General features: G+C 35.1%; 7 protein-coding genes across 38 annotated transcripts; 2 read left to right on the top strand and 5 right to left on the bottom strand.

The window, feature by feature from the left end:
• Positions 1 to 31,639: 31,639 nt before the first annotated feature.
• On the bottom strand, positions 31,640 to 120,919 carry LOC128871700 (protein held out wings-like). Its single transcript, XM_054113674.1, has 7 exons — positions 120,868 to 120,919; positions 116,637 to 116,770; positions 70,718 to 70,834; positions 52,285 to 52,425; positions 51,609 to 51,708; positions 46,933 to 47,238; positions 31,640 to 33,448 (listed from the first exon to the last, which is right to left on the bottom strand). Exons 1-7 carry the CDS (start codon positions 120,917 to 120,919, stop codon positions 33,339 to 33,341), a joined length of 960 nt encoding a protein of 319 aa, XP_053969649.1. The 3' UTR covers positions 31,640 to 33,338.
• A 49,214-nt stretch (positions 120,920 to 170,133) lies between these two features.
• Positions 170,134 to 222,044, bottom strand: LOC128855039 (protein held out wings-like). 2 transcript variants are annotated; one of them, XM_054089621.1, is made up of 3 exons: positions 221,850 to 222,044; positions 219,808 to 220,386; positions 170,134 to 171,555 (listed from the first exon to the last, which is right to left on the bottom strand). In XM_054089621.1, exons 2-3 carry the CDS (start codon positions 219,971 to 219,973, stop codon positions 171,521 to 171,523), a joined length of 201 nt encoding a protein of 66 aa, XP_053945596.1. In that variant the 5' UTR covers positions 219,974 to 220,386; positions 221,850 to 222,044; the 3' UTR covers positions 170,134 to 171,520. The 2 variants fall into 2 exon arrangements, with proteins under 2 accessions (XP_053945596.1, XP_053945597.1); XM_054089622.1 differs by lacking the exon at positions 170,134 to 171,555 and adding an exon at positions 212,767 to 212,798.
• A 71,165-nt stretch (positions 222,045 to 293,209) lies between these two features.
• LOC128855038 (probable ATP-dependent RNA helicase pitchoune) lies at positions 293,210 to 296,688 on the bottom strand. The gene is made up of 7 exons (XM_054089620.1): positions 296,474 to 296,688; positions 296,278 to 296,409; positions 295,364 to 296,086; positions 295,001 to 295,302; positions 294,770 to 294,922; positions 293,665 to 293,835; positions 293,210 to 293,602 (listed from the first exon to the last, which is right to left on the bottom strand). The coding sequence occupies exons 1-7, from the start codon at positions 296,589 to 296,591 to the stop codon at positions 293,273 to 293,275; spliced, it is 1,929 nt and encodes a 642-aa protein (XP_053945595.1). The 5' UTR covers positions 296,592 to 296,688; the 3' UTR covers positions 293,210 to 293,272.
• Positions 296,689 to 307,354: 10,666 nt separating this feature from the next.
• On the bottom strand, positions 307,355 to 364,567 carry LOC128855036 (serine/threonine-protein kinase Warts). Of its 6 annotated transcripts, none has more exons than XM_054089614.1 (8): positions 364,384 to 364,567; positions 346,805 to 347,454; positions 312,658 to 314,893; positions 312,418 to 312,538; positions 312,224 to 312,339; positions 309,923 to 310,001; positions 309,652 to 309,847; positions 307,355 to 309,590 (listed from the first exon to the last, which is right to left on the bottom strand). In XM_054089614.1, exons 2-8 carry the CDS (start codon positions 346,922 to 346,924, stop codon positions 309,144 to 309,146), a joined length of 3,315 nt encoding a protein of 1,104 aa, XP_053945589.1. In that variant the 5' UTR covers positions 346,925 to 347,454; positions 364,384 to 364,567; the 3' UTR covers positions 307,355 to 309,143. The 6 variants fall into 6 exon arrangements, with proteins under 6 accessions (XP_053945589.1, XP_053945590.1, XP_053945594.1 ...); XM_054089615.1 differs by having other exon boundaries at positions 364,399 to 364,567; XM_054089619.1 differs by having other exon boundaries at positions 364,431 to 364,567.
• A 311-nt stretch (positions 364,568 to 364,878) lies between these two features.
• On the top strand, positions 364,879 to 365,848 carry LOC128858915 (protein NDUFAF4 homolog). The gene is made up of 4 exons (XM_054095496.1): positions 364,879 to 365,120; positions 365,189 to 365,280; positions 365,344 to 365,566; positions 365,627 to 365,848. The coding sequence occupies exons 1-4, from the start codon at positions 364,976 to 364,978 to the stop codon at positions 365,743 to 365,745; spliced, it is 579 nt and encodes a 192-aa protein (XP_053951471.1). The 5' UTR covers positions 364,879 to 364,975; the 3' UTR covers positions 365,746 to 365,848.
• Positions 365,849 to 365,864: 16 nt separating this feature from the next.
• On the bottom strand, positions 365,865 to 367,302 carry LOC128858909 (SKI8 subunit of superkiller complex protein). The gene is made up of 6 exons (XM_054095484.1): positions 367,196 to 367,302; positions 367,093 to 367,134; positions 366,769 to 367,030; positions 366,472 to 366,710; positions 366,228 to 366,415; positions 365,865 to 366,172 (listed from the first exon to the last, which is right to left on the bottom strand). The coding sequence occupies exons 1-6, from the start codon at positions 367,196 to 367,198 to the stop codon at positions 365,899 to 365,901; spliced, it is 1,008 nt and encodes a 335-aa protein (XP_053951459.1). The 5' UTR covers positions 367,199 to 367,302; the 3' UTR covers positions 365,865 to 365,898.
• A 3,381-nt stretch (positions 367,303 to 370,683) lies between these two features.
• On the top strand, positions 370,684 to 576,132 carry LOC128855034 (F-actin-monooxygenase Mical). 26 transcript variants are annotated; one of them, XM_054089605.1, is made up of 24 exons: positions 370,684 to 371,020; positions 374,678 to 374,772; positions 402,161 to 402,260; positions 473,698 to 473,733; positions 512,271 to 513,255; positions 513,331 to 513,722; positions 513,784 to 514,016; positions 517,815 to 517,941; positions 518,016 to 518,491; positions 518,751 to 518,812; positions 520,314 to 520,562; positions 525,273 to 525,791; positions 526,537 to 526,806; positions 526,877 to 527,360; positions 530,326 to 530,444; positions 538,690 to 538,848; positions 538,918 to 543,492; positions 545,552 to 545,584; positions 564,769 to 565,027; positions 565,200 to 565,416; positions 566,154 to 566,240; positions 566,316 to 566,416; positions 569,217 to 569,446; positions 574,472 to 576,132. In XM_054089605.1, exons 5-24 carry the CDS (start codon positions 512,272 to 512,274, stop codon positions 574,475 to 574,477), a joined length of 9,582 nt encoding a protein of 3,193 aa, XP_053945580.1. In that variant the 5' UTR covers positions 370,684 to 371,020; positions 374,678 to 374,772; positions 402,161 to 402,260; positions 473,698 to 473,733; position 512,271; the 3' UTR covers positions 574,478 to 576,132. The 26 variants fall into 26 exon arrangements, 10 of the variants coding, with proteins under 10 accessions (XP_053945580.1, XP_053945578.1, XP_053945581.1 ...); XM_054089603.1 differs by lacking the exon at positions 574,472 to 576,132 and adding an exon at positions 571,497 to 571,794; XM_054089606.1 differs by lacking the exons at positions 545,552 to 545,584; positions 574,472 to 576,132 and adding an exon at positions 571,497 to 571,793.
• The last annotated feature ends 584 nt before the right edge of the window (positions 576,133 to 576,716 follow it).

The raw sequence follows: 576,716 nt of genomic DNA, 5'->3' as shown, positions 1-576,716 counted from the left end.
TGGACCACTTCTATATAATGACCAGTATTAAGGGAGCCTGGTTTATAAGGTCAAAAAAAATTAATTTTTTTTTTTCGTTTTAAGCGATTCCTAATATATTTCAGAATATTCACACAAAGTTACAGAGCCTAATTCTCAATATTTCCGTAGATACAAAGCCAAAGGTAGGCGAGCGTTAGGTAGTTACGCTGTGACCGGACAGCTATAGTACAAACTTTATCTTCTTTTCTCGACTTTTCATTTTTATGATTTCTTTGAATTGGCGTACATGAATGAAAAAACACTAATGAACCTTTTGAAATGAATCATAGGTTGTTCCCTTTAGTATTAAATTCTCTTCTATTTGAACTAACAAAATTGGTAAAAAAAAAATTTTTTCAAGATTTTTATACCAAGTTGAAGTGAATTTTTTTTTTTTATAGAAAGGCATTTTTTTCTTTAAAACCTCCAAAAAGTTGAAATTTTGGAATTTCTCTCAGTTTTCTTAGTTCATCTAGAATAAAAAATCATGATAATTAGAAATCCATTTGAACTTTGTGCTTTAGATAATAATTACGAGCTGTATCTTGTACGCCAGTTGGAAACTCCAGCGTTGCAGCGCTCTACTAATTTCTATGTTAAACATTTTTTTCAACTTATTTTAACCAGCACAAAAATTGTTTATACTTTTTAAATGTTCATTAAAAAATAGAAAAAACTTTGCAGTGCTAAATAAATTTTTTCCTTGAAAAAAAAAAAATCGCAAAGAGATGCATTTTTTAGGCCTCATAAACCAGGCTCCCCCCTTAAGTGATGAAATAAGTAATTAAAAGACATTATTTGAGGTAGGATACTTCCAAACTTTTCCCTGCAGGGATCCCACTATGTACGACGTGCGGTTATGTATGCATACAATACACACATGAATTACTACTCACTGACATACTTACATATATTTATAAGTAAAAGTGTACAATATGCATTCTTTCATGTCCTGATGCACATACATATCCACAAATACATATTTATTTAGTGAAAATTGTCTTCCATCGATGTGACTGAGCCAGTGGCTTTGCCGCAACAAGTGTGTTCCATATGTGCGTATATTTACTCTGTAACATAGAAGAGCACAAAAAGCTTCGTGTATAAATCTTTTTTCTGTTTTTTGCGCTTTATCGTAAAAAACTTACGATATAAGCAAGGTATTCATATGCAGCAGACTGTGATTTATAATGTTACTACCCTTATAAAAAGTTACTTTGCTGTTATACATAACTACAAATGTACGTAGTTCCAGTAGTTAGCGCTTGTTTTAGCCGCCAAAATGTCTTGCCGCTTGGCTTGTCTGTAGATATTATTATTGATAAAAATTTCGAAAATCAAGCGTACTATTTTATGTTATTAATTTATTTTAAAGACAAAGATGTAAAGAAAAACAACCCAAATTTGGCAACTAAAATATTAGCAATCAATATAAACACAATATTAAACCACTAAATTTAAGCTTTTTACATAATTAGGTTTAGATAAAGCGAAATCAGGCAACCTGAAATTGGATAATGAACTAAAGACTCTAAGTACGCGTGCAATGGGTACATTACGAAAACTTCTTCATGGAACATTAAAACTTATCCGCTCAAGCAGATCTGGACAGTCGATGATATCATTAACAGCACTAAAAATAAAATAAAGTGAAATAACTGTCCTTCTCTTTTCCAGAGATTCAAAATTAATTAGCTCTAGCCAAGAATTATAGGATGGAACAGGGGACTCAAATCGTAGGGCATGTAATGCCTGCTTAAGAAATATTTTTTGAATGCGCGCTATTCTATTAATCGAAAGTTAGTCGTAAGGTCTCCAAATGATAACGGAGTACTCTAAGTGCGAACGAACAAGAGCCATAAACAACAATTTATAGGTATACGGATCAGAAAATTCAAATGTACATATTGCGACGAAAGAAGCCTAGAACGGAGTACGATTTTGAAACAATAAAATGAATGTTGCCACTGAAGGAAAATTTCGTATCGAATAAAACTCCAAGATCCTTAAACTCTGTTACACTTTATAGTAGATTATTAGAAATGGTGTATGATGTATTAAAAATGTACTGACGCCTCGAAAATATTAAATGAAAACATTTTTTAATATTAAAAGATAGACGCGACCTCATGCAGCAACGATTAAGATTGTTCTAGTCGTGTTGCAGCTTCTGAGCATCCACTGCGTATGTAACCCCTACGTCTAGCAGCGCCAAAAATGCGCTCAAAGAAAAACTGTTTTTAGAAGGGATAACAATAGAAATAAATATAAAAAAAATTATACATTGCCTATTAGTACTTAAACTTTATAAAAAAATTTATTTTTTAATTTTTCTTTACAAAAATTAGTATATAAAAAATCACTTGACCCAAAGTACAATGAAAAAAAGTTGGTCCACGGCCTGCATCATTTCTCCTTAAAATGTTGATAGATCTGTAAAAAGTAAAAAAACTGTTTGTATTGTAAAATAAAGTTGTAGTTATAGTATGTCGGCCGTCATTTGAAAAAAGTATGCGTTTTACGCCATAAATGTCTCACTTTAATATGTTTATAAAAATTTTTAATAAAAATATCAAAAATCCGGTTCGACTCACTATAGATAAATCAATTTAAAATATTAAAAAAACCGCATCACAAAATATCAAAAACTGTATGAGTTGACATGCAGACCGCGACAAGTAGTCGACAAAAACGCGTTTAAGCTTTCAAGTGCATTTTCGCTGCCTCAAACGAAGGGCAGCTACTTGTGCGTATCAAACTCTCGGCGGGCAGTTACATTTTCTGTCATAACTTTGTATCGATGGGGAATTTGTACAATCGACTTCCACAGAAATACGCCTAAAACTATAAAGAATAATAATCTGTAAAAAAACTCGATATGTTGAAAATTCTGGACGTATTTAACCTCTTAGAAGATGAGAACATTTTTAAATCAACCGCGAAGAACAAGAAATTCGAAAAGGTGAAACATTAGCTTATGTCATTGATAAAAATGACATACCTGTATACACTTGTACTCATATATTTATTGATTTAATCTTTTAACAATATTCGAAAGTATTTTTCATACAAAGTTTTTTTCTCGTTGATTTTTTTTCTTAAATTTAGTTCATTATAATATCTATATATCGAAAATCCTGTGAATCGAGTTTCCAAATCTTTTAACAAATTTTAAAAAGTTCAAAAAATTATTTTCGAAATTGCAAATTTTTCAAGAAGATATGTACTATATTTCACTATTTGCCTAAATTATCAGCATTAAAAATCTCAAAATTATTATTTTTTTTTAAGTCTGTCAGTTTACAAATAAACCAAGTTGGGAAAAATTAAAGACAGGCAAATCCAAAACACTTTGATCACTCCATGTGAAATAGATCGTACGTACAAGGTGGCGCAAAATTAATCATCCAATCGGGTTATTTATAATTTTTACGGATGGTGTTGTACGTCAATCACATTTGACACTTGTGAAATAGACAGCTACAGTAGACGAACAAACGTAAAGGTAAAAATAAATATTTCCATCACTCATCACTCATCATCAAAATCTTTTTCTTTTTAATGAAAGTTATTCACAAACAAAATTGGATAATTAACTTTGCGCCATTAAAAAGTTATTTTCTTCACACGAAAATCATGTATTTCCTAACAAAACTTACTTAACCTTCAGTAGACACACCTATTTTTTGACATAAATGACGCACTGGGGTAAGCTTCACCCCAATTCATAAACTTTTTCCCACAAACCGATTTAAAGCTTTTAATAACACCTTTATTTTTGTGAGTATTCAGATAAAATAAAAAATTATAATACCCTACTTAATTCGAAGCTATACTAACATTTATTTATTTATTCATTCTTTCATCATTTAAAGTACAAAGCAAATAGATTACCAATACTAAAGCCTAAATATAATATTTGGTAAACAATACTGTGAGCTACATTAGTCACAATTCAAAAAGTGTATCTCCAGTTCAAGTTTTGATTTGAAAGTCTCTCTTGAGTTAGAGAATATATCCAAATTTTCGCATAATGGGTTAGACTGTCTTATACAACGTGCAAGCCGTTCATTTCGACTAAAATTGGTCTTGTGATAAGTTAAATGAAACATATTGCTGAGTCTAAGGTTACGAGTGGGACAATTAAAAAGTATTAGCTCCAACAAGAAGTGACATTTGATATAGTTCGTAACTATGTCCCTTACAAACATTACCGATGAAATTTTTCTTCACATTGCTAAAGTTGGCAATGCTAACAAAAGACATCTACTTTTTTATGCAGGCAAACTGCAAACTCAACGAAGTGAATGAATAGCAAATCTAGTGAAACTTTTTTGAACCTTCTCAATTCTTAAAGATGAACCCATATAGAATGGATCCCAAATAATGCTGCAATACTCGAGGTTTGATCTCACAAGAGAAAAATACAAATTCCTCAGCGTAGCAATATCCTGGAACTCCTTTGAATTCCTTATTACAAAGCCAAGAATTGATCTAGACTCGGCAATCATAAAGTCTATTGTTTAGAAAGTGACATTTTCGATGTAAATATGACCCCCAAGTCTATCTGTTCATACATTTTTTTTGAGGGTGGTAGTGCCCAACTTGTAATCGAAATCAATCGTAACTTTGCGTCTACTGAATGGCATGTACTGGCATTTACCAGCATTAAGAGGTAAGGAGTTATCATCGCACCAAGCTTCCAATCTCGTTCTTGAAGTCTTATGCAGTCAGTTACGTCCTCTATCCGACTGTAATTTTTCAGGTCATCTGCATGCATCAGACAACGTCATGTCCCGAAAACGTCTGGAATGTCATTAACAAATATTAAGAACAATACTGGCCCAAGATGGCTACCTTGAGGAACGCCTGAGGTAACTTTGATGGCATCAGATTTTATATTATTTATACGAACGAATTGAGTTCTATCTGTTAGATAAGATGCAAGCCCCAATTGACCAATTGAACCCAGCTTTTTAAGTAGGATACTATGGCTGACTCTATCGAACGCTTTCTACCCTTAACAAAGCCGTGCTGATTAGGCGATATGAGATCTGAAATTTGAAAGAAAATCAAATCATGAACTAGCTTTTTAAAGAGTTTAGGTATGCAAGAGATTTTGCAGATAGGGCGATAATTTTGGACTTCCGACTTGATTCCAGAATTATGTATCGGTATAATAAAATATTTTTTCCAATTATGTAAAAACTCACCAGAAGCTAGTGATTTATTGAAGATAATTGTTAATGGTTTTGCTAACGATGTAGCACATTTTTTTAATAATATAGGAAGGAAGCCATCTTCTCCAGGAGTTGGATCATTTGCCAAGGCCGAAAGGCTCCTGAGTACATCATTAGATGACAGCTGGAAACCTGTATTTGTTCGTGAGCTGTTAAAAGAGGTATGTTGTTGTTGTAGTTTCTTCTAATACGGTGTCAGATTGACAAACATAAACAGATCGAAAAAAATCTGCAAAAAGGTTACTAATTTTTTGAATGAATTTTTTGAACATGCTTACATAAAGAAAATTTTTATCATAAATAGGCGTGGATTTTAAAACTATATAATCTAAAAATAAAGTAGTAAGAACACGAGAAAATAGCAAATTCATAAGAATTAAATTAAATTAAAATGCAACTAGGTAAGCATTATATGATTTTTGTAGTAGTTGAACTATATTTTTGTATAAAAGTAATTAAAATTAAAAAATAAATAAATAGTAGTCAAAACTTGTCAATATGTGGGGTACAATTTTTTTACGTTGACTGTATATGCAAAAACAAGTACGCGAACTACACACTGGGGTAAATTTATCTCAATCCCTTTTTTAGATCTGCATAAATGCGGAGCGCACCAACTACTGAGGACTTCCTGCCTGAATTCGAAGAGTAAAATCGGCTTTGCCAAAATACAGCTAACGGTATATATCACACCCCAGTGTGTCTTCCGAGGATTACCTTACCTTAAGGCGTTTTAAAAATTGTGAAATGTAAAAGGTCTTTCAAAAGTGACGCCTAGATGTGGTAGTATGTGTGTGTTAGTGGTTAATTCCTAGACGATACCTTTTTTCATGTCATCTATAACATTTGTCAAGTAGACAGATCGACACTTTTACACGATTGAACAATGCGTTAAAATTATTGAAATTTATTATGAAAATGGTCGATTTTTAAGAGCAACATTCTCACAAATGGTGATTTATTCTGTTGGAAATCATCATTCGAACAAGTCAATAACTGGTGAAAATATTTCAAAATTTGGTATTGTTGCGAATATAAAAGCGTCTGGCAGACCAAAACCTGGACGTGTAGCGCAAAGTGTTACTGAACAACCTTCAGCATCGAACTTTCGACGTTCTCAACAATTGTATTCATGAATCAACTATTCGGGGGAGTTTACCTGTAGATATGCCCACGGTGTACATTTAAGTTTTGCCGATTTTCGCATATAATTGTTAAGAGCCGTGTTTCGAATAAAAATAGTGAAACCAGAAAGAATCAAAATTGTTACATGTTTTGTTTTAAAACAACATCTAGGCGTATCTTTTGAAACATGGTTGTGGAAGCTTCTTACGTATGCTTGCAAATAATTAACGACCATAAATTTAGTTTGGAAAATTACTTTTATTCAATTCAAAGTAAAAAATGTGTGAAAATAATACAAAGTTAAGAATCAATGTACTTTTGCTCGATGTGACCACCTTTTGCCTTGACTATGGCCTTGAAGCGGTCCAGAAACGAATCGCAAGCTACCCGAATGAAACTTGCAGGTATTTCAGCCCAATCGCGGACAATTGCTCTTTTCAGCGCCTCGAGACTGGTGAATCTTCTAGTTCGGACCTTGCTTTCCAAAATGACCCAAAGAGAACAATTCATTGGATTCGCGTCTGGTGAAATTGAGAACCATTGTGTGGAGGTTATGAAGTTCGGAACGTTGTTTTTTAGCCATTCTTGGTTCACTCGAGCTTTGTGAGACGGTGCCGAGGACTGTTGAATCGTCCATGGTCTGCCAACGAAATGTTTCTCTACTCACGGCTCCAACGCAACTTCCACAATACTTTCCCGATAATATTTCGCATTTACCTTAACGCAAGGTTTGATGAAAACGATTGGGGAACACCGATCTGCGGTTACAGGTGCCCAAAACATTACCTGTGGCGGGTGCTACCTCCTGGTGGCCAATCGATTACTCAAATTCTCGTATAAATGGTCGGTCAAATAAGCCCCATCGTTTTGAAAAATTTTCTCGTCAGGAAACACAATGCTCGGAAATTGACCGCTTTCGGCCAAGCGGTGCAACTCCTTCGCTCTCTCAAGTCTGACTTGTTGCTGCTTTGGTGTGAGATCATGCGCCTTTTGGATCTTGTAAGACTTGACTTTGAGATCATTTTTTTGACATGTCGCGGAAACTACGATCAGATATTTTCAGTTATTTCGCCATTTGATTGGCACTTCGACGGAGATTTCGCTCAAGTCGCTTCTTCACTTTTTGAACCATTTCACGTGACGTTGCAGTCTTTTAATAACCACCTCCACGACGTTTCGTGAAGTTATGTTGCCAAATACCACTATACTTCCCAATGTCGCACCCTGTGATCACATTGCACTACACGTGACTTCATTGCTCCAATTAGAGTTCACAGAAGAACTTTCGCTGACGCGACACACGCGCAAGCGATCAATTACAATATGCAATGTTTGGGAATTGCAAGGCCAGCATATTGGCCAACACGCGCAACCCAACGATTGCGAAATACCGGCAAGTGGTGGGAACTGCAACGTTGGCGAATTAGCTTAGGTTAAGAAGTTAGTTGGTAAGAAGAATGATTTGTAAATGACAGTTAGAATCGGAACCGCAATGAATGCGGAATAAATTAATAAGTGACTAATTAAAATCGTGTGTTTTAATGTTATCGGTGAACCTGTATCATTGTAACGAGTAATGGTGCGATAAACAAAAAATGTACTTACCTTGAGCTCGAGCACTCACAAAAAATCGCTGGCTTTAATTTTCCAGCCAAAATAATGCAATCAAACTTTTACGTTTGAAATTCGTGACTGATTTTCTCTTTTCGCGTTTACTCTAGGCAAAATGCTTCCGGCGTCTTGTAAACAATACTCTGGACTGTCATTAGCCAACAGACATCTGATGCCCGTGCCCTGTGGTCTGAAGTTGGTTACACTTCGAGTGCCGGATCCTGTAACATTAGAATTTTGGCTTCTGGCATACTTCAGGACTTTACAGCAAGTGCGGCAGTAAATAAAACCTGCCAGTACAGTATTTACATAATTTTAATTTTAGAATTTCACCAACCACATTCCAAAATAAAGCTTTTGTCGTTTCGCCAGCATGGCAAATGGTACCACTTACAACTTGTTCAGAAACGTATTCTCCCGATAACTACGATTACAAATCTCGTACCTGATGGTCGCTAATCAATTATTTCCCTCAATGAATAGCACGAATGAAAAATTAGCAAATCCACCAAATCGTTGTGCAAGTAATGCATGCAAAGACATACAATACTCGAAGGTCGCGGGTGGCTCGAGCCTTGGCGGTGGTGTCTGCGAGTCCATGTGATACAAACAACCTTTTTATACCCGTTCATGGTAACGCCTTTTTAGTGAAAGAAGCTAACAAAAATGTGTTATCACTATTACTGAACATAAACGACTGGTGTAAATGCTCGAGTATACACAAAATCTAGGTATCCGTCGCAGCTCCTTGGTATGCATATATTTAAAAAAGAAATATGAAGTTGGTTTGGCTTCTTACAGATTTCAATGTCCTCTACTGTGTATAAAGGGTGATTTTTTAAGAGATATAGGAAAGTTTTTCAAAAAAACACACGGAAAGTTCAGAAAAATTAATGAAATTTTTATTTAAATCGATAATACAGTCCATATAATTTAATATTTGAAGATTATTTCATGCAAATGTTGTCCGCGACTGCGCTTCAAATGGTCCATCCGCTTAGTCCAATTTTGGCATACTCTTTCCAATGTTTCGGCCGGTATCTCAAATATAAATGCCTTAATGTTGTCTTCCAATGCGTTAATTGATGCAGGCTTGTCTGAATAGACATGAGCTTTAACATAGACCACAAAAAACCATCTAAAGGCGTTATATCGCACGATCTGGGTGGCCAATTGACAGGTCCCGAACGTGAAATAAAATGTTCACCGAACTCGCCTCTCAACAAGTCCATTGTAACGCGTGCTGTGTGGCATGTGGCACCGTCTTGCTGAACCCACATGTCATGCAAGTCAAGCCCTTGCATTTTGGGCAAAAAAAAGTTGGATATCATTTCACAGTAGCGCTCACCATTCACAGTTACGTTACGATTCGCTGCATCTTTGAAGAAGTACGGTCCAATGATACCTCCAGCTCATAAACCGCACTAAACTGTGACCTTTTCTGGATACATTGGTAGCTCTTGCAATTCTTCTGGCTGATCCTCACTCCAAAATCGACAATTCTGCTTATTTACGTACCCATTGATTCAAAAATGGGCTTCGTCGCTGAACACAATTTTTCGATAAAAAAGTGGATCTTCAGCCAACTTTCCATGAGCCCATTTACCAAAAATTCTGCGTTGCGGTAGGTCGTTCGGCTTCAATTCTTGCACCAGCTGTATTTTGAAAGGCTTCACACCTAAATCTTTTCGCAAAATTTTCTTTTCCAAAATTTTCCACGTTGTTGAATGACAGAGGCCCAATTGCTGCGAACGGCGACGAATCGATAAGCGCGATAAACTTTCTTAACAGAACTCGCATTTTTATAATAAAATTCAATGATTTGCAAGCGTTGTTCGTTTGTAAGGCGATTCATGGTTAATTTATAGACCAAACTGAAGATGTTTGACAGTGAAACAAAACACGAAACGTGCTTCAGCTGTTTAAACCAACTGTTTCAAAAGACAATAGCTAAAAAATCACCCGTTTGTACACAGATACTTCGCTTAACAGCCTAGAAAGATTCCGGAACAAATTTAATCAGCTTGAAAAAACGATGTATCTACAAGGTGAAGTCCAAAATAAACAAAACTGGCGTCATAAAATTGTTTTCGATGTCACTATGTTTTAATTGAGTTAGTGCGTTCGAAGTTACATCCCTAGCTGACTTCCAGTGAAAGTTTGGTGACATTCGGTTCAGTGGAAGCGAAGTTATTGCATCTAAAGTGTCAGTATGTTTGTGTCATCGGTAAAAAAATGAGTTTCGAACAAAGGGCTAATATCTAATTTTGTTTTAAAATCAGTAAAACGTTTTCCGAAACATTTGAATTGATGAAACAAGTTTATGGCGATGATTGTGTATCTCGTGCTAGAGTTCATGAGTGGTTTGCACGTTTCAGAGATGATTGTGAGGACATAATTAGCAATGAACATAAAATCAGTAATCACCAAAAGCTCCATCGAAATTGTTCGTAAATTTATCAAAAATCCCGAAGTCATCGTTGAAATTTATGAAATCGGAGGTGAATGTCTCCAAAACATAGATTTATCGCATTTTAACTGATCATTTGGGCTAACTAAAGGTCTGTGCACGTTTCATTCCGCACAAATTAACTGAGGACCAAAAATTGCTCAGAATTCAACATTCGAAAGACCTCATAAAAGAGGTGAGGAAAGACGAGAACTTTCTTTACAACTATGGAACTGGTGATGAAACGTGGAGTTTCCAACGTGCAACTGAAACTAAGCGTCAAAGTGCCGAATGGAAGGCCCCAGACGAGCCACCACCCAAAAAATCGTGTTTGGACAAGCCAAAAATCAAGTCGATGCTAGTTTGTTTTTACGATTCCAAGGGAATCATCCACAAGGAGTTCGTGCCAACGGGCCGAACCGTCAACGCAATTTTCTATATTTGCGTTTTGAAGCATTTGTTGCATCGCATTCGTCGAAAGGAGGAAGCTGGCGGCTGGCGCTTATTGCATAATAATGCATCATCTCATCGATCCACTCTTGTGACTGATTTTTTGGCTAGAAATGCATTTTAACCATCAATCAATCACTCACCGTAATCGCCTGATATGGCTTCCTGTCACTTCTATCTATTCCAAAAATTGCATTTGGCTATGAAAAGAAAACGTTTTGCGTTCGTAGAATCGATCCAAAAGGCTTGTACCGACATCCAGAGGTACATTCCGGTCAAAGACCTGAAACACTCTTTCGAAAAACACTGCGCGATCTAGCAAAACAGTGTATCGAGACCATGGGGGACTTTTTTAATAAATAAACTCGAAGTTATCAGAACAAAGCTCGTCTCGTTTCTACTTTAGCTCAGTCTTGTTTATTTTGGACTTCACCTTGTAGAGTATATGAAAATATTAAGTTCATCATTCATCATTCTTTTTATTTTCTATAAAATGCCTACTTCAAAATAAAACCACGCAACAAGCAAAAATACAAAAAATTAATCATTTTCACTGTTGCAAAAAAAATTATTAATACGTAAGAGCTGTTTTAATCGGATGAAATGTTACCGACGTTAATTTCCGTTGTTGTTGATTGATTGGAATTGAAATTTTTATTTAACTTTGACTGCTTTACCTTCATTTCGCCTTCTTTTTGCATTGATTTGTAGCAGCTAAGTGCTGAATTTATTCCTCGGGATGCCTTATTTTTGCATTCTACGTCGGGATCATGTTGAAGAATGCTGTGTATTCCCTTTTCGAAATAAGAAAGCGCACCTTTCAACGTTTTGATAGCTGCCAAGATAGAGATGTCTCTGGCTTCTCACCAAGTGCTCGTTCGTTTACTAACTGCATCAGCTCCTCGTTTGAGAGAGGTTTCCTGTCTCACTGAGCTATTGACCGTATAATGAAATATTTTAAACCATAAAACGAATGCGTCGTAATTGGAAAATGCCGTATAAAGAGAGGACGTATAGCGAGTCATGGGGTAGTCCGAAACCGTAGAACATACAGTGAAGGACTTAAGACTACATAAAGGAGCATATTTTCATATTTTGCCGAAAAGGATGCCACGGTCAACAAAGAGCTATACATTACCTAGCTACACCGCGTAAATGAAGCTATTCGATTGAAAAAACCTGATCGACATGGTCAAACCATACTCCTTCACTACAACGCCGGGCTCCATGTTGCACAAATCGTTACGGTCGCACTCCAAAAGCTCGAATGGGAGCTCCTTTAGCATCCACCGTATTCTCCGAACCTTGCATTAACCGCTCCCTTTCAAACCATATGAAGAGCTCCCTGTTAAACCTTCGATAGCAAAGAATTCCTTAAAACTGGCTCAACAACTTCTTTGAAACCATTAAATAAAAGTATTCAGTAAAAACGCCACGAACTTCTTCCCCAACCTAATATATTGCAAAAGTAAGTGCAGTAACAGCTAAACAACCGCAATATAAAAGTTTCCACTGCGGAGTTAAAATGAAAAAGTAAGCTATTATTTAATAAATAGGACTTTGAAATTTAATAGTCTTTATTAATTAGTTCAAGCGTACAATTAGGGGCAAATGTATCGAATTTAGTGGTCCAAATTTCCATATTTTCAAAAAATATTTTCGACCCGTACCATTTCTGCAGCATTGCGACAGCTCATCATCAGCTGATTATCAGCAACAAGTCTTCAAAAAAAATGGCAGGGTCGCAATATTACTGTAATTATTGAAAGCGACGAATACGCCCCATACGAGGGTGTCATTTGAAAAGTCCGTGGACAAATAAAAACTACTTAATTGTTTAGGGTAAATCTTTTTTTATTTTTGGTGTAGTCTTCTTTTACAGGGTTGCCAATATTAGACGGCCCCATCTGGCAACCCTGTATCTTTTGACAGAGACGTCAGATCGCTTAATGATACACCGCGTTTAAGCGTCAGTCCAAGCAGATTTTTACCATGGAATAGTACACCCCACGCGAGCGCTCCTAAATTGTTGAAATTTACATTCAACAAAAGAAGTCAATTGTGAAAACTCAACGTGCGTATAAAAAATTAAATAATTAAATAAATAATCCAAAGAGGCCAAATCAAAACCGACCAAGGCGTCGCCAAGGACATCCCAAAATCGCCGTTCTCAGCAGTTGGGCATTGCTCGGACCTCTTTACAACGAATTATCCGCATTTATTCCCGTAAAAGATTCAATTGACGCACAGATTGTTGCCTGCGGACAAGCCTCGTCGATTGGAATGGGCCTGTACATACACTTATACACTTCGTCCAACTTCTAAGTTGTTCACCCCTTTCTGAGCTCCTCCTCCTATTTGTGATATGCGTCTTGATGTTGTTCCACAAATGGAGGGACCTACAGTTTCAAGCCGACTCCGAACGGCAGATATTTTTATGAGGAGCTTTTTCATTGCAGAAATACACTTGGAGGTTTGCCATTGTCTGCCGAGGGGCGACCCCTATTAGCAAAACCTTTTTCTTCACTTTAGTGTTTCACCGAGATTGGAACCTATATTCTCTCTGAATTCCATAACATATATATAATAATAGGATTTGTCCAAGTTTAAAAAATAGCTATTCGTTTCTGCAATTACCTCTTCGTTTGGATAAAATCTTTTTCCCACTAACCATTTCTGCAAATTGCGGAACAAATAGTAGTCAGAGGGATCTCCATATGTCTGGAAAATAGGGGGGATGTTAAAAAAGTTGGAACCCTATTTCCATTTTTTTTGTTTGTTTTGCGGCCAGAACTGATGAGGTTGTAAGCTGGTGCGTTGTCGTGATAAAAATAGACTTTCGTGAAAATTACTCGACATCCGCGATTCAAACGAAAGCCAAGCTCAAAGAAATAGACCGATATGACAGAAAATTGGAGTGTGCCCTTCCAAGAGATGCCACTAAGTAAACATAACTAACGATACGCGCCAATAGTGCCATCTCCTTAACCTTGCACGAACTTTTCAAACGGCCCTTGTATTTTTCTATTTATTATAAGGCTTACTTTTTCTCATAAAGCAAAAATTACTAAAAAAATATTGAAGTGCATGTTTTTTTAAGTTTTTCAGATTTCAGATAGTTCCGTACGCGTGGCGAGATCTTCATTGAAATTGATTGGAGTATATTCAGTCGTTTCTTATCGTGAAGTCAAGTCCTTCTCCACCAGATCTTTCCAACGCAGAGGAGGTCTTCCTCGTCTTCTGCTACCACCAGCTGGTACCGCATCGAATATTTTCAGAGGCGGAGCATTCGTATTCATTCGGACCACATGACCCAGCCAGCGAAGAAACAGGATCTTTATTCACTGCGCTATGTCTATGTCATACATAGTCCGTTCGCCTACAATACTGGCGCTCGCTAACGTGCAAAGGTCCAACAATCTTCTGCAGAATCCTTCGTCTAAGCTTCTGTACCTATTACCTTCGACAAGTGTTCCAGATACTTACGCGGATTTAATTTGCGTTTCTACAGCATTCGGTCTACGTTATCGCAAGTTTTCCCACGTTGTTGAATGTGAACCACACCTAAACGTCAACGACACCGTTGGAATTCTTTCTTTTGGGTTATTTGAAAGAAAAGGTGTATGTCGATAAGCCAGCAACAATTCAAGAGCTAAAGGATGAGATAATTCGGCACATTAACAGCATAGAACCTCAATTATGCCTCAGCGTCATCGAAAATTTGGACCATCGGATGGAGGTGTGCCGCGGCAACCATTTGGCCGATATTTTGTTCCATACGTAATTGAGCCATACCAATATTATCATAATAAAGAGAAATGACAATAATTTCCTAAAAAAATTGTATTTTATTCAAAATCAACACCGGCCTTTGAAACTTAACCACCCTTTATTTCAGAGGTAAGGCCAATATCAAAGCCATAACCTGCTTTCAGCGAATTTTAGAGAGTCAGCTAATTGGCTTACGTTACATGGGTCAAGACACCGGCTTGTTTATCAGAAAACTGAAATTTTGATAGTCATTAACGAAAAAAGCAACACCGTGAATTGTAGTCTGTCTGAACAGTCCGATTACCTGGTAATGTAGCCGAAATTACTCGCACAATTTTTTTTTGCACCATGGCGGATAGCCAAACCCAAGGATGATAAGCTTACCAGGTTTGCTCTTCAAAGAAGGTCAAAAATAAAATGTTGGGGGGGAACTTCGGCTGCAACGACACTTGTCACGCATCACACACTCAACCAATCAGTCATTGTTCAGATAGCAGCGAGGTGTCTGTGGTTGATTTTTTTCGTATATCACTGACACAAGTGACGTCAGCCCATCAGCTGATTCTGTCAAATTCGCTGAGAGCCGAAGAACGGTCTGCTAAATAGCACATCTCTAAAAATCGTTTAACCATAGGCAAAACTTAGTAATCTATCATCCTTAAGTCGGTTTTAAGCATGCACCGGAAAGACTCGTATACATGCCCTTCCAAGGGGGTTGTGAGTTCAGCAGCATTCGCCAAAAATGCATAAGTAATGTTTTTTTATTGTAACATAAACCGTTAAGTGACTACTCCATATAAATAAAACAGTTTTAAATTGTTGCTTGTATTTTTAAATTTTTTACTAAACGTTTATTATTTTATGTATGTATATGTATATGAAATTTATTGAATTGGCATTACACAATGAAAAGAGTTATTAATTAAATAAGAATAATGATTGAAACAATGCACAACATTCAAGTATTTCCACTTAACTAAGGTGTAGTTACAATAGTAAAAATAAATTGCTTCAAAAATTTATTAATTGGCTGACTGCTGCGCGGATTGTTTAATTATTTCGCTTAAATCTGGACGCAAACAAATACATATTTATGTATGTACGTATGTATTATATCATAAATTTATCATAAAGATAATGAGAGAAAAAACTAAAAAAATAATATATATTATTATTTTTTGCTACCCGTTTAAGGTCCAACATCTGTCAATTTTTAGTTTTTTTTAATTTTTTAATTTTAACTTTTTATCTTTAACTTTTTTTGCGTAATATTAATGAATATTTACCATTACTTATAGACTATTTACACATTACTAAAAATGAATTGTAAATGTAAAAATGTGGCGCAATGCAAAATGGCCGAAAGTCGCGCGTGCATTTTTATATCTTACATTACAATAATTTTTATTTATTTTTCTTCTTCGCTTATTACATTATTACGTGATAACATTATTAATATTATTGTTTAATTGCACTTTTTTGAGTATGTTTAATTATTATTTTTTTTTTTTTTTTCAATGATAACATAATTTCTCTTTTCATATTTGCCATTTCTCTACAATAATAATTTTTATTAAATTATTACTAATTGCAAATGCTTAAAATTAATAAAAATGGTTAGGGTGGCCAATTTCAATATGCGTATGTATGTAAATTATTATATATAGATTTTTTCTTTTATTATTACTGATTGATTTAATATTATATTTATGTATGTATGTATGTATATGTATGCATGTGTGTGTGTAATAAAATGGTACACTTTACAGACAAAGCAAAAAATTCATCCATGCATCCATTCAAATGGACTTGTAAAGTGGAATTTCACTTTTAATTATAATTCAGTTACAGTTATGCATTTCAAATGTATGTATGAATGCATTTACAACTGTATATATTTATATATATATATATATATATTCTTTACTACAAGCAATAGTTATATCATCAACTATGTTACTTTCCTTCTACATAAATTTATATATTTATGTGTATAAGTTCGCACACATACTTTTGCATATGCATACAAAAGGCACATCGATTTTCATTTACTCGCTAATTAATGAGTTGCAACAACACACGCTATGGCTGTTCGATAGTGAAAAGGTTGTTGTTGTTCAAAGTTCTACAAAGAAGTGGATACAGGCTGTTGTTGGGGAATTTCGTAGTAAGAATTGCATTGCATAATTTTAGGGTACGCGCTTGTGGTAGAATCACGCAGAACTATTTCTTAAACTAATTTCAATCAATAGGGGTCTTTCAAAGCCATCAGATGTCTTTCAGACTGATATTTATTTCCGTTTCATTTTCGTGCGAGATTATGAAGCGAAAAAGATGCTTTGCGATACTAAATGCATTATTGTGAAATAACTTATTTCACCATTTTCTGGCACAAATAGAATAGAAAATTTCTTATAACAACAAGCAGCACAGCAATTGATTGCCCTCAAATTTCGAACTATATATAAAAAAATCGGATGTTTGCTATTGTGAGCAAGTGATTTTGCGCGCCTCTGTAATAGGAGTATATGACTACTTTTTATGCTTACTAAACGTGGCGATAATGTAAATAATGGTCAAGTCTGACAGACAAATCAAAGTAGTTTTCACAAGTACACATACACGAACATATTGAAGTAGCCATTTTCTTTTAAAATTTTTTAATCCTCCTGAACTAACATATTTCTAGTAGCTGACTGGGACTCTGTAACCTGTTTCATACAACGAGCATTTGTAGTGTTACCTTTTATCGAGCATGTGAATTTAAGTTTCATTTAATAATCGCGAATGCCATATTTCTTCAAAATGAATGGCATGCTTTTGTGCTGAGTAAAGTGGGAATTGTGAAAACAGAAACATCAATGAAATCCATAACTGCACGCATAGGTAGAGTGCAAGAGTCCACAGTCCACAGGCAAGAAGCTGGAGTGCCTAGCATTGATCTAACATAACTATACTCGGTAATACACAAAGAAATCGGTTGAAATCAATGGAAATCTATTTTAAAGCAAACCTTGAGCTTCCGAAATTTCGAAGAAGCAGTTCTTTAGTGCAAGTACACCTACGATAAAAGTGCAATTAGAATTTATGTTTCGTTAGTGTTATTACTACGGTAAATGTACTGCAAAATGTTGCATACTTCAAGGTGCACTATTCTCCAACTACTGCAGCTATGTGTATAGCATGTCAATTGCTGATATTCGCGAGAACAAAAAACTAATATAACGGTATCTTATCTCAGGGAATCGGTTTATGTTTAAATGTCTCATATATTTAAAAAAAAAATTTAAGAAAAAAAAAATTTAAGGAAAAAAAAAATAAAGCAAAAACTAAATAAATAAAAAAATGTAAAAAAAAAAATTTAAAAAAAAATTTAAGAAAAAATCAAAAAATAAAAAACAAAAATTAAAAAAAAAAATTTTTTTTTTTAATTTTAAAAATAAATAACAAAAGGAATTAAAAAAAGGAATTCACCAAAAACATATATAACAAATTTTAAATATAAAAAAGCAACCAAATACGAAAAAAATTTAAATAAAAAATGCAACCAAATACGAAAACAAAAATTTAATTAAATAAAAAAAATGTTTAATTAAATTTAAAAAAAAAAATGTTTAATTAAATTTTTAAAATAAAAATATGTTTTTTAATTAAATTTTTAAAACAAAAAAAAAATTGTAAATTAAAAACCTTAAGAAATATTAAATTAAATTAAATATATTTCAAATAGAAAACAACAATACTGAATGCTGATCTTTAAATTTCTACGTTATTACAAAAATACCACAACAAACTCTTTTCCACGTTCACCCCGTTGCCGATTTTCATGTTTTTCACTGTAAGGCGGCGTGCGAATTCATGCATAAAAATAAATGTTTTTAATGAGCAGACGTTAAATATTCATTGTTATCTTTTTTCTAATAGCATAAACGAATGCGAAACACCGGTGGTAGGCGCCGGCGTGAACGTGTTAAATTTTATTTTATTTATTTTTGATTTGCTCTTATTTTTCTAATAACGTAGAAATTTAAAGATAAGCTGATTTTTTATTTCATATATTTAAGTTTTTTAATAGTTTATTGTATTATTTTTAAAAATAAAAATAAAAAAGTGGCTCTAAAAAAAAATAAAAACAAAACCAGCGACACCCTATAAGTATGCACGACGCAAATTGTTTAAGTAAATGTTTTGATGCTTGGCAATAATTCAGTTCCTTGCTTCTCGAAATTCAGAGTTGTACTACTTTTTTATTTTTATTTATTTATTTTTCTTTTTTTTGTTGCTTGTAATTTTGCATTACTGTTTACTTTTTATGAACTTGTATTTGCCTTTAAACAAAAATTGTATGAAACTTTAAACAATAACTCCTTTTGGGCTAATTATAAGCTAAAGTTTACCAACACTTTATTTTGTATTAATTTAATTTATTTTCTTTTTTTTTAACAAAAATCATAATGTATTCCAATCAATCTACGCTTGTGTTTCGGCATTTTATTTTTATACATAATTTCCTATTTACGGGATGCGCTCATTGCGTTGTGCATGTATTTGATTGATGTGCTTCTAGTGCATGGAGGTGATTTTTTAACCCCTTAAATATATTTAGAACTTCATAAAATTTAATTATTATTTGCAATAAATTATCTTTACAATTAATTTAAATTCTTATGGAAACTAAATATGGCTTTTGTTTCATGTTATATATTCTTGTTGCTGTTGTTGTCCACCATTTTATTTAATTTATGTATTTGTGTTTTCTATAAAACTATGTGGTATTAGATATTTATTTTTCTAAGCAAACATCGAGTTGAAGACTTAAAACGTACGCTTTCGTACTAAATTGCAGCCTGATTGGTTTACGTGACTACAAAATGAATAACATAATTTTTGTCGTTTTGTTGTTATGTTGCTTGCATGTATAAAATTTATTAAATTAAAATAGGGATTTTCTATGCTTGGATTTGACTAAAATAAATCGGTTTTCATCTTAATCAACGCATTCGCCATAAAAGCTTTTCTAAATAAAAAAAAATATAATTTTGGTAGACCAAAACATGATAATATCAAAAAGAGATAACTTGTAAGAAGATATTAATAATTTTTTTTATTTCTTAATTTTTTTAGTTAAATTTTTAGAGATTTGCGTGAAACTTTATTTAAAAACGTCATAAAAACTACAATTTGTTCGCAGCTATGAAATGGTTCAAAAAGGTTGCAAAAAACAACATTTTGCATGGCGTTTTCGCAGAATAAAAATAGTATTTCTTTTTGTTTTTGTTTTATTTTTTAGAACTTACATATGTATGCACGTGCGATATTTGTGCAAACCGAGTTATTTTGAACTTTAAGTAATAGCATTTGCTATATTTTTGTTTTGCCAATTAGCAATAAAATATTTATACTCCGAACTACACGAACAAGAACTTTACTTCTGATGGTATTGTTTTTTTTTTTTTTTTTTTTGACATCTACTTTTGTTAATTAAGTATATTTCGAATTTCCAGACTATTCGTCAGCAGCAACTTTTAATGGAACCATTTAATGGAACATTTTTTGTGGAACTCGCAACTTGTGCTAAAATATTTTCTTCACTTCATTTTAACAAAAACTAAATAGCGGCTTTTGACAAAACAAACATTTTTTTGTTATTTAATCTAAAAAGATTTCTTTAATGTATTTAAATTTTCCATGATTCATCCTTCATCGCCAGAGAGTTTAGTAAAAATAATAGAAATATTTCAAAATAGGCCAAATCGTTAAACTGAAATATGTTGTTTCGCCCAAAGGACATTGTTATAAAATACAAACTGCACATAAGTATGTATGCACGTATTTCTTACACATTTGTTGGTTACATCACAAATTTAGTTATTCGCCGCCACTTGTTTCACTGTTTCACGCTCCCATATGCCGCCTCTCGCAAAGGTGTGTTTTTCTTCTTTGTTCGTTCGTGGTAGTAAAAGCGCAGATGGGCATGTATGTATGTATGTACTTCTAAAGTAGAGTAGCTTAATTGAGTGCTTGTTCGGTTGGCTGATTGTTTGGCTGACTCGCACACACAATGACATTATTCATCCTATTGAACACAATTCATCTGGCAGGCATGAACGTCGACGAAGTCGATGTGGATAGGGAAGAAGAGGCGGTAGAATGTTTTCTGCCAGTACTGGTAATGTTGTTATGTGGCACACAAATGTAGTCGTAGGTAGGGTTGTGGTGGTACATAGGTGTATATATACAATTATAGGTGATAGCTAAACGGAGATGAAGTACTATTCACTATACAGTAGTCATCGATTTTTACAACACAAGTAAATATGCACGTATTCAGGTAGAAATACATAGGAAGAAGTGAAAGTGCGGGATGTGATTGTGGTGGTGGTGGTGGTGTTGATGATTATGGTGGTAGTGGTTTGATGACATTCTTGTTGTTGTAGTTCTTATTGTTGTTGTTGTTACAAATACTCATATTAGTTTAATAATGCCAAAGTATTTCTTTTGAAGGATTAGTTGTTGTGTGTGTTATTTCTTTACTGATTGATTGATTGATTGATATTTAAGGCAACCTCAGTTGTGAGAGTGTTAAGCAATGTGTTGATGGCACTCTTAGTCTCTGTCTCTATCTGCCTCTCAATTCACGATCCCTTTTGCTGTCTGTTGTATGTTGCTCCTTCGTTACTACTGCGCATCGTCATTTTCACACACACACACACACGCACATACATGTTGCTGCCGCTTTATTAGTTCCATTATTTTTACTATAATTTTTTTATTATTTGGTTTTATGGCATGATTGCTTCACTTATTACTCTTCAACAATATTATTAATGTTATTTAAATGTTATAGCATTTCTTTTGTTCGTGATTATAGGTATATGGCTTGCATTCAATAGCAAACATTTATATGCTTTTCAATGGCTGTCAAAAAAGAAATATAACAACTCATTTCAATTTTATATTTGTTATTATAGTTATGTGTGGTAGTAGGTGTGAAGGTGTGTGGTAGCATCGAATTAATCATTAAATTGCAATCAATCGCGTTTAAGTGGGTTATTTTCGTCTACCATGGCACCGGATGGGTTAGCATGTAAATAAAAAAAGTAGAAGAGAAAAACAAGAAGAAAATTTAGTGGTTATGGTTAGTAAATATTATTTAGAAATTACATAGTACATAGTTAAATTTAAATAAATTTCATTATACACAAAAATGTTGCTGTTTTCTTTATAATGCAAATGGTTTTGATTTATGTATGAATGGTTGTGTGTGTATTGGCAAGTGGTTATCAACTTTTGAGAAAATGCATTCGATAACAATGAAAAAAAAAAAAACAGAAATGCATTCAAGTGCGTTCAAACAATGTAAATATGCATGTGTGTGTAAATAAAATGAGTCTTAAAAGTCTCACAATTTTCATTTATTTATTTATTCTTTTTTCAGTTACTTTATAATAAGTTCTAATACTAAAAACCGTCTCACAATTTCTTCTTTTCAAATTTAGCTCTTTGTTTCTTGATTTCTAGCCATTATTTGGACGCTCTATTAGAACACTTGAATTCTATGTGAGCAGAAATTAAGCAAATACAACAATGATTTTCGCTGTCTTAGAGCTGCGGCTGGCCACCCATTTTTGGTATACCTTTAAACTTGCTTTCACAAGTCCCGAGTACTGCCACTTTTATTAACCCGTTGAGAATTGGAACTAATAAAATTGTACGCCAATGCTATGTACTATTTATCCTACGTAATGCACAAGGAAAATTTGAAATTAAATAAAAAAATATAAAATAATTGGCGCGTGCACTTCTGTTAGGTATTTGATCGAGTTCCTCCTGCTATTTGTGCTGTGCGTCTTGATGTCCTTCCACAAATGGAGGGACCTATAGTTTTAATTCTAATCTGAATGGCAAATTGTTTTTATGAGGCGCTTTTTCATGGTAAAAATAGACTCAGAGATTTGCAATTGCCTACCGAGGGGCGACAGCTATTAGAAAAAAAAAGTTTTCTATCATTTTAGTATTTCATGCACGGAAATTTGAACCTACGCACTCCCGAATGGTTGTCTCGCACCAACTCATTCGGCTACTTCGGCCGCCAATAAGCCATCTTAAATATCTATCTTAAATGCTTTAGTAAAAAATACAATTTTTTCATAGGATATAGAGTAAAAGCGCTTAAAAATACGCTCTCGTAAATAATAAAAATTTGCTGGTCGAAAATAGTTTAGGCGCCTAAAATTATGCTTTAATTAATAACGAGTTTCAATTAGTCATTTATCATCGAAAATTGAAAGCTAATGCACCTAAAAATATGCTCACTTAACATTTAAAAGTTCGTAATAAGTGAATGCGCCTGAAAATATGTTTTTTGAACTTAATCATATGAAATCTTCATAGTCAAAAATGTGAAATTAGTCATTCTAAGTATTTGTGGACGAAAGTTAATAATTATTGCGCTCAAAAACACCCATAATTAAACTTTATTTGCAAAAAATCCACTAAATAATAGTAAATACGCCTAAAAATGTGCAGCACAAATTTAATAGACGCAAACTATCATTCAATTCATAGCGATTACAACTGAAATACATTGAGAATACAGCCAGAGGAATGAAAGGAAAACACTTTCGTTTGAACTGTAAGATAATTATTATAATATATCGCGCTGGCGGGATGGTTATTCCAGTTTAATCGTCAGACGGTAGAAAAGGAAAGTGATATTATTTTTATTGTAACAGTAATAGAATGTGCTGGAAGATGGATCATGAAGTTGATTTATTTATTTTTATTTATTTAGAGAAAGAGGGGGTTTTCAGGCGCTTTGAAAAAGTTGTATTGCTTACCGTCAGGAGTTATTCGACGTGAAAGCAAGACTCACTGAAACAATTTATTATTATTTTTTTTCGTTTGGCTGTAAAGATCACCAAGCATTAATTCGAACTCCCTGGGTTACTCTCTTGATTACGAGCTTATGAAGTGGAGGTTTCTTTGAGTTTCTAAGTAGTTTAAAATACTCAAATACTTTGTGAAAACTAACATACAATTCTTGAAATAGGAGTAACAGTACCGTATATAACTGCATTTACGTTCGGCTGCTAATTAAAGTAAGCGCAGTTCCCTTTCTACTTATAATTAACAAGAGATTTTATATACTTTGAAGTGCTGCTAACTTGTACTTTTTATTTTGCGGATCAATTGTAATTTTTGATAGCCTAAAATCCTGCTGCGTGCAGTGCTACTTTCATTTATTGCCGACTATTTTGTTGTTTAAGTCAAGCAAAGTTTATTGCCCTTCAACGCTGAAATTTGCATTTATTTATTAAGTATGCAAATATCTAGACAAAGTGTTAGTTAGTCGTAATAAAGAACATTTGTGTACTTTTCACGCTAACCAATTGAATACCCACGAAGCGTATACCTTTTTTTGGCACTTTGGTGTAGTAATTGGAGCAACCTATCACAGTAATAGTAGCTGAAAGGGGATTGAGTGGGCGTATGTACATTTATCATTGTGTGAAAAATTCACCTTTCACTAGCCGTCAAAAATTTTCGACACAAATTTCAGACTTCGATGCAAATCGAGAAGATTCCACTGAACTGGAATTTGGCGAAATAAATACTGGAATTGCACTTATTTTCAATTAATTGACGAGCAGATGCAACTACTATTGCACTTATTAAACCAGGAGTTCTTACTTTTTGTTTTTACTCATATTATATTATGCATTTTTAATTATTTTTAGTAACTCAAACGAACGCACTTGAATGCACTTGCAGATGATTTTTTCTTCATATATGTTTTTCTGTGTATGTTTGTATATGTGTATATTCTGTTGCTGATGTGTGTATGTGTGTTGATGAACCATAATTATTTAATGCTTAATCGACGCATTCTCATTTATTTCCCGTACTTTTTGCAACTCATCAGCTTAATAATATCCTGGTTTTTATTTACCTTTAGTCACTTAATTACTCAAACTCTTTGCATATTTGCATATGCATATTTGTGTATATATATAAATATGAATTTAATGCCAGATATGCATGCACATGTAGGAAACGGCGCGCGCTTCTCTTCTTTGCGTGAGCATGACAATTAAACATTAAATAATTATTATTTTTTTGTGTGCTTTTCTGATGAGTTATAAATAGAAGATGGAAATTTTATTAATAAATACTAACATTCATATTTCTTCGATTAGTGTTTTTGGCTTTTAAATATAGGTATGTATGTATATATATATTTTTTGGATTAAGTTAAAAGATGTATTTCCTCTTGCTTTTTGGTGCACAGCATGTAGGGAATTTGTTATTGATACGAATTAAAAAATTAATAAATATTTTGTTGATTTTTGGTTTGATTAAGTTACTAAAGATATTTTACTCATTGCAGAGTAAGTTCAAAAGAAAATTAATAGTAATTTACAAAACATGAAAGTTTAAATTGTTTTAGTTAACTTGGCCTTTGGTTAGTTGTTGTTTTTTTTTTTTTGGTTTTTTTTTGGTTTTGTTTAGCAATAATATTTATATATATAATATTTATAGTAGATAAGTAGTTATGAGATTTTTGTTTGAATTCCATTTTTTTACGTACAAATGAGCGTACAGCAGGTCGACCTGCCGCTGCGTATGAGTAACATTTCTCTAATCAAATGAAACATCTACATATGTATGTACTGAGCTTTGTTAGCGAAGTTTTAAGTAAGTTAATTTTTTTTTTTTTTTCGTTTAGAACAAAGGGTGCTTTTATTCACATGTAATCGAGAAATGTGCGAAACATACATACATACAAAGTGCAAAATTTGAAAAGATCAAAAATGAGGGTAGTACACAAATGGAATGCCTGCGCAACAAAAAAAATCTCTATATATCCACTTATTTTGTACGCTTATATTATTTTAGTTACTGCAAAATAATTAATAAAAATTGATTTTTTGAATTTTTTCTATTCCAATATATGAACTTATATTTACATATAAAATTTCAGCACCAAAACTGATTTTTTTTATTATTTATTGAAGTGTAATTAAGAAATTATACTAAATACTCTTACTTTTAAGCTATTAAGTAATTTTATTATTATTATGATTTTTTTTTTTTGGGGTATTGCAGTTACTTCTCCATTTGCGCTCATTCTAAATTGCAAGATATACTTCACAAAATGCACAAATTTTATTTGAAATCCTAAATTAGACTAAATTTGGAAATGAATTTATCTTCTAACAACCTCTTTAATCACTAATGTGTGTTCGTACGTACGTAGGCATGTATGTATGTATTGTGAAATGCAACAATTTATAGGTTATTGAAAATTTCTATAATGCCGTTAATTTTTTTCTTTATCAAATCAAAAACAAATCATATGTGTATATAGATATTTCCGAAAACATCGAATAATTTAATAAAATATGCACTTGTTGTCGTTATTGTAACCGGAAAAAATGAGAGAATGCTGTTGAAGTAGCAGTCCTTTGCCGTTCATAAAACTGGGCCGTTTCGGTAAGGAAAAAATCAAATATTTCCCGACTGTGCAGGAAATTATCAAATATTCTTCCTAAACTTTAATGCGTAATTTTTTTGTTTAATTTCTCGCGTGAAAATTTTATAAAATGAATTTTCACAAACGAAATGAACAAAAGGTAATGGGACAATTGGCTGGCTTTTGAGGCTGTTGTTGAATGACAAGATGAATTAAACATTTCGGAAACTTTTTTAAGAATGCTGGTGAACCGACTCCCTTTGACTGGATATAAATCCAGATCGCTCCGGTAACGTAGTGTAAACATTTCTGGTTCTAAAAAAACTTGACCCCGACATACTCAATACCTACTCGCTCTTTAGTCCCACTCTTGGTTGTACCGTTAGACGGTTAGATGAGATTGACGACGTGGACGACTGTTGACCTCAACGCTCTAAGCACTGCTATAACAGGTGAGTATCGACGGGCAAGTTGTGCAAAACTGAAAATAAATACTTGAACCACAGCGAATTAAGTGGGGCAAATATAACTTAGTTAATTCTTTCCTGAATTTTTTAGTAAATATTTTGAGGCAATTTTCTTCTTTTTTATCTACCTTAGTCTCAGTTTACACAATTTTATTTATTTTTTAATTTAAATTCTTTCTAACTTCTAAAAATGAAATTACGAGTATATGGGTACAATGCCTCTTGTGAGGTGAATATTTTTGGGAAATTTTGTTTTTTTATCTGCCTAAAACGCAGTTTATGTATTTTAAAGTTTTTTTTTTGTAATTAAAAAGAGTTTAATTCTTTCTAGGTTTTCAAGAATGAAGAAAAATGAATTTTCGTATACGAGTTACAAGAGGAGCATGTGGATACAATGGGCAAGTGGAGAATATTTTTGGGTAATCTTCTTCTTTTTATGTGCTTAAGTCTCAGTTTACATGTTTCACAATTAATTTATTTTTTTCTTTTTTTTTTTAGCTTTAAAAAATTTAATCTTTTTGAATTCCAATATTAAAAAAATCGGATAATGAAATAATTGAACAAACGAAATTTAGAATACGAGAATATAACGACAAGTGAATAGTATTTTTTTCCACAAAAAGAGTGGTGAATATATGTGGGAATTTTCTTTTTTGTCTATTTTACGTCTATTTGTCAGTTTACGTATTTCACAATTATTATTATGTTATAATTGTAATTGTTTTTAAACTCCAAAAATGTCTCAGTTTAATTTTTTTTTTTTTTCAGTTTTAAAAACATTGAGTTCTACCTAAATTCGAAAAAAAAAAACAATTAAATAATGAAATAATTCAACGAGCGACTTTAGGAATATGTTGATATAGGGCAAGTGAATGATTATTTTTTTATTTGAATAGTTTTTGAATCAATTTATCTTCCTATGCCTTAGTTTGCATATTTTATAAAATTTATTTCATTAAAAATTATGCTAAAAATTATAACTAATGCTTTCAAATATTCAACTTCTATTTTCGGATTACATTTAATAGCCTATTTTTGGAGTTTATCGACAAAAAAAACTTAGTCAAACATAACAGAATAAATTGCAGAAATCTTTCAACTTTTGTGAGCGTGACTTCCTATTTGTGTTTATATTTTTAGTCAAATGAAACATTAACTGCATTAATTTGTGTGGTGGTGGAGTAGGGTCTTATTTTTTTTGTTAAACTGTATATAGTATATAGTAAATATTGAATACAAAATCTTCTTGCATTGCTTAACGCTATTATATAAATATCATATTTATGTATATTATCGCGTTAATATAGAAAGGCCCCCGACTCATATTTTTAAGAAATTCAGTTTCGAGGTACTTGTAACCTCTTAATAAATACACCTTTACTGAAAAAAAGTTATTGCATTAGTATTAAAAACAAAAAAAATTAAAAAAAACAATCTAGTTGCATTTGCATTCTGTTTTTTTCTTGCTGCAAAAAAGTAATCAAAATTTGAGTTAAGTCCTTTCTATATTAAGGTAACGATATGTAGCTATGTATGTGTGCATGTCAAATCCAATCGATGCGTGATGTGATGTTGATGGTAAATGCTGATTTTGGTGACTTGTGTCTAATATTCAGTGATTTCTTGCCATTTAGTGCAAAAGTGTGTATGTGTATGTGTGTATGTGAGTACACAAATGCTAGTGCGTGCTTTTAATATCTTATCGGATCTTAAGCATTTCAAGTTATGTAACTAATTTCTATAAGCGTAATGGGCAATAAATTATCGAGTATTAATAGAATTTTTGATATACATAAATATATGCATTTGTATGTAATACGAGGAGTTCCGATTAAAAAAGGGCACATTTTCAAGCTTACACATTAACAACGTAGGTAGTACATACATATGTATGTATGTAGTTGACATGAATTACATATATGGAAGCGCATCAACGCATGTATTAGTCGTAACCAAAATAGGTGTTTAATACAAATATTATTAATTTTCAGTATATATGTATATATACAATGTATGTATATAAGTAAATACCGTAACCACATAGATTTAGCAAAGTAGTAAAAAGTTCATTAAACTATTTAGATATATATAGATATGTATGTATGTATATTACGAGTTTCAATTAAGGCATTATTTTCACATATAAATATTCGTGCTTAGCGCTAAGGGTTAGACATGAAATCTATATTTGGCATAATTATGTTATAATAATTTGTATGTAAATCGGTTTACTTTTGATGATTTCATACGACAGGTTAATTAGTGAGCACAGCATGTGGAGAAAAAATTGACGCCCTTTCGCTACAAATTTCCACTAGGGTGTGTGCGTGTGTGTCTGCGTAAGCCGCACATCCCGATCAAGCAACGAGGAGTCAGTCCAACGGCGTACGAATCCAGTTAGAGAAATCAGAGATCCAACAAATCGATTGATGCGCTTCGTTTCGCCAAAGCAGACGACGACGACGACGCCGACGACATCAAGATAAAGAGAAGTTCTCATGGCAGAACAAATTGCGGAATTTGAGAAAATTCTAATAGTAGTAGTGGTGGTGGTAGTAGTAGTAGTGAGACGCTGTTAAGTGTGCAGTGGAAGTGACCAAGGGTTTAGTAAGTTTTCTAAATATGTATTATCGGTATGGATGCCTACTTGCTAATCAAATACATAGATTTAGAAAATGGTTACAATGTTAATGTTTATGAGTAAAAGGTATAAGCTAGTTTAGTTACTAGAAACTAATAATTATTAATGTGACAATTAGTTATTAGTAATCAATGACTGTTGTTGCTATTTTTTAATGTTTTTTACGTTTTTCTGTTTTTTGTTTTTTCTTTTCTTTTTTCTTCGATTTTTTTTTTTTTTGTTTTTTTTTTTTTTTTGTTTTTTGTTGTTAAACATTTAAAAATTATTAACGTTTTTAGTAAAAATTTTAATGCAAATGTTTTATTAATGGTTCATTTTACGAATCTCTTGAATTTTTGTTTCGAGTGAAAAACTTTTTTGTTTTGTTTTGCAATTCAACTAAATTATTGATTTTTATTTGTTTGCTTTATGCATTTGAAAACTGTGTACAAAATTTGCGATAAAAATATATAATTTATAAATTTATAGACTTATTTCACATTGAAAACTATTTTTACATTTCATAAAAACGCTTAAAGAAAATAAAACATGTAAATCTTAAAAGAGAGTAAGAGCTAATAAATAAACTGTGTATTCTCTTTATTAACGATTGGTTTTTGTTCTTGTGGCAAAAACGTATTTTTTTAGAAACGCTTCCGTTTGTGCTTTAAATGATTTGCTTTTGCAAATTTTTTTTTTTTTTTTTTAATTTTTCTTTTCACAAATATACTGCATAGATTTCATATGCCTCAATGTTTTTCTATTGTCGGTAATTTAAATTGCAATACTTTTCATCAACTACAAATACAAAATTGCTTACAGCTAAAAAAAAAAAAGATTTGCTCGTACCACATACTAGGATGCTATAAAAAAACGTGTAAAAAAATATATAATTGAAAACAAATTTTAGGTACAAACTAGAGAATGGGCCATGTCTTCGGCTAATGTTGGGCCATAATAATGTGTGTTTATTTATTATCAAAACTAGACGGCCCTAAATAATTTCAATATATAATATGTACATGCCCTTGTATGTGTATGTATATCATATAATATATTTTCCCCCTAACTGCATCTCTTACCGTAAGTTTAAATATATGTATGGCGAAAATCTCTCGACGCGTCACAAAGGCACAAGTCAACATACAAACAATTTAACCATTTTTACAATTTGTATTTAAATCGTATGTTTTTTCTTTTTTATTTATCATAATAACTATCCACTGAATTTATGAAAAAATAGTATGTAGATATATATGTATGTACGTACAACAAAAACACAACTTTGAAGAAATATGTGCGCAGCAACAACTTTTTAATTATTAAAAAATTGTATTTCATAAAAAAAATATGCAAGAGGGTTGCGGGCGGAGGCAATGGGAGACTAAAATTGAAAGCTGAAAAGCTTTTTTACGAATGTGGAAACGAAAATGCGAGTCAAATATTTTTTAGAATTACTTGGCGACGGAAAAAAATACTCTGAATCTATGTATCTAAAGGAGAATCTTTCGAAAAACATGTTAACGAAACATTTCTTTGCTGAAATTAAAACAAAATTTAATTGCAAATAATATTAGGTATACACTTTTTTTTACAGAACAAACTCTGAGAAAACTAGGAATTTAAGGAAATTTAATTCCTTAAAAGGTTATTAAAAAATTTATTAATTCTAACACTTTTATAAAACTAAACATTTAATACAAATTTAATTACGAGTGAGATATTTTCACAATAAAAAAACTTTAACTGTTGAGAAGACTAAGCCTTTAATGACATTTAATTTCGACTAAGACTATTTATGAATTCACCCAAAAAAAAAGAAAGAGAAAAATTACAAAATTAAAGAAGAGGAATAAACATTTAGTGAATTTTAATTTCGAGTAAACAAAACAAGAACAAACAAAAAATTTCGAGTAAGATTATTTAAAAAAGGGAAACAAAAAACAATTAACAAAAACAATAAAAAACAAACGAAAAAAAAACACAAATAAAACCAATAGAAATCAAAAAGTAACAAAAGAAACTCTTTGAGAAACCAAGGCATTTAATGAAGCTTGGAACTGAACTTCCAGTAATGGAAATTTTATTTCGAGTGAGATTATTTGGAAAATGAAAAAATATACAAAGGAACTATTGGAAAAACCAAAACATTGTGGAAGCTTAATTTCCAGCAAGATAATTAAATCAACAAAAATAAAAAAAATAGAAGGAAACAAAACAATAACGAATTAAATTGTTTGAGAAACCAAGGCATTTAATGAAACTTTATTTCCAGTAAGATTATAAAAAAAAAAAAAAAAAAAAAAATGAAAGTTAAAAAAAAACATTAATAAATAAATAAATAAAAAAATAAATAAAAAATAAAAATAATAAAACTCTTGGAGAACCTAAGCATTTATTAAAACTGAATTTGCATTAAGATTATTAAAAACAAGAAACAAAAAGCAACTGAAAAAAACAATAAGTAAATAATACAAATAAAACTCTTGGAGAAGCCTAAAAACTCAATGAAGAAAATTAACAAATCAAGCTCTTGTAAGAAAACTAAGCATTGAATAAGATTTAATTTTGAATAAGAATTTTCCAAAAATTCAACAGACGAAATTATTCACATTATTCCCCAATATTAAAAAAAAACTAAGCTCAGAATCAATGACTTTATTCAATGCTGTACTGCATTTCTATTTCAAAACCTTTACTTGGAAGCTAAATTACCAATGGGACCAAACTTACCAATTCGCATAAATTGGATTGTTGTTTTTTTTTTTTTTTTTTTTTAATTTGTTTTTTTTTTTTTTTGTTTTTTATCTGTTTTTTTTTTTTTTTTTGTTTTTTGTTTTTGTTTTGTTGCCCTCTCCTCATCTCGTCATTAAGAAATTAGATATTTCGACTTTACTTAAAATAAGAAAACCAGACGAAAATTAATAAGAAACTGAATCGTTTTGCTTTTCACATTACTTGCATACAGAGCAGGCCTGATTATTAGAATTCATTTTTAATCAATTAAAAGAGTATATTGCAATAATTTATTAAACCATTTACTTTATCTGTTTTACTACTTATCACATGTTTTAAACTCAGTTTATGCCAAATGACTTTTAATTTTATATTCACGCAAACACTAGTTACCCGCATGATCGTGCATGCAATGAAAATTGTAGTCGCGTTTGAATCATCTTTGCTTCCGTAATTTTTGGTTTTTTCACCGCTTTCTTTTCTCTTTCAATCCCTATAGCTTTCCCATTACCCCTAACGCCCACGCATTGAAAAACGAGAATTTTGAATGTGTACTGTTTGGTTTGAGAGAAGAAACAAACAAAAGAAATGGGAGGAAAATCGTAGAACACAAACTAACCTGGTTGAGCTGTAAAGCTGGGAGAATCATTCATTTTGAGTTAATCGCTATAATTCTTTCATTTCACACAGCTTTTGCGCTTTTTGCGGAAGTCAGAGGCGTACGTTTGATTTTTTTCTTTTTCTTTTTTTTTTCTTTTTTGTGGAGTGAGTGTGTGTTTTCTTTTTCAGCCCAGTTACTTATTAAGTAGTTCATGGCTATACGCAGTCGAATCTGGTCACAGCTTCGCGCAGGCAAATTAGCAAAATTTTAATATTTTCTATTCTTATTATTAATCAAATTTTTAATTTTTGTTCTTTTTTTTTTGCAAACAAATATATCATTGGAAAATGCAACTATTTAATTTTTTTAGCTTATGTATAAAATTTCCTCGGTTTTTTGTTTTTTTGCTTTACTTATTTTAATAGAAAGTAAATTTACACATTATGTAAATTTTTGCATGAAATTTACTCTACAACTTTTAACTTAAAACACAATATTTAAGTGTATAAAACGAGATTACTTTAGTTTCTTATACGAGTATGCAAAGAAAAAATTAAACGAAAGAGATTAATGGAGCCATATACATGCATACATATACAAATAGTGATAAGTTGTATGTATGTATGTATGTATGTATGCATAGCAAAGTTGATAAACAATATTTAACTTTAACTATAACATTGTAACTGTTGTTGTAATTTCACTCATTAACTTTAGCTTTTTGATTTAAGTTTATGCTTCTTTTCGTCATAATCAATGCGATTCTGGCATTTATTGTATCTCAATGAAACCTGGCTTAGCTGTGACACCGACCGCGGCGGCAGCCCTCTGATATGGATGATCTCTGTTAGCCAAACGTCTCTGCTGTTTAATTGCGCCTACTAAAATACATTCGATATACACATAATAAGATTATTAAGTAAGGACATAGATTTTGTTGTTTTATATCAATTTATAATATGTTTTATAGTAATAGTATTCATAAATATATATATATGTACATATGCATGTAGATACTTTATATTCATAGAAAATAATTTCTTGTTATCGTAAAAAATATACATACAATTATTTGTGCGCTACGTAAATATTTATAATATAACAAGACAAATTCTGCTGAAAAAAATTGCTTTGCAGATATGGAAACAATGTAAACTTCTACAAATTGTTTTTCTATATAAAACTACGTATTGAAATTAAGAAGCAAAAAGCTGCAAATTACCTTGGAAAAACTACATTTCTAAATTAGCATTTTAGCTGCGCTCTTCTTCCTCATTCTTTGTTGTTGGTTCTATGGCTTTCAAATATGATAATAACAAAAAAAATCTCACTGGATGTACCTGCACTCCTATCTCACTGAGGTATCTCACTACTTTAGCTTTTACTAATTGTATATATAGGCCAAAAAGGTATTCATGATTATTAACTCGCAGACGATTAAAAAAAAAGATAATAATTTTCATTTAAGGCAGCCTAAGCAGCCGTACAAAAATTTAAATATTTGTTCAAAGGCTAAGTAACCATCTTTACCATAACGTTTTGCTTAAATTTTCTTTGGAATGAATCGTATATGCACTATCTGTTTGTTGTATATGTTTATGTGTGTATATATAAATAATTCATGTTTTCGTTACATTTTTTTAAACGCGTAAGCTCAACCAATAAGTGATTTCTAATTTACCAAGCTTAAAACTACAGATGAATGTGTGATAAAGATAGCTTAGCACTAATTGAAATTCTGATTGATTACCCGCAAGACGAAAAAAAACCTTATCGAAGCCTGAAATCTGCTAATTTGTGAATAAACCTTAATGTGTAGATGTGAACAAGAGTACGTGCACTCCTATGCATGAAATAACCTCTCTCTAAAATAAGGAAAATTTCACTGATTCTCTTATTTTTCTGCAACCAATAATCCTTTGTTACTGTATTTTATTTCAACCTACAGACATGTAAGTATGCCCTTACTTATATTTCTTGTGTAGTAATTAACTTTGACTAGGCAACTTAATTATTTGGACGGACATCGGTGAGCTGCTTGTGTTTTATACAGTTTATTTCCGAAGAACGAAAAAACTATTTTATGGCTTTTGACGACAAGAACTATGCACTATATATGTGTGTATATATGTATAAAGAAAGTGAATGCAGTAACTTAAACGTAGGGTTTATAAATAAGACAAATAGCTTTTTGAGTGCGAAAACAACTTTCACCTACTTCGGTGAAAGCTCAAGAAATAACTGTATTTAGTATGAATGCTCTCATGTAACAAAAAGTAATCTCATTCTTGTGTAAGCTAAATACACGCCATACTTAATAACTTGTCATAGATAGTAAATATTTGTAAATTAACCCTCTTAGCACCATTGCGATTCGACGCCACATTTTCTTATTTTTTCTAACTATAAATATGTAAATCGAAGCTATATAACTACGTAAATTGTAAATGTGAAAACTCTTAAAAGTATAATAATAAAATAGTGTAAACACTAAATTTGCATTTTCCATAACACTGAGATAGGCATATTTATTTCCGCATTTTTGTGTATTTGTAAGAAGATCAAAGACAATGGCACTATGTGGAAAAATTTGACGGGGAGAAGGTATGCTCACGAAAGTAAAGTAGAGCTACAAGAAAGGAATAAACAAAGTATATGAAAATAACGACATACATATGTGTATACTGGGATTGTAGCCCTACAGCTTTATGAGGATATATATGGTATGTACACTATGATGCAAAGATACATAAAATATTTATGTGCTACAAATTTAGTATATAGAATTAGAAGAAATCAAAAACTATAATACCCTTCGGCATAAGTGTGCAGCATAATAATAATATAAAAAGGGAATCAATCAATTCAAATACAAAAAGTTGTAAATTACAATGAAATTGCAGTTGGGGTAAGGTAAAAGAAAATAATAAAAATCGAAATAAATAAAAAATTAATATATAAATAAAATAAAAATTAAATAAAAAGAAAATGAAAGTAGAAAAAAAAAATAAAATAAAATAACAAAAATAAAAATTAGAAAAAAATTGTATTAAATTATAAATATTAAAAAAAATATGTATACAAACAAATAGTAAAATTAATAATAATAAAAATATAAACAATAATAATAGAATAATAAAAATTGAGATAAAATAATAAAAAATGAGATAAAATAATAAACATTGAGATGAAATTATAAAAAATGAGAAAAAAAAATAAAAATAAAAACAATAAAAAAAACATAAAAATAAAAACAATAAAAAAACATAAAAATAAAAACAATAAAAAAAATAAAAACAATAAAAAAATAATAATAATAATAAAAATAAAAACAATAAAAAAATAATAAATATAAAAACAATAAAAAAATAATAAAAATAAAAACAATAAAAAATAATAAAAGTAATAATAAAAAAATAATAATAATAATAAAAAATACAAATAAAAAACAATAACAGAAATTGAAAAAAAATAGAACGAAATAAGTAAAAAATACAATAAACTAAAATAAGATAAATATAATATGAAATAAATAAAGTAATTAAATTAAATTAAAAAAATTAAATAAAACTTAATTATTCTATAAATATATACTTTAAAAACAACAAATAAAATTAATTTAATTGAAATAATATACAATAATATTTTATATATTTATTAAAAAGAAATAAAATGTAACAAAAATCAAATTAAAATAAAAAATCAAATAGAATTAAAAAAAAATTAAAAAGATACAAAAAAATTAATACAAAATAATAATAATACAAAAAAATTATAATACACAATAATATTAATAACAAAAATCAATAAGCAAATGCAAAAATTCAAACACAGTAAAAAAATACTAACTAAACCAATTTCAAAATTTGAAAACAATAAAAAAGAAATGTAAAGTAACTAAATTTAAATAATATTTAATAATACTTTAAATTACATAATAAACTGTAATAAAATACCATAAAAGAACAATGTAAAACAAAAAACCATAATCAAATACGATAAACAAATTAAAATAATATACTAATATAACAATAAATTATATATAAAAAATTGTATTTTAAATATAATAAAGAATATAAAACCAAACATATCAAATAAAATAAAACATTTTAACAAATTAAAACTATATATATTGAAAAATTAAAAAAATTTACAAAAAAAGTTTCAAACCATTGAAAAATTTGTAACCATGTGAAACATAAGTAAAATTAAATATATTTAACTGAAATAATATAAAATAATACTTTACATATTAAACTCAAACAAAATGTAATAACACACAAGGAGCAAAAATTAAAAAGAATTAAAAAATATTAATTAATTAAATAAAAAAATTAAAAACATCAAATCAAATTTAAAAAAATTCAAATATAAAATAAAACTATAGATATTAACAAAACCATAAAAAATGTACATGAAATGAAACGTAATAAGATATAGCAAAAAACAAATTAATATAAAAAATTATTTAGTAAAATAAAGTAATCGAAGAACATTATACAAAAAAAAAAACAAAATGTATTATCTCTTTAATAATTTAAACAAACACAATTTTAAATAAAAGAATTAAAAAATAAATAATTTAAAAACAATAAAGAAATGTGCAAACTATAGCAAAATTAACTGAATTCAAAGTAATTTATATGAAATAATATATAGCATTTATATATTGTAATTTAACAAAAAATAAAAAAAATATATTTTATACATGTATGTTATGTAACATATTTATTATTTCGATTGAATACATTTTATTTTGCTGAATTTCGTGCTATTTCTAATGTAATTTATGTTTGAAAATTTTTTTATTATTATATTTTTATCTAGTTTTCTATTTTTCATTTTTATTATTTTATTTTTAATTTATTCTTATTTTTTTCTTCTTTTTTTAATGACATTGTTTTTTGTTTTTTATTTTATTTTATCATTTTTTATTTTAATTTGGTTCTTGCTATAATTTATTAGATCTAACTTCAGTTTTATTAAATAAAATATAACAAAAAAATTAAAAAACTAATAATATAAATAAAATAAAATAAAATATTTAAATAAAATAAAATATTCCAATAAAATAATATAATAAATATTCAAATAAAAAATTTAAATGAAATCAAAAATAAACTATTTACACAAAATAAAAAAATTGGCAATAATAAAAAATTGTAATTAAATCAAAAATAAACTATTTACACAAAATAAATAAATTAAAAACTAAAAAAAAACTTTACCAATAAAAATTTCATTATAGAGTAAAATATAGCCAATTTACCTAATATAAAATGCAAAATCATACAATATTATTTAAAAATAACAGCAGTATACTAAAATTTTCACTGAACAGAAGAAAGAAAAATAAAATAAATTTTACAAAGGAAAATAAAACCATATCAATAATAAAATGCAAAAATATGTAATAAAACTAAAATAGCAATAAAATGGTAGTACAAAAATAAATATAAAATATTAAAAAATAAATATAAAAGTAAAATAATAAATATATATATATATATATATATATATATATATATAATATGTGAAAATTAAGTTGTTTAGTCACAATATTAAAATGCGAAAATCGAAAATAGCAAATAAGCTACAATAATAAACTAAAATTGCACTTAGTCTAAAAATACATAAGAACATACGCTGCGTCTAGAAAGACACGCAATAAAATGTATTTATCAAAAGAGCTAAAGAGAAGAATATAGTTTTTATGTCAAGCCCTACAGAAAGCATAGATGATAAGTTTATCCTAAAGCATATTGAAATATATTATATAATTAAGTAAATACCTACAAATGTGTATAAAGATTTAGTGAAGAATTTAAAACAAGGGCTTAATACATTTTGCTCGTAACTAGAATATACTCATTATACTTTTCCTTTTCTTTTTTTTCTGTTTTGTTTATTCTTAAAATGTTTCAGAGAATCAAAAAGCACTAGAAATTAATTAAAATAACTAAATATCATACATTGCAAAACAAAAGCTACTTACGTTTAGTTTTTATACGAGTAACTCATTTTTTATACCTAATAATATTGATATACATATGTATGTGTGTATATATAGAATTCGTGGCTAATTAAAAATCACTTATTAGTATTCGCAGTGTGAAATTTGGAAATTTTGAATGTGAATTGCATACGTTTTTAGAGCAGGCGCTGTAAATTTCGAAATCGATTTGCATATACGATGCCAAAAACAAATTTCTTACTATTGTTGAAACAATAATTTTTCAAATTTCCTCTAATATTCCATAAATCCGTTGTTTTAATTTTAAATTTTTAATTTTGAGTATTGTTGTTGCTAGTTTTTGTTGCATGTGCATGCCCCGAAAACTCACTGGTTTTCAATCGTTCGTTTAACGCTGTTTTTTTTCTGTTTTACATAGTCTAAATTGAATTATACATATATGTGTGTATGTATGAATTTATATGTACATATAAAGTTGGAGCTTAATACGCTTCTTCCGCATCTCTTAACAAATAACAACAAGGCACACATTTATTCTTCTATTAAGTTGTTGTTACCAAAATTGTTACCTGTTTGTTTCGCATATGGTATATAGTATGTATGTATGTAATAGCAGTATGTATATTTACTGTTTGAAACGACTAAAATTTACAAATTCACTAAACCTACTTTTTCATTCCTCATTTATTTCACTTGTTTCACTTTTTTTCTTACTCAATGGTGAAGAAAAAATTACAATAAATTATTTAAAAAGGGCTTGGTTGGTAAAACGTTCAAAAGACGGAGCCGGCATGCAAATATCGACCAACTGCATTTTTGGCAACAACAAAAAGTTTATTTGTTTGTTTGTTTGTTTGTGTGTTCGAGAATGTTCAAATGTTGTTGACGAATTTCAAAGTAGGTACATATGCAGGTCGGTTGGTAATTTTTTATAGAAAAAAAGAAGGAAATATAAAAACGAAATAATTAATTGTAAATCTTGATTCGAGAATGAAAATCATTTTCTTAGTGGACTTACAATAACGAGTTGTTTTAATTCGGATTAGAAATTTTTGTTGTTTTAATTATGCGTAAATTTTAAATAAATTGAAAAGCTTTTGATTTATTCTTATTTAGGGTTTAGTAAGGAAGCAGATGATTATCATGAATTTTGTTATTTATTTGACTCATGTTATTATTGCTGTTATTATAACTATTTTTTTTTTATTGTGGTTAAACATTTTATTCTGGAAAAGAAAATGTTAGAAAAATGTAAGCAATTGCATTGAAGGCTTATGTTAAAAGCCAAAGAAGTCTCTAAGTTCCTGCTACTAATTCTGCGCTTTGCCCTACAACAATTACAAATGCAACTCTGCAAATCGAAAGAGTGGTGAATAAATGGAAAACTGTGTCTCCTATTATGGTTGGTTATTTTTTTCCAATACTCGTGCATACGCATAAGAGCCAAAAAAAAAATATGTACAATAAATTCTACTCCACTCCAGTTTTCTCCAGGTATTAAGAAATGTCACGCGCGAAGGGTATTGTATGGAGCTGACAATTTCTAAAGCCCGAGAAACCTGTAAAATCTGAATCACTCCAAAAGCCGCAAAACCTGGAAAGTTTTGTGTGGAGTTCTAGCTGAATATTACTGATAGTTGACTCAATGAAGTTGAGATCAATGGCAATCAGTCTAACAATAAAAGCAGAATGCTTGGTAATTTCGCGAAGATGACAAATAACATCCGCAGGTCCACGAACCGCAATTATCACCCGTAACTTCTTGTTTACAGACAATTTAGATTAGGTGCGTAACAAACTATAACCGTGAAAAAAAAGTAATGGAAATTATGGTAGTAGGACGAGACGCACTAAATGTGCATAAAGCCCATAAACGATTAGTTCGCAGATTAAAAATATATTTGCTTAACCCAAGAAGAACTTTAAGAAAAAGAGATTGAGGGTGCTTAAACTTGTATATTTCGCCTTTATCTACAGGGTGCGCCATCTTTTATGTCGGTATGAAAACATTGAATAACTTTGAAAAAAAATAACTAATTTGTATTTGGTATTTTTATTTGGTTTGGTTATTTACAATTTATTAAAACTATTTTTAGAATACAATATCAATCAAATGGTCACCTTTATTAGAAATCACAAACTGTGATCTTTTTTCTGCGTTTGTCATCACCTTGTCAAGCATTTCGGGTTTTATAACATCGATTTCGCGTTGTTTCGGTGTAAAGCGATACATGGTTGAAATTATACTGAATTGAGTATCTAAAACATGCATGTTGAAGTCGATCGGTTGGTAAATGACAAAGTTATTCAGCGTTTACATACCGACATAAAAGACGGCGCACCCTGTAGGTAAATGTTACTTGAAGTTCAAGTTTATAAAATTGTTCTAGATTATCGCACACATCCTTAAAATGCATTTAGGACAAGCTTTTCAGTGTTTTTTTTTTCTTCTTTTTTTTATTGTATACCACAAAGTCGAAGTCCTACGGTTTTATGCCACCTCCGAAAAGTAATTTTTTAAGCGAAGTTTTTTCATGGTAGAAATATACTCGAGGAACCGACGGGGAACTAACATATAATGAAGTGAGTTGATATTTACAGCCCGCGGGAAACGATATTACATTAGTTTTGACCATTTTTCTTTCTTTCTATTGAATTTTCTTTATTATTATTATTATTTTTTTTTTTTTTTTAAGTACAGCTAAAGTTTCAAACTTTATACAAAAATTAAAAAAAAATCCGCAAACTTTTCATCACAATTCCATGCCTTTAAATTAGAATATCTAGAAAGAGTTTTGGTATGTTTTTTTTATGACTTATTAAATTTTAGTATAATAAAGTCCAAGTTTGAAGTTGCTAAAAATTGTCATTGATTTTTTATAATTTTTCCCCCTGACTGTGTTTCACATTTTCTACATAGAGTAGAATGGGGTAAGATAGGTATGGGGGCACAATAGGTAGGGGGGGGTTTTCGTCGCACTGTTTTTGCAGAGGTCACTCGTCTTATGTGAATTGAATACGTGGTGGGGAACAACGTTCGCGACTGTCATTTCGGCCATCACCATTGATTAGTTATCCTAGTTCTGCCGTCGTTTAGTTTTTTGTGAGCTTTTCTCCGACATAGCATTTTTTTTATTCTACGGTGCAGTGCATTTAATGCATGTAAATATTTGTCAGGTGAGTTTTATTTTACGTAGAAAATAATGCTGAACACTAATAATGTGTTAGTTTTTTGATATTTTTGTTTTTAAAAAAAATATCGACACTAACATAAAACATGTGCTTGGGGGCACTATAGGTCAGCCGTCTGGGGGCATTATAGGTCACTACTTTTAATTGAAAAAAATAAATTTTAAATGTTTTTGCAGCAACATGGTGCGTAATTATGTGCGAAAACGCCGAAACGAAGTGAAGAGGACGTAAAAAACGCAATCGCGGAAGTCCGAGATGGCGCTAGTGTTCGATCAGCCTCTAAACAATTTAAAATTCCGTTCGAAACATTACGTGCTCGCGTGATGAATTAAAGAAAAATTCCTAACTTTTATAACATGTGCAGTGTTCATACTCTATAAATAAAAGTTAAAACGTTACTTTCCAAGCCATGTACATTGTTATTTTCCCCTCACATATAGTGACCTATCGTGCCCCCCGATTTTAAAAATATCGAAAAAAAGGACCTTTGTCTTATTGAATGCAGCTTCCAAAATATTTAGCCAAATATAAGTCAGTATAACCAAAATGTTAGCAGATAAATAATCTTTCAAAATCTTGCTTATTTTTCAAAATCAATGCAAAAACACCGTAGCAAGAGCTCTCCAAAAAAAAATGACCTATCTTACCCCATTCTACTCTACTCGTATAAAGAAATATCGTACAACGAATACTCTAGAGTCTAGACGATTTGTATTATGTATGGCATACCCTAGCCAACTAAATTATTCGTTGGCAGACCTATTTCAATGTCGGTTGGCGATACTCACCCTCGCCCAACATTCAAAGGTCCATAAAACTACCACAGAATTTCGCGCGAACAGTTCACGAGCTGCCTCAATGGCTGTTGTCATCGTCCACGCCTTCATGCCATACAACAGAATGGGCGTGATGAGAGACGAGACGAGCAGCAAGAGAGAATTTTAGTCTCCTCATTTGCCTATTTACGCCAAAGTAGCGCGCAATAAACATGGAGTTTAACAGTTGCATGTCAAGGCTGCCATTGTTAACGATTTTATTCAGATATCATCATTGCAGAGTTGCATTTGTTCTTTAACCTAGGTTTTTCTGAATGGCACATTTATGACCAGTAAATGAAATTAACTGCTGTTAATATGTAAAACTTATATAACACACTAAAAATGATAAACAAACAACAAATAGTAAATATGTAACGAACAAAAAAAATCTATATACATACATGCATAAATGCATATGTAAGCAGATATGCAAAATGGTACTTAGAGATTATTAAATGCAAGCAAAATTAAGAGTAATGCAAAAAAAAGTAAAAGAATAACATTACGAAAACAATAACATTACGGTTGGGTACATCTACTCGCCTGTCTAATCTGCTACAAAAAAAACTATTTATTTTCTAACGATAATTGGAACAGACATAAAAATTCGGTGTGTGACAGATTAGGCAGGTTTTTGTTCGACAGCTGCTTATTATTTGGGGAACACTGTAAAAACGCGCTATAATTGTTCTTCAGTAGATGGAGAAAAAATATGAAGTGAAAAGTGTGTTTACAAAAAGTGTTTTTTCTTTGGTCGCTAATCTCAGGCCTGCATTATACATCCGACGACACAAAACAAAATTAAAAAAAAAAAACACGCATCCATATGATTTTACCATTTAATTTTTCCATTTTTTAATTCAATTTTCACTAATTTTCAATAAAAATATATAGTTCTTTTTTTAAGAAAAATCTTCTGAATCAAAGTTACAAACTTTAACAGTAATTCAATAAAATTCATTAAACTTTCAGCAAAATTCCGAAATTTTTAAAAACTTTTGAATATGCAGTTTTTTAAATCATTAAATTTTATTATAATAATATAGAGGTTTCAAGTGCCCCAAAAATTGGGTAGAATTTAGAATTTTTTTTTTTTTTTTTTTTTTTGTTGGTCCTTGAGGTAAACACATTTTTTATAATATTTAGAGGAAAAGTTCAACATCGTAAGCAAAACAAAGTTATACGAAAACAACGCTATTTTTGAGGCACTTAAGGGGGCAGCCTGCTTTAGAGGATTCAAAAAATCGATTTTTTTTTTCATATTCAAGCAAATTCAAAATATTTTCGGAGTTACAGAAGAAATTGTGAGCAAGCGTCGAGCAGGTATACGAGCGGCCGGATCGCTCGAAGTGTGATTTCTCGATTTTTTATTTTTACTAATTTTTCCTAATTGGCGGGAAAGATAGGGAAAAAGTTAGACGTCCTATCGAAACGAAAAAACATTGACTGTATTCGGAAATAAATACTCTTCTAGTTGAACTTAAAAAACCTGAAGAAAGTTATGATTAACCCACTTTTTAAACAATCTAAGTGAATTTGTTTTTATAAAAAATTTTTTTTTTTATAATTAGCGGAAAATTGTTGAATTTCTCACTTTTTGTTCAATTTTCTTGGTTTAACTAGAAGCTATACAATACTAAAATAAAAATTTGTTTGGGTTTTTGGTTTCAGATGAAAATTGCGACCTGCATCTTTCCCGCCGCACGACACACTCGAGGCGCCTCGGCAAAATGCTTGTACTAGGCATAATATGACATATATTTTAATGAAAAAATTTGAGAAGACTGTTGAAATATATATCTACCTAAAAATAAAACCTGAAAGTTTCGTTTCAATCGAATATTTCTTTCCTTCCCAAAAAAATCCACGAAAAAATCGATTATTTGAAGCCTCTAAAGCAGGCTCCCCCCTTAAAACTTTCACTTTAACAGACTAAAATTGAATGATCTATAAAAGTGCATACTAAAAAGTTTTATAAAAATTCGCATTAAAAAATGTGGAAATTTTAATCGATTTCACTCAATTTCATACAAAGTGTAAAACTTTGGCTTATAAAGCTTTTGTGAAAAAATGAAGTACATTTTTATAGAAAATTAGTAAAACCAAAAAAATATATTAAAAAAGAAAACTTATAAAAAAAAAAAGTTAAATGTGAAAATTTAAATAAAAAACAAATTAATTAAATGTAAACATTTGAATTAAAAAAAAAAAATTTAATGTCAAAATTTATAATCACGCGTTTTTTTTTTCTTTTTTCCGGCCACTGGTGTAAGTGAGCGTGAAGATGTCTCCGAGACCATTCTGCGTTATTCAACATCCCTTGTGCATCATATTACGTGACTGATTTTGACTTTTTACTAGCCTACACATACATCCGCTGAATTTCCCTCTTCTATGGCTGATTTGGAGTCAAAGATTACTATCAATAAAGCGAACTTAATTAACACATCGGCTAAGCATTAAAAATTTTCAAATGCTTTGGAAAACCCGGGAAAAGAAGCGTATCTAGTTTTTCGAACTCAAATTGATCTTATAAAAAAAAAATTAACTAATTATTTATGATATTTGAAAAAATTGTTTTTATGATTTCATTCTCCGATGTTTTTATCTAATAGGTATGACTATTCAATAATGATACTGACGCCTGCGATCACCAGCATGGTTTTCGCATGTGGTAACTCTCGCTTCAGTAAGGATATCTGTAAACCAGACACTAAACCTTTTTTTTTTTTTGTTCTTTTTTGTTTCTTTTTAGTTTTTAAGAAAAGTATTCCATTAAGAACGGTAACGCATAGACAACACAAATTGTGAAATTTCACATTGAGCTTGGAAAAACCGTCACTTCCGAAATGAATGAAAATATCGCAGAAACTGGTACTCTGGTTAGATCTGTGCACCTTTAACGAGTTCCTGAAAGTCAAGTAATATTGACTAGTTGATATTACTACCTTCTATTTTCTTGCTGAACTCTGTGAAAGGCTGAGGAAGGAACGATCCGTATTGTGAATTGACAAGACACGAGTACTACATTATGCCAATGTGCTGGCTTGTTTATTCTCCACTGTTGGGCAAGAAGATTTCCAGACAAGTACAGTATGCCAGTTATATAAACCATCGGTTCTTATGTCGTGCAACCTGCATCTGTTTCCTCAGGTGAGATGTGCTTAAAAAGGCAAAAGATCTGAGTTCAATGAAAGTTTACAAGAAAATGCGACGCGCGATCTGGAGGAGGCAGCAGAGACTTCCAGCACTGTTTGGAACAGCGAAAGATGAATATGAAGCATTTTAAGGTTACAATGGTAGGTAGGATATTCAGGATGATTGTGAGTAAATATGTATGAAATAGAAATAAAATGTTTTACAGTGTCAGTCGCGTTATTTAATAGATACCCCACCTCAAACAGCGCGCTCTGTTATTTAATTAAAAAGCTGAATAAAACCTATCAGTAGGGTAAAACAGTATTTGTACTTCCCAAAACAGCTGAAGACCATCGCTTTGAAGCAAAACATTTTTTGTTTCTCTTTTCTGCAGCAATTTTGTGCATACTCCTTATACATGTATGCTTGTATGTATATGTGTATGGATTGATCCTATATTAATACTATCGAGGACAAGTAATATCGAAGTGATCTGCTCCACACGCCTATTTATATAATTACATATACATATACACTCATGATTGACTATAAGTAAATTTATTATTGCCTTATCTTTATTTTTAGACTAACTGAGTGCTATGCCTCCTAACTATGTAATACCGTAAACCTCGCCTAAAATTATTAAAATTATTTAAAAAGTTAATTAAGTAGCTGTTGCAGAGATGTGATGTATGTTGTTGTTGCTGGTGTGTTGTAAATGCTGTTTATATGTATTAAAAGTTTTTATGTAAGTATATGGTAATTGTATGTATGTATTTGGTAAATTGTCGGATGTGTTATTATTGCTCGCATTTCCAGAAAAAGCTCACTATTTTCTTGTTTATTATTAAATATCAATCATTATTGTGTTTTATCAAGACGCTTCTACTCTTAACCACAAAGAGTTTTAATTAAATGTACTTTGCTGTTTGTTAATGTTTATATTCATGTAATATATGTATGTATGTATATATATAAAATATGTTTTGTTTTTTTTTTTGTTTTTTGCTTTTCTCTCTACCACAAATAATCAAATTTGTGTTTTTATTTTGATAAAAACATCAAGTTCTAGTTATAAACAAAAAAACAAAAACAAATAAATACATAACGATAACAAAAAACATAATAAAAAATTATTATTGCAAAATCGATTAATCATCAATGAATGAATTAATTAATTATTAAAATAGTAAAAGTAGAGTAGATAGATAGATTTAAAAAGCTTATCTAGCAAACAACCCACCGCTATGGTCTGTGTATTCCGTCAGCAAGGGATTACCGGCAGCGAGAGCAGCATAATTCGCATAATCGCCATATGGTGCGAAAATCATGCCGTGTGCGGGATTCTCGAATGCATTGGGCGCAGCTTGGCCGGACAGTATGCTCGCCGCTGTAGTGGGCACGGTCATGCGTTGCGAGAGTATCAACGGAGCGCCCAAGGTGGTGGCTTGTGGAGCGCGTATCTGCGGTGCCAGGCCAGGCAATGCTGGCGCTAGTAGACGACTTTCAGCCGATGCAGCGATCACACGACGCCATTCCTCCTCACAGGCTGTACGTATGACAAAATAGTGAGCGAGAAAAGAAACAAAAACAAAACAAGAAAACAGTATTGAGTGTTTAGATGGAAAAAGTTGAATGCACTATTAACGCTACCACAATAAATGTACTTATTTTCTAAACAAATAAAAAATAAATAATATTATAAAAATATTGCTTAAATGACTAACTAATAAACTATTATACTAAATAAATAATATAATAATTTTAAACTTAGTCTTCATACAGATAAACCTAAAATATTGAAAATTCAACAAAACAGAAATTTAGTAACAAATTTTCAAACGGCAGGAATTATGCTTTTTCCCATTCGAAGAGAACTCCAATAGTCCAAGAAATAGATTTTTGTGGCTTAAAGGGTTATATACCTATGAAATGAGGTGTATTAGCAAAAAATGGTTACAAATTTAATCTTCAAAATAATAGCCATCGCTAGGGACACATTTTCCCATCTCTCAGGCAATTTGTGGATGCCGCGCCAAAAAACTTGGCCGCAAACCTATCACCGAGCCATTTTTTGGCTTCTTCGTGAGAATTGAAGCGCTGCTCGGAAAGTGCGTGGCCCATCGATGCAAACAAACGATAATCGGAAGGCGCCAAGTCTGGTGAGTAAGCCGCATGCACCAGCGGTTCCCAATCGTTAGCTTAGGTTAGGTAGTGATGGTTGCCCAGAGAGTAGGGCCCACTTGGACGAAAAAGTTTGGTTCATCCTTTGTGATACCATTGCGAGAGGGTGAAGGAAAAAAGGGGAGAAAGGGAAAGGATGGGGAATGGTGAGTGTTTGTGGTTCCCAATCGTACGTCTCCATCAATTCCCAGGTCACTCTTGTTCGATGTGGCGGTGCATTGTCATCAAGAAAAATTACTTTGTGACGCCGATCGGCATATTCTGGGCGTTTTCGGTGTATAGCGCTCTTCAAATCGACCAATTGTCGTTGGTAGCGTGCACCGTCAACTGTTTCACTTGGTTTTGATAGCTCGTACCAAATCATACCACGCTGATCCCAGAAAACACACAGAATTGTTTTGCGGCCGATGCGATTTGGTTTGGCCGTTGTTTTTGGCTTGTGGCCGGGCGGACCATACGATCGTTTACGCTTGGGATTGGAGAAATACACCCGTAACGATTCGATGCAAAAAAGACTTCATTTTGCACCGGGAGAGCAGTATTTCACAAATGATTTTTCGGTTCTCAACGATGTCCGCAAACCGTAGTTGAAGGCACGAAATTCGACATTTTTAGAGCGACAAAAATGCATTGTTGTATGAAACGTAAGAAACAATGAACTGAATATTGTTGACAGATGACAGTCGAAAAAAACAAGACATTGGGGAAGGTTTAAAAATACTCCTAGCGCCATCTATGGACTAATAGCTGAAAGCCTCATTTCATAGGTATATACCTGGTACGTCCAGAATTTTCAAAAAAATCGATCTTTCAAAAGTATAGAATCTTAAGAATGTACTGTTAAATTTTCATGCGGAAATTTGAGAAAATAGCTTCTACAGCCTATTAACTAGGCAGAGAGCGGTCCGCGCGCTCCAAACTTGGGGGAGAAGTGCCTCTTAGGGTTTGAATCGAGATTTTATTTGATTTTTACGTTTTTTAACTAATGGACGAGATCGAAAGACTAAGCGAACGATTTAAAGGAGTCAAGCATTCTTATTTTTGTGGTGTTCTTCCAAATTTTTTGCCCTGCATATTGCATTTAAGGGGCATAATGTAAAAATTATCGGTTAAAAAATATACAATATACACAAAAAACAAAAAAAAACAAATTTGGAAAAAATTTAATTCAAGAAACCTAAATGGAATGTAGAGATATGTACCTACTAATTGTGTTTTGCTTGTATTTTTCAAAATGGTAAAATGTAGATCAGAATAAGAGCAAAGCAAAATACATCCTCGACCATGATTTTTATTTTTACTATTTTTTTTTTTCCAAACGAATAAAAATATTATTAGCAAAAATAAAAATATTATTCCAAAAGAATAAAAATAAGCAAAATCTGTGGTTATAAAGCATACCGAATCTGGTAAAAAAAAATTTAGAAAATCATCACATAAAATGTTCAAGCTATTTGTTTCATTTCCCATTTCCCTTACTATTACAGTTTTTGTGTACATAAATACAATTTCAAAATATGTAAGTGCATAGGAATGAAGACGTGATCAAGGAATTTGACGAGATTTGAAAATTTGCATCGAAACTCTACTCAATAATCTACTGGCCTTATTCGGAACTCATAAGGCTCATTCTAGCGGTGTACTTTGGGGCATTTATTCCTTAAAGTAAAGATGTGGCAAAGGAATTCGGCCGTACTTGCCCTCAACTTCCGAATATATGCACAATTATGTACATACATATGTATGTATAAATAAAATTAAAATTTAAGAACTGAAAATCTAAATATAATCAGACCTTTCGGAATTTTACAAAATTTTACTTTACAGAAACATTATTTTGATTACTAATTTAAAACACAAAATGTAAATGGAAATGTGAGGCTAAACGTTTGCAAACGTCAAAATTGCTAAAAGCGCTTCTAAAGGGTGGTTAAGTTTCAAGGGTGTTTCAAGGAAATTATTGTCATTTCTCTTTTTTATGATAATATTGGTATGGAACAAAATATTGGCCAAATGGCCGCCGCGGACTCGGCGGCACACCTCCATCCGATGGTCTAAATTTTGAGGTTCTATGCCGTTAATGTGCCGATTTATCTCATCCTTTCGCTTTTGAATTGTTGCTGGCTTATCGACGTAAGGTGTATGGTCTTTCAAATAACCCCAGGTATTTCAAATACCCCAAAGAAAGAAGTCCAACGGTGTCAAATCACATCATCTTGGCGGCCAATTGGCATCGCCGCGACGTGAGATTATTCGACCATCAAATTTTTCGCGCAAAAGAGCCATTGTTTCGACAAGTGGCACCGTCCTGTTGAAACCACATATCGCCCACATCCATATCTTCCAATTCGGGCCATAAAAAGTTCGTTATCATCTCACGATAGCGAACACTATTCACAGTAACGGCCTGACCGGCCTCATTTTGGAAAAAATACGGCCCAATGATGCCGCCGGCCCATAAACCGCACCAAACAGTCACTCTTTGAGGGTGCATTGGTTTTTCGGCAATCACTCTCGGATTATCATTAGCCCAAATGAGGCAATTCTGCTTATTGACGAATCCACTGAGGTGAAAATGTGCCTCATCACTGAAGACGATTTTCTTCGAAAATTGGTCATTCACTGTTGCCATTTCCTGTCACCATTCTGACCATTACTCGATTGTGTATCTTTCCATGGTTCAAATTGAGTTGGTCTGAAATTGAAAATTGTCAAATGAAATGCAGAAAAAAACTTGATATTTAGGTGTGGTTCACACTCAACATCGGCCCTTGAAATTTAACCACCCTTTATTTTACTATATTTTTGTCATGACTCAGATTAACGCCAGCTTTCTTTCTGACAGTAAGATTTTACTCCGAGTCGTTTCAAGAAGATTAATTTCAACGGTTAAAGGGATTCACATCACGTCCCGGGATTTTCTAAGATATACCAAACACATTGAGACATCAGTTTGGTATCGCTCTCTAAAAAAATGTTTAAATTACTTGAAGTCGATAACTTTTAACTTAAAACTTATTATACAATAACTTATTACACAAGGTGGCACAAAATTATTTTCCTCCCTACAAGGAGATTTATACTTTTCATATCATGTGAAGTAGACAGCCGCAGTATACAAACAGACAAGCAATGGGGCGCGTGAAGGTCAAAATAAAGATTCCCACCACTCAAATATGTTTTTATTTTTTATTTAGCATAAAAGTGATTCAAAAACAAAATAAGATGGTTAATTTTGCGCCACGTAGAGGTATATAAATATCAAAGACTAATAAGAGAGAAAAATAGGAATGTAAAATAATAAAAAGCTACTTAATATTTTTTTGTTCCAATTGTGGAACAACATCAAGACGCGCGCCACAAATAGAGGAGGAGCTCGGCTAAACACCCAAAATGGTGTATGCGCCAATTATATATACATATATACCTTTTTTTTGTACAAAAATACATAGGAATGAATATACTTATCTACCTAAATATAATACAGTTTCTAAAAGTATAATTTCTTTTTTTTTTGTTTTTTTTTTTTTTTTTTTAATTTTAATATTATTTGTAGTGTTTAAGGAAGGTGATAGCGGTGGTAGTTGTTTTTTAATGGTTAAATTTTACAATTACGTATTTTGGGCATCAGTACCAATAGTTAATGTTATTCAAAGTAGTTGATTTTCAACAAAATTTATAAAAATAAAAAAAGGCATTAATTAATTAATTAACGGGAGAGTCAGTGTTACATACCTGGAACGGGATTTTTCGCAGACGTATCCCTATAAGTGCCATTAATTATAGCTAATTCCATGAGTTGACGTTTTTTAAGTTCATCTTCGCCTTCGGCTTGCTGTTAGTACAAACATTAATGTAGTCGTGAATTTTTAATACACAAGAGAAAATTATTAGATCATTTCAGTATTAAAAAAAATTTAATTTCGAAATATTTGGTTGATTTGATTTGACTTTTTTTTAAGGGTTTTGTTATGCAATTTGTAAATATGTATGTATGTATTTTAAACATGATTTTCTTATACAAAAACAATTATTTTGATTAATCGGATTATGGAAAAGAGAGCACGCGCACGCAATTAGAGAATTACAGAAACTCTGCTACGAGCAACTCACATACTTACATACTCCTATACATGTTAATGAGCATGTGTGTGTGCCTATGTAGCAAACAGTTTTTGCAACGCTCGCGGTTATAATATTAAAACATTATTTAAGTTATTATTATTTTTTTGTTTTTGTTTTGTTTAATTTGTAGCCACGCGTATGTATTTTTAAAGGGATTTTGTTTGTATTATAAATAGAAATGTAGAAAGTTTTCAATAAATTATCCGTCATAGTAATTCATTCGTTCGCAATAAAACTTAGCCACTGTTAAGCTCCGCATATCAGATGCAAATGCGGTACTACTTACCGGTACGAGCAACTTTTGCACTTCAGCAACAGCCTGCGCTAATTTGACTTTGGCACGATTCTCTGTGTCCTCCACGGTGATCAGCACATGCAGATCATCGGACAAGTGTTCCCAGTTGGGTTTGCCGCGATTTGCATCCTCCTGTAATACAAAACGACATTGTATGCATAATTTTGTGAAAATTTAATTTTTTATGAATATTTTTTATATATATTTAATCCTTTTATTTCTATATGGAACATAGAGCCTCATTTTTTATGAATGGTTGATCGGTTTAAGTGGTGATTCATCCAGAATCCAGCTAACGCTTCCGCACCAGTTTGTTGCCACATTCTCGTTACCAACTTGTTTAAAGGTTATTTACAGTATCACTTTATCCAGTCTGTGCGGTTGAGGAACCTTATCAGGTTGTTGACATCTAAGCCAGAATACTTTATGAATACTTTTGGAGTAATTTTTTCTATTAAAAATGCATTATACTTTTATTTAAGAGGTTACAAATTGCAAAAACATTTTTTTTTTTTTTTCCTCAAAGTACTTCCTATTACCTAACGGATGACATACTCAAAGGGTAAGGGCGGATAATTGGATTTCTAAATATTTTTTCGCTTATGCACAGTCAGATGTGTACCGGTACCGAAAAATTTCGCAAGACAACATTTTTGAAGACGGCCGGACTCATATATTGAACTATGAGCGATAGACTTTCATTTTTAATTCTATGTGATTACCCTTCCGCATTTCTTCCGTTCGAAAACCCGGGCATGCAACCCCATAAAAATAGAAAAATACTTTTCTAAAAGTGGTCACCCTCGTCAGGCAATGACAAACCTCCAAGTGAAAAAGTGTTTCATAAAAACTGCCTGCCGTTCTGAGACGATATATAATTTTAGGTCCCCGCATTTGTAGAAAAGTATCAAGATGCACACCACAAATAAGAGATTATATACATATAATCAAAGTAAAGTTCAGCATGGAGATGAGGATGGAAATTTTTTAATAAATTACATCGGTTCTTGATTTCATAAAGACCTTGCGGAGCATTTGTCTTCAAATCTCATCTAATCTTACGTTGGAGAGAGGGGGGGTCTCGGCAAATATCACGCAATTTTTTTCTGATTGAAACAAAAAAATTGTACATGCTTAAGATTTAATCTCAAGTATGTAATCGTAGTATGATTAAGATCATTCACTAATTCGTTCAAAAGAATATAATTTCATTCATACTTCGACGTTATACATTACTACTGTCAAACCACCATATTTGTTTTATACCAAATAGCTCAATTTAATCTGAATTTGCTTATAACTCTCAGCAATATTGATTACTAGTCTTAACTAGTCGTAAATAAAAGCACGAAGCAACTTTTTTTTCTTTTTACAATAAAAATCCAACGCGTTTACATAAGAAACCCACATTTTGAAAAATCTCACGTGAGATTGGGGGATGGGGGAGGGGGTTGAATAAAATCTCACGACATCTCACCTTTCAGAAAATTGAAAAAAACACCTCACGTAATTTATGGACGCCCCCTTAGGTGAGGTGCATGAAGGGCCGACTCTTAAGGCAAGCCATTTGTAAGATAGTGCCAAAAACCGTCACAGTAGGTAACAGAATGCGCTTCGCAGGATGCCCGTGGCAGCCTTATGAAGGAAATCGCGTTCTGTAAATAATGGGAATGTTTGCTCGAACAAACGATTAATATACTGAAGGATGTTGATTTTGGTTCATTTATTATTATTGAATCTTTAAAAAGAAACCATCCTATACAATCGAGAAAAGTTTTGTTGTTCGCCGTAAATTCAAAATTGCAAGTGCAGTTGCTCCGAACGAAAACGCTTCAAGAAAGAAAAGCTTCATTGAACAAAAGCCGCCATTTTTTCTTTTTTTTTTTTTTGTATTACATTGAAAATATAATTTATACATTTTATGGCCTGTATAGTGAATCACATTTTACTGAATCCTGATATATGTATTTCCTCGTACCACTGAAAAGTTGCAAACATTTTGTATATAAAGCAAGTAGTCTGTTTTGGGTTACTGGTTTAGTATTTACTACTTCCAAGCAATGGCAGCAAGTGTTTCTCTGAACAGAAAAAATAATTTTCTGTACAAAATCTCTACCAAAAAAACTTTGGTAATTATTCCTCTTTGGTTTCTATAGTTTCGGATTTGACTGCGCATGAAAGTAGCTTATAAAATATGTTTACATTTGTAATACCACTAAAACTCTTTACATAACATTTTCTGTTAAGTAAATAAGTTGAATTAATTCCTTACTAAGGGAAGTTTACGCACATAAACTATTCTATAGGAAGTCAAGCATTTATATAAGCCCACTTGCATTTTAAGTTTTAAATGATTTACGCAACTGCACATGCAACATAAGTTATCTACACTAAAAATTGCATAGTACGTGCTTATGTAAAAGCTAACAGCAATCGGGTGGCTGAAACGGTAATTTTATTACTACTATATACATATTATTATTTTCATTTCATTTTTCCCACTTAAGCATGCACTTAAGAGCATAAGTGTAGCATTTAAGTTGGGTACGCATACACCTGCACACCCACAGGTGCATCATGGCATATGTGCTTACATAGGTAGCTGCAAATAAGATTAAGCTCCCCGCTGTCGGTTTATCGCAAACAGGCAGTGAAAGTTATTGGCAACTGTTTTAAAATAAGTGTCAACTGCAAGAACAAAACAGCAGTGACGTACAGGGCCACCATTTAATGCATAAACAGACAAGTGCTTAGATAATCAGTAAACTACATTTCACACAGATGCATAAGAACTGATTGTAATCGGAGAAAATATTTCTGTTATCGTACGAATCTACACATTTCCAGATATTAGTAAAATGTTCAGTGAAAAGTTTACACTTTAGGAGAGGAGGCATCAATTAGACTTCTTCGTCAGGCAACAATTTTTCTGGTGCGTTTAAAAATTTCCATATAAATTTATATGGATAATGCCGATAAGAAAAAAAAATACAAATTAGATTCAATTCTTTTACCTACTTGAAACTACTAAAAATCCACACCCAAATATTTCTTACAAATTTTGAACAAAAAGTGTGAAATTTTTATAAAAATTTAACGAATGTTTATTAATGCAGAATTGAAAACCATGAACAATTTTTGGAATTTTTCTAGTTTTTGTATAAAATGTTCTTAAAATACACATTTATATAAAAAAACAAGTATTCAAAAAAATTAAAATAATATAATAAAAACTGGTCCACATGTCGATGTTCTATTGTCTTGTGGCTGGATATTCACCGGTAAAGCTCAAGAATTTACATCTGTACATAACTGTGGCCTTTAGACAGACTGCAAGCAGGGCCACGCACTATATGCTAGCTGATCTACGTCAAGATATGAATTTTCAAGTGTGCCTCCCATTCAGGAAAGAGTGAAGCAGACATAAAGTTGGCTATAAGAAGGCCATCTATCTTTTTTTCTCTCTTTAATGAGCCCAATATCCACTGTCATATTGGTATAAACAGATATTCCGAAAATTTTGATGCTGCTCATTTAATGCAGCTAAAAAATCGTGTATTTTTTGAATTTGTGGTTATAAGGACCAGGTTTGTATCAGGAGGCGCTGGTGGCGAAATATGAATTGCTTGCGTGGAGAGAAATAATTTTGTATCAGAGGCAACTTAGCTAATAAAAACAGTATTTAAAATATTTAAAAAAATGTAACGCATCATCAGACGTTACTCTGAAAGTATTAGGAGCACCGATAAATGTTTGCTCAACACTAGAGTAAGAGGAAGGCCGAGAACAAGATGGGCCGACGAACTAGAGGACGGCATCAAGAAACTTAGGATAACGAACTGGAAAAAAGTCGCAAGCGTTCGAGACGTATGGAGGTCCCACGTGCAGCAGGCCAAAGCTCACAAAGAGCTGTAGAGCCAAAAGATGATGATGATGATAAATGTTTTTAAAACAATTAATTTTCAATTTTATTATTTTACTTAATTCTCGCCAATTGAAGTAATAATGTGTGGATTAACCTTTTGTCGACAAAGGGAAACATTTTCACTAAAACTTCGAACTTTTCAGTAACTTAGATTTTTTATTTCTATTTCTAAATTGTTTGCCATGCAGTTTAACAACTCTATTAATTCTAATATAACAGGGTGCAGTTAGAAATTGCTTAACATTTCCGTTGAGTTTTAATATTTGTCTTTTGCTGACGGCGTTGTACACATTCTGCCATACAACGCTTGAAATCTTCAAGGAAAAAAAATTCTGAGATCGTCATCCTAATAATTATTAAATTTAAACGGGATTTTTCAGCAATTTCAAACTTGCACTCAGTTATACTAGAATTGAGTGAGATGTAAAACTGTATACCAGAAAAAAAATTAAATTTTGAATTTGAATATTTCATAATTTTTTTTTTTTTTTAATTTTTGTTAAAAGTTCGATTCTTACAGTTTTCATTATTCATACTAAAAGCTACAATATATTGTACGACAAAATTAATGAAAAAATTCAATTGCCAATATTAAAAAAAATTTACTGTGCTGAAACTTTTTTGACTGACTATATCCAGTCCAAAGAGATATTCAATTGCACTGCAGATGGCAGACAATAGATATGATGGACCTGTAAATAGACCAAGAACAGGCGTATACAGTTTACATATAAACCACTTCCTCGCCCAGTAGATCCTGGATTCGAAACCCATTGACAACATGAGAAGGGAAAGATAGCGGAAAAGGAAACAGCAGAAAACTGTAGATCCCTCGCGTTTTTTTTTTTCAACCACAGCAATCATTGTAGGAATAGGGCTGTTATCAGCAACCTTTGCTGTAGGAATTTGCTTCCATATAACGAATGAAAATTTTTTATATAGAGAAAATGGGCAAGACCCGACAAAAAGCAAAAAATGATAAGAAATCAACGCGATCTTTGAGACACTTTTAACTTGCGCTTTGTAGTCACAAATCAATGGGCTAGAAAACTGTATGTTCAAAATTCTTGTAAAAAATCTGCTTCAAAAGTTTGAAATTTTGATGAAAATTTATTAGTTTTTTTAATTTTATCTAAAGTTTGAAATATTAAGATACATGGAATTTTTTGTGGTATAAATATATTTTTATAAAAACAAAAATTAAAAAAAAATAAAAAAATAAAAAAAAAAATTAAAAAAAAAAAATTTTAAAAAAATTAAAAAAAAAAAAATTTTAAAAAGTTAAAAAAAAAAAATTTTTAAAAGTTAAAAAGAAATAATCAAAAAAGATATTAAAGATTAAAAAAACAGTTAAAAAGAAATAATAAAAAACATATTAAAGATTAAAAAAATTGCCAAAACTTTTCAATATGGCGCGCTGCTATTATTTTGAACACAGATGTGTATATGTAATTGTATGCCTGAATATGTAGATGCAATTGTCCATTTCTACGTTTTTCTCACTATTTATTAATAAAGAATTGTAAAAAATTGTAATAATTATTTACTTCTTTTATATTTATATTTATGAGAGGATTTTATACATAAAATTACTGTTTGCGCGCCTGATGTACGATTATATACAAGTATATTACGGATTCCTTTGAATGTAATCAAATGTGTGAAAATGTATGTGTTTGTGTGGCAAAAAAATCAGTTATCGACTTTATTATAATGAAGAAAGTGAATGTGAGCACATCATCAACTCAAAATAGCCAGAAGTTTTGAATACATACATACATACACATATGTATGTAGGTATTTATGTGCAGGCATTAAATCTGATAATTACCAAAGTAATCATCGATCAAAGCGGATAATTTCTAAAACAAAATGACGACTGTCAGGTCAGCATGCCTCGTAAGCTTCTTATATTAGGTGATTATTTCAAGTTATGTACACGAATGCATTCATAAGCATGCAGGCTTGTGTATGAGTGTATGCATGGATGTGCAAGGTAGACTGTAAATTTGATAGAATTAAAACAAAAAAATATGGTAATAATTATTTTTGTATTTAAACAAAAATGATTTCACTCTAAATCAAAATAATAATGAGGATGATTAGAAGTATAAATATTAAAATAAAAAAATTAAAAGCAAACAATACAAAATTTATGGAATTATGCGCGCAAAGAAGAGTATGCTGTAGTGGGCATACAAAAAACAAAAAACGTAAAAATAAATTCAGCTAATAGAGGAAACAAAAAAGTCTGAGCAAAATGTGATATTTTTCGCTTTTGTTGTTTATTAGTTTTAAAATACTTGGCTGATATTTGTAGTTCGGTAACTGACAAAAAAAAAAACTAAAAAAAGGCAAAAATAATAAATATATATTATAAAAATAAAATAGAAAATCCACTTGGTATCATAGCGAAATGACGATCTGAATGCATATGGCCACCTCAAAAAAAAACTCGAAATAGCAACAGCAGGTCGCAAAAGCCAATAACAATAAGAAGAGTGGTAATAAAAATATAGAAAACAAATTTGGAAATCATAAATAAATACTTATTGGACAAACCGCCTACATACAATAAACGTGCAGGCCCTTACACTCGCTTTCACCACCGACTACTTAACCAAAATTTGGTTCATCCAAAGTGGGTGAGTCAACCACTTGACACTTCAAAGTGGCTAAATGTCATCAATAAGTATTTAAAAGCTACTGTGTGGCTATTTGGCGCAATAAAATTAAAAAAAGCAAATAGAAAAACAACAAAACAAAAAATGTTTCAACAAAAATAAAGCAAAGCACTACTTGAATTTTAGAAATTGTTGCCAAGTGTTTATCGAAATGGCAGCGCACCGCCAAAATCAACTCATCTTTCTGCCTTTCTCCCTCTTTTTCTCTCCCTCTCCTTATCTCTCTGTCTCTCTCTCTCTCTCTCTCTTTCGCACATACACAACACCCACAATCATCATATAATGATCGCTGCCAAAAGAACGATCACAGTGAAATAAGCGGCGCTGCTGCTGTCAAGAAAGGGATTGCAGTTCTGTGCCAAAGTTGTTTAGTCAGCACATTTTAATGACGCTTGACTATAGGCGATGAGTGTGTAGCGCAACATTAATACATCAGCCGTCGGTCTTAGTCTTAACGCCCCGACCATCATTTCTATGCAAAAGTATGTGCTTGTAAATATGTCGATAGCTAATAAAAATGACCATTAAAAACTATAATTGTTAAAGATTCTATTTATGTTTTGTAAATAATTTCATGAATTACATTTTTCCTTTACGGAATTGATGCGATTTCACAACACCACCCTCAAAAATTGCGATGCAAATTTCCGATTTTCTAGATGAATACAGCGACAATAATTTCTCGCTTGGTTAACAGTGCAATCAGCAATGTGGGATTTTTGCTGTGTGTAGTTGTTGCTTTTACTAGGCTGGCGTAAATCACTTTCAATTGCCAACTTACTGACGCAGACCAATGCAACTCATAAGAACCCTGCAGGAAAAAGCCAAACTAGTATGAAAATGGTTCAGTTCAGATACTGGTATTGAATAGAAGAAATCATACTAGTTCGCCATAGACTAGAATAATACCAGTAGTAAAATGATCAATTTGCTTCAGAATTAATTCACTTTCCTTTTTAATTTATTTTTTTTTTACTTCTCTTATATTTTTTTTTTATATCTATATATTTTTTTATTTTTTTTTATTATTTACTGCATCCCAATTACTCCTCGTAATTAACATTAAACGGCGGCAGCTTAGCTGCAAGACAATAATATATAACAGGTCACGTAAGTTATAACTAATATTGCACTTAGATATATTAAATAATTGACAAATTGATAAAGAATAAAACGTACACTGTAAAAAGTTTCGAACCATATGGCAAGAATTAAGTAGAGCTGCTTTCTGCATATCAAAGATCAGAGATTTAGGGAGCTGAAGTGTTTTGACGTTGTCTGTCAAATTTTTCTGCATTAATCCATGCGTTGGGATGACAATTGGCAGGATGTACGCCTTCCTTAACTTCCATTAGCGTTTGACATTAATCCCTAAGTCAGAATATTTTGATATTTTTTTCTGCATAAGTTTTTTGCATGTTTTTGTTCAGAGGAACAGCAATATCAATTATATAACCAGTCGTTTGTAACTTATTGATCAAAAAAATGTCTAGCCTACTGTAGCCTCTTGTTGCATTCGTTAAAATTGTTCGGTCATAATACAAAGGATAGTTAGAGTCTTCTCGAACATGTTCTGGGATGTATCTGAAGTGCGGTATTTTGCTGTGATTGACGTTGTACATCTGCGTCAGTTTTAGATGAATTATTATGACATTGTGTCGCTTCAGGTACATAGAGTTTGCCAGCTACCACGTGGTCTAATGTCTCTCTCCGACTATTGCAACTTCGACATCTGTCTGCAGCGGCATTTGGATCTCGCATTACATTTTTAATGTAATTTCTTGTATGGCGAAAATGGTACCCTCCGTTTCGGCGAATATCGCCGGGGTAAGCCATAAGTGCGACAATTCTTGGCCGACATGTGGGTTCAGCAAGTCATTTCGATATTATTTTTATTTATTTATTCATTTATTTGTTTGTTAATTTTTTTTTATTTTTTTTATTTTTTTTTTTTTTTTTGTAATATATTTATTTATTTATTTTTTTATATTTTTTTTTTATTTTTTTTTTATTTTTTTTTTATTATTTTTTTGTTTTTGTTTGATAACGAACTCTTCTACAATATCAAAATAAATAGATATACGTTTTTAATTAATATATTTCATTTCAGAGTCTATATTTTCATCTGAGCTGATAAACTAGAAATGATATTAAGAAAAATACTTCAATAGAATAAAAATCGAGTTTTCCAAAAAACGGGTCATCTTAGCAACCGGGTACATACAATATGAGACCAAAATTTAACTAGTATTAATTTTATTAACGTTCCTTAAGTGAATATCTTAAATTTTATTTCTTTATCACTTATTTTTTGTTTTTGTTTGAAAAAGAACTTGTTTAAGTTTTTTTAGGATTTACTTATACATAGAGTAAGTTTGAAACAATTTTTTAATATTTTAAGAAATTTCATTTAAACACAAATTCTGTATACATTTTTAATATGACATGGAATATTTCAAAACGTTGGAATGAAATAAAATGTTTGTGTTAAAACTGGTTATTTTAGAGATATATTGGACTAGAATTTTTTTTTTTTTTTTTTATTAGTATGAAATGGCATTTTACCTGATATTTCCCTGATATGTGTGATCAAGCAATAAAAATTTCACATGACATTAAAATTAAAAAAAAATAACTACAACATAAACTGATGGCGCTTAAAAGTGAACTGCTATTATTCCAGTTCAAACTAGTAGTTTTCCCTGCAGGGTATCTTAGCACAAAGAGCAAATAGATTTGTAGTGTATTAAGTTTTAAAAAGCGCACACACACATCCACATACACAGTGTAACTATACATGAATCTGTAGATGAATGCACAAATGTTGGTTGCTGATGATTTTCACCCACTATTTTCAGACCAAAACCAATTGCTCTGCATGTTTGCCTGCTATGGGCCACGCTTCGGTCGCAAAAAATGCGGCCAATAGGCAAATAAGCTGCAAACAACTGAGTTAGGTATAAACCAAAACAAAAAAAAAAAGCAAAACGGACCTAATCTACATACTACATACATTCATCTTATGCATGTTGGTGCATTTTTTTTCTCACTTTTCATTACTTTACTGGCGCACAAAGTGTGCATAGTCGTTGATTGTTGTCAGTTGCTTTTCATTTGCTGCCAAGTTGACAGTTTTAATTTGATAGTTGAGCAACAGTTTACAGCTGTGCATGTGCCACTGTCATTGACAATGCCGGCTGTCAGCCAGTCGACGCCGCTGGGCGGCGTAGTTATAACTACGTATGAACTAGTAAATGCGTTTGGATGTATGTATGTATGTGCATATATGTATGTGTAGAGCGCAGCGTTTCACAAACTCCGCGAGTGAACGCATACCAGCAGTGGTACGTGAGATAGCCGAAGGTGGTACGGTAGTGAATAAAGATGACCAACAAAATAAACGAAGGATAAATTTTATTTTGATTTTATATATTTGCACAATTTTTACATTTTATGGAGTGCAAATGCCAGACTATATTGCATTTTTTTTGCGCTTTATGCATTTCGACTTAAAAGAAAATCTTCTTCTGTGAATTTCTCTTTCAGAACCAGAGTATGAAGCTTATAATGATAGAAAAAAACATTTTCACAGTTTTGTAGCGCATTGAATTCGGTATAATAAAGCTGAAATGATTAAAAAATTGCGTTTTTTTTTTGTTGGTGTAACCTTTTTTTTTTTTGAAACTTCAACCTTTTTTTGAAAAAAAAAGACTGTATTTCTATAGGTTTTAGCGAGTAGGCGGATGAGCTTACTAGGATAGGGATAAGATCCTCCTTAAACCCCGTACCAGTAGAAGTTCACTTCAGCCCGATGGAAGGTCCCACCAACCTGTGCGCTTTCCAGGTAGACATTGTCGAACTATAACATATTAAGAAATAAAATAATTGCTTCGTCATGGTCGACAAGGCATCTCAAGACCAAAAGCGGATCTCACAGGACACTGGAAGGTAGGAGAGCATGCGGCGAGGTTAGAACTACCACACAACATATGACACAATTGTGAGCAAGGAAGAAATTCCTTTTCACTATCTCTGCAATTGTCCAGGTTTATTAAAAGCAAAACTATGAGCTTTCGGCAAACCATTCGTCACATTGAAGAAATTTCAGTATGGAAATTTAGGTTTCTTCTTTTCTATACACAACGAAATGGCTATAGGAAATAAGACTCATGAAAACCCAATCACCAAAACAGCAAAGGATTGTGGTGTGAGAAAAGCGCCAAACGCTAATTAAGTGCTTTCCAAAAACTCAAACACCAACTAAATACTTGGCCATCAACACACGCATAATCGAAAAAAACTTCTTTGTCCGCGTAAATTAAAACTAGAAGATGCATTTGGTACCCAAGAACAAACAAACACAAGTTAAAAAAAAACTCTAAACTTAAAAAAAAACATGAACATTTTAAGAAAAATTTAAAAAACTTAAAAAAACAAATTCAAAACAAAAAAATAAAAATTGTAAAAATAAAAAGAAAACCAAAAACATTGTATAAAAAAAAAATTTTAAAAAAATTTAAAAAAAATACAAAAAATTAAAAAAAATACAAAAATAAATAAAACATTAAAAAATAAAACAATAAATTAAAAAATAAAACAATAAATTAAAAACTAAAAAAAAATTAATAAAATAAAAATAAAAAAACATTGCAAAAAACTAAATTCAAAAAAAATAAAAATAATCATTAAAAAATAAAAAATAAACTGTGCAAATAAAAAGCTTAAAAAACGTTTTTATGTGTACATTGTTTAAGCTTTTTATTTTTGGTAAAGCACGAAAATAAACAAAAACACAAAATACTTCATCAAAGTAACTCTGCGCAGCCGCCATTTTCTATAAAATTAGTTTGAAAAAAAAAACAAAAAAAACAAAAAAACAAAAAAAACAAAAAAAACAAAAAAAACAAAAAAAACAAAAAAAAACAAAAAAAAACAAAAAAAAAACAAAAAAAAACAAAAAAAACAAAAAAAAACAAAAAAAACAAAAAAAAACAAAAAAAAAACAAAAAAAAAACAAAAAAAAACAAAAAAAAACAAAAAAACAACAAAAACATATTTTGTGCAATTTACACAAGTTAAAAAAAAACCTCCAAACTTAAAAAAAAAATAACATTTTAAGAAAAATTTAAAAAACTTAAAAAAAATAAATTCAAAACAAAAAGTAAAAATTGTAAAAATAAAAAGAAAACTAAAAAAATTATATAAAAAAAAAATTATATAATAGGTCTATTTATAAGTTCGTGCGGTTTTACAACAGATGGCGTAACTTGATTATTATTCCATCGATCCACATTTCCAAACATTCATTGGAGAGCTACTGTCGTAAGGCACAAACGTCAGTATAAGTTTTTTATTTGAAGCGTAAACAACAATATTTTTACCACACTTGAAAATGTCGAATTTCGTGCCAAATAATGTGTTTTTGCGGGGAATTCTTCTTCATTATTTTAATATGAAGAAAAAAGCAGCCGAAAGTCATCGTATCTTGGTGGAAGTTTATGGTGAGCATGCTCTATCTGAGCGAACGTGCCAGAAGTGGTTTGCACGCTTTAAAAGTGGTGATTTTGGCTTGGAAGACGAAGAACGCGAGGGTGCGCCGCCAAAGTTCATGGATACCGAATTGGAGGAATTGCTCGATCAAGATCCGGCTCAAACGCAAGAAGAGGTTGCAAAAACTTTGGGAGTTGATCAATCAACCATTTCCAAACGTTTAAAAGCCATGGGAATGATCCGAAAGGTAGGCCATTGGGTGCCGTATGAATTGAAGCCAAGAGACGTTGAACGCCGTTTTATGGCATGCGAACAACTGCTTCAACGGCACAAAAGAAAGGGTTTTTTGCATCGAATTGTGACTGGCGATGAAAAGTGGGTCCATTACGACAATCCAAAACGTCGGGCAACGTATGGATACCCTGGCCATGCTTCAACATCGACGTCGGCGCAGAATATTCATGGCCTGAAGGTTATGCTGTGTATCTGGTGGGACCAGCTGGGTGTTGTGTATTATGAGCTACTGAAACCGAATGAAACGATTACGGGGGATGTCTGCCGACGACAATTGATGCGTTTGAGCCGAGCACTGCGAGAAAAACGGCCGCAATACGCCGATAGACACGACAAAGTTATTTTGCAACATGACAATGCTCGGCCACATGTTGCACAAGTGGTCAAAACATACTTAGAAACGCTCAAATGGGATGTCCTACCCCACCCGCTGTATAGTCCAGACCTTGCGCCATCCGATTACTATCTCTTCCGATCGATGCAACATGGCCTGGCTGACCAGCACTTCCGTAATTACGATGAAGTCAAAAAATGGATCGATTCGTGGATTGCGGCAAAACCGACCGAATTTTTCACAAAGGGAATCCGTGAATTGCCAGAAAGATGTGAAAAAGTAGTAGTAAGCGATGGACAATATTTTGAATATTAAATTTGTAACCATTTTACGTCAATAAAGTTTGAAATTTCGAAAAAAACCGCACGAACTTATTCATAGTCCTATTAAAAAAAAATTATATAAAAAAAATTAAAAAAAAAGTACAAAAAAAATTTAAAAAAAATACAAAACAAAATTTAAAAAAAATACAAAAAAATACAAGAAAAAAATCAAAAAAATTATAAAAATAAATAAAACATTAAAAAATAAAACAATAAATTAAAAACTAAAAAAAAATTTATAAACTAAAAATAAAAAAACATTTAAAAAAAAAACTAAATTAAAAAAAAAATAAAAATGAACATTAAAAAATAAAAAATAAACTGAACAAAAAAAAACTTAAAAAACGTTTTTTATGTGTACATTGTTTAAGCTTTTTATTTGTTAAAGCACAAAAATAATCAAAAACACAAAATACTTCATCAAAGTAACTCTGCGCAGCCGCCATTTTCTATAAAATTAGTTTGAAAAAACAAAAAAAAAAACAACAAAAACATATTTTATACAATTTATGACATTTATAGTACAACGAAGCACCGTTTTTAATTTTTTTGTTCGTTTTATTTCATTCTTGGCTAATTCTTGCCGCCTCTACAGTGACCTAATGCCTTAATATATTAAACTTGAATTCAATAGGGGCCTAAAAAATTCACTCCACACTAATGGAACACTGGTAAACTCGCTAAGAAGATCGAAATGCCGTATATTCAGTTAAGAAAGTTCATTACAAGTATAAAAAAATGTTAAGCTTTGCTCAAATCTATTAGGTACAAAACTTTTTATAGCTTACTCAATATCAGATACATTTTCGGAGCTAATAGCATAGGTACTACTCGTATCGCTTCTAAAGCAAAAACTTCATCTCCTTTCAATAAGTGTTTTTTTTTTTCTTGGAATATTGATAGTAGGTCAGTCAGCCATTTAATTGCCAATAGTTGGCCTCACTAGAAATTATTATTTCTAAAATTCCTATTTACTTTGGAATGGACTTTATATGTATGCGTGCAACCTGTTATTATGAAGTCTTCTCAAAAGCATCGCATTCCATTTTCCAATCGTATGTCACAAACAAAAACATAAATAAACTTTATTTATAAAACTATTTTGAAATTTTCAATAAAAACTATTTTTCTTTTTGTTTTTCAAAATTATGTTCACTTGTATGCATGTCAAGGTCTGAATCAAGCTTCTGCGTCCACCCACATAAGTGACGCGATTAAAAAACATTTCGATTTTTTTTTTAACTAGAGTGACGTCTGTCTCGTACGGTCAAATAATTCGTACTTCGAAAACAATTTCCTATAAACATAGTATATATGTACAAACCGGCAGGCAGACATGTATATAAGAGGGATTGTGCAATATGCAAACTATTCTGTTAAAAAAAGCCACCACTAGTCGTAGTAAACAACATAAATTTATGGCAAAAGCAAACTCATAAATTTTATCGAACAGATACATCTGTATGGGCGTACATAAATATATGAATATTTTTTAATATTTTTCTCTAAACAATTTTATTTAGAGCACTTTACGCGCCTATAAGTTCGTAGGTATTTCCTTCATAAAACAAAATGGTACTCTTTTTTTACTTCTGATATTTTCATGGATTTCACAATTTTTTTATGTTTTCTCTCGTCAACCTGCTTACGTGGGTGTTCGAAGAACACCTTAGTTCGGATCCCGATTTTGTAGAATGCCAGTATTGATTTTCAAGATGAGCACTTCTTTATACACACATACATACTTTAATTTTATGATGAAATTTTGCACGGCGACCTAAAAGATCTATTGTGCTCTACATACTCACATACATTCATATGAGTGATGACACAAAAATATGAAAAATGATGGAGGTCCATTAGTGAAATAACAACGAGTTTCTGGGCATGCAAACATAAAAGTTAATAAAAATATTTTTTTTTATTTATTATTTAAAAAATATTAAAAAAAAAATTTACAATTTAAACAAAATATTAAAAAACAATTATTCAACAACTTTATTTTTATTTTTTATTATTTAATAGTTTTTAATTTTTAACTATATTGAATAAATATAAAAAAAAACAAAAATATTTAACAAATTTTTGCTTTTCAAATATTCCAAAAAATATTCAAAAAAAGTTAAGAAAAAAAAAAAAATGTATTAAAAACCCACTAAAACGGAAAAATTATTAAATAAGTTACTTCAAAAAAATTTTGTTTTTAATATATTAAAGAAAAATATTACAAAAAAGTTTAATAAAATAAATTTAAAAAAATATTCAGATAAATTAAAAAACAAATTTATTAAATATATGTTATTAAAAAATATATATTTAAAAAAAATTAACAAAAAATACGTAAAAAATTGTTAAATATATTTAAAAAATAAAACAATATTATAAAAATATATAAAAAAAATGTTCTTCAAATTTTAAATACAGGGTGGCGCACGAATCGTGCTACAAAAACAAAACGTAATAACTTTTTTTCAGTGTGAGTAATCGGCTTTTTTGTTTTTTATTTTGCAGATTAGTATTTAGATTTACAAAAAATGGAGGCTTGGGATACCGAAAAGAGGATTTGGATAGTGCAGCGGTACCATGCTTTGCAGTCCATCATTTCCGTCCAAAGGGAATTTAGGCGGGAGTTTGGCGGCACTCCCCCGAGCAGATGGACCATTATGAGGCTGGTGTATAAAGCAAAACCAAGTAATTTGACTGAATTGAAGCAGTCCATCACAACAATAATTGAGGCGATCCCGACTTCAACCCTTCAGTGCGCAATGAACAATTTTCTCATCAGGTGTCGCATATGCGTGAATGAGCATGGAGGTCATTTACGTTCTATTATTTTCAAAACTAATTAGTTACATAAAATAAAATTGAATTATCTATACAATAAAAAAACAAAAAGTTAAATACATTGATTAGAAAAAAAGTTATTACGTTTTGTTTTTGTAGCACGATTCGTGCGCCACCCTGTATTTAAACAAAAATTAAAAAAAAATAAAAATAAAAAACAATCATCAAAAAGAAAAAAATATTATTAAGAAATAACATTCAAAATATTTGAAGCATTCGCGCATAGCTCTCGCAGAATTATTTAAAAATTTGCATTCTTGCTGCTTACAATGTTTTCATATTTTATAAACTTTGCCAAAATTTTATACGCTTCGGTGGTTGAAAAAGCAATTACCAAATAATTCAAAATCTACCAAAAAATTTAAGGTGCATTGAAAAATTCCCTTCACACAATGAAAATATGCAGCATTAATTATTGGAGATTTTATCGGATTTCAAAATAGCAAGGATCAACATATTAAGTGATTGTCTTTAAAAAAGTGATTTTCCAACATTAGCATTCACATTATATAACGCTCATATTAGACTCTAAGTTATATTTCTTTCATTTCTACTATGAATCGATGTTTGGATAAACAAATTCTTCGTAGCTCTGAACCCGGACAACCCTACTAAGAATATCAACGCAGCACTGCTTGGTCATTTTCAACAGCCCCTGCATCATGGAAGATACATTGCTAAATCCTGGGAGAACAGCTAAGTAGCACTCATTGGCAAGGGTTATCCTTGATTTCTAGGCTGGCATTTCAGTGATATTAACGCTGCATCTTAAGTACTCTGTGCGGCCCTATATTCCAACTTGGAACTCTAACAATTGATGATAAAGAAGTACTTAGACCTAAGTGAGCACTTTAAAACCTGCATTGCCTGGTGTCCCAATACGAGTAGACTCTTTGCGCGTTATCAGGAGGTGGTTTGCCTTATCCTCATTCACGGCTAAGTCAACCACTTTTCTTCCTTTTCTAAGGGTGCGTGCATGTCAGAGATGCGATAAGCGATAAGAGCGTCGATAAGAGCAGCGACAAAAGCATAGCGTCGAGCTTTAGTTTTGTGTGGTGTATAAAACAGAGCTGCGATAAGAGCGTTAGTTGCATTTGCAATTTAAGTTTTGAAAAGTGAAGAGCTATAATATTTATAATAATGAGTGATTCAGAGGAAGAAAATATGTTGTTGTTGACGCCTACTGCTGCATATTATCATCTACATAATACTGTAAGGGAAAAACGTCAGTTTTCGGCGCATCCTATAAACCAAGCAAGACTAGAACTCGGAGAATTTCACCATCTCTATAATAGTTTGAGACAGGATCCAAAAAAGTTTTTAAAAAAGAATATATGAGAATGACAAGCGATACATTCGATTATATTCTGTCTCAAATTTCGGATCGACTGCAGCATAATTGGCGAAACTGCCACAACAGACCAATCTTGCAAGAGGATCGATTGATGCTTACAATAAGGTACATACTTACGAATAATTTTATTGGAGAAAAATTAACGTATTCATTGGTAAATAACAAAAGAAAGAAATATTTTAAACATTTAGAATATTGTGAATCTAAATCGGATATTCATTGTTTTGTGCATTGTCATCACATCTAGCCGTGGTGTTTTCAGTGTTACATTCAATATAAATAGGTATTGATTTATTAACCAGTTCATGTATCAGCTGCAATACTTTGCCACAATTTATCCAAAATGAACCTGTTGTGGTGATTTGGATCTTTTTGATCCCAAATTGCAGGTTTTAAAAATACTGCACTTATAAAATCTTGTGTGTCCATCATCGATAATAGCGAAGAAATTACTAGCCTACAATTTCAACGCTCTTATCGATGATAGCGAGCGAAGAGTGAGTTAGCGCGCTGCTCCGACATGCACACTTCTATTAAAATACATGCATTAATTTTCTACGCTTCGCTCTTATCGACGCTCTTATCGCTTATCGCATCTCTGACATGCACGCACCCTAAGCATGAGCATTTCTACGGCGGCCAGCGTAGCCGAATGGGCTCTTGCGCGACTACCATTTGGAATTCAGAGAGAACAAAGGTTCGAATCTCGGCGAAATACCAAAAAGAAGAAAAAGTTTTTTCTAATAGCGGTCGCGCCTCGACAGGCAATGGCAAACCTCCGAGTATACTTCTGTCATGAAAAAGCTTCTCATAAAAAATCTCTGCCGTTACGGAGTCGGCTTGAAACTGTAGGTCCCTCCATTTGTGGAACAACATCAAGACGCACACCACAAATAGGATCAAGAGCTCGGCCAAACACCTAAAAAAGGGTAAACGAAGCCAGTGTTGAAGTAACGAGCCTGGCGCCTAGGCCACTGATACTATAACATCAGCGCACGCGAACAGCATTAAACTCTTGCTGTATATTAACATCCCACGACGGTTCATGAGAAGATTTACTTAATTTTATATTTAGTATTTCCTGAATCACTACAAATGTTTAGGTAAATCTTGTTTTTTTTTTAGTTTTATCCATAATTTCCTTTTAAATAACCTAAAAATTTAATTTACACTTACCTTCTTTTTATCTCTCATCGAGCCTTTGCCTCGAACCATTATTTTACAACCAGTCTCTTGTTCTAATTGCTTAGCTGTCATGCCACGTGGGCCCAAAATTCTGCCAACGAAATTGAACTGCAAAAAATGTGAAGAAAGTAATAACATAAGCAATTTGTGGTCACATATTTTTTTTTAAATTCTTGCACATGGCATATTTTTTAGATTTTACTTTCGGTCATTAGTCAATATTTTCAGAAAATGTTTTCATAGCAGATTAAAATTTAAAAATATTAGACAATTTATTTAACGTCGCGCTCACACCTAGTAATAAAAAATATGAGTGCATATGCATATATAAGTATAAAAATATGTGTCTGTATATAAGAATATGTGCACATAACACCTTCATATCTACAACAAACAACAATGCACGCCCAAAGGCGGTCATTAAAGAAAACAAATGTCATGATATTCAAATTATTAAAAAATTGCAACATTCTTTTGGCCAGTTAATGCGTTCAACAGACTCTAGGAATTCAAGGTTAAGGCATGGCATTAACATACTTTTGTATAAACAATTGCTGCTACCGATAAATTTAATTCCGTTTATTCGTTTTGTTTCGCTTTGCTTTAAGCAGCTCTGTCAGAATTACGACTGTCACAGTAAACTTCAAAAGAAAAACATGAAACACTTGGCAAGTCAAACAAAAATTCCCTAAAAAACAGCTTTTCAACCACTTCGTTCGCCTAACGAAAAAAAAAGTGACTCATACGCAGTGTACACCCAACAACGGACCACGAATCGTTTGGGTAACCACACTTATGTAGAAGTGCATCACTCTGCCAGCGGGCAGTGAAATACTTAGCAGGAAATTAGTAAATTGCTTAAGGCGTAACACGCCTAGTATCGACACGAAAATCCAATCAGTTAAATGAAGATGTAAAACCAATAGCAGCGGAAAAAAAAATTCTCGTGTGCAATGAAACATTTAGCAAATCCAACGCTCGCTAGCCAGTACGTCTGCCCGCATTTCAGCGGATCATGTAGCCAAACGTACAAGAGTGTGAGTACACAAATGCATTTTTGCACTTAGCACGTTCATACATATGTACGTGGTGGAGGCCTTTCCACTTAACCCACCTCCAAGTGGAGAACCCGACCTCAAACGTGCCTACCCCCAAGACGTGTCGCCACTTTGTTGCTCTGAGTTGCCGCATCTAATGACTGAGGTTCAATATGGGGGCTCCTACAATACTACGTACTTATGCGCATACATATATATGTACATAACAATGCGCTGCTTTGCTGCATGATTACATTTGCATGCACGTCTCGTGTGTCGTGGCGGCTTATTGATTTGCTGACTAAAAGCATTCGCATTGTTTGCATTGTTGTTTGATGTATTTATTTACATGTATTCATATATATATATAAATACATTCATACACACACATACATACATACAGCGATGTATAAATGACTACTTGTCACTTTGCTGTTTTCTGCCTATTTATCTGCTCGTCAGTATGCAAGTCTATTTAACTGCCACCATTATTTATATGCCGCGAGGGAAAAATTGCAATTGTCATTCCTAAACGAATTAGATTTGTCGTTAAGTTATGATTTTCGATTTGATTTGTTGGCCTGTAAATCTGCTACATTTGGCCATTAGTCGGCTGAAAGCCATAAATGGGTCATCATTTAACACACACCCATTTAACAACACTATTCCTACTACAGGGTCGTTCAAGTTCTAGTATCTTTTAAAACAGATATTAAGAAGAAAATCTCCAATTTACTGAAACGAGTTCGATTTCACTCAATAACCAAATAAAATATAATAAAAATCCACTGCGAAAACGGCGCATGTGTAAAAATGAGCAAATTCGCAATATTGTGGTTATTTCTGTGTGCTAACAGAGAAAGGAAAATCAAACGCATAAAGCCACCAGAGCATGTTCGATCTGAACCGTTCTATGAATATTATAGTAGGGTGGTCTGGTACTGTAATTGGGTAATTTTTATTCGAAAATACAGCTGAAAATGACTTTACTTTTAATGGAATGCGAAAACGAGATATGTTAACGTTTTTTTTTATTTCTTTTTTTTGGTTTATTTTTTCTGTTTTCTGTTAATTATTATTTTTTATATCTTTTTTACTTCATTTTATTTTTTATATTTTTTTTTTACTCCCAACTCTGCTTAGATTCGCCAAAAGCGCTGACATCTGATGTCTACTTTAGGTATTCATAGAGGTCGGTCTCCATCTGGTATCGCAAGGGACCAAAAGGTCTATGCGTGGCTTATTGCCAACCAGGCTAACCTAGCCTAACCTTTACTTCATTTTATTTTTCACATCTTTTTTACTCTTTTTCTTAGTTTTATTTGTTTATTTTATTTATTTACTTTTTCCTATTTACTTAGATTTTTTTTCTTTCGGTTTTTCGTTAAATGCTGAAATTTATAAGAAATTTTAAGATCAAAGCTGTATAAACGCTTTACAAAGCGGTTAATCAAATCGATAAAAAAATTAAAATGGTTTGAGTTTTGTTCTTTGGTTTGCTAAACGCAGTACTAAAGAGTATAAGGACTTAACAAATTTGCAAACTTATTTTATTTTTTGTTTGTTTTGAATTTGGTTCGTTATTCTTTTTTCATTTATTATTTTTCTTTTCTTGATTTTGTGTTATTTTTAAAAAAAAAAGTCTAATTATTTTCATTCTATTTATTTAACGTTTGTGTTGTTCTATGTTTTATTTTATTTTCGGAAATACTTTTCTTTTCCGTTGTTGTTTGCAAAAATTATAACTAACCTTAACTAATTTCAAAACTAAAATTTTTTTGAGATTATTTTTTTTATTTATTTTTTTAATTTTAAGTGTTTTGTATTAATTTTTTTTTTTATTTATTTACTTATTTTTTGTTATTTTAATTTTAAGTGTTTTGTATTAATTTAATTTTTTATTTATTTATTTTTTTTTTTTTAATTTTTTTTTGTATTTACTTATTTTTATTATTTTATTTTATACATATTTATTATACTAGGTTTTATAATAATTTTTTTAAATTATATATTTTTTTATTTCTTTAGACTCTCTTAACAATTCACTAGGAACTAAGTGTATTTAAATTGAACAGAATTATTTTATTACAGTTGCAAAAATCCCGTGCCTAACAGAAATTGTAAAATTTTTTTAAACGTTTGGCCAACAAATACCTCATTTATATTTATGTATAACTAAGATAAGGCGGCCGCCGTAGCCGAATGGGTTGGTGCGTGACTACCATTCGCAATTCACAGAGAGAACGTCGGGTCGAATCTCGGTGAAAGACTAAAATTAAGAAAAACATTTTTCTCATAGCGGTCGCCTCTCGGCAGGCAATGGAAAACCTCCGATTGTATTTCTGCCACGAAAAATCTCCTCATAAAAATATCTGCCATTCGGAGTCGGCTTGAAACTGTAGGTCCCTCCATTTGTGGAACAACATAGAGACGCACACCTAGGAGAAGGAGCTCGGCCAAACACCCAAAAAGGGTGTACGCGCCAATTATATATATGTTGATGTCATTGGAAAAGAGTTGCATAATCGAGAAGTCATTGGACTATATGCTGAGCCTGTGTAGATAACTTAGCAATCTGCAGAACCAGTGAGATTACCTTTGAGAATTCTTAGTCTGTTCTGAATTGCATTATTATTCACAATTCCAAGATCGCCTCAAATGCTAAGATTCGTTTGCTACCACAAAAATTGGAGAAAAAGTTGTGGAAAGAGTTGTGAGAAATATTTCAAAAAATAAACCACCAATTGTTCACATAAAGCATCAGACTTTAAATATACAGCAGCTTCAAATTTACACTGCAAATATGCAAATATGTATGCACAAATGTACCTACACAACTTTGATGCGAGTATTATACCCAAAAAGCTTTCCCAAACAAAAAAAAACAAGCAAAGCACATCAAGCACAACAGGGGAAATTAAATGCGAAGCGATTACAAATATTTACTTGCACATTTGGCAGCACTTGCAACGAACGAAAAAATAGATACATTGCAGTAGGTTAAATCTATTTGCATGCATGTATGCCTACACACACACACACACACTGGCAGTGTGCAAAATCCCATATTTGCGCAGGTGTAAAAAATAGTTGTGGGATATAACTAATTCCACTTTAATGTGTGTATATATGTATCTATGAGTATACAGAATACCTATTCGTACTATTTTTATTGGGTATTAAAATGCATAAAGAGACAAAATAGCAAAATTGATCATAGGACAAGGTAAGTAATCAAAATGCAGCGACACGAATTGCACTGCAGTAAATAACATTTTCGCACCAGTTAAACGCTAAAGCTTAGTACACTGAAGCGTAACACACCCACGCACTTGCACATACATGAATTTGCATTGTCGCTGGCCAACCACCGGCAACAGCAGCACCAGCAACCGCGCAGGACAAATTTGGACTAGTGAAAGAAATGCCTGGTTAATAACTAGTACGATTTCGCCACTTGCGAACTAGTTCCCTAGCCGGTGTGAGTAGTGACATTTCCTTTCAAAAGTAAGAAAAGTAATAGATCATCAATGACGACTCTATGTCTTCGAATGCCGAATAAGTAGCCGATTTCACTCGACTTTGAAACGATTTCTGTTCTTCTTGAATTATAGATGTAAGTACATGTATCAAAGTTGATTTTTAATAAAATTAGTTGGATAGTTTCACAAGATTTTACTAAAAATTAGCTTTTATCAATTGCAAATGTTTTATGGTGATACTAAGCTAAATACTCTCCATCATAAGCTACGACTTTCTACCATCTTTCTGGCTTTTTGCGCATTTTATCTTCAAAGAAGTGATCATCTTTCGAATTGATCCAATTATGCAGACGATCAAAAATTGATTGACCTTCAAAACCAAGAACTATACTACAATTTTCTGAAAGTCTTGGAAGTGCTGAGTCCGGCACGTTTTCAAAATATTTCGACTTAAAAGTAACACAAAACCACGATTTTTTATATACAGCTTTAAATTTCGCATAACTTTCAACCGCATTAAATATTTCAAAAAAGGTTTCTTAACGAAACAATCGAATCTAAGCGCTCCTCCTGCGCATCTCAATACTCTACCTTAGCCAGTATGTATTGCGGCATTAGCGCGAGCTGAATTACTTTTCTTTTCACATAGATATAGTTTCTGGAATTCAACACTGATTCGAACTTGTTACCCATCTGTGGAATTTGGCACTAGTTCCAAACTATCAAGAAAAAGATAAAAGATTAATACTTTCTAGTAATTCGCAATATAGAATTCCCAAACCGCTTATGTGGAAAAGCGAAGGCAAGGGAACTAACACAATTTACTAAAAGCGCACAAATTCGTTTCCAGCGAATTTCCCTGCTAGGATAGCAGAGAAACAAAACTGCAACTGAAATCTATGCACAAGTGTATGAGTATGAATGTACCTATGTATATATCTGCTAGATTATAGAGCGGTGCAAATTCAATACGAAATTCGTGTTAGCCTAGTTATTTTAGAACAAGACAATAGCGAAAATATAAAAAAAAACGACAATAACTACAAATAATTGCTAACAATGCAACACCTACGCTGAAATCCAACAACAACAAGAAATAAATCACCAAATCGCCTAGCCAGTGCACGACATACAATTTGAATGTCAAGCGCAAAAATGATAAATGTTGCTTATTAAATTGATGCAGTGACGCAGCCAGGGGGCTGGCGATCAAATAGTGGTTGACGGCACATGACTGACGGCGGTAACGATGATGGTGATGACGATGACTAAAACAAATTAGCAACAACAATTCTACTGCATGCAAACGAAATCGAAATGACAGAGGTGATACAAAAGGAACGGTAAACTAGAAACAAGTGTGACAGATAGAAAAAAAGGGGAATAGATGGCAAAGTTCAAGCAAACTCAACAAAGTGGAAATTATGTAGCATTAAAATTTAGCAGCTCCATAGGATAGAAAAACCTTTGCGAAAATAGAGGTAGGTAGGTAGGTAAGATGGCAAGAGTACCCTAAGTACTCTACAAGTAGCACTTACGTGCCGTTTTGATACCATAATGTGGATCACTAACTGTGAAAAGATTTAGGGAGGAGAGAAACCCGTCTACAGCCATCCAGTGCTGTTGATGTAGCGGAGGAGATAAAAGGGATCTAGACTGGAGAATTTCTTCAAGTCATCCCCAAAGGGCACGCTAAGGAATCTCAAGCGCCTGGCCGCCAGAGCCGGACATTTGCAGAGAAAGTGTTCCACAGTATCTTTCTCTGCAGGATCCCCACAGCTTCTGCAATAGGGGATAACCCAGTGTTCAGTGAACACCGCAATGTGTTTGGAAATTGAATGGCGGGGGCTTCCCATCACCTTAAGCGTTCTCCTTCTAACGTATTGAGGCCATAGTGGTTTTGAAATAACACACGATGAGACAGACCTCCATATATCTTGCGCTTTTTTTAGAAAGAAATTGTGTAGTTTCTCTTTAACGACGGCCAAGGGGATACCGATGTCTGAGAAGGGCACAGCGGGAACCGGTTCTGACAACCCCTTCCTGGCAAGCTCATCGCCAATTTCATTTCCCTCTATATTCCTGTGTCCAGGAACCCAGATAAGGGAAATGTTTCCTGCACGTTCGAGACGTTTGAGTTCCTCCTTACAGGAGCCCACGAGAAAAGAGCTGCAATACGGCGACGACAGTGCCTTGATTGCAGCTTGACTATCTGGAAAAATATTAATGTCTCCCTCCCAGCAGCGATCCCGAAGCATTTTGCATGGCTGCAGGATTGCGAAGACCCTTGCTTGAAAAACGCTGCTTGTTTCCGGCAGTTTAATGGAGGCCGAAATGCTGGCTGATTTAGAGTAAACCCCCGCTCCCACTCCAGACTCCATTTTGGTTCCGTCAGTGAAAACTTCTGGTATCTATATCCGTACCGACTCTCCCCTCTTTCCAATCTTGCCTGCTCGGAAAGATAGCCCTAGCACAACCCTCAAAGCACAGTTTGCGGATGGAGAGGTCAGTGCGAATAACAGAGAAGGAAGGGGAGATCTGCTTCAAGATGCTACTATGTCCTACAGGAAGTTGTCTCCAAAGGCCAATTTCCTTCAGCCTAATAGCGCTCTGAGCAGCAATGGATTTAACCTGCAGATCCACAGGAATTAAGTGGAGAATAACGTTGAGCGCAGCGGTGGGGTATGTTCTACAGGCCCCAGTGATGCCCACACATGCAGGTCTCTGCACTCTCTCTAATTTAGTGGTGTTGTAGCCCCTCTGAAGAGCTACCCACCAAACTAGGCAACCGTATGTCAAAATTGGCAGAACCACTAAGTTTTACATCCAAAGTACGACCCCATTTTTTGCCGAACATACATTTTCAGGCGTAGAAGGCTATATTGGCCTTCTTAACTCGATTTTCTATGTGCAGCTTCCAGTGGAGCTTGGGGTCAAGTATTACACCAAGATACTTGACTTCCGATGAAAGATTAAGACACTGGTTGTTAAGTCTTGGAAGCTTAAAAGGTGGAGGCTTGTATTCTCTACTGCGAAAATAGAAAATATTAAAATAAATTTAATAGCTTGAAAATAATATTAAAACCAAAAAACAAAGCCAAATAATTCGTAACATCACAGTTTTCACTTTAGTGCGAACTGTAGACATAATCGATTATAGTCGCGCCCTAATATTGAAGTACCTAAAATGTTAGCTCGACGGGACAACGATGAGCCACCAATCATGGAACTGATGCCTAGTGTTCCTAAGAAAATGATAGGTTTCAGTGCTCTATCTGGATACATTATTTTGAACAGCAATAAATAGCACTCAATGAAGACGCTTCAGTATCTTTAGTAGCTTCAGATATTCGGTATCATTATCTCTGTTTACATTTGTCGATGGCTATCGCATCTTTTTAATGGATACCTGTTTGTATCTTAAAAAATTGTTTTAGGATTAGATTAGGATGGCAGCGGAGAGTTTCAAGAAACAAAAGTATAATATCCACTAAGTGCCATTTTGATGCCATTGTACCAAAATAACTGCGCTAAAACCAATAAGGGCAGTTGATAAAGATGATGTTGAACAAATCCTGGAAGATGCCGCCTCCTATCAATAAATTTGGACATCAACTGCTGCACAACTGTCTACAGTAAATTTTCATCCTTGCAGCTTCTTCAGAAATACTTACTGGTGTGGGTAACAATAGACATGGGTTTAGCTAATATATACAAGGTGGCAAAAGCCTCGATTTACTATTAAAGATATCAGTGCACAGACAACAACTCGACTAAATGAAACTACGGCGACACGCTAAACGTGAAGGAGCTGCACTCCAGTCACCTTCGGCAATAGGCAATAATTAGCAAAGACTACTGAGCGGAAAAAATCTTGGAAACTCAGGCAAATAGCTGTATGTTCTTGCCCCCAGAAAGGGAGTCAGCGATGAACACTATCACAAGCCCACAATCTACCATGCACCCGTTGACATATAAGTGGTTATCTCAGACAAATATGTCAAATGTATGGGAGTACCAGTCAGATATCGACGAAAGAAGAGTATCAAAAGATATATAAAATCCCGTTTTAGGCCAATAAATATAATCAGTGCTCTGCCCAATGTAGCGTATAAAAGAGAGATAAAGCCCTAATATACCCTAGCATTTGTTACTTCCATTAGCCTAATTTTTTGTGCATCACAGCAGGCACTATGTTGTACGGATCAGTGGAAGATCTGTTGTAAAGAGATGCATTACAGCGTTGAGAGCATCCAGGTGACAAGTTCACATCAAGCAAAAAGTGTTCAGGGGTTTTTTTTGCCTATCGCCCCAATGCATATCGCTCTCTGTATTTTGTTACTGGGTTTAACAGCTATCACTAAGCTCTCTTATGTTACTGAGAATGAGGACCAATAATATAAGGATGGCCAATTTTTTCATAGATAGCAAAACAAAAAACCCAATTTCACCGAAAAATTAAAAAACCAAAAACAAGGTTCTTTTCCTTCTTCAACCAACAAAAAAACAAAACAAAAACGTGTTTGAAAATTAAAAATTACCGAATATATGCGAGTTTTCAGTTTTTTAAGAGTATATTGCATCCTAAAATAAATATTCTAAAAATAAAAATGTTTAAAAATAATGTTTAACATTGAATAAATCTCCAATATTCTTAAATCTTATTAAACATTTTTCCAGTTCGTTTTTTATTATACTCAAGCATTAAATAAATGAATTTTCAGAAAAATTGAAGACAATGTCGAAAATACTTGGATCGCTTGGCATGAAATCGTAGAGTAGCTGCTCTTACGAAAAGATTTTCAATAGGTGCAGAAATCTTGAAACCGCTTGATTTTATGAGAACCAGGTAATTTCTGTATTTTCTTTCGAGACAATTCTTGAAAGGTAGAGTTCGCAAAATTTTCTTACTAGGCCTCTACCTGTGTTTCATGCTCGTCCAACTGTCAGCAACTGATGGGAGTCAACAAGCGCCAAAAGATCAAATCAATTTAAACGTCGCATTCGCTCAAGTAAATAAATTCAATATCAATCAGCCATTTAAATCGTTGGTTCTGTGCAACAAAACGCAGTCGGATGCCAAAGTGGTATGCATGCAACCCGGTCACAGATTGTGGCGAGGCGCAAAGCAAAAGTGCACAGTTGATTTGGATATGCGGCCGGTCAGAGTCAAAATCAACGTCAACAACAACACTAACAATAATAATAGCATCGTTTTCAACCGCAGTGTCTGCCATGCCACCAGTTGGGCTGCTGCTATGCAAAAAACAAAGCAGTTAATCGAAACTAATACACAAACCGACATATTTATATCATATCTTATACACAGACATACGTAAATACCAACACATGAGCATTCACAAGCATAAATAACTGCATCAAATGCAAAAATAATAATTCATCATTGCCAGCTATCATCCAGTGGCACGACTGAATGTCAGCATGCGCGCCCGACTGACTAACTGACTGACTGAGTACTGCCGCCGATTGATGACGGCTCTATTTTTGCCTGCAGGCATTCGTGGTTTAATTAACTTTATTATTGCTGCCAAAACAACAACAAAATGAGCAACAAACATACAGCAGTACTCGAAATTCGTATAATCGTCGCGATCGCATTGAACAATCAGTCGTCGCCTTATCGGATTTTAATAATAAAGGATTCAATTACTACAACTTTTAAACTAGTCTGAGTAAACTGAGTTGATATGATGAGATCATCGCATCGAAATAAGGGCGGATTTCTCGACGTATCAGCTACTAGACTGGCTATGACTCGGATACAAAATTAAGCGGAAAACAATAATTTTCAATTGTATTGAGATGCTCGTACTAAAGTGTGTACAATGAATTTAATGTTTAGCATTCTAATGCTTAGTTCATGAACATGAAATCGAACACTGTATGTACTGTTATATGTACTGTGTAATATGGTATTGGGTCAAGTAAAAAGTTCTGATTATTTGCTAATATGCGCCGTCCTGTTCGATGGCTTTTGTACATTTTGAAGGAAATTTTTATTTTTATTTAGTATATATTTTTTTATTTTAAATTAAATATATAAGCGCAATAAACTGAAAATAAACAGTAAACAAAAAATCATATTTTAAGTTTATAAGAACGAAAAAAATAAGACCTACATTAACTAAACTTCTAAACTAAACTTATGAAGTTAGGCCAATAAGTTCCAGAAATTTTCATAGTTGACGTTGCGGGCACAGGCCCCATATTTTACTCGTCAAGCTACCACTTTCCAAATATTTCTGATTTTCTGGCCGATACTTTTGCAGTGAGAACCATTACAAAAAAAAAATTAATAATAATTAATATCTTGTGCTCATTAAGCACTTTAATTTGCACCAAAAACCTTCTCACAAACATATAAAGGCTTGGAAAGTATTATGGGGTCTCTTCAAAGCCGATTGGAACCAACCACTACTGGCTTACTGAATCTCCGAGCCAGCATAAGTTACGCACAGACCGCTTTCTCTTTTTAAGTGGCTCTCGCGAGGCAGCTGAAGCTTTAACTTTGACTTACCCGCGTAACTCTCGCGCAATTACGTTCTGAATATTGCTACAGGTTACTCCTACTTATCCAGAATAGACCTCGATATACTCAATATATCTTCGGCATGTGAAGGCGCACTTCACGATACTAACCACGACTTGCCCACTCAAACCCACTCCCTTAATACCCCTCTCCCTCTGGACACAACCCGAAACAGTACGCTCCGTGAGCCTACCGTTAGATAAGTTAGACGATGACAATCGGTGACCACACAGCACCGGAAGGGCTTAGAAAACTACTACAACAACAACGTAAAGCCTTCTATCCTCACCTAATTAAAATCAACCTTTCATTATAAAATTCACGGCGAGATATTGAACGATCGATGAGTGAAAGCAAGTGAACTACATCAAAAATTTTAACAAAGTTTGGATAACAAGTTTCGAGCTAAAATTAAAAATAAAAAAATTCAGTATTCCTTATTTCAATTTTCGAAACATTTTTGATCCACCCTCGAATATTCGAATATATATTGTACATTAGGGCGGGTCGATTTAAAAATCGCTCATTGCTCTGTGAAAATCGTATTCTAGGGATCAAAATAAGAAACTTTGCCGAAGGAACCATACCTCTAAAACGAATTCTGATGTCCCCCATTTCAAAATATCTCCATTTTTGGCCTTACCATGAAAAAATCAGCTAAACGGCTATGTTTTTTCTTTATTTTTATTTATTTATAATAATATCTATTTTTTCTCTTAAGAAATTTATTTAGTCAGAACATATGTAAATGAAAAAATTAATTTAAGTGAGTTATAGAAAAGAAACTAAAAAGTTCGACTCAAAATGGGGGGACATCAGAACTCGTTCTAGAGGCATGGTTCCTTCGGCAAAGTTTCTTATTTTGATCTCTAGAATATGATTTTCACAGAGCAATTGGCGATTTTTTTGCCTCCCCACAAATCGACCCAGCCTCCTTATCGTTCCTCGGAAATATTAATTTGAAGTGTTATATTGTAATATTAATCGTGAATCTAAAACTTAATTGATTTAAGCACCAAACAATGCTGCCAGATTTATATATTTTAAACGAATGATTCAATTTGTTTTGTTACGTATAAAAAATTATTTATGATTCAACTTGGAAAATACCTCAATGTCCCAAATATTTTATTTTTATTTAAAATAATAAGATACCACCAAACTGGCCGTTTTTTTTCACAAAATGAACTCTGTTTTGAACTCAGTTTTAAATAAAGTTTTATTCATTCACGAGTACCCCGAGACGCCAGCTCAGGTGCCAAACATTCTCCTCGTGCACCAGACGGCATATTGAGCGAAAAACCTCCCATGTTTTGATGTCCTCATCTACTTGGCGCACCTTGTATATCAACACATTTTCGATTGAATTGTTACTAATTAAAAACTGTGCCCATTTCTTGATTAGCAACCAACTAAATTTAGTGAAATAAATAAAGAAGTCAACTAAGCTAAACATTAAAAACGTGTACTAAATATAGATGCAGTTGCCAACATAAAAACCGTTCAGCAAGCCACGAACAAACATACGTGCAATACATATCTATATGGGTACTAAATAAAACTACGCACCGCACAGTGTCGCACTGTCTTAAGCAATGGAAAAAAGCTTTTTAACGTTCGTATATTACAATGAAGTGGGACGAGAACTGTTAGATGTCTAGTAAGACCATTCTGAAATTTTCACAAATCGGTCTGCATAATTTATTCACCAAGTTCAAGCGCTCACTGACAAGGATCTTTTTAAATCAATGAGGGCCCTTGCGTTATGCCCTCCTACGGTATGCTCAGAAAACAGGTAAACAGTTTATGCTCCGACATACACAAGAACGGCGAGTTATCTTACAAAAGTAAGCACCTTCAAGATTTTATGGTTTTTTCTCACGAAAAAATGTTCAACCAAGAGCAAAAGACCAACCGCAGATATGGCAGATGATTAAGTTCCAATCCCACAATGATTCCTGTTTTCCAAGCACTGTTAAGGTTCTAGGTTTTGTGAGCTACAGAGGAGTAGTTATGCCACCACATTTCTTTACTAAAGGATGTCGAGTAAGTTCTGCTGCATATCGCTAATGAAACCCTGGATTGATAGTGTATGCCGGTGGCAAGCCCATACATCCTTCAGCAAGACTCTGTTCGTTCACACAAAACGATGGCGACGCAAGATTGGGTAGCTGAAAATTACCGTAACCACTTAACACCTAACTTATGGCCGACTAACTGGCCAGGCGTTAATATTTTGGATTTTGTTCCACTAATTAAAAAACAAGAATATGAGTTTGAGTGATGGACATCTCCATTTGCAAAAATTAGAAATCTTGCGATAGAGAGATTAATTTTACATTTCACTGATCCATTCTGCAAAAGTCGGTGCTTGTCATTAATTAAAAAACACTGAATATTGCAAGGACTATTTCTCTTTCACTTTCGTTTTCGATTTAATAAGTGAGGCGATTGACTCTTTATCGCTATTCGAGAAAATGAAATTCCATATTCCTCAGCGCAGCTTACAAATCATATTTTCTGGTTAGGGATGGTTAGAACTAAGTATGCTTCTAATGCTCCGATTTCTGGAACTCTAAGAGAATTTAATATGGTTTCAAATCATATTGGCCTAAATTTTTCCTCTACAAAGCACTACTTCAAAGTGTTACTAAATCTATTGGCGGAATATTATTATTCTGGAAAATGTTTGAATTTGTTGGGCAGTGTAATTTAACAAAGTTTAAAAGAGATTTATTTACTTGTTTCAGACAAAAATACACGGATCTCTATCATATAAAATTGTTTTTTTTTTTTGGGGTTATAAATATAACTAAGTGCTTTGAAGTTCATTATATACATATATTATTATATTTGAAAGTGATGTTATGATATGTTAAAAAAGCTAATAATGTTATTATTTTCTGTATATATTTTTTTTGTTTTTTTCAAAATTCCCGCAAAAAGAACCTCAGTTATGCCAATATTCCTCAATCACAGTTTGGCCCACTGTACACAGCGCACACTTCAAAACATCAACAACCGCCAACCACCAAAAAGAACTGTGCCAAGTTTTCGCTTTCGGCACCAACAAATCAACTGCTCAAACTGGGCTAGTGGAAAAACGTTTTCGCTTTCAGGCGCATGTGCGCGCATGCGCGACCGCCGCACACGAACGATGGGAAAATGCGTTAAAAACCAGACAACTGTATTTACATGCGTAAGTATGTGTACATATTGGATTTAAATTTTGCTTTAAACCTGCACTTGGTGTGCATGTGAAAACAACTGTAACAAAAAATTTTTACTTTTTACAAGTAAATTATTGCTTGTCGTTGAATGTGCACGAATGTGATAGCAACAGAAACGATATGTTTATGCTGGTTATAAATTATGTACGTGGTTGCTTTGTTTTGTACAACTACTACTCACATTTTGTACTTAGTTAACAGTAATTACTGATGAACACTGCAATGCAAAAGTTAAAACTCGACGAGTAATACAGCTTTTGAATAATATAAAGTAAAAAATAACAAGAATGTATTTAGTACGCAAGCTAGTGCAGTTTGCAGTGACATTATACGAGGTGCGGTCATTAAATAATGAGACTGACGCGCTTATAGAAGAACTACGCCTGCGCCAAATGCCAGCGATCGTGAGTTGCTTAACATGAAGCCCGCTCTTTCGAATGCAATAACTCTCGCTTGTGTAAACAGTAAGGCTAAGCATATGGCTATGATGTCTTTGTTTGATGCGCACAATAACGCTTAAATGCAACAAACGAGCAACAAATTGCGTCGAAAATTTCACATCAACTCTATTGAATTATTAATCGGATTTATTGAGCCATAGTGCACTGCCACCTCTGATGTGATCTAATGTAGTTGACCGCGAGCCTACGATTGAAGTCTTCTAATAAATTTGAGCACTTCCTCGGGCTTTTCGTTCCATATGGATTCAGAGTTACACCGCCTAGGTGTTGGAGGTCTTTTGAGGCTGCACGTTGGCACAGAATGTATCTCAACGTCCAGCTCGCAATACCAAAAGATGATTGATTGTGCTAATCCTAGTTTCCTGACATAACGAAGACTACAATTACCCGTATAGTATCCAGTTCTAGAATTCACAAGACCTCTCTATACAGATTGAAGAGCATATGTGATAATCTTCTAGAAGAAATTAAAAATTGTGTGTGCCTGCCTCTGTTCTGAACTTTCCATCTAGCGTTGTATGCATTCCCGGCTTTCCTGGTAGTGGACGGTTCCCTTTATGTGGAACCGCAGAAGTGTCCTGGAATAACGAATTTTGATGCAACGCATAATTTCATTGGAGTTCGTCTGTTCGCTGCCGTCACAACCTTCATGTGCTGGTACCTGGCCTAGCAAGTCGGTATTCCTCACTTCCGAGGTATTGAGGGCAACGAAACTTTCCTCAACAAGTGTATATGTCATTGGGAGAAACTGCAGGGCACATTAGGTTGTCTGGCTGCCGGACAAAATACAGATCAAAGTAGTACCTCTTTTCAACTTTCGGCAGACTCTGCTGCAAATATCTGCACCACGGATATCCATTTGAAAAACCGTGGTATAATCGCCCATTGGAATTAAAAATAATGTCTTAATGTTTTTTTACAAATGGAGGGGTCTACAGTTTTAAGGGGTTATATACCTTGTGTTGGACTAAAAAATCGAAAAGTTTTTTATGGCATATTCTAAAAGTACGTCATCTTAAATATGTAAATTCAAAAAATCATAAAGATCGGAGCACTAAAACGAAAGTTACAAACCGAGGAAGCGCACGAGCTTTCTTGGAACGAGAAGTGCACGCAAAACTTTAGACGCGATTATCTCGAAGTCGTGTTTTTTGAAATTTACTATTATTTATCAAAAACTATTTGACCGATTTGCACTTTTTTACTTATTCGAAGTTACAACCTCGTGAATCTGAACGGTTTACTTTTTATAAATATTTGCATAGTTCGCTGGAATTATATTAACTTTTTTTTTTTTAATTTTCAACCCCTCAAAAAACGTTTTTTTGGTGCAAAGAGGTTTTCATATCGAGAAAATATATCGAGAATTGGGTAAATAAACCGTTCAGATTCACTAAAAAACATTTTTCTACAATAATCATTTAATTTTTTTGATTTCAGTTGAGCTGCTCAAGCGCTACCGTGATCACCGCAAGGCTCTTCTAAAGAACGGCGTTTCGGGAGAGGGGAGATATCCAAAATAAATAATAACATTTTTTAAATAAAAACACCAAAATGTATTCTTCGAGAGTTACCCTTCAGTATGATATATGCCTCATTTGAATAGAAGTTCTAAAACATATTTAAAAAAAATTATGACAATCCTCCATTTTTTCGGGCTCACAAGGTATATAACCCCTAAAGCCTACTCCGAACGGCAAATGGCTTTTATGAGGAACTTGTTCATGCCGGAAATACACTTGGAGTGTATCAGATTGAAAGTATGGATTACCTGTCTCCACAAGGGCCTAATCTAAAATAGATATCTCGATATTTTATCACGCAATTGCACTACAGGAATTTTAATGAAATTTGTCACGACTTCCATATATCCTCTGAAACTTCCAATCCTTTTGGCAGAAATAGTTTTCAGTCAGCGCTGAGCGCATCCTCAAGTTTCAAACTAAGTACAAAAGTCTGAAAAATGCAACCCCTTTTTACAAAAATTTAAAATTTATTAGTCAGAACTTTTAGAAATATTGAGCGTATGCAGTTTATTATAAATATTTCAGTTTTTAGTTTTTTTATTACATTTTTGCATAATTAAGTGCAAGTTGCAAGTGGCTACAAAATACCCCTGATTTTTGACAATTTTTTTGCTTGCGTCTCGTATTTTCGTCCGGAAGAAGTACGTTTGACAATTTTTTTTTTATATTGGCAGAAAATGGCTAGCACCCTCAGCAAAAAAAAATATTGTTAAAAATTAACCTTGGCTACAAAGCCACCTCCAGCTTGCACTTCATCATAATAAAATTTAATGGGTCATACAACTGCAAGCTCAAAATTATTCTAAAAATTCTTATTAAATGCATTCAACTTTTACAAAAAACATTAATGGAAACCAAGCATAAATAAATGTAAAAATTATCAAAATGTGTCACACTCATTTTATTGCCCATAAGCGTACAGGTATGTACATAGGCGTTCAAAAATAATTAAAGCAAAATTAATTTCCTTAAACCTACCCGAATGTATAAATAAAGTCTAACGAAGTAGAAAAGTGTAAACAGATACCCATATTCATAGCAATTACAAATTTGTCTACACATATTCATTACCTTAATGAACGTATCTATGTATTTATGTATGTGAGAATGTACTTGTGTGTATTTGCCTATTGACAATTAGATATTTACCTAAGCAAATTTTTACGATGTGACGCAGTGGACCGCACTTCCTGTGATCTTTTTTTGCCTTTCTTATTTTTCTGTAATAGTTTTCAGCATAAAAGCATTACTTCGTAGCTACCCACATACGCATGCAAAGTAACTTAAGTGTGGTAGTGGGTGTGGGTGGATAGCAAATAATGCATACAAAATTTATGCAAGTACGCATATCAATAAATGTATGTTTGCTAGTTTGTGTAGGTTACTCTGCACTTATTAAGTAAATACAGTTATTAATGCAGCTTAATGGATATACACACCCCTGCAAGCATGAACATACTACATACATACACACAAACATACATATGTACGCTTGTGTATAGTGAAAGGGCAATGTTATTAAATATTCATATGCAACCTTTTTAGTAAGGTAAGAAGGTAGGTCGGTCGTTTGATGAAATGGGTAAAACCAAATAAATTTTTTTTTTTGTTTTTGCATAAATCAGGTTTTAAAGTTGTATATAGTATAGCATAAGTAAGAGTGTATCATTCATACTCAAACTTTCGTATGCGTTATTCTCCAAAGTGAATTGTGGCGATATCTGAAAAAGCAAGCAAAAAGTTGAGCACAATTTTTGAAAGTACTCTTGGGAAGTTAATAGTTCCAGCTTCTCTTAGTTGAAAAAATAAAAAATTGAGACAACTTGTGAAATATATATTAATATATATCCCAAATTGATAACAATAAAATATTAAAACTGGCAACTTTAGCTATAACCAATAATCTGCCGAACACAAGTCTGGTTGTGTTTTCGGTTTCAGTTTAGCAGAATAGCTAGAATTGTGACGTTCGTCAATAAATTTTGTTAGCAAAGACAGTTTCAGAAGCCCGATGTCAACGCGACTGAAAGTGTTTGCTTAAAAAATGTACGAAAAAATATTTAAGACTCAGGAAACTTTATTGTCTATTGACTTCTGACAAAACAACTTATGTGAATTTGAGAGATTTGGCTTGAGGTCAATAATTTCTGATGTATATTTAGAAAAGTTTTGCTTTAAAAAATTTACGAAAGGTCCTTAAGATTTAAGAAATTTTGTTGTGTTGCTAGAGTTCAATAAATTCTGATTTATCATTTAGAAAATTTGTATATTTTATTGAACTTTTTTTAAAGTGGTTACTTAAGCTACAGTAATAAGCGATTAATTGTTTAATTTTTTAAAGAAAAGCAAGTAATTTAGTGACTAACCGAAAAGAAGTGCTAAATCGATTTAAGTTGTTTTTCAAAAGTATACAGATATTATAAAAACTTCAAGATATAATATTTTTACTAGCAGCATTAAAATTATTTTTTCACATTATCATAAATATTTTAGACTTTCGCCATTTGTGACTTAAAATATAAATTTTCGAGTGCACCCAATTTGCAGCGAGTGTGGCGGAGTGAACTTGCACGAGTAAATTGGCATCAACTACTCGTATATATGAATTGTAGATTTTCGAGTAGCGATCTTTTGAAAAACATGCAAATTTACTCGTGCAAGCTCACTCCGCCACACTTTTATCAAAGGAATTTGCTAGTTTGCATTAGAAATAGGTGGCAACCCGCTACAAGTCAAGAGTTTTAAAATAAGTTTCTCATTTTTGTAATTTTCATTTTGACTATTTAGCCAAAAACAATTATTTTAAATTAAGTGGCAACATAATTCCAATTTTTCCTTTTTTTAATACAGTATGCCTAAGCTCCTTTCATACCAATATTTCAGAATTTATAATTCTAAAAAGAATTATTTAGTTCTGTAGAAAGTATAAGTGGCAACCCTATACGATTTTTTTTTGCAAAGTTTCCAAACACCATTATTTTCAAGACAATAGGCAAATATATATTTCTGCGTTGTCGGAACGTAATATGACTTGACTTAAGGTCTGAAGGGTACGAAGAGCGAAAAAGGGCTTCAAAGTTTTTAATTTAGTATGCCTCCTTTAGCAAATGTAAAGACATATTTTCATCAGTTAAATATTTAGATACAGCAATGAATTGTATACACAGCACCAGCTCTTCTTTAAATTCTGAGTATTTATTTAAAATTCTTCTTTTCTTTTTTGGAGGATAATACTACTGAAGTAAATGAGCGGATGTGTCTTCTCCTCAACTTTATAGTGTCTCTTTTGATGCTATGGCCGTTTCTCCCTCAGCGTGTCTTCATCCAGTAGAATTTCCAATTATAGGTATATTTAAGAAAGTTTCCTATGTTTCACCGTTAGACCGATTTTCGAAAACATTCATACCACTCACGGCACATTCTTTCACCAATCACCGTAGCTAATTTAGAGGATTCGATGGACTTCACACGCCGATGTCATCTAATTTAACTAGAAAATCAAAACTTGCCTCAAATTAGAGAATTTGACACATCTTACCTCTTTCAACGAGAATAAATGCATGAAGAGAGACAAATTTTTTGATGCGGTGTTGCTACATAACTTTTACGACTTCCATCATCTACCGAAAGACGACGGAAATAAAATTGGAAACCTAATTTGGTCAAAGTTTGGATTTTCCAATTCCCCAGTATCAACTTAGGTAGTCTCAAGAAATTTCAGATTTTTTAGCTGATGGCATGCAGCCGTAAGACCGCTTAGTCAATCTGGCAGAGATTGTCTCCTTGTTATTTTTAGGATTAATAAGTTATTAGAAGAAATTCCACACAAAATGAAATAAATAGATTGGTTTCTCCTCAAGTGGTAAAATATATGCAGCTCTTGCAGTGACTAATAGCGATCGCCCCTCGGCAGCACATGGCAAACCTCCGAGTGTGTTTCTGCTATGAAAAAGCTCCTCATAAAAATATCTGCCGTTCGGAGTCGGCTTGAAATTGTAGGTCCCTCCATTTGTGGAAGAACATCAAGACGCACGCCACAAATCGTAGGAGGAGCTCGGCCAAACACCCAAAAAAGGGTATAGGGTTTTTCAGTAAGAGCGCTTCAACTTTTGAACTTTTTTGAATAAAACACAAACGGTTTGACTTCTTTAACTATTTTTTTTTTATTATCGAGTTTGAACATATACATTTAAGTATGAAATTCGATTTCTTTTGCAAGACCACCGCGTGCACGTTTTACGAAGTCCAATCGTTGAACCCAATTCTCGACCACTCTTTTGCATAAATCGGCCGAAATTCCAGCAATTTCGCGTTCAATATTGGCTCTGAGCTCACAAATCGTCGCCGGCTTGTAACTGTAGACCAATGACTTCACATAACCCCAAAACGGGACGGCTTGTTAAATGGACCGTAAAATGGCCGTAATGCTCTTAAAGTAGCAGCAACAGAACGATTATTTTCATAAAAAATTTGCACTATTTGCAATCGTTGCTCAAGTGTGTAGCGTTCCATGATGAAATGTATACTAATGAAGTTTACAAATGACAAGCGAAAAATAAAAAATATTGCGTCGTTCGCCCTCCCTATCGGAAAAAAGTTGAAGCGCACCTATTGAATAACCCTATATATTTCAGTGACTGTACGAGAACTTTGTAAAAACACAAAAATTTCAATAAAATAAAAGATTTATGTAAACTACAATATTTGTAAAATTGAAACTGATTTTACTACATACACATGTTGCCCTTACTTGCAACTAATCTGAAATCTTTCTCTGCAATTGATGCCTCGCATCAATTCAATTTTGGAAATAATGCTAACAATGCGTCAAAAGTACTTTAAATAACTTTTACCCATACTCGTAAAAGCATTCGGGTACATAAATGTGTGTGTGTGTGTGTGTGTGTATGCTAGACAACATTGGCTCCTAAGCATTTCATTTCTGGAATTATAATTGCAGCAAAAGCACTTACAATTGAGCTCAATGTGCATAACAACAAAAAGTGTGTGCACAAAAGTGTAAACGACTTCGTTTTAATTAAAAATGTTCGACATAAATCAATCGTCGATAATTTTATTTATATTTTAATGCCAACAACATTTCCAAGTTTGCGCATGTCGATGGTCGGATGCAAGAATTGCAACTCATTGCAAAGTGCCAAAATGCCGAAATGGCAAAATGCAAATACGTAAGCAAGGTGAATAAATTGAAAAGATTTTCAATTGTAAACTTTCAGATAATTCGATGAAATAAGCAAGAATAAAATGCCGAAGAACTATGTAAATACATAACACTGTGCTACACCATTTTTGAGGGGTTAAAATTCATTTTCAAACGGTTTGTCCCATTTAGATTGAAACAAAATTATTTGTTTTGTTGTCACTACTAAATTTTCATATTTGTGACCACGCTTGTTTGAAAAATTAGGCGTAACATTTCAAGTACTAATCCGAGCGAGATATAATGCTCGGGCACATGAAATAAAATTTTAGAAGCATTTTTTCGTAAAACATTTTAACCTATTATTATTTCTCGTAGCGGGTATTTTTGACCCTTTATTTGTTAATTTACCAAGTACTTAAAATGTTTTATTAAAAAGTAGTATGCGGATTAAAAGTTCTACAAATGTAAGCCGTAGAAAATTTCACCATGGGTCTTCTTTCACAAAAACTTCGTGCGATTAATAAATGTTTCGAAAAAAAAATTCAAAAACCACCACTACCGACTTTATATTTAAAATTTTCACAAATGTTTGTGCATAATTACCATTCGGTAAAGCCTACCTAAATACCCAATAGTAGGTATTACAAACCATGTGATGAAAAAGATTTTTTCTAATAGCGGTCGCCCCCAGCAGACAGGCAATGGTAAATCTCCGAGTGTCTTTTCTCATGAAAAAGCCAATATGAGGGTACTTTTGGATGCCAGCTCGAAAGCCGAAACTAACTTATTTGATTACCAAGTATCCCCCGTAACAATTACAAAATATAAAAACTGCGATTGAACCCTATTGGAAAATATTTGTATGAACCCTTGAATAAACAAAAATGGAAAAAGCTATCCCTCAATCTTTTTAAAGCCACTTTAGCTACATAGTACTCTTTTATCACACTCAGTGTAGGGCCCGCCCTTCTAGCGTTCGTTGATGGCACAAGAAATTGGGAGTAGCTTAAATATAAAAAGAAACCTTTGGAAAAAAGTTTAGTCAAATTCGCAAAAAAAAAATTGTTTTGGCAAAGAGAAAATTTTACTGAGCAAGTCTCAAACGCGCGCTTCGGTGGTTAACTGAGCAAGTTCGGGTACGTTTTGAACAGTTGCTGTATTTAGAAATGTTCTTCCAATGCCATAATCTACAAAAAATACTCAACTTTTAGCGCAAACACCAAATACTTACTTTTGGTTGCTGGTTGAAGTCGGATTATTTATATTTTCTTATCGTTCACAATTCATTTTTGTTCTTGTACACTGAATAAGCTACAATTCAAGGTGTACAAATATCAAAAACCGAGGTCGGCAACTTCTCAGCAGAGTAATATTTGCAAAGAAGCCCAATGATATGAACCATAACTACTCGTAGTGAAAAATAAGGAAAAAAGTATGAACTCAAATTCATATTGCAATGCTCTCTAAAAGCGTCTGAAGCCTTTGTTAATAGCGCAAAACTCTGCTATGTGTAGAATTCTCAATAATTGATTATTAAATGATTTGTTCGTATTATTAACCAGCAATTAATATTAATTTGGTATTATAATATTTTGTCTTATCGCCAGTAATTACGCTGACCGTCAGCAGAACACCCACAGTACTCGAATCAAAACAAACCACTCCCAAGCTATTAGGTGCCGATAATACATCAAAAATATATTGACATAAAAAGCAATCAGAGTTATTCAAACAGTTACTACTAACTACAGTACTTAGCAACAAATGCAATACATACAGACATACCATAAGTAGGTATAAATGTATGCCTCACCCCTTCTATGGCCTTTTTCCGGTGATTTGTGATTTTTAAAAGCAAATAAGTGTCTTAGATTCCAGCAAACGATAAGTGGCGGTACAAAAACCAAAAAGTAGCGAAGCCAACAAGAAGTACACAAACATACAAATATACAACCGCATATGCATGCAAACAATTTGAAATACCACAACTAAACACCGTTAGTGGCACGCGTCCATCGTTCATATTGATAGATGCAAAATATTTACAAGTTTAATAAATGAAAGACATGAATTGATTGCGCAAACATTCATACCCACATATTTACTGACGTACCTATGTATGTATGTGCGTATGTGCATAAAGACTACTCACAATCAAGACTACAAGAGGCGGCTTTTACAAAACAAATAAACAGTAGTACACTTTATCAAGTAAAAATGCACGATAAGAGTAGAGGAATTAAGTATGACAAGGATGTGAATGTGAAATTTAACGACACTCGAAATCGTGGAGGTAAATATGTATGTATAACTAATCAAATGCTTATTTACGCGCACTACTAATTGTTTGCTGATAAAAAACCTCACAAAAAAATGAAGAAAAAAGGCAACCCTTTTGCTGGAACCGTAGATGGTTCACAACTGGCACCACTCGAACATATGTATGTAGTATGTGTGTAGGTCTCTACTACTTCATTGATAAATTGCTTTCGATTGTGGCATTGTTGTTCATTGATTGTTTCATAAATCACCCTCTGTTGACTTTCGTTATCAGGGTAATCACTTATTAAATACTTTGCTTAGGATTTTGGAGTAAAAATGAGTTGTGATAAAGGCGGCGTATTTAACAAATGTGAATTGAACGTGATCGAGAAGATAAAAACTATTTGAATCAAATTTTAAGTGTTATAGTAAATATATTGTAGTACAACGGGCTATGAAAGAGAAATAAGAAAAAAGTTTAGGCAAAAAAATTTAGGGGCGTATAGCTAATGGTATGGTATATACATATGTACGTCATAGTTCAATAAGAACTACATTGCTTATTTATATAGCATTGTGCAAAATAAAATATATGCAGCCGGAAATAAACTGCCATTCGTAGCATTTCCGCCAGCAGCACACTCTTTTTAATCAAACATTTTTTAATACAATTCATAAATGAGGCATTAAGCATTTTGTTTTGTTTTTGACTTTTTGTTTAACTTGAGACTTGTTGTACCAACATTTTTTAATACATAAATGTGGTACATTTTTGCAAAGCGAGTGACATTTTTGTATGTTGTTTATTATTTCTTTTTTAAAATTTCCAAACTTCGCACAAAAAAGTTAACAAATTAAAAAAAAACCAAATTTTAAGTTTTGTAACAAAATCTTCAACACATTCTGAACATGCAATTTTATTACAATAAAGTAAAAGTTTGAAGTCACTGAAAAATCGGGTTCACTTTGAACAATACTTTTTTTGCGTGCGATATTGACCATTTGATTCATAGAGTTTAGGTCGCCACAATTCCAAAGTTTTGACTCCTCTGTGTTGTTTTTTTTTATTTTTATTTTTATTTTTTCTTTTGTCTGTTATTTTTTATTCTTTTTTTCTATTTTTATTATAGTTTTTTTATTCTATTTTTTTTTTTTGTTCTATTATTTTTATTCTATTCTTTTAATTCTATTTTTGTTATTCTATTGTGTTTTTTTTATTTAATTTTTTTGTAATATTTTTTTCTTTATTTTATCATTCTACAACAACATGTAAATCCATATTCCATCAAAATTTCACACTTTTTATTTAGAATTTTTACCTAAGCAGCAGAGCAATTTTTTTTTTTTTTTTTTTTTTTGTATTTTGCAAGAAAGTGTGTGTTACATTCGAATTCTACGCTTCATTTTAAACGAAAGTGCTGAACAAACTATATCCCCAAAATGTAGTTGCCGACCAGTTTTCCCAATCCATTCTTCCCAGAACTTTTTTCCCAATGCTTACTTTTCCCAAAGGCAAATGTTCCCAAATTTTTTCATCCAAACTATTTTTCCCAAGACTTTTTTCCCAAATACATTTTTTTCCAAAGAGCAAAAAATTATTTATTAATGATATAAAAATTATAAAATGTGTAAAAATTCTTTAGAGGCTGATATTGTGTCCAAGGAGTCGAAGATACTCAGAAATTTCGCTCCCTTTGTAATCTTCATATTGAGCCACTATACTTCTCATTCTCATCTTTGATTGTAACCATTTCTTTTTTGGAGCTGCTTTTACTTTTTGTCCCAGGTCTAATTGTCTTAAAATTGTTTCTGTGTCACACTGCTCTTTCAGAAACTCTTGAAGAAGATAGTACAATGATGGATGGTTTTTTCCAACCATAAGTTGAAATCTGTTATGCCACCCCTCGCTTATATTGTTAGTACGTTGTTGATTGTTAAGCGTAGCTTCGTACGTGTTCCATAAAACAGGCAAGAACCGTGGAGGAACCGCACGCCGTCTTCCTCTTGCTCGTCTTCCAACAATATAGGTTTCTTCGAAGTACTGTGCAACGGAAACTAGTTCTTCTGGTATTTCGTCAAAAATCAAGGTGAATGACTCCTCAACATCAGTAATTGGAACATATTTTTTCCCCAAAACAAGTTTGGGAAAAATAGGATTTTAATTGAATTGGGAAAATGGTTTAGGGAAAATTGGTTTGGGAGTTATTTTATTGGGAACAAAAATTTGGGGAAAAATGACTTTTGGGAAAAATGGATTGGGAAAAGTGTACGGTAACCCCAAAATGTAGTTAGATCCCACCAATTTTTAAAACAAAAAATAGTAATTTTTTTTGATCGAAGTAAATTTTTAATTTACAAAATTTAGTGAATCTATTTTATTTAAGGAAAACCGTGCATGTATTATAGTTTTATTCCTTCACCAGGTCAAGCTACCGATCAACATTACTACCCTAAGATTCCTTCTCAAACCCGGAAATGAATAAAGAAAAATCGGCCCAAACTGTGAAAAATGAAGTCATGGGTTCTCCAGAAAAACACAAATCCGGCGCGTTCCGCATAAGAGATCTTAAGTCATATGCAGCATACCAGTGTTAAGACAAGCCACGTTATTCTCAGGATATTCCGAGTTACTTCTATTAAAGAATGATAATAAAGCTTTGCCATCCGGAGCAAAATGGTGAGATTAACATCGGCTGCCACGTCAGTCATTCTGTATTCGGCAGCAGAATTCACATGTCAAAAAATCAGCTGATTTATTCAAAGTCATTTAGAACTGGTTAACGGTCCGCTGTTGGTCACACCTCTGTATTCTTAGGTAAAATGTGCCGTAGAAGCTTACAGGAGAAGATTTCCAGCACTGTTTCGAAGTAAACGAAACACGATATGAGTTCATAACAGCTGTACAGCTATGAAAGAGAAAGTAGCACTCATATTGCCGTAGCTAGCAGAAAAATACATCCAGCATTGTTTCAAGGTTAAAGGGAAAGTATTTAAGGTGATATTATGTTTGTACTCAATTATATTAAAACTAAATGTTTTTCGCTATCTGTTTTGTTATTTGGTAGTAACAACGTGTATGCAGTATATAGTAGGTATTTATGTTGTGCTCTTCAAATATGTATGAAATAGCAAAAACAATATGTAAGCATCATACACTTTTTTAACGAATAGGAAATATGAATTAAGAATTTTGAATTGGGAGTCCACTCATTGCATAAATTTCATATATTTTATGGCTATTTAATGAACTAACTGATATTAAAGTAATTCCAGCATAAAAATATCAGCTTGGGTTTTTTCTTACGTGCCATTGATCAATCGGATCGACTTCATAAACTGGATTTCTTACAATTCTGTATCTGTTAAAATCACTAATTAATTAGTTCCGAGACATTTAAACTCGTTACATAAAACCAATAAATAAATTCATTTCATCTGCGTGGTGAATAGGAATTGACGTAAAACAATTCATGAATTAATTTGCCATTTAGAAGAGTAATATACAAGACATTAAATTAGCATAATTAAAAGAAAAATGTATTGTACATATGTATTTGTTTAACTTAACTGGGTATATGTAAATGAAGCAACATTAAGATGCACACTAGCAATTTAAGGAGAAGAGGTGCCTATTTAGCTGGTAGAGAGAGAAAGAGAGAGAGAGAGAGAAAGATAGATCTTCAAAAATCTGGAGCAAAACGTGTCACTATGTAAGAGAGATGGGCGGATGCCAAACTAATAACTCGATCCGAAGGTTTTACAGAATGCTCAGACAAATTCGAGCCACTATCGAAACGAGTTACAGAATAGAGTTACAGTAATGGGTGAGTAATGGGCGATGGGAGTTGACTTATGATGTTGAAAGCAATAAGTAGACTCCAAAGCAAAAGATGAATGCTCCAATAATCGAGAATATGTCAGTTATTCTTAAATAATTAACAAATGTAAGCTTCCATGGGAACAAACTAGAAATCGCAATCAGGGATTTCCTAAATCTATTAAGCCGACTCGGCTGAAAATCAGGTGAAGGATGCCTGCGAATCTTTCTATCGCATCTCATCTCTCATGTTGATTTTGTTTATTACCTTCGATGCGCAATTTTTTACGCTTTTCTAAGTTATCAAACTAGTTACAAGCTGGTCCATCTTGCATTTGGAATTTAAAACATTGGTTTTATAGATTTTTATAGACTTGGCATCAAGGGCCAATAATAAATGTTACGACAAACATCCAGAGACGATTCGATGCCAATGTACTGAAAAATCTAGTTGAAATAATAGGTTACTGTAAGGCAGAGCCATAGATTCCCGGATATCACGCTATATCCCCTTTAGCAGCGAGTAGCGCCATAATCCCTAGAATTTTTTGCAGCTAAACAACACATTGTCAACTTAAGTTGTCAGCATTTCTTTAACTTTCCCAGCACTTAGAAAGGTGCTGACATAAAAGTGAAAATAATCAAAACACGCAACGTTCAAAATTACTCGAAAAAACTTGTTATACTCGAGTTTAAGCTCTAAAATTTTGGAGTACTGTACATCAAACAGGTGTGCAAGTAATCGTTGCTCATATGCCCGGGCTGCGCGAAAACGTGCGACCAAACCCGAAAGCTTTATTGTAAAGCCAATTATTGATTTTTATTTTTTGAAACAGTTTACTTTTTTTGTTTTTGAATAGAAGATGTAGAAACACTAAATCGTTAGCTTGAAAGCGTAAACTTACATCGATTAACGACTGCCTAACATTTTAATGCTACAATTAAATTGCTCAATTGTCAAATGAATGAAAGAGAATTTTTTTCCTCAAACAAGCCGCCCACTTTGTATGCCAGACCTATCGCCAGCCTGCGCTCAATCATTCAATCAGTAAATCGAGTTGTCACTTGATTTGCTCTACAAGCAGATTTAGTACGTATGTACATATGCATGTGTGTATGTGTATAAAAGTAAAAACTGTATGCACTATGCACACACATGTATACATATATATCAATCATAAATGTGCATATAGCAGGCATATAAGCGTGTGCGAGTGAGCAGGTAGACACATGCGTGCGAATGGTCGATAAAAAACGAGTAAAAATGTAACACGGAAAGTCGGCTAACATCAAAGCTAAATATCAAATCTCACAAAGCGATCACAGCCCGATTCAAAGGCCACCATATTGAGTGGCTAAAGTGAGCAGCGATTGAACAGTAAGCGAGCATGCAAAATGTGCAATTTACATAAAACTCAACGGCAAGCAGCGGCGGTACGTTGAAAGTATTTTTGTGAATGGGGCACGCTAGAGCACCACCACTACTAGCACGCACGGCTAGTCTAGTCATAGATTGACAGCAAAATTAATAACTAAATGCGACGACACAGATGGACAAATCGAATTCAAAGTGTGGACTTGAGGAGCGCCCACATATCAACTGACACAACGAGACACAATAAAATGAGTGAATAATTAATCAGAAAACGAGAGTAATAAAATCTCGAAATAGTTACTCAATAAAAAATAGACATGAAATACAATAATTACAAAAAAATGCTCGTTATTAAGATTTTATAGAAAATAGCATATATATGTATATAATTAATTAAAATCCGTTTAGTGATGCCGCATTTAATTGAATTTATTTGTTAATGCTGCATGACTAATAATGCCACTAATGCGACAGCAACAATAATAACAACAAAATATCGCATCAGCTAAGTAGAAATGCACAGCTGACAGCGATTCAGGCAGCAAATGAAGCGATTTATTGCCGCTTTATGAGCTGCAATGAAATAAATTTTGCACTTAAAAAGCGTATGCCACACACACAAACACACACACAGATGCTGGCAAATTTATGTTCGTGAAAATATCTACCTATATAAATAGCGATATAAAAGTTGTTGCATCCACTTCTTCAGCAAATTTAATATTCCCGCCACCGACAATGGCAAGTGAAAAATTGAGCATTGAAAAATTTAAGAGCTCATATTGTATAAATATCTATAAGTATTGGTGGAACAGGGTCTTTCGAATTCATATTTCGTTTTTGGTAGTGCCTTTTCTTGACAGCTGTCATAGATAGTTTGATGGCAACTCTTAATGTGAGTTAGAGTCGTATAAAAATAAATAAAATCTACTACGACAAGGTAGGGTCGGTGAAATTTCTCGTTTAAAAAATGAACTTGAGCTTGAAAGACCCTGTATAAAAAGTTGTATAACCAATATACGTTCCTGCTTCGAATATGTATTGTGATAAATTGATGTACCTATAGTATAACGCATATGGCAACACTGCAGCTCATTCGAAAAGTGACATTTTCTAGATTTAAGTTCAAAACACCGGGGAAGCGATATTACAAAATATTATTTTATTAAAAGTTATTTGCATTTGCGAAATGTTTCACAAATTTCGCCATATTTGCCTTATTAATATAAAAAAAGCATGAAGAACACACATACGCACAAGTCGTAAAAAAAAAGTGATAATTTTTTTGAAATTTTAAGTTAACTTATTGAGATGAGCCCAAAACACTTCGAACAATCCGATGTGAATCATAAACATCTTTCTGGTCTAGCAAGCACTGAAAAAAGTCCGTAAGATCCTGGAAAAAAATTTAGGAAGACTGGAGTATCAGTAGAGGTGAGCCATTGCTAAGCAAAGCAACACTTTTGATGCATTCGAAATAAACTGGATACAAAAAGAAGCTCGATTTAGTAATCGATGGCACTGAAAAATATAGTGAGCCAGATTTTTAGACAGATTATAGTGAGTCAGATTCCACATGTACGGAAACCCCGCAAAATCCAAATATCGACATAGGCCAAGGAAAAGATCTTGGGCGAGATAGACAAGGAGGAACTAATGGTAAGGAAACTTTTTTCTTGTAAATTTTTTTGTTAATTCTTTATTTGTTTATTATTTTTTAATTTTTTTATTATTTTTTTAATTTTTTATAATTTTTTTTTATTATTATTTTAATTTTTAATATTTTTTATTATTATTATTTTATTGTTATTATTACTATTATTAGTATTATTTTTATTATTAATATTTTTCTTATTACTCTTTTATTATTTTTTTTATTTTATTTTTTATTATTATGTTTTGATTGCTATTTTTTTATTACATATTATTTTTTTTATTCTTCTTTTTTCATTTTATTTTATTTTATTTTTTTTATTATTATTTCTTTTATTATTTTTTCTTTTATTATTATTTGTTTATTATTATTTTTTTATTATAACTTTTGCAGTACTATTTTTTTACAATTTTTTTTTATCTTTTTTGTATTATTTTAATATTATACAATATATTTTTTTTTATGTTTTGGAATTGGCAAGCAATAAATAATTTACTATGAGCTCCTCTCGCCTAGCCAACAGTTGATTTTGGTCGTTACTGTCAACAATTTGTGAAATTGCATAACCAATTTGGTTGAATAAATCGACAGAAAAATATGTGGTGTTCCATTACGGCACCGCCAGATCACACAGTTTGCTGGCTTAGTTAAAACTGAGGAATGATGCAACCACCATATAGTAATGTCCTGGCAGCCTAAGACTATAATTTCGTTCAAAATCACTTAACATAGTACAGTTAAGTTCAATAGCGTGTGGGAACCGATGCACTTGAGCCAACTTTTCGCTAAGAAATGATCTACTGATGGTGCAATCGGTGATAAATTAAGAGGGAGTAATGGGGAAATCAAGGAAATCAAGCAGTGCGTGAGGGCCTTTATTTGGGCTTTAAATTTTCTCAAATTTGTTGCGCCTTGTAGCTCGATGGACTCTCGTAAATAGTCCTGCTCTTATTGGTAGATGGTGATGCAAGATATGGTTGTGATAGGTACTCAACTTAAAAGTAATCTTACATTCCTAATTACATAAGACGTATGAGAAGTCCAGATATTGCGATACGATGAAAAGACAAAAGACTTTTTGCATACACACAGGCGAAAAATATTGAGCGCACCTCGCTTAAACAATGGATTCACCGGCAAGCTGGTGCAAGATCATCGTTTAAAATGGCACACATTTGATTTAATAGAGCTCATTAAGAAAGCGTATAAAAAAATATTAACCTTGCTCAAATTTGTTACCAAACATTTTAGACTATCATGCACACATACATATACATATGTATGTATATTTAGATATATTTGCAGATGTATATAGAGTATTGACTCATTTTCCGCTGATGTCGCATATTAAAGAGATATCGTGCATACTCAAGCAATTTCCATTTGCTTACCCTCCTTCGTCTTCGCTCCACATAATTAATTTGCTTGCAAATTGCTTATGGCGTGTGCATGTAGATATTTCATCATACATACATACATATATAGACATGTATGTATGTATGAATGCATGTATGTGGAGCACTCTGCACTAACTAATTTTATTTGCCATTTTTATAAATTGATTTAATTATGAAATTATTTGAATTGCTGAGACTTTGTTGCTGTCGCTGTTGAAGAGGAGATGAAGCATTTGGTAGGTATGCGATCATCAACAACACGAATGGCTATCAAAAGTGGGAAGTGCGTTTTTTTTTTTTTCTGGAAAATGTATAAAATTTTAAAAATGAAAATTAAGGTAAAAAATATGGGTAAAAAATCTCGAATATACAAATAATTTTAAATAGGGTTGCCAGCTATCGCAGAAATTTAGATAAATTGAATATGTCACTGAATAAAATTTTAATATCACACGAAAGCAGCTTGAGAAACTCCAAAGCGGGCTTACACATAAATAGGGTTGCTAACTACCTAAGAAATGTATATTAATATGTATATAAAAAATATTTCTTACAAAATAGTTATCACATGAAAGATATTCAAGAACACTCTAAACTAACTAGAAATATTTTAAATTAAACTTGAGCTATCGAAAAAATTTAGATAAATTGAGTATTGTAGTCGAATAACCCTTATCTGTTATCTGTCTGCCAACAATCTGAAAAATATATATGAATTGTATATGATATTTAAATATACGAAAATATTTGTATCAGAAGAATTTAGCTTAGGAAAGCTATAATGGAAATATTTTTAACAAGGGTTGCCACTTATCTAAAAAATTGAGATTAGTAGCTGCTTGAAAAGTCTTTACCATATGTATACACATTTTTTGCTTGGTTGCCAGCTATATAAAAAAGTAGTTAAAGCCGGCGGGCCAATTCCAAGTATTTGCAGAGCTACAGAGCCGAGCGTAGTGCGGCGTCGAGCAACCGTGCGCTTATTGTTGTAGTTTGAAGCGCGTTTTCTCGGCTTTTCATTTTCATGATTTTACATAATTTATGTACACGATTGCAAAAAAACTAAACGAGCTATCCATTTCATTCAAAATGCGTTATCTTCAGTATTGTTTTCTCTTTTATGTGAACTAAAAAAACAATCCAAAAACTTTTTTTTAGCGACTTGTTTACCCAGTTGAAGAGTTTTTTTTTTTTTCCTTGAAAACCCACTTTTTTTTCTACCTTCCCCAAAAATTCGAATTTTACGTGTTTCTCCCAATTTCTTAGTTCACATCGAAGATAATTACATCAAAATTAATTATCTTTTTTTTTTGTTTTCAGATGAAAATTGCAAGTTGTATCTTGTACAGAAGTTGGATACTTCAGTGGCAAGGCGCTCTGGGAATCTATTTATAACTCGGCTTACAATATATTGTTGGAGATTGTACAATTTTTTTTTTTAGTTCAAATATATATTAAACTATCCCCAAAACTTCATTTGGCTAATTGTTATTTTTCTCATCCTACAACGCTTCGCGAAAACTACTGAATTTAGGACATCTAATTGGCCCGCCGGCCTTAAATGAGTCAGATATTTTAGACCTGATGTATACTGAAAAGTGTACATGAATACTTTAATATAGAACAGTGGGATGGATTACATATCTTCTTCTTCTTTATATATAAAAATGAATGTTTGTCTGTATGTCCTCGATGAACTCAAACACTATTGGACCGATTATTATAAAAATTGGTATATACATATATGTATTTTTCTACGGAAAAGGTTTGTAGAATATGCTCATTGCTGTTACTCGCCACCAGGTGGAGCTACAGAGTAGCAACTTCTGCCCCGTTCAACCGATTTTTTCGAAATAAACAAAATCAATAAAATGGTTTAGAATGAATTGAATATTCGTGTACCGATTTTTCTTTCAAGTTATTTTTCTTAAATTTATTTGAGTTGTTGGCGTAGAAACGCGCGCCGGGTACAGCTAGTTTGTAATAAAAAAAATATAATTTTTAGTGTTTTTATTTCATATTTTTTTAATTGTCTGTTATTATTTAAAAACATATTTATAAACAAATTATATTTATATAAATTTATGTATTTCCTATTTTTATTCTTTAATAATTTTTCCCACATTATTAAAGACTTTTTAAAGGATTTCTTGTTTTTATTTAATTTCTTTTTAAACTATTTTTTTATACTATTATTTTATTTAGCTTTTTATTTCTATTTTTTTTACATTTTTTAATTTTGTTTCTTTTGATTATTTTTTATTTTATTTATGCTTAATTTTTTTTTTCTTTTATTTAGTCTTAATTTTAGATAATCTATACACTTTAGGTATCAACAACCTTTTACGCTTTGTCAAAAGCTCAGGATGGTTCAATATGGAAGGGGAAATGTAGCCCAGCCCCCGCGGCTCACAACGGACCCATTCCGTGGTCTAAGTGGCATCGTTGTCTCTATGTGCGATGCGGCTGCCAAACCTACCTACCTACCTAGTCTTAATTTTTTTTTTTGTTTCTTTTTTTATATACATTTTTATTTTTATATTTTGGTTTTTTTTTATTTTTTTTAAGTTTTTTTTCAATTTTTTTTTACTTCTTTGACTTTTTTATTTATTTTTTTTTTATTTTTTTACTTTTTTTATTTTTTTACTTTTTTTATTTTTTTACTTTTTTTATTATTTTTTACTTTTTTTATTTGAGTATTTTTGTAATTTAAAATTTTTCTTTAAAATATTTTTGTTTTGGTTTTATAATTTGGTTGGGCTATTTTAACTTTATTTCATTTACCTTCAGACATCTTACTCGCCACACAATTTCCACCCATATGGAATGAATTGCCAGATTAATTTCATGAAAAATGTGAACATGTAGTCTTCGTCACATTTTTATTTATTTTTTTATTATTTCTAAACGAACACCAAAGATCGTTGAAAACTAATCGCCTGCGGCCAACTTATGTAATAATCTCGAACTTTTCCATAAGATGCTGAAATACAAGCATTAAGCCGACAAATTGAGTATAAATGCAAAATAAAAACAAGTAGAAATATGAAAACGAAAAGGTGAGGAGATTGTTGACAAGTTGTCAACGATTGTAATTGTTGAACAGACAGAAATAAGCATCAGATCGGTAGATTGAAAATATGTTTATGCATGTGTGTATATATGCACATATACGCGCATGCTTTTGCGATGTCTGACTGACAATGTACATAGTACGTAGTATTTATAGTGCAATGGTGGGTGGCAACGGCGTTGACAAGTCGCCAAACTAGATTAAATTCCAAAGCAATGAAAAATAGTTAAAAACAAAAGAAATGAATTGAAAAGCAATAATAATTAAGATACATTAATCAGGAGACGATTGACGATTATTGAAGGCGCCACTACTTGAATACTTCAACAGCTATCTGGTGTCACTAATGTACACTCATTATGTCTTACGGGTATTCGAACCAAAAAAGTTACAATCTTGTTCTACTACCCTGTAGAAAAATTCTGAATTTAATTAGTTTTTTTTTTGTTTTTTTTTTTTTACAACACTTGTTTGAGGCATCAAATCATTTTATCATTTTATAGATAATATTTTCTACATATATACAAGTATATATCGCGTTGTAATAAATCGCAAAAAAATTGTTCATACAATATGGCGCAAAATTAATCACCAAAATCGGAAGTTGCATAAATTTTGCAAATGGCGTCGTGCAGCAATCATGCAGGAAAGATTCAAAGTTTCAAGATTAAGATTTCCCTCACTCAAACTCATTTTCGTCTATTCTGTAAAATAGCTACTGAAAAACAAAATTGATGATTCTAACGGGTAAAACCGAAATTCTATTTGGGTTGGATGCCATATGCAAAACAAAATATTGATCGAACTACGATCGAATGCAGATCGAACTACAAAATGTGAGTATACGGTAAACATGCACCTACAACGAGTATATCCAGATCGCATTACACTTCTCGACTATATCCCCTCACTACAAGTGCCTCCCCCAACAGGTTGAAGTTATCGGTTCGACACTAAAGAGCAAATTGCAATAAGAAAAACGCAAATTAAATAGACCGCAATTTTTTCGCATTTTTATAAACAAGTAAACCATTTTTTATTCATTTATCTACTGTTCATTATGCAAATCTCAACGTAGAATAATTGAGTGTGGCTTGAATTTTAATCTATCCTAACATCTTTAACGCTACACATACACGGTTTATGGCCATTAAATAACAATAATGATGGCAAAGAAGTGTGCATGCATGCCAGTGGCAGCCGATTATTTTGTGTGAAGCCCTCTCTTCCGAATGACGTAAGTCTCGCTTACGTAAAGGAATCCTACAGCCATTGACAGCATTCGCATTAGAACTATTTGCTTGTTTCACCAAAGAATTCTTAGCTGACAATAAGTTAACGAATTTTTGTGAAACTTCTTATAAAATATGGGACATGAGTTACTGTAACTTAAGATCAACATTACTGCATTCACGCTCTTGCTTAGAGCTGAATAATAAGAACGAAAAAACAGCCTCCTTTGTGGAAGAGCAAGTGATTGAATCGCTATCACGACAATGTGCCAATGTTTGCGCATTGTTTGTGAAGAGATTTTTAGGAAAGAAGGAAACAGTATTGGACCCTTCACCTTATTCGCCGTACGACCTGGTATCAATGAAATCAAAAAAGGTGAATTTGAGTGCGTTAAAGCTGTGAAATCGAACGAAGCCGAAAAAACAGATTGCAAAGTACCTTGTGGGGTTAGAAAAGGATTGTACCTATATTGAAGCTGATAATGTGGAAATGTATTATGTGTGGAATAAAAATAAACTCCTTCAGAGCGTATCAGTTGTTGTTGTTATTATTGTTGTTGTTGTTGTTGTTGCAGCATAATCATTCCCCATACATATATGGGGAATGCTGCTGAAGTGACAGTCCCTGGCCGGATATAAATCCGGGTCGTTCCGGTAACGTAGAACCGACTGTCGTGGGAACGCATCAGTCTCATTATATAACGGTTACACCTTTCGTATTATGGTTAAATAATAATTAAGAGGAGTGCATACATGTATTGGCTCGGGTAATTTTTTAAATTTGCTTTATTGGAGTAACTTTTCTTTAGTGGTCCCCTGTTGTTACTTGATATATTCCTCCGTTCCTCTAAACTGATTTACAAGCAAGTAGTGCCAGTTAGAATTGGACTTGAATTTAGCACTTTTAGGAATAGCATGTGTTTATATAAAACCAAGAGCAAGTTACAATAAAAAAACTTAATGTGTAGTTGGAGATCCCCTGTTTTCAATGACAACACACATTTTTTTTTAGCTTTTTTTATAATTTAATGCAGTTTATTTAACTTGCCATAATTTAGCGGCCGCCGTATCCAAATGGGCTGGTGCGTGACTAGCATTCGGAATTCGCAGACAGTGTAGGTTGGAATCTTGGAGAAATTCTAAAATGAAGAAAATGTTTTTTTCTAATAGCGGTCGCCCCTCGGCGGGCAATGGCAAGCCTCCGAGTGTATTTCTGCCATGAAAAAACTTCTAATAAAAAATATCTGCCGTTCGGAAAAAGCTTGAAACTGTAGGTCCCTCCATTTGTGGAACAACATGAAGACGCACGCCATAAATAGGAGGAGGAGAGCTCGGCCAATCACCTAAAAGGGTGTAAGCGCCAATTATATATTGTATATATATTTATACTTTAACAACTTTATTTGAATTTGATTCATTTTATTTCATTTCAGCGTTCAGATGAGAATTTCTTATGAGCGCGGGTTCTGTAACTTTACTTAAGAGTTAATTTCAAAGTCAATTCTAAAAAGTTTAAATGAAATTCATTCGAAAGTTATATACAGAACCTATACTGAAAATATAATAATATATATAATTTTATTTATTGTTTTAATATTTATTTAAGATCTTTTTCTTGCTTTATTATCTTTTTTATATATTTTTATTCCCTTTTTTATAACTTTTTATTTCTTTTATTATTAATTTTTTTTATTTTATTCATTTTTTATTATTATTTATTTTTATTTTATTCTTTTTTTATTTTTGATTTTTTTTTATTATTTTTATTTTGTTGATTTCTATTTCTTTTTATTTATTTTATTAATTTTTATTTATTTTATCATTTTTTTATTTTATAATTCCTTTATTTTTATTTATAATTTTTTTATATTTATTTGTTTTATAATTTTTTTAAAATTTATTTTGGTGTTTTTTATAATGTTCTTTATAATTTTCCTTACTTTTTATGCTTTTTATTTTTTTAATATTTTTCTTAATTATTTTTTGTTTCCTTTTTTATATTTTTTCTTCTTTTAAATTTATGTTTTTTTTGTTTTCAAATTAGTTAATTAATATATATTTTTTGTCAGTTTGGTTAATTTTTTTTTAATTATAAGTTAGGTTAAGTTGAGTGGCTGTCATCTGACAATCTTAGACCTGAAAAGTCCCATTGTTTACCACTGGAGCTCTCTTTACTCACTGAGTCTTCTTTGAGCCTCCAGTGGATTTAATAAATTTTGTTAATTTCAGCAACCCCATTTGTAGGACCTCTTCAATGCTATCAAGAAAGACGAATCCGGGCGTGAAAAGCAATGAATGTACACAGAAGGTGTTTCACGGCAGCTTCGACAAAAGTCGTTATGTAGTACCCCAAATCTATTTGCATGCCTTCCAATTAGACAATGCTCTGTTAGCCCTCCTATCCTGTCTCCTAAGATTCAGTAGCGATTTTGTGCTGCCGTGGTTCCATTTTGACCAAGTTTGCCTACTAGTTTAGCAAAAAGGTGATTGCCTTCAACGACCATTAGCAGCATTGATAGAGTGTCTATCTATTATTAGTTTGCACGTAGCTAAGGAAATCGTTATTAGTACATACATTAGCTGTTACCTTCTATATTTCTAAGGCCAGGCACTCAGAACAAATTTATTTTACAATTTTGAAATATCATATTTCGCATAATATTTTTGGCACTCAACTACCGTTTGTATTATATGTCGTATTTTATTTTATTTCCGTTTTTATTTTTCCATTTCTTTGTTAATCTTTATTTATTTCTCTTTTTTTATAATTTTTTTATATCTCTAATTTTTTATTTTATTTATATTTTTTTATTTATATTTTATTTAGTTATATGTACTTTTTTATTATATTTATTATTATTTTTTTCTTTTAATTTGAATACTCTTGTTTTGTTGTTTATTTATTTTTTCAATTTAACTAATCATATTTTTTGTGAGTTGATTCATTTTACTTTATTTTATTTCCCCACTTATGTAATCATCATTTCCTTACATGTTCTCCTAAGCCATACCTTAAATGTGCATTACATCACCAAAAAATATTACCAGTTTTTGACCAAAAATAACAGAAAAAATCCTGCAATATACTTCGTAAGAAGCAACCATAGGTGCCAAATTACTGAGGCCGAAACAAAAAGTAAAAATAAATATAAGTACATAAGCGCATGCATTACTCGACCAGCAACAAAGAAGAAAGGGGAACATACAACACAATTTCAACTTCAAAGTGTGAATAAGTAAATAATGATCTGCCAAGAAGGTGATTTAATACGGCAAATGCAGATTAGCTACAGAGAAAAATGTGTAATCTATGACAAATCGCTTGGGTAACAAGCGCAGCAGGTGCCTACGGATTGTTGGGCGTTGTAGGTGGCACTGTGATTGCCTCTCCACTACACCTCAGTGTAATAAATCAATTGAAAATACTTTTGTTATTGCTCATATCGTAGGATGTGAAGATCTCATGATCATTTCCGAGACCGAAGACATGATATAATGGCAGAGCTGTACGAATTTATTAGAGGTCGTGAGCTGATTATCAGCTGCATTTTTCGAAAGATATTAGTTTTTAGAATGGGTTGTTATGAAGCTTTCACGCATTAGAATCATACTGGCAGACAGAAATAAGCATTCCCCAATTTTACGATCTATCGTGGAGATTAAGTGCATTATACCAATTAAATTTGCATTCTTTAACTTCAAAAGTTTTATTAAACTGGGAAAGAATATTGAGGTCAACAAAATTTGCACTTTTAAAAATATAATATAATCAACCTTATTACGCATCTATTCACGTCCCCTTAGCGTAGAGGTTATGACAGTGTCATCAGTGAGTTCGATATTCGCAGAGGAGAATCACCAAATTCACTCATACAGATATTTCAAAGGACTGTCATAGAAAAAGATCTGCAAATCCACCGAGAAAAGAGTATCTTTTCGGAAAGGAAGTCAAGTTGTAAATTTGGAGAAAGCCTTTCAGACGATTTAAGCATTAAAGGAGAATTCTCAGCACGAGCTGAAAGTAACTCTAAGTGCGGCCAATGAAAAGGGTTTTGACGATCCGCAGTAGCGCACATTGGTTGTCATGGAGATAATCTCTTGGAAGTGAATAAAATATATGTCGGTGAACAACAAACCCATTTTCGTTTATTGACCGGATACTTTTTGAACAAAACTTTATATCGAATGATAAAGAGTTTGAGAGTAAACAAACTTTTTTCGCAAACTTCTTACAGATGTGTTTCACTGGATTCGGTGATTACTTGATTTTTCGCGCAATCGGTTTACGTATTCGCAAGTATTTTTATCGGCGGGCATAGTCATAGGGTTGAAGAATCGACGCTTAGAACCTTGACCACTTTTCAGGAAGAGCTACTACAATTTCTGCCATGTAACAAATAGGAGGTCTAATGTTACTTATGACCTCTGAATAGAAAACAGTTTTATATAAGAAATTTTTCGTAGCGAAAATGCACTTAAAGATTTGCTTTTGCCAGTCCGGAGATGACCACTGTTGGACGAAAAAACTTTTATAGTGTAAAGTGAAGTGGCGATCAAACATAGGAACCTGTAAGCACATTTCCACCGACAGTAAAACTACTACACACACATAACTGTATAATTAAATTTAAATAGCAAGCTACTATATAAAATTAAAGTCATCAAATACTATGCGAGGAAATATATGTAAAACAAGAGTGGTGAAATCTCATTAAACACATTTGAATAATTAAACAAATGATATGCAAAACCAAACCAAATACATTAGATTTTATGCTACAGAGGTAAATAAAAAATTATACCCAATAAATGAAAGCTTAACAAACTTTAAAGATAAAGGTATTAAAAATTTGCATAATAACAAAAGTGCATTAAAACATCAAATGGTAAGTAGTGATTTTCGAATTCGAGCGGATTCGAGTTGAGGTGCACATTTTATACTCTTGAATGGAGAAGTATATAAAAATATGCATTTATATAATTGGCGCTTATACCCTTTTTATGGGTATTTGGCCGAGCTCCTCCTGCCATTTGTGCTATGAGTCTTGAGGTTTTCTCCCAATTGTGGGAGCTACAAGTTGCAAGCCGCCACCGAACGCCAGATGGTTTTTATTAGCAGCTTTTTCAGGGCAGAAATACACTCAGAGGTTTGCCATGGCCTATCGAGGGGCGGCCACTGGCTGAAAAAACGTTTTCTATCACTTTTCTGTTTCATGCCCATCGTTTTGAACCCGGACACTAAAGAATGGTTGCCCCAGATTTGTTTTCTCGAATACTTTACTTACTCTCACCCGCTCCTTTTAAATCCCTGCATAATGGGAACCTTCTGGTATCCCCCCCAAATTTATCTAGAATAAATTATCACTAGAAGCAGCACCCCACCACATTAGCTTTAGCGTTCGCGTACGCTAACGAACAGAACGACGAAATTAATTAAAAAATTTAGATTTGTATGATTTTCAAAATCCAATAATTTATGTTATTTGTTTTTCACCCAAACATTGAGATAAATTCCAGCTGGTCACATAATAAAAATAGCTGTGGAAGAAGCGAAATGCCATAAAACACATACGAGCATAAACTATAAGTAGTGTATGGAAAATATAGCAACCAAATTCTTCCTTCCAAACGCATTCCTGTAGCGCGCATACCCGCTCACGACTCGCCACAACTCACCATGCCTCGTCTACGACTCCCTACCGAAAAGTTTAGAAGGCGAAAAAAACCATAAAATAAGTATATACACACACACATGTACACATACATATGTAGGTAGAGGCTTTGCATAATTGGCAGCGCTGATGAAACATGGCGTCACTAGAATGCTGAAGGCGCCATAAACTCGGCAAACACAGATTGCTTTTACTGCAACAACAACCACATCAACACAGTGTGGCTAACAAAAATGCTTACAACCAGCGACATCAAGAGGTGCGCTGTGTAAAAAAAAGGCAAACCGGGGGCGCACCTCTAATAGATTTCCGGTGCACTAGAAATTCATGCGACGCACTAACGCAGCTGACTTCATGTGGCAACACAGCGCAACAATGCCAAAAGCGCCAGCCTCCAATGAGCGAACGAATGAAGCAGAACATTATTGCTTCAGAATGTATGTCTGTCCATCTGTCTGTCTGTTCATTAATATCGCTAGTTGGTGATTTAACTGGCAATAATAATAACATCAACAACAACAACAACAGTGACTATCATTGCCATCAAAGTTGTATAGTTTTCTTGTTGCTTGCTTTTAATTAGCGGAAACGACACCGTTGCCAAGCTGCCAGATTTCATTTCATAAAACAAATGTACAGATTTTACGCTTCACTAACTATTCAGATTAAATGTTCTTAATATGCGTGTAAGTATGTGTGAATGTAATATTATTACATGGCATTTATGGAAGAGCTTTATTTTTGCCCTCGTTGTTGCATATTTGCTTTGCTTTTATTTGCGCTTCTCTTTTATAAGAATTGTGAAAATTAGTAGTTAATCATTCGATTAGTCACTTAGATTTATGTTCAAATGATTTCTCAATGCATAGCAGTTCAAGTTGTTGATAAGAGTTCTGTGCATTTTTCTAATCGACTAAAAAAGGCGGATCATCAAGTCAGTGTGCATTATCTTCTCTTTCTAATTTTCTCCCCCTTTGCTTTAACTTATTTTATATAGAAATATAAATTAAAAATTTAATGGTATTATCAGTCGCCATTAGTACTGCGCTAACTTTTCTAAGGGGCATAACCAATGGGAAAATCGTAATTCAGAAAAGGGAATTTAAAGAAATGTATATTTGTTGAGTTAAAATTTCAGCATTTTCAGCGGTAATATTGCCAAACTAAACTAACATAGTTCAACTTATGCGTTGCCGCAAGTCTACGAGTTGCAAATTTATTATTTATTTTAATATAATAAGTACACCCATTACAAAAAAAAACTCCACACACCTTTATTTTTTTAATTAATTAAACCTTAATTTTATCCAATTTTTTTAACTTTTAAAATTTTTAACTAACAATAAAATTAAAGTTCATTCTTTAATGAATTTGAATCAAGGCTCCATTTGTACGAAATTCAGAAAACTCATCAGAGTTTCATAAAATTTCAAACTTTTTAAACAGAATATTTAGAAAATTTTTATTTTGATCAATCATTCAATTTTGGTGTCAAAAGGTGAAAATTTGAAGTACTGCAAAAAATCGCGTTGATTTTTTAAAAATATTTTTTTTGCTTACAGGATTGAACGTTTCCTCCATACAAAATATGTGCATAAAAATCGTGAGGTGTTGATTTTCCGCCCACCCAATACTTAAAAAAAATGTCAGTATCCAATATCTTATTTTATATTTGAAATTGATTCGACTTTTGATTGCCTCCAAAGAAGAAGCTCGGTACCGTCTATTCTTCTGTGGAAACTTCGACTTCGTTAGACCTAATTTTTTAGGCAAAACTGACATAAGAATGGGTTTCATACGAGAATAACTGTCGAAAAATATTTTCTACAATGAAGCTCCAGAATTTGGATGGAAGATGCTATAGCAAACGTAGTACAGCCAAGACGCAAGCCCAAGCGATTATCACCTTTTCAAACATTTGAAAATTCTCTTGATACTAGAAAAGTGCACTCCGTAGAAAATGGTCAAGTTGTTTGCCATTAGACAAAATTTTTATATATAATAATTGGAATCAGAATTGAAAGCTCTTTCTGCTCCTGCATTCGTCATTTTGATTGGCGCGACTGCCCGAAGCCGAACTTATTATATCCAATTTTTGGTTGATACGTGTTACGGGCTCCAAGCACATCACAGAGTGCAGTGAATAGTTTTCAAATCGGAATCGAGTATTGATAAATAGAATGAGAAAACTGAATTGTTTAACGGAACATAAAAATATTGAATGTCGCGTCTTCTAAGCGAAGGTAACCGTTATCGAAGGAAGCAGTGGATAAATATCAATTGTAAGAGCCAAGCCACTAACAACGCCTCAAGAACTCCCTTATGCCAGACATGCTTTTCCGTCGCATCCGAACACTACGCAATTAAGCTTATACGGGAGTCAGGCTAGAGTAGCATTGCAGAATGAGAAGGTCGTTCCCACGATAGTCGGTTCTATGTACATAACCGGAACGACCCGGATTTATATCCAACCAATAACTGTCACTTCAGCAGCATTCCCCCAATATGTATGGGGAGTGTTTATGCTGGTACTACAACAGGGTATCTAAGAGTGCATCAAGTACCTGTGGAAAATGGGCCTCGAATCAAGTCAGCAAGAGTTAGGCGCAAGTAACCAGCAGCGTTGCTACACTGTTCCGGTAGAATATTTATTTAAGGCGTTTGAAGGAATTGCTGCGGCCAACAAAGCCATTATCTTGCGTTAATGTTGGGAATCTTTAGCGGGCACTGTCCGATGCGAATCATTGCGTTCAGATGCGAAATGAAAACGAGGCACTTGTGCGAAACTGATAAGAAAGTTGACGAAGTGGGATAATCTCTACATTTTCTCCCAAGATGTCCTGCTCGCTTCGATCCAAATTTTGATGAATACATTTGGTTCCTCAATTTTTAGGTAAGCCAATGGGCTTCTCCGGTTTGGATATTGGACGCATGTGATACTACTTCATTGGAACGCAGTGTTTTTTTTCGCAGTTTTTTATTTGTCACAGTTCGTATTTTAACTCCATTCTGTTCCTTGTTTCCTATCTTTTTGCTGAATGTGTTTTAGCATCTGTCAAATTTCGGTTTTGACTTTGACCCATTCTCTTATGTGGGCAACTTGCTGTCTTACCACTTTAATTTCCAAATAGCAAGAAGCAAATCATTAAAAGCAAACGCAGAAAATAAAAAGATGCGTAATTTTTCCAAAAAAAAAAATTATCAAAGTATATTTTATCCTACAAAATTAAAATTTTTTTTTTTTTTTTTAATTATAAAAATGTTAAAATGGCCGGAAAATTTTTGACTTTAAAAAACTCTATATCAAAACTTTGAACAGTGAATAAATCTTAAAATTCTTAAATTTTTCTAGTTTACTTCTTTTTATAGTCAAGCCTGTAAATAAAGAATAAGAATTGACGACTATGTCTAAAATACTTGGAACACTCGACATATAATCGCTTATAAAACTAAAATTAAATTCAAAGCTCCATAATTCGAACTCATTTGTTTAAACTACGAATAGAATTTTCAAAGTACCTACTTGGAGTTTTTATAATTATTTTTTATGTGCAAATAAATATTCAGGGATTTATTGGAACAGTTTTCGATTCTTATTGCATCTTCTACAAATTGCCCTGGCCTAATATACGGGTAAGAAAAGTTAAAAATCTAGTTACATTACAATTCAACGAAAACCCTGAAATCAAAAATATTTTTTACCAGATAAGTTTGCAGTATCCCTTGGCAACATTTATTCACTACTGAATTAAAAGTGTTGTTGTGCAAATATATTGGTTCACATTTCCTTCCTTTACATTCAAATTGCTTTCTAGTTAAACTGTCAAAATAGGAAGAGCTCCTCATGCATGTACACCCATTCCCATTAACATAGGTATGTACGCATGTACATATATATACACAATTAGGTAAGCACGTGCCCTTCTGCACGGCACAGCGCTTCCATTAAAATTCATAATATATCTTTAAATAACTTACATCTGGATGTTCTCGCACTGGCACATAGACTTTCTCATTGAGTTGCACAGGAGTGCCCTCAGGTTCTGGCAGCGTAAGTGGTTCCTTCTTGACGCCATTTATCTGAAACAGTGAGGCACGTACTCGCGCAATTTCTGCAAGAAATACAAAAAAACCAAAGCAGAAAATTTATTAGAAAATATTTTGGAAACATAAAAGGAGCATTAATTAGTCATTAAAGGACAAAAACGAAAAACAACAGAAGCCACACAGAAAATAAATGAATCTCAAGAAATACAAATGAATCTCTAGGCATATTTTTTCTTGTACTTATTTTTACACACATGTATGTGCGTATGTGTGTATATGATGAGATCCATATTGTACTTAATTGAATTATCAAAACTAATAGATTTGTGAACTTTTGACATGCAGCCATATCAAATTAATTTCGCACACAATTCGTCTAGTGTGAATGAGTGTGTTGCTGTGCGTATGGGTGGAGCTGCCAATAAATAACTACACACATAAGCACACATTTGGCTATGTATGCGTGGAAACATGTGAATCTACACCTATAAATTTTAGGTGTACTCAAATATTATGGTCTTCACTTAATTTTTAATATTTCATTTAGTATTCCTTACACGTTGCAACCATAAAGCATAATAATTTGCCTGAAGTTATGGCCAAAAAGTCAAGTTTTAGCTCAACAAAACAATCAACTAACCTAAAACGTGATTGACTAACTCATTGGCTGGCTGACTCGCTTCAAAGCTGCAGTCGGCTTGCTACATTGCAATACTCCATATTGCACTTGGCCCAACGTGCGGCAGAAATACCAGCACCACCACGACCACCACCACTTTAAGTGCAAAATGCCGCTAGTGTGTCGAAGTGAAGTGAAGACAGGCGGATGGCGAACTTAACGACATAAATACCGTTTTGCCTTCTTCGCCAGAGATTAACCGAAAATCGGTATTGTTGCATTGTTGCAATTAAATCTCAAAACTCATAAATGCAAGTAAATATAGAAGTCGCTGGTTACAAAATTTATAACTATCATATAGTTGTTTATCTTTGCATGCACTTGCAGTTATGAATGCTGGCAATAAATATGTTCACAATCAAGTATGTAGGTACGTATGTACGCACACACATATATATTAACTGGTGATGATCGATGCTACTGCAGCTCAAACGCAATTAGCACCAACTATAAATAATCATTTAAATACTGCTAAAATGTATTTTAAACGTTTTCCATTTTTCACACGCGAAACCAACACTTAGGCATTTAAACGTTTAGCGATTATACGCCATAAACGTTTACGTTTGCCTAGCACTTGTTGTTGGTAATAATCGGTAGCAGTACATTTATTCCGAACGTGAAGGGTTAAACGGTGTTGACCAAAATGTGATAATCGCACGCAAATTAGGCTATAGTGGGCCAGCGGGCATAAAGTGAGCACTCGTATATTCAGGACTAAAATTTTTTTAATTTTTTTTGTTGTACTTAATGAGAAAAACATTTATTTTTAAAGTCAGAGGTTCAATAATAAATTTTTTTTATCGTTTTCTAATGTGGTTCCATGAAGTGTGTCGCCACTGTTACCAATTTAAACTAAATTTCAGGATTATTTTATGTTTTTTTTGTAATTTGTATTGTTTCTTGGGGTTTTTTATTTTTGTATGGTTGTTTTTTTTGCGTTTTTTTTTTTATTGTTTTTTTTTTTTGGCTGGTTTGTTTTCTAAAATTGAATGAATTGAGTCTATACTATTCATCATCACCATCAATTCCAAAAGTTCAAAGTTGTAGCAAAGGGCCACAAAGGACGTCTTTCATTCGTGTCTGTTTAGCACCAATCTCTTAACTTCATTCCAGTTAAGGCGCATGGCACGAGTTCCTGTCCAGACCAGTCGTCTCCTGGTGTTCGCAATGTCTTTGGCTTTGAGGGTTCCAATCAATCGCGACCCTTATTATAACGCATCCGCGGTACATGGCCGATCCCGCCTTATTTTCTCTTTCGGCATCCAAGTTGCACTGGCTTTGCTGTGCTCTGGCCCATAAGTCAACATTGGAAATGGTATTTGGTTAGAACATTTTAAGAATTTCTCGTAGACATCTTAGTAGGCAGTTTGTAAAGACTAACTACTGTTACCACGTCAAAAAAATGAAGACTGCATAGGTCTTTGTCTCTTGATTTCCAGTTTTTTCATTTTTTCTTTTTCTTCTTTTTCCTCTTTTTTTCATTTTTCCTCTTTTTCTTTCTTTTTCTTTGTTTTCTTTTCTCCTTTTTGGATTTTTTCCTTCTTTTAATATTTTTATTTTAATTTTTTTTTTTTTTTTATCATTTTTTCTTTCTTTTTTCTTTTTTATTTTTTCCTTTTTTTCTTTTTTATTTTTTTCTGTCTTTTTTTCTTTTTTTTTTTCTTATTTTATTGATTTCTTTCTTTTCCTTTCTTTTTTTATTGTTTTATTTCTTTTCCTTTCATTTATATTTTATTTTATTTTTCTTTCTTTTTCTTATTTTCTTCTTTTTTCCTGTTTCTTCTTGTCTTTTTTTTTCTTTCCTTTGGTTTGGTTGGAAGCCTTTAATACAAAGAGTTTTCAATTTTCAATTTATGTAATCAAGGTTACACTGTACAAAATTTGTAATAAGCACGCAAAGAATACCAAATTAGTGGCAACAAAAGCGATGCAACAAAATACCTATAGCAAAAAAGCGTATTTTGGCTCCAAGGACAAAAAATTGTTTGAGCAGGGAATTAAAAATTTGCCTGAACGTTGGGAAGACATTGTAAATAACGAAGGAAAATATATTATTGATTAATAAATACTTTAAACATATTTTTTATTAATTTTAAAACCACCTTTAAAAAACGCACAAACTTATGGACTGACCTGATACAATGACCTATATTTTCATAAAAAATGAATAAAAACAAATTTAACATGAAAAAGGTAAAGGGACTTAATTATGTTAGCACAATTGTATAAAAAATGGAAAGGGTTAGGGTGTATCCCATGTTCGTTGAATGAGAAGACATAAAAATTTTCATGACAAATTTTTAAAATAAGTGAACTCTGTAGCAACTACCTGAATTAAGGTTCTAAGATTTTTTTTTTGGTAATGGTCCCAACTAAGCTTTCGTGAGAGTTAATGGGTTAAAATGCATTTGAAAACTATTTCACGTGAAATTTCGATCAGATATGAAATGCAAAAATCTTAAAAATTTGAAACTCATTTGGGTCACAACACAAAATTTAGCTCAGAACTGAAAAAATACATAATTCACTAAAGGGTTTTAGTATTTTTCTCCTGAATTGGAAACATTTCGTTCGCATACAGTGATGCTAAAACATTCGCGTAGTAAAGCATAATAAATGGAAGCAACGGATATCGCAAAAATAAGAATTAAAAACGATCGAAAACCCATAATATATTATTATGACAAGTCAGGCATATCAGTAAATGCAGAAGTTTTCCATTATTCGCGCTTTCCATACAAGCAGTGCGTAAACACATTTCCCAAGACGCTCGAAACATGACTTTAACCAATTTGCTATGCTTACCAATTGATTATTTATGTGTTTTAATTAATGCAACGCATTTATTAATATTATTACTTTTTTTTGTGAGTTTTCTAAAGAATAAATTTTACTGCAACATAATGGATTTCTTTATTTAACCAGTGCCATTTGTCAAAAGCAAACTCACAAATACCCACACTACCGCAAAGTATAACAATGCAACAGTTAGTATGTATGCAAATACTCGTAAGTGGTGAAACAACCAAGCGAGCGCCTAGCACAGTCAGCCAGCCAGTCGGTTAGTCAGCAGGTTGATTGCCTATTTAGTATTTGGAATGCAAATGTGGTTGCTAAATTATTACTGCAACTCTACCTATTTATTGATTGTTGCATTTGTTTTTTTTTTTATTATATAGTAAGACAATGTGTGCAGTTGTGGCTAATGAGGTACGCGTATGTATGTATGTGTGCACGCTATTACTCGCATTTGATAGATGCGCTTCGGTTGGTGTCACAAGTGTCGCGCGAATTGCAGTTCGCTGCAAGCTGGCACGCTGTGGATGATATTCCAACCCTCCCAAGCTACTTCAACCGCTTGCATTGCATCATCGTCATCAGTGCGGTGACATAAATAGAATTTTTATATGGATGAGTGCATGCAAATAGCTGTCATAAATCGGTAGTCACATTTTCAAATTAGTTAAAGTGGTATTTTACCACGTGCCTGGTTGATGGGATTAATACGAAAACTGGTGATGTGTTGGGGCATTGTGTGTGTGTGTCTTTTTTTTTTTTTGTAAATTTTTTGTATATCTTTTTCAATTCCGTTTTCTTCTGTTTTTTATTTTCTTTGTATTACTTTTTAATTTTTTAATTTTTTTTTTTGTATTTTTTCTTTCAATTTTTTGTATTTTTTTTTTAGTTTTTTTGTACTTTTTTTCTCATTTTTTTGTTAGTTTGCCTGTATGTTTATTACGGTGGCATTAAAGTTTGCATGTGAGTGGGGATTTATTGCAAAACATTTACTAACGTTGAATAAAATATCGTTTTAATAAATACATACAAACACACAATTTCAAAACAGCTCAAAGTGGTAAAATTAAATTGAAAAATGTTCATAATCCATTACTTTTATTTCTAACATTTGTAACATTTTCGCATGCAAAATAAAACTAGCAATAAAAATAAAATAACTTAAGTTTTTATAACTGCCCCTTGTTTGCGTTAGTATTCATGGTTTAATGTTTTTTAAATGAGTAACAATTTTCAATTTAAAAACGCATGCATATTTTGTAATGTTAAAAAGAGGAATCGTTTTCATGTTTCGGGATATAATCGGGAACTTGAAATCCAAAACGAAATAGCTTGCTTTTCACACCCAAATTGAACGAACCTCCCCTAGTAATAGTGGTAGCCATCATTCAGGTGTTTTAATTTTTTAAAATGGGAAATAATTGCGATATAAAACCCAGAAAATATTTTTCATATTAACACAGGGCATTTACACATTTTAGAGATATTTTTAATTTATTGTAGGGTAGAATTCAGTCCCGATATTAAAAATAAAATAGTTTGCTTTTCATGCCCGCAATGAATCGAGTCTATATTGCTTGTGGAAGTATTCAGGTACAGTGTACTCTCTCCTAACGTACACCTCTTTTAAGGGGGCACCTTTTCAGAGCATACCACAAATTCTTAGGAATTTTCGTAAATATTTTCCTCTTGTGCATACAAGCCTCCTATAACATATTATTGACTTTTTTACACTTTTTTCATAAGCGGGCACCTCCCATAAGCAGATAAAGTGTTCAGTCCCTTAGTGTCCGCTAAAGACAGTTCACATATTTAATTTTTAAATACATACAATTTTCTTATTTAAACACACTGCATATTTCGTATGTTATTATAAGAGATCGTTTTTAATTTTTGAAGTACTACAATCCCGAAACCAATCCCGATTTATATTCCGAAATCCAAAATGCAAATACTATTAATTTTAGCATACCTGTACATTTTGTTTAAACACTTTTGGTAAAAAAACAAAGAAATTATCGAAGTACGAAAACAACACTCTAGAAGACTCTCATCATCGCGGTGCTTCTCTATGGCGCTGAAGCCTGTACAGTCAAACAATTAGATGTAGCAACTCTTGGAGTTTTCGAGAGGAAAGTACTTCACAAAATGTTCGGCCCTGCTTGCATAGATGACCGCAACCGCATTCGAATGAATCATGAGCCGTATGACCTTTACGGAGATGCAGTCAAAAGTGTTACCCCTGCAGCGACTGAAATGGCTGGGTAATGTCGTCCGTATGCAGGAACTGATCCGACAAAGAAAGTGTTTGAAATGGTAATTGGAGGTCGACGGCGAAGAGGGCATCCTCGTATCCGGTGGAAGGGCCAAATTGAAGATGACCTGGCTTAAGAAATTGGAAAAGATGTGCGGAAAACAGAGACACTTGGCGAGACAATTTTCAGTAAGAGGTTGTTACAGCCAATTTATGTTTTTATCAATATCTTAAAAAAAAACTTTAGGGAGGTAGGGTTACGTAAATATAGGCCGCTTGTTGGTAGAATGCGATGGCATACCGATTATAACTCAAAACTTTCTTACATTAACTTAAGCGGTTGCCGATTGTGACCACAGATATTCTATTTTTTTTTTTTTTTTTTTTTTTTTTGATCTGTCAATTATCGAAACGCCGCTCACGGTTAACATTTTTATTATATTGCGGCTCACAGCCGAACAAATTATAACAGCATGCTATCGAAATTTGATATCAATATGCGCTTATTTTTGCATCCCATAAGAGAGTAAATTAAGTCGAGTCAAGGTATTCCCTACTGAATGGAACTATGCCACTGGACCTCACTTTCAATTCAAGGTAAGCTAAATCAGTTTATTCAACACTAATTACTCTCTCATTATCATCACAGCCAATAAGAAAATACTGCGCCACGCGAAACAATATCAGATGCAATTTCGTGGTGGAAATTTTCCGCACTCTGATATTCATGGCCTACTTACACCGAAGTTGAGAATAGTCATTGGCGGCGGTTACTTACTAAATCTTCATCTGAAATATGCTGGCACCTGATAAACCACTTGTGCTTAGATTTATGCGCAGGGCATTAGGACTCACATACATAAATCTGGTTAGAAATAGTTAGTAAAAATAGAAATAAATTTGTTTTATTCAACATGAGCTATGCCGCTGATTCACATTATTCTGTCATTGAATGGTAACGCGAAGCAGCAGTGGTTTAAGTACAAACACACAAACATGCACAGATATATACATACATGCATAGGTGCATACATAATTAATTCGTAAAAGTTCAGAACTGTCAACGAATCAAACATATTTATCTGCAAAATGCAAAATTTTCATCGACCATCAGAAATGTGTCAACTTTAATCACAGCAACTGTCGGAGGTAATCAACATCAACGTCACAAACAAACAGCAACATCAGCACCAACAGCACAAACGATAGCAAGAGCAACAACACTGAGTGAGTTAACATATTACGAACGATTTATACTCAACAGTAATACATACATACACAGGCACAAATTGAGACTAAACATTTTGTTTCACAGCTAAAGAAAAGATGTAGTCTTCTTCGATTCTTCAAGGCAGAAAACAATGTGGCTAACGGCGTGATTTAAAAAAATCAACCACATTTTTTATAGTATATATATTTATACATGGTATATATGTACATACACATATATATGTTTAAGTAGGTATGTTATACTTAGTGCGACATTAAAAGCGACAGATTTAGCGCACAGAGGTGAGATACATTGATGTGGACTGATTGTGCGAGTGACACACGGAATGAATGAATAAGCGAGCACATGAATATGGTGAGTCAATAGGTTGGATTTTTTTATATTAACTGCAGCAAACTGATTGAAAGAAAGCCACTAATGTATAAAACTTACGAATCTTTGAATGTTTCCTATTAAGAATATTACCAGCTTCACAGCCAAGAAATTTCGCTCGTAACATTGATTGTCATACGAAAAGAAACAACAAATTTATGAACATCGCTCGAGTAGCAATTGGCAAATTTTGGTAAAGAAAATCTCATTGCACTCTTTGCGAGGACGTTTCGCTTAAAAATGCTATATCTTCGGAGTCTTCGAACTCAGGCATTTCACTCGCAAACAAACTGTCAACTTTCGCTCAATCGCATTTTAAAAAGGAGTGAACAAATGTTGCTGGCATCATGTTGCGCGGTGTTTCACGGCGTGAACTGAGTACCACTTTGCCGTGAGACACATATGAAATTGCACGCATATTTCACTGCAATGCAATTTGTATGGATTTTGACAGCCATTTCACGTGAAACGCGAACTTAGTACTATGGTTTGATTGCCTTTAAACAATTACAAACCAATTTGTTTGTATGAGTACATAATTCCAAGTATGAACGTATTTGACTTTTTTTTTGTTGTTTTCACTGCTACCTGTCTTACTGTTTCTGGCATCGATATAATTAATAATAATTCAGTGGTCTGCAATTAAATGGCCATTGCGATAAATAACTAACTGCATACATTTGTATGTTTGTATGTATGCACTAGGGATGACATTATAGGAAAAAATTTTATATCGGGATTTCGAAATATTTTTTAAGTAGGTAATTTAGAGTAGGCGGCTGCCACAGCTGAATTTTTAGAAGCGTGACAAGCATTCGGCAGTGTCTGGGTTCGAATCCTCGAAGAAGCACAAATGATAGAATAAGTTCTTTCTAATCTGGATGTATGTATTTCTGCCTTGAAAAAGATCCTTATGAAAAATTCTAATTTACCGTTCGGAGCCAGCATAAAACTGCAGTCCCCTGTATTTGTGGTGGCGCAAAATTAAACACTCTTTCAGAAGTTTTATATTTTTGCAAATGGAAAGTTTGACACTTGTGAGCGAGACAGCTGCAGTACAAAAACAGACCAGCAATGGAGCATGTAAAGGGCAAAATAAAGATTTCCATTATTCAAAATCATTTTATTTATTATATTTGTTACTATTTTATTATACTTACTTTTTTGCTATTATTTTTTTTATTCTTACATTATTATTATTTTTATAATTTTGTTTAGTTTATTATAATATTATATTAATTTTTAATTATTATTGTGTTTTTTTCGATAATATTTTTATTATTTTTTTTTTTTTTATAATTTTATTAGAATTATTTTATATTAGTATTCTTTTTTGTTATTTCTTTATTATTTTTTACAACGTTTGTATTCCTTTTTATTATTCTTTTTTATTATTTTCGTTTTTTTTTAATAATTATTTTTTGTTTTGATATTTTTTTATTATGTTATTTTTATTATTTTTTTATAACTTTTTTATTACTTTTTTTAAACTTTTTTATTACTATTTTTTTAAATTTTTTTATTATTTTTTATTATTATTAGTTTTTAATTAGTAGTTTTTTTAGCTTGGGTTGGTTGGTTGGTTTGAGGGTGACCCCGCATCGGAGTACCACATAGACCGCAAGTTGGGTCCGTTGTGTTGCCCTAGAGCTCATTATGTTATATGATTTCCCCACCTAACCGAGATTTTTATTGTAGATTATGGTCAAAGATATTAATTCGTTTCGAGAATTTGATGAGAGATTCGATTTTCAGGTTCGAGAGTACTGAAAGGTTGTCAATTGTTGGAGAGCCTAGAAAAGCGAGTCGACTTCTGGCTAGACCGGGACAACTGCACAGCAAATGCCTGCTCGATACTTCCTCATCCTCGCAGTATCTGCACAGGTCGTTTTGAGGAATCCCGAGCCGAAGTGCGTGAGTGCCCAAAAGGCAGTGGCCGGTGATAAGAGATATTATATGCCTTAGTTCGTGTTTCGAAAGACTTATAAGGGTTTTTGTCTGTTTCAGATTGTAGGATGGCCAGATTTGTCTGGTCGTAACGCAAGTAGTTTCCACTCGCCACCTCCGCTCAGCAATGCTTAGCTTACTTAGTTTTTTAGCTTACTATTATATTAATTTTTAATTATTATTATTTTTTTTTTCATTTATCATAATTTTTCTATCTTTGTTTTATAATTATTTGATTCTCTTTTAATATTTTTTATTACTTTTTTTTATTTTTTATTACAATATAATTTTTTTATTTTTATTTTAAAATTTTTTCTTAATTATTATTTTTTATTCTTTTTCTAGTTACTATTTTTTAATATTTTGTTTTATTATTATTATTTTTGTATTAACTTTTTTTCACATCTTTGTTTTCTTAGTTAGTAAAAAACGTTTTGAAAGCAAAATTGCAGTTTGTGATTGAAATCAATTTACGCAATATTGCATAAATAATTAACACAAGTCTCGTGAAAAGCTGAAATTAAAAACCTCTTATTGAAATAGGATTTTTTCAGGATCCCGAGATTAATACAAGAGAAACCTCAGGGTTTTCGGGACCTTAAAAACTACAGAATTGGCATCTCTAGCATATACATACATATACACACACACATGCTCACACACATAAGAGACTATGATGACTATGATGACTGGAATGACTGCCGTCAATTCATTGAAAAGTAAGTTATGAATAAGAAAAATTATGAACTTGTAGCAGTCCATTTAAGGGTAAAACTGTTAATGCCAGTTCGAGTCAGTCGCCATATGGCCAAGCTAAAAGCGGTGCTCGAGTCATGCGCCAGCTAAAAACAATAACACTTGAAAGTCTTATACATATCTTAATATGGTAATTTCACTGGTGGGCGTTTTGACGAACTCACTGCCGACTCGAATCTATCTATACATGTATCTCGAATATATCTATACATATGTACTACTTGTACTATACCTAGCAAGATGTGATTGCGAATGTAGGCGTTAACACCACACACTTGTTGGCCATTATATTTACTTATATGATTTAAAAAATGAGTATCCAAAGTAGAAGTTATAATAAATAAAACGCGAACTATTAATTTTATCAATGACTAACTTAAACCAGCAAATGAATGCCACAACGTTTTCGCCGCTAAAAAAAAATTGTGAATTGAATTGTTAATTAATGAATGCTAATGACAATAAAGCAGCTCAATTGGCAATTCCATTGCGGCTTATTAAAATTACTAATTAATTTTCTCAACTAGAAGATTAATTTTCTGTTTCAGTATGAGAGATGTTATTTGACAATCGTGACTGCCAGTGATAATGAGAAGAGGGCGCGTGCGTGTTACTCTCGGCAGCCAGTGAAGTTGTATCAGCAGCGCATACTAATAAATGTACATACACGAGTAGCTCATTGCAAATCTGGGTGTCTGAGCTGGTGCTTTATCGTTTCATTTTCTTTTGATAAGTATACAGTGCGAACTCAGTAGTTGCAACTCTCGCACGCATTTCCACGTATTTCGCAATATTCCCTAAAACATAGCTTTGTAATCTTTGTTTGGTAAGCAAAACATTTGGATACTCGTGTACTGGGAATTTAGTTTGTAAAAAAATTAGGTGACGTCAGCAACGAGATGATTATTGTAATTTTGACAAGTCCGGCGTGGTTGTTTCAGAATAATGCCAACATGACTTATTTTTCAAACACTTTAATTTATTCTTTGCTATCAAGCAGGATATTTTAAGCAGCATGCGTTAATGGCAGTCGCTCCTTTTTACTGTAGTTTTCGCATTGAAAATTCATAGTGCCATAATCAATTAACGCTAAGTAAGCCATTTATTATCTTTGATTCATTTACATAGTTTCAAGTGTTCCTATATCGGCCGTACTGTAGATGTGCAAATTTGTTAAAACCGACTTCAATTGTATGATATTAAAATATCAATATTAAACAAAAAATAATAGGAAAACTATTAAAATTGTTTCGCTTTGTAATAAAATGGAATGCAGACCGGCATAGACATGTCGAACAAGTGTAAATAAGTTGTATTATTTATTATTATTAATTGTTATTATAATCTTTATACTATGCATGGGAACAACCGGAATGACTTAAGCCGATCGAGTGAAGCCAAATCAAAATTTCTCTCAAGTTACCTCATCGCTCAAAATTAACTGCGTTCCCATCTGCACCGGAATGATATGTCTACTGAGACTGAAAGCTAAGTCTAGCTAGATTTTATGGAGATATATTATCACTCTGCCAAACATATTCTAGATCATATGCGCCCCTTGGTTTCACTGCTGACAAATATGCTACCTTGCATTATATTACATCATATTTTTCTTATTTTACCATTGCTTTGCCTTATATTATATTTATCTGGTATTATATTTTCCTGAAAATAACTGAACTTATCGTTTCTAAAATCTCTCATTTTCTCTTATCTTTCTTTCCTCATGTTGCTTATCTTACTCACATTTTTGATCTTACATTATCTTATATTTTTTTATCATAACCTTATATTACAATAGATTGGACAAAAATAAATTCATTATTTTTGGGCAAAATTTTTGCGTAAATGGTTTAAAACTATTTTATGGTCGGCCTTTAGCTCCTGGGTGATACTACAACTACTAACATGTCGGTCAACTTCGATTATTTCTGTGATTTATCGACATTTTCTTTAACATCAAAAATGCCTGAGCGGAATCGACGGAAAACTTTAAAATGTACCAAATTTTCTCTTTACAGTGAATTATCTCTTTTTAAGTTATCTTACTTCATTCTATTCTTTAATCATCTTATCCTTTCTTAGCTTATCCTATTCTTTTCATCTCATCGTTGGACCTATAGACTTATCCCCAAAATTAGCCAGTGGGTGACCAGAAGGCACGGTGACGGACGATTACTATTTAACCCAAATATTGAGCGGCCACGGATGTTTCTTGGAGTACCTCCATCGTTTTCACATGGAGGACACTTCGTTCTGTCCAAGCTGCAACAATGCAATAGAAAGCGCGTAGCACGTGTTCTTCTACTGCGATCGTTTCAACGAAGAATGCCGACGCTTGAGTTAGTCTTGGGCGAACAGCTGAGCCCAGACAGCTTAATCAATAACATGTGTGCATCACATGACTATTGGAACGCAGTTACAAGTTTTGCAAAGAGGATAATGCTGCACCTGCAACGCGCGGAGTGGCAGCGCAAAACGCAGAGAAAAACAAATCAGCCCTCGATAGGAGGTGGACTGTCTACGAGCTGACGACAAATAACAGACGACGGCGAAAGACGGTATAATATTACCGCAACATCTTCTTTGCTGCAGATGCAAAAGAAACCTCGATAGCGTATAACATACATACGCCCATGTGAGAGGAACCTGAGAGCATGCCACACATACCACTGGTATGCCGGCACTGAGACACTAGAAGACGAGCCTATAGCATGAAGCTGGCTACAAATACGGTGGGCCCAGACGTGGGTGAATAGTATTGGTCCTTTTAATGGACACCGTTCTGGTCCTTCCCGAAGTAATGTAAGGTAGTTCCGGGAAAGAAGTCTCCCCAGGAGAGGAGGAGGGATTGTTTTAGTGGCTACACCATTCGACGCAGTTGACGACGGTCGCTGTAAGTGCGAAGGCATTTTAAACCCGTTTCACCCACCACAAAAACAAAAAAAAAATCTCATCTGAACTTAACACATCTTATTTTATTATTCCCTCATCTTAACCTTTCCTTTTATCTTATGTAATATTTGTTTTCGAACGCTGAAGAAAGCAGTCGGTCACATAACCACTGAAAATGCAATCTACAAGATGCTAGGTAGCGAAGAAACGTGGCACATCATCAGTAGATTCGCGGAAAGAAATCTCCAGGTAAAACATCGCGACCTGGACGCAGGCATATAGGCATACATCTTTGTAATGAAGAAGATTATCCTTTCTTGCCTTGCTTTATCATCCCTTATCATATTTTTTCTTCATTTTCCCTTACTTAATATTTATTTTCTTATCTTTTTTACATTATTCGCTTTTATCTTTTCCATCTTGTCTCATATTTTTTATCTTATCCTTTTTCATCCTGCCCTATCTTGGTTTCCTTACCGTTTCTTACGTTACTTTAGCTTTCCCCTGTATTATCCTTTTAAACTTATCGCCTTTCTCTTATTTCATTATTTTATCCTGTTTAATTTTGTTATATTTCTTTTATTTTTTATTTTGTTATATTTAATATATATTTTCTGATATTTTTTTATCTTATCCTTTATTAAAAAAAAATAAATAAATAATTGGCGCGTACACTTCTGTTACTTCCGACTCCGAACGGCAGATATTTTTATGAGGAGCTTTTTCATGGCATAAATACACTCGGAGGTTTGCCATTGCCTGCCGAGGGGCGACCCCTATTAGAAAAATGTTTTTCTTAATTTTAGTGTTTCACCGAGATTCGAACCAACGTTCTCTCTTTGAATTCCGAATGGTAGTCACGCACCAACCCATTCGACTACGGCGCACAGTGGTGCAAAACTGGAATTTACTATTCAAAACAGTCTACAGCACACATTTCTTGACCGATTTGCAATTTATTTTTTTTGAATTGCTCAGGATAAAATTGCTAACAACTCTGTCGTTGCGGATTTTTAAAATATTTTGCTAATATTGAAATATTTAAACAAATACATTTAAAAAACAAAACTTACAAACTTACAAAACTTACAAAATCTTTTAAAAATTAATTATTTTTATGAAACTTGGTATCCGGGGGTTTTCTGGGTCGCTGATTGCAAATATGATGTCAGATTGTCAAAATTCAAAATGGCGGATCCAATATGGCGGTCAAAATTTTCTTATAGTTAATTATTGTTTATGAAACTTGGTATCCGAGGATTTTCGGGGTCGCTGATGACGAATCTGATATCATATTTACAAAATTCAAAATGGCGGATCCAATATGGCGGACAAACTTTTTTAAATCCAATCGAATTCGCTTGAAACTTGTTACCTGAGGGTTTTTGGGGTCGTTGATTACGAATATAATGTCAGATTTTTAAAATTCAAAATGGCGGATCCAATATGGCGGTCGAAATTTCTAAAACTTAATTATTTTTTATGAAACTTGACATACGGGGGTTTTCAGGGTAGCTGATTACGAATCTGATATCATATTTGCAAAATTCAAAATGGCGGATCCAATATGGCGGAGAAATTTTTTAAAATTTATTCGAATTTACTTAAAACTTGTAACTCGGGGGTTTTTGGGATCGTTGATTACAAATCCGATGTTAATATTCCTAAACTTGAAATGGTAGATCTGATACGGTGAAAAGTTGCAAAACAGGGTAAAGGCGAGAAGAAAAGATCTCGAGTCAGTAAAGGTGAGAGGAAAAGTTCTCCAGCCAGTAAAGGCAAGAGGAAAAGATTTCCAGCCAGTAAAGGCAAGGGGGAAAGATCTCCAGCCAGCAAAGGCAAGAGGAAAAAATCTCCAGCCAGTAAAGGCAAGAGGAAAAGATCTCCAGCCAGTAAAAGCAAGGGGAAAAGATCTCCAGCCAGCAAAGGCAAGAGGAAGAAATCTCCAGCCAGTAAAGGCAAGAGGTCTAGTAATAGTCTAATAGTCTAGTAGATTTTAAAGACAAAGTTTTACATTCTCTTTGATTCAAATTGCTGTATAAGTTCTTCTATTTCGGGATCATTTGCTGCAGAATTGCTTCTCCATTCTTTTCTTAATGAGGCTATGTAAAGGTCTGAAGAAACTAAAAGTTTATGTATTAAGTCTTCATTTGTTATGGTTCGTGACATTTTACGAGTATTGAACTCCCTGAAACGTTTGAAATCCTTATTTCTGGCTTCAGCAGCCTCTTCTGAATATTTCCCTATAGGTAGTAAAAATTTCTCTATTACTTTACCACCATGTATCAACACTTTATGAATAGAAGATGGCATATAGTACCAGGGATAGAGCTTTATGAACAACTCAGCTGTTTTGTAAGTATAATCGTTAAAAAAGTCTGTTGGTACTTTTCTACTTCCACTTAACATTTTTAAAATTATACTGAATCTATATATTAACTCTTTATCTACTTTTGTTATTTCTGATGTTAACTCAATATCCTGAAAAAATGTACGCGCAGTGTTGCCATCATTAGAAGATCCAGAACCATGTGCTGGCTGATCTATTATAAGCCCCATTTTTTCTCTAAACTCTTTACAAATTTTTTGTTTAGTATTTCGAAGAAGCACTTTATATCATCAGATCTTACACTCCACCGGCAAAAATCTAATCGATATGCTATATGCAAAATGTATTCCATCATTCTTATCCACATGTGCAATACAGAAAGGCCAAATTCAAAAAAACATTGGTTTTCTTCTTTGTTTGCGAGTCTGACTAAATTGTTCATTTCGGATGTTTTTGCTCCACAAATATAGCAAGTTGCTGCTGAAGGTGTATCTGTTAAAGCTTGGCAAACTTTACCATCCACCATAGTTAGAGCCATGTCTGCTTTAACGATATAGGTGCCTTCAGATTTTTCAACTATTATTGGTTGCAATTCTCTAATTTGATTTTTAATGTCATCCACTTTCGACTGAGTCCTTTCCTTTGTTTCTTTCGCGAACTCAAAAGAAATTGGAACGCAACGTTTTGGTGACGATGGATGAGGATTTTGCCATACAATTTTTGAATTATCAGTTGTTTTTAAGCACAAAGGTACCATTGACACTGCAAATATTGATTCATCTGAGGCATTTGATTCACTGAATTTTTGCTTATATATGCTTTGATCGGAAGAACCATCGCATCCATATTTTAAAATGAAATCTAAATTGCAAGTTTTATTTAAGATCCTTTAATCCTTAAGAAGTCGAAGTACAGTATGATTTATTAGGGACTGTAATTCAATACTTGCACCTAATTCTGTAATGAGTATGTTTGAAGGGTAACAACTCTTTTTTGCTTCAAGAATTTGATGGTATGTTGGAAAAATATTTGCATTTCGTTTCTTAGCCTGAAATTGTATTGATTCGTATTGATATTTTGAAAGTTTTGTGTCTTCGACTAAAGCTAACGCTTCTTCTGCCGAGAATTTAATAAAATCTGTGTTATCATTTTGTTCTCAGTATTTTCTACCTTCATTAAAAAGACTATTTTTGTTGCTAATTTACTTCTTCCACTTTTTCTCAATATTCGCAAAAATGATTCTTGTATTTCTGATTCTGTATAAGACTCTTCAATCATTATTAATTTTCGTCTTTTTGTGGATGCAGAAGCTTTTTCAAAATTGTCAGTACATTTTCTACCTGTTTTTGTTTTAGCTTTTGTAAAATCCACAATCAAATCAGTTTCTAACCATTTTTTAAATTTTTTTTCAAAACTACTTTTAACGTACATAGAATCTTTCCATTTCTTTTTAAATGTGCTGAAAAAAGACCTAGTCAAATCATTTTTTACAATTTCTAATTGTTTCGAATCCAGAACAAATTTAACTTCCAAATAATCAAGTAAATCTTGTATATCATTACTTTTATTTTCTATTAAAAAGTTACAAAGAACTGCCTTTGATACTTTGAAGTAGTCCATTGTAGCTTTTCAGACATTTACAAAATAATATAAATAATATGTCAAATAATTTTAAAACAAAAGCACAGTTTTCAAAAATCTAAGATAATATATAGATTACAATTTACAATAATCATAAAACAATCAGACCGACAACATTACTTACCAAATTTTAAAATCTTTGTAAAATGTCTCAACAGGTAAGCTATTGTACTTATAATATATAAGATTGAACTCATATGTGAGAGAAGTTATGTTAAATGCTTAACACGCCATCTATGAGAAACTGACACTACTTTATTTTGTCGGTCGATAATACAGAAAATTTTTAAATTGACTTTTTTCGCTAGATAACTTTATTCTTGCTTTTTTAACACTAAACCAGTTTTTCTTTTACGTTCCTACGTAATAATATTTCCGATCTATTATTAGCAAGCTTATAGAGTGTAAACTAGTGGAAAATTATGTTCATTTCATGAACATAAAAACGTTATGGTGAAAATAAAAAATTGAAATGTTTCCAAAATCAAAACTATCAATGTGCAATATTTATTCTAATAGACCATTCAGTGAATATTATTTAGGAATAATAACATCGGATTTGTAATCAACGATCCCAAAAACCCCCGAGTTACAAGTTTTAAGTAAATTCGAATAAATTTTAAAAAATTCCTCCGCCATATTGGATCCGCCATTTTGAATTTTGTAAATATGATATCAGATTCGTCATCAGCGACCCCGAAAACCCTCGGATACCAAGTTTCATAAACAATAATTAACTATAAGAAAATTTTGACCGCCATATTGGATCCGCCATTTTGAATTTTGACAATCTGACATCATATTTGCAATCAGCGACCCAGAAAACCCCCGGATACCAAGTTTCAAAAAAATAATTAATTTTTAAAAGATTTAGTAAGTTTTGTAAGTTTGTAAGTTTTGTTTTTTAAATGTATTTGTTTAAATATTTCAATATTAGCAAAATATTTTAAAAATCCGCAACGACAGAGTTGTTAGCAATTTTATCCTGAGCAATTCAAAAAAAATAAATTGCAAATCGGTCAAGAAATGTGTGCTGTAGACTGTTTTGAATAGTAAATTCCAGTTTTGCACCACTGTGCGGCGGCCGCCGTATTTATCCTTTATTATCTTACCTTATTTCATTCTTCCCTTAGCTCATTTTTTTAACGCATCTTATCTACACAAAATTAATTCTACTTATTCGAATCATGAAGCGAAGTTCCAAACCATGCTGGAATGAGCATATCAGGGTTTACTGGGTTTCGAAAGGTCAAACTATTAGTCATATGACGGTTGCTAAATTCCGTAAAACATTAGAAGAAAAAAAGACACAAGAAATTTCATCAAGCAAATGCGCTCGCTCATTAACGCAGTGACTGTGAAAAGGTTTCCTGCCAAACCCTGTGTTTCACTGTTAGACCATTCGACTTGTTCGCCGTATCTCGCACTCTGCCACTTCTTTCTGTATCCTTAGGTGAATAAAACGTTTAATAGTGCCATCATTCGTGTCATTATTTAAGAGCCACACTTGTGTAATATTGTCGTATGACCAAAACAACCAATCTTCATATTAAAAAAGAGCTTCCAGCTTCTTAAAAAATAGTTCCGATATCATTATTGTTATTCTTGATGGTTTGTTCCCGCAAAGCTTTACGAACCTCGAATAAATGCAATTTCATCCGTTTCTAATAGATCCAGTTATCGAGTTCCTACTGTAGGAATTTTCATTTCTACCTTATTATTAAATCTCTTAACTTATTTTCAATTTTCAATGAATTTTCTGACATTTGTATCTGATCTTGAAGCTTTGTTGTGCGTAGGCTCTTCACATTGGAGATTCTTGCTGCCCCATCAGCCGTTCGCTTAGCCGTGGGCTCGTTATTCGACCGCAGTTTTTTTTTTTTTTGGCTGGTTGTCCGTCCAATGTCGGCCAGCCAATTCAGCCAGCCACTCAACTCAGTGTTGTTTTTCGTTGTCCGCTTTTCGCTTTTCAAATGCTCGCCGATTGAAGTCGATACGCCGATACGCCAATATGTATGCCATTCGAAGGCTGTTTCGCCCTATTTGGCTGTAGCTGGCATATCCCGATTTGGACAAGCGTTGGTTTTAACTACACGAATATATATGTATATGCATGCCTATATGCGCATGTGTATGTATGTGTTTACATAGGCGTATGCAATTTATATAATGTGAGGTGCAAATCGAATATAGAAAATAAATAAATGCGTGGTTGGTATACCTTTAATGGAGATTCGCACTCGTAAAACCATGTACTCATATGTACTCGCATGTATAAGTGTGTGCATATACAAACATGTAAGTATGTGTATGTATGTGCATATATTTACATAAATACGTAGGCAGGCATATGAATTAATTTCGTGCTTCAGCAACACAAAATTTGTATTTTCCTATTTTAGCACTTGTCGTCGTAGGCAGCAAAATTCTTTTCAATTCTCTAAATAAAAGGTATTAAAATTTTATTTTTTTTAATTCGCTACATAAATATTAGATATTTCTAGAAGAAACTATTTTCTAAAATATCTCAAACAGTGGATTTTCTAGCTGCATGTTGTTCCAAACTTGCCAATCAAGCACTTTCGCGCAGCATAAATTCGATACAACACTCTAAGGCTTCGATGGCAATCTTATTCGTAATAAAACTTAAATTGTGTGTGTTTTTGGGTATATTATACCTGTAATATTATATTCATACCAATTTTTATTAATACAGGAGTTTAGTCAAAACTCGGGAATTGGGAACCCTACGCCAAATATTTCTAATTCGAGCTCAAGATTTTATAGTCGCTAGATTTATTACTTAGATTAGCTGGATATTTGGGTGATATTTGATAGATATTTGAGACCCGTAAACAAAATCAGAATCGGGCAATGCAAGGTGAAGGTAGCCAAGGAAAGCTACAATGTCTAACTCGTTTAATCGCTCTTCTTTTTTTATTAAATTTTTTTTTATCGCGGAATCATTCCTCGTGCATTTGCTTATGCCGTACAAACAGTAGCTGAATACTTCTTTGTTGGCATCCTGAAAGGGCTGAGGACAAGCATTTTCGAGCAGGTGGATCTTTTGCACATCTGGACATCAAATCAAAGCCTCCACCCACCTCTTTCTCGTTCATTATGCAAACATTTTTGGCGAATAACAGCAATCAAACTTTGCCACACCCCGTTCCCCAAGATGAAGTCAAGCTAAAAATATCAAAGAAGCTATAACGGCAGTGCTGAACGAGTCAAATTACGGGGCCTTGCAAAATTTTCGAGAGCAACGATCTAATGATTCATGCTCGTGGTTACAAAAACGGACACTACTCAATAGTGGTGATGCGCTAACCCATTTGGCTACGGTGACGATCATGCGATTTAACACCACCGGATTATATTTTGTGAGGTTGTGTTAAAGGTAGAGTCTATACGGAGCCAATCATAGGATTGCAGCCTTAAAACTCAAAATCCGTGAGATGATTAACAAAATAGATTCGTCATTTGGATTGCAAAAGTGAATGAAATTTTGATGAAATGGTCAGCATCTTCATGAATAATTTTTTCGAATAATGACCAACACTACTCTTTCTCATATAATAAAAATTTGAATTATTCTCATTTAAATTCTTTTGTTTTGAAAAACAAAATTAATGGTGCAAACCCCTGTAATTCGCTTCCTCTTGACATCTATGGCTAACCGCTCTGCCTGAAAGTGAGGTATTTTTTCCACTGAGGGAGAATAGAGTTACGAGAATCAATAGAGAATAAGATTAGTTAATTTTATAAATATAATTTTGAAATTTCCCATACACGCACATATACATATGTATATGTAAATATATGTAGATATTTTCATATGGCTATTTTCAGGTTATTCTTAGATGTGTGGTGTTCCACTGTCTACGAAATAAAGTATTTTCCAATCATTTATATAAAGACAACAAATATTCTGCTGAAACACATTTTTAATTACAACAAACTGAAAATAGGTAGAACATGGTTCAAAGATTTTTAAGAATTTATTCAACGCCATTAGCAAGTTTGTAACATTTTATTATGATTATTATTCGCCGCTGCCAAATTTCGATTCTAGAATAAGTGAATTTTGTTTGTTATATGAAACGATTTTTCGCAATTTGTATCACATAGATGCATACCAATAATACATAGTAAAGTGAGTGAGTAACTGCTTTGTATGGTAGATGCATACAAATGAAAACGCACAAGCAGGAATGCTGATATGTTTTATATGGAGGCAGCAAGCTTTTTTGCGCAATCTAGTGCAATCGCGCTAAGGATGAATAAATGTTGGGTGTTGGTAAAGCGATGCTTGTACGCATACATGTGAAGTATGCAGTTAGCCGAAGAGATTACTTGCTTTACCCCGTCTAATCCAAAAATCGATGTATGCATATAGATGTCGAATTCCTCCTACAGTACATAATCCAAATGGCAGTTGAGCATTGCCTAGAGCCTGAATGAAGGAGCATTCGATGCAATAGGTGCAGCACATCATTGAAAATAGATATAAAAGCATTTACGAACACATTTTAATCTGCAAATTTATGTACAAATGTACATACAATGTAAATAGTATGCATGTTTTTGAACATTTCTGAAATGTTTTCTACCTGCAGCTGAACCATTTGCAATTTGGCAGGCGTTATACATACTATATTAGCCATAAAATTTGACAATTTATCGACAACAATTTGAATGAGGCAGACTAAAAATAGATTTCACCATATACATTCATACATACATATAAAATATATAATCATAACGCAAACGTAACTGATGTAACTGACAAATGTAAATCATTGGCGCAAGCCTGTGTATACGGTAATCACTGAAACCAATTTCGGGATCCCGAATTTGGTATCGATATTTTTTTTTTTTATTAATTCATCTATACAGCGATCAACTTTGGGGGATGCCGAATTTGATGACGAAATTTTTTTCGACTGTTTTTTTTTTTTTATTTATTTATTTATTTCATTTTTTTTTTTTCAATTAATTCGTGCATATGGCAATCACTGAGTACTAATTTTGGGATCCAGGGATTGGTATCGTTATTATTTTTTGTCGATTTGTGTATATGCCGATCACTGAAAACCAATTTTGGGACCCCGAATTTGGAATCGTGATTTTTACCGATATTTAAACAAAATTATAATGCACGCAGCTTAAAATACAGTTGCACGTATTTACATAAATTTTTCAAAGAAATTATTATTAATATTATATTTTGTTTTTGTTTCACTATGTTTAATGCCATGACAATCAAAATTCAAAGCACGAGTTATTACATACCGCGCGGCCCATCCATCTAGCGTTTGGAATTTTATTGTTTTTTTACTTGGGCAGCCAAATCAACATCAGCGATGTGTCAGAAATCTAGTCAGTCAGTTTATAGTTAGACATACATAAATTGGGTCGCTATTCACTTGAACGAAGTTGGGAAATACTGAAAACCTCTTAACAAATTGATAGAATTAATCTTTAGATAAAACTAATTTTTAACTCGTTGGCTTAGGAAACAGAATTGGCGCTTTTGGGTGTCGGGAAATGCACACGTCATCATGGAGAAGCATCTTTAAGGAGTGGCTGTTTGCTGCAGATTTCAAACGGCTACCATTATTGAAGCATTTCGAGTTTTTTTTTTACTGAGAAAAACGACGTCGTTACTCTAAGTGACAAGCAAATGACGATGCCATATACGACTTTGGGTCAACTTTAAATTCAAGCTTTTGCTCTTATGTGCACTGTTTTCGAAAATCGGATAATCAGATAAAAGTATAAAATAAATTGGCCACCTAGAAGCTGCGACTTGACACAATTAGACAGTTCCGTGGTAAAATAACCATATATTCTTATTCTAATACAAGGTCACGCAAAATTGATCGCCCAATTTGGTTTTAGAATTACTTTTTTAAAAGTCTCAGGATTTCTTGACCAAGTTCCGGCACGTATTTGTTACACAATTTTCTAATGCTGATTACATGCGGATCGGCAGTGTACAGAAAAGTACAAAATACATCCTCATTACATAACTTATCGAGTGCATTTCGTGGCATGATAAATGCGAAACTTGTTATAATCTTTTTAAAGGGATTATTGGGTATATTCGAAAGTTCACCAATAGAAAGTACCGCAAAATGCTTTAGCATATTTTATCCCTGAATTAAGATTTTGTGTAATGAAAATAGAGTATCAAAGGTAATTACTCACATAGATTCGTCCGGTTTCAACCACACACCTACCAACACTTTCAACATTTATCAGCTTATATTTAAAAAAAAATGTCCAGCAAGCAGTATTATCGTCATTGGTATTGCTACTCACTTATTTTGGTTTGTCGTTCCCGCAGCTCATTCATATTTGACTTTTACAGCTGTACGATTTATTTAACATCGAACTGAAAGCATATGTTATAGGTTTTGAAAAAATGCAAATGGTATTAAGCAATACCGCAATCTCGCGGGATTTGCATCCCTAATAATCCTTCAAATCACTCACATAAGTAAAATCACCCAGCTTCGCTACAGCATCAATGTTGAAGAACTGCAATTTCACCTGCACAAACATTCATAATAAGAATGTACAAACGTACCTGCATGGCCGGATTTAGACGATGTGGCGTTCTAGGCATAAACGGCCCTTTTCATAAATTTTGGAACATTTAAGGGAGGGACAAAATAAAGGATGATAACAGATTGTAATGACGGTTATTTGTTATCAAATAGTTAAATTTATTAGACCGTTCCAAAGTAGTGCAGCAAATATTCCCGGGAAGGGTGTCTACCAGCAAGAGAGAAGGGATTTTTTTAGTGGCCACACCACTCGACGCAGTAGAGGACGGTCGCTGTAAGTGCGAAGGCATTTGGGCACCTACCTCACCCACCAAAAACAAAAAAAAAATGTTTAACTGATCGCAAACTTTTGAAACAGTCGCAAAACTTATACAAAGTGTCGCAAAATTGATCAGCCTATCGGGAGATTTGTAGTTTTTATAATTTACAAAATAATAATAAAAAATAGTAATAAATAAGAAAAAAAAAAATAAAAAATAATAACTAAAAATAAATAGAAAAGAATAATTAAAAAAATAAAAAATAATAATTAAAAATAAACAAAAAGAATAGCTAAAAATAAATAAAAAAGAATAACTAAAAATAAAGAAAAAAGGATATTAAATATATATTAAATATATTATATATATATTATATATTAAATATATATTAACACAAAGAAAAACAAAAATAAACAAGAAAAGAAAGAAAAAAATAATAATAATAATAAAAAATAAAAAAAAATAAAAAAAAATAAAAAAAAAATAAAAAAAACCATTAAAAAAAACAAATACTTATTTTTACCTGCACGCTTCCAATGGTTAATTTAAGTCAACTTAACTTATTGTTGGTTAAAATTGGGTCATAGGGTTTATTGTACGCCAAAAAAATAAAACAAATTAAAAACATGAGGTAAATAAAAAAAATAATAATAAATAAATAAATAAATAAAAATAAATAAATAAATACAAAAAGAAATAAATATTATAAATAATAAATAAAAAAAAATAAACAAAAAAAAAATTTTTAAATAAATAAATAAAAAATTTAATTAAAAAAATGTTATACAAAATTAAAAATAAATAATAAAAATCTAGAAATAAATAAAATTAAAATTTTAAATAAATTAAATTAAAAATTTAAAAAAGTAAAATAAAAAATAAATAAAATTTAAAATTAAATTAAAAATAAAATAAAAAGTAATAACTACAAAAATTATAAAAAAGGTACTCTTTTCAGTCTATTCGCTTGCTTGAATTTACAACTCAATTTGACTTAACCCTTACCTTTTATTATTGTTTACAAAACATGGCTCTTTTCGCAGTTTTCTATAAGCTGGAATCTAAAATAAGGTCACGGCAGAAATAATTTCGAAATTCCATTTCATTCTACATAATCGTTTTTGCTGTCATGAAAATAGCAGCGACACATTTATGAATATAAATGAATCCGTCGCACTTCATGTCCTATTTATGATAGAGGAAGTTGTAATGTAGCCAATGGCAAGTCTCTGAGTGCATTTCTGTCATGATGAAGCTTTTCATAAAAATCATTTGCGATTTAGAGTTGGCACAAATATGTAGAACAATATATAAATGCGTCAATGATATATACATGAATACATATCTATATATAAGTACACATACATGCATATATCTAAATATACATATCTAAATTTCTGTTCTTTGAAAATCTTTTCAAATAAATTATTAGATCATTGAGCAATATTTTATAAATCATGGCACGAATGGTGCTCTAATTGAAATTTTGAAAAATATGCGCCTGTATGCGTTTGTATGCTTCATCTGCCTTACAATTTTGTGCATTTTCTTTTCGAATATTCGTTGATTGACTGACATATTGAAATGATCAATTTTTATTTAGACGAAATATATATTTACTCTACACATATGTGTGTATGTGTGCATGTGTGTGCTCATCTGCATGAATAAATAATAAATAAATAAATACAGATATATGCCGATTGATATATGCATATGTATGTATGTATTTTCGCAACGTTTTATTGTACCCACTTATTTGTGAAATGTATGGAATTTCGCAAATGATTAGAAATATGCAGAGCACGTAATCCTCTGCCAGAAGTGCACACATTTCCTTACCATAAGTAATGGCAGCACGCACACTTTGCAAATAAATACATACACATCTCTACAAATGTCATATACTTATATGTATATACATATATAATATATGTAACTATATGAGTATTATTTTATGATCGCGTTAGTGTGCGCTCGTATATGCCGCCACTACATTTTTTGCATGTGTTAGTACTGGGCGCATCTAATGAATAAATACCATTACCGGGCCAAATGTTTCTTTACCATAAATACCTGCGCCGTATATAAATATGTATTATATTTGCCATAATTCTACTAAAATTGCAGCCTTTGAAAATTTACGTATGTTTTTCAAAGAGCAATAAATATCATTTCAGCAAATGTTTCTGGTTAGATACGTGGAAGTGCGATATGCGTATTCGAATGTTCCAACATCTGAGCTAATTCAAGCAGGATACACAAAAATACAGATATTCTCGTATACGTGCATATGTGACGTTGTTGGAATTTCACTTATAACAGCAGCTGGTACAGTGTATTATTAATACACCTTAGAAATGCTGATCAAACCATCCTAATGGGAGGGGCTTAAACGCCCTCAATTTTTTTTTCATTTAATTTATTTAAATTTTTTTATTTTGTTCTTATTTCTTTTTATAAAAAAATTCTTGTTTATTATTTTATTTATTTATTTTTATCTTTGTTATTGTCCTTTTCATATTTATTTTATAAATTTTTTTTTATTTGAATGTTTTTTATTACTTTCCATTTTTTATTTTAATTTCCTTTGTTACTTTTATTATTTTCTGCTTTTAACTTGGTTTTATAAATTTTTAATTCTAGTTTTTACTTCTATTTTTTTTTTTTTTTTTCTATAAATTTTTATTTTTTACCGTAATTTTTTTATATATTTTTATTTTCTACTTTTATTTTTTTATTGTCTTTTATATTTTCTACTTCTATTTTTTATTCTCTTTTATCCTTTTAATATTTATATTTTTTTCGATTATATTTTTTTTTTATTATTATTTTTTTAATGTTTTAAAATGTTTGCTTTTTTGTTCGTTTTTTAATTTTTTAAAATTTTTCCTTTTTTGTTCGTTTTTTAATATTTAAAAAAAGGCCATATCTGGATGATTATAAAGCAATGGCATAGATACATCCTCTCTGATTATCCACTTTATAGCCTTGATTTGGCACCTAATAATATATTTTTTTCCCCGAACATCAAAAATAAAACGCACGATCAACTTTTTTCAATGCCCAAAGAAGCGGTTGAAATCTTTAAACAGCTCGTTTTGGAGGTATCCACTTCTAAGCGGCAAACGTACTTTGAAAATTGGTTGCAGAAAAGTATTGACTTCCAAAAAGAATATTTTGAAACACAATAAAGCTGTTTTCATTATTGTTGTACTGTGTTTTCATTATTGGGCACATACTAAAAGAGGCAACCCTCGTAAACAGAAGAGAAATTCTGCTGCGAATGTGGTTAAGCGGAGATACTCATATTTTCAGACACCTAAGGGAGGAGTGAAAATAAAAGGTTTAATGGGTAAGGAGGGTAGTTTACTGGTGTAAAATAATGAACAATCAACCACGAAGGGTTAATATAAAATAAAATTAATTTTTAATTATTGTATTACCAACTGCGGCTTTTTGAATGCATCTATTTAATAGACTAAAGTTGTTTAGCATTCCACAACGACACCTATGAATGTGTGTAATGTAACGCCTAAATGCACATTAAGCAAATGCCATGAAACATATAAAGGGTTTTCCAATAGCAGGTGTTATTTTGAATAGCCTGCTATTTCGATAGATGTCACTTTTGAAGCTGTCATTTTTTGATATTTGACAAGTAGAAACTACGCCATTAATAAAATGGTGAAAATTTGGCAGAGACGGTTCGTAAAACTCGAACATTTTTGGGTCATCGTGAAGCACTTTGCCGGACCGCAATACAGAAATTGGTGAAAACATTCGAGCTGTTAGGAGAAGTTAGTGATGTGATGAATAAAACCCGTGCACGTCACTCAAGTACAGCCGAAAATATTGCTGTTGTAGCCGAAAGTGTTGAAGAAAACCCAGGTTTGTCCATTCCTCGTCATTCTTTGGAATTAGGCATTCCACAAACGTCATTACACCGTATTTTGTATAAATATTTGGGTCTTAAGGCTTATAAAGTTCAGTTAACACAAGAACTCAACCCGGCCGATCATCAACAACGTCGTGTCTTTGCTGATTGGGTTATTGAAATGCATGAAAATGATCCGGAATTCCATCGAAAAATCATCTTGAGTGATGAGGCCCATTTTCACCTCGATGGCTTCGCCAACAAGCAAAATTGTCTGATCTGGGACTCAGAAAATCCAAGAGTTAGTGTTGAAAAGCCTCTCTATCCTCAACGTGTGACCGTTTGGTGCGGTTTATGGTCCGGCGGAGTCATTGGACCTTACTTTTTCGAAAATGAAGCTGGAGCAACAGTTACGGGTGAATGGATTGCGCTATCGAGAGATGATCCAACGATTTTTTATGGCCGGAGTTGGATGGTATTGATCTGGACAACGTTTATTTTCAACAAGACGGCACTACGTGCCACACAAGCAACGAAGCCATTGATGTTTTATCAAATTAGATTGACAGACACGAATGCAATAATACAAGTCGAAAGTCGCTGAGCAGCTTAAATTGTAAATGATATATAAGTCTTTATTTATGATTCTAGAAAATTTTCGAAACATTACTTTCAATGTAAATTTTACAGCCACAGCAACTTTTTGATGACATCAAAAGTAAATTCAACAAGAATTAATTAAATCACATCACTTCGTCATGTCATGTGATATTTTCTAACTGCATTTTGCTGCACATACATACGTGTGTGCATAAATTAGCAGAATGCTTGATAGAACTTTTGATGCATGTGTTAATAAAACTTTTGATGCCGCCACTACACACAAGCAATAATAAATCTGCATTCATGCATTCATAGTTAGACGGGAAAAATATACACCAAAGTTAATTATAAGAGCAACACCTTCAAAATTTTTCAAAGAAAAAGTTCGTATTTAATGCATCGAGCGACAAATAAAACTATAATGGCATGAGAGGAAATCGAGGCGATGAAAACGCGCACTTACTGACTGGTAAGGAAATGGAAATTTATGCAACAGAAATATGCGCACATACTTGCACATCTGTGCCGCCGCCTTCTCAACGCTTGCTCTCGCCTCAACCACCTGAAAGTAGAATTTCTAATGTGATATGAGCGTGACTAAGGCGCACAGCGAATAGCAAAAGTGAAGATGAAACGAAAAGTGTGGGCTGTTGAGGCACAGATATAGTCGTATCTATTTACACACACACCCACACATACACGCACGCATACATGCATATGCAAGTGTTTCACGACGAATTGTCTAAGTTATGCGCTCGAATAATAGAAGACAAATCTGCGCCAATGTCACATGTATTTATTTTAGCTTCAAGTTAAATAGGAAATTGCATTACTTGTGAAAATGACGAACAAAGATTTAAGGAAAAATAAATAAATTTTGATTATATTTTTTATGGTAAAAAAAACAAACAAGGGAAACAACAATGAAAGTACCGAAATAAAATTTGCTTGTGTTTACAATTCGCGGTAAGCTGCTTTAATTAGTTTTTAATATTTTTTTTTTTTTCAATAATTTAATTTTACGAATTCCTGTGTCGATTGTCATAAATTGCAACATCTTAAATTTAGGTCGATGTCGGTCCAACACTTTGTGTTACAATTTAATAAATTTTCACCCACATGCTGCATATTCGTGAATTTGTATATTTTGATGTGCATATGTATGTACGCGTGTAACAATTTTTGTCAGCCAAAACGATTAAATAGAAACTCACCTTAATGCTATATTACGCCCGTAGTCAAGATAAATTCAACACGTATATATGTATGTATGTGTATGCGTATATGTATATATATTTATGTAATAAGAAATTTGGATCGCAAGCTCCTTTTTAACAATTTTATAGTGAACTTTACCGCAGTAAAAAAAATTTTAGTATTATAATTTATAGCCGCACTTCATTCAAGCAAATATTTTTTCACATTTAACGGTAGCGTAGGTGTAGTCAAATCTGTCAAATATATCAAACACTAAAAGTAGAAAAAAGGTGAAGCGGGTAAGTCTATGCGTCTATTTCAGGCTGAGAGGCAAAATTCATGTTATGCATTGTGTTTGATTTATTTAAATTTGTTTACTTTAATTTCATTCTCTAATTCATTCATTAATTTAAATTTACGTTATTTCAATTCATTTTTTTTTTTTGGTTCTGTTTTCTTTTTCTCTTTTTTATTTGTTCTTACATTTTGATTAATTTTGTTATTTTATTTCTATTTGTTTCTCATTTAATTATTTTTAATTTTATTTCACTTTTAATTTACCTTTTTTATTTTATTTTTTAATTTTTTTATATTTTTATTTTTTAATTTTTTTATATTTTTATCTTTTGACAATTGAATTCATAAAAGAGAATTCGAAGAACACACTCGAGCTTGACTTGTTTACAGTAGCACAGAAAACAAACTATGTGACATATCACGCTGAAATTTGCCATGTAAGCTTATAACAGTCCTACCAAAAAACAAAAAATTTATTTTTGCCATATGTCATCCGCGGACCGTTTTATTGATAACGTCTCGTTCATATTTGAACAGAAGGTATATATATATCATGTATATATACTATATATTTTTTTATATATTTTATCAATTTTTTCTTTTTATTTTTTTTTTTTATTTCTTTTTATTTCATGTACTTTGTTTTTGTGCAATATTCCATTATTTCTTATATTACTTTATTTTAAATTTTTTATGTGAATGGGAACTAGAGCCCCGATCCCCCATAAAAACCATCCCACTCAGGCTATTTTTACATCTCACGTCATTCGACTTCATTCCCATCTGAGCATTTGCCAACGTTTTACAGCTGGTATATTTTATATGCTTAGATTCTGTCCCCTCATCTGGACCTTACATGCAAGTACAGCATATTTTTTTTGCCTCCTATTATTTTCGCCTTTATTGACACAAAAAATCAATTTTAAAAGCATTTTATTGTTGCCCATATTCGCCGTTTTTAATGATGGAAGTGTCAATTTTCATTTAACAGTCAAAACAGATTTACTTTTGTATGTGTTTGCGTCTAAGTTTGGCTTCACATCGATTTATTTAAGATAATAATACATATATGTAAGTTACATACCTTAGCAACAACAATAGTAAGTAGCCTTGACGGCAAAATATACGATTTTTTCATAATTTTGACGTTTCTTTTTTTTAATTCTTTCAAATCTTTATTTATTTGTTGCTTTTAATCAAAAGTCATTAAATACCCAAAAAACAATCAATACGGGCGCTTATTTGGTAATCATTTGCTTTCTTACATTTTTTTTTTTACTTTGCTAGAGCCTATTGGTGCTTTAAGGAATTGATTTTTTTTATGGCTTTGGATTTGCTTAATCGGCAACTTGGTGTCCCAAACCTGTCAATTGATTCTTAATTATACTTGCTAAACATTTTTTTTGATTGAATGAACGCAAGATAGGCTATCAAGAATCGCATTGTTCTCTTTTCAAGTAGTTTTTTCTTTTTTTTTTTTGTGGAGCTGCAAAAAGAATCTTAGAAATGAGATTCCCACATAGTCAAATGTATGATATGTATTCTTAAATCACCATTTTTTATATTTTTTTTTAATTGGAAATATATTTTTGAATTTTCTGCCTAATCAAAAAATATGCAGACTTGGTGCCTGCTTTAGATACACCGTCCAAATGCGTACAAATAGTAAAGCCCTTTAAACTAGTCAAGTTGGCGAAAAAAATTTAGTGCAAAAACATTGGCTGCATCTCTTGCTGAGTAAGCAAAACTTAGAAAAATAGTTGAATCTTTTTTAAGCATTTTTAGAAGGAAATATCACAGTCCACCTTTTTACAAAAAACTTCTAGTATCTAATAGCGCAACAATTCCATATAAATGTTGTCATAATACCCTTTCACAATGCGCTATTGCGCACGGGTATAAAAATGAAAGTGACGTCCAAATCTGTGATTAGTAAATTAGTAGCAATGTACAATATATCAGCTACAGTGATTATTAGTCGATTCATTAGCCTTCACAAAGTTTGAGTAATTTGTTGCATTCAAGCACATCCACACACCAACACAGTCACATAAGTGCACAAATGATTAGATGTACTATCCCATCAATCAGTACATCATCGAGCACTCGAATGGATTGAATGTCACAGTCATTTTCATTTGTTTACATATTAAGTTGATTATTTGCTTTCTTTGCGTCTCCTTTATTTTGCTTTTGTCGTTTTAGCTGTCAGCTTTTTAGTGTACAAATATTTTCGTATTTTTTTTTTAAACTTTTTTTTTTATTTCTTTTTAATTTTTTTTTTTAACTTTTTTTTAATTTTGTTTTTGTGCATTTTTTGCTTTCGTTTCTGGTCGTGTTCGTTTTGTTCTGCAATTTCTAATAATAACACAATTATTTCATACAAAGCTTTATGTGCCTGTATGTGTGTGCGTTGCTAAGGGAGGCTTTACTCGCACTCGTCTGAACCTGTTGTTGGCGCAGGTAGCCGCTTTTTCACAAGCTCACCGAAGCAGTTAGTCAGTTAGTCGGTCAGTCAGTCACCCAGTCAACGGTTAGCGTATTATAACGTTTTGTTTTTTTGGTGCCTACGAGCAATGGAACTGTATTTCAATGCAAATTTCATTACTTTTCGACCTAAGTTTGCCGAAGTTTTAGCTTACATACATATTTTTGCCCGCCCAGCTGCCGCAAGTAAACCGGACTTGTAAAATTTTCAAGGTAAAGACGACTAAGAAATATGATTATTTGAGCGCATAAGAACGGCACGGCTTACGAGCAGTTGTGCGCCTAGAATTTGTTTAATTGCCTTTAATGTGAATTTTTATTTTTCTCTTTTCTGCTTTCTTTGCATACTTTTCTTTGTTGTGCGCGGGGTTTATGAACCTCAAATGCAAAATCAGATTTTGATAGGGACTTTTTTGTGTTCTATTTTTTTATTTTTGTTTTGTTTTCATTTTCATTTATAAAACTTCGCTTGGATGCAAGTTAAAAACAACAAAACGCTATTTTAATTTTATAAATTTGACTACTTAAAAATGTTTGTATGTATGTACGCTAACTAAAACCCCAATGACAGCTTTAAAAATAAACAAAAAACTGGAAATGACATCATCATTCGGATACGTCGACTTTGTTGGTAGCAGGCGAAGGCTTAGATTTGTAACATATGTACTAATCGCCGATTGAGTACGTCAGAAACAAATTTGACTTGGACAAATAACATGCAAAGTAAAATATATTACTAGCAAACATGCAAAGAAGTATCTAAGTTCAGACGGAACCCGTGTTTTATACCCAGCGCATGTTTTTGAAACTTTTTAAAGTGATAAGATTATAATTTGCTACAAGCAAGTGTGCCATAATCCATAAAAACAAACAAATAATTTTTTGAAGAAAATACCAGCATTTTTAGGGGAATTTTTAAAATAAAACACACAAAAAAGTTAAAAAATCTTTTCTTTTTGACGTGATAACGTCTTATAATTCGATTTAACAGGCTGCACGCACGAAAAAATGTGTCGTTACCTTGCTCATTAGTGTTACCTTGCTCATATGTAGTTACCTTGCTCATTGCCGTTACCTTGCTCATTTGTCGTTACCTTGGTTATTGCATTGAATGAACTGCAAGCGAAAGCACGGAACGAACGACAAAGCAAACAAAGCAAACGAACGGCAACGTTCGACATCTTGCTCTCTCCTACTTAAGTGGGCGTATATATGTACGTATCTGCGCATATGTATACATATATAAATTCACGTATTTGTATTTGCATATGCCTTCTTATTGATTATTATTAATTTGATTCACTTGAAGAATTTAAAATAAAACCAAGTTTGTTAATAATACCTGTTGTTTTAATGTTATTATTATTAATTTTTTTATTATATATGAAGGAAAAAATGTATGGTAATATTTACCATATACCTTATAAGATATGTTGTCTATACTAATATTATAAAGAGGAAAACTTTGTTTGTTTGTAATGAAGAGGCTCAAAAACTACTGGACCGATTTTAAAAATTCTTTCACCATTCGAAAGCTACATCCTCCACGAGTAACATGGATTATATTTTATTTTGGAAATAGGGCTCGAGATATAGGTCAAAACGTGGACCCGGGTAACCTTCGGATGTGTATGTACAATATGGGTATCAAATGGAAGCTGTTGGTGAATGCTTTAGTCCAGAGTATTTTTCATGCCGCTCCGTGACTAGGGTCTCGATATAGAGACCAAAACGTGGACCCTAGAATGTGTTTGTACAATATGGATATCAAATTGAAGCTGTTGGTGAATGCTTTAGTACAGAGTATTTTTCATGCCGCTCCGTGACTGGGGTCTCGAGATATAGAACAAAACGTGGACCCGGGTAACCTTTGGTTGTGTGTGTACAATATGGGTATCAAATGAAAGCTGTTGATAAGTGCTTTAATACGGGGTAATTTTCATACCTATTGATGACTAGGGTCTGGAAATATATGCCAAAACGTGGACCCGCCGTGTCTTTGCACCGAATTAAACCAAACTTACACACATTGTTAAGGAGGTATTGAAGATGGTTTCCGTATAGTTTGGATACCTATTGGTAGATAGGGTCTCGAGAAATAGGTCAAAACGTGGACCCGGGTCACCTTCGGACGTGTATGTACAATATGGGTATCAAATGAAAGCTGTTGGTGAATGCTTTATGATATGTTATGTTATGTTATGTTATGTTATGTTATGTTATGTTATGTTATGTTGTGTTATGTTATGTTGTGTTGTGTTGTGTTGTGTTGTGTTGTGTTGTGTTGTGTTGTGTTGTGTTGTGTTGTGTTGTGTTGTGTTGTGTTGTGTTGTGTTGTGTTGTGTTGTGTTGTGTTGTGTTGTGTTGTGTTGTGTTGTGTTGTGTTGTGTTGTGTTGTGTTGTGTTATGTTATGTTATATTATGTTATGTTAATGTTAACTTATTCTCTATGTCCATACAAAATATCTATCAAACAAATAAAATTAAAATTTTCTTTTGAAAAATGCAACCATTCAATCAGTATTTTCTTATGACGTTATCACGTTAAACTATCGTCAGTAAACCGACTTTACAGACAACCTCTTTTTTTTTTGTTAAACATTTTTGAGGGATTTTTTTTCTTGCCATTTGTAAAGTTATCGGAAGCCAAATAGGAGCATACGCTATAGAAGTTGTTTTTCAAAAACGTAAGCAAAAGCAAACTTCGTTCAAAACTTTTTAACAAAGAAATAAGAAAAGGTTTTACGACAAAAAAATAAAATCTTATTCCATAAAAATTAACTTTTATTCCAAAAAATAAAATCTTACTCCAAAAAAATTAATTTTTATTCCGAAAATAAAAAGATTATACGAAACAAAACATTAAATGGAATAAAAGCCAAAATAAATTAAATCTTAAAAACAACACTTAAAAAAACACTAAGTATAAAAAAAATTTATATTAAAACAAAACAATCTTTTCCCCGAACTAATTTTTGGCCTAAAAATATACAGGGTGGGCCATATAGCGTTTGCTTTTTTAACCACCTATTTTTTTGAGAATGGTAACACAAATGACATGTCAAATGTGTTCATAATTTACTTAAAGGTTTGACATTTACGAAATGGGACGCTATACGCTAGAACAAAATTGGGAAATATGGAAAACCTATTTCCAAAGTGGTGAGTCTTCTTCTTCTTCTCTGATCTTCACATCGGTGGCTACGTCAATAAGCAAAATTGTGGGATTTAGGGCTCAGAAAATCCATATGTTACTGTAGAGAAGCAAATGCATCCACAACGAGTCAAAATTTAAAATTAATTAAATTTTGAATTAAAAATTGAAGTAAAAATTAAAATTTTTAAATTAAATTTAAATTAAATTAAATTAAAATTTTAAATTAAAATTTTAAATTGAATTTATATTAAATTTTAAAATTTTAATTTTTAAATTTAAAAAATGAAGTCGCTAATTCTTTACAATCACATAAAAGGTATGCAATTTGCTCCATTTGCATAGCAAAATCCCCATAAATTTGGAATGCGTAGCAAGCCTTAATGAAATATCTGACACAGACGGAACATTTTGGTATAAGAGGTGTGGTTATTGCAACAACGAGACTGACGTAATTAAACATTTTATTTTAATTTCATTCATTTTTGCTTACTATTACCATCAATATGCAACCCTGTCCTATCCATACAACGTTCCATACACATCTTTAGGCGTTATTTTCTACAGATCGCAGCCACTTCAACGAACTAAAATATGCTTTCTTTTAATGCTGATTTTATTACAGGAAACACATTAAAAGTTTTTAATAGCACGAGGTCCACGAATGCGGTAATTGTTCTAACATTAAGACGCTATACTTTACTACTTGTACAAGTAGAAACCTTTTGAGAGACAAAATGAAATGAGGCTGCGCGTTGTCTTGGCGGAGAACCAGTGTCTTGGCCTCCCAAAATTTGTGCGTTTTTTTCACCAATTTTTTCACGGAGTCTGGTGAGAATGTGAGGGTAGTGATGATAACTAAACGTTCGATCTCCAGGAACTTAATGGAGTTGCATAACATCATTGATTTCACTTTTGAATTGCTCGATTCGAGCTTTTGTGGTTCTCTGTATGGTTTATAGTTTTTTCCAATAAGTTCGAACCATTTTCAATGTGTCAGTAAAATTAATTTTACGAGCTTCTTTTCTTTTCTTTTTGCGCGAAAAGTTTTGGCAAAATTTGGCAATCATTAATATTTTTCTAAAGAAGTAAAAACAATTACTCTAATACGAACGAAGGTTGTGCTGGTATGTTTACAGAAACGAGAGACACTGCATGCGAAAGAGAAGACATGCTGTGCAGCAAAACAAGAGGAGCCTATGGTCATCTCTGCTCTTGTCTAAGAAAAAAAATGTATTCTTTTCTTATTTGTGACACTTTTGAATCTCGTGCGCGAGATTTTCACAAGCAACTGTTCGGCCAATGAAGTTATAATACCTTAACGCAAAAGTGTGCACGTGTAACAAAAATTTAAATACATTCAAAGCCGAAATTGTTTGCACCTTAAAACACACACTTAAGTATACGAATTGTCAAGATCAACGGAAACGAGCACCTGGCGCGCTGGGGAACATGTTTCAGCCAACTCATTTCAACCAACTCATTAACTTGCGGTTTGAATGAAAAGACGATTTGTGGGTATAAACAGCCGACAACAGCAACAAATACTCAAAGCCACTGCGACAGAACAGAAAAGTCAAAGCGAAAAAAGGTCAACTCAAATAATTCAATAAATGTGGGTAAGTAAGCAAGTAATTGAAACGCTGCGTCAGGGTTGCCTTACTTCTGCGACCTTTTCATTCATTTCATTTTTATTTTCTTAAGCTTAAGATCTGATATTGTATTCATCAAGTTCCAATACTGTGAACCACTTGCACACCCTCATATTGCGCTTAATTATTACCATTTTTTTAACAATTTTATTGCTTCCAAAATCATATTTCAAATTTAAGGTGTGTTCTGCAAATGTATCTTTTACTGTTTTCGCTTTGGTCAGCCAACGGTTGCGTACACATTTCAATGGCCTGCTAACCCCCAGCAACCTGGCCTAATTTGAAAAAAACGCTCGCACAGTATTCACACATTTTTTGAAGCCACTCAAATTAAAAGTTACAAAAAAAAACAAAAACTTTATTATTTATTTTATTATTGTTTATGTTATTTTAGCTTGCAGCTTTTAACTGGAATTATTTTTTCGTTTCCATTTTGTTTTGATTTCTCATATTTGCGATATTTGCGTTCTTCAAACGCATGAAAGCTGTGCTCGATCATGCAAATAAATATATGCTCATATGGAAATACATGCACACATACACACGTATGTGCAAATGTAATAATTTGGGTAAATAAACAAGCATTTAGCACATACATTTGGGTGGGCATACTTGTAAATTTCGGATGAGTCAGCCCAATTGTTTTAAGAATGAAGTATGCACACATATAAACATACTCGTACACGTATTTTGTTAAACGATTTTTTTTTTAATATTTGGCGCTACTCTTCATCCACCTCAAATGAGTATTTTTGGTTTTCTCCATTCACCTCTGATGAACAAAAATATTTTAATAAAAACAAAAATTCAATCATTATGCAAATTGCATGTAATAAAAATGACTTCAATTAGTCCGTTGCATTGCCACTGGAATTCTGGTGCCGCTTACTCACCCGACTTGTAAATCACTTGAAATGTATAAGATTAGAGTAGGCTCCGACTCAGGAAGGGGTCGACTGAATTAACGTCAGAAGTCTACACAATCAGCTCATCGGCATCCCCCTGATTGTTTTTAAAGGGAAAATGCACAACTTATTTCTCAGAAAAGCGCGGGACAGATGGAGCTTCATTTCTTCATGTGCTATTTCGAAAACCCTTTGGCCCCAGTACAATAGACGCAGGACGTAAAGAGTTCTGGGGGACTCCTCGCAGTTCAATTTTCAAGCTCCTTGGGGGGACCTTTCAGAGAAGGAGACTGTTGAGCACTTTCTCTGTAAATGTCGGGGTTTGGCAGTTAGACGATTAAGGGTGCTCCTTCCTTCGACAATCTGGGCCAGTGCTCTAATCTAAAGCCCATGTATTCCCAATACATCTGTCCCAGAAATGTGATTGCCTAATATAGGAAAAAACCGGACATAAACAGAGAGTCAACTATAAATTGTCAACCAACTCTTAACAAGCAACGCATATACGGTTGTCAATGATGCCGCCTTTGGCATCCCATGCATTGTGCCCCATAAAACCAACTACCAATCTTAGCCCATTCCTTCTAAGCTTGACAAAAGATTTCGTTATTGCCCTTTTCAGCTTATTCTAGAATCTCTTTGTTAATTTGCAGGTTTCGAGAATGCGCTGCCAGTTCTGGCGCCCTTTGTAACTGAAATGCCGCATCCACCAAACAATTCCTGAAAAATATGGATCGATAATTGAATCGAGTACCAACCATTGAGTAATACGCAGCAAATCATTAATTCGATAATCCATCACTTTCATTAGCCAGTTCGTTTGCTTGAACGCCAGAGTGTCCTGATACCCACACAAGTTCAAGCTTATTCCTCCTCTCAGCCTCAGCTTACATGCTGGTTCATTTTTGACACTTTTTAAGAGTTGCAAGCGTTTTCGAGCACCTTTGGAGCAGCGTAAATCACTTAGGACTTTGAAAAACTCGTATTAGGAAGAGCCTAGCAGCTTTCGCATTTTTCTCCGACTATTTTCAGTATAGTGTGAGAAAAACGTGAGAGATTAACTATTACGATTAGATTAGATTAGAATCGCGAACGGGGTAGAAAAGCATTTTAAACATGAAGTCGTTAAAATCTTTGTTTCCGTCCTCCCTCGTTCGGCGTAGCCGAGGGGGCTGGTACGTGGGCATGAGAAGCCAAATGATAAGTAAGGTTATGTAGGTGTTAACTAATAAGGCGACATTGTTCCCTATGAGCTCTAACAGATAATGGGCACCTAGAAGGAAATATAAAAGATGAGTGCTTTGAATAACGGAAACTTCTGGAAAGGTGAGGCTAATGTGGCTCCATTGGCTACCGTTGGAAACTTGCAGAGGAGTATTCAGCTAAAAGAGCAGAAACTCTCACGAGCAATGCCGAATACTTTCATCAACAGGGGCCATCAATTGATCCGTCAAACGATTGTCACTTGCCTTGTAGTACAACTGTGAGTTGGTTTAACGCTTTAACATGACAGGTCTTCATATTACCTAATGTATTCTTAGAATGCGATAAATAAGCATTCATTGGAGTTGGCACAAATAAGCGCTCCAAAATTTTTATTTAATTATATGCTAATTACTATCCACTCAACAATCGTATTTGCGTATTCTCCGACAATTTTTTTTTAGCTTGATTTCCAAGACAAAGCCCAGAAACCTTATTATAAGCTGTGACAAAATGAGTTTGCGTATTTAAATATGTATGTATGTATATGCGTGTGTCCATATAACTCAAATATAAGATAATTGCATAATTTGCAAATTTTCCAGTATAACTGAAGTGTTAAACACAGAAATGCCACACTTGAAACGGTGAATACGCTTAAGCGAAAAAAAAAAAATATTTTCACACAAAACGGGCAACAATAGCACGCCGCTGCTGCGACTACCAACCATGTCGGTGGTAATTTTATCACAAATTCTTCTCCTCTACAGTTAGAAATGCCACGAATATGCAGAGAACGACGGACAGACAAATGGTTGAAGGTAAAGCCGTTAAGCTAGAAACACAATCGTTGGAGCAAAGCATGCAAAACAACTCGCTTAATCAGCTTTGACTCACTTTCAGCTTCAGCAATCGGTTTTTTTTATGTTCGTTTTCTTTTGCGCTTGTCAGGGCTATACGATTATAGACATAGTACTAGTGTGCTTGTATTTATGTATGTATGTATGTATATATTTACTTTCTAAGGAAAAAGTGGTCTAACGAAAATAGCAGAAAATCATAGGCAAACAAAGAATCGTACCTACAATACGAGGTCGCAAGCAACAAAAGCAACAGATACCTGTATGAGAAGATTTACTGCGGTAGCAACGAGTGCCCGCGACTCACCTTACTTTCGCGTTCAATTTTCACTCTCATTAACCAAGTTGCGACGTTGGCGATGATGTATGAACGTAAGTGTCTTTCATGCCGTTGATGCAGCAATAATGCCAAAGGCAACGATGCGTAGCTGCATTTCTTTTTCACCTTTCTTTCACTATTCTTTTAATACTTATCTTGTCTATTGTCGCCCGAGACAAATAATAGATAATAATATTATAATGAATGTACAGAGGTACATATGTATATATAGTACATATGTTCATATGTATGCGTGTAGTTAGCAATAATAATAAAAACGGCAAAACAACAGCAAGCAGCCTGCACTACAATCGGAACAGCAGTCACGCTACGCTGCACGAGTCGAGAAACATGAGTTATCGTTAGGCCGTCAGTGAGTGTTGTTATTCTCCTCTTCTTTGTCAGCCGTTGACAATGTGTAACTTGAGATTATAAAATAAAAAGTCGTCAACTATATGTATGTACATCTGTATATCAGAGAAGATCTGAAGTATTTTTTATCATAACCCAGTGTTTTTCATATGTAAATTTGTAATAATTTAGGAAAAGCACCTACTAATCATACGTGAGATAGGAAACTTTTTACACAGTTGCATACAAAATGAGTTAACGCAAAAGATTGTTGTTTTGGACGTTATTTTCATTTTGTTCAGGTGAAAAATGTTGCACACTACCGAAAAATACTTCTGCGCTGCCACTCACTCAAGCGCGTATACAGACACATGGGCACAACCAAAAACACACAAAGTTCATACATACATATATGTGTGTGTGCAGTTAGTGGTTTTGGTGGCAACTTGAAAAATGAAAGTGGTTATGCGCAACGCCGTTACCGAAGATGGCGACAATAAATACTGCACGTCTACGCACCTACCATGGCGTATGAGTGCTCTGCAAGTCGCATGTGGGAGTATTAGTACGTGCATATGTACAAAATACAAGAGAACGTACACGCATATACATATATATACAAATATACATACATGTGTATGTATAATATGCGAAGGTACGCAAGTTGCGTGCGTTGGTGTCAACTACGCTGGCTGAATGCATGGATGGAGCAGTGCAGGACTGCATAACTTTTAAAAAATTATAGACACGTTTGGTTAGTCTAGTTACAGCTGTGCAAGTAGAGCCAAATACCAACACTTTCAACGAAATAGTTGCGATGTAGCAAGAAAGCTGTTGTTGCGCCATTTTATGCGTAGGAAATACCCATAAACGCTTCAATGGCAACAAAGTAAAGCTGCAAATGTGTGTAACCGTATCTACTATGGCGGAGTGTGGCTTGTAGTATAAAGCAACTGAACAAATTTAGGCTCTTTCTTGGCACTGCTCAAGTCAGTAAAATGACAGCTTGTCGGAATGTATTCGCTGTTGTACTGAAAATACTGAAAACAAAACAAAAAAACACAAATTCCACAGATTGCTATTTCTGTGCTTGACATACGCACAGGCGTAATATGTAAATTGCATAGATATGTAAGTGTGTTCATATACTCATACAACTATACATTTGAAATTGTCTGGAATTTCGAATCAGAACCAAATGAAAAATGGTTATACATATTTAACAGATTGTTAATTTTGTGTATTTATGGGAGTTCGTAAGTAGGTTGAACCCATGCTTGTCACACTGGGTCCATTTAGACCAAAAATGGTGTCATGGGATTTTGTTGGTCAATTATATCCCTATGAAAATGAGACTTTTTTTCAATTTCAAACGTTTATTAACAAAAAATGGTTACAAATTTAATCTTCAAAATAATAGCCATCGCTAGCGACACATTTTCCCCATCTCTCAGGCAATTTGTGGATACCGCGCCAAAACAATTGGCCGTCTTTGGCCGCAAGCCAATCATCGACCCATTTTTTGGCTTCTTCGTGCGAATTGAAGCGTTGCTCGGAAAGTGCGTGGCCCATCAATGCAAACAAATGATAATCGGAAGGCGCCAAGTCTGGTGAGTAAGCCGCATGCCCCAGCCGTTCCCAATCGTACGTCTCCACCAATTCGCGGGTCGCTCTTGTTCGATGTGGCGGTGCATTGTCATCAAGAAAATCATCAAGAAAAATTACTGTGTGACACCAATCGGCATATTCTGGGCGTTTTAGGTGTATAGCGCTCTTCAAATCGACCAATTGTCGTTGGTAGCGTGCACCGTCAACTGTTTCACCTGGTTTTGATAGCTCGTACCAAATCATACCACGCTGATCCTAGAAAACACACAGAATTGTTTTGCGGCCGAAGCGATTTGGTTTGGCCGTTGCTTTTGCTTGCTACGATCATTTACGCTTGGGATTGGAGAAATACACCCATTTTTCACCACCCGTAACGATTCAATGCAAAAAAGACTTCCTTTTGAACCGGGAGAGCAGCATTTCACAAGTGGTTTCACGACGCCCGCAAATTGTAGTTTGAAGGCATTCGAAATTCGACATTTTTAAGAGCGACAAAAATGCATTGTTGTATGAAACGTAACAAACAAAGAACTGAACATTGTTGACAGATGACAGACGAAAAAACAAAACATTTGGGAAGATTACTAATAGCTGAAAGTCTCATTTCATAGGTATATACCTGGTAAGCGTTTATTAAAATTAAAAAAAATTTATTTTTTCACATTTTTAAATAAATAAAAATAATAATAATATTTTATTTCTTATCTATTTTCAATTCTCACACAATGTGTGAAAAGTAACAATTTAAGACTGTTGACGTTTGACTGTTGAAGATGTATTTTTTGGGCTAAAAGCTCATATTGATAGGCTCAAACTATTTTTATGTATAGCTGGCAATTCTTACCACACTTTGATTTTTTAAAGAAATAAATCAAATTTCTAAATATAATAATACCAGCAAAAATAATTTCAAAGCATTAAATATCGATTCAACCACTGATTACACAGTTTAATCATTTAACTGAATGCGAACTAGTTTGACTTGCATCTCAAGGGCAAAGTTAATAATATCTGATAATCAGCTTAAGCAGGAAGAGTTGCAAATTACAGGAACAAATTTCTCTAATTAAAAAGGGTTTAAATGTGTCACCGTTAAAAGATTTCATTAGACTTACGGATAGTTAAGCGGTGTTTTGGGTGACATAGTTCCGCTGCAGCTGAATAAAAATCGTATAAATATGCTTTGATAACTAAAAAGCAAATAAGCATTTAAGAGAGTCAATAGATATTATGCTTTGGTAGTTGCTATGTTATGAAAAATATTCGTGAAAAATCAAAATTTTTACAGACTGTGTAAAAGATGATTTGAAACAAGACAGAGATTTTAAATAAGCAGTTAATATTTGTGTTTTTTTTGTTTTTGTTTTTATGCCTTTTATATGTATATAAACACAATTTAAATGGTAATAAAAGTTTTGTCCTTTTGCAATTTTTTTGTCCTAATAAAAGTTTCGGCCTTTTTACAAATTTTTTGTCCTAATAAAAGTTTTGTACTTTAACATCAAACAGCTTTCTTTCTGATTTACTTGGTGTCGAAATTATTATTTTCAAGCAATATTTGTAAATTCAAGCAACAGAAAAAAGTTGCACGAAAGCTAACAGCAGAATTTGGAATATCCTTTCTATATCTATTCTGTCTCTATCTCTACTTCTATCTTTATCTCTGCCTCTGCCTCTGTCTATATCTATATTTCAATCTCAATCTCAGTCTCAATCCCAGTCTCAGTCTCAATCCCAGTCTCAGTCTTAATCTCAATAGCAATCTTTATCTCTTAATATCAATGGGAATCTTTATCTCTTTCTTGTGTCACTACCTTTACCTCTAAATCTATCTCAATCGCAATCTTTATCTCAACATCAATCTGAACCTCCATCTCCATTTCTACCTCTATCTCTGTTCCTATATGCATCTCCATTTCCATCTCGCTATCTCTATTTCAATTTCTATCTCCATCTATATTTCTGTCTCTATTGCTATTTTTACCTCTATCTCTATCGCCAACACCATCTCCATCTTTATCTGTATTTCTATCCCTATTTCTATTTCTATCCCTATTTTTATTTCTATCTCTATTTCTATCCCGATCTCTATTTTTATTTCTATCTCTATTTCTATCTCTATTTCTTTATCTATCTATTTTTCAATCTCTACTTCTATTTCAATGTTTATCTCTTGCTCAACCTCAACCTCAATCGCTACCTCTGTCTCTAATAATAGCAACGCCCAGAACCGCGTCTGATCACAGCGAACTTCTCGATGAATGCTGAATTGAACATGGAAGTGTTCCAGAGTTGGTCGACTAAACGTACCGACGACAATTGCAGACGCTTGAGTTAACTACTCCCGACCATATCATACGCACACAATACGGTAATGCACATAACAATATCGCACCCTTTCCATAACGAAAATAATGGAGACTATTGGCGACCTATAACTTACATACATCATAGATAGATAGATCAACGCCCTCGATGTAGTGCAAATGCGGTCACCCTTATATCATTGGTGCGACGGCATCAAGCGAAATGGTTCTGATATTTTTATCCTCGCCTTCCCAAAATCAAACCTCTATCCCTACCTTTATTTCTACTTTTACCTCTATCTCTTGCCGCTAATAAACTTGAATTTATGTGGCTACTGGAACACTTTTGCCGCGGATTTTCGGAGCAGCCAATAATGACAATGGGAACTGTGACATGGATTAACGAGTTTGTATTTCACGGGAATATTTAGTCTAGTACAAGAGGAATTACACAAGAACATATGGCCACCATAGACTCCATCGATGCATTTGTTATCTAGAGGAGGAGTAGAGCATAGAATGTTTTCGCATTAAATGATATGAAGAATAGATTTGCGCAGACTTAACAAGAAACCTGAGAAGTTCTTAAGGTGATGAAGTCAAACAATTCCTGAACAATCCCCTAAGCTACAAGCACAATGAAAAGTATTGCTTTCATTATTTTCAAAACCCTTTTCATACGTAAATTTCAGTGTATTTCTTAGTAGTCTAATTAAGTACAATATTGCTAAGCACCGCCACGATTTTCTTGGCAAAACATATGTATGTATGTACTTATAAGTATGCGCATACCAATCGTAACGTAGGTACACTTAATTACTTCACAACAACAATTTGCCAAATAGATGATACGAAGCATGTTTTGCGGAGACTTAATTTTCAAAAGGAATTTTTTTTTTAATTATTTATTTATTTTTTGTCATTGCATGAATAACATTGAATTGCAAAAACAATGTTACACGGCAAAGCAATCTGCTTACTTTTATTTTAAATTTTTTCCCCCTTGTACTTAAGTATCCAAAGCTGAACAAAAAATATTTTTAAATTCAAAACATGCACCCCACGATCATCCTTAACGACTGACAAGCTGGACAAATATGTAAATTGTTGAAGTAAAGGTTTTTCGTCACATATTCAAGCAGGTAAATTTGTTACGGATAGATATTTGCATGTGTGAGAATTTCGAGTCCCAAATATTGCGCGGGCGAGTAGAGAATGCAGTCAAAAATGATGACACACGACTGTGTATAAGTATTTGTATGTGTTTGCTTAGATACATATGTATGTATTTCTGTACATATGGACATAGTGTATATTTGCGTTTCACTTTCCGGATGTATGATATTAGGTGAAGTAAAAAGTGCTGAATGTTTTTCGCTAGATGTATTTTCTATATGGTGGATTTGTACTAAACGGCGGCGATTCAAAGGTAGCATTACGCTTGAAAAAAACAAAAATACTGAAACAGTTTTGTGTTTGGTGTTGCCGAAATCAAAGTAAAAACCAGAAAATTTGACTCTTTCTTTAGCAACACTACGACTACGACGAATTGTGCTGTTTATGAACCAAATTCAGTACTGAAGGCAACAGCAAAGTTCTTCCAATCAGTTGTTGTTCAGACGGAAATGAAGTAATATGAGCAGTGGCTGCGTTGATTTTTTCCCTCTTTAATCAACACAATCTCAGTTTTTGCCGACCTCTGTTGTAAACAAACCACTGTCACACCACCTGCTATATCAGCAAATCAGCTGGTTTCTTCAAGATGGCTGAGAGGCGCTTGACGGCCTGATGTTGGCCACACTTCCTGAATTCTCTCCACAGTGATTCCAACAAGTCACTTCTCATAAAATGAACATCGAAGATTGGGTACGCATTGGTAGTAGATAAACTATTGAAAATGTCAATACAATCATGGAAATCGTCGAGTCGGACCGGTACTTGTGTACTTATTCCCATACCCAGGAATTGAAGAAGATGTAGTCAAAAAGCTGTACGGAATTGGGTGGAGTGGAGTTAGAGCTCTTTGCTTCTTGTCAACTCTCATTTTTTGAGAGATTTATGATATTCTATTATAAATTATTCGCCTTCCCAAAGGGAAGACTGCAACACAATCTTAGGCATTCTCGAAATTGACTTTAGTGCGATACTGTAATAGACTTTACTCTTAGAATTCTATATATAATCTGAATCTGCAAGAAATGATATTGCAGCAGATTTACCCGCCCTAATGTATAAGTACGAGTATATATGTACAATCGAATTATTTATTTTGATTTATTTATTTATTTTTTCCTTTGGAGAGTTCAAAGGCAAATATTAGTCTATCTCGCGTGTTTCCTCTCCTCATTGCCGTTAGCTACGGTAGCGGCGATGCTTATTTACTAATGTAATTTGCGTTTGATTTATAAATTGCAGCAGTAACGACTGTGAAATTGAACACGTTTTTTGCAAAGAATATTTTCTTCATTTTTTTCATATTTTAGTTTTTGTTGTTTTTTTTTTAATTTTTTTTAGTTTTTGTTGATTTTTATTTCATTTCTTATTTGTTTTTTCTTTTTTACTTTTATTTTATTTTTTAATTTTTTATTTTTCCTTAGCAATCATTAAAATGTACATAATCGTAATCCGTAAGTGAGGAAAAAGGGAAATATTTGAACGGAAATTGCAAGTGCTACGCGCACTGCTGGCAAATACCACAAACAACTACAAAACCAACTTTAGCCACAGCTGGTCGCCGTGTGGGGTTTTTTTTTCGCTAAATTCCACATTTAATTGCACGCAACATAGGAGCAAAAAAAAATAGCTCCAGTGGAACTGAATTTTGTTCAACCGCTGGCTGCAGGCGCGCGAATAAACTCGCAAAACACGGAATATCTATGTACATATTTATGTTTTGTTTGTAGAGTGTGTTTATGTATGCGTACGCCGCTGCATTGCATTTGTTTCCTAGCTACACCACTTGAAAATGAGCTTCACTAATTTCAGTAATTATTAATCGGCTTATTAATATTATTATTTTCGGAAACTGAGTTCCAGATTAAAAAGCAGCTCTTTGCTCTGCAGCAATTGACCTTGGCTTGCATAATTCTGTGGCGTTTAATTGACGTATGAAATCGTGGAAGGGATCAAATTTGTACGCTTATTAAATGCAATTTAGCTGGCATATTAAATTTTGGAACAATTTCCTATTATTATTTTATGAATTAATATTATTAAAAAGGAAATTGATAATTGCAATAAAGGAAACCAGGAAACGACTTTTCAGTTCTTTAGTCACACTTTTCTTCGTTGAATGGGCTGGTAAGAGGGAGTAGAGGGAATTTTCATTTTTCATGCCATGATATACTTCCTCTTTAGGCAAGAAAAAGCGTCACTTATCATCGTAGTACAAAGGTAATATATTTATGAAGGCTCTTGACCAGAAAAGGAATTGTTTTACGAGTGGCAAAGTGCATTCGAAGAACGTAGAGAGCCAATTGACAACAAGCAGCGCTCAGCCTGCGTGACTAAGAAGGAGCAGTTAAAAAATTCTTTCGAAAAATGCACATTTGAAATAGAAAAACATCACAGAAATAAATGGAGCCTCAGCTACATCCATTTTTCTAAGCTAATGCCACTTCAGAAACAACAGAGCGGCAGGCATACAAGCGGGTTTCCAAATCTGTTTGACGCGAGCATTCATGAATTTATGAACCTAAACCTCAGCGGGAATGTATGCAGCGACAAAAAAGTACATCGCCCTCGTAGAAGTTTACTATGCCACAATCGGTTGAAAAAATAGTGAAAGAAAGAAATTTTTTTTTTAATTCAAAGGCATCTAAGTTTTATTATATAAATAAAAACCCGATATTAAGAAAAATACTACGCTTTGAAATACCAAATTGCCCTGAAGGTAAAGACTCGAGGTGTGCAACAGCCCTACACAAGTGTGGCTTCGAGACACTTAACCAGCTTTTTTTGTACTATAAATTTAGCCCCTATAAATTACTGTTATTAAAATTATAATTTTGTTTTCTTTTTTCGATCTGTTTTTTTTTTGTTTCATTTTTTTTTTGTTTTCTTATCAAAAATGAAAAAAGCTTTGCGCTGATCGTTATGAAGTGAAGTCCACTAAGAAAAGAAAAAATACTTCTCATTCGTCTTCATTCCGCAAACTTGTTGGCTTATTTGCCATCCCAAAAAGTAACATCACAACATTGATGAGCCTTTTCGCAAGACACAGCATATATTTTATGGTATTTCTATGACGAGATTTTTCATGGCAGAAATATACTGGGAAGTTTGCATTGCCTGCTGCTATTAGAAATCATTTAATAAAGTTATCAAATTCAAAGATGGCTGATTTAGCTTAAAAAGCGAACGTGAATTTTTTGGAAGGCATTTACAGATTGCCTGAAAGAATGTGCCTGGAGAAAATACGTACTTTTTAAGCTACACTGTGCAAATATGTTCTACCATTTCCGAAAAATAAATTTGTACATTTCATGCGATTATTCCGTTTTCTTGGTATGCACGTGATATTGCACGCCTTGAAAAATCTCCGCATTGCAATGTCGCGCCTTTACTGTGCATACGTTTGTAGAAAACTCATACAGAAATGGATACGGCCTAACTATTCAATTAAGGTACTTGACCACCTTGGAAAGCTAAAAAGTACAACATATTCAATAATTTTTTTTTCATGTTCTGTATTTTTTTTTTAATTTTTATTTAGAGCTTATATAATACAAAAAAAAATTGATTTATTAAAATTTCTTTTTTTAACATATATCCAGGAGGCGCCAAAGTCGAGGCCTGAAGAAAATCATGTCTTGCGGCGGACAGTTAATCTTAGAAATGGTAATTCTAAAACAAAAGAGAGAAACAAAATTTTCAAAAGGAAGGTTCCTTGCGTGAGAATTTACCACAAACTGACAAAAAAAAAAAATAATAAAAAAATGGCGGATGTTTGAAAAAAAGTTAAGAAAACACCCCTGTTTTTCACAATGTTATGCTTAAAAAGCAATACTTTATTAACTTTTTTTTTGCAAAATGTGGTAAATTGGCATACAAAACATCTTAACAAATAAAACAAGACCAAAATCATTAAAATCGGCTAAGCAGTTTCGGAGATAAAGTGTCCGCCATTCGAAAAAAAGTAATTTCTGGAAAAACGCGTTTAAAGTTAAAACTTGCTATTTTCTTTCCGCTGAGTCAGCAAGTAATGAGTGCAGGATGCGCCTGCACATTTTCACTGATTTCACTTTGTTAGAATTCGAATTTAAAAAAACAGTTTCAGGTGATGATTTTTAAAAGTATAAGGATTGAAAAAATGTAAAAAAAAAATTTAATTTTTTGAAACTTATAAGGTGGTCAAGTACCTTAAGAAAAAAATCTGGTAACATTATATAAATAACAATAACTCATAATTTGAACGTTTTTTTTTTAATAAGTATGGCAATTCGATGCAATAAATGGCTTTAATTATGGTCTCATCTACTTCAAAAAGCATGCGGTGACGATTGTTCATCTCGTACTCAAATTTACGAGTGGCATAAGCGATATTAGTTGGGTAGAGAAACGCTTAGTAGCGATGAAATATCAGGCTGTCAACAGGGTGGACTATATCCAGAAAACCAAGAAAAATGCGAGATTTCATTTAGAAAAAAAAAAATGTGAAAATTATTTAAATGGAATTGAGGATTCCCCCGAGAACTGTGACAAAGTTTTAGGACTTCGTAAGCTTACTTCAAGATTTAAGTGACACAAGCTGAAGGAAGATCACAAAACCGATCAATGATTTTACACCCTGCACCAAAGGAAAGTAATCGAAAATAAATTGACGAGTTTCTTCGTACACAACCCGCAATCCGAGAACACATTTTTAACAGTACTAACTTTTCAACCTTCTAATACTTACTAAGTGTATCTGTACTGTATCTGAGAGAATGTGGCTTTCAACCAACTCCCAACCTGAGACAGGAAACATCCAGGGTAAATAGAGCGCGATGTAACGCATTCACAGTAGCAGCGCCAGTCAATCCGACTAGCATTAACTACTTCTAAAACATGTAGTAAAACATCAAGATCGTTTAGGGCAAAGTGTCGGCGAGGCCATTGAGCACACTACAATACAAAATTATTATTATTAAGTGTAGATGTACAATATGCACATACACATACACACACATATGCATATGTATATACCGCATGGTTTCCATGGATGAGTAACTGATTCCATCCCTTTCCTTTTTAAATAGTCTTACCGTTCGCCCGCTCTATTTTACTCTATACTATCGCCTATTACTTAGGCAGATATGACAAAATTGTTATTTTTCAAATATCACACATTTTTCTAATTGCACCTACCGACTGCTGAAAGGAAGCCGCACCCAACGTATATAAATCAAATTTGCATTAAAATGCAAATGTTAATGCAACGCCATTGTATCCCACTAACAAAGTTTCAATATATGCATTACTATTTGTGTCTATATAAATATGGCTGTGTATGCATTGGGCGGAATAAATATGTGAAGTGAAAATGTGAAAATCACTGAAACTAACATATGAACAAATAGAATATGCATACATACATATATGTACATGTGTAAATACCCAGCAGGGAAGAGCCTCGTTAATATTGAAAATCGGTAGTTTAGATGCAGGCAATCATACGAGTTCGTCATTGACATGAATAATGGCAGTAGTAGAATTATCAATTTGGCTCAGTTGGATAAGTTGATAGATGAGAAAGTAGATACTGATGAATAGATATACAGTGTACTCTCTCTTAAGCCGACACGTAGGGGACTGAAAAAAGTGTCCGCTCATGAATGGCGTCCGTTTGAGAGAGGTGTTCATTAGGAGTTTATAAGATTGGAGGAGTGCATTTATAATATTGTTACACTAACTGAGTTTCAGCTTTAACACGTCCACGCCGGGGCCGATTTTCATGTTTTTCGCTATAAGGCGGAAAAATATTTGTTTTTAAGGAATATGCGTTAAATTTATTTTATTTTCTTTTTTCTAATAGCGCTATCCAATGCGTATCGCCTGAAAAGGCAGTCGAGGGCGCCGGCGTGATACTGTTAAAACGCCAAAAGAAAAAAATACCACCTGGATCACAAAGTTCCCAGAACAACCGCCAAATGACGTTCTAAGTCAACTGATTTGAATTCCGTTTTTTTTTTGTTTTTTGTTTGGTTGCCACATCTGTGATTGGCATTAATGCTCAAATTTTACCGCCATTGCTTGTAGAAGTTATGCCGTCTTGAGTAAAACTACCTCCGCATGTGTTTTCAATTTTCTACTGTTTTAAAAAAGGGTTTGAATTTTCGTTGTTGCAAATTTGTTGGCTTTAAATTTTCCGATAAAATTATATTCAATGGTGCGAAAACCTTAGAAATGTTGCGAAACTGTTTCGGTATTGTTACTCTAAAGAAACAGACGCTTACGTGTGGCATACACGCTTCAAAAGCGATCGTGGATCGAGGACGACGAACGTAGTGTCAGGCTATCGACATAGAAAACTGATGAAAACATCAATAAAATGACAGAAAAGTTGATCAATAACCTTAAATTAACCATCAGAGAGTTGTCAGAAGACTTGAAGGTTGCTTAAGGGCCTGTTCAGGACATTGTCGCTGCGAGATTTATTGAATCCCACAAAGCATTCATCTAACGCATCAATACTGAAAAAGGGACATGAGTACGACACGCAATGCAGAGTGAGTGGAGAGCTCCGAATGAACCAATACCAAAAAAACCATGTTGTTTTCAGTAAAAAAAAGTGATGCTGATGGTTTTTATGGATTATAAAGGTATTGTACACCACAAATTTCTGCCAGAAGGTCAGACAGTTAATAAAAACTATTTTTGGGCATTACGAAAAGTTAACGTGAAGCAGTTTGCCAGAAAAAGAAGGACTTGATAGAAACAACTCGTGGATTTTGCACCATGTTAACGTACCGTCCCACAGAGCCATCATTATCGCTAAATTTTTTACCAAAAACGATGTCCAACAGACATCGAATTCACTTAATTTGGCTCCCTGCGATCTTTTTCTGTTTGATCGAGTCAAAAAACGACTATAAGGAACGCGTTTTAACAGCTGAAAGGAAGTGATGGATAAATTGATGACAACTCTGATGGCTATACTGAAAGTAGAGTTCCAGAAATGTTTCGAGAACTGGATCAAACGCCGGCATAACTCCGGATGAGAGTACTTTGAAGGCAATTATATCATTTTTAAGGAAAAAAATTGAATTTTGAATTTTCCGAATATATTCCGGTAACTTTTTGATCAAGGTAATTGCTCCATATATATTATATATATATATATAATTGGGTGTTTGGCCGAGCAGCTCCTCTTATTTGTGGGGTGCGTCTTGATGTTGTTCCACAAATGAAGGGACCTACAGTTTCAAGCCGCTTCGGAACGGCAGATATTTTTTATGAGGAGATTTTTCATGGCAGAAATACACTCGAAGGATTGCCATTGCCTGTCGAGGGGCGACCACTATTAGAAAAAACTTTTTCTTAATTTTGATCTTTCACCGCGATTCGAACAGACGATATCTCTCTGAATTCCGAATGGTAATTACGCACCGACTCATTTGGCCAGGGCGGCTGCGGTAATTGATCCTTATACTTTCAAAATAACGTAATATCCACTATTTTTGTCACAACTAAATTTTTTTTTTCAAGCAATTTATTCCTAATTGTTCGCAGAAAAATCCTCTCAGAAACCGAACGCATAAAATATATATACGAAATTTATATAGCATTAATTTTGTTTGTTCCTGAAGTAAATACCTAAACATTAATTTCTTTATTAATTTTTTTAAAGAATTGGTTTTAATTTTTTAAGATTACTTATAGTGTTAGTACGAACCAAGCACTGAATGAACTAATTACTGCGCCTGAAAGAAATTTCATTTAATTTTCAGAAAAAACATAGTCTGAATACCCTTTAGAATGAAATGGAATATTTTAAAACGCTAGAATCGAATGGAATGGATGTTTTTATCTTGCATTTGAGCTGGTCTGAAACTGGTCTTGCCTATTACAAACTGGTATTTTGCTGGTATTTGAACTGGCATTTCGTAGGACATCGCCGGGTAAAAAATAGCCACGTGCCCCCACGGAAAAACGATAGATAACGAACTAGTTGAGCTCAAGAATGAACTAGTACTATTCTCGCGCACAGCTAGTATTTTCCCTGCAGGGTATATATGGATCCATATACATACAGACACATGGGGTTATGAGCCGGTGGGGCTATTACGAGTATAATATTTGCTTGCTTTATTGTAGAAGGATTTGCAAATATAAGATCGACTTAACGACATCAATAGTTGATACTAACTCATATTAATGCATTGACATATAGACGTGTTCGCATGTTAGTTATAAAATTTGTCTCAAAATGTTTATTTTAAAAACACACTCTACAATTTATTGCACCAATAAACTAGTTGAACAAGCTGGCAATTTCGCACAAAAATGTAGAGAGAAATGTAAAGAAAACTCAACACAGATGCGTAATCTACGACACAAAATAAAATTTACGTGCGTGCCTCAGCGTTTTTGTGTGACATTTTAGCGGTCCTACTGTGTTATTAATATATTTACTCTTTCAACTCATCCAAAACTTATGACTTACAACACAAATTGGAAAGTAGAATTTTGGAATTTAAAATCTTTTGCTTTGCTAAACTAGTTCATTAACTGGTAACATACTGAAGCGGAAGCTAACTAGTTCTTTAACTGTGTAAAATATTGATGTCATCTTAAAAAATACCAATTGCTAAAATACAAAATCGTACTGCTTCAGCAGCAAACAAACTGATAGTAAAGCACTTCAAGATTACTTAGTAGGTTTGACTACAGGGTAGCACTAAAGTACTAACACTCACACCACAAGTAGAAGCGCAAATACTCATAAATATCCACTCGCGTCAAGTGGCTGACACTCAATCAGCTTAGCATCAAATTCGTGCCCAAGTATTGTATTACTCAAGTAGACCGATATTTCAGCTATTTCGCACACGCTTTTTCGCTCAGCCACCCACTCACCCATGTGTAGTTATCTTAACAGTGTATACTTGCACTACATACGCACAAGTGTCAAACAAATCGAACCAATCGGCTGGCAAAATTTGTAGACATGTCGGCATCGGCTATTGATCGCCTTATCAAAGAGATTATGACACCGACGGCTGATTTGTTCATTTGTTATCATAGGCGCTGCTTCTGTTCCATTGTTTATGCGTTATTAGCGGTATTTATTGATATTATAAGCACACTCACCTGCAAAGAAAGAAGGAGAGAGAGAGAGAGAAAGAAAGGCATAAGTAATGGTTTGTTTAAATACATGAATAAAGATAAATATAATACTTATATATGTACATTTGCGATAGTTTGAAAGGAATAGAAGAAATATTTGGAATATGGAAACAAAACAAAAAAATTTAGGAAACAATTTTAGTTAGCCAAACAATTTTAGTCTGACAACAAATAAGGCATTGAGCATTTTTGAATGCTTGATGCTTATTTGATCGAAATTTGCCAAAAGTAAATATGTAGGAGACATAGCAGACCGGTGCATGCATACTCTCTTAATTATCTCAAAAGAGAACGGGGCGCGAATTCAGCAACAAATATGTTACAGATTGTGATGCTATATTATTTCAAATAATTTTTTAAAATTTATTTTGATCAAACTCTGATCAAGTGCAATTTCTTCAAATAATATTTTATCGGATGACTCTCTAATCGAGGGCACATTGAATAATTTTTGAGAAAATGTTAAAGTCAGTTACAAGCCAAACCCGTTTGTTACTGTGTTATGTTTGTCATTGGGATGATGCAACAAGAATGGTCTTTATTTTTATTGGCGCAAAGTATATTTCTACTTTAGATGCGATCAGATTCAAAAGTCAATAGAGGTACTATGGTAAACATATATAAGTAATATTATCAATATTTTCCGAGTAAGATTGTAATTTAGTTCTTACAGCGCTCATCCGCAATACTAAAGAAAAAGCTTATGAATCGTTTGATACACAATTGTGCGTTTCGAAAGCTACATCGGCAGAACTCTAAATGTCGGTATGAGTGTAGATACAGTAATCTCGAAAATTCCTCTCGTATCTAAAGATCTTCAAAGCAGTATGCTTGCTACACTGCGGCACTGGAGTTACCCAAACGAGTGTAAACGATAAATAAGATGAAAAACTGTTTTGTTCCCACGACAGTCGATTCTACTTAACATGAACGACCTACATTCCTGCATCCGTCCAAAGACTGTCACTTTGCAGCATCCCCCGTGTATGTATGTGGAAAGTTTATCCTGCTACAACTACAACAAAAACGAAGAACTATTTTAGGAACTCTTTCTTTAAATTAACACCCCTACAATCCTTTAAATAACGAACTAATCCTCATTTTAATATAAAATCACTTTAGTTAACTCGAGTTGAAAGTTGGTTTTGGAAATTTTTTTTAGGTGCAAGCTATGATAGTCATTGTGAAAACGACGGCAAAGCTAAACTATTTATTTAACTACGTGATTTTTGAAGGTCTCCTTTGTTGCTGCAGCAGCCTTACTAAGTCCTGCTTAGAGAGCTACTTCGAGCTCATCTAAGGATAGACCCAGATAATGCGCTGTTTCCACGAGTTCGCCCCAAGGGAAGGAGTATTAAATGAATTGGTTTGAGCCGGCGCGTATAGTGGTGGTTATTTTTCTAAAAAATTTTTTTTTTGTTTGTTTGTTAATTTGTCAAATTTTTGGTACTTTTGTGCAAAGTTAGGGGCCTTGATTTTTATGGTGTTATTTGTTTTTTTACTGTAAAACAGACTATACTTTTAATAAAAGCGTAACAAACTTGAATACAAAAACATAACAAATATGAAAAATAGATACAAAAAAAAAAAATTATATACAAAAAACTTATATACAAAAGAGATTTTAAACCATGGTAATTCGTCGCGCTCCTATTATTTTGAACACAGCTGTATAAATATAAATAACGCTATAAATATACTTCGCTTTCACCGAAATGATTTGTGTCGAAATGTGTCTAGCTTTTCCTCCCTTACACCACATACAAATTTAATATAAACAATTTTTACCCGCAAGCGTTACAGGTACTACTCTTCACTACTCACATACGCTCCGAATGATACGACTAACTAAAAGTACGCACAACAGCCGTTTTTATGTGAGTGGGATGCTGAGTACGTACATTTGCCAGTTATTAAGGGGACAGATACCTGTAAAATTTCGAAAAAAAAAATTTTATTTTTCATAAAATGTTAATATAATCCGTTAAGAATGTGTCAAAAAAAATTGTGAATTTAAGTATTTCTTATATTATATAATAGATCGTCAAGCGTGACGACTCTATTCTTTACGTTCGAGCACTGGGAAAGGTATAGTTACGTTGTATTCAAACTTTGGACGCGTTTTTCTCAAAACCATATTTTTCGAATTGGCGTACACGATAACTCGAAAAGTTATTGGCCGATCTCCCTGAAATTTTGCACACATCTTTTTTATGATATTACTTTCTATATGAATTTACAAGTTTTCGAAAATTTTTCGAAAAAATAATTATTTCGAAACAAAAATAGTAGGTAAATTCGCCCAAAAATTCATTTTTTTTTAAGCATTTTATTCCGCAATTTTTTTTGTTCATTTTTTTTTAATTCATATAGAAACTATGACATTAATAAACAAAACAAAATTTGGTTTTTTGTATTCAAGTCACTGACACTGATGCTACAATGCCCGCCGATTGAGAAGCCCCGCTGCGACCTTCCTGGAAGAACTGAGTTTACATCCACCATTTTAAATGATTACAATAAAAAAAAATTTAATATTATTTTAATGTATAAATAAAATGTATGCCAATTTTGAAAAAAATATATTGACTGCTTCATTTTAAATAATTTTAATGAAAATCAGAGAAAATATGGCCGTTTACAGGTATCTGTCACCTTCAATTTTTCAGTAAAAAAGAATAAAAGAAAAAATTAAAAATTGAAAAACAACCTTAAAAATTACAAATTACAATCCAAATTAAGATTACAAAAAAAAAAAAATACAAATGCAAAAAGAAATTTAATTGAAAAAAAATAACTACAAAAAAATATTTTATTAAACAGATAAAAATAAATTTAAAAAAATTTTATTAAACAGATAAAAATAAAAAAAAAAACAATTTAAAATTACAAAAAGGAAACAAAAGCAAAAAAAAAAAAAAATAACAAATGCAAATAAAATTTACAATTGAAAAAACAAAATTAGAAATTACAAAAAACAAATTTAAAAAAGTAAAAACAGAAAAATAATACATAAAATTTTTCGTCTTCACGCTATAATGATGAGACATCGCTCGGACTACATTTTCGTGAATAGCACTTCTGGTTTCTTTTCCAGTGCTACGGAAGTACGCAGCATTTTTCATACATTTTTTATTGTGATTTATATTTGTTTTTGTTGTATTCTAATTATGCGTATTTTTATGCGACACTCGGACTTTGAAGATTTACTACACTCACGCAAAGACAGGGTATACGTGCGTGCGTGCGAGGGCATGGAATAACCTACACACAGCACAGCGCAGTGTTGCATGCAAATGGCGTGGCGAGCGTTCAAATAACTCCAATTGCGTTCAAGTAGAGAGAAGTAAAGAAGCCTGCCTAGGCGTGTGTCTATTGCGTTCAAGTGCAGCAATTTGTTAGTTCCAAAAATAAAATATATACAGATATACATACATATTTGCATGTGAGTGTACGAGGTTGCAGTGTTTTCGAGCGCCTTGAAACGCAACCCACTCGAGCACTTTAAAAGTTTAAAAGATAATGTTGTACAATAATAGTGATGACTTTGAGTGGTGCCTACTTACTTACTTGAGCAACTGCTGCTTTGGCAAAAGTCAAATGCCCCAGACATTTATTATATTATAATATGTTTAATAGTGAATCGGATGCGTGTCCACCTACTTGCAAAACTAAATACGTAAATAAAAAAAGAAGTAAGTTGCTTTTACAAAAACAAATGAAACTGCAGAGCGCTTCATTGCACTTGAAATTGTGGAAAAAACGGGTCCCAAGTTGGAGTTTAGAATTAGCAAGGGTTTCAGCACACATATCGAAGGGCTTTGGAAACTTAATATTTTTTTATTTAGTTTTCATTACTTTGGCTCTACCAGCATCGCTGGTCTTTGTCTTAGACAAACCTGTCACTGTCATACTAAACAAGTGCGCCTTCGCTTTCATTTTTCTTTTTTCTTCTTGTTTTTAACTCAGGTGCCTACGACATTCATTACTCATACATATACCTAATATGTGCGTACGGCCAGCACACGCACCGGTTCACATTTTGTTCACCTCAACAGTCGGCGGTACGCTTTCAAATCGCGGTCACTTAGCCGCCTCTGATTTGGTGTCTCTTTTTGACCATTGCCATTTCCCTTCGTTTTTTTATGGCTTAACAATAACTTGGAAAAGCAAACTATTTTGTGTAGGTTGCTGTAGTATGTACATTATTAAATATACAGTTGTGGGCAAATTAATAGGATCACTCGTGACTACTCTTTAAGACTAAAGAAGAAAAAGGAGTTGTTATTGATTCAATTTAAAATTGTATTGCATTTATACTTTGGGTGTTTCCTATTTCCCCAAAAAACAAAGTGCAGGCGGAATTAGGAGAATTGCACGTAAAAATTTCATTGGACATAAAACCCTGGTCAAAACAAGAAAATATTATAAAACCAAAAAAAATACGTTAGGTTTAAATTAATATATCGTAGAATATTCATTTATTATCTATTAAGTCCATGCACTGTTCTTGCATTTCACTAAATCCTGGCACATTTTCAGCAGAATGGAGTACCAAGTATTTTTTACTGTTGCCCACAATTCAGCTTTATGTTTAGCTATATAGGTCCCATGCGTTCCTTCACCATTTTCCACAAGCTCTCTATACGATTTAGGTCGAAGATTGCGCCAAAGCTTTTTTTTCGTTTTGAGTCGTTGTCCTATACCCATTTTAAGGCATTTCCCTCTCAGTAACAGGCAGCATTAGATCCTGAAATATTTGAACGTGAAGCGGTTTGCCCATATTTTCCTTAAGCCAAAATATCTGACCAACTCCAAGGCATGAAAAGCACCAAAATAGTTATACCTTGCTTACATGTTGCAGTGGCACAATGTGGGTTAGACGATTTATTTTTTGGACGTCTGACAAATCGTTTTTATTCCAAACAAAATGGTTTTTGCTTTAGTTCGACTAAAGCGCATTTCGCAATATTTTGCCATTATGAGCTTCTACCCAATCAAGATGTGATTTTGCGAAAAACAAAGTCAGAAGTCCGCGTCCGCCTTTCGCGGAGATTCTGCATACAATTATTATTTTTTAAATATGAATTCACTTATATTAAAGCCGTCGATCCTATCTTTTTTCTACGCATTAAAACCGTTTCACGTGATTTTGCGAATCTGCTAAATCTACTCTTTATTTAGAGTGTTGCTTACTAAGTGTTTTCGAGAGTTGTATGTAATATCCATTAATCGCCCGTAGTACTCATTTGCCCTCATGCAGGGTTGCAAAAAAAATTAAATATATATTTTAATGAAATTAGTGGCCCTATTGTTTTATCCATGACTGTATGTGCATACAAAATTTGTCCAGTTTTGTTTGTAACCGGAAAGCCCACGAATTATTTCAACGTTCACTTTTTTGTTCCACAGTTTTCATTTCCCTTTCTTTGGTCAGTCACTTACTCGCTCATTTGTGCTCTACTTTGAAACAAGAAGAAAAAAAGAAGCTCTGTTTAATTTTAAACTGAATGTCAAATTGAATTTTTCAAGTTTGCGACCACCACTCGATTTGCTTAGAAGTATGTACACTAGACCGAAAAGGTTAACGTACAGAACTAAATGCAATTTTTTTTGTATCGGAAGGTTTTTGTTTACAAGGAACAAAACAACAAACCCGGTCAGATTTTTGAGCTAGTTGAAACTTGCACTTTTTTATACCAAAATTCAACGAACTATAAGAAGTTGGAATTTTTTATTTTTCGAGGTCCTTTTGAGAAAACTACTGCTGTAGCACAAAATGTTTCTGAACAGCCTTCAACATCGAATCGATATCTCGACGCTCCTAACAATTAGGCATTCTTGAATCGACTGTTTAGCGGAGTTTACCTGTGGACGGCTTATGGTGGGCAATTAAACGATGTTATTTTTCACATACAATTGTTAAGAACAGTATTTTGAAAGAGGAGAAACGAGAGGCCGAAATACGTGAGTGCGAGGAGCTTGAGATGTTGGCCATTAGGAACAACGCCCGAAAATTCTACCAGAAAGTTCAGCGGCTTACAGAAGGTCTTCAGACCGGGCCGTTTTTCTGTAAGAACAAACACGGCGAGCATAGTGAAATTATGGAGGTAACACTACTCGAACCTGTGAAATGTGTTAGCAGCGCATGTCACATAGAATGTGAAGATCCCGATACCCGAATCGTTGACGACGGAATTGTCGTTCCGCTACCCGACCATGACGAGGTGAGAATAGCGATAACGCGGCTAAAGAACAACAAAGCCGCGGGCGCCGACGGACTGCCGGCTGAGCTATTCAAACATGGCGGCGAGGAGCTGGTAAGGTGCATGCATCAGCTCCTGTGCAAAATATGGTCGGATGAAAGCATGCCTGTCGATTGGAATTTAAGTGTGCTCTGCCCAATCCATAAGAAGTGTGATCCTGCAATCTGTGCCCATCACCGGGAGATTAGTCGTCTAAATATCGCCTATAAGGTCCTAGCGAGCGTATTATGTGAAAGGCTGAAGCCCACCATCATCCAACTTATTCAACCAACTGATTATCAGTGTCGCTTTAGACCTGGACAAAAAATCTTGGAAAAGACGCCTGAAAGGTGAATCGATACATACCAACTTTGCTCAACACCAGCAGCGCCATCAGGATTGGGAAGGACCTCTCCGAGCCGTTTGATACCAAACGAGGTTTCAGACAGGGTGACTCGCTGTCGTGTGACTTCTTTAACCTGATGTTGGAGAGGATAGTGCGAGTTGCAGAATTTAATCGCTAAGCCATCATTTTTTTTAAGAGCGTACAATTGTTGGCGTATGCCGATGATATTGACATCATCGGCCCTAACAACCGCGCTATTAGTTCTGCCTTCTCCAAACTGGATGTACAGGCAAAGCGAATGGGTCTGGTAGTGAACGAGGACAAAACGAAGTACTATACCTCCTGGCATCAAACAAACAGTCTGCACATCGCGTATCGGCCCCCACGTCACTGTTGACAGTTATGAGTTCGAGTGTCAATATCAACATGGAAATCCAACGTAGAATCTCTCTTGCCAACAAGTGCTACTTTGAACTAAGTAGGCAACTGAGCAGTAAAGTCCTTTCTCGACGAACAAAACTCACACTCTACAAGGCTATCATCATGCCCGTCCTAACGTATAGTGCAGAAGCATGGACGATAACAACATCCGATGAAGCGACGCTTGGAGTGTTTGAGAGAAAGATTCTGCGCAATAATTTGGGCCTTTGGGCGTGTAAATATCACAGGGGAGGGGACGATGATCTATATGAGCTATACGACGACATAGCGCAGCGAATAAAGATCCAGCGGCTACGTTTGCTTGGTCATGTCGTCCGAATGGATACAAATGCTCCGGCTCTGAAAGTATTCGGTGCGGTACCAGCTGGTGGTAGCAGAGGAAGAGGAAGACCTCCTTTGAGTTGGAAAGATCAGGAGGAGAAGGGCTTGGCTTCACTTGGTGTGACCAACTGGCGCCAGTTAGCGCGAGAAAGAACGACTAGCTCGCTTTGTTAAACTCGGCCATAATCGCGTAAGCGCTTATCGCGCCAAGTAAGAAGAAGTATTTTGAAAAAAAAATAGTGAATCCTGAAAAAATATCAATTTTTACATATTTTATTTTAAAACAACGTCTAGGCACGTCTTTTGAAAGACCTTTTATATATTCGTATAAGGTAGGTACTGTTTATAATTTTATTAAAATTAAATTTCAAATTACTCAATATAATTTCCACGCTATTTAATTTCAATTATGAGGTCCAAATAACAGACGTACAATACACCTACATACACACACGACTATTCAGATGCAGTTTGTAGTCATAGGCAGCAAATTTTTGCTTGGAATTGTTGGCCCAAATGAATTAGCCAATGAATATCACTTTATCGTTTTTTATTGTTGTGAGTGTTGTGTGTTGTCACTTGATCGCGCAACGCTCCGCTGGCTATAGCTTGAATTTTTTTTTTATATTTGCTGCTTGTGTGCGCTTTGATGTTCTCCAAAAATGGTTAGGACAACTTTCACTTTCTTCATATTTGGTCATCGCCTGTGTTGGGCGGCCGACCAAGTGAAGTTACTACACTTATGAGTATCGTTCGCCACCGCACTCCCACTCGCTCAAAGAGATAGTGTAAAGTTAATATGGCATTATGGTTATTGGCGAGTTGATTCCCAGAAATCACAACAAGAAGCAAGAGAGAAAAAAAAAGTGAAGCGAAGACAAAATATTTCAGCGATTTCGAAATAGTTTTAATTAACGAAGCGAATTGTGTGTGTGTGAGTAACTTAAAATAAAATCAATAATCATTTTTTACCAAAAACAACATTTACCGAAAAAAACGAATGCAGCATTTCACTGGCATCATTTACGGTATCTAAATTTCATACCGTCATACGTCACATGATTTTCTCAAAATTAAAAAAAAAAAATTATTGATTAAAAAACTCATTTTTTTACACACATATGCACATAAGAATGGGGAAACATTTACATATTTTCAAGCCTATAAAAGTATAAAAGTGGCCACACGGATTATATTTAAGTTTTAATTGTTTATATGTGTATCCATACATACATACATACATATGTACATATTTATAAATCCACAATCAACAGACCGAGCCTAAAGTTATTATAGAAGAGTAAAAAAGTAAATAATCGCTTATCTTGCTGGTATTATTTTATCTATAAAGGAAAATGTCACCACGCGTAAAAGAAAACAAGTGCATATCTCAGTAATACAGCATAAATATTCTACGCATACATAGATAAGTACCTATAGACGAGGAGCGTGTGATAAGTTCGTAGGCGAAGTAGTTAGCAGCGATTCAACTTTTCGTTACAGATAACACTAATTTCGGCATTCGAAGGTATTATTACTTTTAGCTGTGTACTTTTGATAAAACAACTTAACTCAAATTATCACTTTCTTTTTGACAGTCACTAAAATTTTTCTTCCTTAGACTTTTATTTTTCTTACTCTAAGTCTACTATTAAGGGGGATACCTGTAAAATTTCGAAAAAAAAATTTTTTTTTTCATAATATGTTAATCTAATCCTTTAAGAATGTGTCAAAAGTATTTCTTATATTATAGATCGTCAAGCGTGACGACTCTATTCTTTGCATTCGAGCGCTGGGAGAAGGATAGTACATGTAAAAAGGGTGGTTAAGTTTCAAGGGCCGGTGTTGATTTTGAATAAAATACAATTTTTAGGAAATTATTGTCATTTCTCTTTACTGTGATAATACTGGTATGGCTCAATTAAGTACGGAACAAAATATCGGCCAAATGGCCCACGCAGCCTCGGCGGCACACCTCCATCCGATGGTCCAAATTTTCGATGACGCTGAGGCATAATTGAGGTTCTATGCCGTTAATGTGCCGAATTATCTCATCCTTTAGCTGTTGAATTGTTACTGGCTTATCCACGTACACCTTTTATTTCAAATAACTTCAAAGAAAGAAGTCCAACGGTGTCGTTGACGCTTAGGTGTGGTTCACATTCAACATCAGCCCTTGAAATTTAACCACCCTTTATAAGTATATATTCAAACTTTAGACGCGTTTTTCTCAAAACTATATTTTTCGAATTGGCGTACACGATAACTCGAAAAGTTATTGATCGATCTCCGATTTTGCACACATCGTTTTTATATTACTTTCTGTGTGAATTTAAAGTTTCGAAAATTTCGAAGCAAAAATAGGAAAATTCGCCCAAAATTAATTTTTTTAAGCATTTTATTCCGCGAATTTTTCCCCATTTTTTTAATTCATATAGAAATTAGGACATTAATAAACAAAAAAATCTTTGGTTTTTTGTATTCAGGTCACTGACGCTGATGCTACAAAGCCCGCCAATTGAGAAGCCCCTCTGCGACCATGCTCGAAGAATTGAGTTTGTCATACATTCGCCATTTTAAATGATTAAAATAAAAAAAAATTTAATATTATTTTAATGTATAAATGAACTGTATGCCAATTTTGAAAAAAATATATTGACTGCTTCATTTTAAATAATTTTAATGAAAATCAGGGAAAACATGGCCGTTTACAGGTAACTGTCCCCTTAAGAAATTAATTACTTATAGGACTCTTGCCATAAGGTCTTTGCTTGTATCTATCTATTTTATAGTCTGTAAGCCCCTGTTTGTTGTTAAATAAATAAATAAAAATTGCTTGCTTTTCTCAAAATATTTACTAAATCAATCATTTATAGCCCTACCTTAAGTAACCATCTGTAAAAAAGTACAATAAAATACTAAATTTTTCCATGATAAATCAAAATGTGAGATGAAAACAAAACCGCTTAAAGTCACATAGGTTGTTTTGCTAAAAGTGCAGACATGTATAAATTGCATGTAATTTCATGCCCAATAAACATCCCCATATCGAACGAAACTCAAAATCCCACAATTTGGAGTACCCTGTCTTGGTTAAGCACCTGGTCAAGAATGGAAATTATGCTGGAAGGACATTTTTGAGGAAATGCCATGAATTCTACAGAATTCTGGCCCATTACGTGATAATCAGAATACTTTCCTAACCTCGCTCATTTCAACAAGCAAAAGAAACTCAAAATGAATACAAGCGCCTCAAAATTTCCTTCGTATTATTTCGAAAGCAGAGCTGGGGTCAAAGACAAATAAGCAAAATAAGAAAGGTTTGCTATAGTAAATGGTGTAAGACAAGGATTATCCTCTTAACTCTTTTATTTATCGCAGTACTGGATTCTATATTAGGGAGAACAAATCTTTGAGTGTATTTTGCAATGAATGTATATTTTGTTGTTCAGATTCGAATTCTTAATAAACGTTTCTGGAATGTCGAAAATTAAATGAACATTAAAGTCCACATCCAGCGAATTTATAAAAGGTGGTTCAAAATGAATAACGCCATCGGATTTATTTATTTAGTAAGAAAAACGGTTATTCAAAAATCAATTTGAATGATACTTTTGTGCCACCTGCGAAACCGTCGTAGTTGTTCTTGTGTAGCGTTATCACTAAGCCCTGCCTGTGCGGTGTAGTGACCGATCGTCATCGTCTAACTCATCTCACGGTAGGTCTAGGAAACATGCTGCTTCGACAGGTTGGATCCAGAGGGAGATGAGTGTTAAGTGAGTTCGTTTAAGAGGGCAAATAAATTGGTGGTTAGTATTGTACAGGGTACCCTCACATACCAGATATGTATAGAAGATGTGGTGGTCAATTCTGGATACGTAGAAGTTTAACTTGCAACAATATCCAGGCCCTTATCACGAGGCAGTAGCAGTTTAAGCTCTTCGTCTGGAATGGGTGGTAATTGGATTCCGATACCGGCATTCAGAGTCTTCCAATGAATGTAGTTTAATGGCTGGTTATATACTGTCCAGTCCGGTGGTTCACGTTGTGTTTGGTTTTAGATAACGTCGGTGTAGTCGAGGAGATGTCTCGATAACCATCGTAGTCGTAGTAGTTTCCGCCGGCTTTAATATTCACACCTGGTTATAAAACATGCTCTGCAGCCTCTATTGTGGCCTATTGCAATTGAAGGCAAACCTGATAAATCTGAGCAGCTCCTCAGGCTTTTTGCTCCATATTATCACTGGATTCAGAGTCATACCACCTACATATGTGTGCCACAGTTCGTTTTGTGAGAGCTACGCATTCGGAAAAGAGAAACGAAAACGCATCGCAAAAATACCTACACCCATTCGAAGGCGACATAAGAACATAGGACAATCCATTTAGAAGACAACAACAAGGCGCACACTTCGAATTAGAGGTTTAAGCATGTGAGACATAAAAGACACAACCAAGACAAGAAAAGAGCTTTTCAGAAAAATTTTGAATGGCACGTATAGCATTTTCAAAGTGACAAATAGAAAGAAAATTTTTTCAACAACATTATATGCCTGTTATGAAAAATGTATCTGCCATGAGAGACATTTTCTATATTAAAGAATAAAAAAACAAATATTTAAAACGAGGTTTTTTTTCATTAAATGCAAGAATTTATACTGCAAGCTCATCAGCTGCCCCTCGTATGCATGTAAATATATCAAAATGTTTGTTCGCATGCTTTCGCCACACGCTGTGCAAACACACTACAGATAAAGATAATTTCAACAGGTTCATTATGTATCATAAGAAAATATTTATTTCCCGTTGAGTATCAAATAGAGCAATAATGCTTCGACAAACAAATTAGCCAGCGCTACTGCCAACGATACTGCAGCAAAATCGAACAACGAAGACTGTTAAGAGTAAGAAAAGAAAAGGAACAGGGAAGGAGGAAACAAAAATGAGAAACGAACCTGAGCAACCCCTAAAATCAACATAACAAAGAAGTGCTTTCATATGGGCGGCCAGGGGAACAAGACACAGTACTCTCCATTAAGTGAGCAGCCATAGTTGAATCCAATACGTCGAGGTTATGACCTCTGAGTATAGAAATTATAATGCGTAAATGAATAGGTATTTATGCAGAGGGTCTTTCTATTGAGAATATCTATTTTAAACTCAAATTACACAATTACTTTGAATTGGAAATTCGTTGCCGGTTGCTGATATCTGTAGTAAATGGTTTACAATTTATGAATGGTACACGATGATGTATTCCAAATGCACAATTCCACTGCCTGCTTGCTTACGGATGTCAATTCTTTAGGTGAAATTTTCGCTGACACTTAGGCATATAAGGACTCTATGGCGACAATTTAGTGTCAATTTTTTTTTACAAACCTCACTTAGTTCCGGTTTATTCACGGAATCTCTATCTTTCAGAAGGCACCAAAAAAAATTGTTCAACATCTTTCATCTTTTCCAACAAGCAAACAAAAAATTATGAAATTATTTTTCCAAGGAATTTTGTTTGCAACAAATTTATTATCTCTTGTTGGCTGTGTGGCGTGTTCCACCATCTTATTGAATCTATATATCGTTAATATCTACATCATTAACAATAAAATTAACATATCACGAAATACTGTGAACACCATTGACTAGTCTTTATATTCTTCAATGTTCCTCCTTACAGCAACGATATTTTCAATTGAACGACCGGGATTAACGTGCCATTTGCGCTGTTGTGTCTTGTACCCCGCAAGTTGAATTAATTTTTCAATTTAATTTTTTATTCCGGTTCCTTTTTGCGACAGCTAAAAATATCCTCCATTTTGCGAAATTCTGAATTCCCACAGATGCATAATTTTCGGAGTGGATTTGAATGATTGAAATCAAACTCAGTTTAGTAAAATGTCGATTTCCTACACAAAAAAAGAAATTCGAACTCGAAAGACCCTTTACATTTCTGTGTCACTAAAGATCATCTTTAAAGTAGCGCTATATTTAGAACGCATGGTAATGTGATTTGGCCTTCAGGCCAGGAGTCGAGAAAATAAAGCGAAAAAGTTAATTGTAGGCCGCCATAAATGTACTCATATGAGTACAAACGATAGGGGCAGCCAATGGAAGAAGAGATTTTCCAGTATTGGTGATTATAATAATTAATTTTTGATTTCAAAAATTCAGCAATGACATTGAGCTGACAGATAAATTTAAATATATTACAACTCGTTGAGTGCAGGGGAGGAGTTGCTTGGATGAAGCAAATGCTGAATTATTACCTAAAAGCCTTATTTTTTAGTGTTGTTGAATTTTCTAACATTTTAAGCAGATCTCTTATGCTTAAACTCTTGTCATCATCAAAACAATTTTTGGAAAATATATTTTTAAAAACTAATTGGCATAGCAGCCTTCGGCAGCTACTCGAAGTCGGCAGCTTTCCGCGGAGCGTGAGCGCAATCCCAGCCCAATTCCAATCTGTATCTGTAAAATATCGTCCGAAAATGTTTCCTATAGAACTTTACCGAAATATCTAGCAACGGTATTCATCATTATCATCGTTTGGCGCTTCATCTCCTGATGTTGCTTGGCCTGCAAGATTTTTCTTCATATTTCTCGTTTTTGTCAGGTTTTCTCCTATTTCGTTACTCCATCTTAGACTCCTTGGTCGTTCTTGGCTTCGGACGCATAATAAACTTCCCCACGGGTAGGGAAATATCAATTCCGCAATGTCGCCGTTATTTGACAGGCCAAAAAATATTAGTCAAAGACACCAATTTATCCAAATAGCTGATGTTTTTGCTATTCCGCATGAGATGGGTTATTCCCAAATTATTAAACATGAGTTTCTGTCTTCTTGCGATAGATCTATGAAGTTAAGGTCATCTGCAAATGAATTGGATGCCTACCAGACCCGTAAGGAACCTTAGACATTACAATTCTAGATCCCGTTCATATGAACAATACTGAACTCTTCAGCTATTAAAACAAATTATCCACTATTTCTTCAGCGAAGTGATTACTATTGTCATTCTACCATTAAATTTACTCAGAAATGGTCTCATTGAAGGTTAACCCGTGGGTTCCTTCCTTCGATCGCGTTTGTCGTGCTGAAAATATAAGCACTTTTATTTCATTTATTTTTATCACCAACTTCTGTGTCAGCCAAGCTGCGATTAAATTTCTAAGTTGTAAAATCATTACCTAGAATGCGTTGCTCGAATCCAAGATGTCGTTGGACAAGCTACATAGGCGGGAAGTGTTCCACGCCTCTGATGCTTCAGAGAAATGATGAGCTGATGAGGAAGAAAAAAATGTACAACTAGTAAACTCTGCACATAACTCGTATGTATTACAAACCTTCATAGATTTAACCAACTAACAGATGAGCTATGGAACCCATGAAAGTCACGTTGGGTGAAAAGGCTGATCTAGCTGAGAATCAAAGAAAACGGAGGAGTCTTTTGAACATTACTCCACCGAATCAATAATAGGTAGTAGTGCAAGAGGTTATCGGATGGAGATTCAAAGCAAGCGAAGGAGTTGCAGGGATACAGGAGGACCCCGATGAACTTGGATGAAGCGGATATTTTGTATTTCCAACATTTCGACAAGAAATATTTCCTTCAAAAAGCAAACTGGTCGGTAGGAATATGAGAGATCATCTATGCGGCATCACAATGGCTCTAATCACAATGGCAAGCCAATAGTAGATAGACCACAGTGTCCACTTGCAAAAAAACTACAGAGGTTTGACCTAGAAGGAATGAGTACAGAACTAGATACCTCCTCAATCTTGACCGGCCTTCCAGTGCTTGGTATCATAAGTGTCTAATGGATACATAAACTACTTCCGTTGCAGGTGCGGGGACGCGGAGGTGGAGAGCATTGAACACTTCCGCTGTCACCGCCACGCTCTTACCAGACCCCGATATCGCTATCTAAACTCTTAACCCACAATACTATATTTTATCGTTTATCCGAAGGATGAGGCTTTGGCACAATGGGCCTGTAGGCCTGAGTAAGCCCTCTCTACGCCCTTATGGGGAAGCGCAATCGCCGTAACCTAAACCTGAGCCTAAAGAAGTTCGTAGTTATATGCCGCCTTCATACAGAAAAATTTCATCAAGACACGTGCTCAATATTGTCTCTTAGAGAAGGATCACTAACAGAAAACATTTTTTCTTACGAATATAATTTTCAAATACCCGAAACTACTTCGCATCCATTATCTTTGGACAAACAGGCCATATGCCGCACACAAGCACACTTGACAACGACCGCCGCCAAGTCAGCTGAAGTCTAAAAAGAACTTAATTAGAACATGAAAGGAAAGCAATTACGACAAAAGTGTATGAGTTGAGAACAGTACAGATGGCAAATAAACATATCGGATGCGTTGGAATTCAATACAATACGCGACTATGATGCCAACTGGACGGAAAAGTCACGACGAGTCAAAACACACTAGAAACTTTTTGAGCGATCGCAACTACTACATGTGCAAGCTTAGCACACAGATAAATGAAATCCATATGGCAAGACATGTGTTCGTTGCTGTTCCAAAACCACAACCACACAACCACAATCAATAGTACCGGTGCGTCAACATATTGACATCTGATATTAAAAAACGAAATTACAGCGCCATTCAGTCGATTTTCCAAAAGAATTCAATGTAATACCAAAATCTTCTCATCAAAATAGTTGAATGACATCGAAGACAACACATGGACGGCAGACATATTTGTGAAAATAGCGCAAAACTAAAACGGGTGGCATGTCTGCCAGCCTGCCGCCACAAACAAGCGCGCAGACACACACAGCAACAGCGAAATATTTGTACGTATTTTTTTCTTCTTGGGGCGATCGAATGTTGCTTCTCACATTCACAAAAGTAACGAGAAATAAGCCAATAATATTATATTTATGCATATATGTACGTATGTATGTATGTACGAGAAAAGTATTGAATAAAAACAAAAATCGCGCAAAAGCGAAAACAGAGACGATTCCACGGTAGGCAGCCGGTTATTTGGCTATATGCGATCATGCAACACAAACTGCAGCCGAGTTGAACGTGCGGAGCGGGCGGATCGAGCATTTGGAACTTGTTGCCACATGAGAACGCCATGTAGGAGTAGCCACCAGATGATTTTATTATACAAATGCACAATTGAGTATGCGTTATTTTGCTGTTACTGGAACTAGTTAGTCACTTTGCTACTGCAAAGCGATCACGCAGACAGACAGACAGACAGTCATACACTTGGCGATCACTTTGTTGGCACGTTCAATGGTTGCGACGAGCGATCGCAATTTTAGTTTTTTTGTGTTTTTATTTTTTTAACATTGCATTGCGCGTTTGTCCTGCAACAAACAACTCTCAATGAATGTGAACACTTGGAGAGCGCAGGTGGTGGGGTTTGGTAGGCACAACTTTTTGCTAACGGCATGTTTTTGAGTACTCATTTATTGTATGGAGTTCGGTGCGTTTGTTTTGAATTAGAATAATTCACATACAGATCCCAGTTTCAGATTACCAAAAAGTAAAAGAGAGTTCATTGTGAAACATACTTTCCACTTAAACGATCCCGGGCTGCCGACAGTGCCGACCAAGTAGGCGGGCGGGCCGAAGCGGCTTTGAGCTAATGCCAGACATGTTGCTGCATAAACGGCCACAATCAGATACGCGACCTTTTGTTAATCAACACGTACTATATAAACTATTCGCATGTATGTATGTATGTATGTATGCGTGCGAACGAGTGTGTGCAGTTCCTACAAATATCGGGCCAAACATCTTTCGGTAAAGTGTTGAAAGGGCCGTACGCGCTGACAGACAGTCAAACATATGAGCGCAAGATTGTTTTTTTTTTTTTTTTTTTTTTTTTTAAGTCAATTGCCGGTTGTGCGGATCTCATAAACAAAGTACACTATTCTTTCGATTTGCGTAAATCTTTTGGTAAGAAATTATTTTTTTTTTTTAAATCCACATAATTCTAGTTGCTTTTTAGTCGAGTGACGCATACATACTCTACGCGCAATGCTCCACTCCTCCTACCTAGCGACTGATCCTCTACGCACGATGTTTTATGCGTCTATTTTCATTTCTATTGTGCGTGCGATTATTCGCTCATTTGTGTGTATGTAGGTATGTATGACTCGGTGGAGAATAGCAAATTTTTTCTTTGTAAGTATTTCAATGGTGGCGGTATTTTTATAGCAATAACACGTTCATCGTGCTTTGCCGACAAGCGAAAAGCCACAGCATGTCTTAGCTATTAATGTTTCATTGGCCATCATTTACTTTTCCTTTTCAGATGTTTGGCAATTTAACGCTTCGAGCACATTTGCACGTTGCGACTTTTTTGAAATTTTTATTTTCTAGCCAATATTCCAAGATTTTTTTAGTCTCTGTATGTTCTTGCGGATGCCTTGCAGCCCTTGTCAACACATTAGCGCATTTGGTTCATGTCGAATTGGAGTCGCGCCTTGCTTCTGTTTTTTATTTATTTATTTTTTTTTTGCTGTCTTAATCACTCAAATTCTTGTGTTAACATTTTCTTGTTGTAGTCTATAGAATTTTTTAATGGACTATGAATAAGTTCGTGCGGTTTTTTTCGAAATTTGAAACTTTATTGACGTAAAATGGTTACAAATTTAATATTCAAAATATTGTCCATCGCTTACTACTACTTTTTCCCATCTTTCTGGCAATTCACGGATTCCCTTTGTGAAAAATTCGGTCGGTTTTGCCGCAATCCACGAATCGATCCATTTTTTGACTTCATCGTAATTACGGAAGTGCTGGTCAGCCAGGCCATGTTGCATCGATCGGAAGAGATAGTAATCGGATGGCGCAAGGTCTGGACTATACGGCGGGTGGGGTAGGACATCCCATTTGAGCGTTTCTAAGTATGTTTTGACCACTTGTGCAACATGTGGCCGAGCATTGTCATGTTGCAAAATAACTTTGTCGTGTCTATCGGCGTATTGCGGCCGTTTTTCTCGCAGTGCTCGGCTCAAACGCATCAATTGTCGTCGGTAGACATCCCCCGTAATCGTTTCATTCGGTTTCAGTAGCTCATAATACACAACACCCAGCTGGTCCCACCAGATACACAGCATAACCTTCAGGCCATGAATATTCTGCGCCGACGTCGATGTTGAAGCATGGCCAGGGTATCCATACGTTGCCCGACGTTTTGGATTGTCGTAATGGACCCACTTTTCATCGCCAGTCACAATTCGATGCAAAAAACCCTTTCTTTTGTGCCGTTGAAGCAGTTGTTCGCATGCCATAAAACGGCGTTCAACGTCTCTTGGCTTCAATTCATACGGCACCCAATGGCCTACCTTTCGGATCATTCCCATGGCTTTTAAACGTTTGGAAATGGTTGATTGATCAACTCCCAAAGTTTTTGCAACCTCTTCTTGCGTTTGAGCCGGATCTTGATCGAGCAATTCCTCCAATTCGGTATCCATGAACTTTGGCGGCGCACCCTCGCGTTCTTCGTCTTCCAAGCCAAAATCACCACTTTTAAAGCGTGCAAACCACTTCTGGCACGTTCGCTCAGATAGAGCATGCTCACCATAAACTTCCACCAAGATACGATGACTTTCGGCTGCTTTTTTCTTCATATTAAAATAATGAAGAAGAATTCCCCGCAAAAACACATTATTTGGCACGAAATTCGACATTTTCAAGTGTGGTAAAAATATTGTTGTTTACGCTTCAAATAAAAAACTTATACTGACGTTTGTGCCTTACGACAGTAGCTCTCCAATGAATGTTTGGAAATGTGGATCGATGGAATAATAATCAAGTTACGCCATCTGTTGTAAAACCGCACGAACTTATTCATAGTCCTATTACAAAAAAAAAACAGCATAATTTTCACAAAAAATCAAATAAGCTTTACTAACCGAGTAGTTAATTTATTTCTTCAGTTGCGCGACAAAAATAAATTTACAAGTTCAGACACTATGACAAAGGTGAAGTGAAAACTACTTCGATGAACTATTTTCATATCCGATAATGCCGTTGAACAAAACCAACAGCTATTTATGTACTTACACCGCCTTGATTAACTTCACTTAATTTTAGCTCACTTTAAACCCAATTATAAATTTTGAGAAGCTCGTCAAATCAACTAACAGATAATATAATAGAGCGGCAGGAGAAATCAAACAGCTTTTGCAAAAACGGAAATGTTTTTATCGATATGATAAAAAAAACTGTAATGTTAGAAATTACTTGAGAAAATGGTCCCATATTAGTTTATAAAATTTTTTTTAGCTTACAAAGGTGTTTAAGTCGAGCTTCACCTCAAATATGTGGCAAGCCGCCTAAAGTTTGTGTAACCTTCAAACGGCAGACGGGTTTTTATGAGAAACTATTTCATAACAGAAATGTACTCGATGGTTTGCCATTGCCTACCGAGGAGTAACCGCTTTTACAAATAACGTTTTGATGTTGAATATCCACAGTAGGAATCGAAAGCATAAGCGGACGATGTTGCCTGTTTGATAACAGGCCCTTTGCTTATGAACATCTGCAGGAAAGTGCAGAAAACTCTGGATATGATTGACACTTGTGCTGTGCGAATGGGCTATCGGCAAATCCCACCAATTCTGGTATTGTCCTCTTCACCAGAAAGAGGATAGACTAAAAGGAGTCACAACCAGCTATCCAAGAAAATAAAAATACCCTGGAATAATCCTCGATAGTAAGCTCCTCTGGACATCCAAAGTAAGCTCCTCTGGACATCCACAGCCTTCTGGTAGTGCAAGGGGGTTTTTGGAAAAAGGTTGAGTATCTCTCCTAGCAAGGTCCTATGGATCTACACGGCTATGATACGACATATTATCACCTATGCATCAGTGGTCTGGATAAGTAGACTCTCTCTCCTGGGAGTCAAAAGAACCTTATCGAGACTACAACGCACTGTGGCCATTTGTTGCGCCCAAGCCCGGCATTAAATGCTCTGATTGAAGGGTGGTCGAGTCCTGTAAATCCAGGTTGAAATATGTCGATAGACATAATAGCCTGCTGCTAACATGGGACCCGGGACGCTTGGTATCGCGGGAATTGAGATCTCGGACTCTTTAGCCAGGCTGGGCTCTGAAGCCAACTTTTTTGGCCCGGAGCCCGTTCTGCCACTCCCTTATGCAGCCATCAAAGCCACGGTTAGCAAATGGGTAACTCTAACCCGCAAGCGAGCTTGGCAGGCTGAGAGAGGCTGATGTTACCTGTCATGTCCGATCGACTGTCGCAAACCCTTCTGTCATTAGGCAGAGGGGAGTGTAGACGGCTGGTTGGACTGATGACGGGCCACTTTCTGTGGGCAAAGCACATGGAAAGGTTAGGCATCTCAGACAGTGTACTCTGCCCAGCTTGTGAAGAGGAGGATGAGACGGCGGACCACTTCCTGTGTGTCTGCCCGCCTTCGCTCGAATCAGGTTTGAGGTATTTGGCCCTGATGTGTTAAGAAGCGACCATCTTGGCTCCTTGGCACCACAAGATCTACTCAGATTTCTTCAGAGATCCGGTAGATTTAAAGAAAATTAAAAGAAAATCCAAGTGTAGTACAATGGGCTCAATTAATGTCTGAGTGCTGCACTTGCTAGTTGTCCCGACAAAAAAACGGATGCTTAAACCGCCACTAATGGACCATCTGATACATCTCAAGCCTGCGCAGCATCTAGGCTTAAACTTTTTGCGGAAATGTGACTCTTTGCGACCACGAAATTGTGGCATCAATGGCATAGGCAACAGCCTTGAAGTTGCTATCATACTTTGCAGTGTTTTGTATTCAAAGAAAGAACGACAGACAGGCCTCCCATCAATGGGACCATTGTATATTACGAAATTAGGATAAGTGAAATCTTTCTACTTGTCGACGGAGGTAGCTGCATCTAAGTGGATATAAAACACAACTGTCTTTCAATAAATAAAGTGGAGTCAACTGTACCAACTTCAAATGTAGAATTATTTGCTCATTTACTTCTTTCTCTTTTAATGTCATCCACGCGGCATACTACAAATCAATTAATTCAGGAAATCAATTAAAAAAGCGCGCTCGTATCGATTAACAATTTCACTTTAAAGCGTTTAATGGAAAAAATAATAACAACAGCAACAACAATAATAATGTATTATTGAATGGAGATAGCGGCAGAAGAGAAACAGAAGTTGCGCATTACAACTGGAAAAGCTAAACAACAGCAGCAGGGTTGAAATGATCAATTCAGATAAGAAATTAAATTGAATGGGAACCACTCGAATATAGCATAAGTGAAATGCACACAATGGCATAGGCAAAGATAAGCGAGCGTTGCGCGTGCGTATTACGCGTGCGCGATATGGTGGCGAATTAAAAGAAATGGAAAACATAAATGTTAATATGAATGTATGTAGGTTTGTGTGCATGCATCGGTGTATGGCCTGTATTGACTTCAACTGAAAACGTAGAAGTATGAGGATAACGAAAACTTCTGCTACAGCTGCCACTCAAATTGCAAGGCGGAAAAACAAAACGAAAAAAATACGAGTGTGCTGATACTAGGAAATAAAAAACAAAAATAAGAAAAAACACCACCAAACAAACGAAGGCCAACAAGTAAGTAAGCTGTGCGCGTAATGTGGGTACAGATACGCCACCAAGCTACCCACAATGAATGCCCACCACAAAAACACATTCGATTCATGCATGCATACATGCATATTTACAATTAATACAATTGTGCAATTAGTACTCGCATTGTTGGGGTGCAAAAGGGTTTCAAAGCTGGAGCGAGCATCAGAAAAGTGAAACAAACCGAGAGCGTCGATAAAAACTTCAAAACGAATACCAGCATACCAGAGCATTCTGTGAGTATCTGCAGCCAGCGATGACGTTACAAATATCCATGTATGTAAGTTGTTGCTATAGTCAGTCAGTCAGTGGAGTCAGCAGATTGAAACAATAGTCCAAACACACATTTGGCGAACATTTGTTTTCGTGCGCTTTTACACAAACTATAAGTACTTGTGAGTAAGTACTCATTACTTTTTATTTGTGATACTTACTGAATACGCTCATCGACCGTCATAGTTCTATATTTGGTGAACAATGAAAAAGCTGAAAATAATTTAATTACACAAACACGCGCCACATGCAAACAAACCTCCCCACACGGCTGTAGGCATAGATGATACGCCCGCCAACGCAGCAGCGATCGCGCAATTGTCACTTGAGGTAGCTGGAGAGTATCAAATTCCTTAGCTTAGATAAACGTAATGACGTAACTACACAAAGGAGGAGATACATACTATAAATACATGCGTACATACATAAATCTAAGTATGCGCACAGCGACGTTTTGAGGAAGCAGCAAAATGAGCAGCGAAAAATTTTATTATAAGCATGTGCGCGAAAAAATCGCCAGAGCATGACAGTAAACAGATGCGTTTAAAATTTAAAACAATGCATAAAATGATCTTCAAAAGAAGTGGAGCCTCCTCGTTCGCGCTATAGAATACACATAAGAGACGATAAATTGTGGCGGCTTAAGTGCAGCGGCTAGACTAAAGTAGCCCAACCAGTACCGGCCCCTCCCTAAACGATAAATCGCGCATGTGCAGTGAACTATAGAGTGAACAAGACAATATACTCGTTTATATGTATGTGTGTATGTATATGTTCCGACATACCGTGCATACAAACCTACTAGTTGTGAACTACATACCTTACAACCAGATTGCTTTGTAGCTGAATTAGAGGGTGGTCCATATAATGGATGTTTTTATTCAGTTGTTACCTTGACAGAAAAAGCACTTTCTACGCTGAAAATCAAGACAAGAAGTCAATATTATAACTCCGCGCCACGAAATTAATCGCTTTAGACCTGAACAACTTGGTGAATAAGGCAAAGTCAATGTTGCAAACTTATTTGCGCAGTCAGTGTTGCATAGAGTCCAAACAGTGCGTTTTTTTGAAAAGAGGTCAAAATCATATTTTCACATGATCATCGGGAGGTCAATACATTCCCAAACAGCAACTGGTTGGTGCGGATCTTGGAACCGAGACATAATTTTTCTTTAAAAATTCTGCTAGAAACAGCACTTCGGACGACGGTGAGCACTATAGGGATGTGATAACCGATTTTTTTGTGAGCGGAAACCGAAAACATGTACTTGGGCGATCTTTGGTTTCAGCAAGATCGTGCCACACAGTCCATACCACAATCGATCTTGTGCGTGCCAAGTTAGGTAATCCGATTAAAAAGCCGCCTCAGCGATTCCATTTAGCCACTGCGGAGCTGCGATTTGACGAACTTAGACTTTGTTTGTGGGTGCCGTGAAGGACCAGTGTTATGCGAACAATCCATTAAAGATTGAAGCCTTTAGGCGAATAACGAGCAAGCCATTCGTGAGGTAGAGCTAGAAACACTCACAAAGGTTTGCGCGTTACCGGAACGACCCGGAGTTATATTCGGCCAAGGACTGTCATCCCAGCAATATTCCACGTTCATGTATGAAGAATGTTTATGCTGCTACACCAACAAAAACCAAGGTCTCGGAAAATGGGCATGTTTTCTCCTTTTAATAGATGAAAAATTTGTTTTTCTTTTAATTACAAAAAACAAAATACTAATATATATGAACCACCTTGCATTGCGTCTTCTACATTCTGGATTCAAATTCAAATTTTAACATGGCGTCATTTGCCATATACCAGTTATTAAACTAGTCAACCTATGTGCAGGTGAAAAATTAATCATCCAATTTTATTTTTTAATTACCTTTTTATGAAATAAGAGACAAATGATTTTGTGCGAAGGAAATCTTTACTTTGCCCTTTACGCACTCCATTGCTTATCTGTTTATATACTGCAGCTGTATAGCTCATAAGTGCGTACGCGTCATTTGCAAAAACTATATATCTTCTGATAGGGTGATTAATTTTGTGCCACCTGTTATCATTATCACACCATTTAACGAACTGGCTGGTCGACTTCTGCACCAGTTAACGAACCAATTCGTAATATCCAAAAAAAGCAAAGGTAGGTTAGGTTGTATGGGCTGATCTGTAAAAAGATCTAACTTAAACGCCTAGGGCCCGTTGTGGTGGCAGAAAAAAAAAGGATTGACTCCAAAACCACTAATATTCGTCTAGTGCTAGTTTCATTCATCCTTAACGCTCAGAGCATTCTTATGTATATTAGTAAAAATACATTTGTACTGCCCGGGAGCTGCCGTTTGGTGATTTTGCAACTGGTACAATTTTAGTCACTTTCGAACTAGCATGACTACTCCCATTATATGGCATTTCATGAACTAGAATGTCTGTTTTAGTTTGGCTTTTCTATCCAAAGCTATATACACACACATACACACTTACATATACCTATACATATGTACTATATTAAAGGCGCGCTTTGAAACGGTCGGAAAATTAACCATTTTTTTTTTTGTAATTGACAACAAGCGCAACAATTGTCTACGATCGATAGAAATACAATTATTTTATTTACGGCAAATGAGAAAAATTTAATTAAAACTCGTAAGTGAAGCAGTGAAAATTTCAAATTATCAATTCATTCGCTTGATTGAACGAATATAAATAAATACATGCAAAGGGGTAAATTAAATGAAAATCTAAATATGCAATGAACACATAAATAAGTCTATTAAATGTAGAGTATTGTGGAAAATGTCAACGTCATGAACGATCAGCGTCATTGTCAGCTGGTAAAATCATGAACATCATCGCTGGCAACAAGTCAACTACCAACGGAGAGATCAGCACCAATGGCAGCAACCAAAGCTCGTAAGGCATGACACCGTTGGCGTTTTTATATTTGAATGTATGTATATGTAACTTTGCTTTGTATTGTGAAGTTAATGTTTTTGTTGGCATTGTACTTTTTCCATAAAAATGACAGCGGAAATAATGCAACCATTTGTAAACAAATTTGTTCAACTAAATGTTTCCAGCAAATGAGTGAGCAACAAAAATTTGGAGTAATTAAAGGGTCCTATTTCGGAGCTGTTTAGGAGCTTTTAAGCTCATGATGATCTCTTTTAAGAGTACGAAATGAGTGCGTTTCCCTTCCAGAAAAAGTCGGTCTATATGGGCTTAAATTCATACATCAAATGAGTCCCAATATGAGTAATTTGTGACTCTTATTGTCTTTCATCATATGGGGCTCATTTCGAACTCTTGCTCATAACTCTTTTATGACCCTTGTTGGTCAAATAGACAATTATTTTTGAATTATTTGAAATCTCGATATCGTTATGGACTCTTTCTTATTCCACGATATGAAGTCTCGAATCAAAGCAACTCAACATGGCGACGTAGAAGAGATCAAAGAAGATGTAACGGCGGTGTTAGAAAGACTTTGTTTGAAGGGCTCCATGCCAAGTCGTAATTTTTCTGAAAATCAAAATTGGAATAGGAAGTATAAGCAAAAATTAAAAAATTTGGGTATACTCGTACAATTCTTTTAAATGAAGTATCTTCGATTTTTTCAAAATTTTTATAATTTTTACTTTTTTAATTTTTTAAATTTTTTTATTTTTATTTTTTTATTGTATTTATATTCTTATTTTTTTATTTCTTTTATTTTTTTATATTCTTATTTTTTTATTTCTTTTATTTTTATTATTAATTTTTTTATATAATTATAAATTTTTTTATTATTTTTTTTTTTGTTTATTAATTTTTTTTTAACATATTTTTTAATTTTATTCTTATTATTTTTACATTTTTTTAATTTTATTTCTTTAATTTTATTTTTGATAAAACACACTTTTTTTTTTTAATATTTTTATTTTTTTCATATTTTTATTTAATTTTTAATTTTTTACTTTTCTGTTTTTATTTTTTTATATTTGTATTTTTTTACAATATATTTTTATTTTTTTGAACATATTTTTTTATTTTAGTCTTATTATTTTTACATTTTTTTCATTTTATTTCTTTAATTTTATTTTTGATAAAACACACTTTTGAAACTGATTTTTGTTTTTTGGGTCTCAATTTTTGGTACTTTTTTTCAATATCTGAGACTATCAGTAGTCCGTGGGAGCTCATAGTGGGATTCCCATACCTTTTCAGTTAATGCAAATACATACAGCGATCCAGTCAAAAATACGGTGTATCTGCTTACGAATGCACGTAGCAAGCGTTGAAAACGGAGCATTTGGAACTCATTTTTCGTTGGTTCGCCGTATGTGTTTGAATATAACTCGAAAAGTTGTGGGAATCCCACTATGAAGCTGCAAAGAATTGTCGAATATAATCGGCCGCCGTAGCCGAATGGGTTTGTGCATGACTACCCTTCGGAATTCAGAGGGAACGTAGATTCGCATCTCCCTGAAACTCCAAAAATTATACAAAAAGTTTTCGCTAATAGCGTTCACCGCTCAGCAGGCAATGGCAAGCCTCCGAGTACATATGACAAAATATCTGCCATTCGAAGTCGGCTTGAAACTGTTAGTCCCTACATTTGTGGAGCAAAACACCCAAAAAGGGTGTAAGCGTCAATTATGTATGTATGTATTGCCACCAAAAATCTGCAATGTACCGGCAAAATGAGTCATCTGACAATCTTTTATGTAGATAAAGTCTATAAAATCTATGCTATCGTGAAAATAAGGTTCATTGCTTCCCTTAGCATATTGCGGATATACTCGTTTTAATATGCGCATATGTTGTTCCTCCATTTTTTATTATTAGCGTTTGTTTAACGTAAATGTAGATGACTCACACGCTTGATTAATTTTCTAAAATTCAATTAAAACCCCCTTTTGTGCAAATTATTTGTCAACAACACGTCACCACAATGCCACCAGCAATCGCCAGTCAATCCAACTGTCAGCCAATCAATCGCAACGACTTCTGGCGGCCAAGTGATCCCTTTATGCTTTAGTGTCGATCAACTATTTATGCTTTTCATTTGTTGCTTTGTTGTACAAATTGGAAACTACCAATAAATGCTATCTCATCGAGGCCCATCAAGCGGAAATTTGAATATTGCCATAGGCTTGGAAATCACTGTCATAATCGAACCGACGGCAATGGCACAGCAGGCACAACAGGCAGATAGAGAACAATGTGAAGTTTTTGACGTGCATATATGCAAAAATGTTGACAACAAAAAAATACAAACAAAACAAATAAAATTAAGTCAAAATACGCGCTTGAAGTTGAATGGACTGCTGCTGTTGGTTATGTTGTTGAAAATATAAAAAGTAGGCTATGCATAAAATTTTATGGCGTTTAATCGATCGAGCGCATGTGAACAAACGATCGATTACTTGCCTATCAACGACAATCGCTATTGGACAACACAGAGTTGCACAAGTTGCACGTCGTATGCAAAATACTTGTACACTGATTGTTACGGTACTTGTACTAAAGTGAGAGCGAAACTGCCAAAAAGCGTGTACGATCAACGCGCGATCCCCACAACGCATGCTGGCCGAAAAGAAGCAAGAAGTGCTGCATGCAATGTGCTAGCAAATTGTCGACTAAATTAAATTTAAATTTAAAATTAGTCGAAGACACGACACGACAGATAAAACAAAAACACGGCATACGGACAGTAGATGGCGATCGACAATGGAGCGCGATCGCTACATGCCTCCGGCGTATAGGCGTATGCTCGGTTAAATAAGGTAGCGGAATGAAATCTATAGACAACAATGGAGGAGTGGTTTGCGCCACAAGCCTTTCAAGAGCAGATGTGTTAGCATATTTGGTTTGACCAAACACTCGATCGATCCATCCATCCATCAACTGGTCTATTGATCGCACAACTGTTGAACTGATTTATGTATGAGTAGCCTGCGCAGATGGAAATGCTGAATTGGCTTGACGCTTCGTTAAGCGCCGTTCGTTCGTCTTCACCATCAATGCCAACAATATCAACACCATACTATCCGCACAGCACATCTGTTCTGTTCTTAATGGCTACTGTTTACCAGCCGCGACTACTGTAAATTTGTAGTTCAGTAAAAATTTGTACACTTTCGCGGTTTCGGCGTTTGGATTCGTCGGCTTTTGACGCTTCCACATTGAAATTTAACATGTCCGATGCTGGCCGAGTCAAATGACTCGTTTCCACTTCAGTTCAATCGAAATTCGTTGTGTTCACGATATTTTGTTTTATTTATTTATTTATATTTTTATGAGCCTCAATTGTTTTTAAAGCACTAAATTCTAAACTGATCGCCAATGAAGTGTGACACGCCGTCGCCATATATGCATATGAGCACAAAGCAAGAAGCAGGGGCAGAGCAGTAGAAATAAATGTGAGCTAGTTCGAAAAAAAGGATGGGCGTAGCACATTTTTTCATTTGTTTTTGTTTTTTTGCACTAACTTATTTTCATTTCTGCATGTGGGTGCCATATCGTCGCTGACCCAAAATCACTGCCTAAAATGCAAATGCGAAATCAGCCAACAAGTTAAGTCAGCAAATTTTCTCGAACGCCGGTTGTTGCCAGCTGTAGCACAAATCCCAAGAAGCAATGTTTTGATTTACATTTTGAATTTCCTATGTAGGTGTGTGTATATATACATATATGTATAAATGTATGTATGTATATAAGTATGCATATATGTTTGTATGTACAAGCATCTCCTGCAAGCCCACAAGCACAGAAATAAATGCTTTAATCCAGCCCGAAATTCAGTAGGTACTTAGGGTACCAAGCACGCATATGGCTGGCTGGCTTTTCATTTCACGGAGCGTCATTAGATCAAATCTCGCTCTTCATAACCGACCAGCAGCCATGATACACAACACAACATCAATTCTAAATTTAAATATAAACACATTTTTAGGTGAAAATAATTTTTTGTTGTAATTTCCTCGCACACTCATTTGTCTATAAGGCACGACGAATGCACGTACGCCGGCCCGCCTGTGGCCATGTTGTTTGCTTCGCAAAGTTGTTGTTGAAAATTAGTTTTACGATTTCTTATATGATCGTATGCGGCTGTTGGCTGACTTTGTAGCGAGAGAGAGGAGAGCACACACATTTTTCGAAAAAGTAAAATTAACGACAACAGCATCAGTAGCGGCGGCAGCAGCAGCATCAATACCGGCGAAAACAGTTCAAAACGAAAAAAGTGGAAATAAATTCAAAGAGATAAAAAAATGTATCAGGTGAAGTAAAAGGTTCTTAACATTTTTTTTTTCGCTTTATTTTGACGATGAAAGAAGAAAGTTATAATTACGAAACATTTTTGCAAACATTTTTTTAAGCAATCGCCAAATTTTTGGGCAGTCGCATAAGCGCTCACATACCGGTTCGACTCTATGATGATTTCTACGATTTTAAGGACATTTTTGACGATTGGCCTACCAGAATCGTGGAAGTCATGGTTTTGCTATCGGAAGATTTATAATTTTTTGCAAGTCGCGTTGTACGTCAATAATATTTGGTACTTGTGAACTAGACAACTGTAGTATACAAACATACAAGCAATGGAGGGCGTAAAGGTCAAAATGGAGGTTGCAATCACCCAAAATCAGTATTTTTATTAAGTAAAAGTTATTCAAGAAGGAAAAGGGATATTAATTTTGCGTCATCTTGTATATGGCGTTTGTTCATTCGAAACTTGTATGTATTTCTTTTTTTGGTCTCCATTAAATTAGATTAGATTTGTAAGGAGTTGGACAAGTCGAAGCACTCAGTCGGAAGAGCATTGTACTACACCCGGATATATTTCGGTAGAACGAATAGTGAGATAGGAAAGATGAAATGTGGGTGGTAAGACGGAAAAAGTTTGGTCTCCATACTATGCATGTCATATTGCTAAGGTTACGAGAATCCAGAAAGTATTATTATGCTTTGCACTGCGTAATCTAATAACTTCAAAATATCTGCAGAGTATAGATATACCACCCAAAATCAACTTACTAAATTTTATTAATTATTTTTATTTTTATTGAAATAAAACTATTGATGTTCTACTTTTAATTATTTTTATTTTTGAACAATATAAACTTTCCTATATAAATAAATAATAAAATAAAAAAAACTGGCTACAAAACCGGCAGTCAAGTGGTTAATCGAGTTCAGTAGAATTTCAAAATATGTCGAAATTGATTTTTCAATTTCTAAAATTCATGAATTCAAATCACGGATTCTATGAATCCTTATTAATAGTTAGGTTAAGTTTTCTGTTGTTTTTACTAACATCGAAAATATGTATGTACATCCTAACCCATACGAATTTCCTATATTATATTCATTGGAAAGTTAAATAAATAAATACTGGAACTATTGCATCTAAAAACTGTTTAATTTTTTTTTGGCAGCCTACTCCGAATGTTAATTTTGGTCGCAGTGGTACTCAAGTAGACACAAAGGTGCATACATATGTATCGAATATTCGATTTTTTACTCTCATTTTGGAAACCTGACACAAACAGCGAACGAGTGCTGGAAGAAAATTACCAACATCGTCAATAAAAACATTAACAAACATCTGAGCGAATTTTTAGCCACTATAAAATTATTGCCACTTATTACCACTTTATTGAGCCAAAATTGCCAAAATTTAATGGGTTTAAAAACTGCATACCCAGAAATCTTTCTAAACATTCTGACTAAAATGCTTGGCATGTTGATGAAAATTTTATAATTTTTTTTTTAGTTTTGTACAAAGTTTGAAACTATTAGTTCTATTTTTTTGCTGTAGTAGAACCGATATTTTTTTATACAAAAAAAAAAAAAACAATAAGTGGTCCAGACTTTGCATTAAGTCGCACTGTTATTATTTAGACTACCACTGTATGTAAAGGGTTTTCCAATAACAGGTGTAAGGTGTTAAACAGGAGATGATGAACGATTTTTTATGACCGGAATTGGATGGTATTGATCTGGACAACGTTTATGTTCAAGAAGACGGCGCTACGTGCAACACAAGCAACGAAACCATGGATCTTTTACGGGAAAAGTTTCTGGACCGTGTTAGCTCTCGAAGAGGTGATCACAATTGGCTACCGAGATCTTGTGATTGAACACCTTGTGACTTTTTTCTTTGCGGCCCGTGAAAGAGAAGGCCTACGCCAACAGCCCAGGGTCGATTCAAGACCTCAAAGAAGGAATTCGTGAAGCTATCGAGGACATAGGGCAGCCACTTCGCAATTCGGCTATGGAAAATTTCATGAAAAGGATATGGTCCTGTAAGCGTGGTCGTGGTGGTCATTTGCCTGATGTTATTTTCCACTATTAACGACATACTTTCCTCTTTACAATGAAATAAACATCAGATCATTGATATTAAAAAATAGATTTTTTCTTTGAATATCAAAATAACTCCTCTTATTGGAAACCCCTTTATAAAAGGATAATTTATTAAATCAGCAATTAATATATGTATGTGTAGTATGCATCAAAATCTAAATAAAAGTGTATGCATTAGAACCTTCTTAATAGCACTAAGAGGCATTCCTTCGTCATTGCTACATACACACACACACACACACCGCCGATCACGTTTAATTTACGACACACTGAACTCTGCTACTACATACATACTTACATACATACATACATAATGTGTGTTTCAGTGTGCTGTTTCCATTCTTTATTTTCATGCTACTACAAACTTTCCCTACACTCCACCAAACACACCGTACCGTGCCTACTGTATACTACATACATACATGCATACATACATACATACATACATACATAAGTGCATAAATACATATATATATATATATATTGGAAAGATACAATTTGGTTGGTGCATATTTTCGTATTCTTCCGAATAAGTGACCTCAGCGCGCACGATGATGCTGATGCTTTCCGAACTTTTACTGCTTTCGTTTGCTTTTCATAATATTTTTCGAATATTTCCTTTTACTTTAGTTTTGTTATAATTATTTTAATGTTTTCTTTCTGTTTGATTATTTCTTGTTTTTACCACGGCAAATTATAGTTTCCTAATGTTTTCCGCTTTTCGTCGTACATACAATGTTTTCGGCAGGCATTTTTGTCGCCATGCAATGCATTTCGAATAAGCATGTGCCACATTCGAAATTAGAATAATGCTCACCCACTCGCACAGCGGGTTTGGGGGACGTAGTGGGATCGGTTGGCTGTAGAAAAAAAGCTTGCGTGGGTGTAGAAATCTAGAAATATGATTATAGCCGCGCGTTGATACGTTTTTCTCTTTCTTTAAAGCGTGTACATTTGCGTGTGAGTGAGTTGTGTGTGTGTATTTGTGGTTGTTGCAATGGGAGAATATCTTCCGAGGGCTTGTGCGCTCGTCCGAAATTGCTTATTTGCCACCTTCGTTGATTTCAAGTTTTTGAGATTTGGTATGTTTTCTTGAGATTTTATGTTGTATGTCGAACGTGTCAACTGCCAAAATTTATGTTTATGACTATTTTCAATCAAGTTTTTAATAGATATCACACCCACACTTATATATACTCACCATATAAACGTATGTGAGCGTATGCTAGACGATGAAACGATGCCAGAAATAATCAGAGTGTAATAATAAAGTGAATTGAATTTAACGATTCGCGCCTTGAGTGCATAAATATGTTTCTCTTGGGGTTTCATAAAAAGAACTAACTTTAGAAGTCTTCAGAAAATATAAAAAAATGTCGAATTCTGGCTTCAGAGTTCAATTATTTTTGGTACCATTTTATTTGAAAATGCAACGGCACTAATTGGAATATATTTAAAATTATTTTTGTATGTACAGTTGTGTGAAAATGAACAGGGGACAGTGATATGTAAAGTCAAAGTCTTATGTAGGTAAAATAAAATTTGAGAATTTTAGCTAGTTAACAAACAAAGTATTTGCTTATAAATGGCTAACACAATTTCCGCCGCTTTGAGTTATTTTTGGATGAAGTAAAAAATTCTGAGGGTTTCTTCGCTTTATATCGGCGATGAAATTAACAGAGTTATAGCTCCTGCTGACGCTCAAGCATGCATGTCCTGCAGCTTATATGTGTGCGTGTCGGGTGACGTACTTGCGAACTTGCTTCGTGTCACACATACTTGTTGTCGGCTTTTACATGATGAAAATCAAAAATTTTAGATATTAGCGTCATGCACCCACACGCACTAATATAAGCTGCAGGACATGCATGCTTGCGCGTCACCAGAAGCTATTAGGATTAGACCGAAAATCGTTTTTTAAGGCTGGTCGGAACCGAACCGAACTTCAGCCAAATTAAGCCGAAGGCGAACCGAAATAGAACCGAACATTTTAAATAGTCCTAAACAAGTAATGCTTTCTTAAAAATCCCGTAGTTTCATTATTAAAAAAGCAATAAACGGACTTAAGACTTAATTACATTAATTTTAGCTCATAACATGCTTATGTCTATAAAAATAGCAAACCTAGTGTACATTTATGAATTATTTCATACTCATTGGCCGCCTCGGAGCTGTGATTTAAGCCCGTTGGACTATTTTTTGTGGAGAGCCGTTAAGGGCAAATGCTATGCGAACCATCCAGAGACGATTGATGCTTTAAAACACGAAATCGAAGTTGCCATTCATGAAATTGGAGCCCAAACAATCGAAAATGGGGTTAAAAATTGGGTTGATCGAATGGCCTACTGTAAAGCCAGTCGTGGCAGTCATTTGAACGATATTATTTTTCATTTATAAATGACAATGTTCAATCTTCAAAATAAAAAAAAGTATGAAAAAATATTGATTAGATTTTTTTTATAGCCGATTCAAAAAGCAAATTGTACACGGCCCACCCTATAGATAGTAACAAGACTAGAGTAACAGCAACATTTGCGTGTATTTTGTTTTTGCAATTTGGTACTCTCATTGTTAAATTTCAATGAGAATATAAGGAAATATTATTATTCTTATTATTTATTTATTAAATTATAATTAAAATTATAAATATGTTTACAGCACCAGCTACCAGGGCTATCGGCTAGTGTAAGAAAATAAATAAGGCAACAAGAAAGAAGCAGGAGACTTGACAAATAATCAGCAGAGGTGGTCATAAAGTAAAAGCTGTTAAATAATTATAATCAAACAAAATTTTATTACATTGAGTGCAATGAAAGTAAATGTCTCTGTAGGAAAAATGAGCGATGGGAGAAGTGTAGTAATATACCCAAAACTAGGGAAAGATAATTATTTATTATCTTTATACATTTTATTATCTTCTCTTTTTTGCTGTTATTTTTTCCTTGTAATCAAGGTTTCCTTTCCGTATTGCTCAGTCGTAGTTGGTGACTATGAAAATATAATATTATACTTGACTATACAGAAATGATTGTATATTAAGTATTTAAAAATTCTACACACATTTTCATTTCGCTATTAATTGCTCCCTCTTCCTTCTCCTTTCTTCTCTACTATTCGACATTAGGTCAGTAAAACGATTTGGCGCTGGGGAGCTCGCTTACGAAAGTACTCGTGCATGGGGGGAAAATTAACGCTTTTATTATTCCTGCTAAATAACTACATAGCTATGTAACGATATTTTGCGCGCACGCCTGCTGCCAACTTTGTTCAGGCACGATTAGCCATTATGAAGATGGCCCATTAAGGTGAATGAAATTATACTCATGCATAATTATGCTTTTATTGCATATGTAAAAAGATGGAAAAAATTTATTGAAATAAGCAGATAATTGAGGTCTTTTTTGTAGAATTTAAGTGTGCTTAGTATTAGGTGAAGTAAAAAGTTGTGAACGTTTTCCGCTGGACGCTTTTAGGGAGCCATACTATAGTTCACGATGTACTTACTTTTTGTTATTTTTTATCCTATTGCATTATTTTCGTAAGTTTTGCTTGTATTCCTATTTAATATATATACTTTTTTTGCTTAATTTCTCTTATTCGTTGTTATTGATTTTATAGATTTTTTCTTATTTTTTTTTTCTGTATTAATTAAATATATAAAAAAAATTTCTTTTTAACTTTTTTTTCTGACTATTTTATTACGTTGCACTAATTTTATAAATGTTATGCTTTTTTTTAATGTTATTATTTATATATTTATTTATTTTATTTTTCTTTCCTTTTTTTAATTCAAAGTTTTATTTTATTAAATTTTTTTTCATTTTAGTTTTTTGTACTCTTTTGCTTTATTTTGTTTTCGACTTATAGGTTTACATCTAAGTACATAGATAATCTTCATTTTCGAATATGACTCCGAAAACTGATGAAGGAGATAAACCATATAAAATTTCTATATCGATAATTAGTAATTATGATATATAATAATATAATCTCAGATTACTTCGATAACTCTTCAGTATCCAATCTAGTTTAGTCGATTATTTTTGGAAAGAGAAAAACTGTCCAAAATATAAAATATAGGTTGCTTGTTTTTCAGGAAAAAGAGAGCAGAGTGGCACGAGGAAGAAACTGAACTTCCTGATCATGATGAAAAGATTTATAGAGGTGTGGCCAAGATCAGACCATTTACCGGCTCTCAGCGAATTTGCAAGAATCAGCTGATAGGTTGACGTAACCGTGGTGATGGCAGCTGTTCGTTTCCTCCGAGAAAACTCAAATTGTGTTGGTGATGTACGAAAAAATCAACACAGCCTTCACTAATGTTACTTCGTTGCTGTCTGAACAACGGCTGATTAGACGAGAGTGTAAATACGTGTGAAAAGAGCGGGCAGAATTCTGTTGTCGATGCCCATGTGACTTGGTAGCCGAAGGTGATGGCACAATTTTGTTTTTCCCCATAGCGGATGGTCAAACCTGATAATATAATATATCGTCTTCGCTTGCTTATTTGTGGGAGGAAACTATTGCAGCTTCGAAATACAAACAAACCAAATTTGACAGCTGATTATCAAATTCCGCCTTGTCCTGTCTGTGTAAACGGATGGATCAATGAACGCGTTTTAAACTAGATAATGTTTTAACGTACTTTTAGTTTTATCTTTAAATTATTTTTTATGAATTTTATTTTTTTCATCATTTAATTTATTTATATTAGTATTTTTTATACTTATTTTTTTTTTTTTTTTTTCAGTTTCATTTATTTTTTTTGTTTAATTTCCGTTATTTTTTTTTTTTCTTCTGCAGTTTTATTTTATTGTTTTTTTTTTATTTTCATTTTTATTTAATTATTACTTTTTTCATTATTATTTAAATAATTTTTTCAATTATACTATAGAATTAACTTAGTTACCGTTTTTATTTGACTTTATAATTGTTTCGGCCGCCAGAATTCACAGAGAGAATGTAGGTTCGAATCTCGGTGTAACACCAAAATTAAGAAAAACTTGTTTCTAATAGCGGTCGCCCCTCGGCAGGCAACGGCAAACCTCCCAGTGTATTTCTGCCATGAAAATGCTTTTCACAAAAAATACCTGCCGTTCCGAGGCGGCTTGAAACTATAGGTCCCTCCATTTGTGGAACAACACAACATCAAGACGCACGCCATAGATAGGAGGAGGAGCTCGGCCAAACACCCAAAAGGGTGTAAGCACCAATATATATATATATATATATATATATTATAATTGTTTTGTTTTATATTTTATTAATTTTTTTTTTTTTTGTGTTGTACAAATTTGTATTGCGTCAACTCCAGCCCGGTTTAACCATAAAGCAACAAATTAAATTACTGTTTTTATTTATTTGCAGAAAATCTTATTTATTTTTTATTTTTCTAATTTAGCTTATTTTTACAATTCGTATGTTTCTTTTTTTTTCATTTTTATTCAGTTTATTTCATATGTTTTCTTCATTTTTATTTAATTTTTTTTTGTTCATTTTCATTTATTTTTTATTTTTTCTCATTTTCATTTATTTTAATTTTATTTTATATTTTTATAATTTTAACTTTATATTTGTTTTGTTTTTTATTTTATTATTATTTTTTTAGATATTTTTATTCCACCATCTCAATGCCGGTTTAACAATAAAGCAACAAATTAAATTACTACTTTTAATTATTTGTCGATATTTCGACCTCAATTAGAAGTTATCTTCAAGAAATCTTGGCTCTTATTTATTTTTTATTTTCCTTGTTTGTCTTCTTTTTTTTAATTCGCGTTCTTGAATTTATGTGCGTATTTTTGTTATATTTTTCGTGATTGTTTTCCTAAACTAAAGAAAGCGGTCTACGAGTATTCGATTAACATAAAATAACACAAAAGTGTTGGCCTTCATTGCTTCATTGCTTTAAGCAATAATAATTTTAATTAGATACTTTTTATATTTTGTTTACTTTGCGATACTCAGATCCCAACCTCAAACAGTAAATTTTTCTAAAATTAACATTAAATTTTGTTTCGCTGCTTCTTCTTCCGATCACCAAATATGAATGTACTCCATGCACGACTGCTGAGTGAGCCAGTCAGACTCAGTCTATCAGACACTAAAGCTTCCAGTCAACCAGCAAAGAATAAATGCAAAGAAATGGTCGACAAAATTTTTTGTATGTCAGTAGGGGCAACAAGTCTATGTAATTCAGGTTCGTTGTACGCACTTTTATAAATACATATAAGTATAAGATATGTATGTATAAATGAGTAAGTAGGTATTAAGCAAGCGTATCTCTATAAATTCGTTGCTAGCAGGTAACTAAATTAGGTCAGTGTGCGAGTTGGGCGAAAATGAAGTTAGAGTTTCATGAGGCTGGTTGTGGTGCGCGAACGAGCCGACACTTGGGTCAATTTTTGTATTGGCACGAAAATGAAAGCAAAATATATTAAAATGTTTTTTATAGAACACCTGAAAAAGCAAATTTGGCAGTTAAGCTTTAAATTATTATTCAAGAAAATTCATTCATAGCGTAAATGCTCAACTTCACTTGCTATGAATAGTGGACATAATTATTGTTGTGTAAGAAGCATGAGGCAGAAGAGTGAAAGTTTTTGCTAGTATAAGTGGGCCGCTTCTACACCATTATATAGAGTGGGAACCACCGTAACCTAACTTTTTCGTATCCGAAAAAAATTCCAATTAAAATTTTCAAGAAAATATTCTATGAGAATTTAAAAAAATGTTGTTCAACATCAAGTGTTGCAATGAAAACATAAACATTTTGTACTAATGACAAATTATAAATGCAATTTTTTAATACAGGTTTTACTATAGTCCACTACAGATATTTGCGCCTTATTATACTGAAACTTAATAAACTAAAAACTACATAACCGGAAAAAATCTCATTAAAATATTTGGGATTTTGTTGTTTTTTGCAAATTGTTTTGCTTGCTTTGATTTATGCTGTTTTTATTTTTATAATAAATTAGCAAACCAAATGCGAATATCTAAATCATTCAGTGATACTCACGATATGTCTGCTTAAGACAACTTCAGCGAAATTCAAAATTGTGCGAATAAGAAAGTTAATTAAAATAGAGTAGCGAAAACTTTTTAAGTCAACTATAAAACGGATGTCCAATTAATTCTTGACTCTGCTTCGAGTTTAATCTAAGATATTAATTGTAAAAAGCAGATCATTAAATAATCCTACATTTAATGAACTGAAGTATATCACAATCTCAGCGAACTATAGAAAAGAGAAAGTTCAGGTCACCTTACGCAAACATTTGACCAAACAAAGGTATGAAGAAACGCAGTTGGGAAGAAATAACTTTTGCGCAACAAATAAAAAATGGTATGAAAATTCGCATAAGGAATAGATATCAAATCAAACCCTAAAATAATGTAACTATAAAAGAGCACAAACACCAAAAGCAACTCTAAAATACATAAAACGTAGAAGGAAAGGCGAGTTGAAAGTAATACAAATGTAAATCTAAAATAACTTCATTTAAACGGTTTGAAGCAATTTTATGTATTTTCTTTTTATTATGAACTTTATTTTTTATTTTTATTATTTATTTATTTTTTTGTTTAGTTTGCAAAAAAATTCAATATTTGGTACTGTAAGTTATCTGCATCACTTTTAGTTAAGTGGTATTATTAAATACCGTTATTCTTAAAAAAAAAACACTCAGCTTTTGTGCTAAAATACCAGGCGTCGAAGAACTAATCCTCCAATTTTGTTTTTGAATAACTTTTTTACTGATTATAAAATTATTTCGAGTGATCTGAGCGTCTGCAGCTGAGTGTCTGCAGTTGTCCAGTTGTGCAGCTCATTCAAGTGTCAAATATGAATGGCGTATGACGCCATTAATTTTGTGCCACCTTGTGTATACAGTAGAGTTTATCTTACAGTGGTGAAGTAAAAATTTATTATTTCGTTCATTAAATCAAAAACTGCTAGGGTATTGTGTTTATTTTTATAATTTATTATAGTTTTACTACAATATTTCAGATGTAAGCTTTTTGTAATAGTCAAGAGTATTTTTTGATTTTAAATACACATTTGACGCACCTGAACTCGAAATTTTGGTCTAAAGAATAAGAGAAAGCTGACAGATCTAACAGGTGCGAAGCGGATGGAGATTTATACAATGTTAAATCACTTGTCAGCAGCGACAAGAGTGATTCGTTTATTATGTTCAGTTAAGAAATATCTACATTATTTTACATACATACTTAGGTGTAGAGCAACTGATCTCTCTCTCTCTCTCATTATATTACACTATGTGTACAATATGAAAGTATAGTATACCATATATCACCATATATTACAACAATCACCGTCAGCAATCCTGGCGAGTTTGCCGAATTTTTCACACTCCAGCGTGTGGAAGCTAGAGAGGGTGGACCTCACGGTCTAAACCGCGTAGCATCTCGAACCGATAGAAAATCTGTTGCATAACATGCAAAAATCGTCGAAAGACTCGGAAGACTACTCGATTTTTTTAGAATATGTTGGCGTCAAGTTATCAAAAAGAAAACATCGTCTAAAACTTGCTAAATTTGGCTGGAAATACTTGCGATCTTTGAGAAAGTCAAAACTTATTACTGTCATACAATTAATTAGGTGCATGCAATCTGCAAAAGCTGATAAGCATTCAGCACTAGTCACGAGAGCAGAATTTGTATATTAAAAGTAACTCGAAAGTGTTATTGTTTACATTGCTGTTGTTGCTAATCTAGCAGCATAAACATTCTCCCTACATATATGGCGAATCTTGCTGGAGTGAGAGTCCATGGCCGGATATAAATTCGAGTCGTTTCGGTAACGTAGAACCGACATGAAAATCGTACACTTTTCGTGAGCTTGTCGAATGATACAGCATTCCAAATTTTTCAAAACAATATTGATTTTCTCGCGAAGCCTGTTCTTCTTCGGCGTAAAATCCAAAAGCTCAAAAAATGTCTAACTTTGCCTTTAAAATTGTATATTAATGCCCATTTTTAAGCTTGATTTTAATAATTTGGCCACCCTCTGTAAAAAGTAAGCACTCAACTATTATAGATTCTATATAGATTTCATTGCAAAATTGTTTAAACATTTTTCCCATCTCTGTGTCTTCTTAATTATCAAAAAAGGAGTGAGATTTAACGGTCCAGCGTTTATTTATAGCCAATTTGTTTACAAAAACTCATCACTCCGTAAGTTTACAAATAACTTTAGCACATTTTGGTTACAGCATTTTAGTTTAACGCTGTTAAATATCAAATAATGAAAATATTAAAGCGCCGAAAATTAAGCTCTTTTTCTCACAAACTCTTATCGCGTGACGGTCACATCTGGTGGTTTTTGTGGCGACCTGGTTTAACCGGTTGTCTTATGGAAAGTAAAGAAAAACGAAAAAACAAAAAACAAATTATAATACTAATAATCTACTTATACCTACTTTATTATATATCCAATATTTATTTTTGCTATTTATCGGCTTTTATATTCCAGACAAAGTTCGATTGAATTTAATTATCAAATAACAGCAAAAGCAAAAGCCGCGTCTGCCTCAGGCGTTAATAGTGGTTTGATTTCAGGTTTTGATTTTTATTCGCAGCATTTGACTTCCGGAAAAATAAAAATACAAACATTTAATTTAGTGCACAAATTTGTTCAAATAAATTTGGTGTACGATTTATATCGATCATAGTGGAATTCGGAAGATCTCCCTACTTAATTTAACATTTTGAGATGATTGTAGATATAAGCCGTTAATTGCTAAACTCGTTAGAACATCTTAAATTTCGATGTTTCGCATAAGGGCAAAAGTAGGCGGTTAGCGAAGTTAGTGAGACAATCAAATAAGGCATGAAAGCTAAGCAATTAGCTATATGAGCCTAGAGTGGCAATATAAGAATAGAAGTTTTAGACATTAAGAAAGTTGTAATTCTCAATTTTCTTAAATTGATAGTCAATTAGTGAAACATTTTGTCATACAAAATCAGTAATGATAGTAAATATCGTCAGCGTCAGAATAATGTAGACACCACACTTTGATAAGTTTTTACTATTTATTTATTTATTTTGTAATTTAAATTATTTGTTTATAAAAATATAGTTCATACTACAACAAGGACCATATAAGCAAAGTTTCCAATTTTGTATAAAATTTTTATAAATTCAGAAAAATGTTCAACAAAATTTCAAACCTTTTGCTCAGAATTTTCAGAAGAACTTCGAGTAAACAGTTGATAGATCATTGCATTTTGGTAAGTGCAAGTTTCAAGTAGTTCAAAAATCAACTTGATTTTTGACAATTTTTTCTGCAGACGGTGTTGCTTCTTTTCTTCCATATAAAAATATGTGCATTAGCGTTAAATGGAGAAAATGCACAAGACCGAGTCGCAAAAAATTCTCAAAAATCAGTGTGATTTTTTATTTCAAAATCTATGAAATAAAAAAACAAATTCTCTGCGCGATTAAATCAATTAATGGCATATTGTTTTTTCCAGGAAATTTTGATTGAATAAAAAATCTAGAGCACATACATATATATTTTTTACATTAAGTAGTAGTATTGGATATTTTTTAAGAGCTTTAGGACTGAAAATGATAATGCAGCTCATCCCTCATTAGGAAAGAAATAAGGATCGGCGCCAGTGCTCTATGAACTTCGCGAACAGATTACTTTTTTTCAGAATACATTTTCACAATTTGCAAGCGTTGTTCTGGCGTTAAACGACTCATGATGTCTTGCCAAACTTATAGTCCGCGAGCAAGGGGTCATTTTGACCTCATCATTTCATGCCGACTGATTTTAATACTGCGGCTGACGGTCTTCCCACCGCTATAAACGCAGCTGACCATCATTATTATATTTTCATATGTGTCCAAAATTATGTAAACAAAATTTTTATCGACATAAAATAGTTTTACTTTTTAATTTATTTTACAAGTTCGCCTGTTCAGCTGACGTATTTTCCCCCCTCTACGGCGCAGCTTTCGTTATTCATGAAAGCTAAATCACAAGTATAGTCAAGAATTTAACGGTATAAAAACGCAGTCCAAAATCGACCCTGGCTCCCGAGCTATTACTGAACAGAAATGTCAAGACAGATCGCCATTATCAGCTGTCAAACCATAGTTATCGAAATCGACAGTTCTCAGGTAGCTAAAAACAGCTGATATTTATTAAGAATCAGACAAATAAAAAGTTCTTCATTTAAACGCAACTCAAACGCAATACAATTTTTTTTTAGTTGTTTTGAAATTAGACTGAAGAGCGAAGTTTGGTTCAAGACACTGCTTCTTAAACAAAAAAATTATTCGGAAAGCGCCAGGCAAATGTATATCGTAATAAACAAATAATACTGAGTTCAAGCTCCAAATTTATTTATACGTAACTACGAAAATCCAGTTTGGCATCATGGTAACTCCGAAAGTGGTATTTGAGACCATTCTTTTATAACAACATTGCGCATCTTTTCTAAGATCGGAAACTTACGTCTTCCAGCGTATACTCGTTAAGAAAGATTGTCCCAAATATTTTCGATCGGATTTAAGTCCAAGGATCGTAATAGTCACGCTAATACTGGAGCCCACTTGACGCATGTATGCCAGCGTTATCCTACTGAAATATGGCGTTATTGTCTGGCAGGTCCTCGATATAGTTCACCAAGACTTTATCCAATAATTAATGTAGCCTTCTGAGTTCATACGTTTTGCCCACGGGTGTTCTGCTATGGTAACTTAAACCAGTACAAATCATCAAAGAACCACAAAACCAAAGATTCGCTTGGTAAATAAACACTCGGGACCATTAAAATCATACCAGTAGTACTTAAGACAATCAGATCCATGGATATTAAATATTTTTCGTCTGCAAATATCACATTTTTCTACTAATCGGCCGACAACATGTTAAGTTTTATAAATTTTAGTCTAGCATTTTAATAGCATAAATGTAAATGCCTTCAATTGAGTTGCGGAGAATATGCATATGTCACGAATGTTGCAGCTGGGGTTGATTTCCAAGCACGCAAACATTGTTAACCGAAAAAATAGTTCAGCGCGTATAAATCACATGATTCTGAAGATCAAGGACTACAGATAATTTTATCACCGAACAGTTGCCTCAATAAGTCGATGATTTCGCAAACAAAATCTTGCTTATTACAAAATCTCTGAACCAGAAGTGGCCACACGAAACACTTTGTTGGGAGTTTTTTGGAAATTTATGTATTTCTGCGTTATGTAAACGGTGGTTGGTTAGGTTAGAGAATCTGAAATATAAAATGTGAAGCAAAACTGAATAAAAAAATCCTTTCTACAATAGTCGGTTCTGCCTCACTGGAATGTCGCAGATTTATGTGTATCTGACTGAGGACAGATACTTCAGAAAAGTTCTCCACACAATTAGGAATAAAGTTTTTGTTATGCAACATAAAGAAAAACAAGGGTATTACCTGTCAAATTACTTCATCGAAATAGCGTACTACCAAAAGCCATTTGCAATGCAAAAGAATCAATAAACATTAACTATTGTGAAGAATTGCAAATTTTAAGTAATTGTGGGCTAATAATGTCTCCATTTTTTATACTTCTTTCTTGTTTAACGTACTTTTAATATTTCATTTTATAAATACATATATGGGAAGTCTTTCGTAGCTACTATTGAAAATGAATCAAGGTTAACTTGTGTAAAAACCATTTCTACCTACCAATTTTGAAAGCACACCTATTTGAACAGACCTTAGGAAAAGGTCCATAGGGACATAACATAGCATAACTTTTTCATAGCCCAAAGCCCACGGAAAGAAGTGTCGACCCTTCAAATGATCAAAAGGCTTATCTTTTTGGATTAATTTAATTTTGTAAGCTTATAGGCCAATATTTTGATGAAATCACAGCCTTCTGACTATTAAAAATAGTCGAATTCAAAATCGTATAGTTCTTGCTAAAATTATAGATATGTATGTATGTATCTATGCATGTATTTGTAAATGAAAATAAATTCAGAACGAGTTCCCAATTTTTTTTTTTTTTTTAAATGTATTTTAACAGATAATTTTATTTTTAGGTGTTCGAAGACTTGCAACTTCAATATCTTCAAAGTTTCAACTAAAACTGCTGCAGAATGAGAGTGACTTGCTTCTTTCAATTGAAATGAATGTAAATATTAACACCAATTTGATTTTTCTGCCGGTATGTGTGTGTGCTCCCCCAATTTCCATACAAATTCGTAAACATTTCCAGAGTAAACAAATTGAGAATCTTTCAGCAGAGAATCATTATTTGCAATTCATCCTACATCCGCCTCGATAGTTGTTTACATTCCAAAAATTATCTTCGAATTACACAAAATGTTTCGCACTCTTTGCCTGCTACTCGAGCACAAATAACTGTAAAGAATTGACAATTCAAATTATATAAAAACAAGGCAATAATTTTATGCGTAAATAAGCAAAAGTCAAGTGGGCAGCAACAGAGCACTCGTCACCATTATCCCGCCGGTATTGGCACTTTACCCCATGCCAGGCTGCATGACTGGGCATCGAGAATTAACGTACACACACCGAGAAGAAAAACACGTAACGAACGAATGAGAGACACAAAAGGCAATCGGACTTAAAGTAAGGCAGGCAACATTCTTCAGCATTGCAACTTTGAGAGTACGTTGTCTGGAGATACGATACAACGGACCAAGCACATGCCACGATCCACAACACAAACAAGCACACAAATATACTTGAGTGCAAGGGCAAAGCAGAAACAAAGCGGCATAAAGCAGTGAAAATGCAAGCACAGAATCTGCTGCTTAAGCAGATAAACAGCAGCAATGTGACAACGTCGCAACGTAAGCACACAGTTGCATAAAGTCAACAGTTGCAAGAAGACAAACGTCATCAAAAAATGTGCTGTATACTGTAAAGATACAGTAAAATAATGCGAAATGTGCCAGCGAGTGAAAAAAACATCGAAGAATAATAAGGGAAAGAATTTCATGTATAATTACGAGAAAAGTGAGGGAGAAACGAATCAAAGTGGCGCGTAAGGTGGAATGAACTGACTCATGTGGTACTGTTGACTGTAGGATCCAAAAGCAAAGACAAAAACCGGAAAGTAAATTGCAATGGTACGAATTTATTTTTGAATGGTTTCGATCTGGCTTTCTACATTTTTATTTTTATTCCCTCCTTATATGTAAGCCGCTTTTTCCCACTCTGTTTTCCAAGTAGTGCTGTATAGTTTTTCCGAACGCATTCACCGATGCCTTGTTGCGGCATACAAATCATAACAGTAATCGAACAGAAAGAGCAAATGGCCAAGCAATAAAGGTTAACACTTTAAAAAGTACTTTTAACTGCTTTTGCTGGTCATATTTTTGCGCATAAAAAGTTTTTGATTAAGCTATTAAACAGTTGACCAGGCGAGACTGAAGCGATAAATCAGTAAAAAAAAAACAAAGAGTACAAATTGTAGACAAAATGTGTGAAAGCAATTCCAGTTTGTCAATTAAAAGGTAAGGGAACATTGTGAAAGAAAGTAGTTGTGTCAACTGCGAAGCTAATAGTTGTTGTTGTGGCAGGATAAAACATTCTCCATACATTTTTTTGTTTATTAGAAATTAAAAAATTGTTGGTGTTCGTCACTTGATTTCTTCATCAGCATCTACGACAAAGCTTGTATTCCCAACAAGGCATTGCTCGTTAGATGGCGGTACTAACTCTGCGTTTATAGAATTGAGGCCAAATTTGACATGCTGTCATGCTGGCATATGGCTTCTGTTGTCCTTGCTCGAGGTAGGCTGGCTAGACAGTCCTATTATTTATTTATTTTATTTATTCATCATAATTTAAATAAATTTACTTACAATTATCATAAGTACTCAAGTGAAAAATATGAAATGATAGTCTCAGAATTCAGAACTTTTAGTAAACCTTTGGTGATCACTAAAAGGGAATGTGAACAGAAGAGACTCGCCAGAAACCCAATTCTTAATTCCCTTGCAAGAATTGGTGAATATTTCTAAAGGACCTAATTTCGAAGTACAAATGAAAAATGCAGAGCGAGGAAATTTTTTGCTGAATACATCTGCCCTTTCTGTTTTACTATGTTTCTAAGAAGCCTGTATGAGGAAGATACAGGGTCCGGCACTCGTAGTGTAACCAACCGCATGAGAATCAGCTGCCTGTTAGTTGGCTAAATGACAGTTAAGAGTATTGTTTACAAGCGCCCGGAAGCATTTTGCCGAGAGTAAACGTAATAACAAAAAAGAAACGTAATAGTGTGATTACATTATATTTGGCTGGAAAATCACAACCAGCGATTGTTCGAGAGCTCGATCATTTAAAATAAATAAAGTTTTTGTTTATCGCACCGTTACTCGTTACAATGATACTGGTAGCATCGCGAAACGTCATCGAGTTTGTCATCAAAAGATTGCAACGTCACATGAAATAGTTCAACAAGTGAAGAAGCGACTTGTGCGAAATCCCCGACGAAGTGCCAATCATATGGCGAAAGAACTGAAAATATCTGACCGTAGCATCCGCCACATACCAAAAAAATGATCTGAAAGTCAACCCTTACAAGATCCAAAAGGGCAGCAACAAATCAGAGTTTTGAGGGCGAAAGAGTTGCTTCGCTTGGCCGAAAGTGGTCAATTTCCGAACATTATGTTTTCTGACGAGAAAAATTTTCAAATTGAGTAAACTCCCCAAACGATAAGGTTTATTTGACCGACCGTCCATACGAGAATTTGAGTCATCGATTGACCACCAGGAGGCAGCCACAGGTAATGGTTTGGGCCGTAAGCGCAGCGCATAAGCGCCAATCATTTTCATCGAGCCTGGCGTCAAGGTAAATGCAAAATATTATCGGGAAAGTATTCTGGAGGTTGCTTTGAAGCCGAGGGCAAACACACATTTCGGTGTTAGACCATGCATGTTTCAATAGGACTCGGCACCGTCTTACAAAGCTCGAGTGAACCAAGAATGGCTTAAAAAACAACGTTCTGAACTTCATAACGCCCACACAATGGCTCTCAAATTCACAATGCGCGAATCCGATGGATTATTCTCTTTGGGCCATTTCGGAGAACAAGGTCCGAACTACGTTCACCAGTTTCGAGGCGCTGAAAAACGCCATAGTCACATTTGGGCAGCCTGCGACTCGTTTCTAGACCGTCTCAATACCATAGTCAAGGTAAATGGTGACCATATCGAGCAAAAGTAAATTGATTCTTAATTTTGTATTATTTTCACGCATTTGTTACTTTAATTGAAAAAAAGTAATTTTTCAAACTACAGTACCGGACCCTGTGCTAAAATAATTTACGTTCATTTTATTTTTCGCTACGGTGACGCATGGAAGAAATAAGCGAGTATCCGTAGTCGCCCAGGTAGTTGAGTCGCGGCTAGCCAGTGCATCTAAATCTGAGGGTGTAATTCCATTGCAAATAAAGATCTCGTTGCTTCAATTCTTATATCTTTATTATCTTTAGTTTATCTCAATGTTCTACGACTTCATGCTAAAACTATATTTCATCGTTTCTTGTGCATGGGTATGGTGAAGCCGATAAGAATGAAAAAAAAAAACTTAAATAGATCATTATTTTCCATTTTTACATACCTTCATCGAGTAGACGTTCTACATGATTGAAGACATTTGGAAATGCTGCCATTTGTTTGCGATCCTTCAGCAATTGGGCCAAATAATCGGCTATGCTTTGTGTACTCTGATGTTGCTGTTGGGGCGTTTGTTGAATAGTAATGGCGCTGACATCACACAGACTCATTTTGAAGCTTTTTTTGTTTTTTGTGGGTTTTTAAGATTTTATTACAAAAAATAGTTTTGATTTATTTAATTAAAATTTTGCGTTTTAAAAGCAATTCTTAGATTAGATTTTGAATGGCTTGATAAATGAAAATTCACTAGCCACACTTTTAACTTGCAAAGTTCTTGGGAATTTTAATTCGATTTGATTTTTTGATTTTCAAAGAATTTATTGCACACTTTGTTTTTTTTTTTTTTGTTGGGTTTTATTTAAGAAACACGCGTGTTATGAAAACTTATTTGCAATTATTAATGCACAAGCAGTAAAATTTCTTTGTTGAATGCACAATTTTTGTATCTTCATATGTGTGTATATATGTGTATACTTATGTCTGTATTTGTATGTTTGCAGTTGTGACACGTTTTTCTAATTTACTGCAATTGTAAGAACAATTTTTAGAATGAATTGAATTAACTTATATTTTTTCGTTTTTTGTTTGTCTTTGGAGGTTTAGTTTTCTCTCTAACCAATTCAGTTGCAGAAGTCGGCGACAACAGATTTTATGATAGTGTAATAAGTACACTAAATCGGGGCAAACCAACCAAGGAATATCAACCCCAACATACCACCAATATACAGCTACCACACAGGTAGATGATAGAAATGTGATTTTCAATAAATTGATGTTAACAATTCGCTGAATACAGAAATTAAACTAAATACCCATACCATATGCCATTAACATCTGTATGGAAGAGTGCCTTTAGCAAGAGCATAAGAACATAACTGAGACCTAAATACAAAAATATTAAAATGCAAACAGCGAATTTGTGCATATAATGCAAGTGGCAAAAATTACTTGAAATGCAGCAAAAGCAAATAAAAGTGCAAATTTTCACATGGAGCGCCGAAAGTGCGGCTGCCAAGAAGGCGGATCGCGAACAGAGTCGGAAAAGCGCAAAGGGACAGGGACAGGGGCAGTGAGGTATAATAAAATTGCCAGAATAAACTTAAAAAGCAATTTATTGAACACCATATTGTAATTCATTTTGCATTTGTACTTTTTGCGCAACATTTGTAGCGAATCGAATCCAGTTGATCGTATTTCTTGCCTTTTCGCTGCCTCCCATACGCCTTCTGTTCAGCGGCATTCTCCTGTTTTGAATGCGAACCAAGTCGCTGCTGACGAAAACGCCAGCTTCGCAGTCAACGACAGTTTCTCGCCAGTTTCATTCTTTACTTTGCTTAATTTGTTTTTGCCTACGTTTTCCAATTCCGCTTTGTTCAATCAATTCGTATGGCTCGCCGTCGTTCAATCCACACATTTGGCCGTTTGCTGTAGCATACACACATATACTCAAGTATGGATGCGGACAAAGCGGATAAATGACGAGATGAAAGCGGAATGTCAAACAGATTTATTTCTCGTTTCTTTCTACGCTACTGCTGCCCATGCCTTTGCCTCTATGTACTCGTATTCTACTACAGCGCCTCGCCTTGCTTTGCGTCGTTTTTCCAAACGAGAGTAGTAAATAGTTTTCTAAAAATATTTAGATTAACTAAAAATACACTAAACGGAAGTGGAAAGCGCGCTTGCAGACAATGGTCGCCGCCCAACTTCACTACACTCCACTAAGAATTTCTAAAGAGAATTTTTAGATCTCAAAAACTAAGTATAATTTTTGTAAATCGCGCTGCGCAGTCGCTTCGCAATGCCGTTTGGAATGAATAGAGATGACGGCGACGCTCGCTGCTGAATTGTTGTTTTCTTCAACAATTTATGCCACTACTCTTGCCCTTTGAGAAGGTAAAGAAATGTGAGGTTCCAAAGCACCTCTGCAACTGAACACTAGTCATTAATTTGGCTTTATTTTAGAAAATTGTTCACTGTCCATACATTTTACACTTTGCCAAACGTTGCACGCTTTATTTTGTCACGACTCGAGTTTCCAAAAGAAAGAATTTAGAAATTTTGTTTGTGTGAAATTTATTATTTAGGCACACTCAAAATTTCCTACTAAACGCGGGTTGTAATTTAAAAATTAACTAAACGCGATGACTCCAAGAACAAAACTGAAAAGACACGACACGAAAATTTCGCTTTCAAGCGATCGCTTGAATATTTTCTTCGCAAACGAGATTGCATTTGTTGTTTTCGTGTGGGTTTCAATTCTTTTCATACACATATTTAGTTATCCCACTCGCACAGTTTGTTAGTGCGCGCCGGCTGAGTGAGGTGTAAGCGAGGCGACACGAGGGTTGCAACGATCGAACCAGTTTGTAAAATGTACCATGTGGGAACAGTTTGAATGAGTCAAAAACAGTATTTGGGAACACTTTTGGTATGTGTGGGAAGTTTACTAAAAATAAATTATTGAAAAAGGGTTTTCCATTTAGGAAGATGCAGTATAATAATGGAAATTAAATGCTTTAAGAAAATGCGAAAAGCGCACATTGGAAGGTCGAAAAGAGAGTCTCTCTTCATAAACAACGGCAATAAACATAATTTTCAGTAAATCGGTGTGGGTTTTTTTTTTATTTTTAGTTTTAGCGAAGTCAAAACGATTCAGTTGGCGAATTCGACAAAAAAATCATTTGTTATTCAAAAAGACAATTTAAAAATACATAATGAAAAAACAAATTATAGCATTGAATCGCGTACATAAATCATCGTTGCACGGTAGCACGAATTAATAAAATGATGCCACACAAAATACATCTCCAATATATAGACAAAAAAATATCTTTTGTCTGATCTAAGCAATCCCTCTATCGAGCCTCCCCTTGAATTGCCCATATCCACGGATCCGGATCTTCGAAGTACGAGGTATTAGTAAAGGATGTGCTGAATGGCCTCCGCCTCTTCCTCTCATCTACAGCTCTTACATAAATCGTCTTGCAGGGCTCCGCACATGCCCGCCAGATTATAAAAAACTTGTGAAAAGCCTTTTTTTAATGGAGAATTAGTCAAAGTGGAAAGGATACTCTGCAGGTGTCCAGTTTAGTGTGACTACAGTTAGTAGCTAATCTAGCCTTCTGAGAAAGAAGTCATCAGATCACCACCAATGGAAACATCATTGGTCCCCTTTTTTTCAAAACTCCGTCACTTCTTTAACACCTCTGCAAATTTTTCAAAAAATATTTTTTATTAACTTAAAGATCCTTTCAACTTATTTAATTATGAGGTAAAAAGCCTAATCGCTAGAAAAATTTGTTTTTCTAGGGCCTTTAACGCATTTCATAACTCCAAACTTGAAAAATGTACATATAGTCCTTTTATTAGAAAATTTAATCTCTTTGGAATAACATTTTAAAGTGAACCGTGGCAGGGGATTATCGATAAGTTAATTAAAAAATATTGTTTCTTTTTGTTAAAATTTTATAAACTTTATTCATACAATCACTTACTACAGCAAAATCCCATGGTTCCCTTTATGTAGGTATATTTGGTGCGTACACCCTTTTTGGGTGTTTGACCGAGCTCCTCCTCCTATTTGTGGTGTGCGTCTTGATGTTGTTCCACAAATGGAGGGACCTACAGTTTCAAGCCGACTCCGATATTTTTATGAGTTACCTATGTTCTCTCTGTGAATTTCGAATGGTAGTCACCCACCAGCCTATTCGGCTACGGCGGCCGCCGTTCCCTTTACTTCAAATGTAAATTGTTACCAGTAATATGGTAGGTAGTGCACGCCATAGATCGCTTTAAATTCAACATAGTTCGGGAAAATTGCTGCTGCGTCGCCACTTTGTAAATTTTCCAGAACAAATGTTTTGTATAATAATATAGTTACATATGCATAGGCTCATCAAATAACCGTGTGTCTTTATCACCTTTTCTGCCATCCAAAAATAATTGTCAAAAAAAGAAGGCTTTTTCAGACCCCCTAAAGTGATGTTAAGGGTCTTCTTTGGAATATTTTTTTGAGAAGCTGCGTCTAAGCAATGCTATATGCTGGCAAACCAGCTGCTAATGGCGACTGAAACCTCTGCTTGTCTTTCTTTTTCCAGGTCAGTTCCACAGAGGCCAGTCAGCCAGTCCAGCATCATTGGGTTTTTTGCTGCAAAAAGCTGAATGGTGTCGTAATCATCCGATCGCAGAAGACCACTTGACCCGTAGAGGTAGCAATAAAATACTTATAAGCCTGTTAAAGATACTTATAAAGCATTTAAGTGGACCCGATGGTCTAGAAATTTCAAAAAATCGATTTTTTGTTATTTCGTATTTTTTTTATTAAAAAACTGAAAAAAAAAACGGTTTTTAGAGTGTCAAATTCAAAACCGCGCCATTTTTTCATTTTTTTGTATTCCAGTACGGGACATATGTAGCTACAGTAATACTGATTAATATTTAGAGAGGAGCCAAAATGGACAACGCCGTCCAGGTCCAATTGTCCGGGACGGTCAACTTCAGAGCCATTTTTGACATTATTGAAATTAAAATTTTTTTTTTTTCGTTTTTGTATGCAGCAGAAGTTAAATAGCCTACAAGATTTACATATCGTTTTTCATTTTTTTTTTTTATTGTAAAACAAAATTCCTGAAAATAATCTAAATTTTCAATCTATAGACTACCGGAATCCCTTAAATACAAAAGAGAATAAATACAAGAGAAAGTATTTGAAGTACAAACACAAAGTAGTATTCAAATTCAAAATAAGTGGTCTTTGAAAAGGCGCGCCTAGATGTTATTTTAAAGTAAAAAACATAAAAATTAAGATTCTGTCAGGTTTCACTACTTTTGTTTTCAAAATACGGCTGTTAACAATTCTATGTGAAAAATTACATCATTTAAATGCCAACCATGAGCACGTCTAAAGGTCACATCCGCCAAGCAGTCGATTCATGAATGCCTAATTGTTGGGAACGTCGAGGTATCGGATATCGATATCGATGCTAAAGGTTTTTCAGCAACACTTTGCGCTACAGCAGCAATATTCTCAACAGAACGTAATGTTTTTGGTCTGCCGGTCCTTTTTCTATCCTCAACAGAACCAGTTTCTTGAAATTTTTTCACCAACCTTTTAATCGTCAACATTCGAATGATTATTTCCACTAAAAAATCAGGAATTTTGTGATATGTTGTTCCTTAAAGTTTCAATAATTTTAAAGCGTTGTTCTATCGTGTAAATTGTACAACTGCCTTTTTGACAAATTTCAAAGATGACATAAAAAAGGTACCGTCTAAAAATGATTCAGTACTAACATCTAGGCGTCTCTTCTGAAAGACCCTTAACATAAACGTATTAAAATACTTGCGACGTTTGCTCAAACTTTTTGCAAGGTTTATGCTAACCAAGATTAAGACTGTTGGCTTCTCAACCTATAACAAAGGCGATCCGATACAGGCCAGAAGCCCATCAAAAGCGAAATTTTACCAAAATCAAGTTCTGAAAATGGTTAAATGGACTAAATTAGGGAAGAGAAAACAATTCCCTTTGGCGGCCTCCACACTTTGGACTTCCGCTGTCATCGGAAGTTAGGTATCTTGAAGTGATACTTGACCCCAAACTCCATTAGAAGCTACACATTGAAACTCGGGTAAAGAAGGCCAGTATAGCCTTGAAAATCTATATTCGGCAAAAAATGGGAACTCAAGCCACAGGTCGTGCTGAGGATGAACATAGTGGTTCTGCCAATTTTAACGTATGGATGCCTGGTTTAGTGGAAAGCTCTTATAAAGGGCTATTATATCACTAAACTAGGAAGGGTGCAAAAGACTGAGTGTATTGGCGGTCGCCGTAGCCGAATGGGTTGGTGCGTGACTACCATTCGGAATTCACAGAGAGAACGTAGGTTCGAAACTCGGTGAAACACCAAAGTTAAAAAAAAAACAAAAGAAAACATTTTTCTAATAGCGGTCGCCCCTCGGCAGGCAATGGCAAACCTCCGAGTGTATCTCTGCCATGAAAAAGCTCCTCATAAAAATATCTGCCGTTCGGAGTCGGCTTAAAACTGTAGGTCCCTCCATTTGTGGAACAACATCAAGACGCACACCACAAATAGGAGGAGGAACTCGGCCAAACACCCAAAAAAGGGTGTACGCGCCAACTATATATATACATTGGCATCACCGGAGCATGTAAAACTTGCCCCAGTGCTGCTTTCAATGTCGTTTTGCACTTACTTCCCGTCGACTTTTACGTTCTTTCTATCCCAGCTCAAAGTACAATCAGCTTAAAGGAGGTTGGTCTCTGGAGGTAATCTCTCAAGGAATATGGTAACATTTTGAGCAGTTAACAACGTATTGCTCTCTCCATCCGCAAACTGGAATTTGAGAGTCGTGTTAGGGCAATCTTTCTAAATAGGCAAGATTGAATAGAGGCGAAACTCTGCACCAAAACTTGAACCTGAATCTTCTCTGACGGCTCCAAGATGGATTCGGAAGTCAGAGTGGGGGTTTTCTCAAAATCAGCCAATTTATCTATCTCCTTTAAACTTCCGAATACTGCTAGTGTTTTTGAGCAGAAGTCTTTGTGATCCTGCAGGCATGCAAAATGCTCTGGGAACGTGGGAGGCATTCATACCTGTATGTCAATAGTCAAGCCGCGATCAAGGCTTTAACGACGCCATGGTGCAGAACTAGACTAGTAAGCTCCTGTAAGGAGGAGATCAAATCTCTTGAGTGTGCAGGTAACATAGGAGCATAGAGGGAAATGAAATTGCTGATGAGCTTGCCAGGAAGGGGACTGAATTGGCCTCAAGGCCTCCACCCTGTCATCTGCATATCCCTGACAGTTGTTAAAGGGGAACTGCACAAATTTTTTCTCAGGAAAACACAAAAAAAAATGGAGCTCCACTTCTTCATGTGCTATTTCGAAAACCCTTTAGCCCCAGGGCAATATACGGAGGACTCAGAAAGTCTTGGAGGACAATATACAAAGGATTCAGAAAGTCAATTTCCAAACTCGCAGCCGTGTTTACCGGTCTCACAGAAAAGTTAGATTTACCATTTAACCCCCTTGACGGAAGCTGTGGGGACCTTTCAGAGAAGATGACTGTTGAGCACTTTCTCAGTAAATGTCCGGGTTTGGTAGCTAGACGGCTAAGATCACAGAGTGCTCCTTTCTTCGCCAGCCTGGGCTGGCTGTAGATATCTTCCTGTTGTAGGTCTCATAACGGTATCAAAACGGTGCTTTAGTGATACTTGGGGAGTGGCAGTGTTTTTCTTCAGCCACTTCACCTACCTACCTAAAAGGTACATATGCAGATTAGGCCAAATAATTTGGTTAAATATATCATTGATGGTAGATGCTCAACCTTTGAAATTCGGTGGAAGTCACGATTGTTAATTTTTTCTTTTTTGTAACTATAGTATTTGAATTATAAAAGCATTATAAGCCTTACTATCCATTCTATTTTTCTTCAACTACCAAATTCAAGTGGTTTTAACCTCGAACTGATGCCTGTGTTTACATGAAGCTCGAGACATTCTGGGTAGCCATTAATAACGATATTAAAATCAATTCATTTTGTGTCTAAAAGTATACACTTTAAACAATTTTAAACTTTTTTTGGATTCACGTCTAAAATTTTGTCTTTAAGGATTCTACTTGCCTGTGGTATTTAAAACTTAGAAGGCATGCCCGTTGTTTTGTCTTGTAACGCCTGCAATTCGACTACAACTAATGTACTTATATAATTGAGACACATGCATGCGTATGTGTGCATAAGTATGTGTTAATATCGTCTAATGTTGATGTTGTTTACGGTCACTTCCTCCACAGCTGATTATTACCAAAATCACATTCAAATTAATTAAGTGCTTTGAAGTCGTTTGTAACTTTGTGTGCGATCAGAAAGTTTTGTCACTCAGAACGGACAACTTTAAAGATCTGAAGAGAATTGTTTATGATATAATACCATACTATTCTCAAGCATTTCCGTTTGAAATATGCGCCAGCTACAAAGTGCTCGAGCGTAGGAGTTACATATACATATGTATGTATAAATATTTATTTAAAAATCTAAATACAACAAGGCAAACACAAAAAAAACAAGTTAAAATTAATAGTGGTATAACCAATTCATCCTCCTCCTCACAGAAGCACCTTTTAGGGAAACTGGTACTTTATCTAACTTTGATTAAGCGAACTCTCGCCAAAGCGCATGAAAACCTGATTTCAATTCCAGAAATAAAAAATAAATATGTATTTGAGTATTAGAAAATTAAATATATGTAATACTAATAATAATAAGGGACTAATATTGATTTCCTGTAGTTTGAATAATCTGAGAATACAGAAAGTTATGCAAAACACTGTAAGACTTTCAACAGTCAATGAACAAATCAATTTTATAATTCAGAATACTGTGCCCAATTATAAGGCATGTGTGTGTGAGATTCTGAGTCATTTTTAACACATGCCTAGCAGATATTCCGGTACACATCTCTGGATTATGAAGATGCCTGATTTCTGCCCAATGGCTAAGCAAATCTACTGCAGCAAAGATATCAAAGTTAACATTTTCGATCGTGAAGTTTGAGAAAATGAGTTCCCGCACATTAATTCCAGATCCAGATGAGAGCAGTGAGTCATTAATTCCATTTGTTTTTTTTTTGCACAGATGAATTTTTAAAGCCACTATAAACAACAATAATCTGGCCCACACATCAAACCGCTTGAGTTCATTCATGGTAAAATATTTGAAACTTTCCAATAGAAACGTCGGATGACGCCTGACAACATTAGAAGTGTCCAACTCCAGAAATAAAAATAGCAACCCTCACAGGATGCCCGGAAATACTAGCTTTCCGTGGATATATGATGCTTTGTTCAATGACGGGTTTAAATATCACCTAGGATAAGAGAACATGCAGTAAAAATTATTCGATAATAGATAGGGTTCACAACATAAATAAACAGTCATAAAATTAGTCATGCATCATTTTAAATTAATGGAATAAATAATTGGGGTAAAAGAGGTATGCAATTAAAAGTAAGTTAGCAGAAAGTAATGCCTGCCTATACACTAGAGATGTCAACCACGGGATACCGGCCTTGTTTTGTATCCCGAAATTCCGTGGCTAGGCGATTCAAATACTTAGGTGAAGCTTAGGTGAAGTTAGCACAATAAAATACTTAGGAGTCATAATCGACAAACAATTAAATTTCTATGAACATGCTGGCTATATATGCAATAAAATTAGTAAAAAGGTGGGATTTTTGAGCAGAATTAGAAAAAGACTGAGTTTTGATAATGCAGTAATGATTTTTAACACAATCATATTGCCACATTTTGATTACTATGCAACTATTCTTTATATGTGCAATAATGATATTAAAAAAGGCTTCAAGTTTTGCAAAATAAAGCAATGCGTGTAATAATCAAGTGCAATATATACACATCAACGTCTTCTATGTTACAAATGTTAATGTGGTTGAATGTAAAGCAACGTTTGGCGTTAAGAGTCCTAGTTTTTGTGTTCAATGTAAAGCACAGTATGTTTCCTGAGTACCTCCAAGATGAGCTCGTCTATGTCAGGGATATTCAACCTTATAATTTGAGAAGAGCAAATGACTTCAGATTAGGAAGATTTAATAAGAGAAGCACTCAGAATTCAATAATTTATAATGGCTTAAAATTATTGAACACTTTACCTGATATAATAAAAAATGAAAATAATTTGCTTCACTTTAGAAAACTTGTAGTGGATTTTATAAAATTAAATATAAATTAAATGAATTTGGAATTTTATATCATGTAAAATAATAATGTAAAATGAATTATAAATGTAAAAGTTATATATAACTAATAAAGAAATAATAATAATAATAATAATACCGGGATTGTTGGGTGCCACTTATAGGCTCGTCACAATGAGTGCATTCCGTCCGTTGCGGCAACGAAATAGACTGACAACAAAATAGATTATGTGTATTTGAGTCGAAGGCGACACATGAAAATGACAACTGTTAAAGAAAATGACAACTGTTTGTATCGCGCAAATTTTTATCGATGGTGTTTTATTATATCAAACTAAATGCAGAAAATAAATTAAATTTAAATGAATCGAGTAAATTCTAATGCACTCCTAATTTTCGATAAAAGCTTGAAAGAGTAGAGAAAGGTTGTCAAACAAAATTAATGTGAGTCCCTATTTCGAAGTTATAATAGCACCCATCGCCTACGACTACCGTAAATTATACTAAAACCCTCTTTCGCTTAAATAAGCATTAATTTTATAATATATTTAGCTACCAACAAAAACCCGTTTATACACCACAAAATATGGTATTTGTTTTAACAAAAATAGCATCCGCTGCTTTTGTGGTACCACGGTACGCTTTACATATCACGTCAGTCAAATGCGTTGCCGCAACGGACACTACGGAGCCATTGTGACAGGCTTATTAGATATATACATACGATGCAATTAGTAAAATTTTCAACACAAAAATCTCTCTTTTTGAGGAGGAAAGAAATTTTTTTTGCAAGATTGGCTGAGCCTTACAAATTACAGCGTTGTCAAGTTTTTATAAAACAGCTTATTTTGTATTTGACAGCGATTTTTTTTAGAATGTGAGAAAATAATAGATGAGCATGGCCGGCACTCACAGCTGTTAGCCAGAAAGATAAATTGCATAGGACTTTTCATTTAATACAAATTCGTATGATAAGTCAGAATTTTCAATTAAGTGGTCCCTGTGGTTTAGAGCTCGAAAATGTAGGGTATTTTTAGGATTTTTTTTTTTTACAATAAAAAAAAAAATGGAAAATCGGGGGTTTTTCAGTTTTTTAATAAAAAAAATACGATATAATTGAAATAAAAATATGATTATAGTACGGCTACATATTAAAATTTCAGGCGATTCGGTTTTTTTTTTTTTTTTTGACAACACCAGGCCGAGAAAAGTCGTTTCGAGATAAATGAGTTTAAAGTTTGAGGTACAGGAGCACGCGCATCGCTCTCTACCTAGTTAATGGGCTGTAGAGGCTATAATATTGGGAATTTCCGCGTGAAAATTTCACAGTATATTCTTAAGATACTATACTTTTGAAAAAACAAAAAATCGATTTTTTGAAATTTCTAGACCCCAGGTCCTCTTAAGAAAATTGATATTCTTCTAATGTTGGTGATATATAGTCTATTACTTGCAGAAATTATTTCAATTTCTGTTAACAATCCAGCCAAAAAGTGTTGCAGCAGAACAGTGCTTCTCATCTGCTGTCTTTATATGCAAAAAAATGAAGTCATGTGTGGAAGATAAAACTCTCAATCCTATTATGTTTTTAATATCAGACGCTAATAAACAAAACCCGTAATTTAAACTCAAAAATTAGCTCGCAAATATTTTTTAAACAGACCAAACTTTATACATCAGATAATTTCTGGAGAAGATTAGTGTCAGTGTCAGGCTGTTGATATACTGGATGGGTATTTTGAATTATTCGGTGGGAATTTTAGTATATATATTATTATATATATATATATACATATATATATTATACACAATATATGTATGTACTTTATAATTAAACATATTTAATTTCGACCTCGAACTGTGAGTTGGAATAATTTTTGCAGGCAGTGGCTGTTTTTCTGGTTCATAAATAAGATTAATATATTTTATTTTGATATGGTGACAATTTCTGGCTATTTACTTATTTATTTCATAGTTATAGTTTCAATTATAATTTTTTTTCAATATCGATCACACCATAACAAGTTTCAAGCCTCGTATAATATTTGTAAAAATTCCACAATTTTGCTATTTGATAACCCGTTTCATAACAAAAATCGATAAGACAAAATCAGCTGTTTTGGTTAACGAATCGATTATCGCAAACTAGATGGCGCAATTTTCTCCAAACTGGATAAAGAGGCAAAGCGTCTTCAAACAAATAGTCGGGGCACTCGCGTATCGGGACCCACGTCACTGTAGACAGTTATAATTTCGAGGTTGTAAAAGATTTCGTTTATTTAGGAACCAGCATTAACACCGATAACAATGTCAGCCTTGAAATCCAACGTAGAATCTGTCTTGCCAACAAGTGCTACTTTGGACTAAATAGGCAACTGAGCAGTAAAGTCCTCTCTCGACGAACAAAACTAACATTCTACAAGGCTCTTGTACGATGACAACATCCGATGAAACGACGCTTGGAGTGTTTGAGAGAAAGATTCTGCGTAAGATTTTTGGACTTTTGCAAGTTGGCAACGGCGAATATCGCAGGCGATGGAACGATGAGCTGTATGAGTTTTACGACGGCATAGACATAGACATAGCACAGCGAATAAAGATCCAGCGGCTACGTTGGCTTGGTCATGTCGTCCGAATGGATACAAACACTTCGGCTTTGGAAGTATTCGATGCGGTACCAGCTGGTGGTAGCAGAGGAAGAGGAAGGCCTCCTCTCATTGGAAAATCAGGTGGAGAAGGACTTGGCTTCACTTGGTGTGTCCAATTGGCGCCGGTTAGCACGAGAAAGAAACGACTGGCGCGCTTTGTTAAACTCAGACAAAATCGCGTAAGCGATTATCGCGCCAATTAAGAAGAAGATGGCGCAATTTTGGTGCGGTTAACTCAAATGAGAAAATATTATTATAATTGGTATATATATACATATATACACCCTTTTTTGGGTGTTTGGCTATTTGTGGCGTGCGGCTTGATGTTGGACCACAAATAGAGGGACCTACAGTTTTAAACCGACTCTGAACTGCAGTTATTTTTATGAGAAGTTTTTTCATGGCAGAAATACACTCGGAGGTTTGCCATTGCCTGCCGAGGGGCGACCGTTATTAGAAAAATGTTTTTCTAAATTTTGGTGTTTTTTTCACCGAGTTTCGAACCTACGTTCTCTCTGTGAATTCCGAATGGTAGTCATGCATCAGCCCATTCGGCTACAGCGGGCGCCGTAATTGGTAGTTTTAATTAAAACAATGAAATAACATTATCAAAAAATTATTTAAAAAATTACCGAATATATTTTTCCAGTATTTGTCTTAAGATTTATCGCGTGGAGAGGAGATAGTGGTCCCTCAATCAGTTAATGGGCGATTACTCCGGGATGAGGTCAATCCCTTTCATTTGGGTTCCATAGAGGTTCCAGAATAACAACGAGTTCGACTGAAAAACAGCTACTAAAATTCATAAGAAGCTGAAAATGGATGAAATTGTTCAAAACATATGTAAAAACAAAATTTTAAGGCACCCAATCGATCCGGCCGGGGGAAAAATTGACTCGAGGTCAGCTTTATCGCAAAATTAACTCAGACAGAAATTGTAGATCATAAAATTATCTACAAAAAAGGTATCAATGATTTTTTCCGTAAATACCTCTGTTTCTAAGATATAACGAACTAAAGAATTGCAAGTGTCATAATATGTATGTAGCGCGTTTTTTTAACGTGGTTTCCCCAGTAGGCCTATTCCACGGGTCTATTGTGATTAAAATAAAAAAAAACGGAAGTAAAAAATGGATTTTCCGGATTTAAAACGGAATTAAAATTAAAAAATCGTAGATAAAAAAGTTATTATTCCGGGTTGTTACAGTCATATATGTTACAGTCTTCTTCTTCTTGGAACATCGCGAATGATAGCTGCAGCTGCATCTAGAATTCTGTATCTTTTTTATCCACCTTCTTTTTTTCATACCAAGCTCGATTTAAAATATGGTGATGATTGTCCCTTAAGCATATAAATGTTGATGCTCCTGCTTTTCAGTGATAATAAGTTTATCACCATACTTTGGTTTTAGTCGCATCTTAATCGTCCTAATCTAAATTTGTAATTTTACAAACATCTCTTAGTTCATTCAAAGTGAACTGACAGTCATTGCTATTTTCTATGTAACTAAATATTTCCTCTATAGCCAGGTCCGCAGTTTCGTCTTTAGCACGACCGACTTTAGCTCTACTGAGGGGAGAGTTCACAAAAGTAGCACAGCAATCACGATGATCTTCAGCTTCAGCAGCAACTAAATCATATTCAAATTCTATTCGCGCGACAACAGCTTCTGCTATAGCATCGGAACGATTCCGTGCTAATTCGACGACGACGTCCCACTCCTTTTTCATTTCGCGCTCTTCGTTCGTTTCCAGACCACAAAATATGCATAATTTAAAAAAAATCGGATACACGTGATCTAGTACGAGGAGGGATTACTTCAGGTGTATTAGCTTCTTCTTCTTCACGCTGTCTATTTTTAGCTGACGCAATAGAAGATTTTCGAGTATAATTTTTACGACAAGTATCTAGCGTAGTGTCACAGATTTTTGTTTTTTAAGATATTCCGAATATTCATCTGCTCGTTCGATACTTGACGCTCAAGACTAACGGTAGTTCATTTAGGGGGAATTTTCACACTAAGCAGGTATACGACCGTAGCCACGCACACAACTCAACAGACGGGCAGCTGTCGTTTCAAGGTTACACTAGCATATAAAATAAGGGACTGGGTTTCATTAAACCTAATATTCTAAGAATTATACTTATGTGTATGTTTTATATTTTAAATCTCAATTCTAAATTTTACCTTTATATTACTGGGTTTTAGCTGTATTGCGATTTTTTGCAGCTGCATTTTATCAACGACCCGTAGATAAGCAATGGGGATTATCCATGCTCCAGTCGTCCGTTAAGCTTAGCATTCTTCGTTAAACAGTCAATCCACCACTCCATGTTTTTCGCAAAGTTGCGGTTTCCTAAGTAATAAGTAAACATTAATTTCAAATAAACTTTAATTTTTGTCGAATTTCCATACAGGTGCTACTTTCGTTTCTTTTCAGCCCTAACTTTCCATACAATAGTCTGATTTCCACCCGAAAAACATACCTTTTTTTAAAAAGTCCGCATTTTGTTATTTTTCAAAAAAAATTTTGTATTGTAGCACCTGCCAGAATGACAAGCCTACAGAATAATTACCAGTTTCACTTTTTCGTTTCTGATGCCCTGAAGAGCCAAAATCCTGTTGACAAGCCACCTATCTTTTTTTTTAAGAAGCTTACTTTGGGGCCACACTACTACAAAAAAATATGTAAAAACATGTTTTTGTATACTATTTGATGTCAATAATAACATACTATAAAATCAAAACGATCGCACCTTATTTTCTTAAAAAACAAAATTCCTAAAAAATATTTATAAGAAATGAGTATTTCACCAGACTACTACCTAAAGTATGAAACTTGGATTATTACGTTTTGTTTTATTACGCTTCTTTATAATAATTTCACTTTTTTAACAATAAACTTAGATAAAAATATATTAATCTCGGGACAATCTCGGGATCCCGTAATTACAAAATAATACCAGAAAAATCCCGAAAATGTACGTCTCTACTATCCACATACATACACACAAGTCTAATGTGTGTTTTTGGTGAATAACCAACGCCAATTTTTAATGTGGGAAAATCGCCATTTAGCAAAGGAATTCATGGATTCGACGTGTTAAAAGCATATTTTTCGAAAAAAAAACAAAAACATTTTACAAACATTATGTGCATGTGTGTATTTAGGTATATACATACATATGTTTTTCAATAGGATCACATTACATATTCGTTGTTGAATTATTTAACGCATTTTTTGGTGAATCAAACAAGCAACATAATCAGTTACTTTGTATGTATCGGGTGGTCCGTGGCCTGTGGAATTTTAACTATCGGTTTGTTCCTTTTTTTTTATTTGGACAGCTAAAATAACGTGCGTGATGTTACAGAATGGGTCGCATTTCGTTAGAACCATTTCCACCCAAAGGACTGAAGAACTCTCGATTCAAGATGAGCATTTTTTAGATGAAGCTCATTTTGACCTCGGCATTTGAGGGTCGAGAAATCCACACGTCCTTATGGAGAAGACAACTCATTCCCATAAAGTGAGTGTTTGGCGCGGATTTAGGACGGGCGGCATCATTCGAAAATAAGCCCCTGTTGCAATCAAAAGCGGCGATACCGTGCCATGTTAATCGAATTTTTCGAGAATATTCAGGCGTTTTGTATTTATAGCCGAAATGATATAAATTCCAAGCGCTTAATGGATCACCCTGTAGTATGGTTTCAATGGTCGATCTGCAGCGCATGCACAACGACTTAGCAGTTGTTTTATCCAGTATATTTATAATCGGTAGCCAATGGCTGGCAACTGGCGTCAACGGTATAATGGCACAAACCATTTATGGCACAAACATCAAATGTTAAGGATTCTCATAGCAACTAAGTAGTACATGGGTACATATGTATGTGTGTGCGTAGCTCGTAAATTACGGTGCGTTTAAACTTTGGAACATAGTACAACAACAACAATGATATGAGTATTTTTATATATTAGTATTGTTGTAATTTATTTAAAAGTGCCAATATGAAAATTTGTTAATTTTTTTTTTTAATTCATTAAAATTTAAACAAGTGAAGGGTATACATTTTTTTTCATTTTAGGTTTTTACTTTCAAACGAAAACTCGCAAAATTTTAGCAAAACAAATTATCAACTTTCTTTTTATTTTCCCATACTCATCGTTTGGTAAAATCCAAAGCCAAATTAATGCAATTCTCATTTTTTCGGTATACTATAAGTATACCCTGCAGGGAAATCCAGCGGTTTCGAACTGGTGCCCTTCTAGAGAACACGGAACAAATTCTGCAACCAATTATATTTTTCCATGCTTTCTGCCCGAGTTGTGGAAGAGCCAAGCATCGACTCTCCCCCAAAACAATGTGTCGACTCATTCCGGAACGCCAGTCAAGAGATTCTAGCCAAGTCCAGCATTCCCGGGTTAAATGGTTAATCATATTCAATGGATCTTGCACCAGGGATTTCCATATATTTCCTATGGTGAAATGGTATTGAAAAAAAATTCGAGTCCATTGAAACAATCAAAGAAAAAGTGTCTCTCATCCTGAAAGAGCTGACAAGCTTCCCCAGCACTGTTAAGAACAAAAGAAATTTCCGAAATTTGTATATAGAAGGTGTTAAAGAGTAAATATTTATGAACAAATAAAATTGAATAGCCACCAGCAGTTACAGCAAAAGAATAGACCTACTACCCTTCGATCTGAGTGACAAGGCAGAGAAGCGATGTATGATAGTAGACCTACTGTGGTAAGAATCGTCTATAGTCAGTCTCCTTCGTTTATTTCATGTCTAAAACATAATTATAATTAAATAAATGAATTAGATTATAGTTTTATGAATAAGTTACAATAAAAAAAAAGGATTTAGAAACTCATAAAATGTATTTTTAGACACCGAAAATTCAAGCGGAATAGTACTCGGGGTATCATTGAATTCTCTTAGAGCGCGGGCTATAGGAGCATTACCCGTGTAATTCGTGTTGAGTAATTTAATTTGGCGGCCGCCGTAGCCGAATGGGTTGGTGCGTGACTACCATTCGCAATTCACAGAGAGAACGTCGGTTCGAATCTCGGTGAAACACCAAAATTAAGAAAAAAAAAAACATTTTTCTAATAGCGGTCGCTCCTCGGCAGGCAATGGCAAACCTCCGAGTGTATTTCTGGCATGAAAAAGCTCATCATAGAAAATGTCTACTATTCGGCTTAAAACTGTAGTTCTCTCCATTTGTGGAACAACATAAAGACGCACACCACAAATAGGAGGAGGAGCTCGGCCAAACACCCAAAAAGGGTGTACGCGCCAATTATATGCAATACAATATATATATAATTTAAGATGAAATGTGTAAGTGTTGTGTAGAGATCTAGGGATATGAAAGGAAATGCTCTGTATTAGGGATAAACATTAAAAACAAAACACAGTGAGAGTATAGACCTTCTACTCTATAGAGACTTTAAGTAAATTAAAATTAAACGAAAATTATAAGAAGGATATAATTTGAGAATTTTAACGATCTGAGAGCATATTTAAGGAACACCTTCTGTGCACGTTCGATTCTCTTAATTGCAAATTGGTGTCAAGGCCTGCAGATAAATGCTGCATATTCTAATCTAGAGCGAACAAAGGAAGTAAAAAGTAACTTGAGAGTATAAGGGCCCAGGAACCTCACGTTAATAATCCGTATAAAACTTAAAATTGAGTAAGAAGTGGATACAAAAAAGATAATGTGACTATTGAATATAAAGTGCGAGTCAAAGATCACACCTAGATATTTGAATGCATGAACTGATTGATGTAAAGTATTATAAAGTACTATAAAATCATTGAAAAACATTTTGAGTTTTGGTGAAAGTAGCATGAATATATTTCTTGATATTTCGAGCGTTGCCAGAGTTACTGAACAAGCGAAAGAGCGCATTAATTTTCGATTGCAACATAGGAGTATTCCCAGTGTTTCTAAATCCAGAAAATATTTTAAAATCATCATCAATAAATATAAGGAAGAGTAGAAGCCCTAAAATACTGCCTTGTGGCACTCTTGAAGATGCAATTACCTCCCTTTTAAGGTAAACTAGTATCCTTAATTAGCATAAAAGAATTTCATTATCTCTAAATCTATTATCAATGAACTTACCTAAAAATATGACCCCAAATTGTAAAGCGAAATTTCGTGCAGAGCTGGTTAGTTGGTTAGAAGAGGTGACAAATCGTTTATTTTTCCTTCCCAACGCTCTTACAGTTCCAGTAGCAGCTGTGGAAAAACACACCCATCCGTTCCAATGGCCAGTGTATCCTTTTTTTCAACGAGTTAACTAGCTTAGATTTCTGTCAAATCATAACTAATTATTTCACTAGTTTGTTCAGATGTTTACCAACATTTCTCTTCTATGACTCTGACTCTGTGGCTTGGAATCCAAACTCTCCCATAAAGATGAGCATAAGTCGATCACTGAAGATAAAATCGCAACCTTTCATTTTTTTAAATCCGTCGCTCCGAATCATGCTAAGCTTAGGTCGGTTAAATTTGATAAGTAACCATAAATAAATGTTCAGAGTCAGGTTTCGCGAGAAGATACCATCACCGGTGTAGTCATTAAGATTCAAGTCATCTGTACAAATATTTGAATCATCAAGTGGACTAAATTAGTTACATTCTGTTACATTTCAATACTCCTCTCAAGAAAGGAGATCGAACTGTGCTTAACTTAAGAGAGGTAAATAATAATAAAATAAATTTTGAAAAACTGCGCTTTCCTGAGTGTTTCAGAGTCCCATCAGATACATTTTCAAGTCTAGAATTTGGAGATTTAGAATCACATCTGGTGCTAGAATTTTGAACCCATATCCTTCTAGATAGTTTATATTAGCTCTGGTCCGTAATTTATGTCCAGTTTAACTTCCTCTAGAATGCATAAAGCGCTTGTGAGACCCATACTAACCTACAGTGGCAAGGTATGTGTACTTAAAACAACAGGCATCACCCAAATACTGAGGTTAAAGAAAGATACTGCGAGCAATATAGTATAAGGTCCCTTCCGGTGAGATATGCTCCGTAATCGGATGAGATAAATCATACGTCATACGCTTTATAAGAAGTCAATGAATCAGATGGGTGAGGCACATGTGAATGCCCAGTAAACGTCCCATAAACAACCAATTGGACGGAGAGTTCAAGGGAGACCAAATAAATGCTGGGCTGTGGCGTTACAGCTGACCTGCGGAAAATGAGGATCACAAACTGGAAAAGCGTAGTGGAGGAACGATCGGAATGGAGAACCATAATTGATGTATCGTAGTTCTAATGATGATGATGAACATATTCTACAGCGTTGTGTTTTAAAATTTAGTGTACCCTGTAAGACTTAAGTGGACGCCTGCGGCAGTTGTTACGTTGTAGCTTTCGACTTATGTTCTAGAGCTCGAAAATTTAGGGTGTTTTCAGGAACTTTTTTTTACAAAAAAGAAAAAAAAATGATATTTAACTTTTTTAGGCTTTTTACTTAACTTCTTTTACATACAAAAAAAAAAAAAAAATTATTTATTGTAATTTTAATAATTAAAAAAATCGCGCTGAAGTTGACCCTCCCGGAAAATTGGACCAGGACGGCGGTGTCTATTGTGGCTTTTCTATTTATCTGAAACACAAAAACCATAAATATTATTAAACAGTATGGCTGTAGTTATATCCCATACTAGAATTACACAAAAAATTTACAAAATGGCGCGGTTTTGCATTTTACACTCTAAAAATCGTTTTTTTCAGTTTTTAATCACAAAAATACGAAATAATAATATGATTCTAGTACGGACGATACCCATTGATGTTGAATAGTTTTTTTTTTGGTTGACAACACCAGGCCGAAAAAAGTCGTTTCGAGATAAATGAGTTTAAAGTTTGAGGTACAGGAGCGCGCGGACCGCTCTCTACCTACTTAATGGACTGTAGAAGCTGTAATATTGGGAATTTCCGCATGAAAATTTGACTGTAATTTCCTAAGATACTATTCTTTCGGAGTTTCGGAAAAACAAAAAATCGATTTTTTGAAATTTATGGACACCCGGGGGTCTAAATTAAACTCCATTAAAAATCTTCCATTGAAATGGAATAACGCGTTAAAATTTCTGAAATTTATTATGAAAATGGTAAATTTTTAATTCGTGACTTTTTTGGTGAAATTAATCGTTCGAATGAGTCGAAACTGGTTCTGTTGAGTATAGGAAAATGACTAGTGAGCCAATAACTGAACGTTCTCTAGAGAATATTGCTGCTGTAGCGCAAAGTGTTGCTGAACAACAACAACTTCAACATTGATATATCGACAAGCTCGACAACTAAACATTCATGAATATTTGGCGTATTTTACCTGTAGATGTGGTCATGATGTAGTTTTTCATATATAATTTTTAAGAGCCGTATTTTGAATGAAAATAGTGAAACCTGAAAGAAATTAAGTTTTTACATATTTTATTTTAAAACAACATCTAGGCGCGTATTTTGAAAGACCTTTTTATTTACCGAAATTATGGAATATCACACCCTGTAGTGGCAAAGCAAATCTTTTTCAATCAGATGATGTAGGCTTATAAGTACATACACTTGTAGGTGCATGTCGATTTTTTGTTTTAATGATATATGACAACCCCCATCTGGTCTCTGCACAACAAATAAAAATGTAATCAATGGCAAGTGCTTCTAATTCAAACATTCTCTACAGGGTACTCACTTTAATAAGTGCGTACATACATAACGACACATTTGCAATCTCGCACAACACCTTTAAGTGGGTATATTTATATGTTCATACACGTATCCATACACACATACATACATGTGAACGCATACACAAGTGTAAAAGTGTCCGCGTAGTACAATTAATATCTGTATTTCTTGTTGTCACTCGTAAAATGTGTGATTATTCAGAAACAAAAATTCAAGTAGGCTGTAATAAGCCAACACCCACACTTGCTTTTGGCCGCCTCGCTTTATTACGTTGCGCATTTCGGTGTGATGTTGTTTTGTTTTTATCGTGTTGTCGTGTTTCTGTGGCTTTCAACTGCAATTGGTAGCTCGTTGCTGTTATTATTTGTTTGGTGGTTGTGGTCGTGATTGTGGTTTCATTTCGTTTTCTTAGCCTTCGACTGAATATTTTTAATATCACTTGATGTTGTCATTTGTCGTTTATATTTTTGTTATTGTTATTGCTTATGTATTTCCTCTTCTATTTCCTTTTCGTTTTTTATACATTATTATAATTTTAATTTGTATTTTTATTTTTTTAAATCCACGCAAGGGCTTTTTTGCCTCCAGTGTGTGGGTTTTTGTTTTAATTTTTTTCCTTGTTTCTTCGTTTATTAGGCACTTTCTAAGACTATACTTTTTCAACCGTTAAGTGCAATAAATAACAGTTAACCTATTTTGGTAGCAACTCAGTCATGCTAACTCTCTTTATACATATATATATATCTATAACTTGTGATTGTGTATGTATGTACATACATATGTACGTTGTAGATACCAAAACGAAAACCGTAGCACTCTTTAGTGATCCATTGATCAATATATATGTATATATATATATATTGGCAATTTCGCTAATATGACTACATCTTTCGTTTGCAGGTGCCCGATTCCATGACAAGTGATCCAGGGGCATTTGAGGACCATGAAGGGCATTAGTCTAATAAAGGTTGAGTATGTCTGGGTAGTTTCTGGATAGTTGAGAGTTTAATATGCTACAATACCCAGAACGTAATTGTCTAAATGTCTTTCACGAGTCTCTTAAGACCGCTGAAGCTCTTCGCCTGACATACATAGATAGTGGTTGTAATCCACATTAGGGAAGAAAGTTCATTGAGGATGTGAGCGACTTTCCAAGACTGATGGATTACTAGGTGTGGCCATTCGCTATGGCATGCGTTGTGATTGGAGACTCAGCAGCAGAAGTCTACCCACTGTCATGCCCCCGATTACGTCGCCAATTATCTTATTCTTTCAACTTTTCTGAGACCCGGTTAAAGGTGTGATCTTGGACACAACTCTAAAAATCTAAAAAATCTCAATGCATAAACATGAGTGGAGACTGTGTTGATTTTTTCTTATATCACCAACACAGCCTCAGTTTTTTCGTAAAAAAACCGCTCTCGGGGAATGCGGTGAAGGTTATTAAAGATGTCGCCATGACAGATAGAGATAGATCGAACTTCAGATTCTGCGATAAAATTTCAATTAGTTTCGGGTCGGCTTCGGCCAAAAATTGACGAACTTTGGTCAAACATTTATTACTTCTATTTGGGAATATTGTATGAACTTTTAGTTTTTTTAACATTTTTGACTAGGATTTTGATACTAGGATCTGTCAAGGTAGTGAATAATGTATATATGTATGTTAATTTTTTAAATTTGCAATAGAAAATAATTTTAAATATAATATAATTGCAGCATTTTTATGCGGAACTCGAATCTGTTCGCAGACATTTTATTTTAAATCAAATTTAGGTAGAAATTGTGTCGCAAACTACAATTTTGGCATTTGGAATTGACAGAAGATAAATGAAGCGGCCGCCGCGTAGCCGAATGGTTTGGTGCGTGACTACCATTCGGAATTCACAGAGAGAACGTAGGTTCGAATCTCGGTGAAACACCAAAATTAAGAAACAGTTTTTTCTAATAGCGGTCGCCCCTCGGCAGGCAATGGCAAACCTACGAGTGTATTTCTGCCATGAAAAAGCTCCTCATGAAAAATATCTGCCGTTCGGAGTCGGTTTGAAACTGTAGGTCCCTCCATTTGTGGAAAAACATCAAGACGCACACCACAAATAGGAGGAGGAGCTCGGCCAAACACCCAAAAAGGATGTACACGCCAATTATATATAATATATATATATAAATGAAGTATCGCTAAAATTTGGGAGTATTTAAAAATTTAGGATAATGCTCAATTGCTTACATTAAATTAAGACTTATTACTACTATTATCTATTATTAGATTCGATTCGTTTACAATTTTTTTCACAACACAATTCTGACGTCAGTCGCTTCCTTGATACCGAATTTGGATTTAGCACCCTACTGCTTTCACTTCACGGTGATATCGAAGTAATGAAATTGTGTTGCATATTGCTTTAGTCCATTTCTAGGCGAATAGTAAGACATTCGAGAGATATTGCCAGAAACCTAAATCAAGGCCTTGAAAATATGTTAGCCCAGGGCGTGTTACAGGGGAAGCCATCCGAAGCTGTCGGATGAACGAAATGGTATTCCATAAATAATGAAAATTTTTGTTTTTTTTAATTAAGCCAATAATATAAAAAAACATAATACAAAATAAATGTATGTTTGTTAATTTGTTCCTTTATGTGAAGCTTTAACAAATATTATATAGATGAGATGAAATTTTAGAGGCTGCTATCCTGCATAATTGAGAAGCTTAAACGGAGTCGTGCAACTACGCGGTGTCATTTGAAGTGCGAGAAGAACGACCAATAAAAAATAAACTCTAGTAAAACTTATTGATAAAGGATGAGCTACGATAAATTGACGGACGGAATAATCTTCGAAAGTAATTGCAGCAGGAGTTACGCTATGCATGTAAAGCACTTTTCGGGAATAAATTTCCGACAAGAGGCTTGCTGAATAACTATCGGAAATTAGTTTTTGTTGCACACGCTACCAAATTTGAAATTAAGTTGCGACTATTTGAACGGAAGTTTTGTCATTTCTCTGCTGCCAAAGTGGTACTTAGGACGTTGGATTGGTTATGAATCAAAATCAAAACTTCTGATGAAGATGACTTTGCAACCATAAAAATAGGCGAAAATTATTTGTAGACCTGTGTAGTACGAGTAAAATAATAAAATATTTGCGAAGCGGTGGATTTGGATGGCTGCTTACTGTGTATCACATCCATTTTTAGTTTGGACCTGGCACCAAGCAATTATCATCTTTTCAAGCATTTGTAAAATTTTCCTGATGATATAGGTTTTCTATCTTCTATCAGAAAGAGAATCACTTCTTCAATCATGGAATTAATTATTTATAATAATACCTTAATTATATAATAATTGGGCAAAGATTATCGAACAAAATGGCGCATATTTTACAAATAATATTAATAAGATATTCTCAGCTGCAATGAAATAAAGCAAAGGATAAGTCAGAACATTTTGCTTGACCTAATGCACAGGCCTGTGAAAACAACATGTTTTCAGTTAAAATAACAATCGGAGATATTTTTTCGCGCTTATTTTAAAATGCTCCACCACGTTAGGATTTCGTGTAATTCTAAATAAATTGTGCCAAAAATGTATATTTGTGCCGTTTTTGTTAATTTTTTAAGGACCCAAAAAAGACAGGATTTATACTCAGCGCAAAAAAATAAACAAGAAATACTTTTTTTTCAGGCTTGTGATATTATTAACTACATTATTTTTCTGCAATGCAAAACCTCTGTTTCAGTGTTGAGTGGCTTGTACGTCGCTGTACGCATCGTCTCACATACAATAGGGTTTTCCAATAACAGGTGTTATTTGTGAATGGATTGCGCTATCGAGAGATGATTAACGATTTTTTATGACCGGAATTCGATGGTATTGAGCTGGACAACGTTTATTTTCAACAAGACGGCCCTACGTGCCACACAAGCAACGAAACCATTGACCTTTTACGGGAAAAGTTTCCGAACCGTGTTATCTCTCGAAAAGGTGATCACAATTGGCTACCGAGATCTTGTGATTTAACACCATGTGACTTTTTTCTTTGGGGCCACATGAAAGAGAAGGTCTACGCCAACAGCCCAGGGTCGATTCAAGATCTCAAAGGTGGAATTCGTGAGGCTATGGACGACATAGGGCAGCCACTTTGCAATTTGGTTATGGAAAATTTCATGAAAAGAATATTGTCCTGTAAGCGTGGTCGTGGTGGTAATTTGCCTGATGTTACTTCCCACCATTAACGGCATATCTTTCTCTTTATAATGAAATAAACATCCTATCATTTATATTAAAAAATAGAATTTTTCTTTGAATACCAAAATAATTCCTCTTATTGGAAAACCCTTTATATTATATAATGCCCCATTTGAGCAACTTATGTAAAGTTCCGAAAAAGTTATCGCCAAAGACGAATGACAATCGGATAGATGCAGCCAGTAGATGAACATTCCCTTCTAGTTCCACCAAATACTCGGCAAAATGTTCTCAGTCGGATTAACATCCAGGTTTGGCGATAGTTATAGTCGGCTCATTGCAATTTTTTTCGTTCAATTTTAGAAAGCTGTAACACACAACTAGCTTCACGAAATACGAACCTATTGAACACCAGTTTTTCAAGCGTAGTGTCATCTTTAAATAGCCGTATAGTGTGGCTCGCGTGTATAAATAGTGTACGTCGTGTGTTCAAAAAGTATCGTGAATTTTATGTTTTTTCAAAAATTATTTATTTATTCATTAACATCTATTTTGTCCCCTTCAAAGTAATCCCCATGAGTTATTATGCACTTGTGCCAACTTTTTTTCCAATCTTCGAAGCACTTCAAAACATCATTTTTTTATCTTGTTCTGCTCCTCCTTCGATTCCGTCTTTATATCGTCAATCGTAGCGTAGCGTCGTCCTTTCAAGAGCCTCTTCAGTTTCGGGAACAAGAAAAGGTCACAGGGGCCAGATCTGGGGAATACGGTGGCTGTGGCATCATCAGTGTGTTGTTTTTGGCCAAAAAGTGTTATCGTGATGCAAGAGCCAATTTTTGTTCCTGCACAAATCCGGACGTTTCTGGCGAATTGCTTCGCGCAAATTGCACATAACTTGGAGGTAATATTCCTTATTGACCCTGGGGCAAGAACTTATGATACACAAAGCCCCTGCAATCGAAGAAAACGGTAAGCAAATCTTTTACATTCGGCCGAACTTGGCGAGCTTTTTTCGGTCGTGGTTGGTGCGGCAGCTTCCATTGAGATGATTGAGTTTTGTTGGAACGTGGAACGTCATAACCATAGACAACAACCTGTTATGACCCTCTGGAGCAAATTTGGGTCGTCCCGGACAGAGTCTAACATCTCATTAACAATGTTCATGTGATGCTACTTTTGGTCGAAATTGAGCAGTTTTGGTACGAATTTTGCAGCGACCCGGCTCATGCCCAAATCATCGAAAAAAATTTCGAATGGAACGAGCCAATCGATATATATCTAGGTCCTCAGCAACTTCTCTAATGGCGATTCGACGATTGGCCAATACCATTTTCTTCACTTCATCAATTTTTTCGTCTGTTGTTGAAGTGCTCGGGCGTCCGGCACGTTTTCGTCATTCACATCTTCTCGGCCTTCTGAGAACATTTTTGTGCCACCGATAAACGCTACTTTGGTCCAAAGTAGCTTCTCCGTATGACACAGTCAACATTCGAAATGCATCCGCGCACTTAATATCTTTTTTCACGCACAATTTGATACAGGTTCTTTGTTCCATCTTTTTGAATAGGTAAAAATCGAAGGCGAGCCGAAACACGTGCAAGCAAAGCAGCTGTCAACAATTAACTGAACATTCAAAATGGCCGAACTCGTCGGAATGAGTGAGAGACCAGAGTACCAACATATCGACACAAAAAAAACGAAATTCGAATATACGTAATCTGCGAAAATTCAAAATTCGCGATACTTTTTGAGCACACCTCGCACACTACATAGTGAGATATGGCTCACTAAAGACGTCTATCAGAAAAGGCTCAGAACTGTTTACTTCTTCGCCCCATCTATTTGATAGTTCGAGCCCTCGACATCTCAAATTAGTATAGGAATAAGCAAGTTTCATTGTACTGAAGTCAAAGCTGAATTTATTGACTGTTCGGTCAAGGATATCTTCTTTAGCGTCGCTGTGGTTCAAATCAGTGAGGTAGGTTTTCGCGTGCCCGTCATTCATAGATGAGGCATTAGAAACGAATTTAAAAATGACGCTTTTGCTCACTTTCGCATAGCAGCTGGCTGTTAAAAATAAATCATCAAATAATGATTAATTTCTACTTCGTCTCACCGCAACCATCGCCTCACATTGATTCTGATAGTTTAATTCTAAGTTGTGCGGCTTACTTGAAGTAACACAAATTACCATATGAGGATGGCATAGTCGTTCAATATTTCTATATTTGTAGATATAGCGTACTGAATGCCCAACGAATGATGCTATATTTATCTGTTCATACATATGCAAATTCATATATTTAGATATGAGTTCACCGGTTATCACCCACCCCTTCTGAATGCAATAAACTCAGCGCGAAGTTCTCAATAACCAATCGACTGAACGTTTTACATTTCGGACGAAACGATCAAGACAATTACAGTCACCGGTGCATTGATTCATCGAAATGTTAGAAAATTCTCTTAGCCAATAGCATGTCGTTGCATGCCATTTAGCGACGCGTTTTTCATCTTCTCAGAAGCCCCCATTTGTGTAATAGTTAGAGCAAAAAAAAAAGCAAATCTGTTAAATAAGTGTTATTGGCGGCAATGACCAATAGTTCTTCCCACTTGGCCCACAAGTTGGCAGATGCTAAAACAATTTACACAGACACTTTTATAAAGGGTGGTCCAAATAAGTTTTTATTAAAAAAAAAAAAAATACTGTAACAATATTAAATTTTTTAAGTGTAATGAGGCTCTTTTGCAAGAGTTATAGATTTTCGCATATGGCCGAGCTCCTCCTCAAATTTGGGGTGTACATCTTGAAGTTATTCGCCAAATGGCCCCTCCATGCAGTTTTATGCCGGCTCTGAATGATAGATAGTCTTTATGAGTATCTTTTTCGTGACAGAAATACACTCGGGGGCTAACCATCGCCTGTCAGGGGGTGACCGCTATTAGAAAAAAATATTTTCTAGCATTCAGTTCTTTATGCACACAGTTGGTTGCGAATCCGGAAATAGAAGAAAGGTTTAATTTGCTATGTTGAAATTGCAGTCGTTTGAAATTTATTTGTGGTATGCCGTCAAATATCGATATGATACAGACGATCCAGGCCCCATCGTCTGAACTTCTCGTTTGATAAAAAAACACCATCTGAGAAAATTAGATTGACAACAAGAATGATAGAAGTGAAAAAATGAGCGTAACTACTATACTTTTCCCTGGCATAATTATTCATGAGCTGTTTAAGAGAACTTAGAAGAGAGTGTCAATATATCGAAGGCTCGAAGGCTCTTGGATTATGTAAAATAATTTCTTGTTTTAATATTAGACTTGGCAATTTCCGCTAATCACTTCTATCTATACTATTATTGACATTCAAATATTAATTAAAATTTATTTTTTAAACCGTTCGCAGTTTGTTTCCATTTAAGTAACAAAATACTATTTTGCTACCATTTTTACCAAAAAGGATTTAATTTTTTCCTTTTTATGCACCTTCTTAAATACAACCTTTTGTAAGGGAGTGTCAAAATTCGAATGCCACTAGTGAGCAAACCTTTAATAATTGAATCATGTTTATAAACGAAAAAATTTAAAGACAAATCGAGAACTACGCCTGCTTAGTATCTGATTATGTTAAATTTATCGAAAACCGAGTGGCGGTACTGCGATATATGCAATATTTTGTATTCTCTCTTCATTGTAAAGTATTCATTGGATACAATTTCTGGCATAATACTGCTTCATTAGCACATCAATCCAATTTTTCAAACATTTCAACGATTACTGGCCCCATCTCTAAATCGTTTCTGTATTTCCCGTATGACATCCATATTTCAAGGCAACCCACATTGAAGCTTCGAGAAGCTCAATAGATATCACCAAAAAAGTTGATAACACAATTATTGAATTCAGCGCACAAAAGATAAATAATTTTGTCATATAGAAACGAAAGGACCACAAACTAAATTTTAGTTCACGAAAAAAGTATAATCGTGACTTGATTGCTCTCTCACTTGACTGAAATGGCAATGATGCAATAATTTTCGAAAAAGTAGACCAGGAACTCCACAAAATCTGCACTATATTTTCACTCTGCTTCATCCCAAGGGATAAACTTTGGCCCACTCCGCTCAAAAAAGTGGAGACGTTAACTTTAAAAATGGTGTATGACCGATATTATTCCTTAGCCACTACCATAAGACGACTTCAGATCCCTATTATTCCATGAAATTCAATCGCACACTCCAAGCAGGAGCAGCCCTATTCCGGTATGCCAAAGCAACCTCTGATTTTATGCGATTTTTGTTTTTTATTTGGGCTACCCTGAATATTTCGGTGCGTCATCAAAGGATGCAATCATAGGTAAAGTGAGAAAAATTTAACGTAACCGTTAATTTGATTTGCCAACTGTGGTTGTGTTGAAATTTGGCAAAGAAAAAACAATCGAAGAGTTTAAAAATGCAACCAGATGCATAAATTTGTATATTCAAATACGTTTACAAGTGTATGACTCGATTTTTGTAAGCTGGTGAGCTGGTGTTCCTGCGGCAAGTAGGCATTGGCGGTCGATCGGTGGCTAGTAGCTGGTGGCTGGCGCTGTCGTGTGGTCGCCCGTTATGGAGCCGTGGCGTCGTCGCCGATGCCATTTTTGGGAACTAACTCACAAATTGAATTTCAAAGTGTTGGCATATCTCTTTGCGGCTTGCAATTGTGTCGCCATTGTTGCGGTCACCAAGTAGTTGTTGTTGCTGCTGCTAACAAGTGGCAAGACCAAGTTACCGCTGCTACAATTGAATTGCATTTAAATATTTTATTTTTTTATACATTTTTCAACCAAATTTTATTTTTAATTTTTTTTTCTTGTTTTTCGTGCGGCGGGAGTTGGGATAACTTGGATTAACTTATTTTCTTTCATGCACTAGCTACAAATTATGAACTCCACTCCAAACTCTATTGACTAAATTTGTAAGTGTGTCAATTTTCAATGCAAATCAAATGTGAAGAAAAAATTTATAAAAAAAAAATGTCTAAGAAAATCAGGCATGTGCCTCAAGTACACAGATCGGTCACAAATAAGTGCAGTTCACTACACTTCATTTCACTTCGGCCCAGCTCATTTTGGGCATCACCCACCACAGCGGGGGGTGGCAGGCACTGAACTGAATATCAATTGGCTATTGAACATGCACTTGTATTTTCAACAGCAGCAGCGGCAGCAGTCAGAGTGGCAGACGCCAAAGCGTTTCGCAACATTGCACAGGCGACGAATATTACCTTACCGCCTTCAGCACCCCCACCACCGCTACTTCAACCATACGCGGCAGCATCAATTGCAGGCGATGGCCGGTGTATATGTTGTTTTTTATATACATATTTTTTTTTTTATTGTGCATTGCGGTGGCTTACCGACATCGATGGCGACGCCAACAGTGGCATGTCAACGTCGACTGACACGAAATTGTGTCTTTTAAGCCACTTTATTGGAAGTCTTGGCAGCCGTTTAACGGCAACGACAGCAACAGGCCAAAAGAAATCAAAAATATTTTAATGCAATAATTGAATAAAGTGGCAGATTGTCTTAGACTGAAATAAATGAAAATAAATAATAAGCAATCGCGTCGCTTAAAAGCTAACAAGTATTTGCTTTTTCCGTCGAAAATATTAATCGAAGCCATACAAGGATATCTGTATGTACTCGTATAGTTATTTATATGATAGATAGTGGAATTTTAAGCTAGTATTAATGTTTCGCTTGCAGTTACTTTTTTTACGTGTGCCTCAACCTTAATAATTGAGAGGGATTAGAGAGCGACTACAAATTAGGGAAGCTATTTCAAAGAGGAGAGGATGTAGACAGTAAAACAGTTTGCTCATTTGATGATGTTTTGTCTCTTTCGGATACGTTGGTGTCAACCCATAATGGAATCATGCAGGTTAAGTAATGAGAGCAGTACGATAGATTTGGAACTGCCTTATTGGGAGTGTGTGGCTCTTAGATTTTCTAAAAGGGAGAAATATAAAAAAATGTTACCCGTTTTGACTATTAAATGGGCAATTACTTGAATGTTTTTTGTAATAAATATATGGTTAAGAACGACTTTTCGGGATATTCCTCGCAATGGAAAATAATTAAGCCATATAAATTAACTAATTTTAAGTTTCGTAACTATTTTTTTATTAAAATTAGATAATAAGCCAACCAATTCTATGGATTATGCCAATCAAAGAGCCATTTTTTGGCTTCTTCGTGAGAATTGTAACGGTGCTCGGAAAGTGTGTGGCCCATCGATGCAAACAAATGATAATCGGAAGACGCCAAGTCTGGTGAGTAAGCCGCATGCACCAGCGGCTCCCAATCGTACGTCTCCACCAATTCCCGGGTCGCTCTTGTTCGATGTGGCGGTGCATTGTCACATTGTCAATTCATGCCCATGTCTTTCAAACGTTTGGAAATGGTCACTCCCAAATGCTCTGCCATCATTTCTTGCGTTTGACCATCATCTTCATCCAACAATGATTGCAATTCGGCGTCCTCAAACATGGCCGGCCATGGTCCTCGTTCTCCACGCTAAAATCAAAACTTCGGAATTTTTCAAACCACCTGAAGCACTGTGCTCTACTTAGAGCATGTCCATCATAAGCTTATATAAGCATTTGATGAGCTAGAGAAGCGTTTTTCTTCAATTGATAACAGAAAATCAACGATGTCCGCAAATCGTAGTTTGAACGCACGAAATTCGACATTTTTAAGAACGATAAAAATGCATTGATGTATGAATCGTAACAAACAATGAACTGAATATTGTTGACAGATGACAGACGAAAAAAACAGGGCATTTGTATGCGTGAAGTGCGTTTCGTAAATATAGCACTTGAGCTTATTGACAAGTTTTTACAATTCATTTGTTTGTTTAAATCCTTTTTCTATGAAAATATAGTGCATTTTGCTACAAAAACCAAGTTTTAAACATAATGCAAATTAAATAAAAACTGCAAAATTTCAAATTTTTTAATAAGATTCTTTAACAATCCTAAGAATTTATTTTCATAGTTAGCCTTAAGAATATGTTTTGAAAAATATCTTTGAATATCCTTCTCTACTTTCATTCAATTTCTTTATCAAAATAATGTCTTGTGAACTGTCATATGTATGATATGTAGTAGTATCACGAAGCCAAATGTCATACTCTTTTTTGTCCCATGCGAGGAAATCGACGAATGTGGGATGCACAGCATTTTTACTAAAGTAATATATTTCCATGAAAATTATTTGATTGAAGACTGAATCAGTTTGCTTTTTGAAGTTATGTTTTGCTGTGTTCGGCATAAGAGAAGAAATTTGCCCACACAGACGACTATTAATCGCTGCTGTATGAGCAACAGGATGTAACCTCTCACCTTGTCAATGACATTCAACGATAACAATTTTAGATTTTTCAATTTTATGGTCGTTGTAAAAAAGTAATTTCGGGTGAAAAAATTACTTAAAAACTTCAATTATTTAAAAATTTAATGTAATAATCCCGTTTTGTCAAATTCCAACCGTCAAAACTGCCGATAAAATCAGAGAAATTTTCAAACGGACTGATATGTGAGCACTTATTATATTCCCTAAGAACTTAAAGCCGAATCGATGCTAGTAATTCTTCGCTAAAATGAACCGAAATCTGCACTTTGTAAGCGAGTGATAACTGACGATGAAAACTTTATAAAATACGACAACAACGACTCACATCGTAGAGTAGAATGAGGTAAGATAGGTCATTTTTTTTTGGAGAGCTCTTGCTACGGTGTTTTTGCATTGATTTTGAAAAATAAGCAAGATTTTGAAAGATTATTTATCTGCTAACATTTTGGTTATACTGACTTATGTTTGGCTAAATATTTTGGAAGCTGCATTCAATAAGACAAAGGTACTTTTTTTCGATATTTTCAAAATCGGGGGGCACGATAGGTCATTATATGTGAGGGGAAAAGAACAATGTACATGGCTTGGAAATTAACGTTTTAACTTTTATTTATAGAGTATGAACACTGCACATGTTATAAAAGTTAGGAATTTTTCTTTAATTCATCACGCGAGCACGTAATGTTTCGAACGGAATTTTAAATTGTTTAGAAGCTGATCGAACACTAGCGCCATCTCGGACTGCCGCGATTGCGTTTTTTACGTCCTCTTCACTTCGTTTCGGCGTTTTTCGCACATAATTACGCACCATTTTGCTGCAAAAACAATTAAAATTTATTTTATTCAATTAAAAGTAGTGACCTATAATGCCCCCAGACGGCTGACCTATAGTGCCCCCAAGCCCATGTTTTATGTTAGTGTCGATATTTTTTTTTTAAACAAAAATATCAAAAAACTAACACATTATTCGTGTTCAGCATTATTTTCTACGTAAAATAAAACTCACCTGACAAATATTTACATATGTACATTAAATGCACTGCACCGTAGAATAAAAAAAATGCTATGTCGGAGAAAAGCTCACAAAAAACTAAACGACGCCAGAACTAGGATAACTAATCAATGGTGACGGCCGAAATGACAGTCGCGAACGTTGTTCCGCACCACGTATTCAATTCACATAAGACGAGTGACCTCTGCAAAAACAGTGCGACGAAAACCCCACCTACCTATTGTGCCCCCATACCTAACTTACCCCATTCTACTCTACTAACGGCCGAGATTATTATATTCTGTTAGTCACTCGATTTGAAGATAGAGCTCCAAGACTGGTTGCATATGCAGATGACGTTGGAATAGTTATTACAGAAAGATGCTAACTACGCTCTAATCAGCTGGGCTAGCAATGCTGGTCTGAGTGTCAATGCTGGAAAAAAAGACTCACTACTCCTTACAACGAAATACAAAGTTCGAGCATGGGCATTACCCTCGCTCGATGGCGTTTATCTACCGCTGAAATCCGCTCCAAATACCTAAGAGTAAATCCAATGTTGAAAAGAGGATGAAGAAGGCAACAAATGCTTTATACGCATGTAAAAGGATGCTTGAAAGTACATGAATTCTCTCACCCGCTCTTACGCACTGGAGTTACACTGCAATTTTTAGACCTATGTATATTACTGTATGGCATATACTAGGTGGTTAGGAAGAGAAGATATCTCTAGCAGAGCTGTGAAATCAACCCCAACGGCAGCTCTCGAGGCTCACCTCAACCTAACACTGATTGATCTCTACGAGATAAATTGGGCTGCAAACTCAGCTGTGAGACTACAAACAAGCAACCAGCTTACCTCTATAACCTTCGCACATAGCTCTAGTACTACGATAAATCAGACTATATGGTTCCAGTTACAAGTTTTGGAAAATCTCTATAGACCATCATCGAAGACGATGGATGGCGCAAAGTCTCAGTTCCTAGAAGTAGCACCATCAATGCAATCGCAGGCTTTGCGTATATTGATTTCCAGGGCATAAAAGCATAGAAGGAAATGAGATAGTGAACGAAATAGCAAAAGAAGGCGGGAGACTTGCAGAGACCTGAGGGGCACATGTTAAGAAAGGCGAAAGGCAGATGGCTTAGTTTAACCAATTGCCAGGATCATGTGCAAACGCGCAAATTATGGCAGATATACTAAATCAGTTATATCGTTCGCTAGAAGGAACTTCAGAACTCTAGTTGGTGTACTAATAGAGCACTGCCTAGTTGCAGCGCATGCTCATAAGCTAAATCTAACATAACTCTCAATGGTGCTTGCAGGAAATGTAATGAGCGGAGTACAATGAATCTCTCGAAAACTAGACTATGCTACCTGGGTGCGAACGGAAGTCTTTGCTATATTTTTGGGCAACCATGCAGCTATAAAGACTCTTGGTTTTATAACAGTGACTTCAAGCTTTATGAAGAAGCGCCAGGTTTTTTTCTAACGGCGGCCGCCCCTCGGCAAGTAATGGCAAACCTTCGGGTGCATTTCTGCCATGAAAAAGCTCATCATAGAAAATGTCTGCTATTTGGAGTCGGCTTAAAACTGCAAACGCTCCATTTGTGGAACGACACAAGACGCTTACCACAAGTAGGAGGAGGAGCTCGGCCAAATACCCAAAATGGGTGTAAGCGCCACCCTTGGTGACATATCATCATATTGATTTTGAAGCCCAGTCATCGTAACCATCATGGAAACGAAATGACTGGAGGCACTGGATATCTCAGATAAAAAATGTTTGCCTCTCAAAACTAGCATACTAATACACTTCGGCCTACAGTAGTTTAGGATCTCCCTACTATGCCAAATATCATTAAAATTGGCTGGAAAAATATATCTCAATTAGGCTGATATTTCTTGACTGAATCTAGTGTCGACTGAGTCTGCAGCACAAATACCGAATAGAAACCAATAGTCAATTATCAGTCAAAACCGCTGGATTTTTATTCCCTGCACTACGTCTATGTCGTCGTAAAGATCATTGTTCCATCCCCTACGATATTCGCCGTCACCAACGTGCAAACATCCAAAAACCTTTCTCTCAAACTCTCCAAGGGACGCCTCATCGGATGTTGTCATCGTCCACGCTTCTGATCCATACGATAGGACGGGCATGATGAGAGCCATATAGAGTGTTAGTTTGGTTCGTCGTAAGAGAATTTACTACTCAATTGCCTACTTAGTCCAAAATAGCACTTGATGTAAAATCTCCCCGTTACATTTTAAAGCTGACATTTTTATCGAAGTTAATGCTGTTCCCTAGATAAACAAAGTCTCTTACAATCTCAAAATTATAACTTTCAACAGTGATGTGGGTACTAGTTGCAATATTTTTTCCTTATTTAGAATGATAAGAAAATCATTTATTGTTATAATTATAAAATATAGCCGCGTCTCTGTAATCGGATAAGCCCTCATTGAGTGACACATTCTTTATATCAAAAGCTAAAAAAATGTTTAGTAGTTTCTTTTTTTCACAGAGTATCATTTAAATTTACAAGCAAAGACCCCACACGCAATTCACGGCTTCAGATTAAGTCATTAGTCCAATCAGAATGTGTGGGTATTACGAGCTTGTTAAAAAAGAGAAAAAATATGTGAAGTAAAATAAAACCTGAAATAGAGAAATCATCTCAGTGAAAGTAATAAAAAATGTTGCCTAATCCAACACCGGAAACCCACAGACACACACACACATACAAACGTCCTGCTGGACAAATCGTTTATGCAGTGACAAAGCGCTAACAATAGGGCTGAATAGGTGACAGCAGTGATACCAGCCAGCACCAACAAATGCTTACATGGCCAATAAGAAATTAACGGATACAAGCTACACCAAATTGTTGTCATTATGTTAAAGATATTTTATATAACTGATAAGCGGGCGGTGTGAGGGCATTCGAGCATAACACAAAAGCAGCCAGCAAGCAGCTGGAACAAGCCGGTGAACCAATGAGCCAGTGAGCAATGCGTAGGAGCGCCACTGTACTGCGCCCCACCTGCAATGCAATGCATCTATGTTAGCAGTTAATATAGGTACCGTATATTGTACACGTACCGATGCATGTGTATGTATAAATACGAGCACATACTTACCCATATATACATATTTACACACAGTGTAGTAGACAGCGATTGCATGCAGAATGATGGTGATTGACGTTCGCTTTACAGTCTGGCTTGTTGTGCTTTTGCTCTTAACGCTGCTGCTGCTGACACCACTGCCTGTGCCAATGCGAATGAATTGATACTCGTACTGTTGCCAGCTATGGTGTATGCGTGTTTATTGCGTAGTATTTTAACACCACTTACTGACACCCACTCACCTTTGACTGGCTTTGCCTAATTATTGATATTTGTACGAAAAATTATGCAAAACTATCTCACAAAGCGATTTTGATTTTCAAAACGTGAATGTGAAAAAGAGGTGGGCGGTAGAGATGTGAGATTACTCAGGTGTTGTTCAGTAGAGGAGAGCTCTTAAGAATAGGTACATATGTACATACAGTAACCTTTAAAGCGTCTAACTCGAAAATTTGTTTTATACCCGGCATAACGAACCGAGAGAATTTTTGCAAGACTAACTTTCAGTTGACCTCGGTTTCGATATGTACTCAAGACGCTAATAGCGGTCGGCCCTCGGTAGTCAGCAATGCGACCTCCAAGTTTATTTCTACTATTTCGAGAAATTCATCTGCCATTCAGGGGCAGCATAAAATAGTGGAGAACTTCATTTATAAAAGATATAGTTTTTTTTATACGAAATGTCCCATTTTACGCTTAAAAAATGTTTTAAAATATTCCAAACTTACTTCCTAAAAGAAATTGTGATCGAGACATGCACAGACCGTGCTTTGTATGGAAACGTACATATAATATATACATATTATATATATAATATATATAATTGGCGCGTACACCCTTTTTGGGTGCTTGGCCGAGATTCTCCTCCTATTTGTGTTGTGCGTCTTGATGTTGTTCCACAAATGGAGGGACCTACAGTTTCAAGCCGACTCCGAACGGCAGATATTTTTATGAGGAGCTTTTTCATGGCAGAAATCCACTCGGAGGTTTGCCATTGCCTGCCGAGGGGCGACCGCTATTAGAAAAATGTTTTTATATATACATATAATGTATGCATAATATTTAGAGAGAAGAGAAGATCGCTCCTGTTGCCGATTGTGCGCACATAAACCGAAGAACATCAAGCCGCCGCTAATCTCAGCAACTCGACTTAGCCGCAACAACCGGAAGAAAATTTTGCACAAAGACTTAAGCATTTATTAGGCTCAATTAAGTCATAAATTGAAGGCAAATGATCATTCACTTCGACATTTTTTTTTCTATCCAAGCTTTGGAGATGCTGAAAAATAGTGGCGAGTTTGTGTAAAAAATTACATTTTTGAATGCGACTCACTTCGGTGGATACGTTGCCAACAAGCAAAATTGGAGCATTTAGGGATCTGAAACTCCATGCAATAGTCGCAGAGAACCTAATGGATCCTGAGAGCTTGACTCTTGGAGAGGGTTTTAGAGCGATGATATTATTATCCCATTTTTCTTTGAAAATGCAGACGACAACAGCTTCATCGTCCACGGAGAGTGCTACAGACAGACCTTCTACAGTGGCCAATGATTTTACCACTTCATTTAAGCTCAGTGGTGTTAAGTGAAAAGTAAAAAGTGAAAAGTGGGGTTACGTGCGGAATTGAATGTGGTGTTAAGTGCGACAAATATCATCTAAAAAGGTCGTTAAAGGTCGACGTTATACTGATAATCTAGAAACGCTTCAGACACCTATGCTCAATACATGTCAACCTATTGCTAAAAATACGAAAAATACGCCATTGGAAAATAGCTGAGAGTTGGCAGGAAGGAAGTTTTACATGAAAACCATCTGCCATTCAGAGGAGGTAGTAGAGGAGGCATAAGTTCCTACACTTGCAAAGGATGTTTTTTGAGAGGTGTAAAAGCTGAAATGCAAATAAAACAGCGAAAAATATATTTAATATCCCTGAAATCAGCTTTATGATGTATCAACATTTCGAGCAAGGGATCAACACAAGTGATGGGTACATGCCGTAATCTGGAAATCCAATTTCCACACACTCTTCGCAGTAAATTTGCATATGTTTGGGAAAAACCGCGACGAAAGTCAGCTTCCAAGTTTTCAAAGTTAATAACATCTCTCTACCACTAACCGTTGGCTGTAACGTTCGAATCATCATCACTTTTAAAGGCATTTGCCCCAAGGATTCCACCGGTCTATAAAGAGTCCCACATGGTGAATTTTCCTGAGTACATATAATAGTACTTCTGCAACGCCTTTTTTATTGCATTGCGAAAAGTCCCAATCCATAATTTTTTAAATTAACAATTCTGATGGATGATTATGAGCGCCTTAAAATGCATGTAACTTTTCTCAAATTAAACCATGTTTTACTAAATAAATTTAATAAATTTACAAAAGTTTATACAACGTAAGTCGATCCATTATAAATTGCTAAGACAAAATAATCGCAAGATAGCCAAGAATTTTCAAATCGGATATCACAGAAAGCAATGCGGGCAATTCACCCTTTATTAATAAATTATAGACGCACGGCACAAATAAGAGAAGCCTAAGTACAAAAAAAAACGAAACGACGATACGTATAATCAAACCCCAAAACAGGACGCACTGACGCTGGTTACAATTGAGGGCATCGAAAACTTCTGCTACCTTGGCAGCATAGTGTCAAAAAATGGTGGAGCGGAAGCTGATGTAAGTTCCCGCATAAACAAAGCTCGTCACGCTTTCCACAGGATGAATCGAATCTGGTCATCAAGACATATCAGCACAAAAACGAAATTGCGAATTTTCAATACGCATGCATGCGAAACATGGAAAGTCACAGATACCATATGCCATAGCCTACAAACATTTGTCAACAGATGTCTGCGCATTATTCACCGCATATTTTGGCCAAGAGTTATCACCAACGAAAATCTTTTAAATATTTCAATGTGCAAGCCAATCGCAGCTGATATCAAAGAAAGGAAATGGCGTTGGATTGGGCACACCTTACGCAAAGAAGACAATGGCATCGCAAAGATGGCCCTAGAATGGAATCCACAAGGCTCCAGAAGAAGAGGACGACCACGAACAACTTGGATGCGATCAACACAAGCAGAATACCAATCAAGATGTTCCTGGCATGAAATTCGAAAAATTGCACAAGATCGCTCACCCTGGTCTGAGTTTGTTTCCGCCCTATGCTCTGATTAAGAGCGGTATTTCTTCATATAACTATAGGTATAAATAATTTCATATACAAACTATTTATTGTTAATTTGACAAGAGATATCAAGGAATAAAAAAAAAAGTACGTAGCCTTATGAAAAGGTAAATGTCGAGAATCGCAGCATTTTCAATACTCTATTGTATATTTATGGTAAGGTTCTATATTAACTACATACCTATATTAGAAAGTTGCATTTTTAACACCCACTGTACTCACTTACATATTTGCATAACATTTTTAAAATATTTTGCATCCATTTCATTAACCATCTGCGTTACGTTCAGCCACTGCACTTCCATTCGGCGCAGGTTAATTCATATCTACGAAAAGTGGAGTTTACTTAACAGATTATATACGATCGTTCGTGTTTCATTCACTACCAATCGACAATTTATGAATGAAACAGACTTGTTTATGACCTTGTGACCAGCAAGTGGCCTCATTAGCCGCATTGGCCAAATCGTATCTCAATACGTGATCGCTGATCAGTGGCCATTCATTCAAAAAGTAGTCATGGATACATTTGCATTGCGCAGGCGAACAACAATTTGTGGTTTTGTGCTGAATGATGTAAACCACATATACGGGTATGTAAGTATTATATATACATGCATACATAAATGCACTTCTACATACAAGTATCGCAATAAGAGTCGCAAACGAAGTTGTGATATATTCAAGACGGTGGTAATTTGGCGCCACAACTGTCGCAAAGAGAGAATATGTATGTAGGTGCAAATCGAAGGCCTGTGCCATATACGGGGTGGTTCAAGTACCAGTTTATTTTTAAAAATGAAATTATTTGAATAAAAATACAATTAATTTTGTTTCTTTAAAGCTTTATGAAACCAACAAACATTCCAATTACACTATGCTCCACTTTCAACATTTTGTGTTTTTGGGTAAAGATGTTGATACATAGTTGCTCTTAATTGTACTTCATTGGAGCCTTTTAAATTCATAAATAGAAAATTCGAATTTAACCAGATTGACTCCAGTTCTCGTGATAAGGGGATTTGAAAATTCATTTTGGGATGGCTAAGAGTTTATTTAAGAACCATCTTACATCATAAAATTTGAGATGGAAAACCATTTCAGTATCAGATACAATAATGATTATAATAGAGATTCATGCCGCTACCTAAAACACGAATTAAAAGAAACGGCGAGTATGCTTATTGGTTTGAGTCCTAGGAGGTTTTGAAAACGCACTGTCAAAGAATCTCAAACAGCGCAACCGTACCTTTTCTATATCAGAAGCACGATAGCGCTTGTTTTATTTTACGTCGGGAGGTGCAAATATCAATAAAAAATTGATTTTGTAATGTATTATAGTACTATTCTGAGCACTACACATATTATTTTCGAGAGATGTGATGACCCGAAAGCAGCTAATTTTTGAATTTTTTGTAAGCTTTCCAATTGTGCCGGGAACGTTTACAGCTTCCGCTTCTGCGTTCCATTTTTAATGGAATAACAAGTACATATTACCGTTTTTTACATTACCCATTTTTTTCATCGAAAAATTTAATTAAGAACACTGTGTTTCAATAAATCAGTTGCAAAAGCAATAAAAGCAGAATATTGAAATCTAAAAAAAAAATATTTTCAAGGCACAAACCTTTCTGAATCGATTGCCGGTCGAGTTTTGTAAATTCATAAATTTTAGCGGTTTTAATTTATGGTTTTTTGAATAAAAGTTGGCAAAAATCTTCGATTGTTAATAATAATAATCTTCGTGTTTTACTAAATAAAATAATATGATTTTGAGTAATAGAAATTTTTATTTTGACCTTCACGTGCTCCACTGCTCTGTTTGTATACTGCAGCTGTCTCGTTCACAAGTGCCAGATGTGAATTGCAAAAATTATAAATCTTCCGATACGGTGATTAATTTAGTGCCACCTTGTATTAAAACCTACTTATTGCTCTTATATTTTACGAATTTAAAGATTATACATATAAACTTATTTCAACCACAAAATATGTACGATTGTTCAGTTTTTAATTTTTTTTTTTGCATCGAGGTTTTTTCGACGTATCTTAAGCTACTTTTTTAGATATGTTTACGCCAAGGTATTATTAAATGCATTTAAATTTAACTATTGATTGTTTTTTTGTTGTTCCTAATAAAATAATTATTACTTTAAATAGAAAAAAATATTTAAACCTCACATATTTATTGTATGGTAGGAGAGCTTCTCAAACAAAATTTATGCAATTTTTCTCGAGTTACGTTCTGCCAAAATAATGAATATTTAAATCCCGGAATTTCGAAATTGCGGAATCTGAACAATCATCCCTTCAGTCAACCCATATATTTTCGTTTGCATTTATTTCAAGTCTAAAACATAATTACAGCTTTTCAGACCAGTTAGAGCTAATATTACCTTAAATTGCTAAAGATAGTTAAATAGAGTTTAGAAATTCATAAAATACATTCTTTGACACCGAAAAGTCAAGCGCAATAAAACAAAAGATCTTATTGAATTGTCTTAATGCGTGGACAATAGGAGCAATATGCGCATAATCGTGTTAAGCCATGATGGAAAGAAAAATGAGATGACGCCTATCGTGGTACCTTTACTTTGCTCTCAGCGAATTTGACAATGAGTTACGTCGTTTTAGCACCAGTATGGCCAGATTACCATTTTCGTAACTTGATTTACCTTTTTTTTCGTTATTCAGTCTCGGAGTTTTAGTTCTTTCTTCATGACATTTTTCTAGCCTGTTCTAATTAAAACTAATGTTTATAATTTTATAAAAAATACATTTTTTTAAAATTAGTTTAATAATTCACTCAGTTTTATTTACCTTTAAGCTTTTTTAACATCTTCTGATTTCAGCAGTCAAATCTCTCTCTCGCTATTGCAGTGTTGCCTAGCTTTGGATATAAAAACGCACTAAAATGTCCATTTAAAGAAAATAAAATACCAAATTTTTATTGAATTACTTAAAGAACTTTGTATGCGTGACAAATTGTCTTTGAAATGTGCGTTTTTTTATAAATGTGATATGGATATGTACAATTTACTTTATGAGTTTTTTTATTAAAAGAAACTCTTTTGTTAAGGGAACGACTTATTTGCTATATTTCAAGTTATGTAACAAGACAACTCTTTTTGTAAAAATGTCGTTATGGTTTTTTCAGTATTTTCTTGTATTTTGTTGTTTATTTTTACTGTGAATACACCTCTTGCTGCCCTATGCCCCACTAAGGATTGAGGACCGACGAAACGATTACAACTCTATGGTTTCAATTCGCATTCAGTAAACTCAAACGCTTCTTAAATTATGTAAAAATGTTTTGAATGTTGAGAAGAGTTGAGAGAAGAACATTTAATATTCTTGCATTAACTTAAAAGGAGCAAAAAATTAAATCTGCACTTTCAAAATATCAAACTTTATAAGTATCAACAATTTTGCATTAGCACTAAAATCTTCTCAGAGTGACCTTTTTTACATTCTTTTGTAACATAATACATTTTTTTACAATAGCTTTAAATTAAATTAATTTTAGCTTTAAATTAAAAACAAAAAGAAACAAATACCAAACTTAAAAATTTTCGCATTTTGGGTATAAAAAAGCACTAAATTTAATGTAAGGAGCAAATGGTTGGCAACACTGCCCAACTTGGCGAAACTGACGTCATGGACTCTCTGATAGGCGCAATATTGTTTCTATCATTCTTGGTGTTAAGCAATTTAAGATAAAGTGAGGGATTTGAAGGGGAATGCTCCGTAATGGGAATGAACTATCAATTTCATCTCTAATCGCACTAAACACAAAAGACAGTGAGAGCATAGACCTCTACTCTCAAGAGATGGAATGTTAGTTAAAATCAAACGTATAATTCTCGATGGAATAGAATTTGAGAGAGCACACAAGGTTGTGCATATTGCGGTACAGCTACTCGGCTCTCAGTGAATTTGACGAAATCAATTATTCAGCTAAAGCAATTGGAGAATTTTGTTCAGAGTTGTTTTCTTTCTATTCTATTCTCTATTACATATTTACTTACAATATAGATTTCCATTTATTGACCTAGCTTTTAATTGTTTTATGCAAAAGCTGACTATTTGGATACACTTTCTTAGTTATCTTGCCCACTTCAACCACAATTACGTCCCACACATTTTCCATTTCAATCTGTCTAATCTATCTAATCAACCCAATTTTCTAAGATTTTATTAAAGTATTTTTCATTAACAAATGAATGGTCTGCCTCATTGCGATCTGCACAACATCGATGTTTGATGGCACACAGCAAATTCATTTCGGACGCCATCAAATCGTCGTGCCCCAACCTAAGGCACTTAATAGACATTTAATAGACGACTGATAACACAATCAACAAAGTTAATGCGAAAAAGATCGATTCCTTGATGGATTTTCTAATATTGTGCGTCATCTTGCTGAGGCTAAAGCCAACACAAAATCGATAAAAATAGCTCAACAGCGGTCAACGCTAAACGAAATAGTGTTTTGCAGCAGCATTTAAAAAATGCCAATGTTACGCCAGTCTGTCAAACTGTTTGTGAATGTACTAACTTCTCGCCAATCACGTGTGTGTTTTCTGATACTCAAATGCGGCAATTTTCTTTGTTGGCGTGGCTGTCGAGACAAAAAGGAATCGCGTTAGAAAGGTTCATTTAGCTCCAACTTCTGAATCCCGTGAGAAAACCCCTGGCTGATGTATGAATTGTTGAATTTATGAGATCCAGCGTGAGTCGATTTTAATGAAATGATTTTCACACTTTCGGCCACGGCAGCCATATTCTCGTCGATATGCAGACGAACAGGAAGTATTGTCCTGTCCACTACCAAGCCAGCCTCATGAACTTTTCACATACCAAAAATGTATTTGAATCATACTTACTTTGAAAATAAGTTTTCAATATTCCACCAACTTTGCTTACGGTTAAAGCGATTTATTTCGTTTCGCAGAGGCCCACATGATAATGGAGGAATGTCAAAATTTGGAGCAGAAAAAATCTATCATTGTCAAAATAGTATATGATTGAAAAATGCCTCTATTTGAACCACCCGTATGTAAATCTATATATTTATTACACATATTCTCACCTATGCAGCTTAACTCTGGCGCCGAACTTGACCAGCTGTTTGCGTTCTTCTTGTATGCTAGATTTCAGGTTTAGAATTTAAAATTTATTTTTTTCTATTTGCCCCCACACACATATTGTACAAGAATGTATGTACGTAGGTTTAAAGAATTTTTTACTACTCACACATAACTCTGCTAGTTAGTGCCTCCTTCTTTAATAGGCACATCCGACTTAAACAGTTTATAATATGACAAGTATTTCTTAAATTAATTGAAAGGAAATCTCATTTAGTTTAGAATATTTGAAAGAAATTATCCAATATTCTGCACTGCAGCCCATAGATTTTAGTGCATGTAATAGAAGTATGATATTAAAAAGAAAACATATTGAGATGAAGACAAGTTTTTTTTTTATTTGTCTACTCACTCCCAAGAGTAATTCTCCAATGAATTTCATCTCCTACGAAAATGGTATTAACCCACACAAAATTATGAACTATCCCTATCGGTACAACTAAATTTAAGTAAGATAGCATAGGCCAAAAAATTTAAATTAGCCAAGATTAAAATCAGAAAAACGTGCATGTTATAACTTGTTCAAGCATTGCAAGGTGTGGTTATTGAATAACGGGACCGATGTTGCTATAGAGAAGCGCGTATACGGCTAACACCAGCAACCGTAAGCTATATAGCGTGAGGCCGTCTCTTTCCAACACAGTACCTCACGCTTCTATAACCATGTCAATTCTAGTCATAGTCTTCGTTCACTATGCCTTAAGAAATGTTAAGTGTAACAATACTTCCCATTATCGCTTGTAAGGTCATAGGTAGAACGGTGACAAAGACTGCAATCTGTTAAGAACTAAGTAATGGATTTATGCCAAGGATAATACATATAAAAAAAGGTTATGCCGATTGAAGAAAATGTGTCAACAAAGTAAGAGGTTAGGTTGGATTAAAAAAAGAGCAGATAATAATTGGGTTAGATACCGTGACTACCATTCGAAATTCACAGAGAGAACGTCGGTTCGAATCTCGGTGAAACACCAAAATTAAGAAAAAGATTTTTTTAATAGCGGTCGCCCCTTGGCAGGCAATGGCAAACCTCCGAGTGTATTTCTGCCATGAAAAAAAGCTGCCGTTCGGAGTCGGCTTGAAACAGTAGGTCCCTCCGTTTGTGGAACAACATCAAGACGCACACCACAAATAGCAGGAAGAGCTCGGCCAAACACCCAAAAAGGGTCTACGCGCCAATTATATATATAATAATTGGGTTCCAAGAGCCAATAAACGGTATCCAAATAATAATTTATGCGCTAATTCAACAACAACGATTCAACGAGTAAATATCAGCTATACTTTTTATATTGAATAGAGTTTTTTCCACAAAATATTAATGAAACCCTTTTAGTTACAAATTATTACATCAAATTGATAACATTTGATTTGATTTTTGTTTCCTTGTTCACTCCGCTCGGGAGCATAGTCCTCGACAATACTCTTCGGCATCTGCTAACTGGCACATTATCGACCTTCTCCAACTATTTTTGGCCGGCCGCGACCTCTGCTGCCTTGCGGATTCTAGTCGAGTGGCATTCCGTAATGCTATCTGATGGTTTTCTAAGCGTGTGACCTAACCATCGACCACTTCCTTCGTTTGATCTGCCATAGGATGCGTTCCACAATTATTGATCTCTACAGCGCGTCGTTGCTGATGGTATTCGACTAGAATATTCTACAGATGATGCGGAGCATTTGTTAACGAAAGATTGTAGCCTCTGCGTGATAGCGTTAGAGACCTGCTATGATATGTTTCTCTTCTGTACAACAATACTTCACACGTGAGCTGAATATTCGCAGTTAAGAGCGCTTGGAAATTTGATTTGATTAGTAAAAAAATTTTGCAAAAAAATTGTTCATCACAATAGTCTTCAACTTATATTTCCACATTTAACATAACACAAACAAAAACAAAAATTTATTGTACGAATTTCGTCACAACTATCAGCTTTTCGATTATTTCCTTTTCATTCACGAAATTGGTCGTAACTTTATCTTTGGTTACTATCCCTGATTTATTATTACTACCAAAACAGAAGTTTTATATCACATCTGCCAGCACCCACGATCCGGATCGTTCCCGTGAGAATTGACCGGGATACTGAGCTGAATGACCCAAGAAAACAAGAAAAAAGTTATTTATAAACAAAAATATATATATAAAACAATAGAATTACCTCAGCTCAACAGCAGATATTGCCAAATTGCCTGAGTACTGAGTAACGGTACATGAAATGCGCACTCTCACAACTGGGTGCGTAGGTCGGGCAAATCTACAATTAGACAGATTTTTCGAGTACATTAAATACTGGAAAATACTCTAGGCAAATAAGTTAGCAGCCACTATCTTTTCGTCTACCTCAAAGTCATTTTCAGTAGCACAAACTTAAAATTGTCAAGATTGAAAAGAATTTCCATGAAATGGTTGAAACTAACCTAGATTTTTGACAAGGAGACTCACTTCCTTGCAACTTCCTCATTTTGATATTAGAATGCGTAAACCATACAAACATACTGCCAATTTGAACAGATCGGTTTCATACACAGTAAAAGTATGGTAATGCTGAGTCACGTTCGTAGACGTACAAGGGTTGTGGTCATGACTTTCTGCAATTCAGTGTAGCAACACGCGTCAATTTTGAGAGTTATACAAGGTGAAGTCCAAAATAAACAAAACTGGTGTCATAAAAATGTTTTTGGTGGCGCCACCTTTTTAACAGTTAGTGCATTGGAAGTTACATACCTAGCTGACTTCAAGTGAATGCTTGGTGGCATTCGGAGCAGTGAAAGCGAAGTTATTGTGTCTAAAGTGTCAGTATGTTTTTGTGATCGGTACAAAAATGAGTTTCGAACAAAGGGCTAATATCAAATTTTGTTTTAAAATCGGTAAAACGTTTACCGAATCATTGATGAAAAATACAATATGTATGGCGATGATTGTATATCTCGTGTTTTACACGTTTCAGAGATGGTTGTGAGGATGGCCCAAAGTCAGTAATCACCAAAAACCCCATTGAAATTAGTCGTAAATTTATCAAAACTGAACCGAAATGATCCTTGAAGTTCATGGAGTCAGAATTTAATAACTCCAAAACATCGATTTATCACATTTTAACTAATCATTTCGGCTTACGAAAGGTCTGTGTACGTTTCATTCCGCATAAGTTAACTGAGGACCAAAAATTGACCAGAATTCAATATTCGAAAGACCTCATTAAAGAGGCGAGAAAAGACGAGAACTTCCTTTAGAACATTGTAACTGGTGATGAAACTACCGACTGGAAAGCCTCATACGAGCCACCACCCAAAAATCGCATTTGGAGATTCAAAAATCAAGTCGATGCTCATTTGTTTTTACGATTCCAAGGGAATTGTCTACAAAGATGCGATTTTCTATCTTGACGCTTTGAAGTGTTTATTGCTTTGAGTAACGCGAAGCAATAAGCTGGCGTTTATTGCATGATAATGCACCATCTCATCGATCCACTCTTATGACTGATTTTTTTACTACAAATCGCATTTTAATCATTGAAGACTCAGCGTATTCGCCTGATATGGCTCCCTGTGACTTTTACCTATTCGGTAAATTGCATTTGGACATAAAAGGAAAACGTTTTGCACCCATTAAGGCCATCCAAAAGGCTTGTACCGACATCCTGAAGGATATTCCGGTCAATAACCTGAAACACTATTTCGAAAGGCTTTTAGATGGTGCAAAACAGTGTATCCAGGCCAAAGGGGACTATTTTGAATAAATAAACTCGAAGTTATCAGAACAAAGCTCCTGTCGTTTCGATTTTAGCTCAGTCTTGTTTATTTTGGATTTCACCTTTGTAAGTTAAATACTGTTAAAAAATGTATCTACTTAAGACCCTCACAATGTCAACCTTTCAATCAAACGAGTAGACGCTTTTGCTAGCAACAACTTCTTTGGGATGACGTACATTTATAATATAAATATGATACAAATACAACAACTGTGTTGGTTTGGCCATGTCAGTCGTATGGACAATGATACTTCGATGAAAACTGCTTCGGTTTATCACGCATCACATAAATACATCTATACTTTCATACTTAGTTTAATGTCTCATTGCATGGAAGAAACTGTAACCCGTTCCTTCATGAATGTGCCACGGCTGTGTGGGCTTCACCTCGCGCCCGTAGGCGTTAATCCATTTAGTTTTTAGAATTAATTTGTAAGCTTTATTGATTGTTCTAACGCAACAACTGTCGTATTTATAAGTCGAATGCACTTCTTGGCTACTATGCTTACGCATCTAAACAAGTCCAAAAGTAAGAATGTAGAATAAAAGCAGATTAAAATGCGGCAGTGAAATCGTGGTATTTCAGCATCAAAATCAATTACTTTAAAATCTTTATTCCATTATAATAATATTTTATTACATAATATAATAATTTAGCAAGCAGTTAGAAAATTCAAATAGCTATTACCCTGCGTACAGGAAACTTCTCTAAAAATTTTAATTAAAAAGCTTGAAAGTTTGAAGAAAATTTTTTGAATTACGGCGAAATGGTGTTTTAACAACCATACTCTCATAAAGTCATACATTTTCAAGCGTGGAAAATATATTGTGGGTGCTATGAATTACTCAAAAATATTTTTGACTTTATCAAATTTATTTATTTATTTACTAGCTGTACTCGGCGCGCGTTGCTACGCCAACAACTAAAATAAATTTAAGAAAAATAACTTTAAAGAAAAATAACAGTACACAAATATTCAATTCATTCTAAACCATTTTATTGATTTTGTTTATTTCGAAAAAATTGTGACATTACAGAATTTACTTTCAATTCGATGTTTATTGAAGTGCTGTGGGATACATAATATTTCTTATTTTTCCATCTGGAGCGTAGACGAATAAATCAGAAGGTTTTCCGGCACGTGAGTAAGCCACATAGAGCTGTCCAAGTAAGAAACATGGATTCTGCAAATTTAATCCACACTTGTAACGATTGTCCTTGTGCTTTATTAATAGTCATTGCGAAAGCGAGCGGCACCGGGAACTGTAAACGTTTGAATTCGAATGGCATATCTGTCGGGATCATTGGGATACGTGGCAACAGTACGTCTTCACCTTTGAATTTTCCAGTCAAAACTGTTGCCTCGATAACATTGCTCATCATTTTCTTGACTGAGAGTCTGGTTCCGTTGCAAAGTTGTGGTGGATTTATGTTTCGATGAAGAATGATGGGTACGCCAATTTTCAATGTAAGAACGTGCTGCGGCATGCCTGACAAATCAAGCGAATTCAAGAATTCAGTTGGATAGTTGACAACCTCGTCTTGATTCTCCACAGTATCGATGGACTTATATATTGTCGTTTCACTGGGTATTCCATGCAGAATGGTGAAGTTGATGGTATTGACATCGATGTTTTTGGCTGCTGATATAGCACGCGTACTGAGCCACTGATGGTTTTTGTAGTTTTGTGCAATGTTTGGGAAAACTTGTTGTACCAATTCGTCGATGCTTTCAGTGATCTTACAGAAGTTTGCTGGCAGGGTGATACATAGATTCATCAATTTCCATTCTCCCATTTCCAATATCCAATAATTGTTTTGCAAAATTTCCAGCCGATGCATCCCGTTGTAGTTGTACACGCATGTTAATTTTCAAAGTAAATTTCTGTAAATGACGCCATAGAACTGATGATTTAAGACATGCATTAAGTTCAACAGCGGGTGTTGAGCGTGGTCTAATGGGCAGTGTTTGTCGAAAATCACCAGACAATAAAATGAGTGCGCCACCGATGATCCGTCTGTTTCCTCTCAAATCTCGCTGTGTACGATCAAATGCTTCCAATGCTTTCTTGTCAGACATTGTACATTCGTCCCATATAATAATTTGACACGTTTGGAGTACTTTTCCTATTCCAGAGTTTTTGCAGATGTTGCATGTTGGTGCCTCAGTGTTTTGCAAATTCAACGACAGTTTCAATGCTGAATGCGCTGTTCGGCCACCATCCAAAAGAGGTGCCGCAATTCCAAATGATGCAATAGCCAGTGCAATATTATTTTGCGATCGTATGGTTGCCAAAATTAGTGAAAGAAGAAAAGTCTTGCCTGTACCACCGGGCGCATCTATGACAAACAGTCCACCGCTTTGTTCTGTGATTGCATGCATAATTCTGTCAAGCGCAATGCGTTGTTCTGGAATCAACTGCGGAAGATTTGTTCTAACGAATGTCCCCAAATCGTCAAAATCATAGTGTGTTTCTCGCTATAAATCACGATCGAAAAGGTTGTTTGCAGGTCCGTTTGAAGCAGGCATTCCCAGTTGCACCTTGCCTTGTTAGCGATTGTCAAACATACTTATGCCTTCAATCAAAATCAATGCCTCATTATACACGTTTGGTGTGAATTGAATGTCCGGATTTCGATTCGCATCGTGCAAGCTTTGAACATGTCATATTCGTTTCCTGTGTGTAAAAATACATGGTCATACTGATTTTCATGAAAATCGATTGAACGGGGCAAAAGTTGGAACTCTGCAGCGCCACCTGGTGGCGAGTGGAATCAATGAGCATACTCTAAAAACCTTCTCCGTGGAAAAATACATATAGTTTTTGAGTTCATCGATGACATACAGACAAACATTCGATTTTATATATAAAGATTTACAGTCTTATAAGAACTAAAGACGGTGAAAAACTAAAATGAAGAAAAAATTTTTCTAATAGCTGTCGCCCATCGGCAGCAATGGCAAACCTCCGAGTGCATTTCTGCCATGAAACAGCTCCTCATAAAAAATATCTGCCGTTCGGAGTCGGCTTCAAATTGTAGGTCCCTCCATTTGTGGAACAACATCAAGACGCACGCCACAAATAGGAGGAGAAGCTCGACCAAACACCCAGGAAGAGAAAACTTTCGTACACTTGAAATATATATTTTTTTAATTTTATACTTTTTTACAACCTTAATATATATAAACTGTAGATGGAAAGCATTATTTTTTTTTTCTTCGGGGTTAGATTACGGTAAAAATTTCAAAATCAAATATTTGGTTATGCTTAAAAAATCCTCGAGTACATTAAAAATGATATACTCAAGGGATAAAGGTTCAAATTTTCTAAATACTTTTCTTTTCAATTTTGCGGTAGCCCCACTCAGTTCGATTCGTACCGTATCGAAAACCTGGTCTTGAGCTCGAAAATTTTGGGTATTTTCAGGAATTTTTTTGTACAATAAAAAAATGAAAAACGATACTTAAATTTTTTAGGCCTTTTATTTAACTTTTTTTACATACAATTTGTCTCTTCTATTAATCAGTAGGACTGTACGTCTCGCTAATAGAGTAAAAAAAAAAATCGACGAAATGGTGCGGTTTTGAATTTGACTCTCTAAAAATCGGGATTTTTCAGTTTTTTAATAAAAAATACGAAATAATTGAAATAATATTATTCTAGTACGGGCAATAGCCATTGATGTTGTGAACAACATATTAAAATTTAAAAGACGATTCGGTTGAATAGTTTCGTTTTTTTTTGACAACACTAGGCCGAAGAGTCGTAATAAATGAGTTTAAAATTTGAGATAAAAGAGCGCGCGGACATCTCTCTACCTTGTTATTATTATATTAGGAATTTCTACATCAAAATTTTACAGTATATTCTTAAGATATTATACTAACAAAACATCAATTTTTTTTTAATTTCTAGACCACCGGGTCCCTTTAATATATATAAACAGTAGATGGATTTTTTCCCCTTGTTCACTCCACTCGGGAGCATAGGACTTCGACAAGACTCAGTCTTGCGTTGCTTTCGTTAAGCTTTTTTGATTTCTGACAGGGCAGGTGACTAGCCTGCCGCTACCAGTCCTAAGTAGCGGTGATGCCCACCTGTCGTTTCTTAAGCACAACGCCTTCTAATTGTGTAGCGCGCCATCTGTGTTTCATATTTGTCTGTCAGAAGGATCACACAGATGATTGAGGACTTCGCGAAATTTTAGATGGATAGCATTTTTTCATTTGGTTTTCTTCGGAAGTGGACCTTTCTTTATGGGGTTAGCATTTTTTAATTATTTTTTTTTTTTTCTTCGGAGGGGTTAGATTTCTTTATGGGGTTAGATTACTGTAATATATTCAAAAAAATATTTTTTGATTGCTGAAAAAATAGGGATAAAGGTCCTAATTTTCTCAATTTTGGGGTAGCCCCCCAGCTTAAATGCGTTTTTCTTAAAACTATGATACAAGCCACCTGGACTCCTAATTCGAACAAATCTTGGCCAGCTTGAAATTTTAAATGCGAATTCACAATTATATTTAGAATGGAAGTACAGTTGGATTTTTTGAATATACCATTTAATTTTCTTATTATTATTATTATTTTTTTTTTGTGTTAATGTTATATTTTTTCTAGTGAGCCGTTTTTTGAAAATCGATTTATCGAAGAACTCCAACGTACTGCTATAAATATCTACACATATAGTACAGCTGAAATAATTTTTTTTGTGCCCCGTAAGTCCTTTCAAAAAGAGGCTTCGTCAAAAGGAAGTCGTGCAGCCGCCAATTGGTCTTATATTAATTTGAAAAATAATAATAATAATATTAGTAATAACTTATACAGCTATCGATATGTAAAATAAAACACCTTTTTCAAAATTTTTAAATAGTTCTTTGTCCCACTGAAAAAAAATTCCCAAAATATGCTCACTTTTTCCACCGGTAGAGTGACCTAAACGCTTAAGCATTTTGATTTAAAATTTATGCACTATTTTTTCTATTCTATGGTTATTTAAATTCACCTTATAATAGTGAACAGTGAAGTTAGCAGTTAGTTTGAAATCCAAACAAATAGGTATAATATTTTTTTGTAAGCCTAGACTCAGAAGTATAATTAAACCGTCGCACCCAATAAAATGTGCACCACGTGCCAGATGAAATTTTCACTGGATGATAAAATATGAATGTCACTGTATGTCAAATATTGAAAAATTGCAAAAAGTCCCGGAACACTGCCACCGTTATGCTCATATTAATACCTATAACTCCGAAATCCCGAGCTTCATAAAGTAGTACGGGATTGAATGCTTTAGTATGCATACGTTTGGTCATTTAAGTTAAAAATTGTTTTCCTTTAAAAACACTAATCAACAATGAGTGTGAATCATCAGCACAATTAAAATAAATGTCGCTCTTTTATATATTTGGCCAACATCGTCGCCATTTGCATTTTCAATTTTGTTGTGGGTGCGTTGATTGCCAAATCAAGTATACGCAACGTGTGGCCGTACAGCGATGAGCTATTTGTATAATACCGCCATGCGCGTGTATGTTGTTAAGGTAAAATAATAAGTAATACATACAACGAAATATAAATCTGTGACACAAACATGAAACGTAAAAGGCGATCCGTAAAACACGTTCAATAAAATGCCAAATTGGGTGAAATGTTCAATTTATCTTGCAAGCAAAATGTATGTAATCACAAATACTCACACACACTTGCACATGACGCGTTGGATTGAAATTTAACATTTTTGGATGTAGCACACATCGTGTGAAATATACAATAGAATTGTAAAATTTAATTCAGCGATAAATAAAAAAGCGTCAAGAATAAATTTTATATTATGAGAGCAAATGCGATTAAGTAAAAATAAAATTTAACAAAATAATGAATCCTTGTATAACAGATTTTTTTACTAAATGTATGGCTGTCTTAGAGAAGCCCTCTAAGTGATAAAACGTAGCGGATTTTAATGCAATAAAAGGCCTATTTTCGCCAAGCGCTAGCAAGTGGCAAACAGATGAAGCAAGTGGTATAAATAAACATATCTTGGCAGCGCTGGAATAGAGCTGCCTAATTGGCATTTGTTTGTAAAATAGTGAAATTTACCAGTTTAATGAGGTATAACCATAATAGCTATCGGCGAATCTTGCTCCATAACTTTGTTGTTGCTTTCACATGCAAATTTTTGGGTGTGAGTTGAGAAAAGCGTCTACTTAACATTGAAAAAAATCTTATTTTGTGGCAGTAGAGAACCATTTCTAGTAAATCGAATGTAATTGAAGTGAAAATTAAGCATGCTCTTTCCTGCTACCAATGGGATCACAAGTTCAATCGAAAATAAGTAAATTCAACCGTCGGTAAATTGGTTGCCAGACTCACACCCATGAAAAACATCCATCGAACAGATATAGGACTATGAATAAGTTCGTGCGGTTTTTTTCGAAATTTGAAACTTTATTGACGTAAAATGGTTACAAATTTAATATTCAAAATATTGTCCATCGCTTACTACTACTTTTTCCCATCTTTCTGGCAATTCACGGATTCCCTTTGTGAAAAATTCGGTCGGTTTTGCCGCAATCCACGAATCGATCCATTTTTTGACTTCATCGTAATTACGGAAGTGCTGGTCAGCCAGGCCATGTTGCATCGATCGGAAGAGATAGTAATCGGATGGCGCAAGGTCTGGACTATACAGCGGGTGGGGTAGGACATCCCATTTGAGCGTTTCTAAGTATGTTTTGACCACTTGTGCAACATGTGGCCGAGCATTGTCATGTTGCAAAATAACTTTGTCGTGTCTATCGGCGTATTGCGGCCGTTTTTCTCGCAGTGCTCGGCTCAAACGCATCAATTGTCGTCGGTAGACATCCCCCGTAATCGTTTCATTCGGTTTCAGTAGCTCATAATACACAACACCCAGCTGGTCCCACCAGATACACAGCATAACCTTCAGGCCATGAATATTCTGCGCCGACGTCGATGTTGAAGCATGGCCAGGGTATCCATACGTTGCCCGACGTTTTGGATTGTCGTAATGGACCCACTTTTCATCGCCAGTCACAATTCGATGCAAAAAACCCTTTCTTTTGTGCCGTTGAAGCAGTTGTTCGCATGCCATAAAACGGCGTTCAACGTCTCTTGGCTTCAATTCATACGGCACCCAATGGCCTACCTTTCGGATCATTCCCATGGCTTTTAAACGTTTGGAAATGGTTGATTGATCAACTCCCAAAGTTTTTGCAACCTCTTCTTGCGTTTGAGCCGGATCTTGATCGAGCAATTCCTCCAATTCGGTATCCATGAACTTTGGCGGCGCACCCTCGCGTTCTTCGTCTTCCAAGCCAAAATCACCACTTTTAAAGCGTGCAAACCACTTCTGGCACGTTCGCTCAGATAGAGCATGCTCACCATAAACTTCCACCAAGATACGATGACTTTCGGCTGCTTTTTTCTTCATATTAAAATAATGAAGAAGAATTCCCCGCAAAAACACATTATTTGGCACGAAATTCGACATTTTCAAGTGTGGTAAAAATATTGTTGTTTACGCTTCAAATAAAAAACTTATACTGACGTTTGTGCCTTACGACAGTAGCTCTCCAATGAATGTTTGGAAATGTGGATCGATGGAATAATAATCAAGTTACGCCATCTGTTGTAAAACCGCACGAACTTATAAATAGACCTATTATTATCCACTCAACAAACTTTCGGAAACCAAGAAATATGAAAAATATTTACTATCTCTGGTCACTCCTATTTCAAATGATTTCGACAACATAAATGCTTGATCCTCATATCCATTATTTACCGAATAAATTCTCACTCATGCGGCTGCCTCGGTTGACTTTGTGCTCGTGGAGTCAACCGTACTTGACAAGATCTTATTAACCGCTTGTGGCTCAATCGGATTCATATTGTCCTGGGATCTGTGATATTTTAAGGCGCTATGTTTACGGAGTCAATCCGTAGCTCGGAGTCGGCAACTGGCATCGCCAAAACCGCACGATTACCAAAGTCAGCGCGGAACAGATGTTTTGTTTGATGGGTTGTGTGATATTGCGCCCCATACTGTGGAAACCAAAGCTCGTGCAAGCCCAACTATTCAATTTCCACTCAAAATATGACATAATTATGGTTCGCTAGTCTCCCATTGAAACAAAAAATATATCGCAATTACACCAGTGATGCCATCACTCCCAAATGCTTATAAACTGTCCATGTTTTTTAACATTCATAACACCCACGTCTGTAATTCTCACCTGGCTTATAAAACTAACAACGGAGCGGTTGTCTACTATCAGGTCAGTCCATAAGTTCGTGCGTTTTTTAAGGTGGTTTTAAAATTAGTAAAAAGATGTTTTAAAGTATTTATTAATCAATAATATATTTTCCTTCATTATTTACAATGTCTTCCCAACGTTTGGGCAAATTTTTAATTCCTTGGAGCCGAAATACGCTTCGATATCCCTTTTTTGTAGTTCTTGTTACTCATATGGGATTGAAGTCCACGGAAAAGGTGATAACCACAAGGTGCAATATCCGGAGAGTATGGTGGATGCGGCATTAGCTCTCATCCGAGCTCGTTCAGGTTGCCTAATGTTTGCCTTGCGGTATGAGGTCTTGCGTTGTCGTGGTGAAAACTTTGAGTCTATTCACTACAGACGGTCGATTTTTGTTAAGTGCCTCATTCAGATTTGATAGCTGAAGGGAATAATAATCAGCAGTTATTGTCTGGTTTGGTTCCAGAAGTTCAGGGCAGGAGAATCTTCTTGGGGTGAAGCCCATCTCCAGGGGTCGGTTCTGGTGTTTCATCTTTATCTAACCATTGGCGTTTGCGAACAGGATTATTGTAAAGGACCCATTTTTCATCACCAGTAACGATACGGTTCAAAAAACTTTCATTTTCAAGGCTCTGCAGCAGCTGAGAATACACATTCACTCTCTGCTGAAGTTTGGCGACGGAAAGTCTATGCGGAACCTATTTTCCCAGCTTTGAAACCTTTCCCAACTGAACCAGGTGCCTGTGAACTGTTCCATGCTATGAATTTAACCTCTGAGCTATCATATCGATTGTCAAATTTGATTCATCTTCTACGAGTTCGAGCAAGGCGTCGGAGTTAAAGCTTTCAGGACGACCAGCGCGCGGGGCATCCTCCACGTCGCAGTTACCACTTCGGAATTTTGAAAAACACTTTTGCGCAGTCCTTACACTCACGGTATCCTCTCCATGAACAGTGTTTATATCTGCAGCAGCAGTTGTTACATTTTTACCACTTTTATAAAAAAATACAAAATATGCCTCTTATACGCGATCGAAGATTCCATTTTATTTTTTAACAACAAGTGCTTCTATCCGCGATTAAAATCACTTGTTAAGTGCACAATATATCAAAGAAAATATAAATAGTTCCGTTATATTCCGCGAATAATTTTTTGTATGCAAAAATCGTACAAAAGCGAAATTATGGGTAAAATACGCACGAACTTATGGACTGACCTGATATAATGAGGCTTATACCCTTACTGCAAGGCCCAAGAGCAGTATGGTTCATCTAGTAAAGCTGGTGAAACTCACAATAACATCAGTAGTCTTATTAAATCTGAAAAGCTCTTAAGCCAATAAATGAATGGTATATCGGTCACATCCCATCTTTATTATCAGGATTTCTCATTAGACTTAAGAAAGGAATGTCTGACTCGGTGTGTGTTTACTATTACCATAACACTGCAGAAAAATCGACTAGTACTGAACTAGTGTGCTATTATAACAATCGTTTTCCTTCTAAAGAAGTGATAAATTTTACCCAGCGATGCCCTGAGATATGTCATTTGTCATTCTCTGTACACTTTTTTATATAATTCGAAACATTACTAAATTTAGCAGACGAGATCTATTAAGTCATTCATCACCTTTTCATTAGTTCTGAACCAGTGCCATAATTCCATAAATAAGTATTCGAAATTCGAAAAATAAAACCATTACCTAGCTTGAAGTATCTCCGCTGTGGAATTGATTGATAAAGTAGAGCATTGGCGTAGCATTCGAGTTAATCAAGGGATGTGACGAATAAGATGGGTGTTCAGCATTAGTATACTGCACCTGGTAAGAAACATCTTCAGAATCAATGGGAAGCTATAGTCAAGAACCAAAAGATATTCACGATTGTCTATGAATAGTTTCCGAGTTCCAACTGAGGTGAAAATCAGCGCCATTTTGCGATATTATCGGCCAAATTCTCTAACGATTACGAATTTAGTAAGTGAGTCTATTGGACCTTATAAGTGAATAATTCAAGGCTGGTTCATACAAAGTGATAGGAATAGGGCAAAAACAAAATTTGCATGCATTTTTTTATTGCTTAAAATTTCAATCAGAATGAAAAAAACAAACAAACCAACAATAAAAGAGACAATCACTTTGACATTCAACCAGCAAATCGTCTGAAAACAACAAATCAGCTGATATCACCTTTTATGGATTCGGCTTAGAATATTGTAGAAAATTCTCTTTAGGGTCAAGCGTAAAACGTTGAACGCTGTTGATATCATTAGCAAGTTGATGTTCCCGGATTGACTAGGACACTCTTGGTCACAGCATTCACATTTTCGTCGGTAGGCACCAGACGTCGATGGAGTCACTACTTAGTATGTCTGCCTCTCAGAATAGTCTAAGTAGACCCTTCTATTGACTTGCAGGACTTCGTCGGCAGAGTTGATTGGTTAGTACATCCTTTATCAGGTGTTTGACCAAGGTTTTCCTCCAATTTGTGGTATAGGTCTTCGTGATGTTCTGCAAATAGAATTGCCTGCAGATTGATGCCGGCTCAGAACCGCAGATAGTTTTCATTGCAGAAACCGCCGAGCTGTGACACTACCATTTGATGCTGCACGCCCTCAATAGATTTCGAACACGAGGCAATCGAGTGATATTTACGCACAAACTCATTTGGCTACGGCAACCGTAATATAATATTGTATGTATTTCAGAAATTGACGCTAAAGCGATACTCATTGGTGGGGGCAGAAAAAAGCGGTGGCATTTCCCACGTTGAAGAAAGACTTGGTACAGAAAAAAGAAGTGCACTCTGGAATATTTTTCGCTAAAGCATTTGAGAACCAGTGAAGAAGAAAAATTAGAAAAATAAAAAACTATTTTAGTTTTGAAGTTCATGATTGAGAGAGACTGCAAGTATTATTTTGATAAATATATTTATGGATGGTGTATATAAATACATATGTATGCATACGTGTATATGATGAAGGTATATTCATATGTACAGCGTTTGTTATATAATCGAAATATAAAAATAGCAATCACTTATATTATCTCATTTTAAAATGCTAATATTTATTTGTTACATTTATGGTCCGATCAAATAATAAAATTATAACAAATATGGTGTGAGTGGAGGCAGCAGAAAAGCCATTAGCCAATCCAGTGTACGGGAATCAGTATGTAGGAGGTAGCAACAACTTTCAATAGCGGATGTGAACATTTGAAAAAATATTTAGATAGTTATCTGAAGTCGTAACATACACAAGGAAATACAAGCTCGAAGATCTTAAACCAATTTAGTTAGATGGTATTGAGGTAAAATGCAAAGGGAATAAAATTCTTTTGAATAACTTTTGGCCAAAAACTAATATGTAGATGGTGGAAACACAGGGGTTTCTGATAATTCCAGTGAAGGCTGTACTTCGCTCGATTATAAACCTGCATCAAAATATTATCCATCTAACGGTATTTCGCAGCAGTTAAACTTCAGCAGTTGTAATACTGTGCTTGATTTATTGGTTCACATGAAAAGAGGCACTCAGTTAGCCTACATTATTTGCACATTAAAGCTGTTAAAAGGGATCGTTTTTAAAGCATTCATTGGGTTTGGTCGAAAAATTCCTAATTCTTATAAAATAGGAAAGCAGAAAAGTTTAACAGGTCGCGATAAAAGGCAAATAAATATCTTGACCCTTGCCAAATTGCCAACAATATTGGTAGAGACCAACTGATGTGAATCTCCACGTGAAACAAGGTGCACTCTATGGTAAAAACTACAAAAGCAGAACTTCGATGGCTTTAGCACCTAAGGAAACCCGCAAAAATTCTTAGGGTTGCATCAAATCCCGCCCTTCCAACAGCAAAAATCAAAGAAACGGCAAATGTTGCAGCCAGCAAATCCACTGTTCGAAGGGCTATTCTAAAAGCGCTACATCTGAAGCATAACAAATTAGGCAAAAAACCACCTTTGAATAAATTTCGCGAAAAATGCCACCTCAATTTTGCAAGGGACCCAAAAGCTTGGAGTTTTGTGACAAATAACGATCCCGGTGAATGGATAAACGTAGTATTTACTGACGAAACGAAGTTTAATCGAAATGGGGAAAGGATACTTGAATCGAATTCACAGCCGTGTTAAGGTATGGAGAGCTATATCGTACTTTGGCGTGTTCAAATTGAAAATTTTAGACTACAAAATGCTATAAAGCTCTATTGGAAGCATATTTTCCAGAGCTTCGTGAAGAAAATGGACTGTGTCCCAAAACGTTAATACTTTAGCATGGCCACCATATTCTCTAGTTCTGATCATTATTTAAATCTATGGGAATGGCTTACAGGTACGGTTTGTGGGAATGGGCAACAGTTTGAAGACAAAAATGCTTTAATTCGAATCATTAAAACGGCCTAAACGGTCTAAAATTTTATTAGACTATCTGGAGAATTTGTACAAATTCATTCATCAACGTATTTACGAAATAATTTATTAACAAGGAGGCATCACAAATTATTAAGCTTTAAATAATAAATCTAAACAAAATTTCCCATATTACTCGTTTTTCTTATTTGGTTAGTGCCTCTATTCAAGTGAACCAATAGGTAAATCAAGCACATTATTACAGCTGCTAAGGTTTTATTGCTGCGAAATGCTGCATGTTTATTTTCGAGCAAAGTACAGACTTGACTTGAATTATCAGCAAATTTTGGATTACTAGATCAAGTACGATTGCTTTAATAACCATTCCATTCCATAAAAATAATTGCCTCTAATCAAGTGAACCGGCCTGTATCTCCAGCTGAAAATCGTGAAAACTGGGATGTGAAATATTTGCAAAAAATATACCCATATGTTGGGCAAGACGCTTAACGAACTTCGGAATCACATGATTCCATTTTGTCCATAATAATTGGTTCCATTTCATCATTGCTGTCAGATGAAGAACATTCCATTAGCAATTGCAATTCGCAAATTTTATGGCGTGTTTATTTTTACTTTGCAATCAGCTGTTTTTCTCACTTGCAAATTCGTACAAGTAAAAATTTATCCAATAAAAACTTGCAACTTCCCCTCAAAATGAAATGTCATTTTGCTCTCTCACTTTCCCCTACTTTGCAAGTTTTTTGGGTACCTGAACATCAAAACGTAATAATTTCCAACAATTGTTACAAACTCTTTGCTTCATGAACAGGCCTAGTATCCACACTTAATTTTTAGGATTTTTCCCGTCAACAATTTAATCAGCGCGGCATCAGACATAGCCAGCTTCCCAACTGACTATACTAACAGCAAAATTTCAACACTATCTCGTCAGTACCAACCCAAATTCTTTTACATCGAACTTGAGTCTGCTCTTCAGCAAGCAAATTCACATTAATTAACTTCCGTATTTATGCTGATGATGCTATTTTCTATACTAAGTCTAAAGATCCTTCAACAGTGGAAAGGAATTTCATCAACTTGATATATGATATCAATGCTTGGGTGCAACACTCAGGGACTACACTGACCTATAGCAAATGCAAGGTATTACATATTCGCCGAAAGGCATAATTGTCAACGTATAAACCTTAGTGTAAACAATTTGCCAATAGAGAACGTGGCCAATCTTAAAATACTTGGTGTAATTTTTGATGATAAATAAACTTTCAACACTAAGAACTAACCTTTTCACCAGGCTGAAAATTATTAAATACGAGGGGTACCTTTTATATGTCGGGATTTGGCAACACTGGTGTTGCAATCTGGCAACTGACAGCTGTATCGCAAAGTTTGACATTTTTTGGCTTTTACGTACTCAGAACGTTTTGAAATACCAGCACTATTCATCTCGGTCCGAAAATGGAATTAAATCGTGAACATTTTCGTGCGATTGTTTTTTACAACTTTCGACGTGGATTAACTCAGCAACTTTGCATGGATGAACTTAATTCATTTTTTGGCGATGAAGCTCCATCAAGGACCAGTGTTTATCGATGGTATGGTGAATTCAATCGTGGTCGTAGTTCACTCCAAGACGAATTTCGTGAAGGTCGTCCAAAATCAGTTGTTGTTCCGAAAACCATTGATGCTGTGCGCGAACTGATATTGCAAGATCGTCATGTGACCTATCGTGAGATTGAGACAATCTTAGGCATTAGTGGGATCAGCATACATTCAATATTGCATAAACATTTGACTGTCAAAAAAATTTGTTCGCGTTGGATCCCACACAATTTGTCAATCGCTCAAAAAAAGGCTCGTCGATTGGTCGAAGGAAATGCTCAAAAAATACGATCGCGGGGCTTCGAAACATGTCTATGACATCGTGACAGGTGTTGAATCATGATTTACGCATATGATCCCGAAAGTAAACAGCAGTCGATTGTATGGGTGTTTCAAGATGAGCCAAATCCAACAAAAGTTGTTCGCGCACGAAGCACTTCCAAGCAAATGGTCGCCTGTTTTTTCGGAAAAACTGGACATGTCGCAACCGTACCACTAGAACAACGCAAAACAGTAAATTCTGAGTGGTACACAACCATTTGCTTGCCAGTTGTCTTCCAAGAAATTAGGAAAACCAATCGCCAAAGACGGATCACTCTTCACCAGGACAATGCGAGCTCTCACACATCGGCTCAAACAACTGCATTTTTGAGCACCCAAAACATCGAATTAATGGGTCATCCGCCGTATAGTCCTGACTTGGCACCGAATGACTTCTTTTTATTCCCGTACGTAAAAAACAAACTGAGAGGTCAACGTTTTTCGACACCTGAAGAAGCGGTTGCGGCATTCAGAATGCATGTTTTGGAGGTACCTCATTCAGAGTGGCAAAAGTGCTTCGACAATTGGTTCAAACGCATGCAAAAGTGTGTAGATCTTCATGGAGAATATTTTGAAAAACAATAAAGTGATTTTCGATGATTAAAATTTGTTTTTGTTCTCTAATCCCGACATATAAAAGGCACCCCTCGTATTTGGTATCAAAGCACCTTTTTATACATTAAAACACACTTATCACCATTACTTCTGTCTGCCTTTACCCATTTACGGCTGGTGTACCAAGCAGCATCTAAACCTACTCAATGCCCCTTATCATTCAGCGGTTAGGCGTAGCCTTAACACCTTCCCAACGTCGCCTATCAAGTGTGTTTTAGCTGAAGCTGATCTTCCATCTATCATTGAAAGATGCCAAATAGCTACTCTTAAACTTATAACCAAATTTTGAAGCTCTACAAATAAACTTCTTTTCAGCAAATTTAAGACCGCTTATCGGCATAATCGCTCTTTCAAAATTTGGTCGGTCATCCGTCGTTGGCATATCTTACCGGCATCTTGCTCAAAAATTAGTTGTCAGTGTCCCTGGAAACTTCTTCCTGCATCAATAAATGTCGACCTTCATGCTCTCAGTAAAATTAACACAAATGCGGTAGTTTTTATACAACGCTTTATGGAAATAATTCATTCGCAGTCCTTAAAGGTCCATAGTACTACTTTTGTTGTGGTAGAGAATGACGGAAGCCTAATATCCAATGGTTGGCGGACTCCGAATAGCTCAATTTTTTTTGCCGAGGCATTGGCCATTCTTCAAATGGCCACAAATAATAAGGGCAAATTCTTAATATGTACAAACAGCTTGTCAGTCTGTCTACCGATAAAAAATATCTTTAATAGTAATCAGATCGTTTGTCGTATCAGGGATAAATTAATAAAATATCCTAACAAAATAAAGATTCTATGGATACTTAGCCACATAGGCATCCCTGGAAATGCAAAACTGATGCAGCAGCCAAAAATACATATTCCAAACCCTCCATCACTTTCGACACATTCTCCTCGAATGGCATCCTTAAAACTATCAACTTCCATTCTTCCCACTTGAAATATATATATACATATATATATATATACATATATAATTGGCGCGTACACCCTTTTTGGGTGTTTGGCCGAGCTCCTCCTCGTATTTGTGGTGTGCGGATTGATGTTCTTCCACAAATGGAGGGACCTACAGTTTCAAGCCGACTCCGAACGGCAGATATTTTTATGAGGAGCTTTTTCATGACAGAAATACACTCGGAGGTTTGCCATTACCTGCCGAGGGGCGACCGCTATTAGAAAAAGGTTTTTCTTAATTTTGGTGTTTTCGCCGAGATTCGTCATTCCTACACCCTTATAAATCCTGATTATAAAAAATCCCTATTCCCAACTTCCCTTTCCAAACACCAGATTACAACTTTCATACATCTGAGACTCGGTCATACTAAACTAACACACGAACATCTTCTCCTCAGCTCTCCTTCCCGGACTTGTCAGTTTTGTGGAGGGCATCTCTCAATCGAACACATCCTAGACGTCTGTCCAACACGAGCCACCAAACGGACTACTGCATTCGGAACTATGGTACCATTCACTCTATTAAATAATGTTACTTTTGACAATGTGATTAAAATATACAATTATATGAAATGTATTAATATATCAGACCATTTTTAAATATTAGAGTTAGAAATAATTCATTTTGTAATCGCCATTAAGCACTGGAGGTCCTAGTAGCCAGTGTGCTAATTAAGTTAGGGATATATTGTATATATCTCTTATAAATAATAATAATAATAATTTAATCATCTCTTCGTAAAATTTGCAAATTGTTATTGGTTTTGAGTTCACGTACTTTTTTTAGTATTTTCTCTTTGACAGCAAAATCTCGGAAATTAAGTTACTTGCAAATTTCTGGATAATTTTACATGAACAAACCTACTATTGCACTATGAGTATTGCTACCTACGCTATCTACATATGTATGTATGTATATCCTAATCTCGTCTGCACTCACTTTGTCTTTATATTATTTCCAATTGTTTTATGGATATTCATGTACATCTTGATATTTTTATTCTACTTATCTTTTTTGTACTGTTAAAGTTATTGTTGTACCACTTAAAACAGTGATGCCCAAAAATTGTTTAAAGATTGGCAGGTCTCATACATTGAAATAATTTGTATATTTCTATGTATACGAGCTCGGGATGTTTCAACAGTCCTTTAAAACATATGAGGCTTACTACCTGCTCGACCTAAACAACATCTGTGGTCATCTTGTAACATTAAAGCGGGACACTGGAAGCAGGTACTGCAGCAGTTATGGCAATAGTTACGAATGCTCACTTGTATCTTTTCAAAAATAGTTTTTGTTAACCAATAAAAATTTTTCATGAATCTAAATACAATTTTATTTTCTTATGGTCGCTTATACCCGCCTATGTATTTTATTATTATTTTTTTTATATTTTATTATTTTTTATAAGTGAGCATTAGGGTCGATTGCCATACAAAACAAAAAAAAAAAAGAAAACGATCGCTGTTAAAGACCACCACTGTATTTAAAGCCTTTGCTGAGAGGATTTCTGTACTAAAAAATTCTGTTTGGTCCTTCAAAAACCCCCAAAAAGGTATTTTTATTACATCTTGGTCATTTGATGCCCGATTTTTTAAGGCAGTTCCATATGATATAACTTGGCAATCCATGAATTTAGCAAACCAGTTTAAAAACAAAATTTGAATTAATTTTAAAGCACTTGATATTGATGAAAAAGGGTATCTGAGGGGCTGCCACTCTGTGAAAACAACTTCGAATATAGAAATCCTTATACAACAACAACAAGTATAGAAATCTTTATCCTCTAAAAATCGGATAATAAATAACCAAGTTATAATGAAAACACTTTTCGACAGGTTTTTTTAATAAAGGGTGGTTAAACTTCAAGGGCCAATGTTGAATGTGAACCACACCTAAATATCAAGTTTTTTCTGCATTTCATTTGACATTTTTCAATTTCAGACTAACTTAATTTGAAACATGGAAAGATATCTAATCGAGTAATGATCAGAGTGACAGGAAATGGCAACAGTGAATGACCAATTTTCGAAGAAAATCATCTTCAGTGATGAGGCACATTTTCACCTCAGCGGATTCGTCAATAAGCAGAATTGCCGCATTTGGGCGAATGATAATCCAAGAGTGATTGCCAAAAAACCAATGCACCCACAAAGAATGACTGTTTGGTGCGGTTTATGGGCCGGCGGCATCATTGGGCCATATTTTTTCCAAAATGAGGCCGGTCAGGCAATTACTGTGAATAGTGTTCGCTATCGTGAGATGATAACGAAGTTTTTATGGTATGAATTGGAAGATGTGGATGTGGGCAATATGTGGTTTCAACAGGACGGTGCCACTTGTCACACAGCTAACGCAACAATAGCTCTTTTGCGCGAAAAATTTGATGGCCGAATAATCTCACTTCGCGGCGATGTCAATTGGCCGCCAAGATCATGTGATTTGACACGGTTGGACTTCTTTCTTTGGAGTTATTTGAAGGAAAAGGTGTACATCGATAAGCCAGCAATAATTCAAGAGCTAAAGGATGAGATAGTTCGGCACATTAACGGCTTTGAACCTCAATTATGCCTCAGCTTGATCGAAAATTAGGACCTTCGGATTGAGGTGTGCCGCCGAGGCCGCGGCGGTCATTTGGCCAATATTTTATTCCATACGTAATTGAGACATACCAATATAATCATAATAAAGAGAAATGACAATAATTTTCTAAAAAATTGTATTTTATTCAAAATCAACACCGGCCCTTGAAACTTAACCACCCTTTATAAGCTTCAGACTAATAAGCATAAGCGAACAATGTTTTTGGAAAGCAAACACAACTAGCATGCAAGTGAAATGTTTTTGCATCATTGGCTTAGAAAAAATCTACAAGGTGAAGTTCAAAATAAACAAGACTGGAGTCATAAAAATGTTTTTGATGATTTAGGGCGTTGGAAGTTACATCCCTAGCTGACTTCCAGTGAAAGCTTTGTGACATTCGGTTCAGTGGAAACGAAGTTATTGTGTCTAAAGCGTCAGTATGTTTGTGTCATCGCTACAAGAATGAGTTCCGAACAAAAAGCTAATATCAAATTTTGTTTTAAAATCGGTGAAACGTTTACCGAAACATTTGAATTGATGAAAAAAGTTTATAGCGATGATTGTCTATCTCATGCCAGAGTTCATGAGTGGTTTACACGTTTTAGAGATAGTTGTGAGGACACAAATGAAAATGAAAATACGGGCCGCCCAAAATCAGTAATCACCGAAAACTCCATCGAAATTGTTCGTAAATTTACCAAAAATGAACTGAAATCATCGTTGAAATTCATGGAATCGGAGTTAAATATCTCAAAAACATCGATTTATTGCGTTTGAACTGATCACGAAAGGTCTGTGGACGTTTCATTCCGCACAAATTAACTGAGGTCCAAAAATTGCTCAGAGTTCAATATTCGAAAAACCTCATAAAAGAGGCGAGGAAAGACGAGAACTTCCTTTACAACATTGTAACTAGTGACGAAACGTGGTGTGGAAGGACCCAGACGAAGTACCACCCAAAAAATCGGGTTTGAAGAAGTCAAAAATCAAGTCGATGCTCGTTTGTTTTTACGATTCCAAGGGAATCATCCACAAGGAGTTCGTGCCAAACCGTCAATACAATTTTCTATATTGGCGTTTTGAAGAGTTTGTTGCATCGCATTCGTCGAATTCGCCCTGAATACCACGAAGGAGGAAACTGGCGCTTATTGCATGATAATGCAGCATCTCATCGATCCACTCTTGTGTCTGATTTTTTGACTAGCAAGCGCATTTTACCCATCAATCACTCACCGTATTCACCTGATATGGCTCCCTGTGACCTCCATCTATTCGGAAAATTGCATTTGGCCACAAAAGGAAAACGTTTTACGTCCGTTGAGTCCATCCAAAAGGGCTCAAACACTCTTTCGAAAAGCTTTTAGATCGCCCAAAACAGTGTATTGAGGTCAGAGCGGACTATTTTGAATAAAAAAACTCGAAACTAACTGTCGTTTCTATTTTAGCTCAGTCTTTTTTTTTTTTTTTGACTTCACCTTGTATAGAAACTTCCATCCTACGAACTATTTCCTTTAGTTTGCATTTTTGTCACAATTCAATGTATTTTAACGCATCCTTGGGGAATCTTGATTATTATTATTATTATATTATTATTATAGAGTTACTCCATCTCGGTAGGGTTCGCAACTACCGGAGATAACATGTGTCCCGGATATAGGTATCAAGGGACAATGCTGTGTTGTTTTGTGTTACGATGTAGTAATGTTGTAAGAATGTAAAATTTTAATAGATCTATTATTATTATTATTATTATGGGATTTATCACTGTGACCTGAAAGATCTGAGCTCAGAATATATTTGTGAGCTCAAAGTATTTCTCTAAGCCCAACTTTCTCAATAAATTTAAGTATTGTATTTATTCTGTGGAATTTTATTTCCTCCTTTGGTAAAATATCTCCCCCTGCGGAACCTGGAAGTTCCATTGGAGTATATTCCCAGGCCAGTAAGATGATAAATCAATATATAATACAATGTCCTGTTAGAATTCCTGTGATGATTCTAAAATTATTCTTTTTTAATTCCGTACATTCCTTAAATCGATTTAGCTTGAAGCTTTCTATTATTAATTTTGATTGCGATAAGCCCGTAGGTTGTCCCAGTATGACCTTCTTTGCCATTCCTGTACTTCCTGAATAGGAGAGGAGAAACTACCGTTTCCTAGGCCACAAAATGGCTCTAGGCCTATAAGTGGGGAGGCCACCCCTTTCCTGCTATTTTAACTGCCATTTCGTTCCCAGTAACTCCTAAGTTTCCTGAAGCCTATAGGATACGTTCACGATTGTTCTGACCAAAATATTCAGCTTATCAAGACCTTGGATATTAAGAAGGCTTAATCCAGCTCCAAAAACGCTAAGTTTATGATTGGCGTCCATTCGTATTTGGCGAAAGCCATATCTCAATCCCGCCCATTGAAATCCAATACATTTTTTGAAACCGCATCTCGTTGAATGATATTTTGAATCTTTTTCATGAAGTAGCTTAAACAAATCTTGCCAGGTTTAGGCCGAACTTTTTTTATAATTTAATATTATAGTTAAAACTAAGTGATTGCTCTAAAAGCATGAAGCAACTTTTGAACTGTTTATGAATCTTTGCTAATTGAACAAAGGACAAACGAGTGGCAAGCATTCTTTAACTCAAGAACAAACTCTGCGACAGTTTCAGCATAATAAACAGCTTTCAATGGAGCTCTAAAGTATGTCTCCTCATCACCTGAAGATTATGACTTAGTGATATAGGAATGCTACGACGACTACCCGAGAAAACTTGATCAAAGTTTTTAATCTCGAAATCGTAATCATTCCACAGGGATGATGATTTAGTACTGAATGTAATCGTCAAGTTTAATACGCAGCCACTTCGGAGTTGAGGCAGTATTATTGGTATCTTTTTAGAATCCCAGAACATATAAATGTGGGTGTTATTGATTACGACTTGTTTGTAAGATGTTCTTCATAAAACTCGTTGTTGCTGTTGTTGTAGCAGTACATTAGACCCTACCAGTGCAGTGAAGTCAACAGGCCTCATGTTGTTGTTGTATCAGTATACTTAACCCTGTCAGTGGAGTCTAGATTTCCGGTCATCTTCGTCTAGCTCATCTAACGGGAGGCCCAGAAAACTTGCTGTTGCGACAGGTTGGGTCCAGAGGGAGAGGTATGTTCCATATGTTTAGTATATCGGTGTCAATTCTCGATAGGTACGAGCTTAATCTGCTACAGTATGCGGAACGCAATTGTGCCAAGGTTACGCGGGTCTCTTGGGGTAGCTGGAGCTCTTGATCTGCATTCGGGGATCGGGAGCTTAAGAAGGTGGTAAGTGTCTCCTGGTGAATGTCGTTTAATGTCTGTCCATATACGGTCCGGTAGTTGGCGATTTGTTTTGTCCTGGATCTCGTCGAAGTAATTGAAGAGGTGCCTCCTGACTTGCCAGGGAGACGACTCTGGTTCAAGTAGATGCCTACATGGGTGAAACCTGCGATAGCACCGTAGTAGAAACTGTTTGTTGAACAGTTTGTTATACTCCTTCACAGGGAGCATCGGTGCATCATTATGTAGGTGTTGTAGGGGGGACATCAGGAGGCATCTCGTTGCTGTCCGAATAGCAGTGTTTTGGCATGTCTGAAGCTTTGCCCGCTGTGTATCACTAGTTGCAGGCAACCAGACAGGCACAGCGTAATTTAGAAAGCCGGCCAATCGCTTTAAATGTGAATTTGAGGACCTTTTTGCCGTTTTGGACTTTAGTAGGAATTGCGGTTGTGTGCGCAGAGAAGGAGAGCAAACTGTCTGAGATTACTTCCAAAATGAATCCCAAAACGTTTGGGGCTGTTAACAGTCGGAATTGGTGTGTCGTCGAGTTTGACCTCCTTTGTCAAGGTGCTAAAGAGGGACGTCGTGGACTTAGTGGGGGAAAGTTGTAGATTCCTCGCACTGAAAAAACGATCATCATCGTCTCACTCATCTAACGTTAGGCCAGGAAATGTGCGGTTTCGACAGATTTAATCCAGGGGGAGAGGTTTAATTGCTTTCTGTTTATTAATGCAATAAAATCTTCCACTTTCCACTAGTAAATCCACTTCATACATTCGAATAACGAAGGACCAAGACTCCATAACAGTTTATGGCTCACCAATTTCAACTTCAAATAGTCGGAAGTTATTGAGCTACCTGCGACAATTTGCTCTTAAAGACTAACCAAGAAACAAACTTTCAACCACTAGACACAAAACGATAACGGTGATCAAAGCAACATAACAAACTAGCAGCCGACCGCTGAACTGACGCATTAAGGCACGGTTGCTTTCGGTAGCTCTGAATGTAGTTTATACTAGGAAACTACCGCGAGGGCTATATCTTTAGAGGCGTACTTGTAAGCTTAGTTTCCGATATTGGGATATCGGAAATTGCCCATACAATCTGTAGATTATTAAAAGTTGTTGTTGTAGCAGCATAAACATTCCCAGTATATGTGGGGCCAGTGGCAGTCCTTGGCCGGATATAAATCGGTGTCTTTCCGGAAACGTAAAACCAACTGAAGTGAAGAACCGAAATTCTTGCATCATTGGCCTCGTTACCTCGTCCTTTGTTCAATTAATGGGTTAATGGGCATATTTGTCTCTTAGCTAAGAGAATGAAAAGCAACTTCCCATTTCATTGTATTTTTCCTGTGCCTTCAATTCAAACTGCATTAAAATAATGATAAACTACCGCATCCGAATGTGATGGTTGTGATGGAATAGAATGATTCGAGATTTGCACTTCGACCCCATGGCCTTTTGTGCCCTCTACTCACCACAGTACCTCATCCAAACCCTGTTCACGTATTAAACTTAAGATAGAGCTGGATTGGGCTGCGCGTATATGCCTTTCTTCTGGCTTCAATTGGGCGAGATATCTCAACATTCTCCGCGCTATAGCGCCACATTCAAGGGAAGGTGTATTGGAGTCTCCAGGAATTCGTCACAGAAACAACAAGAGTCCGTGGACCATATCCCAATTCTGTGCAGATGACTGCGCAATCTTCAATGGCCTGTGAGAATGCCCGTGAACATTCTCACTTTATCCTTAGGGAGGGTTATGAGTTTCCTAAGCCCCCGATGTTTGTGCTAATCAGGTAGCTTCTAAAGTCTTGAAATATAGAAGTTAAGCAAAAGGAGAGCACCAAGAGGAATCTCTCAATACGTACTTCTTTGATTGGCTGTTAGTATATTGACGAGACGAACGCCAACAGCAGCAGCCCTTTTTAAATAGCTCTCGTGGCGTTTTCATAGACTTCAAGCAAGACAAAAGTATTGCTGTGAAATGCGCAATTGTAGTATTCTTGTATTCTCTCAATTCACAGTTCAATAAAATAATTACAAATATAAAAAAACTATTGTCGTGCGTATAAAGCCACTTAACTCAATAACAAACCACACCCACATCTGCTTTCAGAAGACCACTTTTTCCAATGATAGCTAATTAAATTTCAATTTTAGTAATTGAATCGATACATTTTTGGTGATTGTTGTCTGAAACGTGGGAAACAATTTCTTGCGTCTTCTGCATGTACGGCACTGAACTCAACTGGAAATGCAGTAAACCCCCCATTACTTTCCATTCATCATAAATTCGCGTAGGAAATTGAATTGGTGCTTCTAAAAACTATATTTGTTTTTGTTATTATATTTGAAAGCATATTTATTTTTATTTTAGTTTTACATTAAAACTTCACGAAAGTAAAACAATCCAATTAAACTAACTAATAAATCTGTAAATATTAAAAACTTTATCGCATATAACTTTTATTCTTTTTTAATTGATCGCGATTAATTTGCTTAAAAATACGCTGTTTTGGATTGTCATCATTCATTTGCTTGTAGTAACCGAATCCACCGCCACCAACCCGTTTCTCTGGTCGCTTGCGCTTAGCACCCACCTTCAGATCAACCACTGGTGGTACTAAGAAACCGAAACTTTTCGCTACAGCTTGCAAGTCAAGCGTATTGATGTCGAATATTGATTTCAATTGGTGTGAATCATATGCCCGTACGTACGCCTTAAATGCTTCCTTGGCCGATTGATTTAGAAAATAATTTTTCGAAATTAGTTTTTCCAGCTGTGAATTCAAAATGAATTATTAGTTCATTTATCATTATTAAAATGTAATTGAATGCTTACCTGTAATTGAATATCTGCAATTTTCGCCCAGGAAAACTCAAACTCGTTCAGAGGCACTTTGGCGGCTTTTAGATAGCGTAAAAATCCTAACTCTTCGGGGCGTAGTAAAAGCAGAGCATGACCTGAGCTGCCAGTACCACGCGCAGTACGGCCAACACGATGAATATATTCCTAAAAGCATATTTTTAATGTTAATTGATTGATTTTATTTCTATGAATACGACGGAAGACGCAAACAAAGACGTATGTGTGCGACACATCTGCAGCAGGTACAGAGCTCAATGCCCACTGCGGGCATAAAACATCCTAGTATATATTTATATGGCGCTTACATCGGTTTTTGTGTGCTTTGCTGAGCTTCTTCAATTTGGGGTGTACGTCTTGCTGCTGTTTCAGAAAAGGAGGGATCTACAGTTTTACGCCCCTCGGTATGGCAGATGGTTTGCTATGAGGTTCTTCATGGCAGAAATAAACTTGTTGTTGTTGTAGCAGCAAGAACATTCCCCATATATATACGGGTAATGCTGCTGAAGTGCGAGTCCTTGTCCGGATATAAATCCGGGTCATTCTGGTTAACACGTTCCCTGTCCGCTGAGCCACATATGGTTCAGTAAACGTGCGCCTGATAAGCACTGATACGTTCCTGAGCCATATGTGCGTCAGGGGGTATATGAACCACATGTGTTTCATGAACGTGCAGAAGCAAAAATGTCCCTCTACGCTCATGGACCATATGTGTTTCAGGTAGAAATACCCTACATCCGTTTTTTTATTATTATTATTACTAAAGCTATCCTATGACTACAAAAAAACAAATTATTCAAAAAACTTGGACTTGTCGGTCAATTTTGCATTTTTGTATTGGGACAGGGAACGTGTTAAGTAGAACCGACTGTCGTGGGAACACAGAAACACACTCGAAGGTTTGCCATCATTTGCAGCCGCTATTATGTTTCATGCCCTTAATGGCGTTCGAGCCCTACCAAATAGTAGTCACACTCAAAGGCAAATCACAGAGGAAGCTTGGCCTTGCCAACTTTCACGATTGTAACCCCCAGTCTATTATTAAAATTAGTTTTTGCCATCACCACTGCAATCTACATACCTTTGGATCATCTGGAGGATCATACTGCACAATCCAATCTACTTGCGGAATGTCTAGGCCACGTGCAGCCACATCTGTACATAGTAAGATACCCTCAGACGCATTGCAAAACTGAAAGAACGTAGTTGTACGTTTGGTTTGCTTTTGCTTGCCCTGCAAATAATTATATTTGAACATTTCCATTAAATATGTGGTGCGCAATTGAACTAAGTAAAAAAAAACAATACTTACATGTATAGAAGTTACAGGTAAATCTATGTAATTGAACAGCTCATGATGGTATTTTACAGACATGCAGGATGAAAAGAATACCATCACCTTTTTCCTGCGATTCTTTTTTAAGAAAGTAAAAAGCACCAATAGGCGTTTCGCAGAGGGGCACACGATGTAACCTTGTTCCAAACCACTAACCGTTGCTACCTCTTCATGGTCATCGACACCCACATAGAATGGCTCCTTTTTGAGCGCCAATTTGGAAAGCGCATCGATCTTATCGGTTTGAGTTGCAGAAAACAACATTGTTTGGCGACGTTCTAAAGTTCAGAAAGTTATTAATATTTGTGCAATGTTTTTTTTTTATAATCATTTCCTTACTTGGAAGTAAGTTTACAATTTGTTTCAATTCTTCTTCGAATCCAATTTCCATTATACGATCAACCTCGTCAAGAACTAAGCATTGCAAATTTTTGTATAGGAAATCTGGTGAATTTTGTAAATGATCCAGCAATCGCCCGGGAGTAGCTACCAAAATATTAATGCCTTTTCCGAGTTTTTCACTCTCTACTTGACGGTTGGAGCCACCCATAACTAAACCGTATGTGTGGTGATGATGCGCCATCAATTCCTTTAATACACCGAAAGTTTGCATTGACAATTCTCGTGTTGGCGAAATAATTATTACTCCTGTGCCATTACGTGGCATGAATCGTAATTTGTATATTAACTCCACTGCTGGTATAAGAAACGCTAGTGTTTTGCCCGAACCAGTCTTAGCAGCTCCAACCAAATCACGCCCTTGGAGCAGAGGTGGTAGAGATTTCGCTTGTATTTCCGTCATCTCTGTGAAGCCCATCTCTTCAATAGCTTTTAGTGTGGCTTCCGATACGGTGCCTTTGAGTGAAGCAAATGACCGGTCATTGGGATCACGATTGGCAAGAGCCTCCTCAGGATTTGGATCTACTCCTGTGGCCGAATCTTCTTCACTTTGTTTTTTTGCTTTTTTCTTATTTTGTTTACCATTTAATGTTTTTTGATTGCTTTGTGGCTGATCAGGTTCCACATCTTCATCGTCAGAATATTCACTGTCATCAGCTGCATCTAAAAAAGGAGCCAATTTAATTTGAAGAAACCCAAAGATTTGCGATAATATACTAAGGAATTCAGTATATTAATCAATTTCATATGTTTGTTTTCCTTCAAAGCAATAACTCGCTTTAAAGAAATCTCAAATTCGCCTTAAACTCATCATTGCTTCATTTAAATTTGAACATTAAAAACTGTCATTTTACCTTGGCGTTGATCCTCCTCACTATCCGAGTCGGAATTTACTACTTCCATCTGAGGTTTTTGCTTTTTCTTTGTAATTTTTGCTCTCTTGGCTGAAGGCGCAGGGGCTTCATTGAAGTCATCGTCTACTTCATCTACAGGATTACGAAACATTAATAAAGTTTTCCAAAGAAATTGCACCAGGAAATATGAACATACCCGCTTCTACTTCTTTTGGAGGATTGGCGCGCTGCTTTCCCTTTTTCTCTGCAAGCACCTTCTTCATTTTCTCACGCTTTTTTATCTTTTTCATTAACAACTTTTCTCGAATGGACATTTTACCAATTTAATTTTGCGCTATTGTCTATAAAAAATTCAATCCAGTACAACAGTAATACAACACGTGTGTTTGCAAAATGTGAACAACTTGCGATCAAACGTCAAAATTTGTTTATTCGCATTTCAATTCGTACTGTACATTCAGGGTTGCTTTTATTCAGTGTACTCACGCAGCAGTGATGCCAGAACAAGAGATTTCTTCTGGTAATTTTTAATAAGAAAATCGTTATAAGGGAAAATTAGATATTTACATACCTGAAGAGCAAAAAGTGAGGATTTTGTTAATATCATATTTTGTTGGCCATGGAACTGCATCCCACTGGAGGCACTCATTTTGTTGATGTTGTAGATTCGTGCTACAATTCTTAAAAGAAATTTAGTTTAAAAATATATATGTTTTCATTAAAATTTTTTTCAAATTTAAGGAGACAGATACCTTCAAAAGGGCCATATTTTCCCTGATTTTCATTAAAAAAATATTAAAATGAAGAAGTCATTATATAAAATGGCGGATGTACACTCAATTCTTCCAGGAAGGTCGCAGCGGGGCTTCTCAATCGGCAGGTATTGTAACATCGTCGTCAGTGACCTGAATACAAAAACTCAAAAATTTTTTTATTTAATAATGTCATAATTTCTATATGAATTAAAAACAAATAAAAAAAAAATCGCGGAATAAAAGCCTTCAAAAAAAAATTTATTTTGGGGAAAATTTTCCCACTATTTTTGCTTCGAAAAAATTATTTTTTCGAAAAATTTTCGAAAACTTATATTCACATAGAAAGTAATATGTATCATAAAAGAGATGTGTGTTTTGTGAAAAACGTATCTAAAGTCGGTCTAAACGTCACTGTACCACTCCCAGTGCTCGAACGTAAAGAATAGAGTCGTCACGCTTGACGATCTATAATATAAGAAATACTTAAATTTACGTTTTAAATTTTTTTTACATATTCTTAAAGGATTATATTAACATTTTATGAAAAAAAATTCTACTAACTAACTACTACTGCCATTTGAGCTCTCTTTTCCGTTTTCATAGTCGAAATTAGTCATCCCATTTTGTTTTTGAATAACTTTTTTACTAAATAATAAAAATGGTTGTTGGAACTTTTTCATGCCTAACGGGTTTATCGTGGCCCCGCGAGGAACGGCGGTTATCAGAGAAAACTTTCTATCATTTTGGAGCTTTAGGCTCACATTGGGACTCAAACCCGGGAGTTGCTGTATAGTGGTCACGCTCACACCCACAGGCTACAGCGAGCAGTAAATACGCATTCCCATGGCAGCCGGTTCTACGTTACAGGAATGACTCGGGGTTTTCCCGACCAAGGGCTGCCACCCCAGTAAACTAGCCCTGTCTATTGTACCGTATCCCACCCCCAATCTTTCGTCACAGGGGCAATCCCTTGCAGCACGAATACTTCTCTTCAAGGCTGGCGTCGAACCCAACCCTGGACCAGAGGTATTTTACTGCTGCATCTGCCGCAAACGGCTCCACCAGAGCTCCACCTCGGTTAGGTGCAACAAGTGCAACGGGCCTTAAGAATCATAGGGAGTGGTCCACATGGTATGTGGCCACGTGTTGCTCCCGCCATCAGGCGGCCCCTGCCTCAACGGCGCTACCGCCCTCAGTGCCGGCACTTCAAACTGCCGTCACCAACAACACCTCAACGGTAAGGAGACCCCATGAGCAACACAACTCCCCCAACGAACTACAACCCTCCAGCTCCTATCCCAGTGCGGGGACAAACCAGCAGCTCTTGGTCCCCCGCACAGTCTGCTCCGTGTGTCAAACCAGAGTGCCTCGGAACCTGATAACAGTCCAATGCAATTCTTGCAAGAACTGGTGCCACTTTCGGAGGTGCTCTGGCCTGCGCACTCCCCGGGAGTGGATACGCGACTTCGTTGCCCCCTGCTGCAGAGCTCTGCACCCGCAACCGCCTTCTGCGGCGCGGCCGTCTGCCAACGTTAGGCCACAACAACTCTTGCGGAATGCACAGCAGAAGCAACGCAGACAACACCACGCGTCCCTCACCCCCCGAGTTACGATCACACTCCCGAGGAGATTCAAACTCCTACAACTAAACTGCAACGGACTTACGAGTAAGATTGTCGAGATATTTGACTTGATGAGCCGTCATGGTATTAGCTGCGGGCCAAGAGACAAAACTGCACGCTAGCTCCCCCCTGATCACCAGGGACGGCTACAATGTGCACAGAAAAGATCGCGAGCGAGACCACTTAGCGTTTATAGTCCACCATACAGTGCAGTATCGTCTTATCGATGAAGGCATCGACCGCAGGGACACCACCTTAGAATGTCAAGGGATAGCTGTCCGGTCAGGCGATGCCGAGCTCGAAATATATAATATTTACATACCCCCTGTCACCTGCTGCCCGGCAGGATATCACCCTGATATAGGTGCGCTCATCAGGGGTGAAAACCTATTGGTAGTAGGTGACTTTAATGCGCATCACGATATTTGGCATTCAAGCCTGCCAAATGATCGTAGGGGACAGCTATTGACAGAGCAGATAGACGACTCGACATTCAGCACTGTAAACGACGACGCCCCCACAGGGAGAGGGCAATTGCTGCAGCTCGCCTGATATCACAATTGCTAGCGCAGGTCTGATAAATAGCATAACCCGGTGATCTATGCTATCGCTTGCATCAGACCACTTGCCCATTATCGTCTCGATCGAGAGACCTGCCGACTTTGTTTCCGCGGATCACCGGTCATACGTCAACTTCAACAAAGCTGATTGGACCAGATTCGCGGAATTTACTGAAGACATCTTCACCGCTCTCCCCATTCCCACCGATGTGCGCGAAGGCGAACGTGCATTCCGCAAGGCGATCATAGCTGCCGCTGGAAGGATCAGGGACATACGTCCCTGTAACAAAAAAATAAATAAATAATTGGCGCGTACACTTCTGTTAGGTGTTTGACAGAGCTCCTCCTCCTATTTGTGGTGTGCGGGACCTACAGTTTCAAGCCGACTCCGAACGGCAGATATTTTTATGAGGAGCTTTTTCATGGCAGAAATACACTCGGAGGTTTGCCATTGCCTGCCGAGGGGCGACCGCTATTAGAAAAATGTTTTTATTAATTTTGCTTTCACCAAGATTCGAACCAACGATCTCTCTGTGAATTCCGAATGGTAATCACGCACCAACCCATTCGGCTACGGCGGCCGAAACATACCAAAAATATTTGAAAATATTGCCTTAGGTTAGGATAATAGGCTACCCTTGCGAGGGGTTGATACCACACAGGGGAGGATGAAAAGCAGTAGGAAAGGAACCAGTCAGGTGGAACATGGAAGAAGGGGCTTTGAATTAGAGGATGACGACCAAAAGTAGCTAATTATGTTCGTATCAACTACAGTTTCGTTAGCTTTATAAGTTCCCCCGCGCGAACCCGATCTACTCTTGGCCAAAAGGATCTCGCGACTTTGCAAGTTTGCGCACTAGCCCAGCGCACGTTTTTGTTGCATTAAAAACACTTAAATATGTAAATATTTAAAAAACATTTGCATAAAATGCATCAATAAAAAAATATCTTAAAACTTTAAAATAATTTTTTTAATAAATCTATAATTAATATGAACTCTAGTGTGTATGAAAAATGATACATAGCTAGAATTACGAAATGTCTTTGAAGCTCAATCGCAGGGTCATTTAGAACTGTCACTTCAGCAGCATTCGTCCAAAATTATTTATAGGTAATTTTTTTGCTGTTATAACTAAAACTTTCGTGTCCAAAATATACATGCAAGTGTGCATGCAAGCGTTACGATGGCGCTCTAAATTATCAACTTTCAATAAATTACTTATTACAAACAAATTGTAAAGCCTGTCCGGACCTGCGGCAACCAATTCTTACCCCCAATCCCTTCCTGCAATCAAAAAGTGCATAATTTCCATTCAACTTCTTTTGAACAGGATTCTTCGAAACATGGTAAACGCAACATACTGCATACGAAGCATCAACATACAACATCCAGAGGACGAATTATCTGTTAGGATGCTCTCGGCCAAGCATTTCACGTATAACTGCGACCCTTACAGGTCATTGAAAAGTAGGGGATCACGCAGCCAGACTTAACCTTCCTTTCAATCCTATCTGCAAAAGCTGTGAGGGGGAAGGAGGGAAAGAATGCCTCTCCTCTATCTATGTGAATGTCCAGGTCTAGCTAGAGCAAGACTTCGCTCTTTCGGCAAGCCCTTCTTACAGCAAATCAATGAAATCTCAGATGTAGAGATAAAAAATTTACTGTTATACCTAGATCTAACGAAATGGATCTGACTTGAAAAAGAGACATCATCATACAAGAACAGTGGTAGTGAAACGGCGCTAGTCACTAACTACGAATATTTCAGCAGGAATATTCAACCATTAAAGCAACAACAGCAACATACGAAGCAGTGATCATCACCGTGACCTTGGCATGTGAACTGTCACTGAGGTGACGAACAGTTTACCATAGCTTGCAAACAGCGCCCGCAAAACCAGATCAACGTGGCTGCATCCAGCTTACTTCAGCTGAATACTACGCAAAAACGGCTAAAGCGCATAATAATTGCAGACTTCATGCAAAACGAGTAGCACCTGCCAGAATGACAAGTCTTCTTCTTCTTCTTAATTGGCGCGATAACCGCTAACGCGATTTTGGCCGAGTTTAACAAAGCGCGCCAGTCGTTTCTTTCTCGTGCTAACCGGCGCCAATTGGACACACCAAGTGAAGGCAAGTCCTTCTCCACCTGATCCAACGCAGAGGAGACCTTCCCCTTCCTCTGCTACCACCAGCTGGTACCGCATCGAATACTTTCAAAGCCGGAGCGTTTGTTAGAAGACTAGTCCCGCGGTAATTGGCACAGATTGCAGGATCGCCCTTCTTGTGGACTGGACAGAGTACACTTAAATTCCAATCGGCAGGCATGCTTTCATCCGACCATATTTTGCATAGAAATTGATGCATGCACCTTACCAGCTCCTCGCCGACATGTTTGAATAGTCTACAGAATAATAATCAGTTTAACTTTTTCGTTTCAGATGTCCTGAAGAGCCAAAATCCTGTTGACAAGCCACCTATCATTTTTTTAAGAAGCTTACTTTCGTGCCACACTACTACAAAAAAATATGTAAAAGAAAATGTTTTTGTATATCTACTATTTGATGTCAATAATAACATACTATAAAGGCAAAACGATCGCATTTTATTTTCTTAAAAACAAAAAAATTCCTAAAAAAAATCTATAAAAAATGAGTATTTGACCAGACTACTACCTTAATAAAAAAATCACTTTATCTATTTTATACGACTTTGATGGGAAGCTCGAGAAGCCAGACATTTAACGACCGCCTTTGTTGGTTGTTTGAAGTGGTGTTTCATTCGAAATCCAACTAGCACTTCCGCAACATTTTGTTGTCACATCCTCGCTGCTGTCATCTTGTTTAACTGGTATTTTAAAGCATGACTATTGTTCGATACTCTCGAACAGTTGTTTGCCCAGGGTTGACATTCTCTCCTTCCATAGGGCAGGACATTCACAGAGGAAATGGAAAATCATTTCCTTTTCCTCTAGAAAGAATAGCGATATTGCCCTTAAGGGGACCCGGTGGTCTAGAAATTTCAATGCAGAAATGCTGTGAAATTTTCATGCGGAAATTCCCAATATTGTAGCGTTTACAGCCCATTAAGTAGGTAGAGAGCGGTCCGTGCGCTCCTATACTTCAAAATTTAAACTCATTTATCTCGAAACGACTTTTTTCGGCACGGTAAGGATGGAAAAAAAAATTTTACCGAATCACTTGTTGTTCACAACATGTATGGCTATCGTCAGAACTAGAATGATAATTGTACCTATTTAAATAATTTCCTATTTTTTGTACTAAAAAACTAGCGATTTTACGAACTTTTTTTCAAAAAGCGCGCCATTTTCTCAATTTTTAATTTTTTCGATTTGTTCTAGTTCCGACCATCACTGCACTCTTTCTGTTTTTAAATAAAAAAAAAATTGTTGTATGCTCAATAGATGTAGCAATAAACACGAAAAGTTGAAATATCATTTTTTTAATTTTTAATAGCATACAAAACAAGTGAATTTTCGTGCTCTAGACCACCGAATTCCCTTAAAAGATAATTTTGTTATTATTAACCCTCAAACTTCCGCAATCGCCAGTACTTCCGCCTGGAAAACACTGCAAGCATTAGGAAGTCACACAGATTTTTCCAACACCACAACCCAATTTAGAGCTGTCTTTATTAGACTGTGGGTGATGGTGAGAATCCCTCACCTATACCTCCTTAGATGGAAGGAGAGTGGCGAAATTCCTATTGAATGTTATCGTCGGGATGATGTAATCAGTCCTCTCTGAGGTGTACTGAGTTTGTGGCAATAATAGACTGGCGTGACCAAAGGTTTTTTCTTCCCAGCAACCCGCTTCATTTGACCTAAATAGACTCATAGTTGGCATCTTTGTGATATGCATATTTATCGGTATAACATGTCCCTAGGAAACATGACTTGATTGCACCGACTATTATTGCACAGGCTGATCTTTGTATTCTGGCAAGAAAATTGATATTACAATCTCTCCCTCGAGCCTACATCATCAGCGTACGCCAATAACCCCCCTCTATTAAGTTTTATTAAGATTTTGCTAATCACACATAACGAAAGAAGTGGAGTACCCCTCGCTGTGGAGTATCCCTATGGACCCTCTTAGTTATGTTGTTATTACCCATATTAGCTCTAATGATCCTGGTTTCTAGCATAGAGATAACCGCCTTACTGAATTATTATTATGTCCTACATTCAAATTTGTACATTTTTGCTGAAATTTATACAACAATATTCACCATATTTTGAAATGTTATGTTTTTTTTATTTATTTATTAGTTTGTATTTCAAAGGCATTTCGCATCAACTGTTCATTTCTCTTCTATACACAACGAAATAAAATTAAAAATATGAACAACAACTACATATTTCAAATAGTTACAGATATAGAGATAAAATACATAAACATAGATTTTTAGATATACAAAATTTTATTTTTAATTTTAATTTGTTTTTGTAGTTATTTTAGTTTTCTTTTATTTATTAAGTTACTTCTTGCAAATTACATACCGATTTGCAAACAATTCAATACATTTACTAAATTCAAAATGGTTACCATTAAACTAACTATATACAGAAATTTAGCGCATCAATTTTGTAGAAGGCATAGCTCATCATCTTATAGATTCATTAAAGCTCACTCTACGCAGTACAGCGTGCTGCAAAAGCGCGCTTTGCATTCTTCAAAATCGAAGTCAAAATGTCTCTGTAATTTATTTTCTACAACAATAAATACGCAAACTGTACGAACGTGTGAGGACATGTAATAAAAAAGATAAGAAACAAATGACAAATAGAGCGAATGGGTTACATGTGTTTGTGAAATGAATGAACGCGTTTGTATGTATGTATCTGTGTATTGCATTGCAAAAACTGTCGCAAAAATATAAATATGTATATATTTGCAAGTAAGAATGTGTGTGGTAAGCTTATTGATCCACAGGCGATTCGCTGCTGGATCTTCATACACCGCAACTTTATGCATGTGTGTGAGCAAGGAGGATATATGTGTGTAAATGTTTGTTATGTATGTATGTATGCAAACTCCTTAGTGCTAACCTAAACATACAGTTAGAATTATTTAGTCTAGCAACTTATTGGTATTACAATTTATTATTACTAAAAAATATTATATGTGTGAGTGTGTGTTTGTCTAAGGCTATAAACTGTATATATTTTTTTTAATATATTCCCCACCATTTACAAGTTTTGCACATTATTGGCCTTAGCATTTTTAATTCAATAAATACATATACATACATTTTCATTTGTTCTTTAACAAAACTGCAGGATAAGTCTACATTTACATTTGAATGCATTCTAAATAATGAGTTGCGGATACAAAAAGCTAAGTTCAGTGAAAACATTTCTGATTTAGGTTGCATTTCACAAAAACGTGCACATACATACGTAGTTCTCATGCGAACCAGTTGAGCAATATTCCACTTTGCTTGTATTTCAATTTTTTTTTTGTTTTTTTGAAATTTCGTCATAATTTGTAGTGTTCATTTTGTTTCATTTTAGCAATCAACTTTGCCAGTTAGACAGAAGTGGTGTATAAGACCAGCTTATTTGGCTAGCTTTTCTAAAATAGACATCTCTTTCATAGGTTTTTACTTAAAATCATTTTATTTAAAATTTTTAAGGCCAGTTTGGTTTCTCTTAGTTTTTAATATTTGTATTATTTTGATTTCTCTTTGCTCTCCATTCAATTTCAATGGCTTGATTTATAAGCTCATTACATGCTTCCCAATTATCATTTTTCTATCCAGCCTGCTGAAATAGATTACTTTTCTCCTACACTCTCTTTTGTTGCCATTTTCATTTGCTTTTAAATTCGTCAGATGGATAAGTAGATATAAAAATTGTCTACAAAATAATTGAATGTACCTAATATGGTACGGTTGTTAGACATGTTTGTAATTACAAAACAAACAAACCAACTCACATAAGATTTTAAGTTTGGACGTCAATAGCACATAAAAAATAGTAGATATGATTTTAAAATAAGGCACAGCATTTGTAGAATTTGTGTAGATATACAGAATAGCTTGGATTGACAGTTTATATGTATAGTACATAGAAATAGACTTGTGTATGCATCTAAATATATCTTTCTAGTTAATATTTAATGAATTATAACTGTGATCCTTACTTATTTACTATATGCTTTAATAACACAAATATATAATTATTTTTCCATAGTTTTGATTCATATTATATCATTTATGACTCTCAATAGTTTTTTTGTATTTGTTTATTTCTAGACTCAGTTCATTGTCGACGTATAAAAAATATACCAATTTATTTATATCGTATTAAAATTACTTCCAGTACGTCAAATTTAAATGTGCAATGAATACCCACCAGTTAATTATAAAAAAAATCAATTTAACCGCAAAGATCTGTCGTTCATCAGATAAAGTAGAAAAAAATTTGTATTTCTTTTGGTAGCTATTCATTTACATTTCCTCCGATCTCGTTATTTTGCACAAGTTGTTGCTACTAGCCTTGTTGCAAGTGCACGCATACACATACAGTTCATGTCAAAACGGTCAACAATATTTGATTCTAAAATTTCCAAGAGTAAATTTTGTTCAGTTGTATAGTTAAAAGAGGCACTTCCAAAGTCACAGTGAAGTACAAATGGCCTGATATCACGACATTTGCAGAGACGATTGGCGTCACATAATTAAGTCACTTTATCTTTTACATAATATTCGAAATTTGTTCATGCTATTGTAAATTTTTTCGTAAATTTCTCAAACTTGATTATTATCAAAGATATTTCTTCTATATATGTTAAAGCGCATTTTCGAAAATGTTTTATTTGAAAAAAAATTCTAAGCATCGCGTGCAAAAAAACAAAAAATCGAAATTCAACACAATTTTTGAGCGACTTCAAACTTACACTATCTTATACTAAAATTAAATGGACTTATAGTCAGCATATTCAGAAGTTTTATAAAGATTATGATTAAAAATAACCTTTTCTTTGACAATTTTTCGAAAATTGTGAACTTTTTGTGAATTTTGTGCAAAGTTTCTACCTTTGTTTAAAGTTTTTATTATACAATAAGTTTTTGTTAAAATATACAAATTGTAAAAAATTAACGAAAAAAATCTAGCATAAAAAATATTCCGCATTTTGTAAAAAGATAAAGTAACTTAATACGCAAGTCTATTAAGTCATGAAAATTTGCAAATCGCATGATGGCAGGTCATATGCTCTTAATTTTGAACTGTCGTAATATGAAAAACAAAACTTGCAATTTGATTTTAAAAAAGAAGCTTATTCTAAAAAAAAACAAATTAGTCGACTTATTTTAAGGGGCAACGCCAGTGTGAAAATTCAAAAAAATCTATGTTTTTTTTGCATAAATTGTTAGTATAACTACTCAAGAAAATGTGGTAAAAAGTTTAAAGCGAAATTCGCTTTATTCCCGATTCTATGTGCACTTAAGTGAGCGCCCGTCGGTTCTGCCCCGTAGCGCTTACGATACGTTGTTTTATTTCAAACGCGTTTTTCTCGAAACGACTTTTTTTGATACGGGGGCAACGATTTCTCGAAGACTAATGAACCGATTTTAATTTTCTTTTTTTCAAAATTTTTGTTATCACATTGGCTATCGTTGTACGTAGCTGATTTTCAAAATTTTGAAAATAAATATTTTTTTGGGCCTGTCGAAAATCAAAGAAAATGTGAAAAACACACATCGAAATTCAAATCAACACCATTTTGTCAAAAAAAAAAAAAAACCGGCTACGTACAACGATAGCCACTATGGTATAGCTTAATAAAATTTTTGGTTTTTTGATTTCAGACATTCTAAATTGCTGTATCGCTGCCACCAGATGACGTTTATTTCCATAAAATTGTCAATTTTCAATATTTTTTAATAAAAATTTACATCAACATAGTTTAATACATATAATATATAATAAATTGCCGTTTGTCCGATCCTCGAATAATCATTCCTACTTACAAAAAAAAATCCCAAAAATCGACTATTTTTTGACCCCCCACAGTGGCGTTAAGAGAAAAACATTAAATTAATCCTGAACTGTTTAACTTGAATTTGTAACTTTTTTTCATTCAGTTTACTTCTTAAATTTTTATTTCTAAATTTTGTTTATGGAAAAAGACGAAATAAAGATCTTCAATGAAACAATAAATGTGTTTTTTTAGTTTACATAAAACATTGAGCTAGAATTTTGCCTATTAAAAAAGTTTTATAAAAAAAACCGTAAGTTTTGGAATCACGAAAAATCAATATTATCTCAAAAATAATTATATTATATTTTCAGTAGTGGCTGAATCCACTAATGTGGCTGCATAATTTCCATATCACTACGGCCGCCGTAGCCGAAAGAGTTGGTGCGTGACTACCATTCGGAGAATGTAGATTCGAAACTCCTTGAAATATCAAAACGAGGAAAAAGTTTTTTCTAATAACGGTTGTCCATCGGCAGGCAGCGGCAAACCTCCGAGTGTATTTCTGCCACGAAAAAGCTCCTCATAAAAAATATCTGCCGTTTGGAGTCAGCTTAAAACTGTAGGTCCCTCCATTTGTGGAATAACATCAATACGCACGCCACAAATAGGAGGAGGAGCCAAACGCCCAAAAAGGGTGTAAGCGCCAATTATATATGTAAATATATAAAAAAATTCTATACAATTTCTATATACTTAAAAAAATGTTTTGAAAACATATTTTTTCTATTTACTAGAAATTGTTTTTACTAAATCCTTAAAAAGAGAAAATTGTAATATTTTTACTTTTGTTTTGCTTTAATTTAGTTAAACAGCTGCTTTAGTTTATCATTCGGGGTATTTTTTGTTAATTAAAAATAGTTATTAGAAAAAAAAGAATAGCAATTGAATTTAAGAAAGCAAAACACATTTCTTGTACTGGATAATAACAAATGTAGGCTGAGGATTTTAAGTCTTTTGAAAGTGTGGATTTGAGAGTCTAATCAACAATCTCTAATTCAAACAATAAAAAAATTCTAGAGAATTTTCTCTTGCCCAATTTTTCCATTAAAGAGCACATTAAAAAAAATTATTTGCCACAAAAAGTGGTAGTCTCTCAATTATTTTCGAAAAAAACATTTAATTTCAATTCCTATATAAAATCCTATTAAACTATGCTATTTTCCTCTAAATATGACTTGGAAGTGCATTCAATTATCAGCACAAAACAAAAAAAGCCGTTTGTAAGCCTACTTTAATATTTTAGATAAATTTTACGTCACTTTAGCGGTTGCCCAAACATGTATTGGAAATAATTTGTACTGTGCGAATATCTAACTCAAATACCTTGTTTGCATTTTGAACTTAAGAACAGTTAATTTGGTGATCGTTATGGTATTGGTATGCATATGCGCTTAGATGCTTACTAGTAGCAGTATTTGTTGTTGTTGTACCAGTTTATCAAGCCCTGTCAGGCACGTTGAAGTCACCGTTCGTCAACGCCAATCTGATCTAACGGTAGGCCCATGAAACATGCTGTTTCGAAAGGGTGGGCCCAAAGGGAGACGGGTGCTAGATGAGTGCGCTTGATTAGGTGCTTAGTGCCGTGCGGGGTTCCTTCCCCAGTAAACTAGCCCTGCTTAGTGCGTTAGTAGCAGTATTCATTTCTACTGTTATATGTGTTCAATTGTTCCTGTACGTTATGTTTTCTGTTTTGTTTGCTTCTTTTCCTTTTCTTTTTAGCAACGGTGGGTGATAGTATAATATTTTTTTATATTAAATATTGCATTAACAGTCTACTATAACTTTGCTCTTATTCAAACTTCAAACTAGGAGATTTTTGTGGGATTACATTAATTAACTACATAACTAACTACATATACATACATCATTTCTCATCCTTGCTATTTTATATATTTTTTTCCTAGCAATAACTTAAACGACTAAATAAACTGTTCGTTTGCATTATGATTGCTCTGTGTTGTATTTCCGACATCCTGATATGCTGAATGATCGTCCGTCATCTCAGGATTGAATCTATCATCGAAAAATCTCCTAAATGTAAATTCGAAAAATCCATGGAACTGTCTGTCACTATCAGCACAATCATCTCCACTTAAATTTGAATTATTCGAACGTAATTTATCCGGATCAATTGGATCAAAATTGGACGTGTCTGTGGGAAATTCAATCTTTGGAATATAGGGCGCAGTTTGTTGCCGCATATCAGCAAAATCGACGCCCTTGAAAAACAGATGCGCTTTAACTTCTTCTGTATTTTTGCCAAGACGCTTATCGGCCGACGAACAAAGACGACGTATCAGGTCAGTAGCTTCCGGCGTGAGTTTTGCTTGCGACGGTATGTGTAAAGTTTTCTCCCAATTAATTACCTTAAAATTTATAAATTCTCTTTAGTCATCAATAAATCATCATACTTCAGTGTTAACTTACTTTTTGTTGTGTTTCTACTGGAGTATTCGCATAGAATGGCGGTTGTCCGACTAACATCTCATAGAGTATAACACCAACGCTCCACCAATCACAAAGCTGCGTATAACCGCTACGTTCGAGCACTTCTGGAGCGATGTAATTTGGCGTGCCCACTAGTGAATGCGCTAGTACCCTTTGATGATCGCGTATGCGTCGCCTATAGAAGAGAACAACGTGAGTGAGTGAGAAGGAATTGCTGAGATTTCTCAAATAAATTTATATCGTAATTTACCTTTCTAAAACTGTTGGTCGGTGACCACTTTCAGAGTACTCTTCCCATGGCTCCATTGAATCTTGTCTCGAATGATTGCCTAAAGAGAGAAATATTATTACATTCTTATTGATTTTTTTTTTAAATAAGTCTTATCAAATCTATTTTTATTTTTTATTTGTTTAAAAAAGAATAATAAACTGATTTCCTCTAGCAGAAGTATATTTCTTCTTGGTACTGAAATAGAGGCGAAATACTAAGTCATTAATTCCACGACAGTCGTTACCGGAACGACCGGACCGACGAGAGTTACACAATTAAGCAGCACGTGAATGTGTTAGGACTTCCTATATTATGGTAATATAAACGATCCGAGGGTATAGTTGTCGCTCGGGGAGCTGACATGCATTGGGCACTAAGACCTTCAATTTTTTCCCGCTAAACGCTTTCTTGAGGGTTTTCTTGGGAAAATTCCAACGAACTCCATACTACATTACCGAGATCTATGCAGAATTCGTTGAAAATTTTACCTCTCGATACTGAAGACGTTCGACGAGGTATCAAATCCGTAAAATCATTTACAAAAATTGATACAGATGGTCTTTCAGCCATTAATTTTTATAAGTCCATTTTTTCATTAAGTCTTTCTCACGTGGGGAGTTTATTGCTGACTGGAAAAAGGCTTCCATAATACCAATTTTCAAAAGCGTCAATAAGAATAACATCACTAATTATAGACCGGTTTCGAAATTGTTCACGGTATGCAAAATCTTTGAGTGCATAGTTGAAGCGAAATTGTTAGTAGTACCAGTTTGATTTGGTCAAACCAACATGGATTTGTCATATGCAGATCAACAGTTTCCAATCTTGCGATTTTTTACTAAAGACTCTTTTGCTGCTCTTTAAAGAAGGGCATCAAGTCAATACAATTTATACTGACTTTTCGAAAACATTCGACAGAGTCTCCGATAAGGTTTTAGTACCAAAATTAAAAAACGTTTAGCTTTAATTGTATTTTCTTCGAGTGGATTAAATCTTATTTGGGCGATGGAAATTTTGTTGGTGCTTTTAAAAATCTTTCTTCTGAGCCATTTAAAGCGACGTCTGGCGAAAGAAAGCATATTGGGATCTTTGCCGTTTATCTTAATCATTAATGCCATTGGTTCCTCTCTTTCATCACCTAAATATCTATTTACTATATGCAGATGACGTCAAGATGTACTCTACAATCACAGATTTATATGATTCCAATATGCTTCAGACTGAGCTTGATAAGCTACAGACTTGTGTGCTCGAAATCATCTGTTTTGTGAATGTGAATAAATGTTCTCATGCTACGTTTACTAGGAGATAGGAGGAGGTAATCATGTTTCGGGGTTCTCTTTAAATGGTGTCACTGAAGTTAAAGATTTAGGAATATATTTTGACACTAAACTAGCAAAATTACGCATATCAATTATATTGTTTCGAAATCTCAAGCAATGCTACCTATTTTTCGGCGTAACAGCCTATCTTTTTCTAGTCCGCACACTCTGAAGATTTTATATATCTCTTTTGTAAGATCTACACTTATTATTCTGTCTTCAATTGGAGGCCGTATCCATGCACTCATATCAGGCACTCATACTCAGGCGAGTTCAAAAAATATTCATTAACCCGCTTATTTCCTTAAGCTTTAGAGAGTCTTTACCGGTTTATAAGCCGCGCTGCCAGCTAATAAATTTAAAACTTCGGAATGATTAACTTTCAATGTTTCCTTACGTAATATGCGTCAGATCTCAATACTTTATTTGGGAATTCGAAGTAAAATTATGTCAAAATTGCTCCTTTGACTAGAGTTCTATCTGAGCTAAATGAAGTTCATGATTTGGACCCTTCCCTGCCTCATAAAGCTGTGCGTAGCCTGTTATATATTATTTGTTAAATTATATTAAGTAGTTTTGTTCTATAGCCAGTAAAAATTTCGTTCTACTGAATGTCATTTAGACTTCTGGAACGTCAAATGATGATAGACTGTAATTACCGATTTTTTCTTGATGATGATCTAAGGCATTTATTTGATATGTTTTAAAACTGTGTTTCATTTCACAAACTATGACACATACGCATCATATTTGACACTTGCGAACTAGAGAGCTGCAGTATACAAACATACAAGCAATGGGGCGCGTAAAGTTCAAAATAGAGATTTCCATCACTCAAAATGATTTTCTTTTTATTTAACACAAAAGTTATTCAAAAAAAAAAATTCGATGACTAATTTTGCGCCACCTATTACATTGTCCCAAAATATTACATGTCGAGTGGTCGATTTATAATTACCATTTTCTTGATAATATTTCGAATTGTGTGTCCATCTAAATCCCGTGCATAATCCAAAATCCGTCAATTTTATGTGACCGTCCCTATCGATGAGTATATTGTCAGGTTTAATATCCCTGAAATGAAGCATCCAAATATCGTTAGCTAGTTTTGTATTCTATAATCACTTCATTATCTTCTGTTAGTCAACATACCTATGAATAAAACCCATTTTGTGTACACTTTCAACAGCGCATGTCAATTCCGCAATGTAAAATCGCGCCAAAGGTTCTTCAAATATACCTTTCTTAATTAATAGAGACATCAAGTCGCCACCTACCGCAGAGAACAAGGGGAAAAAATTGTTATGTATAAGTTTGTATAATAAATTAAAGCCTCGATCATCATTTTAAAGCGAGATGACGTTAGAAACAAATATAAAATTATCTACTCACCCGGTATATAATCCATCACAAAATATAAATTTTCCTTATCCTGAAAACTATAATATAATTTAACAACCCAGTTGTTATCGGCCTCCGCTAAAATATCACGTTCTGCTTTCACATGCGCCACCTGATTACGCTTCAAAACATCCGCCTTCCGTAGCGTCTTCATGGCGTACAGATGGTTCGTTGTGTCGATTTTTCTCACCAGCGACACCTCACCGAATGCGCCCAAACCGATGTCCTTAATTTTCTCAAACATGCTCTTGTTCATTTTGGCCCGTTTCAAGCGTATGTAATTACTCTCCTTTTGGCTTAGCATTTTTCGCATTTCTACTTGCGCCTGCTGTGGTAAACACATGCGTGACATCTCCTTCTCGAGTTGATTCTTGCGGTAGGCTCGTTGCTTGCATGACTTGATCACGTTTTCGATGTGTTGTTCCATATAGAATTTATAGGCCTGAGGGGAGTACTGCGTAATGCGGCATTCTTTGCGCTCCTCCTCCTTTTCCTTGGAGACTTTTTTACGCTCGGGTATAGGCGAGGCGTGCTTGACTTTTTCTCCTCCGCTGCCACTTCCTTTGCTTACGGCGCCTCCTGCTGCGCCGCCCCCAGATGTTGCTGGCGATGTACCCCCACCACTGCCGGAGCTGGTTGTGCCACCACTACCACCACTATTCTTTGCCGGCGGTATTGGCGGTGTTGTTGTCAAATTGCTGTTTGTGATTTGGTTATTATTGATCAAATTGTTGTGCAGCGCCACCTTACTATTTGCCTTCATGTCCATCATATTGTTGCCACTCATGTCCGCAATGGAGAGCGTTGGAGGCACTGCGGCAGCGCGTGTGCTCTGATACGGCGGTGGTGGAGGCAATTGACGTGTTGGCACTGGCACAGCGCCCACCTGTTTTTGCTGCTGTTGCTGTTGTTGTTGTGCAGCCAATGCCACAGCTGCAGCTGCACGCAGTTGAGCTGCAGTCACTGTCACCGAAGGCTGCTGTTGTTGCTGATGATGCTGCGCAGCCTTCGCCTGCATTGTTACCGTATACGAAGGTGGCTCAATGCAGGGCGGTTTGCTCACCACTGTGCCGTTTAGCGCGTTCGCTATAAGCGGCGGTGTGGTGGGCGTCGTCGACTTGCCTGCAGTGCTCAGCGTGGTAGGAACGCCGCCAGCCAAAAGTGGCGATTGCTGTTGTGCTGCTTGCTGCTGTTGTACTACGACGGCGGATTTTTGAGGGTATGAAGGTGGCGCGGGCATAATGTGTACAGGCGAGTTACAGACCGACGCTGAGACCGGTGTCTGTGGCGCCACTGCTGTTTGAAGAACCGGCTTTTGCACTTGCGTCGATCTGACACTCTGCATGATGATTGGCTGCTGAGTTCGCGCGTAGGTACGAGGCTGTGGACGCGCTACAGCGGTCGGCTGCAGTGGCAGTATCGCGCTATTTGTCACTGTTATGGGGCTGGGCGAGCCGGCAGAGGTGGCTGAGTATATGCCACTGCTGGGTGACTTGCGATAGTCCGATTGTGACTGTGTGGGCGACTGACGCGACTGCATGGAAGCTGTGTAGCTAGGCGGCGGCGCTGATGCGGCTACCACCACTGTATTGATAGGATATGGCGGTGGCGGTGGCTCAACGGCGCTGCCGCCAGCCTGATATAGGCTGAGCGCCTTCATTTGTGACAATTGTTGTTGTGCCTTAATGCCATTACGCACTATAACGGGCGAAGTGCCGCGTGTTGTCGAGTTGGGTGTGATCGCCGCTGGTCTCGTATTAGCAGGTGATCGCCGTTTGTAGTGCTGATTGGGTGGTGGCGGCGGTGGTGTAGCGGAATTCACCGATGTCGGATGTCGAGGCGGGGGTGCCGGTGGTCCAACATCGCTAAAACTGGAAGGTGACGGAGAATATTGTCCAGTGCCAACGCGTCCAGCATTTGTGACTTGTTGATGCGAATGCGGGCTGTCCGAGCGGGAACTGCCTGCACCAGAATCCAATGCTGGACTGCATCGTTGCAGATAGTTAAGCGGAATTTCCCGTTCTATACTCGGCTTTCGATTCAATTTCGACGAAATAAGACCCGGTGGCAGAACTTTTGGCACATGCCCATTTAGTTGAGGATTTGGCGATGGTGCAACAGGTAGAGGCGACACCGAAGGCAGGGGTTCCATCAGCTTTGCGTGCATGTACTCCGGCGGATCGGAACGACCGCCATTAACGGCATTGTAGCGCAGTGGTGTGAAATTCTAAAATAAAGAAATATAAAAAATAATTTGATTGGAAGTTATAAAAGGATGCTTGAAAGTTTTATATAATAAAAAAAAAGTTTACTCATATGGATTAGGAATTAGCAGAGTCTTGATTAGACCGGATTCGTAAAATACTACTGTGGGCAAAAAGTAAGGTGAATTTATTTGTCAAACTTCGCGGGATTAAAATTTCGCTCTAGTTATTTTTTTCTTGAATTGGCTGCACTGTTAATAACATCTGGGCCAACTTTCATGTGGATGTCATTATCAGTAATATATTTACGCTTGTGTTTACCAAACGACCAAGAGTGCATTTTTCGATTTTTACAATGTCTGATTTGATTGAGCTGAGAAGTGCCATCAAATTTTGTTTGCGGAATGAAATTTCGGCTGCGGAAATGTTTAGCATGTTGCAGAAGGCATTTGGTGATTCGACCATGTCGCAGAAAAATGTTTATAAGTGGTACAAAGACTTCAAAGAGGGTCGAGAACGTGTTGATGACTTGGAGCGCTCCGGACGACCATCGACGTCAACAGATGACCAACACGTCAATAAAGTGAAGGAGTTAGTGCTCAAAAATCGTCGGTTGACTGTTAAAGACCTTACTGATATGATCGGAATATCAGAAGGATCTGTGAAAACCATTTTGAAAGACCATTTGGGCCTACGAAAAGTCAAATCTCGTTTGGTACCGAAAACTCTCAATTTCTTGGAAAAAAGTCGTCGCGTTGATGTGTGTGAAACAATGCTTTCAGACTATCAGGACAAGCTCAAATGCGGGAGATGAGACTTGGATCTATGCTTACGACTCTGAAACAACCGACCAATCAAGCGAATATCGTGCTAAGGCGAGGCCAGACCGAAAAGAGCACGTCAAAGTCGTTCAAAAATAAAGGTCATGATGACAGTTTTTTTCGATTTTCGTGGTGTGGTGCACTATGAATTCCTTCCGCCTGACCAAACTGTTAGTAAGGAATATTATTTGAGCGTTATGCGTCGTTTACGTGAAGCAATTCGTCTAAAAAGACCAGAATTATGGGCCAACAACTCTTGGTTTTTGCATCACGATAATGCACCGTCTTACACTGCACTCGTTCTTCGTGATCATTTCGACAAAAATTCCACGCATATCGTGCCGCAACCACTGTATTCGCCTGATTTGGCTCCGTGTTACTTCTGGCTATTCACAAAACTCAAGAGACCACTCCGGGGAGCGCGTTTCGAGCCGATTGAGGAGATAAAACCTGAATCGAAGAAGGTGCTGATGGCTATACCGGAAATGGACTATTTGGCATGTTTCGGGGATTGGAAAAATCGTTAACATAAGTGTATTTCATCGAGAGGGGATTATTTTGAAGGGGATGAAATTGATTTACAAGAATAAATAAAGATTTTTCATTTTACAACCAAATTCACCTTACTTTTTGCCCACAGTAGTACATCAATATAGGCAAAGCAAAGAGTTCTTCTCACAATCGCTGAACTCCCATAACGCGTTCCGCTCAAACCTTCTATTTCATTATTTGTTCGCTTTTCATTATGTACAGCTGTAAGACGCTCACACCCACCATTCCCAGCCACTGAACCATATCAGTACGACTCCCACCGCTCCTAAGACCCCTACTCCTACACGACCATCAGAAGTACCGCACACCATTATCGATAAGCCATGGCAAATCTAAGCGTTTCATAGCGGTAACTTTGGCATTTAATAAAACTGAGTACGAATATGATTATTGGTGGAGGAAGTAAAAACTTCACGCTAACTCAGTCGCTCACCAATTAAGTAATCGAAACAACTTATATTTTAGACAAATTATAATGTCTAAAATCTTGAGATATTATGAGGACCGAGAGGATATTTTCACAGATATTGAAAAATTAATTTCCTAGCAGAAACTTATTTTGAAAAAATTAGATCAGAAATTTAATTCAGATATTATCACGATAGAAGGATCAGCCAAATTCTGTAGCTCCCAGCAATTTTATCGACAGTTTATGGCCAGTGTTCTTTGTTAACAACAGCAAAGCTATTCGATACCGAGGTACAAAAAACTATTTAAAGCAAATACAAATAAACTATAAACAGAACAACACAAAAGAGCACAGGAATTCCGCACCAACACCCACTACACCAAAACAATAACAGCGAAACTAAAGCATATTTGAGAGGACATCAATGATGGCACTACTGTCAGCATTCCAAACCAGATCATCAATTTGAATTGCAACACAAAGCTACATATATACAAGAAAAAGATGGCGAAAGCTAACAAAACTATGAGATAAACAAAAATAAAATTTAAAAAAATAAGAAAAAGCTTTAAATGAAAACAGTGGCAAAATAAAGAAGGGGCATACAGTGGCTCTAAAATTTAAACGTATCCACCGCGTCAGGTAAAAAAATCATAACGGCTGTCATTTTAATAAACGCAACTATCGAATCTAGGAAACGAAAACCATCTGAAGTGATCATTTGAAATGATTACCTAATTTACCCATCTACGGTGACTGCTGCCGAGGCATTATTATGAACATTTTAAGAGTTGAAATTGAAAACATGACTTTGAAAGAGCTTTCGCGCCTATCAGAAAGCCTGTAAAACAATTGATATTTTGCAGGCTAACTTCACTAATCGTACTATCAGCGACACGATTTTACAGATCGTTGTTTATCGGGCAACCTAGACCCTTACGTACATATATCCAACGCATATCCGGGCTACAAACAATCATCAACGTCTTAGAAAGGGCTTCGAAGTATTCGTTACTGTGATACCAATATTAGCCGACATGTAAATTAAAATAGTTGCTTTTTCTCATTAAATCAACTCCTAGGAGATGGGAAGCTGGGATTCTGTTAAATCTTTTTTTTTTTATATAGGAAGTGTTTGGGGGGATTTTACATCCACAAAACATGCTACTTATTGCCTCCGCTGACTTCCACGCAAGAGGATGGCTGACACTGGAGTAGAATTCCACAACCAGGCCCTTGGTCTTCTTGAGTTAAGTGAGAGGATGCTTGGATTTTAGTCGCCTTTTACGACAAGCATGCTTTACTGCGCGTATGTTTTAAACTCTAGCCAGCAGGGCTTTAAAAATGAGTTAACCATATTTCGATAACTACCAAAAAAATATATATATAAATACATACACGTAAACTTACAGACAAATAATTATTCATGATTTTTGACCACTACTTTTCTTTTCTTTTTCTTAACTTTAACATTTTATAAAAATATAGTTTATTCCACAACAACTGTCATATAAATTAAAGCTCCAACCTTCACATTTTCATATATTCAATATTTAAAACTTTTTCCTATGAATTTCCAAAAAAAAATGTAGGTTGCCAGTTGCTGCTTCACATTTTCTTCATATAACGCTCAAAAAAATTTATAGAAGAAAATGCCTTGTTAGGTTAGATTAGGTTATACGTAACTCCGTCAACAAAAAAATTATAAAAAATCATTGCGAATTTTGAGCCACTTTAAACTTGGACAATATTATATTATTATTCCAAAATTGATTGGGCTATAAAACGGCATACCCATAATTTTCTTAAAAATTCTGTATAAAAAGTTTGAAAATTTTAAGAGTATTTATTGATTTTTTTTACAAAATGTGAAGCTTTGTGTTAGATGGTTTTTGTTGTAGCATAAGCTATATTTTTATAAATTTAATTAAAAAATACAAAATATAAATAAAAGTAGAAACTTTGCAAAATATCGCTGTACTCTTATGGGTGATTCCATCAAAATTTACATTTCACCAATTGTATATTTTTTATAATAGTAATATTACTAAAAATAAATACCAAAAGTTATATAGAAAAATATTTTTTTCAAAACACTGTTTCAAAAATATTTTTTCAAAAAATTGTTTCAAAAATATTTTTTCAAAAAACGGTTCGAAAAATATTTTTTCAAAAAATTGTTTCAAAAATATTTTTTCAAAAAACTGTTCGAAAAATATTTTTTAAATAAATTTATTTTCGCGCGTTTTGAGTTTCCTTCTGTTCTTTCATCAAAAATGTTCGACAAGTATTATTTTTTATTTCAATTTGGCGCCGTCAATTTCTGAGATTTAGATTTTTAAACTTTTAGCTCTTGGAGAGGATACAACAAAAGGAACTCTTCGATCGCCTACTCTGATGAATTTCCAAAATAACATATTCTTTATAATTTGGCAGCAATAGCAAATCTTAAAAAAAAAACCATTTACCGTTCGGAGTCAGCTGAAAACTGTAGGGTGGAACAACATCAAGACATCTACCACAAAGACCAGGAGCTTCGCCAACACAATTATATATATTATTATGATTTTTGCTCAGTTTTTCAATGGCGTTACCAAAAATTTTAAGCAATTCATTATTTTTATTATTGTAATATTATTGTATAATTTTCAACAAAAAAAAACCTTTTTTTTCAAATTTGGGACTATTTTTTATTTCTAGTTTTTCGGATGAAAAATATTCTTATCACTATCTGAAAATTTGGAAATGGGCAGTTGAATAATTCCTTCACAATCGTTGGAACTCTTACTAAACTTAAGGATGTTGCCAATGATTTATATAAAATGGTTTAGGAGTTTATTTTTACTCTAAGTCGGTTAAAAGAATGAATATAAAATTCATAATTTTGTGCCTCATTAAGCCACAAAATATTTAGACAAAAAAAGCTTGCTATAACGACACTCGTGTTACGGGCACATTTTTGTATTTTCACGCCGAAAAACGAGCAAATATCATCCAATTGATTAATTCATTTTTATATTAACAAATATAGAGCTAAATCACATACTCAACCGATTACTGCATTGCTTTTTCGTTTTCCTAGCGGCAATCCATATAATTTTATGCAATTTAATTAACTCAAAATACTCAATTGTAGCACACATTCGATTAGATTTGGGAGTCACTGTACAACATACACTTAAGATATGTAGTGTCTATGTATATAGATCAATAAAACATTCGAGAAAAAAATAAAAATAAGAAGAAAGCAGATATAAAAGGGAGTTATTTGATGTGCGATGGTATTCGTGAAATCGATAAAAAGCTGCACAACGAACAGCGCGTGTGCAGATTTGTTTGCCAGATTTACTAGCGATTATGTGTTTCTTACTCTTTTGAATTCCTTCGCACCACTACACACAGTTCAGTTCGACACAGGCCTAACACAAGATCATCGAACGAATGCAGACCCCATGCAACGCACAGTAGCTGATTTAGAATACTTTCGCTGGTATTACAAATTCCTGGTGCGCCCACAGAGAATTCGAGGAAGCGAACTAACAAGTGAGTGAATGATGGTTGTCGATATTTCTTTTTTATGTTGCATTTTCTAAATTCAATACATTTTTTAAATTGCGACAAAGTTTAAATTTTTTTAATTTTATTTATTTTTTATTTTTATTTCTTTTTGTTTAGGTATCTTCCAAATTACTTGGAACTGCTACTGTTGTGGTTATAGCACAAATATTCCCCATGAATGTTTGGGAATTCTTGGTTGAATTCGTCGATGTCGGTTCCGTCTGTCGTGGGAACGTGGTTTCTAGGTGCTTTTACTATGGCGCGGCTGAGCTGAATCGAAGCCTAAATTCGTCCAGTATTACCACTTTCATCAGAACCTTAATATCTGAAAATATATTTTACTCCGGCTGCGTGCGAGGATCAATCTAGGTATGTAGAAAATCCTTTCATGGAAATGGTCTCAGAAGTAATTCCGTTTGGCCAAATTATTATAGAAATAAAGGGTTTTCCAATAACAGGTGTTATTATGAATAGCCCGCTATTTTGGTAGATGTCTCTTTTGAAGCTGTCATTTTTGATATCTGACAAGTAGAAACTACGCCATTAATAAAAATTAAAATTCAATATAAAAATGGTGAAAATTTGGCAGAGACGATTCGTAAAACTCGAACATTTTTGGGTCATCGTGAAGCACCTTGTCGGACCGCAATACAGAAATTGGTGAAAAAATTCGAGCTGTTAGGACAAGTTAGTGATGTGAAGAATAAAACCCATGCACGTCGCTCAAGAACAGCCGAAAATATTGCTGTTGTAGTCGAAAGTGTGGAAGAAAACCCTCGTCGTTCTTTGGAATTAGGCATTCCACAAACGTCATTATACCGTATTTTGTATAAATATTTGGGTCTTAAGGCTTATAAAGTCCAGTTAACACAAGAACTCAACCGGGCGATCATCAACAACGTCGTGTCTTTGCTGATTGGGTCGTTGAAATGCATGAAAATTATCCGGAGTTCCATCGAAAAATCATCTTGAGTGAAGAGGCCATTTCCACCTCGGTGGCTTCGTCAACAAGCAAAATTGTCGGATCTGGGGCTCAGAAAACCCAAGAGTTATTGTTGAAAAGCCTCTCTATCCTCAACGTGTGACTGTTTGGTGCGGTTTATGGTCCGGCGGAGTCATTGGAGGACCTTACTTTTTCGAAAATGAAGCTGGAGCAACAGTTACGGTGAATGGATTGTGCTATCGAGAGATGATCCAACGATTTTTTATGGCCGTAGTTCGATGGTATTGATCTGGACAACGTTTATTTTCAACAAGACGGCGCTACGTGCCAGACAAGCAACGAAACCATTGATCTTTTACGGGAATAACACCCCTTAATGGAAAACACTTTATGTTTACTTACATCATATTTTTTTCTAGAAATGCGTAAAAAAACGCAAGCGACTGTGTTATTAGAGAAATGTTTGAAATTCAGAAATCGACAAATAGTTCGGAGAAAAAAACCCAATATCTAGAACTATAATGAAGGATGTCGACATTTCACAATACGTCGAAATATTTAAAAATTATTAACAAAATCAGTGCTCTGTTCACCAACCATTGCAGTCAGTCAGTCAGCAGTGATGAGTTACATCTTCTCGCAAAAAAGCAAACCTGTCGAATTTGAAGCAACGAAAGTTCTCAGAAATTCATCCAGTGCCTCTACGCTTCGAAAAAATCACCGTTTGGTATGGATTTTAAATCGAAGATATCATGGTCATCCGCTATTGGAGCAAAGTAACTAAAAAAAACAGGTAAGAAAGGCTAAATCCGGTACGGACCTTGCATTATATACCCCCGCTCATTTTAGTAAAATTTAATTAGAGCTGGCTTTTAATTTTTGGAATCAAATACACACATAGACAATGAGAGTTATAACTAGTAACATCAGAGGGACCGACGGAAATTTAGTCTTAATATACAATATAAAAAGTGGGCAAGGCATTCGATCTGAATAATATTTATGAGGTGAGGTGGAATACGTGTACCAAATTTAGGCGAGTTTTATTAAGTCGTTATCGAGATATACGCATTTACCCTAACGTGGGCGTGGCACAGCCCATTTTTTAAACTCGAATTTAGTCGAGCTAATCATTTTTACGAACTCTTTTCATTTCTGAAGGGGTTATTAATCGATTTCGCCCATTTTCATTACCAAACTACCTTGGACTCAGTTTCATTGAAATATATTAATTTTTACTTAAGTTATCGAGCGCTCGGACGGTCCTTTCCCCCAATTCCACTTTTTGACAGCAATGCAACATTGTTAAATGGAAAATGGAGAATATTTATTGTATATTAGTATATGTTATATTTATGTATATATGTATGGACAGCAAAAATGCAGTGAAATAAAAACAAATGCATACTTTTCGGTATGTATGTAGATATGTGTGAATGTAGATTTACTCAGGAGAAGAAGACGCCAGCACAGCAGAAACGCTCGCAATCGTATAAGAAACGATTGACCGACTGGAATTCGACGAAACGACAGCACGAGACGACCACAGAACGAAGGAAAATTCTTGCCGTCACGTAATAATTTCATACGTTAAATTCCTGAAAGTCAAGAGCAAAATAGATGAAGCCCCAAGCCAAAAGAAGAACAGAACAGAACAGAACAGATGGACAGCGATCACGCTATGCTGCAGTACGCCAGCCAGCCAGCTAGCTACTTCGCCAACCGTTGCCGCACGGTTTTACTCGTACACTTCCTGCACATCACCGCCCATCATCCTTTCAGCCATTGTGTAAGTTCGATGGTAGTATTTACCAACCCCGCGAATTGTTTTGAATTTATGCGAATGTTCGCCGTTCGTTCCACTGTTTAGCTCCGTTCAAATTTGCTACTGTATTACACTCAATGCACGATGCAGTCGATGTCCAAAATAAAACTGCTAGGAAATTATCTTTGCTCTGTTATTATACCCTTTATGCGATTTTGTTCACAACAAAAAATTTTTTCCAGTAACGAAGAAATCAAAAATTTGAAGAGAATTCTCATTGACTTCCCCATAAACTAAAAACTCATCGTGAAATTTCTGGTACACTTGGAAATAGTTTTGAAACATATTTGATGGTTATACGTTTTCTGATAAAATATTCAACCAAGATAAATCCTTTCAAGGGTATACTATAAGAAAACTATTTAAAGTCATACGAAAAAAATACGAAAAAAATGGGCGAAGAAATCATAAAAATGAAGAAGGAACAGGTTAAAAAAATGTCAAAAACCAAACGAACCTTGGATGGCATCCCAGCTCAATGCTGGAGAAACTTGCGCTTATATCACTGTCCTCATGTCGACCGACTTGACGTGTCTGCTGCTGAAGCTAAAAGCAGTGTTCATTGCAGAGTTCCCTGCAATTGATTCCCAACTTGTGTTCGCTTGTACACACACACACACCTGTACGAACATACACATGTACACAAATGCATATATGTTTGTGATGTAAGTGTTTGCAGCGTAAATGGTGCAAAAATAACAACAGACAGAGGGTCTTCAAATTAGTCGGCCAGAAGGTAAAGAATATTTTCACTTTTACGCTATTACGGATATCAACAATGCAGATGAAAATGAAAACGTCCATGACTTTGACGATATTATTGTTGGTGTGTTTGATGTCACAGGAAGGCAGACAGACACACAGTCAGTCCGTTTACGATCCAAATCTTCACAGCATATCGATGATGAAGATATCTTCAAATGCAATTACGAGGCACAGAGTGGTGATAATAATGATTAAAATTACAACTTAAAAAAAGCAAACAAAAAAGGGAAATACACCCAACACTATCACTAGCAGGATATAATTGCCAAATGAAATAGAAATGGTTTAGCTTATGAAGAGGCTATAGATCTATGATGTATATAACTATTTATGTGCGTTCAGGCATAGGGCTCGAAAAATTATTTACTTGAGCTTGGAAGCTTGGGTGGAAACACGGTATCGTGGAACAGCTGGTATAATGCACTGGAAGTCTGACTGGAGCCAGTAGTGATTTCAGAGTTATAACTTATTTGACTAATACGCAAAATGCAGAGATAGATGACTTGTTCGCAGATTAATGAAACTATAGATAAGAAGATTATATTCTGGCTATCTTTGGGTACTGTGCAATGAGCCGTTTTTATTAGTTATTCCATAAGCCCATAAAGAATTGCCGGCAATAAAATAGTGAAAAAAAATTCATTTAGACAGTCGGCATAGTTTGATTATTTTGCATTTTTTTTAAATGGAGGATGGTTCCGCGTGTAGAAGTTCACGTAAGTGGGGAAAGTCCCTGATCCCTATTCACACGATTTTTCGGCATACAGTTCAAGCAGCTCACAACTTCCGGGCTTCGCCCAAGTATCCTCTGGGTAGTTTCCAAATATCCGTTTGAGAGCGAGCTAATGTGAGCAGCGCTTGCTTTGGGACTCGTCAAACAAAAACACCGATTCTAGTGAAGACCGCAGTCGGCCTTAATCCGGTAACGGGTTGTGATCCTTGATCAGGCTATATAAATAAGTAAGTAAGTTAAAAATGTTGTACCTATACCTATATATATATATATATAATTGGCGCGTACACCCTTTTTGGGTGTTTGGTCGAGCTCCTCCTCCTATTTGTGGGGTGCGTTTTGATGTTGTTCCACAAATGGAGGGACCTACAGTTTCAAGCCGACTCCGAACGGCAGATATTTTTATGAGGGGCTTTTTCATGACAGAAATACACTCGGAGGTTTGCCATTGCCTGCCGAGGGGCGACCGCTATTAGGAAAATGTTTTTTTTTTATTAATTTTGGCTTCACCGAGATTCGAACGAACGTTCTCTCTGTGAATTTCGAATGGTAATGGTTCAGTAGTGAAGAAATGAGGGAAACTAAATTTAAGCGCAATATAGTATAGGTATTGGCGGCAGCCGTAGCCAAATGGGTTGGTGCGTGATTACCATTCGGAATTCACGCCCCTCGGCAGGCAATGGCAAACCTCCGAGTGTATTTCTGCCATGAAAAAGCCCCTCATAAAAATATCTGCCCAAAAAGGGTGTATGCGCCAATTATATATATATTATATACTGATCGTCATGTCAAGATTGAAAAAATAAAATAATAATAATATATTTAATATTAAAAAAATATATAAAGTCAAAGTTGTAAATGTGCACAAAAGTATTACAGAAAAATAGAACACGCGACCATAGAAATATTCCCTTTAGATAAAAAAAAAATAAGGACCAACAAATTTCTCAAGGGAAATTGAACATCCTTCGAATTTAGCAGCGTTGGATATAAATTCCGGAATACTATTTGGATATTGAACTTTTGGTAGGATTACTAAACTTTGAGGCGAGTTTTTTTATAGAAATCATCTAGTGGATAGGTCCAAATTTTTTCTCTATTATCAGCACAAGGCGAATTAATTCAAGGTAAGGGCACTAGAGCAGATGATTTTGCGACTGTATGCTTTGTTAGATTGTTTACATTCTCATAGAAATTTTAACATTAAGACACACTTTTACAAAAGAAAATACATGAAAATTTTGTTGTTGTCGTTGCTCAATTGCTATCACCTTTAATAGATTTGACTTGTATCAGTAGTGGCAGTCTTGAGTGTGGCGTCTTGTCAGCTTCATGCTCTTTTCTTTCAATCCCAGGTGCCCTTGCAACGGCAAAAGTTCTTTGTTCCCCTATAGGAAAATTTATAATTTTCGCAAATGACTTCGTACGTCAATAATATTTTACACTTGTAAACTAGACGACTGCAGTATATGTGTAGCAAAATGCGTAAAGATTTCCATTACTCAAAATTATTTTATTTTTGTATTTATTTAACTTGTATTTCATTTAACTTTCATCTTTTATTAGATTTCACATTTTATTTTAAACGATAGTGTAAGTTGAAAGTGGCTCAGAAGGAATGAATCGATTCCAATCGATTAAAAAGATGTCAGGGCTACAAGCATTGCCTTCTTTTCTTAATACCCAACTAAATAAATTGCTTAAATGCGCTAATTATCTGTAGGCGTTTTAGCTGCTATTGCTTGAAATGCGACTAATTGGTTTTAATCAACAGTAGGTAAGAAACGCAGCGTCTTTTGGCTGCAATTAAATGGATTAAGGAATTACATTAATCGAAACGAGTTGAGGTTAATGGAAATAAGAAATAAACCATGATGCTCCACTTGTACGAAAATCGCTACAATGGTTCAGAACAAATTAAGGGATATTATTCGACAGCTGAAAAACAAAAACATATACCAGAGCGTTCAATAATGTGTGTGACTGACACATAGATGGCGGCACTAGTACTAAATCAATATTTTTTTCGAAAGTTGACAACCTTTTTAGGCTTACTGTCAAAATCATATGTTAATCCGACCATTTGTTTACAAGTTACAGTGCTTTAAGTGACGCTACTTTTGAGTTTTAAAAAAAAATGAATTCAAAGCAATTCCGTGTGCTGATTTATCATTGTTTTTTAATGAAAAAAAATACTGCTCAATGCCAGGAATGGCTTGAAAAACATTATTCGGACTCTGCTCCATTAAAAAGAAGCATTTGTTATTGGTATGCCGAATTCAAACGTGGTCGTACAGACACCGATGACATTCCATCTACTGGAAGGCCAAATGACGCTGTTATTCCGGAAAACGTTGAAAAAACACTGAAAATCATTATGTCCGACCCTAAAGTGAAAGTGAGGGAGATTGCTGACATTCTAAAGATCTCAGCAGGCAGTGTACACACCATAATACACGAACATTTGGGTATGAAAAAGGTGTTTTCCAAATGGGTGCCGCGTTTGCTCACACCGGAGCAAAAACAACAACGAATCGATGATTCAAAGAGCTGTTTGGACATGTTTACGCGCAATAAGTCGGAGTTTTTGCGTCGTTACATCACAATGGATGAAACATGGATCTACCATTTCATTTCACTCCAGAGTCAAATCGGCAGTCTGCTGAGTGGCATGCAGCCGGTGAAAGCCGCCCAAAGCGACCAAAGACGCAGCAGTCGGCTGGCAAGATTATGGCGTCTGTATTTTGGGATGCGCATGCGCATATTCATCGACTATCTCCAGAAGGGGCAGACCATCAACAGCGACTATTATATAGCGTTATTGGAGCGTTTGAAAGACGAAATCGCAAAGAAACGGCCTCATATGGCGAAGAAAAAAGTGTTGTTTCAGCAAGACAATACACCGTGTCACAAATCAATGAAAACGATGGCAAAATTGACCGAATTGGGCTTCGAATTGCTTCTCCATCCACCGCATTCTCCAGATTTGGCCCCCAGCGACTACTGGCTCTTCGCAGACCCCAAAAAGATGCTCCGTGGTAAGAGATTTGGCTCAAATGATGAAGTAATCGCCGAAACTGAGGCCTATTTTGAAGGCAAAGAAAAATCGTTTTACAAAGGCGGTATCGAAAGATTGGAAAAGCGTTGAAATGATTGTATCTCCCTAAAAGGGGACTATGTTGATGAATAAAAATGAATTTTTGCAAAACAATGTGTTTTAATTAATTAGTCACACACATTATTGAACGAATGTAAAATGAATAGTTTGTAGAAATCGGCTGCATAATTTTATCAGGGAGTAAAAAAAATAAATTCAAAACGTTGCCTGTATCTCCGAAATTTAACGAATGCGTTGTTTCATAGAAGGTATAAGAGATGGAAGATTTTGAGTTTACCGGTCATTGGACGATCGGCACTTACGCAGAAAAGCTGGGTTTACAATTTAATCCCCATTGCAGAAGCTATGGGGACCTTTCGGAGAAGGAGGCTATTGAGCATTTTCTCTGTAAATGTCTGGGTAGCCGACGATTAATGTCACTGGGTACTCCGTTCTTCGACAGGTTGGGGCAGTGCTCCAACCTAAATCCCATAACCTTCTCCGTTACGTCAACAGGTGGTATTTGGGGAGGTGCTACTTCTGGAGTGCCAGTCTAGTACTTCAACAATTTCAGCTACCTACCTACCTACCTACTTCCAAGGCATGATTGAATAGGTATTTTTTCATTCTTTACATTTCTTGGAAAATCAACCCATTCACGTCCTAATTTTTTTCGCAAATATCAACATACCTTTGTTCCATTGATACAAATTTTAAACATTTTCATGCATACCTCTGCGCTTAAACTTTAATATCGTCGTCTCAGGTGATTTTTCGGGAAAAATATTTTGAGAAACTAATTTTATGTCACTCCAAAATCCCCACAGTACTTTGAATATGAGCTTGAAACTAAGTGTCAAAGTGATGAATGAAGGTCACTAGAGGAAGGACATCAAAATGCATCTGGAAATGTCAAACGTACAAATCGTTCATAAAGAATTTGTTCCACCAAGCCAAACAACTACCGGAAACTTTTATTTCGGCGTCTTGAAATGAATGGTGGTTAAACTACATCATATTCGGCCACTTCGGTTGTTTTTTAAGAAGGTATTTTGGCCATCATCAGCCGATTCTACGTTATCGGAACGACCCGGATGTATATACGTTCAAGGACTATCTCTCCAGCAGCATTCCCCAAACATGTTTGATGAGTGTTTATAACTAGCCTCTAATTATACTCTGGGTTATTGCAGAGCAAATTCTCACTAATTGGTAAATTATTGTACCGCCGAATACCAAAACATTTAAATCTATGAGAATAACAACAAAATAAAGCCATATTTCTCGTATGGGTCTGTCAGTATATCAATAGCGTCCCGAATCAAATGGTTGGCTGTTTTTTCAAAAGTGATATCAGTGTCATACGTTTAAACGAAGAACGGCCAGTTTTGAGCCGTTTGTTTACGCTAAGCGGACTGATTTGGTGCCAAATGACTCTCACTGGTTTGTACTTACTTGCTTTACTTTTTTGGCTGTCGAAGGAAATCGTTGAAGCATTGGAAACTCTTATTTGAAGTTATCACATCGGAAGGTACTTAAAGAGATATTATGAATAAGGCAAGCCATATTTTCAGAAACTAATTTCAGCGCTTAAAATATTACAAGAGATTCGTAAATATATGCTGAAAAAACGTTTAAAACACTTAAAAAATCTTAAAATACGCTTTTCAATCGTATATACAGTGAATTTAATAAGTATAGCATAGGGAGTTATTGGCAAATTTTCACAATTTATTTGTTTTTTATTTAATTTTAAGAATTTATTATTTGATGCAAGAATCGTTTTGCTCTCGCCATTTAATATTAGGTGCGCAACTAAGTTCTCGCTGTTTTTTGATGTGAATCATTGAAAGTATTGCCCATCGCCGGCTACTACTTTTTGCCATCTTTCTAGTAGATCTAGTATATGGTCGCGGTGAAACTGTTCATCTTTTGAGGCTATCCACGGATCAAGCCATTTTTTGATGTCTTCAAATGAATGGAACTGCTGGTCAGCTAGACCATGTGCCATCGATCGGAATCTATTTTTCATCACCCGTCACGATGCGATGAAGAAACCCTTTCCTTTTTTCCGCTGGAGCAGTTGCTTACAGGCGACAAAACGACGTTCAACTTCCCTTGGTTTTAACTCATAAGGAACCCAAGTACCCTGTTTCTGAATCATTCCCAAAGCATGCAATCGCTTGGAAATAGATTGGCGGGTAACTCCTAATACTGAAGCAAGCTCTTCTTGCGTTTTACACGGATCCTCATTGAGCAATTCCTCCAATTCAGCGTCTTCGAAGATTTTTGGCCTTCCTTCTCGCAGACGGTCGTCTCCATATCAAAATCACCGTCTTTGCAGCGACGGAACCAATCTCGGCACGTTGTTTCACCTAAAGCAGCATCTCCATAAACTTTTTGTAGCTCTCGATGCGCTCTAGCCGCCGTTTTTTTCGAATGAAAGAGGAAAATCAACACTTCCCGCAAATGACGATTATTCGGCACAAAATCAGACATTTTCACAAAACCAAAAGTATATGATACCAAAACAAAATCACTAAAGAGTCGAAGCAGTTTGTTTACCATATGTCTAAGCTTGGTTTATAACGTTTAGGTTATGTTAGAATCGACTAGCACACATTGCTGGCGGCATCTATTGACAAACAGCGGGAACTTAGTTCCGCACCTATAATTTATTTCTTATACGAGGGGTACCTTTTATATTGGGCAACCCTGGTGTTGCAATCTGGCAACTGACAGCTGTATCGCAAAGTTTGACATTTTTTGGCTTTTACGTAGTCAGAACGTTTTGAAATACCAGCGCTATTTGTGTTGTTTACAACTTTCGACCTGGATCAACTCAGCAACATTGCATGGATGAACTTAATTCATTTTTTGGCGATGAAGCTCCATCAAGGACCAGTGTTTATCGATGGTATGGTGAATGCAATCGTGGTCGTAGTTCACTCCAAGACGAATTTCGTGAAGGTCGACCAAAATCACTTGTTGTTCCGAAAACCATTGATGCTGTGCGCGAACTGATATTGCAAGATCGTCATGTGACTTATCGTGAGATTGAGACAATCTTAGGCATTAGTGTGACTCGCATACATTCAATATTGCATAAACATTTGACTGTCAAACAAATTTGTTCGCGTTGGATCCCACACAATTTGTCAATCGCTCAAAAAAAGGCTCGTGTCGATTGGTCGAAGGAAATGCTCAAAAAATACGATCGCGGGGCTTCGAAACACGTCTATGAGATCGTGACAGGTGATGAATCATGGATTTATGCGTATGAGCCCGAAAGTAAACAGCAGTCGACTGGATGGGTGTTTCAAGATGAGCCAAATCCAACAAAAGTTGTTCGCGCACGAAGCACTTCCAAGCAAATGGTCGCCTGTTTTTTCGGAAAAACTGGACATGTCGCAACCGTGCCACTAGAACAACGCAGAACAGTAAATTCTGAGTGGTACACAACCATTTGCTTGCCAGTTGTCTTCCAAGAAATTAGGAAAACCAATCGTCAAAGACGGATCACTCTTCACCAAGACAATGCGAGCTCTCACACATCGGCTCAAACAACTGCATTTTTGAGCACCCAAAACATCGAATTAATGGGTCATCTGCCATATAGTCCTGACTTGGCACCGAATGACTTCTTTTTATTCCCGTACGTAAAAAACAAACTGAGAGGTCAACGTTTTTCGACACCTGAAAAAGCAGTTGCGGCATTCAGAATGCATGTTTTGGAGGTACCTCATTCAGAGTGGCAAAAGTGCTTCGAAAATTGGTTCAAACGGATGCAAAAGTGTGTAGATCTTCATGGAGAACATTTTGAAAAACAATAAAGTGATTTTCGATGATTAAAATTTGTTTTTGTTCTCTAATCCCGACATATAAAAGGTACCCCTCGTAATATATTTAATGAATTAAAATGTGTAAGCACGAAAGAAATTCTTGAGTGAACTCTGAAAAAAAATTTTTAATATTGTTTCAAGAAATTCTCCTTTTGCACGAATTTTTTAGGAACATTATATATCGTGCAAAAAGAGAATTAGGTGTATCAAACTTTGCGCGAATTTAAAAATGTTCATCACAATTTCAAATTTTTTAATAAAAATAAGGGGAATATAGCCTTTTGACTTTTTGTATAGTAAATTGCAAGTTTGAAGTGACTCAAAAATCGCGTAGATTTATCGTAAAAGTTAAATATCTATTTATTGCAAAATATAGCTCAAGTATTATATTTTTTTGCAAAAAGTGCACACTTTTTATCAGCCTGGTGCTAGATAGCGTGACAAAAAAACATGCTGGAACAAATTTTGGATTGCTCTAACAATGAAAATTGGTTGCGATATGCAAAAATGTATAGACTATTCGGGAGGGTATATTGAATAATAATAGTGACAAAGTAGGAAAGAGAATTGCTTGCAAAGCAAAAACACAAGGTTCGAAAACAACTATTGAAGAAAACTTTACATGCCGATATTTATCTTGACAAAAATTTATTATTATAATTTTTATGATTACCAATTTTTAATAAAAATTGAGTTATAGTTAGATTTTCCCATTAAAATAAAGACAGAAAAGATTTTTTTTCTATTTTTTATTACCGATTTACTAAATGTCTAGATCTGCCCAACCTTCCCGCAATGTTTATCAGTTTGGTTGCTATTATTTTTCCATTTTTTCACATTTTTTCAAAAATATGCACTTTATGTTTGATCATATCAGCATATTTAAATATGGCGCGTGAGTCTGTGCATTCATGTAGTTATGTACGCATATGCGCACATGGCATGTATGTGTAGGTAAATTTGCGTTCAGTAGGTAAGAATGATTATTTACGTTTATGCTTTTTGTATGGAATTTTTCTTTTGCATATTTGCTTTTTTGCTTGGCTTGATCTACAGTACAAATATCTCCTTGACCGAAATAACTTTGAACCTGAAAAGTTTTCGCTTGCATTGGTCGCCTGCCTGCCTGCCTTTTTCACGTTAGCGTAAAAAGCTAAACGAAAACAAAAAAAACATTCTTGGCGATAATAATCAATTTTAGTTTTGCACCGAATGTCTCTCTGTTATTAGCAGCAAAGTGTAGAAAAATGTTATTTTTAGCTGTGAATTCCTAAGAATTTCATACATAAATATTTTCGCGTTCAACTGAAAACGATTTTTCGCAAAGAAAAACATTTTAATATTTTATCAAAATTTAAATAAAAGTTTAACCGTTAAACCATACACAAACACACAAGCTAGAAAATTGGCAAATGAAATAAATAATGAGCTACACATCTGCACATATGTATGTATGTATGTATGTAAAAAATATGTGTATACAGAGTTAGAATAATATTCATGATCTTTTCGCCAATTTCTATATACACAAAACATACTTGTAGTTACTCGTATAATGTATATATGTACATTCGTGTATGTTCGAATGTATGTGTATGCGTGTGGCTACGGAAAGCTAGACCACTCGCCAATATAACGATATTACAATTGGCTTTTGTTTTGACTATTTTTTCTACTATTTATTCAAGCGATAAATTCATATTTTGTGGGTTCCACCCTGAGGGCATTCGCTTGGCTATTCGAAAAGGTTTTTTGTCCGTTTGCTGTTTCACTTTTCAACGCCTAGTGAATATGTGCATATGTATGTATGTATGTTTAAACATAATTTTTGATTTGTCACAATTTTGTGCAGAATGCGTTGATAAGTTAATTATCTCTACATATAATTACTAAGCAATGTGTGGGCGCGCTTGAGATTTAAAAGAATAGCTCGGCGACCACCACACGCTTTTTGGGACTTTTTATTTAATCGTTTATGTGTCTCGAATTCGTAATTGGTTTTCTTGCTAAATATTTACATTTGTACATATGAACTGCTTACATATACACACGCATGTGTATATACAGTTTTGGCTAGTGGATAGCTGCCATTAGGCATTACAAATTATACATAAATACTATGTACATACATTATGAATGAAGCTTGTTTGAGCTACATGTTTGAATTTGGCGACAATATTGCGTGAATATCGTTGACTTACAAGCGAATTCCATCGCTACAATAGACAAATCAACAACGTCGATTTTACAAATCCACCACCCCCCTTATCGCCAACACGTCTGTCCAGCCAACCAATCAACGCTGCCAAATTTAGCGCTATCGAAAGTGTATTTCTAATTTCAATGTGATTAACAGCACCAGAGAAAGGGGGCAGCCGCTGCTGCATAAGCAGGGACAGTGACAGCAACAGTCACTTACTCGCATATGGCAATCTTACGTGCATGAATGTGATGTATTTAGTTCGCCGCCATATTTGGTGGACTTGTATTATAATTTTATTCGGAGTATTTCTCAACAATCTACATAACAATTCATAAGCTAGAGAAGAACCCGATATCAAAATTTGCATAACACTCGTACACGTTTGCCTGTCTGTGTATATATTTAAATAAAGGGAGAGGCATCAATCAGCTTGTTTTCTTTTAAAAGCAAAGTTGGCTTATTCTCTTCATGCGTTATTTCAACATCCACGCTGATCAACAACCTTTTAAAACAACCACAATATTCAACAATCGCAATCGAAAATACTCTACTAGAAGCCTTTAGAATCTTTTGTTAAACGATAGAATTTATTATACACAGACGGATAGAATTTCAACACCACCGCCACGTTTGCTGTGACAAACAAGTATGGCATATTGCTTCTATTGCTGTCGTACCTTTACCATTATAAAATTTCTAAAACAAAATTCTAATAGCGGTCGCCACTCGGCAGGCAATGGCAAGCCTCCGAGTGTATTTCTGCCATGAAGAAGCAAAAATATCTGCCGTTCAGAGTCGGCTTAAAACTATAGGTCCCTCCATTTGTGGAACAACATCAAGACGCCACAAATAGGAGAAGGAGCTCGACCAAACACCTAAAAAGGGTGTAAGCGCCAATTAATATATAAAAAAAAAATATATATATAACTGTTATAGTAGAAGCATTTAGATTTGTAGCGCATTCTGGGAAAAGTGCCTCCAGATGTAGCAATAACCAATCCGCAAAATAAGTCATTTACATTCACTCCAACGAATCACCTTTAGTGAACCACATTCGCATGATGAGGTGGGTACCAGGACATGCCGGAATTTGCGGAAACGAAACAGCAGACAAAAAAGGAGTGAGTCAATACACTTATATGACAAACTCACTAATAAAAGTGTATTTACACTTGTCCAAAAATACATACACATATAGCGTTTGCTTTTTGAACCACCTATTTTTTTGAGAATAGTAACACAAATGACATGTCAAATGTGTTCATAATTTACTTAAGGTTTGACATTTACGAAATGGGACGCTATACACTTGAACGAAATTGGGAAATATTGAAAACCTATTTCCAAAGTGGTGAGTCTTCTTCTTCTTTTCTGATTTTCACATCGGTGGCTACGTCAATAAACAAAATTGTCGGATTTGTAGCTCAGAAAATCCACACGTTACCGTAGAGAAGCAAATGCATCCACAACGAGTCACTGTTTGCGGTTTTTGACTGGCGGCATCATCGGGCCATTTTTTTTGAGAATGAGCGAGGAGCCGCGGTTACAGTAAATGGCGAGCGTTACCGTGACATGCTCAACGAGTTGTTTCCAAAAATTGAAGAGGATGACATAGACGACATTTGGTTTCAACAGGACGGTGCAACTTGTCACACTGCCAAAGTTACACTCGAACTTTTGGCTACCGTTTTTGAAAACCGAATAATCAGCCGAAAATCCGATATCAATTGGCCGCCTCGGAGCTGTGATTTAAGCCAGTTGGACTATTTTTTTGTGGGGAGCTGTTAAGGACAAATGCTATGCGAACCATCCAGAGACAATTGACGCTGTAAAACACGAAATCGATGTTGCCATTCATGAAATTGGAGCCCAAACAATCGAAAATGTACTTAAGAATTGGGTTGATCGAATGGCCTACTGTAAAGCCAGTCGTGGCAGTCATTTGAACGATATTATTTTTCATTCATAATCTTCAAAATAAAAAAAAATTTGAAAACATATTGATTAGTTTTTTTATATAGCCGATTCAAAAAGCAAATTTTACATGACCCACCCTATACATGACACCTCTGTGCGCGATTGGACCACTTTCACCATCATTACATTACCCTCTAAGGGTAAGGCTTTTAAACCCACTAAATTCATAATGTAAAACAATTAGAACATTCGTACATATGCACGTCTAAGCATCGGTCACACGATAGGGACGCACTGAAATATTTTAAAATGAGTAGTCAAACGGTTGTAATGATCTCTCACTCCATTCGCCGTATATGTATGGGGAATGTTTATGCTGCTACAATAACATCTCTAAGTGGTACATATGCTCGACGCTTCACGGAATTGTTTCACATAAAAAGCTTCTATATTCCATAATGAAAGGCCTACACACTACCTTTAACAGATTGTAACGGAAAACAACAACATAGACATTATAAAAATATGTATTCTACGGCGACCGCCATAGCCGAATAGATTGGTACGTGACTACCGTTCGGAAATGCGAAGGTTCGAATCTCTGTGCATGAAACATGAAATGATAGAAAAATTATTTTCTATTAGCGGTCACCCCTCACAAACCTCCAAGTGTATTTCAGCTTTGAAAAGGCTCCTCATAAAAAATCATCTACAGTTCGGAGTCAACTTTAAATCTTAGGCCCCTCCATTTGTGGAACAACATTAACACACATGCCACAAATAGGAGGAGATCGGCCAAACCCTCAAAAAGGATGTAAGCGCCAATTATATATATTTCTGATATATGATGCGTTATTTGGGCTGGAAAGCAATGATCATCTATTTATTTACGCTAAAATTGAAAATATAAATTTTAGCATCAGCAGAATTACGCATCATGGTAGACAACCCATAAAAAAATCACTATTTTACGCACTAAATTTGATAATAGTGTAATGAATCGTTTTGCAGATGTCAGTTGACCTCGATTCGTGACACGTTCAAAAGCAATTCAGGTACCTAGGCACTTTGGTTAAAATGGGCACAGAAATTGTCAGAAATGTGCTGCAAAATTATGTTTTTCGCAAGATCAGCCGAAGCTTCATTTAAATGAAGTTATATTCCAAAATTAACCGAAAGTGTACTCTTCCTAATAAAGCAAAAGTAGTATTTTAAGAACAAGCCATCCAATGGCGCACCCTTTATTTTAGTGTGCATGTGTAAGAACATTTGCATTATAAAGAGGGCGCGCACGGCACTTGGCAGCAATTCAAATGATGATAAGACTTATGGCTGTGTAAAAAGGAAGTATCTGCTTTAAATATATAACACACACATACATACGTACACGTGTGCATAAAGTACTATGTGCTGGAATAGCGATTTAAAATAGAATAATTTCTACAAAAAAGAATAAATTATATGAAATATTGAACACATTAAAAATCAAAGATTAGTAGTAATTACCCATATTCATCATCATTTATTATTATTAAGGAACTCGTTCACTTTTTAACACATGTATATTTTAACATACATATTATATGTATGTACAGGGTTGGCCATATTAAACTGACCCATTGAGTAACCCTACAACTTTTTACTGTAATTTCAGATCAGCTAATGACATACCGCGTTGGAAGCGTCAGTCGAAGGAGATTTATACCATGAAACAGTACACCCCAATAGAACGCGCTGAAATTGTTCAGCTGTACATTCAAAATTCCTTCTCGATTGTAAAAACGCAACGTGCGTGGAGAAAAAAAAATAAAGTGAAAAGTGCGCCGTCAAAGAACGCAATCAAGCAAATGCACAAAAGATTTTTGTCTTCCGGCACTGTGGCTAATACCCGACGTCCAAATAAAAAGCGGCCAAGACGATCTAACGAAAATATCGCGGCCGTACGAGCCAGTATCGGGTCATCGCCGCGAACGTCAGGTAATCGTCGTTCTGCTCAGTTGGACATCCCTCGGACCACTCTACGACGTATCATTCGTTTGGATTTGGGGATATTCCCGTACAAAATACAACTAAATCAACAACTGTTGCCGGCCGATAAGCCTCGTCGCTTGGAATATGCCAATTTTGTCGTCCGAATGGCCCAAACTGATGAGGATTTTTGGCATCAAATCATTATGAGTGATGAGGCCCATTTCTCCTTGAACGGAACCGTAAATAAGCAAAATTGCCGTTTCTACGCCACTGAAAACCCTCAAATTATTGAAGAGGTACCTCTCCACGACCAAAAAGTTACAGTCTGGTGTGGCATTTGCGCTGATATGGTCATTGGGCCGTTCTTCTTTGAAAATGGTCAACACCAACCATTGACCGTCAATCAAGAGCGTTATCGGGCCATGATAACCGATTTTGTGATGCCGATTGTTCGTGAAAATGGTATGGAGCACTTCTGGTTTCAGCAAGATGGCGCACCACCACACACAGCACGAGCCACCGTCAACTTATTGAAGACTTTGTTCCCTGGCCGTTTGATATCAAAAAGCGGCGATTTTGACTGGCCGCCACGATCACCGGATTTGACGCCACCGGACTTTTTTCTTTGGGGCTATTTGAAATCTAAGGTTTACGTCAACAAGCCAAAGACACTAGGCGCACTTAAGGCCAATATCCGACGGGAAATAGCCGCCATATCGGCCGAGACGCTGGCCAAAACTATGGAAAACGCCGAAAAACGAGCACATTACGCTATACGAGCTAAGGGCGACCACTTGCGCGATATCATATTCAAAAAGTGATGTAAACGAATCTCCTTGAACTAAATTAAATGTTTTTCACAATGAAACACAAAAAAATGTTTCTTTTTCCATATTTTTTTAATAATCACATGGGTCAGTTTAATATGGCCAACCCTGTATGTATGTACGTAACGGAATCTTTGAGCTTAATTTTCACTGGCTTCTAAAAATCTGATCGACTTGAAATTTTGCATACCTATCAAGGACCGATGACAATGCAATAATTTGATAAAAGTTTTTCATTATCCTTATTAGGATTGCCAGGATTAATATTTTCTGTTTTTTACTGTGGGCAAAAAGTAAGGAGAATTTGGTTGTAAAATGAAAAATCTTTATTTATTCTTGTAAATCAGTTTCTCAGGCTCCCTCGACGAAATAAGTTCTTCATCCCGATTACTTCTTTATCACGGCCGATAACTGCATAGCTTTAGACTCACAGTCGATAAGAAAGGAATTAAATATAACACAAATACCTATATCGAATCATTTAATCAAAGACTGCAATGATAACAATAATTTTCATTCATAATAAAAAAAAATAGTTTAAAGAAACTAAAAAACACGCTTTTTTGCTAATCGAACTAAAAAGTAGAAAATAAAAAATAGTTTAAAAAAACTAAAAAAAACGCTTTTATTGCTAATCGAACTAAAAAGTAGAAAATAAATTTTAATGACAAAGAGACCTATAATGAAGTAATAGCAAATCGAACGATCAGTCAACAGAATTATAACAAAAATTAAGATACAAATAGAGTCATTCAAATTAGAGTTAAAAGCGTGGGTTACATTTTGCTTCAATTTCATAACCTTCTGTACATAGGTAGTTGCCAAGAGAATGATTGTAATATTTACTATATCTTATAGGGGTTGGAACAAGTAGAAGTTTGTTGGCATAATATGGATTTATTAGAATTTATAGAATACGAAATTTTGTATGGAATACGATTTCATTCATATGCCTAAATCTTGTTGTTGTTGTTGGAATAGAATTAAACATTTCCCAAAAAATTTTGTGAATTGCTTCTGAAGTGACTGTCTCTGGCCGGATATATAAGTATATCCGGGTCCTTCCGGTAACGTAGAACCAACATCACATCGGCTAGCAGTACCAACCCAATTTTTTACAGCCTCGTTGCAGATTTCAGATTATATCTTACGAATGGCTCGTTTTTTATTCACCTTAAGGGTCTCAATCCTTTCTGGGTTACTAGCAAAGCATCGATTTTTCAGTTTTGATAGCTCAAACTATCTACGAGTATAGTGGGAATTATAATAGTGGCCGATACTTTTTGACAAACCAAAGGTAAATTATGGTTACTGTTGATAAATGACAAAGTAAAAAATACAAGGGTTGTGATATGCCAACAAACAGTGTCAATCAGGCATGTTCTGCAAATCGTTTTCGGGCAATATTTTCGCATTTTCCGTTTTCAAATCGTTGGACATGTCCTGTAAATCGTTCCGTTTTCGTTTGTTTTTTCGAACATCAGCAAATCGTTTTGTCACCCTGTTCTGGAAATCGAAATCGTTAAAATTTTCCAGTTAAATTTTCGGCAACTTAAACGTTAGCGGTTTGTGGCATTCTTATAAACTGTTTGTTGAAATAAATTTATCAAAATAACTGCATATATTTATGTAAATAAAAGTGTTTATTTAAAATATTTAAAACTTATTCAAAAACTTTTTATTTTATGGAATCTCATCCAGATTTGGCGAAGAATTTTTCGAAGGGCGACAGAGTTGCTGTTGAGGAAAAGTGGTAAGAGCTAACGACGCTGCTAAATGCAGAAGGGCCGCCCCAAAAAGATGTTAATGGGTGGAAAAAAGTAAGTATTTAGTCAAATATTAAAATAAATATTTTTGAGTTGTCTTTTTTCAAGATATGGTCTGACTGGAAGGGGTGCATTCGGAAAAAGGTTGCCCATAACAATCTAGAATCGAGGGCAACAGGAGGTGGACCCTTTAATAAGCATGTACTGACTAGCAAGGAAGAATGTGTTGCAAGAACTTGTGGAATTTTTGCAGCCGTTGAGGGCATAAACCATTCTAGAAGCTTTGGGACAGAAGAAAATAATAGCGCTATCGAATCTGAGGAACAACGTCTCCAAACAAGTAGGGAAGCGGTGGCTACCCCGAGAGTTGCAAAAAGGCCACGAGTGTCAACGCAGGACAGCCTTCAGACGTGTATGGCAACGCAATCTACTTGTATGGAGAAAATACCCACCACTTTAGATAACATTTGCGAAAGCCAACATAAGATTGCAAAATCGCAGGAAGATGAAAGGGAAGAGATTCGACGACTTTGTCGTGCTGTTGAGAAACAAAATGAATTGAATAAATATAAAAGAATCTTATTGAACTGTTATGGACGAATTACAGAACACCCAAAACAAAATCGTACAAATTACCATTTCGGATCTGAATTGAAATCGCGCGATTTTCAGAACATGCCTGAATATGTCAAATTTGACATTGTCTTCGGAAAGAAAAGCGTTTTTTACGGTAATTGTACTTAAAACGTTTTGTCATACGATTACTACTTCTGTTGCTTACAGGTGATTCAAAAAAATGGAATTAAATTAGGAGCATTCTACCGTTATGATTTTGTATAACTTTTGGAATGCATTAAATCAGCAATAGTGAGCCAATCAACCCGATTTGACTTCTGGTAATGAACTAAATTGTGGCCGCTCTTTACTACAGGACGAATTTCGTGAAGAACGTCCAAAGTGGATTATTATATAAGATCTGCATGTGATAAACTGTGAGATTGAGAGATGCTTGGACATTGGCGTACTCGCATACAATCTCTATTGCATGAACATTTAGCCGTCATAAAAGACTTGTTTGCGGTGCTGAATCATGAATCTATGAATACAAAACAAAACAACTTTAGAGACAATCAACATGAGCCAACTCCAACAAAAGTTGTTAGCGGCAAAAGGGCTTCGAAGGACAGGTCATCAATGGCCTTATATCAATGTAGACTGGTCAACTTTGTATAGTATGATATTTGTTTGGTAAAAGTTTTCGGAGAAATAAGTGAAACCAATCGCAGACAAATCATTCAACGTCAATGTAAGCTATCACACATCTGCTCAAGCAAGTAAATTTTTACGTTTTTCAATAAAAAATATATTAGTAAAACTTGTTCCTGTTTTTTTTCATTCAGGCAGCTATGCCGCAATCACTATAAACTATATCCAGTCTTCTAGCCTGTGCGATCAACCGGTCAATGCCCAGTAAGAACGGCAACAAGCCTCGTAACGCCAAGCTTAGGTTTCACTAACAGATCGGATATTCTCTTGAGATTATATACAGACCTCATGAATTGTGTGACCGACCACATGGATTTTGTGACGTAACCGCCTAAAAACATTCTATTCCGATAAAAATAGGTAAATTTTTGGGGCAATTACAATTTTTTTTATTTATTTAGTCTTTTAACTTTGAAATAGATTTTTTATTTATTTTTAATAATTTTTCTTAATTATATTTTGAATTTATTTATGATTTTTCTAAATTTATTTTTAATTTGTAAATATTGTAATTAATTTTTTTAGTATTTATTTATTATAATTTCTTTTTCATTTTTTAGTTTACTTCTAATGTTTTTTAGTTTATACTTCATTTTTTAAATTTATTTTAAATTTTTTTGAATTCATTTTAAATTTTTTTTTATTTCTGCATTTTTGAGCTTTTCGACCTCTATCTCGACAATCTCTTACAGCACTCGACACCATATTTCGAACTGCGGCATCTGACACGCATAGACGAAGAATTTAAGTATAAATTAATTGAGTTCACAGTTTAACTCTTCGAACTCAAAATAACCGATGGTTAATTTATTTCGACGCTTTGGTAGGAAAATATACGTAATCTAACTCAGAATATTGTATATAACTTTTTACTTGACACATCCTTTTGCGACCCCGACCACATTGCAGCAAAGCAGATTTTGTTTAGACTAAAAAAATGTAATCTTTCAGCTAGTGATCTTTGTACGTAGATACGTAAATATTGCAAAAACACTTATACTGAAACACAATTTATGTATGTACATAAATATATTTTTAAGAAACAAATTATATTCATACAAAGAAGCTTTGATTTGGTGTTGATGATGATGTCCCAACATTTTTTTATTCTAATCTAGTTTTGAAAACTAAAGGGTTGTTAAGTTTCAAGGGCCGGTGTTGATTTTGAATAAAATACAATTTTTTTAGGAAATTATTGTCATTTCTCTTTATTATGATAATATTGGTATGGCTCAATTACGCATGGAACAAAATATCGGCCAAATGACCGCCTCTGCCTCGGCGGCACACCTCCATCCGATGGTCCAAATTTTCGATGACGCTGAGGCATAATTGAGGTTCTATGCCGTTAATGTGCCGAATTATCTCATCCTTTAGCTCTTGAATTGTTGTTGGCTTATCGACGTACCTCTTTTCTTTCAAATAACCCCAAAGAAAGAAGTCCAACGGTGTCGTTGACATTTAGGTGTGGTTCACATTCAATATCAGCCCTTGAAATTTAACCACCCTTTAGTTAAACAAATTTGTGTTGTTTTGTTGGTTTTTCATGTTGGGCGTTTAACTCGAAGGGCCAATTAAAAAACAAAACACCCAAAAGCCAAATCTTTCTAAATAATAAAAAAATATTTCCAGTTAAAACATTTTCTCTTTATTGCGTTCTCTACACCGAATTACCCTCTTTTGCTATTATTATTATTAACGAATATTGAAAAAATTAAGAAATTTCCATATACCGTACAAACTTTCCCCAATTTATCTTTACACATCCAATAGTTGGCCAATATGGCCCTATTTCAAGTTTTGCTATTTTTATGTTAAAGCATTTATAAACACTATAGATAAGTTTATTGGCTAAAATATGGAAACATTTCTTAAAAATTTGCTAATATTTTTGTAGTGCCATGCGGAACACACACTTCACGCTCGAAAACATAAAAATATAATATCCAATGCCCCTTTGCCTGTAGAGCTCCAAGAATCATTTTCATAAAAACATCCCATTACCAACCACTATTACATGCATTTCTGAAGAATTTAAATTTTAAATTTACTACAGCTGTAACGATTAGTTGCACATATCCACATAATGGACCAAAGTCGCAAACCAAAATACTGGTGGATTTGGGTGTAAATTTAAGTATTTCAGAAATCGATTACAGAGGAACTCTGCATATTATTTATGCCTGCATGCATTCATGTGTTAGTGAATGTTGCAGCGGTCATTCGCAGAATTGTCATCAACCATTTACTACTAGCATCTCGTAGGTAACAACAACGCCATTGCCAGAGGGGTATTACGAGTATAAGTATTCGCGTACACCAACCAAGAACTAGCAAATAAACGGAGTCGCTTGCCAATCAGCAAACATATCGATGAAGGTAATAACAGGTATGCATGTACGTACAATAACAAATAAGCAACTGACACGAAGGAAGTTCGTTGAGCACAGATCATCGTAAATAACGATTGCAAAAACAGTAGCTGCCGCTGTAGTCATAAAATTTCAAATTGATGATGACCCGTCAGATCAAATGTAGGACTTTTTATGATGAACACAGGTAAACCGATTCAGACGCATATATACAAACACAATCTCAATTAAGGAATCACTATTTGTAATCGCTATTTATGATTCTGTCTCTTTTTTTAAATAGTTGCTCGCAAAAAATTCAAATATGTACTTACGAAAATACATTGGTAAGTCTATGTGTAATCTGAACATTTTGTAAAGACGAATATTCGTAGATTTATTTGATAGTTGAATACGTGTAGATGAGATTTATATTAATAAAAAAATATTGGAAGCTATAAATACCGTCAGACAGAAAGCCAGGCAGCTTTGTTTTTTTTTTTTAATGATGCGTTGGAATATTTGTGTATCGGCTCGGAATTTTTGTTATTGTTTAACATGTGCCTACTATCTGTTAGCAAATTCATCAGGCAGCTGTCAACATTTTTTTGGCGAAAAGATCAACAGTGTAATAAAAACGAAACTAAAATAGATTTAACCTAATTTTAACTAAACACGCACATTCGTGCGTAAATTCATATATTCTTTATCTATGAATATCAAAAAATTATAGTTAATATTAAAAACCCAAAAACAAGTATTTTGTTTTAATAAAATCCAAAATTTACCTTTTACTACAAAGGCAAAACCAGGTACCCATTGTGACTTGGAAAGAACACACAACAATTATAAAGAAGACAATAGCAATGGATGTAAAACTGTAGTGATTGTAAAGTATGTAATTTGACGGGCAAGCACACAATATACATTTTACAGTTACTACATTAGGGCGGTCTACAAAAAGTTGAATAGTTGAAATACTAAATATTTTTTACGAAATCCCGGCGAAAATATACACAACAACAAAATGTATATAATTGCCATCATAAGCTGCATTCTTTTGCAACCGGCCTACAAAAGAAGAGTGTAATTTACCGAGTTACCTAGAAAGTAGCAACACAAAATAAGCTAGTCGAGTTGATATAAGCGGTTTGTTGTTGCTGTTGTAACAGTTGACTAGCGCTGCCAGTGCGGTGTAGTCTAACTCATCTAACGGTACGCTCAAGGAACGTGCTATTTCAGCAAGTTGGGTTCAGAGGGAGAGGGGTGGTAGGTGAATGAGTTTGAGAGAGCATGTGAATAGATGGTTAGTATCATGCGCGTACTTTCGAATGCCGGATATATATTGAGTATGTCGATATCAATTCTGGACAAGCGGTAGTTTAACCTGCTACAGCATCCACACCGTAATTGAGCCAAAGTTACGCCTGTCTCACGAGGTAGCTGAAGCTCTTCGTCTGCAATGAGTGGTAGTTGGACTACAATTACGGACTCCGGAGGTCGGGAGTTCTGGAAGGTTAAAAGGTTAGCGGCTTCAGTTCGCTTAAACGATACATCTGATTAAAAGAGTTAAAAATTAGAAAACAAAAAACGAGACTATTGTAAATTTGTCTCTGGAAAGTACTTGGGAAATTTCAGCAAAAAGCAAATAAAATATGATTTACATATATTGCAGAATATAAAAACATTTTCCGTTAATGAAAATTTAATAAATAAAATTCAGCTAAAAGCAAATAAAAAATGATTTATATTGGAGAATATAAAAAAATTTAATTTTTATTTACAATTAAATAAAAATATTTACCAAAAATTCTTCTTTACCAAAAACAAAACAAAATGAGTAACGTTTTGTTTTTTGTTTACAAAATTCACAAGTAAAGCAGACAGATGGAACCAGTCTAGTGAAGTAATTCGAACGTGCCTTTGCATATCGGTTGCAGGGTTACAGGTTAACATTCTGTCCTTCCATAGGGCAGGGCATTCACAGAGGAAATGGAAGATTGTTTCTCCGGTTGTTTACAACTATGACAGTATGTGTTGTGAGGAATGCCCATTTTGGCGGCTTACTGCCGTAAGTCTACAGGTGTCCCGTCGTTTCATGTTTATTAATGTCGCCGATTGCTTGAGGTTGTAGGGGGGCCATAACGTTCTGCTGATTTTGCATTTCGTCTGGTCTCTCCATCTACAATCTGAAATTCGAAGGTATTTTAGGGAAATTGCATTCGTGACCGCACCTAGTGGAGTGAATACTGGTACTGCAAGAGCGCTATTCATGGCAGATCCCCCTCTTGCCAGTTCATCAGCTTTTTCGTTACCTTCTATGTTCCGGTGTCCAGGGACCCAAATTAAAGTTACTCTATGGTTGTATTAGTTTAGGGAAAAATAAATCCATTATTTTTGCGTACAATTTTTGCGCAAATGGTTCAAAACTGTTTTATGTTCGAGCTTTAGCTCCTGGGCAATGCTACGACCACTAACCTGCCGGTCAACTTCGATTATTTCTATGATTTTATCGACCTTTTCTTTAACATCAAAAATGCCTGAACAGAATCGACGAAACCTAAATTGCACATAATTAGCAGCGGCCTGGCTTGCATTTTCACCTTTATCAAAGAAAAGCTGTAAAATGTACCGAACTTTCTATTTGTTGTCTTCTATTGGTAACACCCTGGAACTCACAACTGAATGGAACAAACAAAATACAGCAAAAGAATTTTTTTAGTGTGAAATGTCACCTTGACTAATATTTCAATATAAGTAAAGAAAGTTGGTTCAAATTGTTTATATGGCATAAATTAAAATGAGTGTTCCGTATTTGGGCTTATATCAGGAATGATTTTCAAAATGATTTCAAGTTACGCCCACCTCCAATGCAATTAAAATTTTAATTTCCTCAGAATAACTCCAGTAAAATTGGATATATTTTCTCGAAATTTAGAATACGTTGTACGCCTGATAAGAGCAGGAGTTAAATTTTAAAAATTGCTCATTTATCAGCAACCTATTTTTCTTTAAAAAATAACACAACTAAACATTTTACAAAACTTTATACAAACAACTTATATAGTTCGTAAGGTTTCTCACTCACCTGTGCTCCACTATTATCCCTTTGTACTTGAAATCGTGTCAGATCCTGTTTGATAGATTCGAGCGCCTCGGCTGTGTATTTATTTTTGGGGCGACCCCTTTTTTCGCCCGCTGGATGCATTCTTGTGATATTTAGTAGTCATATCACAATCAAATCACTTTTGCAAAACCACAAATATATAGATTTTTTCTTTGTTTTCTGATCTCGTCTCAGTTCTGTTTGCGTTTTTTTTTTTCTCCAACTTGGGATTCGGTTAAAATTTTGCACTATAGTTTCACTACTTTATTTGCAGACTATATGATGACTTTTGCCTTATTGTGATCTACTTTATTCTTAGTATAATATTTAATCAAGATAATTTGTACGAGAGTGCAAGTGAGCAAGCAAGGCACACATTTAAAGTATAACTTGTTATTGTATTTTAAATATTTTCAATGTGCAAATTCTGTGAAAGGCACAAAAACACTTAATTTGCATAATAATCCACATCACTACAGCATTTCAACGCAAAATATACTCTTTGTTGGACGATATTTGCACTTTTCATGTATTCTTTATCAACGCCGGTTAACAACAATTTTACAAATTATAACATGGCTTGTCGCGTATTCCTCCTTGAAGACTACTTTTGGCATTCAGCTTGCTAAGATCTGAAAATAGGCAGATAAAATAGAATATTTAGTTGTAAACTAAGCCACCATATAAATAAGATTTATATATGTACATATTTATATATACATGTACATACACCTGCGTTTACAATAATAGCAGCATTTTTTATTTGTTTTAAATTTTTTTTTAATATTTTTTTTATGGTTTCTTAATAAAAGTGTAGTTTACACTACAACAAAAACCATATAATTTAAAGTTTATACTTTGTACAAAATAAAAAAAATTCAACAAATTTTCAAACTTAATAGTCAGAATTTTTATACAAATTCTGGACATTCAGTTTTTTGGCCTATTTCATATTGATAATTGTACCAGTTTAAAGCGGCTTCAAATTTGCGCTGATTTTTGATAAATTGTTTTTGTTGACGTCGTTGTACATTTCTTCCATATAACGAATGTCCGAGAAAATGCACAAGATCGCCAGCAAAAAAAATTCTGAAAAATCAACGCGATTTTTGAGCACTTTCAAACTTGTACTTAAAATTTAATAATAATATAAAAATTATAATAGGACTATGAATAAGTTCGTGCGGTTTTTTTTCGAAATTTGAAACTTTATTGACGTAAAATGGTTACAAATTTAATATTCAAAATATTGTCCATCGCTTACTACTACTTTTTCCCATCTTTCTGGCAATTCACGGATTCCCTTTGTGAAAAATTCGGTCGGTTTTGCCGCAATCCACGAATCGATCCATTTTTTGACTTCATCGTAATTACGGAAGTGCTGGTCAGCCAGGCCATGTTGCATCGATCGGAAGAGATAGTAATCGGATGGCGCAAGGTCTGGACTATACGGCGGGTGGGGTAGGACATCCCATTTGAGCGTTTCTAAGTATGTTTTGACCACTTGTGCAACATGTGGCCGAGCATTGTCATGTTGCAAAATAACTTTGTCGTGTCTATCGGCGTATTGCGGCCGTTTTTCTCGCAGTGCTCGGCTCAAACGCATCAATTGTCGTCGGTAGACATCCCCTGTAATCGTTTCATTCGGTTTCAGTAGCTCATAATACACAACACCCAGCTGGTCCCACCAGATACACAGCATAACCTTCAGGCCATGAATATTCTGCGCCGACGTCGATGTTGAAGCATGGCCAGGGTATCCATACGTTGCCCGACGTTTTGGATTGTCGTAATGGACCCACTTTTCATCGCCAGTCACAATTCGATGCAAAAAACCCTTTCTTTTGTGCCGTTGAAGCAGTTGTTCGCATGCCATAAAACGGCGTTCAACGTCTCTTGGCTTCAATTCATACGGCACCCAATGGCCTACCTTTCGGATCATTCCCATGGCTTTTAAACGTTTGGAAATGGTTGATTGATCAACTCCCAAAGTTTTTGCAACCTCTTCTTGCGTTTGAGCCGGATCTTGATCGAGCAATTCCTCCAATTCGGTATCCATGAACTTTGGCGGCGCACCCTCGCGTTCTTCGTCTTCCAAGCCAAAATCACCACTTTTAAAGCGTGCAAACCACTTCTGGCACGTTCGCTCAGATAGAGCATGCTCACCATAAACTTCCACCAAGATACGATGACTTTCGGCTGCTTTTTTCTTCATATTAAAATAATGAAGAAGAATTCCCCGCAAAAACACATTATTTGGCACGAAATTCGACATTTTCAAGTGTGGTAAAAATATTGTTGTTTACGCTTCAAATAAAAAACTTATACTGACGTTTGTGCCTTACGACAGTAGCTCTCCAATGAATGTTTGGAAATGTGGATCGATGGAATAATAATCAAGTTACGCCATCTGTTGTAAAACCGAAACGAACTTATTCATAGTCCTATTAATAAAAAGGTTTGAAATTTTTATGAACATTTTTTTGATTTTTCTTTTTTGTACAAATTTTTAAATTTTGTTACATGGTTATATAGTTTTTGTTGTAGTATAAGAATTATTTTCATAAAAAAACTTTGCAAATTTTCGCACTGCTATTATTATGAACACAGGTGTAAGTATATACAATAGGATTTCTGAAATATTTTATCAGCACGAGTGTATGCAGATATGCATATAAGCACATAATTTTTTTCTTTGTGCACACATATACATATGTATGTGCAAATGTATCAGCGATGCCAAGCCCGGAATTTAAAAGTCTTGCAAATATCATATCAGGAGTTTTAAGACTTACCGATACTAAACATTTATTAATTTTACTTAGCGTATAAGAGAAATGTACAATAAAATCACATAACTAGCAAAATAGCACAAAATGTTTAACCAATGCTCATTTCTGAAAATAGTATTCTACAATACAGTCTTCATACATACATATACAGAGTATATACCGGGTGGTTCATCCAACGTTTGGAATTTAATTTTATTCAGCTATTAATAAAGGACGCGTGAATATTTTACAATTAAACCTTTCCTTGAAATACCTAGCCATGGGATACAATCTTATTTAACAAACTTCCACGACTGGCTTTACAGAAGCTCACTCTGTTAAGCCAATTATCCTAGGTATTTTCGCGCATTTCGGCACTGGCCTCACAAAAGGCCACTTTGATTTCATGTTTCAACTCTTAAATCATCTCGCGACTTACGAAAATTCGATATTGGAGTTGAATCGCAGCTTCTAAGCACCCAATTGGCATCACTGCTTCAGCTGATTATTCGGTTTTTGGAATGTTTTTTATATTTCCTCAACTTTGTTCAAGCGAAAAGTAACTCATTTCCTATCCATGAACTCAATTTCTTACACATAACGGATGTTATCTAACTATCCAATCAGAAATATCGATAGTTCGAATTCCATTTATAAAGGGTCCAAGAAGACCACATCCATATACGAATCGGGTGTTCAATCATGGTTGTTATCTTAACTGTCAAATCAGAAAAGCCGATAGCTCCAATTACACACGTTTAGTGGGTTGTTTTGTAATCATGTGCTATTCTGACAGCGGAAACTCATTCCCACAGGAAATTTTAACAGGAAGTCAGTATCATATCTCCGCGAAACGAAATGAATCGCTTTGCGCGTGAGCACCGTTGGGAAATATTGCACACTTATTTTCAAAGTCACTGCTGTATAGCCAAAACAGTGCGTTTACTGAAAATAAGTCAAAATCATATTTTCTGCCAAAGCACATATTCATCTCAGCGCTTATGATATCAAGCAGAACTCCCACAGCTGCTAATTGAAAAAACCCACAAATGATCGTCGAGAAATCAGTGCATCTTCAGAGAGTAACAGTTTGATTTGGATTTTGTAGGGGAGGCTTCATTGCCCCTTTCTTCTTTGAAAATGCTGGTAGAAGCCATGCCACTTCGGTCAACGGTGAGAGCTATAGAGGCCTGATGAACGATTTTTGGTAACAAAAAATTGAAGACACAATCTTTGCCTTCAGCAGGATGGCGCGACATGTCATAATCAATCTTTTGCACAACAAGTTCGGTAATCATGTTATCAGCCGTCTAATTGACCACCTTGGAGGTGCGATTTGACGACGATTTTTTTGTGGGGTTCTGCGAAAGGCCGAGGCGAAAAATCCATTAATGATTCGGACCATTAAAGCGAATATCAAGCAATCCACTTGTGAAATAGAACCAGAAACTGTCACCAATGTTCTGAAAAACTCAGATAGGCTACTGCGAAGACAGCCGAGGCATGAAAGAAATCGTCTTCCACAAATAGTGGGAATGTTTGCTCTTTGGAATAAACAAATGATATACCGAAACAAGTTGGCTTTTGTTAATTTTTTAGAAAATTAAAAAATAAACAACTATGTGCGGTGGTCCACCAACTATAGGGACCTGTACATATGGCTATACATTTTTTGTTTGTTAATAGAGCTACTTGACTGAATGGTCTCAAATTTTGGCACGATATAAGAAAGAGGAGAAAAAGGCTTTTGTTTTGAAGACTGTACTTTAAAGCTCTTTTCCATACCTTATTTATTTTCGCTATACCATTTTATACCAAACGGTTAACTTTAATTTGGAACTTAATTTAATTTTTTACAACTTATATACATTGTTTTTATGGTGTGTTTAGCACAAAAAATTGATCGGAAATCAGTCTCACATCAAAAAACAAAACCAAAAAAAAGTGTGAATTTTGTAGATTTTCAACTCTCTCGTATTGTGATCAGAAAAATCAGACGGTTCATAAATTCTTTAACATGCTAATTCACCAATCTCTAGCTGATTACTCATCATTCCTAAAAAATCCTATTGCCTTCAACCAAACTGCGAAAATGCTATTCCTCACTCATATTGTTCATATTTGTGGTTTCCACTTTGTTGTTTTTACACTCATCAAACGTTTGTCGTGGTTGTGTGGCGGACATTTGTATTGATGACAAATAAATGTTTATGATAAAAAGAGCCTTGTTTGGAAAGTAAATAAAATGAAATTCTTTGAATTCGTTGGACCGTGGTCATATGTGTGAATACTACTGTGAACAAATTGATTTATTAATATTTTTTTGATTAATTAAAATTTTAAATAATTACGTAAGCAATAGCTCTCGAAGCTGACTTTGTATATAACTTTACAATATTTATTTATTCTTCCAAACTTCTTTAGCTTCCTTCTAAGTAACCTCTTACCGACAAAATACCTTAGCGTCCTTCAGTTCAGACAGCGATTTATCATGATGCAAAAACCCAAGACTTGTCTGGCCTCAAATCTGGTATGTTTTGCGTATAGCTTCAAGCTAATTTTATTAATAGCTCTTTCGATAGCCCCCCCTGTTAGAAAAACTTGTGTTTAATGGCCCTCTTCGAAACCTACGGCGTGTTCAATTATCGTACCTATGTGGATATAATAACGCCAAACTTACTCTTTTATCAAGAGATCTTTTAGAATAAAGAAATTCCTAATCTTAATCCGGCATTACCCTATTCAACAGTTCATAACCTGTTATATAATTACTTTAACTAGACTCCAATAAGAGCAGTATATTTTCGAGCAGTCCGGGCGTATGAGCAACGAGTACCCGAACTCCTGTCCGATGTGATAAGAGTTTGAGCTCCAGCAAATCGAGGTTTTTCGAGAAGTTTGAGCGATGCGCGTTTTGATTATTTCGCCTTTTATGTCTGCACTATTTTTTAAGTTTTACAAATTATTCAAACACAGTGCTATAAATAAATAAAATTAAAAATTTTTGTTAGCTTCTCAAATTGTAACATGAAATTTTCACATACACATTGTGTGACTAGCTTAGCCCTTAGCCGAGCTTCTTCCCAATTTGGTGTTGCCCGAAAAATGAAGTTCCACCCCAAGCAACAAATGGTTTATGTGGCATGCATTTTTATGGTAGAAATATGTAACTCCCTGCATTACATGTTTCTGCCAACGAAGCTAGCAACAATCGAATTTTAGTCACATAAAAATGGATAGTGTGGTCAAGGCCCTTCTCAATACCCAAATACTATAGATTCTATTCTAGAAACTTGTCCCCTTCAAAACCCTTCCCCACTCAATGTTTCAGGCAATTCGCACTCTGTCTTTGGAAGTAAGTTGAAGTTTAAAAACTTAAAATATAGGATAAAAATTTGGAGGAAATTGTTTATTATTATTATTGTAAATTCAATAAATTAACATGTTAATATATTTCAATCAAAGCAACAGCCTTCAAGAAATCTGTCTTTCCATTTGAAAAAAGTTTCGAGAAAAACAGTTTAAAGTTCTACGAGTACTTACGTCCACACCGAAGACACAGCGTCGTATTCTATTTCTTTTTAATAACATTTTTGTATTAATTTTTATTTCTTTTTTTAATAATTTTTTTTATTATCCATTTGAAAATTTGTTTTAAATTATTTATTTGCAATTTTTTTTAATTGTTTTTTTTTTTATTTTACTTTTATTATAAAAATTTACTTTTATACAAATTCATTAAATAAAAACGAAAATATTAAAATTGCGCTAAATTTAATTGTCTGCACACGTCTGCTCCTAGAGAATTAATCGTAAGGCTTAACCCTTTATAAAGCAACGAATTTCCTAAAATTCTAGGAGAAACAGCACCCCCTAAACTCTTTAAAAACAAAAAATTCGCCGCTGTTGTTTTGTTATTAGCACCGAGTGTATTTACAAAAAGAGCACCAGTAATAAATTTGTATGTAAATACGAGTGAGCATTATACTCATATATTCAATATGCATAAGTAATTAAATTTACACATTCTTCACTTTACGTGGCATCTGAAAAAAATACAATGCGGATTTATACCAATCTACCGACACCACCAAAAGAATATCGTAGAAATTGCAAATAAAAGCTGCGGAAAACCCCTCTTAACTGAATAAAAAAACGGGATACACATATTCCCACAGACACACTGTAACGATGCAGAACCGAGCGAATGAGCGAACGCTCCGGCTGTAAATGTGCATACAATACGAAACGCGACGCAATGCAACGCTGCAATGCAGCGCTGCGTCGGATAAAAATAGCATTAGTTGCTGATAATTATTGCAAAGTTTGGCATTTGTGCGTTTTGCTTCTTCGTGCATTAATATTTTACTTTTTCTTCGGCTTGTCTTTACGCTTTTCTATTTTCAATTGCATTTGTTCTTTCCTTACGCACACATGCAATATTCATGAGTTGCTTACATGCCACATGAAATTGTAACTCACACCAGCAACAACACAATAAAACGACAACAAAGATTAGTGCTTGCGATTGCAATATTGCCAAGCGATCGACCAACTGTGCGCACCAGCCTGTCTGACTGACCACTGATGACATTAAGCGGACAACGGACAATGCCAGTTGACACATCAACAAAGTAAATAAATTATTGCGTGAGTGTGGAATTAAAGTGGCTGAAAGGAGAAGTGCTTAGATGAATAAATGAGCTGGTATAAAAAGGTTTAAAAGCAGATTTTGGTGATTCAAATAATTCATAATTTTTTATAGAAAATATTTCTCCCTATTAAACTTCTTTTAATATAAGAATGGATGTTAAGCAATTAAAAGTCTGGAAAATTTTATGATTTATAATATTCCTCAACTACGAACACTACCCTTCTTAGAGTCCTCAACTGCTCTTCTTAGGGAAGCATTAAGGGGTAACACAACTGTACACGCGTAAAATAAACACGATTTTTAAAGAATTTTTTTGTACAGAAGGAAAGGGAAAGGAATCACTCTGATTTGGGAAGTTATTACTTATATACTAAAATACAAAACTACAAAGTTTGATCGAAAAATTTTACAAAATGGCGGCATTGGAGACATTTTTGTAATGTGGTTTCTCTTGAAGGAGCTCCGCGGCACGCAGCACAGAGGGTGCAAATTTTAATCTGGAACAAAGAAACATTTTTTTTCTTAATCTAGATAAAAATAGCTAGAGAAACACGTGGGGGATTTAAAAAATATTTATTTTTGTGGAATTAGCAAGCATTTGAAGGAAAAAACTCTATTTTGGACTAAAAAAACGGCATTTAAATAATTATAACAATCATTTAAATTAATCTATCGAAAAACCCCTACGCTCTTCTCTTAAGAAGGTTATTATACAGACGTAGTGAAAAACCTGATTAAAAATATTAAAAACTGTTTGAGTTATGCTGCGTGCCAATTTCAGAAAACGTGTTTTGAGAAAAACGCATTTAAAGTATGGAAATTTGGAGAAGTCGTTAGGTAGCAGTCACTAACGCTTGGTTAAAAGCTTAAAATATTTATGAAATAAACTTCGCTAACGTATAAAACTTTTTGTTCTGTATTTTAAAAGGTTCAAAGAATTTTTTAAGCTTATAAAAAAAAATCAATTTTTTGAAATTTCTACAGTGGTGTTACCCCTCAAGGGTTGAAATTTTAATATACACAAAACAATTTGCACAAAATGTAAAACAATACCACAGGAGAGGCTAGATACTCCATTTTCAAAATTTTTCCTCATGTACAATTTTCTCCTCTAGGCACAAGATACAGACATTTATGCACATTAATGCAAATACTTTCCATTTAAGCACGAAATGAATAACCTAGAAATACTTTGTACCCATTTATATGTACTAAATTCAAACGGAATAGATACATGAGGTGTGGCAATTAAGTGCCGGAATTCACATGTAAATTAAATTACTAGCTCGCATTACACTCAATTGAAAATTGCTCACACTCAAATTAAGTTACAACTCTCACAATTGGAAAGTTACTTCGTTCAGCACCGAGGTTCCAGCTTCTTTAACCTCCTGTAAGTCGTCATGTTGATTTCGCACGAGGAATAAGAAAAAGTCGTACCGGGGACTTTGTAGCAGAATTCTCCCCCTAGTTTCACACGTATTCACACACTCGTCGAATCAGTCGTTGTTCAGACAGCAACGAAGTAAGATGCGCTAAGGCTGCGCTGATTTTTTACACGTTGATTTCATGACCCCGGTTAGGTCAACCAATCAGCTGATTCCTTCAAAATCGCTGAGAGCCGGTTAACGATATGATGTTGTCTACGCCTCTACAATCAGTGCATCGTGGTTTTATACTAATAAACCTAACGGTTGCCCTCCTCCCACCCAAATGACATAAAAGGCACAGTCCGCATAACGTACCAATCATTTTGATTTTGACGTTGGGCCAAGGACAGAAAAAATGGGCAGCTGAATAAAAATTCAGAGGTATACCATCGACAAATATTTTTTTAACGGTGAAAAACCTGTCCGATATATCGAAAGTGCTCAGAATGAGAGTTAAATTATTGGCACAATGTTTCATTAAGGTTGGAATTTGTTTTTTGGTTAAAAGGTAGCCTTGATATACAGGTAAACTCCCGTATGAATAAATGGGCTAGAAATTCACCCTGAGAGCAGTTTAACTATAAATAAACTAACACAAGTAATAAGATTAATGAGCTTTAGCCGACAATTATATGGGGGAAGGCCTAAACTTTACAGTCGCCTGCTCAGTATGCAAAAACGGTCCCCACAACGCAGCTCACCATTTCGAGTGTCATACATATCATTCTATCTGGCACCGAAAGCGTTATTTGTACATATCATTTAGAATAATCGGGCGCTTCCTGAAATTTAAGCTGGAGGTGTCACTACAATAGCAAGCACTTCTACAAACCTATTTTCCATGTTTTAACTTGACTAGTGCCTTCTACTCTTGGCCCTAAGTTTTTCCTATTCGATGGTTTTCTCTGAATATTTTAGCTGATTTTTAATGAATTCAAGAACAATTTGAACCTGTCCTAATACATTTTTTTAGTATATGTATCAGAAGACAAGCTTGGTTCATTAAAGAAAACTCTTCATTAAAGGTTTTACTAAATTAAAAAGAAAAATTAATATTCAGACGCATGAAATTTCGGCAGTCCATCAGTTAGAGATTTACGCTTCTAATGAGTTACCTATATGTGAAATAGCAAGACACAAATTTAAAAGAGCCTAGAAATAGTTCTAGCCTTTATTAATATATTATTTAATATAAATTTAAAGTAATACATACATATTTTATTAAGATTTGTATTAAGAAATCGATATATTTTTAAAAGATTTTTTATTGTATGGTACTATAAAAGTATAAAGTCAAAGAGGCCAATTTTTATTTGCAGATTATGACGAGGCTGCCAGATGAAGCGCATAGCTTTAAATTGTCCATACACACACATGGCGGTGTACATAGAAATATATTACATTTTCGCTAATTGTAATACAATGGCAGCGACATCATTCCATATTACCAAAGATAAAAGCAATAATACTGAAAGAGAAAACTCATAAAGACCGGCAGCAATGCGATTAACACTAAGACCACCGCGCTTATTATAAATACGCACACACACGATCGTCGTCAACATCATTTCCACTTCATCCAAACATACCGATCCAATCGCTCCACTACATTTTCCACCCGTCATGTCCAAATGTCCACTTTGCAACTAAAAGCCAAAACTAAGTTGGCGCTTTTATCAATCATTCGCTTTATAGCCTGATCACTTATGGACGTTACAAACTTAGTCGAAAACATTTCGATCCTCTCCCAAACCCAACCTCATATAATTACCTCCTCATCATCGCACGCGATCAGTAATCACATGTCCGTCCATTCTCTTACTCATTCTCTCGCTGATTTCAGCTAGTTCACTCTCACGATCTAGCTATACACTTTTTCTTACTTGCTTGGCCCCTTCTGGTCAATAGCGAAATACTCAGCCCCAAAAGGTTTACTGTGATAGTGCCGACAACTCGGCGGGCACATTCCCCAACAGCGATTTATTTACCAACATATAGTATAGGCATATGCATGTATGTACATGTTTATACATCGTACGTGTATTTATATTTGTATGTACGTACATATTTACACACTTATATTACATGCGCTGACTAACAAACGACTGACTGTTTTACCTTACTTCGCTGCGTCGCCTCCACTCGCACACGAAATGTATACTGGAATGTGAATGGAATTTCAAAAATTTTTTCATCGTTTACCAACGCTTGCTCACATACTAGCGCAGTCAACGTCGCTTGCAGGCCCGGCAACCGGCCAGCCCCAACCAGTCATTCAGCTGGCGCAGACTAGTAGGTGTATGCCTTGTTTAGCTGAACCCGTTGTAAGCACTGCGTTGGCGTTTGGTTGCATTGAAAATTACTCTGTAACAGAGGCAAAAACAGAAACGTTGACTGTGACTGCGGATAAGACGTTGCCAGCGCTGGTGTTGGAGGTGGTTTATAAAACTCTTTTTGTTACTTTCATGTGCATGTTATGATAGCACAAATATTCATATACATACAAGTAGGTATGTACACTTTTCATACATATGCACACAGATGTTGCAATCGTTGTTGTGATCGTGCCTTCGTGCGAGTGTCATAGATACATTGGTGTCTACAATTCGCTAATTGTCATGCAAGCAGTGAGATCTTTTACTATTTGTCTTCCAAGTGCAATGGCTGCGCGCGCACTTTTTTCATCATACCATATTTACTTGATCTGATTCTTGGAGTGTATACATGCATACAGTGTACGACACTTGATAAGCTGCAGCAAATTTTCCTAAATATTTTCATTTTTGAATAAATGATACACAAAATGCTAATTTGATTAAGTTCATACTTATCGAAAAATGGATAAACAACAGAGGAAAGATACACTGCAAACAGAAATTCTTTTGTATCCTAGCAATACGTCTGTATTATTGAAAACACAAAACTATGTCAGATTCCCCAATGAAATCATTATAAGCCGAGAGAGCTTTGTTAGCCAAATTCCTATGTCAGACTGACCCACTTTTTGAGTTTAGTTGACCTTATGATATTGTACAGCCTGCAACAAAACAGTAGCATCTCAAATATTTTGATCAGTTTTGACTATTTTTCTGCTTTTTTTATGTTCATAATCTTTTTTATAAAAATATGGATTTTTGTCTAAGAAAACCCAAATAAATCTAAATTGTAATTTCTGACTTCGGTGGTTTTTTTTATTCAATCCATCTACAGTTTACATTATATGTTTAAATAATATATAAAAATACAAAATACCAAATGTACGAAAATTTTAGTTTCCTGACCTGTAATATGCCTTATAAGACTTAAATAAATAATAAAAAAATATAAAAAATCATTTATCAATGATTCATTTCAAGAAAAAAATGTAAGAGAAAAAATTATAAACAATTAACGGGATTTTTTAGCAGCTTCAAACTTGCAATTTATTGTACTACAATTTAATAAGCCATAAAACTGGATACCAAAATTTGTTCTAGAAAGTCGAATTAAAAACCGTAAAATTGTGTAAAACTGTAAAAAGAAACTTGGATTTATGTGAGCTAAACTTAGGCAGTGAGCTAAACCTTTATAAAAAAAAGTAGCATTCATTTAATAGTCAAAACTGGTCAAAATGTTGATGTATTATCGCGGTCGCTAGCTGTATATTAAAATCTTTACCCAAGATTCGCCTCAATGTGAACTGAGAGATTCCTCCACCACCTCCCCGCCCCCAACTCCTGTAAAATCTACGAATTTTGCTCGTACTCATATCTGATATTTTAAGTGCTTCGAGCGGAGCGTTGCTTCACCGCCTCAGCATCCACAGCCTTATTCATGGATTTGAATGTTGGTTTCTTTTAAGGATGGTTTCAGTAAACATTTTAAATCTTTACATTTATCAATTTTTGAACCCCTTCAATCAAATTTGACGTCAAATAAACAATAATTTTGCCGAAATTTCGAACTATCAAGGAAGAAAGACATTTAAGTGAGGTTAATCAAGTGTGGTGCTCTGTACCGAAATACATTTGAATGTGCCCGTATACATGTTCCTATTCGTATGTGTTGCACTCATATCTTACTTATGTATGTGTATGTATAAATATACACATATACACGCACCTTTTTTCCTAAGCAATATTTATTCAGTTTATTTTTGTTCCGCGTTTTCTTGTTGGGTTTGCATTATCAATGAGAATTTTCAAAATCTGCAACAAAAAATTGTTTAGCCTTAAATCGCATTTGTGAGTATGTGAAGAAACTGAATACAATATTGGGAAAATACTTTTATAAAAGAAATGAAAGTTTAACAAATAGACTTGACCACTTATTAGCGTAAACAATCATAATATTTTAGTGTTGGGTAGTTCGAGTTAAACCCAATGATACAAAGCATTCGACAAAATTCATTCAAAACAACCAACGTCACATGGCGCCATTTATTGGCTCTTTATTGTGATAAAAACTGAAATTTTTTTTAAATTTATTTATATTCAGATGCATAAAAAAGATTTAAGTAAATTTCGGAAGGCCTACAGAACTAGAGATTGCATTAAAAACAACCTCCTAAGTTATAAATGGCAAACATCTTTAACAGAAATAACATCAAAATAAAATAAATAGGCAAATGCTTCTATTATGCAAATCTAGTAAATACAAGGCGTAACGAATAAACTTGAATGATAAACTGGGAACTTAATGATAAATAAAGTCTTTAAATACAGGCACCATACCCTAACCTCGACCGAATGTAATTTCCTAATAGCGGAACAACATCAAGATGTACACCACAAATTGGAGAAGAAGCCCGGCCAAGTTGGCTTATACACAATTTCCTCCAATTATACCCCTCCGCTTATAAACGTTTTCCACTTTTTAGAGTCGATTTTATCCATTTTGAGATTTCCACATCCCGCTTATAAGGTTCTTCATTATAAGGGCACTAAGGCACCAAACTTTTTGACGAAGCTAACCACGAACACTCATCAACTGGTTCACTCACAAATCAAATTCTAACAAATCGAGTTTTCAATGTGGCAACACTGCGGCCAAACATACATATGTATGTTGTGTTTCACACGTCCCTATGTCAAAATTACAGATTTTTTAAGATAAATAAAAATAGCACTGAAATGACTCAACTGTAACAGATGAAATATGCGTAACAAAAATAAATTTCGAATCGGAAAAACCACCAGCTATTTAACCATTTTTTTATTATTTCCAAAGTCTCCCCCATTACAACTAGCGAATTTTATTAAGGTTTCAATATACATAAATTTACCAAAATAAATATAAAAAAAAATTTCCTGCAATAACTTATGTGTATTGGTTTTAACAAAATGAGCAAAATTTTCCATAAGCTTTCAGACGCTTATAAGCGGGTCCCCGGTTGTAAGGTTTCTGCGGTTAAAAGCTTCACCGTTATTCAATCCCCCAGGGATATATCCTTAACTTGTCACTTCTTCAATCACATATCCTATCCAATTATGAACGAAACAGAAAAACAATTAATTTCTTGGAAGTCTATTGGGAGCCCAAAAACAAGCACCCTGTGCCTTGATAAATTGGGCCAGTAAAATTATTTCTATTTTCTTAGGTAGATAAGACATATTCCATTTATGAATCAAATCGACTCATATGTATGTAGATACAATATTTCGACCATAGCGCCATCTAGCGAATCCACTTATTCCAAAAATATATATTTATAGGTAGTTAAAACATATTCGAAATATGTACAAGTACTGCTACAATGACAACATGTACTTTAACTTAATGTTTGTCTCCGAGCTCGACAGGATTTACCGGTGATGTAATCACCGTAAAATTAAGACCACGTAAAAAGATTTTGTTGGTGTACTCTTTATGTTCACAGAATGGTGATTTCTATTACGATTGTTAAAATTTTTATAGAATAGATTGTTAAATTTATATACAGGTATCCCTTGTATAACGCGGTCTTATACAACGCGGTTTCGATATAACGCGATTTGGAAAAATTAGGTTTCAGTACAACGGGAAATTTAGGCTTATATAATGCGAAGGGGAAAATACATAATTATAAAATCTGGTAACACTAATTTGCGTACCACATATTTATAATATGTAATGTATTTTTAATGTAAACCGGGAATTACCCTTTTTTGCCTTAGATAGATAGAATAGATATTAATCTAGCACCTTATTACGAAATTGAAAAGGAGCTTAAAAAAACCACCCACCAAAAACTGATAACAGATTTTGCAATTATAAAACCAGTAGAAGAACCACAAGGTCCCAGAACGAGTTCCTTATCCAATAGCGAAAACTATGTTGAAGAAATATCTTCTGATGAAGCTATTGCTCCCCCAAAACGCCCACGTGCAAATATCTTTGAAGACAGTGAAACAGATTAATTACCATATGAAGTTTGAAGAATAACAATAAAGTTTTTAATAAACCTTTAATTTGTTTTAGTTTGTTTTCAAATTTTTTGTTTTGTGTTTTTAATTGTATTATAAAGTCTGAACTTTAGTATTGAGTTGAAATATATGTGCATCTGTTATTTTGTACGTATTTTATTTAAAAAAGAACCTATTGGAACATAACCCCCAAATTTATATGAAAACTATGTTTTAGATAACGCGGAATTACATAACGCGCAATTCTTCTGGAACGTAACTATCGCGTTATACGAGGGATACCTGTATATACTTGTCCTAACCACTATTAATGCGTATTCCTGCGATATCTTTTCATATACACCCTGTTGGGAACACACCACAATTATTTTGTTATTATACAAATTTCGTTCATACTATAAAAAAACCATATAACGCAAAATTTCAAACTTTGTACAAATTTTCTTCAAAACTTTAAACTAATCAACTTTCTAGTGATTACAAAATACCGTTGATTTTTGTTATTTTTTTTTTATTGATGATGTTAGGCGTTTTCTTCCATATAAAAAAATTTAGCACGTAATTTGTTTCGAAAAAAATTGGTAATGGCGTATATTTTTCTCCAACATTTTAATTCAATATTTCTTATCCGGTTGGTCAAGTTGACTTTAATTTTGAAAATCTGAAAAACATTAAGTTGTTGTTGTTGTTACTGTTGTTGGTCTTGTAGCAGCATCAACATTCTCCACACTTGCATATATGGGGAATTCTGCTGTGGTGACAGTCCTTGGCGGGATATAAATCCGTATCGTTCCGGTAACGTAGAACCGACTACCGTCCGAACGAGTAATATTAAGTTTTTTTAGGGTCGCTGGAGGTATTGCTGGAAAAATTGCAGTAGGGGTAATTTTAGGCGCAAGTAGACAACACTTTAACAAAACTTGCATATATATTATATTATATTATATGTATGTATATAATAAATTATTCAAATTTAGTTTTCTACGAGTGTAATTTTATACGAAATTTTTCAAATAATTAATATCAACTTGAGATCAAATTAAGAAAACTTCAATGCACTGTCAAACAAAAGAGGTGACGTTAAGAGACAAAACGACAGGTTGGCCAATATTCTACAGCTCTTCCACATTTCATAATTGTTACACCGCGTACTTTTTTTTTTTTTTTGCTGCACCGTTTTATTATTTCAAAAGTACACGAACAAGGGAGTGGAACCAAAGTTTATTATTTGATATTCCAACTACACGAACACCAATGTAGATAGTTACACAGCATACAATACTGAATTGTCAAATATTAATCAAAGATTCAACAAAAAGCATTTATTATAAAAGTATGCTACCAGTAATGTACCTGCCAAAATCACAACTCTCCTTTAAAAATATTCGAACATATGATGGCGGAACACAATGAATACAACTTTTACAGATGCTTTCAGTTAGATAAACTTTACTGTTTTCGTACATTTTAAAATTTAATGGCGCTTACAATTACGTTACAATTGAATATGACGGATACACTATACAATTACTGATTAAAGGGTTACACCACTACTGCATAACAATGCCCCGATAAATATATTATATTACAGTAATTTGTTGAAGCACACAAGATATTACTATTAATGAATTTTTCGCATACATTTCTACCATATAACAATTCCTAGTTCCATATATAAAGTTGTGGACACACACACATTATGAACATTGTGAATTTTTAACAAATTTTTATATTTCAATTAAACGTACTGAAAAAGACTATTTTGAATCACTGCTCGCGAATTACAATAATTTTATGCTTGAATAAACAATTTAGAAATTCGTATAATAGGCCCAATGCGAACATTAATGCAACTTCTAACCATCTCTAATGGGTATTTAGCACAACCGATATCGCTGCACTTGTAGGGAGGCTACGAACACGTTTGGACCCCTTCCACAAAATGTGCATAAACAAACCAATGGAAAACAAAATCGCCTTGCTCTTGCGTTTTGTAACTTTTGATTTATATATTTCATTCACTGTTTAAATTTTCATTTTTACACGTGTGGAAATGTTGCATTTAAGACATTTAAAAAGACAGGCAACCAGAGCAGGCGGACAATCAGCCACACGGACACGGAACGACAAGCGCGAGCACAGCACAGACCAGAGTAGCGAGCAATTTATTGTAATAGATTTGATTGAAATCGTTGAAATCTTATTGGGGAAACGTTTGAGCGGAGACAGGCGCGAGCCGAATTCCACTGATTGCGAACGACTAACAGAACTCGAGAAATTCACTAAAATTCCACAACTTTAAAACGAATTTACGGCTCCTCACCTTACAATAATTTACTTTATAAATATAACACGAAAAAACTTCCATACTAAATTGTATTTTTTCAATATTTTTTGTTCGATTTCGACGCGTCTAATTGCAAAATAATAACAAAGAAAAAACTTTAGAGCACACGCAAAGAACGATGAACAATAGACAAATGCAACGAGATGACGTTCCGCGAGAGCCGATTCGGTGAAGTCTATTCGTTAAAGAAAAAAATTAATCTCGTTGAATTTTGACTTATGGCCAGGGTTGCACCTTCCAAAACTTACAAGCTTTCAAAAAATGTTCAGAACATATTTATGAAATTCTTAAGCTGATATAACTAAACCAATAGAAAAAGTTTTAATTTTAATCAATATTTGGACGTGTTTTATTCTCTTTATGCTGGTCTATTTTTTCATTAATTACATTAGAAACTAAAGAGACCTTTCAAAATCACAAAATTGTTAGCACCCGAAAAATATAGAATTGGCATTACTACTAGCAGCTGTTCGCTTTTCCTCTCGCTATTTTAGGTTATTTTCTGTCTGTTGTACACAATATTTTTGCTTCGTTTAAACTAAGACTTTAAATAAAATATTTAATAAATATGGGAAAGGTCATGTCAATGGTGGCACGTAAAGTGAATCGTTTTAATGTAGAAAATAGGGCACATCGAATATTGGAACGTGACAAGCCGGTACCGGCACCAAAATACGAGTCCAATATTCAGGACATGCAGCGAGCTCTTGAATGTAAATACAAATGCATTTCTGCACTTTCATGACATAAATGTAAATTAACATTTTTACTGTTACTACAGTGGACCCCAAGCTGGTGGAAAAACTGAATATGAAAAACCAAGCGCTAGATGATCGATTGAAAAGTGTTTATGTAACTTCGGAGGATAAATTTGTGGGTTAAACGGAAATGCAATCAATATTTTTATATATGCTAGAAAATTATGCTTATTCACAGATTGACTATGCTGCTCAACGTACAGATTCCAGCAAATCACTTCCATTAAGTCGAAAAACTCCGCAGGATTTTGAGTACGGCCACAGAGAACCAGCTACAGTGAGACCCGGTCGTTGTACACTACGGCAAGCAATGCAATTCATTACTGATCATCAAAGCGACCCAGACTTATGGACAAAAGAAAGAATTGCTTCAGATTACAAACTAAAGCAAGAAGTTGTTGGTAAGTGGCCGGTACTAAACTTTGATTCTAACAGATTAAGTTAGCATACTGTTTTTCCAGAAAATATTCTTCACTATTTTAAAAGCTTTAACGTGTACATCCCAGATAGAGGACAAAAAGAACGTATTCTTTCGCAGGCGAGTAAGAAATTAATTGAAAATAAAGGGAAAGAAGAGTAATGTTAGTTGATTTTTTTCCGTTAATGTGTGAACGTGGTGCTACACCATTTAGTGGGTTATCGTTAAGTAGAAATAATTTCCACTAAATTGTTAATATTTCGAAAAGTAAAAGTATCGAATAAAACACAAAAAATTAAATTTTATTGAGAGACGTTACACAACAATGTTGGGTGGACAATTATACAAATTCAGAGATTTGTCTTCGGACACTGAAATAACTTTGTCGTTTGTTAAACTGTAATTCACGCCCCAAGCCTGATCACTATGTTCGGAGAATGTGTGCATACATTTACGTTCGGCGAAATCCCAAATCTTGACAGTCGTATCACTAGACGACGACGCAAAATGTTTACCATCTTCGGAAAAAGAAACGCAAAGTACCCAAGAGGCGTGGCCAGATAGCGTACCAGCGACGTCCGAGTGCGCACTATTTAAATATATGGATTAAAAAAATATATGGAGAATATAATTTTTCTACATACACATCGTAAAGTTTCATATGTCCATCATCAGACGCAGTTAGTAGCATTTGAGAATTCGGGGAGAAACATAAACTTCGCACCGACATAGCATGACCTTCGAGAGTTTGCGCCACTTTACCGGCTGCTACATCGAAAATGGTGATGATGCCGTCTATAGCACCGCTAGCTATGTACTTTCCATCTGGACTCTGTAAAACATATTTCTATTAATTACAACTCCGGGAGCATTATAAACCACTTTTACATAAGCAATGCTTAGTGTAAATTTTCCATTCTGCGGATCGAGCACCTGCTCTGCCTTTCCCGTTTCTACGCTATACATTGAAATTTTGCCATCATTTGAACCGGAAATTACATATTTATTGCAAGGCGAAAACGCAACTGTCCACAAGTCCACAGGTCCAAAGGAGAGCAGATGTTTCTGTTGACCACTTTGTGAATCCCAAAAGCAGAGACTTGAGTCTAAGGAACTGCTCGCGATAGCTATAATAGAGTATTAATGGAGGACAAATTATACGATTTTGTAATCATTAACTCTCACTTTTGCCATCGGGGCTCACTGCTACAGAAACTACACCCAGAGAGTGGCCCTTCAAAGTGTGGCGCAACTTAAGTTGATCATCATCACGTATATCCCAAACTTTAACTAAATCATCTAACCCGCCAGTCACAATAAAATCGACTGGTTCTGGCTTTTTTACTCCAAAGTCTGAATCATGACTAGCATCCCCATCCTTTTCGTCTACCGTTGCGTTATCAGAGGATGTTTCGCGTTGTACTCGGCCCCAGGAACATGACCAGATCTAAAATTTAATTTATAATTACTTTATTATGAACTTAAGTAGAGGCGTTTTAAGAAACATACACCATCATCGTGCGCAGATTCCTCTTTGTGTAATAACGAGAACTGAAAAATGTAGTAAAATATTAGATTCATACTTTAAATTAAAAGTTACTGCCAAATTTACCATTATTATTTTTTATAAAATTAAGAATTACGCTTAAAAAGAAATGAAAGAACACAACATTAACTCGCAGCCGGAAAAATGCAGAAGAATGAAAACTAAAACAAAAATGACAATTTAGTTAATTGACATATGGAGCCTTGCCAAGTCAAACACCTTAATGGTTTTTTATCAGAGTTGCCGCGCCACACAAGGGGTAATGAAAGGAAAAATTATTTTTCTGACGTTTAGATTTTCTCAATTTTTTTATTTATTACGTATGAATGCTCTGTTTTTATAGGATTTGGCAGCAAATAGAATTGCAAGTTTGAAAACTCAGATAATAAATTCATGGAATGAATACCTACATAAATAAAATAAAAAAACAGATAATTGTTTCAGGTTATTGTTTTCTAAAACGACCATCTCCATAATAGAATGTTTAGTGCTAGCTTCGTACATTACTTACTTACCTGCCTACAGCAAATTTATACCCTGTTGAATATTACCAGGGAAGGCTTCGGGAGAGGAAAAGTGATGTCATCTAGAGACATAAAATTGCTAAGGCTTCAGCTCCCACTTATCCAGCTAACCAGAGATGATATCAGTAAAGTCCTCAAATTCGAAAAAAAAGATAGTATACCCGCCGAGGAGCGCAGACAAATGTGTGAACTATGCAGTCGGGCTGCTGAAGGCTTAGAACGACGCGTGGCGCATTCTGAGCAGCGGCGCATCACTGAGCTAACAAATCCAGGCAAGTGACTGGACCAACCCCACTCAAGCAAATTATTGGGACGGCTTACATCCCCACCACACAAGAACTTTTACAGGGACTGGACCTAGGGAAGCTCGAGCTCGATAGAAGGGGGACAGCTCTCGACAGTAGCCCAGATCAATTTACATCGTGCGATAGCGGCTGTCATTTCACATTCCTCGGGGGATCAGGACGTAACACTGGCTCAAGAGCCGTAGGCCTACAGGAACCAGGTAAGACGCCTCAAAAACAACAACAATAGGGTAATTTTGGATATCTCGCAAGAGAGACCTAGAGCGGACGTAGTATTAAATAGAAAATAGTGTTAAATAGAAACAGAAGAGGTACGGAGTTTGGTCAGGCAATGCCACTCCTAATGGGATGTGATGTCAATGCGCATAATATGGAATGGGGCGGCAGCAACTGTAACAGAAGGGGTGAGTACCTTTTTGAGTTTATTATTACTAATGATTTATATATACTGAATGTTGGGTGTACATTAACATTCGTAACGAGGAACAGACAGCAAGTCCTTGATGTGACTTTTAGTAACAAACTGGTTGAAAACTTGGTGTCAATTTGAAAAGTTTCCTCCGAGCTTTCCCTATCAGACCACAGTATAGTGTCATGTAAGATATTTTCTGGGCGTGTTTCTGAAAGAATGATTGCTATGACAGCAGATAGAATTCAAGAATAGTCAACAAAATATGCAGTATTCCGTCCAGAAAAAGTTCTGGTGCTAATACTACGAGGTAACTGAAAGTTATGCCTTTGCAGGATTATAGCAATTGCTTGATCCCACAGCAAGCAGAATTTTTTAAGAAATTTTAAACAATATTAATAGCAACAATAATAAATCAAGGAATTTTTCTTACCTTTTTATAGTTTCTTAATGTTTGTTCTAGTTAGGCTTGTATGGGAGGTATGCATCAAAGTAAATCGATTTTGCTAATTTTTTTTAGGTTACTTAGGATATATTATAAATATTGGGCGAAATGTTGTAATCGTACAGTCACCGATCCCACATGAACGGTATTTTTAAGATGTTATTTGGGTTAGGTTTGTATGCCTTAAAATAAACCGCTCCCTTTCAAATTTGTGTCTTGATTTTGATGAATCCTATACCTACCCCTAATTTTCTTCAAAGAAAGTTTGGGGCTGAACCGCTGCGAGTCATTGTGAAAAATGTAGCTTAAATCAATAGCATACAAGATTACTCAGAGTGAATCGAAAATCGGAGAGTAGAACTTAATATTTGCTTTAACATTACCGATGTAATAATATGTGTTTATATATTTTCGTTTATTTGTTTAGTGTCCAAGTACATCTATGACAGACAACATCAAAGTTCAATGAAATAAATCAGTTAGTATGTATAAAGCAATTACCCTAATATTAATAAATATTTTATAGACGGTTCAAGAGCTTGTAACAGTAAAAACTACAAAAGAATTGCTTCAAAAAATCAGAAAACTACAATATATTTATCTACAAAGTCAATATACTTTTTTATTTATTTAATATCATGAGTACGAAGGAGCGATATACTTGACAAACATTTTTAAATGGAAATCTTATGTGATGAAAGTGACGTCAGATAGTGGATGACAGCTGGTAACTATTTTCATAACCAATAAAACTTGCTTTATGTAGAACAGATGATTTGTTTTTTTTTCCCGACTTGATGTTTTCAACGTCAAAATGCTCTGCTGTTTTATTACTGTTTTGATTGTCTCTTCACACTCTGATTGAACTTTTTTAATTCAAACGCCCAAATTGCAAAAACAATCTAGATGTAAATTTTGTTTTTGTACTGGTGCCAGAAACGTAAATTCATGAAAGAATGAATTTATTTATTTACGTTCTCTACTGGTGCCATCACCTTGTATGAATTCGCTTTTCTACACATATGTTATTCGTACAAAAATTATAGAATAAAAGATTGCAAGGCGAATTGAGTACTATAGGTGGGGTCTTCCCAAAACAGTCATTTTATTTTTTGCGATTTTGACAAGTCTGGCGTCATGTCCTTACCACTACAGAACAAAGGAACAAAATAAATAAAAGGAGGAAAAATTTCATGTTTGTGAAAATTCAGTGACTAGCTTGGTAATATTGTGATTTATGAGATTCAAACTAAAGAAAACGAAATGCCATATGTTAAATTGTGAAAATAAAAAATGAATATAACGCCTCCAAATTCTGCTTTTTTTGCGCTTTTATTCGGATGACGCCGTGGCAAGAATGTGTGTATAATATCTTGTGTTGCGTTCGCCTACTCTTCCTCTTCACAAACAAGTAATTCCCCTTCCTTTTAGCGAATTCGGAAGGCGCCACCTTGTATTATATAATCGTTTATCTAGTGTCTCCAATTTGCATAGATTCGGCCAGACCTTTCACCGAGTATTAACAAACAAGAAAATTATCTTCTTTTTGGTGGTTTATTAGTGGCCATCGTGAACATCGGTAGCCAAAATAGTGAAAAACAAGGTATCGGTTTTCGGAAGGCGCCACCTTCTGTGTTCTGCCTATCATGGTTGAGTTCGCCGTAGAAGCTGTTTTATTTCTTCGTTTTCGCCTTTTTTGTTAGTCGTCTACATTATCTCAGAAATTTTGAAAGTTCAAATTACAAGAACTAAAGATGTGTAATCGTTGTTGGTGATTTAGCGAAGCCACCTCCTATGAATTCGCCTAAGCTAGAATCTATTACTGCACTGGGAGGAATCGAACAGTATTGCATTTTGGGGCCGCATCTACCTGTCATTGCAGTCATTTCTCGTGAAACGGCACAGTTGACGGGTTTTGGTGAGCGCAAAATAAATAATTCTGGTTTCAGAAATAAAAATAAACTTGGAGTAGAAACGCCTTAAATCGTTTAATAATAAATTAAATGTTCATAATAAATTGAAGTTGTACCGCGCAAAATTGTGATTCAACTGATGTGCAATTAAGCGAAGAAATAGTTACGAAACAAAGCGAATATAAGAAAGTGTAAGAAAAGAAAAATAAGAATGAAAATTGGATTGAAAATATGGTGGTAACCGGAGAAAATCCAAATAAGTTAATTGAATTCGAAGTAAAAAATAATTACACGAGTATGTAATCTGATTGAAATTACATGAACTATTTGTTTGCGTTTTTTGTGTACAAAATCGATTATAAATGAATTAAAGACCCAATTTATTTTTGGCGTTATAAAAATCTAAAAAAATGCTTCGGTACACCGTGTGTGAATAGTCGGAATTGTACTCCTGCGCATACAGCACAGTATTGGGCAAACGACGGATGGACGTTGAGAATAGTCAGACAACAGACAGTACTGCCGGTGCTTTCCTTTGGATAACATATAGGTTTTTTTCTTTTTATAATTGGTACGCTGTTTGCCGTTCCTTTGCCCGTTGCAGAGAGATTTTCGACAATGTAATTCAGTGTTCCCAGTCAGCTGCTGATCTGTTGTTTATCGTGAAATTTTTCGATGCATGTACCAAGGCGAATCTATTAATGAATGCGCCTTGGCATGTACATATCTCGGAAAATGAAAAAATCTAAAATTTTTTATGTGACAAACGCGTAGTGAAACTGCTGACGGGGAAGGGAGACGGGTTTCATTAAGGATAAAAAGCGATTTGTCCTGTGAAAAGATTCGTTTTTTTTCGCGCATTCGCAAATGTTGTCACTTTTAGATCGCCACTAGAGTATAGTCAAAAAATCGAATAACACGCGTTCTTTTTTTTGTATTTGATGCCCTGAGTTTTTCTTCCTGCGTTCAAAGCCTAACATTTGGAAATAATTGTGGTAGCCTCGTAGAAATTTTAATTAAAACTAATTCGAAAGGTAAACTCCCGAACCGATATTCGCGTTCAGTCACAGTTGCGCCGCGTCATGTTGTTGTTGTTTTAACAGCATAGTTAGCCCTGTCAGTGTGGGTATATCATCTGTCGTCTTCGTCTAGCTCATCTAGGGGTAGGCCCAGGAAACATGCTGTTTCGACGGGTTGGGTCCAGAGGGAGAGGGGGGTTAGATGAGTCTGATTAAGGGGGCATGTGAAGAGGTGGTTAGTGTCGTGCGGGGTACCTTCACATGCCGGACATGTGTTTGGTATGTCGGGGTCAATTCTGGATAAGTAGGAGTTTAACCTGCTACAATATCCAGAACGTAATTGTGCCAATGTTACACGAGTCTCACGGGGAAGCTGGAGCTCTTCTTCTGCAATGGGTGGTGGTTGGACTCCGATTACGGCATTCACGGGACGGGAGTTCATGAAGGTGGTAACGGCCTCCCGGTGAATGTCGTTTATTGACTGTCTGAATACTGTCCGGTCCAGTAGGTCTCGGTCAGTTTTGTCCTGGAGTTCGTCAGCGTAGTCGAGGAGGTGTCTCCTGACGTGCCTGGGAGGCGGCTCAGGCTCAAGCAGGTGTCTGCAGGGGTGAAACCTGCGGTAACACCCCAGCAGGAACTGCTTGCTGAGCAGTTTGTTGTGCTCCGCGACTGGGAGCATTTGTGCCTCGTTGTGCAGGTGTTGTATGGGTGACATCAGGAGGCACCCGGTCGCTGTCCGAATGGCGGTATTCTGACATGTCTGAAGCTTTATCCACTGCGAATCACTAGTGCCAGGCGACCAGACAGGCGCAGCATAGTTTAGAACCGGCCGGCCAATTGCCTTAAATGTCGAAAGCAACAGTTCTTTGTCCTTGCCCCAAGTGCTGCCGGCCAGCGATTTGAGGACCTTGTTGCGATTTTGGACTTTAGTGGCAATTGCGGTTGTGTGCGCAGAGAAGGAGAGCAAGCTGTCAAAGGTTACACCCAAAATTTTGGGGTTATTCACAGTCGGAATTGGTGTGTCGTCGACTTTTACCTTAAGGGACAGCTTGACCTCCTTTGTCCAGGTGGTGAAAAGGGTCGCCGTGGACTTAGTGGGGGAAAGTTGGAGATTTCTCGCAGTGAAAAAGCGAGAAAGGTCGGTGAGGTAGTTGTTCACTTTGGAACACAGGCCATCGATGTCATTGCCCGACGCCATTATCGTGCAGTCGTCAGCGTATGAGATCAGGGAAACTCCCGCTGGTGGTTGGGGGAGCTTCGAGATGTAGAAGTTAAAAAGCAAGGGTGAAAGGACACCACCCTGCGGTACGCCTTGCTTAATCTTCCTCTGCTTTGACATTTGATCTCGAAAAATCACTGACGAGTGCCGACCGCTCAGGTAGTTCGCGGACCACCTCTTCAGCCCTGGCGGGAGTGTCGACTGATAAATATCATCTAGTAGCGTGGAATGGCTGACTGTATCGAAAGCCTTCTTTAGGTCCAACGCTACTAGGACAGTCCTCTCGCAGGGGCGGTTTTGGTTAAGCCCGCGATTTATCTGGGCGTTTATGGCGGTGAGTGCCGTGGTGGTGCTGTGCACTCGTCGGAATCCGTGCTGATGTGGGGCTGGGGCCAGGTGGGTCGTGAAGAGTGGGAGTAGGAGGGCTTCAAGTGTCTTCACTACTGGGGAAAGGAGAGTTATCGGCCGATAGGACTCCCCTTGGTTGGCGGGTTTCCCAGGTTTCAATAGTGGGACCACTCTCCCTGCTTTCCACTTGTCAGGGATGATGAGAGTGGCCAGAGACAAATTGAAGACCCTTGTGAGGTATCCTACTCCCAGGGGTCCCAGATGCTTCAGCATCAGCGCGTTAAGTCCGTCAGGGCCAATGGCTTTCGAAGATTTCGACTTGTTGATGGCCCCCTGAACCTCATCACCGGAGAAAGTAAGTGGCGCACTGTCGTTCGTCAGTTTGTGCAGCCTTCTGGTAACACGACGTTTGGTTCTGTCGCCCGGAGGATGCAGTGTAAACAGCCGGCTAAAATAGCTCGCGCATCTCTTCGGGTCCGACGAAGTACAACCGTTGAAGGTGATAGCCACCTTGTCGTTGTGTTTCGTCGGGTTCGACAAGGACCTAACGGTGGACCAGAGCTTACTCACTCCGGAGGTGAGGTTACAGGTCTTCAGGTGCTCAACCCATTTAGTCCGCTTGTGTTGATTTACCAGTTGCCGGATCTCCAAATTGAGATCCCTTATGCGGGGATCCCCGGGATCGGCCTGGCGTAGGTGGTCACGCTCGTTTGCTAAACTGGCTGCTTCTGCTGGGAAGTGGGGACGGATGTCCTTATAACATCCAGCTGGGATGAAGCGAGCCGCAGCAGCTGTGAGCACCTTGCGGAATGCGCGTTCGCCGACGCGCACATCAGTGGGGATGGGAAGAGCGGCGAAGGTGTCCTCGGTGAATTCCGTGAAGCCGGCCCAATTAGCTTTTATAAAGTTAAAATAGGACCGGTGATTCGCGGAAACGAAATCGGCAGGTCTCTCGATCGAGACGATAATGGGCAAGTGGTCTGATGCAAGCGATAGCATAGGTCGCCACGTTATGCTATTTATCAGACCCGCGCTAGCTATTGTTAGGTCAGGCGAGCTGCTACAATTGCCCACTACCCTGGTGGGGGCGTCGTCGTTCACTGTGCTGAATGTCGAGTCGTCTATCTGCTCTGCCAATTGCTGTCCCCTACGATCATTTGGCAGGCTTGAATGCCAGAGATCGTGATGCGCATTGAAGTCACCTACAACCACCGCCGCGTCATCTTTATGTCTGCCTTCCTTATTTCCCTCTGCTTCAAGTAATTTTGTTATAAACAAAGCGCAACCGGTTTCTTATTAAGATTTTTACTATTTCCATTATTTTCTTCGGCATTATATTCTGTACGACTGATTTTCGACATTCAAGTATAGTACGAGTTCTCTGTTGCACAACAGAGTAAAATAAACGAAAAATATAGCTTAAGGATAAAAAACAAAAACGTGTGGAAAATATCGAGAATTGTGAGTATTGCAAACATTTGTTACTCCTTTGTTTATAATAAAATACATGAAATACAACGTATTTGTATGCATATATTGAACATATGCAAGTATCTGTGTTACTTATAGTGCTTATTTATAGTAGACTATGTAAGAAATATGTAAAGATTGATTCGTTTTTATTTGTAGTGATAATATTTATTTAACATCAATATGAATACATACAAACTATGAATACAAACAAATTTCGTTTCTTATTAATATCATACGTGATGCCCTACACCGTATCGAAAAGCATTAATAGAAAAGGTCAAAGTGCACACAGAAGTTTTGGGAAAAACACAAAAAAAAAAAAAAAATTGGTTGCGTAGTTCACAAAAATGTAGCCTAAATTATTAAAAAAAAAAATATTAAGTTGAAATAAATTCTGCTATTTGAAATCCAAAAAAAATCATCTCGTGGTCGATTCACACATACTGGTAGCAGCGCTGTGAATTATGAATACCAAAAGAAATGCGAAATGAATCCATTCGTTTTGTGCGCCTAAATTTGTTTGCATTACGTTGAAAAATGTGTCAAAAAGCCAGGTGCGAACAATTGCCATTCTTTCATTTATCGGCTTCTAACACTCTCGGTCTGAATGACTGACGTGAGTTGTCCATTTGGCGAACAGCGCTTAATAAACAGACACAAAGACTAGCTGCACACAATTTTTGTGGTCATAGACATACAAACAAATATATGTATATGTATTTATACATATATTTATGCATGAAATACCTGTGCATAGCTTATATGTATGTGCATATGTACGTGTGTGTACGTACCTGAGGCACGCATTTATTTATTTTGCATGCAGCGAATAACTTAAAATGAAAGTAATTTTGCTGTACCGCCTTTGATATGGTATTAAAAAATAATAGACTTGTATTGATAGGGATTTGACCCAAGGCGAATCTGTACACCATGAAGTCATGTATGCGGAGTGTTCCCTTTTTATGTATGTTCATATGTATGTATGCACATGTAGTATATATTAAATTTATACATACATATGTATACTCTATTGAAATTCACGTCTTCCAGTTTTATTGACTGTTGTTAATGTGTTGGCTTCTAATATTATTTATTTACATATTCTAATTAAATCCCCTCTTAAGCTTTGCTAAACAAATTTCCATAGAACTAATTTCATTTAGTTTTTTTTAGTTTGCATTTACTAAATTTGGTCGTAGGAAGCTACGCTATTGCCATATCTTATCGGCCACTGCATAAAGTCGTTATCTGATAATAATAGCCTTTACCGCTTTGTGGGTCTACAAAAGCAAAAAAGCGAAAAAGTTAGAAACAAATACAAAAACAAACAGGGAAAAAATTAACAAGGCAATTATAAGCGCGCATGAAGTCACCAACATTCACTATTTATAGCATACTAAATACTGTGAGTGTTACCATTGCCTTGATGTTTTCTTTTGTTATTGTTGTTGTTTTTGTTCTTGCCTAAGACATTCCCCATTTCATAATTTTTCCGCAGCGTCTGTTTGAAAAGCTGTTGGTACTTTATTTAAACTTTGTAACTGTCCATGGTGAACTTTTTCGCTTCGCCTCAACTAATGAATGCACAGCGTTTACTTAAGTAGCCTTTGTGTACGGATATTCGTGTTTTTTTTTTTGCGAATTTTTTTGTACGTTTCCATCTTCAGTCTGCTTCAAGACCTCGCCTGGGGTTAGGTGTCGTTGTCTCTCTTCATTCGCCATTGCTGTTGGGGCTGTGCGTTTATGAATTTGAACTGTTGTCAAGAGTGTTTGCCTCATCGAGAATTCACGTGCCGCCTGTGGAAAAAGATTGCAAAGCATAAAGTAAACTACTATTTTTTATGTACTTTAGAGAGAATGTGCAAAAAGCATTTCTAAAGTTGGTGAATGCTAAACGCGGTCTTACCGATTGCCAAGGTTTAATAATTCTGATAGTTTAAGATAAATTTGATTTCATGTACTCATATTTTTATTGACTCACTATTATATTTTTTTGTGGTAATGTCATACTTATTTGTAAAAAATGCCAGGGGAATGCTGTTGAAATAATGCCCTTGGTCGGGTATAAATCCGGATCGTTCCCACGATCGATTGTCGTGGAAACTATCTGTTTGACTCTTATTGGGTGTTCACCGAATGAGTTTGTACGTGTCTACCATTGTGAAGAGAATTTAGAAGATGTGACCAATATTAGACCGTTATCCGGCTCTTAACGAATTTGAAATAATCAGCTGATTGACTGAAGTAACAGGAGAGATGACGGCGGTTTCTTTACGAAAAAACTGAGATTGTGTGGTGATTAAGGAAAAAAATTCAACACAGCCTTCGCTCATGCTACTTCATGGTCCTCTGAATGACGACTGATTGGACTAGTGCGTGAATACATGTGAAATAAACGGCTAGAATTCTGCTGCCTAGTACCAGGTGACATGTCAGCCAAATTTACTCGCTTTTTCAATTTCGTTTTTCGCCATAGCTGAAGGCCAAACCTGGTAATTTATCATCCTTGGGTTCGTAGGCCAGTATCGCTGTGAGAGAAATAATAAACTCAAAATAACTAACGTTTGTTAACAAAAATTAAAAGTTGGGTTAGGCTATTGTAAACATATAATAATATAAATTAACACTGCATACGCACGTGCAAACTACTTTAGTAGCAGAAAGTCCAGCAAGGATATCACGCGGCAATGCAGGTAACATCTAGCAATGCACTTAACATCAGCGTTTTAGGTTCAGTTATTAAGTTCATTTTTGTAGTGCGTTCATAACTAAACTCAATAAAGTAAAGACGGAGTTCGCTCCGCAGTTTTTGTTAAGAAATACTTCGGACAGTTTTCATTTATAGCAAAAAAAAATTTTCTTGTGAACAAAAAATGTAAATAAAACTATGAAAACTTACGTCACCTTAGCAGCAGATTGTGTAAAATTCATTGAGAACGGATTAGCGATTTGCGCAATCTTCTCTATGCTCTCACCGTATACGTAAAGTGTTAATAAGCTTTGTCCAAATACTAATAATGGACTATGAATAAGTTCGTGCGGTTTTTTTTCGAAATTTGAAACTTTATTGACGTAAAATGGTTACAAATTTAATATTCAAAATATTGTCCATCGCTTACTACTACTTTTTCCCATCTTTCTGGCAATTCACGGATTCCCTTTGTGAAAAATTCGGTCGGTTTTGCCGCAATCCACGAATCGATCCATTTTTTGACTTCATCGTAATTACGGAAGTGCTAGTCAGCCAGGCCATGTTGCATCGATCGGAAGAGATAGTAATCGGATGGCGCAAGGTCTGGACTATACGGCGGGTGGGGTAGGACATCCCATTTGAGCGTTTCTAAGTATGTTTTGACCACTTGTGCAACATGTGGCCGAGCATTGTCATGTTGCAAAATAACTTTGTCGTGTCTATCGGCGTATTGCGGCCGTTTTTCTCGCAGTGCTCGGCTCAAACGCATCAATTGTCGTCGGTAGACATCCCCCGTAATCGTTTCATTCGGTTTCAGTAGCTCATAATACACAACACCCAGCTGGTCCCACCAGATACACAGCATAACCTTCAGGCCATGAATATTCTGCGCCGACGTCGATGTTGAAGCATGGCCAGGGTATCCATACGTTGCCCGACGTTTTGGATTGTCGTAATGGACCCACTTTTCATCGCCAGTCACAATTCGATGCAAAAAACCCTTTCTTTTGTGCCGTTGAAGCAGTTGTTCGCATGCCATAAAACGGCGTTCAACGTCTCTTGGCTTCAATTCATACGGCACCCAATGGCCTACCTTTCGGATCATTCCCATGGCTTTTAAACGTTTGGAAATGGTTGATTGATCAACTCCCAAAGTTTTTGCAACCTCTTCTTGCGTTTGAGCCGGATCTTGATCGAGCAATTCCTCCAATTCGGTATCCATGAACTTTGGCGGCGCACCCTCGCGTTCTTCGTCTTCCAAGCCAAAATCACCACTTTTAAAGCGTGCAAACCACTTCTGGCACGTTCGCTCAGATAGAGCATGCTCACCATAAACTTCCACCAAGATACGATGACTTTCGGCTGCTTTTTTCTTCATATTAAAATAATGAAGAAGAATTCCCCGCAAAAACACATTATTTGGCACGAAATTCGACATTTTCAAGTGTGGTAAAAATATTGTTGTTTACGCTTCAAATAAAAAACTTATACTGACGTTTGTGCCTTACGACAGTAGCTCTCCAATGAATGTTTGGAAATGTGGATCGATGGAATAATAATCAAGTTACGCCATCTGTTGTAAAACCGCACGAACTTATTCATAGTCCTATACATATATGGTTAAAAACAAAAATATGTTAAAATAGACCCGGCTATTCGGAAAATCTCAGTTCATAACATTAACGATGGCATACGTTTTATTCCATGAAATGAATAATGATTTATGACATCTTCTATATGCGTTGTTGTTGTTTTATTTTACCAGTCCTCTAATTTTGATATTCCAATTCAATTCAAAAACAATGCATTTTGTAAATTCCTAACCTCTAATTACGTTCCTGACACATTGCGGATGTTATTTCGTTAACTAAAATAAAGTAAATTCGTTAGTTCAAATTCCAAATGCTGGATCCAAGGCGATACCAGATTCGATTTGGTTGTTTCAGTACCAAAATTTCGATTAGAATGTAAACAAACAAATGAATTAACAACAAAAACAGATTATTTTGACAGTCAAACCACCAAAAAGCAAAAACAAAATAATTGTGAGTCTACCTTACATGAATTCATCTTTGCTAGATCATAACTTTGGTTCTTCTCATTGTTGTTATAACAGCATAAAACACTACCTTGGCTTTTGGTGAGCGCAAATTCGTTTCGTTTCGGTAGTGTGTGTCCGATTCTCGTGAGAACATTATCTTTAGAGCCTAATCTTAAACTTTCGTGTAATATTGGAAATCCTCACATCTTGAAATACTCTGCTTATACTAATAGAATCTATGATCTATTTCTCATATTTCTCTGCTTCCATTAGTGGGACAACAGCAAGAAGCACACCATTCAAGGATATATGCATTAGCCTGTTATTATTCGTACAGTTTATTTATTAGTTGAGTATTTTCTAAAGTCAAACGCGTCTGTTTTAGAGCACAAAAGGTATACCAACATCACTAAATGTAAGCGTCAAATTAATCGTGGAGCATTGCTTAGTTTCAGTATTAAATTTCCGTTCACTCATAATGAAAATCATAATGCTTAAATAATCTGGACGTAGGGTATCTTTGTGAAAGTGCAGTTATTACTTCCACGATTACACTTGTATACACATGCACATATTCACATGAAGACATACATATTTACATGTGTACATACGGGTGAGTCTATGTACAATAAATTTAGTTGATTTTGAAGCTGCCTGGTGTCTAGCTATCAGATAGCCACTCAGTTACGTAGCTCAGGCAGCGAACGCGTTAGCTCAGCTGCAAAGTTCATGACCGGCACAAACCTCTATATTACATCTTATCACACTATGCATTCTCTGTGAAGAAAAAGAAACATACATACATATGTATGTATGGACTAGTACATCACAAAAAATATGATGAGACTACGAAGTTGATGATTACGGCAACGATGAACGTTTTGAACGAACGAACGCTGTCAAACTACTATACAATACGTTGCCTTCTTCAGCTGTGACTCGCAGTCGCTTTATTGTGTCGAATAATTTATAAAATTATTTACTGCATGACTCACAACCTCACAAGCCGCTGATAGGTGACTTGCAGACATTTGAAGCGAGTTCAACGTAACTATCAGGCTAAATATTGTCACTTACTAATTCTTTTGTTCGTTTCCCCCCTCTTTTGCGTGTACAAGTACCGTAAATTCCACAGCTTACGTACATATGTGCGTATGCATGTATGTATTTGCTAAAACCAATTTGTAATTTAGTTAGAATGAATTGTTGACTAAACCAACGGAATGGGCGAAGCTGCTAATTGCAATAGCCGTAGTCAGTTGCTGAAAATAATTAAGTGTTTAACGTACAACAAAGTGAGTCAAGGTCAGTTAGACATCAACTTTCACTGCAATCGACCAGCAAATCTAAAAATGCCTTTGGCTGTTGTGGTATTGGGCACCCTTTGCGGCTCATAAAATTACCATGTAAATATATGTACATTCTCTTTCTGTGTATGACACAAAATTAGTGAAAAAATTGGTTGTGCGTTCTTGTTCTCTATGCGTATTTCTGTGGCGCCTAGTCGTCTTTTATGTCTGATGTCATGTGGCTCCACGTTGCCGCTTAAAGAAAAAGGATATGAACATGAAACACTTCACTGCAGTTGCTTTGCTGAGCAAACTTGACATAAAAACTTGTACATACATTAGGGTGCATCACTCTCCATACAAACAAAAAACAAAAACAACAATCGGTACTGGTTTCCATCGAAATTGTAAAATTTATTAAATTTTAAGACTTTCGCCAAAATATACCAACATTTTTATAAGCTGGACTGATTTAAAAGTACATTCAAGCACATTTTTTCCAAGAAATTCCTTGAGATGATAAAGTGTTTAAGCTTAAAAGAACTGTACAAAAATTTTTTTAAATGTTATTAACAGAATCGGAATAGTGAAATAGCAGGTGAATATATTGATTTTCGAAGAAATTAAAATGTTGCGAAAATACCTTTTTTAAATGTACAATCCGGTCAATATTTGGTTTCCTTAAACCCATCAATGTTTGCCTCAGGGCTACACGCAGGTTGCTTTTTATATTTTGCGCCGAATGCGATATTTTTATAAATTGAAAAAATTTCAATTCACACAAAAAGGTGGAACTAACTCGTGAATTGATAACGCAGGGTAAATATGTGATATATCGCGAGATAGAGGCATCCTTGGCCATTAGTGAGGCCAGCATACATTCAATATTGCACGAACATTTGGCCGTCAAGAAAATTTGTTCTCGTTGGACACGGCATAATTTGACAATTGGCCAAAAAAGTACTCGTGTCGATTGGTGTAAAGAAATGTTGAAGAAGTTCAGCTGCGGTTGTTCAAAGCACGTCTATAACATCATAGAAGTGTGGAGGAACTCGTTGCTCATACGGCCGGCACGTTCGATAACTGTAATATACAAATATGTACAGGGTTGTTTATCTATCGGGCTTGCGAATAAATGTTTGTTCTTATATTTTTCTTTAGTATCATACTTGTGATTAAAAAACCAGTACTACACATTTTAGAACGTATTTTCCTAAACGAGTATATCATAAATCTGAAAATTTTATATTACTATGAAAATAGCAAACATGCTCTATTTTTATTTTTTTGTATGAAGCAATTCATTTTACCCTGCTGTTGACTCTTTTATGATTTTCCTGTGAAATAATCATAGTATTGTTATTGAGAAATGGCTATAGATATACATATGTATGTAGGTATTTGGTGGTCCCTCTAGATCTTGTAATTTAATTTAATTCGGCTATAAATAAAAGACGCACTACTATTTTCCAAAGAACTTTAAAGAACCCGATCACTAAGTGACTTTACACGGCTGGCTTTACATTGTCTATTTCCCATTCTGTGAATGCGATTATCTCAGTACATTTGCGCGAGTTTTGGATTTCATCTCACCAATGGCTACAACAGTTTTCAGATATTTAAACTCTTGGATCGTCTCTAGATAGTTGGCGTAACATTTCAGAAATTATCAAATGGAGTAAAATCGCTAATTCTGGACGGCCAACTAATATCACCGTTTCGGCTGACTCTTCCATTTTAATCTTTCTAAACTTTATTCCAGCGATAAGCGTCCCAATTTGTTAATGCCTAACTATACACTAAATTTCTGAAATTTTAGCACTCAAAGTGAACAGAAAAAATCGATAGTTTAAATTCCAAACACTTAAAGGATCACCCTGCAGTACATATATACATACATACATACTTATATACGTCAAAGTGATGACAGTCACCGAAAGCAAATAAATTTTAAATACAATCTTTGGCATACATACTTAGAATGGACTCTTAAAGCAAATATATAGACATAGGAATGACCATTGAAACAGATTCGACATCTATAGTTTTGAAGTCTCGTCTTATATCGTCTTAATATTTTTGAAATTACACCTCATATATACACATATTTTGATTGCTACGTCTTCTAGTTTCCTAAAAAACTTTTCTTTTTAAGTATACAAGTAAGTAAAGTATTGAGAATGAAGAATTTAGTCAGAACAATGAGCGCCTTGTATAAAAGTTGAAGCTCAGTTTCATATGAGCTCGAATTTTTAAACTGGTATTTGTCGTTACTTTAGTTAAAGCTTTCAGCAAAAGCTATGGTCAGGTAAGGTTGTAGAGCTGAGAATATGAGGTAGAATCCATCCCGCACTACATACGCTCCGCACTTCGAAGAATACGTTTAAATTTTTCATTCAGAAAGTTTTGTCACCTTAAAAAAATGAAAAACGATATTTAACATTTTTAGGCTTTTTATTTAACTTCTTTTACATACAAAAATGAAAAATAACAATTTTTTTTAATTTTAATAATTTTAAAAATGGCGCAGAAGTTGATGCTCCCGAAAAATTGGCGTTGTCCATTTTGGCTCTTCTATTTATCTGAAACACAAAAAACAAAAAAATTATTAATCAATATGACTGTAGCTATGCCCCGTACAAGAATAAAAAAAAGAATTTGGTAAAACGCTCTTGAATTTAACACTCTAAAAATCGGTTGTTTTCAGTTTTTTAATAAAAAAAACGAAATAAATGAAATAATAATATGACTCCAGTACGGACGATAGCCATTGATGTTGTGAACAATATATTAAAATTTCAGACGATTCGGGTGAATAATTTTTTTTTTGACAACACCAGACGTAGTTTTGAGATAATTGAGTTTAAAGTTTTCAGAGTGGATAATGCAACCATCCATTGATACCGGCGCGTGACGAATCTGACTATACCTGCTAAAATGGCTGTATAACACCTGTACCTGCTAAACGGCTGTAAACACTGGAAATATCCTTCCACAAATTAAAAGCCTAATACTTTTGAAATATGAAAAAAAAATCGATTTTTCGAAAATTCTAGACTACCGGGACCCCTTAAGTTTTGGGAAAAGGAAAAAGTCACAGGGGCTAAATCCGGTGAATACGTTTGTTGTTCGATGATATTTGTCGAGTCTTTGGTCAAAAAAGTGTTCACATTATGAGCCTTGTGAGACGGTGCGTTATCATGGTGCAAGATCCATGACTTTTCTTTCCACAAATTGGGCCGTTCCTACGTACATTCTCTCTCAAACGTCGCATAACTTCCAAATAATATTCTTTATTTACCGTTTACTGTAGAATCATTTGGAGCGAATTGAGAGTGCACAACACCATGATAATCAAAGAAAACGAGTAGTATGTCTTTCACTTTTGACCGACTTTGACGTGGTTTTTTGGGTTTCGGCGTATGTGGATAGCGCCATTCAGTCGCCTGTTGACTGGTTTGCGTGTCAAACTCATACACCCACGTCTCATCACCTGTTATGATGCGCTGGATAAACGTTGGGCCCGGATTCACTTGCTCAAGCATGTCTTCGCCACCTTCTTTCGATGAATGAAAGAAATTCAACTCTCTTGGAACGAGTCGAGCAGCCACGCGTCTCATGCCCAATTGATGGTGTAAACTGATACGAATTGATTCGTGAGATACACTAAGGTCACGAGCTACCTCTTTCAAACTTAAATGATGGTTTTCCTACACCATTTCCTTGACTTTGTCTACGTTTTCATCCGTTGAAGACATTGATGGGCAACCAGATCGGGGCAAATCTTCCACGACGTCTCGGCTCTCTGCAAATGCCTTATACCACTCGTAGACCCGTGTTTTTGATAAATCACACTCCCCATAGGCTTTCTGCAACATCTTCAACGATACGACACACGAAATCCCGTTCAAAACACAAAATTTAGTAGTGAAATCGTAGAACACACCTGCGGTTGACTGATGTAATTAAATGCTAAAAGCAAGCTAATTGACAGATCAGGCTCAAACTCTGCGACACTATAGAGGACAGTTGTCCCAACATTCCTGCAAAACAAGTTTAGAATATGTGTAACACGCGCTTTTTAAATGAACAATTGCCGATATTTTTTTGACACAATGTTTAAGAAAACGTCTCATATATTAGGGGAAATCTGTTCCTGGGTATCACAATGGGCTTCCGGGACCACCGCGTGAATTTTTGGCAGGAGCAGCCTTCTAATTTTACCTTTAGTATGTAAATACAAGAAATGTTCTATTTAAAATGCGAAATATTAATTATTTTAAGCATTTTTTTTCGGTATAAAAAGAGTTAGTTAATTTCTATATAATAATGCAATATTTGAACAATATTCTCCTAAATTTTCATTGCATTGAACGAGTGACTTTGATCTCCGGTGGTGCCTCGAGACATTTTTTTTACTGTGTACATCATAACTCAGCAGAATCAGCTGAAACAAAAACTTAAGGGGGTCTTCTGGTCTCGAGGCCCTGAAATGAAGGGTTTTTTTGGGGATTGATTGTGACAAATCCTGTGAATATTTAAACAAATTTTTTTTTTATTTTAAAGGTACATGTCTTGGCTTTTAAAAAATGGTTTTGACTTTGAAAAAAATTAACACCCGCGACCTTGAAATGGCGCTGAAGACGTCCACCTCCAAACGAAACAGGTCTCCATTTTGGTCACGGGTTTTCCACCTGGGTAATCAGAAAGCAAAAATTAGATATGCGTTGTCTTCAGAGTTGCCCTGGTTAAGTTTTCCCGTGACAGATTTTTTTTTAAACATTTTTTTCAAAAGTTATGCAACAATTTGCAAAAAAAAATTTTTTTTTGCTCATTTTTTGAACTTTTTTGAATAAAAATGGAATGAAAAAAAATTTCAAAAATCGTACACGGGGAAACTTAGCGGTAAGTTTTCCGAACCTTTTAAGACCAAAACCATTGAAATCGGAGTATAACTACTATGAAAATTGTGACCAAAATGCTTAAAAAACACGATTTTCGGGGAAACGCGTTTAAAGATAAAGTTTATGATAAAACGGCCGGAGGAGGGTACACTTCGGTGCCCAGAAAAATGTGAAAAAATGCGATTTTCAAAAAATCCTTTCTGTGGCGTATTCTCGCATACACATACAACAAAATTATGCAAAAAAAAAAAAATCGATTTTTTTTTCGCTGGAGACCAGAAGACCCCCTTAAATTGATAGGATGAAGGAAATATTTCTTGAGAGTTCTTTGGGAGGTCTTGGAAGTCAAAAAACCGATTTTCGTTAAAATAAATCGGGTAGTTACCGTAACATCGATGGAGAGGCAGATCTATATGTGTCTGCAGCGACAGCCAAGCTGCGCTTATGGCCTTAGACAGCCCTCTAACCACATCAGGGGTAGTGAAGTCCTGTAAATCCAGGCTGAACTATGTCGGTAGACATAATAGCCTGATGCTAACTTGGGTCCCGGGACACGTGGGTATCGCGGGTAACGAGACCTCTGACTCCTTAGCTAAGATGGGCTCTGAGTCCAACTTCTTTGGCCCAGAGCCCGTTTTGCCACTCCCTTCTGCGGCCATCACGGCCACGGTTAGCAAATGGGTAACTACCACCCACAAGCGAGCTTGGCAGGCTGAGAGAGGCTGATGTTACCTGTCATGTCCGATCGACTGTCGCAAACCCTTCTGTCATTAAGCAGAGGGGAGTGCAGACGGCTGGTTGGACTGATGACGGGCCACTTTCTGTGGGCAAAGCACATGGAAAGTTTGAGCATCTCAGACAGTGTACTCTGCCCAGCTTGTGAAGAGGAGGATGAGACGGCGGACCACTTCCTGTGTGTCTGCCCCGCCTTCGCTCGAATCAGGTTTGAGGTCTTTGGCACTGATGTGTTAAGAAGCGACCATCTTGGCTCCTTGGCACCACAAGATCTACTCAGATTTCTTCGGAGATCGGGTAGATTTAAAGAAAATTAAAAGGGGATCCAAGTGTAGTACAATGGACTCAATTAATGTCTGAGTGCTGCACTTGCTAGTTGTCCCGACAAAAAAAAAATACTGTGACATCATAGTGATCATAAAAAATTATAAAAATATCCCGGTATCTAAATTATGTGAAGAACCACTATCAAAATTTCAAAACGATTGATCCAGTAGATTTAGAGTTATGGCGTACACAAACTTCAAGACTAAAAAGTTTCAGAGAAACACATTAAAGCAGTTATAGAAGCTGGCTTGGAGCAGCGTTGATTTTAACACTGAAATACATATATTCTCCGGAAAAAAAAAAATAAATTCAAAAATAAAAGTTGTTAAGGTCACTTACTTGGGTTGTCGAAGCCCTATGTTCTATACGAGAATAAAAGGATCAAATATATATGGAATCAAATATTCTGGAAAATGCTCGTTTTATATGTATTCTGTTCAGCTTCGGTTGAAATCTACTGAAGTTCATTTCGGCCTCAAAAATCGATGTTCGGTCATTCTCGAGTATGTACTTAGCTTTTATTAAATAGCCTGATGCAATTTTTAAGTCCTTAAAATACAAGCAATATTTGTTTTCTTAGCTTCCATTTTCGTGACCGCTACTGCAATACTAACACTGTGCAAGACTTGTTTTTAACCCATCTAAAGATGTTGTTGCGCTCCACTCTCTACCAGCGCTTATGCTATGAACTAAAAAAAATTCGTTACACTATATAAACGACCCTTTTTTCATAGCCAAGTGTTTACGCCCTATTCTTTCGATACGATACACCAATAGCGCCATCGTCAGCAGCAGTGGCAGCATCAGTAAGTACCGCTGTTGGCACCATTTTCACTTGAGTTTTTCACATTTGAACAACACGCCCAATTTCAAGAGTAGTAAAAGCGAAGATATTATACATATATATGTATGTGTGTATGTACGCACTACAACTTAAAACACACAGAACTATGCATTTCATAATGTTTGACAGCAAGCGAAAACATGTCACCAACGATTCTAAATACAACTACATACAAGTCGATTTTATTGTTTGTTTTGATGCATTCGATTACACAGATATTTTCCTCGTTTTATTGCAGATGCAGAAAAGAAAACATTAACAGCATAAGTTTTAGAAATATTTCAGCTAAGTATAACAATTGACATAGTCAACGTTTCAAGCATTCCATATCGAAAGAATATGCAATCATTCACATTTGCGTTTGAAAAACATGATTTTTCTTTTGAATTCTCTTATCGCTAAGCAATGAAAGCTATCAAGTGTTTTGTTATTGTATTATGAAAGGTGTTTTTGTTTTATTACTTTTACTATTATTATTGTTGTTGAGGATAGAGCACTGCGATCTTAACATCTATTGTGCCCCTTTCAAAGACTTAGAGCTTGGAGCTCTGGAGTTCAGCATGCCGTTCAGTATTAGATGGTTACCCAGGATTCTTTTTTCATTACTCAAGTAGCTGGCTTGCAATTTGATTTCTACACTGCAGAATCTGTAGATTTCACACGAATAAATTCTCGGTTTAGTCAGATTATAAATTCAACTAACAATCTCCTGCCAGTGTTCGTCTGAAAATTCTTAGGTTGTTGTTGAATAAGGTCAAGCAATCGGTAAAGCGTTCATGATTATGAGATACCAGAAGTTATCTCGGCTAGATTGTTATTTTTTAAGGGATACAGTATCCTCTCGCCTACGCTGCAGAAGGGCTCTGTACCTATAAAGGAAGTTTGTGGTACTTCCTTCAAAGCCAATATGGTCCGATACTCAGATAATCAAAACTTGATTGGCTATGAGTCAAATATATGCCAATATATAGGTTACCTTATGAGATCTGTGCACCTGACTAGTCGCTTGACCTCTTGGTAAAGCAGCAGTATTCCGCTTTCCGCTTGAAAGATTGACGTCTGCTTCCACATGGCTTCAGAGTAGGTATCTTAATTTCGGTTCAAATACACCAATCCCAGTCAAAAGCTGTCTTTTTATAAAGCTAAAATTTGATTGCATAATATTCATTGACATTGTGATTTCCGAGTATTTATGTGTCAGGGTATTTTTGTTTTAGACGAACGGAACTTCCTATAGACCTATTAATCAGATCAGCTGTTCGGTTCAGTAATACTCTTCCATATGTATAAAATACATAATTCTCTACGTTTAGAAAGAGCTATCGCTACTGTGTAATTAAGTAGTACCAATTTACCAAAATTTACCAATTGCTTCTGGGGCTAGGCTCACAAATTTGATGCGCCTTCTAATTTGACAATCAATGTTGCTCGCAGCATTTCACGACAAGTTAAATGCATGTTGCTGACCGTGAAGTTAGTGTTACTCTTTAAAAATAGTAAAACTTTCACTTCATAGAATGCGCTTCACATTCGTTAGTGAATATCTCTTTAAGAACTTGAACAATCTATACAGTGGAAACGTTTCCAGATTCGTCAGAAAATGGATATATGAGTTATATAAGTAAAATTAAGTTTTATTAGGATTATGGAAATTAATTTCTGCACAGAGTAATTGCACGAATGAGCACAACTCAATATTACTGGGTACGGAATTTCTCTCAAAATTTTTGTATATTATTACAAGCAAAAACAGAAAATATGCGCTCTTTTAAGGGGTTATACGCAGTTATGACTTTCAAAAAAATCGATTTTTTTTTATTGCATTTTTGTAATGTACATATATTCAAAAGTATACGCACAAAATTTGAAGTAGATCTAAGCAATACTTTCGGAGTTATACCTAAATATGTAGAGATGCCTCGGCACGTTTTAAGGTAGGTATTGTAAAGTTTCAAGTTTCGTGTTTTTTTTAAAACGGCATTTTTCAAGTCGGTGTACACGATATCTCGAAAACGGCTTGTTTGATCGGTCAACCGTTTTAACTCAATCTTTAAAGATACATTTTCTAGTAATTAATCGTTCCTTTTGTAAATCTGATACTTATTTTCCATTTTATAATCAATTTACGGCCAAATTTTAACGTAAAAATCGAAATCATTTCTTTTAAAAGCTGCCATTTTGTGAAAATTCACTATTTTGATTAGCCGAACGATTAATTACTAGATAATCTAATATATTAACAAAATTTGTTTGGTTTTTTGATTTCAGATAATCCAATCCTGAGTTACGATGTACACCGTAAATCGTCTTTTTTTAAAGGAGGTTCCAGAAATCGCCTGCAGCGCGCTCTATAATCAACATTTTCATAAATAAAAAATTTTGTTACATTCTTGAAGGATGCTTTTATAACCGCCAAAAATTTTCAAATTAAAATATTCTGAAGTTTCTTCAGGATAAATCCTTGACAACCCGTCTTTTATTTGCTTCATAACTGCGTATAACCCCTTAAGGCTCTTGTTCTATACATATTTCAACCCTTTAATCTGCTGGCTTGTGGATGCTCAATCTGCACAGTCCTTATGCAGCTAAATCAAATCTTCGTTTCCCATCAAATCCAATATATGTATCTCACATGTGAGTTTCCGTAGACTAATTTTCCAAATTGCATCAACAATGTTGGAACATTATCGAGTTGCATGAAACGATTATAACTGAAAATTAATTAATTGGGTGACGAATGCACAATCTTATTCTAAATATTGATGGCCTCTTTTATTTTTTTCTCATCCCAACTTATTTCAGTTATTCAATTTAATGATATATTTTCTAGTAATCGTGTAAACTTAATAAATATGATTAAAATGTAATATTTTTATATACATATATAACATAAAAGGATACCTGTATATCTAAACCTGTATGCCATTCAATGAATTTGAGGCAGAAAGTAAACTCTGTGCATATCCACAAATGAGGTTTTCATCTAAAATCAGTAAAAGGTAATGAAAGGAATTAGGGCAAAGCATGAGTTCAGAGCATGAGTTATATATAGCCACTTGTAAGTATGTATATGCACTAACGCATACATGTATACAGTTGTGAGCATTGAAATGTGGATAGGTATATGCTCGTCAGGTATAAGATTCAGCAGAAGTAATTAATAAAATATTTTTTTACTCAATAAAACAAAAATGATTTTCAGTGATAGAAGCTTTTATTTTGACCTTTACGCGCTCCATTGCTTGTCTGTTTGTATACTGCAGCTGTTTAGTTCACAAGTGTCAAATATGTTTGCCGTACGACGCTATTTGCAAAAATTATAAATCTTCCGGTAGGGTGATTAACCCTTGTACTTGCGATGAGTACAGAGTTGGTCATTTAAGGTAGAATCATTTATTTCTGAAAACAAAAAAAAAAAAATATGGGTTTCGTCATCTGGTTAATAATTTATTTCAAGCATATTTCTTCCAACTACTTTTCGAAGATGGTATCGCGGAAGTGGCCACATTTGACCTTGCCACCCGAAATTTTCTCTGTTTCCTACGCTTCTATGCGGCACGACATTAGTCGATGTTATATGGCTGCCAGATGCTTTCAATTTAAATAGTCAGCCCTATATTAATTATACATTTTGTTATCATTGCTGATTTATTTTTCGTGAAGAGTAATGCTAAATGTAATGAAGGTATGTTGAATTTATGGAAAACGATTAAAATGGAAAATAGCGACAATTCTAGGAAGGAGTGAAGTCCTTAAGGGGATAGTATGGTTAATTCGGTGTAAAACAAGCATATTTTTCGAAATTTTTTTTGTCGACACCGTTGATTTATTCAAAATTTTAAAATTACTTCATTATAAAGTCATATTTAAAGAATATTGTGTGAAATTTTCATTGATTTTTATGAAGAAATGAGTTGGTGGCAGCGAATCTTCGCGGACGTCTAATAAAAAAGTTTTATTGCGGTGTCCCTCAGAACTCATTACTGGATCAACTAAAATCAAAAAACCAAATTGATTTCATCAGCTAATAAAGTTTCGCAGGTAACAACGTCGAGTTTTTTTTTTTTTTTTAATTTTGTCATATTTTAAAACAACAAAGTTTTCAAGTTTTTTTTATGAAAAATCGGTGTTTTGACTTCAAAGCGCTTTAAAAAATTAAAAAAAAAAAAAAAAAAAATTCGACGTTGTTACCTGCGAAACTTTATTAGCTGATGAAATCAATTTGGTTTTTTGATTTTAGTTGATCCAGTAATGAGTTCTGAGGGACACCGCAATAAAACTTTTTTATGAGACGTCCGCGAAGATTCGCTGCCACCAACTCATTTCTTCATAAAAATCAATGAAAATTTCACACAATATTCTTTAAATATGACTTTATAATGAAGTAATTTTAAAATTTTGAATAAATCAACTGTGTCGACAAAAAAAATTTCGAAAAATATGCTTGTTTTACACCGAATTAACCATACTACCCCCTTAATTAAGAGATTAGTGTTAAACTAGAATTCAGTAAGTCAGCCATTAGAGATTTTGGTTTTAAATTATCCGAGGATCTGGTATCAGAAGAGAAAAACTGATTCAAGAGCTGTAAAAAAGACGAGCTCAAAGAAAGATCCGTTAACAGAGCGCAATGCCTTACAGCATCAATTGTAGGCAAATCTAACTAGAAAATTCATAGGAAATCTTGGTACTGAAATTATGCGTCGAAGACCTCAGGATGTTGGTTTTAACGCCCGGCAACCCCTCCAAAATGTCACTTACCATTAATACCGATTTGACCCCAACTTGGTTGACCAAATGTCGTTTTTTCTTGGATATGCCAAAAAACAAAATGCTTTGGAGTCACATTACGAGATGTCATATAGTAGACGAGGAACATGTGAGCACTTTAACGAAGAGTTTGTTTTCTGCTTAACCAGCAGGTATGTGGTATATAATGGTATTTTCTTACAATTTCTTTGGACTATTAGCTCTAGTACCAAATATAAGTAGAATACCCCATATTTATTTTAGATTTAACAGATTTTTTCGTAACTAGATATTATCCCGGAGGACCATGCGTCCTGTCAAACCAAAAAATAACTATCTATTTTGTCTTTTTACTTCGAGGTATAGTTTAATAGTCAGAAACTGTGACTTCCACATTGCACTACTGACCAGCAAATAGTTGTGATTTAAATTTTACCGACAATTTAATTCATTAAAAACTTCAAAATTACAACTTTTTTTGGCGATACAGATAGCGTTAGTTTATTCAGTCAATTTTCGTATAATAATGCAACAAAATATTTTTACCTAAATTTTCATTACAAAATATCGAAGATTGAGCGAGCGAAAGACCAAAGACCCCTCGAGAATGGTTGTTTTGCGATATATAAGTATCTTAAATCGCAACAGAATCAGATATGTAAAAAAAAACTTAAAATACATTTGTTAGAAGAGAAGTGTCTCGAGGCATCACCGGGAGAATTTTTTCGCTTTCAAATTTTTCGTAACACCAGAAAAAATCGATTTTCACCCAAAAAAAATCAACTAATTGGTTATTGGAAAATTATTTGATAAAGTACTGTGGAACATTTAAAAACGATTGGTCCAGTAGAATTTTAATTATGGCGTACTTATACTTTTTTTGCAAACACGAATCAGTTGGTTGGCAAGTTTACGTTTTTTCGTTGCTGGTAATGCAAGGCAATTTAATTTAATGGCTTGGAAAGTGTTTAGACGGATTTTAATAAATTATTATGAAATTTATTTTTTTACTATATTATATATTACAATAATATTTTTTATAAAAAACATCAATTATATGTAACTGTGACAATATAACTTCTGATACAAATGAGAAGAAAATATTTTTAGGGATAATACATAAAAATTTGTTTCAGTTATGTTTTTGTAAAATGTTAATAAATGTGTGTAATATAAAATTAACACATTTAAAAAAATCAACAGAAAAACTGTAATTTTTTCATAGCCGGCTTTCAATGCTCGCAACTGTATATTTTATGTAATGTGCTTTTAGATACAAAGGAGTATGTGCATCAAAAATGTTATGAACGACGTCACACAAAATGGCATATGAGAAGTCGCTGAAGCATGCAAATTTTAAATATGAGAGCAAGTGTAAATGCGAGCAAGTACCTTTGGGGCACCCACAGAGGTGAAACCAGCGCAGAAATACTCGTATATGCATACATACAAATCTACAAATTTTGTTAGATGTTTATATGTATATTCACATTCGCAGATATGTAGGTAGGTATGTGCGTTTGTCGACAAAATGTTTGCGGGTTGCAATGCAATGCATAAAAATAGGTACTCATATTTAGTGACTTAGCGGAGGAGTGGGCATTGCAAGTTTCAAAGGGGACAGGTGCCACACGAGCGTTAGATTATAAGTAGGGGAGGAAAAGAAACTGGTTATTAAGTGGCTATGTTTTGCTGGTCTGCCTACCTAGTTGATCCATTTGCTCATTAATTTGTCGAATGGTGAGAAAATCCACTTTAAAAGATACCAACTATGTATGTACCTGAATTTGTTTGTTTTGTATGTATGTATGTACATATTTTGGGGCTAGGTAAATGAAGTGCATGCATATAAAAATGCAAGTTTGCGCTTATAGCGAAATCAACTTTGAAATAGTTAACACTAAGGCGGTGGCATTGACTGAATCGGACAATTATTTTGTTGTTTCTGTTTGTTGCTGGTTTTCTTTTTAATGCCAGGTGCTGCAGGTCCGTGATACTCGTATGTACTCGTCGGTGCACAGGTACAACTTTGTTTTACATTATCTGTATGTAGTCAGCCAAAACAGTGAATGAATTCATATTACCTATAAGTAGATGTGAGTGCCAATAGACGCCGTTCAGCTGAGTATTTGTAAATACTAAAATTATTGAGAATTTGAGTACACTTCGTCTTTGGTACCTTTTTCCTCCTTTTTGTTTTAAAAGTTTTTACCTTGTTTGCTACCTTTCCAATCAGAAGTATTTTAAATGCTGTATTAAAATTTTGGTATTTTCTCAAAGTTTGGAAAGGGTCGGAGATCATTATGGTAGCCAAATCAGGAAAAGACGCAACGCTGCCGTCCAGTCAGCGCTCTGCCTTACATCTAGAAACCTTTTGAAAAGTTACTAGTATCTAAAATACAAGTTGAAGTCCAAAATGAACAAGATTGAGCTTAAATAGAAACGACAGGAGGTTTGTTATAATAACTTCGAGTTTATTTATTCATAATAGTCCCCTTTGGCCTCGAAACACTGTTTTGCGCGATCTAAAAGCTTTTCGAAAGAGTGTTTGAGGTCATTAATCGGAATGTCCTTAAGGATGTCGGTACAAGCTTTTTGGATGGCCCCTACGAACGCAAAACGATTTCCCTTCATGGCCAAATGCAGTTTTCCGATTAGGTGGAAATCACAGCGAACCATATCAGGCAAGTACGGTGAGTGATTGATGATTAAAATGTGATTTCTAGTCAAAAAATCAGTCACAATGTGAATCGCCAATAAGCGCCAGCTTCCTCCTTCCCGGTATTCAGGGCGAATTCCATGAATGGTTATAAACGCTTCAAAACGCCAAGATAGAAAATGGTACGAACTCCTTGTGAATAATTCACTTGGAACCGTAAAAACAAATGAGCATCAACTTGATTTTTGACTTTACCAAACGCGATTGTTTGGGTCCTGGCTCGTCTGGGGCTTTCCATTCGACACTTTGACGCATGTTGAAAACACCACGTTTCATCACCAGTTACAATGTTGTAAAGGAAGTCATCGCCTTTTCTCGCCTCTTTAATGAGGTCTTTCGAAAGTTGAATTCCGGTCAATTTTTGGTCCTCAGTTAACTTGTATGGAATTAAACGTACACAGACCTTTCGTAAGCCGAAATGATCAGTTAAAATGCGATAAATCGATGCTTTGGAGATATTCAACTCCGATCCAGTGAATTTCAACGATGATTTCGGTTCATTTTTGATAAATTTATGAACAATTTCGATGGAGTTTTCGGTGATTACTGATTTTGGGCGGCCCGTATTTTCATTTTCATTTGTGTCCTCACAACCATCTCTGAAACGTGTAAACCACTCATGAACTCTGGCATGAGATAGACAATCATCGCCATAAACTTTTTTCATCAATTCAAATGTGTCGGTAAACGTTTTACCGATTTTAAAACAAAATTTGATATTAGCTCTTTGTTCGAAACTCATTTTTGTACCGATGACACAAACATACTGACACTTTAGACGCAATAACTTCGTTTCCACTGAACCGAATGTCACAAAGCATTCACTGGAAGTCAGCTAGAGATGTAACTTCCAACGCATTAACTCATTAAAAAGATGGCGCCATCGAAGTCATTTTATGGGGCCAGTCTTTTTTATTTTGGACTTCACCTTGTAAATCCTTTCCACATCAATTTGGATTGAGTGTGAAACAAGGAACTATTAATGGCACTACTAATGCAACAGGTTAATGTCACTACTAATAGAATAAGAAAGGCATTTGAACGAAAAGAGTATTGCTTAGCAATCTTTCTTAAGCTCAAGACTTGAGTTTAAATTTTTGTTTGCCCAACCATTTTTCAAGGTTGAGCATGAGCGGTTCTTACATTAAAGTATCAAAGTACTACCTTCCAACTTCCATAGCATCTTCAAGTCGTACTCTCTAACAGACGATTCAGGGTAAGATTAAATGATTTTATTATAGAAGAATTTCCGATATCGAATGGTGTACCTCAGGAGAACTTTATTTAACGTTATATATTTTGTTTACATTTAATATTCGTATAAGTAGAAATGTGTTAACTCCCATATTGGCGGATAATATCACAATTATGTACGGAAACAAATGTTCAACATTGGCTAGATTGTGCAGGCCTGCCTATCTAGTTAGTCTATATAACGAAAGTCTTATAAAATTACTTAAAACTTGTAGAGGAGTGGGTGGGGAAATGGCGAACAAGGCAAAGACATGTCCGGCTGTTATATTGAGTAACGTAACCATTCCCCAAGATAACAACGTTATGTACCTTATTATACAATTGGATAGGTGCCTTACCTGGAAAAGACACATTCTTGCCAAAAAGGTACAAATTATTCATTATATAAACACGCCATACTAAAATATTAATATATTAAAATCATTTTTGTGTGTTCCGTTCGCACCATTTCAATGAAAAATTCACCGATTCGAAGGAAATAACTTCCTTTAGTGGAGCAGTTTTAACCCCGATAAATAGTGGCCCCCTAAATGTGAAAACGAATATTTGCTAAATTGCATAAACGAATGCATAAATTGTTTATAGTGTACTTATGGTGAAAAGTGGTAGTTATTGGAAAAGGGGGTGTGTCATATCTCATCTAAACTGTAACCTTTCTTTGTAACCACAAAAGCTAAGATACTAAACTTTGATACAGTTACGCATTAGGTAATGGAAAAGGGGGCGTGGCACCTCACCACCACTTAAATTTCATATCGTGTGCAAAAATAAATGAACAAACGGAAATTTCAAAATATTAAAAAAATTGTGGATCACTGTATGGTTCAATTGAAATTGGAGAAAATCTACTACTTATAGTGTTATTCATCGCATCTTCGACCACCGGTGATACCAGTAAAATGTGATCTCTGGAGAATATTGTGCGGATGTTTGGTATATGCTTGAACGGCACTATAATAGTAAAACCATCACAAGGAGTACAGTAGCTTGGAAAAAGGAGTTTCTAAAACTTGAAGACGTAGCCAGAAGCTTGGGCCTCCGCATAAACGAAACAAAAACTAAATTTTTGTGTAAAATTGCGAAAAGATTTACAACAGTAAGCTGTATGTCTCTTAGGGTCGCCTAATGGAAAATGTTAAGATCTTCGGTCTAGAATGTCTGCAAAAGATCTAGATTCTAATGCTAAACCTGGACCTTCACGTCAACAATTATGATGTAATACACAATTGGCTTTACTAAACAATAGAACTGTTTATATGAAATCTCTCGACGCCATTAGGATTTTACAAATAACCGTTGTGTAAACAAATTTATAATAGTAATAGCGTGCCGGTTGTACAAATAAATGAAACCACATAAAACTGAAAAGGTTCAGTTTGTCGGAATTCATTTCCGTACATATTATTCGATAACGCAGGTAATAAATGAGTAATAATTCTCATGAAAATCAATCCAACACTTTTTGACTTTTACTGTAACACGAAATATGCTCCGTTTAAAATTTATTTCTGCTACACATTCTGTGTATCGTAAATGATATGAACGTATTGGATCACTTGACAAAAATTACATTGGAAAATAGTGAGAGACTTGCGGTTGAATAACAATTCGACTACATACATAACAGTAACTGCACTTTTCATACAAAATGCTTCTTCTTCACCGTTACCGTACGTTGATAGTCATGTCATTAAGACAAAGAACTCGAGTCGTAAATCGATATCAATTACCATACGCCATGTGCTCCACTATGACTTTAAAATGAATTGTGTCTCTTCCTCCACTTGGCTCTTCACTTGTTGAAAAAAAGAGAAATAATAATAATAATACAAATTAAACATCAAATAAGCGAGGTGCGAGTGGTGAGTCGACATTGTTGTTTTCTATTTTTTATTTTACAAAGTACTCAAATTTCAATGAATTCGAGATAAGTTTTCCCCTCTTCGTACAGCTAATTTTCCTTCTTCCATTTTTATTGCTGCCTAGCGTTCGCCACAATATTGGGTGTCGATGACGTTGGTAGTCTGGTGTATAGCTCTACTTTTGTCACAGGTTTTGCTTTTTGCGTCGGATTGGTGTCGGTCGACTTTATGCTGAAGTGTTTTTTTTATTGTTATTTGATTTAAAGTGGTGTACTTCGTCTTCTTTTGCTGACACTGGCTTTGCCACTTGACTTTGTCTGTGGGCAGGTCTGTTGTTCAATTCAAGGTCAAAACGTTTCGATTATCGTGATGATCGTGTTTCAGTTTCAAAGCGATGACGTTGCACGTCGGTGTTGTAAGGGTTAATGGCAGCCAAAGAGGAAGACAAATTACAAAAAGCTTAACAATTGCTTATTGGGGCTTTATTTTAAGATGGAAAATTCGTATTCCACAAGCTATTACGAAAAAAACAAAGAAAATGAAAACCAGAAAGTACTAAAAATCTAATTTTTTCTTTTCCTTTGTTTTAAACCATCTGTAAATAAAAATTATTTACACATTGCTGTTTAAGTTACTGATTATTCAGTGATGCAAATAATTAAATAGAATTCGACACCCCTAAAATCTTTTCACCATGCAACGAGTGTAGTTTAAGAGCGGAGCGCAGTTAGTCTACAGAACCCCCGTTGACATTGTGGCCGGATAGCCACATCATTTTGAGAGAGAAGTAATCCAATGCGGCCGAAAGAGAAGTTATCCAGGCTAGGGTTTTAAATGCGGCCTAAATGTATACTTCTTTGAAGGCTAAAGCACCAGGAAGCGGCCAAAGTTTTTATGAATTTCGGAGTACCCGTAAGTTAATCTTACATAAGGCGGCTCGATCTAATCGCGGTACTTTCAGCTCCAGCTTTGTCGCTTATGTCAACGGGTACATTATTTGACCTAAGCTAGACAACTGAGTAAGAGTTGATAGTAGTGTCCTACTGTTTCCAATAAGACCAACACTTTACACGCACTCTAGCGGCTTAGCCAAAGAAGTGTTCGACTAAACATAATCTTTCCTCAGGAAGTTGGTGTCACGGCGTCTGTATAGATAATAATCCGACAGCCCTTCCTTTCTAGTTCCTTCAGAAAGTCGCAGTCGACTGCAATCCAAAAATACATTACTTCATTTTACGGTAGAGTCTGGTCTGTCGCAGAGTATGCGAGTTCCATCCCCAGCACATGAAGAGATTGGATGATTGTCTAAATAGAGAACTAATAAAGGCCGCATAATTCGACGATCGCTCAAAAAACAAAGGCTATGCCGGCCTTCAAGATCGGGCCAAGGACTGTTACTCCAGCAGCATTCCACGCATATGTATGGGGATGGGTATGCTACTACAACAACACAACAACAACAAGCCCTTGGTAGTGAACAAAAGCAACGGAGTTGTGGAACAATATTTTGGGGCTGTATACTTTTTTAAGGCTTCACAGTGTTATAAAATTATACTTAAGATTTTGTGATTTAACGCCGTTGAATTTATATCTTTCGTTTTTTTGTTTGTTTGTTTTGCAGGGAAAGTTGTATAGAAATAGTCCTAAAACAATTACCGCGACAGACGGTTCTACGCAACGACCGGAATATATAAAAAAAAATAAATAAATAATTGGCGCGTACACTTCTGTTAGGTGTTTGGCCGAGCTCCTCCTCCTATTTGTGGTGTGCGTCTTGATGTTGTTCCACAAATGGAGGGACCTACAGTTTCAAGCCGACTCCGAACGGCAGATATTTTTATGAGGAGCTTTTTCATGGCAGAAATACACTCGGAGGTTTGCCATTGCCTGCCGAGGGGCGACCGCTATTAGAAAAATGTTTTTATTAATTTTGCCTTCACCGAGATTCGAACTAACGACCTCTCGGTGAATTCCGAATGGTAATCACGCACCAACCCATTCGGCTACGGCGGCGGAATATATATCCGGCCAAAAATGCTGACACTCCATTAGCATTCTTCAAATATGTATGGGGAATGCTTATGCTGCTACTACAACAACAAAAACAAAAAAAAAATCCTAAACTGAAAGGTGAAATTGTACGCACCATTGATGAAATCAGGGCAAACTCCACACAATTTGTTTTTTGTTTTTTTATCAATGTTTGAGGCTCACTAGTTATGTAGATGTACATATAGAGATTAAATACTTCATCGCTCTACATACTTTCACAAAGGCATTAGCGGGATTGAGATAGCTGACAAATTTATACAAGAGGAGCTAAGAAGGAGAGAAAAGTCTACGAGGCACCACACAGTGGCATGTGCTAGGAAATAACCTTAAGGGAAAACTCCTTATAAATCTTCTAAAGAATAAACTGAGGATGCTTTAAGGCGGGTTAATTTAGATTTAAAAATCTTCTGAGTAGGCTAGGAATATGGGTTGGTTTTGCGACTCATTCTCAGAGGCACCATTGTATCTGTTCCTTGAAATCGAGAAGAGGAAATCTGTCGCAGCGCATATGTCTACTATAATCTAATTTCATAAGAGAGTTTGTGCTGAATAAAGATATATAGATGATCCATTTGTGGAACAACATCAAGACGCACGCCACAAATAGGAGGAGGAGCTCGGCCAAACACCCAAAAAGGGTGTACGCGCCAATTATGTATATATATGGATGGCGCAATTGATTTTCAAGTTGAGGTTTATACCTCATAATGGGTCATCAGATTGGAGGTTTGACGCATGCCTACTGTCAAACTAAATACATAATTTATTTCAGTATTCATTGGCATTTCATCTTACGCTTCAAGAACGTTTATAAATCGTAGAATAGTATTACGAAAATCGACGCTCTGTGAAAGTGTTCATCGCGCGCTCAGGCTAACTTATGGTGTACTTAATCGTCCTACGTTTTTGGCTTAAGGACTACGTCAAGTAGCAAAATTTCCGTATTTGGGCTGAAGAGCAATCTGAAGCTATTCAAGAACATTCAATTACATCCATTGAAAACAACCATTTGGTGCGGCCTATGGGCTGGAGGAATCATCGTCCCATATTTCTTCCAAGGCGGGGCTGTCGCCAAATTAACTATGCATGGCGAACACTATCGCGCCATTATAAACAATATTTGGCTCCAGCAAGACCGCGCTACTTGCCGTACAGCCCGTGAAACAATTATCTCTCATCTCGGACCAGGGGATTGGCCACCAAGATCGTGTGATATCACGTCTTTGGACTTTTATTTGTGGCGGTATGTAAAGTGTAATGCTGTTGGGATAAAACAGCTTCGATTGAGATACTGGAAGTCAACATTACTAAAGTTAATCCCGAGATACCGATCGAAATTCTCCAGCGAGAGATTTAAAATTGGTGTTTACGGATGGACAAATTACGGCACAGTTTCGGCCAACGTTTGAAAAAAAACATGTCATAAATGGTTCTACACAAAAATAATAAAGATTGCCCGATCAATTTGAATTTTTGTTGTTTTAGTTCAATTTAAAATCCGATACCTTTAAATTGATCACCCTTTATTAATATCTATGTATCTCCACTAAAAGGCAAACACTGATGGCGGGAAATTCGGTAACACAGATGTGTTTTAACAGTGAAATTTGTGTTCTCCATCTGACATTTCTGTTTTAACAGAGCTTTCTTAACGTATCTGTGGGGTACAGGAATCCACGTCATAGGAAGCAATGTATCGGATTTTGTATTCTTAAATTAATATGTATATCCGTCTATGCTCACACTCTTTGTTACAATACAATTATAAGGACTTATTAAATAAATAATATATTTTTTTTATTTTTCAAATTAAGTGGTCATAATGTGACACCCTATATTAATATTTGTATGCATTCAATTGTTTCTGTGTTTACACTTTTTAATGCTACTTTCTTTTGTTCGCAGATTTCCGAAAAAAATTGAAATAAATCAATATTTAAGTAACGGTTCACCAACACAAATGGTTTAGAAAGTATACCAAATACTTTTTAACATTATTTTTGAGGTAAGTGCAGTTTATTTTAATATTTGGTGATAAATTGTGTTTTTGCTCAAACTGATATACTAGTATGTATGTATGTATGCATGCATGCATGTGTGCATCCCTTTCACAACTACATACTAAAGTTCAAAGTTTATTGGGTCAATAGCTGCTGCAGTGCATAAATGTTGAATGTATTTAAAGAAACAGAATCATTGCAAAGCAAAGGGTTGGTTGATTTATTTAATTGCTGTGAGAAAGCTCTAAATACAAATCTCGTAAGTTTGTGCTTCTAGGACTCACATATGTATGTTTGTATGGATGTACATACTATACATAGCATTCAAATTTTTCTCTCGCACCGGGAGTTCGTGCAACATATGCGGCCAACAGAACTTAACTCACCCGAAAATAAATTTAAATCCGCTAAACGATCGGCACTAAATATGTATGTATTGTATTATCTGTACGCAGCTAAATTTGCATATCTATGCACATCTATACTTTTACTGCTTACTGACAGCCATTTGCTTATCCACATACTAAAAGTACAGTACATATGGCAATTTATTTTTAATGTGTTACCATGGGTAGGTACACAACATTTGCTTATTTATTTTTTATTTCTTTTGTTTTTGAGTATTTATCGATGCACCTACAGCACAGTGGAAATCAATTTACTTTTAATTGGCCTCCGCGTTTGCTCGCAATCCAACTGATTGCTTCGAACTTCGTCGCACTCGTATTCGCGTTGGGCTTTTGCCTTGCATTGCTTTGGCTTGATGGCGCTTTCACAAACTGCAAATTCTCAGTTTTACTGGCAGTTGCGGTCGATTAAGTTTTGAAAATTTTCGGTAATTTTCTTGCGCATAAATGATTAAAACTTGTAGAAACTTTTAAGTGATATACATTTCTTTCAGTTTGGAATAAAAATTAAAATTTTTAATGTAATATAATTAGTTTAAAAATCTTGCACGTATCTGTAAAAATGTGCGATAGCAAACAATTAAAAAAAAATGAACTGATGAAATGAAATAAAAAAGTTGCTTACGAGATTATGTAATTAGAGATAACCAATTAAACAATTTATTGCAAATGAAACGTCAAGAAATACGCAAAAATAATCAATTAGACTGCTGAATTACAAAAAAACTTAAATTAAATAAAAAATTGAAATAAAAATAAACTGGGCTCCATTTATAAATAGAGCAAACCAATTATGTAATCTCGTGAAAATAAAATAAAATAACGGAGGTGATAAGAAAATATATTGACTTATATAATATATAATATAATAACTGACTTGAGTAAATGTTAAAACTCGTTTATTGAGAACTATAAAAAAATTCAGAAAGCTTCATATAAAAATGGAGATCAAACTGGGAAAGCTTTAAATATAAACTTAAAATGGCTAAAAAAATAAAAAGGATATGCAATTAAAATTTCTACAGTAAGAAAAACTCTTTTATTGCGTATAACAATTTTAAAACGTGAAAAAAAATAAAATTATATACTAACACAATTTAAACTGTATGTATGCTTGAAAAACATTATTTACAAAAACAACAAATTGAAAAACGGATAAATTGAAAAAAATTTTAAATAACAAAAAAAAATGGAATAACAAAAAAAACATAATTTAATTGTAAACAAAAAAAAAACAAAATAATAAAAAAAAATAATAAATTAATTGAAACAAAAACAAAGAAAAAAAAAATAAAAAAAAAATAAAATTAAAAAAATTAAATAAAAAAAAAAAAATTGAGCAAAAAAAAAAAAAAGAATTCAAATAAATCACAAGTAAATTCAAAAATTAAAAAGTGCTAAATCCAGTCGTAAAATATAGCTGCATCTCTATCTCAAAACTATACAAGTCTCTATAAATTCTTAAGATTAATAATATGTATATGGAAACAACATCAAGACGCACACCACAAATAGAAGGAGGAGCTCGGCCAAACACCCAAAAAGGGTGTACGCGCCAATTATATATATATAATATAAAAGTTGTCTCTTACTAATTCACTCACTAAATCTAGGTTACCATCCAAATCTAGGTATCGAAAACTTTATACAAATTCAGCTCCTCCTCCTTGTGGTGTACAGCTCAATGTTTTCCACAAATGAAGGGACCTGCAATTTGAAGCCGACTCCGAACGGTAGATGGTTTTTATGAGGAGCTTTTTCGAGGTAGAAATGCCATTGAAGGTTTACCATTGCCTGTCCGCTATTTTTTGATGTTTCTTGCATGGAGATGCGAACCTACGCACTTCCGAATGGCTGCCAATTTGGCTACGGCGGCCGCTTTATACGTACATATATTATATTAAACGGCGTTTATTGTCCATCGTCAGTACTTTTGTAATCCATCTAATAGTTTCGGAGCTATTAAATTTTTAGACACTTTGTAACCAGTTGCAGTTAGCGCCAATTTGACAAATTTTTCAAAATCCTTTTGGTTTTGTTTTCCAAAGTTCAATTACTTAGCGGTAAAGGCTACCACCCTGAAAATTTCATATACATGTGTGTATGCATGTACTGGCATATGTACATGTAAATATTCAATGAGCGCAAATTCAATATTAATTGCTATTACACAAAACCAAAATTTGATTTTTAATTATCCTATTCATTTTTTAAATAAAAAAGGTGGAACACCCTATGTATTATTATATATTAATTTAATTATAGTTTAATGTCAACTGCTACTGTCTATGGTAAACCATATGCCATAATTTTAAAATTTGTCTCGCCATTGCAATTCACTTTTCATTTCGTTAAGTTGAATAGTTGGCAACTCCGCATGTTTGTCAGTGCCTACCCACATACATACATATAGGATGATACTACTATAGTCCTTATATTCCATACTTGAACACAGACAGCATCAATTTGATTCGTTAGAAACATTCTTCTTCAATAAAATTATTTAATTTATTTAATTTTTTAAAAAAGTTTGTGCGAAAAAGCGGCAAAATGTTTCTCATGGAGTTGCCAATTCCTTTGGCCTGGAAAGCAGCACTCATATTAGTTGTAGAAATTAGTTAGTTGAAATATCATGCAATGCTTAGTGTCTTGGGTATAATTTTCCTAACTAAAGAAGACAATATGAGCTCAACAGTCGGTGCTATAGTAACTTATTATTATAATTATTAAAGTTTCAAAAAATCTCAAACTCACTTTGCTAAGTTCAGCTTGCAAAAGTATTGCGTTGCCAGCCTTATCCAACGGGCAGAGGTAAACTATTAAAAATAGTTTCGAAATACCACAAAAAATAAAAACCATTAAAATACGTAAATTGTTGTCTTTTTATAAGTTTCCCACATAATTTTTTTCAGATATCTGCTGATTAACTTGGGCTACGCAGTTTTAGCAATATTATGCTTTGTAATTTTTTTAAGTCGATTTCGAAATTGTTCCTTGAAAGCATCGTACTATATATGTATACATATGTACGTGTGTATCTCATAGCAGGCCTGCTCTGCTGTGCAGGTATGCCCACGTATGTGTGTATGTGGGGGCATTAAGAAGACTCGCCGCCAACTGTTTCATGTTGTTTTTTTATTGTTATATGCTCGATTTTAGTTTTCTTCGCACAGCAATAAAAGTTTATAAAAAGAACAAAAAGTATATTTCAAAAAACTGTTTGATAGTGGCCGCAACGTGAATACCATATACATACATATACGAGTACATCCAAAAATTTAGTTTCATGCTTTATAGGCTAAAGTGAAGTCGACTTTTAGAAAAAAATTAGAAAATAAAGAAAGTAGAAAAATAAAAAATTAAAAATGTAAAGAAAATAATTAATAATATCTAAAAAATTTATTTCAACTAATATAAGTCAATTAAAGTTTTTTTTTCTAGCAGTTCTTAATTCCGTGCAGTCAAATTTTAGTATTGCGCGATTTTTCCACTGACTCACTGTGTGCTGTGTGGGGTATAAGCCAAACGAAAAGTTTCTTTTAACAGATTCTTCGTGGGGAATCTAATGAATTTATTTTCATTTAATTTTTATTTTTTTATTTATTGTTTTTTTTGTTTTCCCGTTGATGTTGCGTGCAAGCATTAAATATATACATACTTAAGTTTGGCAGCTTTTAGAATTTTTTTCTGCATGAAGCAAAGTGAAAAATGAAAGCGCTGCAAGGCTAAAATTAAAAGTGCGCGAAAAAATGGTCGAGCAAAAAATTCGGTATCAGATTGAGCTGAATGCGGGGTGGAGTGGTTTAAGTGAGTTTTCGCGCCAAATATAAAAAAAAGAAAAAATTGGCTACCAGACACAAGCTTCAATTGTTATTTGCACTCGTCGGTGTCGATGTGTATTAATACTTATACATACACATATATCTTATGTATTTCTGTACATACATACATATGTATGTATAAAATTACAACATACAAACCACCACAGAAAATAGATGAACAAAAAAATGAGAAAAGTTAAAGTGTCTATTTTTTATTTAATTTTGTATTGCTTTACAGTTAATTTTAATTTAAACTATTGACTATGTGTGCTCGTTTGTAATTGACAAGTGAAATATTGAAACAAAAACGAAAACAATTATTTTTAAAACACCGCAGCATGAGGCAATGAGCTGCCTTTTATGGGCTGTATCAGCCGGGCGGATACAATTTTTGATTTAACACAAATAACAACAATACTGCGAGGCTGTTGAACTCTTTTGCTGGCAATAACCTTAAATTGGAGTTACTCGCCATCAGCATCAAATACTCGTAGACAGGTATGTATGTGGTCACAATGGGCGGACAAATTCGACAGCTGGAGGAAATGCACTTTATGTGTGAAATGCTTAAATTTCTTAATTGTCTATCCAACTACATGTTTATATATTTGTGTGTGTGCAAATGCCAAAAACTATATATTCGAATGATATGTAGAAGCACAATATTTTGCAATTTTTATGGGCTTGCGTTGAAATATTTTCTCAATTATATCGAAATTCAGGTCATTATAAGCACATACATGCATACATATGCATATGAAAATATTACGGTGGCGCAGAACCATTCTGAAATCCACTTGAAGCAATCATCAAGAAGATATGTTGAAGAAGCATAACACACCCCCTATACATTTTCGGAAAAATGCTGCTGAAGTAATATTCTTTCGTAATATCGAGTGTTTTTTTAGCTGCATGAGCACTATCGATGTCGATAACTATGATTTAACAGTTGACAATGGCAAACTGTGTTGACATTTCTATTCAGTAAGGTTTTGTAAACCAGAACCACGCTTCCAAATTGTGGAAATTTACTTAAAAAAAGGAAAATATGTTCGCGCAGTTCATAGAGCACTGGCGGCTTTATCGGTCCTTTTGTTCTTTCGAAATGAGGAAGGAGTTGCCGTTACGGTGAATGGCGAGAGCTATCGAGCCATGCTGACTGACGTTTTGTTCACAAAAATTAATGAGCTAAACATCGATGACATTTGGTTCCAGCAAGACGGCGCAACTTGCAATACAGTGCGCTTAAGAATTGATTTATTGCAACATTCAAGTAGTCAAACATTGTGTTGATCGAATGGACATGTAACTCGTGGTCGCGGCATATATCGGATATAATATTTAGAAAATACAATGCAATGGAATTATCTACTAGTTTATAATAAAAAATCATTCCAACAGTATTTCTGGTTTGTATTACCATTTAAATTTCTCATATGCTTTCTTAGGACTTTAGCTCAATGTCTAAATATGCATGAGTGCTAGGAAAATCATCATGTTTCTCTGGCCTATTTAAATCCAATAATCTATTCATACACATATTTTACCTGTACATTTTACAAGCTTTAGTTATTCTGCAATCCCCCTTCGACAAAATACCCTGACATTAGTGTATTTTCCGACTCTCGAAATATACAGTGAGTCAATAAAGTTTAAGTACACCTTGTTAATTCTTACAAACACTAAGAATTATCATAGTTATGTTAAAAAAAACTTCATGCAATATCTTTGTATCATTAAAAGAGTACATTGTTGTCATGAAAACCGGTTTTTTGTTGTTCCCGTTATACATTTTAGATGCATACGTAAAATAACCCTCAATGAACGCTAAAATTACGCAAAAAAATTTTAAGTACAACACGCAAATATGTATTGTTGCGTTGTTGTTTTTGTAAAAGTAACGGATTTTAATTTGTTTGGGTTTTAGCAAACAAGTGTAGAAATGCGTTTGAAGCATTTTATTATTGATAATTTGTACATTTGTATACAGGCGCTAGTTCAAAGTGGACGAATGGGGAAAAGGTAAAGAAATATCGATGGAAATAAGAAAACTAATCATCAAATTGTATTTGGAAAAAAAATCATTGCGTGAAATTGGAAGAATTGTTGGAAAAACACCTTCTAGCGTACAAAATATTATTAACTTTCACAACAGCAATGGAAATGTGCAAAAGAAACCACGTCCAAAAAAAATTTCCGAACGGGAAGAGAGATATATTTTGAATGCCATCAAAGCTGATCCCAAAAAATCTGCTCCAAAAATACGTGATGAATTGCTACAAGGAACTGCAACAAGCGTCAATCCTCAGACCATTAGAAATGTACTTCATAAAGCTGGTTACAATGGAAGAGTTCCACGTAGAAAACCTCTAATATCACCTATTAATAAAAAAAAACGTTTGGATTTTGCAAAGGAGCACTTAGAAAAGCCAGATTCCTTTTGGGATAACGTATTATTTAGCGATGAATCTAAATATAATATTTATGGACCGGATGGAGCGACAAAAATATGGAGAAAGCCCAATGAGGAGAGGCAGATAAAAAATTTAATACCGACTGTCAAATACGGAGGTGGTAACATAATGATTTGGGGGTGTTCGGCGACAGCTGGTATGGGTAAAATGGTCTTTATTGAAACTACTATGGATAAGCATTCATATCTAAGCATTTTACGCAGCAACCTTAAGCAAAGTGCAACGCAATTGGGGCTCGATGAAAATACATTTTTTTTCAGCAGGATAACGACCCCTAGCACACGTCATATTTAGTTAAGGAATGGCTCCTTTACAACTGCATACTCCTCCACAATCACCGGACCTAAATCCCATTGAACATGTCTGGGATTTGTTAGAAAAAAGAATTCGGAAACATAATATAAGCTCAAAGAGATCGCTTAAAAATGCGTTATCAGAGGAGTGGGGCAAAATCGCAGAAAATGACACTAAAAGGTTAGTGAGAAGCATGCGTAGACGCTTACAAGCTGTTATCGATGCAGGTGGAGGACCAACAAAATATTAATTTATTCCACGTTTTTTGTTTTTGTTCTTTTTTTAATAATATTTATAAAGTGTACTTAAACTTTTTTTATGTGAAATCACGATAGTGCAAAGTTTTTTGTTTATTATTTTTTAAAGCTAGTATGTAATGAATTGAAAAGAATGATTTTATGTTCCTTACTTTATTTACAAAGTGAAATATACAAGCTCTAATAAATTTTTATGTAAATTGAATGAAACATATGAATTTTTTTATCTGACTGATGTGTGTACTTAAACTTTATTGACTCACTGTATGTTGTAGCCGAATAGGTTGGTAAAAAGTTGGTAAAGGTTAAACTGAAGATTTTCATCACTCGAAATCATTTTTTTTTTATTTATTAAAAAGTTGTTTGAAAATAAAATTGGATGATTATTTTTGCGCCACCTTGTATATACTTATAGTTAGTAGAAGCGCTTCCAACTCAAGAACACAATGAGAGATGGCACATTCTAAGAGTTTGTAGTCGCAAATCTGGCAGTTTTTTGCGAAAAGCTGCGCATAAACGTCGCATAACACCCAAACCATATAAGAACAGTACAGCCAACCTAAAAAAATATTTTTTCGAATCGGTATACACGCGTAGTTTTAACTCCTCCAATTTGATCACAGCAGTACTTATCCAGCAGTGCACATAACCGCCTAATTGATCTTCCAATTTTTTTTATTATAATATAAAAAAAAATACTAATACAATTACTCTGATTGTATATGTATGTACATATGTGCCATAGATCAAGGGGGAAATAAACACAAAACAAACAAAAAATTCATCTGTGGTCGCAACTTTATCAATACCTCACTTCACCTCTCAACAATTCCAATAACTTGCTCTTCATTTTCTGCAGTTCTCCTTCTCCTTCCCCTTCCCTACCCACTTTAATAAACAGACATTTGTTGGCAGAGAATTCCCGTGAACAAGTCTGATCAACGCAACTGTTAGTCAGTAAGTAGCTGATCTAATGACACCCACGGGTATATAATTTGTTTAATTACACTTTAGCTCATGTATGATTAATTCATATTTTGCTGTGAGCGGCTAAAATGTAGTCATCCTATACATTCATTGTAAACTGAAAAAAACAACGACATATTGCCTCTCAGTATATGTACGAGTATATGCATGCATAGATTGTTATAAAAAAGTATACGTTGGTTGCCGTTTACGTTTCGAGATATGGCAACACCACTGAAGAAATGCCAAATCTGACATTGCCATTTCTTAATGATAATCGTGCTCGTAGTGAGAGCATTTTTTAAACGGATACTATTTCTGTGGTTCACGGGAGCTTGGCAAAAATTCCGAGTAAATGGGGACAATTTTTGTGTGATGATGTTCTATGGCCTAAGACGGGGATTAAATCACAAACAGTGCGTTGTTGTTGTTGTAGCAGCTTATCAAGTCCTACTATGAAGTCACTGATCGTTATCGTCTATCTCACCTAACGGTAGACGCAGGAAACATGCTGTTCCGACGGGTTGGGTTCAGAGTGGGTGTTAGGTGAGTGGGTTTAAGAGGGCGTGTGGGTAGGTGGTTAGTATCATGCGGGCCATATATTGAGTATGCCGGCGCTGATTCTGGATCGCTATGAGATTAACCTGCTGGAATATCCAAAACTTAATTATATCGGAGTTGAATACGAGTTTAAGAAATACTTGGTTCCATATTCAAAATGGCATGACAATTTGGTCGTTAAAAATTTTTTTTCACGTCCATTGTCGTGGTCGCCGCCTAATAATGACAACCCCTCAAAAATAAGTCTTGTCGATTGCTTCGGTTTGTTTCAAATGCATGCAAAAGTGTATTGATATACGTGGATAATATTTTCAAAAGTTAGATACATCCGATTATGAATATTTATTTTGAATTATACATTTTAGATTATCTCTTCGGCGTTCAACGTTACCATCAGGTGAGAAGAGTTCAAAAAAAATTTTTTTTAGTCCGAAGTTGTTTGAGAGAGTAGGCTATATCTTGTTCCCTGGTCTAGTACCTGTTGTTTTTGTTTTTGTAAATCCCATTATCTTACCTGTTAAATATGTGAATGAGTGTTTCTAAGCGTAAAAGCCTTTCCTAATGAACAAAACACGGTGAATGCATAGTAAATCATTGTTTTTTATTATTATTATTTAAAAATAGTTTTTACAAAACATTTTTTTTTTAACATTTAAGTTGAATTTGTTTTTTATTTCTTATTTATTACCTTTTTGCCATCAGAGATACAATTACATATAAAAAGCATTTAACTGAAAAAAACCTTTATTTGACTCAGTTTCGTCCGGGAATTGATAAGTTAATTGGCACTCCTCGTACGAGTATTTGGGAGATAAATAGCACAAAATTAAATAAATAATAACAAAAGTAAAAATTCCATCAATAAGAATTTACTTATACGGAATATTTACATACATACAGCATGCAAATAAATATATGTATGTGTGTTTACATCTACACATAAGCCTTTAAATAGCGATAAGGAAACTAATCAGCAACTAAACAGAAAGAAAAAAATTGATATACGCTCTGGCTGCCTTTCTATGTCAATTAACAAACCTTGACCAAAAACACCATATTCGAAATGCAATCAACCCATAATATCTACCTACATACGAGTATATGTATTATATATACATTTATACATAAAAGAGTGTATACAAGGCAGATAACCGTCATAGATACGCATAATACATACCTACATACATACTTACCTGTGATGGCGAAAGCGCTAACATAAAGGCGCAGTCACACATGACATTGGGAGGGCTTTCAAAAAGCCTGTCAAACTGAAGAGTTTCGATAGGAGATTGAGCGAGCGGTCAAACTGTACATGTAAAGTACTTTCTGAAAGTAACTTTTTATTTCGGAAATGTGTCTTAAAACTACTTTTTAGTTGTTCGCACTGCTACAAACAACTCTTTCTCTCTTTAACTTCTTTTGAAATTAAATTGTGTGACTGTGAACGAAATTTTTTATTTTCATGAATTACCCGACCACTCTTTCCCTAAACCCACCTTCGACAGGCACTTCAAGACTAACATCCCGTCAAGAATAGAGTGGCAAACTCAAATGCCATGGAGAAGAGGGGAAATTAATTTTTACACGGATGGATCCAGGCTAGAAAATAAAGTAGGCTATGAAGCTTTTCAAAAGAATTAGGACTAGAATTATCTTTTCGATTTCCAGACTACCGTATTGTGTATACCGAGCAGAAGTCTCAGCCATAAAGGAGGTAACTGCGTAACATAATAAACACGCCGTAACAAAAACTACGAGAAATATCTTCTTGAATAGACAGGCGGCCATCAAATCAACGGCGACAATTATACTAAGATCAAAGGTTGTTCACGAATGCCTGACAGTTCTAAATGATATTAGCACCGTCTTTAAGGTCAGTCTTATATGCGTTCCGTGACATAGAGATATTGAAGGAAATTGCAAGGCCGATGAGCTAGTCAGAAAGGGTGCTAATCTTCCACTGCTCGAAAACAGAGGCAATATTGGAATTCCTATGGCAGCTTACAAATTAAGAATAAAAAAGAATATTCTCCATGAGGCCAATAGGTCATGGAGAGAAGAAAATATTTGTGTTACAACCAGGTTAAAATGGCCGCAAATAGATAAGAAAAGGTCAGGAGAATTGCTCACCCTCTCAAGAGAGAACTTCTCGAAGTTCGTGGCTCTTCTAGGGTAGGAGTTTTTCTCATGAATACTGCAGAAGTTGTAGAGACGAGGAAGAAACAGTAGAACACTTCCTCTGTAATTGTCCAGTCTTAACTAGGAGTATAGCAAGATTGTTAGTAAAATACTCTTTGGATCTCTATCCGTTGTTGGGATAAAACCTATCCTACGCTTCATAAGAGCGTCTAAATGGTTCCATGATAAATAAACACTGAGATTCCCCTGTTACACAGTGATACCACAACGGATCTATATGGTCTAAGTGAGTTGGCTATTCTAAACCGACTGCCACAAAATCCAGCGTGAACATTTTCTATAATTTTTTTTTAACAAGTGGCACAAATCGTAAAACACAATAAATAGTAAAAATTTTAGTAATAAATGGCATTTGTTAAGTTAGTGTTGCCACTATGTACCACATTTAGGAAAGATGATGTGCCAATACGTACATGGTTGCCAAAATTTGTAAAAATGTTCAAAAAAATGTAAACAAACATATAAAAAAAATCTATAGGCAGTAATTAAATATTTTGTAGCAAAACCATAATTTTATTAACAATACTTTTGATACTTTCGCCAACATTTTATTAGTGCTCCACATAAACTCGTTTCAATCGCAACACTTTGAAGAAAAAAATTGCAACAGTATTAAGCTAAAAGTAACTAAAAGTTACAACCAGGCAACGCAAGTTTCTCAAAATAGTTTCCGGGTCCAGAAAAGTAAAAGCTTTTGACAACAAAAAATAGTGAAAAAGCGCTTTCATTGCCATATCTGAAAACACCTTTAGAGCGGTATTACGCGACCTAGAGTACTATGAATTATCAAATTTTACTGCTATTCCTATCATTGGCTTATATACTTTGCAATGTTTTCAAATTTCTTATTTAATTATTTAATTATTAGATAATAAACAAAAAGCGAGTTGATATAAACGTTGTAAAATCACCTAATAAGGCACGTAAGAACAAAGTGAGTTTTTTTATTTAAAAAATTGTTGGCAGCTTAGACTATTTTAGGTACTTTTTATTAGCATACATACATTATTATAATTTGGATTTTTTGCAATCACTCTGCTACATACTTATGTAGATGTCACATCAGGCCTGAGTTTAAAACTGAATCACTTTTTACCTAACAACCAGGTTAAAGTATTAGGCCATCCAATTCCTATGTAAAATTGGTCGCTGATTTCGAAAATCCACATATTTGTGTTTTTTTGTTTGGTTTGTATTTGTTATATTTGTTTTTTTACGTTTTGTATTAAAGAAAAAAAGGTAGATCAAAAAAATTTCGCATATGTGGAGAATCCGACCAAAACAAGTGATATATCAAATTGAAGGTAATTAAATTTGCTATCTTTCATTTGTAACTCATTTTTCAATAAAATTTAACGATTTCAAGACAATCACGAAGTTAAAAAGAATGTTTTTTGAATGACACAAAAAAAATAAAATTAGAAGCTTTGAAAAAAAGCTGGACACCACAATTTCATAACTGGTTCCTATTTTCGAATGATTACTTCCCAATCCTTTGCTTGAACTCTGCCCAAAAGTTTTCGATTAGATACTAACTGGGCCAGTTAAGGATAGATTGGCTTGGGATCGTTATAGTGTTGAAATATCCATATTAGTACCATGCTTTCCTCAGCATGTGGTAAGCTAGTCTATTCCAAGATACATACCTTTGGAACCTATCCATGGTATTAGTCATCTAATATGTATGTTGATCCTACAACATACCAAGAAAACATCCACCCGACCCTTATGCCATTCTCTTCCTGTTTAACTGTCATTTTGGAAAACCACACATGAAACTCTTTGCCTGTTAGACGACGAATATTTCGTTCAGCAAAATGTTACGCCACTTTCTTCGCTATTTGAACCGGATCATTTTTGTACGGTTTTGTGCAAACTCTAACTGCATTTTCAAAAATGCTCCGATGAACAAAGAAATCCTTATATCTACTCAACGAGCCTTCGCCGAATCGTTCGGAAAGAGATCATGTTTCCAATATCGCCTGAAACTACTCTTGACTTTTGTCGACTGAGAGCAAAGGTGCGTTAGTACACGTCTAAAATGTGTTTGCATTTTTTTATTAAATTGTGGAAATTTATAAGTTCGAATCTCGAAAAATGACCTCTCCGCGTGGCAGAAAATAAGCATTTTTCCCGGGATTTAGAGCAATATTATTTTACGAGGCCTGCAAAATCGATTTGGTGATCAATGAAGGGCAAACCGCTTTTGTGTTTCCTCGATGTACTATTTATATACACCTTTAATTTTTTTCAACTCTACCTAGCTGGAGCGCGTGTAGCTTTGCATTCATTCATACTACAAAAAGAAGATTGCCACATGAACATGAAAGAATTGTTTACTAAGCCCTCTTCCGGTGTCAGAGGAAACACAAATTGTCTGCCACAAACGATAAAAGGCGGACGGACGGGTGAGTTTGTGGACGTGGGGTGAGCGTGGAATAGGTATAGATGATTGCGCGACCGAACCGTAATACTACGTGTCATACTATTTACCACATGAACTGGTCGATGTATTCGTTTGCTGGAGGTGTAGTACATGTAGACCGAAAACTTATTCATACCACACATTGGCAGTGTTATTAAAAAAATTTATGCCACTAAATTTACCATTTGATTTTATATTTAAATCATTTCCAACTTTTAGGTAAACAAAACTTTTCCATTCATGCAACATTTGCTCTGTTTAGGTATGTTTTATTTATAATATACGTGTTTAGGAATGTATTAGGGATATTAATCCCGTAATCTCAGTAAATTATTGAAAATCACGGAACTCGTCTATATAGTTTACGAGATCATTTATACATATTTTGCATGTTCTTACAACATATTTTCTTAGCAAAAAGTGATTTTTCAAGCTCGAATTTTACGTAAAAGAGAAATTATGAAAGTAATAGAAAACTTTTACTTACTTTATTGTCTTTATTGATCCACAAAAACACAAATAAGTAAACACGAAGTAGAAGATTTTCGGACATTTGCACGTTACCGACGGCGAGTATCGTGGGCGATGAAACAATGGTCTGTATGAGCTTTACGACGGCATCGACATAGCACAGCGAATAAAGATCCAGCGGATTCGTTGGCTGGGTCATGATATAATACAAATGCTCCGGTTCTGAAAGTACTCGATGCGGTTCCAACTGGTGGTAGCAGAAGAAGGGGAAGGCCTTCTCTATGTTGGAAAGATCAGGTAGAGAAATACTGGCTTCACTTGAGGTGCCCCAACTAGCACCGAAAAGCACTAGAAAGAAATTACTGGCGCACTTTGTTAACTCAACCAAAATCGAAGCGGTTATCGAACCAATTAAGAAGAAGAAGTAGACACGAATTCAGTTCATCAAGCACCTTCAGAAAATTTTAGGTTAGAGCTCTGTTAGCCAAGACTTAAAATTAAATTAGAAGGAGATTGCACCTCAGCACGTTATTACGGCTGCATCAGCCATATTAATTTCTTATTGTACATGTTTACAATTTTTTGTTTTGTTTGCTTGTTTACTTTATCTTTATATTCGACAGTTCTCTTTGAAGCGTTGCCATATGTTTTACATTTGCACAAAAAATGTATTTTGTATGGCATTTTTAGAGGAATAGTGTTTAAATTTGGTATACAAATTATAGAACTTGGCTTCATTTGGTGTGTCCAACTGGCTTTGTTAAACTCGGCCTAAATCGCGTACGTGGTTATCACGCCAATTAAGAAGAAGAAGAAGAAAAAAATTATATGGCAGCAAAAATTATATCTCTCACTGTGCTCTTTGCACTTAGAAACATAATTTAGGAATCTAAAGCCTACAGAGCTCTATGTTTTGTAACTTAAGTTGAGTTTTGGCTAATCAGAATCTCGTGTTGCTGGAGCGGTGAGTTGACCCAAGTTATGTAAAATTTCGTCTGCGTATTGGCTAGCAGAGCTCTTAGTCTTTGGTTCTGAAAGTCAATCAAATTTTTTCGGCCTGTGGTGATTTCAAAAGTTCTTGTATTTAAAGGAATAGGATTTCATAAATGTATTAATCTATGAATTTTTTTGTTGTAATTTATTTGTGGTTTTGTTGTAAATAAGTAACGTTTTCCTTTAATTTTCATGGTATGTTAAAATGTTTTTAGTTCTTATAAAAAAACAGTTAAAAATGTGCATCCTGGTATGAACCCGGGATTTCGGTACTAAAATAAAAATATCCCGATATTTCGGCATCAACAATTACCGCTAATATTGCCATTCCTAGTATGTTTGTAAGTATGCATGTATGAACTTTGTTTCGATCCGATTGCCGATATACTATTTACGTTGGGAAAATCACGCTCGATTTCGATTTTGCTAGTGATTTTATATTTTCATTGTTACGTATATTATATATATATGTATTAATACATACATACAAAATTATTCTTTGCTGCTTGAATGCATTTGTGAAAGTCACAGTATGATGAACACCCGCAGCACCGCGACCATGGATGTGGATGGTCGATTTGAAAGGGACCTCAATATCAGGCATACACACATACATATGTATTTATGTATTGTACATTACCCGGCAATGACTTTTTAACGGTGAAGGTAATAGAAAATGAATCAAATGCGGGCTCACATAGAATTTCAATTCACAAATGCACTTAACTAAATTTTTTATTTATTTGTTTTCCTATTTCTTCTTTGTAATGGCTAGAGCTAGCCGAATAGTGGGTAGGTGTTGTAGACAATCAACAGAAGGTTGAAAAAATGTAAAAACTGCGCTAATCTTCCACGTGAAAAAATTGGTTTTTGCGGTCGTAACCGGCTAACCCACCAGAGCCAACAAATCAAACAGACATTATGCTGCCCAACTCTTTCGAATTTCGCCAAAGCGTGCAAAACAGACATGTGCACATACGTACATACATACATATATGTATACATACATCTTGAGTCTTACTTTTATTGCCACTAATAGTTTAAGTTTCAGGTTTACCTGTTCTTCACCTACGCATTTTCATAACAGGAAAATAATTTTGTAAATAACAAAGTAAAAATATTAAATAAAAGTGTGTGTAAATGTACGTATTTGTATACCTATGTATGCATATGTAGGCTAGTAGTACTTATATGTATATGCACAAGGTGGCACAAAATTAATCACCCTATCGGAATATGCATAATTTTTTAGTAAAGATTTCCATCACTCAAAATAATTTTGTTTTATCTATTGGGTATGGGCATAAGTTTCCGCCCTCTTAAAAGAGGTGTCGCTCCTGATACTATTATTGTGTTCGCTCTCGTAATATACTGGTGATTTGAAGGTGTATAGGTGAGGTCTCGATCGCTGTAGTTGACATTCGTTTGAAGCGTAAAGATTATTTTTTATCAGACGCTAAAAATGTTTACGTTCGTCCCGAAAAAACAGCAGTTGCGGGAAGTCCTGCTTCATTATTACTTTTTAAAGAAAAGTGCACCTGAAACGTGCCGTATATTGATCAATATTTACGGTAATCATGCTCCCATCAAATACAACTTGTAAAGAGTGGTTTCGACGCTTCCAAAGTGGCAATTTCGACGTGTTTGATAAAGATGGCGAAGGGACACCGAAAAACTTCGAAGATACTCAACTACAACAATTATTGGATGAAGACGCATATCGATTGATGATATCATATTGATTATATGTCTAGAGAGTTGGATGTTGACAGATCAACCGTCGGTAAATATTTGCACGCGATGAGAATGGTCCAGAAGGCAGATAACTGGGTGCCACATCAATTGAAGGAGATGGATATCGAGAGACGTTTGGTGACGTCGAAAATGTTGGAACCTGCCAGATGAACCAGGTTCATCGACAGCAAAAAAAAAAGGTTATGTTATGCATCTGGTGGGATCAGAAGGGTGTCATTTATTATGAACTCCGTAAACCATCTGAAACCATCACTGGCGATCGTTACCGACTGCAGCTAATGCGTTTGAATCGAACTCTCAAAGAAAATCAGCCGGAATGGGACAGCGACGGTAGACATGACAAACTGATTTTGCTGCATGACAACGCCCGGCCAAATTGCTAAATCGGTCCAGAACTATTTAGCGGGACTGAATTGGGAAATTTTGCTCCACCCGCAGTATTCCGTAGACATTGTACCTTCGGATTACCATCTGTTCCGATCAATGCAATCAACCCTTATTGGAGAGCGGTTCACTTCTTACGAGAGCATGGCAAACTGGCTCAATGAATGAATAAAGTCAAAAGACCTAGAATTTTTCGTCAGAGGAATCCGTATACTGCGGAGTATAGTTGTAGCTTCCAATGGCACATACTTCACATAAAATCATGCATTATTTAATTGTTTAAATAATTCGTAACTTTGGCTAAGAAAGGAAACTTATTCCCATACCCAATAGTAAAAAGTTATTAAAAGAAAATTGTATGGCTAACTTTGTGTCACCTTGTATATGAACGGATTCTGTTAAGAAGAAAACGAATATATAACAAGTACCCAATTAACCAAACTCGAGATCGACCTATTCGATAGCCATTTTCAGAGTGGTATTTACTTAAACCTTTACATCTCTGAGCTTTGAATACAGTGTTTGATTTTTGAATCTTCATATCTCCTGCGTAATGGACTTTGGGGTGCAGGTGAAGCATTGGTTGGGACGCTTGCAAAGCCGGTTTTATTTTTTAGATATCACCAAAGAAACAGCGGATTAAATTACCATCTTTCTAACCTGGGAATATACTCCAATGGAACTGGTAGGTTCTGTAGGAAGAAAGATGGAACCATCAAACATGTGCTGGCACACAATAAATCTTAAGATCTTCATGATTTATCCCCGACAATAATAATAATAATCGAAATGAGAACTACGGAGCGCGAATATATATATTTTCTGGAGCTCCATGATTTCAAGACTTTTAAAATTGTGAATCTGAAGAAGTTCACACTGAATGTGAATTGGTTGTATGGATATTGTGGCTATTCATAGCTCTCCTGCGATACAACGATAAGTACGGAGTCAAAGTAAGACCTATTAGGCGACCATAACCCAATCCAACTAACCTCTTCTTAAAATCATTTGAAATGAAAGACATTTTTTCGAACTAAAATTAAATTTAAGAGTTAATCTAATTACGAGTGCCAAAGCAAACTGATAACTGTGTAATTTGTAATGCCTGTTCGCTGTCGGCTTCTCTGTTATTTTTTTCGTGTATCTAATTGTACTTTAAACATTGTAATCGCTTTTCTTGTATAGTGATTTTTGCACATTTGGTGTGCACTCTTTGTTTTGTTTCAAATTTTTTGCTCTAGTTATTTTCACGCATTTATACACACAGTTCACACATATTGCACACAAGCAGACATATGTATGCACATTACTTGTACTCAAACAGTGCTTTGTTCGTACATATTATGAGTTTCCATTGATTGACTCAAATGAAATTATATATATATTTTTTTTCGGTTCGCATTTTTCGCCTTACAATATCATTTATTGAGTTCATTGTGTAACGAAGCGCTCAAAATGTATTTTTTTCGCCTTTTGGTCTAGCACAAAAACTTGTGTTCGCATAGTTTGCGAAAAAGTGAATACAAAAAAAAAAATCGATGTTATGCATGCACATGCGTCCACCAACCAACAGATACTTCAACGAAATCTGTCGACAGCTGTTGTGCTTGTCATGTACTTTGTTTTCAAAAACTAATCACCAGTTTTGTAAGTTTTTGATTTGCAATACCTATCACGCCACCTATCCATACGTACCCCATTTCAACGCCGACACATTTAAGTCAATGTGCTTTTTTGTTGTAACTTAATAAACAACAAGTACGAAAAACAGCAATCAGGCTATTAAGCGATTATTGCACTGCTGTTGCGACTCTTTTAATATATTTTTAATGCACCTTATTTACGAAAAACTCTGTGAGAGTTGTTGGGTGTTAGGAAGCTCAGATTTTCTTCTCTGAATACATATCTTCCAAAAGTCTCGAAAGGTAGTTCTATCGAAGTTGGTATAGACACATAGAAAGAGCTGCCTGTCATATCATGAAGGCAGATAGATCAAATGTGGTTGTCATTTATGTCATTTTTGCGTTATTTTAACCATGGAAAAAAATGTTCAGTATTCTCACAAGTTTTCTGCGGTTCCAAAAAAGCAGCTAGCTAGTTAGACATTCTGAAACTTAGGATACAATGAGTTTTAGTTAGTCCCTCGTTGCCTTACAGAGATTACTGAGGGAAGAAGTAACTTATTATCGGAGGGAGTGTTGCAACTGGTTATGAATCAAGTAAAGCCTGCCCTACTTTATACCAATCGTCAGAAGTCTCATCGTCTCATAAAATGTATTGAGACACAGAGTAAAAAAGTTTCCACATTTGCCTTGGGCACTCAAAGATCATTTTTTTAGTGAAAATAATTCGCTGTTTTCCAAAAAAGAAATTGCAAATTTCTAGCTTTATTAATTTTTTTGCACTACACTGCATCACTATGCGTCCAGTGATCGGCGTGACAGAAATTATTTATCATCATCATCATTGGGATAAAATTGAAATAACGCAAATAAAATCAGCACAATGAAAAAGTAGAGCAGTCCATCGGATGCCCTTGGCATTTTTTACTCTTAGTTTTTCTTGGTTCTCTGATTATGAAATTGGCATTAAATTTTCAAAAAATCTATAATGGAACAGTTTTTAAAAACTTACTAACGAATACACAGATTCGCATTTTAGATAAAAATTTTAAGAAAATTTAATACCATTTAAAAATGTCTTAACCATATTAAATTCGCTATTTTCCATTTAACTTAACATCAAATTCGTAATCAGTAACCCTAAAAACTCACTGACGCGTTTGAGCGCCATATTGGATATACCTTAAAACTGTCGAATACCGGGTTTCCAGAGAATCGGACCAATTTTGTTATAGCTAGCGTTCCCAAAAAACTCCCGGATATCAAGTTTCGAAAAAATCCTCAAATATCGAGTGATCGAGTTTCGAGTGATTCCACCCACCATTATTGTCACAATTTGACCGCCATTTTGAATTTTGAAAAACTGGCATCAGATTCGTAATTAGTCACTTCATAAGCTCCCTATAACAAGTTTCAAGCCATGACAAGACGTATAAATATCGGTACCAACTTGATAACTTTAAGAGCCCTTTTTCAAAATCTTGTTTTCGGACAATATCTTCCGTTTATTTTTCTAAGACATATGAATATTATATAATCCGTGACTTGTGTTGCAAAAACCATTTTAAAGCAGATACTCGTAAGAGGTCTGACCAATACCTTCAAGGCGGTTTGACTGTCACCGCGATGTAGTTTATGACCTCAAAGAGCATATAAAGCGTTTTTCAGTAAGAGCGCTTCAACTTTTGAACTTTTTTGAATAAAACACAAACGGTTTGACTTTTTTAACTAATTTTTTTTTTTATTATCGAGTTGGAACATATACATTTAAGTATGAAATTCGATTTCTTTTGCATGACCACCGCGTGCACGTTTTACGAAGTCCAATCGTTGAACCCAATTTTCGACCACTCTTTTGCATAAATCGGCCGAAATTCCAGCAATTTCGCGTTCAATATTGGCTCTGAGCTCAGAAATCGTCGCCGGCTTGTTACTGTAGACCAATGACTTCAAATAACCCCAAAGAAAATAGTCTAGAGGCGTCAAATCACACGAGCGCGGCGACCATTCGACCGGTCCATTTCTGGAAATAATGCGCTCATCGAACTTACTCTTCAACAAATCAATTGTAGCGTGTGTTGTGTGGCTTGTGGCCCCGTCCTGTTGAAACCACATGTCGTCTAAGTCCATACCATTCAATTGCGGCCAAAAATAATCGTTTATCATGTCGCGGTATCGATTTCCATTCACAGCCCCATTTCGTTCTCGTCAACGAAAAAATATGGGCCAATTACGCCGCCGGCATGTAAACCGCACCAAACAGTGATTTTTTCGGGATGCAACGGTGCCTCATGAATCACGTGTGGATTGCTTTCTGCCCAGTAACACATATTTTGCTTGTTGACAAAGCCATTGAGCCAAAAGTGAGCATCATCACTGAAGATGATTTTTTGGAATTATTTGGATTTAAAGTAGCAGCAACAGAACGATTATTTTCATAAAAAATTTGCACGATTTGCAATCGTTGCTCAAGTGTGTAGCGTTCCATGATGAAATGTATACTAATGAAGTTTACAAATGACAAGCGAAAAATAAAAAATATTGCGTCGTTCACCCTCCCTATCGAAAAAAAGTTGAAGCGCACCTATTGAAAAACGCCTTATGTATATAAGTCTATACGTACATCAACTTGGAACACCAATGCATACCTCTCCAGAGAAAAGTGGAGTCTATTCACAGTTCCCTTGACCTACATAAATCCCATATCTTGACCCAGAGTCTGTTTTAGAGACGATTTCATAGCTTCGCGGTACAACCTGAATTGCTTAACTCTTCTACATCCTTTTAAAATATTGGTAACTTAAGTCCAATGAGGATGCTGTGTGGCGTAAACATCAATTCCTCGCAGATTTCAGCAAATCGACACTAGCCATGTTAGCCTGAATAGAATTTTTTAGTCCATTCAAAAATAAAGATTCTTTGTATTCTTAGTAAAATAACAGAGGTAAGGGAAGTGTGGGACTTCTATGATAATTGGAATACGTATATAAAAAATGTACAACTTGAAGTGGACTGAGGCAATTCCAAAGCTATGAAGGTTGCTCAATATTACCGGCTATTCATGCAATATTACCGTCTTTCAACGTAGATACCTTTGTATAAACTGTTAGTGGCCAGTTCCTGGTTGGTTGCATTGCACTAACTGTAACCTTTATTATGTGCTTGTATAATTTAACATTTTCGTATTCTTCGAATCAATAGTATTGATGAATTTGTGATGTAATTGCTTGCCAGAAAATGCAATTTAAAAAAAAAAAGTTTCAAGAGAAAGAAACCGTTTGGTCATTCATACGCAACCATTAAAACTTCATATTATATTTTGCATGAATGCATTTCATTTCGTGAATTGAGCTGAGTTCCTATAAAAAATGAATAAACAAATTTTATTAACCCCCAAAACCAAAAATTATGTTCGGTAGTAACACTTCCAAAAAAAAAACCAAAAACAAAAAATATTACACTTCTTTTGATGCTTTCACTTTTGAAGCTGAGTGTCGAGACCAATGTGGAGAAAGGAAACAACATAAATTGTATACCAGTCTTTTTAATTGCTAATTCAAATATATGTATGTATTAGCTTTATGGGTAAAGAACGTTTTGGAAATTTTTTGGTTTACCTACAAGTACATCTACTTTGCTATGCTCATTTTTTCGCTTAAAATTGAAATATTTTTTGTACGATAATCGACGTAAGATTGCCAACAGGTGCTCCACGTGATTTCAGATAGTATACAGGGTGGTCCATCTAGGAGTTTTTGAATTTGAATTCTGAATTTTTTGGACTTTGGCAGCTACAATACCATCCGTTATATGCCAGAAATTTAGGTTGTAGTTGGACATTTATGGAATTGGTCGCTTTTCGATTGAACAAAGTTTTGAGTTTTTGCAGTCGGTTAATCAGTCGGAACGCTGATGCAGATTTACCCCATTTTTTAACCACAGATGTGACGATAAAGGAAAAAAATTGTTTTTTTATTCAAAAACTACAACAATGCAGCGGTTTGGCTTCTCTAAAATCATTACTGCTTTAAATCGTCGGACAGAATATACTTCATAATGGCGGTAGATGGCCTTTTGATCGCTTTTACTAATCCCATTACAACTCTTGCCTTGCGTCGGTAAAATTATTATTTTGTTTTTTATTTTTTTCTAATTTTAAATTTAAATTTATTGTAGTGAAAACGTCTATTACAAGTGTCGATGAAGGCGATGGCGAAGTATCGTACAACAAACGCACGATATTCTGGTCGAATACGACACACCCAATTGATAAAATGATTTTTCTTTGAGATGCTAAATTCCAGAATGTTCTTGATATTTTGTACTGCATTTCAATCGGGAATCTCGATCTCGAATTGCGCCAATAGATTAGATTAGATTTAGATTCAAATATCGATCTCGAACTTCGCCAATATACCTATTGCGTTGTTGTGTCATCGTTCAAATGTTTTGATAAAAGTTTAACTGAAATTTTAATAATTTCATTTCACAAAACTAAATTTTTACAAATTGAGAGAGCAACATTTTTTCCAGTGTAATTTGGCACGATATAAATAAATCTGAAGTCGGTTTTACGATGATTATTTATATGCTTTGGACGACAGGTGAGATCATCTCAATGAAGGCTGTATAGGTAGCTCACCTAATTTACTTTTTATACCAGTAAGTGACTATGAATTGCGAAAATTCTTACTTTTATTGCAGCTCTGCCGCATGTAATTCGATTGCGAAAAATTGCCATTAAGAGTCATGCAAAAAATTCATTCGATCTTACTAGAGATTAAGAAGAGTGGGATAACTTTTTCGTTTTGCCAAATCGTGCACTAGAGACGACTATTCAAATTAAGCAACAAAAAACAAAAACAAAAAACGAAAGATTTTATGATTTTCTGTCGATTTACTTTCGCAATTTTGCATCGTAATTAGTTTAAATTGTGCAATAGGTTAAAATAGCTATTTGTTCACTTCAGATGCAATGAGTCGCTTCGATTCCTTTGGGTATTGTAAAATTGTTGACGCATATTACACAGTAGGTCAAATTACCACTTTTTCCAAACTGGAGGAGTTGAAGAATTGCGTCGAGAAGAATTAATATGTATATTAAAAAAGAGAAATTAACACATTTATCAACACAAAATACATTTCACGACCATTAAACATATTTACTTTATTGCTTGTAAACTGTACGCATTTGAAAAGTGCTAAAAATTGTTGTTCCTTCCTTTGTGCGTTCTCTGCCATGGCTACCAGAAGTAGAGATATTACCCAAAAAATACAACAAATCGCACTTTGAAAGAGAGTACAGTATGTACCTTCTGCTCAAATATGAACGAGACGTTATCAATAAAACGGTCCGCGGATGACATATGGCAAAAATAAATTTTTTGTTTTTTGGTAGGACTGTTATAAGCTTACATGGCAAATTTCAGCGTGATATGTCACATAGTTTGTTTTCTGTGCTACTGTAAAGAAGTCAAGCTCGAGTGTGTTCTTCGAATTTAACGATGGAAATTCAAGTTGAACAAAGAATTTGTTCGAAATTTTGTTATTCCAAAAAATTTCGGCTTCAGACGCCTTAAAAATGTTGCAGACAACCTATGGGGACTCTGCTCTATCGCGTGCACGTGTTTTCCAGTGTTACAAATCGTTCAAAGAGGGCCGTACATCGGTTGAAAACTTGCCTCATGAACGTCGTCCAGCAACATCAGTAAACGATGAAAACATCGGAAAAGTAAAGGAAATTGTGTTTGAAAATCGCACAAATCGCAAAATCGGTTAACGCTGAATATTATTTAGACGTTTTAAAGCGTTTGCGCGAGAACATTCGTCTTAAAAGGAAGGAATTGTGGGACAACAAGTCATGGTTCTTGCATCACGATAATGCACCAGCTCACACATCACGTCTTGTTCGCGATTATTTGAACAAAAATAATGTTAATATCGTTCCGCAAGCACCGTATTCGCCTGATATGGCTCCATGTGACTTTTTCCTGTTTCCCAAGCTCAAGTTGCCGCTCCGTGGAAAACATTTTGAGACAATTGAAGTCATAAAAGAGAATTTGAAGAACACACTCGAGCATGACTTGTTTACAGTAGCACAGAAAACAAACTATGTGACATATCACGCTGAAATTTGCCATGTAAGCTTATAACAGTCCTACCAAAAAACAAAAAATTTATTTTTGCCATATGTCATCCGCGGACCGTTTTATTGATAACGTCTCGTTCATATTTGAGCAGAAGGTATGATATATATAAAGAGTTTTTTGTTTTAAAATTTTAGAATATTACAAAAAGTTACACTTTACCTTTTTTTAGGTTGTGTTAATTAAAGATTTTTTTTTTTTCAAATATAAATGTTGATGTAAAAAGTATTGAAGATTTTTAGGGACATTTTCAAATAGATAATTGCAAGTGTAGGTAGATGGAACGAGTTAGCTGATACATTGGCTAATGAAGGCTCTGCAAGTATGCTACTAGGCCCTGAACCCTTTTTAGGGGTCAATTCCGCAGCGATTCAACTATGGATTGATGGCTTCATGAGGTCTACTCATAGAGGTCGTTGGTCTGGGTTGAACTCGTGCAGAGTAGCCAAGTGCTTTTTGAAAGAACCAAACAGGACAATATCGACCTTTCTCCTAAAACTCAGCAAAAAGAACCTGAGAGTACTGGTGGCTGTAATCACAGAGTACAACGTCTGTGGTCAGCATATGGCTGCCATGGGGTTCGTCGACAGCCCGATATGCCTATCCTGTCTTGAGAATGACGACACGGCATATTCTTTGTAGCTGTCGGGTGTTTCCAGGATCATACTTAGGATATTGGGTTGCGATAAACTGACTATGGATAAAGTTCATACTCTTCCTCTTCCGGATCTCTTAAAATTCATCAATGGATCCAAGAGATTTGGGGAAAAGTGATCTCAAACTAATTTATCCATCTTACCACCCATTTTTTATCTTAGGTAGATAGGTGCAGTGGACTATATGTAATTATATATGTATACGAAAAAAATTATTACTTATTTTTATTATAATTTTTTAGTGTGAGAAGCCCCATAGTGCCTTTTAACTCTCTAAATAGGATATTTTAGGTACTTGTAAATTATAGTAAGGCATCAAAAATGCCCACTATGAGAGGCAATGGTGGTGGTGTTGTCTAAGTGCCACAGCTGAGACCCAATTAGCACAAAAAATGCAATTTTAATCAACCACTTGTAGAACCACTGCTTTTTGATTTGACTATGAATCTGTCTATGTATGTCGTCTATTAACTTTTCTGCTCCTCAAGTATTCCATGTCGTAGAGCACCTAGACTTGGGCACTAACACAGATATTGAAAGACTGTTTTTAACGTTTTATGGCCACCCCTTCTTCTTGGTATGGGCTCCCAAAGGCTAGTGGTCGGTTATTGTTGACGTAATTCTGAATATATTATATGTGGGCTTTCTTAACAACTCGTCAGTTCTGGATTTGTTGAAATTTGGCCACGTTTGTTTAGTTATTTTTCAGCTTATCTGTCTGGCCTTCTGGAATAGCGAGAAGATCTCCATTTGCGTTGCTAGTAAGCCTTTGGCTGTCTAAGATAACACTATGACCCAACATCCTAGTATTTCAAAAACCCCCTGCTTTTACTCTTCGTTGCTGTTAGCGGTAGTTGGTAAGTTTATTGGCAACAGGTAGAGCAGAATATTTAGTGTTTCAGCTGGACAAGATTTCATAGTTCCAGTTATTCCTTGCGCAGGCTGTTCGTTGCACGCTTGTTAGCCGCCTAATGTTGTTTTGTTTGTTTAATACAGGCCACCAGACTAATTCTTTGTATGACATAATCGCTTTTACTATGGCGGTGTGCATCCAAAGTGCGAGTTTAGGCTTTAACTCCCAGCTTCTGATAACCCTTTTGCAAGTGTAATTTGTAAGAGAGGCAATAATAGCCTAAAGTGATTTGCGAAAAATTGCTCTCAAATTTTATATCATATGCCAGCAAAAAATTTTTTAGCTCAGGTTGATACTTTAATGTTATTTATAATTTTTCGAAAAACCTTGGCCACAACTATGTGAACTTAATTTTACTAAAAAATGTTGTCAACAGGAGGTTTTGATCTATGTAAGTACTCATCGGATGTCATCGTTCTGCAAAGGAACTTCTCACACCACAAAAATGGTAGAGCAGAGCGTTGGCAATAAAATTTGAGGAACTCGCAAGCATCCGTCTGGCAAGAATACTGTGTATAAGCAAAACGGCACTTTGACTTTTTCTATTTTGCCTAGAAAAACCAGTTATTTGACCTAACTTGTGTTAGTGAAAAATTTACCTTTCGGATGCTTTCACTTGTCAAAAGATGGCATCACAAGGGGTCTTACTGACCACAGTGACCTCATGTCGAAGAATACTGAAGGTAATATGAGTGCTAATTTTGAATATAATCCTCTGCATTTAAGACCTTCGCCTTCATAGTTTTTGTCTCCCAATTTTACCAGGAACAGCCTTCAATGTGTTTCTGCAAATTAAAAAAATGGTAGTACCCCATATCTAGGCCAGTACTTAATGGTTAAGCCCATAGCGAAGCATCGAACTACTGCAAGAATTTATCCGCATGCGCGCGGGTGTACATATGTATACATATCGTATATACCGGTCTAAAATTTTTTACGGTAGCACAGATGCAATCATCATTTTCAATACAATTGGCTTGCGTAACTTGACGGAAAAATTCTTTCATATAATTTTTTTTTTTTCATTCGTATAATTGCTTACTAATTTATGCTTGAGAAATATTGCGGCAAAATTAAAATGTTTACTAGTTGTTGTCACTATTTTTAGTGGACAAATGAAATTTTATAACATCATCGTTTTGTAAAAAGCAATAAAATTGGCCTCACATATATTGTAGTAATGCCGCTTGTGCTTTTATGCGCAAAAGTAAGTGTGGGGGAATATTACCACACTAGTTAACAAATAAAAGATCAAAATCATCCAATTTGGTTTTTGAGTCACTTTTTTAATTTTGATAAAAATGATTTTAAGTTTCGTAGCTGCAACATTTGACTATCATTTCTTATGTAGAATTTTTCACTGAGTTTGATTATGAAGTTGCGTATTAAAAAAGAACAACAGCTTTCGAGATATATTTAAATTAAAAATTGTTTTGTTTTTTACTTGAGTGCTTATAATTTATACATTTCAAAGCAATTTTTTATAGAAAATGTTTGTTTCCTTCCCAAATTACCCTCCTTTAAAAGCAAAAAAAAAAGTAGCCATAAATAAAAATATGTTTATAAAATAAAAATTTGTGAAATTTTGTAAAACATTCTGCAAAATTTTCAACATATGATGTAACGGCTATTTCAATGAAATCATTTATATCTGGAACTTAAGAAATTGAAATTTAGAAATATCATTATAAGATTCAATTTAGCTGTACAAAGTGGCGCAAAATTAATAATCCATTTTGTTTTTTGAATAACTTTTAAACTAACTAAGTACTAAATAAAAAATTGTTTTTGAGTGATGGAAATCTTTATTTTAACCATTTCTTGTCTGTTCGTTCAAAAATTATATATCTTCCGTTAGAGAGATTAATTTGGAGCCACTTTGTTTTTGCTGATACCGTTCTCTAATATCTAATCTAATCTCTTCTTTTCAATTGAATTCACAAGCAAAGCTATGAAAGTGCTTAACGGTTAAGTTACCATTTTTCATATACGAGGTGTGCTCAAAAAGTAATGTGGCTTTTTATTTTTCCCGCAACAAGTATTTATTTATTCATCTATACCAATTTGGTTCCCTTCAAAGAAATCCGTTTTAGATATAATACACTTATGACAACACTTTTTCTAATCCTCGAACCATTTCTGACCAAAAAGCCTTTGGTATAGCGTAAGCTTTTCCAACGATTCGGACTTTATCTCAACAATTGTGGCAAATCTCAGTGTTCTCATAGGCACTATTTGCTGTTTTGGGATCAAGAAATAGTCGTAAGTGGCCAAGACTAGATTACAGATTTTTTTTATCAATTTTTGCGATAGCAGAAACTCGCCGAGCATACGTTAACATACCCAACTCAAGGAAGATAGGTTACAAGGTTTTGTCATTCAGCAACGAGTTAACAAGGGCGAAGGCTGTGTTGACTTTTTTCGCATATAACCAACATAATCTCAGTTTTTTCGTAAACAAACCGCCTTCGCAGCCCCCATGACGTGAGTAAATCAGCTGATTCCTTCAAAGTCGCTAAGAGCCGGTTAACAGTCTGAGGTTGGCCACACCTCTGCAAATATTGCAAATGTGCTTTAATTTGAAAAGTCACCCTACTTTTTGAACACAACTCGTATATAATAATTTTTTGCAAAATCAAAAAATTTCTATGAACCGGATGTTAAAAAGGACACAATGGTGGCACCCATCTATTTCATCATAATTTACTTTTTTGTTATTTGACTTCATATTCTGATTTATTGGAAAATTTGACATAAAATATGGATTTGACTTGCCAAAGGTCAAAATTATTGTAAACTAGTGTTATTTGTGTGTGCGTGAAATTAAAAATCATGAGGCAATCGGATTACTTGGCTTTTAAATATGAATTTTTGTTTGTGCTTTGTGGCTGGCCCAATTTTTTTTTTTTATTTCGGTGGTCATCAAGTTCATTTACCCATTTCTCATACCAAGTCCAATGTGTGCTGTGTGTTGACCCAAATCGAATAAGCGTTCAAAGTTTTTGCTATGTTTACGCTGATATTCATGTACCATAACTTTATGGCGTTGCTTTACATACAGTAGAAACGCAAAGAGAGGCTGCAATGTTAGAAATCCTGGCTGCTGGCAGCCCAGGAATATTAAAAGAGAGGCTAGAAGCATTTATATATAAAAACTGATGGACATTGTTTTATATTATTTATATTTATATTTTGAACCAGAAACTCAAAAATTTTCTTTACCTCAAATTCATGTATGATAGATTCAAACAGTTTGCTTCATAATAATATAGAATATGTACGTATGTATAACCTTCATCCTACTAAAATAATAATACAATCAGAAGATCGATCTATTGATTTCATTAAAAGTGTTCGTTTCAGGACGAGCAGTACCATTTATTCCATCTGTTTCGTCCCATGACTACCGATTCTTGCAAAAAATGTCATTGTGCTAAGTACTCTCTATTCCACTGCTAGATTCCACGTAGACACCAGAGACTCTGCCGTGCTCGGTTCTGGATTCATCCGTGAAAATGCAAACACTATGTTTGCCGGGCTCATTTTCAGAGTTTAACCACAATTGTGCCTCTGGCAGCATCACACTCTATCTCTTTTCAATTATGACTTCTGATAGCATGGAGTCACAAGGTATGGAGAGAATCGATGCCTTTGAAGTCCATGCCTTCTCTGTTGTCCAACGCCGGGCAGGGGCCGTACCAATGCCTGTTGTGTTTCAGGCTGCATATTATCTTCAAGGCCTCTCCTTGATAGACTAACCAGAGCATATAATGCCGGGTCTGAAGCAGCTCTGGTGCAACAGATGGCCACAGTGCGTTGTGGTCTCGATAATGCCCTCTTGACTCCCACGAGCGAGTGTCTACTCATCCAGACCACTGATGCATAGGTGATAATAGGTATAATCATAGCTGTGTTGATTTATACGATTTTGCTAGGAGAAATATCCCACGTTTTCCCAAAGACCACCTTACGCTGCCAGAAGGCTGTCAGTGCTTGGGATGGCTTTGTTTCACTCACTTATTACATAGCTTTTATTATAAGATTTTCTGACAACACTCATGTTTAATTCAATTATTAAAATTAAACAAAAAATAATAATTTTTTATATAAATATGCAGAAAAAAAATATGTGTGGAGAGTAACTTATTAGAAAAATAGTTTTATAGTTTAAACTTTTGGTAGTTTAGTTAGTGAAAAGCTGGCCCTTAGGCAATTAAGAAGGGGAAAGACATGAACCACCCGCAGTTGACTAATTTCCCCTTTGTAGATTTGCAGGAGATTGAGGGAAGAAAGATATATATGTATGCATGCACATACTGTATGCAGATACGACTCAAAGTCGCCAAGAAACGTTCATCGTGAAGCTCAGTTAAACATTTACTCGTATGAAACTTATTCTCTCATAGGTCATTGGGAACAGTGCCTCAGTTGGAGTCCTTAAACTATCATTGAAAGTTGCATAGTCTTAGAAAACTAACGATCATTAATATCGAAAATTCAATTTCCTTAGATATACTCGTGCTAATGTTATAGTCGCCGCCGCGGTAGCCGAATGGGTTGATTCGTGACTACCATTCGGAATTCACAGAGAGAACGTAGGTTCGAATCTCGGTGAAAAAAACACCAAAATTAAGAAAACAAATTTTCTAATAGCGGTCGCCCCTCGGCAGGCAATGGCAAACCTCCGAGTGTATTTTTGCCATGAAAAAGCTCCTCATAAAAATATCTGCCGTTCGGAGTCGGCTTGGAACTGTAGGTCCCTCCATTTGTCTAACAACATCAAGACGCACGGCACAAATAGGAGGAGGAGCTCGGTCAAATAACCAAAAAGGGTGTACGCGCCAATTATATGTAGATATATATATATATGTATATAATGTTATAATGATAAAAATTTGGGTGGTGCCAGCAAGAGATCCAAAACTGTTTAGAGGACATCTGTTGACCAACGAAGAGAGCTATATTCAGTAGGATCTTAAACTAATAAAAAGTTTCTAATCTGTTGGGTGGTAGCTGAAGAAACCTTTAGCTTTTTTGCTACTGCTTCATTGTTTCTACGCTCATTATGCTATATGTAATTATGTATGCACATTTTACTATTCTTGAAGTTTTCATACATTCACACATTTACGTGGCAAGCCGAGTATTATGTATGTAGTAATTTCATGCCACATGATCACATGCAACGGTTCACCGCGGTATCAGTAACTGCAACAAACATCTCTATCCTGGTACGAAAATGTGGTCGGTTATCAGCCACTTGAAGTAACTAACACTCCACATCGCAACACATCATTCCACCCATTCACTCTGCCATATACCGACAGCAAATCGTTCGCACTAGCCGGTAGATCGCATGCGATCTTGTGGTTCATTTCTTCAACAATTATATAATGGGTGTTTGCTTTGAACATATTGGAATAAGTGGTAAAAATTCAGTTCCAAAATTCACATAAAAACACTTTTTGCAGACCAACTCGAAAAATGGGACTGTGTATCCGAAAAGATGAAGAGGAAGCTATAAAACTGAAATTATAAATTATATAATGCCATATTTATTCTGTTCTGCTGTAGAGCTGTCCAATATGCAGGGTGGCGCAAAATTAGTCAGCCTATCGGAAGTCTTAAAATTATTGCAAATGGCGTCGAAAGTCGATCAGATTTGAATCTTGTGAATCTACTGCAAAATAAAAATGTTCTTCATTCTAAATAATTTGTTTTCATTATTGCGTAAAAAGTTATCCAATATTTACCGTAGTAGTCAAATTCTCTCCCAAATAGGGGATTACTTAATAAAAAATGGAGACAAAATACGTATCGTCTGGATTCCAAGTCACAACGGCATTCTGGGAAATGAATCGGCAGATATAGCGGCCAAATACATGCACCAATCCCCAGTCTTTCTATTTACTCCTCGTGTCTCTAAAGACCTTCAAGCCTACCTAAACAGCTATCTCCTTCGACAAAAATATGCATCGTGGGCGTAATTCAGGCACCCTTATAAAGCTTTTAACACAGAGTGTGAAAAAGCAATATATGCATCCACATTATCAAGGAATCAAATTTCTGTATTCGTGCGTTTAAAGATCGGTCACTCCAGATCGGAACACCTTCTTCTATCCACGTCTTCTCCCACATGTCCTTTCTGTAACGATCAACTTAACCTTATACACATAATAGACATCTGTGCAAATTTAAATACTAAACGTGTACCTATTTTTGGTTCCAAAAACCCCTCCGAACTTTTGAAAAATACCACAACAGAGAATGTCATTAAAATATATAACTTTATTAAGGTAATCGGCCTAATTGAAAGCTTGTAAAATTGTCATTTATCCTATACCTTAAGGGGTTATACGCAGTTATGAAGCAAATAAAAGACGGGTTGTCAAGGATTTATCCTGAAGAAACTTCAGAATATTTTAATTTGAAAATTTTTGGCGGTTATAAAAGCATCCTTCAAGAACGTAACAAAATTTTTTATTTATGAAAATGTTGATTATAGAGCGCGCTGCAGGCGATTTCTGGAACCTCCTTTAAAAAAAGACGATTTACGGTGTACATCGTAACTCAGGATTGGATTATCTGAAATCAAAAAACCAAACAAATTTTGTTAATATATTAGATTATCTAGTAATTAATCGTTCGGCTAATCAAAATAGTGAATTTTCACAAAATGGCAGCTTTTAAAAGAAATGATTTCGATTTTTACGTTAAAATTTGGCCGTAAATTGATTATAAAATGGAAAATAAGTATCAGATTTACAAAAGGAACGATTAGTTACTAGAAAATGTATCTTTAAAGATTGAGTTAAAACGGTTGACCGATCAAACAAGCCGTTTTCGAGATATCGTGTACACCGACTTGAAAAATGCCGTTTTGAAAAAAACACGTTTAAAGTTTCAATACCTACCTTAAAACGTGCCGAGGCATCTCTACATATTTAGGTATAACTCCGAAAGTATTGCTTAGATCTACTTCAAATTTCGTGCGTATACTTTTGAATATATGTACATTACAAAAATGCAATAAAAAAAAATCGATTTTTTTGAAAGTCATAACTGCGTATAACCCCTTAAAACTTAAACATAAAATTATAATTACCAAGCACCGAAGGCCCAAGCAGCTAGTGTGCTCTTGTTTTTTGTTTTTAAGTTAGTGTAATATTTTATATTATTCTAATAAATAATAATAATGATAATAATATCCAAAAACAAACTTGGGTGATTAATTTTGCGCCACCTTGTATAATTATATATAAGTATAATACATAATTTTTGGTAGTATTGTATTTTTCTTTGGCGTGTATTTTTTTAGAGAAAAGAAAACATTACAAAATTCTTAAGAGTTGTAAGCTAAGAAAGCCATTTCATGCCTATAAAATGTTCTACATCTGTATAAACACCCGTTACGAATAAATATTATACAATTTATGTATATCTGTACATAATTTTATGTATTGTATATTTTCTATTAATGTAGAAAAGTATGTATGTATGTATATATTTTCAAATTATTCATACACACTTGCTTCTTTTCATCATAATTTTCCTCAACTCAAGAATTTTGCGCTTCAACTGTTTATGTTTATCTTCTCGAATGGCTGAATGATTGTGTTAGCTGTGCAGCTCGGTTAACTATCGAATAATCCATACTCATATGTATGTACATTGTATCGAGAGATTCGCATTTTTATGTGCCGACTTCGCGCCGCTTCTCTTTTCCACAAAAACAACTCGTGAATTTTACGCGGTGAAGCTTCATAAAATGCCACCTGGGCCCTGCTGCCCTCTTTTTGTAGCAGGTACAAAACTTGGAACTGGTACTAAATTTAACAGCTGAAATCTAATAAGTTCTACCTACTTTCCATTGTAGTACGAAATTCAACAAATTTAATCTATAATATATGGAAAATAAAAATCTAGTAAGCGCTGCTGCCTGTTACTGTTGCAATAGTCAGTGGAGAAGCGCTGTTGCGTGCCATTCAGAAGGTACTGAATTTGATTCTTAAGGCTGGCAAAAAAAGAATGTTTAATCATTCTCGCTTGATTTTGGTTTATCTATAATTTTTATATTTATTAATTTACATTTTATTAAAATTAAAATGTGTAGCAATAACTCACACTCCCGGCCAACTTGAAACCACAGGCATCACCCAACGCGACGGTTGTGGGGCGTTCATTTTTGGCGCAAGTTTTGAACAATAAATTTGTTTCACTTTTTCTTCCTCTTTGGCTGAGAGATTTTGCCGAGCTCAACAAAATGCATCGCCGGATCCTTTCGCGCGCTAACCGACATGATTTGGACACACACAAGTCCTTCTCCAATTGATGTTACTTTGCAACCACCAGAGGTACCGTATCGAGTACTCTCAAACACTCAAAGTTACGCCTCGTCGGATTGTCATTGTCCATGTATGTATGTATCTGCGCCGTACATACAATTTGTTTCACTAGTTCATGTTTTTCCTTCAGGGTATCTGCAGATATATGTATGTATGTGTGCTCATGCACCTATGCTGGCTAATCAATTGTCTGGGAGTAGCATGCGCCCATACAATTAGTGGTGAACCAACCAGACTATGCTCAAAATTAAGTGAAATCCAACATGGATAAATATTATATTTGATATGTTTTGTATGATGTTACATATCTATGCACGTACTTACATACATAAGTATGTATATATGTGCTTATACACAGGGACTACTAAAGTTTACGTACATGGCCTTTTCGTTAATATAAGAGTTCATGAGTTTGTTTTCAGAAATATTTATTAAAATTTTTTTGACTTTATCGTGTTTTTGTTGTTTTTAGAGTGGCTTGCTTATATGAATTTGGAAAAAATGTTGATCCAATTTTCAAAGCTGTGGATTTTTACGACTTCAGTTTTGTCATACAGGGCCATGTTGTTTATGTGGCATATATGTAAAACAGTTATAAAATCTTAAATAAACAACAAAGCAGATCGGGGATCGCTGCAAAATCAATATACATATACAAGGATCGCTTGAAAAGGCAGTGCAAAAATAAAAACTACTTAATTGTTTTATTTTTCGACTGAATCTCCTTTTAGGCTTGTGCACTTTGACCAGCGCTATTGTTTGTTAGTTTGTTGATTTCTTCCGAATAATAGGATTTATCCAAGTCTGAAAAATAACCATTCGTTTCTGCAATCACCTCCTCGTTTCAATAAAATCTTTTTCCCGCCAGCCATTTCTTCGAATTTAGAACAAATAGTAGTACGAGGGATCGGAGTGAGCCCAGTCTGGAGAAAATAGGAGGATACGAAATGAGTTCGAGCCGTATCGCCATTAATTTTGCGGCCACAATTTCTGAGACGTGAGTTGGTGCGTTGTCGTGATGGAAAAAGAAAATCACTCGACTTCCTCGATTCAAACGAATACCAAACACAAATAAATATACCGATCTGGCTGAAACTTGGAGTGTGTTCTTCCAAGAGATACTACTAACTAAACATAGTCTCGATACGCGCCAGTAGTGCCATCTCCCTGACTTTGACGGACTTTTCAAACGATCCTCGTGCTAATTTCCCATTGCTGTGTAACAAAAAACCTACCCGATCTCCGTTGAAGAGCTTAGTTAAATCGCCTTGTGCATTTAATGTGTTAAAAACTGTTTTCAAGGTTTAACTAGATAAAATGCCAGTTTGTCGGATCCTTTTTTCCAATGTGCTCTATGGCATTAGAACTTTTAGTTAAATATACATAGATATGTACATATTTAAATAAGTATAAAAATCATCCGTGATCTCGCAGAGACATTTTTTGCTGAAGAAGGATGGATTGTTGTTGAGACCCAGCTAGTGCACACTTGCGCTCAAGTTTTCTTTGAGAATATTGACGTTTGTCCATTTCTTCTGTTATGAATAGCAAATTATTAATGCTAGTCGCTGTTGTACACCGGCAAATCATTACATTTCCAACATCTTGCTCGTAGGCATTAAGTTCAGTTCTTGTAGCCCTTTTTTCACTCATCTCTACACTTATCCTGCTTCGTTCTATCTAAAAAAGTTGAGTTTGGATTCGTCACTAAATAAAACATTTAACGGAAACCTATTCGGATTATTTAGATGCTTTAGCCGGTTTTTTCACATCTTCAATACAAACGGCTCACGGCACAATACATTAAAAAATTGCAAACTCTCAAAAGGAGCACGATCAGTAACAAAAGCAAAGCATACCGTAAGTAGTGTACAAAAAGTATTTTGAGTAGAAATTTGCATTACCTGTTTGTTTTATTTATTTAAAAATTTTATTTAAAAAAAAACTTTTGAAAAAATATCAGCAATCATTATTATTGTGCCTAAACTTTATTAATTCACCTCACTGTAGATGCGGGATAAGAAAAAATTAAAATTTTTTTCATTGCATGAGTACTCGTATAGTACATATGTACTATAAATATGTTTGTGTTTCGAAATAATTACACCCTGCTAGCAATTATTGCTTATTCATTTAATGCAATTATTATTTACATCGACACAGCCATGAAAGACGGATTCATTACATAAATAGTTTGCGGCAAAATATTAAAAAGCTTTTAGGTACATACATATGTATTTACATATGTATATAAATACATACATGCTTACATATACACTTAGTGTCATAAGTCTACGCTCACTCATGGGTAATTGAAAAAATAAGGCTAAAATAATAGTTTGAGACAACTCAAAATGTCTCACTAGTGCATGAGGGCAAATGTTTAGACTCCCTTCAGCTTAACCAACGTACCTAGTCCTCGTTCCCAAATGTATCGATAACAATAGGAAAAAATGTTAATCTCTATTAGCTTATTTTACTTATTGACGCACATATCGACCGCCACTTTGACGTTACATTCATCTGATCCAGATGGAGCGACAACAATTTTTTTTAACTTCGTTTTAATGTTCTTGTCATGGAAATTCATAAACACTTTTACATCTACCTATGTATAATTTTTGTAATTAAGTTCAAGCTTAAATAATTAATCCCAGAAATGCAGAATGACAACATCTACTTTCTTTGCAGTTTCAAATTGTGACGCACCATTAATTATATCATATTTATCAGGGTAGAAAGAACTGCACTTAAACTTGTCATTCATGGAAACGTTATGGCCACTTTAATAAGTGAGTCATCATCATCGTCGTGCCATACCGAAATAAATAGTAGTATTACATACAAACAAAAATAGGGATGTTGGAAAACATGCAGGCAGGTACAGTTGCGGCCACTGAAATCCGGTCATATAAAAAGTTATGATTACTACAGGCTGAACGCTATGAAGTGTTACCAACTTCACACTGCTTGTATCTGTAAAACAGCTCATGACATCAACGTCAAAATTGTTCTAATGACAGTTCAATATATTGTTTATAAGCCGTCAAAAACATTTGCGTCTCAGTTTTTTTGTTTGATTTTTTTTTTCTCTGATGGAATTCAAACGTAATAGTGTGATTGCGTTATATTTGACTGGGAAATCACAACCAGCCATTGTTCGTGAGCTCAGTCACCTCAAAGGTAAAACGTTACAATGATACTGGTAGCATTGCAAAACGCTATGGAGATGGATCAAAAAAAAATCTGAACAATGCCAGAAATGGTTCAGAAAGTGAAAGCTCGACTTGAACGAAATCCACGTCGAAGTTGAAGAATAATGGCCAAAGAACTGAAAATATCGCAAGACAGCATTCGACGCATATGTGTTGAAAAATGACCTCAAGGTCAAGGCTTACAAGTTCTAAAAAGCACACGATCTTTTACCCCAGCAAAAAAAAGTTCGGTGCGAAAGAGCAAAGGAGTTGTTGCGCTTGCACGAACGTCGCGAATTTCCTAACATTGTGTTTTCTGATGAAAAAAATTTCCCAATTGAGCAGTTCATTAACACTCAAAACGATCGTGTTTACTTGACCGAATGCTCATACGAGAATTTGAGCCTACGTATGGCCACTCGAAGCAATTTCCCATCGCAAGTAATGGTTTGGGCCGCAGTGACCGCTGATGGACGCTCTCCAATCGTTTTTATCGAGCCTGGTGTCAAAGTGAATGCGACTTATTATCGAGAAAATGTTTTAGAAGCTGCTTTAGAGCCGTGGACACGCAAACATTTCGGTCGTAGACCATGGACGTTCCAACAGGACTCAGCACCGTCTCATAAAGCTCGTGTGAACCAAGAATGGTTAAAAAATCATGCTCCACACTTCATTTCGTCCACACAATGGCTTTCGCCAGTAATTGAAAATTTGCTTTGTTTCTAATAACTTTAGAAAACTCATATGTATATAATTTTAAAACTGAGGGAACATATCGCACCCTAAATACAAAAGGGTCACAACTCAAAATGTACTTCTGCTCAAATATGAACGAGACGTTATCAATAAAACGGTCCGCGGATGACATATGGCAAAAATACATTTTTTGTTTTTTGGTAGGACTGTTATAAGCTTACATGGCAAATTTCAGCGTGATATGTCACATAGTTTGTTTTCTGTGCTACTGTAAACAAGTCAAGCTCGAGTGTGGAAAATTTTGAGTTTTGCCCCTTTTGTATTTAGGGTGCGAGATGTTTGTAGTAAAAGTCCTTTACTTAATATTTTGTAGAGCCTGCTCTACTTTCCATTAGTAAAAAAGCTGTTTTAAATAAAGTAAAAGACGTAAAAAGTAAAGTAAAAGAAAATAAAAATTTAAAAAAATAAATAGCGAAAACTTTGCAATATGCTTCTATTATTTTGAACACATTCATATGTTATTAGAAATTTCTCTGCGTCTAACTGCATTCTTTGAAGTATTTGTTGACCCTTTTATATTGAACGTGTGTGGTCTGAGCAATGGTATGTCATTTCTCAGAGTTAGTAGCAGGCGATTACACAGGCACATGCGCACAGAGTGTTAATGTCAGTTATGATGTACTGGGCGACAAGATGACATATGCTAGAAAGCGTTCGCATAGCCGCGACGAAAGTGAAATTTAATCCTATTTGAACGCGTTTGAATGGCGACTTGATGTTTAAGTGCATTGTGTTTGCTTTCTGTTTACCGTATCCTTCGGTTGTTCTCTTTCCCTAAACAATCCTCAGCAAATGCAAACAGTTTTCTCTATTATTTAACTAACAACTATTCAAGAAGTTTTTAGTGTAAAATGAATCCCGTTTGAGCGAAGTTCTCCACGTTTGTGAGTATGCTTTGCCATGTGACTTTGACACACAATTCAACAATAAAACTTTCATGTAGTTCACAGGTCAATTATACCTAAGTTTATATCATCTAAACCGTTTGTTCTAATCAATAGAATTCGCAACTCGTATTAGTTTATGTTGGTGAGAGAAAAAACTGCGTTTTCCATCAATTGACCGGCAACAACAATTGTATGTGTGTATTATCGATAATTAATTGTGTGCATGTAAACAAAGAAAGAAAAATAGAGTTATTTTTGCTACTACGATCAATTGTGCAATCGCCTTGAAGCAGCTATTTTGCCTTGCTGTTTGCGCACTTATTACTTTTTTTCACAACTATTCTGCTTTTTGTATTTGTTAATTTTGAATTGTCTGAAGTAATTGACTACCGGCGTGCACGTCGATCATCAGTGATTGTCTATCGTTTATGGTAAGTGCGTGTGTGTGTGTGTGAGCGTGTTTTAGAAGCCCCAGTAAGAATTGGTTTGTTCTTTTATTATTCGTTGAATAATATTTTTTTCTTTTAATATGTTTCATTTAATATTTTATTTTTGTTGTAATACGTTGAATATCATTCTCATACCAGCGATCAGCCAGAGAGCGCTACGCGTATTTGTGCTCCGCCAGCAAAGTATCTAGAGGCTTCACTATCAAAGAGAGTGTTGAAGAAAAGTACAAATGGTTGCGTTAATTTCTTACTCCAAATTATTATAAAATTGCATCTAAGACCGGAACTACATACATATGTATATGGGGCATTCTTTCTGAACGTGAGACCCCCTGCCCCCAGAATAGATTTTGACGAAAAGAGGTCTATGAGGGCTTAAAATGTAGGTAATTATATTTACTTTCGAAAGCAAAGTGGCACTTCTTGAAATTCAAAATGGCGGATCCAATATGGCGGATTCAATATGGCGCAATTTTGCAGTTCGTGCATCAGATTTATGCTATGAACTGATGATAAAAATGTGATGAATAATCAGTGACCAATAAAAATAAATAATTAACTTGGAAATATGTAAAATTAAACAATTTTACTTAAAAATAAATAAAGAAAACACGAAATAGCATAAATCTGATGCACGAACTGCAAAATTGCGCCATATTGAATCCGCCATATTGGATCCGCCATTTTGAATTTCAAGAAGTGCCACTTTGCTTTCGAAAGTAAACATAATTACCTACATTTTAAGCCCTCATATACCTCTTTTCGTCAAAATCTATTCTGGGGGCAGGGGGTCTCACGTTCAGAAAGAATGCCCCATATAAATCAGAGAAGTAGTGAAAAAAGTGTTATTTACTAACTGTTGAGTAGCTCGTGAAGGCTAACTAGAATTTTCGTCAGATAGAAGCGAAGTAGGGGTAGCTTATTAACACAGAGACAATTCTCAAAAATATGAAAGACTAAAGGCTTAAAGATGAAGTATAGCTATTTGTCCAAAGCAGCAGATTTGACTCGTATTCCTTATAGTGCTATATTTTCTTTAAAAAAATTGTATATGTATGTCTTATTATATGGCAATATTACGAAAATATGATCATACAACCTGCGAAAATGTTGCGTATTTCATATGGGAATAGAAAAGTAAGAATAGAACATACAACACTTTCACAAATTGTATATTGGTGTAATAAAATAGAACGATTTGCTTCCACTTCTCTGTAACAATTCCTGTTTCCGTACAACTACAAGGAGGCACAAAATAAATCATCCGGTTTTGTTTTTGAATAACTTTTTTATTAAAAAAAAAATATTAATATTAAATATTCCAATAGGGTGATTAATTTAGCGCCACTTTGCATTTGAACGAACCTGTGTATACAGATAAACAGAATTCTGTTCGACAACGTTTACCCTCACTTTTTGTATAGCGCAGATCTTACAACCTTGACGTCATTTCTATATGCCATTATTATTAAAAAGAAAACACCATTAATAAATACTTACGGGTATTCGGGGCAAATGGCGAAAAGCCTTTTGGATTGATAAATATCTAATACACGCGCCAATACGAACCACCTTGTACACGTCATAAAAATAGTCCAGGAAAATAAAATTGAAGAGGATATTGAATTGATATCGTCGAAGTTATCCATAGACAAAAAGTTCATAATTTTGAAGACAGCAGTAAGCGGTAACTCAGTATTTCCAGTTGACGTCAGCACGAGAAAATCGATTAGGCATTGATAGTGCCAATCAACAAGAAGAAGTTCTTGCTATGTTGAAGGCGATAAAATAGTGCTGCCAAGGAAAACGAATAATTTTGAAATTGTCATACCTGATAAGTAATTGCAAACAAATGCCCTTCTGGCATCTTTCAACAATTTTTTGTGTGTCTAAGATTTTTAATGCAACAAAATCTTAGTTCGAGTCGGACAAACCAACGAAATTACAAAAAATAATATATTACAAAATATTCAGAGCCAATTTCGAGTCCAATGTACCCTTTTCTCGAATTTAATGGAATCTTGAATTCGGTGGATTTTTCAGATTTTAAAAATCAATTACCTTGTTTTTGTTGAATGCATTATTTTAGACTCTAATACAGTAATGAATTTATTGCGCCATTTTGTTCATATGTATAGATGTATCAAAAAATAAAGCTAATCTTTATGAGAATAGTCATGGATTTTTATGTAGCAAGTCGTACATAGAACATCAGTTGGCCATTTAGAGCATAGAGGTGAGGTTAAAAAACAACTATTATTTGTGCTAAAAGAAGGATTAGGAGAATTACGGAGTTTAGATTCACAGTGCCTCAGAGGCTCTGGCGTACGAATTAGTTTATATAATTTAAAACTATGACGAATACGCGGTCATCCACTTTTCATATAGGCAAATCGTTATTTTTACTTGGCGCAGTCCTAGTAAGTGTGAATAATTGGTCGCTGCATTCTTTTCCGAAACCTAGTCGCAGCAGTTGTGCAGCGGATATAAAATTTCGGAGAAGATTTCTGCAGAGCAGCAATAGTTTCAAAACGTCAGTGTGAAATTTTTAACCAATTGCTGCCAAGTAATATTATATTATATTTCACTTTCCACCTCATAAATCTGTCTCTAGAACATTTCCTGCTTAGAAGGCGCATAGCACATGTGCATTGTGTGAAATTGCGAAACGTTCTGTGATATATACCGAAGTGCATTGTTCAAAGAAAATGCACTAAAGCACCTTGAAGCGGATGTTCTATGTACTATGTACATATAAAGAAGTCAGCAAGTGCAAATTTATATGCAAAAAGTATTAATATCTATGTGTATAAATAAACATTGTATAGCACATATCCGACGTATTGACTTTTATGGTATTTTGACGCAGTCGTTCACTATTCGCACAATGCAATTCCGGCGAAACCTTTTACGGCAGCCACAAAATGACGCTAACAATAATAACAATAATCGAACGCACAGTGGGCAAGCAAACGGAATGTATGGGGTTGTAATAGAAAGCTTTTAAATACGAGTATGATTAAAAAGTTTGATGAATAAAGAGGAAGGGAAAGTGAATGTTAAAAATATTTAACTTTTTAGATAAATATATTCTTTAAGCTAAAATGCATTTCTTCGATATTTCTTAAAATTTATTTAGACCATAAAAAAGTGTTTTGTCTGCATATTTATCCCCACCTTGAAGCGCTTCTTTCATTTTTGGGGGAAAACAGTTTTAGAAAAACAAAAAAATAAAAAATAAAAAAAAAGTTTAAAATAAAAATAAATAAGAACTTTGAAAAATAGAATAATAAAAAATATTTGAAAAATAATATATTTTTTTCAAATTGTTAATAAAAAAAATTAATTTTGTTTTTTATTGTTTTAATTTAATTCTGTTTTTGAAAACTATTATTATTATTAGAAGGCCATTACGCACTGCGACCAGAGCTGATCTATTGTGAAAGGTCTATTTTGTAACCCTAAAGTTTTAGGCTTTTTAGAAATTTTAGCACAGTTTTGGGTTTGTTGTTCCAAAGATTGCATGGAGATACTACGATACCACCAAGGTGGTGAAGTCTTTGTCTGCCCAATGCAGGACATTCACAAAGCACATGTTCTGAGCTTTCTATGTCCATTTCGCAAAAGCGGCAGACATTGGTATCGGATAGACCAATATTGTTTAGATGGTACCTCAGGTTGCAGTGACCTGTAAGGTATCCGGTTAAAAGACGCAGATCTACTCTGTTTAGTGAAAGAAAACTAAAAAAAATTACAAAATAAAAAATAATAGTTTTATGGACAGCCGCTAAATCCATTCTATTGGAAGAGTTGTAAGTGTTTCGAAGCTACATTGGCGTAGTAAGGGAAGCCAGCGCAACATGAATCTTGAAAACGGGTGCATTGTCGTGCAAAATATGCACATCTCGAGTCCATTTTTCTTTTATTTCTGCATCAATGTCAGTTTTTTCTAAAAGCATAGCTTAGTAGCGGTCACCCCTCGGCAGTCAATGGCAAACTTCCGAGTGTATTTCTGCCACAAAAAAGGCCCTCATAAAAAACCATCTGCTATTAGGAGACGTCATAAAACAATTACTCACTCCATTTGTGTAAAAACATCAAGTCGCACCCCACAAATAGGAGGAGGAGCTCGACCAGTCACATAACAGAAGTGTACACGCCAATTATTTATTTATTTTATTTATCTATTTATTTATTTTAATAGTCACACAGCCATTTTTTTGTTTTAAATGACCAACAAGTTGCTCTCTGAACCCAACCAAAAAGTAGTCATCACCATTATAGCACTTTATGACATCTTGAACTCTTAGGCTCATATACTCATATACTTTGCTTCGGCTCAAGCTCATAGTCATGAACCAAAATATCTCCTATAGCAGCTATCCAGTTCATAAGTTTATCACTGTTCCCACTACACAGATTCGAAAAATTGCGTTGAAAATCGAGATATTCTCTGCAATCTTCTTGCGTTGATTTTAGACGTATCAAAATGATTATGGATGAATTATTTTGAGTGATGGAAATCTTATTTTTGTGTTTGTTTACTGCAGCTAAATCTTCCGATAGAGTGATTCATTTTGCGCCCCCGGGTACTTCAACAAGTTTTCTTCGATTTCTTTTTTTGCCTACCATGTCTACGGATGTCACCCCAACCAGCCGGCCTGAGCGCAGATCTTCTTCAATTTACTCTGTACCCTTATTGAATATACAAGGCAAGAATTTTCGTAAATAAATTAAATATTTTCTTTAATGGATCTATGGTCAATTTCATTGCTTGCTGAAGAACTTAATGAAGCTTAATTCTTTTCATAGTTGAGGTTTTCCTCTCGATTGACTGATTTAATAGACGATTAGACGAGATTTAATTGACGAATAGATTTCAAAGCTCAAACAAATTTTCCTAAACTTAAACTTCCAAATCTTTATTGTAAACTAATCATTCTTCCATTTTCCAACCCCCTCGATTTGATTTTAACAACAAATTTATATTAATATTGTATAAAATTCAATTGATTTCTTATAATAATCCATTTATAATTGGGCAAAAGGTATGCAATTTCCTTCTACGAATTTGTTTGTTTAGTTGCAGTATTCTGTTATTTATATTAAATTGTCAATAGAGCCACACATTTGTCTGTAATCAATTATATATTTTATGTACACATATACGAATACACATACACATCCATACTTAGCACTAGCATACATGAAACACCTTTGCCCCATTTGTCATGTGAGCCTTAGGTGCCGCTTTGGTTTGCTTGCAACCAGCTGGCGAATTTCATCTTTGCGATATTAATTCGCTGCACTGAAATTTTAAAATGTAGCAAACCAAATTCTAAGACGTTGCCAGCTGCCACTTTGCACTATTTTGCCCCATAATAAATCAGTTTCCAAGCGCGTTAGCCGGTTAAACAAATTATTCACCAGCTGGCTAAAAGTGTTATAAATGAATACACTTTCTCCGTCATTCGTCTGTGTTGTCGATTATCCGCTTAATTTCGATGTTGTTGGTGTTGTTGTTGTATTTTTTTGTAAGCTTCAGACGCGTTGCAAATTCATGGTCAATCCTAAAATTTCCATTTCAGGAATATATGTATAAACGCTTTAAGTGAGGCGAGTGGCAAGTTGCAAGTTTCTTGCCACATGCAACACAGCGGCTCAATAAAGATATCCACGAATTGGTATATATACATACATATATTATACTAGCTATACATATTTCTATACCACACAGCCATACACACGTACATTTGAATACCCAGCAAACCAAAACGGTTAGAAACTAACTTACTACTGACGGGCCATTTTACTTGCTTGAGTACCACGGGTGATCATAAAATTCCCTGAACATATTTTCGAAATACAAATTCATTCCTCAAAAGTGATTTTGTCACCTTCAAAGTGCTCCCCATCAACTGTCACGCACTCATGCCAATGTTTGATCCAGCTCTCCAAACATTTCTGCAACTCTATTTTCGCTAAAACCACCAGAACCGTCTTCGATTTCTCCATTACTTCCTTTCGGTTCTTCAAACGCGTTATCTGTAGTGATTTTTTGTTTCAATCAAACAGAAAAAAATCTCAGGGAATCATATCACGAGAATTCGATGGTTGCTGGATGTTCTTGGTCAAAAATTCACGGATAATGATAGCACTACGCGACGGTGCGTTATCATGTTGCCAAATCGACGAGTTGTTTTCCGACAAATCCTTTCTTTTCTGGTGAATTGCTTCACGTAAATATCTCATAACGCCCAAATAATAGTCCTTATTAACTGTCTGACCTCTGGGCGGCCGTCGTAGCCGAATGGGTTGGTGCGTGACTACCATTCGGGGAAATTATAGAAAGAGTTTCTAATAGCGGTCGCCCCTCGGCAGGCAATGCTAAACGTCCGAGTATTCTGCCATGAAAAAGCTCCTCATAAAACCATTTGCTGTTCTAGTCGTGTTTGGTCTTCGTTAATTCGGAGCTCTCCACACACTCGCCTGATATATGCATTGCGTCTCCAGTAATGATGCTGGGTCGGATTCAGCCTTGGAAATCATGTCTTTGGCGATATCAACACCATCTCTTTCGTGCATGAAAAGGGTCCCAAATACTTACTTTACAGCAACACGGTGCAAACCCAAATCATGGACTACAATATCCTGATGTTTACACTTTATTGATCGACGGCCTGCCCTCTATGGACTCATGATCTCTTCTGAAGCGTCCATGTCACTCGAAAACGGCTGTTTTCTTTAGAGTATCTTTTTAATGCAAAAATTTAATACAAATTCATTGTTGCAAATTCAGATACATTTTTAAAACTGTAAAAAATCGAAAACACGTCCAAATACAGTGCACTCGCGATAACTCGAACTAATTAAAACAGGCGCTGTTCGATTTATCGAATTTGTTCGACTTATCAATTGAGTGTGCTATGTTAAAAAAACAGTCATCGATATCGATTTTTCGATCGATTGTTGAAAATGGAAGCCAGTAGAAAATTTCTGTGGTATAGTTTCGTTATACGAATTACATTTTGGTCCATTGGCTGGATCAATGGTGTCACATTCGGCGGCATAAACATAGTTAAAATTAAACCATCCTCGGACTTTAATTCGATTTCGTTGGGATGTGATGGGGCATTATCAATTAGAAGAAGAGCCTTCTCAGGTAATCCCCATCTTTCAAATTTTTTCTTACCTAAATATTAAAGTCATTTAACTTGGTTAAAAAAATTGTTTTAATGAATCTGGATTTTACCTGCGGCACGAACGAATTATGAAACCAGTCTTTGAAAATCGCCGAAGTCATCCAGGCTGATTTGGAATTTTTGTACTCCACCGGACAGTTAAAATTTTTGAAAACACGAGGATTTCTTGCTTTGTCAATAACGAGAAGTTTAAGCTTATGGTTGCCGGTAGCGTTAGTGCAAGCCATAAATTGCCTTATCTTTCTTTTTTATAAGACTTATGGTGGACTTGGCTACCCCATATTCCTTCGCTAGAGAAGTAACACTACGTCCACGTTTAATTTTGTTAAGGACTTCAGCCCTCTCTTTTAATGTTAAACACTTCAACCTTTTACGATCCATTACTCACGTGCACTGATATACTACAAATGACAAATTTAAAGCAATTTGGTCAATGCAAGATGTTGTTCCCAGAAAACTAACGGGATATTAACGCCGAAATATTCATATGGACAATACACTAGTATACATATAATTTATATACATATACTATTACATATGTATCTATGTACAAAATGTACATGTTTGAAAAGAATGTGTGTACAAATAAATTTGTTTTTTTGTTCGAGTTATAGCGCTTTTTTATTGTTCGAGTTAGGGGAAAAAATGTGTTCGAGTTAGCACGTCGTTCGACTTAGCGGCTATTCGAGTTACCGCGAGTGCACTGTATTAAAAAACAAAAAAAAAATAATTGGCGTGTACTCTTCTCTTAGGTGTTTGGCCGATCTCCTCCCATTTGTGGCGTGCGTCTTGACGTTGTTCCACGAATGGAGAGACCTACAGTTTTAACCCGACTCCGAACGGCAAATGGTTTTTTATGGCAGAAGGGGCGACCGCTACTAAAAAAAAAACTTTTTCTATATTAATTTATTATATTAACTTTTTCTATTATGAATGTCAAGGTGGGAAATTAACTGAAATCAGTTGACTTCGTGCATCACTTGCCGATTGTTTCGAGAACTTTTTGATGAAGGTGGTAAATACCCAAGATCTAGCTTGTTTTTGATTGAATATATGGTTTAAATCAATATTTATTTATTCGTTAATACAATCACTAATGCATCACCTAATGACTGCTCAAGAAGTAGAGAGAGGGACGGCTACATACGTAAAGGGATCCAAGTTATCGAAGACATTTCATTCCATTCTTTTTAATAAAGATATGTGTGCCAATTCTGTGTATCATCCATTGATATTATAAATGTGAATTCTAAAATGCCTTCAAGATCTGAGCTGTGCTGAAAATGTTAAACCTTTTGATTATCTGATAGTTTAAAGTTGACTTAAAAAAAAAGAGGTTGTCTGTAAAGTCGGTTTACTGACGATAGTTTAACGTGATAACGTCATAAGAAAATACTGATTGAATGGTTGCATTTTTCAAAAGAAAATTTTAATTTTATTTGTTTGATAGATATTTTGTATGGATATAGAGAATGAGTTAACATTAACATAACATAACATAACATAACATAACATAACATAACATAACATAACATAACATAACATAACATAACATAACATAACATAACATAACACAACACAACACAACACAACACAACACAACACAACACAACACAACACAACACAACACAACACAACACAACACAACACAACACAACACAACATAACATAACATAACATAACATAACATAACATATCATAAAGCATTCACCAACAGCTTTCATTTGATACCCATATTGTACATACACGTCCGAAGGTTACCCGGGTCCACGTTTTGACCTATATCTCGAGACCCTATCTACCAATAGGTATTCAAACTATACGGAAATTATCTTCAATACCTACTTAACAATGTGTGTAAGTTTGGTTTAATTCGGTTCAAAGACACGGCGGGTCCACGTTTTGGCATATATTTCGAGACCCTAGTGATCAATAGGTATGAAAATTACCCCGTATTAAAGCACTTATCAACAGCTTTCATTTGATATCCATATTGTACAAACACATTCTAGGGTCCACGTTTTGGTCTCTATCTCGAGACCCTAGTCACGGAGCGGATGGAAATACTCTGAACTAAAGCATTCACCAACAGCTTCCATTTGATACCCATATTGTACATACACATCCGAAGGTTACCCGGGTCCACGTTTTGACCTATATCTCGAGACCCTATCTACCAATAGGTATCCAAACTATACGGAAACCATCTTCAATACCTCCTTAACAATGTGTGTAAGTTTGGTTTAATTCGGTGCAAAGACACGGCGGGTCCACGTTTTGGCATATATTTCCAGACCCTAGTCATCAATAGGTATGAAAATTACCCCGTATTAAAGCACTTATCAACAGCTTTCATTTGATACCCATATTGTACATACACAACCAAAGGTTACCCGGGTCCACGTTTTGTTCTATATCTCGAGATCCCAGTCACGGAGCGGCATGAAAAATACTCTGTACTAAAGCATTCACCAACAACTTCAATTTGATATCCATATTGTACAAACACATTCTAGGGTCCACGTTTTGGTCTCTATATCGAGACCCTAGTCACGGAGCGGCATGAAAAATACTCTGGACTAAAGCATTCACCAACAGCTTCCATTTGATACCCATATTGTACATACACATCCGAAGGTTACCCGGGTCCACGTTTTGACCTATATCTCGAGCCCTATTTCCAAAATAAAATATAATCCATGTTACTCGTGGAGGATGTAGCTTTCGAATGGTGAAAGAATTTTTAAAATCGGTCCAGTAGTTTTTGAGCCTCTTCATTACAAACAAACAAAGTTTTCCTCTTTATAATATTAGTATAGACAACATATCTTATAAGGTATATGGTAAATATTAAAATACATTTTTTCCTTCATATATAATAAAAAAATTAATAATTATAACATTAAAACATCAGGTATTATTAACAAACTTGGTTTTATTTTAAATTCTTCAAGTGAATCAAATTAATAATAATCAATAAGAAGGCATATGCAAATACAAATACGTGAATTTATATATGTACATATGCGCTTTCGCTTGCAGTTCATGCAATGCAATGAGCAAGGTAACGACAAATGAGCAAGGTAACACTAATGAGCAAGGTAACACTAATGAGCAAGGTAACACTAATGAGCAAGGTAACACTAAAGAGCAAGGTAACACTAATGAGCAAGGTAACACTAAAGAGCAAGGTAACACTAATGAGCAAGGTAACACTAAAGAGCAAGGTAACACTAATGAGCAAGGTAACACTAAAGAGCAAGGTAACACTAAAGAGTAAGGTAACACTAATGAGCAAGGTAACTACATATGAGCAAGGTAACACTAAAGAGCAAGGTAACACTAATGAGCAAGGTAACTACATATGAGCAAGGTAACACTAAAGAGCAAGGTAACACTAATGAGCAAGGTAACGACACATTTTTTCGTGCGTGCAGCCTGTTAAATCGAATTATAAGACGTTATTACGTCAAAAAATTGTTCGTATGCATATTTTTATACTCATTGTGAGGGTTAATTGGGTGCACATGCGAAAGTGCGCATAGAATTGAAAATAACATCCACACGAAATGAAAATGAAATTTCCTAGCAGGAAAATTCGTCAGACCTCCATGTGCGCTTGCAGCTGTACACCCATACTTGAACATATTCTTAGATTGTATTTGAAAATATACACATACATATACATACATACATTTATACATGTCTTATCATACATATGCATACATACATATACATATATATCCACAAAATGATATAGCTAAACGCGCCAAGTTAGCGCTGTCGTCGAACACTCGCACTTACTACGAGTAAAGTCATTGTGCGTAAAATCGCAATTTTTCACCTCGCTTTGCAACGCAAGTCAAGTGCTGTTGGTCGATTGCTGGCTCCCGGCTGCTGCGTGCTGGCAGTATGCAGCAGTTTTCCATCAAACAGTGCGTACCATAAAATAATAAATGTGAATAAAAATACACCTTGATGACAGTCTGATACTGTAAACAGCTCTAAAGATCCTTAAAGGATGTTTATTTTAAAGGACTTACAAAATGAGGTATTCTCAATTTGGGATAATTCTTGTTAGGGAGCTGCCGAAGAGCTTGCCTAGCAATTTTTGAATGAAAAACAAAAATTGCCCCAAAAATGTGCATTTGCCCAGTTATGAAGCCTCCCAACTCGCATCACTAACTGCTCCGTTCACAAACGAGTGTAATGTTAATTATTTACCCTTTTAAAGAAATCCATGACTTACGTTTTTCCACGCAGCTGCTTCTACACGAAACATTGTGAAACAGTGCCATTATATTAGTTTTGAGTCCTCATTAGGAGGCACAACAAATGCCGAAAACTGGATGTTTTCACTTGGCAGGATGATTCCTGCAGTATTTTCCAATATGTGAAATACTGGCTGTAGATTTGACTCATTACGATTTCTATTTTTAAGTCTATTATGCGCCTACTTCCCTTATTCTATGCAGAATTGTTACTTCATCTGTAACAGCATTTTAATCATACTCAAAAAAGAAGATTTGTTATTATTGTAGGAGCACAAAACGCGCCAAAAATGCTGCAGACGGGATTGTCCGTGGCCGTTAAGAAATCTGAGTCGTTACAGTAGGATAAATTCGACCTTCACGGAAAAAAGAGGTTATAATCATTGCGACTAAGAAAGATGTTAAACTTAAGAGTGCGCGCACAAACTTATTGAAATCACTGTACTTACACACATATACCAGATAAGCTGCGTTACCAATCAAGATTTTCCTATTTCCAATGCTGACGGCAATACATTGCTGCACGTCTGCAACCTTCGAAATCGCCTTATTGTCTCTGTGTTTTTATTTTCTTTTTGCTAACAAATTTCTCTGCTACGCATAACTGCTATCTATTTATTGCTTACATGTCGACGATCCTGTCGCTGCTGTCATTGGCCGTCTTGGGAAATTAGGCAGCAATGAGAGCAAAACCGTCTATTGACAATATTCGATACAAACAAGCAATAAATACTTTATTATCGTGAATCAATTTAAGTATATTTATTTATTTATTTATTTACTTTTGTACGAATATGTATTTATTTGTTTGCATATTTATTTATTTGTGTATTCGGAAAGAGAAATTTCAATTCAGTTTCAAACATCCCCGTTTTCAATGTCATTTACGCCATTTCAAAAATTTCCGAAGGACAACCCATCGTCTATGAAATCGATGTAGCCTGTGCAATGCAATCGAAGCTGTCAATTCTGTCAATTTCCCTCTGTCACGCACTGCAAGTTTTCATTAGTGTCTTCTACCTCGATTTACATAGTTTTATTTGCTGTTGGTACTATCCAGCTGCTTAAAAGCAGTCGACGAGTAGTGATGTGGGCAGCACCTCACCATAAGCTAGCAATCAACAACACCTATCATTCCGTTACTTTGTGTAAAAGCAAAACACAAATGCATCAACGCATGCACAAACATGTCTAATTTTACTTTTTTGTCGTTGTCACTGAGCACTAGTCGGCAAATACAGTAAGCTTATTTCTTTGTATATACATAAGTATGTATGTACGAGCATATAAACATGTGTTGGCGTCAATTGGTGTGGGCTTCCACCTTTTACAGCAACGAGTAGCTTCATCAGTTAAAATAGAGATGTAAACAAATCCTATCAGTGAAACCAGGGTATTTGTGTCCATTAAAAGAAACAACAGCCACGTTGCAAGTATGTAGACCTTTGTCCTGTGTACACACCTGAGTGTATTGATTTTAGCTACGTACATATGCACATGTATGTTTGTATATATATGTATTTGCTTTGTTTTTGTTTCCATGTGCTCAACAATGAACTACGAGTGCCCGATGATGAACTTGATGTGTAATCTATACTACATAAAACTGATTTATGTTGCTTTATTTGATGCAGTACTGCAATAATGAAAATGTCTTTTGTCTTTAAATTTCAACAAAAGAGAATTTATTTTGTTTTTTTTTTGCTTCAAATCCGTTCTTTAATTGAATTTTTAAGCACTTTTCAGAATTTTTTGTTCTTAAAAACGGGTATCTTTATTGTCGAAAACCGCCTTGTGTGCGCTTATGCCAATTGTCCAGAAACTGGGGATTAGCCAGAAAACCATTGGAACCATTTGTATATGGATAATTATATATGTATAACTATTTTCATTTCATCTTTGAAATAAAGCGAAGATGAAAATGTTTTATTTCACCTAATAGATTCGCATTTGCAATTATTGGAGGCTAATCGACCAAATTTTGGAATATTGTGCCTATGTATCAAATTTTTCTTTGTATTGGCGTGGCCAACAATATTTTTCACCAATTTCGCAATAATTGGATGGTTGACAATAGCTGCGTTTTTTTAACGCGCATGTGCGTCTGCGCTTAAAATTTCCATGAAGCAATATTTCCGACTTCCGCTCTATGTTCCGACTAGGAGCGGCACTAAATTGTAACGTTACATTAATTTTTTGTTGTATTCAATTTATTTTCAAGGAAATAAAATTAAAATAAGCTCACAGTTTTATATGAGCTTATGAAATAGTTGCGGATGAAATCGGTGTTTTCAAGTTTTGTTATGTAGTTTTTATCGGCTTTTTGCTATCTGCTTTATCAACCGTAAATATTAAACAAAATGACAGCGGAGGAGACATACATCGATATCGTGCAATACTCTTTCAGAATTGAGAAAACAATTAAGATAGACATATCAATACACATTTTTCAATTAATTAATCATTTTTCTTACCGGTTGCACGGATTAAAGGCAATGGTCGATGCGTGTTTGCTGACAGCTCAGATATATGTATGTATATATATCCGAGAAAAAACACGACTAACGGTGGCGCAAAATTAATCACCCTATCGGAAGATTTATAAGTTTAGCAAATAGCGTCGCCTGTAGTATACAAACATATAAGTAATGGAGCCCGTAAAGGTCAAAACAAAGATTTCCATCCTCCAAATGTGTTTTTTTTTTAATTTAGCTAAAAAGTTATTAAAAAAGAAAACTCGATGTTTAATTTTGCGCCACTTTGTAAAACTGTTGCTTCGAGAGCTTTAAGTGGATTTCAATCACGGTGAAAATTTCGTTCCTCACGATAGCTGAAGGCCAAAACCTCTTAATCTATCATTTTTGGTTTGAAATGTCTCAAAATTAATCAAGGCGAATTCATAGGAGGATACTTCGCTAGAACAACAAAATAATTTACATCTATCTTGTTTTTGCAATTTGGTGGTTCGAATGTCAACATTTCAATGAGAATGTAAACAAACAAATAAAGCAACAACAAATAAGACAACCCCCAAATCTCAAGAAGACAACAAATCAGTTGCTATAGCAACGTCACCTTATGTGGATTCGCATTGGAATGAATATTTCTATTGGTGATGAAAATTGTAATTAAAACAATAAAAACTCTGCACAATCTTTTATACTAAAGTGCAAATGCATCTATTTTCAACTTGCGTGGGAGGCACTTGCCTGCAACTACGTGCTAATCTTTGCAAGTTTAAGATAAGTTTATAACAATCGGGCTGACAAAAGTGACAGTCCTCCCATCCAAATGCGGCTCGTATACAATTACAAGTAGTTCGTGTACAATAATGCGGAAAATTTTCATGAGAAAACCCGTAAACAATGTCGACAAGCTGCGCGATGCCACGAGTCAACGATATGAAAACATTAATAGTATAGTTGATGATAACATGCATCATCTCATTGGCATTACAAATTGACAGGCAGTCAGACAAACAAACAGACAGACGGACAAACGTCTTGGACTGCCTAACTGACTGACTGGCTTTGTTGTCATCAACTTGTGAGCTGTGCGCAACAGATCGGGTCAACAACACATCCGCCCGGCCTTTGCCAATTCATAAGCATACAAATGCAATACATACATACATACACATATATACAATTTTATCACATATGTACATATGTACTAAAGAGCAAAGACTATGAGACATTACACTTAAAGGAATATTAATTTAGACAAATGCATAATTGGCCTCCCGCACGGTGACCGCCATTCGACGTCTTCCCTCTGCTTGTTTTTTGTTTTTTTGTTGTTGGGTAGACAGTTGGAAATGCATTTCATAATTTCTTTTGTTCGCTGTTAGTTACTGAGCTCAGACGAACGACCCGACAATTAATTAATGATCAGAGTACAATGGCATTTTAAGATGTAATGCCCATTTGGGAATGTTCTCCGAGTTAGGTAAGAGGAGGAGTGGAGCGTGGGCTGCAGCATCAGTAGTACACACTAATTGCATTTAAATGAATCATTGCGACACTAATTGTCACTACTCCAAATTACTTGTACAACTATGGCATTTATGGATTCCGGACATGCGCTTGTGTAGATGAGCTGAATTAATGCGATGTTGATTGCTCGGAAATGTTTTTTTTTTGTGTTTTTGTTTGTTTTGTATTTGGTTGTATCAATAGCTGCCATAAATGTACCAAGATCAGGGTTAAGCAGCAGCAACTTTTATTGGACATTTCAATCACAGTAGGTTTTTGATCGCTTTATTGTTTTTGTATACTCATATTAGTGACATTGATTTTTTAAGTATTTTACCGCTCACTTTGTACATCCAATTTTGAGCTTGATCAATGTCGAATGCGTATCAGCGGCAGTGATGACTTTACGAAACTAAAATTTTTTCTATAAAAATATATATTTTTACAGTATAATGCCAGTTTGTTTATAAACATATATGTATATACATACGTATGATCATTAAAATACATAGGTAGCCCCACGTTCATACGGCAAATGCATGTTTTTTTACATTAAAAATATCAAATATGCAGTTGTATGCGATAATAAAATATAAATAATAAATATAAATAATAATTCATAGATCTGTGGTCATTTAAAATAGGTACGAAATAAAAATAGATAATGTTTTGGGTCAATATCTTGAATAAAAAGCCATCGAAGTGGCATATTCTCCTCAGCAAATGGTATCATTCCTTCTTGAAGTATGTTATTGTAAATAAATATGCCCATTATTTTGGTTATGAGGAGAATAGGTCTTATACCATAGTCTATAACAAGATAAGCATTGCTTCATCGCATCAAGTCCACAATATAAATTGTGTTCTTGAGCAAAACTTTTTCTCTTCCATAAAGAGGAGCTTTACGAGCTATTCTGCCTGGTAGATTCGTGTTGTAAATCGACGTCATACAATTCTCGCTGATACTACGTTGTTGATTTCAGTTGAAATGATCTGAAATTATCGCTCTTGGCAGGAGTCACAATTAAATTTTCTGTAGTGCAAGTCGTTTTATTTTTGCTATGACGTCGTCCTGGGGTTTTTTGGGCTTAAAGGCATTTACATACAAAATTTTTCGAATGTCCAAGTGATTCAGCGATAAATTTATGCATGTTTTTTTTGTTTCCGCTTCTCAACTATGCAATGCTGCGAATGACCCAACTTTGAAAGAAATTCGTATGAATTATTAGTTATTAATTGAACTATCTAATTCACTTCTTATGTTATATTCACTAATTTTCACTTAATTAAATAGTTAAAATGCAAGAGTTATCCTTGAACTACAATACCTATTTTAGTGGGTCGCAAAATTGCACCTTATGAAAATAACCGAATCTGTGCAACCAATAACGCTATTCAATGTAACGGCTTTTTTAAATTCACAATGAAACAGTGATACCGTTGTAAAAAAAGTGAAATTTTAATTATAGCTTTAAATTTTTACGAGCGGGTCAAGGAAATCGTTAGATAAAAGGCAGCGTCCCTATTTTAGTGACCGTGTGTGTATATGTATACAATTTTTCTACCCTACTAAGAAGCATTGGGTCTTGTAACTATGGGTCCTGCGTAATGACATAATTTGTTACCCTCATTATCTCGTATATGTTTCTCGAAAAATCTCAATTTAATTCTTATCGTTTTTTAATTTTTAACCAATCAGCACGAGTATCTCTTTGAAATTTGGTTAAATTATGTAGGCTCCAACGAGGACAAATTCTTTTCACTTACAAATATTATGTATGATGTAATTCATGCCTTTGATTGTTTCGAACGAGGAATGGGGCTCAAAGTACTAAGCACAGTTAGTTTACTGCTTTTCTAACACGCCTTTCCCTTTTGGGCCCACACCGTCGAAATCGTTAGATGAGGTTGACGGTGAGGACCGGTGACTTACGGCGTTTAGTTGGGCTTTGTAAACTGGTACAACAGCAAGAACGGTTAGAATCTTATAGTAGTACACATATCACAAGACGATCTGGCATTATTAGTTATTATCAGCGTCGTCTATGTTTCCTAGCACAATAATTTATTTTGAACGATTTTTACGAAGGACGTCCACGATTAACCACATTAAACCATTCTTAGACAACGGCAACGAGTGTTGCTTCATTGCCAAAAGTGGAATTAAATTTTGTATGCTGAAACTGCCGGAAGCAGGAAGAAATAAATGAAACACGTAATAAAAGTGAGCAAGGAAACCTTTAAAATAGGAGAAGCAGAAGTGAGGTTTATTCAATTTGGATTAAACAAACATTTTTGTTTGACTAATCTTCAGAATATGGCTAATGGAATATGTATTAACGAGTCGGTCCGACTCGTGCATGCAATGTGTAAATTATGAGAAATATATAGTTCACGACAGGCTTCTAGCGGAAGACGCTTAGAACTTTTTATGCCCCCTAATGCATACAATTTCGGTAAGTAAGTGTTCGTAATTATTCGATCCCTCCCAATTTTGTTGATTTTTTTAACTATAGATTCACTTTCATGGCACGTGATAGGTGGGTCTAGAGTCAGGCTACTGCGAAGCATTTTATTTTTTAGTCCGATTCAGTTCATACCTGATATATACCTTAACTACCTGACTACCGTTCTGGGAAAGTGAGCTCACTGATAGCGCTGATGTCGCATCAATTAAAGCAATTGAAGACGATACTATATTTCACAAAGTATCCTGACATCACTAGGCCTCACGGTGCTATTAACACAAAGAAGCACGCCACATTTCCCACATTCGAACATCAACTGGCCTTCCAATAATAGGCAATACGCGCCTGCTTAACTAAGTTAGACTTAAAGCAGTTCGTGAAGAATTTGACCGGATGATAAAGCTTGGGATCGCTTAGGTGAATCGAAGCCATATGTAGATTACCGCAGTTTGAATGTTTGCACTGTGCCATACAAATATCAAGTGCACTGCCTAGAAGACTTTACCGCGGCACTAAAGCGCACTGCTCATACTGTCAATCCAATCTTTCAACTCATTAGTCGTCTTTGGGTGGTTGGCGTAACATTTATTATTCCGATTATTCGATTTAAATATTTCCAGACTTTTTTGAAATTAAAAACGACCCATTTTGTAAATATCTTACCATAAATTAAATTTCTAACATATCACAGATGTTTAGCTCCCAAAGTTAAAAAAATCGTTGCTTTAAATTCCAAATGCTAGATGAACCACCCTTTACATATGCAACAGGTTACTTGTTTTTTCACAAGTCGCTAATTGGTTGGCGAGTCGAAAGCAGTGATTATGTCATACGAATTATAAAAACATTATTTGCTTATTTATTCCTTTTCGCATGCATGCAAATTATTTTCTATCTTCTTTCCGTTACTTTGTTTATTTTGACTCCGATTAACTTCATTATTCATTTTTTGCTTTGTATTTTCTTTTCAACTAAAAGCCAAAAACCTTTTGTTATTAACTGTTTGTTTGTGCTCTTCAAGTAGATGTTGAATTAATTTATTAACGCGCGTAATTTGTTTGCTTCGCTATTAAGAAATCTGTGTGGAGTCCGCGCATTCACTTTCAGCCGATCTCAGCTCAGCGACAGGTGTGAGTGTCATTTGGTCAAGGTTGAAGTAACACTTTCATTGCTTGAGAGAGGGAGTTGAAAACTTCGTTTAATGTGTATTATTTCACTATTCAGATTACTTACATACGTACTCATTGTTTTGTTTTTTACTTGTTGCAGAATAAATACGGACAAATTTATTTTAATTAATTATTACAGTACTCAGTTATTTGAATAGTTTCATTTTAGTCCAGTCAAGAGGTGGTTGGAAATTCTTCTCCGCTCATATTTAAACCAAATCATTTTTAACTAGTATTTGTAACCGTCGTATCTTTAAATTCGTTATCCGAAGTGCGGCCGCATTGGCAGAGTAGGTGTCTTATAGTGGAAGACTCTTCCTTGTTCCTGCAGGTTCTGTAGATGGGCGATTGCATGTCAATAGCGATGTGCTTAATTTTCGGTACCCAATACTTCAAAAAAATTTTGTTAGTCGATACGGATTCAACACTTAACCCTCATGGTTGCTGACGTCCACCAAATAATGGGAGAGCCGGCATGAAAAATATTCAATGCAAAATGTTGAAGAAAAGAAGGGTTTTACATATTTACAGATATTTTTATGAGGAGCTTTTTCATGACAGAAATACACTCAGAGGTTTGCCATTGCCTGCCGAGGAGCGACCGCTATTAGAAAAAACTTTTCCTGCATTTTGGTCTTTCACCGAGATTCGAACCAACGTTCTCTCTCTGAAATCCGAATGGTAGTCACGCACCAACCCATTTGGCTACGGCGGCCGCCACCTTCTCTACTACCTTCCATAAATCTCTAGAATTTTCTGGTTTCCGTTTAGAAACACTTTTTTGGATGTCAGCCGACAAGTTTTCTATGGGGTTGTGGTCGGGAGGCTGACCTTAAACCTTAAACCATTCTTATGCGGCCATGTGGTCTGTTTATACAGCTGTCTAGTTTGCAAATCGATCGAAGCATCGCTTGGTACATTAGTAGATACACGGTATTTTTCACTGATTCGCTGTTGAATGTAACCCGAGAAGTTAATTTAAATTTTTTGCAAAACATTTCTTTTAGATATTTTTTAACCTAAAAATTGTTAAAATAATAATAACGGTGATTATACAACAGTCGCTGCTGCTGATTGAGTTTGTACGTGACTACTATTCGGTTGAAAAAACCTTTTTAGCAGCTGACGCTCCTCGGCAATATGTTGGCTGGTTTCTTTCATGTTAAAAAAAAAGCCGAACATGCGCTAAATTGACAAAATGCGCAAGACCGTCAGCGAAAAAATAAATTCTTAAAAATAAATGTGATTTTCGACTTATTTGACAAAATGTAATAAGCTATAAATCGGCTTACTCGAAAATTTTCTAAGAATTCTGAGTAAAATGCTTTGCCGAATTTTTATAAATTTTCTACAAAGTTTTAAACTTTGCGTTATATGGTTTTGTTGTAGTATGAATTATAAAATAATTGAAATTAAAAAAAAGGAAAAAAATAGTCAAAACTATCCAATATGTAGCGTCCATTTTCTTTTGACGCTGACATTACGTAGTTAAAAAGATTTTCTTATATCCATATCTTCTGCTAAAAATTAATAAATAATCGGGACTCTGAACCTGGTGGTAGGTAGTTTGGGCAATAGCCTAGTGCTCTCCTAGCATTCTAGTTATTACGTTTATTACAGCCTCAGTAAATTCCACATCCTTCGTTCATCGAGTATTCACCAAAATGATCTTGCTACTCTGCAAATGCCCAGAGTAGTTCAACTGCTGTTAGTTGCTGCTCAAAATATTTCCACAATTTGGGCATGCAGGCAACTCAGAGGGGCTTGTATGTTTGAACTAAATTCCTCAATTGCTACCACACATTCGCTTTCTTCACACATTCGCTTTATCGCTTTCCGGAACTTCTCTTAGTCTCGAAACTGGGCTTAGGAAACTTTAAGGTGGATGGATAATATGTAAATTGCTGAGAAAACACGTCATATCCTATGCCAATCTGCCTTTTAGATTTGCTTATGAAAAACCGAATCGCGTCATCTTTTAAAAAGATGCCAGATTCCTTGTCACTTCTCTCAGAGTTGTTGACGTCACTCGAAATAAATAGTAAAATTGAAACTGACTTTGATTTGAATATAATTTTTTTTTGTAGTACGAGTAAGAACATGCATGTTCCTACGTTTTACTTCAGTTCTGCTGCGTACGAATTTATTCAAATTTATTTGTTTTTGAATTTTTCTATGCATGTGCCAAGTGAAAGCCTGCAGTTACACATTGATTTATACGTACATATTTGTAAATATACCACATATACACACATATATATATTAAACATACCTACACAAATATTTTGCTGTTGGCAGCTCTGCGGTAATGTTTTTGTCGTGGCAACAATCTGTGCGTCGCAATCACCTCCGGCAGCCGCAAAATTGGCGCCCAAGTAGTCAGGTTTTTAAGTTGAATGGTTGTGATGGTGGCACTGTCGGTGTCTGGTGATCGACTCCCTTTGTCTGCAGAAATTCAGCGACGATTTGTATGCACTTGTTGTTTCTATGCTTTCTTGTAACGTTTGAGTTGCTCACAGCCAACTATCCAGTCAGCCAAGCAACCAACCAACCGAGCAATATTGTCAGTGGCCGAGCTGCCAATATTGCACTTGTCGTTTGCATTGTTGGCGTGTCGCCGTTGTTAGTTACTGCTGGCCGTTACTTTGCTGCTGTTGATGTTGCACGAGGTAAAAACCACCACTCATCTTAACTGCCGTTATAATATCTTAAATTTGTGTTTTCTTTGTTGCTTCGGTTAGTTTTGCGTTGTTTATTATACTTAGTTTTTAGTGTTCGGTTCTTTAAGTGGTGTACTCGTACATTCATGGTTCCAAATTTGTTTCTTTAGGTTCCAAGGCACGTCGATTGATTTATCGGAGTTTAGAGTACTCAAAATCTGTCGTTGGAAAGTGTCATAGATTCTGAACGCATCCAAACAAACCGAACCAGATATGGTTGAAATGACCAGACCTTTTGGTAATATTAGTCGATGGGACAGCTTAGGACGCAGAAGTTAAACCGAAGCTCCTCTCTTAAGAGTTTATGAATGACGTCACACTTCTGCCAGTCTAGACAAAACCAAACGTTTGACGTCATTAATGTGAATGACCACGCGGAAAAGTCTGCAGAAAGAACATTTACAACCGTCTTACCAATAGTGCTCCTTTTAGATCCCTTTTGCAGTCTTTTGAAGGCATGTATGCGTTGAAGTTGTATGTGTGCATGAATTGAAGGGGAGTGGAGCAAATACCAGAAGCCGAGTTATATAAAGTAGGAGTAGATATTGAGGGAGTCGGTAGTATAGACGCAAGATGTACAGAATACAGAGGTGTGGACAATATCAGACCGTTAGTCGGCTCTCAGCGATTTTTAAGGAATGATCAAATCAGGCACTTAACTTCCCTTTGCTCTTGGAATGTAGGCATCTACGATTCAAGCGGAGGTGTATGCTGTTCAAGTAGCAATGAAGTTTCTTGTAGAAAACAGGTGGGGAGGCGGATCTGTCTGTGTGGAACACTTTCTCTGCAGATGTCCGGCTTTGGCGGCTAGGCGCTTGAGATTCCTCAGCGTCCCCTTTGGGGATGACTTGATGAAATTCTCCAGCCTAGATCCCTTTTCTCTCCTCCGCTACATCAACAGCACTGGATGGCTGTAGACGGTCTTATCTCCTCCCTTAATCCTTTCACAGGTAGTGGTCCACTTTATGGTATCAAAACGGCACGTAAGTGCTACTTGTAGCGTACCTGGGGTACTCTTGCCATCTTACCTACCTACCTACCCTAACGATATCTCAACGAAGAAAATGTTTAAGAATGAAGCAAGCGAATTTGAACTCAATATAAATAAAATATCGAGAGCCGTCCCGAAACCGTTTCATTTTCTAGAGTTTTCTCTAATTTTTCAAAATTTAAATATACTATTTTTCCAATATGCCCCTAAACTATCCCGAACTGTTGGCCAGTACACTTAGTTCTTCGAAAAAACCATGGCTTAGATTGTCGAAGTCTTCGAACAAATGCCCATCCACTTATCTGAAGTGCATTATTTTACCATAAGCTTGGTAGTCATTCTGAGATTTATTAGAATAAAATGTATATTTAGTCATATTTTTAGATTCTAAAATTGCGATCCGAGTTTTATTGTATTATTCGGAAGGTGGAATCATCTATTTTTTTTGTATCAAAAATAAAGCTGATTTTTCGAGTTTTATTGTTTCGCTTTGTTCGGCCCGACATATGAATTTATTTTCTGAGCGAGCAATTAAAAATCGAAACGTGATTCTTGTAGATATCCGTCAAACACTTTTGTAAAAGATTCATAAAAATCATCAAAAAATATGCACCTCCGTAGCCGAATGGGTTGGTTCGTGACTACCATTCGGAATTCACAGAGAGAACGTTTGTTCGAATCTCGGTGAAACACCAAAATTAAGAAAAATATTTTTCTAATAGCGGTCACACCTCGGCAGGCAATGTCAAATCTCCGAGTGTATTTTTGCCATGAAAAAGCTCCTCATAAAAATATCTGCCGTTCGGAGTCGGCTTGAAACTGTAGGTCCCTCCATTTGTGAAACAACATCAAGACGCACACCACAAATAGCAGGAGGAGCTCGGCCAAGCACCCAAAACGGGTGTACGCGCCAATTATATATATATATACATATGTACATATATATTTATTTATATACATATAATAGTTATGGCTACAAATTGGTGAGCATAATAGTCCTCTAAATATTGGGAGCCTAGTATTCAAAAGCTAAGGAAAAGACTGGAAAAGCTAATATACTAATACCTGAGTAACTAATTTGATTAATTTTGAACTAAGAATATACCTATCCATAGGATCAGACCAGCAGAAGCTGTAGAGATGAGGTAGAATACCTACAACCAGGGAGTGACTCTTTTTTATCGAAAATTTTAAAATAATGATAATTTTTGCGTAGCTTATGATTTTTCCCTTAGCTTTTGAATACTGGGCTCTCAGTTTTATAGATATGTCAGTAGCATAGGACCCCGATTTGAAAATCACTAAAAAGGTGTGCTATTGTAAGTTGAGCAATGACGCACAAAAGTGCAGAATTCGTTAAAGATTTTAAAAGAAAATTAAAATGAACGCAGTCAATACTCAAATACCACAAAGGAACTAAGTTTAAATATCCAGTTTTATGGAGAAAAGCTGCTCAAAATTTTAGACAGGAGGAATCGCACGTCACCCACCCTATTGGTTTGCAACTACATTAGAGCAGCCAATATATCATTGTTACTGAATCTATAAATTTTTTATGAAAATGTCAGCAGTAATTTTTAAGATGAAAGGGCTATCGACAGTGAAAGGAATATATTTAGTTTGTAGACTTTAATGTTGACTGCAGAAGAAAACTTCCAAGCGGGATCCATGTACATACATAGTATGTATGTAAAATGTAAAAGAGTACTATGAGTAAGTACCTTTGGATGTGCCGTTGTATTTACTCATTCATTGAACTGGAATTGTAAGCGGTAACATTTTTGTTATTTTTCTATATATTTTATGTAGATATTGGCGCCAAAGCAGCACAGCAGTTGAATTTCAATTTTTGTTTTTGCAGGCATGAGTGGCAATTACTCATCATTAGTGCTTATAAGCCCGTGCATACGGATCAACTTGCAAATAGTTGCATATAGTCCCGAAATTCAAAAAAAGCGTTATTTGGTAATATCGCTTATTATCACGGAAAATTGTGGGTATTTTATTATGTTCTTTAAAAATTTGGGACTTTATTTAAAAAAACATTTTATATTTACGGCTGTCTTTTGCCTCTAAACTTTCGCATCTTTCGATTAGCGCACGGATTCTAATCCGGAAGAACTCCACATCTTTTGAGGTGCTATATGAGTCCATACGTTTTTTGACTTCTTTATAAGAATGAAAAAACTGATCAGCCAGAGCATGTGCCGTCGCAAGAAATAGATACTTATTATTGGAAGGAGACACATCGGTAGAGTACGGCTACTGACGTAAAGCCTTCCTTTTCAATGCTAGACAATAATATAGTTGTACCGCTCTGGATACACTGACTGGTCGCCTGTTAGAGTTTCACTACGTTTTAACATTGCAAAACTACCCATTACCCATTATAATAATAATTATTAATGTTACCCTTTTTATCATATGAAAAAAAATATTAAAAGTTGAATAATAAATAAAATTTATTAAAGTTTTGTTCTTTGATTTTGTTTTATATTGTTTTACCTCCGACTTTCAAAACAATAAAGTAAATTGCTTTAAAACTGAATCAACAGTTAAAGATGATATAAAATGTCTAATTTTTAGCTGACAACTTAATAAATGCTGAGTTACTTAATAAATCCGTGATGTCCTCCTGGAAGATCTACTTTTTATTTCAAAGCAAAAGTATCATAGCAAGTCTTAAAGCATTACTACATTTAAGCTTTACAAACAAAAATACCAAGAAATATAAAGAATTCAGTAATTAGGTTATCAATACGAGGGGTGCCTTTTATATGTCGGGATTTGGCAACCCTGGGGTTGCAATCTGGCAACTGACAGCTGTATCGCAAAGTTTGACATTTTTTGGCTTTTACGTACTCAGAACGTTTTGAAATACCAGCGCTATTTGTGTTGTTTACAGCAACTTAAAATATTAATCTCGGTCCAAAAATGGAATTAAATCGTGAACATGTTCGTGCGATTATTTTTTACAACTTTCGACGTGGATTAACTCAGCAACATTGCATGGATGAACTTAATTCATTTTTTGGCGATGAAGCTCCATCAAGGACCAGTGTTTATCGATGGTATGGTGAATTCAATCGTGGTCGTAGTTCACTCCAAGACGAATTTCGTGAAAGTCGTCCAAAATCAGTTGTTGTTCCGAAAACCATTGATGCTGTGCGCGAACTGATATTGCAAGATTGTCATGTGACCTATCGTGAGATTGAGACAATCTTAGACATTAGTGGGACCAGCATACATTCAATATTGCATAAACATTTGCCTGTCCAACAAATTTGTTCGCGTTGGATCCCACACAGGCTCGTGTCGATTGGTCGATGGAAATGCTCTGTTTTTTCGGAAAAACTGGACATGTCGCAACCGTACCACTAGAACAACGCAGAAAAGTAAATTCTGAGTGGTACACAACCATTTGTTTGCCAGTTGTCTTCCAAGAAATTAGGAAAACCAATCGCCAAAGACGGATCACTCTTCACCAGGACAATCCGAGCTCTCACACATCGGCTCAAACAACTGCATTTTTGAGCACCCAAAACATCGAATTAATGGGTCATCCGCCGTATAGTCCTGACTTGGCACCGAATGACTTCTTTTTATTCCCGTACGTAAAAAACAAACTGAGAGGTCAACGTTTTTCGACACCTGAAGAAGCGGTTTCGGCATTCAGAATGCATGTTTTGGAGGAGGTACCTCATTCAGAGTGGCAAAAGTGCTTCGACAATTGGTTCAAACGCATGCAAAAGTGTATAGATCTCCATGGAGAATATTTTGAAAAACAAAAAAGTGATTTTCGATGTTTAAAATTTGTTTTTGTTCTCTAATCCCGACATATAAAAGACACCCCTCGTATATGTATAAGTGGCAAATTCACGAGAACGGTTAAGTTAGAAATATATATATAAATAAGTATACTTACATCGACCTTTTTTAAATATTTTCCTACCTTTTCAGAAAAGGGATAAAGTCATGCCTATTTTCCCTTTACTTCCAAATTGCATCAATGGATTAAGCAGCATCCGAAATCCGTTGCCAAACTTTACACATCCTTTTATTATTGAATCATGCATATCAATTATTATTAACGCAAGTAAGAGCGAAAGTTTTATTTTCAATGTCTTTATTTGATTGGGATTTTTTTTATTAAACAAATGTGTGTTTTTTATAGTATTTTTTTAGAGCATTGAACATATTTTCTATGAATTTTTCACTTTTTGTAAATTAAGTTTAGTAAGAAAACCCTTAAACATTTACTTATTTCATATATTAATATTTATTAATTATTTATTAATATATATGACAGCATTTTATAAAAGGGAATTTCTATTTTATAGGTGTTCTAAGTATGATATCTTAAACCGGTTTACACATACTTGTATTAGCCTCAGTTTGTCTTGTTATACAAGGTGAAGTCCAAAATAAACAAAACTGTCGTCATCCAATTTTTTTTGTTTGAAGGTACCATCTTTTTAATGAGTTAAAGCTGACTTTCAGTGAAAGCTTGGAGACATTTCGGTTCAGTGGAAGCGAACTTATTGCGTCTAAAGTGTCAGTATGTTTGTGTCATAGGTACAAAAATGAGTTTCGAATAAAGAGCTAATATCAAATTTTGTTTTAAAATCGGTAAAACGTTTACCGAAACATTTGAATTGTTGAAAAAAGTTTATGGCGATGATTGTCTATCTCGTGCGAGAATTCATGAGTGGTTTACACGTTTCAGATATGATTGTGAGGACATAAATGACAATGAACATGCGGGCTGCCCAAAATCAGTAATCACCGAAATCTTCATCGAATTTGTTCTTAAATTCAGCAATGGTTAGATAAAGATGAAACACCAGAACCGACCCCTAGAGATGGCCTCCACCCCAAGAAGATTTTCCTGTCTATTTGGTGGGATATGGCCGGTATTGTTTATTATGAACTTCTAGAACCAAACCAGTCAATAAAAGCTGATTATTATTCCCGTCAGCTATCAAACATGAATGAGGCACTTAAAAAAATCGACCGTCTTTAGTGAATAGACGCAAAGTTTTGTTTCACCACGACAACGCAAGACCTCATACCGCAAACATTAGGCAAGCTGAACGAGCTCGGATGGGAGCTAATGCCGCATCCACCATACCCTCCGGATATTGCACCTTGTGATTGTCACATTTTCCGTGGACTTCAATCCCATATGAGTAACAAGAACTACTCCTAAAAAGAAGCTATAAAAAGGGATATCGGAGCGTATTTTGGCTCCAAGGACAAAAAATTTTTAAAGCAGGAAATTAAAAATTTGCCTAAAAGTTGGGACATTGTAAATAATGAAGGAAAATATATTATTGATTAATAAATACTTTAAACATCTTTTTTATTAATTTTAAAACCACCTTTAAAAAATGCACGAACTTATGGACTGACCTGATATTTCGAATTTCTTTGCTCGATTGACATACATACATACATATCTTCATGGAATTTCTTGGGGGAAAAATTATATTTTCCATATTTTTATCAATAAAGGCGTGTAGGTAGTGCATTTTTGAAACCTGAAATTCCTTTCAGATACATCGTTTTCCCAATTTCATGCGCCTTCTCCGGTCGAACCAGTGTTTTCACGTGTCCATTCATTCGATTATAGTTTGGCAATTACGACGGCCTCTTGGGAACGCAAGTTTTTGCGTCACTTTGCGAAAAAAGAAAAATAAAAGAAAAACGGCAGCACGGCGACTACGATTGCTTTAAATACAGTAGCGGGCACTGATATGCGGACACTTCTGTAGTAGCGGTCAGCTGCAGTTGAATTTTCGCAGAGTCTAGCAGGCTATGCAATTTGGTTTTGTGCTACTTACTTCACATATCCCTTTTTGTTATTATGATATTTGAGTGTGCGATTGTTAAGTCGTGAAAAATTACAAAATCAGAAAAATATGAGCTACTGTGCAAAAACTAAAATTTTAACTTTGAACCGCGAAAATCACAGCCGTCGTGAAATTAGTGCTAAAATTAGATTTAGTAAGGTTATGTTTTTCGCTCAAACCAAATTTCACTTTCAAGCAGCAAAAGTGTTAGCTTAAAAATATTCCAATTGAAGGCTATTAAAAATTTGAAAAACTCATTTAATAATTATATTACAACTTCCACCAAGTACTCTATATTTTTTTTAAATTTTATATTCAAATAGTTAAGCCATACATATGTATAGGTATACATATACAAAGTGATACCCTATCGGAAGGTTTATAATTTTTGCAAATGGCGTTACACTTCAATCATATTTGGCACTTTTGAACTAGACAGCTGCAGTATACAAACAGACAAACAATGGAGCACGTAAATCAAAATACAGATTTCCATCATCATAATTAATTTTTTAAATATTTAGTAAGAAAATTACTCAAAAACAAAATACTTGATTAATTTCGCGCCACCTTGTATATATCCATTCCTAAAATAATTTTCGGCATGGCCTCAGTTGCACAAAAATACAATAAAAATTGCGTTCATTTTTGAGTGTTCGAATTTCAGTGTCCGCTACTGTACGTACATGTTGCGATTGCCTTTCAACAACTGGTACCAGTGAAAACCCATTTGTACAAGTACTAGGACAAAGCCGTTTTTGCTATTGTTGTAATTTTTATTTTTCATATGGGGGTCTTGACTGCGGTCTAGCTGGTTGGCTCCAGCTGAGCCAACCTAATGACTTGCTGCTGGTCTGCCATACCTACCTCGCACGTTTCACTAGCTTCCCAGCTGCATCGCACGCTAATGGCAGCTCATGTTTTTGTGGTTTGCCTTCCTCCACACTGCTATTGCTATCAAACCTGCAGGCAGGCTCGGTGCACACTTCCAATTTTATTGCTAACCAGGTTGGGCAAGCCGCTGCCGCACCAATGATGATTATCATAATTTTCGCCATAGTTCAATTACCACGGGCATGCACTTATGTATGTATGTATGTATGAATGCATGAATGTACGTTTAGGAGAATATGTTCTTCTTAGGCTTTCCACCTGTGCTCATTTCGTCATCCACATTACATGTGGATACTTGCTTTGTGTACTTTATATTGCTGTCCTTTCATAAATATAATTATTTATTTTGAGACTTTAATTTTGCAAAATTTTTATATAGTTTTCTATTCAATCAAAATGTGCCACGAGTATTAGCAGATGTTGACAATTTGTTTATACGCCAATATTTGTGAGTGCAAAATGCTTTTAGCACCACTCATGGGAAATTAATCAGTGCGATATTTATGTCGCGCTATTTGTATCAAAGTGATCGAATTTTGTTGTAACTAGAATTTAACAGAAGAGTATGAGACTGAGTATGTTTCTGCACACATAGTCACATACACACATACAAATGTGTATACGGGGAGGCTTATTTTTAGATCCAATAACTAAGTTTTTTGTCGGGGTACTGGGTACTGATATATGAATTATGTTTTTGTTCCAGTCTGCCTGTCATTCACACAGACTTACAAGGTGGCGCAAAAATAATACTAAATTTTGTTTTTGAAAATCTTTTCTATTAAATAGAAAAAAAATGATTTTGAGTGAATGAAATATCAATTTTGACCTTCACGCGCTCCACTGATTGCCAAATCTTTAGATAGGGTGATTAATTTAGGTGTAACATGTGTAACTTTTGATATACGATTATTCGGTTTTTCGTTTCTTTTTTTATATATTATACATATTTACTGTTATGTTTGCTTTCTGCACTTGTTGATAGTGCGAGTATAGAGGTATTACCTTTTTAAATGATATGGCTGTTTCCAAGATTTCACAAAATATTATATTTTGAGATGTTGAAAAGTTTAAATAAAATATTAATAAAGGGTTTTCCAATAACAGGTGTTATTTTGAATGAGATTGCGCTACCGAGAGATGATTAACGATTTTTCATGGCCGGAATTAGATGGTATTGATCTGGACAATGTTTATTTTCAACAAGACGGCGCTACGTGCCACACAAACAACGAAACCATTGATCTTTTACGGGAAAAGTTTCCGGACCGTGTTATCTCTCGAAGAGGTGATCACAATTGGCCACCGAGATCTTGTGATTTAACACCTTGTGACTTTTTTCTTTAGGACCAAGTGAAAAAGAAGGTCACCGCGAACAGCCCAGGGTCGATTCAAGACCTCAATGATGGAATTCGTGAGGCTATCGAGGACATAGGGCAGCCACTTTGCAATTCGGTTCTGGAAAATTTCATAAAAAGGATATTTTCCTGTAAGCGTGGTCGTGGTGGTCATTTGCCTGATGTTATTTTCCACTATTAACGGCATACCTTCCTCTTTATAATGAAATAAACATCCGATCATTTATATTAAAAAATAGCATTTTTCTTTGAATATCAAAATAACACCTCCTATTAAAAAACCCTTTATTAAATATTACAATATAAATTTTTTTTTTATTATATTAGAAAATATTTAAGGAAATATGTCTTTTTAAATCTTCAAAACTCATGGAACCCCTTCAAACTGAAATTATTCACTCAGCAAATCCACGCAGATTTTTGGTAATTTCGCAAACCAATTTTACTTTTACATTTTCATTTTTATTATTTATATTTTTTTATTTTTAAGTTTATAACTACCTTTCTATTTACGAATTTATTGAAACGAATATATAATTAATAAATAATTTTGTGTTTTTACTTTCAGATAACACATGATTTTTCAGGAAATTGGCTGATTAATGTAAGCAAATAATAAAATTAATAAATTTAATTATAAATTAATAAAATTATGTATAGATACAGTTGCGTTAAAAAAACGAACACCATGAAAACTGACACTCTCTTTGCTCGTAGGAATTATTTTACCTATTGGCTTAGACCAATTGTATGCACTAAAATGAATTTAGAGAGGCTTTGGATTATGCCACGAAGAAAGTGTAAGAATGTAATATAGAATTGTTTAAAAAAAATCTTACACTTTTTTTCAGAAGGTCAAAAACAAGAAAAAAAGTTTGAACATATTTGGACAACTTTGATTAAAATAAATACTAATATTGTTGAAACCCAATTAAGTAAATTCATATTTTTTCGCATATTCCTTATCAGTTATAGCCGCTGTGCAATGTTTTGGCATGAAATCGGCTAAATCTAAGCATATTTTGGGTGAAATTTAGCTATAGGATTCTTGAAACGGCAGACCAAAGTGCGTTTTTCTTAGTCTGTTGTTTTCCAAGTAGAAACATTCTTTTTTTTACTCAGAAGTTCTTAATAAGATTGAAATATATATCTGCGCAGATCACACAATAATTATAAACCTATGATTCTTAATTTCCTGCTGGCGCGTTCGTTAGTAGTCACCGTCCTGCTGCAGCATCCAATGCAAAGCTATTTCCTCTTTTGCTTAATTCACATGAATTGCTCGAATATTTCAACACTAGCAAACCCGGCCCCCTTCGCTGGGCACACTAAAATAGAATAGATATGGTTTAGAACAGAAAATATATGATTTTCATATTATTTATTTCTTTATTCAAGCGCATAAACAATATTTTTTGTTTTTCTATTTGTTTTTGAGTAAATATAAAATATAAATTGAAAATCAGGAAAAAAGAAGATTGTTTTTAAATTTCACCCATTTTCAATACTTACTTAACAATGTGCGTAAGTTTGGTTTAATTCGGTGCAAAGACACGGCGGGTCCACGTTTTGGCATATATTTCGAGACCCTAGTCATCAATAGGTATGAAAATTACCCCGTACTAAAGCACTTATCAACAGCTTTCATTTGATACCCATGTTGTACATACACAACCAAAGGTTACCCGGGTCCACGTTTTGACCTATATCTCAAGACCCCAGTCACGGAGCGGCATGAAAAATACTCTGTACTAAAGCATTCACCAACAGCTTTCATTTGAAACCCATATTGTACATACACGCCCGAAGGTTACCCGGGTCCACGTTTTGACCTATATCTCGAGACCCTATCTACCAATAGGTATTCAAACTATACGGAAATCATCTTCACAACCTACTTAACAATTTGTGTAAGTTTGGTTTAATTCGGTTCAAAGACACGGCGGGTTCACGTTTTGGTATATATTTCGAGACCCTAGACATCAATAGGTATGAAAATTACCCCGTATTAAAGCACTTATCAACAGCTTTCATTTGATATCCATATTGTACAAACACATTCTAGGGTCCACGTTTTGGTCTCTATCTCGAGACCCTAGTCACGGAGCGGATGGAAATACTCTGAACTAAAGCATTCACCAACAGCTTCCATTTGATACCCATATTGTACATACACATCCGAGGGTTACCCGGGTCCACGTTTTGACCTATATCTCGAGACCCTATCTACCAATAGGTATTCAAACTATACGGAAACCATCTTCAATACCTGCTTAACAATGTGTGTAAGTTTGGTTTAATTCGGTGCAAAGACACGGCGGGTCCACGTTTTGGCATATATTTCCAGACCCTAGTCATCAATAGGTATGAAAATTACCCCGTATTAAAGCACTTATCAACAGCTTTCATTTGATACCCATATTGTACATACACAACCAAAGGTTACCCGGGTCCACGTTTTGACCTATATCTCAAGACCCCAGTCACGGAGCGGCATGAAAAATACTCTGTACTAAAGCATTCACCAACAGCTTTCATTTGAAACCCATATTGTACATACACGTCCGAAGGTTACCCGGGTCCACGTTTTGACCTATATCTCGAGACCCTATCTACCAATAGGTATTCAAACTATACGGAAATCATCTTCACAACCTACTTAACAATTTGTGTAAGTTTGGTTTAATTCGGTTCAAAGACACGGCGGGTTCACGTTTTGGTATATATTTCGAGACCCTAGACATCAATAGGTATGAAAATTACCCCGTATTAAAGCACTTATCAACAGCTTTCATTTGATATCCATATTGTACAAACACATTCTAGGGTCCACGTTTTGGTCTCTATCTCGAGACCCTAGTCACGGAGCGGATGGAAATACTCTGAACTAAAGCATTCACCAACAGCTTCCATTTGATACCCATATTGTACATACACATCCGAGGGTTACCCGGGTCCACGTTTTGACCTATATCTCGAGACCCTATCTACCAATAGGTATTCAAACTATACGGAAACCATCTTCAATACCTGCTTAACAATGTGTGTAAGTTTGGTTTAATTCGGTGCAAAGACACGGCGGGTCCACGTTTTGGCATATATTTCCAGACCCTAGTCATCAATAGGTATGAAAATTACCCCGTATTAAAGCACTTATCAACAGCTTTCATTTGATACCCATATTGTACATACACAACCAAAGGTTACCCGGGTCCACGTTTTGACCTATATCTCAAGACCCCAGTCACGGAGCGGCATGAAAAATACTCTGTACTAAAGCATTCACCAACAACTTCAATTTGATATCCATATTGTACAAACACATTCTAGGGTCCACGTTTTGGTCTCTATCTCGAGACTCTAGTCACGGAGCGGCATGAAAAATACTCTGGACTAAAGCATTCACCAACAGCTTCCATTTGATACCCATATTGTACATACACATCCGAAGGTTACCCGGGTCCACGTTTTGACCTATATCTCGAGCCCTATTTCCAAAATAAAATATAATCCATGTTACTCGTGGAGGATGTAGCTTTCGAATGGTGAAAGAATTTTTAAAATCGGTCCAGTAGTTTTTGAGCCTATTCATTACAACCAAACAAACAAACAAACAAACAAAGTTTTCCTCTTTATAATATTAGTATAGATAAACATGTTTCACATCACCATTGTTTTAATCCAATACATTGGCCGAGAACTAGCCCACAAAATGATTGCCGTATTTTATCGTCGCATAGTGCACTCTTTTCGATCTCCGCATATATAACTTTTGGTGTATTATTGCTAAATATCATAGGACTTAAAATATATACACAGAGATTTTTTTCTGTTTCATAAGGTGAGGTTGAAATTCGGCAATTATGATAATAATGGTTAAAATTAAGTTCTCTCAAGGCGTCATTAAGGGGTTATATACCTTGTGAGCCCGAAAAAATGGACGATTGTCATAATTTTTTAAGTATGTTTTAGAACTTTTATTCATATGAGGCATATATCATACATTTTCGTGTTTTTATTTTAAAAAATGTTATTATTTATTGTTGATATCGCCCCTCCCCTGAAACGCCGATTTTTAGAAAATTTTTCTCGATATGAAAACCGCTTTGCACCAAAAAAACGATTTTTGAAGGGATGAAAAATTAAAAAGAAATTAATTCCAGCGAACTATGCAAATATTTATAAAATGTGAACCGTTCAGATTCACGAGGTTGTATCTTCGAATAATTAAAAAAAAAGTTTATGCAAATTGGTCAAATAGTTTTTGATAAATAATGATCACTGCGACGGTAATTTTCAAAAAAACACGACTTCGAGATAATCGCGTCTAAAGTTTTGCGTGCACTTCATTTAGGGATAAGGTCGCGCACTTTCACGGTCTGTAACTTTCGTTCTAGTGCTCCGATCTTTATTATTTTTTGAATTTATATTTTTAAGAAGATGTACTTTTAGAATATGCCATACAAATTTTTTCGTTTTTTTAGTCCAACACAAGGTATATAACCCCTTAAATTAGATTTTTTATATGTTAAAAACGTCAGTTTAATAATGTTGGTTCATTTATGTGCCATTTTGCATACCAATGTTTGTCCGTCCATGCATTTTTTGTTGAAATTTCGCTTGATAGATTTTTTACTTTTTACAATGTCTCATGTAAAAATGAAACATATATCAGTACTTTGTGATATGACAGTTTATTTTACTAACAAATCTGCAATAATATTTAAACTAGTCTCAAAAGCTTTATTTGCCTCTCCTTTCCAATATAAATTGTTGGTGGTAATAGGCACATCCAGCTTTCATATAATTCAAACTCTAAAAAAATCGAGGAATAGGTTGGCCAAATCAGTAATTACGAGAGGCCACCCGTACGCTCTCCCAAACACTGGAATGACTGTTGGACATCCAGTATAATCCAAACAAATTGTATCTCTTGTACAAAAATTAAAGAACAGGATTAAATCCTATAGTAAAGAAGAATAAGAAGAACATTTTCAAAATACCATATCTCTCTAATAATTTTTAATTATTATAATTATTTTCTAACAAAAGAAATAATTATGCCACGATCGAGATGCTATTGTTTTTACCAATATTGTACGCAAATAATTATATTAAAAACGTAAAACCAAAGCCTGCAAATTGTCATAAAACTGACATAATTCAAAACTTACAATGCGAAATATTGCATACAAGCATACAGACATATGTATGTATGTATGTATGTGTATGTAAATATGAAAGTGCTTTGGACTTAAAAATTATAGTCTGCAAAATTCGTTCATATGCGCTCGCCATGTCATGTCTGACACAAATTCTTTGATTTTTCTAGCACAGCACATTTTTCACTACGATTACGGTACATTTTCTGTACATTAGGCAGAATGCGAGGTATGACTTTTTAGATGAAAACAAAAAAATATCTAATTAATTTTTTTTTACTTTCTTGTCTTAATTTTTTAATTCTAGTTAATTGTTTTAACCTTCCGTTGAACACCTTTTTTAAAAGCCTCGGTTGGGCTTCCGGGTCTGGCCTCTTTTCGTCCTGTTTGAGGATCCTTTTTAAAACGTTATATCCATTAGGAAACTCTTCCAGGTCGTTACCTTTAATAGAAATATGTTAAACTCACGGCGAAAGTCGAAAAAGTCTGGCCATCCCTGGGTACCCAAAGGAGAGTTAAAATACTTGTTTATTATAATTTTTTTTTAATATTTTTATATTTATTTTTTGTTTTAGTTCTTTTGTAGTTTTTTAATATTTCTTTTATAATTTGGTTTTTTATTTCAATATTTAAAAAAAAAAACTTAAATTTTTTATTTTAATATTTAAAAAAAAAATTTTAATTTTTTATTTTAATTTTTTTTTAATTTACATTTTTTAATAATATAAAAAAATGTTTTTGTGAATATTTTTCTGTTGTTTAATATTTTTTATTTTTGGTTTTTTTATATACATATTTATTTTTTATTTTTTTGTATATTTTTTTTATTTTTAATATTGATTTTTATTTTTTAATATTTCTTATTTTTTTTTTAATATTGTGTTTTTATTTTATTATTTATTATTAATGTGTTTATTTTATTATTAATGTGTTTTGAGTAAATGAGTGAATTTGTGAATAAATGATCTGCTTTCTTTTCCAATACGCCTTCTTAATTTTGAGAATAATTATCGTCGACGATGCTCTTACATATTTTTCCGGCACATAATTCGCGCAACACCCTTAAAAAATTGTTATCGGATGAGGTTTTTTTATAAGTATATGTATGTATATGTATTACAAGAAGACCACATATTTTGACAGTTGACATTAAATAAGTAATTGGCGCGTACACTTATATTATGTGTTTGGCCGAGCTCCTCCTTCTATGTGGGGGGTGCGTTTTGATGTTGTTCCACAAATGGAGGGACCTACAGTTTCAAGCCGACTCCGAACGGCAGATATTTTTTATGAGGAACTGTTTCATGGCAGAATACATTCAGAGGTTTGCCATTGCCTGCCAAGGGGCGACCGCTTTTCGAAAAAATCTTTTTTTTATCACTTTGGTGCTTCATGCACAGAGATTCGAACCGACGTATTTCCGAATGTAGTCACGCACCAACCTGATAGGCCCGGCGGCCTGACAGTTGACATTAGTGTACAATATAAGCGGTTTCGAGCGTTTTTTTGTAAGCTGGATACAAAAGAATTAATGCTAATGCTGGAATAACATGTGTTCTAGAAAGGAATAAGCTCATTGGTGACCCACTCTTTATATCCGGAAAAAGTTTTTAATAGATTTTCAATTTTATTACCATTTAGAAATTGGTTTGCTCAAACTCCTTGTTATTGAAACTTAAATTCACTATTTTCTTGCACCTGAAACTACGAGTACATTTTTATACAAATTTTCAGGTAATAAAGGCCTAAGCAAATACATGAACAGTAGTCCAAATGCGTATGTTTGGAGAAAAACAAATGTGGATATAGGGTCATTAAATCACATTCGTGCAGACAAAAGAGTAGACATAGTAGACGTAGTAGTTGCCGCATATATTATATGCACATACAGTATTATATATTGTATTTTTGTAGAAAAATATATGTGTATGTGCATTAGGGTGGCCGTTATTCATATGGAAAAAAATAAAACACTTTTATTTTTTCCGGGACAGCCTCTAGAAAAGTAAGGTTGCCTAAAAAACTGCAAATTATAAAATCTTAAGTCAATCGACTAGACCCTTAAGTTGAAAAATAAATAAAACTGGGTATTTTTTAAAATTACCTAAGTTAAGTAAAGTAAAAATAGTTTATGTATGTTTACTATTCGAAATATTTCAGTTGTAGAATTAGAGTATTGTGTTCTTAAAATTATGTTAGTTTCTAAGAAATAATTATTTTATAGTAATCTAAATATTAAAAAAAGTAAACAAATATTATGTCTCGTGAACAGCCTCAGCAATTTCTAGGCCAGTTGAAGTAGTTAATTTTGTAACTCCATTGTTCACCGTTACTAGTCATTATAGTAAACGTTCTAATTTCTCTTCTTCTTCTTAATTGGCGCGATAACCGCTTACGTAATTTTGGCCGAGCTTAACAAAGCGCGCCAGTCGTTTCTTTCTCCTGCTAACCGGCGCCAATTGGACACACCAAGTGAAGCCAAGTCCTTCTCCACCTGATCTTTCCAACGCAGAGGAGGCCTTCCTCTTCCTCTGCTACCACCAGCTGGTACCGCATCGAATACTTTCAAAGCCGAAGCGTTTGTATCCATTCGGACGACATGACCCAACCAACGAAGCCGCTGGATCTTTATTCGCTGCGCTATGTCTATGTCGTCGTAAAGCTCATACAGCTCATCGTTCCATCGTCTGCGATATTCGCCGTTGCCAACGTGCAAAGGTCCAAAAATCTTACGCAGAATCTTTCTCTCGAACACTCCAAGCGTCGCTTCATCGTATGTTGTCATCGTCCAAGCTTCTGCGCCATACGTAAACGTTCTAATTTCTCTAGTCCTGTTAATTCAGGAAGCATTTTTCCATCCCAGTATACTACTCCAGCTGCAACCTATAAAAAAATAAAATATTTTTATATATTGAATAATACAAAATAAGAACAATTTGAAAATTTAATTTTTCCATACCTTGAAATTATTATTAACACATTTAGATATTTTTAATCGGCTTTTTTTACGTTCCTCCTGTAATGTTGTGCGATTTATTACAAGTGTATCAACGGGATGTCCAAGTGCTTCTGCGACTGCAATAATAAAATGAATAGCCGAACTATCAGAAATTTTCCACTTGTCCAAAGCTTCAAGAAGTCTCGGCGTAAGGAATTTATTTTTGCCTCTTCTCAGTGGCCCCAGAACTTCCGTATCCACCATTTCAAGTTTCGGATCATCTTGTGTTTCGATATGACTTTCGGACGAAGAAAAAATTTCTTGATCTAATCAAAATTTATTTTTAACATTAAATTTAGGTGAATTAAATTAAATACTCATTGTTCACACCTTGAAAACTGATTCCTATTGACTTATTCCTTTAATCAATATGCTTTGGCTTCCGGCTTTCTTCTAATTGCTGTTTTATTAATTCTAAGCATACATCCTGGACGCCCTTTCTCACGTTGTGAAAGAAAGGATTTATCGGTGTCATCCGATAACGAAAAGATCATCCAGTTCATTAACAAACTCCATCTCTCTTGTACGAAAAACCTCCAAATTTTTATTTTTATTCTTTTGAAGATTTTGCCATTCTTGATAAAGCTTTTTCACTTTTTCTATACAATGTTGTTCTTTTCGAACTAAAATTTGTGCCTTTTCCCAAAATATACCCACTTCTTTTATAGTTAACTTTGCACTTGCACGAATAGTAATTTTGCAGTACGATGATTGAAGAAAAAACGGGCAATGTTTGTTTTTTGATGGTAATTTGGAGCCAAGTATTTATGGAGTCTCGGATCCCAATACATAAATTTCCGAAGTAGAACGTAACTTCGCCATTTAATAATTATATTTTCCGCTTTAAGTGGAACACATGAAACATTAGAACGTAAAGTGCACTTTATAAACAGATAGTTTGACGGACACATACGCGCACTAAATTCAATCAGTCAGTAGAAAAGGTCGTGTAGAGGCTTCGAGACGCAAGAACAGTGGAAAAAAACAATGAACGATTCCGCGAATGTGAAAACACGGAGCTCAATGTTTACAAATGTTTACAAATCAAAATCGATCATTCATTAAGAAATTAACTTAAAACAAAATGAAACGATCAAGTAGCCGACCAATGATCGAATTTCACAAGCATCCAGCCATCCAGCTTACTGATATCAGTGTAACCAGCGTACAGCAATAGAAAGAAAGTACAACACTAAATGCTAAGAGAGTTCCAAAAAAAAAAAAACAATTTGTTTTGAACTTCATTTTTTTAAAAACAATCACAACAATAAGATTCTTTTGTGAGTGCGCCCGTGCACTTTGCAAAAAAAATATAAATGGAAAACCTAGTTAGAGCCAAACAATATCAGAAAACTAAATCGTTGCAAGAAGTTATACAAGCACTTACTGAAGTGTTTACACTTACATATTTTTTTAATGTAATATACCGATTTTTAGAGAATTAAAGTTTAGCTCCTCTTTGCTTAATTTTTACACTTAAATCTCATCGAATGATTGAAATGAAAAAAAAATGTTAACTAACTTTTTTACATTATGTGATCATACATTTTAAAAATCGACGATTTTTTTAAGTTTAGGCTCAAGTTGGAACCTCTAAATCAACTCAAATTGGCTTGGAAATATTTGGTAGTTTTTTAGGTGTTTTTACATTTGTAGAGGGTGTCTCGAAAGATATCAATAATTTTAATAATAACGGCCACCCTAATGTACGTATTCAATATTTTACGTGAAATAATGCTAGACCTTTCAAAAGAAGGAATACTAGTCGAACTGGATGTAGGCAGATACATTTACTCACGTAAGGCAAGAAAGTGTGTGTGTTGATACATACAGGGTGGTCCATATAGTGTTTTTTAATCATATGACAGTGGCAGCTCATTGCTGCTGAAAATCTTGATAGAAAATCTCCGATCTAAATGAAGCGCCTAACGCTTGAACAACGTTGTTATATTGTACATTGCAAACTTATTTTCAATTGTATTGAAACGATGCAAATTTTGTCCAAAGACCTCGCATTATTCACTTACAATTTGCAATTGACCCAACAATTGAACGCAAACGACCATCCGCTTCGTTATTGCATCTCAGTCTGGGCCTTAGAGCAGCTCGAAATAGACAAGGTTTTGGTTCTAAAAATCATCTTTTCTGATGAAACACATTTTCATCTTGGTAGCTATGTTACAAGCATCTGGGGATCCGAAAATAGCATCATCTCGGCAACAGTGTTAACACCTGGACACAAACCAATAATACACCGACAACATTGATTTTTGTGCATGAATTGAAAAAAAAGGATCTATATGGACCACCCTTTATATGTGCTTACATACATTCGTAAGTTTATGTACAACGCACATCCCATCTGGTCCTCGACACACTGAAACTACGCCTACGCAAGTTAGTACTAGAGCGCTTTTGAAAGGAATATTGTGTCCCTACAGGAAGCTGATTTTATCCGCTCCACAAGCACATGGTATTGAGGTCGTTATGGAATTAGGTTAAATGTGTGTATAGTCGTGTGTTTTACAATTCTGTATATGTATGTCCGTGTGTGTAGAAAGCAGACAAAATACAGGAAAGATGATCGCGCAATGCCATAAAAATGAAGCATCAACATATTCATGTTTTTTAGGACAGCAAAAATGTGCAAACGCGTATCTCAATTTCTTCACAATTCTATCTTTCGTCAATATGAGTGTATGTGCAACCACGAATATTCGTTATTAAAAATGAGAGAATAACATTATTTTAATATTTTTTTAGTCATGTCAAATAACAATCTAACCATCAACGGTGGCCGTATAGGTAGAATCACCGATGATTTGATTTGAAATGTCGCAAAGAGCTTCATAAGTAGAACTTTTTATTATTATTATTTCTATTATTTCTATAGGTAAGACACTACTAGCATATTTGATTCAACCTTTAAGTAAGTCATTAGTCTTCTTTGACATTTAAATATATTCTGAGTATTTTCCTTTTTACAAAGTTTTTTTTTAATTCAGTAATGCTTTACTTATATGTTGTTTATAAAAAATAGTACTAATTTGTTAAATGTTCGAAATATAACTTATCTTAATTTATATCAATTTGAAATTCCGCACCTATTCTTGTTGCGCCCAAAGGAAGTTTAAAAAATTATGCGCTTATAAAGTTGCTTTTTTGCAGTAAATTCGAATGAATAAATTTCTTACCAGTTTTTCTTCTTAGTCAGTGATGTAATCACTCTCGACGGCAACAACCTTTTTTGCCATTTAGTGGGCAAATTTTCAATGTCAGATTGATAAAAATCAATTAAAAAGTGTTGCAGTGAATGGAATTAAAGGAAATCTGATGGTGCAATGCCGGGCGAGTATGATGGGTGAGGCAGTACCTCCCACCTGAATCCATTAAGCGTTTTTCTTGCGCAATGTGGTTTTTTATTGATAATCGCTGAATACGTTTCAATTAATGATTGATTTACTCTATGTAATTGATAGCATTGCAATCCAACGCAGAATATCTCTTGCCAATAAGTGCTACTTTGAACTAAGTAGGCAATTGAGTAGTAAAGTCTTCTATCGGCCGAACAAAACTGTCACTCTACAAAGCTCTCGTCATGCCCGTCCTAACGTATGGCGCAGAAGCTTGGACGATGACAATATCCGATGAGGGATCCTTGAAGTGTTCGAGAGAAAGATTCTGCGGAAGACTTTTGGACCTTTGTACGTTGCTAACAGCGAGTATCGTAGGCGATGGAACAATAAGCTTTAAAAGCATAGCGCAGGTGTGTCTAACTGGCACCGGCTAGCACAAAAAAAAAACGACTGGCGCGCTTTGTTAAAATCGCGTAAACGATTATGGCGCCTATCAAGAAGAAGGAGAATTGATCACATGGAAAAAATAATTTATCACATCCGAAAAAGGCGCTTTTGTGTGTTTGGTGCGGTATTCATGGAATCGAAAATTTCAAAGTGCTTAAACCTGAAGAAACTGTTAATGCAGACCCTTATGCAGACTTTTAAAAAGTGTCATCTTCGAAAATTAGTTCTGTCGCCGCTATTTTGCATGATAAGAAAATTTGTACTTAACACAATACTTCAATATTTATTAAGAAAGTCACTCTCTTTTCTTTACACTTTCCATAAATAAATCATCAATGGCATCAGACATTTCTCCGGGTTTTAGAATTGGTGTTACGTGTTAAATTGATGTAATTAAGGAGCATTTGTTTTTGCTCACCGTTACCAGCCTTAAAGAAAGTTGAACAAAATTGCGGATTTTAACACCAGCCCTACCATCTCCTTAAAACTAACAACTTTATCTTTTCCAGGGAATTCAGGAAACAAAATAGTTGAAAAGAGTTAGAAAAGAGTTTTTCTGCTTCAGAGAAAACGGTTTAAATGCCATACAATTTGCTAAGTAATTGAGTCAATGTGGATATAAGGCACTAAATGATGCAAAAGATATTTTCTAATAGCGGGCGCCCCTCTAAAGGCAATGGAGCACTTTTCGTAATTTATTAAATAAAGTTGTGTGCCTCTAAAAAGAATGTGCTATGCCTCCACATTCGTATTGGTATTTGTATCTGTGTACCTCATTTGTGTTCCTGTTTATATATTTGAACTCGTTTTTGGCGCCTCTAGCGTTATAGAACTTCCAAAAAAACTTCAAATTAACTTATCAATTGGGTACTAGTGATGATGGCGACCAGTCTCAAATGGCTGATTCGAAACACTGTTATAGTCTCGGTGCAAAATCGTCAATACCTTTTCTTCATATATATGAATTTTTCCTTCCTACGATCAATTGGAAAACAAGTGAAATAGAAATTAATTTTCGAGTAACGAGCAATTCTTCTCTTTATTTCGTGCTATAATCCTGCACGTTTCTTTAATTAGTTGCAATAGTGCGATAGTTACGAAATAATCAGGGCAAAATTTTTCACTTCAATTCTTGATTCAGAGGTCTCTGATCTCCTCTCTTTTGCCTATTTTACAATTTTATTTAATATGACAACCAACAACCAGAGCAAAGCCTCAACATGAAGCCGAGCATCGGAATGAAAAATAGAATCTCTTAAATTTTCTGACGTCGGTTAAAAATTACTGCTGAACGCTTTTACTTCGACAAATTCATAATTTGCCACAACCTTACACACAAAAAACGTTTAATTTTTAAGCATCTGCGATTCCGGTGACTACCGAGCGTGGAACGCTTTCGCTGCCATCGACAACACCATCACCAACACAGCCATGTGCAAGCATATTTTGACCCAATTCCAAGCGCTAAGAATAAATGAACAAACAGAAAAAAGAAAAAAATCACTAAATTCTAGTTGTGCGCCGCATAGACGTCGATTGTGGCATTTTCACGCGCCGTCAGCAACGCCATCATCATCAACAGCAGTAGCAGCAACATCGACAACAACTACCACCACTAGAGTGCGAATTGCTAAATCGTGCAATGTTTTATGCTTACAGTGCCGGGCATATAAAAAGCAATTAATGCGAGTATCAGGCTTGTGAACTATTGGTCATGTATGTATGTATAAGTAATATAGATGTCAGCTTATATATATGTATATATAATTGGCGCGTACACCCTTTTTGCGTGTTTGACTGAGCTCCTCCTCCTATTTGTGGTGTGCGTCTTGATGTTGTTCCACAAATGGAGGGACCTACAGTTTCAAGCCGACTCCGAACGGCAGATATTTTTATGAGGAGCTTTTTCATGGCAGAAATACACTCGGAGGTTTGCCATTGCCTGCCGAGGGGCGACCGCTATTAGAAAAATGTTTTTATTAATTTTGCTTTCACCGAGATTCGAACCAACGACCTCTCTGTGAACCGAATTAAATATACAAAGTTATTGTTAATTTCATTCGACATAACACCAAGTTTTTGTTGTTAATACTTTATTAAAATTATTTCTAAATTAACTAAAATAGTCTTATAAGCATAAATCTCGAGCCGAAGGTCTTAGTAGCCAGAAATCTTGTTAAATTTTAGTGTATTGGTTATTTATAACTATTACTCTTACATATAAATAAATAAATTATTATATACTGTTGATATATTACGCATGCTTTTCTATTTATTCGAAGTACAATATATAACTCTTAATTCCATACTTGTGTGAGGATTCTCCATTGAGCACCTGAATTATTTATATTTTTACCCTTTTTTTAATTTGTTCGTCGATATAACTCCAGCTCTCCAAAGGGCCATAATTATTTTTTTTCTACGTTCTTTGTATAAAGATTTTGTCTGAGAATACCCCTAGTGAAATTTTCCGGTGAATAGTTTTCTAGAATATTTGAACCCTTTAGTGATCTCCCAAACGCCGTTATTTAGACTTTCCAGAAAAGGGTTCTAAACAAGCCTTTCGAGAGAGAGCTCATGGGTCAAAATGTTCTACAAATTTATTCCTCGCGAAATTGCACTCTATGTACCCAAACTAGAATTTTAACCTTTTTTCCACTTACTCTATAGTAAAAACACTCAGTCGAAAAATTGCATATTTATTATGCCCATAACCAGTCCATGGACTTGAATGAAATTTATACCGCATTGAAAGCATAAAAAACTAGCACTTCAATGACTTTATTTTTGGAAAATTTGAATTTTTTAACAATAAATTATATATGTACATATATTTATATATAAAGGTGGAACATTAAAAAAAAATACGCCAAAGTCCAAATTTTCTATTATCTTCTAATATGAACTTGCTGCCCTCCCTACAGTTTGGCCCATAGTCTTCCTAAGAGTCTTCAATTCCAAATATGTGGTAAACATTATTTCGCGCTTTGAATTGCTATTAATACGCACATCACTGTAGCTGCTCAGACTGGTGGTTGGTTGCTGAATAAAAAGGCACATCAAAATTAAACGAGCCAAACATTTTTATAAGAAAATTTGCATTGCTTTGCCAGCAAGTCTCCTGAAGTAAAACGTTTCTACATTGTTTTTGTTTTGCATCGCTAACGATTCGAGCCTTAGCAATGAAGAAGGAAGAAAACAAAGTGTCGACTCTGGCAAAGAGTTGCCAATTGATTTGTCCAAGCTAATGAAATTGTTGTTGCACCGCTGATTTGAATTCAATTAAAGTGCTTCCTGCCGCCCGAACATCAGCAATAAGCAAAAGGCGCACACTAACACGCTTTACATGAGCTCATACATACGAACTGGGGTAAATGTAAATGCTTCTCTTGTTTTTTCTTGCCTCATTCGCACAATTTTATCATTGTTATACAATTTGATTTACACTGTTGTTGAAACTTGCATTTAATCTTTGCCACAAACCTGCTCGCCACAGCACAAAAATTGTTGGCGTTTATGCTTTTAGTTATCATTTTTCATTCTTTACCAGTTAATTGCACTTCTACGAGTATGGAGGTAGTGCTTTGGCACATATGTTTGTAGAGATGTGCACACGAAAATATGTACACTTGTTGTCACATAATTAAGTCACTTTTTCTTTTTAAAATGTTCGCAATATTTTTCATGCAACATTTTTTTCATTAATTTCTTATAAAAATATCGTTTGTTGTATAACTAAAACCTTAAACCTTTAATCTAAATTTTTGGATATGGAAGAAAATGCTCAAAGTCATATGTAAAACAAAAATTGCCAAAAATCAACGCGACTTTTGAACGACGAGTGAAGTAACACTCTGGCACGCCCCAAGTAGCTCCTTTTGATACCATTATGAGACCTCCAACAGGCAGATTGATGGGATTTAGGTTAGTTCTCTGCCCCAATCTGTCGAAGAAAGGAGCACTCAGTGACCTTAATCGTCGCCAAACCCGGATATTTAAAAAGAAAGTGCTCAAAAGTCTCCTTCTTTGGAGGATCCTCACAGCTTCTGCAATGGTAGTTGGCCTTTTCGCGTGTGAGCCGATCCACTTCAAACTCACACTAAAATTGACTAGGCTATAAAACTGTATCAGCAGTAACAATTCGGTTGAAAATTTTGATAATAATTTTCTGAAATTTTTTTTACATTTTTGTAAATTTTTCGCAAAGTGTGAAACTTTGATTTATAAAGTTTTGGTTATACAGGGTGGGCCAAATAACTAACCAAATAACAAATAACTTTTGCAATAATCATTTATTTTGATTACTTGTTTTTATACATTGAATATATTTTATGGAAATTATGTCTGAAATATTACATTAGACAAATGTCCACCATTTTTCTCGATACAAAGATAGGCTCTTTTTAACGCATTTTTCATGGCACCACCTAATGTTTCTGGTTGAAAGCTCAGTATTTCGTCTTGAATATTTTGCTTCAGCTGTCTAATAGTCTCTGGTTTATTAAGATAACACTTTGTCTTTTAAATATCCCCATAAAAGATCGGGAGCAGTCAAATCTGGCGAACGAGGTGGCCAAGGGAAATCTGAAGTTTTGGATATCAGACGTTCGTCAAAAATTTCACGCAGCAGGTCCATAGTTTGCGTAGCAGTATGCGCAGTTGCTCCATCTTATTGAAACCACAAATTAGGATACTGCTCCGCCATTGGCCGCAAAAAGTTTTCAATCAATGTTCTGTAAGAAGCTCCTGAAATCGATTCTGACGTTTCATCCCAATCTTCGAAGAAACATGGACAGATAACTCTAGTGGCCATAACACCGCACCAAACAGTATATTTAGATGGGTGCAACTGATGTTGGTGCCTCACAATCTACAGTTTTGTTTGCTGACATAACCATTTAAATGGAAATGCGCTTCATCCGAAATAAAAACATTATTTAAAAAATCTATTTGTGTGGCAAATTGTGTGTCACGAATAGCGTATTGTAGTCGTTATTGGTAGTCTTGCGGTAAGGTTCCATAATAAATTTCCAACAATTCAATTATAACCTACAAAAAGAGAAAAATAAATATGTCAAAAAATAAAAAAAGTTATTTGTGCTTAACATTAGTAGGTCTTATTTGGCCCACCCTATACAACAAACTATATTTTGCCAAGAAAAGTAACGAACAAAAATTAGCATAGAAAAATATTGAGTGTGATTGAAATGACCTAATTATGTGATCGCAAGTGTATGTTGAAGTGAGTCTTCCCGTGTTTCATTTTACGCTTTGATTGCGGTTTTCTTTGGCCAGTCTTCGATTTTGCTTTTTATTTGCGTTTTATTTGTGATCAAATCATCTTTAATTTACAATTGATTGCTTAGCATTGGAATTTTTAATTTAATTGTTGCAATTGCAATCGGCTAATGGATTCTCGATGTCAGTGTGAAGCACTTGCACGCCGGAAAATGTCACTTCATTCATATGAATGATGGATTAAAAGCAGGTAGAATCAATCACTTGCACTTGTATCAGGCAGCTTTTGGTGTCTTGATTAGATATGTAGGAACACATGCACTTCTATGTATCATACATATGTACGTGCTGTGCCCGTTAAGCAACGAGACTGGCATTGTAAAAACAATTTTTTGATTTTATAAATATTTACTTATCATCTTCTTTATACACCCCAACAGCTCTATCCGTACAGAGCTGCTTGGAACTCTTTCATTGTTCAAAGCAATGGTAGAACAATTTCTTCTGTCAGCTCCTTTAGGACGCGTATCGTTTTCTCTTTCACATTTTGTTTTTTTTTTTGTAGAGAACTCCTGATTTTTACTTTCTTCGGGTAGTCTTTTCACTATTTTTTAAGGCACTACAGCCTAAACGTGAAGGAGGTAATATTAAATAAAAATTTGACCTTCAATAATGCAGTGAAGGTGTGCAATCCTTTGTGGAACAAACATCATTACTTTGAATATTTTGACCCACAGGCGTCTCATTTGAGGATCATAAGTAAAAAACCAATTCAAACAATCCGCATAAGAGATGTGTAACTACATATATTTTATATTTTCCAGACTTCACTGCTGTAACATATTTATTTATATATTTTATTTAAGGTGTTTTCCTCAGCATTTTTCTCATCTTTGAAGGAGCGCATGATTTCTATTCCAATAGAACCGCTAATATTTTTGTGAGAAATATACTTAAGAACGGTTCGATCTTCCTCCAAAATTCTGTGAATTGTTTTCTGTTTTATATTGTAGCTAATAAGTAAGTAAAAAACGAAATATCCGGAGTATACCTACAACACTTTACTTTAGTTGAAATAATTCAATAATTTTGAAAGGGAAAAATTGCACCGCAGCTCGTTTAAGAGCAATCAAAGCAATCAAAGCAATCCTACAGTGCGAAAAACTATTAGCATGATTGATAAGATGATCGAAAGATTGTCAAAACCAGGAAGAGTGATGCTGACATCCATCGAGAAATGTTTGTTCACATGGAAAAGCCAATTGCGCTTTGACTGGCGGAAGCAGGGCTTCACGGTCGACTGGCACGAAAGAAGCCATTGGTAACAGCATCGCAACGATAACGCCGAATTGAGCTAGCTTGAGTGCACATACCCTAGACTCAAAATCACTGGCGTTATATTTTAATCAGCGATAAAACGAAATCCGTGCGGCGGTCAAAACGTGCTGCGTTTGAGCCCAAGCTCGTCTCACTAATCATAAAGCACAAGGAAACTCAATAGTGGTTTGGGGCTGCGGTGTTGGGCCAATTCATCGTATTGAAGGTACGGAAGATCATTTACAGGTGATTTGAAAGTTTCAACAAGACAATGATCCGAAGCACACGTCTCGTGTGGCAAAAAAGTTTTGCGAAGACAATTTGATCTCTCTTCTGGATTGTTCATCTTCGATTTTATTGAGAAAATTCTCAAATGGAGAGAACTTGGTATCTTTCTTAAGTATTTTTCAACGGTTGTATGCATACGAACCTCCTATTGTGCTGTGTGTATCGATTATTTTTTCTCGAACACTTTCCGTGTTGTATAAATGAATTCCTGGCAAATGGTATATTTACTAAGTCCAATGTCACACAGGTGAGGTCTAAAGCGACAAAACGTTCGAGAGAATCTTACATTAAGAATACTGATTTTGTGATACTTAGCTTAGCTGGTAGAATCACAGATGAGCGGAGTACACCATTCGATAAATGGTCGTGGCAACATTGTCCTGGTTTGATTAGCTTAGTGGGCAATATTGTTGGCTCTTACGGCTTTCATGGTATGTGATACTGATGGTGGTACAGTTAGAGAAAAACTTCCTGAATGCTACAAATACCAAGTGAAAAAAGATTTGGCCTCCTTTGTAATTGTTAATTAGCGTCAGTTAGCATGGGAAGGAATAAGTAACAGACACCCTTTGTTGAACTATCTTAAACGGTCACAGCGCCAATCAAAAACGAAGAAGAGGATTTATATATTTATATAGCCCACTATTTTAATTTCAAAATCATAACGTAATCCGAAAAACCTTAAACAAGATATATTTTGCACAAATTCTGTAGTTTCTATAATACGCAAAAATGTACCTACATAAACATATCACAGCGTGTATATCCTAAGTGAACTTTCAACAAATGGCAAGTAGCCAAAATGAATTCGATTAAAATTTTCTAAACAAACCAAACACGCTGTTGAGCAAGAATTTCTAATTGGTGAAAACAGCAGCATTTCAATTCATTATAAATAAATATATTTTTATTCATAAAAATGCCACACTTTTTCCGCACATTGCCAAAACATACGCCATTCAATATAAATCTTAAGACTTAAATTTGAATAAATAGAATGTAAATTGTAATCTTTCTGTTCAACCAGAAACAAATTTTACTTGGCAAAACGGCGCCGCTAACTAAATTACCTATAGATAAGTATCCTTAAAATCAAAAGACATTTGTTAAGAAAGTATTTTGACAAAATAAAATATTTGTACTCGTAGTTTGAGCTCTTCGCTGATCAAATACAGATTTCTGATAGTTTTTTGGTTAATTAACGTACTTGTAACATTAAACTTTGAATTTTCATTCCAAAAAAATTAAAAGAAACTCTCAATTACGATGAGTCTTGCTTTTAAGCTCAAAAATCAGTGCGAAGCTGACGTCATTAAAACGCTAAACTAGAATTATTCGTTAGACTCTTTTGCTCTTCATATAGCGCATGAAAAGCATATTGTTCTTACTTGGATGGCCTAAAACTCGCATTCTGCGATGAGACTAAATGCGTGGTGCATACTACTTGTATAAAAATGGCGCTATTAGTACTGAACATTTTTAATATTTTTGCAATCTAGTGCTACTTAAACATCCAAATTAAGTTTTTCAATCTTGTTACCATTCAACTAAGTGTCAAAATACCACCTTGATCGAAAATCTCCCGCTATATATTCATAAAATTCAAAATACTAGTTTATATAATATTTAACAAAAGTAATATTATCGCCTTCAAAGTACTCCCCATCAACTGCCACGCACGTATGTCAGTGTTTGATCCAGTGCTTAAAACATTTCTGGAACTCTATTTTTGGTATAACCATCAAAGCCGTCTCAGATTTTTCCATTACTTTTTCATTCATTCATTTATTTATTTATTCATTTATTTATAGTGTTTTTTTGACTCGATAAATCAGAAAAAACCACAGGGTGTTATATCATGTAAATTCGATGGCTGCTGGATGGTATTCGTTTCGCGCTTGCTCAAAAATTCACGTATAATGATGGCACTTTTCGGAAATCGGCCGCACTGTGCGGCGGTGCGTTAGCATGGTGCAAAGTCTACGAGTTTTTTTTTCCACAAATCCCTTCTTTACAGGCAAATCGCTTCACGTAAACATCTCATAACGTCCAAATAATAGTCCTTATTAACTGTCTGACCTTCTGGCAAAAATTCGTGTACAATACCGTTGGAATCCATAAGAATCATGCGCAAAGTTTTGTTTCTTGACTAGAAATTACGTGGTTTTTTTGCTATAGGTTTATTTGTCTTACTCATAAACCAACGTCTCGTCTCCTGTAATGATGCGTTTGATTTGTGTCGGATTCAGCATTGGAAATCATGTCTTTGGTAATAATAAACCCTTTTTTTGCATAATTAGAATAGCCACTGTCGAAATTTACTAGGTTTGTGATATTTACATCGGCTATATCCGCAAGTACAGCAAAAAATTTAGATGTCTGAATCATAGCCCGGCGAGAGCAGTACAGCTAGGTAGAAAGGGCTGATATGATTCCACCTCATACGCCAGAGAGCTTCTGTGGAAATTACTTGAACCAATCGGACAATATCCGGTAAGAAGATCTACTAAATTCGAGAATCTTAGAAGTTCCCTCGAGCGTCTACGGTCTACCCGTGGCCAGTAGGGTCTCGCGAATTTGCACGCTTGCTCTCGCTGAGTTTACGCAAAGATTGTATTAGGTGTCGCACAAAAACGTACGACTCAATGCGTTAAGCAATTTGCCTGCGCTTTATTTGTTGTTATAGTTGTCAAAACACTTATTTGATAAACTGTATGCACTCGCATTAAATAATTGGTTCGCAAATATGAGTGTATACTATTTAATTATTTAGTAGGGAAATTTACCGATTCTGCACGTGAAATGCCCTCTATGGTTTTGTTAAATACCCACCCAGCTGCAAGCTCACCCGTACAACATTTTTAAATCGTCTATGAATAGAACCAAAAAAATGAAAAACAGAAACCTCACTTCATTTGGATGAGAATATCAATCAGCTATCGTTTGGCTGTATGTTTTTGCGCCTCATTTGAAATATGAGGATTTCGCCCGGCCCGACTTGGCTCGACCTGAAGAATTTATTAGGTGTTGAAGACATTTTCAGGCATAAAATATGTTTGTAGTTTTCATCTAAATAATAAGCAAAACTATTTTTTACATTACCTTAAATTTTTATGTGGCAATTTTGGTATTGCTTATGTACAGAGATGAACATAATATTAGGAACTAATGCTGTTATGCACACATACATTTTATTATACCAATGGTTTGAAATTTTATCTAAATGGTACTAAGTAACTGTTTAAGAATGGTGTTACAAAATTATGTACTTGTTTTGTGCAGCCTTGAACTTGGATTCGTATTCCAGAAAAAAAACATATGCTAAGCAGATATTAAATACTATAAAAATATTCTAAGAGTCGTTTTCTCTACTGCCTATTAATGGGGGGATCATGCAGCAGGATCACAGGCAGAAATCCGTTCAATATTTATTTAGCAAGTGAGAATAGGTAGCAGCCGCCGTAGTGGAATGGGTTGAGGCGTGATTACCATTCGGTAGTGCCCGGGTTCAAAATCCCAGGGATGAAACATCAAATAATAGAAAAAGTGTTTTCCAAAATCAAAAAAAAAAAGGCATGGACTGTACAAATTGCATAACCAGAAGTTCTCATAAGAAAGGTTTGTATTGAATGTTCTGCCAGGATGAGGGAATTAAACCTGTTTTTTCCATTTTTTTTTTTTATTTTTTATTTAACAAAAAATACGATTTTTTTAAGTGCCAGTTTTGAAAACATGAATATGTTTTGTTTGCGCAAAAAAAAAAAAGAAATCCCATGCTTCAAGTACGAGGATTGCCTTTTAAATTTTGCGCCCAGTAATGAAAACCCAGTAAAATAATAATGTTTTTCAAAATATTCTCCTTCTAAGTAAATGAACTTTTACATTCGCTTGAACCAGACGTTGAAAAATGTTGACCTCTCATTTTATTTTTGATGCTGGGGAACAAAATGAAATCTTTATGTGCCAAATCAGAGCTGTAAGGTTGATGACCCATAAATTCAATCTTCTGGCTCCTCAAAAACTTTTGTTTCAGCCGATACGTTAGAGCTCACATTGTGTTGGTGAAAGACGATTCACCGTCGGTGGTTGTTTTGTCTTAATTCTCCGAAAATTTTGGTAAACAATTCATCGTAAAACTCTGGTGGCAAGATGCCATTTATAGGAAAGCAAATATTTCCGGGATCGGTAGAGTTGAGATCAGTAAAAAGCTATACTATTAAACACAATAAATCAATTTCAACGATCAATTTCTAATATCCATATATTTGCTTTAAATCACTCAGGGACAAATAACTCAGAAAAGCTAAATTTACTCTTACTAGCTGGTACTATCCTCAGAGAAATTTGCCGAGATCAAAGGGTTAAGTTTCTCTAGTGGTACAGTTGCGACTTGACCAGATTTTCCCGTTTATACGAAAAAACAGGCGACCATTTGCTTTGACGTGCAATCGATACGAGTCTTCTTTCGGGCAATTGTCAAATTAAGCCGTATCCAACGAGATCAAACCTTCTTAACTGGTGCTATTAATGCCCGAGGACGCCTCTATCTCGCAATAATACACATGACGATTTCATGAACAGCATCGATTATTTCTAGCACAACACCCGTGTCTAGACGGCCTTCACGAAATTCATCCTGTAGGATCAAACATTCATATGGTTTTTTGTTGTAAATAAAATGAGCTATTTGAAAATATGCAAAAAAAAAATAAAATAAATAAATATAAGCAGGAGAAAGAATTTTATTTAATAAAAAAAACAAAATCTAATCGAGAGATTACTCTTTTACTTACGAAGGCATAGAAAATTTAAGACTTTGAGATTATCTTTTGTGACATTATTTTTATTATATTTACATTATTTACAGTTTTAATTTACTTCATGCTATGAAAGCCACACCCATAACAAATGTCAAATGGCAAGCGATAACCGCGAACATCGGCAATTGATAGCATAAATATTATTGTTACGAAAAGGCAATTTATCTAGAGGCACTTATTATGCTTCTTTTGAGTGTTTACATGCATTTTTCTTATCGCTTAGTATTAGTGGTGCTTCAGAGATACATATTGAAGAGGTCTAGCAAAGCAAAAGTGCTGGAAGTGTGTGCGATAAGCCATTATTGAAAGAGCAATTATCACTTGTAAACTAATAGGACTATGAATAAGTTCGTGCGGTTTTTTTCGAAATTTGAAACTTTATTGACGTAAAATGGTTACAAATTTAATATTCAAAATATTGTCCATCGCTTACTACTAATATACTTTTCCCATCTTTGTCGTAATGGACCCACTTTTCATCGCCAGTCACAATTCGATGCAAAAAACCCTTTCTTTTGTGCCGTTGAAGCAGTTGTTCGCATGCCATAAAACGGCGTTCAACGTCTCTTGGCTTCAATTCATACGGCACCCAATGGCCTACCTTTCGGATCATTCCCATGGCTTTTAAACGTTTGGAAATGGTTGATTGATCAACTCCCAAAGTTTTTGCAACCTCTTCTTGCGTTTGAGCCGGATCTTGATCGAGCAATTCCTCCAATTCGGTATCCATGAACTTTGGCGGCGCACCCTCGCGTTCTTCGTCTTCCAAGCCAAAATCACCACTTTTAAAGCGTGCAAACCACTTCTGGCACGTTCGCTCAGATAGAGCATGCTCACCATAAACTTCCACCAAGATACGATGACTTTCGGCTGCTTTTTTCTTCATATTAAAATAATGAAGAAGAATTCCCCGCAAAAACACATTATTTGGCACGAAATTCGACATTTTCAAGTGTGGTAAAAATATTGTTGTTTACGCTTCAAATAAAAAACTTATACTGACGTTTGTGCCTTACGACAGTAGCTCTCCAATGAATGTTTGGAAATGTGGATCGATGGAATAATAATCAAGTTACGCCATCTGTTGTAAAACCGCACGAACTTATTCATAGTCCTATTATATATATAATTTAATATACTTTACCAATTAAATTCTTTTACTACTTATTTTCGCTGTATATATACTCATGTAAAATAAAAAACACACTTTTAATGAAATTAAAATTTTTTGTCATTTTGGGGTAAATTTTGCATATTGAAAGGCTCGGGAGCACACCTTTCCCCTATCCGATTGGCACCAATTTCACAGAGGTTATTTTTATATAGAATGGAACCAAACTGGAGGGTAGCCCGCGAAAAAATATTCTAAATAAAAAAATAGGTCAAATAACTGCCACGCTAATATACATACATACATATATACGTATATGTCAACGGGACAGCAAATTAGAAACGTGATATTTCGACCAATTATGCCCATTTTTCCTTTCTTTGTTTAATTCTAATTAATTTTTTATAAAAATATAGTTCATTCTGCAAGATTGGTTTTTAATCAAAATTTAAAAAAAGTTTGACAATAAAGTTGGTTTTGGCGTCCACTGTTAAAGCCAGAAGTAAGCGTTTCGGCTCGACTGCCTAATCACTAATCACCATATTCCAGGCTAGCCAATGAGGTAGCTGTCCGGCAGTGCAGAAATGTGACTACGTTTAGAAAAGTCTGCATTTACTCTGATAGCCAAGCGGTGATATTCATAAGACCCGGGAATATCGCATGTGAATCGGTCGGACATACATACGTATGAGTCGGAACTCCAAGGGCCGCAGACCAAAAAACAAAAACAAAAAAAAATGTGATTGAGCGATAAAAAAAAGTTTATTTACTTTAAGGTGCTCGAGCTCACGAACAATCGCTGGTTGCGATTAATGCAATCAGACTTTTACGCTTGAAATCCATTACTGATTTTATTTTTTCGCGTTTACTCATGCTTCCGCGCGCGTGTAAACAATACTCTGGACTATCATATATACAACTGAGCCCGAGCGGTCTGAGGTTGGTTACACTTCGAGTGCCAGATCCTGTAGCATCACTTCAGCCTACTCGAGATGAGTTGATAGTCTGACATGTTACGTTACAAAAAGAACTCGGCCAAAATGGAACGTCAGGCACTACTTTATCGGTTAAGGAAAAACGTCTCTATGTTAGTTGCTTTGATCACACGCCACTGTCTCCTAGGTCGACATACTCAAAGATGGAGCGTACATCATTTTGACTATTGCAGAACCTGCAAGAATGAAGAGGAGGAAGAGTCTGTCAGATATCTTCTCTGTCACTGTGCTGTGTGGCACGTCACTAGGTTTAGCTACAAAATAGAAAAATAGTCAAAACTAGTCACGATATCGCGTTTCCAATTAGCTGTCAACAGATGTACATATACGTATATATTTAGAATTTTATACATTTATTTTTAAACCTCTTTAATTGTTTAAAAAGAAGAGCAACCCAGCAAAACTATTAATTTATAAGGCACGGAAATACATGAATCGAACACCGCACAGGCATTTCGTAAAGCGAATAGATAATTCAAGGTTTTCAAAATTCAAATAGACTTTTTTTATTGGGAGATGCAAAATCTACCTGCCCTGCTACCTTGAGTTTCAATAATTTTTACAATGCATTATGAGAAATTAATTCCGATTTGCATGCATTAAATAGTGAAAATACTTTTAATATAAACAAAGACGCAATTTCACTTAAAATTTTAATGAATCATAAAGGCATTTTTGAATATTTCTATTCTTAGCTCAGCAGCCTAACGTCACTTTTTACCTGAATATATATGTACATCTATATATATGTACACTACACCCTCTGCTATTCGGTACTTTTTCTGGTATATTTTTAAAGAGCATAGTCAGACCGGAAATTATGATCCATCATTGGTGGTCGGAACTAGAGCACAACATTTTTAAATTCGTTATTCGCCTGATTGCGTTAGTCGAACGATAATTATCATTCTAACCAATTGGTGATGTGATTGGCAATCTGCCAAATAATAAATACACATTTCCTCACTGCTGTACCTTGAATTTAATTAATATATTTGCAGCTACTTAGTATGTACTGCTTAAATTGAAAGCCTCAAAAGAGTTTTTTGGTGGATTTTTGCAAAAGTAACTTCATGAGACCTAATGCGCAAAATTTATCTATATTAATTTGAGTCATGGTATGGAAACTGTACAGATGATTCAGAGAGAAAATTTTAACACATCTGTAGTGGCGTCGCAGAAATTTAGGTTAAAATTAAATCTGGTTTAAAATATTAGGAATTTGTCTGCATATCCAGGACGTTTGGGATTCATCAGCATGGCTGAAGTTAATTTGGTCAGAATTCCTTTAATTTTCTATACCCAACTTGTATTTCTATCTTCCTACTGAAGAAAATATGTTCACATATAAGTTGTAGCTTTCATTGATGTTGTTGTTGAAGTGGTTGAATATTTCCACTGAAATAATCCTAATTAGTGACCAGCACTGTCTACCACTGTCTCGTGTGACGATGTGTTTTTTTTTTTAGTTTTGTTTCCAAGTCAGATCCATTTCGTGAAGTCCAAGTATAACAGCAAATCCTTTATCTCGATGTGTGAGGTCTCCTTAATTTGCTGTAGGAAAGGCTTACCGAAGGAGTGGAGTCGTGCCCTAGCTAGCCCCGAACATTCACATAAATAGTGGAAAAAACTTTCCTTCGTCCCTTCCGCTTGACAGCTTTTGCAGATGGGATTGAAGGGGAGGTTGAGTCTGACTGCATGCTCTCCTACTTTCCAATGACCTGTAAGGGTTGCAGTGATGCGTGAGATGTTTGGTCGAGAACATCCAACAGGTGATTCGTCCTTTGGCTTTTGCATGACGGTCTTGTGTTTTTTGTTGTAATACATGTAGTTAGTTGCTTCCATCTTCTGCTTTCACTGATATTTTCTAACAAATATTTTCGTAGAACATTTTACTCTGTGGACTTTTTTGATCAAGATGAAAGGAGGTAGGATTAGCCCGTAAAAAGCAAGGCAAAGGGGTTGTTTCAATAAAGTTATCCTTGTGAAATTCTGCCATAGGGCTTTGACTCTCGCGTTCGGTTTATAACGCTTTGTAGACGAAGTATAAAAATTACTATGAACAAGCTATGCAACATGCTACCCACCGAGACGTGCTGGACTTATAAGGTGCTTTCAGATGTGTATGCCCGATGGAAGTTTTTACGCATCACGAATTCCATCTTTGAGCTCTTGAATCGACCCTGGGCAGTTGGCGTAGACCTTCTCTTTCGCGTGGCCCCAAAGAAAAAAGTCACAAGGTGTTATCTCGGTTACCAATTGTGATCACAGAGATCAATGGTTTCGTTGCTTGTGGGGCACGTAGCGCTATCTTGTTGAAAATAAACGTTGTCTAAATCAATACCATCCAATTCCGCCCATAAAAAATCGTTAATCAGCTCTCGATAGCGCAATCCATTCACCAATAACACCCGTTATTCGAAAACTCTTTAGTAGAAATAATAATATATATAAATTGAAGAAGGAAATTATTATCCATACAGTATTTAGCATATATAGTTCCATATGACGCTTACTTCATTGCAATTTAGTTTAATAACAACATATAAAAAAACTAAAAAAAAGAAATAACTCATTGAAGAAAATAAAATAAAAATGAATTAGAAATCTTTATTTTTAGATATTGTTTGTTTATTGCTGTCTGGGAACTTCTGTCGATAGTCACTTGAATCTTGCATTTGTCGCTCGTTTTTTGTATATAACTTATTAAAATCCTCTACTAGTTTAACACCTCTCTCCGCCGTATCATTTGTTACTTTAAGTTTATTAACTACTTTTAAAGCTTGGACGAAATCTTCATGTTTGTGCCACCGGGCAGGATCTGGGCATAGGAATTCGTCATTTATGTTAAATCTTGTAAAGAATCGGTTTGTCTTGTTGGAGACAAATTGTTCAAGTCCTTGGTTTAATAATTCAGGAACTTGGCTTGTTTCCACGGTTATCCTTTTAATACTTTTTTCACATTCATTTTAAATTTTGATTGGGTCAAAGAAGACCAAGGCGATGGATTCAGGTTTCCGTAAGGGTTTCGCAAACAGCTGTTGCCTGTTCTTTTCCACTCCCTGATTGCAATGCAGGTACACCAAAAAGTTGATCAGCACCGCAATTTAAAAGAATAACAGGAAGTCGGTCTACTGTCCCTTTACCTGTTAGTGATGGCAGTAATTTACAATCCCAATGTATCGTAGCGGCAGGCAATTCCTTATCCTTAAAAATGGTTTTGATTTCGGTAGCTTTCTTTTCGCGGAGTTTCTCACGAGAATTGTTAATAGACCTCCTGTTGATCGCAAAAGTCTCCACATCTTGACCAAGGGGTTCAAGTGTAGCTATAAGAATATGAACTGAATTCCTGTCACTGATCTTGCACTTATCCAAAGCAGCAGCAAGCTTAGGAGTTATTATTATTTGTCGTCCTCTTTTTTGTTTTGCTGGTACAGGCAAATGTTTTGAGCATTGCGGAATTTCCTTAGAAGCCCGCGCTTCTAAATCTTCTCCGCTGATTGTTTAAGAACTGCTTATCTTCTTCAATGGATATGATATTCAGTGCATTGGCGTGTGTAATATCGAAGAGATCCTCGAGTTTTTCAACGAAATCTTTTTCTTATGATCCATCGACGTTCTTGCAGCATGCTTTTGAAGTTGCCGCCACTGCTGATAGAGACCTTCTAACTTTGGTATACAGTTCTTTAGTTCTTGCGTCGGAGTTCGGGCTTTCTCCCAATATATCATCACTTCCCGTACAGCTAGTGAAGCACTGCCTCGTATTGTTAACTTACACACCCGTAAATTGAAAAAAAAAAACTTGTAACGTTTGTTTTACAGATGGAAGTTTGTTTCTAAAAATTTCATTTGAATAATACCCGAGCAGATAAATTTTTTCTCGTAATAGAGGTCGCGACATTGTACTACCGAATGTCTTCACTTCAAATGTTGTACGCAACTAATGATTTTTTTAAAAAACTTTAATACAAAACTTTTTTACCCATAAAAATTTGAATTACCGTTGTTATATCAGAAACGAAATGCTCTCCTACTTTATTTGATACTAGTACTAGTTTTTGATATTGATATTATCCAAGACATGATGTGTGCGTTAGTCAAAACGCGAACCCAATTTTTTATGGGCGGAAAACTGTTTGAAGAAATCTATTTTCATTTCGAATTTCAAAATGTGATCAGTTGATAAGTTATCTCACATATTTTAACTTCCGTTTTGTTTTTGTAATTCAGAAATTGAAGAAAAATGGAAAATTTTTGACAGAGTTGTCAAAAAGCAAGGGTCGAACGACTTGATAGATTCTGTATTGAATATATTTTTTTTTAAGTGTAATAATTTGAATTATCATTGTAATGTGATAAACTAAGTGCTCGGCTACTTTACTTACTACTAGTACTTATAGGTACTACGAATTTTCGGGTTTTTTGAAACTTTGAAGGCCCGGGGGCACACTTTCCACTTACCAGATTTACTTCAAACTTGTTTTCCACCATATTTATATATAAAGGAACCAATCTGGGGGGTAGCACCAATAAAAAAATAATCTTGCAAAATAACTGCCACCCTAATGTATATATATCAAAAATTTTCCACAAATACATACATATTACACAGAAAAACACATTTTATTGCCAACGTTGAAGCATCATGAAAATCGTCGTCAACACCCACACCAATCTCGCCCCCTTTCCTCGCTTATATCTGCTTCACCACGAATGGACTTATTTTGTCCAAAAAACACGCAAATGTTGTCTGCCCCAACAAAAATATTATTATGAATGCGCAATTCTTAACAAAGTGTAAAATCAAGTAAACAGTAACACCTCGATATAACAAACCATGGTAGATACAAAATCTCAGTACATACATTTATTGGCTGCACTCCGTTTTTGTAAAGGTTTTCTTAAACATACGCTCTTTAGCATAAAAGGCTCATATATACATATATACATAGTACCAGATACTTACGCATGCAACATTATTCTTCCCCTTTTGTGTATGCGTCTTGATGTTGTCCTGGAATTGGAAGCCACTGTTTTATGCCGTCTGTTAATGAGATGTTTTTTTGCCTGAAAAAAGAAACAAAGCTTGGAATGTTGCCATTGTTTGCCAAAAGAGGGACTACTAAAAGAAAATAACTTTAAAAAAATACCCACAGCGAAAAGGAAAAAATGACAAATATATGAAAATATCTTTAAAACTTGTAATAAATCCATCGTTTATTTGAAATACGGCATAGCATGGATGATTCTGTGAGCAGAAATCCATCAAAACGGTGAGAGTTTACCAGGTGATGTGACTGCAAGCGGTTCTTCTGTAGAATGTGTAGGATTTCTTCTTTTTACCTTGTTTTGAATACTGTAATACCTAAAATCTATACAGTAAAATAATTTTTTAAGCGTAATTCATTTATTTTTCCAAAAAAGAAAGACAAATAAAACAATTTGTTTGTTTTTTTGCCAAAAAAGGGAGCTTCAACCATAGAAACGATAAAAATTAACAAGTATTTGGTAGGTTTTTAAATGAAGGAGCAAATGTGGCAAAAGTTGAAATTGACCGCTTGTATTTAATTTTTTTTTAACTTTTACATTTTCTTTCCGATTTGGCCCACTTAGGCTTTACATTTTCATAATGAAATTATCTTGTACCTTTCAATTTTTTTTTTACAAAATTTGTCAACTAAAAATAATGAACTGAAATTAAAAGTTTTCGAAAAAGCTTGAAATTGTCCTTATTTTTTGAATTTCAGCCCCAGTAACTCAAAAAGTACTAGTCCGATTGATATAAAATATATCAACCTAGTAAGACTGAATATACCTTTTGAAAGATATCCAAAAAGGTTAGTTTCATTCGCTTTTTTTGAGGTTTTTTTCCTTGTAGTAGTTGCTAAAAGATACAGATTTCTAAATCAGATTTTTTATATATGTGTATATATCTGTTTATGTATATATCTCGAGATACGTTCTTTTGGAAAATAAATTAAACTCATTTCCGTGTTCAGCAACCCCTTTTTTAACGAAGTACTTTTTTCTTGTAAACTGGTGTAATTAACAGCTTTGATAAAGAAAATTAAATTCAATTATTAAATATTCATCTTAAATATATTTTTTAAAATACATTTTTAACATAAAAGTGAAAAAAAATCTAAGTAAACTAAACCAAATTTCTTCAGAAAAATCGTTATTTTTTTTTTTTTATGTTGAGGTTTCGATGAAGATATTCATACATACATATACTTAATAATTAAAGTATTTATATATGTTTAATTGTATTTCCATCCACTCTAATTTCCTATATCGAGGTCTCACTGTATATCGTGGTGGCAGCGCCTTCAGAGTCATGAAAAGTCGGCCACTATTGTCCTTTTTTTGTGCAAGTTTGGCAACAGAAAAATCAATAACCCAGTCATATAAAATAATTAGAAGCCATAATGAACTCATACTCTTATATATACATACATATGTATGCCTGTATGGATTGCTTGGTATATTTGTTTTTAATTTGGGTGCGGCAACCTACAGCTAGTATTAGAAGTTTTTTTTTCTGGTGGTTGATTTTTAACGTCCTTTGGGGGCTTAGTAATGTGACACTTGGACGCCAAACATTTTGGGTATCGCTTTTTGACATACATACTTGGCCACATACCATATAGTTAATGACTATTCATATACCCCTTGAAAATAGTAGCAGTCAAGGATTTAATTGTATACCACTTACAAATTACTTTAAAAAATTAAAGCAATTTACGGAATATGCATTTTATTTATAAGAGTATTTCAGTATAAACAAACACTAAGTGGAACTAGACATACTTAAAGCAAATATGCGTTTGGTTGACCAGCCCAAGTTTCAGGAGCTGCCTGCAGACAACGTGGCATGTGTTAGAATAAAATTTCACGCTCGCTAGATACTACCAGGCAAAGAATCTTTGCACTTTGAAGCAATTTAATAAAATGTTCGCAGTTAAGAAATAATTAAATAATTTTCAGTCCAGTTCAGTTAAATGAAGAGAACTGCACAGCTGTCTCGAAACATGATAGAATAATGTGTCCTTTAGTACACGTTCGTTCAACTTGACACCACTGTTTGAAAACCGAATACCTTCCAAGATTTCAGGTATTCACAGAAATTTGCAAATACTGTTCTAATCAGCTTCTATACAGGTGTCGGCCCATGGGGCCACAGGAAAAGTTCAATGTCAACAACATTTGTTCCAATCGCTGCCCAAACCATTACACTCCCATAGCCACACTTGATAGTTGATACATAAATATGTATCGAAAATATCGATGAAATTCTTATCAATTGCTTAAGACTAAATTCAATGGTATTGGAGTGCGGATTAGCCAGAAAAGTATTTGTAAAGGATGGTCGCAAGAAGAAGCTCAACGGAAGTGTGCCACACGAATTTTCGAAAAAGATTGTGCCGAGTTACCGTCTGCGAATATTTGCTGAAATGCAATGAAGTCGACCAATTTTTGAAGTGCCGATAAAAACCGTTAAGTTACTAGAACAAAGATAGTGTTCAAACGACACTGAGCTGACACAAACTATCGGAAGCCCTGTATTAACGCCCAATAAAGTTTTTCCGTGGGATTGGAAGAAAATTATTTACTATGAGTTGTTCCAATCGGGCCTGCTTGCAGAGCGCTCCTTCATGGGGTGCATAATAGGCACTACAATTTTCATCTGAGTAAAGTTATTTAAAATTTGATAAATTACCTAAAACATTTTACACTGAAACAAATAAATAATAGAATACATTTTTTTTTTTAATTTTTTAAACAAATTTTTATACAAATTTCGGAACAAATTTTTACATTAATAAATCGAAAAAATCATAATACATTCTTTCGCTTTGTTTTCAAATAATCATAACTTCTCTCTAATTAATTAAATAATTTTTATCGGAAACATCTTAAGATATTCCCAAGAATATGCTTTTAAAACTCAGAAAAAAGAATCGATTTTTTGAAAATTCAGGGGAGGTTTCATCCTTTAATAGAGCTAAGTATTTCAATGAAATGTTGAAACTTTAATAAACTGGTGAAAAGTTGCAAGTGTTTGATACTACTGTATTTGTATTCCTTTTGAAATAAATATATGTAGTATGTATATAAGTATATTTATCTAACTCAAATTGTGCGAATTCATTTGTTACCACAGGTCAAGTGCTTGACTAGCAAATGCGTAATTTTCGCCCATTGAATCAACATTTACATTAAGGACAGACTTTGCTTGTTCATAAATACTTACATACATACATATAACGAAAGTACGAAACTTTTTCATGGAAAAAATGCGCACGATCAAAGGTAAAGATTAACAAAAATCAACGAGAATTCCGAGCCAATTTAAACTTGCACTTTATTGTATCGCGTGTTTTTTAAGAGGCTGAGAACTTAAAATGCTAATACGGAACAGAAATATTGTTGGAATGCATTTTTTTATTATAATCCGGTAGATAATTTCATGGCATTTATTTTTTGAATTTGATATCCGGCATATGTCCGCCGAGGCTTCGAGTTACATGGTGCATTCATTCAATCAGTCCAATTTTTGACTACTTTTCCCAATGAATCTGGCCATATGGCGTCAATGGTGGCTTTAACATTGGATTCCTATGTTTCAAGTGCTGCTGGTTTGTCGGCATAAACCAGCGACTTAACATAGCCCCATAAAAAGTAAGCCAGAGGCGTTAAATCGCACGAACGAGGAGGGACCAGTGAACAGGACCAAACTGAACAGTTGCCATTTTCAGCTGTCAAACCATAGTTATCAATATCGATATTTCTCATGCAGCTAAAAAAAACCCGCAGCTATAAAACTGCGTAACCAGTTTTTTTTAAGTTTGAAATTTCGATAAAAATTGGTCGAATTTTTTTACATAAGCCTTGTACAAAGATCTAAACATTGATTAATTGATTAAAAAAATAAAAGATCTATGAAAATTAACAAAAAAAGAAAAGTTATCCAAACTGTCCGTTGCAAAATTTTAAACACACCATTATTTTTTTTAAAACTAATTACAACAAAATCATGTAACTTTGTATACAATTTTTCAAAGCTTCATCAAAACTTTAAATTTTGTAACCAGAATTTTTGGAATTTTTTGGGGGTATGCAGTTTTGTGATGTTACAAAGTGCAAGTTTCAAGTAACTACAAATTGCCGTTGATTTTTTGGAATCTTTTTACGCTGAGATGTGACGCCTTTTCTTCCATACAAAGTACAAAAGGCGCAAAATGGATCACCCAATTTTGTTTTTGAATAACTTTTGTACTAAATAAAGAAAGAATTATTTTGGGTGATGTAAAACTTTATTTACCTTTACGCGCTGCATTGCTTGTCTTTTTATACTGCAACTCTCTAGTTCGCAAGTGTGAAATATGATTGACGCACGAAAGTTATAAAACTTCCGATAGAGTGATTAATTTTGCGCCACCTTGTACATGTTCAAAGTTTTTATATGAAAGCAAAGTCCTAACCTAAGTCGTGGGGATACGAATTAGTAGTAGTTTGGGCAAATTTACATACAATTTTGCTTATTGACTTTGAGTGTGCTCATGTTTCCTTCTTGAAGAGTTCGTGATAGGTATTCCGTGATGGAGTGTAGGTACATGCATACAAACTTACATATATTATCTATATAGGTATCAGGTCAGTCCATAAGTTCGTGCGTTTTTAAAGGTGGTTTTAAAATTAATAAAAAATATATTTACAGTATTCATTAATCAATAATATATTTTCCTTCAATATTTACAATGTCTTCCCAACGAAACTCGCTTCGATATCCCTTTTTATAGGTTCTTTTGAGGAGTAGTTCTCGTTACTCATATGGGATTGAAGTCCACAGAAAAGGTGATAATCACAAGGAGCAATACCCGGAGAGTATGGTGAATGCGACATTACCTCCCATCCGAGCTCATTCAGCTTGCCTAATGTTTGCTTTGCGGTATGAGGTCACTAAAGACGGTCGATTTTTTTTAAGTGCCTCATTCAGGTGTGATAGCTGATGGAAGTTCATAATAAACAATACCAGCCATATCCCACCAAATAGACAGGAAAATCTTCTTGGGGTGAAAGCCATCTCTAAGGGTCGGTTCTGGTGTTTCATCTTTGTCTAACCATTGACGTTTGCGAACATAATTATTGTAAAGGACCCATTTTTCATCACCAGTAACGACACGGTTCAAAAAACTTTCATTTTCAAGCCGTTGCCGCAGCTAAGAACACACATTCACTCTCTGCTGAAGGTTGGTGACGGAAAGTCTATGCGGAACCCATTTTCCTAGCTTTGAAACCTTTCCCAACTGAACCAGGTGCCTGTGAACTGTCCCATACGATGAATTTAACCTCTGAGCTATCATATCGACTGTCAAATTTGTCTCAGCTTCCACGAGTTCGAGCAAGGCGTCGGAGTTAAAGACTTCAGGATGACCAGCACGCGGGGCATCCTTCACGTCGCAGTTACCACTTCGGAATTTTGAAAACCAGTTTTGCGCAGTCCTTACACTCACGGTATCCTCTCCGTGAACAATGTTTATTTTTGCAGCAGCAGTTGTTGCATTTTAGCCACTTTTATAAAAAAAATACAAACAAAAATGCCTCTTTTACCCGTTCGAAGATTCCATTTTATATTTAACAACGCGTGCTTCTATCCGCGATTAAAATCACTTGTTGAATGCTTAATATATCAAAGAAAATATAAATAGTTCCGTTATATTCTGCGAATAATTTTTGGTATGCAAAAACCGTACAAAAGTGAAATTATGGGTAAAATACACACGAACTTATGGACTGACCTGATGCATATGGCTATACTTCTATATTTTTCAATGAACTCGCAAAGCCTTCGAAAATGACCGGCTGGTGAAGCTAGCCGAAAGTATGCATGAATGCCTCCCAAGTGATAAAAGTATGTACTTGTCTTTCCAATTTCTTTAACTGTTTTATTTGCGAAAGAGAATTTAAATAATTTTGATGAATGTTCTTTTGAGGTTTATTCTTTGCGTGTTATGGCGCTTCTTACATTCTCTATTTATTATTGTTGTTTGGCATATTTGTAAAAAATTTCTTTTGTTTTTATATGCGTGATTTGTCTTTGTCTCCTTTTTATGCGCTTCAACGTTTTCTTATTTGGTTGGTCAGTGACTCATTGTCAGTTATTGAATAAATGAATTGTCAGTTATCAAATTTGTTAGGGCTGTTTTAGGGAGTAGCTCGCTCAACACGCACAAATACATTCATATGTATAAATATATATACACTTAAGGCCACATAATTAAGTCATTTCAACTTTTTATTGTACAATATTCGCAATATTTTTAGCTAAACTTTTTACGTTAATTTGTCAAACTTTAAAATCAAAGAAATGTCCGTGTTGTTCCACAAATAGAGGGACCTACAGTTTTAAACCGACTCTGAATGGCAAATCGTTTTTTGTGAGGATCTTTTTCATAGCAGAAATACACTCGGAGTCGGAGGTTTACCATTGCCTGCCTAGGGGCGACCGCTATTAGAAAAAAGTCTTTTGCATGGAAGAAAATGTTCAACATCGTATGCAAAAAAAATTGTCAAAAATCAATGCAATTTTCATGCGACTTCTACTACAACTGCTTACCCAAAAGTTTTCGCAAAATTTAAAAAGTTAATTTTTTTTTAGATAATTTTTCGAAATTCGCCCAATTATGTAACTGCGGTTCACAAGGGCTTTGCTATACATAAACTATATTTTTATAAAAAATGTGCTTGAAAAGAATGCGAATGTTGTAAAAAAATCAAGTGACTTAATTATGTGAAGACAAGTGTACATATGACCCATCTAAATACACTGTTATAAAGGGTATTTCAAAAGACGCGCCTAGGTTTTTTTTAATAAAACATGTAAAATATAAATTCTTTTAGGTTTCACTATTTTTATTCAAAATACGGCTCTTAACAATTATATGTGAAAAAATGGCAACATTTAAATGTCAGACGTGAGTATATCTACAAGTAAAATCCGCCAAACACTCGATTCATGAATGTTAAATTGTTATTGATTGGTTTATCGATGCGATGTTGAAGATTGTTCAGCAACACTATCTCAACAAGACGTCCAGGTTTAGTCTTTCAGTCAGTTTTCTTTCCTCGACAAAACCAGTTTCTTGAAAACATTCCACCAACCTTTGAATTGTCGACTCATTCGTGCGACTGTAACTTGGTATGTGCTCTAACTTGGAACTCAGAAATTGGTGATGACTTTTATATTGGCTTTTTAAAAATCGCAATTTAATGTCAGGGACAGAAATAGCGGCAATAACAGCATCCCAAGCATTGGGCTAAATCAGAAAGTACTTCTCAAATATCTTTGCTTCATCATACAACTCTTTTGTTTGGATTCATAGTCATGATAAGAATTTGTTTTAAGATTATATTTTATGCAAGGTGGACTTCATGTATGGACACGGTGGACTGTGATCTCAATCCGTTCATAATACTAAATAAACATATTTTCACATCATTTTTATTTCAGCCTTTGCTTTGGGTTTTTAGGGTAAAAAAAAATCGATTTTGGTTTATTTGAGAAAATGAATGTACATAATCTCAAGAATGTTGTGTCCAAATTTTAAGTCAATCGGTGCAAAACTCACAAAGTTAGAGCATTATAACCGTTGGCCGCTCCAACTCGGCTACCTGCTATGGTCGAACTTTAAATCGATTTTCTGGAAAACGACGTTTTTCAAGTCGGTGGACACTTTTTCTCTGAATCTACTCGGCCGATCTTCCTGAAATTTTGTACACACTTTCTCTACATAATTACCGAGGTAACCCTGGGAGGTTTTTTTGTTTTTTCAATTTTTGTTTATTTTACAATAAACAATATTATGCGATTTATCGTCTAAAAATCGAACTTCTACTCCAAATGTTAAAAAAAATTGAAAAAAAAAAATTTGTTTAATAAAAACTCGACAGGGTTACCTCGGACAATTAATTACCTAATGAAAACTCTTTGATTTTTTGATTTCAGATGATCTAATGCTGAGAAAAACTGTCCACGGCAAATTGCCTTTTTTTCGAGACGTCTGCGTAGATCTGCTGTCAACGGCGCAATTTTGTATATTTTCTTGTGAAACTTTTTGAAAATATTTTTGAAATATGAGTTTACAGTATACTAATTGGATAAATAAATTTACATGAATCATCTTTCCAAAAAAAATTCTTAAATAAGTGCATATTTTTAGTGGTATTTAGTGCATATTCCGTTGTTTTTCGTGGTGCTTCGTAGTGCTTAGAATAATACGCGCAGATGTTTTCATATAAGTAGTTACTTTAGTATACAATTTTATTGTAATTGAACAACAAAGTTTCCAGCACTATATTATTGATACTAAATAATTCCCCATTCCTTCTCACTCGTTTACTTTCAGCATGAGTCGTCCTTCACAGCAACGCACAATGCAGCAGCCAAAGGCGCCGAAGCAACACCTGACAGAGCAGGAGGCCATCGCCGCCTCCGAGCTCTTCGATCTCTTTTGTGTCGCAACGACAATGCGACAGATTTTAGGTTTACATCGTGACATGTGCGACATACTCGGCTTGCGCTCAGCCCCGATCAACGAATTCTATCCCATGTTGAAAGCGAAAATTCGTTCGTGGAAAGCGCAGGCGCTATGGAAAAAATTCGATGCACGAGCGGCTCATCGTGTATATGCGAAAGGAACAGCGTGCAATGGTACGCATGTGCTAGTCATTGGCGCAGGCCCATGTGGTCTGCGCACCGCCATTGAGGCGCAATTATTGGGTGCTAAAGTTGTTGTGCTGGAGAAACGCGATCGAATCACACGCAACAATGTGTTGCACTTGTGGCCGTTCGTGATCACCGATCTACGTAATTTAGGCGCAAAGAAGTTCTATGGGAAATTTTGTGCTGGTTCTATAGATCACATATCTATTAGACAGTTGCAAATAATTTTGATGAAAGTGGCGCTGCTATTGGGAGTCGAAATACACGAGAATGTGTCCTTTGAGCGGACAATTGAGCCGAGTGGTGATGGATTTGGTTGGCGTGCGGCTGTAACGCCAGCGGATCATGTAGTTTCATACTATGAATTCGATGTTTTAATCGGAGCCGATGGTAAACGCAACACACTGGAAGGCTTTAAACGAAAAGAGTTTCGTGGAAAGCTTGCTATTGCAATTACGGCCAATTTTATAAATAAGAAAACCGAGGCGGAGGCTAAAGCGGAGGAGATAAGTGGTGTGGCTTTTATATTTAATCAGTCATTCTTCAAGGAGCTTTACGAGAAAACGGGTATAGATTTGGAGAATATCGTATACTACAAAGACGAAACACATTACTTTGTTATGACTGCGAAGAAGCACAGCCTCATCGACAAGGGTGTGATTTTACAGGTAAACTGAAACAAGACAAATCATTAAACAATGAGTTTCATCTAATCAAATTGTATTGTATCTGTATCTGTTTAGGATTTCTCCGATCCTGCGGAATTGCTCGCGCCAGCCAACGTTAGCGCCGACAAGCTGCTCGATTATGCACGCGAAGCGGCCGAATTCTCCACAAAGTACCAAATGCCAAATCTTGAGTTCGCTGTTAATCACTATGGCAAACCGGACGTGGCCATGTTTGATTTCACATCCATGTTCGCCGCGGAGGCGTCATGCCGTGTGATTGTGCGCCACGGTTATCGTTTGTTACAGTGTTTAGTGGGTGATAGCTTGCTGGAGCCTTTCTGGCCCACTGGATCGGGTTGTGCGCGCGGCTTTCTCTCTAGCATGGATGCCGCATATGCAACCAAATTGTGGTCGAATACACGTAACAGTATTCTGGGTGTTGTGGCGCAACGTGAAAGTATTTATAGGTAGGTGAAAGTAGTGCCAGTTAAATGATCAACAAAATTGCATTGAATTTCCTTATTTTAGGCTCCTCAACCAGACCACGCCTGAAAATTTACAGCGTGACACAGGCTCCTATACTGTTGACCCAGCCTCAAGATATCCAAATCTAAATCGCACCGCTGTGAACCCGTTTCAAGTGAAAACCCTCGTGGACTCGGATGATCCGAAGATATTGGAGCAACCGATTGCCGAAATTGTCACAACACCAGCGTTGGCTGAGGCGTCAACGGTGTTGCGTAAGCCGCGTCGTAGTGCAGGTATGTTTTACAGTAAAGTTGCGTATGCGGGAATCGTATGTTTTTAATATGATATAAGTAATTGTAAGAAATGATTTGGTGAAACATTGAATTAGAAAAAACCCTGCTAGCATTTGAATTCAGTTTGAAATAAAGAGAATTTCTCTATTTTCTTGAGGGTTAAAACCACTCTAGAGGGTTAAACCACTCTATATGTGAGAGGCTAGGACTTTTTTTTATTCTTTTCTTCTAAGTGCTTCACCGGTGGAACAATATTAATATATTTTATAAAAAAATGCAAAGGGGTTTTTTTTAATTGAATAGTGGATTGTTTGTAGCGATAGTTTAGAATTGATAATAAAAGTGCTTTACACTTCCCAATAAAGTGTTACAGTCTTTCATGTTCGAGTGTTTTTTTTATCTTTGCTTTGTTTTGAAAGCTATGACGATACCGTTGATCGCTTTTGTGAGATGCTAAGTAGAAAATCTACATTCCATAAAATGTGTTTGTTGTCGCTCGACAACCGTATAAAATGAAAAGAACTGCGACAATGGTGGATTTGTGAAAACTACGTTTCGGAACAGAGGTCGAAGTAAAGTCAATCGAAAAGCATGTTTGTTCCGGTTGAAATTGAAATTTGAAAATTGGATGTCATTAGCATTTATAGCAATTGAGTCTATCTGTAACTACCACGTGGCAAATTTTGCGTCAGGATTTGGCCGCGAAGGTTCAGTTGACGCAAGAATTGAAGCTATACGACCATCGACAACGCGGACAATTCGTTAATTTGGTCTAGGAATAGCTGGAAATTATCTTTTCAAATAAAAGAAATTGTCATATACGAGTATACGAAAATCCACGGGCATATGTTGAGAAGCCTTTACATTCCGGTGCAATATGCCACACAGCTAAAGAAAAAATTAACTATTGCAAACGAAATTCTGCATAAAAATGCCCAATTTGCCAAGAAGTGGCATCTATAACGTGCAGGCGGTTATAATTTGAAAGGGAGAGTAATGATTAAAAAAATCCACTTTAACACCAAATGAAAACTCTGAACTCTAGTTAAATATATACATAAAGGGTTTTCCAATAACAGATGTTATCTATCGCTATCGAGAGATGATTAACGATTTTTCATGGCCGGAATTTAATGGTATTAATCTGGACAACGTTTATTTTCAACAAGACGGCGCTACGTGCCATACAAGCAACGAAACCATTGATCTTTTACGGGAAAAGTTTCCGAACCGTGTTATCTCTCGAAGAAGTGATCTCAATTGGCCACCGAGATCTTGTGATTTAACTCCTTGTGACTTTTTTCTTTGGGGCCACGCGAAAGAGAAGGTCTAAGCCAACAGCCCAGGGTCGATTCAAGACCTCAAAGGTGGAATTCGTTCCACAAATGGAGGGACCTACAGTTTTAAGCCGACTCCGAACGGCAGATATTTTTTATAACGAGCTTTTTCATGGCAGATATACACTCGGAGGTTCGCCATTGCCTGCTGAGGGGCGACCGTTATTAGAAAAAACGTTTTCTTCATTTTTGCTCTTTCCCCGAGATTCTGTCCTACGTTCTCTCTGAATTCCAAATGGTAGTCACGCACCAACCCATTCGGCTACGGCGGCTGCCGTAGTTAAATATAGAAAAGAATAGTTTTTCCAAAATTTTAATGTTACCCCATAACTCAGTAAATCAGTGTTAGTATGAAAACGACAGTCAGGTCTGCGCTACGGAGTGCCAATTGTATTGAGTGTATTTTTTTCGTTGCATGAGAACTGTCGATATCAATAACTATGCTTTAGCAGCTGAGAACGGCAAACTGTGTTGAAAGTTCTGTTTAGTAAGGTTTGGCAAGTCATCATGAATTGTTTAACGCCAAAACAACGCTTCAAAATTGTGGAAATTTGCTTAAAAAAATCTTTTTGCGAAGTTCATAGAGCAAACTGTTGAAGAAGACGCCGAAATGTCGATTTGTCGCCTTGCTCAGCTTCTTGGCCCTTATATTAACTTGTATAATTTTACGGAAATTTAAGGATCCTGGCTTACGTGCCTATAAAATACAGCTTGTGCAAGAATTAAAGCCAAATGAACAACGTTTGCGTCGCATTTAGATTTATTTGAAAAAGTAGTCAAAAATGGGTCTGATCGAATGGATCATGTAACTCGTAGTCGCGGTGGACATATGTCGGATATCATATTAAAAAAATAAATGCCGTGAAATTATCTACCAGATTATAACGAACAATACATTCATTCCTATAATTTTTATGTTTTGTATTGGGAGATTGAATTAGTTTTAAAGGTGACACACAGATGGCGCTATTTATCACTTTATCGCGTTGGCAATACTGAATATATATTCATGACAAAGCCTCATCCCTAGGCTTTGTTTATCAGTATCTGTCATTTCGCTGAAGTATAAACAACGCAGTGTTTTCGTGCTCCGAGTATGTCAACTTTCGTGCCGTCGAAACGCAATTTGCGGGAAGCTTTGCTTTTCTGCTTCAATTTGAAAAAAAAATACAGTCCAAGCCCGTGAATTGCTGCAGGAGGCCTACCCAGACCATACTCCGTCGATTTCAACATGTGAGTACTGGTTTCGACGATTCAAAAGTGGTGATTTTCACACCGAAGACAAGGAGCGTCTTGGCCAGCCCAAAAAGTTCGAGGACGCGGAATTGGGGGAATTGGTAAACGAGGACTCGTGCCAAACCCAAGAAGAGCTTGCTGAATCATTGGGCGTTGATAAATCAACCGTTTGCAAGCGTCTAAAAGCGATGGGAATGATCCAAAAGCAAGGACATTGGGTCCCGTACGAGTTGAAGCTGCGCGACGTCGAACGGCGATTTTTTACGTGCGAATTGCTGATCGAGCGACAAAATCGGAAGGGGTTTTTTGCATCGGGTGGTGACTGGCGACGAAAAATGGATCCACTACGATAACCCAAAACGCAAAAAATCATGGGGTTTGCCCGGCCACGCATCAACGTCGACGGCCAAGCAGAATATTCACAGCAAGAAAATCATGCTCTGCATTTGGTGGGATCAGGTCGGCGTCGTATATTTTGAGCTGCTCCAACCGGGCGAAACAATCACGGGGGATCGTTACCGACTGCAATTGATGCGTTTAAGCCGGGCATTGAAAGAAAAACGGCCGGAAACGGTAAAAAGGCACGACAAGGTTATTTTGCAACATGACAACGCTCGGCCGCATGTTGCTCAACCTGTCAAAAAATACCTTGGAACGCTTGGCTGGGAAGTGTTACCCCACCCGCCGTATAGTCCAGACATAGCTCCCTCCGATTATCATTTGTTCCGGCATATGAGTCTCGATTTGGCGGACCAGCGGTTCTCCTCGTACGAGGCTACCAAAATATGGGTTGAGTCATGGATAGCCAAGCAGCGGCCAGAATTTTGGAGAAACGGCATCCGGAAATTGCCCGAAAGATGGGCGAAAGTTGTAGCTAGCGATGGCCAATACTTCGAATAAAATATTTTGTACCGTTTTTTCACAATAAAGCCCCAAATCTTCGAAAAAAACCTTTAAAACTAATTCAACCTCCCAATAGTATCATTTTAAATTCTCAAGTTTTTAAAAATACACTCGATACCCGATATATATCAGGCGGACTGTTACTCTAACAGCATTCCTCAAAAGTTTATGGGTATGGTTTTATCCTTAACGAAGTAGGTTCTTATCAGAAGTCCAAATTTTTTAAAATGTAATATGTCTTCTAATTTTTTTTAAATATTTTTTTTATTATAAATAAGTGTAATAATTCAAAAAAATTTTAATTAAAATGTCCTCTTTATAGACATTGTGCCTGAAGCTTTACTACATTGGGTTTGTACACAACTACATTTGTACGATTTTGTTAAGGACATAAAGGAGCCTGCCGACATACTTAAGAATGGAAAATCACTCTGCGCCTTAATTAGCCGGTATAAAACACTTTGAATTATGCCTTTTTTCAAAAAAGCATATACTCTAACCTATTTTCCATTATAACTTTTAGTTTTCGGCCGGATTTAATTGACTATGCAGCAACACGCGACTTAACCTCTGCTGAACGTAACTCATTAGCATTCAGGATATTGGAAGCCGAGTATCAAACACCACGTATTATGACCGGCGAGAAGTCTATGGATTTAGAGAAGGTAGATACGCGACTGTGGTTGCATTATTTAAATCAAGTCCGCGAGGTGTTCCGAGGTGAAGTGCCGTATTTAAAACATCCCAAAATGGACATCACAGAATTGCGCGAAAAGTATCGTCTCAACAACGCGCATGCGCAGCCAGACTTTTCGAAATTGTTGCAACTCTCAACCAAGCCAAAATATCCGAAAGCCAAGAGTCCCATCGAAGATATGGTTGATGTGCCGCAAGTGGTGCAACGTCGTTCGGTATTGGACGAGGAGCGTGTGAAACGTATACGCAGGCATGAGCCAGGCGCCGGCGGTCAGACCGCTGCGGGCAACTCACCACTACAAGGTAAGAAAAGGCAAATGGAGCAAGCAAAAGCTTGTGACAGTAAAAGCTGAGAAAATTAACTGGAATACAAGCGAGAAAAAATTTATTTTTGAATTCAACTTTCCACTAAAGACCAATTTTCAAGTGCAAGTGGGCAGTGAGGAATTTTTAATTTAAATTTAAGCCCGAAGTTGAACTTTAAACTTAATTTGCAACGAAATATTTTTTGCTCCATAAGCACATATGTATGTACTGTATTAACTTAATTTTTTTATTACAGGTCAAACTGATACACCACGTCGTGCCAAAAAGAGGAGAAACGCCGAGAAGGCTGCAAATATTGTGAGTACCACAATCGCCGTATTTAAGGAAGCTATTTTAAATTGCATTTTCAGACATTGAAAAGTGATCTCCATAACTCCACAATAGAAATTGTCAGTAATAGTATAACATACATAAAATTGAATTTAAATTGACAAAAAAATTATTGACATTCCGCCAAAACAAAAAAAAAATTGTTAAGATTGTTGACTTCTCATGATTTTTTTGAATTTACCATTTTTAATTGGTTTTAATTAAAATTGTTAAGAATTCAAATAAGTCTGAGCTGAATTTTACAAAAAGGAGTACGAATGATCTGCAAAATTTAAACTTTTTTTAAATTAAACATACATAAAATTGAATTTATATTGACAAACAAATTATTGATATTCCGCAAACAAAAAATAATTTGTTAAGATTGTTGATTTTTCATGAATTTTTTTAAATTTACCATTTTAATTGGTTTTAATTAAAATTGTTAAGACTCCAAATAAATTTGAACTGAATTTTACAAAAAGGAGTACGAGTGATCTGCAAAATTTAAACTTTTTTTTAATTAAACATACATAAAATTGAATTTAAATTGACAAAAAAATTATTGACATTCGCCAAAACAAAAAAAAATTTGTTAACATTGTTGATTTTTCATGAATTTTTTAAAATTTACCATTTTTAATTGGTTTTAATTACAATTGTTAAGCATACAAATAAATTTGAATTGAATTTGACAAAAGAAGTACGAGAGTTCTACAAAACACTTTGAATTATGCCTTTTTTCAAAAAAACATATACTCTAACCTATTTTCCATTATAACTTTTAGTTTTCGGCCGGAATTGTTTTTAATTGGTTTAGCATCAATCCAACGTTTGCAAAGAATTGCCACAGCAAAAACAAAAATCAGGCCGTTCTCCCACAAACAATGATCACTTTTCAAACCTTATACAATAACATATGCATACATATATATTTACATATGCACCGAAACATGAAAAAACGTTTTTTGTTTGCTATATTTTATTACTGGTCTTTCTTGAGTTATTTTTTTTTATCAATTGTAAATTATTCCATTTGAAAACAAACAAAAACTGGTGTATTATTACTTTCATAAGGTTCATATTATGCTAGACCATCGTCATCAGAGTACATGCATCGTCATTAATGATTTTACAGACTCACAATCTGAGGTATTCACTATTCGTTTTAGTTGTGATCTCATGTTCTTGCATCCTTCGTCCATCCACCCCTTCGACTAACTATTTATACTACTACATATTGTTCATACAAATGTTTGCTACTCACCGCATAGTCGTTCATATCTTATTTACATGTATTTATCTTCATAAGAATTCAGTTTCTAAAGAAATGCATTTATTAATCCATACATCCATGAACTAAGCACGATTGCGAATATCTTTCTAAGCGAAGTTTCGAATCAAAAGTTCCCTATTGTGTTTAATCAGCCTATACCCGACTGACCCTTTACTCAATTTTATGCCAATTGGTGTTATTACGAATTATTAGGAGGAACGTCAAAAGCGACTACAAGAAATCGAAGAAAATCGCCAGGACCGTCTAAGCAAACGTCGTCAACAACGGTACCAACAGACGCAGAATTTTTACAAAAGCTTGCAAATGTTGCAAGCCAACACGTTGCTGCGAGAAACCGATGATCCGACAGCATTTGAGGACTACTCACTGTTCGTATATCGCCAACAAGCACCGGAATTCAACGATCGCGTAAAGGATTTGGAGCGCAAATTGCTGTTTCCTGTAAGAAAGTCGAAAGTTGAAGTTTTTGTTTGACTGTGCTGCCTGCCTGCCTGCTATCACTACCGTGTTTGACCGCGTGCTGGGCATGATGCTCCGTGTTGTGTACTCAAGCCTTCTAACCTACTTACACGCAAAATGCTACAGTTGAATTTTGCAATAATCGGCGTCTTGACAGTTGATGACTAATAATATGCGAAGGAATCTATTTTTTCTTGCTAATCTACTGCAATACAGTTTTTTTATCTAATCAGTATTCGAAGAATACCATTAATATGCGAAGATCTCAATTAACCCACATACTCAGTCGGTCAATATATGTTGCTAAGTAAATTATTGCATTGTATGTAGGCAGTTTTGTTTAAGTATTGTACTTGAGCTTTATGCTCCTTTTATGTTTTTGTCCTGTATGGTTAGTTTGACTATGTCCCTCCACGCTATGCAACAAATTTACATTTTTTTCACTCGGATTATAGCCTGGTTGGTCATCTTAAATTAGGTTAAGTTATGTTGGTTGCCACTCATGACGGTGTAGAGGGTCCCACTTAGGACTGGACACTCATTGGCAAGATTCAGCGCACTAGGCAGAGCTAGTTTACAGAGGCGGCAGACCTTGGTTGGGAAAAATCCGAGTCATTCTGGCACGTACATAGAACCCGTTACGACATCACTGCTCATCTTGAGGTCAATTAAGATTGAAAAACCTTTCCAAGTTTCATAGTGAAAAACAAAGAGGACTTCTTTTAACTTTAATTTAACAAATTTTTTGTATTTTTTAGACGTGATACCGAATTATAAATTCATTTTCTTTTGTTTATCTGCTATTCGAGGTATAATATAACCGAAATCCAGTGCGAAAGTTTAATACTTCTACATACCAATAAACGGTCACAATAATCAAATTTGCGAAATTAATACAAATAAGTGAGACCCTCAATTAAAAACCGGTACTTAAACATTTCTCATACATTTTTTGATTATTGCGTAAATTCAAATTCCGCGGAAATTTTTGATGAAAAAACCTTCCTTATAAAATTTTTATGACAGACCTCGGCCGAATATACATAAATCCAAGTGTAGATTCAACTGCCAATGCATATTTCTTTTTTTACAAAAAAAAAATTGCAATGTAAATTTTTAAATTATTGTCACAGAACTTAGTGGAATACATATATGTAAACCCGAGTGCAGATTCATCTGCCGTGGATTTTTTTTTTTTTTTTGCAAAAAAACCTTCGTTATAAATTTGTAAATTATTGTGACAAACGAATATTGAGCCTTGTGCTCCGGGGACTCCTGTTTAAGTCTTGCTCGTAGAGGTTGAGCGCGACGCAAAGCGTGGTTGGAGTAAACACGCAGTGTACGTTTTCAATTAAACCTTAAATAAGCCATTTGAGAGATGCAGCGATTTGCTAGGTAAATGAAATGATGAATAAAAAACACAGCCCTCTGCATACTTACAGGAGAAGAGAAATTTAACAAAACTCGCTTGAAAAATATTTTCGAAAATGTTAAAATTTATTCACATCTTTTATTTTTAAAGCGTTATACTAATAAATATATTTAACATCGCCAATTCTTTCCAAATAAAAGCTGTTAATTAACATGCAAATTAGCATTTTTCTACATAAGCAAATTAAGTGAGACGCTAATAAGCTTCATAGGCTCTTGGTAGCTCACATTTTTTAGCAAATAGTAGCCGTGAACATCTAAATAATAACATATTAGCTTTCTTTGATATTTTTTTTTCACCTACCAACTATTCACGTACCTGCGCTCAAAATAAAAAGAGTGCGACGTGTTTTTTTTTTTTATTTCCTTGCCAATAAATAGAACACAAAAAAATTTAGCATTGCAGTTTAATGACGTTTCTAATCGGAACATAGGTTGCCGTTTCTTGGGTAATTCTGTTTCACGGCCGGGCTACCAACGTTCGCAAGTGGAGAGCGCGCTGCTAAGGTACATCTTAAGGCATCCAGTTGTATCTGTTGTAACACATTTGTATAGCGACGCGCTTGCTCCAAGTATAGACACCCGCTTACGACCGCATCTTACATGATGAATCGGGGACCGAGAAATAGTTGTTTTCAACGAAGAAGGTCTCCGACCTGTATAGTTCGCGGAAGATACTTCATTTCTTTTCTAGCGCCCATATCTGGGAGGTATTGCCTTATCCACCACCTGGGGGCGCGCTCTCTTCTTCTTCTTCTTAATTGGCGCTATAACCGCTTACGCGATTTTGGCCGAGTTTAACAAAGCGCGCCAGTCGTTTCTTTCTCGTGCTAACCGGCGCCAGTTGGACACACCAAGTGAAGCCAAGTCCTTCTCCACCTGATCTTTCCAACGCAGAGGAGGCCGCCCTCTTCCTCTGCTACCACCAGCTGGTACCGCATCGAATACTTTCAAAGCCGGAGCGTTTGTATCCATTCGGACGACATGACCCAGCCAACGTAGCCGCTGGATCTTTATTCGCTGCGCTATGTCTATGTCGTCGTAAAGCTCATACAGCTCATCGTTCCATCGTCTGCGATATTCGCTGTTGCCAACGTGCAAAGGTCCAAAAATCTTACGCAGAATCTTTCTCTCGAACACTCCAAGCGTCGCTTCATCGGATGTTGTCATCGTCCAAGCTTCTGCGCCATACGCTAGGACGGGCATGATGAGAGTCTTGTAGAGTGTTAGTTTTGTTCGTCGAGAGAGGACTTTACTACTCAATTGCCTACTTAGTCCAAAGTAGCACTTGTTGGCAAGAGAGATTCTACGTTGGATTTCAAGGCTGACATGGGCGCGCTCTCTAGCCCCACAAAAACTATGAAACTCAAAATTCCAAACTTTGCACAAAATTCACAAAAAATTAACAAAAAAAAACAATAATAATAAAAAAAAAATTTAATTACATGAAAGTTTCCAACTTTTTAGTCAAAATTTTTGAAGTGGCCGATAGCTTATTCAATATTAGCGCACAAAGTGCAAGTTTCCAGTAGCTTGAAATTCTTGTGGATTTTAAACCAATTTTTTTTTTTCGCTGAGATGCTGAGCATTTTTTCCATATAAAAGACTTGCCAGCATTTGCTTTATATGGAAAGAAATTTTTAACATCGTAAACAAAAAAAAAAAAAATTTTTTTAAAAAGTAAAAAAAAAAATGTTTTTTTATTTAAATTAAAAAAAATTAAAATTTAAAATAATTTAAATTAAAAAATTTTGAATTAAAAAATAAAACTAATTAAAAAAAATTTGGACTAAATACAATTTTTTTTTTAAATCAAAGCGATTTTTGAGTATCTTCAAACTTACGCTTCATTATTATATATATGACACAAAATTATTCGACCAATTTTGTTGTTGAATAATTTCTTAACTAAATAAAAAAAATATATTTTGAGGGAGGGAAAGAAATCTTTATTTTGGCCACTACGTAGTTCATTGCTTGTCCGTTCGCAAGTGTTAAATATGATTGACGTATGACGCCATTTGCAAAAATTATAAATTTTTCGATTGGGTGTTTAATTTTGCGCCACCGTGTACCACAATTAAATCGGCTAGAAAAGTGCTTACCTAAAATTTGAATAAAAAATTGAAAATTTTGAATAATATTTTATGAATTTTTTTTTAATTTTTGTGAATTTCGTACAAGCTTTGGAGATTTGAGTTATATTGTTTTTTGTGGTGGAATGCACCATACTTTTATAAAAGCGTGAAACAAAATTAAATACACATCAGAAAAGAAGCAAAATAGTTAAAACTTGTTAATTTCTCGCGATCCTATTATTTTGAGCACAGGTGTATACAACTTGACACATGAAACTTGACTCTGTTAAGCCTAATTTTCTCTAACATGATGGAACATTTTTGAGGACGAGTTCAAGCTCTGCGCCACCAATACTCACTTGAATCAATTGAAAAAAATATGAACAAAAAATTATAAGAAATTAATATTTGTTGCATAGTGTAATTTATCAATTTCGTCAGATTATCAGATTTTTTGCAATACTATTTTACTAATATATGATAATGATAAATAAGTAGCATGTCTAGGTTTGGTATTAGTGTTATTAAAATGGGAAAATGCCTAAAAATTATTTAATTTATCTGAGGTATTCCATTATTATTAAACCCACTTAAAATGGTAGTTCAGGTGATCTTAATATTTGCAGCTTAATATTGTTAGCAATGTACTTCGCTCCTTCACCTCTTGTTAGAGTTCCGTGGTTAGTAATACTCGTATTAATCGTAGGTTATTAATCTATATTCAGTTTCTGAGTGCAATCGTTGCGTTTCTCTTTTCATTTGTTTTGTTTTATTTTATTTTTTGTTTATAGTTGAAATGTTCGCAACTAATGCTTGCGATAAAAACTAATAAAAATGTATTCTTGTTTAATTGTAAAAATGTTTTCTCGCTGCGGTTCTTTTGTTGTATTTAATGTCTTTGGTTTAAAAAGTGTTAATGTTTTATGTTAAGTACGTATGTAGAATAATGTAAACATTATTTACGATTATTATATTTTTTTATTAAATATCATGGTTTTTTTTCTTTCTCTTCATCTATAAAACACCTTCAATGCCCTTTTCCTTATTTTACTTTTGTCAAAATGGAACATCCCTTAAATTTTTCCCCCATCCTTCTACATTTCCTCTACCTGTGTACCGTAAAAAACCAAACCAACTGAAATGAAATTACATTCCAATGCCCATTTGCGTGCCCCCCGCACAGGATCGCAATCGGGGCGATATACCTTCATCTATGCCAAGGAATAATCCCGATGAACAGTTTACCGATCGTATCAAATCCATGGAGCAACGTATAAGCTCGAAAAACGCTTATGGCACCGATAAGAAGCCCAAGGACTTGATGCGTGCTATCGGGAAGATCGACAGCACCGATTGGAATGTGCGCGAAATCGAAAAGAAAATCGAACAATCAAAGCGAACAGAAATACACGGCCCTAAAGGACGTGAGAAAGTGCCGAAATGGAGTAAAGAGCAATTTTTGGCTAGACAAAATAAAATGGCGAAACCGACACGCCAAGAATCAGTGGAGGAGAAATTCAAAGAGATCGATCAAACGTTGAAGAATTTGGATAAACAATTGAAGGAGGGCTCAATACTTGAAGTTGGAGAACGTGGCCGCAATAAGGTCGCATCGATTGCTGGGCAATTCGTGAAGAAAGATGATAAACCAAGCGACGAAAAGAATCCTACCCCCACCACTGGCAATGTAGTGCCGAAATCAGTGAGTAATGTGCCTGTTGGGTCGACTTTACAGATGTAATCATTAAGTGAAATTTCGAAATAGTCCGGAAGCTATTGACTCATAACCATGGACTGCACAAAGCTGGCTGCTGGCTTGAAAGCTGATAGTATCAAGTTGAATTTATGTTGACTATGGTTATGTGCAATTCGCTTTAGTTTTTTCCGTGCCAACATTGTAAAGTCGACTCTATTGCTTTCATTTGGTTTTTTTCTGTTGCTTGGGTTTTGTTATTTGTATTGTCCATTTTATTTTATGATTTTAATTTGCTTGTGCGTTTAACTGGTGAAGATGTTTTCATTTCGTAACTTTGGCTTTTTGTTTTTGCAATTACTTCGTTTGTTGTAGGTAAAAAAATATCTTATTTGCAAAGATAATCAATTTAGACAAGCTACCTTTGTAGCTTGGGATGAATTTATTCAATATATGCAAAATATTCACTTTCTTCCTTAGTATACTCGTATAAATGTACTTGCTTTATATACGTGTGTGCATAAGTGGTTTACATCAAGGGAATTCTCTCACACAGCGGCTTTTTCTCGAAGTGTTGTACTCATATTTTGTACATAAACTCATATCCGCACTCATACGCTAACACCATTATATTCTATCACACTCAACCTGAAATCGTTATTCAGCAATAAACTAACTGATTTGTTTTCATATGTAGTCCTAAAATTACGTCCATTGTTACTGACAATGCCTGTTTTTATTTTGCAAAATCCAGAGCGCTAAGGTTGCATTAGCCTTCAAGAAACAAGCGGCTTCCGAAAAATGCCACTTCTGCAAGCAAATCGTTTACTTAATGGAAAAAATCACCGCTGAAGATCTTGTATTTCATCGTTCGTGTCTAAAGTGTCATCATTGTCACACAAACTTACGTCTAGGCGGCTATGCGTTCGATCGAGATGATCCGAATGGACGCTTCTACTGCACACAACACTACAGGCTACCCGCGAAGGCTATACGCCCTGTATTGCGGAAGCCTGGACAAAGGGTAAATTCATACACAAACACACACATATATATTGTATATTATTGAACTTCATGACTTTTTTAAATTTTAGAAACCAACACAGCAACAGCAAGCCGCCGCAGCAGTAGCTGCAGCTTCAGATGTTGCCGTTACAGCGGATGCTGCAAGTGTTGGCGTCTCTCCTGTGGATATGCTCAAAACACCTGATAAGTTGCGCGGTCCCGCCGACAGCGTTGTACAACTTGATTTGTTGGATCGTGGTCAAACACCAGAGCGTATCGAATTCGAAAATACCGATGCCATGTCTGATGGCGAGCCTTCGGAGGAGCATATACTCGACGAGCATGAATGGTCAGGTCGGAATTTCTTACCTGAATCGAATCAAGATTCTGAGTCGGATCTATCTAGTTCTGATGACTCGGACACTGAATCTGATGCTGATATGTTCGAAGAGGCAAATGACTCACCTTTGGGGGCACAAACTTTACAGTTGGCCACCGACTGGATTGGCAAGCAACACTACTCCGATAGTGATGATTCAGATGACTTTTACGATTCGAGTGAAGGCATTGCGGGTAAGTGATAGTGATATAGTATGCATGTACCTGTTACAATATCGGCACCATAAACACCATTCACAATTTTTGCGGCCTGGCTTGCGTTTTCGCCTTTATCAAAGCAAACTGTAAAATGTACCGAATTATCTCTTTGTTGAATTCCATTGTTAACACCCTGTAACTCTCAACTGAATTGAACAAACAAACACCAGCTAACGAGTTTTTTAGTGTGAAATGTCACCTTGACAACGAGGATAAACTTGAAATTGTTTGATTTATACTTTACGAGATATCGATCACTACAGCCATCTACCGAGAAAATAATGAATTTCTTTTTTAACCTTATTCTAATACCCAGCGCGGTCTTCCAAATTTTATAATCTTTGCTGACACATTCAAAAATAAGGTTTGACTTTTCTCTGGAAAGTTATGATTTTGAAAATAAGTATAGCGGTAAGGGCTTACGTGCAGTCAAGTCGCATTTAAGTTATTGGTCAGCGCTCTAATTACTTCAAAAGTGTTACTATATTGATAAACATAACGGTATTTTTTTTCTAAATACCTAACGATTTAGCCATATACCTATAGCTTTACATTCCAACCAGTTACAAAACTCTCCTTCGGTCAACAAATTTACCGAAGCTATGGCTAGGAGTTATCGGGTGGCTATAGGTGCTGATTAGTGAAGAGAGAGAGGGCTGTGTAGACACTTTTCATTGTTGAAATTAATATTATTTGCTAGGGCTCCTGCTACACTTATTTTATTAAAAATTGACTGGTTGATTGTCATTATATGCAAGGCATTTTTATTCATTTTTTTTTTGTATTTAATAATAAAATAATAAAAAAGTCCGATCATATTATTGAAATTGAAATAATATTTTTTTTCAGATTTTCTTTTGTATTGATACTTTGACTCTCAAAAAAAAAAAAACTAAGTGACGCTCTATGAATTTCCCGAACATATTTATTTTATTCAAAGTAAATTTCCACAATTTGGAAGCGTTGTTCTGGCGTTAAACGATTAATGATGACTTGCCAAACCTTACTGCCAGTCATATACCTGTCAACCATAGTTATGATAGTTCCCCAGCAGCTAAAACCAACTCCCGATATTTAGAAAGATTTGTTGAGAGATGAATTTATGAACTCTGTAATGTCTAATAATCTTTAAAAATTTGACTTTACATTTATAAAATATTAAAATTAACATGAAAACAGTTTTGCTGTTGCTGTAACCGAATAAAATATTTGCGAGGTTTTAGCCTTAGCCGGCAAAAAATATAAATATAAATATATAAAAATATAATTATAACTGATTGTCTAAGAAAAATAAAGTGCGAATTTGAAGTTGCTGAAAAATAATGTTGATTTTGTATAAATTTTTTTCTAAACGTTGTTGCGCATATTTTGTGCAATGGGGAAATGTTTACATGGAGAAAATCTACAACAGCATCGGGAAAAAAATTTCAGAAATCAACGAGAATTCTGAGTCACTTCAAACGTATTTTACGAAAATCTAACCCTTATCGGACGCGACTTTTCGCATGTGTTTTCTTCAACATCTAACAATGAAAAGAAATTGAATGGTAAACTACAATAAGCCATTGAAATAATCTATAGGCTCTTGAACAATTCCAAAAATTTGACGAACATTATTTGAAAAAGGAATCCTGTTATTCTCGATTTCAATCAAACCATGGTCTAAGTTATCAACTACTGAACTGAAAAGATTCGTATTCTTGTAACGGTAAATTGAAAAAATTAATGTATGCGAACTAGCAGGTTTAGCAGCAAAATAAGCACAAAACCGCCCCCTAACTATGTCTCTGAACCTCCTGCACAAAGATATTAAAAGTCATATAACAAAAATATTCAAAAATAAACAACACTCCACATTCGAACAAACCACAAACTGGTACAAACACACATTTACACATAATACTAACATAACTACGGCTTGGACACACACGACTAACACACGAATATCTAATAAAAAAGACAAAAATATCTGCAAATACTGCAATACCTCAGCTCCAAGCATCAAACACATCCTTGACGACTGTGCACATTTTACAAACCACAGAAAATCACTAAACAACACAAAACCTACTGATCTACTTTTAAACAATTCTACAGAGAACATTATTAAACTTATAGGCTATTTAAAATATTGTAATATCCTAAATGAAATTTAGCTAACACTCTACATACACATATGTATATACACATCTAGTATATTAGCTTAAGGCCACAGTAGCCATAGCTATAAGCTTATTGTATTTTATAGTTAACTGTAAATACAATTGTCAATAAAAAAAAAGAGAAAAACTGTGTGCTGTAACTCTTGTCACGTCAGAGGTGACTTCCGACCGATAAGGGTTACTAGGCTTTGAGATTGCGTAACCAATTTTTTTTTTGGAAATTTTTATTAAAAATTTTAAAATTAGATGAAAATTTTTCCAATTCTTATCAATCTTGTAAAGTGAGTAATTGGAATTAAAAAGGTTTTGGTTATAGAATTAAGTGTCGTTTTTATAAATAAATAACATATAAGTAGTCAAAACTTGTCAAAATGTTGAGGTGTTATAGTTTTTTCGCGAACTGATTTTGGAAGGCTGATTAGGGATAGCCTCTCACCACCATGCGAACTACCAAGCAATGCTCATATGGTTCGTTAACACATACCTAGTCAGTCACTCGTTTCATAAGCCTTATGAGTGAGATATAAGAGCAGACTAATGAAACGATATTAGCCGAATGGGTTGGTGCGTGACCACCTTTAGGAAGTGCGTAGGTTCGAACCTCTTGCATAAAACACCAATATGAGAGAAACGTTATTCTAATTTTCTAACGGTCGCCGCTCGGCAGGCAATGGCAAACTTCCGAGTGAATTTCTGCCATGAAAAATCTTAAATGTATAATTTTGTTTTTTTTTTTTATTTTTTTCTTTACATTATAATTTTAATTAATTACCTTTCAGATGATGATGGTAAAGACGATACGGAAGGGGAGGATTTCAAGAAGGCTCGTGAACTGCGTAGAGAAGAAGTGCGTCTACTGCCACTGCCCGCTAATTTACCCACTGATACCGAGACTGAGGTGAGTTTTGGTTATTTGAAAATTCGCTTCTTTACTATTTTTATGACTTCTTACAATGAATTATTTTTTATATTTATTTTCTTCACTCGAATACCACCATAATTATACTTGCTACAAATACATACAATAATGGTGTTGGTTTCATTACTTCACATTTTTGTAACAACTGAAACTTTCGTAAAAAATTTACCATAATTAGGTTAAACTACCAGATGAAAATAATGACAACAAAGAAAATGTGGAAATTATTGAATTAGGTAATAAAGTTCTTGAAAAGTCAGAGTCAAATCAAAATCTTAAGCCAGAGATAGATAAGTCCTCCGAAAAGTCATACAATTCAGATAAGTCGTTCAAATCGGCCGCTTCGACAAATGCCCAATTTTCCGTCCCGCCACCTACTAAAGCTGACATAGAGAAATTAGAGCAAATTACTGGGCGCCGATTCAGCGCTGAAATTGAGGCAATCAATGAAAAATTGCATCGTCTCAACAGCGTTGTGAAAATGAGCAGAGATCTTGAAACTATAGCAAAAGAAAATTTAGTAAAGAGCGACATACTCAAAAAATTGACTATGAAAGAAAAATGGTTATCGGACAGTTCTGTTGGCAACTCGAATCCATTAGCACCCAAATCGACATTTGAAAACCGTTTTACACCAAAACAAGATGCCTTAAAAGAGCAGCAAAATAATGCAGAAGATGTCGAGGTAAATGTGAATGGCGTTGAAGCAAAAGTTCAAAAACCTGCTGCTAATTCAGTTGAAACGATTTTAAATAATATAAAAACCGAAATTAAATCTGAAACTAACAGCAATGCGGCCAAAAGTGATATTCAAACACCTATTGTAACACCCTTATCACATAAAGCTACTTCACCGGAGGAGGTATTGGAGAGTTTAAAAGCAGAGATTAAGACTGCTTCCCTCAATCGTACGGGTAGCCTTAAAAGGCAACAACTTAGTCCAACTGCCAGTCCTGGTGCTAGTAAAAAGCCCAGTGCAAGTAACAGTCGTTCCAACAGTTTCAAAAATAAGACTTCAGCCATTTCCAAAGACCCAAACAAAAGCGGCGAAATCAGTCGCACAAACAGTCTAAAGCGTTCCGAGAAATTTACCTCAAAGGATGAAGTAATTGGAAATGATAGTCGCATGCAAATACAAAATATACTGGGCCTAGTGAAGAGTGTCGATAATAAGAGTGAACAAGACTCAAGTAAAGATAAACCTATTGGCGCTAATAAGTCAAATTCAGATATCGGTAAATTGCTTTATGATGCAGAGAGTAAATTCTCACCGAAGGTCGATAGGCGCTTGATGCAGGAGAAATTGAAAGAGATCGAGACAAAGAGCTTTTCGGGCACAATGGACGCCATAAAATCACAAATGGTTGTGCCAACAATTAGTTCGCAAGCAAATCCATCTGTCGATCTGTCCAAATACTTTCCAGACCAGAAACAACAGAAATCGAATGCCATTTCGGTTAATAAAAACCAGAAGAATCTAAAAGATGTTGATTTAGGCAAATATTTCCCTAGCAGTCCCACACCCCCACGTCGCAGTGCCGTAGTCACTGTGGCAGATAAGTTGAAGAAATCGCAAACGGAAAACGCTATTGCGCCTGCCGCAGTTGCATCCACAGATGCAAGTGCTTCTATTAGCAGTATGACAAATAAGGGAAATGGAAAAAAATCTCCGGCGATTGGGCCCAGACGCCAAGCTTCACTAGGAAATGCTGCATTTAGTTTGCGTGATCATCAATTGGACGGCGCGGTTGATTTGACGAAGAAGAAGACGCCTATTCTGGTCAGTAAAAGTGAAGTGGTCAAAAATGGTCAAACGGCGGTCAAGACCACAGCAGCAACGGCGACACTGACGAAGAAGGGTAACGTTAAGATCGTCAAGAAAATTGTGCCTAAAAAGAAGGTGGTGACCTCGACAAAGAAAAACCACGGCACACAAGATCACAAATCTATCGTTCCACGTGATGAATCAGATCGTGTTCTGGATGAAATTCTGCAATCGACCGATCAGGAAATGCATTCGCCAAGCGCTGAGTACCTACAGCTGTTCAAGGAAGAAAAATCACCTAGTGAAGATATATCAGATAAAGTTGAGCAAATATTCCAAGAAACTGGGATCGATTTGGGCACACCCCAGCAGTCGCTCAACGAAAATAAAAGGAGATTATTGAAAACCAAATCACTGGGGGAGGGTGAATTCGAACGCTACCCGAAGGAGCAAAGTTTGCAGTACGATGAACAAGAAACTAAAGAAGATGGCGATCGACCAATTGGTGTGCAAGGGTTGCTTGCACGTTTTGAATCAATGAGTTCTATCAAATCCTCGGAACAATCGTTCAAACTGCGTCGGATGGAATCTACCACTAGCAATTTAAATAAGTCGCGTGAGTCACTCATTTCCCATGATTCTATAATTTCGCATGAATCAGACTCATTGAGTGATCTAGAGAAGACCATGGAATATTTAAGATCAGAATGGCGCAATGAGGCAACCAACTTTCTGCAAAAGAAACGAGATAATTTCTTTTCAAAGAAACGAGCCATTGAAGAGGAAGAGGCAGCTGCTATAGCGGAGGCTATGAAGAAAACGAAATACGATGATTTGCCAGTGCAATATCGTGAATCAAAATTCGCCAAGTTTTTCGGCATTAAAACCAAATCTCCCGAAAAACTGAAAGCGCCAACAAAAAAGAAATCGCCGGAGAAAAAAAGTGTTACAACTACGCCAATGAAAAAAGTAGTGAAAAATGGTGCAACGGCGAAGAAGTCACCATCGCCAGTTAAGGACCTGAATAAAGCATCTGAAATGAAAACGAAAACATCGTCTAATTTGCAACTTAATGCGAAGGATACTAAACAAAAGTCTCCTTCGCCAATAAAAAATCAGAATAAAACTCTTGACAATCTAGAGAATACCACAAAAGGAGCTCCAAAGCAAACAAAAATTACAAAGAAGGCAATATCTCCACCTAAAAATCAAATGGAGGACTTCGAGATGAACTTATTAGTGGAGAAAGGTAGTAAAACGAACACAGCGCGCCAATTGTCACCGAATAATGCCCCAAATATTATTGAAGATGCAGCACCTATCGAGTCAAAGAACAACGCAGACATCACTTCGAATGAGCCCAGTCCAATGACCGATACTGCTACTACACCAACTACGCAGTCCAAAACATTGTCACGACAAAACTCTGACAACTTAGATATTCAAGCACCGCTAACTCCACCTTTGAAAAAGCGTCCGCTGGTTGAAGACATACGAAATTTACCGAAAACCGGTTGCGACAAATCGCTAAGTAATTCACGACGTAATTCCCAAACCAGCTTACATTCACGCCGTTGCTCAGATGCCTCTCTGCAGGATAAGCTAGACAGCGACGTTGCAAAGTTAACGAAAAGTTCGTCAAAGGAATCAAATAGAAATGTAGATGAACTGTTCCAAAATATTGTAGAACGTTTGGCAAGTAAAAATATAGAGCGCAATCCTAGTGCGGAAGAGGAGTGTGACTCGCTCTGCACATCTATTAGCAAAAGTCCTAGTGTTGCACCGACCACAGTGCGCATGCGTGGCTCCTCAGAGGATGAAAGCATTGAAAAGTTGTTCAGTCAGTTCTCTGACGAAATGCTTGTAAATGTGGAATTTGATTCAAATGATGAGATAGTGGCCATTACACCACGCCTGCCACTGGAAAGTCAAACCGAGGAGGATAACGATTTTGTCGATAGACTTGAGTCATTGGAAAAGGACGAAGTTTCTGCTGCTGACTTTGCGCCAGTTAAAATTGAAAAAGTGTGTTCTGAAAGCGCCCAAAGTGAGAGTAAAACTGATAATGAGCACAAAAATATAAAATCAGCGGAGACGCAAGGCTTGCATGAATCTGGAGCTGTTCAAAAACCTTTCACCAGTGCCCCTGCTGCCAGAGCTGGACCACTAACACTGGAAAGTATACAATCAATGCTCTATATGGATCCAAAAGAAACACCTTTCCCAGTCCGACCGCAACGCAGACAAAAAAGCACCTCATCTTCTAGCGAAGCATCGGCACCCATTGCACCACAACGCATTAAACATAAATTAGCAAAATTATGCCCCGATAATATGCCACCATCGGTGCAGGATTTGATGCAAACAGCATTCACAAAAAGTTTGACCGCCGAACTTGCAGCAAATGGTGGCATTTCATTACATAAATTCCCACGCAACATATCCGAAGATGAATTGGAAGATGCGAAGTTGGAGGAAAATATAGAGTGTAAGGAAAAGGAACGGAAAGGAAATCAATATCAAAATAAGTCCACGACAGTAATGAATGTAAACCCAGTTATTGAAAAAGAGAACATTGTACAGAGGGCACAAACTTCTTCTGATAATGAGCTACAATTTGCAATCAGTAAAAATTGGAAAAGTATGAACGATGAAGAGATTACTGCTGTGCAGAGTAGTGAAAATTTTGAGATCCATAAACCTTCTAATGCTGAACATATGTCGCCACAGTCATCAGTGGACCAAATTACTAACAATAATAATTCTTCCATGCAGCAAAATTTATCACAGCCGTTGAATGCAAACGGTTCTCCAGTAGAAGTGTGCACATCTGCTAAACGAAAGCTTCCACAAGCACTAATTTGCGAAGTTTATACTCCTTCCAGAGAACCTTCTGGCACTGTGGTATCCAGTAATGACTTAAATACTTTAGTCAAAGAGCCTGCAGCCGTAGGTCGAAAACATTCAGAAGCTTCAGTTGATGCAACAAGGAGCTCTCTGTTAGGATCTCCAGTAGCGCAGCGAAAGTTTTCACAAACCTCAATAAATGAGAAAATAGCTCTAGCTCAGGAATCTTCTAATGCGGTACGAAGACCATCACAAGCATCTATCAAGGAACAACTTACCACACCCACAGACACTCCATTATTACAACGTAAAATGTCCCAAACCTCAATCCCCGACAAATCTTTAACTACCAATGAGTCGCCAGTTATGCCGCGAAAGTTATCGCAAGTTTCGAATGTAGTCATCAGTGACTCCCCATTGATGCAGTGGAGATTATCACAAGCTTTAGCTAATACAGAAACCTCAACTCCGTCATCTGACCATGAAAATCTCGTAGATCAGGCAGAACATTTAGAGCCACAGACCTTATTGAATACATCTTTGCATCCCGCAAAAGAAAGTCTAAATGACACGCTGAATGTACGACCCTCCAGTAAAGGTAGAAGTAAAGAGCGATCTTTGGAATGGGATATGACCAAAATACTGGGAAGTCCCATGCCACGTCGGAAATTTGTGCATGCCGAACGTCGTGGTGTCGAAGATGCTAGAATTAAAGACGTTTCGCCAACAAGTTCGATAAAAATGCTCAATAATCTTTCTTCCAACAGCAGTGATTCCGAAGAACGTCGTATAATTGAAGATTTCGAAATGGAAAGACGTCAGGCTTTGATACAGCGTGACAAAGATTACCAAGAGTTAACGAAAAAAGAAAAAGAAAATAAAACTATACAGAAAGAAAAGAAAACAAACGAAATTAAAGTCAGCAGTAGGAACAATTCTAAAGGCAATACTCCACTACCAACGCCGCGTAGCTCGCGCCGCGGCACACAAGATAGCATTAGCACACAAAGAGAGGGCACACCGCCAAACTTCAAGAAGCTTTCAATTCCATCAGAATCTGAAGATCTGCCCTCGCTCAGTTCTCGTTGTAGCTCATTTGCACTTATCGAGCTCATGAGTAACGGGGAGGCGAGAGAAGCGCCGTTACCACAAAAGCTAAAAATACCTACAAAACCGCAGCCCATAATTGTGCCAGATATTTCAGAACCCATAGCCGAAGTATTTCAAAATCGGCCGTGGCCTAAGCCGGAGCTTTCACCAGAAATTGATACGAGCGAATCTCCCGATACAGTAATTGAGATCAAATGCACGGAAACAGCACCAAAATCACCAGTACCCGAGGTGTTTCGCAATCGCAAATGGCCTGATGGCAACACGATATTTGATGAAACGGATGGGAAACACTCCGACGATCAGGACTCGCTCAGAGAAATCTCAAGGAATAGAAAGAAATTTAGAAAATTACAATCACACTCACCCCAATCGAGTCGCCGACATAGACTAACTGCCGATGAGCTTAATGATCATAAGTCCACTTCAAGGTCGATCTCAGATTTACGCAATGATTCGCCAAACACCAACTCGATGTATGATTCTGAACACTCATTCAATCTTGGTGTACCTTCATCTCGTTCGAGTGCCGAAAACTCCATATCGCATACATCGACCAGTGAAGCACCAAAGCGCCCGATGCGACACATACCAGTTGGCCAAACCTCTGAGCAATCGATAGATGCCAGCACGCGCATGTTGCTAGACCGTAGCAAACGCTTGCATAATCGTAAAAGTGAGTTCATCAATGAACGTGCCGCCGAACGAAATCCCTATTTACGTAATACAGTCAGAACAGAGCGTCTGGAACGTGAGGCACTCGAGGCGGCAGAAGATGAGCTAGATTGTTATCGGCCAAGTGGTTATAGAGCCAAACAGCTGACACGTTTTCCAACATCGCGAGCGCTCGGACGCGAGCGGCCGATTAGTCATTACAATTACACACCTACCTATAATACAGACTACGGACTGAGCAATAGACGCCTGTATGGCACCGCAACATTGCCTACAAGTACTTCTTCATTGGACTATAATCCATATCTAAGCAGTGGCAGTCTGGGTTATGGCAGTTCCATTGGACGCAGCATGCATTTCAACGACTACCCCAAACGTAGTCCTTCGCGCCATCGCGAGCGGGAACACTCCAAAGAATCGTGCGTGATAACTTAAAAGAAATACATATGCATTCGTTTTATTTTGTAAAATGAACTAAATTTCCATTTAACAGTAGATTTTGGAGATATTAACATGATGATTAAAACGTACAAAAACAAAAGGAAAGCGGAAAACCTCAAAAGAAATTAACTCCGTATACACACCTATACTTTATATAGTCTACACACATATATAAATTGAGAAAAAATATTAAAAATATACATGTATACTAATAAGAAATTTAAAAAAAAAGTAATTATATGATAAACATCAAACAAAAAATACGAATGGTGTGAAACCAACGCCATATTGAATTCTACACGAAATTACTACTCACAATTATCAAAAATTAGAAATAAAAAACGCACCAAAACATTAAAACATTAGCTATTTTAATTGAAAAACATAAAAAACATAAACAAAAATAAACAACCAAAACATCTGTCTAAATGCCCGTACGTACGACCTCCCAACGACCAACCAACGTACCAAGCAACCAACAGCCACTCAACCAAAAACGTCTGCCTAACCGCCCGCCAGCTTGTTTACGCTCGGTGTGCCTAAAAAACAAACAAAAAAATTTAAAATGAAAAACATCCTTGAATGCGGTTAACAAAACTCTCTCCCACATTTCAAATTTTAAGACGGGAAGGAATTGAGAAAGCTAAAAAATTATAAAGCGCTAAAGAGAGAATTGATTGAGTCATAATGCTCAACGGGTACGATCTTTGAAGGTAAAAAAGAACTAATACTTAACCCTCCCAAGCAAATCCGCTTCGGCGTTCAAGCGTGTGTTACACATACAAATATTAACTGCCTTTAAAATAATTGCCTTTGTTCGCTCGCTATACGAGAGATGCTCACTCGAATATCGCTCGTATTAACGCGAAACGTGAATTGTTTACTGACCTATGACCTTAAAGTCGCTGTCAACGTTACTTTTCTTGCGCTTGCTGCATTTCATGCTAATAACAGTTTGTAATAAATAAATTAAAAGTATTGACTTATTCGTATATTTAACTGAAGAACTCCTCAAGCATAATATTCGTGTCCATTTGTGCTGTGCCTTTTTGGATCGTACCTTATTGCAGATTGTTGTGTAAAGAAATTAAAAATCATCGTTGATATCGTTCGTTTTGCATGTCGAATCCATTTGCTTCAAACTCACCACACCATCCGAACTAAAATCAACTTAATTGCAAATAAAAATACCAGAAGGGAAATGCCAACTATTAATTAATGCGCCTTTTACTTACTGCATTGTTTTGTTAAGACTGTTTTTTAGTACAAAATATCTACAATATTTATTTTTATATTTGTTGAATTTTGTTTCTTCCATCAGTTCGAAAACAATTTTAATAGTAATATATAATTCAAAAAGCATTAAAACACCATTATATTTTGCAGGTTCAAAGCGAATCGGAGTCTTCTTCTCCCGAGGAGGTTGAGCTCAATTCTGCCACGGAGATATCTACTGATTCGGAATTCGACCATGACGAATTAACTCGTGATACCCCAAAGATTCTCATTGATGACACTCACCTTAGGAAGCCAACGAAAGTTCAAGTAAGTTGCACGCCGTTTTCACATACAACGATGCAACTACATATGTTTCTTAACTAATATTCATTGCAGGTAAAATCTACTGTTATTGCATCGACCGCCGGCCAACGACATCACGTACCATCTACAAATAATACGCACAATTTAAGAGGCAGTTATCTGCAGAAGTATCAAGTAAATCCACCACAACCCCAATTCAAGCCTCTTGTTCAAGTTGATCCCACACTCTTAACGAAAACCCGCGCGCCCTTACAAAATCCGCGTCCAGGCGACTATCTGCTCAATAAAACGGCCAGTACCGAGGGTATCGCTTCGAAGAAAAGTTTAGAACTTAAAAAACGTTATCTACTTGGTGAACAAGGCAACGGCAATAAGATCCAAAAATCCGGTTCTACTTCTGTACTCGACTCTCGCATACGCAGTTTCCAATCGAATATATCCGAATGTCAGAAGTTGCTGAATCCTGGTAGCGGCATCTCTCCTAGCATGAAGACTTTTCTGGACCGTACGAAACTGGGCGAAAATGCAAACAACGATTTAATGCGCTCAGCTACCACAAATATATTGAACGATCTAAAGGTTGAGATTACTATACAGAAAGCTTCATCCACTGCCTCGACGGACAATGAGAAGGAGAACGTTTTTGTAAATAGCAAAAATGAGCTTAATAAAGGCATGGAATATTCAGAGACTGTTAATGCAGTTGTGCTTGAGGCCGCAAACAAAAAATCGCCTTCAACGCCAACTAACAATCACACTATAATGGGCACAATAGATTTAGTTTCGCCGGATAAAGAAAAGCCTGTGCCAATCATAGATTTAACCAATGTAGACACACCAACGAGAACATCGGAATCGAATATCGATTTCATCCAGAATATAAGAGTTGATAATGAGGAGATGAAATTTAACTCGCCTGAAAACAATGATGCACTACTCACTGCCGATAGTAATAAGATTATAGATCTTACCAGCGAATCACCAGTGAAAAGCGATAAAACTATTATAGAAGAGTTGAAGCCGGATGTTTCGAAGGATGTAAAGGAGAGTATACCTGATATATTGGGACATATTGGTCAGGAAGTCAAACCAGACCGTAAGGTGTCAACATTGCACCAAACAGAAGATCAACAACACCTCTTAAGTCACTCTTGCGATGAGGAGAAAATGGATTCACCCGAAAAATTGGAAGAACAATTCGAAAATGATACATTGCAAATACAAGTGCCGAATATACCGTGGAGTACACGTAAGACAAACACTATGTCATCAACAACGGGTTCTAGTTGCACTTCAAACTCATCAAGCATTGAAGATATACAACACTATATACTGGAATCAACGACTAGTCCGGATACCCAAACCGGTGGCCTGGCAATTGGTCATCAAGTGCCACGCGTAGAAATACATGACACTTCGGGAACGCTTATGCAAATCGATAGTCTAATGATAATTGATGGCAAATATATTGGCGATCCAGATGATTTGAAATACATGGAAATACCTGAAGGTGTGCTTGTGCCAGAAACGCCTACAGTTAAGACAACGGAGATTGAGGATGAGAACGAAGCTGATATGGAGCCAGTTACGGCCACACCAGAGCCAGTCGAATGCACAGTGATCGAGACCAATAAAAATAGGCTTGATGTAGACGAAGAATCCGAGCAGATGACGGAGGTAGAGGAATTAATACCGCCATTACCTGAGCGTGGACCGCCAATTCCTGAGCGTGGGCCGCCAAACATGAAAACAGTCAACCTCAAATTCGATACCAAAAATGATAATAAAGTAGAAAGCCTTAAAAATCTTCCTCTAATAGTCGACCAAATTGTGGAGCACACAAAAGCTGTTAAACCAGTTACATTAAATTTGAATAGCGCTCAAATCTCACCAAACACACCCACAACACCAACTGCCGCTACAGCGATTGCTATTTTGCCTCGCACACCAACATCGCCGCTAGTGGATAGTGATATAACACCCACGGGTGACTTGATGTCACGTGGTTCCGATTCAGAAACCGAACTCACCGGCACTGGCCAAGTTCTGACCGAAACGGAGCTGTCCGATTGGACGGCAGACGATTGCATTTCCGAGAATTTTGTCGATATGGAATTCGTGCTAAACTCTAACAAGGGTACTATTAAACGCAATAAAAAGGAGAAAAAGCGGATGTCAGTTGCTTCGAAATTGCCCAGCACAATTGAAATGCTGGGAGAGATTACTAAAACAGCGCCAGTTGCTGAATTCGAGGGCATACTGAAGTCGATCGACATTGATGATATCGAATTCATGGATACCGGATCGGAGGGTTCATGTGCGGAGGCGTATTCTGCTACCAATGCAGCGCTGTTGCATAACTGTGGATACATGGAGTTTATTGAAACGACGACGCCAAAGCCAATACCCACGCACAAAACGAATCCATCCATCTACACAAATAGTAGCCAAAAGCCTTTGGCGACCAAACGCGATGAGAAACTTGGTATAGATTACATTGAACAGGGTGCATGCGTCTTGCAAAGTAGCAACCACGACCATGATCTGCTTAAGACTCCTGTGAACGAGGATCCACATTTAGTCGCTTCGTTATCGGAAAAATCGCAAGCTACTGGTCCGCCATCACTTATGACTCAATCGCTCACCGATTCAAGCACATTGAACGATTTAGAGGACGATAGCATCTTTTCAGCAACACCAAATTCACAAATCCAGCTTTCGACTGCCAACACGGCTAAAACCACAACAGAAGAGAGCGAAGCACTGACCGTTGTCACCAGTCCGTTGGATTCTTCATCACCAAAGGCACTAGATGTGCACAACAGTTCTTATATTGGAGGCAAAATTGCTGTATTGACGGCTGGTTCTACGCCCAGCAGCTCTGATAAGAATCCAAAAACCTCGCAGTCAACGTGCACTACAGCGAGTACTTCTACTGCCTCATCGAGCAAAGCCACACCTCCGAATTGCTTGTCACAAGAAATTCCTGCTCCATCACTATTGTTGGGTACCAACACTTCAGCGGTAGGAACGGCAGCACCAACATCAGCAACTGCGCCCAAGGCGGCACCGCGCAAACCCTCAAATGAGCTATCGTATGAGGAGTGCGTACGTGCGTTACAACAGAAGATTACACAAATCAGCACTGGTCGTGATTCAGATGTACGCAAACAAAAGCGAAAGAGCTCCAAGGGTGAAATGCCTGTCGGCAATGTACAAACTGTGATAGAACCAACACCATCCAAGCTGCAACTCACCGAATCGGAGAACACAACTGCAAATGCAACTGTAACCACAACTGCAACTGCCAGTCCTTCCACAGCGGCTGCACAAATCCACAAGGTACCTGAAATTCCTACATTGACCCGCAAACTAGAAGAGATCACTAAGGAGCGCACCAAACAGAAGGACCTGATACATGACTTGGTCATGGACAAACTACAATCGAAGAAGCAATTGAATGCCGAAAAGCGTTTGCACCGCAGTCGTCAGCGCACGATGCTTACAAGCGGTTACGCAAGCGGTTCTAGTCTAAGTCCTACACCGAAACTCGCGGCGGCAACAACGACCAGTGACACCAATTGTACCAGCCGTGCACACTATCACGAATCTACAGCAGCAACGCCGACTACAGTGAATGCCACAGAAGAGAGTGTAGCTACTGTGAATTTCAGAGAAAGCATCCCGCTACAAAAGTCTTCGACATATGTATCTGCCTACGGTATGACAGGTAACTCGCCGACGCGTATTATTGCCTATCAGCAACGACCATTTAGCGAACACTTGGACACTGAACAGTTTGACGCCTTCGAAAGGTATAAACTGACTAAGACTCCTTCGTTTTCATATGTGCTACCCACCCAATCAAATAAGTCAACACTGAAGGACGAAAATGTGTATAAATTTGCAGCACCCATAGCACCGGGGCGTCACAATCGCACTCAAAAACCTGTGATAGCCACACAAAGTGTTGAGAGCTCATTTTCGGTATCGACAGAAAATTTACGCTCCGAAGCACGTGCACGTGCACGTCTCAAATCGAACACCGAGCTCGGTCTTAGTCCAGAGGAGAAAATGCAATTACTTCGCCAACGACTGCATCTCGAACATATAGATGCGAAAAATAGCGTAACTACGCCCTTGCAGTCTCAAGTGCCGATTAAATCGCCGAAAGAAATGGATCGCGATCGCCGACTAAGCGCATCGAAGAGTGTCAACGATTTAGTATATATGGCAAGCAAACCGACTGAATTGTCTACCGATGTAAATTCTAACACTAAGTCAGCGACCGGTGTGACTGCCGATTTTACATCCGACCCCAATTTACTGCTCTCTTCAACATCCATACCATCCAGCGGTGGCAGCGCCAGCGCTAGCAATAAAGCGACAAAAGGCAAATCTAGTCGTAGACAGAAAGATCCGGAACGTCGTAAAAGCCTAATACAATCATTGTCCAGCTTCTTTCATAAGGAAAAGAAGGACACTGGTGGCAACAATGGTGGTGGTAGCGCAACTAGTGTACTTGGCTCTGCTCAGTCAGAGCGTCCGGGAGCTAGTGGCAACAATAGCATAGCAGCTTCGGGTGGCGCTGATATGGGTGTATTTAGCCGCTTCCGTATATCTCCGAAAACTAAGGAGAAATCCAAGGTTAGTACACAGTTTACTCTCTGCTCTTGAGCCTCTTGTAGTGTTGTCTGATGCGTGCTTGTGCTTGTATGTGTGCGTATATACTATCACATGATGCCAATACTCGCAGCTAACTGATGTTGTCTGTGGATTTGGTAGGCATGCTTGGTGCTGGACTGATATTCATTTGTGTGTGTGATGTCAAATAAATAAAATTATTGCAGGCCTACATGCGTTTATGTTAAACAATCTTAATTCGATAAAAACTAAATCGTTTAAAATTAAACCAATGAGTTGTTGGAAGGAAATAGTCTAGTAAATGTTTTGTTTTAAATATCATATTAGGGTGAATTAGCAGGTACGAATTATTTTTAAAATTTAAAAAATCCTTAATGGAAAAATTTTACCGTCTTCATTTAATGTCGCAATAGTACGTCGAATTGTGTCCTCATTGAATTAGGATTGTTTATCTAAAGGCTTGGCATTGCACAAATACATGTACGAAATATTAACTAATTTACTTAACAAAATATTTGATAGTGTATTTGTAAATAGGCATGTGGGTGAAAGTAAATAATTTATTGTTGGATGTGCATTAGGCTGAAGTAATTTTTTCGCGGCGAAGAATTGGTAACATAGCATATACCAGCTACTAAGCTCGCTGGTCTAATGAGTGCATCCCCAATAATTGTGGTGTCTGCAGTTGTTGCTAATCACCGGGCGTTTGTGCTTCTCAGAATCGCTTGACAACGGCACTCAATGGAAGATTGAAGCCATTTCTCAACTAATTGCATGCGCCGTCAGATCCGTCACATTTTACAGCATGCCAAATTCTTAAAAAGACTATAGAGACTCTAAATCAATACTCAGTTATAACAGGCCTAAATTTTGTCGCTTTATTGATCTCGACGCGGTTAAAACAGGAGGCTAGAGAGTTGACTTACCTGTAAGAGAAACAAAGTACCTCCGGGAAACTTTGAAATAGTACTCGCGTAACATATTAACTTAATTTGGGTTGTAGATTACGGATTTGTGTGGCGATTTCCTTGATCATGTCATTTTTACAAAATATTTGGATTTGAAATTGTATCTTGTCGGTGATCGCTGTGAATGAAAAAAATCACAAAGACAAAACTAAAAGAAGGCCGTCCAACTATAGACACCTTTGGATCTACTTGTAAAAAAAATTTACAATTTAATTTTTTCATGCTTTGAATTTCTGTTTCCGAATTAATATAATATTTTGCATTGGCTATATTGAAAATATTTGTGAAACAACATTAAGACGCATGCCACAAATACAAGGAGGAGCTCGGCAAACACCCAAAAAAAGGGTGTAAGCTCCAATTATATATGTTAGAAAATCATTCTATCTTCCTTTTTTGTTTTTGGGTTACAATTGATTTCTAACAACTGCGACCTTTTTCAATTAAAAAATAATCGGTAAATTGCATTCCAAGGCATTCCAAACATAAAATCGAAGTATTTTGAGAAAATAACATGACCCAGGAAAACGCATCACCCAAAATTAAGTTCACATGTTTCGAGGTGTTTATATAATATTTACATAGGTATGTCTTTTTAGCCTCCCTAGAGTGTTATACTCATAAATAGAAAGTAAAATTATATAAAGATGTCTGTTTGCTTTATCCCTACTTCGCTCAAAGACAGATTTAATTTTTTCGCGCGCTTTTTGTACAAGGTGGCGCAAAATTAATATCAATTTTATTTATGAATAACTTTGTTTTACTAAATAAAAAAATTATTTCAATTGATGGAAATCTTTATTTTGATCCCTCCATTGCTGGTCAGTTTGCATACTGCAGCTGTCTAGTTCACAAGTGTCCAAAGTATACATCTTCCGATAGGATCATTAATTTTGCACCGCCTTGTACCTACTATATATTGTCAACTTCAGCTTAATGCACGTACACACATATGTAAGTGTTTATATCCAATACCTCTTAACGCCATGCCATATTTTCTATTCTTCGTATTTTACTTTACATATTTTTGGTATCTTACATACATACATTTATTGTCATAATAGTAGTTTAACCTAAGAATTTCGTTTTTCCAGTCATGCTTCGATGTCAGGACTATCGGGTTTGGTGTAAGCTTAGCCTTCATTTTACTAAGTTGTTTCTCTTTGCTTCGCTTTATCACTTTCTTTTATATTTCTGGCTGGCTTAAACGCTTCGTTTCGAAAACTAACTTGAGAATTTTGAGCTCTTTTTCCTACCTAAAGTGAAAATGTGATCAAAAAAGGATCATTTCATAACGCCACTTATTGTAGAAAAGAATGTAAAGATAGAATTATTAATTCTTTCATATTTAACCCATTCACGGTTAGAATTTAATTAATATGCACTGAGTAGTATTAGTATTAGTCGCTATGTTTTTACTTGTTAATCTTATTAGATTAATTCCCATCGTTCAAATATTTCAGATTTTGATAAATGATGTTTTATACAAGGTGGCGCAAAATTAATCATCCATTTTGGTTTTAAATAACTTTTTTACTAAATAAAGTAGAACGGATTTTGGGCGATGGAAATATTTGTATTGACCTTTACGCGCTACATTGCTTGTCTTTTTATACTGCAACTCTCTCTCTCTCTAGTTCACAAGTGTCAAATATGATTGAAAAACGCCACCATTTGCAGAAGTTATAATTCTTCCATTAGGGTGACTAATTTTGAGCCACCTTGTAGTTACTTATTATATTTCAATAATTTTTGAATCGTATTTAATAAAAAAGTTGTCGACACTTTTTTACCCTAGCAATTAAATTTTATTGAAATGCAACAGCGTTATTGAATTTATTAAACTTCTGTCTTCTCTGTTAAGGTGACATTAGAGGCTTTTTTCAGGTTAATTAGTTTATAAATATGTATGTATTATAGAAAAGTATTGAGTTTAAAAATAGAAAGATGTTATATTTTAAAATTTTTTTCTTAGTAAAGAATAAAAAATAGTAGTACAGTTATTCTTGAAAATATAGCACTTCAGTAGTCACAACTTTTTCCTATTATTCCAGTAGCTTACGGATTACGTATCCGCCGAATGGGCTTTACTTGTGTTGGGTTCCCTGTAGACTTTAAATATCAAATGATCGCTTGCTTCCCAGCAGGTAATAGCAAGCCTCCCCGTTGTTTTCCGGCCTCAAAAATTTTCCCATAAAAACCATCTGCCATTCAAAAGCGACATAAAACTGTCTTTCATTCGCAGCAGAATACCAGCGCACACCAGAAATAAAAGGAAAATCACGACCAAAAACTAAATATTTGTCCTCAACAGCGAATAATCAATAACTGAGGAATGAGACTTTCTATTTTAATGTTGTGTAAACGACCTGAGAAGCATATGAGCAAGCGTTGTATTGCTGAAAGATCACTTTGCTGTGACTTTACTCGTTTTCCCCTTAACACTCCGCTCAAACGGATTCCATATATACAATAGCAAAATTCTGCTACGGATTCATCAAATTTCGATTTCAAAGCGTGCTGTAAGACCTTAACGATATTCTATTGCTCTTAGCTCCATGCTTCATCGCCAATTGCGACGCGATGCAAATAATTCTTCCAATTTTACCAAGGCTTTCTTTTAAACCATGGGAAATATTTATATTACTAGGTTACGTTTAATGAATCTGCTTATACCTATTTCTAATAAATAAATAAATAAATAAATAAGTAAATGAATCTGCAAGTTATTGTTTCATCTGATACGAATCTTCATCCAGTAGTGTCACCAACTTTTTCATCCTGCCAGGATACTCTTGATTTTCCCCATCGAAATCATCAATTTTGTACCGACCCTAGCCCCACTATAAGTTTTTAAAATCATTCGTCACACTTGGCAGTATATAAGTACTTATATATTTTTTTTTGAATCGAATTGAATTGAATTGAGGGCAAAAATCAATACATAACACATAGGCTGAAAAGTCCCGGGCGTAACAAAGAAAACACGTTTTTTTTTTTATTCAAAACTAGTAATTTCCATCAAGAACAACGCAATCATTCCAGCGCCGCTTTAACATTTCACTACCATTTCTGTAGAACGATTTATCTTTTGCCTCAAAATACACCTCAGTTTCAGCGATAACCTCTTCATTCAAGCGAAATTTCTTACCTGCGAGCATTTTTAGGTCTGCGAACAGCCATTAGTTGCTAGGAACCAAATCTGGTGAATACGCTGGATGTGGGAACAATTCGTAGTTCAATTCATGTAGTTTTGCTATGATTTTGATTCATCAACACGTTCTTGTTTTTGGTCAACAGGGAGCAAACTGGGCCCCCATTTTGAACAGAGCTTTTATATAGTCAAACACTCATGTAATATAAAGCCAACACGTTCTTTTAATATCTTTACGATGTCATCTAACTCACGCAACTTCACTTTTTGATCATTCAAAACGACTTTGTGGATTTTTTTGATGTTTGCTGGTGTTACCGTCTTATTTGGGCGTCCACTGGGTTGTGTATAATTGGTGTCTCTACGACGACATTTGAAATCAGCAAACTATCGTTTTACTGTTTTTTCTGATGAAGGGGAGTCCCCATAACACTTTTCAAGCGATTGATTCGCTTGAACGGTATATTTGCCCATCAAGAAGCAGTAAAACACGAAGTTCTTTTTGATCCATTGTTTTGAAAATAACAAAAGTAGCGTCACTCTTAGCACAATAACTCACGAACTAATAAATAGAATATCATGAAATGACAGCTGTCTTTTTAGGGTTAGTACTTACTGAAAAATAGATTATTGCAATAAAACTAGTGCCATCTATGAGTTAGACCCGGCACTTTTCAGCCCGGGTGCTATACGTAATCTGGACTTATTTTACTCAACTAACTTATGAAAAAAATACTGAGTATCTACCTACTCATTCGACTGAATAACTTATTTAGCTTTATAATTATTATCTTCTAGCGTACAGTTATTTAGTGCGTAAGGAAATGGGGTTTTGCTTCCTTATTTCGAAAACCGTAGCGTGAAGAGTTGATGGATACATTTTTGTAAAGATTAAATGCTTGCAAAATGCAAAAAGTTCACATATTTTATATAAAATTTATTTTAAAATAATTTGAAAAATGCATATAAATTACATGGTTGTCTGATCGGCTTAGTAGTTTAACGGTATTACGGAGAAAACAATCTTTAGCTCTAATAAAAATTTAATATTAATTGGGTCCAGATCGTTAAGTTAATGTGACTCCCACTGTCTTGGGAATAGATAAATTTCAGGTCATAAATTTTAGTTGAAAATTTTTCATTACATTCAAATAGTTTTGCAAAATTTGGAAATAAATGAAAATCAGGCCAGCGCTAATTAAGAGTTTTTCAAAAAGAACTTTGCTTTTAATGGGGACAAAGCCTAGTATAATGACAATGATATTTTGTCATGTACCTATGATCAGAAAGTACCGGGAATGTTTAAATAAAACAAAACAGAGTTAAATTTTAGGCAAATTTATTTTATCTCTTTCAAAATATGACCGGACTAAAGCAACACACATGTGCCAACGATTAACCCAGTCCTCCATGCTCCTCTGGTAGGCCGACGAAGGTATGGCCTTCAGCTCCTTCGTCGTATTCTCTTTGATCTCTTCTATCGACTGAAATCTCTTTCCACGAATTGTACGAAGTGGCAACTTAAACTTGGGAATCAAAAAGAAGTCGCACGGGGCCATATCAGGTGAATAAGATGCTGCACGATGGTATTTATTTGGTGTTTGGTCAAATAATCCAGCACAATTTGGGCTCGGTGGGATGGCGCATTATCATCATGCGAAATTCCGGCCGTTTGCGACGTACAGCATCTCTCAAACGCTTCAAAACGGATAAATAATATTCTTTATTGACTGTCTGACCCGATGGAAGGTACTCATGGTGCACTACGCCTTGGCAGTCGAAAAAAACAGTCAACATCACCTTCCCGGTACTTTTTGATCATAGGGTATATATGTAGCGGATGTAGCGGATACGTGTGAGCTCTTCGATGGGTCGTCTGAGAAGAAAGTTCATACGGTTGCTTTTACATTGCTTTGGCTATCAATAGATACAATAAATGTCGAGACTCGATAGCGGTAGATCTAATGGAAATATTGAGAGAGCTTTTCTCTCTGTACCGGCTGCTGTTGCTGTTGCGCCTGTTGCTGTTGTTGCTGCTGCTGTTGCGCCTGCTGCTGTTGCTGCTGCTGAGAGGTAGCAAGAGTGGCAAACGCAAAAACAGTCGCAGCCACAGGCTCACACACATCCGCTACATTGGTGACCCCGACAATTACAACATACAACTTTAATTAAAAGTGGGCCATTTTCATCCACTGACATCGGCGTTTATTGGTAAGATATAGTCATAAGACTGGATTTGTGCGACAGTCTACAAAAATACGTAGCGACCAAGGAGTATATTTTTTTGTAAATTTCCGGCGGATTGAACACGACGCAAGCATCAAAAGGGTCATGATGAACGAAGCAAATTCCCTAACAAACAACGAGGCAGGCTCATCAACACAGCATCCGCTAATGCATCCTACAACGGGCACGACTGTTGGCGCGCCACCGTTCTCTACAGAGCGGCCTGCGCTGTGGTTCGCCCAGCTGGAATCGCAATTCAGAATTCGATCTGTTTGCAATGAAGACGACATGTTCCACCATGCAGTATCATTGATCGATACGCAATCAGCAGCGGAGGTAGAAGATTTAATACTACGGCCTTCTACATCAACACCGTACACCTCGTTGAAGACGGCCCTAATCGAGCGCCTTACGAAGTCAAAAGACGCTAAGCTCCTACAACTTTTAGATGGTGAGGAAATTGGTGACCGCACCCCGTCACAATTTTTTCGTCACCTTCGTAGTCTTTGCCCGGACGTTTCAGACAACGTTATTAAAGCAAGATGGCAGTCCCAACTTTCACCGCAAACACGCGCTTGCCTGGCAGCACAGCCCAACGCCTCACTAGAAGACCTCAGTCGCCTAGCTGACAAAATTCACGAGGTAATTCCAAACGTCGCTCGCTCCATTTCCTACATTTCCGAAGAGCAGTCACTACGCTCCGAAATAGCAGAAATACGTAACCAATTACAAACGTTCCGTATAAGCAACTCACGTAGTAGGCAACATAGTCCACAACCTCGTGGCAGACGTAGCTCGTCACACAGTCGCGTGCATTTGTCGACAGACGGCCAATGTTTTTATCACCGAAAATTTGGCGCTAATGCTCGACGATGCCTACCAGGCTGCAAATTTGCAAAAAACGCGATAGAGGGTCTATAAAGGCGGTAAAAGACTCTCTAATTACAACATCGCACCGCCTCTTTTTGACAGACCGCGCTTCTGGGACACAATTTCTCGTGGACACAGGCGCTGACTTATCCGTTTTCCCTCGTTCGCGAATCAAAAAAAACGTAACTCCCGTTGGGTACCAGTTGTACACAGCTACAAACGCAACAATTGAAACGTATGGGCGTCATATGCTTACGCTTGATTTCGGCTTGCGACGCGAATTCACCTGGTGTTTTGTCATCGCCGACGTAACGAAGCCACTTATTGGAGCCGACTTTATAAGCCATTTTGGTTTGTTAGTCGACTTAAAAAACAAACAAATTTGCGATGAAAATTCGGGTATAACATCTCAAGGGCTAGTGCGAAACGTATCGCACATTATGTCAATCAAGGTGATTCCCAATCAATCGCCCTACAGCACTCTTCTAAGAGAATTTCCAGCCATCATCAAACCTAACGGTGCATTCCAATTTGTCAAGCACACAGCGGTGCATCACATAAAAACCACCGAAGGCCCACCAGTGTCAAGCAAGGCACGTCGTCTTGCACCACACAAGCTTAAAGTAGCCAAAGAGGAATTTGCCAAAATGTTGAAATTGGGAATTGCTCGTCCATCTCAAAGCCCGTGGTCCTCTCCATTGCATTTAGCGCCTAAAAAGAACGGCGAATCACGGCCGTGTGGGGATTATCGACGCCTCAACGACCGCACAGTGCCCGACAGGTATCCTGTGCGATATTTAGAAGACTTTGGTGCTAATTTGTACAAGAAAACAATATTTTCTACCATAGACCTCGTCAGAGCATTTAATCAAATTCCAGTCGCCGAACAAGACATTGAAAAAACAGCAATTATCACACCTTTCGGGTTATTTGAATTCCCTTTCATGACTTTTGGACTGAGAAATGCGGCGCAAACGTTCCAAAGATTCATGGACGAAATCACGTCGGGGTCACCAATGTAGCGGATGTAGCGGATACGTGTGAGCTCTTCGATGGGTCGTCTGAGAAGAAAGTTCATACGGTTGCTTTTACATTGCTTTGGCTATCAATAGATACAATAAATGTCGAGACTCGATAGCGGTAGATCTAATGGAAATATTGAGAGAGCTTTTCTCTCTGTACCATATGATAGTGGCAGGGGGTTGCCACATATATGTAATAGAAGCTTTGGTAATACATGCTTTGTGACAATGGATTCAGTTTCGCTCGAAAATCCCATTAAAATAATAAAAATCCACCATGGAAATGGTGGATTTGTAAAAGTTACATTCAGTAAAATTTGTGAAAATTTGGTCAGCATAATCGGTGTACATAATGTGCAGCATAATTTAAGGACATAATATGCCAACACCATACAAACACATAATCGGTTTGAAACCTTTACATGGTGTATGTGTCGTTCTTTGGTGCACTATGTGGTTAGAAGGCTTGATAGGACCTTTTTTCAAAAATTCGAATGGAAATGCGGTTACTGAATTTGACCTATTATTGATATGAATATCACTGTCATGTGGTTTCAATTGGACGCTACATGCCACACAACCACCAAAACAATGAGTTTATTACAAACTAATCCCGATCGCATAATTTCCCGAAATTCAGCTGTTAATTGGTCGCCGAATCATGCGATTTAACACCACTGGAGTGTTTTTTGGGGAGCTATTTTACATAGAGTTTCTACGGAGGTAATCAAATCGAGTACAGCCTTAGAACTCAAAAACTGAGACGTGATTAATGAAATAGACCTGTCATTTTGCGAAAAAGTGGTTGAAAATTTCGATGAAACAATCGACATCTTTAACTTTCGTCTCGAGAGACAGCTGGCCGATATCAGTTTCCAGCCAACGCGAAATGAGTTGATAATCTGACATGTACCGCTACAAAAAGAATTTTCCCAGAATGGAACGTCAGACGCTCAAAGGTGCTATTCAATCCGTTAAGGAATAACGTCTGGTTGTTGTTTTGATCACAGGCCACCCTCTCCTGGGTCGACTTGCGCAAAGATTGACATTTCGACTATTGCAGAAGCTGCACGAATTAGGAAGTGGAATAGTGTGTGTGAACAAATGGGAAGCGTATAGGATTTCCCTCTAATTCCTTCTGTCTGAGCTAAAGAAACGACAAAGAAGTGGAGAGTGTTGAACACGTTTTCTCCCACATTCCCATTCTGGACTGTTTGGCAGACTTAGAATGTGGCAATGGTCTTCAAGCTTATGTGTACCTCGCTACACCCTCAAGGAGAGTGGCATCAACCGTAACCTAGCCTACTGTTACGCTAGCCTCGCCCCTCATGTTTTTGTTGCATGAATAAATTGAATAAGAGGTTTTTTGAAAAACCAGCCGCTCCAAGTGCTTATCACACTGCGTCACTCTGATACAAAAGTTCTTGAGCAATTGAGCATCTTTTAATAAAGTACACAGCATGCCTATTCGAAACCAAATAAAACTTATTCACAGTATTTATTTCTCTCTACAACCGCGCTTTACTCTCCGCCAGCTGAACACCATGAAACTGCTAAACTGCTGAATCGATAGAAAAATAAATTAATTCAAATTTTCCCCCAACTGTTTTAAAAAAAATTCTCGACAATTTACATATCTGGAAAAAAGTTTTTGATACGGTTCTCGACCTAAGCAGAGCAGGGTTCATTTCAAAATTATAGCAGCACTCATGTAGGATGTACGTTTTTTTAATTATATTTACTTGCATATCAAACTTGGGCAATTGCTTTTTTTTAAGTACATGCATACATACTTACATTTAACTGTATATTTATTGAAATTGTTTTTGGCATGTCTTCTTATGTAATAGTCATCATAATCATAATCAAACTTTAATAAACAGTGAGTGCCACTAAAAATCATGCAGAAGTATACATACCTACATACAATATTTACACACGTCGATTTGTCGAACAATGCTGCATTTTTCGAATAAGTATTCGATGATTATAGGCGACCGCCGTAGCCGAGTGGGTTGGTGCATGACTACCATTCGGAAGTGCATAGGTTCGAATCCCCTTGCATGAAGCACCAAAGTACAGTAGATTCTGTTTTTATGCGGTTTTGAAATAGTGCGGTTGTTTTAAAAATTAAAAAATGCATGTCGACCTATCGGGAATTTACATATAAACAAGATTCTAAACCAGCTAAGCAAAAACTCATCACAGATTATATCAAATGCCAACCCTACAAGTATGGAACCGCTTGCATCACCATCCAGATCAGACGTGTACATTTCCTCAAGTGACGGAAGTGATTTTACGCCAAATCCTAAACGAATGCGCAACATGCGGGTTTTTTTTTTATTCTATTTCTGACGATGTAAATTTATTTTTCGATTCTGACGTTTCTTAAATAAAGATATAATTTTCAAAAAAAAAAATTTTGTTTATGCGATTTTATTTAATTAATTCAGATTCATGCGGTCCATAGTATCTATAATTATAACATGGGACTAGTACCCTTTTTTTTTATGCGGTTTTATTACATTATTTCAGATTTATGCGGTTCTTAGCACTTTTGAAACGTATCTATAGTTTTACTATAGAACTGGTAGCTTTTTTTATGCTGTTTTTTTTTATGCTGTTTCTTGCAGAACGTATATACCGCATAAAAACAGAATCTACTGTAATAGAAACAAGTTTTTTTCGAATAGCGGTCGCCCCACGACAGGCAAAGGCATACCTCCGAGTTTATTTCCGCCATAAAAAGCCACTCATAAAAAACCATTTGCCATTCGGAATCGGCTTAAAATTGTAGATCCCTCCATTTGTGGAATAACACCAAGACGCACACCACAAGCAGGAAGAGGAACTCGGCCAAACACCCATAAAAGGTGTAAGAGCCAAGTATTTATTTTATTTTTGTTTATACTTACTAAAGTATTGTACTATGCTTCAATTTCTTTAATACAAAGTACAACATAAGAAATATATATATATAATAACAGCACTTTTCAAACTGCAGCGACATATCAGGAAGCATTACATTTCTAGTGTATTCTGCATTTTTTTTTTACTAATTTCGCGTAACCGTTGCCTCGCAATTTCAGTATGGGGATAAAGAGACTAATTCGATTTTGGGCACATGTCAAGTCGTTGCGATTCAATGTTGGAAAACGAAAACTTAGCAATAAAATTCCGCACATATCAACTATTTTTTGGTGATAATTTCATGCGAAAACGAATTGCAACTCATATCCGAATATGTTGATTTTAAAGACGCCGCCAGAACAGCATGACACAGCCTTTTAACATCGACCCGTACCTATTAGAAAACCCTATATTTATTAGTAATAAATTAACGTCAAAGTAAACATTGCAAAAAATAGCTAGATGACACTCACTGTATATAATAATATGTATTTAAATTATAGTACATAAATTTGCATCCAGAGCATTTATCGCATTCTACGCTTATTTGTGCCTAATGACTTCGTTTTTAAAGCAGCAAAAAAGAAATGCGCTCATATTGTATTTTAAATGCATTACTTTATTCGAAATGTTTTAATTGTCGGTGTTCGCATCGAAATGCAACAAAATCTTTAACTTATGCACATGCACCTGCACCTTAGTGTTTTGCAAGTAAATGCACGTTATGTTAACTTTCTAAGCATTTTATTTATTTTTTTTTATTCCACTGTAAAACAATCGATTTCGGTTTACTTATTATTTCTTTTGTTTCCTTTTTTCGATTTTTTTCTTACAGAATAAATAGCTTTTCTAGCACATGTAGAGTAAAAACCAAGTTCGTGTATGTGCGTAAATACTTGCATATGTATGCACATATAAATACATATCTATGTATGCATGTAGTATGTCGCAGACGAACATTTGCAACTACTCTACTGTTCTCTACACTCCACTCCAATCCAATCTACTACTCCACAACACTCTACTCCAACCACTTGCCTTGTGGCCACATTTCAAATAAATAGTTTTATTTTATTTAATTCATAATTTATTTAACGAGAAATATACAATATTATTTTAATTCTTTTTATTATTACTATTAATGTGTGGTGAAGCTTTTTGGTTTACGAAACATGCACATACACATCAACACTCTTCCACGCATACATACATATTATACAAATGCATATATAGAAATAGTATACAACTGTGTAATTATAAAAGATACATATAAGCGATATGCATATGCATATACATATGTACATATATTTATAAATAATAGTTAAGATCGTACATGAACAATTTCGAAAACAACAATGAAATGTATGATTTCTGTTATAAATAAAAAAATAATAAAACGATATTGAAATATGTATGTATCTAGCATACATACATACGTGCATATATGATTGAAAGCTTAGTATTTTCTTATAACTCCTGAAGCAAGTACATTTTCATACCTACATACATACATGCACCTGGGTTCACAATAATAGCAGCACGGCTTATTGTAAAATTTTGAATATATATTTATTTTTTAATTAATTTTTTTATTTTCTTTTATAACTCAAAAGTTTCAAACTTTGTGAAATTTTTTAAAAATTCCAAAAATTTTAATCAAAATTTCAAACTTTTTAATTAGAATTAAAAAAAAATAATTGAGAGAACGTGATTACAGTCAGAGAAAAAAAAATTGTAAGTGTCTTTTTGACATCTTTGGTCGAAATAGTGTTAATAAATAAAAAATTTTCTTCACTTTTATTTAGAGAGTTTTGAATATTTATTTATTTTTTAATTTTTTTTTACTAAAAATACTTTTAATACTACAAGAAAAACTATATAACTCAAAGTTTCAAACATTTTAAAGAGAATTTTTAGAAAAACTTTGAATTTGGGTGACTGGTTCTATATAAAAAACTTTCAAGCATTCGTTATATGGAAGAAAATGCATAACAAAATAAAAAAAATATCAAAAATCAACCCGAATCCGGAGCCACTCTAAATCGGCACTTTATTACCCAAAATTGAATGAGCTACAAATTTGCTTACCCAAATTTGTTGAATTTTGTGAGTTTTGTACAAAGTTTGAAACTTTTATTTGAAAATAGTTTTAGGAAAGTTCCGACTAAAATTTTTAAATTTTGCTGAAAGTTTGTTGAATTTTTTTGAAGTTTGTACAAAGTTTGAAACTTTGCTTGATATATTATACTTATATATGGTATTTTTGTTGTAGTATGTAAAAATAAATATAAACCACACACCTACATACCCAGAAGTTTTCTAAAAACTGATTAAAAAGTTTGGTATTATAATAAACATTTTTTTTATTTGTTTTCTTATTTTGTAATAAGTTTGAAATTTTACGTTGTATAGTTTTTAGGAGAATGGACTTTATAAAAAACAAATTAATTAATTTTTTTATAAATATAAATTAATAAATAGCCAAAACTGCTATTATTGTGAACACAGCTGTTCATATCCATATGCACCTACATATAATATTACTATACATATAAGTATGTATGTACTTATGTATACCTGCAGAGGTATGTATGCATATATAAGCGGGTATAAAAATGCAAATAATGCAAATTCCGTGCCATTTACTCAATTTTGAATAAAAATTCTAAAATTGAAGTATCATTATAGAACGCATGTAGTTTGTTACACATTTACATTCACATAACAAAATGCATATACAAATTCATACATACAGTGATGGACAAAAGTCAACATACTATTTCAAGTTTAAAAATTTTGAATTTTCGCCATATGACTTGTTTCTTTTCAACGCTGCATAACCAAATTTCTTACGTCAACTGATATTTCTTTTCTCGGAGCCATTTTTGATGCTTATGTGTTAATGTCACAAAAAGAAAGATAAAGACAGACGGCATTTTACCGTTATCACACATAGCATACCAATGTACAGGGTGGGCCATATAGCGTTTGCTTTTTGAACCACCTAGTTTTTTGAGAATGGTAACACAAATGACATGTCAAATGTGTTCATAATTTACTTAAAGGTTGGACATTTACGAAATGGGACGCTATACGCTTGAACAAAATTGGGAAATATTGAAAACCTATTTCCAAAGTGGTGAGCCTTCTTTTCTGATTTTAGCATCGGTGGCTACGTCAACAAGCAAAATTGGCGGATTTGGGGATCAGAAAATCACACGTTACTGTAGAGAAGCAAATGCATCCACAACGAGTCACTGTTTGGTGCGGTTTTTGGTCTGGCGGCATCATCGGGCCATTTTATTTCGAAAATGAGCGAGGAGCCGCGGTTACAGTAAATGGCGAGCGTTACCATGACATTCTCAACTAGTTGTTTCCAAAAATTGAAGAGGATGACATGGACGACATTTGGTTTCAACAGGACGGTGCAACTTGTCACACTGCCAAAGTTACACTCGAACTTTTGGCTGCCGTTTGTGAAAACCGAATAATCAGCCGAAATTCCAATATCAATTGGCGGTCTCGGAGTTGTGATTTAAGCCCGTTGGACTATTTTTTGTGGGGAGCTCTTAAGGGGTTATATACCTTGTGGTCCGGTGAAATTAGCGAAAGTTGGGTTTTTTTTAAAGATATGTAGCAATAATTTTATTGTATAAAAGTTTTTATTATTGGATATTACAATGTTTAAAGAAAAAAAAAAGGCTTAAAAATGGCGGAGTTATGGCGTTTTCCCCCAAGACCCTTTTTTTGGAAGAGGCTTGCGGTGGACGCGATTCAAGTCCACCAAGTCAACTGAAATCAAAAAATCGAAAAGATTTCATTAGTATAGGGTTATATCTTCTTAGTGAACGATCAATATATTAAATATTTTGATTTTTGTGAAAATAGGAACATGTTTTTAAAAAACTCCACTTCTACAGTCCTAAAATTGGCATTAAAAAATTCATATCTGCAAAATAAAAATTTATACATAAAAAGTTGATCGTTCACTAAGAGGCGACATCAATTACGAACAATTTAAAAAAAAAATTATAAAAATCGGTTGAATACTTTTTTTGCAATCGCGTGCACCGCAAAAGCATTTTTGGAAAAACACGTTTTTGAGATAATCGCGTTTAAAGTTTCAAGAGCCGCATGAGGCCGTACGCTCAGGACGTGACGACGCACAATTTAAAACGCTGTAACTTTCGATCTATTGCTCAGATCTCTATGAAATTTTTGGAAAATGTTCTCAAGGGATTGTACTTTACGATAAAGAAATAAAATTTATTTTGATTTTTTTGAAAAACACAAGGTATATAACCCCTTAAGGACAAATCCTATGCGAACCATCCAGATACGATTGACGCTTTAAAACACGAAATCGAAGTTGCCTTTCATGAAATTGAAGCCCAAGTAATTGAAAATGTGCTTAAAAATTGGGTTGATCGAATGTTCTACTGTAAAGCCAGTCGTGACAGTCATTTGAACGATATTATTTTTCATTCATAAATGACAATGTTCAATCTTCAAAATAAAAAAAAGTTTGAAAAAATATTAATTAGCTTTTTTTTATAGCCGATTCAAAAAGCAAATTTTACATGGCCCACCCTATACAAGCTATGAAATTCGCTCTTTATATAGACTTTGTGAACACTTCTTTTGCATTTTCCCTCATAACTTTGTTATTTTTTTATTTAAGAATAATTTTTTTTAGTTTATTGTGATTAGAAAAAGGTTTGAAATATAACTGTATCAATAAATTTTTCAATAAACGTTCTGGACTTTAAGACTAACGGAGAAAAGGGGGTGTGTGCAGACTTTTGTCGATCACTGTGTGTATGAACATAAACAGGCATGTTCGTATACATTTGCTATTCATATGTAACGCAATAATATCGGATTGCTCGTTTACTAGAAGAATGTCATAACTCAAAAAAAAAAAAACATAACCATTTGATAAGAATGTAGAAATGACCATGAGCTTTTCTGTTATGCTGTTTAAAAAAATAATAGCGGTATATATTAACACTACTTTATAGTATCACGATTTTGTGTATACCTACTTCGACCAAAAGGTGTATTTTAAGCCATTCAGAATATTTTCCACTTCTTCTTCAGTGGACGACTTCTTTGACGACTCATTTTCATATTCGCTATAGATCTCATAATGACTTTCGAGAAATTCAGACAAATCATCTCTTTCAGATTGTGGTCCTTCATCAGTCTGGGAACATTCTTCACTGATACTATTTATATCCTGCAATACTCTTTAATTTTTGAAATTCCGGACATACTTGGGACTACAATATGTAAACTGACCAAAGTTATAGACCCTCCTATTTACACACCTGAAATTATAATTTAAAGACATTTTTCCCGACTATATATCTGAATTGAAGTCACTGCGAAAACAGAAGCATAACTCAAAAAATAACTTTTACAATTATTTCTTGAATTTATTCACTTCAATCAACTGCAATATTGCAAACAGCAATCGAATATAAAAATTAAAATGAAAATTCCCTGATTTTCTGTAGTTATAACGGAAATTACCCTATTTTCCTTGAATTGTAACGTAAATTTCTCTATAAGTTAGAATTGAAATGGTGATGTCAATACTTTTATATTAAGGTTACTTAAAGTTTGAAAATTATGTAAAATCGTTAAGGTATCAAAAATACACCCCCCGGTAGAATAGGTATACTAGGAACGTATACTCGTATTCAAATCTAGCATCAGCTAAATGAAAATTATACTGCCAAATAAATTGAAGAGTGCTTACATAAAAAGTAAAAACATGAATTGAGAGAATATGTGATTACAGTGAGAGAAAAATGTAATATTAAAAAAAAATTGAAAAGTGTCCTTTTGACACCTTTGGTAGAAATAGTGTTAATAAATAAAAATGTGTCTTCACTTTTATTTAGAGAGACATAGTAAATTGGAACCGTTTCCGTTTTTTTTTTTGAGTTATGCCAATATTCCAGTAAACGAGCGATTTGTAGTACAGACGTACAAACTTACCTATTAATATGAAGCAAAGTCAAGTCGGCAACTTTTTTCATTAAGTTTGATAAATTATATCCTTTAGTTAATATACTTTTTTAGTTTATCAATTTCATGTTTATCATTTTATTAATTTTTTTAAGCTTAATGACAAATAAATCAATTTTGTTCATACAGAGTACCATGTTATACTTTATCATTTTGGGCTTGGGTTTGGAATATTAAATCAATGTTTTTTTTTAAATAATATGTATTATTACCAATCAAAATACATATCGAGGGCTTATACCTCTTCTAAGGCTGTGACCACTCCTAATGGTCACCTCTATTAGCCCGACACCTTCCTTGAGCGGACATTTTTTTCTATACCAAATCTTATATATCTGAAGAAGTTACCCTCTTTTAAGTCGACACCTTTCTTAGATGAACAAAAGCTAACTGACGGTGAGTGTCCGCTCAAGAGAAGTTTCACTGATTCAATACCCTCTATCTGCAATTTTGATGAAAATGGGTTTTTGATGGTAACGTCGGCTTTGTTTATCGGGAAGCCTATGCCATTAAAAAATTTTGCTTTAACGTCAAGAATGTTGGTATACAGAATTGCACCTTCCCAAGTGCCATGATGTCAGAACAGAAAATAAACAAAAACGAAAATAAATGGAAAGCCAAGAATATGAAATAATCGTCGACACATACATCTGCACATTCATATATTTGCACACAAAAGTTTGTTTATTTTTGTACAGACGTCACACAATTGTCAAATTGCCAAAAATAAAGTAGCTGTTTTCGGAAGACGGTACCTTCATATGCTCACGCTTTTATCATATTAATCTCATTTTGAAAATTCGACTATCAGCAATCAAATATTACAAGAGTAAATTACTCTAGCATCACAATTTTGCCAGGGAAACATATTTTTCGTACCTTTTTTGTAACATAATAAAGTTATAGAAGAAAAAGATTTATTTAGAAAAATCCATTCTCAACCAATCTACATATGTACACCCTTTTATTATTATTATTATTATTATGAGAGGACTTATCACTGCGACCTAAAAAATCTATTGTGCCCCCTGCATGTATCGAGAGTATATCTCTGAGCTCAACTTCCTCAATAAATTTTAGTATTTGTCCTAATATATTGAGTTTTAGTTCCTCCTCTGGTAAAATATGTTTACCCAGGTGCTTGTGCCGCTATATATCAGTGCTGGGCACAAAGCCGGCCCATGTTTTGCGGTTCCATTTTCCAAGTTGCCTTAACGTCTCGAGTTCGCTGTCAAACTCGCCAATTCCCCACTTTCGTGAGGTAGTAACGAGACGTCCACAGTGGACTCGCTTTCGGCGACTTCTTTAGCTATTTTGGTTGCAATGTTGACGTCGGCTTGATTGCTATCTGTTTCTTTAGCCGAGCCAGCCGCAACTTTCGCGGCTGTTTTTATCCCCGATGTCGCTTCAGCTTCTCTACATATTACCTTCTATTCTACACTTGCTTTCCGTGAATATTTTTTTAGCTGATTGTCGATGCTTATTGTTAATACTTTCCCGTTTACAGTTCCCTGCAGCTGAGTACTCTCCATAGGTATGTACATATACGCCTGTTCTGGGTGGTGATGAGGTTCAGAAGGTACTTTGTTTCAATATCAGCTGATCGCGATAAATACACAGTCATTAGATGTACACTCGGTATATTGTCCTCGTTACATATGCCTATCTTTGGACCTTCTCAGCCGGACATTTTTGGCACCATTTCAGCTAACGCGATTACACAATCGAAAGTGTATACCTTCGAATTTAAGTTCGGGTTTATATCCCTTATAAATTATGAGGAATTCTTCAACCCTTCCCTACTCCTTCTGTGAGAGTATTTGTGCAGAGAAAGATTTGGGTAGAACAGCCCGTCTTAAGCCGATAACGATGGTAGCATAAGTAACATCAAGTTCGCTGGAATTTATATTGACTCTCTTCTCAGATTTTGCGGAATTTATTGCCCATGAAGCTGCAGGCTCTTTACCCTCGCTTGCAAGTTGTCATTTTTTTTGACACAGTTGCCTTCAGCTGAGCTCACCTCGCGACCCAGCACCTTATGTTTAGCGTCTTCTTGCGTGAAGCCTTTGGGCGAGATAAATTTTTTCACTCACTTATAAAAGAGCAAATAAAACTCGTGAAAACGTTATATGTAAGCTAATGCTAAAAAATACCAAATTTTTCGATAAAATATCGAATTACAGCTCATCACACTTAGTTTTGCAAAGGCGCAAAATAGAAAAGGCAACCTTCGTATACTCTCTGTATATATAATTTCCTTTAGTTCCTGTTGGGGCGTAGGGCCACGTAATTTGCCTGTTTCGTATAAAGTTAGCCAATTTTGCCTATAGATTTTCGTCGCACTTACTGAGCCCCCTCATCACGGCAAGATGACAATCCCCAAGGAGGCCACTCTTGTTTGCAGAAGTATAATTTTTGTAAAATGTCATCTTTGATTACAATTATGAGGGATCTTCAAGCTATATTTCTAAAATTACAGCCAGAAGTTGCATAATTTATTAAATCAATCAAGGAATATTGCCTATCCTTATATCGAAAAGCTTATACCTCATGTATCCGACGCGCTAATAAAAGAAGTTAAAATATTTTGTAATCGTGTAGATAGGGATCATTGTCTTGAAATGGCTTATGACTACCGTTTGACAGTTCAGTCGACAAGTGTTGAGGTTGGGAGAGTTTTTCATTTCGGGTCAAGATTAGAAAACTCCACTTTAAATGATTTGCTGTTCCGGTTTAAAGCGAATAATAATAATTAATTATCTTTTTTAATATGAATTTGGTTATATACGGTAGGTGTTGATTTTATAATTTATTTTTTTTATTTTAATTATTATCTTCAAAAGTATTGTACTTTATAACTATTTGTATTCTTACTTGTAATAGGCGTATGCGTTCCGCAATCACATAATTTTTAAGCTCAATATAAAAAATGTTTTACTTTAGGATTTGTCTGTATTAACTGTATTAAATATGAAATTTTTAAAATCAGCTTATCTTCAATTTGAAATGGATTTATTTCATGTTTTCAGTTATTGAATTTCCACTCCTATTAAAAAAGTTATATTCCAGCTTCACTTTTAAAATATTCCGAAATCTCGGGGCAAAATGTGCCACTAATATTGGTATCCTTAATACATATGTACATAGAGAATTATATAAAAAAAAATATATTTACTGATAAAAAAAATATTTTAAATGGTGTTCGGTTTAAGTTATTCTTGGAAGTGGTTTTAAGTTTCTTAAGATATATTAGTGGGGTATTTACAAGGTGTCCTAATTGTCGTATTGTTGTTTGTCGTAAATTGCAAAGGGCTAAAATTATATTTAGCGGGCTTGCAAGGTACCTTACAAGTAATGTTACGAAATGTGATGAGTTCCAAAATACTTGGTGAAGGTTTCAATCCCTCTAACCGTTAAAAACTTGACGGCAGAAACAATTCGATGCTTATAACACCTTGTGAATCACCTATGTAATTACGTAGATAATACTTAATAGGCACTGGTTTTCAATATTTTTAGTTTGGCGCATGTAATGGTCCCCATTATTATTTCATGCATTTTATGTATAAGTTTATAGATGAATGGACTTTATATGGCTCTCACTTTCTTCAGTTTTTTTTTTTTGGCTTTTTTTTTTGCTTTTGTTTGTTTTGCTTGGAGCTGAACTGGTGCTAGCGGTTTCATTTTAATGTTTTAATGTTTTTACTTGTTAGAGTTCTTAGACGCCATTCACTCCAAGCTATAGCCACTTAGTCGTCACTCATTTCCAATTCATTGAATGTGTAATATTACTAAAATCTAAATTCATCGTGTCTTTTTCCACGCCACTGACAATGCTGCTGCCTTTTTGCTAATTAAACATCATTGCGTGCGCACGCGGCTTAAAAACATCATCACAACACATTTATACAAAATAACAACAATAATATGCAAATAACACACACTTAACGAAAAAAAATGTATTTTACAAATAATTGCCTGAAACCGAATCGGAATGATATATAAAAAAAAATAAAACATTAAAAAATTATAAAAAATTTTAATTCAAAAATGGAAAAAAAACATCGAAATCTACCAAACACGTCATTAGGACAAGGATGGCTATCTCTATGAAGCCCAGCTACACAACAACGCGATTACATCAAACACGAGCTCATCAAATACCAACATACATTTGAACACTACACCAACCAAGAGCAGCAACAAAAAGTCATCAACTGCAGCGCTCTCATCATCCAGCCCACAATTGTTTATCCACAACAGGCCAAGTTATGTGGCGAGCCATGACTTCGATGAATCCGCACCACCGCCCATTCCGCCTTTGCCACTGAATTACCAGAGATCCGATGGTTCGTTGGTTTGTTTTACACTCCTCCACTTTTTCGATAGTAATTTTGTTTGGAATTTTCTTTAAAAGTATTTGTTTGGCTAATTTCTTTCTCTTTAACTCTAATTGAACTTTTTTTAATTTTTTTTTTTAAATGAATATGAGTAAAAATAATTGTTTACATGGATTTTAAGATGAGAGAGATGAGAGTAACGCTACCGAGACGCGTGAGCAGAAGCGGCAGCGTGCCATATCGAAGGCTGTTCGACAAGCTGAGCTCAAGCGACTAAGAATCGCTCAGGAGATTCAGCGTGAGCAAGAAGAGATCGAAGTGCAATTGAGGGAGTTGGAGGCGCGTGGCGTACGCATTGAGAAAGCTTTGCGTGGCGAGAGTGAGCAACATGCCAGCAAGTAAGAACTGTATGATAAACAATAAATGCTTTTCATTATTGTGGCTGTGATGGTTTAAGACCTCCCCAAACAAAGGCTATGTTCAGAAACGCATTATAATGCGCAGTACTTGCAGCGCTGGCAGCACTGTCAATGTGACAATTCATGCAACTGATAGATTTGTTGAAAAATTGCAAATAGATTTGTTGCATTTATGAACGCGCTGTGCAGTAAAATGGAATTGTTACTAAGTTTGGTCATGGACGATGTATGTGAGGAAAAAACCGATAGTCTTTTATTAATTTTAAGAAAAAAAAACCGTGTAAAGCTTAAAAGAAGGGCATATCTTGTCAAAAGTTTAATATCAGTCGGACTCTGAGCAGTAATTTTATCTCCGATGTACTAAAGTAATCACTAAAACCAAGAAAAGTATAATAAAATAAAGTTTAAATGTCGTATTTTTCATCAATTTTTGTATTAAAAGCTAAAATAAATAATTAAATACCCACTTTTCATCAGACATTGTACTAGCGTATTTATTGGCAGTGTAAAAATTTTTGCTGCAAATAATGCACGACTTTTGATACAAAAATGACGTTTAAGAACGCGTTGCATTTGCAGTACTGCCATATTTGCATTTTTGAACGCACTGCTCACTCTGAAATGGTATGGTGCGCATTATAATGCATTGTTGAACATACCCAAAGAGAACATTTATTTTCCCTTAATAATTTTGCGTTATATTCGTATTTTCGCAGTTTTGAAACACATACCAATATTGGCAGCAATGATGAAAAACTACTGAAAGAGCTGCTGGAAATTTGGCGCAATATCAAACAACTTAAGTAAGCAAAATTTTAAAAAAGGACTCGGTTCATTTCAGTATTTAAATGTTTCATTACTGTTCTCTTTTTGTACAGAAAGCGTGATGAAGAACTGGGCATACGACAACAGGAACTACAATTGGAGCATCGGCATGCGCAGTTGAAAGAAGAGCTTAACTTGAGATTATCTTGCAATAGTAAGTACGAATATAGATCTTAATATTATACTGCACATAAAGTTTCTAAATCCAAAATTTGTTCTGAGTGAAGTACAAAAAACTGTTTAAGGGTATTTTTTTTTCTTTTTACCTCAGTTGAGCTCTAGTATAACAGCTCATTTTATTATGCCCATAAAGACATTTTAGTTCTTTCAAAAGCTTATTTAACTCTCGCGCTAAAGTATTTTTAAGTTAGTTAATGTGCCCTTTAAATATTGTGGTTAGTTTCGGAATGAAGTAAAATGAAGTGAAGTTCATTAAGGCGACGTAAATAAGGAGCAATTCGCTTTGCTTGAAATTTTTTTGCCGAAAACGCCATAAAGATGCCTATAGTTTACTTAGTACTGTTATTTTTGAAAAAAAAAAAATCGTGAATATTAAAAACTTTAGAAGAAGGAGGTACGGTAGGAAATGTTTGTGTAAGAATTTATGTATTTCTTTATTTATTTATTCTGAAATCAATAAACAATTGTTACTGACTACTTACAAAAAACAAAAAAAGTTGATTTGAAATTAGTTGATTTCAAATTTTTCATACTGATTACATCGTTATCAAAACATTTAATTACAATATACAATTTTATTGAGCAGAAAATGATAGTTTAAATAGTATAAAATCTATGATAATTCAATTCGAGATTTCATTGAGTTCATGAAGAGTGCGAGCATTAAGAGCAGTGCAGGTATAATTGGTTCTGAACCTATTCAAATAGAACGGATATTTATTATAAATATTAAACAAAATATGCACGATTTATATGATGGGGCAGGGCCAGAGAAATTCAGCGAAGAGAGAGCATACTTAAGCAAAACTTTTTGTACACGTTCAATTCTGTCTATAAAGAATCAGTGGTAATGATGCTAAATAAAAATTAGATATACGTAATACGTATTACATACGTATTATTATACGTATTACGTATGCCGATCGAACAAATGAAGTAAATAGCAACTTGAACAGTATAAGGGTATGCAAAGTTCGCTGGCCAGTTTTTTGAGGTTTTCCAAAAGCGGTGAGGTCAAATGTCAAAATCCTTGTTATCGATAGAGCAGGGCATTTACAAAGGAAGTGAAATATAGCTTCCTCTTTCTCCGGTTGATTACAACAATGGCAGTATATAATGTAACGGATGCCCATTTCGGCTGCCTGCTCTCCTATGGGCCAGAAGCCAGTTATCACTGTCGTGAGCCTGTAGACATCTCTTCGTTTCATATTTGTCAATTTTGACGTTTGTTTGTAGTTGTAGGTGGGGTGGCTCACCTTCTGCTGACTTTACAGGTTGTCTGATCTCTCCATCTACAATCCGCGATTCGTAGCTATTTCGAGGAGATTGCATTCTTGATTACACCCAGTGGTGTGAATACCAAATATTCTTCATGGCAGATGCTCCTCTTCCGATGTCCTGGGACCCAGATTAAGGTAACGTTATGGTTTATACTCAAGATGGTAAGGCTATTTCTGCTTTGTTCCACCAATTTTGAGGTTGATGTATCCGAATCAAGAGTCTGGATTGCAGCTTGGCTATCCGAAAGAATTATTGGATTGTATTGTCCTTATAAGTGAAGTCTGCGATTAGTAGCCAACAAGCTTCCTCTGTTGCCAATACTTGCGCCTGGAAGACACTCCTAGTATTAGGAAGTTGCACAGATTTTTCAGTTCTAAGTCTATAAGAATATACATATAAGTATACCTGCTCCAACACCACAATCCATTTTTGAACCATCTGTGTAGACAGAGGGTCGAAGTTATTTAGTAAAAGTCCTTTCATCCATTTCCCGAGATCGAAAGAGAGTGGCAAAATTCCTATTGGAATCATGTAATCAATAGAATCATGTAATCAATAGAATCCATTACTCTTTTATAAATACATTGAAAAGAAACAAAATTAAATATAAAAACTTGTTAAAACTTAGTAATTCGTCGCGCTTCTATTATTTCGAACACAGGTGCATACCAAATCCAGTTGGTTAGATGATCAAAGGCGTTTAAATATATACTTTTTCATGAAGGGTTAAATAAAACAAAATATTTTTCACCAACTTTAAATAAAAAACTATTTTCTTAATGGGGAATACAGAATCGCTCGATTTTATGATGCGTTTAATAAAATCATCGAATGGGCTGTGAAAACTGTACTACAGATGAAATGTTGGTGTTTGTAAATGCAGAGAGCAAATAAATATTGCAAATAAAACTAAACGCCAATAAAAACACAATTATCACAAATTCTAATGCTCTGTACAAATTTCATATTTTTTAAAATTGCAACACATTATTACAAAGATTTATTCAATACAAATGTTTTTTGGTACTTGAAACTAAACCGCCAAAACCACCACAACTTTGTAACGGTACTTTGTAGGGCTTTGACAGCTAGTACATATGACGGTAAGTTAACGATTTCTATCAAAAACAGAAAATCGAACATTTTGCCGATCTAATCTAGGATTATTTTGTAATCTCGGATTTCGGAAAGAAATTTTGTAATCCGTTTTTTAATTAGGGATTGGGAGTTAAGCTCTGAAAAGTAGGTAATCTATTTATATGTGAACCTATTATTTTACCCGCTTTTGGTATTTAAGGCTCAATATATTTGATTTTATCTTGTAAACGATATGAATTCGTCTAGGTGACCAGGTGAATTAATTAGTTCACATGTTCTTACAAGAAATAAGTTTTTAATAAAATTGAGAAATAGTATGGAATATTTGAATCCACTCATTCAAATTTCGTTTGGAAAACCCAGGTATTAATCATTTTCCTTTGTTCTTTCTACAGAATTAGATAAGAGCTCCGCCGATGTGGCAGCAGAGGGTGCAATACTTAATGAGATGTTGGAAATTGTTGCTAAACGTGCCGCTTTGCGCCCAACTAGCTCTGGTGCCGAACTTTTAACAGCTGCAGACTTAATGGCGTCAGCGACGGCAGTGTCCGAGGATGGTATTAATTTGATGGGTAGTGTTGGTGGTGCGCGTGGACCAACAACGCACATCAGCAATGAATCAAATGTGAGTGCAGCAAACAGTTGCACATTCTTCTTTTCCAATATTTATTTATTTAGTACTTCGTTTTTTTGTGTTTTTTTGCTCTTTTATATCTATGCAAATTTTATTTAATTTTTATAATTAAAAATCATCTTTATTTTAATTAATATAATTTTTTGTTTTATACATGAAAGTTATTTTATACACAAAGTTGATATATTGTATGGTATTTCTTCACAAATTATTTATGCATATGTACAGCACTAAAAAGTTTGGCAAGTCTAGACCCCAGGAAATGCTAGATCCTTAGTGTAAATGAAGGTTGAGCATTTCAATAATTTTTTTTAACAAACTTAGGTCAAGAAAATGAACTACAATTTACAACTGATTGCTAATTATTTAAGGCAGACGGTTTTACATTCCACAATGACTCGAATTTAACCCGCTCAAGTATAGTTCTTTCAGCAATTCAACCTTCTTCGTAACTTCGGAACAGAAAAATATTTCTACTGCGTCTGTCACCGAAGCTTTCATTCAAACTAAATTTAGACTAGATGTCCCTTCTGTAACTCAAACGAAGCTAAAAGCAACTCAGATCTTCTAAAAGTCACACGGTGTGCTTAAATCAAGTTTAATTTGAAAGTTTTCTAACCCCGGATTTTCTTTTTGAGTGTAAGTTCTTGGGAGTTGTGGGAAAATTCCGTCTGCCCGCTGATGCTAAAACGTCTGGGAACAACGTGAGTTAAAATTCTCACCGAGCTCATCATGTTGCTCACTTCTCTAATTATCTCTGAATTGTGGAAAGAGAAAACCAAAGAGAGTCACACAGTCCGATATTTCTCCTTTCGCCAATAGTGAAGACGCTCTAAGCATTGTTATTGTCATAATTAGTACATCATCTGAACGTGGATAACTCCTGGTCTAATCTGCAGATGAGTGTTCCACGTAAGTGATTACCCCTATAGAGCTCTACAATATCCCCTATGAAATCCATGACCATTTCATTCACAACACAATAGCTTGCTCCAATTCTTCTACTTACAATAACCGCCTCCTAGGTAAGTCAAAGGACATCTCATTTCGGTACAGCAATAAAAATATCAACCTCTGGACTCGCCGAATTTTCAGCAAACAATGAACGATATTTACCGAGAGACGATACCTTCACATGCCGTAATCAGAGACCAGCGACCCACCCATCGCAGACGTATTATTATTTCCGCTTGGTGAACTTGTAGAAGAAATTGTTGCCATGTGGAGCTCGAACTTATAACCTGCGAATTAAAATAATAAAAATATCAACATTCTTCTAACACCAAGAAGTATACCCGGTAGTGAGAGCTAAGCTACTATTCAAATACGCGTGAAATTCCCTTTCCTAATTTCATAAGAACCAAGCCAAATATTGGTCGTCTGCTCGCGTTATATGTGTAGTTCATTCTCCACTTGGCAGATGAGCCTGTATACCTTTTTACAGGAATTGTTGTTTTGTAACAACATAAACACTCCCCATAAATGTTTGGGGAATGCTGTTGAAGTGACATTCCTTGGCCGGATATAAATCTGGGTGATTCCGATAATGTAGAACCGACTGCTGTGGGAACATTTTAGAACCGAACACTTTCCTTCTTATTTGATCGGTAGCAATTCATTCATATGAAATATAATATTATACGTGGGCAGGTGAATTTCATTGAAATTTTCTGCTAGTTGCATTGAAGTTCACTCGGAAGTGAATTACAAGCGACTTAAAAAAGGAGCAGGTCCCTAGAAAACTGGCCCGTAGGTGCACCTAAGGGTGATATAAGTGAAAAAAAAATGATGAAAAAAAATTGCAATAAATCTGAAATTTATAATCCCAACAAAACGGTTGAAATCGATTGAAATATTTTACAAATTATTATTTTTTTTCTATCAATAAGAAATCTACTTCTACAGATGTTTCATATTTTTTTTTTTAATTGAGGATTGATTTTTATTTAACATAAAGAACATTAACATTTTTTATATTTTTTCAAAATTACAAAATGCAATTGTTTTCTATTTCTTTTTCTATTATCAATTTTGTTTACAGTGGCCGCCGTAATCGAACGGTTTTTGCGTAGCCACCATTCGGTGAGCCTAAGTTCGAAGCCCATTGTACGCATGAAAAATAAAATTAAAAAAGAGTAATTTCTAATGGCGGTCGCCTCTCGGCAGGCAGTGAAAAATCTTCACGGGTATTTCTACCATGAAAAAGCTTCTCAGAACAAACCATCTCCATTTGTGGAACATTATCGAGGCTCACACTGCAAATTGATGGAGAAAAGGCCAATACCAAATAAATGTGTCTATCGCATTGCGCGAAATTAATCATCCAATTATGTTTTTGAATAATTTTTATACTAAATATAAATAAAATATATCTTTCTTTTGATCTTTACACGCTCCATTGCTTGCCTGTTTCTATACTGCAGGTGTCTGTCAAATATGAATATCATTTTCAAAAATTAAACATCTTCCAATAGGGTGATTAATTCTGAGCCACCCGTGTGTGGCTCGTTCGCTACAAAATCGTCACAAACCGTCCCGTAAAAAAAAACAACAACATTTTAGATTAGTACGAGTATGTAGAACTTACCATAAGTGTAAAAATTTATTGGCGATGTATATTACCAGTAGTCATCTTCGATTGGCCACGCGTTAGCGAGTGGCAAATAGTTGAAGCAACTGGCATGAATAAACGCATTTTGGCAGCCCTGGAAAAGAGCTGCCACAAATTGCATGTGCTTGGAAGCACTTTATGAGTATTAGTGAAACTGTGTTCATACAGTGTTTTTAGTATCTAGTCTAATGCCAACAACAAAGAGAGTTGGCAGCATTGAATATAGTTTATATGAGGTAGAACCGTACTCGCTAAGGGCGAATCTTGCTCGATAACTTTGTTTTGCTTTTCACTCGCATGCAAAGCGAGCAGAGCTCAAACATAACGATCAGAAAAGTGGCGAATCGGAGACCTATGATATTTCATTAGATGGAAATACATCCGTTTTTGTCGATTTTTTTTCATTTTTTCATTTTCTTACTGTTTTATGATTTTACAGTTAAATTTTTCAACTAGTTAATACAACTCAATTGTTTAATTATTTTGACAAAACCACGCTTACAGTCTCCCAATGCTAAACAAAAAAAAAATCAAAGTGAAAAAAAATATATACAGTGTCGGACAAAACATATTGGACTGATACCTATTAGTGAAGCTATTTCTTTTTTACTTTTGCAAATATTATTTTAAATAAGAAAAAATATCACAGAAATGAAAAGCAACCAGTTGTTATATGAAAACATAAAAAATATTTTCTAAGATAAGAATGTATGACATTATATCGTCCCCTTAGTATAACAATAGCCTATGTGCTCATAGGCTATTATTTTTTTATTGAATTTTTGGATTCTCCATCGTCGATTTTATATGTGGTCAAAATTTTGTCAAATTCTAGTTCCACAAAGTGGGTCAAAACGTCAGTAAAAAAATAATAAATATTTACAGACATAACGAGATTTGAGTGAGAGCTACTTTCGACAAAAAGTTTGAAATTCATTTTCTCAAAACATCAAAAAATTTATAGGCTATTTTAATACTAAGGGGACGATATGCTCGTCTCAGTTTATCGAAGTAGGCGACCAAAATTCCGTTATTTTTTTGCTACTGTACAAGCCATTGTACTAAGATATTTTTTTTTTATTGTGGTCAATGTGAATAAGAGTCAATAGAAGATTCCTATTGAAAACTCTAGAATTCTGTACTTTTATTAAAAAAACGTGCAAATGGCGGGAGAAAACATTCAGTTCAATTGAAAAAATTAATTATAAACGACTAAAAGCACGGTTTATCGCAAATGGATTTTTGTCAAAAGTTCGCAATGAAAAAATCAACAGTTAGTTTCATTATAAAAAAATTCCGAGGAACTGGAAGTGTTGAAACCCTTCACCGTGGAGGACGACCCAAAGGTACAAACACAGCACAAAAACTCGAAAATATTGATAGAATTGAAAAAAGATCCAGAGAAGTCGGCAGCAAGTATAGTTAAAGAGCTGAACTTAAAGGTTAGCAGCCGAACTGTACAAGAGCAGCAAAAAAGCTGCCACAAAAAATCGGCTAAAGCGGTTGAAATTCGCTCGGGAGCACATTAACTGGTCATTGAAGCGATTGAGAACTATACTTTTTTCTGATGAATCAAAATTCAATTTGAAATACTCAGACGAAATGAGACGAGTTCGCCGGCCAAAAATAAACGTTTAAATCTTCGATACTGCAAAGGTATGGTTAAGCATGGCGGAGGTGGTATTATGGTGTAGGGTTGTTTTTCTGGGTTTGGTCTTGGACGTCTCCATTTAATAGATGGAATTATGGATAGGTTTGGATACCAAAATATACTAGAGAGCATGATGCTTCCCCAGCTGGTAGTCAGGCAAGGAGTAATGGGGACAAAAAGAAGATATTTGAAGCTGCCAAACAAGCCTGGTTGGATATTCCACTCGACGATATTACCAATCTAATAGCTTCCATACCAAAAAGATGTAGTGAAGTTATAAAAAATAAATGATGCTATAAAATATTAGTTAATTATTGTTATTCCAATATGTTTTGTCGCTCTGAATATCGCATATGTTTTGTTTTTTACGCAAATAATTTTATGAAGTAAATTATTTGTTAAGTTTTTTTATGTATTCAAGAAATAAATAGTTCGTCTTAATTTCTGGGTATTTAATTTATATTTGAAATGACATTTTACGTTAGGAAAATATAATTACATCGAAGTATGAATGAGTTCAAAATGTTTTGTCCGACACTGTATGTATGTATATATTGATTTATAGCTACTCTACAGTATGACTTCAAAGTATTATGCTTGTTGGTTTTTTGGTGCGTTTTTATTTTATTTTATCGACTGGTATATAAATGGCATACATTTTATATAATTTTAAATAAACTATGTGCTTTACGTCATTTTTTTTTTTCATTAACATTAAAAAACTAACCATAAATATCTTTTCTCATCTTTATAGATTTGAAACAAACGCTTTCAATGGAGTCTATTCGCCTCTGAACTTTTTTATGCAATTTTAAATCTAAACAATTAACACGTTTTAAACATTTAACCAAAAAACCAGGCACTTGGGAGATATAGTCAATCTATTTTGTGCTTTAACATTTCTTCTTGATCAATCTTCTGGCTAAGGACTACATATATTGAGATATTCGTAATGAGCAAAAATCGTTGGAGTCGCATCAAATACCAATTATATTATATATTATATAATACTAAATAACTATACTAGCAGCTAGATATAGTCAATATTAATTAAATAATTGTATTTAAAATTACTACACCCGAAACGTAAGCAAACAAACAAACCAACAGAAACTAGGTAAAAAACAAAAACCTATGCGAACTAAGAAACTTCAACTCGTCAATACTGGCCTTCAACAAAATATACGAAATCAATTATAAAATGCATAAACTAAACATAAACACACAAACAAAGGTAGCTGCAGTAAAAAAAAAATTAAAGAAAAAAAATATTGCTAAAATTTCAAAGCAAAACTAGGTACATAAATATATTACAATAACAAAAAAAAAACATTTTAATGCAGGCCAATCAAACGTATAGGCAAGAGAATTTTACATATAATTTGTGTGCACAATCGAGACTTCGATACACATAAGTATGTATATATGTATGTACACCAGTACGCCCATTCAAATATTTTATTTGTAAAGTTGCATAAAAATGCATAGAATAGAATGTGCATAGCATACATTTTACACACATGTATGTATGTATATATGATATATACATATATAAGCGACCTTGTAACCAAACACCGAACTAATCGGCCAAGCCTCTCCTGCTCATTTATTTTTAATACACTTTCTGTATGTATTGATGATGATATTTATATAGTTGAGAATTGTTCGTTCTGAGCATGTATGTGTGCAGAATTCTTTTTTTATTTTTATTTTAGTAAGCTTTATTTTCCTTAATCTCCGAAATTCCACTACCAAAGCACTTTGTCGTGTGCTGGTTTGAGTTGTGGCACAGTACAAAATTTGAGCTGTACTCGTCACAATTATCATAATTGTATTTTAGTTAGTGTTTTTTTTTTTCAAAATAATGTAAAAATTTGTATTTTGTGTATTTTTGCAACTCGGTATATAAAAGAAAAACTCAAATGTAATATATTTTATGCGCAATATCCCATATTTCCTCACACTGCTGTTCGTACATACACATTTTTGCATGTATGTGTTTGTTTTTTTTTTCTTGTATTATTACTTTGTTAAATTACTTTTGTTTTAACATGAATTAGTTTTATGTAATTGGTTAGTGTAATTTGTGTGTGCATGTGTGGTTGCCATTGAGTTGAGGATTTCACACTCACACCGCCCATGCACGTTCGAAAACAGTGCAGGCAACACAAATTCGCGTAATCAGCACACATGAATGTGAATGTATTTTATATGGTATCAACTATAATTATAAATATTATTGTAATTACTTTATTTATACGCTACAATATGCATTCATACATATATACTAAATGTATATCGAATTTACAAAGCAAGTAAAAATGGAAAACAAATATTTACCTACATTTATTTTATTAAAGTAAAGATCTTTGATGATGAATTAATTTTAATAAAGTGAAATTTCGTTTAATTGAAGCATTCTGTTTAATTAAATTATTTTTTTTAAAGGGTCATTCAACAGTGACGGCAGACACTAGATGTCAGTAGTGAATAATTAATAGATGGGTTTTTTTTGATAATAAAAACATTTTTCTAATAGCGGTCGCCCCTCGGCAGGCAATGGCAAACCTCCGATTGTATTTCTGCCATGAAAAAGCTCCTCATAAAAATATCTGCCGTTCGGAGTCGGCTTGAAACTGTAGGTCCCTCCATTTGTGGAACAACATCCAGGCGCACACCACAAATAGGAGGAGGAGCTCGGCCAAACACCTAACAGAAGTGTACGCGCCAATTATTTATTTTTTTTTTTATGACAAGAGAGACAGATACAGTTTTTGACGTGATAACGTTGTTGTTGTTGTTGTTGTTGTTGTAGCAGTATCTTCGCCCTGTCAGTGTAGTATAGATTACCGGTCGTCTTCGTCTAGCTCATCTAACGGTAGGCCCAGGAAACTGGCAGTTTCGACGGGTTGGGTCCAGAGGGAGAGAGGTGTTAGATGAGTAGGTTTGATGGGGCATGTGAAGAGGTGGTTAGTGTCGTGCGGGGTACCTTCACATGC

Source organism: Anastrepha ludens, chromosome 2, assembly GCF_028408465.1.
Source record: "Anastrepha ludens isolate Willacy chromosome 2, idAnaLude1.1, whole genome shotgun sequence".
Classification (NCBI taxonomy): Eukaryota; Metazoa; Arthropoda; class Insecta; order Diptera; family Tephritidae; genus Anastrepha; species Anastrepha ludens.
Note: the sequence above shows the minus strand (reverse complement) of the source record. Positions and strands in the feature narration are given on the sequence as shown.

Bases quoted from the DNA above. Each gene is read 5' to 3' on its own strand.
- LOC128871700 (XM_054113674.1), bottom strand. From the start codon at position 120,919: ATGCCCCAACACATCACCAGTTTTCGTATTAATCCCATCAACCAGGCA. The intron at 116,771-120,867 runs GTAAAATACCAC...TATTTCTTGCAG, and splicing joins TCCCATCAACCAGGCACGTG to AAATTGCGCGAGTACGTGCC. The intron at 52,426-70,717 runs GTAAGTGTAAAT...TTTGTATTACAG, and splicing joins CGATGAGAGATAAAAAGAAG to GAGGATGCAAATCGCGGCAA.
- LOC128855039 (XM_054089621.1), bottom strand. From the start codon at position 219,973: ATGAGTCTGTGTGATGTCAGCGCCATTACTATTCAACAAACGCCCCAA. The intron at 171,556-219,807 runs GTATGTAAAAAT...CTTTCTTTGCAG, and splicing joins AGAACGTCTACTCGATGAAG to GTGAGTGTGCTTATAATATC.
- LOC128855038 (XM_054089620.1), bottom strand. From the start codon at position 296,591: ATGTCCATTCGAGAAAAGTTGTTAATGAAAAAGATAAAAAAGCGTGAG. The intron at 296,410-296,473 runs GTATGTTCATAT...GTAATCCTGTAG, and splicing joins TCCAAAAGAAGTAGAAGCGG to ATGAAGTAGACGATGACTTC. The intron at 296,087-296,277 runs GTAAAATGACAG...CTCCTTTTTTAG, and splicing joins TGAGGAGGATCAACGCCAAG to ATGCAGCTGATGACAGTGAA.
- LOC128855036 (XM_054089614.1), bottom strand. From the start codon at position 346,924: ATGCATCCAGCGGGCGAAAAAAGGGGTCGCCCCAAAAATAAATACACA. The intron at 314,894-346,804 runs GTGAGTGAGAAA...TCTTTATTTTAG, and splicing joins GGGATAATAGTGGAGCACAG to AATTTCACACCACTGCGCTA. The intron at 310,002-312,223 runs GTAATTATAAAT...TTCTCTCTTTAG, and splicing joins GAAATATTATCAAGAAAATG to GCAATCATTCGAGACAAGAT.
- LOC128858915 (XM_054095496.1), top strand. From the start codon at position 364,976: ATGGGAAAGGTCATGTCAATGGTGGCACGTAAAGTGAATCGTTTTAAT. The intron at 365,121-365,188 runs GTAAATACAAAT...CTGTTACTACAG, and splicing joins CATGCAGCGAGCTCTTGAAT to TGGACCCCAAGCTGGTGGAA. The intron at 365,281-365,343 runs GTGGGTTAAACG...GCTTATTCACAG, and splicing joins TAACTTCGGAGGATAAATTT to ATTGACTATGCTGCTCAACG.
- LOC128858909 (XM_054095484.1), bottom strand. The intron at 367,031-367,092 runs GTATGTTTCTTA...ATTAAATTTTAG, and splicing joins AATCTGCGCACGATGATGGT to ATCTGGTCATGTTCCTGGGG. The intron at 366,173-366,227 runs GTATGTAGAAAA...ATATTTAAATAG, and splicing joins CATATGAAACTTTACGATGT to TGCGCACTCGGACGTCGCTG.
- LOC128855034 (XM_054089603.1), top strand. From the start codon at position 512,272: ATGAGTCGTCCTTCACAGCAACGCACAATGCAGCAGCCAAAGGCGCCG. The intron at 518,492-518,750 runs GTAAGAAAAGGC...TTTTTATTACAG, and splicing joins GGGCAACTCACCACTACAAG to GTCAAACTGATACACCACGT. The intron at 566,241-566,315 runs GTAAGCAAAATT...CTTTTTGTACAG, and splicing joins CGCAATATCAAACAACTTAA to AAAGCGTGATGAAGAACTGG.